Source organism: Paramisgurnus dabryanus, chromosome 4 (genome assembly GCF_030506205.2).
Source record: "Paramisgurnus dabryanus chromosome 4, PD_genome_1.1, whole genome shotgun sequence".
Lineage (NCBI taxonomy): Eukaryota > Metazoa > Chordata > Actinopteri > Cypriniformes > Cobitidae > Paramisgurnus > Paramisgurnus dabryanus.
The window spans coordinates 43,849,862-44,320,484 of NC_133340.1; the positions used below are offsets into that span (position 1 = coordinate 43,849,862).

Consider the following 470,623-nt stretch of genomic DNA (forward strand, 5'->3'; position numbering starts at 1 on the left):
CTGTGACCCTAGAATGAGTTTTGTCACTAGGTCTGCTCGGACGCTTTCATCAAAAGATCCTAATCTCCTGATAACACACATTTCCAGACCTATTGACTCTCTCTCTGGCTGTTTTATTGTGCCAATCTAAGCAAATTAACACCTCAAAGCAAACTTCAAACCGTGAGCAGAGACGAAGCAGCCATGACACAAACATGTGTCTGTCTCACAGCTAAGACCAAAATAAATTGGTTTAAATTGTATATATTATATATCCTTGTATTGCATGTTTGTATCTGTAATGAACCACTTTCTTGTAACACTATAGGGATGCTTTGTTCATTTTAGCATGTCTCATAATTCACATTCATGAGATTACTATTTGATGTGTGTTTCAAACCATACCTTGTTTACACTCTTAATAATCCCCTTTTCCTTTCCTGATCAATGATGTGCATCATCTGACCATGACTGATATCAAACTTGTTAAATATTAATCAAAATTATTATTTAACAAAAACTTTAGCATAGTCCATCTATGCAAATGAGTCTGGTAAAACAAAGACAAAGTTTTCCTACTCTATCAACACCCTTTTGGATTGGTCATCTGAACTTCAAGGGGTTGGTCTAAACTCAGGTTAAGAGGCCTGCACCCCAATTCATCAACGCTCATTCAGCACACAGTTGGCCTACAGTTCTCGACGACACGCCGTTCACGGCGTGGAGCTGAGCTCCCAGCTGAGCTCCCAGCTCAGCTTCCTGCTGTGGGACCCCTATCCTTCTATTTTCGGGCACCCTGACACTTGGACAAACTTTAACAAATTGGACAAATTAATCGCCACAGATTAACCATACCGACGGATTAACCCAAAAAGGAACAACTCCTACGGACACCTCCAAGGACTCCGTCACGTGACCACAAACTCAGGAACTCTCTTCCTCGCATACGCGCCCATACAGCTGGACGTACACACGTGCCTCACAAAAGCCAAACGCAAGTATCGCTTGTTCATTCGCTGTAAAAAGTTAGTGCCCCTTTTAATTAAGGTGATTCTTAGAGTTCTGATGATTTGTGCAGAAGTTAAGTCTATAGTGATATTGCCCTTCTTTTACACTCTCTCTCTCTCTCTCTCTCTCTCTCTCTCTCTCTCTCTCTCTCTTTTAATTTTCCATTCTTTCTCTTTCATATATGTTTCTTTGTTGTTTGTATGTATAGTTAGTCTTGTGTGTTCTTGTAATGTAACGTAGTTTAATAAACCGGTTTTGCATTTCACAATTGAATTGTTTCTGTGTTCAATGCTCATGAAATAAATGTCACTTAATCTGCCGTTAAGATCTTAAAGCTACATGCTTAAAAATACTTTATAGCAGTAAGAATGTTATTTTCTAAAGGCCACAGAATTAACTTCTTAAATGAACAATTATGAGTATTTGCTGGACAAATACATTAATTAATTGTTATTATTATTCTGCTAAATCAGTTTAAAATCTTAATAATTTGTATAATTAATTAGTTAATTGTACTTATTATTCCATGTGAGCTAAATATGGGAATTTCCCCAAATTCCCTTAAATTCCCGTAGTGTTTCGGTTGGAGGTTTATGGTGTTTTAAATAACGCCGTTCTCCTCCTCCCGCTGATTCGCTACACCTGTTGAAAGCAAACCAAGTTATTATGGTGAAATTTACTTAAAGCAAACGATAACACTGAAGAGACAAAGAAAAAAGAGAGAGTGAAGGAGAGAGAGAAAGACAGAGAGAGAGAGTAAAAATTAGTAAAGTTGGGACAATTTAGATACTGTTATTTTCTAATAGATTCATTTGCGTTTGGTTCTAACTGAGATCTATGCTATACCATTGTCAAGTAAAATTATTTTTTTGTGTGTATTGTAAAAACTGATTTCCAAGGGAATAAAATCATTTGAAAATGAATCCACACAATGCAGACTAATATCAGCACCCATTTTACACACATGAAAATGTGTTTCAAATTATTTATATGATATTATTGTAAAATATCAAAGGTAACCTTGAATAATTTTCTTTTGAAAAACTGGAAAAATATGGAGCAGAAGAATATAAAAAAGGCAACAAATGTGATGCTCTATGCATGTGTATGTATGTGTTGTCCATGTGTGGTGGCTGTTCCTAACATTGGTGCCCAGCTGGGCATTACCTCCATCTGTTCTCTCTGTGTGCCGTTCTCTTTCTGGACAGTTGCACATACACTCATTAAAACATGCTACATATGAACAAAAGGGGGAGGGGCACCCTTTGTGTTTTTGTGTTAGCATGTAGATTACACACTTTAAATTCCCAGTAGGACAGTATGCATAATAATGATTCCTTTGATGCATAAAGTACTGAGAAATTCGATTTTACCAAAGTGACATCTGAATTGGCTGATTCTTTGAATGGGTAGCATATCATATTTCAGACACTGAGTTTTGAAATACTAAAATACATTTTGACAAAGAATGAGAATTACAATCAGCTTCTTTTTTATCATTATTGTTATTTATTATTTTATTATATTAGCTTTTTGTTACATTTCTAGTGTATTGCTAAATAAAAACTGATATATAAAGAGCCAAAATGAATACGCTCTACCTGTGCCCACCACAGGTAGAAATTTTATATATATATATATATATATATATATATATATATATATATATATATATATATATATATATATATATATATATATATATATATATATATATATATATATATATATATATATATATATATACACGCGCGCACACGCACACACACAAAAGAGGGGTGGTTGTTTACATCGCTATGCCCCGCCCAAACTGTTATGACACGTGTCAATCAATCAGAACCAGGGATTTGGATGACGTGTGGTGACGTCACACTCAGATCCGGGGGAAGGTGGACGGACAGAATGGCGACCCAGTGCAGCTCCAAATGCACGGTCGAAAGAAAAGGATTCCGGCGGGAACTCGACTCGTGGAGGCACAAACTAATTCATTGTGTCGGTAAGAGCAAAGTGGCCGCGTCAAAGACTCGTTTGGTTGCGTGGTTGTGTGCGCGGACGTACTGTTCTTGGATGCACCGTTCGTATAGTCTCGCGCTCGGTTTCTTTTTTGCCCGGGTCTCGCTGAACTCCCATCCCCCAGCCGTTGTTAGCTTACGGAGTTGCTAAGCGAACGGGTGTCAAGTTCAAGAATAACATTAGCCGTCGCGTCTGTTGGAGACCTGGCTAGTTTTTTGTAGCTAACAGAAAAAACGGCAAAGCGGACTCTGCCGGTGGCTCCATTTTCTTTGTCCTGACTTTTTGATTCCTCGATAACCGAGTTGGCCGTGCACCCATCGACTCTCTTTATATTTAATATCGAACTAACGTTAGATATTAAAATACGATTTCTTAATAATCACGTGTATAAATTATATGGCAGTTTCTTCCTGTTGCCATTGTTGACAAGCGTGTTAGTAACTTGTGAAGTTAAGCCATTAGACAATATTTACATTAAGTGAACAATTTGCTTTGAAATCGATGAGGCTTTGAAAGCGAAAAGTTGATGAGATATCACGTAACGTTAGCTGTTATTCATTTGCAGTGCGATAAAGCTGTGGTGTTGATACTTTTGTTTGACGGCGTTTGTTAACCATACATTCTTGTGTTTACTGAACAACGGAACACAAAATAACCAAATGAAACCGTTGACAACATTTGATTCTTTGGTGTTAAATGTAAAACGACAAATACGTTACTTGGACGAGCTTTTGCACGTGTTTTCTAAGGACATATTGTTAATTAAATCTTAGTGAAGGGCGTCAGTAATCGCGGACAATGACTTACTTTGGAAAAGACAGTTATGTTTTGCAATTTGTAAAGATGTGACATTTGAACATCCTCCTTTTGCATGAATATTAATGTTACCGTATCATCATTATATATCATTGGGACCAACGGCGGTTTCGCATTTCGCTTGCCTGTAGTTTGAGTCTTGCCCTTTGAAACTTATGTATACTTAAAAATTTTCCTGAATTACATATTTCCTGTTTTAAATGAAGAGTTCAGAGGCAAAACTCTCTAAGCTCGATTTACACCGTAAATATTGATGCCCTATTCCGATTTCTTTCCTGTATCCGATTTTAATGACGACCTGCCCACACTCATGTTTTTAAAGCTACATGCATCTGATATCAACATTTACACTTAACAGTTAGTAAAACAATTAAATGTAGACACACTGACCCGGAACAGCTTAAACCGCTGAGGAAGTAAAACATTGCAATATGCAGTGGACAAAGACAAAATGATTATGGGGCGGTTTCCCGGACAGGGATTAGACTAGTCCTAGATTAAAATAAATGTAAGATGTCCAAACTGAAAACAACTTGCACTGACATATTTTAAAATACATTAGTGCCCTTTGTTTTGCCTCAAAAAGCACACAAGTAATGTTTTTAGTAAGGCATGTTTGTAAAAACAAGTTCTATTTCCTAATTAAACTAGGGCCTAGTCCTGGTTTAAGCTAATCCCTGTCTGGGAAACTGCCCCTATATGTTTACATAAAAGATTTAATTCAAATCCAACCGCTTTATTTCTGTAACGACACATAAAACTTCAGCATTACTCCACTAAGCAGATCCGTCATCCTGCATTGCGCTGCTAAGAAGAGTCATGTGATTTATAAATGTATAAATGACTTGCAACATGTCTTGAGATGGGAATATCTGATCTCTCCGCTTACATTGCAAACCCGCATGTATCAGATTCATATCTGATTTATTTCCAGATTTTAATGAGACCTGAAAACGATCTGAGAATATCAGGATCTATGCCCTTTTTTCCTGCTGACATGTTTGTGGGTCATATCCGATCTGTACCACATGAGAAAAAACGTTCAACATGCGATGTTAACTCTTTCCCTGCCGTTGAAAACGCTTCCTCTGCCAATTACGAGTTTTTCCGGCAATCCGTATTTCCGCTATTTTCCACCAGGTGGTGCTCTTACCCAACTTATAATTAGAAACATTGTAAATGGTGAAAGTCAAAGTGTAAAAATTAAGAAATTGAACCACACAGTAGGTGGCGCTGTGGTCAATGTGACTGCCACATACGGGTTGCATGCGGGTAACATGTTTAAGATTGCATATTTTGGCTGCCACTTCATCATGCAGCATTGAAGAACATCTCAATTTGAAGGATTCTTTGAAAGCAGCAGACATTCATGTTATCCTTTGTCTGTTTCTACACCTTCTTTTAGATAGAGCGGCATTTACACAGAGCTGTAGTTCACTGATAAGCTAGGCAATATCCCATTTATTATCGCAAGCAATTTGTCCCATGTTGTAAAGAACTCTGAGACCACAAACGGTTAATACATGGTTCTCATTTACTGTACTTTAGTGTTTCGCAAACCCCTAGTGGTTTGCTGAGGAATTGCAGCCGGTTTGTGAGTTGATGGAAAATAATAAATTATGCTTAAATCGTGATATGTAAATAAATAATTTTAGAATAGATCTAAATAAAATACTAACAAAATAATACTTTATTTGTTTAATCTGGATTTCATGATGTGACCATATGCAACACTACAGTATATCAGAAAACAGATCTCATGCAAAATGGACAGGCTTACATTTTATGTACTAATAAAGGAAAATGACACTAGATGGATGTCCAGGAACTGGTATGTACAATACCCTTGTAATATGGTATAATAACTATGTAAAATGGAAGGGGTTCTAGTGGACCAATCACGTAGAACGGACACATCGTTACATTTTGGGCAAGGTCGCATCCGGCTAAGCTGAGCTATGCATAGCCTACAGTGTGGCATTTAGCGGATTCTGATAACAAAGTGGTATTTCTGTATGCACGAGGCTGGGGTTAAGCACATTTAAAGTGAAAGTATTTGATTAACATATAATACATGCCGAGAGCATTCAGTCAATGTCATTATTTCATTTTTGACAGAGGTGACAAATAGCCAACATTGTTAAGGTTAAGATTTCATGTTTGTAAGATGATAATGTCTTTGATTGCAGGGTTTGAAAGCATACTGGAGGGAATATATGGACCAAGACTGCTGCAGGATCTCAATATATTTGATGGTGAGTTCTTATTATGTGTGTGCATTAGATCTGTGCATTACATCTATTCCAGTACTTCATATCTGATTGGCACTGACGGCAATTTTTATGATTCTTCCCCAGAGTGTGAACCAGAGACTGTGGATGATTGGTCTATGGATGCAAACTGCTCTTTCTGCAACCTGCAGCTAGAAAAACTAAATGTAAGTCAACCCTCAAAAGCCACTTAAAAGGTGTGCTAACTGTAAGTATGCCACTAAGAAGGGCCTGTTTTGACAATTGCATAGTATGAGTAGTTTTGCTTGTTTAGCAGCTGTTGCTCTTGGACAAAAGCATAATCTTAACAATATAATGGAGCCTGTGAGACCATAATCGGCTGTTTGTACCATTTAAGACAAAAACTGTAACTTTAAATGACCAATCATTGCACTTCATGACAGGATCATTCTTCTGCTGTGGTCATGCCCACGTCGCCAACACCTGCTGAAACCCCCTCACCTCAGGGCCTGTCCATCTCTGATAAACTCCAGTGCCAAGCAGACCGATTCCTCCATGCTATATTTCGCAAGAAGGGTGATTGTCGTATTAATTCTATTCTGACAGCTATCATACAAGACAGTCTTTATGCACTTTTTCATAAAACTATGGCCACATAAAATTTGTAGGAAAGTTGGCTATTTTTGCATAATGGATTGATTTGAGTAACCTAAACATGATTAAAAGGGAGGGATCTAGTTTTTTTCTTATGGTTGTTGTCTCTCTGTTGCTTTTAATTTGTCGTACACAGCGTACTCAAAAAATTCAGTTAGAAACAAAAGGTGCTTGTACAAGAGGAAAATTCTCTGTGTACGCTCTTTTTGCTGCTGCATCAGATCTTTATTCCTTGCTTTGTTTTTCACTAATTTCCCAGAATTCCCTCAGAGCTGCGATTCCAGTATACCGTTGGTGGCGCAGGAGTTGATGCGTAAGATGATTCAGCGGTTTGCCTTGGAATATGCTTCTAAAAGTCAGGCTCATGAAGGCTTGAACGGCCTAAGCGACAACTCTGAGCCTCTTCCTCACCAACCGGATCCTGATGGGCCCCTGGACCTCACCGTCAGCCGAGCTTCCCAGGCTCTGCAACAAGGTATCCACTATAAACAAATCTTGAGTACTTGAATGGTATTATTGGTATTTTCTGATTTTAGAAGATGCATCTCACTATGTCTGTTCATCAATTTTGCCTAGCTCTGAATAGTAAAAATATTCAGTTAAAATATTTGTTTACCCAGTTTTTTATAAATACTTTTTTGCTTAAGGCAGTGCAGATAATAATTCCTTATTTTTCATGGATTGCTTTTCATAGTAGACGGAGTACTTGATCTTTCAAAGAAAAGCTCATCTTCAGAAAAGGCATCTATTCAACAAGAAGTTTCAGGGTGAGTACTTTGGATTTTCGTGTTGTGTGTTTGACTCTTTGGGTGCTTCTCAATTCTTTTTTGTGCATACTCGTTTCCTTGCTTCCTTTCCTCGCGTCTTAGCTCCACCCCCCTAGAATGCGAAGGAAAGATGAGAGACGGAGGAGTCTAAGCATTAAGTAAATGGCATATCCTCACCCTCTATATAAAGTTAATCATTTATTATAAAAAATCAGGTGCATTAAAAAACTAAAAAATATGGAACAAGAAAAACAAAGTTAAACACCTACTTGAGCTAAGAGCTTATAGCCTCACTACAGAAAAATCGAATTATTTAAAGTGCCCTAAAATGAATGATAGGTGTCCATAAATATTATATATACTTACTGAAATGAGTCTAAATTTACAATAATTTATAATTAATACTAATATTTATGCGTGTTTGAATGTAATGTGACCATATGAAAGTGGAGGAGTTAATTCGATAAAACACTCGCTCACGACTCCTCAGGTAGTTCACTTTTTTTGTTCATGGCCTCCTTACACTGCAACTAAAGAATCGAGATGTCCTAAAAGATGGTGGAGCTTGACTGGTTTCGGGTCGTAGGATGTAGGACGTTGATGCCATGTAACAAGGAAGCAAATTGAGAAGCACCCATTGTCTTGATCCTAAAAGTCTTGTAGCTGATATTTTAATACTGCAAAGTGAAATTAACTTGGGTATTTTATAAAACTAACTTAGCTCTAACTGTAACTAATCCTTTGTTACATTTTTATTCTGTTTTGGTAATTTGTGTCTGAGAACAAGAAAATAGTTTTGATCTGAATAAAGTTTCAGACTAAAGTGGTTAGTAAAATACATATTTTTCACATTTACATAGTGAAATTTAAAGTGCAGGATGAGGAAACAAGAGGAAAAGAAAGATAAGAACAGAACATTCACTGCACTTTTTTCACTATGCAAAAGTTTGAATAAATATTTTATTATATATATACAAATAATTACAATTTCTGGGCCTGTTTAATATGAATTTTTATTTATTATGTGGATATAATTTTTTGGTTGTTTTAAATTTATGCACCTGAAGTACCAAGTTTCAGAGAACATGTATTATTTCTTTATTTCATATCAGATTTGCCTGCCCAAACATTTTAAATGTTTTTATTGTAGAGTTTAGTGCTTATTTTGTTGCACTGCCAAAGGGTTGACTCTTTTCTAACTTGTTGGAAGGTAACGTCACATTTGCCAACAGTCAGGCACTTCACTTGTTCCTCTGTGCTGGCTGTATTATTTGTTTATTTATCTATTCGTTTATTTATGCAAACTTATTTTCACACGAGAAATAAATAGGAGAAATACCTTACAAAATGCAGCTGCATTGCAAAGATACTGGAAGTACTTCCGTAGACGCTTGTCTTTCACCACACGATTGACGAGAGACTGTCCTTCCAAGAAGTATCGTTTGCAACCTAAGGCCAAAAACAAAGTGTTTACCCTCAAACGACTCAGAGGCTTTGTGTTATACAGACAATTGAGAAGCGAGTGATGTTACCAAAAGACAAGGCAGTAAAGGAGTGGACCCTGAGTGCGTCCTGTCAATGGTCCGCTCACCCATTCGTTTCTCATCCTCCCACCCACCTCCCCTTAGGAGCCCAATTGGAGAGGACTATTTGGATCGCAGCTCTGAGTTTGCAGAAGGTTTGCTCTCCAAAGCCTTGAAAGATATTCGGTCGGGATCACTGGACATTCACAAAGCAGCCATATTATACGGCATACCTCAGAAAACTTTACAGCTCCAGACCGAGGCCTTATCATCAGAGTGGAAGGCAGGAGGACCACAGATGTTTGGAGAGAACGGCAGGGGAACGGACACGGCGTGGCCATCCAGCGACACCCGGCTTATCCTGCAGAAGGTAGCAGCCTGGGCTCGCTCTCAGTCGGAGCAATCTGAAGTAGGAAAATGTAAATTTACATCAAAAGAGCACACTGAGCTGAAGTTCCCGGCAGCGGTGGCTGCCTCGTCATACCTTCACCACTTAACCTTGCAGAGAATGGTCTCACAGCTGCGAGAGCAGCCTCTTGCTAGCTCTGAGCCGGCCACGCCTCCTCAGAGTCCTACCACTGGGCCAGCTGTGCACATCCGAATCCCTCAGGTACGCTCAAGTGCTCAGCCCAAAGCCCAGCTAGATCTGGCCGGCCTGGTGGATGCTGTTTACCAGGCCAACAAAGGTTCTAATGGCTCTGCTGCTCTCCACAAGCTGAAGACCATTCTCCCCAAACAGGGCTTGGTCGAAAGCCATTCGGGTCTGGACTCATCATATCTGCTCCAGGGGGATCTGCCTCCACTGTGTCTGAATCTTAAGAACGGGTGCGTTGGCGGGAGTGTCACCGGAAGCTTGGTTGACTGTGAAGATGATGGAAATCGAGACAAGCAGCCACGAAAGAAACGCGGTCGTTATCGTCAATACGACCACGATATCCTAGAGGAGGCCATAGCCATGGTGATCGGCGGGAAGATGAGCGTGTCGAAAGCGCAAGGCATCTATGGGGTGCCACACAGCACCCTCGAGTACAAAGTTAAAGAAAGAACGGGCATGCTCAAGACCCCACCAAAAAAGAAGCCCCGCCTTGTCGAAGCAGCAAGCTCAGGCTCTGGAAAGTCAGGGACAACAACCAATGCCTCAACTACTGCCTACAAACAGTCTTAATTCAAAACCAAAACCTCAGCTGTTTCCTAGAGATGGTTTTAACCAACACACATCGTCTGAATTACAGCCAACATACGTTTTTCTCGTTTTAAACGTGCAGTCAGGACCTCATTTAGACTTGGAAAAAACACTTGAATTTTCAACCACAGGTTAAATGGTACATTTCATCAAATCACAAAACATGCCTTTAAAAAGTTTATTCAGGGGTTTCACTGTGGATATCTAATATGAATATATATTTAAAATGTAGTAAAGCACTGTTGATTTTTAAGTTAAGTACAATTTTAAAACTAAGAAATATTCAGGTTTTGTTCACACATAAGCTAATCTCAGCTTATAAATGATTGTTGTATGCAGCTTACACACTATTAGTCTTTGTAGCGACTGGTCGTTTTTTTTATTTCAAGTCTTTTAACACAGTATTTTATATGTGACAACCTGGGTACATTGTAATGTTTTATTTATCTCACCACTTGGGAATGTCCATCCCTATATGCAATTGGTAGATATAGGTACACGTTTTCACTCCAGCAGCTGCTTTGAGGTTTTTGTTGTTGTTGAAAACTAAAGTTTAAATTTAGTTGCGTTGAGTAATTGGATTAGATCATTGGAGTGAAGGCTTGGACCATCTCAGGCTTTTTGTGGATGTGGCTTCCTACATTCTGCACCAACATTTCTCAAGTTCTTAAAAGTTTTCTAATTCTATATATGCATTACTTTAGCTTTTATGTTTTGCCCCTTTTCCTTTTTTTCTGCAAATATGTGCAGCAAATCATATTGGGGTAAGCTGGAAATGCAACGTAATGCATGTCAAAATGCACTGGTGAAAAAGTTTGATGGTAGTCACAGTGAATGTTTTATAACATTAGATTAATATTTATTACTTTATCAGTACTTAAAACTACTGAAATCGTCATCAAAATATTCCTATTGCTGCTTTAAATTCTGTGCTGTTTTTCGCACTAAAGGCATCATTGCATTATTTGTCCGCTGTAACCAAAACATTTCAGGGTCATTTTCCCATTCCATATACGCACTCCATGAACGAAGCGGATCAGAGTAGGGTGCTTCTGATCTTAAATCAGAATTTCTCCTCGTCCAGGTCCCAATTACGTGATATGCTCAACATGGGACATACATGCAAACATGGTGCTACTCTGAATTGCTTTGTTCGTATAGCCAGGTTTCTGTAGTTTTGCTGCTCAGTTGTTTTCTCATATTAATGATTACTATAGCTTTTAATGACCTATTATACAGTTTCACTTTGATACCGGTAATGCATCCAAGTCCTTATTTATAGCATGGACATATTTTTATGGGGTTTTAGAAACTCTTGTAGTTTTTTCCATTCAGTTGCACTTTACAGAAGATGCACATATATTTGTGATGCAGGATATTGCGGTGAAGAATATGGCCATATGTTGACTTTGATTGGCCTTTTTACTTCATAGTCTAGATAAAATATCTGAATCACAAGTATAAGTGCTTTGCAGAGTGTAGCTGAAGCATTACGTGAATCTTGTGATTTGAAGCTTTGGAAATAAGTCGTTTTTCCATATGCAATGTTAACGTGTTATCTTTGTGTTGTGAATGTTCTGTACGTGATTTACCTATTGTGTGTTTGAGTTATGACCCCCACCCCCCTAAAAACAGACATAATGATATATTCTTAAATTTAATTATCAACTACACTGAATGTTCTTGACAGCTCTTTAAACGTAACAAAACAGTGCCTGCCCTTATAGCTACTTCTCGGTTATTCTGCAGTCAAGTAGCAGTTTGACATAAGAAAACCTTTGAAAAGGATTTACATATCGTTGTGGATTTCTATACAGTGATTACCAATGTACAGCAGTTAAATAGTTCGGTTTTTCTAAGGGATAATCTGTTGCAGGCCAGCCACTTTTTTTAAATCTTAAAAAGTGGTTCATACTAAAAGTGTGGTAGTCTTAGGGGCACTGTTAACATATTTCCCACATTTCACATGTTCTCCTAATGTTAGTGTCCTATAAAATTCCAAAACGCATTGAGTATTCTCAGGGTAACAACAATCCTATGAAAGTTGAAGTGATCAAGCTGTTATTTTCTATCTAAATAGGCACCCTTAGGATTCTGTTGAAGATCCAAGTATGGTTGGTCAATTCAAGAAAAGTTAAATGTAAATTTAATTATCCGCTTTTTTGTATTTGAGACAGTTTGGCTTGATCATAGGTTGATGATTTAAGTTGATAAATCACCAGTTTAGGCCTTTCTGTGTATTTATAATTTAATTCAAAAAAAGTGCAAGATATAAATCACTTTGCAATCGGTTATTTATGCATCTATTTGTTGCACTAAGATTGATTTTGTACTATTGATTTTAAACTATATTTGTGTTGTGTGTTGTTTCTTTTAATGTAATCCGAATATGTCATTTAAACGTGTTGGTTTTGTGTTAAAGCACTTTTGCTCTTGCACATTTATTTGTTAAAATGCTTTACTGCACTTGCATGCATAAGTGAGTTCATTGTCTTGTAATGTTCCTCAACATGTGATTTACTCCAGTCAGGTTAATTTCTATTTAATCTATTACTTCTTTAATATTACTTGACATGGGGATAAACTGAAGAAAGCTAATTGATCCTTAACATGTGTTTATATTGTGTAGTCTTTTTTTTAACATTTTAGATTTTTAAGACTATTTAAAATTGGCATAAAGCAAGAATTTAATTAATTTTAGGTAATAAGATGAAATACTGAAGGCAAGTTTTTTGGAAACTATTTTATTGTAATTTCTCATAACATCTAACCTCCAACCCTTAATCGGTCTATATTACCTTTAATGGGTTCATAATTATTTCAGTTTCAAAATAGACAAGTCTGTGAAATCTTATTTGTTTTGTCAAAAAACACTAATTTATCAGGTGACAAAGTAAATCAGGTTTCTTAAAAGAATTTGATTGAATTTTATTCATAAAGTTTATTGGGTTGAAGCGTTGCTACAATCGCCATCCTTTGCCTTCAAGTTCTCAATAAAACTGTTCTGTTTATGGCATTGTTTGTCTGTTTTTTTTTTTCTCTCCTGAATCTTTCAATACATGCTTGATTTGATAGTACACTAGTCAACATTTGGAGTGGATCAAAAAAGTTCATCCAAGTTGTCCTAAGACAAGAACAGGTATTGTTCAAAATTTTAAGGACAACTTTTATAAAAGGTTTTTTAACCACTTAAAATGGAGACTAGTGAATATGAAATGTAGTTTTTGTTATTGCAAACATTAAGTCTCACTTTAAGGAATTTAAGATATTTTTATAATTGAGTAATCTAAAGAGCTTATAGTGGTAGTTTAGTTTGCATACATGATTAAATGATTTATCCCATTTATCTGTATAGTTCCTTAGGGCCGAACGAGGAAGACCAATCCACACTGGGGAAGGAGGGTGATTCTAAGGCTCCAGAGACCAAGAAAGTGACTGTGTTGGAAAAGGTCTTGTCAATGCTTTGTTCTCGTCATAGACTGCTTCTTTATCGCATTTTAATGGACATGCAGGAAGACTGCATCTTTGTTACTTTGCGTAACGATCATAGACGACAGTGCCCTGTGAACCCCAGTGAACCCCCCTGCAGCCATGCTAACAAAAAACTTGATGAAATCCCTACACTTGCATTAAATGACTGCTCTGTGACTGCTGGCACTTGTTGCAGAACAGCTTGTAGACCTTCATCATGCACAATTCCTCCTGTAAATGTTAGTCTGATAAACCTGCATAATCATTCCTGCCAAAATATATCTATGCCATGTGTTGGCCATCTTATCGGTTCTATCCCCACTGTTTGTCATTCAAAAATACCCTTGTGCCAGCATCAGCAAAATGGTAATCATGCTTGCATTTCTTTTAAAAGAGATGCCCCAATTCCAATTCAGAATGATTGTAACTCTCATAATGGATGTAGAGAAAGCCGTAGCCCCTCCCCACCACCACTCTCACCAAAGCCTGTGGACACAGAGTGTAAAATGACTGTCAAGACCAGCATCTTCCCTCTTCAGGACTGCAAGGCACCACCTCCTCTTCTACCTCGCAGAACAGAGGATGAACACCCACCTCTGCACTCTAATCCTCCTATTTGTCCAAGATCTCCGGACAAGCATTGTGACAAGTTTTTGATGTCTTATACACAAAAAGAGAATGACCAGTGTGGATCATTAATAGGAGATCTAATGGAAAGGGTCACTGAAAAGCTCAAGAGTATCCAGCCATCAGAGCGAGAACAGACTCTTCTTAATCATTCAAGTCGGATCTCCGAGACAAAAGATGATACACATTTGACAGAAATTATAACGACTGTGCTACACAACAGTAGTGATAAAGATTACAACCTCAATGATCTTTTAGAACAGCATGTAGCCACAGGACAGCGATCCCCTCAAACGCGTTCTCGTAGGAGACTGGAAATTTTAGATGCCATGAGCAAGTCGCCTGACCTTTCATCATCAAGGCGTCAGAGCTTACAAATCAAGAGAGATTTGGCCAGACTTAGTCCACCACACTTCAGGCGGAAGATGGTTTCAGAGAGAAGCCAAAAAAACATTAAACCTTCTTACCCCACACATGCTGCTGTTGAACCATCTAATGGCAGAAAGGGGGAAAGAGGACCCAAGACAGTGGACAAAGAGCCCCTAAAAGATTTTATAGTAAATTTAAACGCACAAACTGAAAACATGCAGAGTAATCAAGAAGCTCAATCACATGATACTGGTCTTTCAGAACACCTGTCTCCTGGTAAAACGGCACAATCACAGCCATCTACTTGTCACCGGAAGGTGAAAAGAAAAACACGAAAAGAAAAAAATCTGACTCTTCAGGTTGGAAGGTCCAGACGAAATATTGTCCCACCCCAGCGTTTTTCTTCCTATGTCACTGAGCCACGAAAGATGTATTTTGCTGCTTGTTTTTCAGAAAGTATATTCATCAAGCATTCCTCTATAGATGGCACCTCAACAACACTTTGTTCCACAGAAGATACTGTCCAGCCAATTACTATATGTAATAAACAGCCATTCATACCTGAAGATAAAAACCAAGGTTGTGATTTGCCACAAAACGTAGCTTTACTGAAAGATAACATTTTGTTCAAAAAAGAGTCACTTTGTGAGCACGAGAATGGTGGAAAGAATGCCCTTAAAGAAAGTCCAAGTAAAAGGAAAATGTGCCAAAATTCCACATCACCGTCAAAAAGATCTAAACCCCACAGAACTAGGAGTCTAGACACTGTCTCAAACAGTCCTACTGAAACTATGCCTAACTCTACTACCATTGAGGGTGTACAACATGCTAAAAAAAGCCAGAGAGGACTAAAATATAGTAGTCCAATAAAGCTAATGTTTGTTTCTTCTGTGACTAGTGAAGATGGTGTAAAATATACACTCAAAGCAGCCACCAATAGTTCAAATTCACGTGAAGAGATGTTTGATCCATGTGTGGAATCCTCATGGGCAGGCAGTGTCTTTGAAGAAAAAGATTCAGTCATGGAAGCTGCTTCAGGGAGAACTGTTGACTGTTGTTCCTCACCAAAAGAAGTACTTTTACCGGTAGCATTATTGCCCAGTTGTTCAAAAGATGAAAGCGATAACCCAGAAACAATACAAATTGCACATCAAACCTCCCCAGTAAAAAGACGCCCTGGGCGCCCTAAAAAATTAGGACCACATATTTTTAAGTCTGTTAAACGTCCCATTGGCAGACCTCCAAAACCAAAAATGACAGATTCAAATGATTCAACGGGTAAGACTGGTTCCAGTACGGTGGATCATAGAACAACAGAAATGTCTTGTAAGGATGATGGAAACAAAAATCTAAAAATTACCATAGTTTATGGGAGATCAAGAAAGGCAAGGAGAGTTGTTTCTGAGGATTTTGATAATTTCTCAGCATACCAGAATGATTATGAAGTGTCTAATAGTGACAGGTACAGTGAAACCTGTTCTGGAAAAATAACTAGTAAAGATCAAATGGCCAAAGAACAGCTAAAAGACCTCAATTTTGTTATGCCTTTTGAAGATAAGAAATGCACAGTCTCTTCCAGTAGCAACATCAAATGTCAAAGGCAGAGTGACATGGCCGTGTCTAGAAAACCTGGAAGACCTCCCAAGGTCAAGATTTCTGGAATATCTGTCACGGTCACATCAGAATCACCAAGGCAAAGAAAGATACACATGAAAAGAGATACAAAAGATTCACATCTGCTCCGAAGGAGTCTTCTCGTCGAATTTCAACCCTCCAAAGAGCAGAAGACAATCGATATTCCTACTGACGTTCAAAAGGATGCACTGAATGCACCGGAAAAATGCAGTCAGAATTCCAGAGGGCCACTTAAACCGGTGAGACATTCTGTTAGAGAACGAAAGCCCTCCATTCATTTGCTTCACTCTGTTGCTACTGCCAGGTCCTGCGCGTTGGTTCGTAGGTCCCGAAAACTACTGCTAAGTAAGGCCAGCAGTGATGCTGGCCATTCTGCGAAGACTAAAAATGAAGAGCCCCTAAACAATGCACTTTCAATTAAGACCAAGAATGTTAGTTGCATGCAAGACATTGTCCGTTTCTCTGCAGTTTCAGTTGACCCAATTTTCTCATCAAATGAGGGTTTCAGGTGGTGGACCACCTCAGCATCACCGGAGACCCTAAACGAAGAGTTAACCAGGAGGATCAGATTTATGTCCAATACCTGGGTATCGGATGTCTTCGAGGCCAACAAGGCAGAGATGAAAACAAATCCTAACCCAAAAACCTGTAGGAGGCTTCATGGTTCTGCTAAGAAATCGGCTTCTGCCATCAAAATGCTTTTTGAGAATAACTACGATATTGATAAACTCTGTTCTTGGTTTATGCAGACCACTGAAACTCAGTCCCTTGCAATTGTCAAGAAAGCAAGTGTAAGAAATCCCAAGGAGGAGGCTTTTCACTACAACCCCAGCAGACCTAATTGTAAAGTGAATGTTTGCCCTAGTCCACAAGCAGAGCGGCTCAGGAAACATGTCAAAAAATTTGCTAAAGTTGTCCCAAAGAGTCCATTAATGCACAAGCAAGCACAGGAAATGTTGTACAAGGCAAGGAGGTCACAAGTCCAGAAAAAGCTCTTTAACACAGAACCATATAAACTGAGGAATGACACTGGGCAGCAGTTGTCTAGGCCTACATGCACATGGGTAGACTACAGAACTGCTTTGCTTCGAGCGAGACTGAAGTTTCAAACCAGATGCAGAAAAACATTTTCTGGTAGGTGTCACAAAATCTATAGCGGTCAGACGAGAACAATGACTACAGGTGCTCATACTGTTGAACTTTTAAAAGAAATGCATAGCTTTGTTAACAAGACACCTGCACCAATTATGAAAATGTACAACACATTAAAGCATTCAGTAAAAAATCCAGGTATTATCAGAGCTTCTCAGAAAATGCAGGGGATTTCAAAAATTTCGAAGAACAGAATCAGCTCCAAAGCATGGAGCCCAGAATCCCTGAAGGAGTGCAGTGTATTTCTGAAAAAGATCAACTCCCCAAACACGAAGTCAACGACAGAGGAATGTAACATTTGCACAGTAAAGCTATGTGATGTCTCTTCAGAGGAAGAGGAAAATGAGAGAAATGCGGACATTACGGTGGGAGGGGCAGTTAACTCTCCAGTACAGCTGCCCTCCTCCCCAAAATGCCAGAGCACTGGAGGAAAAAAAAGAAAGAAATGGAAAAGCTCCGGCACAAGTCCATCTCCCCCAGCAAAAATGCTCAGACAATCAAGGAGCAGCAGGGGTGTTCTGGGAGCAAGGTGGTGTGACTTTGTGCTTGGTAAGTCTTTTAGCATTATCTAAATTTTTCTACTTTGTGAAAAATTATTTACGTGTTGATAAGTTTCCACGTGAGCACAATATGGTAGTTCTGTTTTAAAGTCGAGGGCGACAACCACATTCTATAAATGTAAAAGACTCATTGATACTAAATACTGAAATGTTAACCCCAGGCCATACTAAACCGTGGGTAAATAGAATTTGTTTGACACTGCTCATACTTTACCAGGGTAATCCTGGGTATTCATAATCTGACGTTTTCCACTGTACATTGCTTAACCCTAGCTTAGCATTTTCATTTGCATATTTGCAGTGTCAACAGCAATGATTGCGTAAAAACAGTTTCAACTAGTGAAATAATTGCTTGCCTCATGCGTCTGCCAATGTGTGACTGTACGCCAAGGTGCATTGTGTAACTTTTACAGGGCTTAAAGTTATCCGGCACCATGCCGGATCTTTACCGGGCATCATTGGCTGCGAATAAATACACAATACCATAGATATGAGGATCTCAATGTGGCTTCATATAAACAATTATAGAATTGTACCCATTTTGTATAGTCTAAAACCATGATACTTATCTTACTGTACTTACTCTGTATACTTATACAGAGACTATTGCGGGAAGTTGTAGGAAGACGCATCGTTTAAGATAATTTGAGTCACACATTTAACATGATTTGTTGGGAGTCCCAAATTCTGATGTTAATGTGGCCATAGCGTTTCACTGGAAGTGCGGATAGATTGTTTGATATTTAAAAAAAACTACAAACATTTAATCATTAGGAATCAAATCTCTTTGTCTTTTATTTGTGCTTCACAGGGTCATTGAAATAACTTGGGGGGCCATTTCCAGCAAGATATTCTTGAACTCAAACACAAGGTGCCTTTTAACAGTGGTCTGGCTGAGCATCAAAAGTATTGTGACATGCAACCTCAGCAAGCAACATGTAGCAAAAAACTTTTAAGACACTTTTTGCACTATTTGAATCTATTTTATGTATGTAAATGGGTTTGTTTCTTTTTTTAAACGTCTCATTTTATTTGTGGTGCGGACCAGAAAAAGAGCTTTTTTTCTAAGAACTTGCATGAAGGAGTATCAAGTTACGTGAGCATTATGTTGGTTTGCCCAGCCTGTGATATGAGAGTCTTATAGAGCTCAAATTTTGAGCCATTTTTTGTAGAAGGTAAACTTTTATGTAATTCTGTTTGTTTCACATGTTTTATAATATTTTGTGTTGCAAGAGCTTTTGGAAAGAAGATTCTTTGCAAATAATTCCATTTTTGAAACCATGTCTAAAACGTAGTCTTTTAAATTGTGTAATTGTTAGGTCGGTAAGGGAAGAACACCCAGAAGCGGTACCCTTATGATTATGAAAAATGTTGTGTCCTTATTCTATTTTTTACTTCGTTGTGTGCTCTCACCTGTTTTATTTTAACTTGAATTGAAACTGTTGGCCAAGTTCTAGAAATTCATTTAAGCATTCATTTACATCCAGGTTTTTGATGATGTTGCACTACCAAACCTTACCAAACTGTTTCTCATTTTGTTTCATACCGACCACAGCAATTGTATTAATGTACAGCGTATTTTGGTGCAATGTTTCACTTTCAGACAAGCATAAGGTTTTATTTTTCTTTTTTATATTAAAAGCTTTTAGGATGATCTAGAGGCAACTATGTTCCATTTATTGTTTCTTGCATACAAAAATTTCTGTGCACGTTTTAATGTGCTGTCTATAGAGATCCGAACGTCACTTGACCCATTCTGTTCACGCCACCATACTGGCAGGCAAGGACAGCTGGAGTGAATATGAAATCAATGGCGCCAGCAGCAGTTTCATGGCAACAGAGTTCACTGCGCACTTTAATTCAAAAGATATAGACATGTACATCCAAAACTTGATAGATGAAGCATAACAGATCGCGATAATGCCTTTTAACATGTATCAGCCCAGTTATTTTCAACATTTCAAACTCATTTCAGGGTAACTATTAAACATAAAACCCTTATACATGATGAAATGTTGAGGTTGGGTTAAAATTATTGTTCAGCCACTATCGATACCAATGCTCTATAGATTGCCTTCCAAAAGGGCAAAGTTTAGGCTGCGTGACGTCAACTACACGAGCTCTATTGCAGTGTCACGCCCACCTCCGGAATGCTACTGACATAGCCTAAACTGGTATGGATGTAACAAAGACGTTAGACATGTCATTCAACTAAGCCTCTACCAAGAACATTTAGGAGCGGTTTCCCGGAGAGGATTTAGAGTAGTCCTAGACTAAAATAAATGAAAGAGCTGTCCAAACTGAAAACAACTTGCACTGACATTTCTTAAAATACATTAGTAATTTTTTTATTAAGGCATGTTTGTTCAAACTAATATTTCCTAAATAAACTGAGGTCTAGTCCTGGCTTAAGCTAATCCTTTTCCGGGAAACCATCCCATAAACTTGTATATTTAATGTTTTTCAGTCTATTTATTTTAAATACTGCATTGTTAGCCCTACTTCTTCACTGAGGCTTTAGGTTTTGTCGAGGTCACCTGAATAAATTTAGGCTCCTTGTAACAAGACAAGCTTATCTGTGCAATAAACTTAGTGCTATGCTTCGAGGCCACCTTTGATGCATTTGGCACAACTTTCTACTGAGAAAACTGGTTAATTGACATGTAGCCTGAATTTGTCTTCAAACTAGTTTATTCTACTAGATTTCATGCATTAATGTTAATTTATTAAGAGTAACTCATGTTTCATTTATAAGGGCCCTATTGTTTAGCACTCTATCAAGGCCAATCTCTGCATTACATTTACACAACTGGTGCCAACTTGAAAGCTTTGGCGCAGAAATGTGCCACAGCAGGTTTCGAGCCCATTACTGTTTTAGGGCCTTAATAAACATTTGAATAACCAACATTCTGGTTTCGATGTGGCAGAGTAATGAGGTTAAAAAAATAGCATTTTATCATTGTACTTTTGCCAACCATATGCTGGAGTTTGTTACAGGAATTGTCAGGAGGCCTTCTGTATATTGTATTATAAACTATATTATGCCATGTTGAGGTTTTGGCCACTGTCAACTTGTTACCTGGTGCTATATGTTGTACAAAAACGTATATAAATTATATTTGCATCTTGTATATTCTCTTAAGTGTTTTTTTTTTTAATACTTGCCTTCAAAAACGTGTCTCAATCATTAGAACAATAAAAGTCTTTGCAAATACGTAATGGTTGTTTTTGTTATTCCAATCGAAAGCTGCAATACATATTCATTTGTGATGTATCAAAATAATCCACATGAAAGATCTTCAGGATGTTTGCATTTTAAAATTAGTAGCACAAAAGATTAAAACAACTACATAGATTTATTAACAAATGACCTTAAAAGATACTTTAGCTCAAGAGTTAAAAACAATTCAGATCGTAAAAACTGCTGGTCTTTTACAATGTAGCATTCAAAAGATAGAGAAGGTAAAAAGCATCTTTTTAAAGCTAGAACTTATGAATTGACTTAAGAACCATTGGCCTCTTGGTTCATGAGAGCAGTCAGATCCTGTTTGGTTTTATCCAAAGCAGCTATCTTGGCACGTCGACTTGGTCGCACCGATGGAGGGACTTCAGGAACATTCTCTTCATCACTACAGATAGGAAGGTACACAAAACAGCATACATGCTAAGAGTTAAACACTACTAAAGGAGGTGTATGGCACCTGGCAGGTCAGCCCTTGGAGAAAAGAAAACAAGACATGCTAATCCGTGATCACGGTTTTGTAATTCATCCCCTCAGTTTATAAACCGTATTAACAGATTATTAAACGGTTCCCTTAGGGGGCGTGCACACCAAAGCTTTTACGCCTGCGGCCAGCGCATGTTTTCAATGGATTCCAATTGAAACTCTGCTTTTTTCAAATAAGCCGCGCTCTCGGTTTTTCTTCGCTCGGTGCCTAGCGTCGAGAGTTGAAAGAGATTCAACTTTGGCTGAAAAGCTCCGCTCGTCAATGTCAGTTCTCACACAGCTGTCCAATCACAGTGGAGGAGGGGCGGGCGCGTTTTCAGCCGCATTTAATAGTTTGGGTGTGCACAACCCCTAAGTTTTACAAATCATGTGTACAAGTTAACAATCCATGCTCTCAGATTTGTAAACCGTACCCTCAGTTTTTGTGATCCGTGCACACAAATTCTCAATCCGTCCCAACGGTTTTGCAAACTATAGATTTTTAGCCCCTCCCTCATTTTTTCGCTTTTATTCATGCTTTCCTAGCTTCCTATTCATGTTGGATATTTTCAGGAGTTAATGAAGTTTTTACTGTGTTAAACTTGTTGTATGTACTTTCCTAACTGGAAACGTGCTTTATATTGTACATAATATTTTAGTCGGATGTTACTTTCATTCGTGCATTTAAACGTAGTCATTTTAAATAGTTATGCAATTTTATATAACTATTTAAAGACTTATTTGGTAAATATGTCATTATTAAATATATAACCACGTAAAATTGCATTCAGCCAAAGACCAAATGAAACAATCTGCATTATTCGGTTGTTACCTTCTTTCAAAATAGTGACACCGTAACGTCATTTAACTAAATTTTTTTAACTAAAAAAAATAAAAAAAAAGTAAAAGTTTTTTGAACACATTTTGTGTCCGTATGGTTCAATTAAATGTAAAAGGGTTACAATTTCAAAATAAATTTGCAGATTACTTGCATACATTCTTTTTTTTTTGAGGACCAAGTCTAAAATTTCTGGTTTTATTTCATTTTAAAAGAATATTTGGGGGATACTTGCAAAGATGTCAATGTGGTATTACCGGTCTGTGTCAAGTGGGGTAACTAGTATTTTTTTAAATGAAAAAAAAAGAATGTATTCATAAAAAATATGTAATAAAATATAATCATCTAGTTTAGTCTAATATGATTTTTTTAACATTCATTTTCACATAATTTGTCAAAGGTTATTTAGAAAAAAGCTGTTTTCAGCATATTTTAGGACAAATATTACAAAAATGCATTATAATTTACATTTAGAAATAACTAATAAAATTATATTTAAAAAACAAAATTATGATTATGCTTATATGCCATCAAGGTGGATAAAATATTTAATATTTCTCATTCTTTGGCACAATTGGCGGTTACGTAGATTGACATTTTCAGGTCAATTCTATCTTAAAGATGGTGCAAATGTAATTTTTTATTGCATAAAATCTAAATAAATATACTATGTCCATTGAAATAAACCTGATGCATGCTTATATAAAAAATTTTTTTTATATATTTTTGAATTTCTCATCTTGCCAAAGTGTTTTTTTCACTGACCCAGGTACGGATAGCAGAAACTGAGGGAATGGTTTTCAAATCTGAGAGCACGGATTGTTAACTCGTGTGTATGGTTTATTTATTCGTGTGCACAAATAAAATTTTATAATCTGCGAGTACGGTTTAAAAACTGAGTGGACGAATTACAAAACCATGATCACGGATTTGCAGGTCTTGGTTTTTTTTTCTCTAAGGGGTGACCTGTCAGGCTCCGTAGAGATGCATACCAGTTCTTTAACAAAAACAAATATCAGCTGCTCAAAACCACTCCCACCTTTCATCAGAGGACACGTCTGCTTTACTGGCTTTCCTTCCATGTTTTGCAGTTGAAGCTTTTTTCTGGCCTGTAAGACAAATCATACGTACTTATTAACTATAATATAATTGTCAAGAAAAGCTACAGCCAAACGAATTCATAAAATATACATAAAATGGGCATAAACGGCACCTCTTTTGGCACGTTTAGGTTTAGTCTCATCTTTGTTCACAGCCTCTGTAAGGACACACATAAAGATGATTAACTTTACAATTGTAAAAACACAAAAGCTACTTTCCTTTCTCACTGTGCAAAAAAAATATGTGAACACATGCAATGCTACAATGCATGGCATGATGATACCTTCGGTGTTGTCATCCAGGGCAAGCAAAGTTGTTTCCTGGTTATTACTGGCTGATTTAGCAGAACAATCTCCATTGAGCTGGTTACGCAGTTTCTCAATAACCCTGGTACAGTATTTATCTTTGACTTCCTGCAACACGTATAACATTGAAAAGTCATCGGACAATTGATTAGTTTTCCTAAACTGATTTTTAAGTCTTCACTTCCTGCTTAATCAATTTTTTTAAATGCATCCACCTATGTGCTACATATATTACAAGAGTGACATAACTATAATAGTACCTGTAAAATGTCTTTTAATAAGAGTTGCAATTCATTGTTGGCAGGTCCTGGTTCAGTGGTGATCTCCAACCAGCTGAGTGTCTTGCAGTAGAGACGCACCTCAGGAGCGGTGGCATCCCTCAAGATCTCATTACAAACACGCACTGCAAGGGAATCATGAACAGATGCCCCCTGCATAAAAACAGCATTTGGTCACTTGAATGATATGACAAAAAAAAAGGGAAAACAAGACAGACATTTCAAGAGTACCTGTACAGCAGCAGGTTGTACAAGAGCACTGGGTCGAGTTAACTCAACAAAAAGCTCAGCCACGTTGGACGTGTCCACCTCAGACAAAGGAGAGGTAACAGGAGCATTAAACAGTGTCCTCATGGTCAGCAGGAAGCTCTCCTCCACACACTCTTGATTTGCTCTGGTGTGTAAACAATAACAGTATAGTTACAGCAACAACAAAACAGACTTAAATGCAGTGGCACATATTTAGTGTTAAAAGAGTTTAGGAGGAGATGAATCGCCCCCAAGTGCATACCTGCTCGCTCGGGCATAGAGTTGTAAGAAAACGCCCAGACAATGGCGTAGTCTTTGGTCATCCTCGGTTACAGGATTATACCACAGCAGCAAAAGACGAGAGAGAAGCTTCGGACTGACGATTCTGCCGCAGTACATAAGCTTGGCCAGACCCTCTGCCGTTTCAGTGCGAAGTTCACAGATCTGAAAGCATCAATTTGAGTATCTGCAAACCTTTTCTAATTCACTGCTTTTGATAATGGCATAAAAACAGATTACTTCATACATACAGTATTTGCATTACATCTACTACCATATTTTCCATTTGGAGGTCATGCGTTCAAGGTCTGTTAGACTAAGGAGTTGGCGGAAATGTTGATTCATTGTGTAAATACAGCCGTAACTGATCAGGGATGTAAAAAGTGAGGACGGGTGTAAACATCAATACAGAAATTATGAACTGCGTTTTTTATTTTGCAGAGCTGCACTGCCATTGTAATTCTGACACAATGATGTCTAAAAATAAGGCAGTTGGGTTGTGTTGGATGAAGCGTATCTATACAAAACTGGAAAAGCTGTTCTTGCAAGGATAACAGATGTGGTACATTAGCCATAAAAGAAATGCAGCTGTGTAACAGCTGTTGTGCGAGACACTAATGTAACAAGGACATGCATTACCTCGCTATCAAGGAATTCTGAGAGCATCTTCAGGATGCTCTGGACGGTACTCTCCTCCTCATCCTTAGCTAATTGGTTAGAGTTTCCATTACTGATGTCTGGTGAGTCAGGTGCCTGGGAGACAGGAGGGGCCGGCTTGTCTTGCAGGATGTTGAGGCCGTTGAGCAAAAGCTGATCAATTAGAGCGCGGAGAGCACTGATCCTGATTTTAGGTTCATCTAGCTGTGTGATCTACAAAGAGAGTCAGAAAATTCATTTACGCAAGTTACCAGGACAAAGAAAGTCAATCTCTCTTCAACACAAGAATGTTAGAAATTACCTGCAAGAGCAGCACAAGGTGCGTGTTGGCAAGGTCTTTGCTATGTAGCGCAGCGGTTCCCAGGCAGATGATCGCCATGTTACGGACAGCAGGGTTGGGGTTTGAAACACTTGGCAAAATCTAGAGATGAGAGGTCACTTTGTAGTTATATTTTATTAGGAGCCGGTCAAATCAGGCACTAAATTGTTTATTTAGATTGCTTGATCAATGCACAAGATTTTAATTGTGTATAGGTTTGCTCTGAAACTCACAGGAGTTAGCAGGAAACCATTGTTGATGTGATTTTATGAATGTGTATACTGTACCAGTGACTCTATCAGAGCATTCATGGTAGGGCAGATTCCTCTCTTGATGTTCATTTGCTTGAACAACTCAGCACACATCGTCAGACATTTCAACAGAGTCTCTGGATCACTCTGTTAAAACACACAAAGGATTATTTAACAACATGACACACACAAAAAACAGGTGCAGCAATATGAAAGCATTCAACGCTTATTCACAATTAGTCCTCAAGTACTTTTATGTGCGCAGAAACGCTTTGAACACAAAATTTATCCTAAGATAATTTGCTTACAGGCAACCACCTGTTAAGAGACTTGTAATGTTGATGAAGCTGTACTATTCTAATTAAATTAATTTAAATTAAGGCTCCCAAAACACCGGTTCCATCTGGACGAAATGTTGATTCAACAAAAAAAATTACATATACAGCTAAACGTCTCTCCATGTGGACAGGCTCCAAGTCAACTTTGTGGGCGTTCAACACACACAAACACACCTATTTTCTTTCACACTTAAGCATGCACCTTTAAAGAGCACCCATTTCATTATATAATAAAACAGTATTTTCCACATACCATAGATTTTTGTAGCTCCAGATTTCCCTGTCTTTCCCTGCACAGATTTTGTACAGAACTGTCCCTGATTGGCCAGCTAACCTGTACGTTGTTATTGGCCTGAATACCTCTGACGTCAGACGGAAATGTGACGCTTAGGGCTGAAACGATTCATCGAGTTACTCGATTAACTCGATTCAAAAAATTCCTCGAGGCAAAAATTCTGCCTCAAAGCCTCGTTAAATTCCTACGATGTGCACTACACGCGCCGGGATCTGATTCACACGGACCGTTGTTCAATGTTCAGGAAGCACATCATAGCGCGTGATACATTTTGAATGTAGTTGGCGCAATTGCGGAGAGTAAATATGTCTATAAACGGCAGAGAAGTCAAATATTTGGGATCATTACATTCTTATCATTACATTACATTTAGCATCTGAACCGAAAACATCCACTGCTGTTTAACCAAGCGTCGATGAAACAAGGTAACGTAGCTTTCGCTGATTTTAATCCCATACTGTATTTGTAGCGATGTCGTTATGCGGTTTGACTAGATATGATGTTTAGCTTTGAGGTTTTTAAGTAGTAAACGTATTCACGTTCAATTGCAAGAGAGTATAGCTTAAAAAAAGAACCCCTTCACATACATGCGAGTCAGACCAATCGCGCAATGCATCTCACATACTTAAAATTTTATGTAGCCACGCAACTGAACGTCTGACTGGGATGTCACTCTTCCTCACGCACAGCACGCGTGCAAACTAGGGATGTGAATTCGATTAAATTTTTTTAGTCGATTGTCGGGAAAATTAACGATCGACTATCGATTAATCATTAATATTTTATGATAAAAAATAATTATACAGTTAAACTACATTTAGTTAGACAAACGGAACATATATGTGCTTGAATATGCTGTGCTCTAAAGCAGCGGAAACTGCAGCTGCGAGCCGCATTCTTAAACAGAGACCTAATTTGTTCCAAAAAATCATGACCTCTTCATGATTATTTAGTTGAAATAAATATTGCACCCTGGTGGTAAAATGTTGAATTGCTGCCACACAGTGAAATTCATTTAATTGCTTCAAGACACACGCTATGCTAAGCAACGCAACCTGCATTAGATAAAAAAAGTATTAGATAATCAATAACAAATTAATGTCATAGACGAAATTCTTAACGATCAATTATCGATCGTTGATTAATCATGCCCATCCCTAGTGCACACAAACACAGGTGCACGTTGTGAATTTTTAGAGCCAAATGACAATACCTCTGTTTTTTTTTAGAAATAAAAGCCAAATGCTTAAACATTTTACAGCCACGCCATTTTTGTTATGCATTATTTGTACACACAAATTTTTTATCCGATTAATCAATCGATTCAGTGCTAGATTAATCGATTACAAAAAGAATCGATAGCTGCAGCCCTAGTGACGCTCCTTACCATGTTTAAAAGGTTCGCTCACAATGCAATGCTAACAGGAGTTATAGGAGGACTATAGTTAACTTCAAATTCAAGGACCTTTCAAGGACTTTCCAGGTGCAATACCCTCACATTCAAGAACTGTGGGGACACATTTCAAGTGAGAGCAAAGTTACATTGTGTTACCTTTAAAGATACATTGATACAGTTCCCTTTCGAGGAAACTCGCGCTGCGTCACTGCGGTGACACTTTGGGGGCGCCTCCAAGGGTAAGTGCGTCTGAATATTTATATCAAATTCAACCAAGGGTAAGGCTTAACGACAAAGACAGGGTGACGTGGGAGCCAGAAAGTATCTCTCTTTCTGAAATATTGCCAAAGACAGCATTACAGGGACGCAGGAAGTATGGCCAGGTAGACACAGCGCCTCGTTCCCTTCTCAAGGAACAACAGTTACATACGTAACCCGAGACTTTTTCATTTGTTAAACACAAATGTGCAAAAAAGCCTTTTGGTATGAATCAATATTCTCATACAGAAAATATAAGCATTTAAACCGAAACTACATATGGCGCTTTTCCATTGCATAGTACCCCACGGTTTAGTTTAGTTTGGGTCGGGTCCGCTTACTTTTGGGAGCTTTTCCATTGGGTGCAGTACGTTGTACCCGATACTTTTTTACGTACCACCTCGGTTGGGGTTCCAAGCGACCCGAGCTGATACCAAACGTGACGCGAAAACACTGTAGATCACTGATTGGTCTGAGAGAAGCGTCATCGCTATAATGTAAATATTAGCTTTAGCTTACTGCTAGCTTGCGCTGTCTCAAGCAAACATGTTGTTATCTGTGTTCTGCTATAAGTTTCCAAACACCCTTTTAGCGATGAAAAACATCCGCAGGTTGAGAATCCGGGACACCATAACAGTTTTTTCCAGACTTGCAGTTTGTGGCGGCACATTCGCGATGAGCACGTCCGCATTATTATGCTTAAATGCAACTTGAATGAGGCTCAACGGAGCGCCGTCGACTGACGCCACGGGTCGGGTGTTTGAACAGAAACTGTCATGTGAGACAGAGGTAGTTATAAACGCGATGTGCAAACATCTATGTGGTGGCCAATTTTAATTTTGTGGCAGACTAAGAAATAAATGAATGTATGGGAATGTACAACAACGCTCTCACGTGTATGATGTCACAGCAGTAGGCAGCGTAAATATAACGACACGCCTATAATCCCTCCCACTCCGAAGTGATACTAAACTCACCAAAGTGAGGTGAGCCGACCCGACCCAAACTAAACTAAACCGTGGGGTACTATGCAATGGAAAAGCGCCAATAGGGAATATGGATTTTTTCCCAGAAAACTTTTTCAAGTTTCAAGCACTTTCAATGACATACGTATGTCTATTTTCAAAAACTACCTGCAGCCTTTCATTTCTCCCCCAGTTTCACAAACTTTCAAGGACCCATAGGAACCCTGTATAATGTTGGTCTTGTCTACATCATAAGTCCCAGGAAGTAAACTGTTGCCTAAAATCCATGTTTATTGTAGTCCGAGAAAAGAGATTTAAGTTGGAAACGATAACTCGCATCATCATTTACTTTGGGGTTTGTACCATGTGCATATCGTTAACATGTACTATTGCACAATTGCATACCGAAAGGAAATGTAAAATCGTGAATCGGACCATTGTTGCTCTTTAAGGGGCGGTTTCCCAAACAGGGCTTATCCTAGTCCCAGATTAAATCCATGTTTGAGCGTTAACGCTTCCCATTCACTTTCAATGGGTGACATCATGCGTTGTCGAACTGAATTGTGGATCTGTCCGCGTTGTGTCATTGCCGTTGCTCGTGGCAAAAGTTGAACATTTCTCAACTTTTCAGGCGGCAACATGTGCGTCAGCCAATCAGATCGCCTAAAGCAAATTACATTTACGGAAGGGCGGAGCATGTATTGCGGCCACTGTGATTGGCTGTTGGCCACGCTTCAGACAAGCCATCCGTTAAGCGTTAACGCTTTCGCCCCATGTGAATGTACCGTAACATATCTTAACATATATCAGTGCCATTGTTTTGTCTCAAGATAAGATTGTAAGGTAAGATAAAAACTACTTAAATGTCTTAATATAACTAAAGGGCGATTTATAGTCGTGCGTAGGTCCTACGGCGTAGCCGCGACGGCGTAGGTTCCTCGTCGGTTTTCATTTATACTTTTGCGTCGTCCTCCGCGTCGACGTGCAAACACACGCAAAACCGCTGGTTGGCAGTATCCACGTGTGTAACCACAGTAGCAGCGCGACCGTCAGAGAAGAAGAAGCTTGAGAAGTTAACCCACAAACAAAGAAGAAATAGCAACTTGTTGTGTATAATTTGAGAAGACCAGCAATGATGGAAGTAAATAAACAGCGACTTATGTTGCAGTTTGAGTTAAATCACTCCTCAACTTGGCTCATCTTTGTTTTCACAGTCTTAAACAGAAACACCTATGACGCAGTTTTTTTACCTGACGGGAGGGGTTCTGGTTAGGGATGTGCGTTTATGTCATTTTTTCATTTCGATTAATCCATAGGTCTGAAGAACGAGTACTCGATTAACTGGGGGCAGGGCAATCAAAGGGGCGGGGCCTACACGTCATGGTGAAAATGAAAATATTTTTATTAAAAACACTCAAATAAAACTTAATTTTGAAGAAACTATGACAGAACAATGAACACAAACGAGATTTTTAATGAATTAAATGTTTTTAACAGAAACCTCTAACAGGAAAAGCTGCGTGATGGAATGAAACTAAAGGGTTAACAAACACAAACCGAAGCGCTTTCTATATGACGCACTCTGCATATTATTAAGCCTTTATACATAAATGTACAACGTCCATCTATCTGCATAAATACAAGACTTCAACTAAGTATTCAACTAAGTTATCTACAAAAAAAGAAAGTTTAACTCCCTTTGTGGATGTGCATCATAAACAGCGCACTTTTAAACACGTCCAGTCAAAGCACAAGCTCCATAACATTAAGCAGCTTTAAGTGTTTTGCTATCATTTTAGCATTTAGCTGTGTCGTGTCATCCGCTTACCTCAGTCAAGATGTAAAGTCTATCTCTTGACATTTGATGTTTAAATATGAGATGATAACCCATTGAACTTTTGACGGTGCTGTACATTTTGCAACTGACTGACTGTATTTCCGAAAATCACGGCATCCTTTTAAACCATAGTGCCTCAGTGAGGTGAGGTGTGACCGGCTTCGCGGGCTCGCGGGCTGCCGCGCATTACGCGGATTGGCGGTTGCTGATGCGCGGTCACGCGGAATTATCTATTTGTTTTTTAATCACGCATGGTAATGCTACTGATGTCATACGTCGGTCGGCGTAGCTCGACACGACGTCAAACACGCATCTCCTGACCCAGTCTTTACTACCACAAGCGCTTGTAACGCTAACCAGACACCCAAATGCCGCCATATCCACAATAAATAAATAAATAAACCCACATGATCATCGTTTTCGTGATCGATCATCAATGCCACGTTCGAGTACTCGAGCAATCGAGTACTCGTGCCCATCCCTAGTTCTGGTGGACCAATCACAGCGCTTGCGGTCCGCGTAGAGCCGACGCGCTGTTAGAAATTTTGTGAGGTGTGCGTCAGGCTACGCACAGGCTACGGATAGCCTATGCTGTAGCTACGGCGTAGGACCTACGCACGACTATAAATCGCCCTTTAGGCATAGTCCTGGATTAATCGAACCCCTGTTCAGGAAACTGCCCTTAAGTGTAATAAAGGTGCAATAAAACAAAAAAGCAAACTTCAAAGTTAGCGCAAACAAAAACCCATGCACATGGCTGATAAGAGTGAGAGCGCAAACACGCAGTTAAATTTGCTTGATGTTAGTTAGGGCTCCACAATTTAATTATTAACATTACATTTGTGTCTGCCATGAGAAACTTATTTTAATTAAAGCTTTCCATTTAATTTTATTCCCATTAACATTTGTATTTACTTATGGAGCTGTTGAATATCATGATCTATTAGCTGGTATTCAATTTTCCAAAACTGCTGAAGCTTTTATCACAGTATTGTGACTGTGCTATATATTGCATCCTATTATGAAACTGACAAAAAAATCTACTTGCTAAAAGTTACAAATTATGCTTAGATATCTAGGGTGTATTGTACATTTGCTTTGGACTAAAGCATCTGTTTAATGAGTTAATGTAGTAAAGTTTAGCACCAAATAAAAAGTAACAAAAGAACTATGAACATTTAAATACAGTTTGAAAAACAGCTTTATCTCCCTTTGCATGTTGGACCTGACAATTTTGTGTGTGTATTTTATATGTGGATTAATGTAATAATAGAAACCTTCTCCACACGCTGCTCCTTAATATTATCAGCAGACTGTGAGGCTTCCAGGGTCAGCTGGTTCTTGAGCTCCTCCAATTGAGAGATTGTTTCCTTCAGCTCAGCTGCATGACTGAAGTCCTGACAGCTGATGCACTCCTCTAGACTCTGCTTTGCCTCCATTATCTGCACTCGCACCTCAGCGAGCTATGAACAGAGTGTGAAGACAACCGTTTAAAATAAAGCGAAACTTAATGTAATATTAGACTCCTGGGGTTAAATGAGCCTCACTCACTTTGACTTGTTTCCTACGTTTCTCATTCTCATCCACAGGTTCAGCAACGGGCAGGATGGGCTCTCTCACATCAGAGATTATTTCAGCAACCTGATTCAATTATAAATGCACATATAAAACAATTACATCTAATTGATGTAGAGCAACTTTTTTCTACAGCAGAAGATTAATGACTCAGAATGAAAACATCTTTAGGGAAATGAGGACGGTTTTACTCGAACTGACCACTTGAATTTTCTGTGTGTCGTCTCGTAGAATGCCAGTCAGTTTTTCAACCAGCAGACCAATCAGAGAGATGGGCGTGTTGGGCAGCACAAGAATCTCTTGTAGTACTGCCACCATGCGCTTCCTAGAAGAGATGGTCATAAAGGCAGAATTAGTAATATAACCCGAATAAAAAATGAACCATCCCTCCAGACCCCTAAGTAACTGTCTAAAATAAGAATGTGTTTACTTTATTGATCAGTAAGAAACTAAGATAACTCAGACCTGCCACCCTCTTCAGAAGTGTCCAAACACCCTACTAGTAGAATCAACTGCTGTCCAACAAACTGCTGGGTCATCACCATCTCAAGCTGTGTCATATCAGCTCTCTGCTCTTCAGACAGCTGAGAAATGCTCTTCAGAAAACTGAAACAAAACAAGAGCTCTTATAAAGGTGGTATGCCAGAGTAAAAACTTTTTGCAAATGCTTGAGGAAGGCCGTGGAAGTTTAAAAATGATCTAATTGAAAAAAAATGTTCCACAAACACAAGACTGTTAAAAGTAGAAGCAACTGACATGTAATAAATGTCTAGCAAAGGTTGCAGCAGATCTGTTTGTGCATTTTGATAGTGGAAATGGCTCATATTCACCTGTATAAATATTCTGCAAAGATGGCTGCTTCAGGGAGTAATTTCTCCAGTATTTCCTCCCCCTCATCTCCTTTACTTTTGACAAACTCGCACAACGCTCTCCAGTACAACACATTTTCACATGTAAGCGAGTCCACAGGAATTAGTTTCCTAAATAAAAAAACAGACATTTAAATAACAAGACTGTAATACTTTTAATCGCTAATTGTGACAGATGAATGTGGCAGTATTTAGCATTTTTGAGAAGAACTGTTTACCATGCCTGTGAAAACCCAGCTCAATAGATGTGTTGTGAGTTACTGTTTTCTACATCAAATTATCCTTAATAATATAACGAACATTCTGTGAAAATATAACCTTGATATCTAAAAATATGTACTTTTATCCCACAACTTCTCGTCTTGCACTAGCCATGTGACGCGTCAGCGCGACCTCAAGTAACGCATAATCACGTCGATAGGTCACACATGACACATGCGATACTATCGCCCCAGTGTTTACAAGTTTTGAGGAAGAGGACCATTCCGACTTTGTTGTACGTGAAATTATGCTAATAAATGTCTTTGTGTCAGAACCCAGGAAAATCCAAAAACCCATTTATTCTATTGAACAAATTTGACCCCGTGGGTTCTCCAGCGCTGCTCATGCTTGCGATGTGAAACCGGCGTTTGAATAAACTAGCTGAAAAGCGAAGTGTCCTACTGACGCCTTCTTATGGTCATTCATGTTTATGTGATGCTATACATTACCTAGAAGGAAAAGATGATTTGAAAGGTGAGACTTTGTTTAATGTGTTTAATCTCAAAAGTAACCGAAAGTAAACCTGGTCTGTCCTGTTTGTCAGTGCTGCTCCGCGATGTATTTTTCACCCCGTGAGAACATGGTGGGGCATGTGACACAGGCGGTTAACAATTGTTTTTAATTAGTATTTAAACAATCTTTATGATAAAGATGTTTTAAAAAATATTTTAAGAAGACGGTTTTGGTGGTTATAGAGTTCTAATGACGGTGTTCAACTATAACCGTCGATCTCACGGTTATATATTAATGGGCACACCCTTACTTTCGACATGCTTACGCATAACGTGAGGTCGCGCTGCTGCATCACACGGCTAGTGCAAGACCAGGGGCCTCATTTATCAACAGTGCGTAGAAAATGTTCTATATTTGTACCTAGGAATGAAATTTAGAATGTGCCTAAGTACAAAAAAATCGGGATTTATCAAACGTGCGCACGGGGTTCGTAGGCACATCAGTAAGTAATCCTTGATGATAAATCCCACTTGTTCTTAAGCATCATGCTTGTGCACATTCATGGTCATTTGCATTCCGAAACGCCTCCAATGAACCATATATGGTCACAACACCTCCCGTTATAAGTCACGTGGTTGTGTTTTTTCCCTCATCGCAATAATGGCAAAGAGAGCGAAAAAGAGGAACTTTACAGACATAGAAATTGAGTTACTGGTGGATGAGGTTAATAACACATCTTTTTGGTTCACTTAGTACGGGAGGAATGACTAAAAAAAGAAAACAAATCTGCAGAGGAACATGTTACCAGTGAGTTTAATTCCGTTGGGTATGAGAACACTTCTAAAAATAAAAAAGTGGTTTGACATTAAATTATCAGCCAAAAAAAAAAAAAAACGCGTCACAGCACACCAACGTGAAATCTGTAGGAGGACAGATAATGACAGAACTTTCCTTGGACAGCCGCATAACCAGCATCATCGGCGCGATCTCTGAAAACGCGCTCCCGGCGGAATGGATGATTTGCCAAGTCTTCCAATAATGCAAGATAAGCCACTGTTTTAAGCATTTGATGGAGCTTTCTTATATAGGGTTAGACACTTATTTCATTAATTAACTTCAATACTGATTTGCAGTTACTTTATTAACAGTAATCATTTTTAACACCTGGGGGTGGATAATAGGCAAAGTGTTCTTTTAACACTGAGGATGGACGGTCCTGTGTAGTATCGCTATTCTACCACCAGATGCTCTGCGTACGCATACTCCGAGGTGTGCGTATATTTACACACATTTCTACGTATAAGTACAATTTGATAAATTCCACACTTTGCGCAAAACTGTTCTTACGCACACTTTACGCACACTTCTGTTCTTATGCACACTTGATAAATGAGGCCCCAGAAGTTGTGTTTTTAAAGTGCATATTTTTTTATTTTTCTTGCCAAAAATGACAACAGTTTTGCTAGATAAGACCCTTATGCCTCGGTTGGGATCTTTAGAGCCCTTTGAAGCTGCGTTGAAATGGTAAACTGTTCGGGTCCAATAAAGTCTATTAAATTGAAAAAAATCCTGGAATGTCTTCCTTGAAAAAAAAAATTTCTTCTCAACTGAACAAAGAAAGACATGAACATTTATGATTACAAGGGGGTGAGTAAATTTTCGGGATTTTAAGGCAGTGTTTCCCAATCCTGCTCCTCGAGTACCCCTCCCAGAAAGTTTTAGAAGTCTCCTTATTTAAAACACCTGATGTAACTTATCAGCCTCCTTCCAAAATGGTCAACATGTCTCCCTAACAAGCTGATGAGTTTAATCATGTGTGTTAAATAAGGAGACATCTAAAACTTTCTGGGAGGGGGTGCTCGAAGACCAGGAATGGGAAACACTGCTTTAAGGGGTTAAGGCTGTACTCACACTATCCAAACCAAACTGCGCTTGGGGTGTTTGACCCCCAAAGCCTGATTCTTTTGACTAGGATTGGTTAATCGTGCCCCGGCCGGGTTGCAGATGTGGGCTGGAGCGCAATTTAAAAGGTGAAGACGTCAGTTGCGTGACCACTCACCTTCATCTGCCTCCGTAAAAACCTTTTGATGCGCGCAGCGTGGTTACGTGAATGTCCGAGCTGCACACGTGACAGATCAACTAAGCAATATGATGACATGTGAGAGGGCTGTCTGTAATCGCACACCAAACGACTCAGAATAAAAAACACAGACATATCATTACAGTGGGTTTCAGTGTTAAGAGAGCGCTTTACTTCCTGCTTTTTTCAAAACAATCGCATCTTAATGACGAAAGCGCGCCGGAGCTCAGATCGATAAAAGTACAGTGTGAGTGCGTGCTTCTGGGGGTGAAGGGAGGGGGGACAAATGCGCTGGGGCATGGTTTGGTTTGTATAATGTGAATGTGCTCTAAAAGACAATCTAGTGTTATTTAGCATTGCTGGTGCCATGCTCTCACAGCAAAGAAAACCTGAACCGACCCAAGGCTCCAAAACCATCCTATGAACCGAACTGTGGCACTGGTGTATCGTTACAACCATACATAAATTGTGTGTGGGAAAAAACTTTTAGCCCAAGTTGGTTGCTGGCAAACAGTTAAGGTGACATAGAATGATTGAACGGGGTATTTATCCTTGTTCTGTGATGTGACATGTAGACAATTTTTTTTTGTTTGGGTCTGCAGTGTTTCCCATACATAGGCTCTACTTGGGCGGTGCTCCCAGGTAAATTGCGACCCGCCCAGGAAAAAAATCACTTTACGAATTTCCGTATTTTCCGAACTCGACTGGATGACCCGTGTTTTGTTGAGAGAGAGAGAGAGAGAGAGAGAGAGAGATAGAGCGAGAGAGAGAGAGCGAGAGAGAGGGGTGGGGGTCGGGTGACCGTGACTCATCATCCAGCGCGACAAACTGGATCAACTGCAGCACACACGGAGCAGCCAGGGAACAACACTGCGACCAAAATGGTTGCATATGCTTATGTGCATATGTGTTTATAGCATCCAAGTTGGCTTCATTTTGCGTGCAAGCACATTGTGTCTCTCCCGTTAAGTGTGTCCGTTCACGTGCTCTCTGTTTCTCAATGAATTTGGGTGCGACGCGAAGCAACCTCAGTGTCATATAGTATCCTTTTATGTTTCTGAACTTGAGCAGAGTTTTACCATTAGAGGTCTTTCTTCACCGAGGACGCGGGACCCGTACGGTTCCGGGTTTATATTTTAAAAGGTCAGTCGGGTCCGGGTCGGTCCTAGTTCATTACTTCGGGTCCCAAGTCTGATTAATATTGTGTGTAAAACCCGAGTCCATCGGACAACGGCCGCGAGCGCTACAGCGCTAAAGCTCGAGTGCGGTTTCAGACCACGCGCCGCTTCATTTTCTTTTTAAATAATTTTACTATTAATAGACCATATCTTTACTAAAATCTAAATAGTTTGCACAAAGACTGTAGCAAAAAGCAGTGCTAATACTGAACGAGCAAAGCTCTAGCTGACTCGGGATATAAAAAACGCAAAGCTGTAATGTAAAGTCTGTCATTGGGACAGTAAGTAGACTTTTAAATCTGATATAATTAGTGGATTAAGCTTTTTTAATCGGCAAAAGAGAAAAAGAAAGCAGAAGCAGTAAAAGTGCTAATAGAAATTATTACCATTATAACATCAGTCACATTTATAATCTATAGACCTGCACTGTCTATTAATATGCTATATACATAATATTGTATATATTGAGTTTGATAAAAGGGGTCATCAAATTGCTTCATATATCAGTGCATAAACATTAAGGGTTTTCGTGGTGCTTTGACAAACAGTGTCAGCTTTGTTTATGGCAAAGAAAGTTTGGGGTGGTTAGATTAATGAACTATAATGTGAAATTAATATTAATGTTTTTATAAATCAAAGTATTGTGTTGTGTCACACATTATTAGTTCTTTGTCACATGTATAGTAGACCATTTTTTGTCGGTGGATAATGATTGCCCTTTTCACCAGCTACCACCACAAGTAAATTTCAGATCTATGGGAAACACTGGTCTGTAATGCCTTAGAAGCTTCCTAAAAACCTCTCTCAGATAGCTCTATTAGGGTGGAGGATTTTAAACAAGTGGTTTTGCACCTATTTGGCTCCCCCTACTGGCTTAACTTGCAATCTCATTACTGATTGGCTGACTTTGCTGCCACTCAAAAAATGTAGCCAATTATTTTAAAGTGGAGGGGCAGTGAGATGCCTGTGATGTCATAAGCATCAGTTTTTCAGATTGGGCCGTTTTCTGGCTGATATTTCTAAAAGAGGAATATCTATGAGACTGAGATGTTTAGCATGTCTAGCACTTTTTGTATGTTCATGAATGCGGGTAGACTACCATTATTCAACAAAGACAAGGTAAAAATGGTTTTGCATTCTCTGTCCCCTTTAACTGGATTCAAGTTACTGACCTCTCATCCAACCCAGCAGCATTTTTCAAGAGATCATCAGAACTTGTTGCCATGGAGAAGATGGCATGTAGGGTGGTCACTGCAGTTTCGGCACAGTTCTCTACATCCAGTCTGTGCAACAGCTGCAACACGTCTCCTTGCACCAAGCGAAGCCATGCAGGCAGCAAATGCGTCTTAACAACTTCTTTCACAGAGTCTTAGGAGAGATACACATGAATTTTAATGCACACAGTCCCTTGGTTCTTTGTCAGTTTGATAAACGAATGCTGCATTCCTTACCTGCAGAGTCACTGAGGCCTTCATGCAGTAGACTAACTCTCTGAGCAATAGTTAGAGCTCGAAGATGCACTTTTTCTGCAAGCACCTAAAACACAAAAGTACACTTTGGTCAGAAAGACGATAGCAAACAGCAACTTTTGTTGCAGTTTGAGTTAAATCACTAGTTTTTACTAGGGGTGTGACGAAACACTTACTCCACAAAAAACAAGCATGGGTTTACAAAAACGAGATGAGATTTTTACACTTTTTAAGAAATCCTTAAATGATAAAATATATGAATGGGAAACTGGCAATCAGAAAAAAATGCAGAAAATTTTACCTGATACGCAAGTTTCCTGACTTTCTCTTTGACGTCCCTGGTGCGCTTGTAGATTTTAGGGAGTGTTGAAGCCGAAGGAGCAATGCAAGACAGCACAGCTCGTCGAACCTCAGGGTTTGAGTCGTTTTCCAAAAGCAACAAATATGCTTCACACAGAATGAGACAAAAAAATTATTCTTTTACGTGCTTCATTTGGGTGATTCTCACAAAATTAGACTTATGAGGTGTCGTGAAACATTTTGATAAAAAAAGTAAATGCAAAGTAAGAGTATCAAAATAAGAAGCCTACAGTTAAAAACATATATTTATTTATATAAAATAAATAAATAAAAAGCTTCAGTGCATGTTATACTATAAATATTTACAGTAAAGAAACATGTGGTATTTGGTGATCATTGGTAAATGTAGAGACAATAATAAGGAATATAAATGTGTCCAAGACCAATTTTCTCATTCTCCACAACAACTTTCAATCATTGTTTAAGCCCTCAAGGAACTAACATTTAAAAAAAAAATGTTGGAAGGGACATAATTGACTGTGACACTCAAGATGGCTACCAGGTAAGCAGTTCTTATTTTTTCTCTCCAGATAAAAGTTGAAATTTTGTTTGTCATAGTATCTAGACAACTTTTTAGTTCTCATTACCAAAACACGAGTTTGTAAATGCATATATTTAATGTAATATAATGTAGCAGTAATGATAATTTTTGATAAAGATAATCTAAAAAATGAAATTTATTCTATAGGACTTTTTTTGAATCCTTTAAAAATAATGGTTATAGTAAGTTCAGACCTTAATTTTATATGTGCAAAAATAAATTGGCTTCAAGGGCTTTTTAAAAATACTGATGCTGGACACCTTCCAAATCTGGATTTCGTGAGAATCGCCCATTTGTGTTTAAAATGACTAAAAATAACATGTGTATGTTCGTATGAGTATTAGCATTCTGAATACCTTTAATAGTTGGGCAGTCAGGGTTACTGGGATCCTGAAGTCGAGCCATTGCCAGTGCTGCTTGTATCCTGACATTAGGGTATTTGTCCGTGACTCTGACCAGCATAGCTTCATGTATCCTATCACACAGGTCATCATCTATCTGAGCATTTTCACTCAGACTACCCAGCAATTTATTCACCAGCTGGCACACACGAAAGCGGACCGCATGACTGTTTGCAACATGAGACTGAGGGAGAGGAAAAACAGTAAATTGGTAAAGGTGAATAGAAATCCAATATAAAGTACAAACGCATCACATTCTGATGTGAGGTAGTGACATTACCTCCAACAGGAATGTAAAAAGGAAGTTCAAAAATTCATTATCATCTTCCTCATCCTCCTCCTCTTCAGCCTCCTCATTAACAGGTGTTTCAAAAGCAGCGGCAAACTTTGTGACAAAATCAATGACATTCTCCACAGCTGGCTCCCGTGTATAAATGATCATGGCATACTTCAGACAGCGAATGAACTCCTCATGAAATTCAGTCTTATCCTCCAACTACACACACAGAAGTTTTGCATTTCTCATTCAGATTAAGGTTTTAACTTAAACATCGCATATGATAGTGTTTTTCTACTGTACCTTAACATATCTGTTCTTCAAACTGGCAACCAGTTTGGCCTTGTTATGATGAGCCTTCTGTGCACGCCGGAAAGCCTCTTCAATTTCAAGATCAGTATCTCCAGTCATGTTGATGCTTTATAAGACAGAAATATATTACTACAGGTCAGATAAACGCTTTATAATTACCCATTGATATCACAGCTATCTAGTGCCACACAGTATAAATAAAAGACATGGTATGCTTAAACACATTAATTTTATTAAACTTCAGACCAGCACAGTAACGTTAGAGCTGTTAATAGCACACTTCACATTTTCGCTTGGTGTTAACAAAGTAGCCTATTAGTTATGGCAGAATTTTTACCACACACTAGAGAAGCGTTATTAACGTTAACGTTACCTGATATTTCCTCGACCCATCGGACACGTTTACTTATCTAAATGAAGAATTATTAACCGAATGAGCAATAATTTACAACACGCGGCATGCCAAAGTTAATATAATATAGCTAACGTTAACTTCAATCTCTTAATCTCTGTAAAAGAAATAAAATTTATGTTTGTCTGATGCTGGGCGACCACCGCCTTGAATAACTTAACGGTTAGCCCGATAGCTAACAAAACAACACTGAGGAATAAGGAAAGTACTCATATTAACCATCGTTTTAAACAAATAACTCTTCTTTCGTGTGTCTGATTAAAATCTAACTTAAACGTTCAAAAACGAATTTAAATGTGAAACACTTTCATACCATACCTGTGAGAAGTTAGTTTTGAAGACTCTTGACTTAAACAACCGCAAAGCGCCACTTTTCAAATTCCGATCTCGCGAGAGAAACACGTCACACTCCTTCTGCCCCCAGCTGTCGAAACGACAATTGCCTCCAGGGGGCGACATTATAAAACTAAGAGATATATACAGAGCCTGATATATATATGAATGTGGTCGATTGCCAGTTTTTGTAGGCCTCAAGACAATGCAATCCAAAATTTTTATAATTTCATTACACATTTCCAAGGATGTATTTGTATTGGTATATGATATAATCAAAGTTTACAGTAAGATAATGAATGAATGAGTGAATAAAACACATATTTAAACTAAAGCCTGTTTAACACAGAGATTACAAAAAATACATGGAAATGTGTGGGTGCATTCACACATATACTGTAAAGATTTTTTTTGCAGCAGCATTTTAAGTTTGCTTATTATCTGTGATTTCTCAGAAACCATACATATGCATTTTTGTTTATTGCGAGGGATTGGCTGCTCTGTATGTGAGCTTCCTGATCTCTGATCAGTCCAGTTTGCAGACATTTGTCATTGTGAATGTTATTTCTGCGATTCTGGCTTAATCTGATACAATCTAAATCCTGTGAAATGTTGGGTTTAGGTTAAGTTTGGGGGTATGATTAGGACGAAAACAGCTTTCATCAGGCAAGATTCCACAAGATTTTTGCCGTATGTATCCCTTTACAGGAGCGATCCAAGAACATTACGTGATGTTTGGGTTGACAGAAAGCTCTCTGACAATTATGGACATTTTCTGGGATCAAAGTGCTGTGTGAATGGGGTTTAATTCTTTCTACACTGTAAAAATGATAGTTTAAAAAAAATAGAAAAATGTCAGAAAATTGTATGGCTGGTTAGGGTTGTAACACTTTATGGTTGGTGGAAGTAAAATAATTTTGAGCAAGTATATTTAATTACCAGAAAAAAATCTATTAGTGTTAGGGCTCTAAAATAAGGTGACCGGATTTTTTAAATGACAAGCTAGCTATTAATATGTTATTACTTTGTTATCATCTATTGCTACAAAAAAAGAGAATGTCCCCTGGAAACAAGGACGTCTGTTCACCTTAATTAACCCTGGAGAACCCAAGAACCCTTCTCTTAGCAGCAATTAACATTGGACAAATTTGACCCGTGTGTTCTCTAGGTTAAAATGTAATGTTGATATGTAAAAAAGTTTGATTCAGATATTTGGTAACTGACAAAACTGGCATTTCGAAGTTCCACCATATTTTCTTTATTGTTTGATTGTTATACGTAAAATGTGTTTTATGTCAGGTACATTAAAATCAATAACTAAGATAATCTCGCAAATCAAAGAGCATTGCCGCCTCTTATCTTTCTATCACGTAGACGTCGTAGCTGAATCATCATGACAAGCGTCCTCCTGTATGTCCTCCGCGCACTATGCGCGCACTGTAGCAGTAGCATCTCGCTCGCTGATTGGTTGAAGTTAACGCACTTCAAACCAACAGTGCTCCTCGTTGACTCGTTGTTGAGACACTCAGCCAGCCACAACGAATAATCATGGCAGACACATCAACATCAGCCAGGTTAGTTTCGTTTAAACTTAATTTTGTTCCTCATTTAAATATTGTAGAGTCTATCCTATCCTTTTAACTGTCATTAAAACGGTCAAATTAGCTGAGTTTTACTAACGATAAAGTAGATTGTGTATATTTGGTAACAGTCATTGTAATATAGTTCAACATTGTTATAAAACAAACTATAAACCATTCTAAGTACAATTGTATGTGTTTTTGCAGTAACGAAGCTTGCACAAGTGTCTATAATGTCGTTAAGGTATGTTTCCCTCACTTTTTATGTCAAGAACATTGTTGCAGAGGATCACAATGTGCTTATTTTACATTCAAAATATCAATGGATCAAATCAAAAGGAATAATAAAAAATTAATTTAACAACAACATGGGGATATTTTACAATAACTCAATAAAAGAAAATGTTTAAAAACATCGCTTTGCTTTTTTATTTAAGACTTTTAATAGTTTAAAAATAATTCCTTGATTCTGTTCGAAATAGAATGCGATACTAGCCGTTTCTCAATGTCAAGGGCTGCGTTTACACTTGGCATTAACATGCGACCTGTATCCGGATGTTGTCCACATACACATTGAAAAGACAAGTGTAAACGCGTCTGTGATCGGAATGTTATCCGATCTGTGTGTCCTGATGCAGAGGTAGTCGAGGACGCTTTGTGATCGGATCTCAGTGTAATGTAAACGCAATCCAGCCATCGTATCTGCATTTACAGGTCAACGTCACAAAAAACCCCGCCCACTATCATCTCCTCTCACTGACAACTGTCAAAAATAAAGGACGTTAGGTCATGGAGCGCAGGTGAGAGACGCATAAATTCATATTTGTGGAGCAATGAAAGCTACGCTTAAAAGTATCTTAATAAATCGATATTCAAAAGCATTTTAACACTGCTGACTGTATTTAAGTTATTCAGGCATATGTTATATGTTCCTATTCATAGAGAGATTTAATATTTAATAGCAGAATTCAGGATCGTTATAATGTTTGAGTTTCCATGGCGACATATCAACGTGAATGTTGCGCTTATTTCTGGTCAATCGGCTGTTTCTGTCTCATTTAACACATTTTAAGTTACTTTAAAACACGTACAAACCATAATAACATTAGCCAAATACATTTATTCAGTGTTGGTTTTATGCAAGGTTACTTATATGTGTTTGTAAATTACATTACTTCTTACGCACTATGAACAGGAAATTTAGGAAATTGTTAGCTCTTTTAATTAAATCATATTAAAATTACCAGGAAACATAACTAACAACAGTTTATGGTTAAAATATAAATATACATATAAGTTTAGGCAGAGGCAAAAGCCCGTTATTAGGGCAGAATAAAACAGTGGAGTCTGTCATGTTTCACACGGATTTTGTTGTTGATTTAAAGCATGCGGGTGAAAGTCAAGTTCAGGTAAAGTTAAACAGGACATTCATCCGCGGTGCGGACGCTATAAGGCTTTTAAAGATAAGGCTTTTAAAGCTAAAAAATATAACGCTTAAAATGTGGACATCACGGTTGTTGGGGTTGCTAGTTATTCTCTGCTGTTCAGTAGCACTGTACAATACGGGATTGCGGTTAGCGCGAAAACCCTAAATCATGTGGCTAAAGACCAACCCATTCTATGTACCAATTTTGATTGACAGCTATCCACCCAGCGCGCGTCTCCACGCACGGGATCCGATCACACATCCAGATACAGAAGCCACATTTATGTGACAAATGTAAACGCGCCGTGTCCTGATATACGGATGATCGGATCTGCGTGAACGGATCGCCGAGATCGCATGTTAATGCAAAATGTAAAGATACTTCCTTGGCAGCAGGGCAGGACTTACCAGGGTGGAGGCCCCTGGGCTTGAATAAATTTTGGGCCCTACACTCTCAGAACAAAAGGTACAAAAGCTGTCACTAGGATGGTACCCTTTAAATGGGTCCTAATATTTACTATTTAGGTACAGATATATACATTTGTTCCCATTACATTCACTCTTTAGGTACAAAGGTGTACTATTTGAAAGGGTACCACCCCAGTGACAGCTTGTGTAAATTATCTTCTGAGAGTGCACACATACAGTAAACAACCTAAAATAAAAATATCATAGAACTACATTTTAGGGAAGTTTCCCCACAGGGTTTAGATTAATCCAGCACTAGGCCTATTGCTATAGGTTATTATTAGGACATTCAAGTAGTTTTTACAAACAAACCTTACAAAAAACATTACTGGTGTGCGTCTTGAGACAATGTTAAGATATATCAGTGCAAGATGTGTTTAAATTAAGACAGATCAAACATGCATTTTAGTCTGGGACTAGGATAAGACCTGACTAGGAAACTGCCCCTATATCTCTAAAGCAGAACATAAGCCCAGTCTAAAATTAAATCATGTATTTTTAGGGATGTCACACATTCAAATTAATCATGCACATTAAAAAATACCCCATAACAACATTTAAAATCATTGTGTAAGACTTAGCTTAAGAAAATAATAATAGTCTTGATAAACATTCACCTTATTACACACCATATAATGTTTTAAACATAATCAACAAGTGTATTTTTTTGCAAATAGCGTACAAGGGGTGCAGTGTTTAAGAATGAAAAAGTAAAGATTTTAGGATGTTATTTAATAATTATGACAAGACCATCATGTAATATTAGACACCAAAAACCAAAGTGGAGAAGATGATCATTAATTAATTTTGCGTCTGATATGAACGTAATACATTAATACTTTGAACGTAGATATAAAAATGAACACTTTTCAGAAGTTTAAACTGTGATTCTGTTAAGCACAAGCAAACATGCTGAAAGAGAAACTACAGGAAAGTTAGGCTAGCTAGTGGATTATATCAAAAACCATCAGGACATCAACATGGCCATAATTTAGTGAATCCTCACCTCCAGATGAAGTAATAAACTGGACTGATGATTTAAAATGTTGATATAATCATGTGCGTTGTTAACTCTCCGGATTTTGTTATGTTTCGTAGCTCTGCTTCACTCATTTATTTCTCCACAGAAACTGTTTGTCGCGTGAACTGCAGACTGCGAACAGATTGGATTTCATTTGGCGCTACGCAGATCGTTTGGTGATGTCAAAGTACCGCGAGAGCGATTAGAAAGCAGACTTCTCTGTGTGATTTCTCGAATCGCTCTCGCGGTACTCTGATGTCATTCTTTTTGCTGTTGTTGAACCACATGAATACACCCGTCTGCTGTCACTTTTGCGCCGTGATAATTTGATTTCATATAATGATCGGATCGCGCAGTGCCGCATGAAGTCAAATGCACCAAATACCAAATAGCCGAGTGTATATGAGGTTAAACCCGCCAAAGTAGCAAGTGGAGCATGCGAATGGTGAGTGATTCAGATGTCAATTTCTGAATGAAAGTGTCAAAGGTTTGTCACACACTGTTAAGTATCCTCACGCTTTTTTAAATGGGTATACGGAAATCCTTGACCATTACTAGTGGATATACTGCGTATACCGGCGTATCACGTAAGATTACAAACAAACAAGAAAAAAACTGAGTTACAAGACCATAGCCTACTCTAGTAATCTTTTTCATACTGAGCGCTTCATTTTCGCGTTGCTCTTTCTCATTATCTGTAAAGCTTATTCATGACTCGCATTTCGCGTATTCGCTATTGTACTAGCATCTATGGGTTTCAAAAGCAGTAAACTCAGCGCGTCATATTCAGCACCAAGATGACTGACATATATATATATATATATTAACGAATTAAATGCAGCACAAAACAATTCTGCATTCTGAACTTATTGGTTAATAGGCTGTAAAATAAAAAATGAAAACGACTGAACAAATCAAACGAACGCAAGCAAGCACGGAGGCCCCTATTGGCCGAGGCCCCTGGGCTCAAGCCCACTCAAGCCCAATGGTAAGTCCGGCCATGCTTGGCAGGACTAGTCCTTAAAAGTCACTTCCTTCAGAGGCTAGGCGAGGCTCCTTTTAAGCATTCGGAGAACACGTTAAAGGGGTCATATGATGAAAATGTTAGCATTGCCACTTTGTAGGTTTGAGCAAAAATGTGTCGTTTTGGGTGTGTTTTTTAAAATGCAAATGAGCGGATGAAGTGCAAACACTGATCACAATGATGGTGGTTTGTTGTAATTGAAACTCTATTGTGCTGTCAAGTCCAAAAATGTGTCGTTTTGGGTGTGTTTTTTAAAATGCAAATGAGCGGATAAAGTGCAAACACTGATCACAATGATGGTGGTTTGTTGTAATTCAAACTCAATTGTGCTGTCAAGTCCTTCTTTTCTCTCTCTTTCTCTCTGCACTAAACGGCAGTGCAGTGGTTGGAGAGTTCAGATTAAGGAGGCGGTATTATTCTAATAAGATATCCTTATGACATCATAATGAAAGCCAAATTTCAATGACCTATTTTTGCTCACACCTACAAAGTGGCAATGCTAACATTTTCATCATATGACCCCTTTAAATGGAACAGGCTAGCAAGTGCACGTCATTACGTCATTGCGTGATTGAAAGGTGTGCTTTCGGTGCTGCGCGCATAGGATTGTGGGTGATTTCAGCGCGTGAAGAGCGCGAAGGATACAAATTTGCATCCTTTCCTGTATATGGGATATTTTTCAAACGAAGGACTCAGTCCTTGGCTGAAATTTCGAGGATCCTCGACATTGGAACAGTCCTTCGACGGACGTCGATGACGTAGCATCCTCGAAATTCTAGCTTCCGAGGATCCTTCCTTGACATTGAGAAACGGCTATAGACTTTTACAGCCCACGTGATCAAATAGCATGCGCGCGCATTTTGGCAACAGAGCAATTACTCATCAAAACGTTTTCCCAGCATCAAAATATCTGGTTGTTGCCTTTGGTTGCACTAATATAATATACTAATATACGTATATATGTATCTGTCAAATTTAGTTTTGGCCATCTGCTAACGTCTTCTATACACTCCACTATAGTACACGGATCTGGTAGCTGTGTTGAAAAAGTTGATAAAGTTAACTTTTTAAAATAACTTTCTCTGTCTGTGATCCTTTACTGCTGATTCTTGCCGTACTTCCGTTGCCAATATGCCCACGCATACATTGCCACATCATCATTGTATACAAACAGTAAAAGGGTCTGTTTAAAGTTTAAATGTCAAGTATTCCACATCAATCCATAAAGACCGAGTAAATATACATTGATAAAATAAATGTTTTATGGATTCTACTTTTAACTAGCAAAAAAGTACAATTAACCTCCATATCTCTTAAGAATTTGGAAACTACTTGTTTCACTAGATCAGGGTTCACCAAATGGCGGACCCCGGTCCGAATCCGGACCGCAAGATGCGTCGATCCGGACCGCAAATCCTTTTGACGCAATGAAATAAATAAAAAGCAAATACTTTTTAACGTTATTATAAAATCCTTTTTATATCAGGCACTTAAAGGCAGCTCAGTAGCGCTATTTGGGTCCTACACCGACCCAGGTTTGAGCATAGATATGTATATAAAGGCTAGATGGCTCGTCCGCGCTGATGACCAATTGAGTTGAACGTCCGCATTTTGGCGGCCATCTTAGGACAGGGCGCTCGCTCACTCGTAGCATTGAGTTTTAATGATGCAGGTACTTTTAAATGACCATAACTTGCTTAATTTTTTACCGATTTTCAAACGGATTGGTTTGTTATAAACGTCAAAGATGTACCTATGACACTGAATACGTATACTAAAAATAAATAAAAAATTCATGAAACATGTTAAAGCATCCATAATTATAGCCACGTTAATAACGTTTGTAAAAAACCAAACCGTTTGTAAATCCGTCAAGAATTCAGCAAGTTACGAGCATTTTAGTTGGCGTATGTCACTCACCTTCCGTCCACAGCAGCAGGGAGCAGCACTATGGCAGCACTGACCTAAGATGGCCGCCAAGTGACGACACAGCTGACTCCGCCTTGAGCCATCTAGCCTTTATATACATATCTATGGGTTTGAGTGCTGCGCGGCGACACGAACAATCACAGACAGATGTGCAGTGAAGAGAGCAGAGAGTGAAAAACAATGGCATTCTCATAAATTAGGAAAGTTGGTGCTGAAAACTTCTTTTTTGAGGTGGGTGGAAAAATACGCATTTATTCTTTCTCATTTGCTCGGAGTCTGTTGCGGTTGTCAAAAGTGGTAACATTAAACGCTATTACGAAACTAAGCATTGACACTTTGAAGAAACTTACCCTCAGCAGTACGAGGGAAGGGTGCGAAAAATAAATGAACTAAAAGCCCAGTATGAACTAAAAGCCCAGATGGGGAAATAGTGCATGGATGCTGTGTGAAACATTTTTAGATGGAAAAGAAAGACATGAAGTGAGGAAAATAATATTTAAAATGTTATCTGGAAAGGACAAAGCAATTTCTCCCAATAAAGTTCTCAGTCAGATTAATGTATGCAAGTTAACATAAATGTAATGTGATTTTTTTTAAAACTAGGAAGATTATGCTTCCATCTTTAAGCTAAATTCAGTTTAACCTCATTTATTTCATTTGAGTTTATTTACATTTTTATAGACTTAAAGGAACAGTACAAATTAAGAGAGAAAATCCAAATGAATTAAGAGAGATTATTCAGAATACATGATAACATAACATTACATTTTGTTCAATAAAAGCAAATATTAACACTAATTTCTTTAGTCTGGTGAAAGCCGTCAATTTATGTTTTTACGTGCAGTACATAATTGTCCGGACCTTGGCTTGGAGGAGGGTTCATTTCTGGACCTCAAGCTATTTTAATTGAAGACCCCTGCACTAGATAAATTAAATGGACCAATTTAATTCTTTAACCTTATTGGTGAGACAGTATTTGATAAACTCTAAACGTCTTTTCATACAATCTGACTATATAAGGAGTTCCAGCAGTGGCGGCTCGTGACTGCTCATCCGAGGGGCGCTAATTCAAAATAAGTGTTCAGGGTGTCGTGTGTGTGGTTCCTTTTTTCAAAATATGTGTTCTGCACATCGAGAGATCCTGTGTGCATCACGTGTTTTGTCAAAATTAGTGCCTGCTGCACACGCTTCAAAACCGTGTATTATAAAAGAGACGCTCACGTTCACGAAATACACGCAAGACAATCCCTTAACAGTAAACTCTGATTATGCATGAGATTATGCGAGTATCTGGCAAACGCGGGCGTCTCTTTTATCATAAACCCTTTAGACGCATCTGAAGCAGGCATATTTTGACAAAACATGTGATGAAACAAACATAAACCAATTTAATTAATTCAGTATTGTTTTTTGTTATATGCAAAATATCGCTTCTTACGCACTCCAATTGTTGTATATTTTTTGTTTACTGGCAGTTAAGAAAGTTTGTACTAAATGGATATTCAGCTTTGGTGCGCAGATTATAGTCAAAATAAATGTTTTGTTGAGATTTACTACTGTTTGTACCATATATTATGGGAACCTCTAAATGAACTTATTATGCCGGTCTTTCTGGAGTTTAAAATAAACATAAACCAGCCAATCAAAACGGCACACTCGTGTCACACGTAATACGACTACCATTAGCTTTAGTGGCTCACTGTAAGTTTTACACATAGAATAGAATAGAATAGAGCTTTATTGTCATTATATAAAAAATACAATGAAATTTGTTTAGAAGCTCTCCGAAACAGCAGAAACATCAAAAACAACAAATACAAGATCCACGTAATATAGATAGCTACAAAATACTATCATCATCTGCAGTGGAATTAAATAGTGAAAATAACAGTGCAAAAAACACATATATGGTCAAGTATCAGTACGTATAGAAGCAACGTTTGGGTCATTTTGAGTCTACCACAACTATGTGTGTGTATGGGAAAAGGGTGTGATACATGCTACCGCTCTGGGAAAGAAACTATTTCTCATTCTGTTTGTGCGAGTTATTATTGCTCTGTATCTTTTTCCTGATGGAAGTGGTTCAAACAGTCTATGACCTGGGTGAGTTGAATCCTTAATGATGTTCCTGGCCCTTTTAAACAAATGGCTAGCATAAACCATGTCCAGATTGGGAAGCTGGATCCCCACGATCCTTTGTGCGGTCTTGACTATCCGAGCCAGATCTCTTCGATTCTGTGTAGTGCAGCTGGTATACCACACTGTCACACAGTGGCAAAGAATGCTTTCTATTGTACTCTTGTAGAAATTTTCCAAAAGCTGAGAAGGTATTTTAGCTTTTTTAAGCTTCCTCAGGAAGAAAAGCCTCTGTTGAGCTTTTTTTATTACATACCGTGTGTTAACAGTCCATGTTAGATCATTTGTGATATACAGGCCCAGGAATTTGATGTTTGTAACTTGTCCAACCTCTGTTCCATTTATATAAAGAGGTGAGGGGGTTGTTTTCCTGGTTTTTCTGTAGTCTGTGATAATTTCCTTTGTTTTGGTGGTGTTCAAAACCAGGTCATTATCAAAGCACCACTCGACTAGATGTTGAACCTCTTCTCTATAGTGCTTCTCGTCATTTCCAGAAATCAACCCCACTATAGTGGTGTCATCAGCAAACTTCACTATAGTGTTAGAGGAGTGGATGGGTGTACAGTCATGTGTAAACAGAGTGAAAAGGGCTGGGCTAAGAACATAAGAAGAGCTTAAAGATGGTGAAGCCCACATTTACATAAAAAATAAGATGCTCTGCAAAAATAATTAATAGCCATGATAGTGTCGTGGAATTTTAGCCGCATCAAAAAATACTCACTAAGAGCAAAAGTCACGGATCACACAGACACACTGTTAACAGAATTTTCTTTGTCTGAATTTAATAATTCTGCAGAATAGGCTCTCACCCCCGTGGTGCTAGAAGTTTAAAAACCTAAGAGCCCCGTTTACAAGGTTGAGCACATATTTATAGTAAGATACTGAAAAAACACAGTCATCCCATCTCCGCCCATGATCCAAAGATTTCATCTTAGTTCCAGCGTCACTTAGAAAAATAAACCTTCAATTTATCAATGACTAAGAAACATATCAGTTGAAGCACATCTGGTCAAATAGAAGAAATTATTTTGTTCTCTGTGAAACTCTACCATTTACTGAGTTTTTCCACTTGTTCATCATTTGTTAATTATCTCATTCACTAGCCCCCCCCCCCTTTATCTTATCTGGTAGGACTTTGCATAATGTTCTAGTCTTTGGACATTTTACTACTGAACAGATGGAAAGAACAGAAATCTTTCACTAGAACAGAAGAACAGGATTTTCCATTTAACAATTATAAGTTCATAGACTATAATTAAAATAAAAATAAAAAAATCTTCCACTACACTAGTCTGCCTAATTAACTAATTTACTCATTAACACAGGAGTATTACGGAAAAACGGTGAAGCATTCGTCTGATCTGCAAAGCAATGCCTGTTTTCCTTCCACCAAGCGTGTCCCTGAGCACATAAGAAAAGTGCTAGATGAGATCCATCCAGATGTTATAGCAAGGTAAGGTTCAGACTTGTGTTGTTGCAAACTGATTTTGGTTGAAACACATTATTATGGCACTCTGTTATGCTGAGATAATATATTTTTACATAATAAATCAGAAAAACAAATTATAGAAACATCTACAAATAAATTTTTTTTGATCTTGTCTTATATCATTTGGTTAAATATGACAATGATACTTTATTGAAATGATTCTTCTGAAATCTTGTGACATTAAATTAACAAAAATATATTTTGGTTAAATAAAGTAAAAATCTGCTTTTATCCCCAACTGTCTTAAATGCTTTGGCCTCCTTGTGGTAGAGTATGTGTAATCCTACTTACAGGTTCTACGGTTGTGGTCTGGTGGTCCCTGAATGTTTGGAGGGCTGCAGTGTGCTTGATCTTGGTTGCGGGACTGGTCGAGACTGCTACATGCTTAGCCAGATTGTAGGAGAAAAGGGACACGTAACAGGCATTGACATGACAGAAAACCAAGTAATTTTTTTTACTGTAGTTTTATTTAAATTTCTTTGTTTCAGTTTTTTCTTGTATAGAACACAGAATGGATTATTAATGATAAAGATTAAAGTTCAAAAATATTTTACATATGGACATTTGATTTAACTGGAACATTATTTTATGATTTTATAATGTAAATATTTGTTTTTCACCAATTTCTTGATGGGTGATCAAAATATGGAACATCAAAAACCTAAAAGTCCAGGCAGGGGCTTGTAACCCTAGAGTTGCCGGTTCAATTATCATGGCCAGCAGGTAATGAAAGACTGTGGTGCCCTTGAGCAAGGCCAAGATAAGCCCAATTGCTCTCCAGGCACTGAAGGAATAGCTGCCCACTGCCGCTGGTGTGTGTGTCTGTGTGTTCATGACTTGCAGTGCAGTTTGTGTTTACTACTTATGAATGTTATTATGATGAGAATGTTATAAATGCAGAGGTCACATTTCAATTATGCATTGCATACTTGACAAACATGTCAAACTTTCACTTTCTTTGTTTTGCAGCTTGAAGTGGCCCAGAAGTACATTGACTATCACATGCAAAAATTTGGTTATAAAAAACCAAATGTGAATTTTGTTCAGGGTTACATTGAGGCCTTGGCAGAAGCTGGTCTGAAGGAGAAATCTTATGATATTATAATGTAAGCATTTTACTTATGTCAAAATGTCAGTCATTTAGTTTCTGTCAAATTTACTGTTAAATTTCCAAACGTAAACGGTGAACGAACAATCTATTTATTCTTCTTATTGACAGATCAAACTGTGTGGTGAACCTGTCACCAGATAAGGCCAGTGTCCTGAGGGAGGCTTACCGTGTTTTAAAGGTACTTCTGTTTTGTACTCACACATTTAATGCTGTAATGATAGTAATAGTCATGCTAGAAGTGTATGCATTACTAGTGTACCTATTATTTGAAATGTTACTCTATATCTTTTTAACCAGTTTGTTTAATAAAATCTTAAAATGTGAGCGGATGCACAAATAATGGAGAATTATATTTGGTACCAATTTTTAAAACGAATGAGAGCAGAAGCAAGACTGAGAAGAGATGAGTCTCTAATGAGTATCAGTTACACTTTTAATCATGCTTTTCCATTGCATAGTACCCTCACTTCACCTCACTTCGGCTTGGTTAGCTTTTCCATCAAGTTTAGTAACACTTCGAAGTGGGAGGGATTATAGCCGTGTCGTTATATTTTCGCTGCCTACTGCTGTGACATCATACAAGTGAGAGCGTTGTTGTACATTTCCATACATTAATTTATTTCTCAGTCCATTACTAAATTAAAATTGACCACCACAAATAGATTTTTGCACATTGCATTTATCACTACCTCTGTCACAAAATAAAAAAAAATGAAATCTTAATGAAACTAACTAAAACTAAGCCGAAATGAATAGCACATTTAAAAATAATCATAAAATAAAAACTAACATAAAAAACCCAAACTAAATTCTTGCCTGTTATATCGTTTGGAGGTGGTGTCATTGACAAAAAAAGCAGGAGGCAGAGTTAGAGGTGAATGAGCTGAAGATGCTGATTTTTTTATTTTATTTTTTGCTGGGAGTTGCGAGGATGGACAGGATCAATGCATGTGGGACAGTTTTAAGAAATAGTAATAGATGTAAAACAAGATTAGTTGGGCATGTACTAAGGAGATATGAAGGGTATGTTGGGAGGTGAGCAGGGTCCGAAATTAACTTTTTGGCTCACCTGCCACAGGGACTGGTAGATGAAAAAATCCACCAGCCAAGCATATTTTTTACCGGCCAGAATAATAAACAGCCTTTTTTGTTACATGTACATTAATTTCATTTGCTGTATTCATGGTCACAAATGTTCTCAAGTTTCATCGTTTTTTTCCCGATGACAAATTAGTGGTTTCTGTTTTTATCTTAAGCATACTAGTGACACACCCAACAACTCATCACGACAGCGCCAGAATCATATTGTAGCCAGCCTCTTGAAACTTTATTATTTCCATCCCTCCATTTCTCACAAACCTTTCTTGTTTTATTTAACTCATCCCCCTTTTCGTCTGTGAGTTTTCGTTTCAAAGGTTGGCTCACTCCCGGTAAATGTCGCCACATATCAGCTAATATGAAGCAGATAGCTGCAGACCGCAAGTTACCTGCAGTACTAGCTAGCAACAGACTGTCTCTAGTGCGAGACTTGGAGAGTAGAGACTTTCTGTGCTAGCTTACCTCGTCCCCAGATTAGTTACTGGCAAACACATTATATTGCATTAATATTTTGGTATGAAAATCACCCACCAGTGTGGCGGGTAGCCTTTTGAATTTAGTCATCAAACGGAAAATCTACCCGCATTTGGCGGCTGGCGGGTGTAATTTCGGAACCTGGAGGTGAGTATTAAAGATGGAGCTATCAGGCAGGAGGAGAAGAGGAAGACCAAAAAGGAGAATCATGGATGGAGTGTTGAAGGACATGTGGGTGTTTGGAGGATGCAGTAGACAGAGCAAAATGGAGACAGATGATCCGCTGTTTTGACTTTTTGCCGGGAGAAACTTTCATGTTCATGTTTTTGCTGTTTAGGATGGAGGGGAATTGTTCTTCAGTGATGTTTATAGTGATACTAGAATCCCAGAAGACCTAAAAACCAACAAAGTATTATGGGGTAAGGATGGACATATGAACCAATTTTCCATCTCTTTTGCAAATTTCCAATGCAGTCATCACTTTAGTTGTGTTATTTGTAAGTCACAAAACACAATGACATTGATGTAGGCTTATTTGAACACATTCATTAGGTGAGTGTCTCAGTGGAGCCCTTTTTTGGGAAGACCTGATGCGACTGGCTGAAGAAGTTGGGTTTTGCAAACCACGACTTGTTACTGCCAACAAAATAACCATTGGCAATAAGGAACTTGAGAAGCTTCTTGGTAAGTTTCATATGTTTGTTTTGAATGTGCCACCTTGCAATACACAAGGTAAGCAGTAATTGACTCCAAACATTTCACTTTATTGTGTAACCGCATCGGTGATTGCTGTAAAGAATTTCTATGGTTGAATCTGTTTTGGCCCCATTTATAACTATAGTATATACTCTATAGTATAAGAGGGGATTCATCAGTTGTCATGGTAATCGTGTGTTGTGAAAACAAATGATCAACGTCATTGGCTAAAACATGCACATCTTTTATCTTAAGAAATGATCTCAAGAAATTCTTCAGGTTTACCATTAAAGCACTTTTTTTGTACAACTACATCCTCACATAGCCTGTTAGTAATCTAGCTGAATATAGCTGAAGATAAAAATTAAATAGTTAACAATAATATTTATGATAACACAACACAGTTCCAATTGTTATAGTCCCCCTGTGGTAAACATAAAGTTTTTATTGTTGTTTATATGTATGTGTGGCGTTTTAAATATGCTTTTAGATAAACCATGTGCAAGTTCTTCATTCAGCACCATTGCTGAGTATTTCAATCGATGTAATTAAAAATATCATACATTTTCTAAGACAGCAATGTGACTGTAATGTAATAAAATAAATGCTTTAACATTGTAATATTATGCAAAATACATGCTTCCACGCTCGCTGCACGCTCATCATAAGTACACGCATGCACAGACATCCTCCGGAGCCTCATTTCATTAACTAAAATGAACTTACCATGCAACATAACCTGCTCCGGAGCAGGTTATCTCACTTGCTATGGTTACTTACATAACCTGAAAGTTACCTTCGTTTTTGGAACCGAAAGCACAGGTTATCCGCTTCCTTACTCCTAAACTTACCTGGATAAGTCACATAACCTGCTTTCTGGAATACACCCCAGTAGTTTGAACCATAGATATGTATGGATATCTCTCAGACTTGGTTCTGCTGCTTCAGCTCTACCTCTGCGACGCTTACACGTAAAATGCATTAAAGACAGATGTAAGAAATCTTGCTAATTTATAAGGGATCAAATACTTATTTTATTCATTAAAATGCAAATTAATTTATAATTAATTTTATTTTATAACATAGTTGGTTTAAAGAATTCCATAGTTAAGTTATGTCCAAATACACTGATGAAGTTAATTATTAGTTTATCATTATCAATTGTTACATTTATTTTAAAAGTTATTTAAATGAACTTACTTTATCAAATGTACATTTTAGGTGACTGCAAATTTGTGTCAGCCACATATCGACTCTTCAAGTTACCAAAATGTTCAAAGAAGGATCCCTGTCTGGCCATGTACAATGGAAATATTACGGGTGTGGAAGAATGCTTTGAATTTGATGTCCAATATACCTTCAAGGTATACAATTTTTACCAGCACATGATCTGACAGAATCACATTTACAATGCATACTTTTCCATTCTTTAAATCATTTATAATGATTATTGTTAGCATAATTGTAAATACTTCATATATTGCTCAGTTTTATTTTGTCCTTAGGTCTTGTGGCGTAAATGAATGTCAGTTTTATGCAAATGTAATAAATGCTAAAATAGTCATGCATGCCATTTTTATGTTAAATGTTTGAAGTATATGCATTTAAATCAAGGGTGTCGAATCCTTGTCCTGGAGGGCCACTGTCCTGCAGAGTTTAGCTCCAACCCTAATCATTCATGTCAGAAATAACTTGTCTCATATAGTAGATCTATGCTGCACTGACTGCTGAATCGTATGTCACTTCACCATATTAGACAAAGTAAATAAGCTTTGTTTTTTCTGAAAGTTTCTTTTTCAATTTCAATAATTGAAAATGAAAAATTTTCTGTCAATAAATACTTAACTGGAGACCACAAAGATTATAAAACATTGTAATTTGTTGAAAAAAGTAATAATTTTTGTAATTCAGATATATCAAATTCAGCGGACTTCTTCATGTATTCAGTTTGAGGACTTTATGTAGGCTATATGGTCATGGTTAAATATAGCCAGGAGTGTTTGGAGCGAAATCTGTAGGACAGTGACCTTCCAGGGGCAGGACTGGACACTTGTGCTTTACAGTGTGCACAAGCATAATGAGGAAACCTTTGGGACTTTCTTCAGGCAAATACAGTAATGGAAGTGGATGGTGATGTTGCAAGTATTCTGAGCAACTCCAGATTTTTGGAAGAATTCACATTGCAACCACACGGGGGGAACGTCTCTGCCTCTAAAGGCTGCAATGCCAAACCCAAGGTAAGTGATTCATTTATTGTAACTGATTGGTGACTGTTTAATTGCACACTCATTATGTGATTATAAAACAATTTGGGCAATTTTGTGATTAAACTTCACCTCATGTGAATGGAATATTTCAATAAAAAATGTGATTAAGCTCGTAATTGTAGCAAGGCTAATCATAGTAAAATATGGCATATGCTGATTTTTATTGCTATAAACAGGCACGTAAACACTTCTCCATCTCTTCCACTGTAACCAAAGTGTGCATGTGACAGACATGAATGATGTGTCACAAGCCTGCAGTGATGCACAGATTCCTAAAAATAACACTGGAAAGTTTTTTTCCTTAACTTGGTCAACACAACTTGCTGCGAGCAGCCAGTGATCCTTTATCCAGAGATGGATGGCGCAAAGGCAGCATAGACATTGCAGCTCCATTGCCATCATATTTCTATGTTCATCACAGCACTGAGTAATCATCAAATACATCAATAAAAGGGGTTTTACATTTGAACTAGATTTATGAAAACAGCGACCAGTACATACAGTATTTATGTGCATAATTTGTGCTGTGCATTAGGGTGTGTAAATCACCCACCTATGGGGGGGGGGGGTAGAACAAAACTTTGAACAGCATTTTAGCTATATTGCTCTTACTGATAGACAGACTTGAGTTATTAAAAGCACACTTCTTTAATTTACATATAGTAGGCATGGTAAGGGGTGTGTAGAGAAACTGTGACATGGAATGTCCATTGGAGTTTTAAAAAGCTGGATAACAAAAATTCAAACTGGAGAGTTAGCTTTAAAGGATTAAACTTGCAGTGTGAAAGAAAAAACCTTGTAGTTGTACATTTGTAAATAAGTGCAGTTTGATTTTTCATGAAAGTACTGTATACGATGTTTCTAAGATTGGCCACTATTTGCTGTAGGTACACAGATACAGCAGCCTCAGACACACAAGATCACCTATTTACAAATATGACTTGGCCACAAGTCTGCCATTCCAACTTAAGAATGCCATTTTATCAGTGCTTTTGGTAGTTTAGTCCAAGAAAACACAAGAAAGAATTGGGAATATATTTACAATCACACTTAACACAATCATAAGCAACCATTTTAATTCATAGGCAACCCATTTAAAAGTATTTGTGCATTTATAGATAGATTTTCCATCTGCCATTTACTGGGTTTATTAAGATTTTAAAAACATTTTCAGGTACACTAAAGGAAGCCATTTACATAATATCCATACATTTCTATGCTGTGGACATTTGTCTGTAAAGATGTTAAGATTTGCATCCACCCCTAGCAATTTTGCGCTGTGTTCTGGAGCTTCTGTTGAAAAAATGTGGATCTATCTAATTTGGTCCCTGGATGGAATAAACTTATACATACTAAAGAATATTTGTTCATAAATTATAAAATGCAACCAGCTCTAGTATAAATATGCTGTTCTCTTTCCTCAGACGGTGTCTAATAATCCCTTTGAGCTGGTCAAGCAGCTGGGAAGTGCGGGTATAAATCCATCCACTGGAGGTTGCTGTGCAGGCCAGGAAACATGCTGCAAGTGACTGCAATAGTTTTAAATTGAAAGAAAGTATTAATTTTGTTTTAAAGCTTTTTTGACACTAAAAATTAATATTTGTTATTGTTAATTGCAAAAAAATATTGCTTGATTGTAAATAAAAATATTACCATTAAATTCAAGATCACATGAATATAATGTAATATTATATCAGTGTAATATACATGTAAATATTATGCAATTATAGTATATTTACAGAATAAAATTTTATCATGGATTGTAAAAGTACAGAAATCAGTAATTATTCAGTGTTTTCTGTAGAATTGAATTATACATTCGCAGCATTTAAAAGGTTAATTGTGTTCATACACTAAAATCATTTACCTCGTTTTGCAAAAAAAATGCTCATTTATAAATTATTTGACATTCATTTTTGTCACCTGCACAAGATATTTCATGTACAGTGTGTATTAGTACAGTTAACGATATGCAAAAGGTACATACCCCAAAGTAAATGATGCCATAAGTTATTGTTTTCTATGTAAATCTCATTTCTTGGACTACAACAAACACCTGAATTGACTCCCAAAAGTCACTCATCATTTGCATAAAGTTAAACTTTTCTATACTTTGGCACATCGCTAGACACGCCCCATCCGGTCACCTAGGGTCACTGTCGCTCGTGTGCCAGACGTCGCCAAGCTTCCATAGAAATGAATGAGATCATGTCGCTCTGCTACTGCTAGTCGCTGATGGTCTGACTGAGGCGTTATACTTATTTATCATACTTAATGCATTTTTAGACTCAATGTGCTTGCTGTTGTACTGTTCTTGGAAACGCCAGGGGTTGACTTCAGTAATCGGATCCAGACCCAACACCAATTAGATTATAGAAGTTGTCATTCACTGGAACAACCCTGGTACTTGTAACATCAGAGCTAAATAAAAGAGAATAAAACAAAAATCTCTTAAATTATTAAATTTTATTAATTATTTTACTCAACAAACAATACAGAAATCTTGAGGTTTAGATTATATTTTATTCCTCATCCAGTGTTATTCAATACAAATATAAATCAATAGTTCTGAATCGTATGTAAAATAATTATTGGTTTAACTAGCAAACTTGCTATACTTTAAGGCAATGGTTCTCAAACTTTTTCCGCATGCAGCCCCCCTTGTGTACGGTGCATTCCTTCGCGGGCCCCCCAGAGAAAATGTATTACAAAAACTGTTCTAAAATTTAACATTTTAATTAAACAAAACATATTAAGTTATACAAAGTAGTGCTGTTGGTTACTAGCCTTATTTTTTTAGGTTTAATTACACAGAATTCATGATAAATGAATGTATTTTGTAAAATATCATAAAACTGGGGCCCCCCGGCACCATCTCGCGGCCCCTCTTGGGGCCCCGGACCCCAGTTTGAGAACCACTGTGCTTTTTGCAGCACGCACCAATGCACTCATTCGGACATGGGTGCAACACAACTCGAAGGCTGTGTCCCCGAAAGGCCGTATTTGAAGGCCAATGACATCACCATGCCATGGTAAAGGCTGTGCCAATATGGAGGCTCTCAAAGGCCTCCAGATATGGCCTTCAGCAGATGGAGTGGCTGTCACCACTTTGTTAGGAAGGTTGTGCTCATTCTACTTGATCCTTTTTTTCTTTTTAATGCATCCCAGTCAGTTCAAGGAAATGAATAGTAAACAAAATAAGCTTTAATTATTGCAATTAGTTTTTTCATATAAGTTCATGTAAGTTACATTTGCAGTTGCTCTTAAAAACCGCAGGTCCCCAATCGTGTTCCTGGAGGGCAGAATTCAGTTCCGACCCCAAGTCACACACATCTGAACCTGCTAATCACAAGGCTGCCAACTTTTGACTTCAGCTGCTCCCGACGAGCTGGATGGCGCCTTGCATGGCTGACACCGCCGTCGGTGTATGAATGTGTGAGTGAATGGGTGAATGTGAGGCAACATGTACAGCGCTTTGGATGGCCATAGGTCTGTTAAAAGCGCTATATAAATGCAGTCCATTTACCAATTACCATCCATTATTATTTTACTTTCAATATTATTTTATTTTCTTTATATATTTATTTTTGTTTGTATTTTTTATTGGATCTATCTTGTATGGTCTATATGTAATTTTTAATGTAATGTTCATGTTGCTATAGCAAAAAATTCTACATTTCTTAAGGTTGATGTTCAGTATAAGGAATAGTGATCTGAAATGAAATTTACCAAAAATATTAAGGATTTAAAATGTTTCTATATTTTTTGGCCAATTTTCCATTTATTTAAACAGTGCTATCGTGTGTGTGTGTGTGTGTGTGTGTGTGTGTGTGTGTGTGTGTGTGTGTGTGTGTGTGTGTGTGTGTGTGTGTGTGTATATACACATTACATGAATTATATTTATAATTACAAATGCTATATGTTTGCCAAATAACGTATGCATTGCTGGTAATACTTATATTTCCCCTACATAACTTTTTTTCTTGTTTTTTTGTTTTATATTCTATGCATCATATATAGCCATAAATATGATGCATTTACATAACGTCATAGAATAATGAACCTATGTAAAACTTGTGTCTTAGTCACCTCCATTGTTATTTTTATAATCAAAAACAGTTGAGTTAACATGAAACAAAAACTTTAAGTATATGATAAAAATAATAAGACAAACTTCTCTGAGCAGCAGCTCCACTGCTCGATGCATCTCTGGTGACGTGTCTTTATTTTTATACAGTCTGGTCTTTTTGCACCTCAGTTGTGCTCCTTATCACCTTCTCCAAATCACTCTCAACACAAAAAAAGTAATTTGCAGTCGACGATCCATAATGTAGATGTTTTTATCTAACCTCTGGAGAAAATCTGATCGTTTCTTTGAGCTTTGTAACTAGGTGGACCTAGTTGAAAATTTTTATCATCATACCTACTTTATGATCTTAATGTGAATTTCATCTACACTCCATGTACTTATGTTGTTAGATGGTTTCCTATGTTAAAAACTTAGAAAAATGCTTATTTATTGCTGTATCTTACATCTTTTTTTATTGCAAAAAAATAAAAATAAAACATTTCACACTTAAAAATATTAATAAAATAAATATTTACGTCATTAAATGCCAACAAGGAAAGTGAGTAATTAAGTTAGCATAAGAAAGAGAATGGTGAATGGAAATTTTGCGCGTGCGTGTGTTTGTGCGTAGTATGGGATTGTTGGTGTACATGGGAGGGGTTATGATTACACTGCAGTACCCGTGACTCGTAATATAAGACTGTAGTCACGCCCCGGGTGAAAGACAGGTGTCCGGGTCGGGGACACATGCCGTCACTGTCCTGTCCCGCGCCGCGTGCTGCCCTGTCCGTGTCCCTGATGGCATTAGCGCGTGAGCTGCGCGCTTACCGGGGGAAGCGTCGCGGTGCAGCGGGAGAGCGTTGGACGATCGCTTTAGCAAGCACAATGCTTTCGGCTGTAATAAGGACTCTGCCTTCAGGATCACGTAGAGGCGAGCAGGGTGTTGCGCAGTCGGGTTTGTGATTGATCAGCGTGATCTAACGGAGTTATTATGGCTTCCAGCGCTGGGAAGATGACCCAGCCCACCGGTAGCGGCGCGTGTAACGGGACCGCTGGTGCTGATCCTTCCAACGTGGAGCAGGAATTGTATGATTATAAGATGCACACAAAAATGTGCAAGAAAATAGCGCAGCTGACGAAGGTAAGCGCGCAATTAATATACTCATTTAACAAGAGTCATTGAACTATTCAGGTTACCGAGCCTGTCTCCAGGATAACCGCATGTGTGCCGCAGTGATGTATGTATGTGCCTATACTGATGATCCAGTTCGTGTCCTTTAAATGTATGCGTGTTTGCTTTATATGTCTACATGTATATACAGCACTACAATGGAGTGTAGTCTTATCAATTATTTGCACTTCTTATTTGCACTTACTTCTCCTTATTTGGAGAGGAATGCAACAGGATTTAATGTTTTTAGCATCACATTACTCTTTACATTACAGGTGATGCAGAACCAGACAGAAAGCTATCCAAGTCACGACAAAAATGTTTTTTTTTTTTTGTAAACTTGATTATTGTGCTTATTACGTTTATATATAGTAAAACCTCATTATAGGTATATAGACAACTGAAGTTTACACAATATAGCTCATTGGAAGAATAACAAGAGGCTTAGATGTGTTCTGTAAGCAAAAATACACTTCACTAGTACAGTAATTACGTTTCATACCGTTTCTTAAATAGTTTTGTGTGTATTGGTTTTTACTATACATTTTGCTGAAAAGCATGCAATGAATGTGTGTCAATGACTCCATATACTGTGGGAATATACCCCACTATTTGGGCATATTGTCAATAAAGGTCAAGGTTCAATAAAATATACACTCACCTAAAAGATTATTAGGAACACCTGTTCAATTTCTCATTAATGGAATTATCTAATCAACCAATCACATGGCAGTTGCTTCAATGCATTTAGGGGTGTGGTCCTGGTCAAGACAATCTCCTGAACTCCAAACTGAATGTCAGAATGGGAAAGAAAGGGGATTTAAACAGTTTTGAGCGTGGCATGGTTGTTGATGCCAGACGGGCCGCTCTGAGTATTTCACAATCTGCTCAGTTACTGGGATTTTCACGCACAACCATTTCTAAGGTTTACAAAGAATGGTGAGAAAAGGGAAAAACATCCAGTATGTGGCAGTCCTGTGGGTGAAAATGCCTTGTTGATGCTAGAGGTCAGAGGAGAATGGGCCGACTGATTCAAGCTGATAAAAGAGCAACTTTAACTGAAATAACCACTCATTACAACCGAGGTATGCAGCAAAGCATTTGTGAAGCCACAACATGTACAACCTTGAGGCGGACGGGCTGCAACAGCAGAAGACCCCACCGTGTACCACTCATCTCCACTACAAATAGGAAAAAGAGGCTACAATTTGGACGAGCTCACCAAAATTGGACAGTTGACGACTGGAAAAATGTTGCCTGGGCTGATGAGTCTCGATTTCTGTTGAGACGTTCAGATGGTAGAGTCAGAATTTGGCGTAAACAGAATGAGAACATGGATCCATCATGCCTTGTTACCACTGTGCAGGCTGGTGGTGGTGGTGTAATGGTGTGGCGGATGTTTTCTTGGCACACTTTAGGCCCCTTAGTGCCAATTGGGCATTGTTTAAATGCCACAGCCTACCTGAGCATTGTTTCTGACCATGTCCATCCCTTTATGACCACCATGTACCCATCTGATGGCTACTTCAAGCAGGATAATGCACCATGTCACAAAGCTGGAATCATTTCAAATTGCTTTCTTGAACATGACAACTGTACTAAAATGCCCCCAACAGTCACCAGATCTCAACCCAATAGAGCATCTTTGGGATGTGGTGGAACGGGAGCTTCATGCCCTCCATCAACTGCAAGATGCTATCCTATCAATATGGGCTAACATTTCTAAAGAATGCTTTCAGCACCTTCTTGAATCAATGCCACGTAGAATTAAGGCAGTTCTGAAGGCGAAAGAGGGTCAAACACAGTATTAGTATGGTGTTCCTAATAATCCTTTAGGTGAGTGTATATTTTTATATATTTTACTAGGATATGATTGTAGGACTGACTCCGCATTACCTTGTCATTTAGTTTTTTAGATTTGTGCCTACAGAAATTGAGTATGAAAATAATGAAAAATTCTGTAAAACGTGTGACAACACCTTGCCTTTAAATTTGCAGATTTCCATCTAAATCTTATCTTAAAAAGTAGAAATTCCATGTATTTTCTTTATTAATATATATATAATTTGAGATGTCATTTAATTTTTTTTGTTAAACATATGTTAAACAGTTCCTTGTGTCCCAGTTGTAAAAATGTCATGAGCTGATTGACTATACAGATAAAATTATAAAAAAAATCACAAAAGCTTGTAAAGTTACTGTCATGACATAAACACACATCACATATGATAAAATTAAATCTTTATCTCCAAAACAACAACTTTCTCACTGAAGCAGACAGTACTTACATCTTAATTCTGGACCTTTGGAGTCTAATTTGAAATGATGCATGTTTTGTTTGGCTGCAACCCGGTGATGCATTATGAAATCAATAACCATAAACTTTTTGACACTATGAAAAATTATTAGCCTTTTGGCTCACAATGAGCATAGGCTCACTTGAAAACTGAGGTTAGAGGCTGTTATACACACACGCACGCACACACACACACACACAGTTGCTTGTGTATAAGTAGAGAGATGGAAAGTGAGAGTGTGTATCAGGTTTTATTAGCATGGACATTAGTCAGAGTAGACACAATATTTAATTAGACACAAATCCAGGCTACATTATAAAACCTCATGAACGCTTACAGACTATATGTCTGTCGTTTAGACCTGCTTACTTTCTGATCAAATGAAATATGGCGTCCGTCCTGAATCTGACTGAGGTCAAGCTGAAATATTGAAATGTCAGCAGTGCCAACAAAATAGGCCAGGGCTCGAAATTGTAGCCCACCACTCCATGTGTGTTTATGTACATCTGTGTATCCGACAGTTTGCTTGTTGGTAGGAATATTGCAGCTGCTTTGTGAAATCCCGTTATCATCATGTAAACATACTCCATACGCATTATTTTTAGCTGTAAGTGAGTGGATGTATGAGTCATAACCTGTCTGCAGGCAGTTTAATACATTGTTTAATACTAATGCTGTGCAACAAATACTATTTTTTTATATAGATTTTTATCTACTTGAGTTATTACTAGCCCCTTTTACATATACAGGTCTTTCTGAAAGGTTATTTTTAATTCAGTGGTCGTGTGAAAAACTGGGGTAATGGGTTTCATGGGAGAGGTCCGAAAACTCACAGGTGTGTACCTCGAATAAATGGTCATACTGTGTGAGAAGGCAGCTGGAAATGCAATTTTAACTTTTAACTGGTTCTACCATGGTTAGTCAGGGAATAAATGAGGAGATGGTGCATCATTTAGTCCATCTATACTTTAAGTGAACAAAATAAAAACAATTATTCAAGAGTAACCAAATAGATGACTTGAAGAAGATGAACAGCTTCACATATTAACATAAAGATAATGATGTTAATATGTGTAATAAGTAAGGAATAATTGACGACGGGCCATTGAATTATAAGAAAATAATGCACACCTAAGGTGCAATGCAGCACGACGCAAAGCAGAGTGCCGTTACACCGCGGGTGTGCATTATTTTCAAATAATTTAGAGGACCGGATTCCTCTTATACCACGGTTACCACAAATATTTTTAAAGAGTAACTAAACCCTAAACCAACTTTTTTTAGTTAATGATCTGTAAGAATGATGCTTTATTAGTACTGTTCATTGATTTTAGTAATTTTTTTGACATTTGGATATAAAGTGTTTCAATACTACAATATATGGGGTAAAAACGTCTGATTGCTGCCCTCTTCAGGTTGAACGGTGGCTACTGCAGTTGAATTTTCCCATTGGATGTTGGGTCCAAAAAATGACTCGTGACGTAAGCAGGTTCAAGCTCACCAACAGACCTGTGGTATTATAATAAATAAGGCAGCTAATTCGTACAAATTTTTACAGTTCTGTAGTTATTTTACAAGGTGGCTACTTTGTATGAATTGTACGATGCAATGTAGATTATTAGAAAAAACTGTAATAAAGCCCTGCCCCTAAATCCAACATCACTGGGGCGAATGCTGATTGTACAAAATATGAGATTGTCCAAATTTATACAAATGATCCACCTCGGTAAATAGATAGAAATTGCCTTGAGATTATGTTGAACAGTCAGTTGTATGCTTTGTGCACTCCAAATTATGCTCACTGTCCCCCTATATAAAGCAAGCAGACATTTCTGTGTTACAGATATGTAACTTCACTTACCCATTTAAGCCTGGGATACACTGCAGGATTTTTGCAGTCCAATAAGATCATTACCTAGGGGTGCAGCAAACTTGTCACTTTTCTGCAAAATTCTGTGAAGATTAATAGCGTGTACAGTTCATGCGTGTACTACGGCGTTTGGTCAGTAGGAAGTGTCAGGATCCTGTCAGAATCATGTCTTGAATTATATCTAGTCTTTGTGATCCTGGCAGTACCATGTTTTATGTGGGAGATGCGTGGTTTTAGTATGGGTTTATTCTGACCCCGCATTTCCCGGGTCTCGTCACTTTTTTCCCGATCCCTTACTTGTAATGATTTCCAGGTGTATGTAATTTATTTTGTCCCTATTTAAAGTCCTTGTGCTTAATGTTCTTTGCTTGTGCATTTGTCTTTCTTATTGTGAGTAGTGTGTCCTGAAAGTGTCCTGTTTAGTTTATTGTTATTTAGTGGAGTTTGTTTGTAAGTCATTCTAGTTTAGTCAGTGTTTTGTTATCTTGTATTTGTGATGTTTTGCCCCCTTGTGGGTTTATTTTTTTCTGTTTTTGTCTCTTTAAATTAAAGTCATCAGTGTTTTTTGTATACATCCGTCTGGGTTCTTGTCTTGCCACCCCTGACAGGAAGTCCTTATCAATCTAAAATCATTACGAATAGGAGTCGTTTATAACGTGCATTTAACCGATGAGTTTTTGAAAATGGGGGATGTTGGGGGTCTGCGACAGGGTCTTATATTATTATATGTCTTATATTTACCTCTTATTTACGTATCACATGATTCACGTCGCAGAAACATGCAATAGCAATGGGAACACGCATGATTAAGGTTATGAAGTCACACGCAGTATATTCGCGCTGCAGCATTCATGTCTTTCATAACATTACATAAAGCAAAAAATTGCATTGTGCCTTTCAAAAAGTGTTTTCTTTGCCTATATCTGAAAACTTCTTAAGAACAACTTTCTCCAACTCAGTTTTGACTTTGTACATTTTTTCAGAGATAATGCATGAAATCGACGAGAGATGGTGTGCTCTGCGTTTTCCTGAGTTTTTTTTTTTTAAAGATGAAAGGATTTTGTTTATTAGTAGTTATTGGTATTTGGGCTGTGAACATTCATTTTTATATGATTTGGGCTAGTTTGGATTGTTTATTTGGGCTGGTTGACCCGCGAATATAGCAACCCTGGCTGTGCGCTTTCACAAACGCTTGGTTGTAAATAAACACACTATTAGTAAATAAATACTAGTTGTAGCACCAAACACACTGTGCGTTGATCATGCTGAATTTCTGTCACTAGCCTCTTTCACACAGTAATACTGGTAAATTACCATGAATTTACCAGAATGAATTTACCAGTAAATACAAAAATGTGCTGTTCACACACGCAGTGACATTCCGTCTTTTTACCAGTAAGACATCATTCACACATCAGTATCAAAATACCGGTAAATTCGTTGAGAAAGCGGAAGTACCTGTGGCGCGCGGCGAGCTCAGTGTTGTATTTGTAAACAATCCACGTCGTTCATATCCACGGTCCGTATTTTGTTGTTTTCACGTCTGTGGTAAACTCTGACAGTCGCGAAGTTGCTCATGACCAAACAACATTGCATGAGGCGACGTCAAACCGATGGCGTTTTAAACAACAGTACTTTTTGCACAATAGGCTTCACATAGGGCGTGCTAAGGACGTCGGCAATTCGACAAGTAGGTGGTAAGATGTTTTAAACAACTTTGGTGAAGAAATGTGGACGTAAACTTCAGGTGTGCTCGACTTTCAAGCACCGCATGTGTGGAAACGTCCGTAAACAATCTGGGCGTAAACGCGTCATCTGTTTTAAATCATTATGATTGGCCCGAAGCTGTCAGCGCGGTCTGACGTCGTCCGTTCTAAATGCCGGTAATCCTATATTTTTCGTTCACACATAGCGCTTACCGGTAAATTACTGGTAATCTTACAACCTGTCTTACTGTTAAATTGGGAGCACTGATTTACCGGAAAGGTTCTGTTCACACATGATCTGTTAACTGCAATTTACCAGTAAATTACCAGTAAAGACTGTATGTGTGAAAGGGACTACTGTCGAAAAACTATCATAGGTTATCTTTGGTCGCAAGACCGAGAAAACAGACTTCTTTGAACCTTTCTCACTGTACGACATAGGACCATCGATTAAGAGCCGTGATTGCAGAAATTTGTTTTACAATGTTAATCTTTCATCTTGGACTGCCAAAAATCATGCAGTGTATCCCGGGCTTTATTCTGTGATAGTTCTATAGTTTATGGACTGAGAGAGAAAATAGACAGAGGGCAAAAGTTAAAAGAGGTAGACAGGGACAGACAGAGAGATAGAGGGCGGATAGCTTACAGAAGACTGGGGGGGCAGGCCAATAGAGAGAGAGAGATTGGGTGAGTAAAAAGAGAGTGAGAGTGAGTTTCCGCTGTCCATCATATGGAATGTCCAGCTCCGCCGTGGCGGCGATTAATGGCAGACAGTCAGGCGTCATGGTAACACACGAGCCGCTGGAGGGATGAGTGAGACGTTGGGAATCTGATGACACCCCAGGCATGGGGACTTACGGGTAGGACAAGTTGATAGAGCGCCATAGTGACACGTAATATTAGGACTCATATGCCCGCACGCACAGTCATATGCTCAGACACACATATACTTATGACCTGTAAAAAAATACACAACATAATGAAACACATGCAAACAGCTGCACACAACCAGTCGCAAGCCTTCACAGATTGTTGATGCGTACAAAACAATCAAATTCAGGCATCCACAGCGTGCACATGCACACATACATGAACTTCAAATACTTCATGAGTTTTGATGTTTTGTTTTTCTGTAGACTTTTTCCTAATTATTTGTTTCATAATATTTTCTCGCAACATATTTCAAAATATTAAGAATTTTCTATTTTATTTGTAAAAAAAATAATGCCTGTTGCTAGGAGAAAAGCCTTGCATGCTTTCTGCCAATGACCTAGAGCTAACATTAACCCAATGGATTACTTGCTTTCAATAAGACATTATGACTGTGAATGTAAAAATGTAATCCACAGTGGCATGTGCTTGTTTTATGTACAGGTCATATATTCTTTAAACACTAAGAATGAGGAGCAAGAAGCAACCCTGCAATCGCTACGACGTGTTGCCACGGAGACGCAGGGCACCCTTCAACCAACCACTAGCCAGGAGGAGGAGGAGGAGTCGGCATGTATTCTGAGGACACGCCTTTTAGAGCTCCAGGCCACTGTAGAGGAGGTAAAAACATGATTACACACACATAAACACAAATAAAATGACATCATATTGCTTCATTAGCTAAAAGTTTGTGTCTTTTTCAGGTGGAAGAACGTGGACAGAGAGTTGAATTAGAGTATGCAGAGCGCATAGCCGTGTTAACCCAAGAGACAGCAGATCTCCGCAGAGACTACCAGAGCCTTCAGACCGAGAGAGACAACCAGCACCTATTACTGCAAGAAACACAGGATGAAAACAGACGGCTAGAGAACGAGTGCCAGGAGCTACGCAGAGCCAGAGATGAAGAAAGAAGGAGAGAGGAAGAGGAGAAAACCTATAGAGTGGAAGAAGAGAGAAGGAGAGAGGAAGAGGAGAGGAACAGAGAGACAAAAATCGAGGAAAAGTATGAAGAGAGGTTGCAAGCATGTACAGAGGAGTTACAAGCTCTGAAAGACGAGAAGGAGAAATTGGAAAAGGAGTGGAAGAGAGAGGTCGAGGAATGGAAGAAGAGAATGAGGAAGGTGGAAGAGGAGAGGAAGGAAGAGCAGGAGGCAGCTAAGAGGACAGTACAACAGAGTCTCAATGAGCACATCAGTCAGTGGCAGCAGAGAGAGCAAGAGAACCGCAAGTCCCAGAATGCAACGCTTCAGCAGAGACTCAGAAAAGCAGAGGCAGAGTTGGAGGTTCAAGAACAGAGGCTGAATGAGAGCAACAGACATTGCAGCAAGCTTCAGGAGCGAGCAGAGGTACACATGTGCACACTAAGCATTATGCAACACACAGTTTGGTTATTTTGCTATCTGTAGTGTTGAACATTTTGTTTACAGTACTGTTAAACTGATTGAAATTCGTCCTAAAGAAATAGTTCATCTAAACCTAAAATACGTGCAACACAAAAAGATTATTTTAAAGATGTAAAAAAACTGTCAAGCCGATAAATAGACAAAATAATTGCATCAAGCACAATAAGCACAATGATAGCTTTATTTGAGAACAGTCCCAAATTTTTTAAATCTAAGTTTGGGAGGAGCATGGTCATGTAATTTTATCAATCAGCACAAAGAGGTCTCTATGTATAAATAGACGTTATATATGTAGAAGCCTCATGATGTGCTGGAACATAATCCATATTGGTTGGGTCTTCTCATTATACGCAACAATGCCCAAATTTTGTGCAGCTTATGGTTGCAATAACGGGCGCAGTATTGATACCAGATCGCATGAGATTACCTTTCACAAGTAAGATTGAACAATAATTTTGGTTATTTTACCATCGTGTCATCGTAACTAATGTTATGTGTAACCAAACCATGTAAAAATCCGGGGAGTTGTGATTATTGTAGTTGGGGATACAACTTCCTCAGTAGAAATAAATGCAGGGGGGGCGCATTGGGGACCCATCCAAGATGGCGGCCGCACTGATACATCAGCTCCAATAGGTAGCGGCAGTCTATAGCCGCCTTTCCACTGCACACGACATAATGACACGATTGTCGGACTTCGCCTCCTAGTGGCAGTCGAAATGAAGTTTCAGTTTAATCGTAACATGGAAGAGAAGCTTATTCCAGCGCAAGAGCCTTCATTCCCATATTTACCATAGTGGAATAAATAAATGAACGCAAATGAATGAAACAATAAACAGCTATGTATATATGACAAAGACCAAAGAACATATGAAGAGTTTCGATGCAAAACAAGATTTTTTTTTTTCATAAATCTTGTTTTTTTGGTTGTGCATTCCAATTCATATCAGTTCAACTGCAGTTGGTTTGTTTTGATTTAAACCTTCATTACTTAAAAAATACAGCTAAGTAGCACCATAAAAAATAATAATAACATGATAACATAATAGTAAACATGTTTTGACAAAAATTTTAAAAACTGAGTTATCTCGTTTTGCAACAAAACTCTTCATATGGAGACAAGATTAAAATAACGTATACATATTAAATTAATAATGTATTACTTATCAGTAATCAATACTTTTTTTAAGGATTCAGATGTTACCGATAAAGTTAAACAAAAAGGATTAATACTTTTCACCTCACACACAGTTTTTTATTGGAATAAAATGAAATACATCACTTCCAGTCGGCACATCACATGCGGTGTAGTCGCACAAGTTCACATTTTTTAATGGATCCAACACTCAAAATGGATCGAAAATTACGCATCCGCAGATGGTTGGCACCTCACGCAGCCCCTTTGTGACTTTGACATAGAAAATAAATGACTTCTGGTTCAAAGGCCGTTGTTTGTGGTGTGCAGTGTAAATGTAGCTTATGAGGCGTCTACGTATATAATGTCTATGTATAGCTGTCTCTCACCTCTGCCCCATGACAGTTTTTGCAGCATCCCTTCTCCACCCCATTGGCTTACTCTCAGCTGGTATGTCTATCCCTGTTAAGAAGGGGGGAGGTACTCTGGGTTAAGGCTATTTCAAGCTCAGAGCCCTCCCTTGGACAACACGCTAAATATGCTTTATTGTTTATGTTAATGCAAACTCATGAAGTCAATATTTAATGAAAATTGTCCCTTCTGGAATAGCTCTAAAATTAAAAACTGCTGTCCATATGCTTACATCAGTCACCATCATTTGCAATTAGGAACTATCAAAACTGATGCAATATCTTATCTGATGTCATAGAAGGAAAGATGTTAGTAAATAAAGTACTGAAGGTGAAGTCCCTACTGAAAAATCCAGCATAAGGTGGTGAGCTGGTTTTAGCTGGTATTGCTGGTGTTGCAAGCTGGTCTAGCCGTGTTTTGGACACTTTTTAAGCTGGTCTAGCTGTGTTTTGGTCACTTTTAAGCTGGTCTAGCTGGACTTAGCTGGTCTGGCTGGAAAACCAGCTGACCAACCAGCTGGATGGGAGGACAAGCTTAGACCAGTTACTGACACCTTAAACCAGCTAAGACCAGCTACCAGCTTATGCTGGTCTTTGCTGGAGTTTTCAGTAGGATTAGCATGCAAAATGGCCCTATTACCTCAAATATCACAGATATGGTGTCCTGAAATACCATCCCCTATATTCTGCAGACAAAAATGTGGCAACATGGTGAAGTGAGATTCCACTATTATCCAATCAAAATGCTTTGGGGTGTTTTCTGCAAGTTCACAGGGCAGCCCATATATGGAAAGCACGAAGCAGTTTGTCATTTAAGAGCTTTTGCAAAGTTTTAGACGTAGACATGAAGGCGAGGCGAATAGTATGTCCAAATTCATAGTAATTGAAAAACAGAAGGGGAAAAGTACACAGATGACCTACTGCTTCTGGCAAGATTTTGAAGTGTGCATTCGATGGACTTTTTACTATTCTGTGAGGCCCCAGGAGAAGAGTCACCCAATGAAGAAGAAGGAACGTTGTCATATTCAAAAATGTGATTGAAAGTGGTTACGCGGCTCTAATCAAATGTTGGCGGTATACATAAGGAAAACCGTTGTTATTAGTGAGTAAATTGCGCTTGTTTAACACCATAACACCAAATTGATGGCTTTCTTGTTGTTATGCAACGTATGTAGCGTCATGTATTATCATGGTGGATGTTGTATGTCCAAATTTCATTCATACTACCCATATTCATACTTTATAGAATGGTCAATGAGTGGATATTTCATCTTATTCAGTACACACTGTTACAGTATGTGATTTCGGATGCAGGAAGAGTCACTTCATTAACTGCTGAATCGTATGTCAACATTGCTGCCATATTGGGGAAGACAAGAGTGCCCTGTAAACTGCATAATTTGATTAATAGATTATTAGATAGTTTCTAAAGTAGCCCTAAACAGATAAACTGATTGACCAATTGACAAATAAAGATGATAGGCTGATGCAGTCCTGCTCATTTTCTAATGATCTCGGTCTTTAAGATCCTCTGTTTATGTGCATGTTATAGAGGGCTGGATTTTGGGGGAATGGGGCGGGGCTTATTTAGTGGATAAGTCTGATAAAAATTCTACAATGGCTACCTCTTCCTCACATATTCCTCACATATGTAGAGGACTTAAAATATATGGCAGTTGTCCTGACTACTATTATAATGCTTTTTATGGTGTTTTTATCCTTTTTAAGAGCTTGACAGGTATATAGCCATTATGAACTATAAAAAACAACAGGATATGGGTTTATAACCATGTCAGTAAATATGTTCGGTAAACTGTTCTCTTTTTAAAGCTAATATGCATTTTTCTAGTTATTCATAGCTCTTAAATATTTAATTGGCCAGAAATTGCTTTTTGTGACTGTGATCCCTGTAAAATCATTTTTTATTCATTTATTATTCAGCAATACCTGAATAAGTCATTAAAATTCTTTGATCAAAACGTCTAGAAACCTTCTATAGAGAATCTGGCTTAGATTGGACACATACACATAAATGTCCAAAAAAATAATAATAATCATCAGATACAATATTTGTGACATGTGCTGTCTAAATAAGTTGGAATGTGCACAATCTACTTTTGAGCTACAGGCAAAAGTTTAAAATATATTGATTTTTGTCGAATTTGAGGTTTTTGTGAAGTATGTACATTAAGCCCTTGTCTAGCAACCCCACTGCTCAAAATTTTACTTAAACATCTAAAATTATCTTTATTTTTATGTTTTCTGAGTTTTGTACATTCCTAAGTCTAATACAAAGAATGTGTGTCCATTGGAAGCAAATCACTTGCGCGCCTGACATTTTGGTTTTAAAACATGCAGAAATGAGAAAATAAAATGCAGAACTTGTTTGATATTAAGAGAGTCATTAAAGTGCACCTATTTCATTGCTAAAAAAAATTTATTTCGTGTATTTGGTACAAAAATGGTGTTTGCGTGGTTTAAAAAACACATTATTTTCCACGTACTGTACATTTTTGTAGCTCCAGATTTCACTCTCTTCCTGAAACGCACGGATTTGAAAAGCTCTGTGTCCCTGATTGGCCAGCTAATCTGTACGTTGTGATTGGCCTGAATACCTCTGACGTCAGCCGGAAATGTGACGCTCCTTAACATGTTTGAAAGATTTGGTCACAATGCAATGCTAACAGGAGTTAACTTACAGGCTGTGAGTCCGAAGCGGGAGGAATTATGATAATGTCGGTCTTGTCTACATCACAAATCCTAGAAAGTAAACCGTTGCCTACAATCTGTGTGTTTGTTGTACTCCAAGTAAAGAAATTTACATCGGAGACGATAATTCGCGTCATCGTTTATTTGATGTACCTTTTGCATATCGTCAACATGTACTAATACACACTTACTGTGAATTCACACCAGCCGCGGAAGAGGCGGCAAGCGCGGATGATTTGCATGTTAAGTCAATGCAAACACGCAATTAGGCATCCTGCGGCGCGGTACACGCGGTAGCGTTCCGCACGAATTGAGCGTTGCCGCGGGAAACGCGCGAGTTCAGAAATCTGAACTTTGGCGGAATTCCGTGCCGTGTTAACCAATCAGGAGCTTGCTGTAGTAGTGACGTGATTACAGGAAGCGAGCGAAGTGGTGTAGTCTCCGTGGAGTCGCAGAAGCCCCTCCCATGACGCGGATTTCCGCGTGAATTTCTCGAATGACTAGAATTTCAGCCGCGGATTTCACGCGAGAATGAAGCGAGTGAACTCAAATGTTCAAGCGTCCAACTACGCGCAAATAGCGCTTTTTTGCCGCCTCTTCCGCGGCTGGTGTGAACCCACAGTTACACATCAAAGGAAATGTAAAAACGTGAATCGGACAATAGGTGCTCTTTAATAGAGATAAAGTGCGGGACCTGCTTGATGTTAAAAGAGTTATTAAGAGTGATAAGACACGAAAACGATCTTACTCGTGCAGACTGACTTCAAAATTTATTCCAACCAATCATACATCATTTTGAGCTTTTTAATGAAGAATGAAGCGGTAACTAATTTTTGAAAATGTGCTCATTGCGGCTCAATTAGCCAGGATGGGTCACATTTGAATAATACTACAAGTACACAATATTATCACACACACATGAAATCACTCATGTCATGTGAGAACAAACAGTAACTCAGAGAACTACAGTGCTGTAAAGTGGCGGAGAAAGCAAGATGACATAAATCGAGCCGAATGGTCATGTGTTACTGACCTTTCAGCAGGGCGAGCGTCTCAATGTAAGGACTGGTAATTAATCCTGTGACTGACACTTCCGATTCTAATTGAGACAGAGATTAAAGGGATCACACAAACACCCACAATTACTGTCACTCAAACACACAAACAGCTGCGCAGAAAACAGATGGCAGATCCGACTACAACAGTCTACCTACAAGAGATCTGTATTCAACTCTAATTCTGTTACCTGCATCAACGTCTGCACAGAACCAACAGAATAAGACTTAATCATTACATGTCCTTTGTAAATGCACGCCACGCAAGCAAGTTGTTACACTTGGCACCAACAGCTCAGCTGTCTCTGATGCATCGCCACAGCTAATGCGCATTAGACCTGCTAGAAATGCAAGACAGAGTGGAGATGAGTAACACTTTCTGCTTTGGCTTGACATACTTCACAAAAAATTAACAGAGCCACCTCATATCTGCTAACTTTGAACAGCTGCCTTGAAGTCGTAGGCTCAAAGTGTGCATGAGACAGCCAAAATTAAATGATTAATGTCAACCTGGGCTTCATGAGCCTTAGATCATTGCTGCTGTACGGTGAATCAATTAGAAAATCCTACTGAATCCTCTAGAAAATTGTGAGTGGTGCTAGCTTGTGCAAAGCCCTCACTGTCTGTGTGAGGTGTTGTGGGTGGATTTCAGGTCGTTGCTACAGTGTTCTGAATCGATTTTATTACATTGCATTCAAATGTCTCCAGTTGTTAAAATATGCAACCCTGGACCAAAAGATTTTATGAAATTGAGATTTGCGATTGCTTTGCATTGATGTATGGATAGGACAATACTTACAGATGCAACTTTTTGAAAATCTGGAATCTGAGGGTGCAAAAAAAAAAACAAATATTGAGAAAATACCCTTTAAAGTTGTCCAAATTAAGTCCTTAGCAACTACATTCATTTACAAAAAAAAGTTTTAATATATTTACAGTACAAAATATCTTCATAAACAATTATCTTTATATAATATCATAATTTTTGGCGTAAAATATATCTATAATTTTGATCCATATTGTATTGTGGACTATTGCTACAAATATACTCGTGCAACGTCCAGGGTCACATAGGCTGGATTTACACTGCAAATCTTTACACTGCCCAATTCTGATTTGTTGCCTGTATCCTTTATATTTTTTTGATAACCCATTTACATCATCTTTCAAAAGCAGCATTTACACTAAACATTTACATGACATTTACACTAAACACTTGGCAAAACAATTTAAGGTAGATACTGACCTGGACAAGCATAAACCACTGAGGAAGTAAAACATTGAGATATGCAATGGACACAGAGAAACGATAATTCAATATTTACATACAAGATTATAATGCTTTTTTTCTGTAACAACATTAACTTAAGCGTTACCTCACTAAGCGGAGCCTTCGTCCTCTGTTGCGCTGCTAAGAAGAGTCATGTGATCACGGGTGGTGTCCACCTGAGGTGACGTTATTGACCAACGTCACTTTATCAATGACGTACGACACTGCAGACGCGAGTGCATGTGTCCAATTTAAATCCAATTTATTTCCACATATGAATGAGGCCTGCAACTAATCTGAGAATATCAGAATCTATGCGCTCTTTTCCTGCTTACAAGTTTGTGGGTCATATCCGATCTGTGCCACATGAGAGAGAAAAATTGGAATTGAGTCAATGTGAATGTGGCCGTAATGTCTTCTAAAGCCAAATGATACAATGATCGCAAGATGAAATATGGCGGCAGGTGCATAAAGTTGAATCTCATTGGTTCTTGCATGTCTCATGACTGTCTTTATGTGTTTTAAAAAGAGATAGGAAGGTGAAAAAATATGAGATAATTTTCATTTTCTAGTGACTTATTCATTTTATACAGTAGTTCTTTTTTGTAATCGCCACAAATGATAAAAAAAAAACCAGAAGTCTTTTATTAGGTATGTTGATGCAACATTAGTTCATCTCTCTTTGTTTGATTTGCTGCAGGATCTGGAGGAGCAGTTAGAAGATGGGCGTCGCCGGGTGACCGAGGCTGAGGGCGTGGCAAAGAAAGCAGAGGAGGAGTTAGCTGTTGCCAAAGAACGATTGCTACTGCAAGAGAATGAACTCCAAAGCAAGTCAGGTACACACACAGGACAAATTATTACAACATTTTGCCACTTTAATACTAGCAATGTCAAATTTAAAACATCATCAAATTTATTACATGATATGTTGAATAAATGAATCATGTTTTGCTCACATTTCCCGGCGCACAGTAACATTATCACTCCTGACTACTCCCTCTCTCGCTTAAAGGAGACAGAGAATGAAAAAACATTTTTACCTTGTCTTTGTTGAATAATGGTAGTCTACCCGCATTCACGAACATACAAAAAGTTCTAGACATGCTAAACATCTCAGTCTCATAGAAATTCCTCTTTTAGAAATGTCAGCCAGAAAACGACCCAATCTGAAAAACTGATGCTTATGACATCACAGGCATCTAACTGCCCCTCCACTTTGAAATAATTGGATACATTTTTTGAGTGGCAGCAAAGTCAGCCAATCAGTAATGAGATTGCAAGTTAACCCAGTAGGGGGAGCCAAATAGGTGCAAAACCACTTGTTTAAAATCCCCCACCCTAATTGAGCTATCTGAGAGAGCTTTTTAGGAAGCTTTTAAGGCATTACAGACCCAAACAAAAAAAAATTTGTCTACATGTCACATCACAGAACAAGGATAAATACCCCGTTCAATCATTCTATGTCACCTTTAAACTTTCGTCAGTATTACTGCACTCAACGTCGAAATGCTGAAAACGACGTGCTCTTCAGCCATACAATATAGTTCTCATTTTTTATTCGCTTAAAAAATCGCCACGTTTAATTTTGTGCCAATATACTTACTTTTCTAACTATTCACGTAATAAAAAAGTGTTTGGTGGCTTCTAAATTCATCCCTGTTTGGATCCTAAGGAATGAATGGGACTAGGCTAAATGCTAACACATTTACGACACGCTGTACAAAGATTAAGTGCACGCATTGAATAAAGATACGTATGTACTAATTTGTCTAAGTTGAGGTAAGAACATAGTAAAATATTGGAAAACGGTGGTGTTTTCCTTTGTGATTAATCGCTTGTTGCATTCCTGTAAGTAATTTTAGATAAAAAAAATTAAAATACATAAATGTTAAAGAGCCCCTATTTTCTGTTTCATGATTTTATATTTCTTTTGGTGTGTAACTGTGTGTTAGTACATGCTAACAATCTGCAAAGTTACAAATCCCAAAGTCTACGATAATGAGTTGCAGCTCATTAGATCGAACTATGACTATGCCAAAAACGTTAGGTCAACAGAATCTATACTGCCGTACTCAGCCAAAAATGATCAGCATAATTTGAACCCTCTATAGAGTCTAAAAATAATATAATGGGCTAAAAATGCTACAGAGATCCAACTTCAAGGTTTAGACCGAGTTCACTAGTTTTTGCACTAGGTCTCACTCAATCTTTTTTCATTAAGACAATGTCTTTGTGCAGTCCTCAAAAATAGTCAGCTCTGCTTTGAGTTAACACTTCTGAGATGGATTAAAGTGCAGTCAGGAGACAAAGTGATCTAGAATAAAATGAGTTTATTGATAGCAGAGAGTTAATCTTAGTTGCATTTCAATACTAAGTCTGACTTCATGAAGTGAAATATAACACGGATGTATGTTTGTACTCTATAGTCTAAATTTTAGTCACCTCTCAAATAAAACACACACACACAGGTTTCCATGTTTTGTTGGGACATTCCATAGATGTAATGGTTTTTATACTGAACAAACTGTATATTCTGTTCCCTTCCCCTAACCCCAACCATCACAGAAAACTTTCTTCTACCTTAGATTTTCAGTAAACATCATTCTGTTTAATTTATAAGCTCGTTTCCTCATGGGGACCTTAAAATGTCCCCACAAGGTCAAAAATTTGTAACCCATACACACACACCCCACAAATCAGTGTTTTTTCCTTTGGAATCTAACCCATGTTCTTGGTGTTGCGAGCAGGATGCTGTACGTTCCTGTAATTATCAAACATCTTTAATATATATTGAAGGTTTCAGTAGTCAATAAGCCAACATTTCTATGTCAGCAATTATTGTTCACAGTAAGTTTGATGCAATTGTTGCTATTTACATCTCTGAAATGATTGTTTTTGTCATATGACAGTTGTGATTAGCAGCTTTATTTCACTGATTCTTCTGTCTCCTCTGATCTTATCATTCTTATGCTTGTGTGCTTGTCTGCTTGTTTGTGATTTTCTGCAGAGGAGTTAATGAGTCAGAGTTCCTCTCAGGTGAGGGTCTCTGCAGAGGTGGACGAACTAAGGGCTCAACTCAGTCGTCTCAACATTCGAAACAAAGAGCTGGAGCTTCAAAACAGTGGCCGTTCTAATGACCACGCCCGCATGCTCAAACAGGCAAGCCACCCCCACACGTTCAAATGCATCACTTACGCTGCATCTGAAATCGCATAGTCTGTGACAGTATGTACTGAATTATGTGAGATACTTACCCATTGACCCTTAAAACAGTAGGTATGTAGTATGAATACCCACCCATTGAAAAACACCACCGTTTTTCAATATTTTGCTATGTTCTTACCTCAGCTTAGACAAATTAATACATCCCTATCTTTTTTTCAATGCGTGCGCTTAATCTTTGTACAACACTTCGTGAATATTGATGGTAGATTTACATTTATTTATTCAGCAGACGCTTTTATTCAAAGCGACTTGCAAATGAGAGAGCATTTAACATAATAGGATTATAATTTGAAGGGAACAATAAATAACCATCTTTTTGTTCCATATCGGAATGGCTCTAGACACACACACACACACACACACACACACACACACACACACACACACACACACACACACACACACACACACACACACACACACACACACACACACACACACACACACACACACACACACACAAGTAATAAATTGCTGTGCTCCTATTTGTATCATCATTAGGTGGCCATCATTTTAAATGTATGTGACGGAACCTTCAGAGCTTAAGGGCTTTGCAAAGGCAACTAATCAAAGACAAAAACCAAATAATTTTGTCCTAGGATGTAATAAATCATTTGCAATCCGTGAAATCTGGCACAGGCATAAATCGCACAGTTTTTACTCAGCTTTAAATCCAGCCTCTGCTGTTTACTACAGCTAATCTGATATATGAGCACAAACAATCCCATGGTGAAATACTGTGGCGTGCCTGGCTAAATGGGATATGATCCTTTGAAAGCCTTTATATGTGCATCAACCAATCTTAAAACATCTCTGCTGACACCTGCAACTATGTGTTTCTATCCTGAAATTGCATCATTTAAGGTGTTATATCATGAAAAATGTGTTTGTGTTTTAGCATGCTGATGCTCTGTCCTCTATGCGTCTGGAGCTGCAGCGTGCTCATACTGAAGAGATCAGACGCCTTCAGCAGGAGGTGGAGAAAGAACGTCAGAATGACAGACAAGAGCTGGAAGAGGAGAAGAAACAGGTGCAGCAAAAGATGGACGAAGAGAAAATAAGGTTGAAAGAGCAGCTTCGGAAAGCCCTGGAAGAAGTCATCCGCAAACATGCCAGTGAACTACGGCATGCTCACGCAATGCTGGATGCAGAGAAGAAGAAGACAGAGCAGGTACAACAGCACGCTCCAAAAAGTGTCGACGTACCAACTTCCATTGATAGTTCCCCTTAAAAAAAAAATCCAACTCTACTAATTTACTTCTAATTACATTTTTATGATATGAGATTTAAAAATATCTTTATATTTGAAAAAAATTTTTTGACCCATAAAATGTATTGTTGGCTATTGCTACAAATATATCCGTGCAACGTATGACCTAGAAGCAAGGAGCAGCCTGTTTTAGTCCAGAAAGAAAAGTGGAAATGGTCGCATACAATTAAATTACGATTGGTTGCTACACAAACTGAAAGCAGTCCAAGATTGCAAGATTACTACAAGTGACTACAATTTTATGAAGACTAAAGAAAAAACGTGTTACAAGTTCCCCCATTAAACAAAGACACTAGAAGAAAACTTATTTTTAGATTTTTTTCTCACCCCGTTGGCAGATATTTTTGCTTGTTTAAAGCACAAATTCACTTAAATTGAAATTTGTTTGTCTAAACTAGACTTATTTTCGAAGGTCATTTTGCTCATCAAGAAAAATCATCTTAATTTAAGAATTTTAAGATAATTCTACTGAAAACAAGACAAAAATACTAAGTAAGAAAGTCATTTTTTGCAGTGTAGAACATCAGACAGATGCAATAGAGAGAGAGATCATCTTCAGATATCACTGACCATATAACATTAACAATATGTTGGCTTTATAATGCAGGCTGAGGAGCAGATGAAAGCCAGTCAAGAAGAGAGACAGAGTTTAGAGACAGAGAGAGCAGAGCTACACCAACAACTACAACTGTCCAACACAGAGGTAAGATCACACACAATATATACTACACAGGAAAATACTTTTTACAATTTTGTGATTAAAGCCGAAAGTATACTAGGGACGTCCACATATGCGCGCCGTCCGCATGATGTCATTTTCGTCATCAAGAGGGACCGTCTGCGTGCAGCCCAAAATTTGAGACCGCGCGTACAGTCCGCGTACAACAGCGCATGCGCGTGAAAATATTTAGACAGGGCACTCCACTATAAACAATTATACAATGGAAATAGACAGCATTTGCACACACACTATCGTTTTTCTTCTTTAACTTTTACTTCTTCCAATAACAGAAAGCTCTATAGCATGTTTGTTTGATTCCTGTTCTTTGTTGTGTTGTTGTTTGTTCTAAACTGTGTTTGCAATGGTTGATCAGTTACTTTTCTTCACCTATCCTAATGTTTTAATGTACTGTAAATTTCGCCAAATCAGTGCTGCCCTGACAGCCTGTTAGACTAATAATTTGAATAAGAAATCATTTGTATTTCATATAGTGTCGAACGCGACCATTCGCGTGTAGCTGTGGGGAGTATTCTGTTGTTCTGTTGTGAACCGCGTGCACAAGGCTGAAGTCCCTTGACTGCAGTGATGCGGCTGACGTACGACGCTGCTTACGTGTTATCTGGTGCGCCCCTGCTTTTTTTGCACCCGTTTTAGGTCTGAGGGAGACGTACGCTCAAATTTTGAAAAAAAAATCTTTGCAAACATGTCTGACGATAACACGTCAGCAGCTTCGTACGTCAGCAGCGTACTGTGCATGCACATTCGCAACAGACGCAGGAGAGAAGACAATGCTGAATAAAGTTATAATTTTTTTACTTTTGGACCATAATGTATTTTCGATGCCTCAACAAATTTAACTGACCAACTAATGTCACATGGACTACTTTGATGATGTTTTTATTACCTTTCTGGACATGGACAGTATACCGTACAGGGTTTCCCGCAGAAAATTTGTTAGTCAAGGTGGTAGGGTTGGATGGGTGGGCGGGGCCAAGGGCGTGCAATCAAAGGGGCGTGGCGTATGCGTCATGATGAAAATTAAAATATTTTAATAAAATAAATAAATAAAATATTTATTTTTAAAACACTCAAATAAAACTTAATTTTGAAGAAACTATGACAAAAAATGAACACATACTAGATTATTAATGAATTTTAATGTTTTTAACAGATACCTCTAATGGGAATAGCGTTATGAAGTAAAACTAAAGGGTTAATAAACACAAACTAAAGCAGATGTTGTAGATCATCTCGCGGACGATGATAGATTGCGCAAAAATGGTAACAACTGATTATTTCCCACTATTAATAATTACATTATCTTAAAGGAGTGTAACTGTAGCAAATAATGCACATGAATAAAGTGAGCAAGAGCGCTCAACAATTATATCTAATCAACAGGCACGTGAAACCTTAGCAGGTTGCTCAAACAACAAAATCACCAGCTAACTTACTTTACAATTAGAAGAACTATAGACTAATACAATAACAGGCTTGAATAACCCCAAAACATAAGTTCACTTACAGTTCTGACGGACACGTGTTTTATCAACTGGCTATCCTCCAAACATGACGGAGCAAGTCTTATCTCATTTCAGCCGTGTGGTGTGCGTGCACGCTCGCGGTGTGAAGCACGTCCGCGCTATTCTCCGAGATGTTTTATCAACTGGCTAGTTATCCTCCAGACAGTGACGGTCCGGACCACGTCTTTCTCATTTCGGCCGTGTGGTGTGCGTCCCTGCATGCGGTGTGATGAGCATACGCGCTATTCTCCGACATGAACTTGATGGCCTTTTGTGCAGCGATTTTTAATTTTTTTTTGGACAAGTTGTTAAGGCGGTAGAGTTTCCAAGCTTAGGCGGGCCGCCTTAATTGAAATATGCTACGGGAAACCCTGCCGTACATAGATTTTCAATGAAAGGTCAGAAAGCTCTCGGACTAAATATAAAACATCTTAAACTGTGTTTCCAAAGATGAACGGAGGTCTCACAGGTTTGGAACCACATAAGGATGAGTCATTAATGACATTATTTTCATTTTTGGGTGAACTAACCCTTTAACAATAAATGGCACAAACGTCTTTTTTTACTTTTACCTAATACAATTAAAAAGCTAAAGATGCTAAATCTTCAAAAACCTCAGAAGTTCAAACTAAATATTAGCTGTTAATTATATTTTCAGGTCAGTTCTATTAGTTCAAAGCCAAGTTGAAGTCAATGAATACTGGAATTCAATAGACTTAATAAAAATAATAATACAAAACTGCTCCACAACAGGATTGAAATTTTTGCTAAAATTTTACTTAATAGCGAATTCTTGCAGTTTAGGAGTAACAAATATTGGTTTACAGGTTTTGAAAAATGTATTTTCCATAAATTAAAAGAAAATTAAAATTTGTTACATTAAATTTATATGTAACAGGATTGCAGTCAAAATATAGTAGTGTTAAAGGTAGGGTAACACATTTTGAAAAATGCTAACGGTAGTCGCCTAGCAATGAAATCCCGATCCCACCCTCAAGTCAAATCGCCATCCAAAGTCACGCCTCTTTAAAAACACATGAACACGCACAGATCAGACGGTCACATCTCATGTCTCATTCACCAGTGAGAAAACTTTGCAGTACAAAGTCGAATAACACTTCCAAATTAACCAAACAACTGGTTTACATCAGAATTAGTTTAAGCACACGTTCGGTTGTGTAGACGTAGTAACTATATCGTTATGCTAATCCGTAAACGAACACAAATTTATAAGCAACACAATGTTTCATCAAAGTAGAATATCTGAATCCATATCAGTACAAACATATCGCGTACCTACCTTACCAAAATAAACAGTGCAGCGACCCTTTCAGACCCTTTGCCTCCTGTAGCTGTTTGCATCTCGCGGTAAAGTTACCGATGTTAATGTGGGTTTTTGCTCTTGCTGATCCAGGCAGTTTTTGCTGTTGTTGTTATAAAAGATGCCTTTAGTTTTGTTGCTCCTGTGTAGGTTATCAATTCAGCAGAAAAGTTTGCTGTTCTCGCTGTTTACAGACAGAGCGCACGTGAACGCGCCGATGACGTATGGTATCTGCGTGGACTCGCTGCGCGGTGGGAATTCAAATTACGCTTGCGTATGAGGGACATAAAAGGAAACGTCCGTTCGGACCGAAATCTATGATTTGTTGAACATTTTTTGGTCCTACTCCTTTCACAGATGACATAAATTTCTACAAATACATTTAAACAACTTAACACAGTGATTGCTATCAGGATGTAAGAAGACTTTTAACCAGCATAACTAAAAATGTTTCAGGATCAAATCTGTTAAACTACCTTTGACATTATTTAACAACTTTCTTGTCTAAACCTTATGTATTATAAATGTTCTATAATGAGTTTACAGTATTGAAAGTTAAACAAAGTTTCACTGCTTTTGAAAGTATTTATAACTACTTACTAGGTAGAATAAGGCCACAATGATGTTTTCGGATTCAGGTTAAGTGGTAATGTAGAGCGGTTCACAAATCCCTGGCCAAACAAAGGCTCTGGTATGAAAATCAGAAAAAAAACGTTAGACACAGACTGTGAGCCCCAGAGCTCTCCAGATGACCATGATAAATGAGATAGCAAAAATAACATTTGTACTGCCCTAGGTAAAGGGATTCAGCTAATGCTAAATGTGCCAGCAGGCTTGAAATTGGGTTATGATCGCAAACTAGCACTTAATAAGTGATAGAGGGAAAGAAAAGAGAGTGTTGTTTTAATGCTGTGTCACATCATAGCATGAATCATCACAGCTCCTGCTATATTTTAGATGACAGAGATTTGTTTTATACGCCACTTCTAAGTCAACTTAAATACCTTGATTTAAAGGCTATAATACACGGTTAGTGCAAAGTTGAGTGGATCAGGTAACCATAAAGTTTAAGGTTCAATTCCTGAAAGGGGCAATCTTTGTTTGATTAGAAGTTTAAATTTTTTGAAACATGGTCCCCATAAATGAGGTACAGTATTATTACAGCTATTAAATGGTTTGAAGGGTCTTCTAACATGATTTTCTATGGCTTGCAGATAGCGAAATTGGAGGGGGTGATTCAGACACTGGAGAGAGAAAGAGAGGAGGAGAGCGAAAGGGAAATGCAAAGAAAGAGGGAGAGCGCAGAGGTGGAGCGACGGTCTGCGTGCTGCCTGGAGTGCATGCGGTTAAGAGAGGAACTGGAGAATGCACACAGCAGCATGCAGCAATTACAGGTACTCGTTCTTGCTTGCTCAACACACACTTCCATCTGACTCAGTGTGTCAACAGTGTCCCTTTCTGTCACCGCAGCGCTCCATCTCACACACACACACACACACACACACACACACACACACACACACACACACACACACACACACACACACACACACACACACACACACACACACACACACACACACACACACAACACACACACACATATCCAAGGCCCTTATGGCACCACAAAGATGCGCTGATCTCAGCAGATCTAAGAAGATGAAATAATTGGAGGCTTCTGAACAGAGACATCAACATTTACTCAGCTAACAATCCACTTTATGTTCAATCCGTGCATCTATCTTCCTATCAATCCCTGTCTTTGTTTTTATATGTCCAAAAGGAGGAGTTTTCTGCTCATAAAGAAGGACTGCATGCAGAGATCTCTGCTATGCAGCAGGAAAGAGAAATTCTGCAACAGTCCAATCACGGCATAGAAGAGAGGATCAGGTGTGTGACATGGAGAAAGGGAGTGGCTTAGATTGTTGTTAAATATATGTGTCTTGAAATGTTTTGTGCTTCTAATATTGGGTAAAATTGGTAGACTGCAGTGTTATTTATTTAAATTTGGGTGTTTGACATTAGCTTAGTTTAAAATGATGCGAGCCAAACTATTACCCCTTTTTTACCTTTTTTTTTACTTTTACCCATTATATTTTATTATTATTATATTATATTATATTATATTTTATTATTATTATTATATGTTATAACTTAAGTTTTTTTGTTACTTTTTGTTATAGATCATATATTAAAGTATTAAAGTATTCTCAACATATAGCCAGTCTTCTCCTAATGACTGAGATTGCCCTTCATGTTTTCATTTTAATATTTTAAAGATATATAGGCTAAACTGCCTGTACACTACATTCAGACCCGGTTGTCGGAGTTCGCCCGCTATTGGCAGTCGTAATGAAATTTCAGTTTAGTCATAAATCTGTGTCAACATGGGAGAGAAGCTCATTCCAGCGCAAGAGCCTTTAATCTATTAATATATTTATACGTAATAATTTACTTATCAGTAATCAATCGTTTTTTAAAGATTTTAAGTTTTACTGATAAAGTTAAACAAAAAAAGATTTATAATTTTGACCTTGCACACAGTGTTTTGATTTGAAAATAATGCGCACAAAGTGGTAATGCTGCACAACGCGAACTGCGAGTGTGCATAATTTTCAAATAATTCATAGGACTGGAGTCAATTATTATTAACTCTGGTGGTTATTTTAAGATATTTGACAGGTCAGGTGTGCATTTATTGAAAAATAATGCATAACTGTGGACCATTTCTCAACCAATCAGAATAAAGAATTCAACAGCCATTCAAATAATTAAATGGCCCATTGTCAATTATTCCCTACATAGTGTCCCATTGTTAAGCTCCAAAAAGTGTATCCATCCATCAAAGAATAATCCATATGGTTATTAAATGTCTTCTGAGGTGAAGCGATGGGTATTTGTGAGGTTGCGTCAACTCTCTTGTGAACAGGCATACTGTCATGGTTTATAAAATCCTAACAATCTATTCATAAGGACAATATACTGTATTTTATCTATGTATATATTTATACCACAGGGCTGTTGAATGCTTTATTCTGATTTGCTGAGAAATGTTCCATGGGTGTTGATCATTTTTCTGTTAACCGCACACCTAACTTGCCAAATGTCTTAAAAATAGACACAAGAACAATGTTTTGGGTAACCATGGTATAAGCAGAATAATTGACTCTGGTCCCTTTGAATTATTCCACTTCGCGTCATGCTGCATTACCACATTGGGTTTGCATTATTTTCTTATAATTCAATGGCCCATCGTCAATTATTCCTTACATATATATCTATCTATATATATATTTTTTATTATTCTGTGTGTGTGTGTGTGTGTGTATACAGTCTTGTTCAAAATAATAGCAGTACAATGTGACTAACCAGAATAATCAAGGTTTTTAGTATATTTTTTATTGCTACGTGGCAAACAAATTACCAGTAGGTTCAGTAGATTCTCAGAAAACAAATGAGACCCAGCATTCATGATATGCACGCTCTTAAGGCTGTGCAATTGGGCAATTAGTTGAAAGGGGTGTGTTCAAAAAAATAGCAGTGTCTACCTTTGACTGTACAAACTCAAAACAATTTTGTACAAACATTTTTTTTTCTGGGATTTAGCAATCCTGTGAATCACTAAACTAATATTTAGTTGTATGACCACAGTTTTTTAAAACTGCTTGACATCTGTGTGGCATGGAGTCAACCAACTTGTGGCACCTCTCAGCTGTTATTCCACTCCATGATTCTTTAACAACATTCCACAATTCATTCACATTTCTTGGTTTTGCTTCAGAAACAGCATTTTTGATATCACCCCACAACTTCTCAATTGGATTAAGGTCTGGAGATTGGGCTGGCCACTCCATAACATTCATTTGTTGGTTTGGAACCAAGACTTTGCCCGTTTACTAGTGTGTTTTGGGTCATTGTCTTGTTGAAACAACCATTTCAAGGGCATGTCCTCTTCAGCATAGGGCAACATGACCTCTTCAAGTATTTTAACATATGCAAACTGATCCATGATCCCTGGTATGCGATAAATAGGCCCAACACCATAGTAGGAGAAACATGCCCATATCATGATGCTTGCACCTCCATGCTTCACTGTCTTCACTGTGTACTGTGGCTTGAATTCAGAGTTTGGGGGTCGTCTCACAAACTGCCTGTGGCCCTTGGACCCAAAAAGAACAATTTTACTCTCATCAGTCCACAAAATGTTCCTCCATTTCTCTTTAGGCCAGTTGATGTGTTCTTTGGCAAATTGTAACCTCTTCTGCACATGCCTTTTTTTTAACAGAGGGACTTTGCGGGGGATTCTTGAAAATAGATTAGCTTCACACAGACGTCTTCTAACTGTCACAGTACTTACAGGTAACTCCAGACTGTCTTTGATCATCCTGGAGGTGATCATTGGCTGAGCCTTTGCCATTCTGGTTATTCTTCTATCCATTTTGATGGTTGTCTTCCGTTTTCTTCCACGTCTCTCTGGTTTTGCTCTCCATTTTAAGGCATTGGAGATCATTTTAGCTGAACAGCCTATCATTTTTTGCACCTCTTTATAGGTTTTCCCCTCTCCAATCAACTTTTTAATCAAAGTACGCTGTTCTTCTGAACAATGTCTTGAACGACCCATTTTCCTCAGCTTTCAAATGCATGTTCAACAAGTGTTGGCTTCATCCTTAAATAGGGGCCACCTGATTCACACCTGTTTCTTCACAAAATTGATGACCTCAGTGATTGAATGCCACACTGCTATTTTTTTGAACACACCCCTTTCAACTAATACCCCAATTGCACAGCCTTAAGAGCGTGCATATCATGAATGCTGGGTCTTTTTTGTTTTCTGAGAATCTACTGAACCTACTGGTAACTTGTTTGCCACGTAGCAATAAAAAATATACTAAAAACCTTGATTATTCTGGTTAGTCACATTGTACTGCTATTATTTTGAACAAGACTGTATATATATACAGTATATATATATATATATATATATATATATATATATATATATATATATATATATATATATATATATATATATATATATATATATATATATATATAATTCAATATGTTAAAAAGCATTTAAGGAATGAATTTTAATTGAATTGTTTGTGTGTAGGCTACAGTTTGAGAAGCAATTCTCCAATCAGGTCATGGAGCTGAAGAGAGAAAGAGAGGAAGAGTTCAGAAAGATGAACCAACAGTGGCAACACAAAGTAGAGGAGCTGCAGACGGCGGTAACAGACGTTGGATTGGTTTCGATCAATTAATCGTATGCATGCCTGTCTGCATCATTGTTTGATTTCTGTGTGTAGTTGGAGGAGAGGAGAGCTCACGCAGAGAAGATAGAGGGAGAGCGAGACAGGCAGTATAGTAATGGTGAGATCGAGCGAATGAAGCAGGAGATCCAAAAGACAAGAGATATGAACAGTTCCCTCAGAGCTCAGCTTCACTCCACTATCCAGGAGAAAGAGAGAATGATGAGGCATCAGTTACAGGTGAGGGTACAACTTCTCCAGTGTTCATATGCATTGTTTAAAATGATTTATTTATAAAGAGTCCAGGTCTTGAACTTTGGAAATCAGATAGAACAGAATTTAACATTAAAATGTTGAATTATTGCATAGCTCATTCGATTACTTGATTGTGATTTGTCAATTGCATCATCATGTGGTAAACTATTTTTGCATATTTACAAAAAGCTAATTGAATCTTTATTTATTATTATCTCAATTATTTTTCCTGAGTGAAAGACGCCTGTAATCTCACTGTATTTCTTCAAGAGTTATAAAAGAGATATCCACAATGTTTGTGAACTTTGCCAATATAATTTAGGGGGCACACAATTCACATAAATTGTATAGCTCTATCTTGTTACGTCTATGTACAGCAGTCCAAGTACACACACACAACACTCTTTTGTGTTTGGGACTTTAAAGGGACAATTCACCCATTTGCATTAAGCTTTGTATAGTTAGAAACCCTGTCATATTTTTGAATGGTCATGCATCATTCCCTCCGAAATACCGATTTCAGTGTTGCACTTCCTTTTTTCAATGATGTAAAAATCATCATTTTGCATCATTGAAAGAAGGAAGTCCAACATCTTTGAAGAGGGGGGGTGAGACTACAAACACTCCTTTTCTCGGTCAAATAGGCACCAAATTCTAAATTTATGTTACATTTCGACTACAAATATGATCCACTTTTAATAAAGTTGAATGTTTCCACGGGTGAAATGCTCCTTTAATCGTCCCTCTCCGTGAGTGCTACAGGTGGTCAAAGAGGAAGATGAGGATGATGAAGATGGAAAGGTTGCAGGTGATAGAGATGAAGAGCGGGACAAGAGGGTTTGGCGCGAGCGAGAGGAGGAACTGTTGCGTGTGGAGAGAATAAACCACCAGCGGGCTCTTCAGGCCTTGGAAACACAAGCCAATGAGGAGCTTCAATCAGAGAGACAACGCTTGCTCACACAGCACAAACTACAGCTCGGTAACCATCAGATCCTATATACATAAATACAGATATGAAATATTTGAGTACTATTTTTTTATATAATTGATTACATTTACACGCTACTGAAAACATGGAGCTGTTTTAATTTATGTAATTTAATTTAGCTGCTTTAATTTGATCTAAAACTGAAATGCATTTTATTGTATTTTTTGGCGACTATGTTTATTTGCTATATGGTACAATTTACATTAAGGTTCAATATACATTAGCAATTACATAAGCAATCTTTCAAGCAGCATTTTTTATTACCAAATAAACGTATGCTATTTTTACATGCCACCGTATGGACCTTTGCCAAGATCAGTTTTATTTGTCTGTGTAGGGAACCTTAGAAACCTATCATTAGGATTGGTATTAAATAGTATTGAATGGTACATTGGCAAAGTCATTGTATTATTTGCAGACTGCTTGTTGGTCCTTGTGGGAACTGATGTCTCATGAGTCACCACAATGACCTAAAGCAATGGAAGTTCATTTCTAACTTAAGTGTGCAATGGTTGAAGGTCAGTCTATAAGAACTATATTCAAGTGACAAACACGGATGGTTCCTTTAATTGTGTGTGTACAGACAAGCAGAAGGCAGAGCTGACCCAGCAGCACACTGAGTGGGTGAGACAGGTCACCCAGAGACACATGCAGCAGATCGAGGACCTTCAAAACGAAATACACACGCACACACAAATGATGGCCTTGCAGCAGGTACACACAAACAGACCTACAGAGATGACTGTGGGTACATACACATACCCATACACTCCCATACACAGCATGACTCTTCCTCTCTCCTTCTGTCTTTCCTTCTCAGGATCTAAAGCAACAAAACCGTTTACAGTCTTTAGAGAGACAGCTGGATGAGAAGAGCAGTGAAGTACAGGAGCTAAAGAGAGAGAACGAAGAGCTTAAAGAACGAATGAATGCAGTGAGCGCACAAAAAGAGGAACAAGACCACAGACAGAAACATAGGAGGTCAGTAAGACAATCACATATATACTGTAAGCTCAGTAACAAGATGATCATAGACAAACTCACATAAAGAAGCTCGGTGATAAGATGACAACAGACAGCACAGTAACAAGATGACCACACACACACATGCATACACATAGTATGTCTGTGAGTAACATGATGACCACTGACACAATGAAAACCAGGAGAAATATAAATATATGACCAGAAACACACTCATACACAGCATGTCAGTAATAAGATGATCATTGACGCAATTTCAAAAAGGAGATTTGGACCACTGGCATAATAACAAACAAGAGGTCAGTTACAAGATTATGACAGACACAATCACAGACAGGAGTCTAATAAAAAGACAGTCACACACAAAGTCATACACAGGAGTCTAATAACAAGACAGTCACACACAAGTCATACACAGGAGTACAATAAATAGACAATATACAAAGTCACACACAGGAGTCCAAAAATGAGACAATCACAGACACAATCACACACAGGAGTCCAATAATGAGGCGATCACACACACACACACACACAATCGCACACAGGAGTCCAATAATTAGACGATCACAGACACAAACTCAAACAGGAGTCCAAAAACAAGACAATCACAGACGCAATCACACACAGGATTCCAATAACGAGACGATCACAGACACAAACTCAAACAGCAGTCCAAAAACAAGACAATTACGGACACAATCACACACACAGGAGGCCAATAAAGAGACGATCACAGACACAAACTCACACAGGAGTCTAATAACAAGACAATCAAAGACACGATCGCACACAGGAGTCCCATAACGAGACGATCACAGACACAATCTCACACAGGAGTCCAAAAACAAGACAATCACAGACACAGACTGACACAGGAGTTCAAAAACGAGATGATCACAGACACAATCTCACACAGGAGTCCAAAAACAAGACAATCACAGACACAGACTGACACAGGAGTCCAAAAACAAGACAATCAAAGACACGATCGCACACAGGAGTCCCATAACGAGACGATCACAGACACAAACTCACACATTGAGTCCAATAACGAGACAATCAAAGACACGATCGCACACAGGAGTCCCATAACGAGACGATCACAGACACAAACTCACACATTGAGTCCAATAACGAGACAATCACAGACACAATCACACACAGGAGGCCAATAACAAGACAATCACAGACACAAACTCAACCAGGAGTCCAATAACGAGACAATCACAGACACAATCACACACAGGAGGCCAATAACGAGACCATCACAGACACAATCACACACAGGATTCCAATAACAAGACAATCACATACACAATCACACACAGGAGTCCCATAACGAGACTATCACAGATACAATCACAGATACAATCACACACAGGAGCCCAATACCCTACTGAAAAATCCAGCAATGACCACCAAAAGCTGGAGGCTGGTTTTAGCTGGTTTAAGGTGGCAGTAGCTGGTCTAAGCTGGTCCTCCCAGCCTGGCAAAGCTGATTAAGCTGGTACAGACACAATCACACAGGAGTCCAATAACGAGACGATCACAGACACAATCACACACAGGAGGCCAATAATGAGACAATCCCAAACACACACAGGAGTCCAATAATGAGGCGATCACAGACATAAACTCACACAGAAGTCTAATAACATGAAAATCACAGACACAATCACACACAGGAGTCCAATAACAAGACAATCACAGACACAATCTCACACAGGAGTCCAAAAACAAGACAATCAAAGACACGATCGCACACAGGAGTCCAATAACGAGACAATCACAGACACATTCTCACACAGGAGTCCAAAAACAAGACAATCAAAGACACGATCGCACACAGGAGTCCCATAACGAGACGATCACAGACACAAACTCACACAGGAGTCCAATAACGAGACGATCACAGACACAAACTCACACAGGAGTCCAAAAACAAGACAATCAAAGACACGATCGCACACAGGAGTCCCATAACGAGACGATCACAGACACAAACTCACACATTGAGTCCAATAACGAGACAATCAAAGACACGATCGCACACAGGAGTCCCATAACGAGACGATCACAGACACAAACTCACACATTGAGTCCAATAACGAGACAATCACAGACACAATCACACACAGGAGGCCAATAACAAGACAATCACAGACACAAACTCAACCAGGAGTCCAATAACGAGACAATCACAGACACAATCACACACAGGAGGCCAATAACGAGACAATCACAGACACAATCACACACAGGATTCCAATAACAAGACAATCACATACACAATCGCACACAGGAGTCCCATAACGAGACGATCACAGATACAATCACAGATACAATCACACACAGGAGCCCAATACCCTACTGAAAAATCCAGCAATGACCACCAAAAGCTGGAGGCTGGTTTTAGCTGGTTTAAGGTGGCAGTAGCTGGTCTAAGCTGGTCCTCCCAGCCTGGCAAAGCTGATTAAGCTGGTACAGACACAATCACACAGGAGTCCAATAACGAGACGATCACAGACACAATCACACACAGGAGGCCAATAATGAGACAATCCCAAACACACACAGGAGTCCAATAATGAGGCGATCACAGACATAAACTCACACAGAAGTCTAATAACATGAAAATCACAGACACAATCACACACAGGAGTCCAATAACAAGACAATCACAGACACAATCTCACACAGGAGTCCAAAAACAAGACAATCAAAGACACGATCGCACACAGGAGTCCAATAACGAGACAATCACAGACACATTCTCACACAGGAGTCCAAAAACAAGACAATCAAAGACACGATCGCACACAGGAGTCCCATAACGAGACGATCACAGACACAAACTCACACAGGAGTCCAATAACGAGGCGATCACAGACACAAACTCACACAGGAGTCCAAAAACAAGACAATCAAAGACACGATCGCACACAGGAGTCCCATAACGAGACGATCACAGACACAAACTCACACATTGAGTCCAATAACGAGACAATCAAAGACACGATCGCACACAGGAGTCCCATAACGAGACGATCACAGACACAAACTCACACATTGAGTCCAATAACGAGACAATCACAGACACAATCACACACAGGAGGCCAATAACAAGACAATCACAGACACAAACTCAACCAGGAGTCCAATAACGAGACAATCACAGACACAATCACACACAGGAGGCCAATAACGAGACAATCACAGACACAATCACACACAGGATTCCAATAACAAGACAATCACATACACAATCGCACACAGGAGTCCCATAACGAGACGATCACAGATACAATCACAGATACAATCACACACAGGAGCCCAATACCCTACTGAAAAATCCAGCAATGACCACCAAAAGCTGGAGGCTGGTTTTAGCTGGTTTAAGGTGGCAGTAGCTGGTCTAAGCTGGTCCTCCCAGCCTGGCAAAGCTGATTAAGCTGGTACAGACACAATCACACAGGAGTCCAATAACGAGACGATCACAGACACAATCACACACAGGAGGCCAATAATGAGACAATCCCAAACACACACAGGAGTCCAATAATGAGGCGATCACAGACATAAACTCACACAGAAGTCTAATAACATGAAAATCACAGACACAATCACACACAGGAGTCCAATAACAAGACAATCACAGACACAATCTCACACAGGAGTCCAAAAACAAGACAATCAAAGACACGATCGCACACAGGAGTCCAATAACGAGACAATCACAGACACATTCTCACACAGGAGTCCAAAAACAAGACAATCAAAGACACGATCGCACACAGGAGTCCCATAACGAGACGATCACAGACACAAACTCACACAGGAGTCCAAAAACAAGACAATCAAAGACACGATCGCACACAGGAGTCCCATAACGAGACGATCACAGACACAAACTCACACATTGAGTCCAATAACGAGACAATCAAAGACACGATCGCACACAGGAGTCCCATAACGAGACGATCACAGACACAAACTCACACATTGAGTCCAATAACGAGACAATCACAGACACAATCACACACAGGAGGCCAATAACAAGACAATCACAGACACAAACTCAACCAGGAGTCCAATAACGAGACAATCACAGACACAATCACACACAGGAGGCCAATAACGAGACAATCACAGACACAATCACACACAGGATTCCAATAACAAGACAATCACATACACAATCGCACACAGGAGTCCCATAACGAGACGATCACAGATACAATCACAGATACAATCACACACAGGAGCCCAATACCCTACTGAAAAATCCAGCAATGACCACCAAAAGCTGGAGGCTGGTTTTAGCTGGTTTAAGGTGGCAGTAGCTGGTCTAAGCTGGTCCTCCCAGCCTGGCAAAGCTGATTAAGCTGGTACAGACACAATCACACAGGAGTCCAATAACGAGACGATCACAGACACAATCACACACAGGAGGCCAATAATGAGACAATCCCAAACACACACAGGAGTCCAATAATGAGGCGATCACAGACATAAACTCACACAGAAGTCTAATAACATGAAAATCACAGACACAATCACACACAGGAGTCCAATAACAAGACAATCACAGACACAATCTCACACAGGAGTCCAAAAACAAGACAATCAAAGACACGATCGCACACAGGAGTCCAATAACGAGACAATCACAGACACATTCTCACACAGGAGTCCAAAAACAAGACAATCAAAGACACGATCGCACACAGGAGTCCCATAACGAGACGATCACAGACACAAACTCACACAGGAGTCCAAAAACAAGACAATCAAAGACACGATCGCACACAGGAGTCCCATAACGAGACGATCACAGACACAAACTCACACATTGAGTCCAATAACGAGACAATCACAGACACAATCACACACAGGAGGCCAATAACAAGACGATCACAGACACAAACTCAACCAGGAGTCCAATAACGAGACAATCACATACACAATCGCACACAGGAGTCCCATAACGAGACGATCACAGACACAAACTCAACCAGGAGTCCAATAACGAGACAATCACAGACACAATCGCACACAGGAGTCCCATAACGAGACGATCACAGACACAATCACACACAGGAGCCCAATACCCTACTGAAAAATCCAGCAATGACCACCAAAAGCTGGAGTCTGGTTTTAGCTGGTTTAAGTCCAATAACGAGACGATCGCAGACACAATCACAAACAGGAGGCCAATAATGAGACAATCACAAACACACACAGGAGTCCAAAAATGAGGCGATCACAGACATAAACTCACACAGAAGTCTAATAACATGAAAATCACAGACACAATCACACACAGGAGTCCAATAACGAGACAATCACAGACACAATCACACACAGGAGTCCAATAACGAGACAATCACAGACACAATCTCACACAGGAGTCCAAAAACAAGACAATCAAAGACACGATCGCACACAGGAGTCCCATAACGAGACGATCACAGACACAAACTCACACATTGAGTCCAATAACGAGACAATCAAAGACACGATCGCACACAGGAGTCCCATAACGAGACGATCACAGACACAAACTCACAAAGGAGTCGAAATAACGAGACGATCACAGACACGATCGCACACAGGAGTCCCATAATGAGACGATCACAGACACAAACTCACACAGGAGTCCAATAACGAGACAATCACAGACACAATCTCACACAGGAGTCCAAAAACAAGACAATCAAAGACACGATCGCACACAGGAGTCCCATAACGAGACGATCACAGACACAAACTCACACATTGAGTCCAATAACGAGACAATCACAGACACAATCACACACAGGAGGCCAATAACAAGACGATCACAGACACAAACTCAACCAGGAGTCCAATAACGAGACAATCACATACACAATCGCACACAGGAGTCCCATAACGAGACGATCACAGACACAAACTCAACCAGGAGTCCAATAACGAGACAATCACAGACACAATCGCACACAGGAGTCCCATAACGAGACGATCACAGATACAATCACAGATACAATCACACACAGGAGCCCAATACCCTACTGAAAAATCCAGCAATGACCACCAAAAGCTGGAGGCTGGTTTTAGCTGGTTTAAGTCCAATAACGAGACGATCGCAGACACAATCACAAACAGGAGGCCAATAATGAGACAATCACAAACACACACAGGAGTCCAAAAATGAGGCGATCACAGACATAAACTCACACAGAAGTCTAATAACATGAAAATCACAGACACAATCACACACAGGAGTCCAATAACGAGACAATCACAGACACAATCACACACAGGAGTCCAATAACGAGACAATCACAGACACAATCTCACACAGGAGTCCAAAAACAAGACAATCAAAGACACGATCGCACACAGGAGTCCCATAACGAGACGATCACAGACACAAACTCACACATTGAGTCCAATAACGAGACAATCAAAGACACGATCGCACACAGGAGTCCCATAATGAGACGATCACAGACACAAACTCACAAAGGAGTCGAAATAATGAGACGATCACAGACACGATCGCACACAGGAGTCCCATAATGAGACGATCACAGACACAAACTCACACAGGAGTCCAATAACGAGACAATCACAGACACAATCTCACACAGGAGTCCAAAAACAAGACAATCAAAGACACGATCGCACACAGGAGTCCCATAACTAGACGATCACAGACACAATCACACACACCGGAGCACAATACCGTACTGAAAAATCCAGCAATGACCAGCATAAGCTGGAGGCTGGTTTTAGCTGGTTTAAGGTGGCAGTAGCTGGTCTAAGCTGGTCCTCCCAGCCTGGCAAAGCTGGTTAAGCTGGTACAGACACAATCACACAGGAGTCCAATAACGAGACGATCACAGACACAATCACACACAGGAGGTCAATAATGAGACAATCACAAACACACACAGGAGTCCAATAATGAGGCGATCACAGTAATAAACTCACACAGAAGTCTAATAACATGAAAATCACAGACACAATCACACACAGGAGTCCAATAACGAGACGATCACAGACACAAACTCACAAAGGAGTCGAAATAACGAGATGATCTCAGACACAATCACACACAGGAGGCCAATAACGAGACGATCACAGACACAAACTCACACAGGAGGCCAATAACGAGACGATCACAGACACAAACTCACAAAGGAGTCGAAATAACGAGACGATCTCAGACACAATCACACACAGGAGGCCAATAACGAGACGATCACAGACACAAACTCACGAAGGAGTCGAAATAACGAGACGATCACAGACACAAACTCACACAGGAGTCAAAATAACAAGACAATCACAGACATGATTGCACACAGGAGTCCCACAACGAGACGATCACAGACACAAACTCACACAGGAGTCCAATAACGAGACAATCACAGACATGATTGCACACAGGAGTCCCACAACGAGACAAACACAGACACATTCACACACAGGAGTCCAACAACTAGACGATCACAGATACAAACTCACACAGGAGTCCAATTACGTGAAAATCACAGACACAATCACACACAGGAGTCCAATAACAAGGCGATCACAGACACAAACTCACACAGGAGGCCAATAACAAGACGATCACAGACACAATCACACACAGGAGTCCAACAACAAGATGATCACAGACACAAACTCTCACAGGAGTCCAATAACGTGAAAATCACAGACACAATGACACACAGGAGTCCAATAACAAGGCGATCATAGACACGATCGCACACAGGAGTCCAATAACGAGACGATCACACACAAAGTCACACACAGGAGTCCAATAAAGAGGCGATCACAAACACACACAAGAGTCACACAGGAGCCAAATGACCACTGACCACTGACTAAAGAATTACACATAGCAAGTCAGTGACAAGATTTTACAGCATGTGCGAGTATCTGTAAACCGTATCTCATAATTGGTATAATGCATTATAATCAATTCTTTTTTCACTATTCTAGTGTTTGATGCATGTGCATCTGATGTGCAGTTTTGCAGATGACAAAGATGAAAGTGATGAAACCGGTGTGTTGGAGCACAGGAATGACATGGAGAATGTAAAGAAAGAGCACAGAATGGAGATCCAGACCATAATATCAGACTTCAGCTCCGCCCAAACACGACTACAGGCCCGCATTGTTGCCTTGGAAACAGAGTACATACCCCACCCACATCAATAATTCAAAAAACACACACACACAGAATTAACCAGGCAAGACCGTATCAGGCTGTAATGATTGATTGTGAATATGCCTGCACGACCACTGCTCACAAAGTGATTTTGCATGTTTATTTAATATAAACGCGTAGCAGAGGCATACTTTGTTATAATGATCGGCGGTTTGTACATTATCCAGCTTTTTATACAGCTACTGTCATTATCAGTTGATTTGAGCTAAAACTGTTATGCGAGAAAAAAGATGCTGCAGATGCATAAGTGGTAGAAAATTAGCAGTGTAGCAGAGACGGGACAGGAACAATGACCAGCTATTTTACAAAAAAACATCTGACCATTGAATGCAGACAAATCTATACAAATCAGCTACTCCAGAGGCATTTACTGTTGTATACATAAGGGATAATGTACAGGTGATCAGGATATCAGATAACAGAATGACCAATCAGGAGGAAGTATTCCAGTAATAAAATGCTTTAAAATGATCTAGATAATTTATGATTGCTCATGGTATTGTTTGTGTAGGTTGAGAGAAAGGGAAGATAGAGGGAAGAGGAGAGCAGAAGACCTCCACACCATCGCCAAACTGCAGGACAAGCTTACAGAGAGGGACCAACTTATCAAAAGTCTGGTGGTGAGACACAGTCTTGTGTAAAACTGGTTGCTGCTGCTGTTCTCTCTCTTTATCTTACTGCTTTTACACTTCAGGAGGACCTCCACCAGCTTTCCCAGCATCCTCCCCTCTGCATCGATGAAATATTGAAGCCTTATGACTCTAGGACTCAAGCAGGGACCCTCACACCTACTTTGAAGGTAGCACACATACGCACGATAAAATCCACACTCCCGCATCGCTAATACTATACGTATAGGTCATGATGTCCTACAGTCAGCACAAGTATGCTAATGTCTATGCAACATATCGGGTAAAACTATTGAATTATTGATTGTTTTTGTTACTCTGTGCCCTTGGCGAAAAATCTGCTCTGTCATCCCTAATGAAAGAATGCCTGTAACAGTAGCTGGGAACTAAACTTTCAAGAAAAGCCCCATGTTTTCTGTTTAGTGAAGTTGGAAGAAAAGCCTAATTTTGCCATGTGTTTATAGAAAAAAGGGGTGGAGGAAACTAGCGTGCCCAACCTCTGCTCGTACGATGGAGGGTCGCCCAAGACAAAGAGCTCCCCTATTATGGATCGTAGATTTACCAGTCTGGAACAAAGCAGTCGAGGGACTCCCCTAACAAGGACACAGACACCCACCTCACCTCATGCTGAACGCAGAACCTCTGTCAGACACAGCCGCCCACCCTCACAAGAAGTTCGACATCAGCCCCAGCTTAAAATGAACTATAACCAGCATATCAGGTATTTACAAGAATACTAGTACTCCAATCATATAGTTCTGAACATAGGCATTTTAAAGGGACATTGACCTTTTTTTTTTAAATATACTCATTTTGATATTGATGATATTACCAGTCCTTCCAGTGTTTTTTTTTGTGATTGTTGCAGGCAAAAATTGTTGATCTTGCGGCATGTTTTGTTAAAAATTGCATTGGAATATGCGGGATATTTATGCATTTTATGCAATGAAATTGCAGGAACTTACGGAAATTCCGGGAACTTGTAAAAACTGCGGGAACTTGCTAAAACGGTTTGCAGTTTTTCAATGATGTTCACGTCATATAATCACGTCACTTCATAACGTTCCCTTGGCAACAGGAAACATGGCTGCGCTTGTGTGAAGTAAATGCATTTTCCACTTTCTGCTAAGATATATGTAATTTTAGAAAATGCTGGGATTATGAAATCATGCAAGCCCTGCATATTTTGCGCACGTAAATCTGCAATTTATGCTGCGAAAGTGTGGCGTATTTGAAAAAATGTGGCCCCCGCATAAATATGCAGAGTTTGGCTGATTATGCGCTGAATCATGCGATCGCATTATCACGTTTTTCCGGAGGGACTGTATTACGCAGTGCTCGAAAATAGTCCCCTGCTAGTTATTAAAGGGACTATTTTCGACTGCTGCGTTATATCATTGCAGCCATGTTACGGCAGCAAAGTCCTTGATTACAACCCCAAAACAGAAAAAGTTGGGACACTGTAGAAATTGTGAGTAAAAAAGGAATGGAATAATTTACAAATCTCATAAGCTTATATTTTATTCACAGTAGAATATAGATAACATATCATATGTTGAAAGTAAGATATTTTGAAATGTCATGCCAAATATTGGCACATTTTGGATCTCATGAGAGCTACACATTCCAAAAAAAGTTGGGACAGGTAGCAATAAGAGGCCAGAAAATTTTAATGTACATATAAGGAACAGTTGAAAGACCAATTTGCAACTTATTAGGTCAATTGGCAACATGATTGGGTATAAAAAGAGCCTCTCAGAATGGCAGTGTCTCTCAGAGGTCAAGATGGGCAGAGAATCACCAATTCCCCCAATGCTGCAGCGAAAAATAGTTTTCTGAGCTTCTCAGAGAAAAAATGCAATGAGATTGAAGTTATCATCATCTACAGTGCATAATATCATTCAAAGATTCAGAGAATCTGGAACAATCTCTATGCGTAAGGGTCAAGACCGGAAAACCATACCGGATGCCTGTGATCTTCGGGCTCTTAGATGGCACTGCATCACATACAGGAATGCTACTGTAATGGAAATCACAACATGGGCTCTGGAATACTTCCAGAACACATTGTCAGTGAACACAATCCACCGTGTCATTCGCTGTTGCCAGCTAAAACTCTGTAGGTCAAAAAAGAAGCCATATCTAAACATGATCCAGAAGCATAGGCGTTTTCCCTGGGCAAGGCTCATTTAAAATGGACTTTGGCAAAGTGGAAAACTGTTCTGTGGTCCAACGAATCAAAATTTGAAGTTCTTTTTGAAAAACTGGGATGCCATTTCATCCGGACTAAAGAGGACAATGACAACCCAAGTTGTTATTAGCGCTCTTTTCAGAAGCCTGCATCTCTGATGGTTTGGGGTTGCATGAGTGTGTGTGGCATGGTCAGCTTACACATCTGGAAAGGCACCATCAATGCTGAAAGGTTTATCCAAGTTCTAGATACATATGATCCCATTCAGACGTCGTCTCTTTCAGGGAAGACCTTGCATTTTCCAACATGACAATGCCAGACCACATACTGCATCAATTACAATGTCAAGACTGCATGGAAGAAGGATCTGAGCACTGAAATGGCCAGCCTGCAGTCCAGATCTGTCACCCAAAGAAAAGATTTGGTGCATCATAAAGCGAAAGATGCGACAAAGAAGACCTAAGACAGTTGAGCAACTAGAAGTCTGTATTAGACAAGAATAGGACAACATTCCCATTCCTAAACATTGGTCCTCCTCCAGCTGTTCCTTTATATGCACATTTAACTTTTCTGGCCTCTTATAGCTACCTGTCCCAACTTTTTTTGGAATGTGTAGCTCTCATGAAATCCAAAATGAGCCAATATTTGGCATGACATTTCAAAATATCTTACTTTCAACATTTGATATGTTATCTATATTCTACTGTGAATAAAATATAAGTTTATGAGATTTGTAAATTATTCCATTCCTTTTTTACTCACAATTTCTACAGTGTCCCAACTTTTTCTGTTTTGGGGTTGTATTACGCCAGAATGAGAGTATAGTTCCTAGCCTGATCTGCCTAGAAAATCACAACTTTAATTTTTGCGTCGGTCTTTGTACATGATGTAACTACAGAAGAGTCAAGTTTTAAATAGGGAAAATATCAAAACTCTGGATATTTTTGAGCGCGATGCTAATGGTCTAATCAGATTCTATGGATTATGCTAAGCTATGCTAAAAGTGGTACCGCCAGACCCAGAGATCAGCTAAATGGATTCCAAAACTGTAAAAATCAAATATTTAACCCTAGGGGAGCTGGAAAATTAGAATATTTTCTACGTTTTCTCTTATATCTCGTGTTATGCATGTTTTTCCTGAAAGTGTACACTTAGTTCTTTAAAATGACATCACATGTGAGGGTGTGTGACCTTGCCAACTTACTTTTTTTGTATTTCAAAATTTCAACAAGCACATTTTATGAAATATAAAGTTGTTAAAATTTAAATTTATTAGTAAAAATAACTGTTTTCCATTACAGTAGAAACGTCATAAAATAAAAATGTGTTTTTTTTATTCTTTGCATTGTTTGTTACCAACCCAACGTAATTCTTTAACTTTTTTCCTTGATCTCAGGAGGTTATTAATATAACCAAAAACTTATGCATATATTTGTCTTGTAGGACTCCAGCTGAGCAGAGAGTTATTAAAACAGGACCTGATGGACAAGACCCTCAGAAACAGGAGTGGTTCACCAAATACTTTTCTTTCTGAGCCACCATCAAATCTTCCGGTTTGTACCACAAGACTTTGACAACAGGCTCACCAAAGGCTCCTTTTGTGCATACTCGACACCAAATAAGCTTTTCTACAAGATGCATCTCACGTTTATCCTGTTCACAGACAGCCCAATGTCTTAAATGTCACAAAACAGCAGAAATTATGCATTCACCCTGAACAACTCCTCAGACTTATGAAGGACAGCAGGGTAGGACTTTAATGGTCATGGAGCACATGGGCACCTCAAAGAGGTGGCAGATGACGTTCCCTTGCAGTGGTTTATCTTCTCACACATTATACCTCCAGCACAAGGAAGATCATGCAAGGTGAACCGAACAATTCAACAATTCTGCACAAACTTCAATGTGGACATATATTAATATATATATATATATATTAAGTGAACTGCCAAGTTTGTAGTGGTGGAAATGTTGTGTGGAATGCTGAAGCTTTCATAATTAATAAAAAATAATGCAAAAAACTTGTTGGCTTTGCCATACTATGCCAAAACTGTATAACTATATTGATGTATATCAATAAAACTACATATTTTTGTTTTTTAAATAACATGATAGGACATTTTATTTGTTTTTTAACATTTTTACAGAGATAAGTAAAAAATATATTTTTTACTTTTCCTAGACTTGCAATCCTAAATACACAGGTCTACCTATTGTGTTCATTAAAAAACAGCCAAGTACATATTTCACTGAAACAATTTGCACTTTGTAAGAGCTTCTGTGGCTGACTCATAATCGAGTATTTCAGAATGGAAAGACTTGATGGTGCTTTTCAGTGTCTTCTGCTGGCTGGACTGGGATTTGGTCTTGTAGTTCATGCTTAACAGTTTGTCAGCCAGATAGTGCAGCCACAACACGTTAGAATGGGGATTATATGTTGACCAGCAATTGCTAAGACAGACAGAGAGAGAGAATAAAAACAATGAGAAGCATACTCGAAAACAAATAGATAGGAATATCTTTTTCTTTGAGGTACACACTTGTTTTCCTTCTTCATCATGCGGTAGATTTCAAACTGGTAATCTCCCTGACCCATAAACAGCTCTTCATCGGCTGAGATGTCACATGATACTGTCAGTCCATCTAAATGAGAGACAGATAACGTTTTGAAGTGAAGAACAGCACGGGAAACATTCATTTAAAGCTGAAGCGTGTCATTATTGTGCCACTACTATAAGGAGGACCCCTTATGGTTAAGAGTCCTGCCCATAACTCACACCATTGGTTCAGGTAATGTGAGACAATGCATTTGAAGTTTCAGAGAAAAACACACTTAACATTATTGAAAGCACCATGAACTAACATGAATAACTGTATTGAAATTAACAAGAATTAACACATGCAGAGAAACTATATCGTTCATTGTTTGTTCATATTAGTTAATGCATTTACTAATGTTTACTAATACAACCTTATTGTAAAGTATATCCTCATATTTTTTACAGGGTTCCCACACTTTAGTTAACTTCAAATTCAAGGACCTTTCAAGGACTTTCCAGGTCCAATACCCTCAAATTCAAGGACTTAATGTGGGGACACGTTTCAAGTGAGAGCAAGGTTACATCGTGTTACCTTTTAAGATACACATTGTTACAGTTCCCTTTTAAGGGAACTCGCACTGCATCACTGCTGTGACACTTGGGGGACTCCCCCAGGGGTAAGTGCGTCTGAATGTGTATATCAAATTCAACCAATGGTGAGGCTTAATAACAAAGACATGGTAGCGCAGGAGCCAGGAAGTATATCGCTATCTGAAATATTGCCAAAGATGGCTTTACAGGGACGCAGGAAGTATGGAAAGGGAGATGCAGCGTCTCAATCCCTTCTCAGGGAACAACAGTTACATACGTAACCCGAGACGTTTTCATGTGTCAAACACAATTATGCAAAAAAGCCTTTTGGGTATGAATCAACATTTGCATACAGAAGATAAAAGCATTTAAAGCAAACAGTTCAGCACGTGTGCTTAAAAAGTCTATAATTTTTATGATATTATCCTACACTACACAGGGAATAATATGGATTTTTTCCAGAAAATTTCTTGCATAAAATAGATTCAAGCACTTTCAATTACCTATATCTATGTATGTATATTTTCAAAAACTTCCCAGGGCCTTGAATTATTTCCCCCAGATTCACAAACTTTCAAGGACCCGTGGGAACCGTGTTTTTAAATAGAAATTTACATAAACGAAGATTAATTAATGCTATAGAAGTATTGTTCATTGTAAGTTCATGTTAGCTAATGCATTAACTAATTGCAATTGTTTATTATAAATTAAGGGTGCCCATACTCGGTCCTGGAGGGCCGGGCTGTTGACAAACCAATGGCGGACCTCCAACTTTCAATGATCCAATTAATTCCCACCCTACATTTTCTCATTGCAAATGCAGTTTCACTCGGATATATATCTCACAATATGGAAGAAACACCATCTTCTATTTCTTTCTGACTTGAAAAGACATAAGCAGTGTCAAAAATGTAGACTCACCAATCTCCAGGCGTGAGAGCGAGTAGTCGATTATATTGACGTGAACTCCTCGTGTCTCTACAGAATGCACCGCTCCGTTCAGGATGAACTCGCTCTGCTTCTGCTTAGTGTTTTTCACCAGAATGTTCCCCCAATGAAGATCTCTGAGAAATGCACACACATCTTTTACCTCGGCTTACACTGATAAACATGTCTTTTACATGCAAACTAGTGTTCCATTTAAAAGAGACATTTTTGGTGTGGTTTCACACCTCGTTTGTTTGAACAACACAAACCAAGTGATCTCAGACCCCCTTAAAAGGACCAAAAATCGAACCGTACTCAGGCCACCTCCGGATGTGGTCCGAGTATGGTTCCATTTTGGGTTCTTTTGTGGTTCGATGTGAAAGCAATGAGGTCCTGGTCCGCTTCGTGCAGGGTTTTGACATGAATATCAACCGCTGCACAGAAAGCTGGGGTCTGAGTTCTTATGAAGTTGTGATGTGAACAAGAAAGGGCCTGAGATCACTTCAGTTCTGAAGAGGACCAAAAAAAGAACTGGGTCCCCTTTTGTGTCCCAAAAGGACTGAGGTCACATTCGGCTAGTTTCTTTTTCTGATTCACTATAAGTGAACTGGGTTTGGTTCTTTTAAAATTACCAATATGTGAAAACACCACATATTGTGCCCATTTTAGATGAGTCTTAGGTGTGCCAAGAATGTGTTTGTGAACTTTCAACTCAAAATACCCCACAGATAATTTATTATCGCATGTCCAAAATGCCCCTATTTGGATATAAGCAAAAAGGCGCCGTTTTCATGTCTGTACCTTAAAATGCAACTGAGCTACAGTTTTTTATTCTTATGCCAAGTTACGACTGCACATTTTGACTCGCCAACAAGTTTCGAGAATTCGCTAACAAATGCCCGATATCACAGGCAAATCGGTGCTCGTGCAATCACACAGTAAGAATAATCAAACACACGATCTGAGAGAATCGCCGACCAGTCATGCTGTGTGAAATGTGTTCTAACTGAAAATAACATTGCCGATGACCTACAGCCAATGATAGAGCAACATACAGGGCAGCTGGGAGTCCGTCAAGGAGTCAAGATCCCAGTCCCACGTGAGAACTCCGGTCTTGCACTCGTGACCTCGCATTGTTTCATTGTCACTTCTTGCATGCGTTTTGTTGTGAGACCTAGTTTGCGGACCGGGACAAAGTTGTTTGTGATTCTTCTTATGGTAAAGTCATGCCGGGTGAAACCCCCTGTCGCCAATCCATCATGCAGTGTGAAAACAGCAGCGACTGAACGCTACCCCAGATGCCGTATGAAAAGATCTGTGACCCGACTGCTTTGAAAATCATGCATTCTGAACTCGGCATTACCAACAAACAGTGAGCGTGTTCAGTTAAAACAGACTAAAAATAGTCTGAGGCAATAATATCTTTAGCCACATTAGCTCTACAATGTGCTAACAAACACATTTAAAGAAGCTTTTGGGTCAAATTAACCATGCAGTCAGTGGCCATGGGTAAGGCTTTATCAGTGTGACGTCACATTAACAAGATAATCAAAACAGCATGTCTAATAAGACTGCTTTGGTTTAATGAGGATTGAAAAAGAAGTAGAGGGTAGATTTTTAATTTTAGGGTTGTGTTTCCTTGTAAAAGTGAATTTTGCATAATATGTGCCCTTCAAAATATTTCAATGTACAATCTAGACATATTGTTTTTCAAAACCAAGTTTTATTTGTTGACATGCTGGACTTATAATTTTCCACTGTGATCTATAAAATCGTGAAATTTATATGCAATCATGCACAATAATGATTCTACAAAATATACCCTTTAAAAATGTATCCTTGCTTTTTAACTGAGAAACGTTATACTTATGTGGAAAAGTTATGTGACCCAGTCTGTGACAGCTTAACTATTTTTTTTTATTTACAGTTTTCCACATAAACCCATACTACATCATGTAAAGAACAATCTAGGAAAATATAACCCTGATATCTTTAAAGGGATAGTTCACCCAAAAATGAAAATTCTGTCATCATTTACTCACTTTCGTGTTGTAACAAACCCGCATAAATTTCTTTGTTCTGATGAACACAAAGGAAGATATTTTAAGAAATGTTTGTAACCAAATCATTTGTGGACCCCATTCTCTTCCATAGTAGGAAAAAGATTACTATGGAAGTAAATGGGGTCCACGAACGGTTTGGTTACAAACATATTTCAAAATATCTACCAAAAAAATTTATACAGGTTTGTAACATAATGAGAGTTTGTAAATGATGGCAAAATTTTTATTTTTGGGTGAACTATGCCTTTAATATTGACAGATTAAGACCATGTCAAAGATTGAAATCAAACTTTGTTGACACAGTTCTCATAATTGAGACTTTTTTCAGAGACAGGTTAACATTAAATATAATTTAATAATATAATAATATAACCATTACCTGTGTTCAAAGCACAATGCCTGCTCAGCTACAGCCAGAGCTGCAGTCACTTGATGTAAAATACTCTTGGCCTGGGCCATGGAGGGCAGCTGAAAAAGCAAACAAAGTTTTCTGTTTCGGTCAAAACGATCGTTCACAAATCTAACGGTGATAGAAGTAGGCAAACCGGTCTCCGAAAGACAACAGTACCTTTCCTTTCATGTTCTCCAGATCACTCCCTCCAAACTCAAACTCCAGGATTAAAAACATCTGCTCATCATCAAAGAAATCTGTGCCAAGGAAGTAAACATTAAATATCATAATACAATTAAATAACTATTAACTGTTCACACCAGTAGTTATGAAACTCGGCAAATCTACAACGCTGGAAATATAGAAAATGTAACACTTTATTGAGAACAACTAGCATAAAGGGATATTCTGTCATTTTTACTCACTCTCGTGTTAAACCCATATACATGTCTTTGTTCTGATGAATACAAAGAAAAAAAATTAAGGAATGTTTGTAACAAACCCGATCAGAAGCCCTATTCACTTCCATGGTATTGTTTTTTCCCACTATGGAAGTCAATGCGGCTTCGGTTTGGTTACCAACAGTCCTCATAATATCTTCCTTTGTGTTCATCAGAACAAATAAATGTATACAGGTTTGTAACAACATGAGAGTGAGTAAACAATGACAGAATTGTAATTTTTGGGTGAACTATCCCTTTAAGCATATCTTACCAGGCCTGTCATTCTCAGATCCCTTCTGCGAGTCGAACTTGTCCCAGGCTTTAAGCAGAGCTTCAGGGTACCGTCCACGAACACAATGAAGACTAAAAGATTAAGATTTTTTGATGACTTGTCAGTCAACACATTTCTTTTTACAACAACTTCAGATCCTGATTTAACTTTATAAAAGTTTGCTAGAAAAGACTCTCATACTTGTTGAGTCCGATGAAACCGTCTGTCTTATTGATTTCCTTTAAGTTAAGGCTGCTCAATTCTCTGTGGGAACATTGAAGATCAGCATATCTCCTATGTTTTACATTGTATAATGCGTTTGCTGAGCTATGCCAGGGCAAGTCTTACTTGGAAATAATGATTTCATGAAGAATTTCTCCAAATGTTTTCTGGTGTTCACCATTGACCTTTTGACTTCCGTTCACTGGGATGATCTATAGTATTTACAAAAAATTGGGATTTTAAACAACTTACAATGATACAATATGTGTGTGGCTAAACAAATATCTTTAATTATGAACAGAAAAACATAAACCACAAGCACCATATACGTATGAGGGTGTTTAAATTAGTATTTAAATGAGACTACAGACCCATAACAAACAACAAAATGTCCTAATAGGCATGCTTTAAATATTCTAGCATACATATAGATGTTTAAATTTAATTTCTGTTCACAGTGAAACATAAAAGAAAGTGCTGAACAAACATCACCTGACACAAAAGCAGCTTTAAAGCAAAGGTAAATTGTACACAATTACATTTTGTTTACGTACTTTGAGAGCAACAGTCTGGTTGGAGTCATTTATGGTTGAGAAGACTTCTCCGAACGTTCCTTCACCGATCTTACTGCAAACCTTCATGCGAGACGGAGGGATACAGTCGCTGAAGGAAAGTGGGCCGCTCTGCTGACACTCCTGATACACTTTTTCTGCATCGCTGATGTCATCATCACAAGGAGACTAAACAACAGGCAAAAAAGAAAAAAGAATGAAAATGAGAAGAGACGATCCCATTAAATCAGCTTAAGTTAATTTTTAAATTACATACAAATGTACAAAAAGCGATAGCAATAATTCAGAAAAATAAAATAATTTGGAAAAATAAAAATAAACCGAAAATAAAGTTTTGTGCAAGAAATGCACCTTCATATTACAATAACTGAAGAGTTAACAGTCCTTACCATGGGTGTATTTATGGTGGACCGGAGCAGGCGTGAAGGCGTGAGTCTGGATAAAGGGGTGCAGGCAGGAGAAGCAAATAGTTCTAGACTGGTGTCTGCTAGAAACCGAGAGCGTGGGGTCTTCAGATGAGACTGAGCCAAACGTTGAGGGGTTGGAAATGCTGTGATAAATAAACATGAATGAAGCAAAAGACATTAATTCAAATGACCTTACTGGCACAAGTGTTCAAGTTCAACTGTAAGTTTTGAGGGTGTATGAAATGTTAAAGGGACAGTTTACCCACAAATGAAAATTGTGTCATCATTTACTCACTCTCATCATGTTCTAAACATTTCTTCTGCTGAATACAAAAAAATATATTTTGGAAAAAATACTATGAAAGTCAATGGGTGCCATGAACTGTGTGGTTACTGTCATTTATCAAAATATCCTCTTTTGTGTTCAACAGAATAAAGAAACTCATGAGAACAACATGAGGGTGAGAAAATGACACATTTTTCATTTTTGGGTGAACTATCCCTTTAACTTTGTGAGTGTTCATGTCACTGTGCATTATCTGGCCTGCTCCAACACATACCGGTTTTCTTCTTATGAAGTGATAGCGATGCCTTGAGTCGACCCCATGTGTTTGTGGTGAGTGTGTCAGGAGTAAAATTGGCTAGGATGGAGGACAGATTCATCTGATCCATTCTGAGAGGCGTCACAGCCAGAGCAATCCCACTGGTGCCTTGCAGCCAGCCACATGCTGAGTCCTGCATGTATGCATAGAAAAGATATGTCAATTTTTTCTTACAAATAGCACTTTTGATTTTGTTCTGAAAATCACATTCTGATGATTTTTCTTAGATTGTATTTACTGAATACAGAAATCAAACAAAGACTTGTGAGGAAAAAAGCATATAATCTATAATAGTGCTGACTTTACAAATGTGCAAGCTTAAATTTAAACTTTTAGCAATTCTTTAAAAGGCTTAAAGACCTAATATAGTGCCTAAAACATGCACTGTTTGATGCACTGATGTAACTTCCACTGAAACAGGAAGTTAAATAGCCAAAACGTTAATAGCATTTACCTCACAGCCTGGAATCTGCTACGCAGCATTGCATTCGAAATCACTATAAATTAAATAAAGTAACCTACTTATTCACCTTTAAATCGGTGCATTCTATTGACCGTTTCATCGGGCGAACGTGCGGTGACGCGATACGTGTCTGATCCAAACTTTTCTTCCGGTTTCAGTTTTTTTATGGTCTGATGAGTTGCTAAACTGAACTCTTGAACAAATGTAATCTATGTGTTGTTTACTTTTCTTGTTATATAAATAAACTATGTTTAAAGTACTTTGTTGTTATTTATTCTTAGCGGTGTTTACTGTTGTTTACAGAGTTATTGGCCACAAAAGCCAATGGTTAATTTTATGTTGTTACTGCTGAAAGCGTCTATAAAGCGGAAAAGTGTTCAAATTTACGTCTTTTCAATGTCCAATCATATGAGGGGGAGGCGGGCCTTCTATTGTAGTGATGGAAGATTACAGTTGTTTGAAACAACCGGACTGCAATCACTCACTGTCTCCTGCGTGTTTGTGCATCTCTCTTCCTCAAACAAGGTCAGACCAAGGGTCCTCTTTTTAAAGATTCTGCTAATATGACAGTTAACAGCAAAAGAGCACTCACGCTTCAATATTTGACTGAAAGGACAGCTGCATCGGTAGTAGACTAGCAATATAAAACGCCGCCCCACACTGCTCTTTTGAAAGTGACCAAAAAAAGCCTGCTGCGTTCACACCAGCCGCGGTAGAGGCGTCAAGCACGAGTGATTTCAATATCAAAGAAATAGTCCACCCTTTTCCCATATTAAACTATGTTATTACCTCAACCTAGACGAATTAATACATACCTATCTTTTTTCAATGCGTGCACTGTACAGCTTGTTGTGAATGTGTTAGCATTTAGCCTAGTCCCATTCATTCCTATGGTACCAAAAAAAAGTTTTATTTTGTGGCACCATACTTACTGGTATAACACCTCATGTAACAGTCTTTAAATAGGGAAAACACGGAAGTGTTTAGTGGCTTCCCTGTTTGGTACCATAGGAATGAATGGGGCTAGGCTAAATGCTAACACATTCACAACACGCTGTACAGTGCAAGCATTGAAAAAAGATAGGTATGTTTTAATTCATCTAGGTTGAGGTAATAACATAGTTTAATATGGCAAAAGGGTAGACTATTCCTTTAAGTCAATGTGAAGACGCGTTGATGTGCGTCTGAAGGTCTCGCGGCGCGAATGAGGCGTTTAGCGCATTAGACGCAATTCCACCTACTTCACGTGTCTAGTTCGAATGAATTGAGCATTGCAGCGGGAAACGCGCAAGTTGAAAAGAATTTGAACTTTGGCGGAAAAATGCACAGCTAGAGATTTTTACAAGTTTAGTGTGATTGGCCCCTTAATGCGTTTTTTTTTTTGCACACTAATTTATAGATATCCTAAAGTCAAACATATTGTACTGAAGGACATTTTTTTTTTTTATTGGGAAATTTTATTTTATGAATTTAAAGTTATGGTCACCCATTTAAAAAAAAAGACTAACAACCTATGAAGGAACTACTAAAAAGTGAAAACTTAACAAATGTCTTTCTGGCAAAATGATAACTGACCCCTGCAAAAGTTTCCGCTCCACCAGACAATATGCTGCCCCATGAACTCGAGTTTCCAGACTCTTTTCCAGACTGTGCTTTTGTTCGTTCTTCCCTTTTTCTCTGCTTCACGTTGCGTTCTCCAGTACCCCTCCGTGACCAGCGGCTGACATTCAGTCCACTCACGCAAACTTTACGGCCAGTGCTAGTTCCAGCACCTTTAGACACAGCTGGTGGGCGTGCAGCACTAAGAGCCGCCGCAGCAGCAGGATGCGCTATTCGTGGTGGCTGAAAAGACTCAGACAGACGGCGAACAACTGTTTCAGTATTACTATGACTTATTGGGCTCTTTGATGTTACAATGCAGTTCTCTGGTTCCTTAAAAGGTGGAGAGGCGGCGCTCTCTGTCTGGCAGATGTTTGGAGAGTCAGTACAAGGTCCTGGTGCTGCCCCCTGGTGGACATAAGAATAGGCACCCAAATCAAGACGAGGAATTTCGACAGTCAGGCAAGATAACAGACACTCAGCCTTAAGACGGTCAATAAGAGGCTGGTTTGAACACAGGTTTGAACTGGTTTGACTTTCCTCATTTAAAGTGGAACTGGGGGGAGATTTAAAGGAAATATACAGGGGTAAGAGAGATGGTTTGGATGGTGAAGAACAGCTGGATGGCACAGGAGAATTGGTTTTGCTGCTCCGACTTGTTGCAAGGAGGGAAAAGTCTGAACGGTTTAAGGAAATCTTCCTATGGCAGCTCTGCGAAGACGGTTTCTCAGAGATGTCTAATTTGTTAAGCATTACAGCTGCATCCACATTGCGACACCTGTATATCAAAACAAGACAAATCTATATTTAGAAGAAAATCTTTCAGTGCTAAATTCCAATGTATGGCCTTTCAACTTCATAAAAACAAAAAAGTTAGAAATTGTTCCCCAAAATGAAAATGTTCTTAATTTAACTGGACAATTTACAAGAGCTTAAACATTTTTAACCCAATATAAGAAGATACAATGATCCCATTTTAATGTCATATACTGTAGATGTGGGATGGCATGAGGGTTTGTAAATTCAGAATTTTCATTTTTGAATGAACTACTCCTTTCACCTATCAAAAGTTATTCACCACAGCTGTAGAAAGATCTCAGGTATTACTCACCTTTCCTTAAGGCTCTCAGCTAAAGAGTCAACATGTGATGGAGGCGAAACACATACAGGACCAGTGTTTGCCTGTGCAGATGGTACACCTACACCTCCATCTTTTCTCTGATCTCTCATTTCATCTCCAGATGAAACCTCCACAACAGAATCGTCTCCCCCCTCTGTCACCTCCATAACCGAATCTTCTCCCCCCTCTTTCTCCTCAATCACTTGCTTTCCCATATGATTTGTGGGTCGCTGTCTTCTCGCTGTCTTCCCATTCTTTAAACCACGTTTGCTGCTATTGTTTTTTGTGGCTTGCTGATGTTCATCAAAGCTAAGGGAGGAGATCTCACTGATGGAAGGCTCAGGTAAGTGCAGGAGCTGTTTGCAGACCACAGAAGGGGTGCTGGACAATAGGGGATGTTTAGCCACAAGGTGCTGGTCATCGCTATCGTTGAAAGAGACCTCACCCAGGGCTGCTCGGTTCTGGGAACGTTTCCGATTCTTGTAGGTGATGGGACTGTTTGAGTCAAGTTTCTCCGTGCAAAATGGTTTCCTGCTCGCTTGAGGCTTGTTTCGTAACGAAGGGAGAAAATCGTCGGAGGAATCTAGCGTGCGGTGAACAGCAACAGACTATGAGAAAAGAAAAAGAGGGACTAATGCTTTATAGATAAAACGTCACCATTATTACGCTTTTTCAAACACAATGTATCAAATATTGTTACTCACAACACGTTTGCTGGTGTGTTTCTGAGCTTGGACAGGTGCCAGTGGTCTTTTGCGATGTGTGACAAACTTGCCCATAAGAGGAAGGTTCGACACTTTCTCGGGACTAAATAGACACAAATATAATCTTACTGATGGACTCACGACTCAACAGTAGTGATTCTCATCATCATAGGACTTACCCAGCAGATTTTTCAGCAGGTGGTTTTGGAGGGATTATCTTCATTATAAGGGAGTCATCCTCATTTTCACTGCTGCTGAGAATTGCTTGTATATTCTGTTTCTTCTTCTTTGTCATTCGAGGCTTTCTCACAGCTTTCTTTACTGATGGTTTAGCAGCATTCTTTTTCCTACATATTGACATACATAAAGAAAAGATGGTAGGGAAAAACATACTAAAACTATTGCTGCCATTGCACTGCCAAGCTCACACAGAAGCTGCATATGCACAACAACAACAAGGCCCTAGTTATATTAGGACATTCAAGTAGTTTATCAAACAGACCTTACAAAAAACATTACTGGTGTGCATCTTGAGACAAATCAATGGCACTGACATATGTATCTATGTATGTATATTTTCAAAAACTTCCCAGGGCCTTAAATTTTTCCCCAGATTCACAAACTTTCAAGAATTTCAAGGACCCATGGGAACCCTGTGCAACACACAAGCAGCAAAAAGGCATTTACACAGAAATTAAAATTGAAGAAATAATGTATGAAATTAATGCTATGGGTATGAATATAATAATATAAAGTGGTGTATGTGATATTTTTATTGTTATTATTATAAAATTACAATTATGTAATACGGTTGTTTGTGACCCGGCCTGTGACATACAGGCTTAAGTCTCAAAGTTTGATTTCATACTGTATATGTTATTTTACTCTATTAAACACATAATCTAGAACAGATAACACCCTGCTCACAAAGTGTCATAATTTAAGGATGTTTAAATACCTTAAAAGTAAAGTTTAGTAAGTTTAAATAACTTAAATCATGCTGTTATGTTAAATCAGGAAACGACTGCTTAAATTGCTTTTGAACAGAAAGATTGTTAAAAGATATTCCCTGACCTGAACGATAAAGGAGGAGCATAGTTCTCATCATCACTTTCTTTCTCCCTAGCAGTCTTGCCTTTATTCTTAGCTGGACGAGAGGCTGCATTTCTCATTCTTCATAAAACAGAGAAAGTGAGGAAATTAGCACGATGAACATGTATATATTAATAAGTCAGTTAGTGATAGTGTGATTTACCGTTTCTTGGGTTGTTGTGTGGTCTCTGAAATGGACTGATCTGATGACAGAGTGCTTGAAAAAGAGAAAGCCGCTTTCCTCAGATCAGGTGAGAACCAAGGGTCCACTTTACACATTCGTTTACCATATGTTTTCATAAATACAGGTCCATTTCTTCCTTTGCCATCCATCTTGGGTCTGAACTAAAGAAAATAAAAACATTTAAATTGTTAATGAACCTGTGATGAACATATGTGTGTAGGAAATGCATTGAAAAAATGCAGACTGTATTTTACAGTATCATCATCTGTAAATAGTCATGACATAGACAAATGTCGGTGTTTAAAAAAAAATCAAAGATTCAATCTTGAAATTAAACAAACACCTCTTAAAAACTTTGAATTTTACTGAAAATTACAAAATAACAGATTTTGAATAACTACAAAAGATTAAGGACAAATCAGTGTTTTGTAGTTTCGTTTTATTATGTTGATTGTATAGAGACGTTTATATAAAACTACTCATTAATCTATGGTTTCCATGACTTTAAACATGATGCATGCACTTACTTTTAAGATAAATGTCATGGATCTTAAATGCGCTACGATTAGACAATAAACCAAAGTTACAAACAGAAAACAAATTAAATATGTAAATAAAACTGAATTAAAGTCAACCTGTCACAGAGATTCTTTAAAAAAAGAATATAAACATAACATACTAAAAAATTAGCAATGTGCTAATCAGGAAACTGTTTTAGCTGGCGCAAATTGACTGATGCGTTTATTATTTTTGACAACTAAATTTACCTTGTGATCGTGTAACCGACATGCAGATCCTCTGTCGTCTGTTTGAAAATGACCAATATGTAAAATATTATAAAAAGTAAAGTCTAATACAGAATGAAACAATGAACATCACTGAAAGCCATGACGGAAAAACCGCTTCACGTTCAAACTGAGAAGCTTTGCTGATTGGCCGATAACGGAAGACGTCACGACACAGGGCGTGACATGTTTGCTTGTTTCTTGGATCGAGTCAGTCGATGTGAAAACTATGTTTTCCTCCTGGTATTTTCAGGCAAGTTGCTATTATTATTTCAAAGTAATAAACGCCATTAGGTAATCTGTATTAGTTATATAGTTGTTCGTTAGCAACTAGACTGGTACTTAAGCACCATTTGAACCGACTTGGGTACGTGCTGTTTTTCTCAGCACATTCAAATTGGACCAATCACCATCGTTTGTGATTACATGCAACGTCCATTTGTATAAATACATACGAATAATTTTTAATTACAATTTGTGTACACATTTATCGGGGTAAACAATACAGAGTCTAGTTGGTCTCTTGATGAGTCGTCAAACGCCCCCTGGAGGGATACAGAGTCTGTACCTTTCCTTTGTCATTTCATACTACTTTTAAAATAAAGCACAGCAGTATGAGACGTTATAAATGTGCAAACGTTACAATTTATGTGTAAGTTGATTTATTACGTGATTAAGAACTGTACATGTTTTTGTATCCGGGTGCGAATGCACACCAATTCAGAAAAAAGGCCCATGTCACATCTTTGTCACATGTCACAAAAAGAGACACATCTTTTGATTTCACTCCAATGGCTACCTGTAGCTTAATTAAATTCAAATCCATCCCACATTTTATACTCGGTCAATGAGGGACATCTAGTTGTTCCATCACAAAAGACACCAAATTGGTTGTTCACATCAGTGGTGGTTCTAGGGAGGGGCCAGCGGGGGCCAGTGCCCCTGTGACAACAAGCTTGGACCCCCTTGTGCCCCCCCTAAATGTGGGGTGTGAAATTATTTGTACAAATTTTTTTGCGATTGTTGCTTTTTACATCCGTAATTAGACAGTGTCATAAACATGGTATTTGGCCTGCTAATGCCTTTAATGCAGAAAATGATACGACAAGAATAAGGTCTAAATGTAACTGGCCCCTCTAACAGTACAATTGGCCCCAGATTGGCCTCCCCAGTTGAAATGGTCTAGATCCGCCACTGGTTCACATGTCCTAGCTACAGCCTACTTGTAAAAATGGTTTTGTACACTACATTGATTAAATCATTGTAGACACTGGCACTGCTCAGTGCTTCCATTTGTAGTGCTGTTTCTGTCCATGAGAGGTGATTGGACCAATGTGACTGAACCTGGTTTTGGATACATACCGGAGCACTTCTCTGGCAGCAGGGAGCTCTGGGAATGGGGTGGCCAAGACTAAAAGCTCTGGCTGTGGCACTCTGTTCAGCTGAAACATTGAGCTCTGGGACAGCTTTGGTAGGAACCAATTTAAAAAGCAAATGAATGATGTACAATATTTACAATTCACATCCCTGGCCAAAGCAAAATTGCAAAATGTAAAAATCAGGATTATTGTTACTAAACAGTTTTGACTTGCAAGCTTGTTTACAAAAGACAAAACAACATACTGTATACTTACCAAACAAATGTAAAAAATTGAGAAGCTTGAATATTCTTAAAGATCAGATTTATAAACTAAACAACTTTATATGACTCTGTTTTATATGAATTACGATTAGAATTGGCCTAATTTGTTGTGATGAATACCTTTCTACAAGCCAGGTTTAGACCAGAAGTTAAAGTTTTCAAAGTCAGGTCAAAGCTCTCAAGTTCATAGCTGCACACTTCTTATCAAATGCAGGGGGGCAGTAGAGTGTTGTGCCTGGACAAGTTTTTTGTTTGATATGCAAGTTTTCAGGTTTGCTCTGTAACTTGCAAACAAGAAATTATTTGGTGTCACTTTATTCACAAAAGTAAACTCCACATTGTGTCTTCCATGGATGTCCTGAATTTTTGTTCTTAATATCATATACCGGTACTTTATTTTACATTATTTACAAAGTATCATGATGTGTCCTAATAGCTTATTTTCACATCACAGCTGTGTAATTCACCTAAACTACAGCTTTGAGGGATAATACATATCCATGTAAATCTTACATGTTGATCTTTACAGGAAGTCCCCCCCACCCGAAGTCAGTTAAAGTGATAGTTCACCCAAAAATGAAAATTCTGACATTATTTACTCACTCTCAAGTTGTTACAAACATGTATCAATTTCTTTGTTTTGCTGAACACAAAGGAAGATATTTGTTATTAAGCAGGAAACAGAACACCATTGTCTTCCAGAAAGAAAAATACTATGGAATTGAATGGTGCTCAAAAACGATTTGGTTACAAACATTGCTCAAAATATCTTTCAGCAAAACAAAGACATTTATAGAGGAAATGATGACCGAATTTCCATTTTTGGGTGAACTATAACATTCATTTGACCTTAAGGGTGTCTGTGTTGACCAATAGGTTCTCTGGTTTAACATCTTGTGGCGACAGTACACATGCGGCTTTCTTTCCTTGCCTCATGACAAGGCTCATCAACTTCTTAGTCTGCCTCCATGGTGCCTTCTGAAGTCAAACAAGTCCTTGTATGCCCCTCCAAAATGATAATCCACTAGTCCGGCAGTTCCTTCCAGTCCAGCAACTTTCTGGATAAACACTGGGGCCCTTATTTGATCAGCCCTTGATCAGCTAAAGTGTCATTTAAGTAAGTGAGCAAAACAATGGTGTCCCTGTGTGTGCTTTATTATCTTTATTGAGGGGATTTTGCCTTTCTGACCAAACTGCTACAGGAGCTCAAGTGTTGTAGAATTCAAATTAGGTTGCAGGGGTACAGAAAGATTTTATAGGTTGGGGTGTTGTGTGTGTGATCGTAATCGATGTCATCACCGAACTACAGACTACTTTAAATTGATAGTTCACCCTAAAATGAAAATTCTGCCATACTCACCATTTAAAATTGTATTTTGCATTAAAATGAATAGTGGTCCAAATGCGTGTTTCAACTACGGTAGCCGTTATGTACTCACTGATATCCTTGTCCGTTTCAGCTGGTTCACGTGTTTTGAAGGAAAAGTAGACTAGGCTAGTATTTTAGGCTAGTACTTTTTGTCCCTCGGACAAACAACATGGAAGCGTCCTTGGACTTACCCGTTCAATGTAAATAAAGAGAAGAAATTCTAAGTTTACAAAGAAAAGTCAGATCATTGGCAGAGGTCAATTGACACCAATGAGGACATATTTATGAATAAAGACATTGATTTTGACTAATGAAACACTTAAAAACTACACATTGTCCCTTTAAAGGAATGTTCCATAGTTCCATAGGATAAAAGAAAACAATGGAAGTCAATGTGGCCTCTAATCGATTTGATTACAATGATTCCTCAAAATATCTTGCTTTCTTTGTGTTCATCAAAACAAAGAAATTGATACAGGCTTGTAAGAACATAAAAGTGAGTAAATGATGACAGAATTTTCATTTTTGGGGGAACTATCCCTTCAAATCTTTAATATCCTCTCTGAATTAACAACAATGTTTCTTTTAAGTGTCTGTGTGTATAATTCACTTTAGACAGTTTGCTAAATTGTTTAGCGTTTGTGTTGTGTACTTTGAGATTGCTGCTGTCATGGTTCTGCCATCTTGTCCTTTGTTTAATCTAGTCTTTTGGCAGAATCATGACAGACCCATGTTTTGTGTGGGTTCACGTGGTCTTAGTATTGGTTTACTAGACCACGTGTTCCCTGTGTCTTGTCTCTTTTACCCCGCTCCCTTGTTAGTATCCTCATCATTGTTTGATTCTTATCTTATCACCTGTTCCCCTCTTGATTTGCTCCCCTATTTAATCCTCTTGTATTCATTGTCCTGTGCTTGTGCATTGTGTTTCCATATACCTGTGAGTACTCTGTTTAGCAGTCAAGTCTAGTCTAGCGTTTTATATATCAAGTGTTTTGTCTAGTTTATTGTTAAGTGTATCCAGTTTTGTGTCATAGTTTAGTCCTGTGTCCTGTCTAGTTTAGTGTTCACCAAGTATCCTGTTTATGTTGTTTTGCCCCCTCGTGGGTTTTATTTTCTGTTTTGTGTAATAATAAAGGTCTTTTGTTCATATACATCTGTCTGCACTTGGGTTCGTCCTACTCCACATAACAGAATGCACAAGCCTCAACAGAACCCAGCAGACAACCCGTGTCGTCCCGCCAGGCGGCAGTCGGCTGACCTAGAACTGTGGTGGCAGTCGACTGCCGCCGACATGAAGATGGGCAAGGCCCCATTTCCTCCCCAGCAAGAGAGGTCCCTGAGGGGGTATGCCCAGGCGGTGGAAGCGAGGAGGGTTTTGTTGCCAGAGACCCTCCTCAACTCCTATTTCATCGCGGGGCTCAACGTCCCTCCTCCCTTGCCTGAACGGGAGGAGCTGATCCGCCGCCCGTTCCATGAGGTGGTGGACAAGTTGTGTCAGGAGGAGCTTCTGGTATCCACCAGGGCATCACCATCTGCCACGTTGCCATCTATCCCGGAGGGACGTATCTTGGGAGTGGTGACGCCCGGCGCCCCGGAACGTTCCCCTCCAGCCCCAGAGAGCTCCTCCTCACCTATGCCCCTTCTTGGAAAGCGCGAGAGGAGGGTATCATGGGAGTCGCCATCCGAGGGGTCCTCTTCGGAGCCTGCTGCTCCCACCACTGTCCTCACCTCACCTGCCACAGCTTCTGCACCACGCCCAAGAAAGAAGAGGACGAGAAGGGGGTTGACCTCACAGTCTGCGCAGCCACCGCTGCAGCCCCTGCCGTCTGCGCAGCCACCGCTGCAGCCCCTGCCGTCTGCGCAGCCAGCGCTGCACGCCCAGCCATCTGCGCAGCCAGCGCTGCACGCCCAGCCATCTGCGCAGCCACCGCTGCAGCCCCTGCCGTCTGCGCAGCCAACCGCAGCTCCCCCTGTCACGGTCTCTGTTCTGTCTCCGCTGCCAAACGCAGCGCCCCCTGTCACGGTCCCTGTCTCGTCTCCGCTGCCGGACACAGCGCCCCCTGTCACGGTCCCTGTCTCGTCTCCGCTGCCGGCCGCAGCGGCCCCTGTCACGGTCCCTGTCTCGTCTCCGCTGCCGGCCGCAGCGCCCCCTGTCTCCGTCCCTGTCTCGTCTCCGCTGCCAGCCGCAGCGCCCCCTGTGACGGTCCCTGTCTCGTCTCCGCTGCCAGTCGCAGCGCCCCCTGTCTCACCGTCTCCTTCAGTTGCTTCCTCCACTGCACTGTCGTACAGTTTGTCTGCCTGGTGCCCTGCTACTGTCTCCATGTCCTCCCTGAACTCTCTCCCCTACCCTGTGAGTCCTGGCTCACCCCCATCTGCTCCCTAGTCTACCTCTACCACGCCCTGGAACCCTGCCTTGCCTCCTTTTGTACCCCTTACCCAATCTGTATCCCCAACCAAGCCTGCTCCCTCCAAGATCCCCACCAAGCCTGCCCGGACTCCTTGTCCCAAGCCCTCTACTACCCCTGAACCCAAGACTCCTTCCCCTCCTAGTCCCACCCAGCCTGGACCACCCCCCTTTGTGAACTCTGTTTTGCCTCCGCCCCCCCTCCCTTGTTTGTTGTTTTTATTATGTCACCCCAACCCTCTTGTAATTTTTTCTTGTCTGCCACTGTGTATATTTGTCATGTTTTCTTGGTGTCTATCTATCTGTCATTCTGTCATGTCCCGTGTCTAGTGTTCCCCTGGGGAGCGTCTGGTAGCCGCTCCTTTAGGGGGGGATTCTGTCATGGTTCTGCCATCTTGTCCTTTGTTTAATCTAGTCTTTTGGCAGAATCATGACAGACCCATGTTTTGTGTGGGTTCACGTGGTCTTAGTATTGGTTTACTAGACCACGTGTTCCCTGTGTCTTGTCTCTTTTACCCCGCTCCCTTGTAAGTCTCCTCATTATTGTTTGATTCTTATCACCTGTTCCCCTCTTGATTTGCTCCCCTATTTAATCCTCTTGTATTCATTGTCCTGTGCTTGTGCATTGTGTTTCCATATACCTGTGAGTACTCTGTTTAGCAGTCAAGTCTAGTCTAGCGTTTTATATATCAAGTGTTTTGTCTAGTTTATTGTTAAGTGTATCCAGTTTTGTGTCATAGTTTAGTCCTATGTCCTGTCTAGTTTAGTGTTCACCAAGTATCCTGTTTATGTTGTTTTGCCCCCTCGTGGGTTTTATTTTCTGTTTTGTGTAATAATAAAGGTCTTTTGTTCATATACATCTGTCTGCACTTGGGTTCGTCCTACTCCACATAACAGCTGCACTTTGAACGAGAGTTTTGTTGAGGGCACTGGTGCAGCTTATGCAGCTATCTTTATATTGTCCAATAATATTCGTATCTCAGTATTTTTGTACATTATTAGGATGCAATAAAACATAGTATAAATGATTATATATTTATTAAAATTATTAATGGATGCTGCACTGTTGAGAGCCTAAAAGACCTACCTTTTCTGTCCCCTAACCCAAATACTTTCATTACTAATAAACTCTTTAGACACTTTATTCCCCCTTTTCAAACATTTTCTTGATTTTTACTCAAAATAAATGCCTTTTTTGATGTGACGTGATAAGAAACAGGAGACAAGCGAAGTCGGCAAAAGGTGGATTCGAACCAGGGACATTGTGTCAAAAGCCAGTTTCACGAACCATACAGTATTTACCACACTCTCGGATAGGGGTTTCCAACCTTTTAGTGAGCAAGGGCTACAACAATGCACGGTAAAAAAGTGATTCTGTGCCTCAGTAGATTTAATAAAGATAAAACGAGTAAACTGTATTAAAAAAATGTTATTCTTGTTTTTTTAATCAAAATTTGAGTTAAAATAAAATAAAAAGATGAATAATTTGAGTAAATCTAAATGAACACTTTAATGAGTAAATTCAGCCTCATTTTATCATGTATAATCCACTTAAATTTGTAAGAAGGAAATTAACTTAAACATTTTGTGTTGAAACTACATGAATGCTTTTAGTAAACATAGCTAACTAGGCAGTAGACTCATAGTTCCCAGCATGCTTTGCATGGGACTGCATTTGGACAGAGAAATTTAAATTTGTGTTTTTAACTAAAAAGAAAGACTTTTTAGTGTTTAATGTTCATTTATCTTCGAGATTTTGAAGAGTTTTTGTTTCCTCTTTGAGTTTTGTAGTTACCATTGCTCAGAAGACTGGTGCTTGTGCATAGACTGCATACTGAAGAATGTCGCGCTGTACAGCTGCCCAAAACTACACTGTAAAACCAAACAGTAAAACTAACTTATAATATAAAGTACCTGGTACTCAAAATGTGCCAAAAAGTTTAGCTAACTATTATTTTTGAGTTCATTCAACATCTATCATAGATTTAAGTTATCAGTAAATCTTTTTTTGAGTTTTTACAACTACACCAAAGGTAAAGAGTTTAGGGAACTTGAAGAGTAGATTCAACCATAATTAAATATTTTAAGTCAAAAGCCCTCTAGAGGCGTTTTTTACCAAAAAGTGACATCATCATTGAAAGGGCACTCAGACGTGTTTTAAACGGATGAATTTGCTCTTGGATGCAAATAATTACAAACTTTTGGTGGTTGTGAAGAGTTCAATTTGCCAGGTAAGCTAAGAAAGAGTCTGTCACTGCAAATTTACTTTGTTTTAAAGTTAAATCAACACCATTGGTTGAGGAGGTTCAGTTCCCAGCATGCTTTGCATGAGCCCGCAAAACGAGAGCATTTTTTGAAAATAAGTGATATTTTATGTGGTTTTTAGTAAACAAAAAGACTCAGTAGTGTTAAACATTTATTTATCTTGGAGATTTGGAAAAGTTTGCTATTTTTTTTGTTTTGTGCTTACCATTGTTCAGAAGTGTAGTGCCTGTGCTTAGGCTTTAGGTCCATAATGTGTTGCTTTATCATATAAACAATACCTATGTGAGAGTCAACACTGAGCTCAGTCTCAACACACTTTCACTGGTATCAAATTTTCATGATTCACATAATATGTTTTTGTGATTTGTGAACAAAATTAAATGGTAGTTAGTTTACTTAAATATTTTGAGTACTCTGAACTTGTCAGGTTTTACAGTGTTCTGTTAAGTTGTAAAATGTAGATATTTGAATAAAGGAAATTTAAGAAAAACAAGGCAATCAGTTGCCACAAAATATTTAAGTAAACATAAATTATATAATTTAATTTATATAAGACTTTATCTAAGTTTAGATAAATCAAATTTTTTGATTTGAATTGAAGTTGTCAGTACTCAAAACTTTTAATTTGGCAAACTTAGAAAAATAGAGGCAATCAGTTGCCTCAAATTTTTTGAGTTAGTAGAACTTATCCGGGTTTACAGTGTAAATTGAATAAACAATTCGTGCCCTCATCTCACAGAAAGATAAAGTCTAAATCCATGTGTATAGAAACATCAACAAACCATAAAAAAGTTACCTGTACCAAGAAAAGTAAATTAAACTGAAATCTGGATACTTTTTGATATAGTCTACTCAAAAGTTTTTTGTTTTACTTGTTGTTTTTATTTTATTTTACTTGTTGATATGTTTTAGTATTGTTTAAAATGTTAACATACGTAAGCCAAGCTAATATAAAAATATGTAATAAATAAATATTACAATTAAGACTATTAATAAAATGTGCTTTGGCGGACCACTGCACAAACTCTGTGCGGGCTACCACCACCGCTCGAACTGATTTTGCCAAGTGGTTGATGTCCTCAGGGCAACATATTGTGTTGACCCAACGACAACATTTTTCTAAATAAGACCTAAACCCACCCCAACCCTAACCATAACCAAACCCTAAAATCAGAGGGATAAGTGAAAAACAATGGTCTAGAAACAGCTAATCCTGGTTTTAAGCTTAAACACAAAATAAACTGTAAAATCATCTCTGAAATTTGATTGGTTGATTGAAATGTTGTCCCAGGGTCAACATAATGTTGCCCTGAGGACATCAACCACTTGGCAAAATCAGGAGAACCGTTGGAGACCCCTGCTCTAGGATGTGTTTATTTGAACACATTGTTTTGTTTGATCTTATTTGTCATTTCATGTTGATTTTGTGTTCAAATAAATTAAAGGGAAACCACACTTTGTGTTAAAACACTCAAGTACTTTTAAAAACGAGTACTTTTTACTTTTACTTGAGTAGACATCTGACTGTAGTACTTTTACTTGTAATTGAGTAAAATTTAGCAAGTGGTATCTGTACTCTTACTCAAGTAATGAAGCTGTGTACTCTGTCCGCCTCTGGTTAAATAGCAGTTTGTGTAAATAGTATTTGCCCACAAAGCTATGTGTTGCATTTACAATCCTGTGAAATTAGGGGGTGCTGTAGCACCCTCATCACCCCTATTTCTGCACCCATTTGTGAAAATGTACCTCCGAAAGAGCTTCCTTCTGAGCAATGATTTGGCTGGTGTTAAAGTATAGATAATGAAATGTGTTTATACCATCAGATTTATCTGTAAAGTGGTATAAAACATTTTTGGAATATTCTGCAAACTTACCAAATAGAAGTAAGGACCTTGTATTGATTACTAAAACATTATTTGTATTGAATATTTATATCTATTAGAGCTGGTCTAGTAGTGCATTATAAATATCTGTTAGGGTGCGTGCGTGCGTGCGTGTGTGTGTGTGTGTGTGTGTGTGCGTGCGTGTGTGTACATGTGCAAGGTAATTTATGTATTATTAATGTGTGTTCATGCCAGACTGAGATTGTGTTACTCAACATACAAGTGGAAACACGTATACGCATAAAACATTAATTACATTTCTTTAACTCTGAGGGGGAAAACAGATTAGACAATGAACAAAGTAACAGATACAAACAACTAAATATCCAAATTTTGAATGTACAACATGTCCCCATTTGTCAACAAATACAGGATCTGTAATTGACTAATATTAATGCTCTCTATCTACACTTAAATTAATAGCTTAACCAAAAAAATAAAGTCATATTCAATCATTTGGAATAACAATGGCATGAGTAAGTGACAATAATTTTTTATTTTTAGGTTAACTCTAAGTTGAATGTACAACATGTCCATTTGCCAGCAAATACAATATGAGGTTTTGGGTGTTTTGACACACTTACCCATTATATAATTATTTAATTTTGAGTGATTTAGGCGGCATTGGCCATGACAAGGATGCTCATAAGAAATACCATGATGAAAAACACCCACATGAAGAACCTATCCATCACCTTGGCGATCTTCTTCCACTCAGCTCCTTTTGCCTGGTGTCCCCTCTGCTCTCTGAAACAGTTAGCAATGTACTCGATGTTTCGCACCGCTTTCTGATGTTCCCCGCAGATACAGGGCTTATTGTAGTTGTCCGCTCCATAAGTTTTGCTGTAGCCGTTGTCATATCCAACTCCACTGAAATAGCCATTGGCATCATCATAGGAATACCCCTTGAGTTTTTCCGGAATTGAAAGTTCGCTTTCTTTTAATTTCTCCTGACTCGTCAGTGGGTGCTTTTCGCTTCCATCTCGACCAATGTAGTGTGTGTATTTAGTTTGATGGCTTTTCTGTCGGACAGGTGAATTTGAGCGGGTCCTTCGTTGTTGTCCATGCCTCTGAAAGTCCCTGTTCTTATGATGGTATCCGTTTCCAGGGAAATTATTATCATGCCGGTGGTCTCGGTGATTGTTGTACCTATTAAACTGACTGTGGTTTCTGTCATCATGGCGACAGTCAACATAAAAATCCTTGTCGAAATACCCATCTCTCTCCAGGCTGGCCAGGGGGTCTTCAGAAAACAATTGGCCTCTTTCGCTTTCAGGTGTGGTGCAGTTCTCTCCTACCTCATAGACAAAGAAGATTTTTGACATGTAGTCTATGATGAGTACTTTGGCCCAGTGGGGTACAGGTTTTGCTTCTGCTCCACAAAAGTGAATATTCATGATAAAGATAGTCAAAGAAGTTGAGGCGGTTATCATGGTCATTGTTGCAATGTAGTATTTACCTATGAGAAAAACAAAGTAAAGAAAAAGAATACATAATTCATACAGTTAGGATTGGTAACCATTTCTAAAACCACTTTTCGGAGGCAGTGTGCAAACGTGATTGACACAATATAAGGTCGTATATACTTTTTAACGTGAGAAAATTTCGGACTTGTATTGTGCAAAGACCTTTACTCTCGTAATCCAGTTGTTTGTGATCAGAATCATATTTAGCCCTTTAAAGCGATCTATCATTCATATTCAGCTGCTGGGTGTGCATAGTCAGAAATAATGCAAACATTTCTAAAAGCTGGATAATCACACTTCTCCCTTGTAAACTCACCAATAAGTGGAACGCTTTCTGAAGGTGGCATGCTCTCGGCCACCATCATCTGAAACACGGTCAGGGCCAGCAGCACCGTCACCCCCAGTGACACCTTTTCTCCAGAGTCAGCCGGCAGGTAGAAGCCCAGCGGGGCCAGAAAAGAGATGAGGAAACATGGTAGGAGCAGGTTGAAGATGTAGAAGGAGGAACGGCGTTTGAGCAGAAGCGTGTATGTGATATCGGGGTACGGATCAGAGCAGCAGCCATACATTATGACGTTCTTAACAGCTGGCATTCCATGACATTCCCATTCCACATTCTCCACAAAGTCGGAGAGGTCACCGCTCTCCATCCCCATTCTGATGTCCACCTGAGGTTACGGTGAAGGAAAATAGATTTTTCATTAAACAGTTGTAAAACCACTTTGTTCACAAAAAACACACTCTAAAAAAACAAACGGTGCTATATAGCACCAAAACAGTTGCTTTGGATCGTAACGATAGAAGAACCATTTTAGTGCCATATAGCACCGGTGAAGAACCAGTGAAGCACCAGTGAAGCACCAGTGTAGAACCATATAGGGGCCATATAGCACCACATATGGTTCTACATAGCACTATATGGTTCTACACAGGTGCTTCACTGGTGCTTCACTGGTGCTTCACTGGTTCTTCACCGGTGCTATATGGCACTAAAAATGGTTCTTCTATCGTTACGATCCAAAGCAACTGTTTTGGTGCTATATAGCACCGTTTGTTTTTTAGAGTGCACAAACCCCAAGGAATAAACCATTATGTTAGGAACATTTCTATATGTAATGTTCCTCTTACAAATGAAATAAAAGGTGGCCTGTTATTTTCCATAAACTTTAATTCTTATGTAGTAGGGGTAGGTCCCAGTTTTTAATTTTCACTTGCATGATGTAATTTATATTTTTATTAGATCTTTTATTTTAAATCACACTGTTTATTGTGGCTTTTAGACACCAACACTTTCGGAAAAAAGTACAAAACTGTTCATTTTTGTACCTTTATGAGTACACAACACATTGAAATGTTATAACTTAAGGACCTATTGTGTACCTTAAGGAACAATTAAACTTGCATTTTAGAGGTACAAAACCGTTAACTGTGCCTCTGAAGGTACACAATAGACGGTACAATAATATTCCCAAACAGGTACAACCTCCTATTACGATATCCTTAGGGTACCATCCCAGTGACAGAAAGGTACAATTGTGTACCTTCTTTCTGCATTGCATAGCTCAATCTTTATATGTACCTGGTTGCCATTATAGGTCCAGGAACCAAAGGTGAGGTTACACTGCTGACTGTCAAAGGGGAAATAAGAGACGTCCACCCTACATGAGCTCTTGGTAATAGCAGGGGAGTCCCAGGTGATCTCACCGTTGTACCTTAACACCACATTAGTTTCAGGAGGTCCTGAGGAGTCCTCCTCATCCGCACTGAGACAAAGAGTTACATATGTCTATAATTATGCGCATCAATTACATTTGTGCAGTACATTACCTACATAACATTATTGTTGCAGTACAAGTGTTGTTGGAAGATATTTACTTATTTTATTAAAGTCTGTGTATATTTGCTCAATGTGTGTGATGCTAAATGTACTGAATGCACAACATGTTTTACTTGTTATACAGAACGATGTCTGGTCTCCAAACAAGGCTACTGGGTATTCGAATGACCTCAAGTCCATCATACTCATCTTTGTCCCAGCTTAGGTATGCATCATGCCAGATTTGACGCACCCACAGGTATGTGGTCAACACCTGGTTCCTCTCATCCTATGAGCGTAAAGCACACATTATTGGTAAATTACATTTGAAATCCAGATACAGCCACATTTTGCAAGTTTTGTAGATTTACATTGGTAAATTTCAAATGACCTGTTGTCCACCAGTCACCAATGATTTTCAAAGCTAGTTAAGGATCATGCACACTAGCATCCTATCACAAGTACCACATTAGTAAAGACTATTGGTAATATGGTTATATATTGGTTAATTATCAATTTTTCTTTTATATAACAACAGAACGAGTCTTTGTATTAAGCCACACAATGTCCTGCTCTGCTAAATTAAACCCCTATTGTTGCAGCATTTACTTTCTCACAAAAGAGAAGAATGAAAGGGAAGAAAGTCTGAATCCTTGGGTTGCACTTAGTGTCTTCTACATATCACATCTCATTGGTTAACAGTACTACTCAGGTTCAGTAAATTAATATTTGATTGAGCTTGATCAGGGTGGAAATTCAGAGTCTCTTAAATGGGAAATGTATTATTATCTATTGTCCTTTCAGAAACGTATACTTAAAATAAGAAAAAGCAACTAAGAAGAAAAATCTACTCTAAACGAAAGAGCATCACCTGTAAACATTTAAAAACTAAATTGAATATTATATGCAGCCAAATAACACAGCATGTTAAATAAGAGAAGGAAGGACAGGTTTTTTTTACGTTTAAGGTTTAAATAAAATTTGTGTCCAAAAAAATAATAATAAAAATAACGTAACCCTTAAATGTCCTTGTTTCCTGTTTACACTGCTGGTTCTTGGGGTCTATATGACCCCAAAATTGAAAGCATAATTGTAAGAAAAATATAAATTTTTCATAATACAAATAATATATATATTTTTATGTGTTTACTTCTCATATATACAATAAAGCTGAGTTTTGAGAGATTTAAAGTAATTTTGTACCCATTTACCACAAAAATCCACAAGTACACCATTAGCTTGCATGTGAAATGTATTTTGTGTGAAATTTTTTATGTATTTTTTATGAAAAAAATCACTTGATTATCTAAATTTAATTTAAATTGTTTCTGGATATTGATCTAGGTGTTAGATGTAGAATTCCACCTTTTGCTGGTTAGAGATAAACCTAAAGGAATTACCGTTTAAGAAAGCTTTGACCAGCTTTGACCCAAAAATAGAATTGACCAGCAGAGGGCCATAGAAAGCCATTCATTTTACTGGATATGGGCAACTGCTCACATCACTACTTTAGTGATACATTTTGTGAATTTATGTATATAAACATTAGAAAGGACATAAAAAATTAATATTATTTCAAATAGTAGAATTTATTGTAGTTTTTGATGTATTTTAAAATGTCTGTTTTTATAAAATGCCACAGAAATTTGACTGAATGTAAGTGTGTGTGTGTGTGTGTGTGTGTGTGTGTGTGTGTGTGTGTGTGTGTGTGTGTGTGTGTGTGTGTGTGTGCCTGCGTGCGTGCGTGCTTGTGTGTGTACCTGGTAATTATCACGTTGTGGGGACCAATTGTCCCCACAAAGATAGGAATACCAGTATTTTTGTGACCTTATGGGGACATTTTGATGTCCCCATGAGGAAACAAGCTTATAAATCAAACAAGATGATGTTTATTGAAAATGTGAAGTAGCAGAAAGTTTTCAGTGATGGTTGGGGTTACGGAATGGGGTAGGTAAGGGGAATAGAATATACAGTTTGTACGGTGTAAAATGCATAATGTCTATGGAATGTCCCCACAAAACATGGAAACCAGAATGTGTGTGTGAGCATGTGTTTTCTACATAGCATTTGTGCACAAGTACCAGGCCTTCATTTCTGTGTGGAAATTTTCAGATTTATGCTCAGATTTATTGATATATTTTTTTGACAAATGGAATTTTTTATTTTTTTGGCACTATTGACCCCAAAGACCAGATTAATAAAAAACAATTTGCACACCCTCAGAACAACCAAATCAAGCCCAGTTTTTTGTGTTTGTATAGATAGATTATTTAGGAAAAGTCTCAAAATTGAAAATCTCTATGGACCAATATCCATAAAATATCCCAAGGACCAATTGATGAAAGAACAAAATAAAATTTAAGTAAAAAAAACACTTTTGTTCCTTGCTCAAATTGACTGATGCCCTAATGGACACTTGGTAATGAAGACAAAACATGATCCGCTATAGCACACTTGCCCGCGCTGTAACTGTTATACATTAGTCACGTAGCTCGCACTATAGATACCACATATAGGGTCGGGTTCCCCTACAGGACTTACCCAAGTGCTAAATTAAAGTGCATTTTTGAGCTGCCTTAATTTAAAAACACCTTGCATTGACATATCTTAGTATATGCAAAATCACATTAACATGAAATTAGATATGATAATAAAGCATATTTGGTGTGCTGTCTAAAGAGACGGTTTAGAGCTTTGAATCCCTTTATATGTGTATATCTGTATGTGTATATCTTGCTGAAGGGTGCTAATTGTGATGGCAACAAAGAGACCTTGAGCATCCTGACATGTGTCAAGTGCAGTTGTTGTCTTATGACACTATTGCATCCTTTTGAAGCTTAGCAAGGGGGGTCATCATTTATTGGAGGACTGTGTGATGATCCTGTCAGCCCTGGATGTCTTTTTATGTGTTTCATGTGACAGGATCATGGCAGCCCTTCTCTGTTTTCTTGTTTTGTGTGGAGAGTCATTTGGCCTGTGTTTATATTTTTTGTACCTTATGCTCTCCTGTCTTAAGTCTATTTCCCGCCCCCTTGTTAATTATTCATTATTAGTTAATGCCCTTCATCTGTGTGTCCTCGTTCCCTAGTTTAGTTCTTCCCTTATTTAAAGGCAGGGGCATGATTTTTGAAAACACTTTGGAAAAGGGAGTCGTGCCGAGTACCAAAACACACTTTCGCCAATCACTTTCGCCAATCAGCAGTAAGGGGTGTGTCTACTAACTGACATTGTTGCCTGGGTTGCGTATGTGTGGGGCGGGTTTATCAAAAGAAGGTCCAGAATCTATTGGGGTAGGGGCGTGTTTGTTTAGGTGAATTCAAATGTCAACATTGGCTTTAAGTATCATGGACCCTGCCTTTAATGCCATTGTGTCTGATGTCTTGTGCCGGATCGTTGTGTGTTATAGCTCCAAGAATTGGCTTAAGGATATATTTATATTGCTGTTCTTTAAACCTTTTGAGGTATTTTGATGATAATAAAGAATATGTATAATAGTTATGTTTGACGAGTGTTGCTTTTTCAAATGCATGTTATAAACGACTCAAACTAACAGTGATTTCAGATTGATAAGGACTTGCTGATCAAAAGCTGTAGTACATGAAATAGCTGTGAATAATATCGGCTGTGTGATTAAGAATAGTTATCGGCCACGTATTATTAGCGTATATCGGCATTTATCGGTGCACCCCTAATTTATATGCATTGATACAAAATACAAGGATGGTTAGATGAAAGCTCATGGATGGATAAATGCGTGAATATCTATATTTTAGGCAGATATATAAACAATATCCTTCTTTAGTATACAGACAGAATTGTATTGAATTATTTGTGTTTAAACAAAATTTTCTAGCAGGCGTTACAACAAACCCTCTGTTTGTTACAATGAACCCTACCTATCGGGTAAGTTGTAACGTTTGCACTCCTGTCACTTTTGGTGAATTGTACGATAACGGTAGGTCCCACAAACAAATTTTATGGGCCCTATTTTAACGATCTAAACGCATTGTCTAAAGCGCACAGCGCAACGTCTAAATGGGCGTGTCCGATGCCACTTTTGCTAATTTAACGACGGGAAAAATGGTTTGTGCGCCGAGCGCATGGTCGAAAAGGGTTGGTCCTATTTTTTTAATGAGTAATGGGAGTACTTTGGGCGTAACGTGCAATAAACCAATGAGAGTCTCAGCTCTAACCTCGCTTAAAAGCAAGTTGCGCTGGCGCTATGTCTAATCCCTATTTAGATGACGGACTTGTAAACTGAAAAAATATGCGGAGAAAGAAGATCCCAGGTTTAAGATTAATGTTAAGCAATTGTGTTGTTTTTTACTTGTACTGAAATTATTTTTTTATTAATACCTTTAAAACCCGTTTTCTTTTAGTCATGGAAGTAAAAATAGCAGGCTTTTAATTGCTTTAAATGTATGGCTATCCAATATCATCAAAAAAATAATTTACAAGTATGTAAGAAAAGGTTTGTACTCTAAAAATACTTTATTTGTAACAAACAGGAGATGAAGAATTTACAAACGGCTCTCCGCACCTTTCAGCACTTGGACAGCGGCATGTTTTTTTTAAGCATTACTTAAAAATGTTTCTCACCTTACCATATCCACAGGTAGAGAGTCATCATATACAATAAATCCGTGGGGTAGCATTTAAAAAAAAAAAAATTAAAAACAGATGGATTTGTTTTGAAACAAAGCATGTATTTACTTACCAGGCTGCAGGTGAAGCAGCTCTTTGCGCCTTCTAACGTCTCATAATCGATCCTCATTTATGTACAAAAGATTCAATAATAATCTTTTACATTCAATCCTTTAATCTTTCATATTTAAAACATTTTTGTGCTGCTGCGCATTCATGTATGTGATAAGCAAACCCGCGTAGTCCGCCCGTTTATAGGCGCATATTTCTAATGCGCTCTTTAAATAACAAAAAACATATTGCGCCATTGACTTTAGACTTTAGACCAGGTTTTTGTTGGTCAATGGCGTAGTCTATTTTAGTTGCCTCAAAATAGCAACGCGCCAACAATGCGCCTGAACACACCTTGTTTTCAGACCAGAACGCCCATGGGCGCAAAAGGGGCTAAACGTGAAAATTATCATTGCGCAGGTTGGAAACTAGCAAAAGACACTTGCGTCGCGCATTGCGCTGCATTGCGCTGGGTGAAAGATAGAGCCCTATGTGTTCATTTGTAGCAGAGATGTGTGTGTTGATTGAGTAAAAATTGATTAATCTAACTTTAATATTTTTTAAATGATAGAGCCAAAGCCAAAAAGCATTACTTTGTGCTTTGTGCCCCGCTCCACCTTACTAACACAAGTGTAAGTGTACAAACTCAAGCTGACTGTAGTCAGTCGGGCATCTTGCATTGGAACATGGAAAATAGCGAGTTAGCAGGTGCATTGTGGGTAAAAAGAATAACGAATGTAGTGAATAAAGTTGTACACTCAGGTTTTGGACAAAAAAGCAGCAACCCAGTAATACATAGGACATAGGTCTCACGGTTTCGGACAGAGGTCAGGATTCATACATGGTGCTTGTTCTGTTAAATAGTTACAATTGTGGTAAAAAAGAGAATGCTTAAATGGCTAGTGGGTTTTAGCTACTTAGACCTCCTTGTGCATACACTTGAAAAATGCTGTGTTGTTTTAAAGCATGACTGAGTAAAATTTTGACCCCAAAAAAATCCTATATGCCCCAACCATGGACTGAAAAACCCAGCAATTTAGGTTAATTTAAAGTTTGTCCATATTTTTCCCAAGCCATGCATTAAAACAACCCATATGCTTTTTAGAGTCTATTCAGAGGTCAAAAGTTTAGGGCTATTGCATGAGCTTGCGGTTTGAGCATGAAGCTGGAAATACATGCCCAGATAACACATGTCATGCCACATCAAGGCCAGACGGACAGTGCGTGGGTGCTTTACAAGTGAGATATGCGCCTTGAACTGAAGTAATGTCAGGTCATTGTCTACAGTAGATCTCTTGCGTGTGGCTGTAACCACAGGTTTTCTGAAAAACTTTTTTGACTGAAACTTGAGGACAACCACTTTTGTGTGTGTGTTTAGAGCTCACCATGTCTTTGATCTGTGAGAGTGTGATCTGTAAAGTAACGTTAAGGGCTTTGTCCGTGTCCTCCACGGGTCGTAAAGCATTCGAATAGTTCTCCATTAGATCATTCAACAGTTTTTGAGCATAGCGACCCTGAGCGGAGAACACAACTAGAGAGAGAGAAGAAGAGTTTATTTGTTTTGGCTGATTGTAGATGTAATACATTTAGTCATTTACAGTATCATTCGTTTTTTTGCAATGCAGTTTACAAAGAAAAACTCGCAATCTGTTGTAAAAGTAAACTAAAAGGGAGAACACAATTCGAAGTTTATTGTAAAAACTACAATACACAACCTTAAAATATCATATGTATATACTTTCAAAGTCTCAGAAATTAAATTCATGTAATAAAAGTTATTTCACATAACAGATGTTTACATATATTTCAACCCTACTGAAAAATCCAGCTAAGACCAGCATAAGCTGGTGAGCTGGTCTCCCAGCTTGGTTTTAACTGGTTATGCTGGTGAAGCAAGCTGGTCTAGCTGTGTTTTGGTCACTTTTTAAGCTGGTCAAGCTGTGTTTTTGTCACTTAAACCAGCTTAAACCAGCTCCTGCCACCTTAAATAAACTAAAACCAGCTACCAGCTTATGCTGGTCTTAGCTGGAATTTTCGGTAGGGAAGGTAAAATATGAGGAGCTCAGATGCAAAAGCAGCTTATCGCCACGTCTGTCAAAAATTAGATAATGATAACTGAATGCTCTCGGCACGTATTACTTTCATCAAATACTTTCACTTCAAATCTGTTTAATCCCAGCCTCAGGTCATTCAGACATACCTGTTTGTTGGCAGAATCCATTAAGAGTCTGATAAAAATTGAGCAAGGGTTTTGCATCTGAGCTCTTCATATGATTATAAGTACTTTTACACAAATTAGCTGGTTTAAAAATCGTTTTTGTGTTGTTTCCTCAGTGATCAGTTTCTATAATTTGTAATAGTTGTGACTTAGTCCCTGGTTTACACTTTTGCATTTGGCAGAAACTTGCATGTATACAGTGTTTTATCACTATGTTTGTTCCTGTGGGAATCTAACCCATGACGTTTGCAGAAAAATCCTCTAGGTATTGTCTTTAAAATTTCAGCATCCTCTGCACAATTACAGTAAATACTGTAAAGCAGCTATGTGAGATCCCCTTTTCACTATTTGGACTCTCAACTATTACAAAAGTCTATAAACATTCACTGATGCTCAAGAAAGCAACACACTAAGTTAAGACGTATACATCAACATCAACAAGCATATGAACTTACCATGTAGCAACGTGCCGGTGTGAATCACAAGAAATATGATCTTCATTTTTAGGCAAATGGCAAAAAGAAACTGCCAGTTTTTTGCTGTTTTTCCTCAGTTCTTGTACATAGTTACAGAAAAAAGTCCCATAGCGCTTTGAATGTTTACAGCGGTGTGCTAACTGTGCCAGTTACAACACCAAAGGCCTGCGTGTCATTCTTACTGTTTCACTGGAACAAGAGCCGGGGTATCACATAGCAGACACACACACAATTCATGTCACTGTGAGGATATTTACCTGTTTAAAAAAGGTGTGTAAAATATCTGTGTGTCTTAGAAGTTATTTTAAATAAGCAGAAACATATTTTGTGTGTTTCTTTCTGATCATTAATTAATTGTTGTTTGTGGTTTTGTGTGCGCGTGTGTGTGCGTGTTTGTGTGTGTGTCGTGTCACTCACAGTGAGAGCTGATCTAACAAGTGTGTTGTGCAGACAGGTCATGTGGTTTGAATGTAACACACAATGAATTTTAAAGGAAGATAGATTGGCATCTCGCTCTTACATACACACTAAATCAGAGAAGTAATGTCTTTAATGTTAAAAGAGAAAAAATTCCTAAATGTTGTTTTTAATCGAATTTGTCTTTATGTCTGTGTGTCGTGACTCGTGTATTGATTTTCAGTGTTTTTAAAGCATGAGAACAAGTAACAGTGTTCCTAGTATTAGTTTACTTGTCAGGTATATTTCTTGTCTCAGTGGCACCTAGCCTTAAAAAGTATTATAAAAAGATCAAGGATGCCTAATAGTTAAAAGTTTATAAACTAACAGGAATTTTAGATTTTTATGATTTGGTAAAAATGCCTAATCAGTTGAATGTATTTTAATTACATGGCAAATTTCCATGTAAAATTGTTGCATTAGCTTAATGCAAAAAGAATTTAGCATCCAACAAACATGATTTAGACACACCTATATTAATATAATAATATTATGTGAAAATTTGCAACGTAAATAAAAAAATTGGGTGCAAAAGACTTTTTGAGTGAACATCAATGTCACACAGTAGAATCAGTGCTTATTTAACATTCCCAGATGAAAAAGAAGTACACTTCCATAGTGTACTTAAAGTGCTCTATTTTTGCACACTAATTTTATACTTAATCTACTAAAAATTCTTAAGATAATTTTAAGAAGATCTAAGAGTACTTATCTGTGCTATTTTGAGACACCAGGTATATGAAGTAAAATGTGTTAAAAATGTTTTTAAAAAATGTATTTAGGTACCACTTGTAGTAAACTTGAACCCATCTTTGTAAGAAAGATGGGTTTAAGTTTAATACAACACTCTAAAAAATGATATATTCATTTTTTACACATAGTTTGTGTCATGCCATTTAACACATTTATGTGTTATTTCGTGTTAAAATACATGAAAGGGACAACAAGTTGTGTTAAAAATAACAAAAAATTAGTTGTTTCAATAATAACACAAAGATGTGTTAGTTAGGGACAACACATTTAATGTGTTGTCCCTAAAGTAACACAGAATGTGTTGTTTTTAACACATCTGTTTTTAGAGTGAAGTGTTAACTAAATACATTTTAAAGTACTAAAAGCGCATTTTTTTTTTTATTTGAATCGTGTCTCAAAATAGCCCAGATAAGTACACTTAATCTTAAAAAAATTCTAAAGAGAAATGAAGAAGATTTTTTTGTATATTAATACAAAATTAGTGCATGAAAATAAAGCAATGTAAGTACATTATGGAAGTGTATTACTTTTTCATCTGAGCTACTTAAACCAGGTTAAAGTCTCATAATTTAATTGTGAGATTAAGAGCATCGTTTGATTTCACATTGAATTACATTTTTGGCCTTAGTGTAAAAGATAAAACACTAGGTGAATTTTTTTCCTAAAAAGTTTCAGTGAAAACTCTCGCATTTACCAGTACATGAGAAGCATAAAAGTCACATGATTTTTCTTTGAAGACTCAAAAATGCATACTATAACTTCTCAGAAACACCCTATACATACCTGCTTCTAAGTATTTGGGGCCTTCCTTACCATTAATGCTATTAAAGAGTGATTCGAGATCAAACTGCTCTGTAAAATTTCTCGAGCTTTGATGTCACCTGCCTGACGGCCTGGGCAGTGTCACATCAAGCCTAATGCATGCGGTGGTGACTGCGATAAGTAAACCCAACAACATCCGTCAGCTTGAATTTTGGAAGGGTCTACCGTGAAAGGAAGAATTAGGTTTTAGTTGCCTAGCATCAGTTAAATTGAAAAGTTAATGGAAATAAATTTCGCAATAGTTTTTTCACAAAAGTTTTGCGCAAATGGAAACCAGGCTAACGTCGTAGAATTTTGGACCACACACAGTGGCGGCCGGTGACTTCTTTTGGTAATACTTTATTTCGATAGTCCACTTTAGACATTTTAAGGCGCGGCGTGAATGACCCAGAAGGCGCGCTCTGTGCAAATTGAGTTGAAAAATTTGAACTTCGCCGGATTTCCGCACCGCGTTAACCAATCAGGACCTTGCTGTAGTAGTGACGTGATTTCAGGAATAGAGCGGAGTCTCAGCAGAGTTGCAGAAGCCCCTCCCATGACGCGAATTTCCGCGTGAATGTCTCAAATCACTAGAATTTCATGCACGGCTTTTACGCGCGAATAAAGCGAGTAAACTCAAATGTTTAAGCGTCCAATTACGCACGATTAGTGCGTTTTTGCCGCCTCTACTGCGGCTGGTGTGAATGCACCTTAATACTCTTATGACAGTTTGTTGACGTATGGTTGCAAATTAATGAAAGTTAGTTGACATATGTAGTTGCAAAGTTATTTATACTGTAGTAAGGAGAATGTCTAAAGTGGACTATCAAAATAAAGTGTAACCCTTATTTTTCGAGGGCCCATGATGCAAAGCTCGTCAGACATGTACGTAGCCTGTTGTGTGTGGCTAGTTATTTCAAAATATGTGTTTGGCGCATTATGTGAACCATGAGAATCATGCATCTTGTCAAAATAAATGCCTGCTGCACACGTGTCTAAAGGGTTTATGATAAAAGAGACGCTCGCGTTTGCCAGATACTCACATAATCTCATGCGTAATCAGAGATTAGTGTTAAGTGAATGTATTTTGTGATCGCGAGCGCGTGTGCAGTAGGCAGGTATTTTGACAAGACGCACGATGCACATGGTTCAAATAACGCAACAAAAACATATTTTAAATTTGCGCTTCTCGGAAGAGAAGTCACCAGCCGCCACTGACCACACATGTAACCTTTTACATGTCACCACACACGTAACCTTTAATTTTACAATGTAAGCCTTTCTAACACCAGATGTCTATAAATCACTTTAGTAAGCTGGGTTGTTTTAACCCATGGTTGGGTTAGAAATTGGATTTTTTTCTACGTTAACTCAACATTTCAGTCGGGTTTGTCCATATTTTACCAAACCAGCATATTTTGTAGTGTAGTGAGTGTAGTCGAGTGAGACAGCCCCCTCATGTTTCCCAGCACCTACGCGCAGGAATTCGAACACATACACACACAAGGCCCGCGGGGTCTGAAATGAGATGAGAACAGGAAGTGGTTCTAGAAGCGTCTCGTTCTTTCTCTTTCTTTCTCAGGCGTAGGTGAGTTTCATATCCTGTAGTGCACTTCGACATATTATGCTGCACAACTACATTACCCATAATTCTCTCAAGCAGAAGCGGTCTGGCTGCGCAGATAAATAATAAAGCTGTTTAAGATAATTGAACCTTTCCTCTTCTTTATCATTTACCTGTTTATGGTCTTCTGCGGCAGAGCTGGCTTGTTTATTTTTAGAGCTAACGTGACCTATAATGAAAATGACTCAGGGTTTTCACTCGCTTTGCGTACTCTGAAATTAAAATGATTTTTCGGTATCATTTTCAAAGGTGTCTTCCCTGTCCTACACACATGTTCCTCACTGACTCACCAAAGGTAACACGAAAAGTGGAAAATCCTCATTGTAACAGCTGTGCCTGTTTTTGCTGTCTGTTGCTTTTTCAGCATCACCCCAGCAATGAAGCTTAAACGCATATCTAACATTTAAACTGATGATACGCAATCTCTGAAGTTTTGGCTTAACTGTCATAAATAGGTGATTGTGCAAGGCTTTGATGCTCTATGGGTGGATTGTGTGTGTATGTGTATCAGAGCTCTCGTGTGGTAAGTGAACAGTGCAGGTGTTTCCTGTTGTAGAGAAGAGAACAGTGTGTGTGTGTGGTAGGCTCGCGAGAATGAATGCGTGTATGTGTGCGCGTGTGTTGATTCTGTGTGTTGTGCAGACCACAGCATTTTATAGAAGAGAAGACCTGCTGGACAGATTTGCATTGAGCTATGTTGTTAATATATGTTTCTTACAGTCTTTCTTTTGCACATATACATTTTATGGCCTTGTGTTATGTGTGTTCTCCCTGTAAATGTCTAGGAATTGAAAATTATTTAAATACGTCTGGGTTCTACGTGTGTGTGTGTGTGTGTGTGTGTGTGTGTGTGTGTGTGTGTGTGTGTTGGCATGAGTCAGGCAGAAACAATTATGAACTTTTGTTTGCTTATAATAAATCTGCAATATATGGATATTTACAGTGCAGAAGTAAAAGCCAACCAAATGATTATTTATGAAAATATAACTAAGAAAAAATATTTCTAACCTATCCAAGTTCTACTCTTACTTTCTAGATATCAATTTAATGTGTCTATTGTTACTATTTAATATAACCCACACTTTTTGCTGCTTAAGATGTATGTTTTACTCTTGAAATATGCACATAAACATACTCACTGACTTGAAGCATCCATGCATTCAATGTTTTTATGAAGAGTACCAAATAGTCTCATTATTTTCACTTCCTCTTTTGTGGTATAAATATCACAGTTTGTTGACCATATTGCTTGCATTCACCCTCATCTTTTTAGATGAGGTTAGTAGTACTGAAAGTAAAAAAAAATACTGTAGAATCATGTAAATTATATTATTTCATTTTTATATTTTGCTATTCTGTCCAAAGTCATTAACACTACATAACAGTTTATTGTTTGCCTTACTTTTCTAAATGTGATTTCTAAATCCAATCATTTAGAAAAAAACAGCCAATCATACAAAGTTGATACCTATCTACTATTCATTGCAGAAATATTAATTTTAAAGTGTGAAGCCACAACTTCTGAAACATTTAGGGGTGGTTTCCTGGACGGGGCTTATCATAGTCCCAAACTAAAATGCATGTTTGAGTTGCCTTCATTTAAAAACATTTTGCACTGACATATCTTAACACATCATCCGTGCCATTGGTTGTCTCTCTTATGCACACCAGTATTGCCTTTTGTAAGGTATGTTTGTAAAAACTACTTAAATGTCCTAAAATAACTAAGGTGTAGTCCTGGATTAATCTAAACCCTGTATCGGTTAGATTAGGGTCGTGAAAATGTAGTTTCAATTTTTTATATAGTGCTCCGAAACATAAAGTGTTTTGAAAGACTTCAGAAAACAATCTCTCCTTCTGGGATGTGGTTTCTGGGTATAAACCCTTCGATTCTCCAAAAGCACAGGCATATATCACTTCGTCTCCATAAACCACATAACACACGCTCCATCTTTCTGACTTTCTTTATTCTTCTGCTCCTCTTGCTTTTTATGTAGTGTTCATCATTTTCTTAGTTTTTACATCTTGTCTGCATGATCATTTGATATTTTTCTAAAGTTTTATTAAACCACTCTCCTGCTTTGTAATGTATAATATGAAAGGTCAAAATGAGAGCACATAGGCTGTACTTGAGAGCATTATAAAAAATCGTATGTTTATTAGTTTCAGTTTAGAATATCAAACACACTGTGAACATACAATACTAAAATCTAACAAACACACTAGCCACTATGGCTGTAGCTTAAAACTGCAGTAAAATGTAACCCCAAATAATGTTAAGGCCTGTTTTACACTATAGCACACATCTTACAGTCACATTGACATCCAAACCTGGAGTGTCTAAGAAAAGAATGTTCTCTAATTCTATTTTGCGTTCTGTACATTTTATTTTTGGTGTTAACCAAAGTTTATTTTTGTGTTTGATACATTTCTTGGTTGATGGATATTTTATAAAAATTCTTGGGGACTTTCCTACCCTCTGATCATAGAAACCTTATATATCATGTCTTAAGGTCGACAAAGTAATCAAAGCTATTCTGGGATTTGTCTTAACTCAGCCATTTTCTCTATCGCTTTGTTTCTGTTTTTGCTGTGTTCCATTGACTAGCCATGCACATATTGTTCAATCTGAAAATCACAAAATGTCCCATGATTCCCTGAAGTTGTGTCAGTAGAGAAAGAAACTGCTCAGTAAGGCCAAACTATTATCCACACTGATGTGATGTGCCGTCTTTACCAGCAACACTACTATGAATGCAAGCACACGGGTGCACGTGTACGACATATCATAAAAGTACACACATAATATCTGCTCAAATGTGACCCTGGACAAAACCAGTCATAAGGGTCTTTTTTTAATTTGAGATGTATACATATAATCCAAAAAGTGAATACATAAGCTTTATGATGTATGGTTTGGAATAATATTTGGCCGAGATACAACTATTCGAATATGTAGAATCTGAGGGTGCCAAAAAATCAAAATATGGAGAAAATTACCTTTAAAGCGGTCCAAATAAAGTCTTTAGCAACACAATTTACTAATGATTAATACATTTTGTACATATTCATGGTAGAAAATGTACTAAAATATCTTCATGGAACATGATCTGTACTTAATATCTTAATGATGTTTGGCATTAAAAAAAACTATAATTTTGACCCATAAAATGTATTGTTGGCTATTGTTACAAATATACTCATGCGATTTATGACTGGTTTTGTGGTCCATGGTCAAAATTGTGTCTTGTATCCAATATTCAAGTTGCGTGTAAGTTCAAACATGGCTAATCTTACGTGGACACTTAAAGGAGCCTAAAGGAGTGAACATACAATATTAAAAATTAACAAACACAAACATTATAAAGAATGAGAACGGAGCCACTATAGTTGTACCTGTTGAAAACGAAGTAGTTTCGCTCATAATAATGTTAAATCTGGTTACACACTAGCACATTTGTATCGCACACTCACATTGACAACCAATAGAGTGTTTAGGAAAGAAATATTTTCTTGTTGATATATATTTTTTGCAATTATACAGAATAAATAATAAGAACACTTGAACTATATACTATTTATCTGTGACACATTATTTATTGGTCGTTTTTAACCAAACGGTTCTGATCACATCAGGTAAATACAATTTCCAAGGTTCTGTCTGTATAGATGTTTTGCCCGTAACATTTACAATGTCAGTGTCACATTTATAACAGCCAGCTTAGTTTCAGCTCTCCAGTGTTTTACAATTCTACAAACATTTGTTATTGATTCATTGATGTCTGTAAGGTTTTGCATTTGGCATAAATTTAAGGCAACTTGCATGTTTTAGCAAATGTGACTCTGTCTTTGAAAACCAGGCTAAAGTAGTTTAGGAACATCAAAGTTTCATTTCATTATGGCCTTACTCAGTCAATATTAAAGATATCACGGTTATTTTACACAGATTTTATGTACAAAACAGTAAATTACAAAAAAAGACTTTAGCTGGATTTTCAAGGTCTTGGTCACAACTTTGGCTTTGTTTAAACTTAGACTACCTTGCTCTCATTTATGCAGAACTGATACAAACACACACATTTCACTTCACACACGTTTCTCGGTTGGCTGTACATGACAGACCACACAGACATAACAAACTACAAGCTTTAGTTTTTGACTTATTAAGTGACCCATGAAGGTAATCAACATTTTAGGAATAAACATTTCAGGACTCCTCAATGTAGCTTTTCCTAACCTACACAAACTGTGTCCGACAGAGAGCAAAGGCATTGTCGGCAAATCATAAATACTAAATGAAAAGATTTGTCTTATGATGGTACGCAACATTTGTCACAGTTCTGTGTGACCCAAAGAGATTTAATGGGAGTTTATTTACTTCTTACTAACTAATGAAACAAAAATTTAGAACTAGTTGACAGAGCTAGTCTGCATTTTCAACAAAAGTTACAATGTAGTTAAAGCATTTAATCTTAATGAAGTGAACATCTTAATGATGAATTATTTATGTCTTTTTGAAAACATATTTACTGTGCTCCAAAAAACAAACAAACATCGGATTCTGTTTAGTGACCAAAAACTGTTGCACTAAGAACATAGGGTACAATTAAATAATATCCCTGTTTAACAAGTATTAGGAGATTTTACAGGGGTTAAAGTCTAGCAGTCTCCGTCTTGTTTGCCTTCGTGCCCGATTGACGGCCGTTCGAACTGCGCACTCAAAAACCTGTTGCACGCCACGGTTGCTGAGTGCCGAGCATTCCAGGTATCCCTTTGCACGGATCTCCTGTGCCACCTGTTTGCCCTCCGAGGCCGTGCTGCAGTTAGCACGATATGGGCCCATCTCACGGTGGTCCGTCTGTGTGGCGACCACCAGCACGGGTACCTTGGGAAGATATTGCCTCACTTCGCCGATCCATTTCTGCCGCAGATTAAGCAACGAGTTAGGATTCGCTACGGAATAACACAGCAACACCACATCCGCCTGCTGGTACGACATTGGCCGGATTTGGCGGAATGTGTCGTGTCCTGCCGTATCCCACAATCCCAAGCCTATCTGGATCCCGTCCATGAATACATCGACTCCAGTGTTTTCATAAACGGTAGGTTTGTAGCTGTCTGGGAACGTTTCAGAAGTGAAACGCACAAGGAGTGCCGTTTTTCCCACCGCAGAGTCGCCGACCAGTACACATTTCACAGAGGTTTCTTCTACCCCGTTCATCATTTTGTCTCGGTTGTTGTTGTAATCACTTTAGGGTACAGTCTACTAAGCAAACCAGGAATAATCAAGAGTGTCCAAGAGATGGTAAGGTCATCTCTAGAGCTGTAGGCTTTTAACCCCAAGAATGAAGACCCTTCAATTCAAACACCATTGTGAAGTTTATCTCACTTCTTCGTATTGTATTCCAATACAGGCTTAGGAACTGAGGTCATCGTATCACATTAGATGTCTTCAAGCTGCGCAAACATACAGAAGAGGGGAATTTGTCGGACAGCTGTCTTCCTTATGAATGTTTCGAGTGTTTTACGCTCGTTGATTCCTGAATCAAGGAGAGAATTTTATAATTATTATTCCATCTCAAAACAAATAGTATTACACAAACATAATATGCATCCCAAAAAGTATCACCAATTTTAAATATCTTGAAACGCCAATCACTGGGTGTTTTGAATGCGTCTATCGACTAACACAGAATTTATGAAATGTGAAACTGAATAAATGTTGCCTTTAAATGTAAAAAAAAAAAAAAAATGAAAACACAAACACAAATGCAACAGCATTCATTTTCTTTTTCTTTCTATCATTCCTTTAACTAATGGTGCATGTTTGTTTGACATATGCGGTATAAAACACAACCTCAAAAATAATATCGAAACAACGACTAACACATTCTAGGCCTGTACCAGGTTGTCACGAAAGTACACAATTAAAAATAAAATTATCTAGCTTAGACTTAACACACAGGTTGAAATGATTATATCTATAAACTATAAATTCTTTGGTATAAAAACTGTTGGAAACATTCACCCATGAGGCTTTAGGTTAATTTGTGGCCTTTTCTGTGCTAACACCAAGGCACGGCTAAATTGTGTTATTAATACTTTATAACTTTTTGAGATTTGAAAAGAGCTGCAATAATTAAGGTGTACTGAAATCTCATATAGTTTCGTGAAATAGTACAAGTATGGCATAGATAAATAAATAAAACAAGTACATTTTCAGCAATATTTGAGATTTCAATGCTTTCGATGATGGGACAAATAACACATATTTACACTATACCACACTTTAGCATCTTAATACTAATCTTAAATTAAACAGACTTATTCTGTAATGTTATTTCTTAAGATTGTTTATAATATATATATATATATATATATATATATATATATATATATATATATATATATATATATATATATATATATATTAAAAAAAAGAAAAAATTGTCTATTCAAACCCTTCTTAAAATAACTTTTTTAAACCAGAGAGCATGAATATTGTTAAAGAATGAAGAATAGAAATAAAAACAAAATGGTTTTAAACATTTTTTAGATTCATTATATGAAATAGTTCGTATCAAATTCACATTGTTGGTTAATGTGCCCCACCATGTGCATATTTACTAACCAAATTTGTTATAAAAACATATCCCTCCTGATTACAAACTGAGACACAATTTAGTTACAGTACATATATTACGAAGTATAAATATTTTAGATGACAACTCACCTCCTTCAGCTCTTCAATCTTGGGATTCATGAACGGATATGAAGGCCAATTTTGCATCTGCTCTGGTAAACAATTTATTTTAAAGTTAACAATAAGTTCAAATCTAAATCTATCTTAATTTTAATTGTTTAGCACAGGAAATGCACAAGTACTCTTGAAGACAGAGATAATGTATGCCTTCACAGACAAAGCAGATGTTGCATCCTTTGGTAAAGGGAAGTGTAATGCGAGGTTGGGCTCTTTCCCCTGTGAAGCATACATCATATCTCTTGTAAGCTTCCGCTGAGCCTGCGTGACGTTCTTAGCGAAAGTACCGTATTAAGAGTTTTGCTGCTTCTGCTGTCAAAAACTCATGGTGCATTCAACACTCTTAAAAATAAAGGTGCTTCACGATGCCATTGAAGAACCTTTTCTGTCTAATTGGTTCTTTAAAGCACCTTTAATACCTGAAGAACCTTTCTGTTTTACAAAAGATTATTTAAGGTGAAAAGGATTATAAAAAAGTCTAAAAGAAATAGTTCTTTAAACCCATGGCATTCCTGAAAAATATATATTTTTAAAAGCCTTAAAAGGACTTAATTGTACCTGCTGTGCTGATTTGATTGCTGATTTACATCATTCGAATCATAAGAATCTCAGCTTTCCAAAGACATGTGACATGTTTAGCTTTTTGTTTTTAAGTTGTTGAACGTCATAAAATTAACAGTCAAAGAATGACCACCCACGGTACATTGGAACTTTAAGGGACCTTTGACTAAATGTTTCTTTGAGGAACCAAACAATGTTATTCTATGGCATTGCTGTGAAGAACCTTTAAGACCTTTATTTTTAAGAGTGAACCATCAGATACACAAAAGAATAAAGATCCATATAACCACAGCGTAATTATTATTCATTACGTTCTGTAAATAGCACTAAAACTGGTTCATGGCTCGTAATCATAGGGGAACCATTTTAGGTGCCATATAGCCAGTGGCGGCTGGTACCTGCTCTTCAGAGGGGCGCAAATTCAAAATATATGTTCGGAGTGTCATGTTTGTTGCTCGTGTTTTCAAAATATGTGTTTGTTGCGTCATGTGAACCATGTGAATCACGTGTTTTGTCAAAATAAGTGCCTGCTGCACACGCGTCCAAACCATTGAGACACTAACGTTCACAAAATACACGCAAGACAGTCCATTAGGGGTTGTGTACACCAAAACTTTTACGCCCGCGGCCGGCGCATGTTTTTAATTGTTTCCAATGGAAGCTCGGCGTTTTTCAAATAAGCCAGCAGCTAGCGGGTTTTTTCTGCGCTGAAAACCGGCGCTGAGCATCAAGAGTTGAAAGAGATTCAACTTTGGGAGAAAAGCTCCGCTCGTCAATGTCAGTTCTCATACAGCCGCCCAATCACAGTGGAGGAGGGGCGGGACATTACCACAGCAACCAACCAGCTCGCAGCTGAAGTATCACAGCTACCAAAGCGCTCCGCTGAAAAACAGCTGGCATTCGGCGTCCTCAAGGCCTTTTCAGCCGCATTTAAAAGTTTTGGTGTGTCCAGCCCCTTAACAGTTAACCTCTGATTACGCATGAGATTATGCAAGTATCTGGCAAATTCGAGTGTATCTTTTATCATTAACCCTTTAGATGCGTCTGCAGCAGGCAATTATTTTGACAAGACATGTGATGCACACAGGTTCACTCAACACGCAAACATATATTTTGAAATTACGAACCACACATATGACGGGCTACATACATGTTGTGACGAACTTCGCATCGTGCACCCTCGAAAAAAGAAGTCCCCAGCCGCCACTGCATAGCACCTATGTAGTACCTGTGCAGAACCATATGTAGTGGTGCTATATCACCCCCCGTATGGTTCTTCATAGGTGCTTTATAGGTGTTATATAGCCCTAAAAATGGTTCCCCTATGATTAGGAGTTTTTGGTGCTATTTAGCACCATTTTTTTATTTATTTAGCGATTCCTAATGATAAAATGAATGTGCTTAATTTTGTTTGTGCTGCATTCTTCCCAAATGTGACTGATACTGTCTTAAAAATAAAGGTGTCATAAAAGGTTCATCGCAGCAATGCTATATAAGAACCATTTTTGGTTCTCCAAAGAACCTTTGACCTAAAAAAACATTTTCTTCTTATCCTTTGTAGTCAGACCTTTAGTCAGACCTCTGCTACAAACCATCTTTATGTGCAACAGGAAGATTCTGTGGATGTTATTGGTTCTTTGGGTACCACACAGCCTGAAAGAACCTTTTAGACACATTTATTTGTAAGTGTTAATCTAAACTAAGAACAAACAGCATATGCAAGTAAAGTAACATGCAAGTAAATTATAAACATGCCCATGTCTAATTCTATGACATTAATGTTATTTAATATAAAGCTGGTCTTTAAATGTAGCTTTTTTTAAGTGACCGTGTCCCTAAATATCCTAAACCTAAACACTAGTTGAGTGTGTAGTGCAATAGAAAACTTCACTGTAAAACAACTTGGTATTGCAGGTCAATTTAACCTACTATTTTTAGTTGACGTAACTTAAAAAACAAGTAAATTTTTTTTACTTAATTTGTTATAAGTAACAAAAATATTTGTTGATTTGACACCAATTTTGTACAGTGTACCACAATATCAGAGCAGCTGTGTTCAAGGTACAATCATTTTTGTGAATAATGAATGCTTTTTTGTCTAAGAAAGCATTGTGTTTAAATTTATCTGCCACAATGTCATTGGTTGCCACTCTACAAGCAATACTATCAAGTCAACAGCATCTCCCTCTGATGGAGAGGAAGAGCACAGCATTCACACCAACAGCTGCTACTTTCATCATGGAGGAATTTGACCTTTACTAATTGAAACAAACGTCAGCTACTGAGCGTGCAACATGCTGAGTTATATTTTCCCCCACCAACGTTTTCTATTGATTTAAGAGGAAATTGAAAGAAAGAGGAACGAGGATGTTGAACAAGTTCAGATGTGATTTGGAGGCAGAAGAACATAATATACCAAGCTATAGTATTGTTTCATTTTACGGTGACACTTTACAATATGGTTGCGTTTGTTTAACGTTATTTAATGGATTAGCTAATATGACCTAACAACGTACACAATATGTGCAGCGTTTATTTATGTTAGTTCATGTTAATTTTAGCTCTTTTAAGTTGAAATGGTATTTGGTAACTGTATTTGCATTAGCTAACATAAAAAAGACAAATAAATGCTGATAACTATATTTTTTCATTGGTCGTTTATGTTAGCTTATGCATTTACTAATGTTAACAAATAAAACCTTTTTGTAAAGAGTAATCCATTTTACCGAAACCGTACTGGTACTTCACCCAAATTAAAACTCAAAGAAAACCTGTACATGTTCATTCTTTATTCTTCACTTCTGTTTTTCATCATTTATAAACAAAACTAAATCAGCAAGTTCACATATAAAATTTCTCTGGAGATTCAAAATATACAATTGGACTTCAAAAATATTTCCAGAACGATCGTGAGAATTCTCACACATAAGAACTGTGATTTGCATAGCAACATTAAGATGCCTATAAAATAATGTTACATCAAAATCCAAAACTGGATGTATAAAAACCAAATTTGAGATAAAACCCAAGAACCAGCACTACAAAGGGACATAAAATGTTTGACTCTAGGCCCAAAAAAATAAAAACAGTGTCCAAAGAATGAAGCAAAACAATATTTTTGTCTTAAAGTATCTAGGACAGGGCCCTTGTTATGTTGATTACAAACACAGTAAACTAAAATGCAAAGCTGATTTATATTTGTATCTTGTAACTCTGTGAATATGTATGAATATGTAGAGTATATACAATGTATGACACTGAAGAGAGCAAAGACTCACTTAACATCGCCGAACGTAGTTGACGATGATATAAACAATGATCGTATAAAACTGTGTTTATAAACCAAAAACATGATCAAAACAATGTACAACAATAAAATGACATATCAAGCATTATAAATACATTACAAACATTCCCCTCTGCTTTTGTATTCAACAACAACAAAAAAACTGGTATGGTTAGACAAAACAAATGTGTGGTCTTCATCTCTTTTGATGGCATTTTTTAAAACTCACTGATTATGCAAAAGTGATCACAGAACAATATTTAAGGGAACTTCAATAAATAAGTAAACTAGCTATACTGGTCGACATACACTACAAAGCATTATGTAAACATGTAGTACCTTGATATTTTTATGAACCTTTGGAAAACGAAAGTGGACAGAGAGGTGTATGTTGTTTAAAGTAAACCTTCAAAGTTGTTTAAAGTAAAAAATACCTTCAGCATTGCTGGTACCACTGGATCACAGAAAAGACACTTTGGTTTAAGGCAGCAATAGTAAACACTTTACTGTAGCAGCTCATTTAATGTAGCGTGACCAACACCAATCCTGTTTTAGGCTCAGTGTAACTGTAAGAAAACACAGGTCCAAAGAAATTACGATACATAGTAATATTCTGTTTACTTATTATTGTGTGAGGTAATAATTATTCGGTAACACTTTACAATAAGGTTGTATTTGGTAACAATTAGTTAATGCATTAGCTAACATGAACTAACAATGAACAATACTTCTACAGCATTTATTAATCTTAGTTTATGTTAATTTCAGCATTTTCTAATATATTAATAAACTCAAATGTTGTAGCGGTTAACATAGATTAATGCACCATTAACTAACATGAATAACAGTATTGATCGTCATATTCAAATAGTGCTTCAATACAGACAGGGGTGCTGTAAAGGGGGGGGGGGGGGGGTAAACAATGACGATTCTCGGGGCCCACGAGTAAGAGGGGGCCCAGAGAAGCCCCCAAAATTGTGGTGCTAAAAAATATTTAATAGTAAAAATTATTAACTTTAAATTATTCTATTTGCTGTTTCCTGGTATTAAAAAATGTATTTGTTTAGGAAACACAGTTTCAGTTTTAAGACAAATTATTATACAATTTAAGTAAAATTGTCCTTAAAACAAGCTAAATTATCTGCCAATAGGGTGAGAAAAAAATTGTGAAATAAGATTTCTTTTTTCTTAAACACTTAATTCAAGTAAAATTTTCCACCCCATTGGTAGTCAAAATACCATAAAAGCGCATTATTTTATGTAAAATAATATGGAAAAATTCTCAGCTGTGTTGGGGGCCCTGTCAAGATTCTTTTCATGGGGCCCAAAATCCTTCGCAGCGCACCTGAATACAGGTATATATATATATATATATATATATATATATATATATATATATATATATATATATATATATATATATATATATATATATATATATATATATATATATATATATATATATATATATATATATATATATATTTATTTATTTATTTATTTATTTATTTATATTTATATATTTATATATGACGAATATTTAAGAACATTCATCTCAGAATTTCATTACTGGGTGTAGCTATCAAACGCATCATTGCATTTTATATGAGAAGAGCGTGTTACCATCCTTGTATACCCAAAGTTTTTTTTGTATTTATATTTATATATATATATATATATATATATATATATATATATATATATATATATATATATATATATATATATATATATATATATATAAACAATATATAAGTGTATCCTCTGCAGAAGTGTTTTATCAACTAAACCTGACGCACGTATAAATCTCCTCCCCCTTCACATCGTCGTCACGTCATTAAACACACATAAATCTTGCTATTAATTATAAATTATTCTAAATGTAGACTCATTTCAGACAGTATATTTTATATTTATGTTTAAACCACCGATCTATATAAATGATCAGTGGTATAGACATATATATTAATTTTACAGCACTTTTAAGAATGTCTTTATTTTAATGTAGTTAGGATATGAACTATAACTCAAGTATGTATTTAACTTTATTTTATTAAATATTTTGGGTTTTTAATGCCCTTGATTATTTGATAACAGATAATAAACGTTACGAAGAGACCAAGGAAAGAGTACATAATTTCACTTAATACTTCGTCTCCTCTGTCCTCAGGTCTTTCCTTGCTTGCATCCTAGAAGGGTGGAGCTAAGACACAAGGAAAGGAAGCAAGGAAAGGAACCGAGGATCCATAAAGAAGAATTGAGAAGCACCCAGTGACCGTTGGCGACTGGATGTGGCGTGTCCAGTCGCGCGACAAAGTTGAGAAATGTTAACTTTATGCAAATTATGAGCGACTTTTGGGAGCGACTACCAATGAGAACGAAGCAGTGGAGTTCACGTCATCCGTCTCTCGTCAGTAGTCCACTGGAGTGGACGGTAATCATTTGTTTATGACAACCAGATTTAGAAACACCTCTTTTGAAAGAGACGAGCGCCAAACAGGGACAAGTTGCTTATAATGTGAATGTACCTTAAAGCTACCACATACCATCATTAAACTACATGTTATATCCTTTGCTGCTGTGATTTTTGAGTGTGTTTTTATGTTTTTTTTGTATATTTGTATACTCTTACTATTTGTTGCTGCCTCTTGGCCAGGTCACTTTTGTAAAAGAGATTTTAATCTCAATGAGTTTTTAACCTGGTTAAATAAAAAGAACTGAAACATCAAAGAGCTGCTTGATAAAATGCCACAAGTAACATTTTGCTAATTATAAGCAGAGGGTGGCTACACTGCAGATGATAACAGAGCTAACAGATTTTTGCTTTTAATATTGAACAGATTTATCTTTGAAAACCTAATAATCTTCTTGAAAGTAAAAATTATGGCGATACCCTAATGTCATACACAGATCGGTCTGTGTAACATGAAGTCGAAGGCATCTATAGGAACAGTGCCTAGAACTTATAATAATGTTACTACCCAACTGGCGATTGAGACCTTATAATCAAAAATGACGATTTTTACTTGTGATTGCTGCATTTCAAGTGGGCCCACATTACAACTATGTCCAAATATTCTGTGTAAATCTATATGGTGTTATGAAAGTGTTATGTAACATGAACAACATTGGATGAATCAACAATGTGCAATTACTGTAGTTTGCAAAAGTTTGGGCATGCCTTACGATTTCCAAGATTTTCATTCATTTAAATATTTGGGCGTTTGGATCAGCTATTTCATTTTGATTTGTCAAATAACTGAAAAACAGTAATATTTCAGTAGTGAAATGAGGTTTACTGGATTATCAGAAAATGTGCAATATGCATCAAACGAAATAAGACAGGTGCATAAATTTGGGCACCCCAACAGAAAAATCACATCAATATTTAGTAGAGCCTCGTTTAGAAGAAATAACAGCTTCTAGATGCTTCCTATAGTCTGTAATGAGTGTCTGGATTCTTATTTGATATATCAAAATGAAATTGCTGATCCAAACACCCAAATATTTATACATGAAAATCGTGGAAACTGTCAGGGGAGCCCAAACTTTTGCATACGACTGTAATTCAGAAAGCAAAACGGACAGAAAGGCACACTGTACCAATAAGTATACCTGTAGTGATGGGTTTTGAGGTAGTCAAGTACAGCCGGCCTGATACGTGCCACTCCCCCTTGACTGTGATTCCCTTTTCCCGTGATGACTGACAGCTGGGGGCCGCACAAACCCTGATGCCATTCTAAAAAAAGATGTGTCCATTAAACTATTATCCAATAAAACTGTCCACTCTATTCTCTAGTTACAGTTCACATACCTGACGTTTTGTCGTCAAGCACCTTGATAAGGTGGTGAATGGCCTCATCCACATGCAGTCCGTGAAGATCCAGAATATTCTCAGGAAGGAGCGAAGCATTCACTCGCTCAAATATCTGCATAGCTGCAAGGTGGTTCGCTTCACGCATTTTCTCTCCATGCATGCGGCCCTACAGGTACACACAAAATTGTGCAAAGAAAATTAACAGGAGATCACCTTTGCACTGCATCTACTGCATGTACAGTAGTGGCCAAAAGGGATGTCTGACCTTGGACAACTGACACATTCACCCTTTATTCAAACATATTATCAAAGATGTAATTTGTAAATGTACAACTGTAAAATGTAAATTTGAGGTTGTACTCAAAATAAATCGAAAAAAAAAAATGGTTACTACATTTAAACCATGGTTCATTTTTGTAGGGGGAACATTAAATGTTCTGATTGTTGTGATGTTCTGAATGCGTGTCTTAAGAGTAGCCAACAGCCAATCACAGTGGGTAGAACACATGCTCCTCTGTTCTCTGGCCTTGCATAACTAGCCTTGCTAAACTAGGATATTTAAGGTGATCTGATTGGCTATGGTATGCGTTCAACTTTTGCCGCGAGCAATGGCAGTGACGTGACACCGAAGGATCCACAATTCAGTTTGGCAACGCATGACATCACCCATTCAAAATAAACGAGAAGCGTTAACCCTTACGTCCCCGTGTGAAAGGACTGTGAGAGATATTTTTATAATAAAGTGACTTTCTAGAGCTTGAAGTCGCATATTAACTTCTAATCATATTACTGTGATTATAAAATAAACTACATAACTTTATACCAGGGGTATCCAATGTGGTAGCCTGCACAGAGTCTGTGAGGTGCCCGCCTAAGCACATTCTATTAATAGTCTCAATTGTAATATTTATTTATTACATATTTTTATATTAGCTTAGCTTGGTTTACTTATTTTACCATTTTAAACAATACTAATCATATCATCAAGTAAAATAAAATAAAATAAAATAAAATCAACAAGTAAAACAAAAAAGTTTTGTGTAGACTATATCAAAAAGTAGCCCTCCAGATTGTTTTATTCGTTGTGGTAGCCCTTGCCCACAAAAAGGTTGGAGACCCCTGCTTTAAATAGTATACTGGTAGGCCAGTATGAGTTGGTGGTGCAAAGGTCATGGGTTAAATTCCCAGGGAACACACATACTGATGAAATGTATACCCTGGACACACTGTAAGTCGCTTGGATAAGAGGTTCTGCCAAATGCATAAAAAACTGAAAGAAATAAAATATGTTTGTCAAACAGTGTTCATCTTTATTACCTGTTGTGCGTAGAAACTGGCCACGTCTTTACGACGCTGTCTATGGGCTTCAGCTGCTTTGTTAAAACTCTCTATCTGCCGTTGTTTATGCAGCACTGCCTCCGTGCGGAAGTCCTTATACTCCGGATCTTCTGTATCTTGGAACTGAGCAGCTTCCGCCTGCGCATCCCTCGGTTTCGCTCTCTGAGTAAAGTAAAAAATTTCAACGTAGGGCTTTTGTTTGATTTTTGTATGCTTTACAGTTACAAGTAGAAAGCTCACCCTCTCTTTGCTCTGTGCTCTGCTTGTGCCGTTGCGTTGAGAGGCAGGTTCAGAAGCCACAACATTTTTGACTGGCCCGTCATCCAACAGAGCATGCAAAAACTGTTCGGTCTGCTCCAGTGAATAACTACACACACACACAAGCTCATGGTCAGGAAGAAATTTCCATGTGGAACGACATCAGTGTAATTCATGACAGAATTTTTATTCTGGGGTGAACAATCCATTTAAGAAAATCTCAACATAACACAGACTGTGACGTTACAGTCGAAATGTACGCCCCAAACATTCAATTACACATTAAATGAAGTACAATGTTGTTACAATGCTAAAAACAAAGCTGACGTTATGGCTGAGTTAGCACTATATGCTAGTTAATGCTATATGCTAACGATTAGGCTGAACTAAAGTTCTATATTGACGCTACGTTTTGCAGGTCCATACTGAAAACAACACTTAACATTTAGAAACGTCCATTAACAATCTGCAAACAATTGATTATTCCTCAAAATCTGAATCTTAATCTGATACAGGCTCAAGCAAAAGGTCTGTTAACAGCTACTGAACTGAACTGCTCTGAGAAACAGCCAATCAGAGCAGAGCTCAACATTATTATTCATGACCCTTTCAAATAAGGTAATAATAGACCATTTCATTCTAAAGGCAAATCCTAGGGTTGTAAATGGACATGAAAAAACATTTCTGGATAATTTTTGCACTTAATAAAGCCACATAATTTCTATGCTATCAGAGAACAATTTAACATCTTATTTTAAAGCATTTTTTGGCATATTTAAAATACATCAGTGGCATTTTTTGTCTCAAGAAGCACACCAGTAATGTAAGGTGTGTTTGTAAAAATTACCGTACTTAATTGACCCAATATAACCAAGGCCTAGTTCTGTAATGTGCAGCCAGTTTAACTAAATTCTCTGTTTGTTGGACAAAATGGCAATTTTGGTCAAAAATGACAATCGTTTCGCTAGATAAGACCCTTATGCCTCGTTTGAGATTGTTTATAGTCCTTTGAAACTCAGTTGAAAAAAACTGTTACGTGTTGGGTTAAGTGTTAATTGTTGGTGTCTATTAAAGTCCATTAAAATGAGAAAAATCCTGCAATGTTTTCCTCAAAAAACATAATTTCTTCTCCACTGAACAAAGAAAGACATCAACATTTTTGATGACATGGTGGTGAGTAAATTATCTGGATTTTTCTTTTAAGGAAATGGAATATTCCTTTAAGATTGGTCAGGTCACTGGTCAATCAAACTCCCTGCGAAGTGTCAGTTGAATTCTGAGTCACAAGTTGCAAATGAAAGAGTGAGGAATCCAAAGTTTAAGAACTGAAAAGCACCCTAGTCACTTTAAAACTAGTTTAAGTTTAAACTAGCAACTTTCTGGTTGGCGGCCCTAAGCTATAAGGCACTGTGCCACACCACCACATCCATCCAAATCCATTGTAATGTAATGACATCAGGCTTTCACATACTTACTTGTGATCTCTGAAGATGTCTCCAAGAAAATGTCGGTCTATAGTTGGGAACATGGAGAAGAGCTGGTTCTCTTTTAGTTTGGCTGCGCTGTCTTTTTTATCCAGATCTTTCCGGCTTGACCTGGACTAAAACACAGATGTGGCTCATTGGTACCTCCTCATTTTACAATAGTGATTGTACAGATTGTACAGTATTCATGTTACCTTCTCTATGCAGTCCTGCATCACCTGCTCTTCAATCATGATGTTTCTTAGAGAGATGGGGGGACAGGACACACTCCAGTGGTCCATAAAAGGAACTTCTTCACCCAAAAGTGACTGGTCTGTCAACCCGGCTTCATAACGATGGAGACACAAAACGTGAAAATAAGAGAAATGAAATGATTTAAAATGTGCATGTTTTCATATAACATTGTATGACATTAATAAAAGAAAACAGAGATTAAAACCATTTTCTTTTTGAAATCGTCAATGATTATGGTAACAGAAATTAGAGAAAATATTTGTGACAGTCAGTGAAAACCCAGCTAAAGTAATTTTTGCGATTTACTGTTTTCTACATAAAATTATCCTGCATAATGTAAAGAACATTTTGTGAAAATCTTTAAAGGGATAATAAGTAGGATTTACCCCCATCTAGTGGTGAAATTTTATTTTGCATTCAAAAGAATATTGCTCTCTAGTGCCTTGCTTTTCCAAATGCGTGTTGCAACTACGGTAGCCGTTATGTAATCACTGATCTCATTGTCCGTTTCAGCTGGTTCACGTGTTCTGAACGAAAACACGTTGTGGAAACGCGTTTTCGGCTAGAGCTTTTTGTCCCTCTCTGCTATTTTATCAGTATGGCGGAACGACATGGAAGCCTCCTCGGACTTACCCGTTCAATGTAAGTAGAGTAGAAATTCTAAACTTAAAATGAAAAGTAAGATCATCGGCAGAGATCATTTGACACCAATGAGGACATATTTACGAATAAAGACATTAATTTTGATTAATAAAACACTTTAAAAAATCCTTTATGTCCCTTTAATATTGACTGAGTAAGACCATGACAAAGACTGAAATCAATGTGAAATCAATAATTGAAATCAAACTCAAAATGTGATTATGAGACTTTAGCCTGGATTTTACAGACAGGATCACATACTGTATGTATATGCGTGGCAATAGATGTACACTCTTGCTTATTATACAAGAACGGCATAATAAGGTTTCAACATCAAGTTACATTTATATTGTCACTGAAAGTAAAACACTTCCAAAAGTGACTCTCTATGTGGCAACATGGAGCAGGAACTTTGGACTAGTTAGATTTCAATAGAGGCAAGGCTGTCTAATTCAATGTCTGTTTGTGTATATCAAGGAAAATGAAACAAGCTGTCTCACTCTCTTGTAGTAGCTGATAGGAGAGTGCAGCGTGTCTGTGCTTCTCCTGCCAAAAATAACAGAGATTGGGTCATTTCTACATCAAAAAATCAGAATATAACATTAATATTTAAACACTTTACAGATACAACGATCCATGTAACTTACTTGGATAGTTTCTTTCCATTTCTGATGCAAGAGTTTGGCCAAGTTTAGGTCTATCTGCACCGCACAGTCATCTGGTGAAAATGCACCTGCAGCCATACAAAGATCAAAATCATTTAAATGTGTGTATCACTGTAATAAAATGTTAGTCATTTTTTGTCATTTACAGTTCTTTCCATAAAATCACCCTAGATAATATAAAGAACATTCTTTGAAAATATAACCTTGGAATAATTTTCAGAGTAAGGTCATGTCAAAGATTGTAATTAAGTGAAATTAAAGATAAAAAAATCGAACTTTGCTCCTAATCTCATTAGATTGAGACTTTAGCATGGATTTCACAGAAAAGGTCAAAAACACCAACTAAAAAGATATAATCACGGTTTCACAGATAAGGCTCAAGGCTAACTCTAGACTAAAACACATGATTGAGTTGTCTCAACTGAAAATTTCTTGAAATGACAGATCTTAAAATATGCCAGTGCCATTGATCAAGATACACACCAGTAAGGTCTTTTTCTAAGGCATGTTTATAAAAGATGCTTAAACATCTTACTTGAACTAAGGCCTAGTCTTGGCTTTAGCTAAGCCTTGTCTGTGAAACCAGGCCATAGTACCTTGCATCTTGAACCCTGACGTAGACTGGACTCAAACCTGTCTCTGTGGTAACTTTGCCACAGTGCTAATAACAATAGCAGTAATATGCTTTATCACCTTAACTTTAGCTTACTTTATTGCACGCATTTATAAAAAATATGTGAGGCGCAGATTTATTGATTGATATATGAAAAGACAGACAGAATTTGATTATTGGTTACCTGGGCTGACCCCAACAGGTCCAAACAGCTCAGTAAGCTGCAATGCAAGTTCAGTTGGAAGCTTCAGTTCCAGGGTTTGAATGTCCATTGATTTTGGATCTCTCTTCTCTTTGTCTGTCCTCCTTCTCTCCTTTTCACGTTCCTTCCTTTCTTCTGCCTCTCTGCGCTCCATTTCAACAACCTGATGCAAGATTGACTGTGTTATGGCATCCACTTCTGTTCTCGTCTTTTCCTCTTCCTTTTCCTCGTTCTCCCCTCCCTCGTCGTCACTCCATTTCCCCAACGCTCCCTCTAAGTATTGCTCAGTTTTCTCACTTTCTGTAACTAATGTTTCTTCCTGATCTTGACCTTGCAGATCTGGGTTGTCCTCTTTAGTGTCTACTCTTGGTTGATCTACATTGGAAGGCTTACATTTCTCAGTTTTCATGCTTACACCCTCATCTGAACCTTCAGCTTCACTTTGTGAACTTTGTCCAGTGCTCCAATCATCATCAGCTTGGCTCAGGTCACTTAGGTTTGTTTCTTGGGACTTGGGACTGACGCTACTTGCTGAACTGTTGCAGGAGTCTTCCACATTCGGCTCATCAAAGCACGAATCTGGTTTGCAAGCATCTCTGTTTGGGTGGACATCTGTGCCTATTGCCATTTCTGACGTTTCTATGGATGAAACTTTCGCCCCATGTCTGTAATCACGCAACGCTTCCACAGGAACTAAACACTCCAAGTCAGCCTCCTCTTCATCTTCTTTATATAGCCGTTCTCCTGAGTCTAGCAACAAATTAGTTGTCCACTCCAGATCTTGATGGCACTTCTCATAAAGGTCCTCCAGGATTTCCATGGAGACACGTCTGAAATGAAGGCTGAGGATCTCAAGGTTGTGCTGTTTGGAATGTGACTCCCTAACGTCGTTCTCTTCCACCTGACACCCTTTCTCATGGACTACACGGTATGGCACATGCTGCTGGCAGGCAGACGGCTCTTCAATTGTTTTTGGAGTGAAACGTAAAGGGTTACCCTCCAAAATGACCACACCCTTACAAGTAAAATCGGAGGATACTGCAAAACATTTTCGCTGATCAATTCGCCAAAGCACAGCAAAGTCCTGAGGGTTTGTTTGAGTTGAAGCATTGGAACATGAAGCTATATGCAATGAAGGTGTTTCTCCTGAAGGTGTAAGACCGGGAGACAGATGTGAAATAAATGGAGATTGTGAGGGGGGTGAAGAAGGGCTTTGATTGGTAAAGGTAAGTGCCAATTTACAAGGTTTTCCTAATCTTCGACTAAGCCCTCTTCGCCTCTCTATACTGCTATCAAATTCTACACCAGCCCTTACACAATGAGATTCTTGGATGCTGGGGCTCAAGCTGCTTTTATCCTCGGAAAACACAGGCTTGTCTTCCCCAACCTTGTCCTGTGTGTGCATGCCTGTGTCCTCTTCAGCAGACACCTGACTTGACTGCTCAGTCAGTTCTTCCTTTTGTTTTCTTGCAGAATTGAACAAATCATTGCTTGGGTCAGTGCACTCCGAGAACTTCTGCACACAGTCAGGGAGTTCAGACCAGGACATAGTCTCCAGGTTCAAGTCCTCCTCTTTTCCACCCAAAAATTGGGAATTCTGAGGAGACGGCTTACTAGGACCTGGAGATGGGTTACCTCCACCTTGCAAAAGATCTACAAGTTTCTGAAATTCTGAAATCTGATTCAGTTTGTCAGGACCAGATTGCTTGTCCTCATCAGAAGAAGCATTCTCTCTTTCTTCCACTGCACTAGATTCCATATCCATTTTCTTTACAGAGTCATTCCTTGCAGTCTGACATCTACCTTGGCGTTGGCTTTGAGATTCCAACGGCCAGTCTCCCACAAAATCCAACAGCTCTGGTCGTACAACACAGTCCTCAGAAAGAGGCTCCCCTTCACACCCCTCCTCCTTATCCTGCCCTGAAGACTCGTCCTTGGGGTCAAAGGTCGCAGGTTGATCGATAGTGTTTACTCCCAATACTTTTCTATCATACGCTCTGTCCCTCTTTACTCGCTGAGCAATTGATTCAGAAAACGCTACAGGCTGCTCCATTAATCTCTCTTTAATTGTCCCGCTGTCCACAAGACAGCCATTTAGCTCCAAGTCCAACCCTTTTCCATCAAGCAGGTCCAACTGTGGTGTCCCAGATCCTTCCACCGTGTTCTCACCAAACAAAATGGGCTCTTTGGAACTAAAGGATGCCATTTCACCTTCTTCTTCACCTTTGGAAACTGGACTAACAGTCTGTCTAACAGAGGACACATCAGGCAGAGATGAGGAAAGATATGGGTTCAGTTTGCTGAACCCAGAGTCACCTACAAGATCAGGATGACTGATGCCAGGTGGTAAAGACTGCCTGAATGGAATGAAAGAAAAAGATCGAAAAATTCTCCATTTATTGTTTCTCATGTACAGATATTACTTTAAAAAAAAAACAATACAGTATGGCATAACAAATCATTAATAACATAAATGTAATGCATGTGCTCACTGTGGTTGGCCAGCATCTGTTTGAGTTAAATCCACAAAACTTGGTACAGGTTCTGGTCTTTGTGAATACATGATGCTCTGGACAGAGACAAATCGATCATACCGATCCAGCATACGTCGGATCTTTTCTTTTGTTACTTGGTGCCTTGTACGTCTTTACAAAAAGAGAGAACTTATATGAAATATTGAATATTATTTAAAGCTAAGGATTGCTGTCACACATTAGTATTACTTATTCATTCTTCAAGGGTGGTTTATTTTTTTAAAGTGCCCGTAAAGTCAATCTTAAACTATGTAGTACTGAATTGCAGAGTTATATCATTAAACAATTTTCACTACTTCTGAGTTCAGCACTTTCAGGCGGTCCAAAAATGGTGGCTCGATGACGCACTTGAGCCACCGTGCATGGCCCTGGCACTAACATAATTCCAAGAATTCATTCAGTTTGTAGAGGTATTTGAATGTTAAGAGAGATGGCAGCTTTCCCGTAAGTGGGTGTGGTTTCAGCGCCGACAGCAAACACGCCCCAATGCAAGAGAGCATGAAATGCTGCCTATTTTTCTAAGATTTTGATCACTTATTTTATTTACTTGGCTTTTTTGTCATCATTCAAATTTGTTTGGGTGGTCAATAACACATTTTCCTGTGGGGTGACGAACTCAAAAAACATTTAATATCTGACTTTACCGGATCTTTAAAACTGTTAATAGAGATTGCAACAGTGCATAAATTAGTACTCATGTGGTTTTCAATGGATGTTTGCAAAAGTGTGTTAAATGCGGTTAATTCTTATTTGTGGTCATGTCTAACATACTTCTCCAGCTCTCTGGGTTTTGCTTTCCACCAGGTATCTGGCTCACGAAACAGCACCTTGTACCTGTGCTTTTGTGCCTATGAAAAGTAAAAGCCTATGGTGAGCACAATGAACAAGTAAGTCTGTGTGTTACATGTTGGTGCTAGCTTGATAGCATGCCACACTGTAAGTAAGTAACAAGGAAGGAAAGACAATAATAGCAAATCTTTTACAATATAAATAAATATAACATACTCTTATAGCTGATACTGTACCTTATTTAATAAAACATTTTATTATCAACTGCTCACCATGGCAACGTATGGTTTCATCTCCCAACATTGCATATTGGTGTTGTCTATTATGATGGGTGTTTGGCCTTTTTCAAAAGCCTCTTTTGCTGAAAAGTTTGTACAGATTGATCACTAGAAAGACACTGCATGAGGATCAAAGTTCAAAGATCACAGGCTGTCAAACAGTACACTAAACTTATTGTTATGTTAGTAACTGCAAACCAATCAGTCTGTTTTGGCTTAGCCTTGTGTATAACTCACCTCTCTGGTGATTCCACTCATGGGCCTCTCCTAGTAAATTCAGCTCATAATAGTACTGTCCATTTCGAGTAAAATAGTCATCAGTGCTCAAAACGACTCCTCCTGGGTTCTGTTCCAGCATAGCACTGGACAACAAAGACAGACAGAAGCCATACAACAAACTGACACACACTTTATATTTAAGACAAATGTATCTTTTGAAAATGGGGCTGATATTCTGCTGGAAAAAATGAATTAACCACTAGTTAACATGGCACAAAACTGATTGACCGGTCACAAACTGATACCCATCTAATGTGACCCTGCCTCTGATATCCAGACTCAAGTCTCATAGCACCAGTTTGATATCAATTACTTAAATTTCAATCTTTGACACGACCTCACTCAGTCAATATTAAAGATATCGAAGCTATATTTTCACAAAATGTTTTAGATTATGTAGATTGATTTTATGTAAAAAAAACAGTGAATCACATTGAGCTAGGTTTTCATAGGCAGGATCACAATTTAATCGACCACCATTTAATTTAAAAACAAAATACCAAGACTCCAAACGCCATTCTACTCTTATCTCTAAATAATGCAACTATGTATGAAAACACTAAAAAAAGAAAACCCTTATGCCAGATGTCTTTCTTATTGCTTACAGGGCAAGGGTGGTTTTGCCTGATCCAGGAGCCCCTCTAAGTAACACCAGCACGTGCCCCTCCAATTTGAGTCGGTTTTTTGGGGGCAGAGTCCATGACTGTGGTACTGTTGCAGAAGGCTTTAGTGGAGGTTGTCTCATAGGTCTTTGAGCCAACCACTGAGCAGCAGGGATGGGGTTCATGTTCCACGGAGTGGGATTGGGAATGACAGGTGTGATAAAGGTTGGCCCAACGCTTCGGGGATGAAACTCAGTTGCCTGAGCGTTCCAGAACATGGCTGGTGTGCGAAGGGCTTCATTATGTTGGCTCACTGCAGAAACCCCTGTGTGGTTATGAAGCTGTTCAGGTCTGCGATAGACATGAAAGGCAGAGGATCGTGGTTCAGTTGAGCTGGCCTCCAATGTTAGGTGACTAAAGTCAAGAGATATGTTTTTCTGCTCTGAAATACGACCCCCACCAAAACTTAATTCACCCACTGGTGAACTACCACCAGAGGCCTCACTGAGCCTGGGGTTGGAGTAGGCGGTTTGTTCAGTCACAGAACCACATTTAGTGTTGCCCTCCTGGGTTAACTGTTCACCCTCTGATAGAGTTTGAGGAGGAGGAAGGTGAGTTTGGGATTTTCGAGGCAGAGAGGAGAGAGGGATTGACTGAGATGGAGGGGGGAGAGCTGAGAGAGGTATGGAAGACATTAGTGAACTAGCTTGTGTTTGCCGTGGTGCGAAAGTTGCAAGTTCCCAATCTAATAACGTATCAAACTCTTCTGTGAGGTGCGTTTCACCAAGGCTATGCTGCGTTTGGGATGCAGGCTGGTTTGAACTGGCAATGCTCTGTGCTGTTCCCAGGAGAGCAGCAGCCTCCTCAAACCCTGAGACACGAGGAGGGGGCGGGGCCATGCCATCATCAACAGCATCTGACAGCACCAACAGAGAATCCATCGCATTCTCCACTAATGCAAAAAGAAAATGAAGGAAAATCACTGTATTTAGTAAAGATTTTAAAACTCAAGAGGATTCAAAAGTAAGCCCAGCTACTGCACCACATGTAGTTTTGGGAAATTAAAACATCATGGCATACCTAAATACACTTGTCACACTAGTACGCAATCTACGCATGTTATAGTAATACATGTATCCACATTTAATTCATATCTGCTGCGTGCATATTTTTTAAATTAGTCTATGAGACTTACTGTTTGTGTCTCTCAAAAGACCTCTTTCACTATCAAAAATTACAGTAAAAGATGATATTAATTCACCTTTAAAATCTGCCTCTGAGAGCACCATGTAAATAACTTCAGGATCCAGATGTGAAAACATTTCTTGCATGCTCTGGATGATTTCGTCTCGTCTTTGAGATCCCGACTGGCCGCTCCTGGAAAGCGTGGACGCAAAGTTGCTATTACCCCATGTTGAGTCCGCCTGGGTCACAGCAGATCCGATCGCCCCGTGTGTTCGAATCTCGGGAGCGCTTCCCTTCATCGCACCACGCGAGGGACTTTGTCCGTTTTTCTTTTTCTTTGGCATTCCGCTGTTCCAGGTTTACAAATCACCTGCAATCGAGCCACTGTTTACTGTTTTGCTAAATGAAAAGAAAGTAGAGGAAAACGAGTCAAACAACTTCTCCACGGACAAAAAATCCTGCAGCGCCTCTAGTGGATGGACAGCATGAATATGTATTTAGCAAACGCTTTCTTGTCCAAAATAGAATACTCAATACAAAATGATTAAATGTTTAAGCTTATTTTGAACTGGTAATATTTTATAACAATAAGTATTTAATTATTTACCATTTTTATTTATTAAAGTGAAATATTTACCCCGCGGTATTGATTTCCATTGAAACGATTAAATAATAAAATTATAGCTAATATCAAATAACAGATAAAAAAAGATAACCCATATGCGCATGTTGCACCCACATTTTAAATACATTATAAAATAGTTTACATTTACTGTGAACACTGATGGAAAGCCGTAGTGGCGCGTCTATTCTGACATGTACGGTAAAATTACATTTAAGCATTTCTTTGATATACATTAAAGTGCTTAATTTAATCAGTGTGCTTTAATTTAATCAGATCATTCATACATCATCATTTACAATCATTCATCATTTTGGTCAAAGTTTACATTCATACATTTTGTTAATAAAGAAACACAACTTTAAGATTTTGTTGAATTAACTTATACTGAACTCATATTTTCAGATTTTATATTCATATTAGTGGCATACATGTTTAATATTCGCATTTCTGCAAAAGTTTATGTTTTATATAGCTTACGTTAATGGCACATTTAGGGGCGCTTCGTTTTTTATATATACGGTAATGTCTCTCCCTCCATACTGAGTTGTAATACCGATTTTCATCCAACGGGGGCGATCCGTCTCCACTTTCCACGCGCGGACGTTCATACATCCCTGTATGAAAGAGACGGAGCTTTGTGCCCGAAACTAAAAAAACATCCAAACCTGAACCCGAACCTGACCCATGAATTAAAACAACGACTTATACGTGAGGTAATGATCGGGGATTTGTTTGTAGGAGTTTGTTAGGCGACTGTGCTTGCTCGAGGGAGTTTATTGCACATAGTTTATGTGGGATGGTCAAGTTGGTGGTCGGTGTTTGCCTCGCTGAGTGAACTTATACAGAGAAAACAAGTAAACAATTAAGATATCCTAGCATCTTAAGTTGGGATAAGGGTCGCCGAGGAGTAGTATCGAGTAAGAAATCCTGAATGAATACATTTGGGGTAATAGGACGCAGCGGTTGTTATTATAACAGGCAAATGTGAGTGTTGGCTGGATATTTGTTGAATAGTTTGAGGCCTTGAGCTGACGGCTAGGCCATTAGCCGCTTAAATAGGTATTTTACTCCACGAGGTGTTTTATAAATTTCATTTTATTGTCTGAATAAGAGCATTTATGTCTAGCGCCAGTTATATGCATACTCCTGTCAGAGAACGTTTTATATGTCTGAATAGTATTTGTTTTTTATATAAAAGCGCGGGTGGCAGAGCGGGTTTCATTAGCTATCAGGCTAGTACTGCCGTTAGCTTCATTAGCTTCCCGATTTTATTGCTTAAATTTCCGAAAACGGTCGCATGCAATGTTTTCATGCCATTCTACGTTTTGAGGGGGGTTAATGAAACTTCCAGAGAGCAGTATACGGGAGTACATGTAGTGTTTTTTGGTGGTTTTGAAGCGGTGTGGTAGGTTCGTACGCTGAACTTTAGTGTTGTTGCCCATAGAGGCCAGTAGAGGACCGTGTGTCTGGAGAAAGATGATGGAGTTCCCGCAACAGCTTCAGCAGCAGAGACCTGCTGGGGATGGAAAGATCATCTACCCGTTGGGAGTCAAAGAGATTACTGATAAAATCAGTAATGATGAAGTCGTCAAACGGCTAAAGGTAAGCACAACTGTGATGACCATTGTACCCACATTATTGGAATGATTATGTTAAAACACTTACTGATAACTTCAAATGTGAAAAGCATTCTGCATTGTTTAGATTCAGTGGTGGACCTGGTGGTCCTTTATGTAAATAAAAACAGTCATGCCACTTACTTCTGTGCTTACAGCCAGTAAACTGGCAACATTGAGTCCAGTCGACTTATTAGTTCTTCTTTAAGTGTAACATTTATAGTTAACATGGGTTATTATTTTTGATCATACTACTAATTACTCAGGCTTGTGTGACCAGTCTGTGAAATCCAGCTGAAGTGATTTGTTTTATTTACTGTTCTATGTACAATAATCCTACATAATCTAAAGAACTTTGTGTCAAAATATAACCTTAATAAATTTAATATTGACTAAGTAAGGCCATGTCAAAGATTGAAAAGTGGGACCAAATATTAAAGGTTTGCTGCTTTTGATTTGAGTTGGCAAGCCACAATCAAGATCATTGTAGCAAACCACATAATATAGTATAATATAATTAACATATAACATTATATAGAAATTGATATATCACCCAGCCCTGAGTACATTTACTGATGGATTGATGCAAGTGGTTTGCAGTTATTTTTGGCATTTCCTGTGTGAGATGCTTATTGGACAAACACAGGTTTCATCAATGATATGATCCCAATGATTTTAAACTTGAGAGCTCAGCATTATAATTAAACTCACCAAAGTACAGACAGATCCATGATGTATGATGAGTTGTTTGGCCATCAAACAGGACTCTAGTAATTGTTTTAATGGATGTTTTTTGTGAATAGTTGATCTCAAAGCCAGTTGCTATCATTCAGTGCTAATGTTTTTGTTCAGAAATGCTGATGATCATGGATTTACAGATAAATTATGTTGGCAAATTCATTTTTTGTGAGGCTCCAAAAGGACACAGAGCCTTAAATTCATTTGTCAAAGGTGTAGGGATGTTGCGGTGACTGAATTTTCCCTCCGGTTAATCAGTGTGTATCACTGGGTGGGAGGGGCTTATAGACCCTCTTAATGTTTGTATTCAATGATGACATGGCAAAGTATGCGCGTTCAGTTTGGCAACGGAAGTATGGCAAGAATCAGCAGTGAAGCAACATAGACAGAAAAGGTTATTTTAAAAAGTTAACTTATCAACTTTTTCAACACAGCTACCAGATCTGTGTACTATAGTACAGTGGATAGAACACATTAGCAGATGCCCAAATATAAAGTGGCCAGATACATATATACGTATATTACTGCAACCAAACCGTTTTAATAAACTTTCTGAGTTGCTTACACTTTAGAACCACTGGTGAACGACCCCACTTCTGTTGCCAAAATGCGCAAGCAATAGGGGTGGGCGATATGACCACAATCTTCTATCACAATAGGATTCTTTTTAGGATTCTTTTTATATAATGAAAACGATATGTATTACAATAGAGTTTTTTTTTAATAAGGTTTTTGTTATTAAAATCTTTAATGCCATAAAAACTTAAACAAGCATAAAAAGACAAAAAACAAACAAAACTCAAGCTCACTGAAGATAAACAGTCAGTGATGAAATAAGGATAATAAATAATTATGGGAATTTTGATGCATATGTGTGTATTCAAGGCCAATAAAGCGGCAAAAATGCTTTCGAGCTAATTGAGAAGCCGTTACGTGGCTTACACGCTCCTCTCACACAGAAACAACGCGCGCACTGTTGTTTGTGTTTCAATTGCTGCTTAAAATAATTTGTTTTAAAACTGCGGTGCTGAAATACGTGCACAAACATCTAGTTTTCAGGAACACGCGCACAGCAAAGTGACATTGTTGCTTAACCTCCAGGGTTTTCCGCAGAGAATTTGTTAGTTAAGGTGGTAGGGTTGGGCTGATGGGCGGGGCCGGAGCGTGGCAATCAAAGGGTCATACGTGTCATGATGAAAATTGAAATATTTTTATTAAAAACACTCAAATAAAATTTTTACGTTTAAAGAAACTGACAGACAGCTCGCGGTGTGAAGCGAGTCAGCGCTATTCTCCGAGATGTTTTATCAACTGGTTAGTTATCCTCCAGACAGACGCACCACGTCTTCCTCTCATTTCGGCTGTGTGGCACCCATGCTCGCTTGCGGTGTGAAATGCGTCCACACTATTCTCCGAGATGCACTTGACAGCCTTTTGTGCAGCGAAATTTTTTTTTGAGGACCTAGTTAAGGCGGTAGGGTTTCCAAGCTTAGGCGGTCCGCCCAAACTGCAAAGTGCCGCGGGAAACCCTGACCTCAATAGAGACGATAGTCCAAAATCTCTACAGGCTGACTAATTTCTCTCATACATACCGGTTTATTGCCAATTACTAGGTAGGGGCTTATAAATGCGCATTTAGTCGTTCGCATTTTATTTTCACTTTTGAATTAGAGGCAATTGTTAAATGCAGCGCTTGCGTAAGCAATGCGAGGGCAACAATTGTTTTAATAAAGTGCTTAATCCAGTGTGCTACTTCATTACGGGAAATACCGGTTTGATGGCAGAATCGGAATGCTAATTACAAGAAAACATATCAGATGCACTTACCAGGTTTTGCATCTGAGCTCTTCATATAATGTAAAATAATTAGCAAAAATATCTGACCAACACAAACAAAACGTTTATTCGTTGATACACAATGCTGAGAAAATATTACAGAGGTCAAGAATGTCCTATAAACAAAGGTGGACAGGGGAGTTGATGTTTTCTAGTTGTAAAGCACCATAATGTTTACATTTCTGAACCAATTCCAATAGTTTGCGATATTTGTAGAGTATACTGGATACTGGAATTTCTAATTTCTGGTTAAAATGCTCACTTTTACATTTTTAACATGACTATGGGGTCATTGCAGATTTATTCTCCTCAGCTTCTGTCTGATGCTATAACAAAAATAGGCCTGTCACACTTTAGGAAATATTTTTGTTATTTTAAGGCCTTTAAAAGGGACGTACCATAAAAATCTGACACTTTCCATGTTAAAGTGCTATAATTGTGTCCCCAGTGCTTCTTTCAAACTAGAAAATGTGATGTTTGTTTTGGTTAGGTTGTAAGTTTTGGTAAACCATTTTCTGCAAGCATGTGAAAAAATAGGTCATTGATATTTAGCTCCTCTTGTGATGTCCGAAGGGGATCTTATTATAATAATACCGCTCCTTAATCTTCACTATTCAACCACGGAACTGCCATTTACTCCAGAGAGAAAAAAATTGACACAACAATTGAGTTTCAATATCAACAAGCCACCATCATTGTGTTTGCATTTCATCAGTTAATTTGCATTTTAACGGACACATCCAAAACAGCACATTTTTGCTTGCACCTACAAAGTGGCAATTTTAAGATGTTATAATAAATTATCTATATGGTATTTTGAACTAAAACTTCACATATGTACTCTGGGGACATCAAAGATTTATTTTACATTTTAAAAAAGTCTTGTGAAATAAACTTGTTCATTTCAACATTTTCTAATACATTTACAAATTAAAATAAAAACTTGTATCTTAACATTATTTAACATATACAGTTTTATAACAGTAAAAAAGATAAACAAGTACTTAAAAAAAATTTATTGCTTTTTGTTCCTTAATGTTAGTTAATACATTACCATTCATATGATAAACAGATTATAGTGCAAATGTGAAAATAAACCTCACTGAACGACATGAGGGTTAATAAATGACACATTTTTTGTGAACTTAAAGTACAACAGAACATGGCTTAATTTACCTTTGACCAGTCAAAGTATTTTCTTGTCCGCTAAAAACGCTGTCTGAATTTTCTTAGTCTGATAACTGTGGGGATTGTATTAACTTAAATAATTATGGGCAAAAACAGGACAACATGCATAAAAAACAACAATTTGGGCAGTCTAGAATTAATACTTAGTAATGATTATCCAATCTCTTGAAACATGTCTGCGTGTCTGTCCTTCAAGTGCTTTGCTAGTGGCATAGCTCACTGTTCTGTACTGACCCTTGCATATTTGGCTTACTTGTGTCCTTCGGCTTACCATGTTTATTTGACTCGCATCCAGAAAAAAAAATCCACACACCGCTCTTGCTTGGCTTTCTTGTACTGTTAAACTAAAGCGAACAAGACGCGGAGTGAAGGGGGGCACTGTGTTCACGTGCAGTGTGTGTGCATGTCGTTTGAAAGAAAAACTATTGACTTAAGAAAAGGGAAGTTCTGTGCTTTTTTGTGCTATGCAACCACTGAGGCAGCTGTCCTGTCAATCAAATATTGAAGCGTGAGCGCTCTTGAAACTTTGGTTTGCTTTTAATTGTCATATTAGTAGAAACTTAAATAAGAGTATACTTGCTCTGTCAAGGGTGAGAGGTGCACAAACCCGCAGGAGATAGTAGCCTCTTTCACACAGTAATTCCGGTAAATTACATTGCAATATAAATGGTATGAAATGTAGTATCTTGGCTTTTCTCATATTTTTGGGATAAATTGCTTTGTTGTTTGCTCACTTTTGTAAGCAATTCTGGATAAAGGCATCTGAAGTACATCATAGAACTTAAAGTCATGGTGTTTCGTTACTTTTTTTAATTTTTCAAAGTAAATGAGCAGTATTGATCTTCGTAATTTGACGGCAATTTTGAGACATTGCATACATAGACCAGACCGCTTTGTACGGCATCTATGTATATTTTTGTGTTCAAGCAGTCCTGATCTTAACTTGCCTTTGGGGCTGTTTACACTTGGTATTAAGATATGTTTTCATCGATCGGATCACAAGTGGACGAGAGAGACACATTACGTTTACACCTGGTATTTAAATCTGTCTCTTTTGTCCACTTTCGACCGCTTCTGTCCTGAATACTGTGAGGGGACGGTCCGTGAGACGGTGGGCGAGTCTCTCTGCTGTCATTCAAACGCGAGCGGGAGTAATTATGAGTTTATATGGACGCAAACTAATATTATGTCGGAGTCCACTGCTTGTTTAGCAAGTAAACATGCTGCACAGAGTTTTGTACGTGTGTATGTTAGAGCTTTCTCTGAATTTTCAGCGCAATTGATGAAATAGGATTGCACAACTTTCACGCTTTCAAAACGAAACTACGGAGAACACCCGCAGTAGTTTTATCAATGAAAGGCTAAAAATAGCGCTGTTCACCATATGTTCACGCCAGAAGTCAAAAAAAGACGTAAAATTTGTGTTTTATACCTCAGATTAGATAAATGGGCGGAGAGAAGGCGGTTGCATGTGGCTGTTCGAACACATTCAACCACATTGCGTTCCGCAGCTCCAAAGCGATCCGATCGAAAGTGGTTTCGACTACCTCTGGATGTGGTCGAAAGTGGACACGTTCAAAACGTTTTGAACACCGTTTACGCCTGGCGTTAACGTCGTCCACTTGTGATCCGATCGACGAAAACGCATGTTAATGCCAAGTGTAAACAGCCTCTTTGAGCCTTTTTATCACTTAGCTATCTGATGTATCTCACTTAGCTATCTAGGTGTTAATGCTCTTTGAAGCCCCGTGCTGAGAAGCAGAGAGTTCACTCAAGTGTTGCGCTAATCACGCCCAATAGCAGTGCCATGCCTTCTAAGAATATAGTTCCCAGTATGTATACAGTTAAAAGATGGCTGTGTCTCATATGACCTTGTTATTTGTACATGCTGTGACTATACAAATCACAACATATTAATAGGAAAATGTTGGCATTATTTTGTCACTTATTGGGAGCAGCATGCTAGCTGGAGCCATTTACTTCCAGTCTTTGTGCTAAGCTAGGATAGGTGCGTCAGACAGAGTTATGGCATGCACAGAGATGGAAAAGCTATGTGTGGACTTATCTAACTTTGGGGGATATGGTGAATAAGCTAAAGTCCCAAAAAGTTGGCTTGTTCCTTTAACAAAGATTTCTGTTGGAGAGAAGCAATTTGTTAAGCGTTTATCCACCGTCATCATCCTGTCAATCATTGCGCCGTCTCCCTCTGCTCTGTGCTGCACCGTGCTGGACCAAGCATGCAGATGCGTGTCTGCTACCCAACATAATTAGTGCTGCCTTTTGTTGCATAGGGTGTCATTGCAAGTTTCTTAAGGCGAAGTAATGCATGGTGTATTTGCAATTTACGAAAAGAAGTTCGGATTAAAGGGGAACCAGGCAAGTCTGCGTAATAATATTTCTCTACGAGCTCCCTAGTGTCTGAAAGTAAATGCTTTCAAACACACTGTCGTAAAAACGAACTGTTGTCCCTCCCCCCTCAGAACCAAGTTAATCAGCTTATTTCCAATCCCAGTGTTTCCTCTAGGATTTTTTTCAGCTGTGGCGGCAGGGGGCGCCCATGATGATTATAAATGTAAAAAAAAAAATTATGTAGAATATAGGCTACAGTAAACTAACATGTATTTTTTTATAATTTTCACGCTGTCATTTACTTTTCCTTATATTTATAGCATATTGCTTTTCTATGTTTGATCTAAACTGTATTTTCTTAAAAAAACGTTACACAGCTACGTACGTAGTTCGGATATTTCATTGTAGTTTTAATGTAGTGTGCATTGCAAGTTCGTCCTCGTGTTTAGCGTACAGAGCTGTTACAAAGTCATGCAGTCCTGTTTGATAATCCGCACCGCTGTGATTGACAGAACAACCGACCAGTTATCCGACATCAGCAGTAATTTTATTTCACACCCGTACCATTTGACATAAAGACTGTGACCCCGAGCCGGTCACACCGCAAATCGCGCAGTTAAATATAAACCTTTACCGGTCTTCAGACAGATCTTAAACACAAATAAGCACGGGACATTTAAAAACGAGTCGAATTTTGGTCTTGGATGTTAGACCCGCATTTTACTCTTGTCTATTGAGTCCCGACCTGCATCTTCAACACAAATGACACGCGAATAGCCTATTACACCCGTTAGATCAAATATTATGCGGTTCACCCGCGGGTACCCCGACCCTGCTGTTTCGTCTGAAAACAGATAAAACAGTCTCACCGTCTGCCTCAAGTTTCTATTACCAACGTTCTTCTCTTCCACGGGAATAATGTAAGTTTCCTTACAAACAGATTCGACTATTAATGTCTTGCAGTCGCATATAAGTAGTATTCAGTATTTAGCCTTTTGTTTTTGGACGAATATCTTATCATTTAATGTGAAACTTTGTGAGTGTCGATCTAAAGCACAGACGATTGACTGACAGCTGAGCGGTCAGCAGCGCGCCGCGCTTAAAGCCTATACTGAATAACTAATGGCCAGATAAGTTGATAATATGAGTACACTGATTCCAAATGAATGTCCAAAAAAGCTTATTTATAATCATTAAAAATATGACGTGCTTTCTGCTGGTTTGGTTTTAGAGCGTGTAACAAAAAAAGAACAGAAACTCAAATACTTTTTTATTCGTTTTGTCAATTTAATAATTATTTAAGTGCAACATATTTCGTATAGGCTTATTTATTTTATTATTATTTCTCAAAACAGAAACGTAGCTTAATAATCCTCTGTTGATTTAAATCTATTTGTGCATGAAACTAAACCCATGGAGGAAATTATGATATTTTAGGAGATTTATTTATAAATGAGTGAACAACGCAAATCCAGAAAGGAATTTATTTCTAGACAGCCAGTCTCGCAGAGCGGACATTTCGGTAGCTTTTTTGCGAGCTGCCGCTGTGGGTTTTGTCTAGAAGGGATACAGCAAATGCCAAAAAGATAAGGATTAGATTTGGAGGTAGGATTATTAGGATGAAAACAGCGGTTCTGGCTAAATTAGATACAAATACATCCTACAATCGTGTGAAATTTTGTGTTTAGAGTTGGGTTTGATTAAAGGATTAGGATAAAACAGTGCTCGTCCAACGAGATTTCGTTTGCTGTATCCCTTCTATCCACAACCGCAGGCGTGGCGGGGATGTTTTAGGAGTGGCGGGCCGCCACGGTTGAATGTATATAGCGGAAACACTGCAATCCAGTTATGTTTCCCTTCCATCAAGGGTTTTCGATGCTTATTCCCCGGCTCGCCATTTGCAACAATCGCTAGCCATGTTTAGCTCGCCTGCCTCTGTGTTGTTTGCCGTAAAGTGCAGTCCTGCTTCTCGCGATATCTGAAGCCGAAAGTATACTAGGGATGTCCGCGTATGCGCACCGTCCACATGACGTCATTTTCAGCCCAAAATTTGAGACCGCGCGGACAGTCCGCGTACAACAGCGCATGCGCGTGAAAATATTTCGACAGGACACTCCACTATAAACAATTATACAAAGGAAATAGACAGCATTTGCACACACACACTATCGTTTTTCTTCTTTAACTTTTACTTCTTCCAAGAACAGAAAGCTGTGGAGCATGTTTGTTACCATAATGTTTGATTCTTGTTCTTTGTTGTCTTGTTGTTTGTACTAACCTGTGTTTGCAATGGTGGATCAGTTACTTTTCTTCACCTATCCTAATGTTTTAATGTACTGTAAATGTCGCCAAATCAGTGCTGCCCTGACAGCCTGTTAGACTAAAAATCATTTGTATTGTGTATAGTGTCGAACGCGGCCATCCGCGTGTAGTCGCGGGGAGTATACTTGGAAAGCTGTGCGGACGCGTGCGCGCGCGAGCCGGATGCGGAAGAAAGTATACCGCACCCTTTAGACTTTGCAAGACTGAAGGACACCGGGTCGGATATAGCCAACTTGCAAGTGGGGTATTCTTCCTGCAGATGGTGGGGCGGGCGAGAGAGTCCTCATTCGTCTTGGTAATAAGTCATTTAACCATATACCGACTTACGAAGATGATTTATTAACATAAAAATGCTGCCTTGTGTCCCTTTAATATCAGTTTAGCCAAGGCACATTTATGTAGCCAAATGCATATAGAACCGTTTTAACAAAAGAGATAGCTCTCAGATCAGAGAAACTATTTGTCAAAATTTTAGCAAATATTCTGTCTAACATGTTTTTTGTTAAATGCTCCCTCATTAGTGGGTCACAGTGTCTGCTAAATGAATAAATTCAAATATATGTAATCATTTCAAATGGACCTTGGCATTGTTTTATAGTGTAGTTGTTACACGTCTCCTTTTATAAATTGGTGGTTTAGAATTAACTTGCAGATTAAAAGAGTGCTTAGATTTGCCAAACATCTTAATCTAACAAATCAAAAATACAGCTAGACTAAGCAAAAATCCACTGGTTACTTCTTATCTGTGCACTCACACATCTCCCAAACTGTGAGCTAGTTTTTAATATGCACTATTTCCCTAGCAGTGTGCATTGAACTAATGCTGTGAATTAATGGGCAAAGATGGTAGAATTGTTTTTGTTGGAGAAAGCTTGGGTTGTTTCGGGGGTAATTAGAGTGGCTGCCTGGCTGTTGTGTTTGCAGATTTTCCACTGTGCTGTTTTGACTGCTTGCCTTGAGCTCAGAGCATTGACTGCCCTTCCCCCCACTACACACACACACACACACACACACACACATAGTGCACCACAAGTGAAAGACAGAATGTAGGCAAAATCAGCTTCCCCTGGGTCCTAGAGCTAGATGAGTTAATGCTCATCAAAGACTTATGGTATTAGGACAGCTGGAATGAATGATGGTGTTGGGTGATAAGTTTTCTAAATAAGGTTTATAAATAGAGGTTTTGTAAATTTGTATTAAAATTATTATTATTATGTAAAGTGCTAGAAGTTTGACTAAAAATGTGTCACAATCTGTGAAATTCTTTTGAATTTGCTGTTTTCGGCAAAAAATCATCCTAAAGTAGCATCAAGTGGCTTGCCGCGATAGTCGGTGAAACAGTGATAACCGGTGCTTCAGCCTCTCGCCGGTTAGATCAGTTACCCAACGTGACGCGGTCTTTCACCGTTGTTTTGATATTTTCGTGTAATTAAATCATTTAGTTTTGTTAGAGATAAGGGTGTCACGATTTCGATTTTAAATCGAAATCGATCGAAATTAAGTCACAACCTCGAACTTCGAATTAAAAAATGGGATCGTCGATGCTGCCACGCCCCCATGTCACGTCCGGTCGGCTTGTCAAGCGGGGGAAAATAAACCTCTCAGAGGTTCCTCCTTAACAAATGGTCCAGCGGAACGCGATTTATATTTTAAGCACAAGGGATGTATTTCCACAACTCCTTGTAATGCATATCATAAACAGGATTACTACCTAGAGATCTGCCTTTGGACAGAGCGCAGCTCTCTCTGCACGTGCGTGAGAGTGAGAGAGGCACCAAGATGCAGCGGCCGGGTTATATTTTAAACAAAAGGGATAGTTTGCCTCAGCTCGCAGAAAACGCATAAAACTGAACAAATACGTAGGATTACTACTTTAGTTTATGTTTAGACTTTGGACAGATGCGATAGCGCGTGCACGTGGGACAGAGAGAAGCGCAGCTGCTTATGACGCACCGGTTTTATTTCAGATGCTAGGAGGAGTACAAGACGCATGCATTAAGTCCATGTCCGTGCAAGAAGGAATCCTCTCTCTACAAGCTCTCTCGCATAAGTAAAGCCCACAAACCCCCATGCAAGGAAAAGCACGCAATGTGCATGTTAATGTGAAACTATAATAATAATAATAATTATGAAGGCATATAATTTTTTGTCTTTCAAAATAAAAATCGAGAATCGAATCGTGACCTTAGAATCGAAAATGTAATCGAATCAAGGATTTGGAGAATCGTGACACCCCTAGTTAGAGAGCGCAAACACTTACAACTGAATGTGTCTGCTGCCTGAATTCAGCGAAATTGAACACGCGTCACAGGTGTCAGATTTTATTTATTTCTGTCAGAGTTTGCGAGGCGAGCTGACTGACCAGACGATGGCAGAAGCCGCGTGCTTACTCGTTTTTGTTAAAATATACATATATAATGTTTAATATAAGCGAGATCATTTTGTTGTTGTGTTTTTCATCAAGAAAAATAATAAACCCATCATTCAAGCAGCGCTTTGAGAATTACCTGCGCATATTGACTTAAGTAAACCAGTTGTTGCACTCGCATTGCATGCAAATTCTTACGCGATTTAACGCAGCGTACGCAAGCACTGCATTTAAACGGATGCGTAATTCAAAAGTGAAAGTAAAATGTGCACGTCAGCTCTGCACATTTTGTATGTAACACACCTGAATCAAATCTTCAGCTCTTTAGTAGAGCTCTCTTTGAACTGAGTTGATTGTTTCAGATGAGAGAGACTTACAAACTGTGCAGAACAGTGGGCCTCCAGGAACTGAGTTGAGAACCACTGCGCTAAATGATCCCAAACGAGGCATAAGGGTCTTATCTAGCGAAACGATTGTCATTTTTGACAAGAAAAAGGAAAAATATGCACTTTTAAACGACAACTTCTCTTCTTTTTCCTGCTGTATGACGAGCAAGCGCGATCTCACGTAATTGCGTAATGACATTGAAAGGTCATGTGTTACATATATGAAATGCACATTTGCAGAGCATTCTAAACAATAAACTTCACATACAACAACGTCAAAACGGTCCTCTTTCTCCACACTTTTGAACACTGGGGCGTAGTTTCGATAAGTCATCCGGGACCTCTTGACGTGATGACGTATTAAGTGAGGTCGCCGCTGGCGCGTCACAGGGCCAAAGGAAGACTGAAAGTTATGGTTTAAAAGTGCATATTTTTTAGGTTTCTTGCCAAAAATGACAATCATTTCGCTAGTATATTTTCCGCAGTTCATCAACGTATTTATAATCAATGTTTTATAATGAATACGAAGTGCCACTAAGCCCTGCACGACTGCAGATACAGACTGCCTGCTCACGTTCATCACAGCAATAGTAAAGTAGAGCAGAGCTGTTTAACTGTACTGTATGTCAATCACTTGATAAGACTGCATGTGACAAACCGTTAAGATCATTTAAGTTTACTGTCTGGATGCACATAGCAGCAATGGTTAAAATGTGAAGAAATAAAACCTGTGACTGTAAACATTGCTCAGCGCAAATCCCGCAGGCTATGACAATAAATTACACTTTTGACAAGTCCGGGCACGAGTTTACGTGCCAGCGTAGGTAACGGCAAAACCCTTACAAAGCACAACACTCCATACTGTATAATAACACTAGCAGACGCGTTAAACGTATTTATTGCCAAACTCGTCCAGCCCTTCTGCTGTAGACAAGGCAGATGAAACTCATGTTAAAACTGGGAACGAACTTACAAACGCACAATAACCCACAAAGACTCTGAACTTGACTTTTTGACTTCAATGGCAACTGAATTTGAAATGCTTTTTTCCCCCTTGTGAAATAATAATTAAATAAGTAAAACTTACTTCTGATGGGAGAACTCGATGTTTGTTTATTTATTTTTTTGACAAAAAATAAGTTTGCACTAAATAAAATAATTTTCTGTTGATTTGGCTGCAGAATGTTTTTCTGAACATTGCCAGTACCAAACCATACCGAAACCGTGACCATAAAACCGTTATACGAACCAAACCGTGAGAAATGTGAACCCTGCCAAGTACAGAAAAAATTTCGTTATTATGTAATTTTAATGTAATGTTATTGCTCACTTGGGTCTGTTTTTATTACCAAAAAATCTAATTACTTCATTGTCAATAAGCAAAATAATAGTTCGGGACAGCCCTAGATTAGTTAAAACATGTCAGAATAATGTGATTTCAGTTTCCCATTCATATATTTTATCATTGAGGATTTTTTAAAAAGTTGTTAAAAGTTCGTTCTCGTGAACCCAATCTTGTGCCTCATCTCGTGGAGTAAGTGTCTCATCACAGCCTTACTGATCATTATAGCAGGGCTCAATATAAAGGACTGCCTGATTGCCTGGGGCCAGCATGAGAGACACTCAGGCCGGTAAACAGTATTGTCACTGGCACAGACTTTGTGTTGTGCCTTGCAGAGCAATCGGCGTATGACTTAAGTACCAGTGATTCAAAAGCACACAGAGAAGTCCGCTCCTATTTTCATCTCATATTTAAACATTTAATGTCAAGAGATACCAGAGAGCCATATAAACATAACATCTTGACTGATAAGAGGTGAGAGCATGATACTAACTGACTGCTAAATTGATAGCAAAAGACTTAAAGCAGCTTAATGTTATGAAGCCTTGTGCTTTGACTGGGTGTGTTTTAAAATGCGATGTAATGATGTTCATCCACAACGTGATTTAAACTTTCTGTCCAGTATAGTGTTGGGTGATATGCCCCGTTTTGAGGTCGCCCTATCGTCAGTCAAAGTATTTTCTTTCTTTTCGGTACAGATTCTGATAACTCTGAGGGGATTATATTAACTTTGATAATTACGGGTAAACACGCATAAACAACAATTTGGCCAGTCTAGAATCACAGTCACTCACTGTGCATAAAAACTGTTTTGGAAATTAGCATGTTGGCTAATTGCTCATTTTAAATGTTGTAAGCATGTTCACCTTTGATTAAACACCAATATACTGTTAAATAACAAAATTTTATGACAACAACCAAGTATACATATACTCATACACACATTTTTATCTGTAATGTTTTACAAGATCAAAAAAGGGTCAATTACTTGATAATGAGCTAAAAAACACCATAGCTCAAATGTTGTGTACGTATTGTTAGAGGTAAAACAACAAGATGTTATTATATTATAATATGCTATTCTTATCTCAAAATTGTAAATTGTAACTGACACCTATCATCTATTTCATATTAGCTGGTGGTAAAGACGTATATGGACATGGATCAGGACTCTGAAGAGGAAAAGCAGCAGTATTTGGCTCTGGCTCTTCACTTGGCCTCAGAGTTCTTCCTGCGAAACCCCAACAAAGACGTACGGTTACTTGTGGCCTGCTGTCTCGCTGACATTTTCAGGATCTACGCACCAGAGGCCCCATACACCTCACATGACAAGCTCAAGGTACTATACTCTCTCCTCTAGACCTTCATTGGACAGAATTGCCTCTAATGCCCCACACCAGTAGCTCATGACTAAAAAGTGAAATGACAATACAAAAGTGAGGGGGTGACTTTACGTCTCAAACAAAACCATTCATATCAATCTCACTGACTTGCTCTGTTTACTTTCCAGGAAATTTTCCTCTTCATTACACGACAATTAAAGGGATTGGAGGACACCAAGAGCCCCCAATTCAACAGATACTTTTACTTGCTTGAGGTGAGAGTTCATTCAGTTAATAAAAATGTATTAATTGCCCATTACGTTTTGACAGATAACATAATTGTGTACACATTTAAAGCTGTTTTGGCAAAAATGGCAAAATAAAAATATTGCATTTTTTTTAAAAAGTCAGAACAACACTGCAATTTTATTGGGTGCCTCTAGAACCAGTGGTCATACTTTAAAGTGATGTGAAATATGATTTAGGTATATGTTAAAGCTCAATTCTTTGTCCTAATGTAGCAGTTTGATTTTATGTTTATCACATAGCAATTTGATTGCCATTGCTAATTTTTTTTATTTTGATTTGTGCAGAACCTGGCATGGGTGAAGTCCTACAATATCTGCTTTGAATTGGAGGACTGTAACGAGATCTTCATCCAGCTCTTTAAAACTCTCTTTTCTGTCATCAAGTGAGTGGTTTTCCAGTTTATTTAACTCTGAACTTTCCATCCCTTGGTATAGAGACAGAGCACAATGCATCATAACTAAAACAACACCCACCTGGACGAAAACAATTCATCCGTCTCCATTGACTTTGTATTACGTGATGCAGCCTCCTTTTCATTTCTGGCTCATAACAAAAAACAGAATAATGCCTAAAAGCTCCTGTGTGACCGGGTATACAGCTAACAACACAAAAAACCCAGAAATAGATTTTTATAACACAAAAAAACTAGCATTGAAAGACACAAAAGTGGATACAGGGAACTTTTTATAGTACTACTATTATTAGAACTACGCCCACTAGAGAGAAACGTAATCAGCAATCCACTTTAGTCTCCTTAAAGGCTGGGTTTTACAGCTCGGTAGCTTATAAAACTTATTTCTGTTTTTTGCTTGTTAGCTGTACACCCTGTCACCCAGCAGCTTTTAGGCATTATTCAGTTTTTGTTATAAGCCAGAAATGACAAGGAGGCAGCCTCAGGCAATACAAAGTGAATGGAGACGGTTGGATTGTTTTCCCCCCGATGGGTGTGGTTTTCAGATTAGAATAAATGCGCTCTGTCTCTATAGCATTTAAGATTGACTGTTTTCCACACTGGTTCATTAAACTGGTGTTTTATTTGTTGCTGTACTATTTAATATTTTGGTATTTTTTGTTTTGTTTGTTTTGTTATGTTTTATTACATTTTGTTATGTTTATCTCTTTCAGTAACAGCCATAATCAGAAGGTGCAGATGCACATGTTGGACCTGATGAGCTCCATTATAATGGAGGGAGATGGAGTAACACAAGAGTTATTGGACACAATCCTCATTAATCTCATTCCTGCTCACAAGGTAACCAATTGCACAATTCATTGTTGAATTAAACAACACCTTCTGACTACTGATTAACAAATTCACTCTTAGATATGTAACCAGCTTGTTGATTTACTTTATTCCTGCTGTAGAACCTGAATAAACAGGCTTATGACCTGGCCAGGACTCTGTTGAAAAGAACGGTTCAGACCATCGAAACCTGCATTGCTTCAGTGAGTCATCTCTCATTTCACAAAATTCATCATTTATATTTAAACAGATAGTTTGTCCAAATATAAAATTGACCACATGATTTATTCACTCTAAAGCCATCCGACATGCATATGTCCATTATTTTTTTAAACAAACTCATTTTTTGTTATTTTAGAAAATGTCCTAGCTCTTCCAAGCTTTATAACAGTTAAAATAGGGTTCACTTCCTTCAAGTCCAAAAAATGGGCATCTATCCTTCACAAAAGTAATCCAAACTAATATATATATATATATAGGGGGATAAATACTAGGGCTGTGTATCGCCAACAATTCCCCAATACGATACGTATCCCGATACAAGGGTCCCGATACGATGCGCATCACGATACAAGACTATGTGTTTTTGTCATTCATTTATTAGCTATTAGAAATATTTAAAATCCCAGAGTTAGTACTTAACTTATGTTTTTTTAAAGCAGTTTTACAAAGATGGTGCCTTACTCTTGTCTTTCATTATTCTACATCTATGAATATATCTATAAACATGCAGTCAGACTTAATACTATTTAATAGAAATCAGATTATTAATGTGACAGTTATAGTTTGAAGTAGCTCTGTATCTCTTCTCTAGACATACACTTTTCACATGCAGATCTTTGTCGTGTTTCTTCTCAAATGCGTTAATACTGTTTTATAAGAGCGTGGCTAATAAAGCCCTTTGCAGTAGTATAGGCTAAGATACCTACGCTTTCATACTGAACTCATTGACTTTAATGCGCGCGCGAGAGAGAGAGAGAGAGAGAGCGCGAGTACGCGGCTCACTATGCAGACACGTGCGCCAGCGAGACAGACACGCAAAGTGAAAGTATACCCCGCCACATTTAACTCTACGTACTCTGCGGGACACATGCGTCCTTTCCATATGGATCACGGATCAACAGCAATTCGTCACGTTACTTTCAAAAGTACATCCGAATCGATACGGAAGGTGCTGTATCGATGCGCGCATCGTCAGGCGTCCATGGCGATGTATCGTCGTGACGATATTTTGAACACAGCACTAATAAATACGGTATATGTCGAACCTCACGTGACCAAACCGGAAAACTGGGTTGATTGCTTCCGGTTGCCGGTATGTGCTATCGTAGCTTGTTATTGTTATTCGTAGTATTATTATTTGTGTTATGTTTTTTATTGTAATATCTGAATGTATGTAGGAAGAAAATCCTTATAAAGGATAAAAAAGTTGGCAAATTTTTTTTACTTGGGTTTAAGATGTTAATGAGCACATCTACTGTACATCGGTTATTTTCGTCTTTTGATAGCTCCTAAAGGTTTCATCTATGAAAACATGGGTTGGAGAGGCAAAAAGCAAGGAGCAAAGCACCCAGTCACAAGTTAAAATGAGGACTTTAAAGAAAATGGCAGAGGATTTTGATATAAAACTATTGAGTTATCCGTATCTGTAGTTAAAACAACTTACAATGCACAGTTCTCGCTAGAGTCTTTTCTCACACTACACTACTATCTGCTTAAATTGTGTTGGAGTTTACAGGAAGCTAGTTATTATGGTTTATAAAATTTTTATATTTGTGTAAATCAGATAAATGTGTAAATCAAGTTTTTTCAGATTCTATAGCCTTAATTTTTATGCGTTTTTATGCTTTTGCATTTGTTATTGAACTTGTGGATTTACGAGCTGTCTTTCTTTGTAGTTCTTTAATCAGGTGCTAGTGATGGGAAAGTCCTCTGTGAGTGATCTCTCTGAGCACGTGTTTGACCTTATACAGGAGCTGTTTGCCATTGACCCTCTGCTGCTTGTCTCTGTAATGCCACAGCTTGAGTTCAAACTGAAGGTGACTGAACACACGTGCATTTATGCAAAGAAAACACTTGCTGCTTAAGTAAGCTTAATCAAATCTAACCTAAATCTGTTTGTTTTTGTTTGAATAGAGTAATGATGGAGAGGAGAGATTGGCTGTAGTAAAACTATTGGCTAAACTCTTTGGGGCAAAAGACTCTGAACTGGCCACACAGAATCGGCCACTCTGGCAGTGTTTTCTGGGAAGGTGAGATTCTCCTGCCTCTATGAAAAAACCACTGCAGGACTCTTTTACTTGATCATTTGCTTTCTTTATTTATCTGTTGTTTTGTTTTCTACAGGTTCAATGACATTCATGTTCCTGTGAGACTGGAATGTGTGAAGTTTGCCAGCCACTGCCTTATGAACCACCCAGACATTGCCAAGGATCTTACAGGTGTGTAAGGGTTAAATGTTTTTTTTACTTCATTGCTGTAGATCTTCTGTAACTCATTGTTGTGTCTGACATCATTAGAATATTTGAAGGTGAGGTCACATGACCCTGAGGAGGCTATCAGACATGATGTCATTGTCACCATCATTAATGCGGGTAAGAGAGACCTGAACCTGGTGAATGATCAACTGCTGGGATTTGTCAGAGAGAGGATGCTGGACAAAAGGGTGAGAGATATGCAGAATTGCCACCATCCTATCTAAACATTATACCTTTATTTGTCATCATTTCAAGCTTTAAGAAACTTCTATATTGTATAGTAGAGTAAACACTAGAGTCTTGCAAAACCATTTTTACTAGCAGCAAACTGCTGCTTTAGTAGAAAGATGATGCCAGTTTAGCTGATAACTTCAAGTGGTATGAAAAGAGACAGCGGGGCATGAGAGACATGAACGTATAAATTGTTTTGTTACCGTGCAAAGGTTGAATATACGATAAGCAGCCATTTAAAATATATATTAATCAGTGCTGCAATTGACCAATCAGAACAAAGTATCTATATAGATTTGTGATTACTGTGATTCTGTGGCTCATGACCTACCTGTGTTTGGTTGTGTTCTTTATGAATAAATATGGGTGAGTTATGCAGAATATAAAGAGACAATGCCATTTTGTGTAGTCTTGAAAAATGTGTACGTTTTGTTTTCAGTGGCGTGTCCGTAAAGAAGCAATGATGGGTTTAGCACAACTGTATAAGAAGTACTGTCTGCACCATGAGGCTGGGAAAGAATCTGCTCTGAAAATCAGCTGGATTAAAGACAAACTGTTACACATCTATTACCAGAACAGCATAGATGACAAGTAGGAGCAACAAACGCATACGAACAAATGATTTGATGTGATGCATTTGTTATAAACCAATGTATTTGAAACCAGCGATTTTTACTCTGTGTGTTAGGTTGCTTGTGGAGAAGATCTTTGCACAGTACATGGTTCCTCACAGTCTGGAGACAGAGGAGAAGATGAAATGTCTGTACTACCTGTATGCCTGCCTGGACACCAATGCAGTCAAGTGAGTCTTAATCGACTGACCTGTTTTGAAAGCCTTATCAGATTGCCAGTGTTTGGAGTCTGTGGTTCTCATCTAATTGTTTTAAATAGTATCACTGCATCGATATTAACAGCTTTCAAGTCCCACTGATGAGTGAAACTATATCAAGCTTAATGTGTCCCTTTTTCTCTCAGAGCACTGAATGAAATGTGGAAGTGTCAGAATATGCTGAGAGGTCTCGTTCGAGAACTGCTGGACCTACACAAACTGCCCACAGTAAGTCACTCAAACATGCACTAGTAAGCTTCTCACGTACACACACATAGAGGCTTTTCACACTGTGCTTAACCCCAGGTTATCTTCATTTTAAACCCTGTTTTTAGTCTAGGTTAAAGAGTGTTTACACTTGTAATTACACTTCTGAAGCCAACATTTTCAGATTGCTTTTATCCTGTAAATTGCTACAGTAGAATTTTGTAACTATGTACTTTGAAACTATGTAGGATTTTCCATATTTTTGCAATGATCACACCTGTCAAACTTCAAAAAGTGTAAAAATCCATAGGAAGTAATCCATAGAGAGGTCTCCGAAATGTACGTTGTCATAATAAATATTTTTGCTTTTCTCTGTATAGTCTGAAGCAAACACCACAGCCATGTTTGGAAAATTAATGACCATTGCTAGTAAGTATCTCTCATATCTTTCTGTAAGTGTAAAGTTATATGAAATAACAGGTTTTACAGTGTACAATCATGTTTTTTTTTTTTTTAGAGAATCTCCCAGACTCAGGAAAAGCTCAGGACTTCATGAAGAAGTTCAATCAAGTATTGGGTGAAGATGAGAAACTGCGTCTTCAGCTCGACCAGCTCATCAGCCCCACCTGTTCCTGCAAACACGCTGAACAGTGTGTGGTGAGTTTAACAACCGCATCATCAGTCACATTCACATGTTGAAAGTATATGGCTTTAATTATTAAGCATGTGTTTATTACAAAATATTCTAATGAGCTCCTCAACAAACTATTTAGTGTTTTTTTTGGGGGGGGGACTATAAGGCAGTATTAACTCATCTGAATGTGATGTTTTCTTTCAGAGGGAAATCACACGGAAGCTGACGTTCCCTAAGCAGCCCACGAACCCATTCCTGGAGATGGTGAAATTCCTGCTGGAGAGAATTGCTCCTGTTCACATAGACTCTGAGGCCATCAGGTAAAGTGTCTGAAAGGGGAAGATAAATGTTTTGTCTTTGGTGGAAGTGAATTTTGTGAACATGCAAGATAATAATACCAGGTGCAATTGGTTTTTTTTGGCATATGCATATTAAATTTTACTCTGATTCCAAAAATAGTTTATGTATTAACAGCACAATCAGGCTTTTTGAGACTAAAATATTGAAAAAAAAAACAATACGAAGGTTGTATTTTGTTCACTTGTGTACATTTTCTCAAATGTTTCCAACAATGTTTAAATCAAGAGAAATCGTAAAATGCAAGCTTTCCCTTAGCAATGGTTTCGCGATCTCTAGCAATTAGGGCTGTAACAACGTATTGATAATATCGATAATTTGTTGGTCTGTGATGTGACATTCTCCCACACCACCACGAAGAGCACAGACAAGCGTCCGCTTCATACAGCATGAAGTTTGCGCTTATAACAAGCGTGCCGCACAAGCCCTTAATAGTGAAGCCAAAACGTCTCGATCGCCCCCCCAGTGACTGGTCCCAGTATAGGTCATAAACCCCGCCTCCCCATGTTATTCAATGGGACTTGAGACCAACTTAAAAATGTATTACACTTCAATTATCTTTTATCCGAAGCTGGTTTCTGTCATTTACTGTAGTTTTTATGACGCTGATGAACATTCAAATGTTTGTTTTTAAAATAAGTTTCTGTTTAGTTAGTTATTTAATGATATAAAAACGGTGGTGTGACGTCATGATTGACAGATGTGATATGCGCATTCTGCGAGAGCGAGGACGGGGTCTTGATTTTGCGGCTTCACTTCCTGCTCACTACTGCGCAGGACTGGTCCCGAAAACGCTACTGCGCAGACTCAAGACCCAAGATGTCAGACACTGGCGGCTTCACTTTTCACCAATGGAAGAGAGCGAACAGGCGTCGTCCATCTTTTTTTACAGTCTATGGTTTATAATTACAGTCAGGTGCTGATTATTCATACTGCACAAGCTGTGTGCTCAAAACCAGGCGCCTTTTCTTCATACAATGCAAGCTGCACATTTATCAGGTGGTGTTTCTCACCACACGACCAGCTTGTTTGAAAACCAACTTTGGACAATGACGGAAGCAAAAGTGTAAAAGAACGCTGCTTGTTAAAGGTTTTGTTTAATTTTTTAATATAAGCAAGTTTGTATTTGTTTAATTGTTGTTGGTTTTTCATAATAATAATAATAAACCACAAGCATCTGTTTTAAAGTAAAGGGGGAAACTGTTACAATGCATGCATAATCACTCTCAAATCATATGGCTTATTTATTTTGTTAAAAGCGAATGATGCTAATTCTCTTCAAGGTCTAAATTTGAGGATCAAAATGAGTTTAATAATCTGTGGCAAAATGTATGAACCCGCACATCCCTAAAGACTCCATTTGTTTGGTTAATTTATATTTTGACATAAAGATGTTTTACCATTAAAAAGCAGACAAACTTTTTTTTTGTTAAATCTTAAAATCAAAAAGATTATTAATATTAAAACTTGTGTTAGTGTGTGGCTTTTGCACTTTTAAATGTAAATGTTTACATGTAAATACCCCAATTAATTGCCCTTTTTAGCTATAATAAGGGGACAATCTAATTTAGTAAATGTTTGTTTTTATCCGATTAGCTAATTAATGGGAAAAATAATCACTAGATTAATCGATTATGAAAATAATCGTTACTTTCAGCCCTACTAGCGATTAAAAATTACATATTCTACCTTTAAAGAGCTAGTTCACCCAAAAATGGAAGATATTTTGAGAAATGTTTGTAAACAAAACGTTTGTGGACCCCATTTACTTCTAAAGTATTTTTACCTACTATGGTAGTGAATGGGGTCCACAAATGGTTTGCTTACAAACCTTTCTCAAAATATCTTAATTTGTGTTCATCAGAACAATAAAATTTATACAGGTTTGTAACAACATGAAAGTGAGTAAATGATGACAGAAATTTCATTTTGGTTGAACTATCCCTTTAGATGTTTCTTTACAAAACCAATTCAAACTTTTGCAATGGATTCAATTACAAAATTTAGCTTATTATTAAAATTTAAAACATAATACATCATTACATTAAATGACATTTTTAATACAAATACAAAAATCTTATTTGGTTTTGGCATAATGTCAGTACAGCGCTATCTTTAGGCTTAAATTGGTAAAACTAAGGCGGCTGATCTCCGTGTCTTTAATTAGTTTCATTTTGCGAGTGTGTGGAAGTTGCGCAAGATTATTTCATCAATTGCGCTGAAATATCATAGAAACCTCTTACAAATTCATGTCCAAAGCACTGTGCAACACAAGCAGTGGATTCTGACATAATATTAGTTTGCAGCAATTTAAACCCGTCATTTCTCCCACTTTCGTTTAAACCAAGGGTCTCAAACTCAAACTGGCTTGGGGCCATTTCTAAGACGGACATTTCATCGGGGGGGCTGCAAAGCTATTTTAACATTCAAAGAAAGTACAATATTTCTGTAAATGTCATGTTTAATTTATATTAATTAATGTATAATAATACCTAAAAATATATAAGCAGTGGTTTTATCTTTTAAATATACATTCTTTTATTAAAGTAAGTAAATCTTTTCTTAACCTTATCTTAAATTACTAAGACCTATTAAAACCTTGCACTAACAAATTTAATTTCTGTATACATTTATAAACTATTATAAAAAAAATTACCACCAGTAAGTGTTTGTTTTTATTCATTTTGGATTGTTTTCAGTCATAGTATTGACTTCATTATGTTCTTTGTTATTTCAGTTTTAATGAATTTTCTATTATATGTGGAAAAATAAATGATAACGCTTTATGATATTAATGAATAACGCTTCAGTCATTATTATAACAGTCTGTGTTGATATAAAAGACATAGTCTACAATGCTTAAATGTGTACTTATCTAGCTTAAATGCTTCAAAATAACAGCGTCTGTTCTGAAGATCTGATAAGAAAAGCAAAAAGGGACTGTGTGCAGAAGCACCTTCATGCAAGGAAAGGATTTGGACCCGTATCAGTGCACCTGCAAATGTAAAGGCAGAAATTTAATGAATGATAAAGAGAAAGGAATTGAAACTGAGTGGTGTGGGAGAGAGTGATAAGGCCAATATATGGGCCATGTGGTTTTTTCCAACGGTTGTGTAACAGACTGAATGGATGTTTGATAGTGAGACACCTAGTGATGGTTAAGTGTAATTACAAGTGTGCTTTTGAATTAATTTATGTTTGTGTACAGTGCTCTGGTGAAGCTGTTGAATAAGTCAACGGAGGGTACTGCTGATGATGAGGAGGAGGGCGTAACTCCTGATACTGCCATCCGTGCCGGGCTTGAGCTGCTCAAGGTGGGTTTTTATACTTGTATGTACTAGAATATACATTATTGTTTTTAATAAAAGAGCACACTTGTCCATAGATGTGTGCTTTTTACATCAAAATGCATTAAGTGGACTAGAAATAGAAAATTGCATGTTTTAATACTGCTGTATTCTTGACAAAGTGTAATAGGTTAACTGTTCTTCCTCTCTCATCCCAGATTTTGTCGTTTACTCACCCCACTGCTTTTCACTCAACTGAGACATACGAGTCTCTGCTGCAGTGTCTGAAGATGGAGGATGATAAAGTGGCGGAAGCTGCAATACAGATATTCAGAAACACAGGACAGAAGATCGAGACAGAACTGCCACAGATTCGCTCGTACGAACATTAAACATTTACATTTAGTACACTGATAAAGACTGAAGTCAGTTCTGTTGAAGGTAAAATTAATGGTTTGGTGTATGAAATGTTCTTTTTGTGCAGGACTCTTATTCCCGTCCTGCATCAGAAGGCAAAAAGAGGCACACCCCACCAGGCCAAACAGGCAGTCCACTGCATCCATGCCATTTTTCACAACAAAGAGGTCCAATTAGCTCAGATATTTGAGGTAAATTTGTGGAACAATAACCACTTTTACATGTACAGGTATTGCTATAAATTAAACTGACATTTTCTTTAAATGCCAGAGCATCTACTTTAACAATTTGCCTGGGAAATGAGTTTTATATTGATGCTGTGTCTGAGAAAAAATAAAAAGCTTATGCAATTACTCAATGGCATTTCCTTGTCGGCCTTTTTAAAGTTACAATGTTTGCGGGTATTTAGTCTTTAGCTTTACGTTGGGACCCAACTTTTTATTTATATTTCCAGAACAGATGATAAAGTTAGCATTTGCTGCAGGTGACACATGATCTCAGTGTGTGAATATTAGCATTACATAGAAAACAGAGAGCTGTTGCATGTGTCAAATGACATTTACTGGTATTGTGTTATTGCAGTCCACGTTTTTGTGAGAAACCTGATACTCGGATTGCAAAACCCAGGCCGTTTGATTTTTGTAATATTACCATGATATATAAAGCATGTCTCTTTTTGTCACTCTCTCTCCTATTCCAGCCATTGTCTCGCAGTCTGAATGCAGATGTGCCCGAACAGCTCATCACACCACTCGTCTCCCTTGGGCATATCTCAATGCTGGCCCCAGATCAGTTTGCATCACCCATGAAGTCCATCGTAGCCAATTTTATTGTGAAGGACCTAATGATGAATGACAGAGTGAGCATGATGATTTATTTCTTTGGTTTTGTCATGTTCGTATTTTGATTCAACCATTAGATTAATAATCTCCCCCTCTCTCAGTCTGTAGGAAACAAGAATGGGCGGCTATGGACAACCGATGATGAGGTTTCCCCCGAAGTGCTGGCTAAGGTAGAGTTTGTGTATAATCGGGTTGACTAAACACTATTTCTTGGTGCTTTGTGTGTATTAATGTGTGCATGTGTGTGGTGCAGGTGCAGGCCATTAAGCTGTTGGTGCGTTGGTTGCTGGGAATGAAAAATAATCAGTCCAAATCAGCCAACTCTACTCTCAGACTCCTGTCAGCTATGCTGGTCAGTGAGGGAGACCTCACAGAGCAGAAAAAGATCAGGTACCACTCTCTGGTATGATACAGAGTCACAAAATCTTACACTCACATGGCGGATTGCAGTCCTAATTTTATGTATTTGTGGACACAGTAAGTCTGACATGTCCCGGTTGAGGCTCGCAGCAGGGAGCGCCATCATGAAATTGGCTCAGGAGCCTTGCTACCATGAGATCATCACTCCAGAACAGTTCCAGCTCTGTGCACTCGTCATTAATGTGAGTTTAAGACACAACTCTGTTAAGTCATTTTGTGTTTTAGCATAAGCTTCAAGGGGGATTAACTAGGGCAATATGAATCAAGTGTCACATAAATAATATCATAAATGCAGATAGAAAGTAAATACGATGCCACAAACATGTTGCAGTATAGCCATTACTACCACAACTTGCATGCAGTTCATGCAGTTTTTTAATGCCCTTCCTCTCTCTCACTGCAGGATGAGTGCTACCAAGTTCGACAGATCTTTGCTCAAAAGTTGCATGTTGCTCTTGTAAAGTTAATGCTGCCGCTGGAGTACATGGCCGTGTTTGCTTTGTGTGCTAAAGACCCCGTGAAAGAGCGTCGAGCTCACGCCCGGCAGTGCCTGCTCAAGAACATCAGTGTCCGCAGAGAGTACATCAAACAGAATCCCACGGCCCATGGTAGATACACTCATTCTTTGTTTGAGCAGTTGCGTGATTATTGAACATGTACCACTGACATATCGAGCCAATAACTCCGCTTACTGTTGAATTAGTAATGATCTGTTTATTTTTTATATCTTTCAGAGAAGCTGCTGTCTCTCCTTCCAGAATATGTGGTGCCATACATGATCCATCTTCTAGCTCATGATCCAGATTTCACTAAACCACAGGACCTTGAGCAGCTCAGAGACATCAAAGAGTATGAGTTTTAAACATGTCCAATAGGTGACAACGTGTCTAGGAACAATGACGTGTCTTCGTCATCATTCATGTAGACACTAAAGTGGTTTTAGAGATCTGCAAAACCAAACCTATGTTTTTTAAAGGTGGGTGGGGGGATATCTGTAAAAACGTTGCTGTATTTTTGCTCCCAATTCTGGATTGATCCCACTGTCAAAAATGTCTTATTTTTGGTTATGTCTGAGAGATTTCAAGAGATCTGTGACTGACTTATGTAAGCACACAATTAGGGCTGGGCGGTATGACGGTATATTCCATTACCGCGGAATAAAATGTCAGACGTAACAGATTTTTCTATTCCGTCTATTCCGCGGAATGCAAATAAGTGGGCGTGGCTAACTCTGCCCTCCAGCAAACTGAGTGTGACGGAGAAACATGTAAAATAGTTCACTTATAAAAAATTAACGAGTTATTTGTGTAATTTTTATAATAAGTGCCAGTGAATCCACCGCGCGCTCTCTCTCTATCTCCTCATGCAGCAGCTGGCCGGCCGGTCTCTCGCGTGCAGAGGTCTCTCTAGGCAAGCGCAAGGAGCTGCGACGCGAAATAAAGAGTTCTTCTCGCACATAATGCTAATAGTTGTAAAGTTTTCTGAACTTTAAGCAAGCTAAGACAAAACTCGCATTTATATCAGTGATGTGCGCTGCTGGAGTGACGTAGTTTGATGCGCCATTTGCTTATACAAACATATTTGATCGGAAAGACGAGAAAGAGATGCAAATATTAAGGTATAATAGAAAGTAAAGGGCGTCAAGATCTTAAAACAAACTTTATGATCATCAGATCATAGCACCTGTCACATTTAGAGAGCTCCGTCTCTCATATTGGCTGTTCTGTAGGTATTTATCCTGTATGTAGGTGTTTGCATATATTTATACCTGTTCATTTTACATATTGCATATGTTTAATGTAATGTATGCATAAATACAAAATGGTCATTCCGCCCACCCCTACACACCACGACCTGAATTTGGATAAAGTTAAAAATATATTTATTCAAAATACCAGTATACGGTGTAATGCAGATGACAGTAAAACAAGCAAAAGACCATATAAACGGCCATAAATAATGAGACTGCAAACAACAGTAAAATCAGAAATAGAGTATTACTGTCGGCGCTTCTGCTCCTGTGACAATAGGTGACAATGTGTCTAGGTTATGTCATGATCCTTTTTTAATCCATGCCTGGATTTTCCAAATGTCGCCAACCACCTCAAAAACAGCCAAATAATAAATAAAAAGGATTCCAAGCAGCATATCAGCGTATTTTACAGGATCATCACAAAACAATTCAATAAATATTACCAGTGAGAAAGCAGAAACGACCGTTGTTAATCTAGGGGAACTCACAGTAAAGCAAGAAAGAGGTCAAAAGTCCATCATCAAACAAACTATTTTCTGAGTCTAACGTCTTGTCTAAAGGGCGCTTTTCCATTGCATTGTACCCCCAGGTTTAGTTTACTTTGGGTCGGGTCAGCTCACCTCACTTTGGCATGGCTAGTTTTTCCAATGAGTTTAGTATCACTTCGTAGTGGGAGAGATTATAGTTCGATTATAGAGTCGTTATATTTGCGCTGCCTACTGCTGTGACATCATACAAGTGAGAGTGTGGTTGTACATTCCCATACATTCATTTATTTCTCAGTCCGCCACAAAATAAAAATTGGCCATCACAAATCGATGTTTGCACATCGCGTTTATCACTACCTCTGTCTCACATGACCGTTTCTGTTCAAACACCGCGGCGTCAGTCGACGGCGCTCCGCTGAGCCTCATTGAAGTTGCATTTAAGCATATAATGCTGACGTGCGCGTTGCGAATGTCCCGCCACAAACTGCAAGTCTGGAAAAAAACTGTTATGGTGTCCCTGATTCTCAACCTGTGGATGTTTTTCATCACTAAAAGGGAGTTTGGGAACTTATAGCAGAGCACAGATGACAACATGTTTGCTCGAGACAGCGCAAGCTAGCTAGCACTAAGGTAAAGCTAATCTTTTACATTATAGCGATGACGCTGGTAGTGCCGATTCTCTCAGACCAATCAGTGACCTACAGTGTTTTCGCGTCACGTTTGGTATCAGCTCGGGTCGCTTGGAACCCCAACCGAGGTGGTACGAAAAAAAGTATCTGCACCCAGTGGAAAAGCTCGCAAAAGTAAGCTGACCCGACCCAAACTAAACCAAACCACAGGGTACTATGCATTTGAAAAGAGCCATAAGTAGGCATATATAGTCTGGTCCTGATCACACTGTTAGTGCTTATTTTTGCGTTAACTTGCTGCCTATACATTATCCCTTACTTGCTGTATTGGGAAACAGATATTGACATAACGCAATGTATCCTTGGGTACCTGCTAATGCACTCCTAACGCAGCATGGCTTCAAAATGTGGCTTAGGTTTTTTTTCAGGTCCTCCACCTGAAATAATATACTAGTGTGTGTGCACCAAATAATCATTGCTTTCTTCTGTTTTCAGGTGCTTATGGTTCATGCTGGAGGTTTTGATGACAAAGAACGAGAATAACAGTCATTCATTCTTGAGGAAGATGGTGGAGAACATCAAACAAACAAAAGATGCTCAATCCCCCGATGATCCTAAGGCAAATGAGGCAAGTCACCTGTTGATCTGTTAGGGTCTGATAATTAAAAAAATCCATGTAGGGTCCATGTTTTTTACCCTGTTTTTTATGAACATACAGAAACTTTACATCGTTTGTGATGTGGCGTTATTTGTTATTGCGAACAAGAGCACTTCCTGTCATCTGGATTCACCAAAAGATCCTGTACTGCCTAGCAAGTTCTTCACCCCACCTGACAAGGTAATTGCCACCCTGATGATCCACTGTGCTCTTTACCGACTGACCTTTCTAAAAATGTTAATTCCTTCTGACCCTCTCTATAGGACTTTATCAATGATAAGGAATATCTGTCAGCAGAAGCCAAAACGGTTCTTCAGACAGGAAAAATCCAAGTAAGGATTTCAGTGATATGACTGTATGCCCTAAATAAACATCCTATTCTCTCCTAACTATTTTTTAATGCTACCCATGTCACCTTTGTATAAATGTGAAAACTACAAAGTTAAAACATTACATTAGTAAATAACTGAAATCATAAGGGTTTAACAGACGAAAGCATTTGGGAGCCCATGGTTTATAGCAGTGGTTCCCAACCTTTTTCACTTCAAGGGCCCCTAGTTGCCCACAACAAAGTTTGAAGGCCCCCACTCACTCAATTTTTTCCAAATAAAATTACTAGGGCTTGGAAGGATTAGACAGATGTATATTCGCTACTAAATGTCAAAAAACAAAAACAAATAAAAACATCTTTGTTTTTGCTTGTTTAAGCTTATTTTAATGCTTGTTTTGTCCAATATTTAATCATTTTAAGTCATCTTGAGGCCCCCTTGAAAATCTGCTGAGGCCCCCTTGTGGGCCCCAGCCCCCTGTTTGGGAAACACTGGTTTATAGCATTGAAGTTGGCTAATGAATTCCTTGACTACATAATATTACACATTGTAATACTTTGATGTATATTTTAGCTGCCCCCAAAGCAAACAGTCGTGCTGGGAACACTGAACAAGCCTTTAGTGACAACAGTACGCCGGATGCCTGCTAAAACCACCCCCTCTGAAATTGGGACCATTGCAAGCACCAACTCTCAGCCTGACTCCCCTGGAACAGATAAAAGCAGGTTTGTGCTTATCAGACTACTAACTTACTAAAAAATTAGTAGTTTTTTACTTATTCAGTAGAATAAATTAAATGTTGATCAGTCAAATCAACAGTAAATGTTCAGTACTTGACAACAAATCCTCTCTCTCTCAAAAGGGATGTGAGTTCTGAGGCCTCAGAAACGGGAGCGAGGGAGAACGAAGAGAATCCAGAGAAGCGCGCTGTTCCTGCAAGCGATGGCACGGAAAACAGCAAGTCTGTCAACCCCGCAGGGTCCCAGACTACTCCCAACAAACCTCGTCGGGGTCGGCCCCCTAAAAACGCCACAGGTGTAGCGATTCCAGAAAAAGAGGCTGGTGCTACGACGGGAAGAGGGGGTGGACGAGGTCGGAAAAGAGCGGCGCCTGCCCAGGATCCCGCCTCCACGGCCTCAGCTGATCCAATCAGCAGCAAGACACCAAAACAGCAGAAAGAAGCAGAGCCGAAAAGGGCGACACCACAGAGACAGATCGACCTGCAAAGGTAACTGAGTCTAACATGAATGCCAAATTAATTTTATCACTAAAAACTTTACGTAATTTTGTTTTTGTCAGTCCTAAATTAAAGGGGACAGAGAATGAAAAACCATTTTTACCTTGTCTTTGTTGAATAATGGTAGTCTACCCACATTCACAAACGTACAAAAAGTGCTAAACATCTCAGTCTCATAGAAATTCCTCTTTTAGAAATGTCAGCCAGAAAACAGCCCAATCTGAAAAACTGATGCTTATGACAGCACAGGCATCTAACAACCTCTCCACTTCAAAATAATTGGCTACATTTTTTGAGTGGCAGCAAAGTCAGCCAATCAGTAATGAGATTGCAAGTTAAGCCAGTAGGGGGAGCCAAATAGGTGCAAAACTACTTATTTAAAATCCCCCACCCTAATAGAGCTATCTGAGAGAGGTTTTAGGAAGCTTCTAAGTAGGGCTGGGCGATAATTCGATAACGATAATTTTACCGATATAAACTTTTTCGATAAAACGATAAGGACAGTTCGATAAGTGATCGATAATGTTTAAGCACTGTGCGTAATGTTGCGCGAGCACTTCCGGATGCGGCACGCGCTCTTGGTTTACAATCACAGTGTCAGTCAGACTTGAAGGAGTGGAAGATGAGGCAAGTTATTTATTTATTAGTAGAGACCTATGATTTTCGCGATGCGGATAACGCGGACGGAATCACGGAATCCAAATGCGCGGAAACATTTTCTTGTGTGTAATGTTGGACGCGCAAACAGGGTTCGTCAAACACAGCAGACACAGGTGCGTGCAGTATACTTTACTTTCATTCAGGGTCCGCCTTGCGCACGCACACGTCCGCCCAGCTTTAAAAGTATATTTACAGGACATTCACAAATTCAGGAAACTGAGGAAAAGCAGCTGATCCACCACTGCAGTGAATATAGTGTTTGGGTATGTGCGCTCCCACAGCAAAGTGACACCCTTGACATCCATTTATCAGCGTGTATAGCTCGTATATGTATAACACACGCGTGATCACTGAACTAAGTTTTCTTTCTTGTTTAAGTGAACATAAACAGCTGTTACTCAGTATATTGAAACTTAAAGCAGTCTGTCTTGGGTCTTAAAGGGACAGTAGTCTGCTGCTTTTGTGTCAGAACTGTGTTGATTTCATAACAAATAGATTTACATTTAATACAGATGCATTAAAACAAGATTTTAGTTTTTGTATTTGTCATGTTCTGAATAAAAAGTAGTTTAAAACCATTATTAACTGTCTGGTTTTTACAATTTTCATTCAGGAGCAAAAATCTGCCTTTAAATTTGACAGGAGTAAAGATTTGTTATTTATCATGATAATTATCGATATCGACTGATATGGAAAACATTTTCTCGATAATTTTTTGAGTCATATCGCCCAGCCCTACTTCTAAGGCATTAAAGACCCAAACAAAAATGTTTTTGTCTACATGTCACATCACAGAACAAGGATAAATACTCCGTTCAATCATTCTATGTCACCTTTAAATAATTTTCAGAACTACAAAGGTTAGTTTATTTATGCAGAGGTATGGCAATATATACATGTTTGCTTAAAATATTGTTTTAGTGAATATTTGAGATTTGAATAGTTTAATGTAGTTACCATTTTATAATAGCACTTAGTTATGAGAGGCTGTTTTTTGAGAGTATAGCATAGTGTCGTTTTATTTGTTGTTTAAGGATATCATAGCTGTCTAGCCTTTAACTAACCTTCATCATGTCTCTTGTCTCTTGTGAAAACAAAATAATGTTTATTCCAGTCTAAACAATTGTAATATAAGAAACAACAAAGATAGTTACAATATTTTTAGAGGTGGACAGTAGTGATGTATTTTTACTCTGAGTACATTTAATTAATGTTTTTTTTTCTTTGGAAAACGTTTTCTTCACTACATATTAAATTATAATTGTTACTCCACTAGATTTTATAGTAACTTTCATTTAAAACTTGATTGCATAAAAAATCTTGTTTTACTTTAGTAGTCCTTAAGTGGGGGCCTCGCAAGACCCCTTTTACTGGGGCACGTGCCACACTGTAAATCTGCTGTGCCCCAGTGTGAATCTCAAGTTTAAGTTTTAGCAGTTTACTTGGCATTGTAATCATTTATTAATGATAATCACAGCAAAAACAGATCTATGTGCTGCGTAGTTACCCAATTCACACAGATATCCATGTCCGTGCGCGTCTGTGTTTCCTTTCTGCAGCCGCGCACAGCCGCCAGGTGACGTCCAGGTGACGCCACACGACTGAGTTAGCTTATGAAAACATGACGAAACTAAAGTAAGTTTCTAAATAATAATGACGTACATCTCAAACATGTTAATACTGTTCGTCTTAAAGTAATACTTCAGCCAAATATCAAAATTACCCTGTGATGTACTCACCTTCAAGCGATCTGAGATACAAATGTCCATAATTTTTCTGACAAACACATTTTGAGTTATTTTAGTAAATGTCTTTGCTTTTCCAAGCTTATAATGGGAGAAACAACTTTTGACTTTGAAGCCCAGAAAAGCGCATCTATCCTTCACAAAAGTAATCCACCTGGCTCCAATGGATAAAGGGTCTCGATGCAATATTGTAAGAAAAATATTCATGTTATAAAGTTTATCAACTTTAATAACTAGCTTTCGGTGGTGACACCATTTTGGACGATTCACGAAAGTTAATGCTCAATTTATTCATGGCAACGAATACTCACTACACTAAAACTTTTGTCCAAGATGGCGTTTAAGTTTTAAAGATTTTTTTTACACAATCGCATCGATAACCCGCAGAAGTCCTTTATTAACCCATTAGAGCTGTGTGAATTATCTGATGAATGCACTTTTTGGTGGTTAAAGTCAAAAGTTGTTCCCTGATTCCTGTTTTCTACCATTATAAAGCTTGGAAAAGCAAGGACATTTACTAAAATAACTCCAAATGTGCTTGTTTTTAAAGATACCTGACAAATGTATCTCAGATTGCTTGAGGAATTTTTATATTTGGCTGGAGTATCCCTTTAAGTAATGATGAAGATACCTAAATATGTTTAAATACATACATGTTTATCTTTCCCAGTAGTTGCAGTGTAGGAATAGTGGATTAAGCAAGGTAAATGTGTGTAGTTCATTGTGTTGCTCATAGGGATGCTTAAAGTAGAGTTGTTCTGATTCCGATACCAGTATCGGAAATACGGCCGATACCACAAAAAATTCTGGCATCGGAATCGGCGAGTACTTGACCCCATGTACCGATCCGATACCATTTTCTTAATAAACGTAGTTATGCCCGTTATAGCTTACACTAAAGCTAACACTGCAAAGCGAAACTCATTTCTTCTTCGCTGCTCTGAATGCAAACACCAGGAAGTTACCTCATGCGTGACGCAACCATTGTTTACTTAGAGCGGCGAAGGAATGAAAGCATGCAGCCGTATGTCCGCTGTTTGTTAGTATTTCAGACTAATAAAACATTGACATGTCTCAACGGAATCCGCGCCCGCAGATTTCCGCGGAGAACTCGATGGATTTAATGCCCGTGATTGACAAGCACACATACCCCTCGCTTGAGCGTGTTTGTGACCAGTCCCGTCATTGACAACAAGCAAACATACATAGCCCCGCGCGTTTGTGAGCAGCATTGATAAGTACATAAACCCTGCGTGTGCTGTTTGCTGTGATTGTTTTTAATGATAAGAGCATGAACCGTTTGATATATGAGATGAAATAAAACTTACCACTGAGTTTCACCGCAGATCTTACTTGTCTCTGTCGTCTATGTGACGCGACAGTCAGCACATCATCATTTCAAATCAGTTTACAAGACGAATGCTCTTGTTATGTTTAATATAAAGTTTACATTGCGTTGTCAAAATGATGAAATTATCTTCATACGTGCTTAATTCATAATGAGAACGTATTAACACAAGCTTTTTATTCTGCTATAATATATATTAACAATAATATATGTCAATTTATATAGGCTACAAACTAGAATTCTAGCTTGACATGCACATTATCTGGTTCATGTTGGTCCAGTTTAATTCAGAGGACTCATTGGTTTGGTGTATTCATTTTAATTGTAAGCCTTTAAAAAGTAATTATTTTAGATGCAATTTTGTAATATTTAATAGCTTAAATAATTTAATTTAAAACCATCCTGCAGAATTCCGCAGATTTTTTCCAATTATTCCTTAAACTAAAATACCCTTTCAGTTTACAGTGTTCGATTTGTGGCTGATTTTCTCATAGGAAAAATAAATATTAGTGTCAAATGTCTTTCAGATAATAAAAATACTGTGGTTCACTGTATGTATTTGTTCATGTTTTATACAGGAATAAGTCTGAAGCACACCATAAAACAGTTATATCCATTCATACAGGGCTAGTAGTATGTACAGCTGTATATTATACAGATACACATGCAGGTATCGGATCGGTACTCGGTATCGGCCGATACCCTGAGCCCAGGTATCGGAATCGGTATCGGGAAGAGAAAAATGGTATCGGAACATCTCTAGCTTAAAGATTAATCGCGATTAATCGATAGCAGAATAAGAGTTTTTGTTTACATCATATATGTGTGTGAACTGTGTATAATAATTATGTATATATAAATATTCACACATGCATGTATAATTATAAGAAAAAAATATATTTATATATTAGGTATTTATATTTATATATAATATAAATTATAAATAAATATACAAATGTATATACACATGTAAACATTTCTTTAATATATACATGCATGTGTGTGCATTTATTTATACAAAATGATTATATACAGTTCACACATATATATGTAAACAAAAACTTTTATTCTGCTATCGATTAATCGTTAAGCATCCCTAGTTGCCCACTTTCGCACGCAGCAAGCTTTTAAAAAAAGGAATAGAAAAAATAATGGTGGGAGCCCTGTAATTAAGTATTAAATGTACAAAAATGTCTTATTTTTATTAAATGCAGTGGAATAAAAAGCACAATATCATGTTTTAGAATTTAGTGAAGTAAAAGTTTTCCAAAGAAAAACACTCAACACAAAAAAGTACTCATACTCACAAAAATGTACTTGATTAGAGTATGCATATTGGTGGTGTCTACCTCTCCAATACTCCAATGATTTTGGTTAAAAGGTGTTATTCACATGAGAAATGCCTGCGTTCGCTGATTAACACCAAACTCTCTCTCTGTGCAATGCATTGCATTGGTGATGATATGGTGTTATGATATTGATATATATGATATAGGTGGTGTTATGCATCAAATTAGTGACCCGAGCTGACAAAATGAGTGAATGCACACTGTCTAATTTTGAGCTACAGGCGAAGAAAGCACAAATATCAATTTTGAAATTAATGTCTTAATTAAGTCCCTCGTGTAGCGATCCTAATGCTCTAAATAGTCATTAAAAAACTACAATTATCTTTATTTGTATGTTTTCTGAGAAGCGTTCCATCCTAAATGCTTACAGTTTTTCTCAATTGCTAAAACACTAAAACCCATTGGCTGAACAAAGTTCTCAGTTGCCTGAACTCATTTATCTAATTGTGCAGTCTGTTGTCAATACCTTAAACCATTTCACATCATAAAACACAACTTGCAGATCTCACTTAGATGTTTTAGCAAAACTCCAAACACAAACTCATTCTCAAAACACATTCTGCACTCAAATGCACATCATGCATACTGCTAAACACAAGCGGCAACAAACAATTACAAATGTCATCACACATGTCATTGATTAAACACAACCACTCAAAATTGATTTAACCTGTCTCAAATGATGTGACACAACCAATATAAGCCAGTTCACTGTTGTATACAGTAGTACAGTACATTTTAGGCTGTATACTGTACAATGAACAAATTGTATGGCCCTGAACATTGTGCTTTCCTTTTGTTACTGTACTGACTGCTTTACAGTTTTACAGTATCACAGAAACAAATGACAAGTTTGTGAGATGCAGGGTACAGTACTGTAAATATAGGTGTAAAAATCCTTAGATCATCTCTCAAAAGTAAATATTTTCATCAGTGAACATGTCAATCCCATCAAAATGGCAAGTCCGTGTGCCATTGTTCATGAACAAGACAGTCAAAATGTTGCCGTGTTGTCAATATACCAAGCGTACACAATTATATGTGTCAGTATTTTTGATGTAAACTCTGGATGAATTTATATTTTCTCCTTTTTTTCTGTAAACAAATTACACAAATTGTGATTTTGAAAAAAAATACAGTACAAATAAAAAATAAATTACAAAAAAATTTAGGATTCACTTGACAAGAATGTATCGATTCAGTTCACATTTACAAAAAACCCATAGAAAACATGCTTCATGCTTATAGGAAGAGATTGACACATATGGTCAACAATTTTGCATGACATGCCTTGCACAATGAACTAATTCCTAAATGTTTTGAGGTGTAAGACCATTCAACAGAAACCAGTATAATGTATTTTTATGAAAATTAAATTGAAATTGCAAACATCAGACATTTTTACATAATCATCTGCTCTATTGTATCAAAGCCTTTGCAATTTGTCCAAAGCAATGAGAGTTACACTGTAAAAATGTACTCACTGAGAACTATATGTTTGAACAATGTGTTTTCTATTTTTTGGTGTAGTGTTTACTTACTGTTTGATAGTGTATATAATTTTGATCACTTTGTTTATGGATTGAGAGCAGTGTTTGGTTTTGAAGACAGGTAAAACTGTTTTGAGAACAGTGGTTGGTTTCGAACACAGGTAAAACTGTTTTGGGGCGAAAGTTTCATTTTGCAAGAGGAGTCAGAGGTTTTGCAAATAGTGCTTGAAGATGAGGTTTTGTGTTTAATGTTTTCAGAAAATGGAGCAAGGTTTCAAAAATTGTGTTTTAGCAATTGAGAAAAACTGTAATCTTAACACAAAGATGCGTGCATCCACATGGATGTCTGACATTTTCAACACATGCAGGGACTTTGATGTTAAAAGAGTTGTTAAGAGAGATGAAGTTCGGCACCTGATTGTAGGGCTGCTCGATTATTGGCAAAAATCAATCACAGTTATTTAACATGATTACTCTGTAAACATGCATTTATTGAACCTTTTTCTTAAAGAAATACTCCACTTTCATAAAAAATCCCTATAATTTACTCACCCACATGTCATCCAAGATGTTTGTCGTCTTTGTTTAGTTGATAAAAAGTTAAGTTTAAGGAAAACATTCCAGGATTTTTCTCAATTTAATAGACTTTATTTGACCTTCGTACATATGTGAAACATACACTTGTGGACCATTTTATACAATTAACTGACACAAAGACTTTAATTAGCATTATTCCACATACAACAATGTCAGAATGGTTCCTATTTCTCCACACTTGTAAACACTCGAGCGATAGTTTTGCATACGTCATGCGTGACCTTTCGACATGATTACATAAAGCCTCATTCAACCACCAGTGACTTTCTCGCTGTTTGACCCCAGTCTCTTTCAATGAGGCGTTTCTAAATCTGGATGACGTAACCTACACTGCTTTGCTCCCATTGGTAGTTGCTTCCAAAATCTCTCATCATTTGCATAAAGTTAAACTTTTCTTAATTATCTCTCGTCACTGGACAATCCCATACGATCGCCAATTATCACTTTTGCTAGTGTGGACGGAAGTCGGCTAGCTTCCATTGAAATGAATGAGATTGCGTCGCTCTGCTACTGCTGGTCGCTGGCTGTCTGAATGGGGTGTAATACTGGTGACACGGCTAGTGCAAGACGAGAAGTTGTGGTTTAATAGTACATATTTTGTTTATTTTTCTTGGCGAAAATGACAATCACTTGATATATAAGACCCTTATGCCTCACTAATTCTAGTGATTGAGACATTCATGCGAAAATTCGCATCATGGGAGGGGCTTCTGCAACTTCGCTCCCTTCCTGTCATCACGCCACTACTAGAGCAAGCTCCTGATTGGTTACCGCGGTGCATTTTTCCGCCAAAGTTCAAAATTTTCAACTTGCGTGTTTCCCGCGGCAGTGCTCAATTCGTGCCATTCGCGCGAACTAGATGCGCAAATAAGGCGGAATCGCGTCTACCGCGCTAAACGCCCCATTCGCACCGCGAGACCTCCAGACGCGTGTCAACGCGTCTTTACATTGACTTAACATTGAAATCACTCGCACTTGACGCCTCTACCGTGGCTGGTCTGAACGTAGCATAACAAACACATAAGTCCAGAAGCATTCAATTTATTACTTTAATCACACAATAATTGTATAAACTCAAATATCTTGTTTTTGTAGTTGTTTGAATCAACAATTTAAATTGAAAATCAAAATGATTAATTGCACAACCCTACCTGATTGATGTAAAAAGAGTTATTAAGAGCGACAAGATTAAAAAAACAATCTTCCTCGCGCTGACTGACAGATCGGAAGCATGCGTAAGTGTGCTACCCCAATATACACGCACACAAAAATTATAGTTTTAAAAATATCTGTTTTGACAAGAATTCATGCAAATCTTTTATGTCTTAAGTGGATGTTTAATTAACTGTTGGGGAAAAATATCTGATGTGTAAGAGTATAGTAGACCTTAAAGCTGTCTGTCTCAATGTCAATCAAACAATAGAAGAAAGAAAAAATGTCAACACATATTTTTCCTATACATAATACAAAAATATATTAGTTTTCCCAGTAAAGGTATGAATGCCATGATTTTTTTTCAAAAATTTACTTTGCTGACTCTATCAATTTCAAACAGGTGTAGATATTTCACTTTTTTGTCAGATTTCAACAAATCATACGTTGTTTTGAAGTTTTTTTTGTATTCAAAAATGTCAAAATATAAATAACTTATTTTTGACAATTTGCTAATTCCGCCTCACTTTCCCAGCACGGGTCACATTTGTACATAAAATGCGAAACCCTCCCTGATTGTCCAGATGGGTTTTGCATAAAAAGAATTTAAATGTCCCCAGTGCATTTTGTTCTCACTTGGACACGCAAATGTTTCTTGTCATTACCTTTCCATGTATTAACATGGGATGGGATGTAAACAGGCCTCTTCTCATGGCACCTTTTAACTGTGATTCAAGTACAATTGAATGTGTAGATGAGGCAGGTGTTTTTTGTCCAAGATCAGTGAGGGTAGCACAGCGAGCGTACGAACACAGCAGCCTGAAGACTTATGGAAGTGAAGGGGAGACAGAGAGAGAATTTGAGTCCAGTCCAGAGTATGTGCTCTCACTCACACAGCTTCTGGAGCAGAAGGAAGAAACCATTCACATGCAGCACAGGGACGCACCAGGCCCCAAACAGAGAGAGGCCGACTATACAGCAGAGCAGGTCGAGCTGTCAGTGAGTGTTTTGAGAGGAAGGTTCATTTAGCAGAGTAATGTCAAGCCTTAATCTCAGGCTATGACCATTTTGCCTAAAAGGAAGTGATTTTATTTATGTATGTTGTAGCTGTTGATGTTCAGAAATGGTTTATTTAAAATTCTAAATCTGTCATGTACTTTCCCTCATATTTCTGTATGCTGTTACTTGTTCCATGTAGTAAGTATCAGCTGTAAAAAAAGTAGTCCATTTAGAGCAATCTGTAACCATGTGATAGCTTAAGGAGCAGGATATAGAATAGGTAAATGTTATGTTGGTGTTCTTTTTTCCCTTTTTGGAGGTTAAAGAAATAATTCACCCAAAATTGAAATCCGCTTATCATTTATTTACCCTCATGCCATCTGATCCTGGTCCTGGTTTTAGCGAAGCCTTGTCTGTGAAACCAGGCCATAGTTATATTAAAGAACCTAGCTGTTCCTAGTTTTGTCACACGTCATCTGGGACAATGTATTGACAAAATGCGCTCTATTCATGAATATCAGCTGACGTCACCCACGTCTCAAACTTGTCTTCTGCCATTTTGAGTACCTGAAGTGGTCGCAAAAGAACTAGAAGTTATGCATTCAATATGTTGTGAGCATCAAAATCGATATTTTTACAACACTAAGAATGCTCAACACAACATGATACTTTGCTCGAAGTATCACCTGTGTCTCTACACTTGAACTTGAGCATTGAGAACATTATTTGTGTACACAGAGTTTACTAAAAAGGTTTCAAACAACTGACTTTGGTTGTTTTGGAGTTCGCTCGCTGCTATCTTGCCAGTCAAGATGTATCGATCTCAGAATGCGATGTAAGGAGGAAGAGCGTAAAGATGGATAGATCCTAAAGCATAGTTCCATATAAATGCACGGATAATTTGTTGTTTATTCGCTGGTGAAAAACAATATTGACCTTCTAGTTGAAAAAGGAGCCTCATATGAGATTCATTCATTCGCATTCGGAGATCGATTCTTAATGTCTGGCAAAGATGGAGAGCGGACACCATAACAGCCAAAGTCAGTTGTTCAAAACCTTTCTTTTTAGTAAACTCTGTGTACACAAACAATGTACTCAATGCTCGCGTTCATGTGTAGAGATCCAGGTGATACTTCAAGCAAAGTTTCATGTTGTGTCATGCCGCCTTAGTGTTGTAAAAATAGTAGTAGTTCGGTAGCAGCGGACAGCGGCTGGAAGAACGCATCAGGGATTGAGAAGGCATCACACTCTAACCAAGATATATTTTTTTGAAGTAGTGTTTCTTTTCATGACAGTCGAGGTGCAAAATGTTGTCTTTCGTAGCCATTTCCCGTATACGTAAGAATCATAGACAGTAAAAGATAAGAAATCCGTAAATCGTAGCAAGCTAGCCAATGCTTATCAGTAGCCTACTGGTACTCTGTAGGTACTCAAGATGGCGGCAGTAAGCTGATAAAAAGGGTGGATGATGTAAAAGGTCACGTGACTGATAATCATCTGTAGAACAATTTGTCAGTTTAGAGCTACTTTAGAAACAAGACGACGACTTCCATGTAAGGAAACCTGTGGTGTATGTAGATAAAAAACAGCTCATTCTAAGGGAATAAAATTAATACAGTTGATTATGTAAGGTCTTTATACACCACTGATAATATAGTTATGTATATTATATCTGTCAAGAGATCCTTCTAAAAGTTACACAATGCACCTTTAATGATGCCATTTTAAATGCTTTTTATAACATTTTGAGACTTATAAGGTGACACATTAAAAAAAAAAAAAACTTTAAATCGTTTCGTTTTAAAACATTGAAGAAAAGAATCCGTTTACATTTGGCGTGAGGGTTAGTAAATAGAACATTTTAATTTTGGGTGAACTAATACTTAACAGCTTTGGTCAATATAAACTATGTATTTCTACATTTAAACAGATAGATATGCGAAGGAGAAAATCTGCAAATTTGATGGGATAGAATCAGTAGATGACTTGTTGTTGCTATGCTGCTGCCATAATACAGATGAATTTATGATTGTCTTTGTTTCAGGTAAAGCGTAGATTTGTGAAGACGAGGATGGTCAGGCAGTAAAGGATCAAAAGACCCAACCGAAGACGCATCCACTTCACGTCCACATCATATGTTCTTCACAAATCTGAACTGTCATTACCCCTTACCTCATAAATGAGGATTGAATTCTTTAGATTCAAAACATGTATGTAGAAACACAAAACTGTTTCTCTTCATTCGTTATAATTTGTTTGTTGTTTTTTGTTAAAATTGTTTCTTGTTGCTCTTTGCCTCTCTGTCTGGAGCTATTTTTAAAAACGAACATTTTAAAGAAAAAAGTTTATTCCAAGCTAAGGTTGCTTATTAAATGCCTGGAAAGATTTTCTACTGTTTTCTTCCCCGTCTCCTCTTTTCGTTCTCTTATAAACCCAAAGGTAGTGCAAGTACATTTTTAAAGTTGCAATACAGAAACTGCAAGTGAAAACAGTCCACTATGACTTGCAAAGATGCCGTTTATCCGGTTGGGTGTGCAAGCATGAATTCCTCGTTGTCTCCAGTTTTACTGGAAAGCAAGAGGCATTTTCAATTTTTAAGTTAAATTTAACTTCTAGACAGTGCATAAATATACAGGTTAGGCCATTATTACATCCTTCCTCTCCTTCCGGACTGAAAAATGTTTTTTGGGTTGTAGATGATTATTTAAAAACAGAGAAAAATCAATAGTAGCCTTTGCATTTGAAAGCAAAAATTCACCCCAATACGCTATATTTAAAGAAATAAGAAACACATTCAAAGATTACACTGTATAATTTTTTACCTTTTTTAATTCAAAAGAATATGACAGTTTCACAATAAATAACCATGCTTGTACGGCTCGAGTAGGTTTTGTTTCTGTCTCGTTTTGTAAAGGAGCTTAAAGTGACTAAACCCAGAGCCCATGACCTGCATTTCTCCTTTTGACAGAAAGTTTTGTCCTTTAATTCACTTCTTCGTGCAATATTGAACAGGGTGATCACTACAGGAAGACAGTCTTTTGTTTTTTTGTATCATTTTTGTTTTCATACAAAATATAAATCCAGCCATCGATGGTGCATTCTAGAGATGAACAGTACTTTATCCTGAAAAAAAAACTTGGCTGTATGTACATGAGAAGGTTTATGAATGCAACTAGCTGTAAAAGTGGGAAAACTTTGAAAAACGTGGGAGTGTGGGAATGCTATCAAATCATGGCAGGCCAAGCAGTAACAAGGGAAAAACATTTAACACTTAACCCCTTAAGGAACTGAACAAGGTGAAAGCACGATCGCCCTTTGATTTCAAGCATCTTTGTAGACTAGAAATATTTTATATAAGCTTTCAATAATGGCTACCCTGCCGCTTGGGAATGGAATTTGAAAATGTAACTGCTTAGAAAATCACCTCACACTTTAAATTCTTCACTATACTCTTCAACTATACCTCATGTGCCTTGTACATATTTATGCCATAATGAAAAGACATCTTACCATCAAAGTTGTGATTGTGGCACAAAGAAAAAAAGCCAATCTCAATACTCTACTTCCTCATCTCTATGTGTACAAAATTTGTCACGAGTATTATCATACTTAACCTTTTCATAAAAGAAATTCTTCACAAAAAAAAAAAGCAACATAAGTCAATGATCAAGACACTGCAATTCCTGCAGCTGCCCTAGAAAAAAAAAAACAGTTTCTGTGACAACTAATCCCACAATATCCCCCTTCCAAAACAAAGAGGAAAAATTGAGAGGGGGAATCTTTCTGTCATTTCCAAATTTAACACTTCAATGAATTATTCTGAAACCTTGTCTGTACTCACAACATAACACCATGTCATCTGGCCATACTGTCTGCTATACAGGGCTGATTAGTGCAAAAAACATTAAAAGAATCAAATGAGCAAATAAAATCACACATTTGTTTCATAGTATGATAGCGTGGAAAAGAAGGGATACTGGGAATCTCAATTTTCAATTTGTTTAAATGCAAAATATCCCATTCAAAAAAGCATATCGCAAAAAAACCTCGAAAAAAATAACATTCCTGCTGTTTTTCCTTTTAGATGTGCGCACCTTAAATACACTAATTTACATGAACCAACATTGCTTCACAGATGCAAGTGGATGTTCTTTCATTTCTTTTAGTGTGATATGACAATGATACAGGTTTTGCCTTTGCTTGGGATTCTTTAAACAGCCTAATTCTGAAGACGTAAATGATTGTAGCAAGGCAAAAAAATAAAAGAAAACGTGGGGAGAAAAGACAAAAGACATGAACATTTGCTATAAGAGACAGAGGAGGCCAAGTTCTAATTGTCTCTAATCTGCTGCCTCGGCAACCTTTCAAAACTCTCACTCTGAACACAAACCTAGACAGGTGATGTATGTATGGGTGAGTTGACTGTGATGGGGAAATATGGTCTGATGAAGAGAACTGGTTGATCAGTTGCTTAGTAGCAGCTCTGTTGCCGTCTCCACATCCCACGATTTTGAAGACAAAGCTACTATTACTGCATTCTGTAAAGAATGGAAAAGACAATTTTAAGCAAATCTGTCACATAACTAAATAGAGGGTTGTGTTAGCAACGCAAAAGTGCATAGGTTTGATTTCCGATGAACACCGGTTGATACAGATGTAAGTCACTTTGGATTAAATGTCTGTCAAATGTGTGAATGTAAATGAAAAGTTTGTTTGGGCTAAAGGTCACTACAACCAAAATATAGCTGCAAGAAGCATCACCAGGGTCAACCCAAACAGGGACACAAAAGGAAATTAAACCGAGTTTGGATGAGCAGTATAAAGAACATAGAAAAAAACTAGAAAGAAATACTACAAAAGTTATAAGCAAAAAGCTGTGTTTTCATTCAGTGAAATCTCTTTCTCCTTTCTTCGAGGAGCATGGACTACTAGAACACTGAAGAAGATGTTAATGGTGCATGCAATTGCAAAACTCAGGTCACGGAATGTTACAAGTGTTAATGAGTCAAAAAAGCCCAACCCCATCTCGCTACGATTTTCTGATGCAGAGATATAGGTCTTGCAAAACTGTTGCTAGGGAGTGAATTGGCATGATTATACTCCAAGCCATAAAAGAAATTAGCCATGATGACTCATGATTTTAGATGTACGTTTACAGTAGGTTTAAGCAAAATAACCATTTTCCTATCTCAAGACCACTAAGTTGTGTTATGATGAAATCGTGCATGCAAACCTCAGGTCATGACGATGATTACTTCAAGCTAGTTTTTATGACTATACACTTTAATTTAGCGAAGAAACAGTTGTCTGACCATAGGGCTTGCTTGATGTCCAAAAAATTTTTTAAGTAAAAGGCCAACTAGTGGTGTAGGCATACCATCTATTTTTGTGTGGCATCAGACTCTGCCCATAAATCAGCGTCTCAAATCTGGTGATAAAATCTCATTTCGTTTTGGAGTTATAACCATTTATGTGTAAAAACATACACAAAATGAATATAACTTTTTTTTGGGTTTTTTGTTTGTTTTTATTTTCAGGCTTTTCTGATGGAAACTTTTAAATGAAGTCTATAGTGTTAGGTTTTTTTTGTTCAAAAGCTAGTGTCTTGTTTTTTCTACAATGGTTTAGAGTCAATCCGAATAACGCTTGTGGAGATATTTGCGCGTGTTTTATAGGCACAATTTTGCTGCGCTGGACTAAGCGTAAGGCAAAACCTGGCATGTTTGGTATCGATAGACTCTGCAACAATTCAGGACTCCAAGAAAATTTGTCTTATGAAAAGACGTCAAGAGTAGCCAAAGTTATAGGCATGTGAAACATTTGTCTGACCACTAGGTGGCACTGTGACGAAACTGCATGCACCCTCAGTTCCTGACTACCATCACAAGTACCAAGTGTCGTTTCAAAAGGCATAAGTTTTGCGAAGATACAGCCTCAAATTCGTTTTTTGCGCGCTACGTAAAATTGGTTGACGCGGTCTGGAGATGCTACTTACTGAATTTCGTGCAAATCAGACAAATGCTCTATGACGAGTTTGAAAAAGTAGGATTTACGAATAAATCAAAATGGCGGGAAAAATTTCATGCGGAAAATAACGTCGTGGTGCAATCGAATCACAAAGAATTGAATTTAATTTTCGAGTTTTTTGAGTATTTAGGACTTGCAGGTCAGAGGTTATAGACAAAAACATAAGGGAAATTTTGGACTATTGGTGGCGCTAGCAAGTTTTAGATTGACTTTCGCTTCATATCCATTCAGAAATACCACGTTAATTTTCTTAGCAGAGTGCAAGGAAGACGAATGTGAAACAATCGTAGAGGATCAAATTCAAACTTGGGTCTCTTGTGAGTACTTGAACCTGAATACAACCCTAATATGTGGCAGCCACATGCATCACGGCACCACCCCCATGTGTGGTTCCCTTTTTACTTTCTGACTTTCATCATTTGCAATGTTTCTAGTTGCATCTTTAGTGATTTTGCAACTGTTTACTATGTCTTGTAGTGGATTTTTATAGAAGTGGAAGTTTTTGCCAAAAAAAAGCTTGCATGGACAGTCAAACTTGCAAAATACCAATGAAATGACTATGACAAGTCATTTCAATTACTGACTAATAACCCTTTATTACTGAACCTAAACATAAGAGCCTGATAAAACAATGCTCATTATAGGAACATATTAGATGCACTTATAGGGTTTGCATCTGAACTCTAAATATTTACATAAATCAACGTACAAATGTTACATAAGTTACACATGTAAAATACTCTTCAATTGTGGATTCAAAACTGGTACATACAACATTTTCTCTGTCAACATATGCTTCTATGGTGTTTACCATCAATTCATTTCCATTGTTTAATACACAACTAACGCTTATTAATTTTTTAGCAATGCTAGCAGCTTTCTAGATGTGGTACTTACTTTGTCAAAGCCCATTGCACAAAGTTTGTCTATTTTGCGTGTGTACTCGGGACTGGACACAGGAGCACCAGCGTATACGTGAGACCAGAGTCGAGCGGTCTGTTTGAACATTTCTGGATTTTGCTTATACTGAAAAAAAAGAGTGACATATTTAAAGAGACTTCTAGGATTTGTTATTGCTGGTTATGGTTGCACACACTGTTTGTTACCTGGTTGGCTACCACAGCATCTTGTGGATCATCTGGCTCTGCGGCAGCTAACAGAGCCTGTAGTGAAAGGAGAACTGTACGCAGTGTCATAGCAGCAGCCCTTTACACAGGAGGTACAGACAGAAAAAGGAATAAGGGTATCAACTAGTTTAAAAAGGCGAAGAGGAAGTAGGGTAAAAACATTTCAAATTTGGTATGTCAAGAACATTACATGATGCAGTTATGACAAACTTTACAAGCAGATTAACTGCATTCACTCACCACTGGTCTTTTAAAATGTCCAAACATATCGCCCCGGTAACTGAACTTATATTGGGATGCCAGATCTTTGTGATAAACCGCACCTGAAATAAGATCGACAAGTTTTTATTTTAAGGTCCTCTTTTTTTACAAATTACTTATTGTAAAAGAATAAATGCGACCTGCCTGTGAAAACCCACCTAATATTATTTTTTCTACATAAAATCATCCTAACATTCTGTTATTTTATACTCTTGATATCTTTAATATTATTGACTGAGTAAGGCCATGTCAAAGATTTAAATTAAACTGATGCTCCTTATCTTACTATTACATTATGAGACTTCAGCCTAAATTTCAAAGACAGTATCAAAAATTGTGCACATTTTTCCAAAAATAATAAACATCCAACCCCTTGCTTCTGTTCTGGTATGAACCCTACTCATTATCTTATAACCAATGGATAAAAATCAAGACATCTGTCTTGTTGAATATCCTGTAATGATGGGAACTACGTCACATTACACAAGTAAAAAAAAGGATTGTGCAACAGGATGACTTCACATAAACATAACACACAAATATTACCTTGGGTGGATTAAAGGGATATGTCTCAGGGATCTTGATTTCAAGCTGATATCTGCCTCCTGTTGTGAAAAATGATCCCAGTTCAGTCTCACCACACAGACCTACACAAACCATGGTGACAATCTAGTAGATTAGGAGTCTTACCTTCATACGGTGTGTCTGGTGGTCCTGCTATTTCTCCTTTTAACTCTGTAAAGTTTTCATCCACCAGGTCTACTTTTATTTGATTTTTACTTGTCTGTTATAAACACACAAGAAAATATATAAGCTTCTCTTCATTTAATATAACAGTTATCATGCTATGATAGGAGTTCAAACACTGACAAGGCTGTCTATGTGACACTGTCCTCAATATTTTATATACAGCATAACATCACCTCTGGGGTGTTTTTTTTTTACCTCTATGGCCCAGAACAAAGACGTGGCTAATGCAGTTTTAAAGTCACGGGATGTGCCTCAAAACCTGGTTAGCTACCTACCTAGAAGGCGTTTGTAGGCCTCATACGTTCCTATGATTCTCAAATATCTTTATAGGTAGACAGCTTGCTAGGTGTTTTGACACAAAGCCATGGTACTGCACTCCTTAAAACTAGTCAAACACAGCCCAGCTAACTGACACTAACATATCACGAGCGGCACGACATTTAAAAATGTATATTTACAAAAAACACACTCCAAACTACTAACACACCCGATAGTATTGTGAAATAAGTGACAGTGAAGCTAGGAGGCTAGCTGTGCAATAGCATGCTAGCATATAGGCTAGAGCTTGGCGCAATCTATACAAACATCGCAGTACACAAAGCGTTTATAAAGTATTTGTTTTAATCGTTTTAGCTGTTATCTTAAAAAAATAACATTTGGCTGACGTGTGACTTCCGTATCTAAATGGCTTGATCTGACAGCTCATGCTAGCATTAGCTTAGCAGGCTACGCTAGCCCACTGACTTCAGGGCATAGTTGTTTATGCCCTGACTCAGTTTTTCGTAACGTGCACTGAAAAGACTAAAAGAACGTAACGTTTTGCAAACCTCTTCGCTTTTCAGCACTTCTTTGAATTCTCGCTTGATCCTCTGCACAGCGATATTTGCCATGGCTGATTGATTACTCTCTCTCTCACTCTCTCTCTCCTTACTCTCTTCCGCTATTTTGAGCCTCCAGTCCGCAAAGACTGATAGAGCTCGCTCTCTCTCTCTCTCTCTCTCTCTCTCTCTCTCTCTCTCTCTCTCTCTCTCTCTCTCTCTCTCTCTCTCTCTCTCTCTCTCTCTCTCTCTCTCTCTCTCTCTCTCTCTCTCTCTCTTTCTCACTCACTCTCTTTTTTGAATATAGTAAACACAATGGCAGCCTGGAAAACTCAGCAACATCGCGTTTGTCCTGTGTGTTGAATCGAGTGGAAACAATGTGCAGTAGCTCTTGACATATCCAGAAAGCATTTAGATCTTGTATGGTGTTGTTAGGTGTTGTCAGTGCGGCTGTCACATGATTTTGTTCTCCAAAGCACATCTGTCTCTCTTTCCGTGATTGTTCAAAAACACATCTTTTCATCTGTAACTTCTGGGGCTAGTTGTTCATGATCCAGTTTTGGAAATCCCGTGAATTGCTATCCAGAAACAGGTAAACCATCTCATTTTTGTCCTGGTTTTTAAAAGCAAAATCAGATTGGATCACAGTGATCCAGATACACGCCTTTTCAGATTATCAAATCTGGATTACTAGTGTCTTAAATGGGATCACATGTCAATGTTGACTAGCTATGTAAAAAACAGCAGGTAGTTTGGTCAGTATGGGGTCACTAGTGTAGCCTACTTGAAGAGACAGTAAAACAACACAACTTTGCCTTAGTTTTTTATTTCAATTCAACATCTGTCTGTTCTTTTGGAAACTTTGGAACATGCATTTCAAGTCATAAAGAGGCATTTTAAGTCAAAAATGGTAGCCCACTGTTATACTTTAAAGGGGACATATCATGAAAATCTGACTTTTTCATGTTTAAATACTATAATTGGCTCCCCAGTGCTTCTATCAACCTAGAAAATGTAATAAAGATCAACCCAGTAACTTAGTTTTGGTTAACCATTCTCTACAAGCATGTGAAAAAAATAGGTAATTGAAATTTGGCTCTCCTTGTAATGTCAGAAGTGGATAATACCACCTCTTAATCTGCACTATCCAATCACGGCACTGCCATTTAGTGCAGAGATCAGCTCATTTGCATTTTAAAGGACACACCCAAAAAATACACATTTCTGCTTACACCTACAAAGTGGCAATTTTAACATGCTATAATAAATTATCTATATGGTTTTACATCTTAAAAAGACTTGTGAAATGTCCCCTTTAAATACTTTATCATTATAAAGATTAAACTAATCAACAAAAAATGATACATTTATAAATATTACCTGATAGAAATGTGGTATTGTAGACTAACTGTAAACATTTTTTTTAGAAGTTTTATTACATTTTTGTTTCTGAAATTCATCCTTCTGCTAGGATTAGAATAATCCTACTTTTTGGGATCAAACAAATCCCAATCTTGCTAAAAGTTTTGAACAACACAAACATTGACCTCTTTTAATAGATAGATAGATAGATAGATAGATAGATAGATAGATAGATAGATAGATAGATAGATAGATAGATAGATAGATAGATAGATAGATAGATTGTATTACTTCAGGTAGGGACACATCTTTTCCCTAATTATGTTTTTGCTGTGTATAAAATGGATTATGATAAAGAAAAAAAGAAAAAAAGTGCTCACGAGCATTACTGGCAGTTTAAACACTGTTAATATGAGTCATGGATGTGCTCTGTTTATTTCTTCATCACAATTTCTTAATTCGATTGCTTCATGGCTCTACAGTGTATTGTCATGCCAGCTGAAAGATGGCTAAAGAGTATCAACTACTACACTGAGATTATGTTACTGTGTAAAATTCATGTTAGCTCCAAATCCTTAAATTCTTGCATAATACCTCCCCTTAATCTTCACTATCCAACCACAGCACTGCCATTTAGTGCAGAGATCAGCTCATTTGCATTTAAAAGGACACACCCAAAACAGCACATTTTTGTACACACCTACAAAGTGGCAATTTTAACATGTTATAATAAATTATCCATATGATATTTTGAGCTAAAACTGCGCATACGCATTTTGGGGACACCAAAGACTTATTTGATGTCTTAAAAAAGTCTTGTGAAACGTCCCCTTTAACTTAAGTGCTTTTAATACACACATTTTAATGCTAGTTAAAGGAAACAGTCAGCATTACATGCATGAAATCCAATCATGATTTGTCTGGCATTCCAATAGTGTGACTAAACCCATCCAGAATGCAGCAGGACATCTTGTCTTTAATCAACCAAAAATAGTCTCAATCACACACACCCCTCCTGATCACACGTCTGCCTGCATCAATTTTAAAAGTCAATCAAAGTCACTAATATGAATCTTCAAGACAGTAAAAGAAAATTTCCCCTCTTACCTCAACTCACTCTGACAAGTATACATCCGCTCTAGCTATTTACACTTAATGAGCAATGCCTAGTTGTTCCATTACAAGACACCAAATGACTCACAAAACATTTATAAAGGATATTTTATTCATAACATTTATTAAAACATTGTAAACATTGTAATGTAAAACACACTACCACTGGACTGTGGAGAAGTAGAAACATGTTTTGTGAAGTGACAAATCACACTTTAGATGAGCGAGCCTATGCCAAGAGAACGTTACCTGTCTGACTGCATTTTACCAACTGTGAAGTTTGGTGGAGGGAGGGATAGCTTCCAGTAAAGTTTAATCTTAATTCTTCAGCATTTGTAGCAACATTACGCTTCCAACTTTGTGGAAAAAGTTTGGGGAAGGTAGGGTGACCATACGTGCCATTCTTCCCGGACGCGTCCTGGCCAGTATTTCGGGTTCATCTTCCAGAAGTCGTATTTCTCGGCCGCATACGTCATAGAGGATTATTATTATTATTTCAGAAAAGCAACCGTTAAATTTTAAGGTAAGAATGAAACTACTATTGTATGTCTTATGTTTTTAACTGAATGGTGTATGCGGTCAACAAATACGAATTCCGGAAGATGCACCGAAATCCTGGCAATGACGTGTTCGGGAAGAAAGGCACGTATGGTCACCCTAGGGAACGCCCAGTTCTATTTCACCATGACTTGCCCCAGTGCACAAAGCAAGGTCCATAAAGATATGGTATCGACAAGTTTGATGTGAAAGAACTTGACTGTCCTACACAACCCTATTGAACACCTTTGGGATGAACTGAAATGGAGATTGCGAGCCAGGACTGCCTGTCCAACATCTGTGCCTGATCCTGATAGATGCGCTACAGAGTGAATAGACATAAATTATTACAGAAATTATCCAAAATCTTGTAGAATGCCTTGCAAGAGGAGGGAAGCTGTATTTAACATCTTAAAAAAGTATTTTGAAATGTCCCTGATGTAATGGTCAAGCACCTCAATACTTTTGACCATTTAGGGGCATATACATATACCAGTGCCATTGTTGTATTCAAGGCTTTCCCATCAGCACTACTTTATTTTGTAAAAAAAAAATTTACGCAATGCCACTTTCAAAGCGTGTAACATACAATACTGTGCAAATATCTTATGCCACCATGCCAAAAGTTTTTGCAATGTTATAGTGGTCATGTTGTTTCTCGGTCTCTAATACATCCAGAAAATACAGGAAATTTAGCATTAAAAACTGTATAAAATTGTAAACTGATGTGTCAAGTTTTTAGGGTGAGCTCCCCTTCCACTTGAGCAATAGCAGGAAGTGCAGGATCTCTTAAAATATGCTCTTTTTTGAAAATATGCTCATGTTCCATCTCCCCTAAAGTTAAACATTAGATTTTTACAGTTTTGGAATCCATTCAGCCAATTGCCGTATATCATTGCACCTCCTGCAGCCATGGTACAGTAGCAAAGTCATTGATTATAATGCCAGAATAAGAGTATAGTTCCTAGCCATATCGGCCTAGAAAATCACAACTTTAAATTTTTCATCAGTCTTACTACACGATGTAACTACAGAAGAGTTTTAAACAGGAAAAATATAGAATTTTTTTAGCACGATGCTAATGGTCTAATCAGATTCAATGAATTATGCTAAGCTATGCTAAAAATGGAACCACCAGACCCGGAGATCAGCTGAACGTATAAACGGTAAAAATCAAATGTTTAACTCCAGGGGATCTGGAAAATGAGCGTATTTTCAAAAAAAGTGGACTGTCCCTTTAAACCTTAATAAAATTAAATAATAATTTCAAATTTTAAAGAAATTAGTCTTTTTACTTAATTCTGCTCAAAAACGCTTAAGATGTGTTTAGTGCCAAGAGAGGTCACACTAAACTGAAGATGCCTAAAGAGGACATTTAGTCCTCAAAATTGATTTTTTTTATGTTTTTGTACATATTTCCTGTATTGTATCTTAATGAAATAAATTGATAAATAAATAAATATGGATGAACATTAAAACTTGTAGAACAAGTCTGGTGGTGGTGGCCTAAGACTTTTGCACAGTACTGTATCATATACTGTAACTTTTTTATTAGCACATCAATTTTCAACAGCTTACCCTGGGATCGAACCAATGCCCTTAAAGTTGCTAGCACAATACTGTCAACTGAGCTACAGGAACAATACATACAAACGTGTATATCATTTACACAGCAAGCATGCTAAACCGACCAGAATACCCAATAATAACGGATGTGGTCTGTGTGTGGTAAGTAAAAAAATACGGCATTTACATATTTGCAGGGCACATTTTGCGTCATAAAGCGACGTGGCTGCCCGCATGCTCTGTTGCGAATATACGAATCCTACTAAAGCGAAATCTTATGTATTTCAATTACGCATTGTTATATTTTAACACTCTCTCTTGCTTAAATTTAAATGTCGTTGGGCGCGCCACCGAGGGAAACAAACGGGAAATATGAAAAAATAAAACAATTAGATTTACCTCATGAGTATTAACGAAGCGCTACAGGAAGGATACAAGCATCACCAACCCAACTTGTTTATTATTCATGAAGCGAGCCTTCGTCATAGTAGGATTTTTTGTTTGCTTCCTGATCCTTATCTAAACACAGACGGAACAGCAGCCGGAGCTGCGGCCCAATGCCAAATAACAGTGTATACACACGGAGAAATTGCACTCGATTTTGACTGTGCGACTGGAGACACTCGAGGTCAAACTTCACATATCGGTCCTCCTTATTTCAAGCGAATGGTTTTAAGTCTTTGAGTGAGCTGAATAACTAGTCGGTAAGACATCTGACTTTCAACATCATTTTTGTTTTGACTTTGGGTTAATGACTTCACCTACGTTTTCAAATGCTATCAGATTCAATCCCCGAAATAAATAAATGTATTTATTTGAAATAATCTTGTCTTTGTAGTGATCTAATAACGTTAACACTCCCACAATGTTTTTTGCTAAAAAAGTTATAGTTTGTAGTGGCGGGACTGTATGTTTACTTTAGTTTGTGATGTCGCCTATTTAATATACAGTCAATGTTTTAATGTTTAGGAATGTAGTAAAGTAAAACATGTAAAGGGTAACTGAAGTAGGCTCTCTCTAAATGTATCAAAGAGGAAGGAACAACAATTATTTTAACACCGTTGATGGTAAAGACAACATTTGCATGTTTAAATAAACATCATTATTCTGTAAAAACCTAACTTTGAAGTACTTTAATTTGTTCATCATTTTGTATGCGGTTTAGCTTGTTTAAAATTAAACGCATTTGTTAAAACCTGCAAAAAGTTTTGCTAGCGTTGTAGTAGCCCACATAATGCTGCTGAGCATGAACCATACTGTTATGAAAACAGATGTTACCAGGAAAATAATTTTTTTTTTGTTGGAGGATCCAAGCATTTCTTCAGTAAAGCGCCCCAAAAAGCTCCATACACTCATGTACGACATTCATGATTACGTAACTATGCATAGATAGCTTCAAGGGTGCACTGAGATCAACATAATACTTTACATAGGCGAAGCAGATTAAGCACAGTTCTGTGTCTATTTGAATGTCCAAATGTGGGTCATGCTGACATCTTAAACCGAACACCTGAAACCATTTTAATTGTCCACTCCACACCCATCTTTTTTAAAGCATGTATTTTATTGAGAAAGTATTTGGAAGGCATTGAATGTGTGTAACTAAACCTCTGCATTTTTATTTAGGAGGGGATGGCGGAAGGAGGTTTTGACCCATGTGAGTGCATTTGCTCTCATAACCATGCTATGAGGAGGCTCATTAACCTGGTGAGATTTTTCTTTCTATCTGTTCTAGATCACAGTTTCAAACAGCGTGACGTATTGTTTTAGTAAATGGTATTTATATTAACTAAGTAAAATGTAATTAATGACACTCCCAAGCTGAATTAACTAGGCCATAAGGATGTTCCATGTGTGCCACACCTCCTTCTTACTTTATCTCCATCTGTTTATAACCGATCATCACACTCACCTACAGTATATGCATTTATTGGCTCATTATCAGCACTATTTTAACACCACTCTCAAAGGACTCTTTGTCAAGTAATTTTAATATGGTCAAAGTAGTGGTTCTGGCATCTCATGTGTCTTTGCTTTATTTTTCTTACCTGGTTGTCAACCTGGGTGTCAGATGTTAATGTATAATTAGTCTATGAATTGTGAGATTTAAGTAAATTGAATGCGACGGTTTTCCAGACAGGGATTAGACTAGTTCTACACTAAAAATATGTAAGGGCTGTCCAAACTTAAAACAACTTGCACTGAAATATCTAAAAATACATCAGTGCCCTTTGTTTTGCCTCAAAATGCACAGAAGTAATGTTTTTAGTAATGCATGTTTGTTCAAACTAGTTATATTTCCTAATTAAACTAAGGCTTAGTTCTGGTTTAAAATAATCCCTGTCCGGGAAAGCACCCCAAATTGTTTCCTATAAACATTGCATTGGTTTTAAAGATGTTATTTATTGAATATTCACCAATTCATATAAATGTTAAGTACTTGTAAGAAGACTAATAGCAGTTAACTAAGCTAATAATGGTTTTGAATGTAAATAATGGTGGGGTTTTTTGGTGTGGAAAGCTGCTTCATTTCGTATGTTAGGATGCATACCAGTTTGATAGGGTCTTTGGGTTTTAGACTGGTTTGTAGTATCAAAAACGCTGGTTTATCCAGTAACAGAAATAACCAGGTAAAGCATTTCTTATTTAATTTCAAGACCAACCCCAACCTTAACTTTTCCCAGAGAGGATTTAGAGTTATCAAGGGCTAGGCCTCTAGTTATATTTGGATATTAGGATGTTTTTACAAACATAACTTAATAAATAATAAAGAAATAACTGGTGTCAGTACTGAGATGAAATAATGACCAGATATATTTTAAGATATGTCAGTGCAAGCTGTTTTTAGTTACGAACACTAATACTGGCATGTTAGTCAGGGACTAGAGTTAAGCCCTGTCTGGGAAACCGCCCCTGAATGATTAACATCTCATGTTGTTTATAAAACATGATGACTAGATGTAGTTTAGCTGTTGTTAAGAATTTGAACGTCCAGTAGAGGGAGCTATTGTGTTTTTTAAACTTGTTACTTGTTTAAACCTAAGATTAAACCTTGAGTAAACTATTGTGTTTTTGTAGAGAGTTTTAAGTTGGTCTGCATGGTTGGAGTTTGAGCACACATTTAGAAACCTCAAGTGATTTATTGATTTTTTTAATGAATGTGACCGACCGTACAAAACCCACTAAACTGTTTGTCAAATTAAACTAAATGTCAATAATTAACATGCGTTAAGCCCTCATACACAACAGTAGCATGTTATCATTTTATTTCTGCATGACTTATCTCTTTAGTCTGTTTGATAAATTCACATGTACTACTTCATTTTCAAGCTGAGGCAATCCCAGTCCTATTGCACAGACACAGAGTGCCTTCAGGAGAGTGAGTCAATCCATCCAAAATGCATAACACACATTTCATACAGTATAAGCTGTCTTGTTTTGTAACATTTTGTATTTTTTTGTGATTGTGTAGTGCCAGGACCCAATTCCTCAGTAGAAGGGGACATCACTATGCCCATGATTATTATGGGATGGCTAGTTCTGGCTCTTGTGCTTTTTCTGTTCCGCCCTGCCAGTTTAAGGGGCCCTACAGCCAGCAGCAAGCCCACTAGTCCACATGGTGTAAGTCATGACTCCTATCACAATTATACTGTGTACATAAAACTATATGAAATGACATCAAACATAAAAGCTGACACAAAACTATGTGCTAGTATATCTATAAATATTGTGATCTTATTTAGAGATTAGAAGAATCAATGTTTGATTTTAATTGTTGATTTCACTTTAATTTCAATATATAAATGTGCATTCATCTTTGCCAAGTTATATTCATTTAATTGGTATATTCAATATAAGTGGTATATACTGATTAAAAAAACATTAATGGCATTAATCAATACACTTACTTTGTCATATTAAGAACCCTGTCATTGCTGATGTCATCCTTGGGACGTCGTCGCTCAACTTATATGAAAGCGATCAGCTCGATTGTAGTTGACTTCGAGTAAAATATTGGAAAGTTTTTCATAAGATCCCCTGGGGTCAATGTGTTAGCATGACAGAAGCTTGATACTGTCGTGTGAGAACAAGCAACAGCCGGCATTTTTCCTTTGCTCAAGTGGCTTACGTTTCTTCCCCGCCACAGAAAACCACCACAGGTTTATCAATGCCATCAAAAGTATTATTTTTGTTGGTTTGTTGATCACGAAGTACAAAGTAGATGAGTAAAACTAGGATTCCTTGTCTATTTAAAGCGCCGCCATTTTTGTTTACAATGCGTGGAATGGTGCGCTGTGATTTGTTGAGCGAATTTATGGCATAGAAGGAGGACTGGCGTTTGTCGCGGTTTGGAAAAAGGGAGAAAAGATGACAGAATAACACGGCGGACATAGGATTTTGCATAAAATTAAGAATTTACTTTTTAATACTGACCAGATACAATATTTGGGAGGTAATTACATTTTTTTTTAATGCCGTTTATCGCAATTTGGAACCAAACTTTCATTTATTCACTCTCGCATCCCAAACCCATATTACTTATCCTAATACATACGTTTATTATCCTATATGACTTGATGCACATCATATTAAAACATTTCTAAAAGAGAGACTGTAGCTTTTTGTGAGGAACAGACTAAAGATTTTTTCAAAGAACATCTTGATCTCTCTGGCTACATTCATGAGAGATAATAAGAGAAGAATTGATGTTTGATGAATAAACATGTTATTCTTTAAGTCATATCTTGAATCAGTTGATCAAGTTCACAAAACCGGTCTGAAAGAATTATTCAAGAACCTGACTGATACTGATCAGACCGGTTAGTGGCTCATTGTGCCTTACACAAGCATGTGTTAGTTCTGATTTGAAATGTAGTGCATGAGTTCCTCTTTTATTATACTGTAATGATGCATTTCTCTACTTTTTTGTTTGATACTCTTAAAGCGAAATATGCTCTGTCAAGGCAAGGAAAAACATTAACCATTTCAATTCTGAATAACACTTCGTATTTTGTGTTTTAGAGAAAGGAGATTCATTCAGGTTTAAAGGAAAACACCACAGTTTTTCAATATTTTACCATGTTCTTACCTCAACTTAGATGAATTAATACATCCCTATCTTTTTTCAATGCATGCACTTTTAATCTTTCTTAAGCGCCTCGTGAATGTGTTAGCATTTATCCTAGTCCCATTTATTCCTATGGCTCCAAACAGGGATGAATTTAGAAGCTACCAAACGCTTCCATGTTTTCACTTTTTAAAGACTGTTACATGAGTAGTTACATAAGTAAGTATGGTGCACAAAATAAAACTTTTGTTTGGAGCCATAGGAATGAATGGGGGTAGGCTAAATGCTGACACATTCAAGAAGTGCTGTACAAAGATTAAAAGTGCACACATTGAAATAAGATAGGTATGTAATAATTCATCCAAGTTGAGTTAAGTACATAGTAAAATATTGAAAAACAGTGTTGTTTTCCTTTAAGAACAGGGAGAGTAAATAATGACCGAATTTTAATTGATCTAGGTGATTTCTGATTTGGATTTTCTCGTGATCCTGTTTGTCTCTTTATTTAGAATCATGGCAGAGAGCCACCAGCCCCACCAGTGGACTAGATGATTACCTCTTGCAGACGATCTGATGTTACGACCCAGGTTCCCCACATCATCTACTATGGCCACTGTTAGTTTCCCCAATCATCTTTACATGTTTCAGATTTTGGATTATTTCATCTAATAACAGGGCACGTTTCTACAATGTTGAAAACAAAGCAGCAAAACATAAACAGAAAATAAAATGTGGATTTATGAATTTATTGAAGATCAGTAGCAAGTGGTAAAAATATAAAATATTATATTGTGATAAGTATCTTAGTTGTCGTCATCTTACTCTTTCATACTATATTTTGGAGAGAATTATTGGGTATTTAGCAAGTCGTTTTAAGTGATACAATGAATATTAGCCTTTCTAATAAATTATTATCTAATACTTACAAAATTATATATATTTAGAAAATGTATATTAAGTATGATCAAGAGTAGCCTAGATAACATCAAGAGTTTTAAATGCGTCATTATTATAGGTGGAGAGGATGTTTCTGGTCTTATGGTAGCTCATACATTCCTAACCTATGACATCACAGAGATGTGACGTCATGGATATGTTTAAAAGTACGAAGATTGACTCTGCATGACATCATACTAAAACAGACATATTTTAAATGATTCATACATTTGAGGTTGACTATTACCACGAAGAAACTATGAGAATTACATGCAAGAGTAAATCATAAAATGGGTGTATTTCAGGATTTACTTTTTTCTCCTCACTGTTGTCATGGTTATATGAATGTTGTGACTGTCTGGGTGTTACTGTCAGATAGCTAATCCAAGGGCATTATTTACAGACATTTTAACATGCCTCAGACTATGTTAATGTATTATCTCTCTCTATATATTAATTTTGACAAAACAGTGCCATTAGAAAAGTGCCATTTTCAACAGAGTTTGTTGTATTTGGCCATTAATCGGCCTGTTTATGTAGTTACAGCTAATTAAGCAATCAATGGGGGATTTTGTCACATTTCAGTGATTGAAAAAAAGATTATCTTCAGACTTTCAAAATGTATTTTTGAAAAATGAGATTTTCTCTTTTAGGTCATGCTATGATGTAAACTTATCAACTGCACTTTAGATGTGGTAACCTTAAAATTGTGTTTATAGAAAAAGTGAAGGTCCACAAAAAACACCAAAGATAATGTAAATAATAAATCAGCTCAGATTAAAATGTGGTATAATTTAATAATACACTGTCCCTCAGGCCTGTACTTGTCATTCTGTCTGTATGACTGTGTACATTATAAGGGCTTGAACTATGCACTTCATGTTTCTTCAAATAAATATGAAAAGAAAAACATTGTGTCCTTGTTTTACTATGTATTGTGAGTGAAAGGAATTAGTAGATGGTGCTAGTTGCGTATGTATACTCTTGCACAAGTTTTTAATCAGGCTGGGTTGGTATGACTAGTCTCAAGTGTAATTTCTGCGTCAAACATACCAATAATCGTTTCCAGAGAGGGTCATATTACTTCTCTCCGTCACTGATTGGCTGCTGAAACGGCATTCATACACGTAGAGATTCACTGTACCGACATCCATGTCAAACGAAAAGTCTCAGTAAAGAAAAACGTGGCATGTATTTACATGTTTAGTAACATTATATGGTACAAAAAAAACATTTTATCAATATTTCTCATACATTTTATTTAAATAGCAGTAAAACAAAACTTTATGTGTGCCTCGCAAGTTAAGTCAGACTCTTGTTTTAAAAACACGTTCTGACCCGGAAGCGGACGTTTGCCCCCGCCCTCTGTGAAGTGTTTACGTTGCTGTCCCCCCTCCCGGTGGGTGTGTGCGTGTGTGAGAGTGAGTAAATGAATGTATGTGTGTGTGTGTGTGCGCTGTTTGAGTTTATGTGTTGAGTATATAGTAGTTAATTCATTCGAGAGCAAGTCACATCTGAAAGAGGAGCCTTACTTGCATACTGCACTGAAACACATTGAGTTCATTCAAACTTTACTGGGAGACAAGGTAAGTCTGTTTTACATTTGTGTGTATTTTATCCATGAGTTTATTTAACTGAATGTGAAGTTTTTGGCGTTGAGTCTTTATAAAGCTAAAATAATGAACATACCTCTTATTTTCTAAGCCCTCTTGTCGAAATGCTTAGTTTAGCTTTAACACTGTTAAAACATTTAAATGAGAACGTCAGTAGTTTTTAATAAAAGCAAAATAGTTTTATAGTACACATTTTTAGGGTTTCAACAGAAATTTAAATTACAAAAAAGATTTTCGTTTTACTTTACCTGATTGTATATATTTGGTTGTATAAAGAACAAAGCTAATAACTGTAGTTATCCTCAATGCCCCAGGTGGTTTGTAATATGATACCCAACTCTAGACCCCCTCACCTCCTCAGGGTCCCCTGGAACCCTGCTAAAAGCAAAAAATACCCTCAGAGTATAATTTTTTTTCAAGACTGCTGGACCCCATTTATGACCATATCTTCTTTAATTTATATTTTTTATGTGTATATATCATTTTATTGACTTGTTTAGTGTTTTTAAGGGATTTTACTAAACCAATGACTCGATCTGCTTATTTTTTCTAAGATGTTTCAGATTAAAAAGATTTGCTGTATAGGAGCCGGGTATGTTGGTGGTCCAACATGTAGTGTAATTGCCAGCATGTGTCCCGAGATTACAGTGACAGTGGTGGATGTTAATGCGACCCGGATCAATGCCTGGAACTCTGATACGTTGCCCATCTATGAGGTAAAGATATCAAATAAATTTTCACATCAAATACTATCAGCATGCTTAACAAGGGAATTAACTCACTACAGTATGGTTTTTTTATTAAGTGTGTGCTGTGAAAAGTACTATGCAAACAAAAATAAAAAACAGAAATTAATTAACAGTGAATCACTTACTATGTAAGCCTATGTGGCAAGTGTACAATTATATTAATTTCTATACAAGTAAACCATAATTACAAATCATAATATAAGTAGACTTTTAATCATGAGGGTCTGTCTGTGACATCATATGAGTCACGAAATGTGTTGTTTTTGGCTTTTGTAGCCAGGTTTGAATGAGGTGGTGATGTCATGTCGTGGAAAAAACCTCTTCTTCTCTACGGACATTGACTCTGCCCTTAAAGAGGCAGATCTGATCTTCATTTCTGTGAGTTTAACAACCAATTTTTATTTTTATGAACAAGAAGTGAAAAAACATAAGACACTGGCCCTGATCCTCTTTTACTATCTTTCTCTTAGGTAAACACTCCCACTAAGACATACGGTATGGGCAAGGGTCGCGCTGCTGACCTGAAGTTTATTGAGGCGTGTGCACGGCGAATCGTGGAGGTGTCGGATGGGTATAAAATCGTTACGGAAAAGAGCACGGTGCCGGTTCGTGCAGCTGAGAGCATCCGCAGGATATTTGATGCAAACACCAAACCCAGTCTCAACTTACAGGTGTGTGTTTATTCATGAATATGTAAATATTCATATGCATATATATAGAATAAGTTAATATGTATGGTACCTTTTAACCTTTTATTACCTTGTACAGTATCATGACTTCACACGGTAGCTTTTTAAAGTTGTTTAAATAATCCTGTTGTGTGATGTACAGAGTACAGATGTTTCTTTGAGTCACTTAAGTAATAAAAAGTCATAAAAATGTGTACAATAATTAAGGCATTTTTATCTATAAAGTCTTCTGCTGCTAATGAAGCATCAAATTTATGACCCCTATTGCAGGTTCTCTCTAACCCAGAGTTCCTTGCGGAGGGTACGGCAGTGAAAGACCTGAAGGAGCCAGATCGTGTTCTGATAGGTGGAGATGAGACTCCAGAGGGTCAAAGGGCCATCAGTGCTCTTTGTGCTGTATATGAGCACTGGGTCCCCAAGTCACGCATCATCACTACCAACACCTGGTCCTCAGAGCTTTCCAAACTGGTGGGTGTGATTTTTATATACAGTATGTGTGTCAGAGAAAAAGTAAATGTAGAATGTCATGATCCGCTGACTGTTAGCATCAGAAAATGTAAAAAAAATTTTGTGTGGATCTTTCTTTTAGGCAGCGAATGCGTTCTTAGCCCAGCGAATCAGTAGCATCAACTCCATCTCTGCCCTGTGTGAATCAACTGGTGCTGATGTTGAGGAGGTGGCCAAAGCCATCGGCATGGATCAAAGAATCGGGAGCAAATTCCTTAAAGCCAGCGTAGGTCAGTCTCTTGATGTATCGATTTATTTTTTCGAATTTTCAGATGATAGCTTTAGATTCAAACTGAGTTTTGCGTCAGTTTTTCTTTAATCCTCTTTGTCTGTGTCAGGTTTTGGAGGAAGTTGTTTTCAGAAGGATGTGCTGAATTTGGTGTATCTATGCGAGGCGCTAAATCTTCCAGAAGTTGCTTCGTATTGGCAACAGGTAATACATTTATTATTGAATACTTTTATGCAATAGCTTTTTGTGAGAGATTTTGAGTTTTCTTTGCTGCAGATCTAATCTGTGTAAGCGTTTATTAAATTATGGCACACCTTGTTAGGTTTAAATGGATAGTTCACAAAAAAATGTTTACATTGTTTGATATCTGAGTGCTAAAAAACTGTGTTGTTTATTCTTTACTTGTGTAGGTGATTGACATGAACGAATATCAGAGAAAGAGATTTGCCTGTCGAATCATTGACTGCCTGTTTAACACCGTTACTGGGAAGAAAATCGCCTTGTTAGGTTTCTCCTTTAAAAAGGACACAGGAGACACAAGGTACACACTTTGACCCAGTCATTAATTACATCTTTATCACAACTCATTCATGACATCTCAAAAATGATTATTTCACCTACGAACACACATGACATAACACAGGTTAGGTTAATCATCAACAGGAATTGTGTAAAAAGCGAACATGCTAAACTAGTTTAAACTATTCCCTATTTAAACAAACTGACTCCATGGCCTTTATCCAGAGTAAATAAGTGTGCCATGCTCCGCCTTTGCATGTGTATAATGCTACGTAGCATGAGTGTGCTGCTTTTTATCTTCACTTAAACCAGCATGACAAATCTTTAACAGATCATGCTGAAGATGAAAAAATGCTTTTATGTATGTTATAATCTCATTTATAATAAATCTTTCCATTAGAATTATAATGACATATCGAATAAAAATTCAATTGACGACATCAACATGAATTTATAACTATAAACATACAGGTCTTAAAAACTATATGAAGTGTAAGTGGTAATTTTGGGATTTGTGTGTTTCAGAGAGTCGTCCAGCATTTACATCTCTAAATATCTGATGGACGAAGGAGCCAAGCTGCATATTTATGATCCTAAAGTACTGAAGGAGCAGATAATCCAGGATCTGTCCCAACCCAGCATCTCTGGAGACAACCCAGAGAGAGGTGCGTACGCGGTTATTTGGCTTTCATGTTTTGATGAATGATTGGAGAGGTTTAAGTGCTGTGTCATGCTGAATCTGATGTAGGACAGAATAAAAAAAGAGTGTACTTTGTCTCAATTTCCTACTTAAACTATGCAATAAAAGTATAATCTTTCTGAGATTGGAAAATATACATTGTATAAGATAAAATGGAAGTGATGCACATTGCTCGCTTACAAATCCAACACATCAAAATACAACTCCTTGCATTTCAGTTTGTATCATTCATGATTTTTTTACTATGTAGTTTATTAATTTGTTGAAGCATCACTTAACTTCTCCATCTCTCAATGAGTTGTGGGTAATAAAAGCTGTTAAGAGGGTTTGCATGGATCTGCACTTCAATTTTTCACTGGAAATAAAACACCATTCATTTACTTTTAAAGGGGACATTTCACAAGACTTTGATGTCAAATAAATCTTTGGTGTCCCCAGAGTGTGTATGTGAAGTTTTAGCTCAAAATACCATATAGATAATTTATTATAGCATGATAAAATTGCCACTTTCAGATTAAGAGGCGGTATTATCCCCTTCTGACATCACAAGGGGAGCCAAATTTCAAAGACCTTTTTTTCACAGAATGGTTTACCAAAACTAAGATACTGGGTTGATCTTTTTCACATTTTTCTAGTTTGATAGAAGCACTGGGGACACAAGTATAGCACTTAAACATGGAAAAAGTCAGATTTTCATGATATGTCCCCTTTAAGGATACTTGTTTTTAACATGATACATTTCGGGAAAATTTAAATATACAATTTAGTATGGATAGTAATTGTCAAATTTAATATGGCCTCTCTTTGCAGTGTCTGATCTGGTAACTATTACAAAAGACCCATATGAAGCATGCGAAAGCGCACATGCACTGGTCATCTGCACGGAGTGGGACATGTTTAAGGTACATACACTGTATGCATGGCACACTGAATGATTACAAAAACACTGTAATACCATGTTACTTTTAAGTGAACAATATGTTGTGTTTGTTTGTAGGATCTGGACTACGAGAAAATATATCACAAGATGCTGAAACCAGCATTTATCTTTGATGGCAGACGAGTCCTGGACCACCTGCATGGCCAACTCCAGAACTTCGGCTTTCAGGTCTGTCACATGTTTGAATGTACCAAAGTGCATAACGGACCACCATATCATATCTCTATATTTTATTTTCACATGTTGAAAATGGTGTGTGTTTCGTTTGTATAGATTGAGACCATCGGAAAGAAGGTGACCACCCGGATTCCCTTTACCCCCTCTGGAGTGCCACGACTTGAACCACCCACCAAAAAAGCCAAGGCCTGAGGCACACACATTGCACACGCACACCTGCATGCGCATTGTACACTGATTAAAGTCCTTTGCTAAGAAAACCAAAGTGTGACCACCGAGACGTTTCTGTCTTGAGTCATGCGTGTGCTTTGTGTGCGTGTTTAATAATCTGAATAGTTTTATGAGACTTTCTTATCACTCATGGCTGTTCGCTGTATATGCAGACAGTTATGCAATGTTTTAAACACGTGATCATTCACATCTTATTTTTAAAACCATAATTATAAATATATATATATTTTAGATATACTGTATTAACATACACAGAACTGGTGATCTCTGATCTGTATTATGTCCCACTACTGTTCAGTAGTGCATTGTTTACAATCTTTAAATGTTCAGTGTTATTGTTTTTAATGACAATCACTTTTTTGAGAGAGATTGACAGAAGGAAGGAGAGCTTTTCTTATTGGGACCAACTGGTACAATTTAAATGGCTGTAAACATTTGCCTTGAGTATGGCATTGGATTGTATCTGCTTAGAGAAGGGCAAGTAGCTTATTTAGTCATTCATCTTTTCATTATGTTGTTCAGACTTATGTATGGTTTGTGTTAATGTAGAATCTCAGTTGTAGCTTTTATAAAATCATGTACTGTACAAGTTTATAATGGTTATGTAGAATAATTGCTAAAAACACATTTTTTAAATAAATATGGACCAATGAAAAGAAACACTGTTCATTTCATGAGAAAAAATTAGGTAACACTTTTTTTAAAGGGGTGTTTATAAGACTGACATGACACGTGTCATAAACTTGGAGATTTTATGCACATTTATGACAACTGTCATCAAGTGTCATTTGTTCAATTATGTCATTCTTAATGCAAAGATGACATTGTTTAAAATGTCTTTGTTATGACAACTTGACATAAACCAATACATCATAACTTGTCATAAATCTGTCATAAACATGACATAGCAGAATAATTATCAAACTTAAGAAACTACCCAGCTTTATGGGTTAACATTACATTAAACTGTGATTTAAATGTCATTAAGTGTTAATACTATGGCAGATAATTTTAAATACCTTAACAAAATGCAACCGACACGTCAAAAGATTACACTTAACTTAATGTATGTGCACAATACATAAAAAAACTGACAACAGAACTTGTTCATTCTCATACAGAGGGTTCTGAAATTTTCTGACACAGAAGAAAAACTAATTTAATTAATTTATTAAAATAACTGTTTTCCAGTGATATGGACCCAACGCTACATTGCTTAACCCATTATTGTACTGTTTTCATTTAATTTTAGGTAAATCGGTCTCCAAATGCAATAAAATATAATTTTATCAATTTTAATTATTATTATTATTAAATGATTTATTTTATTTGTTAAACACATGGAAGAAATAAAAAACAACAACATTATGAACTGAAGAATATTCATGATGCTGTTATAAAACTATTTGACAGTATTAACCCTTAATGACATTTAAATTACAAATTCAATTTGTATCACTGGTAAAAAGTGGTCAGTTATGTTGTCTTGGTAATGTCAAGTTGTCACGACAAGTTATGATGTTTTGGTTCATGTCAAGTTGTCATAACAAAGACATCTCAAACAATGTCATCTTTGCATTAAAAATGACAGAATTAAATGAAGGACACTTAATGACAGTTGTCATAAACGTGCATAAAATATTCTTCATGTTCACGACATGTGTGATGTCATGATTATGAAGGTGTCGTGTCAGTCTGATGAACACCCCTTCAAGTAAAATTTTACCAAAAATTAACCATGGTTAAACAGAAACAAACATTGTTTGCTTTTATATTTTTGGACAAAGTTTGTGTCAGTAATATCTGTTCAGCAATATACATTATACAAAATCTGCAGGATGGTGGTCAGCGAATGCTCTTCACTTATGCTACATCCGAAAACTATAAATTGCTGCCTTCTGAGGCACAAAGGCATCAAGGCATGTCCGAATCCAGTGTAAGGTTTACTTCCTGAATCCTGAAATACTCCATTGTCCTGTCCCACAATTATATGCGTGTGTGCACATGGGAAATGTGATTGGTTGAGCCAGGTCAAAAAATAAAATGGCAGCCAAGAAAGCGTCTGGAGCACAAATTTAGTGTAAATAAATGTTAATTTTCACTTTTTACACCTTTTAATTGCATTTCTAGCGAGAAATTAGTATTGTAGTTTTCATATATGTGATTAGTAATCACAAATGATACATTAAGAATACATTAAGTCTGATCAAAAATACTCATATACAAGAAAACATGTGAGACGCAATTAAGAGGGTTTTGCATCTAAGCTTATCATATATTGTTTTAGAAATTGATTGGAAATACATTTCTAAAACAACTAAACACATGTATTGAAACAGAATCACTTTAAACATTGCCCCAGCTGTACTTTTTCAAAATCTTGATCATTTGGTGTGGATGTCTATAGTTATTTTTTAAATGAATGACTGAATGAATGTAATATTAAGTTGACAAATGGTTACTGCCAAAATGGGTAATTTATTTGTAATGTTTGTTCTTTACAGTGTTTACAACACTAAAAATTAATCCTCTGTTGCTTTTGCCCCTGCAGTCTTCCTCTTTTCCAGCAGATTCTTCAAGAAAAACTCGCCTAGGAATTAAATAAAGAGCACAAAACCATGTTTAAACCAATAATGTGAACCATGAAAGCCTTTATCAGACATTAAAAATAAGCACTCCGGTCACAGTTACCTGCTTTGTAAGAGGAACGCACAAGTGGACCGCTGGCTGTGTAGATGAAGCCCAACTCCTTGCCAACTTTCTCCCAATATGCAAACTTGTCAGGAGTAACGTACTCTTCCACCTTTAAACAGAGTCACACAATCATTCGGATGCCTTTAAGATAAGACAGTCGGTGAGCTTGCTTATTATCATATAACGTATTTGTACCTTGAGGTGACGTTTGGTTGGCTGCATGTACTGCCCCAATGTTAAGCAGTCCACTCCAGAGTCCCTCAATTCTGCAACAAAACAATGACTGTATTTTACCTACTATGGTATGCATTACATTCCTACTGTAGTTAGCGTGTGACCGCACATTACCATTCAATGTAGCATGTATCTGTGAGTCTGTCTCTCCGAGCCCCAGCATGAGTGAAGTTTTGGTGAGCAAACTGGGTTTCACCTTTTTGGCATGACGTAAAACGCTCAGCGATTGGTTGAAGTTCGCACGGGGGTCACGTGCAAACCTTAAGAGCACAGATTAAGAAGAGCACAATGAAATCTCCAAGCTTTGTACACCATTGAGATTACAATTGCGATAGATGAGAACTATGATGCTGCTGCTAATTCACTTAAACCAGATCAGGCAATATTACTGCCATCTGGTGGTGACTGTATTTTTCACTGTAATACATACAAAAGTTGTGCTCCCATATAACACAACACTGTGCTGCTAGACATTACACACAGCATTGTTAGACACAACAAATTACAGAATTAAATAGATGCTGTAGACCTTGTGATAGACCCTATGACTATATTAGTTTCAAGATCATCAAACTCCTTTGTATTTTATATATCACAGACATACTGTATGTCATAATCAAATCATTTTTATTGAATGTAATGGCCCATCCTATCACTTTAAAAGAAAGGACTTAACCAGTATGATTAAATCAACAAGCTACCAAATATGCCAAAAATGACAGATCTAACTATGACTATGCCAGAAATGTTTCAAGATCCTTTACCTTGAATACAACATACTTGGCAGTAGTAGACTGATATCAAAATGCACCAACCTTTGCAACTCTTTGACGGTCTCTACATTATGAGCATAAACATCAAGCCCAGACAAAGCAACTTTCTCCACTGATGCCAGATCACCACGAAAATCAGGAGTCAAACACTCCACCAAGATAGTAGGATTCCTAAGAAACACAACAGGGACATTTTTCAGAATCATTACATTTTTACTCACACACCTCCTGAACAAACGTTATATCAGAAAAAATTCCACACCTCTCTTTAAGGTTGGAGACGGTCTTTGCAAAATGCTCAGCCCCACCATCAGGAATATCTGATCAGCAATATAAAATGATTTAATTGCTTGTTTAGGGCATACATACAGAAATTTAATGGGTGGAGCACATGTTGGTGTATATTGTGTTTTCTCACCATCTCTGTCCACTGACGTGAGTACTACATAGTCCAGTCCCCATGCTGCTATGGCTTTGGCTGTGTTATATGGCTCATCAGGATCAAGGGGAGGAGGGCGTCTTGCTGTTTTAACCGAACAGAACCTACAGCCTCGTGTACATGTGTCCCCCATTAACTATGGGAAGAGGATCAAGCATAGATGGTCAATCAGGACTCTGCTCCTGGGGATGTAAAACTATTTGCCGGTGCGCTCACCATGATGGTTGCTGTAGCAGTAGCATGCTCTCCTCCTCCCCAGCATTCACCGATATTGGGACATCTGGCTTCCTCACAGACCTGTAATTATAGTAACAACACTTTACACTTCCTGTAACACCTATATAGCTATCATAAAAATTACAGCAGCTTCACCAGGAACACCAGGAATGTGGGTAAATGTCAACAACAACAAAAATTTAATTTGGGAGTGAACTATTCCTCAAATTGAACACTTATAAACTTGTGGCCATTGTGTCAGGCCTAGCATTCACATGTTTTCAGAAACTCACTGTGTGTAGGTTTAGATTTCTGAGCGTGCTTTTTAGTTTGTTGAAGTTCTTTCCTATTGGGATTTCTGTCTTTAGCCACGGCGGAAGCCTTAGTCTGGAAAACAGACAAAGATGGTTAAACTTAAATCATACATGGAGTAAATGTGCATACATAAACTCTAAAGTAACAGAAAAGTATGTAACACATAAATAATCATTCTTACATTTATATAAAGTATACAAATAAAAAATTATAGTAAACACAAAAGGGCTTTCAAACTTAACTCTAAATAGTCAACTCTGGGTTATTCTAAACCCTGGGTCAACGGAATTTTTGGGTTATCTGTTTCATGGTTCACAATGTTCATACTAAAGGAAACCACCACCATTTTCAATATTTTACTATGTTATTAACTCAACCTAGACGAATTAATACATCCCTATCTTTTTTCAATGTGTGCACTTAATCTTTGTACAGCGCGTAGTAAATGTGATATCATTAGCCTAGCCGCATTCATTCCTTAGGATCCAAACATGGATGAATTTAGAAGCCACCAAACACTTTCATATTTTCCCTATTTAAAGATATAGTCTACCCTTTTGCCATATTAAACTATGTTATTAACTCAACCTAGACGAATTAATACATCCCTATCTTTTTTCAATGCGTGCACTGTACAGCGTGTTGTGAATGTGTTAGCATTTAGCCTAGCCCCATTCATTCCTATGGTACCAAAAAAAGTTTTATTTTGTGGCACCATACTTACTGGTATAGACAAGTTTTTGAGCCATTTCCGCTCTACGTCTTAAACTCCTCCCATCGATGCAACTCACTTCCGTTCTGGCGGGCTGGGTTTGTTTTGCTAGCTAGCTCTGTTGTGCTGAGAAAGCACTGATATCGCAGTGACAAAGAGGATATAACAATTATAACATGAAGAAAAGTGGTTCGGGAACGACGTGTGCGATAGTTGGTTGCAAACACTCGAGAAAGCACCTGAACGAGTGGTTAGATAGAGTGCTACGACCACAAACCAGCTACGAAAAGGAAATGTCCATGCGCCCCATTGTTTACAGTTTTTCGCAAGCCTGATACCGACTCGGACCTAGAGAGATATAGTAAAAACAGCTTATTATTTATTTGCAGAGGCGGACACTACTTGAGTAAATTTTCCAGGCATCTGTGCTTTATCAGAGTGTTTGTCTTGGGAAATATTTTTACTTTACTTTACTAATAAATGTTCACTACATTCTAAAGCATATAATCATACTGTGTATTCCTTTTATATTGCATATTAAAATGTATTTAATACCTAATTACATAAAAAATGTGTACTTTTACTTTCTTGAGTAAAAGTAAGTACTTTTTACTTAAGTAAAAATAATTCTAGATGTTCAATGTACTTAAATATTAATTATAAACCAAAAACTTGAAAATATGAAATGTAGTGGAGTAAAAATTATGATAATATGCTTTGTAATGTATGTTTTCCAAAGAAAAACACTGATAAAATACAAATACATACTCAAGTAGTGTCCACCTCTGCTTATTTAATATGGAATATGTTATATATGTTTGTGTTCATTTTAAATATGAAGAGCTCTTTTCCAAAACGCAATAAACACCATTTAAAAAAAATGACTTTGTCATGTCATTTTGCTGCTCCATCAACGTTTCATGACAACTCACTATATTTAAAATGTACTGCAACAAGCAGTTTCTTTCCAAACCGCAATAAGTCAACCAAATCTTATTCTCTCCCTCTCAATTTTTTCGGTGCTGATGCAGTGTTAAGACGTTCATATAAACAGCACCTAAAAGCTGTCTCATACAACCAGCAAAAGTAATGAATATGTAAAATATTTCAATGAGACATTTTCATTGTTTATTAATAAACAAGTGTTCGGTTCATGATAATATCAGATCCAGTTCATGCCTCGGAGGATTTCAGATTGTCCATTGCTTTTCCATCTATTGCCATGGATTGTACGAAGTGAGTTAGGAGCAAATCTTGCTGTATGTTATGCTGGGCCACGTCGTTATGTTATCCTCCCTGTTCTCTGCACTGAATTCGGGTGGCGGAGAGTAACGCAATCTCCAGTCAAAGTAGTAGAACCGTGTTCCCAAATTGCTGTGTTTACATCGGCAGACGCTGCGCAAAGCACTTCCGACGGAAATGAAATGCATATGTGTAGAGTAATGGCGCCGCCCACGATTTGGCGCGTAAACTTGTCTATAACTCCTCATGTAACAGTCTTTAAATAGGGAAAACACGGAAGTGTTTGGTGGCTTCCCTGTTTGGTACCATAGGAATGAATGGGTCTAGGCTAAATGCTAACACATTCACAACGTGCTGTACAGTGCACGCACTAAAAAAAGATAGATATGTATTAATTTGTCTAAGTTGAGGTAATAACATAGTTTAATATGGGAAAAGGGTAGACTATTCCTTTAAAGACATTACATTAGTAGTTACATGAGTAAGTATGGTAGCACAGCAATTTTTATAGGGATATAAAATATGAAAACTATATTATATGACAGAAGAGCACTTACAGTAGTTTGCAGCACTTCAACCTTGGGTGCAGTAATATTGATGGAAGTTTGAGCGAGAGGGGGAGTAGTTAGGAGTGATGATGTTACTCAGCTGAGGTCGACGCATTAAGAAAAGAAAGGTATGTATTAATTTGTCTAAGTTGAGGCAAGAACATAGTAAACTATTGAAAAACGGTGGTGGTATCCTTTAAAGGTCCAGTTTTTCCTGTGTTTTTGAAGCTATGATTTTTTTGAAGCAAATGTCCCCTTTACAGTGTTATAGGGCATTATTGATTTGAGTGGTGTATACATGTATATGATTACCGTTCTCCCTTCTCTCTCTTTAAGCTACCTCTGTATTCCTCCCACTTGCTCTTTTCTGACAGCTCTCCTGATATAAAGTCCTGCAGGTTGAGCCCATCTTCTTTAATCTCCTTTTTCTTCTCTGTATGTGTGGCTGATGTGTTGGCAGCAGATGTCAGTCTGTTAGAGTAAACCTGCAACAGCAGTACAAAAGCACTCCACAGTGACTTTTACAGTAATCAATTTAAAAACTTTTATACTGGGTGTGAGATCCTCATCATTCAGTTCAGACTCAAACTCAAATGCTGCCGATAGAAGGGGATGAATTGGGAACTTTAGACACATTTAAATATACAGTGACCCCTGTACAGCCTTCATTAAGGTTATGTATATGTATTGTTAGGCAAAATACGCCAAGAAATCACTTACGTGTGACACTTCAAAGCATTTTGATGGTAAAAACAATTGATTAGAGGAATATCGAGCCGCCGCAGTACAACTCCGGTTGATCAACGCCATGACTTTAAATCCAGATTCAGCCAGAGCCTGTCATTGACAACAATTGCTCTGACATCGATTAACTCAGACTTATATAATATCGCTTAAACACTGACAATCCTATTATGTGGATGTTATTTATATCAGTTATATCAGGCCTGTGTTTACAATTTTGTTTTTAAATAAAATATTAAATATACATATAAAACAACTTTAAATTATATATATTTTCCGTAACTTCCAAAGAGTCGGTAATCGTTTGATCGTGCTTTAGAGTTCGGGCAATGACGCAACACGTAGAAGTTACTTTTACGTCATGACGTCTTTCCTCCTTCCTTTCCTCCTCTATCGGCGAGGTAAGAACATGGCGTACCCTGTTCTTAAGCGTTTTAATCAAGTACAATCTGCTCATATCTGAAGTCTGTTGTATTTGCCCAGTGTCCGATGACTTTGTACACATGTCCATGAAAATATATTCGGTTATATTTCGGTTGAATAATCCGATGGTGTTTGATTTTTTGCAGTCTGAGTGATCAGTGTTTACGTGTTAGCATGTCACTTTACAGGCCGAACTAAGCAAATAATTCATTGGGTACAAGAACATATTTGAGTAAAGCTCGCAGTGCGATGAAGAAACTATTGTATAAAAATATCTAAATACATTTTTATAACGTAGAAAGACATGGCTTCTATCACAATACAATCCACTTAAGCGTGTTGAAGCCGGGTTTGAGATATCGTTATACAACTCCGTTGTCTTGTATAATGCAAGGGACCATAAACGTCGGCGAATAAATGACTGACAGAATAAATGTTAAGTGAATAATTTTCGTTAATATTCCTGTTCCGTTTTTTCAGAATGAAGACCATTCTCAGTAGCCAGACTGTGGACATCCCCGACAACGGTATGTCAAACTAGTTCAGGCCTCGTGCGTGTGGATGATAATACTGATTCTTTAACGTTACTTACAAGCACCACTAACTGTTCGTGTGTATATTTGAAATTATTAGTTATCTCTTATTCAATACCATTTTAATAAGTCTTTGCTTTTTCTTTAGTCACTGTGTCCCTCAAGGGGCGCAAAGTGATGGTGTCGGGACCCCGTGGCATCCTTCGTCGGGAGTTCAACCACATTAACCTGGAGCTCAGTCTGCTGGGCAAGAAACAGAAAAAGGTTGGCAGTCTCATTACACTGATGCATTATTAAATGGGTTGCAAACAATTTAGTGCAACTTCAAATATGTGTATACTCATTGGTTTATTTGTGTGTTTCAGCTGCGTGTTGATAAGTGGTGGGGTAACAGAAAGGAGTTGGCCACAGTACGCACCATCTGCAGTCACGTCCAGAACATGATCAAAGGTGTCACACTGGTAAGTTAACTGTGCTCTACACACACAGTCCTTTGAAGGACTGTTAACATGCTTAATTGCAAAATGAAAATGATTGGACATGTAGAAAGAGTGGTATGTGATTTACTGTTTTTATTTTCTTCTGTAGGGCTTCAGATTCAAGATGCGATCTGTGTATGCCCATTTCCCTATTAACGTGGTAATTCAGGAATCTGGCTCTCTGGTGGAGATCAGAAACTTCTTGGGAGAGAAGTATATCCGCCGTGTCCGCATGAGGGCAGGTATGTATGTAGGCTTTAAGTCTGTATTAAGGGGTGATAAATCACCTGCGATTGTCATGCGTTTTTAATCAGTAAAGCTGGTTTCGTGATTGGTTGTAAATTGTCATCACCTGCTTTCAAGTGGAGCGGCATTTACTACACAGTGCCGTATTTCACTGAGAAGCTAGGCAAAATCACATTCCTAATCGTGGACAAATCGCCTCCAATAATGTATGCAATTTTGCAGAGCGACTTTGTGTAATACGACTCTGTGTAGTGAATGCCGCTCCATCACCTGCTTTTAAGTGGCGATTTACTACTAATCACAAAACTGGCTTTACTGATGAGAGATGCATGAGAATCGCAGGCGATTTATCGGCCACCCCTAACTGAAATAATGAAATGCCATTGCAAAGCTTGAATCATTTTCTGACAATACTGCGGTATAGGGCTGGTAAAATATACCGAAACAGTAGGAATATTGTAATCGTCATATGCATATAGCAATGTTTTGCAGTAAACGAGCGATTTAATCTGAATACCTCAAAAAGTAACGTATGTGTGCAACTGTGCATTAAGGCGATGATATTTTATTGTTTACAGAAAATTTCAGAAATTTTTTGTATCATAATTGATATTAGTGAAAAAACCACAGTACCGCTTATCCAATGTGCATTATTTAGCTTGCTATGGCAAATTGCATATTTCCGTCTATCGCACAGCCCTACTGTGGTATTCGTGACAGTGGTTTTGATTCCAGATTGTTTGCAAGTGGCAGAAACATGAAAATTTGTTTTGTGTTTAGGTGTGTCATGTGCAGTGTCAGCTGCCCAGAAAGACGAGCTGGTTCTGGAGGGTAATGATATTGAGCTGGTGTCAAACTCAGGTGAGCACTTTGTTCAGTAACAACTTGTGAAGTTTTACCTGGTTCAAATGTTTATAAACCCATGTAATAGTGTTTGTTTCATTGTCAGAGTCTAGGAATTTGTCGTTTACATTTTTGTTTCTGGTGAATTTATTAAGTGGGCCTGTTTTATAACTCTTCCTTTAAGTATTATTTACGATAATGTCTTTTAAATATTAATGTTATTTCAGATTTTGAATCCCCTGTTTTTTATCCAGGTGTTTGTCTAACATTTAGATAATTTAAGGTTGATTTTTATTTACTTGACTGTTGCTGAAAGTTATTCATCCCTTTTCAAAACCTTATCCTTATCCCCTCACTCAACCAGCACTAGACCTGAACAAATATGTATGAATTTTGGTTACCCCTTTAGCTCTGTTATCCTGTAGTCCCACCCTTTGGCTGCTTAACCTGGGTTCCTGCATATGAGAGTGATTGGTTAGACAGTATTTTATTGTGATTGAAAAAACTGTGTACAAAACTGGAGATGGGTGTGTGTGAGCGAGAGACTGGCATTAAGTATGGGAGCTGTGTGTGTAATTGTGACTAGCTTGGAGTTTGCGAGTTGTTAGTGTGTGTGTGTGCATGCCTGCCTCACCTTCCCAGCGTTTTTGTTTCAGCTGCCCTCATCCAGCAGGCAACCACAGTGAAAAATAAGGATATCAGAAAGTTCCTGGATGGTATTTACGTCTCTGAGAAGGGAACTGTATTGGAGCAGGAGTCATAGAGAACACGTGAGGTCAGAATGAGATCGTCGCTCGAGGACAGAAACCGCCACCTTCGCCTTCTGTCTTTTTATGCACCAACTTCTCCTGCTTTGTGTCATTGTCACTATTTGTTTCCATTTCTTTTTCACTCACTGACAATCTGTCAAATCATGTTTGCCAAAGTGCATAACCCTTTTAACAATGCAGGATGTTTTTGATTCACTCCATCACTGTCTTCTAAAAAAGTATTTCATTATGCTTTTACTACATTTCATCTCTGTAGGGGTTGATTGCACATTCACAGATTCACCAAAGCATGATCACTAACAAGGCTTTTTTGTTCACAGCTATAACCACTGACTTGGTGTGCATGTTACATGACTGATGTGTCTAACACTGCTCATACCACATGAGTTGTGTTCTTAGGTGCTGAATCAACATGCTTCTTGACTTCTCTTTTTGATTTTTCTCATCAGCTGCCCTGATCCAGCAGGCCACCACTGTGAGAAAGAAGGACATCCGGAAGTTTCTGGATGGGATTTATGTCAGTGAGAAGGGCACAGTGGTGGAACAGCAGGAGGACTGAATTGGTCTCTGTAAAATCTGTCAATAAAGGCGAACATCTTTTTCATCCACACACACCGGTCTTGAGTTTTATTTTTTTGGGGTTGGCTTTATAATGTCAAGATTGGACAGTTTGAAAACTTGGTAGTGCAATGAATAAAAGGAGTGTAAATTGCATTATGTCTGATAATTTCATATTTTGCTGTAATCCAAATGTATCCTGTATTTTTATTGACATTTAAAATGTCCTCTGCATTATCAACTTACCACATTTTAGCTTATATTTGATATGCATAATTGGCTTGGCACTCTGATAGCAGGAAATAACTGGATCCTGTGACGTACAATTTTCAATAGTGACCTTTTAGATGCAAAGGTGGCATTATAAAAGATTTACTTGAAAGATTATATTTACTGTTGCTCATTACTCTCATCTAAACGTTTAAAGGAGTTGCAAGTAAAGCTTGACTTGAACTTAAATGGATATTGCTATAACCTCTAGCAGAGGAAATGCTGATATGCTACAGTGATATGCAGATTTTTTCAAATAGCTAGTATCAAAATCTGTTTATTGTCAATTTGTGAAACATAGACTTATGCATCTGGTAAAGTATATGCTGTTATTGTTTATTTTAAGTACACAAAGGAGACACTTAAACAACAATGATACTAATAAGTATCAATCTAGATGTTTTACAGATATCCAAGAATTTATTGCACTATAACCGATACAGTCCATATCATAATTACCATAGATGAATGTTGGGTAAAGAGATCTAAAAAAAATTACTGTCAAATACCAACTCTATAGTGAATGAAAAAATATTGTGTTTTTTTTTTTTGCTGATCCACGCAGCTCTCGCAATAATTACCAGAAAAAACAAAGTGTAACCGAATACATAATGAACAAATTGATAAACACACATCATGAGTGTACAAGCATTTAGTTAAATAAGCAAAATATATAGTCTTTGCCTTTATATGTTCTTTAGGCTGGTGCTGTAGTCCTTAAATTACTGTCTTGGAGATAATGAATGCAATTTGGTTTTTATTTTTATCATTTCTTATATGCATATGGAATATGTCACATAAATAATATCTAAATAAAATCTCACATACTTTTAGCTTACCATATATACAATGTTGAAAATACCTTTTTAAAAAATAAATTAATATATTTTGCAGATAAACCAAACATATTTATTTATTTTATTTAACCAAACTTATTTCGGTGCGCAGCTCACGCTCTCCATCTGTGCTGCGTCATCACGCTGCGCCTTTAGCTCACCATCATTGGCGCCAAAGAAGACTGGAGAAAGTACTACAGTCCCGAAATCTGTCCAAAAATTAAGATATTGACACATGCTTAGAAATGGTGAGTCTCCCCATTAATGCGCAATCTATAAAAATAATAGCACAATAAACGACGTGCTTAATACAGATTATCAGAATGTTTGGCTAAAGCATGAGCTCAATTGACTTAACTTAAATCTGCAACATTTATATGTAAGGTGTCAACAAGTGCCTTACATCCGCTTTAACTGTACACATTCCCGAAACCGTCTCTTGAGAATTTTGTTTACGCTTGAATGTCCTGTTGTAACGATTTATTGCACCTTTAACTTTACAATATATTATCTATGGAGAAGAAGTTTAGTATATAAGATACGTTAATGTTAATCCAAACGTGCTTTATGACAATGCAGGTCGGATGTTTGTGTTTTTGTGTCTGTAGTGAATTGTGAAATGTAAACGTTTACATTTTTTTGTTTATGTTAGCAGATTTAGCTTTTTATCCTAATCGACTTGCACATGACGGTGCATACAACAAATACTAGTACATAAATTGTACAACCCCAGTTTGCGTTAGTTATGGTACAGTTAGTATAATATAATATTATACTATAATATTATTACTTTGACATCTCTATTTATCTGTATTCCAAATGTAATCGTTTCAGGACATCCGGAGGTTTTTTGCGCCTACCAAACCTGCAGCGCCCAAACCTTCAAACGGAAGCAGCGGAACCGAAGAAGAGCCCAAAAAGAGACAAAAATCAAAAACTAAGGTAAGTTAGAAAGCATCTGTCTTACATTGACAGTATGTGTGGGTTATATATTGCAGAAATATTTGTCTAAATCATTTTGTTTTCTTTTCCAATAAAATTATCTAAACATCCTTAAATCTTACTTAAGAGGCAATGAATATGATGATTTTGACTTGTTTTAGAAATAATTGCATGATGGGACATAATCTCATTTCATTCTCATACACTTCTCATTGTCATGGATATAAATGCTTTAGATTCTTCTGTTTATAATCTAAAAGATGTGAAATGTATCTCTCACCTTTTCTCATTTTAAGGTCACAAGTCCCAAACCTGCTGAGAAACCCACTGGAAAACGAAAGAAAAGAGGTGTATTCGATTCAGGTTAATAAACAAAATTCAGCGTATATTCTTTGATAATAATGTTTTGTTAAATATTCTTCTAATGTTATATGCTGCTATTGTGAATGAATATAGACTACCAAATGCTATCATAAATATTCAATTTAATGTAGGAATTTTTCACTCCTAATATCTGTCCTTATCCTAGACTCTGAGGAAGAGAAGAAAGAGAGGAAGACTAAGAAAAGCTCCAAAGAGACTGTTTCCCCACCAGTAAAGACACATCCAGTTACTTATGTGTCTGATTCGGGTAAGAGACTTCATAAACAACTTAAATTGTGTTTTCTCCTAATAACTGTATCATCACGCTGTAATTGTGGGTTATCTATTGATAAATCTGATATAAGATTAATTTTATAATTTATAATCCACTTTCTTTCACAGATTCAGATGATACATTTTTGTCTCTGAAAAAGCCTACCAAACCCAGAGAAAATGGAAAGACTAAAGGGAAGAAGGAATCGGACTCTGGAAAAACAAAAGAGGTAAAGGCATCCTCCGCTAAATCTCCAATCAAATCCCCGACTGCGGCTGTGAAGGCAGGGGTGAAGAGCTCCAAGCCCACCATCTCCCCCAAGACAACACCGACCCCGCCCAAACTCACCTCAGTAATAGATTTTTTTGGAAGCTCAAGTGTTCAAAGATCGGACAAAAAGATGGTTGCCAGCACTAAACGAAAAGCAGTAAGTAGATGGAGTAAATCAATGTTTGTACATAAAAAGTGCAGAGACACTTAAACTTATCAGTGTTGTCTCATTCAGCCCACACAGGATAATGATGAGTCCCTCAGTGATGAAGCCATTGCGAAACAACTTCAGATGGATGAAGATATAGATGTGAGTTCAGGCCATATTGACTGTGTTTACATGTACAAGTATATCCTTAAATGAGTTAGAATTTGGTCATATTCCAGTTATGGAAAGGGATAGTTCACCCAAAAATGTAAATAATGTCATTAATAGATCAACCTGATGTTGTTCCGAACCTGTAAGACCTCCGTTCATCTTTGGAAAAACAGTTTAAGATGTTATAGATTTTAATCCAAGAGTAAACTGCCAATGTCCAGAAAGATCATAAAAGTAGTCCATGTGACTTCAGTGGGTCAGTTTGAGTCTGTTGAGGCATCGAAAACACATTTTGGTCCAAAAATAACAAAAATTACAACTTTATTCAGCATTGTCTTCTCGGTGGGGCACAGTGACACTGCTGACGTGTTTTCCTCAGACATGTTTGCAAAGATTTTTTTTCAAACTTACAGCGTGTCTCCCACAGACTGGAAATGAAGCTCAGAGACAAAAAAAAGCTGCGGCGCACCATATAACACGTCAGCAGCGTCACTGCAGTCTCATTTAGTCGTTCACAATAGACCCGGAAGAGATGACAATGCTGAATAAAGTTGTAATTTTTGTTACTTTGGTCCAAAATGTATTTTCAATGCTTCAACAAATTGGACTACTTTGATGCTGTTTTTATTACCTTTCTGGACATGTGATATACATGTCCAGAAAGGTAATAAAAACAGCATCAAAGTAGTCCAATTTGTTGATAGATTGGACATTGATAGATTTTCAATGAAGGGTCAGAAAGCTCTCGGACTAAATCTAAAACATCTTAAACTGTGTTTCCAAAGATGAACGGAGGTCTTACGAGTTTGAAACAACATGAGGGTGAGTCATTAATGACATAATTTTCATTTTTGGGTGAACTATCACTTTCGCATCACTCCACCTCCAGGTTTTGTTAGAACAAAACAAACAAGACCTGACTTTTTGCGCATGCGCAAAATCCCTCTACCAGAGGATTCTGATTGAGGATTGGCTCTTTTTACTTGGAGGCGGGACTAGAGGGGCCTTTCTAACTGTTGTGATCTCCCCCTTTCATATCAATACCAGTGATGCGTCTTGTTAATATTAAATATCTTTGGTATTCCTCATGTAAACATGTGAATCCACATTCAGATTAAGCCAATATTCTCCTTTCTAAAATCCTCAATTAGGCAGCAGACCTTAATTCTGAATTCTGTCTTATTATTCCTAATATTCACTTTTTATTATCTTTTGTATGTTCAAATGTAACTAATTTGTTTATACAATAAGGAAGATTTAAACAAGGAATGCACAAAAACTTTTGTCTAATTGTTTTCTCTATATTAATTACCACTGTTTGTATTTATGTCAGATGGAGAAGCAGATTCATGATGATGAGGAATTTGCAAAAACATTAGCCATGCTTGATGAAGCCCCCCTGCCGAAAAAGGTTGGAAAGCTGCACACACCCATGTGCATAGATTTTCACTGATTTAAACATGAATATATACAATTAACCCTTTAAGAAACATTTTGCATCTCCTGTGCATTTATTATGTTTTTCAGGCTCGTGTAGATTCAGTCTCACCATCCAAGAGCAGCTCTCAGGTAGATACCAAGTTAAAAGACTCATCACCTAAGAAAAGCCCCCTCAAGAGTAGCTCTAAACTGGCTCAAATGAAAAGACGACAAGAAGAAGAGAATGAGGAAAAGAAAAAAGAAAAGAAAATCTCTCCAAAGAAAGAGCCCATCTCACCGAATAGTTCAGAACGGGCAGCCACGCCCAAAACAGGAAGTGCGTCCATGGGAACAACAAAATCAAGAAGTATTTCCACACCTAAAGGGGGGGCACCCAGTAAAACCTCACCGACAAAACCAGAGGTAAGTTTTTGTATAAAGAAATGTATAAGTTCCCTATTTTTTGCAATTAAATCATTTATAAGCTTTATAAGATTTTTGTTTATAAAGGATAGAACTCAAATCATTTCCAAAGCACAGATAATCAAGATTTTAATGTAAGATTTGTGTTTCAGTGACAGGAATAAATTAATAAGGTATGAATAGAAAGAAAAAAGTACAGAGTACCTGTTTTTGTTTTGATAAATAGGTTTCTCCAATTTTTAATTGTGTGTTTTTTTTTACACAATTACGACTTTTTAGTCTTCAGTGATAACAAATTCTCCTTATCTCTGATTTTTCAGAATATTAGTCCTGAGGACCCTGAGAAGAAACGGGCAAATTCATCAGCCTACCGAAACTATCTGAACAGGGATGGCCCACGAGCCCTGGGCTCTAAAGAGATACCACAGGCTAGTAAACACCATGCGTATAGTTAAACATTCAGTTATGTCTGTGCTATGAAGTCCTTGGAGATAATCTTATCTTTGTGTGTGTGTGTGCTTAGGGAGCAGAAAACTGTCTGGAGGGCTGTGTGTTTGTGTTGACGGGTGTGTTAGAGTCTCTGGAAAGAGATGATGCCAAGTCGTTAATAGAGCGGTATGGCGGGAAAGTCACAGGAAACGTCAGTCGCAAAACATCTTATCTTGTTCTGGGACGTGATAGTGGAGCCTCAAAAACTGAGAAGGTCCCATTACGTCTGATTCACTTATGTCACACTGTTGATCTTTTTATAGAAACATACAAAAGTTTTAACGTAATGTAACTTTAATGTCTACAACAGGCGGAAAGTTTTGGAACCAAGATCATTAATGAAGATGAGTTGTTTGACCTTATAAGAACCAAGCCAGGCAAGAAGTCGAAGTATGAAATTGCAGCAGAAGCAGAGGTAAGGGAGGCCAGATCTTAAATTTTACCGCACACTAAGTGTGTAAAAATACATTGTTGTGATGAGAAATATGGACATCAGCCAGTTAATTGTTATTTTCTTCCTCAGTTCAGAATGTATGTTTGTAGTCTAGAGAACTTTTGGAGCTTCTATTTGCTCATTAAAAACATATTGAGTAGCAATTAGAACGTAGTAAAGTTGGGTTTTTTAAAAATCATCTTTTAAATGTAAATTTTATTTAATCTAAACTAGCACTATCAACAGCCATTTTTGTTTAGATGTCTCCAGATGTCACATTGTTTTTTGAGGATCACACAATGAGCACTGTTTTTTATGATGACATGGCAATTTAAAAACTATCAAATCCTTGCTTTCCAATTAGAAGAGAGTAATGCTGCAGTACTTTTGTTAACACTTCTTGTTAAATGTATCTAATCTGGTTTCGAGAACTTAAAAGCAGCCTAAGTTTGTGGTCACACTGCACTTTTTATTTTAGTGACTTTGATTCATACAATACCCCATAGCAGACACTGTATAAGGATTAGTTCACTCTATTGTTGTTAAAAAAGTCATCATACATTGTCGTCTATTTTTCATATTTCAGAATAAATCTGCTACAGCAAAGACCCCGGATTCTAGAGGCAAACGCACTCCTCCAGCCAAGAAGACCACGCCACCAGGGCCCAGCCCCAAAAAGAAAAGCCCTTCGGCCGGCAAGTCTAAATCCGGCTCGGTCTCTGAAACATCTGTGGCGTCTCGTTCAAGTTCAGAAGTCAAAAAAAGTTTGGCCTATGATCAGACCAAAACAGCATCACCTGGATCTCAGTCCACACCAGAGAATGATGGATACAGCCTGTTATGGGTGGATAAATACCGTCCCCGCAGTCTGAAGAATCTAATTGGGCAGCAAGGGGATCAAAGTTGTGCTAACAAACTTGTGCGATGGTTGCAAAACTGGCACAGACATCACAGCGGCAATGCAAAAGCACCACGTCAGTATAAAATAATTCACTCTTTGTCTTGTGTTTATTTGACAGTGCATATGTTTGGCAATGGCACTGCTATTTGTTTAATGCGGTTTTATTCTGGCAGATATAAGCTGGTTAGTTACAGTCAGTGTGTTCAAGACTTTAATCTTACTGAACAAAGACTTCAAAGTAATAAAAAACATCAAATGTACTAGTTTGTGTAGTGAGGATGTTGAATAATTTATTAGTATTTTTATTATAATATTCTGTGTAATGCGTGTATATAGTAAATTAGTATTTATCCATTCACTAAGGCTGACAATTTTGTTATTTTGTCTCTTTTTCACACACTGTCTCTGGGTAGCGGCCAAGTTTAGTAAGTTTGGGGGCAAAGATGACGGTTCCGGGTTCAAGGCTGCGCTGTTGTCGGGCCCTCCTGGCGTCGGGAAGACCACAACCGCTGCTCTCGTCTGCGAGGTCAGTTCGTTCTCTCTCAACGCCGCATAACACTTAACATTTGCTCGACCATTTCCAAAACAACTGGGTTTTCTTTCAAAGGCATTTAGTGAATTATAAACTCTTTGTGTCCATGTTTATTGTTTCATTGCTTAGATTAACACATTAATCGAGTGCCATGTGTGTTTGTAGGAGTTGGGTTACAGCTACGTGGAGATGAATGCCAGTTGCACCCGCAGTAAGAACAGTTTAAAAGAAGTGATTGCAGAATCACTCAACAACACCAGCATTAAAAACTTCTACACGGGTAATAATCTCAGTTAACAGCTAATACATCTCGTGGCATCTGTGGAATAACTTGGCGTTAAAACTAATGAACCGTTAACACTGTATTGTGCTCGTAGCCAATAAGCTTACTTACAGACGTACTTGATTGGGCAGTGATTATAATGTAAACACCATGTGTATATGTTTAATGGTGTCAGGTGCATCTCAGACAGTGAGCAGTAAACACGTCCTCATAATGGACGAGGTGGACGGAATGGCAGGAAATGAAGACCGAGGAGGAATACAGGTATGAACGCACTTGCCTAGACTCGCATTCACTTGCATTCTCTCTCTCTCCAAGAGGTGGAGCTCAAAGAGCAAAAGTGGATGAGATGGTGTTAAATCTTTAATCCTCAGAATATGGGTTATTAGTTATTCCGATTATAAAAAAAAAGAAGCAGTAGGTACTAGGTACGAGACTGTTCTGTATTGTGAAAGAAGTCATTGCTGAAGAGTGGGGTTAGGTATAAGTACCCATTCAGCCATACTGCTTTTATTACATAAATATTGCTTTGTGCTCCTGTATAGCTCAGTGGTAGAGCATTGCATTAGCAATGCAAAAGGTCATGGGTTTAATTACAGGAAACACACATAAAGATAAAATGTATACCTTTAGCTTGCTTTGAAAAATCTAAATATTGAGAAAATTGCCTGTAAAGCTGTCCAAATGAAGTCCTCAGTAACACACATTACTTATGATGAATAGATGTTTTGTATATTTTTACAGTAGGACATTTACAAAATATTTTCATGAAACTTGATCTGCAATTAATATCCTAATGATTTTTTTGTATTAAAAAAAAAACAATCATTTTGACCCATACAATGTATTGTATTGCATTGCATTAAAAATATTAGGGACGCAAAGGTTTATTATGCAAATATGTTTTACTGATGCTTTTTTTCTTTGACCCACACAGGAGATGATTGGTCTGATAAAGCAGTCAAAGATTCCCATCATCTGCATGTGTAACGACCGGAATCATCAGAAGATCCGCTCACTGGCTAACTACTGTTATGACCTGCGCTTTCAGAGACCCCGGGTGGAGCAGATTAAGGTGATGACTTAAATTTGAAATGATTTACAGTTTAAATCACCATTTTATGGAATTAGATGAATGGTATTTTTATGTAATAAAAATAACAGTAGGTTGTAATATTATTATAAATGAAGTGCAGTTGTGAAAATGCTGCTGTTCTGTATTTATAATCTATTATTAAATGTTTTATTAAAATTTATATTATTAGAATAATAAAATTTGAACTGTATGTCTACCATGCACTCATGGTGGCAAGAACTCTACAGGGCGGTTTCCCGAACAGGGATTAGATCAGGGGTGTAAAATCAAGGCCCGTGGGCCAAATCCCTCATTTTATGTGGCCCGCAAGACTTTAGAAATGATTTTATTGTTTTAATAAGTTTTATTTTTTTTGCAGGTTATTTTCTGCATTGATTTTTTTTAGTGGCCGCCAAAACAAATTTGGTCCCACCATAAGTTAATGTATTGAGGAGTGATAATGCTGATGATTTATTACTTGCACATAAAAGGATAAAAGAGAAATCGGATCATGTGCTCGCATATAAAATGTGCTTTTGCTACCACATTTATTTTTAAAATAATCTGTAGAATAGTTACATTCTGTTATCATTTTTTCACTTTCATGTTGATACAAACCTTTATAAATTTCTTTGTTCTGATGAACGCAAAGGAAGATATTTTGAGAAATGTTTGTAATCAAACCATTTGTGGACCCCTTTCAATTCCATAGTAGGAAAAATAATACTTTAGAAGTAAATGGGGTCCATGAACAGTTTGGTTACAAACATTTCTCAAAATATCTTCCTTTTTGTTCATCAGAACAAAGAAATTTATACAGGTTTGTAACATAATGAGGTTGAGTAAATGATGACAGAATTGTAATTTTTGGGTGAACTATCCCTTTAAATACACGTTGTCATTATTTGTCCTGGGCTTTTACTTTCAAAGGTATTAATTGAGTTATTAACAAAACCAGTAGTAAACAAATGCAGAGGTATTTATGCAATGTAATATAAAAGTTGATACATTCATATAGTCTTACAAATACAACCGGCCCTTTAAGAGCACTCAAATGCTGATGTGACCTGGGATGAAATTGAGTTTGACACCCCAGGACTAGGCCTTAGTTATATTAGGACATTTTAGTAATTTTTATAAACATACCTTACAAAAATCAATACCGGTATGCATCTTGAGACAAAACTATGGCAATGGTGATATGTTAAGATATGACAGTACAAGGTGTTTTGAAATGAAGACAGCTCAAACATGCAATTTAATCTGGAAATAGGATAAGCCCTGTCAGGGCAATGGACAGTCCATTTCATCCTAGTATTCAGTTAAAAAATGAAATAAAGGATTTTGTATGTTTCGATTTTGCAATAAAATTTGACAATTTAAATAAAGTATTTTAGATAACATTTTTTTTTTTTTAAGAGACAGAAATAGTGCATCAGAGGTCGTACAAGCTCCTAATTACCTTTATATCAAAATGTGTCTTATTTTAGATAATGTTATTCTTATTGTTATGTTTAATCTCTCTTTTTTACGATCAGGCAGCAATGATGTCTGTGGCCTTTAAAGAGGGGTTGAAGGTCCCACCCCCAGCACTTAATGAAATCATCCTGGCCTCCAATCAGGATATTCGACAGGTATGATGTAAGCAAATAACTGATTTAAGTGAATGTTGTTAGACTCTTTTTTTTTCTATTCTGTCTGTATTAAATAATCGTATCTATTCCTTTTAATTACCTGTGAATTTTTAATATGTATTTTTTTATTTATTAGCTTTTATCACTAATTTAACGTTTGTTATAGAAGCCCACATATGGTGCTTAATGTGTTTTACACTGCTTTATTATTATTGTTGCATTTCTGTTTCTAGGTGCTGCATAACCTGAGCATGTGGTCGGCTAAAGACAAAGTCATGACCTATGACCAAGCCAAAGCTGATGCTAACAATGCGAAGAAGGACATGAAAATGGTATGCACACAATGTTAAATGCATTATTTAAACTGTACACAAGGTATTGATTATTTGAGTGGTGTCTAGAATATAAACTTGGGTTTTTTTTGCATCCAGGGTCCATTTGATGTGTGTCGAAAGGTGTTTGCTTCAGGAGAGGAAAGTGCTCACATGTCTTTGATTGACAAGTCAGACCTTTTCTTCCATGACTACTCGTTAGCGCCGTTGTTTGTCCAAGAGAACTACGTAAATGTCCGACCGGCCGCGGCAGGGTGAGTTTTACAAATGCACAATCCCTATTGGGTATGCGTAGATTAACCTGTGTTTCGTAAGACTTTAAGTCGTCTAACCACAGATAAGAGTGTAATGGTGTAAGTGTGCTGTTTGTTTTGCAAGGGGGAATCTGAAGAATCATTTGGTGTTGTTGAGTAAAGCAGCAGACAGTATTTGTGATGGAGATTTAGTGGACAGACAGATCCGCAGCAAGCAAACCTGGTCTCTTCTTCCCACACAGGTACATAACACATACTGCAACTGTGAGATCATCATTGCTGACACAATGACTGAAGTCAGCACTTCAGTTTTTTGACACTTAACCTGGTTTCACAGATAAGGCTTAGGCTAGACTAAAACACAAATTTGAGCTGCCTCAACAGAAAATAGCTTCTTAAAAAAAATCTTAAAATATGCCAGTGCCATTGATTTGTCTCTAGAAACACACCAGTAATTTCTTTTTCTAAGGCATGTTAATAAAAGATGTTTAATCATCTTAATTTATGTAAGGCCTAGTCCTGGCTTTAGCTAAGCCTTGTCTTTGAAACCAGGCTCTTATGTCTTAAACCTGTGCTTATACTAGGGCTGGGCAAAAAAAATATATTTTTCGATTAATCGTGTTTTTTTTACATGGTCGATTATAAATCGATTCTCAAAGGCCACAAATCGTTTTTTTTTTTTAATGAAATAGCCTGATCATGTTTGATCAAGGAACGCGACTGTTGACTTTTTTTTAGCATACATTTTTCGTCTTCAATCTATCAAAATTGTATTGTATTTAACATAATTGTATTCATTTGAAAATTAGAGATGGGTTCTGTTTTAATGTACCCAAGTGTACCTAAAATAAAAAAGTGTAATATACAGATTACCCACTTGTAAACTTATGTTCACTGTTTGTTTTTTATAAATAATGTATTTGTTTTAAATCTATATTCATTTAGTTGAAATGAGAATTGAGTTTAAAAATCGACCCGAGAATCGGAATCGAACTGATAGCTTATGAATCGAAATCAAATCGATCCGGAACATCTGAATCGATACCCAGCCCTAGCTTATACTGCACCGTTTAGAAGGCATTTTAAAATTAGGTGAGGGTAAAATCTATCCATTATTGCACAATTCGTTTTTAATGTTCTTTTTTGCAAAGTTCGTCATGAGCAACATATACTAAGGGCGGACTCACACTATCCAAACCAAACCGCGGTCAGACGCGTTTGACCCCCAAAGCCTGGTTTGTTTGACTAGTGTGATCGCTCTGTTCTGCGCTTGGGTGCGGATTGGTTAATCGCGCCGCGGCCGGATTGCAGAGGTGGGCCGCCGCCGGAGCGCGGTTGACTTGGGCTCAGGCGCGGAAGGCTGTGGTGTGAGCGCACTCGCGCCTGAGCACGATTCAAAAGGTGAAGACGTCAGTTCCGCCACCACTCACCTTCATCTGCCGCCGTAAAAACCTTTTGATGCGCGCAGAGGGGTTACGTGAATGTCCGAGCTGCGCACGTGACAGATCAACTAAGCAATATGATGACATGTAAGAGAGGGCTGTTTGTAGTCCCGCAGCAAACAACTCGGAATAAAAAACACAGATTTATCATTACGGTGGGTTTCAGTATTAAGAGAGAGCTTTACTTCCTGCTTTTTTCAAAACAATCGCATCTTAATGACAAAAGCGCGCCCAGACACGGATCGATAAAAAGTACAGTGTGAGTGCTTGCACCTGGGGGAGTAGGGAGGGGTGGCAATCGCGCTGGGGCATGGTTTGGTTTGGATAATGTGAGTGCGCCCTAAATGTCATCTGTACATCAAAGCAGTAGGCATAAGAAACTTGCGCATTTCCAAAAAATTTTAGGGATGCATTGACATCTGTGCAAATTTCTGTGTTGATTCCAATATTTGATTACTTAGAATGACGCGTACCAATATCAATATGATCTATGGCCCTCATCATTGCGTGTTTTTTTTTTTACAATCAGACAATGTTCGATAATGGCAAAAAATTAGGAGCTCTGATGCAAAAGCCGCTAAAGACCACCTGTGTTAAAAATTTGATAATGATATTAACCGAATGCTTTTGGCACAAATGATATGTTCATTAAATACCTTTGCTTCAAATCTTCTTAATCATGGCCTCAGGCCATTCAGAAAACCACTTTGTTGGCAGAATTGATTTTCCAGAGAAGTCCTTCTAAGTATACGGAAGATAAATTGGATAAATGACGGCGTGCGAAACTTGTGTCCCATATGAGTACTTGGACCTGAATACCACCAGAAGGTGGTAGTGACATGGATCACAGCGACCTCTAATGTGTGCTATAGTTTCTTCATCTTTACATTCTGACTGTCATCATTTGCAATGTTTCTTGTTGCATCTTTAGTGATTTTGCAACTGTCATGTCCAAAGAAGTGGAGGTTTTTGGCAAAAGTTTGCATGCACTTAGAGGGTTTTGCAGCGAAAGACAGTCAAATTTGTTAAAATGCAATGGAATTTACATTTTGTGAAAATAAGACATTTAATTTTTTTACTAATAACCTTTTTAATGCTGTTAAAGCAACACCAAAGAGTTGTTTTACCTTAAAATAACGTTTCCAAAAAAGTTTCAGTGGTTCAACCACTCCAAACAGGGTGAATGGCACTTTCACATTCGCTTTGCAGCCCTCTATCGGCCAAAACCGCACTAAAGAAGTTTCCAACCGTCGGGTAGTGGTCCTTTAGTTCGAGCGAAAACTAATAAAACTTGCTTTATGGCAGACCTACAATCCAATCAGAGCCAGCTATGCTGCAGTATTTACGACAGTGGTAATGAACAATTACGCTTCTTACCTGTAGGTGGAGCAAAGAACAATAAGTCTTTAGTGTTGCTTTAAAGTGTAATTACTGAACCTAAACATAGAGCTCATTTACAAGAAAACATGTCAGACGCACTTAATTGCTTTTATCTGTCAATTCCTATTATAGGCCGATATATCGGTGCATTCATAAGGGGCTGTGCACAGCAAAGTTTTTACGCTGGCGGCCAGCGTATGTTTTCATCTGTTTTCCAACAGAAGCATGTTTTCAAAAAAGCCAGCAGCTGGCGTTTTTCTGGCTTTCAGCATTTTTTCACGCTGAGCGCCAAGACTTGAAAAATATTCAACTTTGTGTGAAAAGTTCAGCTCGTCAATGTCATTTCTCACACGGCCGTCCAATCACAGTGGAGGAGGGGCGGGACAAAAATCACACAACCAACCGGCGCATCGCACAACAACTGATAAACAAAGCAGAAGTATCACAGCAACCAAAGTGCTCAGCTGAAGAAAGCTGGCAGTCGGCATTAGCCGGGCATTTTCAGACACGTTTAAAAACTTTGGTGTGCACACCCCTTAATTTTTGTCACTTTAAAGGGTCTGTATTGATAAGGTCGAGAGTTTTTTTTTTTTTTTTTTGATTAACCAAGCTAGATTCAACTTTTGCATCTTTTCTCAAAACTATACAACTGTACACTTTATTCTGCCAAACGTTCAGCGATGTATTTGAACAAGCGAGCAATGAAAACTGTTGCAGAAGAACAACTTTTCAGCATCATTTTTATGTGCACTGAAAGAAATTTGTTCATGCAGCAACTATAAATTAGCTTTTATTGCAGCATTGATTTGTTCAAAAATGTCTTCATGGAGACGTAGGTCATGTAATTTTGCATGGGTCTGTGTAAACAAACCAAGGTTTTTCATACATTCTTGTATTTATTTCCAGGCGATCTATGCAAGTGTGTTGCCAGGGGAACTGATGCGGGGTTATATGAGTCAGTTTCCAACGTTTCCCAGCTGGTTGGGCAAATTCTCATCAGCTGGCAAATACAGCCGTATCATACAGGAGATCGCTTCACACACAAGTCTGAAGTAAGAGAACATACACAATTTTCTCAGAATGTAAAGTAGGAAAACGGTTGCCTAAAATCATTCAACATTTCTTATTTACAGGACGCTAAGTAGCAAGGAAGCAATAAATCTGGATTACCTACCGTATTTGCGCTTGGCAATATTAGAGCCTCTTCAGTCTCAAGGCGCAGAGGGAGCCACTCAGAGCGTGAAGCTCATGGATGATTATGACATCATCAAAGAGGATGTTGATAACATAATGGAGATCAGCACATGGGGCGGACAGCCAGATTCCTACTCTAAACTAGATTCAAAGGTGTGTGGGTTTGCAAGTGCTGTATATTTTCTTATATTGTAGACGTGTGCTTCAGGACACAAAACTGGTGGTCCGGTTGACATTCCATTGCTTTGACGGATGTCGGCTCAGTCTAAGTTAATTGTGCATAAACTATCAAGCATCAAGTGCTGTCTGCAACACAGTTCCCCCGTCAGCTCTGTTTATTGCCTTGTTTTGCAGGTGAAAGCTGCGTTTACACGGGCGTACAATAAAGAATCTCATCTAACTCCGTATTCCTTACACGTGGTCAAGAAAGGCCGTAAAGGCGCTGTTGACCCTGAGCTTGTAGGGGATCTTGACAGTGGATCTCAGATTCAGGAAGAGGAAGAGGAAGATGATGGGCTCACTGCAGATGCCATGATCAAGGTAGATATCGAAAAGCAAATCTTACTTAACAGTACTTTTGTAATAGCAAACTTAAAAAGATAATCATGATCTCATTCTTACAGCAGAAGAAAGCCAAACCAGTGAAAAAAGAAGCCAAGCAGGAGAAAGCACTGGATTCTGGAAAGGGGAAAGGCAAGGGTAAAGGGAAAGGGAAGAAGAAAGACTGAGACGACGAAACGAAGGGAGAGACAAACCCCCCCTCTCTCTGTTTTCATTAAGATGGGAGTGAAAACAGAAATGACATCAGCTCTATAAACAAAATGAGTCTATGAGTCATACTTATGCACTTCCTGAAAACCATCACTCAAGCTGCTTTCAGTAGAGCAGGGAACAGCAGTGCATATTTATATAGATTTTGATTTGTAGTTATACAAAAGTATATACAGTGTTAAGGGCACTTACTATCATCTCGGTCTTGTAACAAGATAGGGAAGTACATAATAGCCCCTGTTCTTAACTCATTTCCACAAAAACTGATATTATTGTGTTGCCTATATGCCATGTCACTCATGAACACAATGTAAATAAGTAACTGCCATATTAGCATTTTTCCTTTATTTTGCATACCTCCAGAACTATGAAAGTCTCCTTTTCATTGTATTTCAACTTTTTCTTATGGCAGCACTTTTGAATACAGACTGATAGTGTGTATTACTAGCCTGAAGATTATTATTCTGTAAATGTGTGCGGTTTCGATGATTAAAATGAGGATTATGTCACTGTGATGTATGGTGTTTGGTTGTTATAATTATCTCCATGGCTCATTCTACTTGATGGTGCACATCAGAAGTATTGATCAGACACTGGTGGCCCAGAATGGGAAAACAACTAAATTGTACTATAATTGCTATTATATATCTCTGAAATCTCAGCGAATGACTGCAGGAAATGTATTTCTACAGGAACTCGTAATTAACAGTATCATTCTCAATGCTTAACACTTGTAGCCTAACATAAAGACTTTAATAATTATTTACAGCAATAATAAAATGATGCATTACTTATACAGGGAAATTTACATATGGTGTAGAAAGACAAATCTATGCTGTTATTTAAACAATAAAGGCTAAACTACATAAATGCATCTGACAAAATACATATATAGATACGATTATGGTTTGTTGTATTCAGAAAATGTTTGCTATATTAAACTAGTCCTCTTATGAACAGTTTTGTAAATCTTTCATTGCGTGATTTATGACTTGCCCTTTGTTCGTTAACTAATTGAACCACGCTTCTAATATATAATGTAAATTCCCAGTATTAGCTATGCCTTTTTTGTTATATCTTAATAATTCATATTTTAACTATTCAGTGCTTAAAGGGACACTACACTTTTTTGAAAATATGCTAATTTTCCATCTCCCCAAGAGTTGATTTTTACTGTTTTGGAATACATTGAGCCGATCTCCGGGTCTGGCAGTACCACTTGTAGCATAGCTTAGCATAATCCATTGAATCTGATTAGACCATTAGCATTGTGCAAAAAATAACCAAAGAGTTTCTATATCTTTCTATTTAAAATTTGACTCTTCTGTAGTTACATCATGTACTAAGACCAATGGAAAATTAAAAGCTGCGATTTTCTAAGCCGATATGGCTAGGAACTATACTCTCATTCTGGCGTATAATCAATAATCAAGAACTTTGCTGCCGTAACATGGCTGCCATATCAGTCTAGAAAATCGCAGCTTTTAATTTTCCATCGGTCTTAGTACACAATGTAACTACAGAATAGTCAAGTTTAAAATAGGAAAATATCGAAACTCTTTGGTTCTTTTTGAGCGGGATGCTAATGGTCTAATCAGATTCAATGGATTGTGCTAAGCTATGCTAAAAGTGGTACAGCCAGACCCGGAGATCAGCTGAATGGATTCCAAAATGGTAAAAATCAAATGTTTAACTCTAGGGGAGCTGAACAATTTGCATATTTTCAAAAAAAATCATTGTGAATTAAGGGACAAGTCTCTGTAGAGATGTGAAAACAGGCAATCATTGCTTGTATGTATGTGTATATATGTATATTATGTAAGGAACGATTGACAACAGGTCGTAGAATTATTAAAAAAAATGCACATCCAAGGTGGTAAAGCGGCAAGGCGGAGTACTGTTACACCGTGGTGTGCATTATTTTCTAATAATTCAATGGATCTGAGTCAATTATTCAGCTTATACCATGGCTACCACAAACATTGCTCTGGTGGTTATTTAAGATGCGCAGTGGAACATTTCTCAACCAATCAGAATAAAGCATTCATCAGCCCTGTGTTATAAATGTGTGTATATATATATATAGGTGGCCAAAATAGTTACAACACCTAACACATCAGAAATTATTGACCTTTTTGCCTCCAAAACATGATTTCTTTTCGTGATGGTTGCTCTGAGCACAACAAATATCAGATAAAGTGAGTCGTACTGTTTCTATCCACTCTGTGATTTAGGTCATTTTCCTTAATTTATCTCATCTGATATTTATTGTGCTCAGAGCAAGCATCATTATGAAAAGTAATATTTTCAGATATGTGAGGTGTTCTTGTTATTTTGGACATCACTGTATATGTTTCAATAATGGAGGATCACAGTTTAGCACTATTGTCTATTGGCTTCTCCCACTTTACATTCTACATTTAGTGTCAGAAAAGACTGCGCGTTTGGAGACAGTCGGTCATCAGTTCTTGTGAGGCTTATGACAGTCATCTCAGTAGTGAGGATCGTTGAAACATCTTCTGTGTGGGTTTATCAGCATGTTGGTGGTCTGTTTGAAAGTATTTGTAGAGTAACTGGTCCGCTGGTCTGTCTCAAGATCTCAACAGCTTCGGCGTGAGTGACACCCTCTAGACTTCGCCCATTTACTGCCAGCAGATGATCGCCCCGACGCAGACGCCCGTCATCCACTGCGGCTCCCTGTGTAAAATAACATAAAACAGATTTAGTAAACTCACAAAACTTTATAATTCCCTTTTGAGTTTGTCAAGTCGTGTCGGTTTCTCACTATACAGTACCTTTGGGAATACGTTCTTGACATAGATGGGCAAGTCGCCGTGGGAACTGCCAAATCCTCCTACAATACTGAAGCCGAGTCCAGCAGAGCCACGTTCAAGAGTGATGGTTTGAAACTGAGGAGAACTTACAAGAGATATAATAATGACAGACAGGACTCGTTTCTTAGTCCAGTTGAGAAAGTGAATAAAATAGCAAGCTTGGCACTTCTGTGGAACTGATCTTAAAATAATCCTGGTGCCCTGAAGGGCCCTTTCAGGTCTTTATCAGGACTCCAGTGTGTGGGATTTTGCTGACTTTACAGTCGAATGGTTTCTATATGACTGCAGACAAACTCTGAGACATTTGAAAATTGTTTTTGTGCACTGAAGGAAAAATTGTGATGAAACCAGTAATGATGCATAAATCCCAAATGTTATCAGTGCAGGACAACCAGGAATATTGTCAGGGAACCATTACAGTCCTCTGGGATATATCTATGTTATAGCCCACTCATTGTGCCCAAAAAAGAGAGAGGGGCCCAGTGAATGTTTGTAACAGCCCTAAATGATATAAATGGTAATTGGAACATATATAATTACTTATCATCATCATGTGCTTCATGCACTCTCCTAAAAAATATTTAAAAAAGCCCATTAGGCAATATTAAAGGGATAGTTCGGCCAAAAATTATATTAAACCCATGATTTACTCACTCCCAAGCTGTCCGAAATGCATATGTCCATCGTTTTTCAGACGAACACATTTTCAGTTATTTTAGAAAATGTTTAAGATCTTTCAGTTAAAGATAGGGTAACAGATTTGATCCTGAAACTATTTTAGTTATGCTGGTTAAAAGTCTCCTCACATCCTGATAGCAATCACTATGTTAAGTTGTTTAAATGTATTTGTAGAAATTTATGTCATCTGTGAAAAGCGTAGGACCAAAAAATTTTCAACCAATTATAGATCTCGGTCCGAACGGACGTTTCCTTTTTTGTCCCTCATACGTAAGCGTAATTTGAATGCCCACCGCGCAGCTAGTCCACGCAGACACCATACTTCATTGGCGCGTTCATGTGCGCTCACCTGTCTGTAAACAGTGAGAATGGCAAACTTTTCTGCTGAATTGATAACCTGCACAGGAGCCACAAAACTAAAGACATGTTTTATAACAACAACAGCAAAAACTGCCTGGATCACCAAAGAGCAAAAACCCAAATTAACATCGGTAACTTTACTGCTTTACCACAAGATGCAAACAGCTGCAGGAGGCAAAGGGTCTGAAAGGGTCGTTGCACTGTTTATTTTGGTAAGGTAGGTACGCGATATGTTTGTATTGAGATGGATTCAGATATTCTACTTTGATGAAACGTTGTGTTGCTTATGAAATTTGTGTTCCTTTACGGATTAGCGTAACGATATAGTTACTACGTCTACACAACCGAAAGTGTGCTTTAATTCTGATGTAAACCAGTTGTTTATGTTGGTTATTGTGAATTTTTTTTATTTGAGTTCATATGTTTTGAAAGAGGCGTGACTTTGGATGGCGATTTGACTGGAGGGTGGGATCGTGATTTCATTGTTAGGCGGCTACCGTAAGCATTTTTACAAATGTGATACCCTACCTTTAATCAAATGTAAAATTACGGGGTCCACGTCCTTCAAGTCCAAAAAATGTGCATCCATCCTTCACAAAATAAATCCAAACGGCTCCACGATGATAAACAAAGGCCTTCTGAGGGTAATTCGCACCGTTTTGTTGTAGAAATATCCACATGTAAAACTTTATAAACAAAAATAACTAGCTTTCGGTAACGCTGCCATCTTAGACTCCTCTGTATTCAGGAGAGAGTATCAGCGTAGTATACGTACTTTTCTTAGTAACGTATGACAAATTCGGAGGGCGGGGGCACAGAGCAGCAACACAGAACCCTCCATAAATTGCGTAAGCTCTCATCTTGAATGTGGACACGACTAATGGTGGCATTACCGGAAGCTAGATATTTTCGTTTATTAAGTTTTACATTTGGATATTTCTACAACAACACCACCCTCAGAAGGCCTTTGTTTATCATACTGGAGCCATTTGGATTTCTTTTGTGAAGGATGGATGCACATTTTTGGGACTTGAAGGAGTGGGCCCCGTAACTTTACATTTGATTAACTGAAAGATCTAAAACATTTTCTAAAATAACTGAAAATGTGTTCGTTTGGAAAATGATGGACAGCTTGGGGGTAAGTAAATCGTGGGTTTAATATGATTTTGGCCAAAATATCCCTCTAAGAACCACTTAAACATTCACAAAAAGAACCTATCAAAGTCATCAGAACCTAATAATAATACATTGCAAAACAACACCATTTACACTATAATACATGCAAAAATCCACTTCAGTGCAGTATGACATTAATATTGCTTAGATATAGACTACATGAATGTGAATTACCTATGGGGTTTGTTTTTCGAGAGTCCAGGTGAGGAAGAAAATAAGGATGATTGATCTTTGAAGCTTCCTCCGGCCACACAGCTACTCTGCATCATCTTCACACACACACACACACACACACACACACACGCACGCACGCACGCACGCACACACACACACACACACACACACACACATAGTGCGAAGGTCGATAACAGGTGAGATGTGTCGAATAACCGAACATTAGTTGTGTGTTGCGTTGATATAATTATTGATATCATTTGATGAAGAAACACACCTGCAGTGTGACGGCTCCGCTGCTGTTTCTCAGGAGGGATTTCGCTTCAGCGACTGAGAGATTTTCTGTCGATGTACCATTAATGCTGATCAAAATGGCGCCAAGCTGAAAATCAATTCAGAGTTGATTCATTGAAAGAAGAGGTGTAAAGTTAGAAGCTCTCTCTCTCTCTCTCTCTCTCTCTCTCTCTCTCTCTCGCTCGATCTACCTGCAGGAGTCCTGACTGTGCTGCAGGTGTGGTAGGGTCCAGGTTGGAGATGCAAATGGTTGTTTGTCCCTGTGTGTCTCGCACTCCCAACTCCACAGAATCACACTCATGCTGGGACAAAATCACACCAACTTTACTGTTTTATTATTTGTACAGTTGCCAAAGCATCAAGCCTCTAGTTACTGTGATTGAAGCAGGGTTATGCGAAACTGAGAATGTCTTTAAAATTCCACTTCAGTCCCTGGTAGCGACTGGTGACTTTTCTTCCGAGGGGTGCTAATTCAAAATACGTGTTCGGTGCATCATGTGAACCATGTGCATCATGTGTCTTGTCAAAATGCGTGCCTGCTGCACACCCGTCGAAAGGGTTTATGACAAAAGAGAAGCTCATGTTCACAAAATTTCACTAATTTAACACTAATCTCTGATCACACATGAGATTAAGCGAGTATCTGGCAAACGTGAGCGTTTCTCTTTTATCAGAAACCGCTACGAAGCGTTTGCATCAGGCTTGTATTTTGACATGACGAATGATGCGCCAAACACATATTTTAACAAACAGGCTAAGTACATGTTGTGACGAGCTTCGAATTGTGTACCCTCAAAAAAAAGGTCACCAGCCGCCACTGGTAGAAAACATAAATTTAATTCAAATTTAAGGAAGCAGAATTAAAATTTGTATTAAAATTATTAGATTTTATTTGTGTTCACACATCATACACTCTCAGAATAAATGAACAAAATATGTCTCTGGGACAGGAGCCTTCAAAAAGGTCAAAATATGTGCCTGAGGTACATATACTTTGTTTTGCAAAATCACTATGACCTATTTTACTTACTAAATTATTTACTTAAAATGTAAGGTACAAATTGCTTTGCAATATAGTAAATTACATTTTTCTAATGACATTTCAATAAACATTTTTTTTAAAGATGCTTAAAAATTATGTGCATTTAGAAAAGCTCTTTGGAATTTTTTTTTTTTTACTGCAGTGCTGTTTGTTAAATTTAAAACATTTTTTCTTAGCTATGTTGGTTGTTATTTTTCTTTCTTTTTTATGGCATTCAAGCATCTATGGCTATATTCATGGCGAGAACTGGTTAATCCATACACAAGTTGATCAGTGCACACGCTGGGATGGGGCAATTTGGTAACTGCAATTCACCTAGCATTTTTGGCATGTGGGAGGAAACCTGAGTAAACCCACGCTGACACAGGGAGAGCATGCAAACTCCGCACAGAACGGCCACCTGACCTAGCCTTGAACCAAAGTCCTTCTTGCTGTGAGGTACCACCTGAGCCACTGTGCCGCCTCTTTTGGTTGTTTTTAATTGTATTTAATAACTTAATATTGTACAATAATTAACAGTTAATAAACAAGCATAAATGGTGAAAATTATTGCTGAAACTATTCATATTTTGTAGCTTGTGCTATGTTGGACGATGTTAAAGAAAAACACCACAGTTTTTCAATATTTTCCTATGTTCTTACCTCAACTTAGATGAATTAATACATAACTATCTTTTTCAATGCGTGCACTTAATCTTTGTACAGCGCGTCGTGAATGTGTTAGCATTCAGCCTAGCCCCATTTATTCCTTAGGATCCAAACAGGGATGAATTTAGAAGCCACCATCATTTTTATCCGCTTAAAACATTGCCATGTTTTGTTTTGTGCAACCATACTTACTCGTGTAACAGTCTTTAAATAGGGAAAACATGGAAGTGTTTGGTAGCTTCTATATTCATTCCTGTTTGGATCCTAAGGGATGAATGGGGCTAGGCTAAATGCTAACACATTCACTACGCGCTGTACAAAGATTAAGTGCATGCATTGAATAAATATAGGTATGTATTAATTAATCTAAGTTGAGGTAAGAACATAGTAAAATATGGAAAAATTGTGGTGTTTTCCTTTAAATTTATAAATTCCACTTTCCATACTTGCAAATTAAAATGGAGGCAACCCTGGTTTAAATGCACAAAGAATCAGACTAACCTTCTGAACAGTGACAGTTTGGATGTCCACGTTTCCATCGGCAGCTGTACAAAAAGATGAAAGCATTGATAGACTGATTGTACTGATGAATAAAACTCAATAAAACGAATGATGTGATGAGTCAGGCGGTCTTACAGTCATTTGTGCCAAGCGATGAGAGATGAGGTACGTCCGCCTCACCCAGCTGCCAGAACACACAACAGATTTAACAAACTATATTGCAGAAGATGCAATAAACATTAATATTTTTTGTTATTGTATATATAACCAAGTTATAACTAACACGTCTGAGATTGATCAATAACGAGTTTTTTTTCAATAATTCTTAAATTATAATAAGTTTAAAAGTTACTTTATAACAATGACCCAACCATCATATTGTATCGTAGTGCGTTTACCTGGTTTCCATATGTGTAGTGTGGTAAAGCTTTAAAACGTGCCACTTCCAACAGCAAAGACCCACTACAGCTCTACAACACACAGGCTATAATCACTCTGTTTGCAATTATAAAGCAAATTACATTCATTATTAATTATAAAGGAATGTTTTTTTCAGGAAATTGAATTAATTGCTTTATTCTTAAGAGGCACGTGTACGAGAGCGCACCTGCAGTAGCGTGCCGGCATATTCCTGCGATGCCGCTCGGATGTCGTTCCCATTCACAGACAAAATCTGGTCACCTAGCAACAGTCTCCCATCCAGGTCCGCCACCCCTCCCCTTGTTATCTCCGACACAAAGATCCCTGTGTCGTTTCTGCAAGATGTGCACAAAAAAATCTGTGTGTGAATTCAGACCAGTCATCTGACATAGGGTGCAGATCTTTCACTTATACGCACCTTTTACCCACAATGCTAAACCCCAGACCCTGTCCTGGTTTTAAGGTCAGGTCGACACTAAAGAGATCCCACATGTCCTCGGGTGTGTGGTTCTGAAGAGTTTGTGCCGCGTGGTTGTGCTGGTGTGTGTCTGTGACCTGATCTCTGTATATACACAATCGCACACGCTGAGGGCTCAATCGCAGGACGCTCAAGGCCTCTTCGTGAGTGGCCATTCTCAGATCAATGCCGTTTACCTTGAAGAAAGAACGATGATTGTATTCAAGAGCCATTTAAAGAACCTTGGAACTGAATATGAAACATTTCTGTTTTTAATTAAATTTGGCTCTATTCAGTCTGCACAATCTATACCTCCTCTCTGATGATTCCTCTTTTCATCATTTTAACCATTAACATACTTTATTGTTCCTGTATGCAGTTAAATGTACTCATGTTGGTTCAATGCAAATTCTTTTATAAAAATGACTGTCAATCACGCTGCTGTTTACCTCCAGTATATGATCACCTGCCCACAACCGACCATCTCTATGTGCTGCGCCACCCTTATTCACTTCATGAATCACTATTACACCCTTTGAAAAAGAAAAGAAAAGAAATAATATGGCCTGTTTTTTCCATCTTGATTTCTTACATGACTTTAGACTACCAAATCTCACAAAATTATGTACCTATAGTCATGTAATTTTTTTATTATTTTTCGTGATACTGTCACGAATTTCCGCGTTTTTTCGTGATCGTATCACGAATTTCTATTTATGTGTCATTGTCATGTATTGATTACTCAATTGCTTTTTCCTATGTTCAAACCATTGTCGCTTCAGTTTAGGGTTAGATTTGGTTTTTGCGTTAGGATGTTACTTTAATTATTGGTTTATACAATTTTTTCTGATTTAATTTTTTATATTTTCGCCTGTCGTTAGGGTTAGAGTTAGGTTTGGGTAAGGATGTCATTTTATGTAAATCTAACCCTAAACCGAAGCGACAATAGTAAGAAAATAGGACAAAACAGTTGAGTTACAAATACGTGACAATGACACATAAACAGAAATATGTGATATGATCATGAAAAACCGCAGAAATTCGTGACAGTATCACGAAAAAGAATAAAAAAATTATGTGACTATAGGTACTAAATTCATGAGACTGGTCTGTTTTAAACATGAAAGGTGCATTGTGTACCTTTTAGAAAGATCTCTGGACAGAAATGCAATATACACTCACCTAAAGGATTATTAGGAACACCTGTTCAATTTCTCATTAATGCAATTATCTAATCAACCAATCACATAGCAGTTGCTTCAATGCATTTAGGGGTGTGGTCCTGGTCAAGACAATCTCCTGAACTGAATCTCAGAATGGGAAAGAAAGGTGATTTAAGCAATTTTGAGCGTGGGATGGTTGTTGGAGTATTTCACACATCTGCTCAGTTACTGGGATTTTCACGCACAACCATTTCTAGGGTTTACAAAGAATGATATGAAAAGGGAAAAACATCCAGTATGTGGCAGTCCTGTGGGTGAAAATGCCTTGTTGATGCTAGAGGTCAGAAGAGAATGGGCCGACTGATTCAAACTGATAGTAGAGCAGCTTTGACTGAAATAACCACTCGTTACAACCGAGGTATGCAGCAAAGAATTTCTGATGCCACAACACGCACAACCTTGAGGCGGATGGGCTACAACAGCAGAAGACCCCACCGGGTACCACTCATCTCCACTACAAATAGGAAAAAGAGGCTACAATTTGCACAAGCTCACAAAAATTGGACAGTTGAAGACAGAAAAATGTTGCCTGGTCTGATGAGTCTCAATTTCTGTTGAGACATTCAGATGGTAGAGTCAGAATTTGGCGTAAACACAATGAGAACATGCATCCATCATGCCTTGTTACCACTATGCAGGCTGGTGGTGGTGGTGTAATGGTGTGGGGAATGTTTTCTTGGCCCCTAAAGGGCGATTTATAGTCGTGTGTAGGTGCTACGCCGTAGCTACGGCGTAGGCTATCCGTAGCCTGTGCGTAGCTCTGCGTAGCCTGACGCGCACCTCACAAAATTCCTAACAGCGCATCGGCTCTACGCGGACCGTAAGCGCTGTGATTGGTTCACCAAAACCCCTCCCGTCAGGTAAAAAAACTGCGTCATAGGTATTTCCGTTTGAGACGGTGAAAACAAAGATGAGCCAAGTTGAGGAGTGATTTAACTCAAACTGAAACATAAGTCGCTGTTTATTTACTTCCATCATTGCTGTTCTTCTCAAATTATACACAACAAGTTGCTATTTCTTGTTCGTTTGTGGGTTAACTTGCTTAGCTTCTTCTTCTGTGACGACTTCTGCTGCTACTGTGGTTACACGCGTGATTACTGCCAACCAGCGGTTTCGCGTGTGTTTGCACGTCGACGCGGACGGCGACGCAGAAGTATAAATGAAAACCGACGCGGAACCTACGCCGTCGCGGCTACGCCGTAGGACCTACGCACGACTATAAATCGCCCTTTAGTGTCAATTGGGCATTGTTTAAATGCCACGGCCTACCTGAGCATTGTTTCTGACCATGTTCATTCCTTTATGACCACCATGTACCCATCCTCTGATGGCTATTTCCAGCAGGATAATGCACCATATCACAAAGCTCAAATCATTTCAAATTGGTTTCTTGAACATGACAATGAGTTCACTGTACTAAAATGCCCCCCACAGTCACCAGATCTCAACCCAAAAGAGCATCTCTGGGATGTGGTGGAACGGGAGCTTCATGCCCTGGATGTGCGTCCCACAAATCTCCATCAACTGCAAGATCAATCTTTCATCTTTATCCTATCAATATGGGCCTAACATTTCTAAAGAATGCTTTCAGCACCTTCTTGAATCAATGCCACGTAGAATTAAGGCATTTCTGAAGGCGAAAGGGGGTTCAATACAGTTTTAGTATGGTGTTCCTAATAATCCTTTAGGTGAGTGTAATACTACTAACTATTTTATTAGTGGTGTAAAAACCCTTACATAATGAACTGCACGTTTTTCTGCGTACAGAAATCGCTATTTCACACTGTCATGTTTTTACAGTAGCCCTAAATTGACAAACTGAGAATGTTTTGACGTGTTTGTCCTGTGAGGGCTATAGCACCTTCTCTATACATTTCAAAAAGTAGGGAGTATCTCTTTAAAATACGATTGATAACATTGTAGTAGCATCTACTATTTAGTTTCCCATGATCTTCAGGTTGCATGTTGTATAGCCACTCACATATATTTTGTTTCTTCATTATCACTCACCAGCACTGTGTTGCAGCCTCCTACTATGCTGAGGCCAAGCCCCGTGTGGCCCTTACAAATATCTATGGTATTTATGCAGCCAGGTATGATGGGACATGTAAGAGGGTCCGAGCTCAAAGAACACTGGGCCAGGTAGGAAGTGCTATGAGCTGCAACGCAAGAGCTCTGATTGGCTGTGCAGCTGCATGATCTGCTCTCATCCACTGATGGGCTGTCAGATGACAGAGGAGAGCAGCAGCTGGAGGGTGTGTGACCAGCAGGATGACAGGAAGGCTTGTGATTGGACGTGGCATTGATTGGAGCAGAAAGACCAACGTTGAGCTTCTCTGAGGAGCTAGACTTCAGTTTATCCTCTTCTGTGATCTTTTCATCCTATTGACAAACACAAAGAGAACGAAGAGCCATGGAGAATGAAGCAGGGATATATGTGACCCTGTCTGTGAAATCCAGACTAAAGTATTACAACTTAATAAAGAGATCAGTTTGATTTATTTTTGACATGGCCTTACTCAGTCAATATTAAAGATATAAAGATTATATTTGACAGAATGTTCTTTCATTATGTAGGATTATTTTATGTAGAAAACAGCAAAACTTTTAAAAATATTACTTTAGCTGGGTCTTCATGTGCCATGTTTCATGCTTTGCTTCATTTATGTTTTACCTGTGATATAATTAAATGATGACCTTCTTTGGACACGCTGGTATCAACACCAGACGGAGAATTAACAGGACAGCTGGCCATCTAAATACACCAAACATAAGTTACACTTGAGAGACTATAAAAGGACAGACGTCAAGTAATTCAGACATGTGTTAAATGAAAATAAATTGAAAATGATTCATAAATTGAAAATCCTTAAATTATTAATGAACTTGTCAGAAGCATGCAGATATGCAAATATATTGTAATACATTGTAATGAACTTGCTTTTATCCTGACAATGATTTGACTTGTTGATCAAGCATAGTTACATAATTATCATGTTAAAAGTCCTCTACAGTTTTTTGGAGGTTTGTGCATTTTTCTTTTTAAGTTTGTTGGTATGCGTGTATGTGCGTCTCCATTGCCTTCAATTCAGGTCCCGTTGCCATTTGTTTCATAGCTGCTTTATTCCTGATGAAAGAATTAAGGTAAGGTGAGTTAAGGTATTTTTATTGTCAATCTGTACATGTTGACACATGAGAACGACATTAACATACAATGTACATAAACTAATAAAATCATAATTTAATAGACTAAAATTATTTTAAAATAACATATTTAATAAAAATAAAAATGCCTAAAAGTACATCTTCTGTAATAAATAATTAATTTAATCATCAAGTTTAAAATTTGAAAGCAATCCCTAAGCCAGTGCATTTGTAAATCTCACAGCCTGTTGGAAGAAGCTGCATTTTTTTCTTGTTTTAACACCTCTTGCCCAAGGGGAGTGGATCAAAAAGTCATCAAAATATGCAATAATGTGCATGCATATCAACATCACCACATGTGACAATGTGCATGGTAAGTCAAAAGTGTTATGGTGCAATAATGTGAGATGCAATGCACAATGCAGCATTACAAAGAAAGATTATAAATATAAACAGTTCTGCTTTATAAATGAGCATTATACTCAACAGAGTCTATAGAAATGCGGATGGCAGCTTATGTGAATATCTAGATTCACGTGTAACTGTTTCACCTGGTGAGAAGAACCCTGACTTTAGCTGGAGCACCGTTGATGATCGCTGTAGCATTCTGGTGACTGCGTCCATACAGCACCTGTCCATTTATCTGTGAAATATACACATATATGCTGTAGATCTTTGGTAAAAGCAATGTGAAACCTACATTTTGCACACTTTTCAAATAGAGCAGCACTAGACTGGGAACATAGCAGCACTAAGCTGCATCCCAGCTAACAATTTTACGTTATAAAAACGTTCCTATAACATTTCACTAAAGTATTTTTAAATTCCTGGGGCCTCATTTCTAAAATGCTGCGTAGAAACCGTCCTACATTTGATCTTACGATAATTTATTAAAAATGCGTACGTGTGATTCATAAAATGAACCTGCGCATAGAAAACGCATGTACCCCTTTCTTTGATCTCTGCCTTTAAACGAGGGCTAATAAAAGGGGACATGTCATGAAAATCTTACTTTTTTCATGTTTAAGTGCTATATTTGGCTCCCCAGTGCTTCTATCAATCTAGAAAATATGTAAAAGAGTAACCCAGTAACTTAGTTTTGGTAAACTATTCTCTACAAACATGTGAAAAAATAGGTCATTGAAATTTGGCTTCCCTTGTGATGTCAGAATCTGCACTATCCAACCACTCCATTGCTATTTAGTGCAAAGATCAGCTCATTTGCATTTTAAAGGACACACCCAAAAACGGCACATCCTTGCTCACACCAACATAGTGGCAATTTTAATATGTTATAATATAATTTGCTATATGGTATTTTGAGCTAGAACCTCACATATGTACTCTGGGGACACCAAAGATTTATTTGACATCTTAAAAAAGTCCCAGACGTCCTCAGTCCCCAGACCCTGACGTGGTGCAAAGCACTTTTCCACGTGAAAGACCGTTGTTATGGACTTTGCCATGGATATTTGCGAACACACACTTTATGATCAAATCTGTGTGTACGCACGCTTTATAAATGATGCCCCTGGAACATTAAAATGTCCAGTTTTTTTAGACGTTGTAGGAACGTTATTGTTTGATTATAAGAACGTTATTCAAAACGTTTTTCGGAAAGTTTAAGTCTATTGTTGTATTAATGGTTTAAAGAGCATTTTTTGATAACTTTAAGAGAATCTTTAGAGAACATTAGCCAAAGTTACGGGAACGTTCCCTGTTAGCTGGGATAGTAATGCATGCTTCCAAAGCTGGTTTCATCCATCAGTTTATTATGGAAAAGAGTTTGCTCTCTAATTAAACAGTAAACAACAAATATAACAATAATCATTGTGCCTATATTTGCCATGTTGTTTAGTTACAGTTCACAGGTCTTATTTGAAAAACATCCTAACACAAAATCCTATTTTGTCTTTGTAGTTACCATGGTGATTTCAATTAGAGCATTGAACTCGTGTACTCAAGACTTATGAGAGGTTTCTGTAATATGCAGCTGCAAGAGTTCTCACCTCCAACAGTTCATCTCCAACTCTGATCCGACCATCTGCGGCTGCAGCTCCGTTTGGTTTGATCTCTGATACAAACACACTCATCCTTCCACGAGCGCTGTCTCTGCTTTCTGACAAACACACGCCGAGCCCAGAGCTCTGTGAGCCACAGTCCAGCTCGAACATGTGCAGCTCTCCGGGTAGACTGCCGTACCTCTGCAGCACACGGCCTGCTCACATACACATGCCAACATATATAAACATCCAGGATCACAATTGAACTAACTTGTGTATAGATTGGTTCTCGTCATAAATTTAGCCATAGATGCTGAAATAGGATTAGAAATAAATAAACATCCGATTTGAACACAATGTAAAGTTACCATAATAAACATCAAGAACTAAAAAATAAAGAATAAAGTCTATAAATTCTTACACTATTTGAAAGTAATCCCAAAATAATTTTGTTTTATAATAGTGACATGGTGCTTTGTCAAAAAAAATATTTTTATCATAATGAATATTTGTTAAACACATGCACGCACATGCCTGCGCGCGCACAAACACACACACACACAGACACGCGCGCACACACAGACACACACACACACACACACACACACACACATACTCCAATAAGTGTTTTGCTCGCAATCGCTCTGATGTGAAGTTTTCTCTGGTAGCGGTGGTCTCTCTGGAACCTTCAGCACTCCATCTGCTTCTGTGTTGAGATGCCTGGAGGCCACTTTCATTACGGGAGACTTCACCAATTTTCCCTCTTCAGTGCGCTACAAAAGCACCAGAAAGACATTTTACATTCTTCAGTAAAGATACAGTACTGTGCAAAAGTCTAAGGCCATCATCACCAGCTTTGTTGTTTTAGCAAAGTTTTAAGGTCCATCCATATTTATTTTTCACTTTTTTAAGATACAACAGAAAACACAGGAAATATGTACACAAAATTAAAAACAAAAAATTTTCAGGACTAGATGTCTTCTTCAGGCATCAGTCAGTATTTAGTGTGACCTCTCTTGGCACGAAACACATTTTGAGCTTTTTTTGAGGAGACTGAAGTCCTAAAGTCATTCGATTAAAATTAAATTAGGATTTAATTTTATTTAGGTTCAAGAGATCCTGCAACTGCCTGCTATTGCTCAAGTGGAAGGGGAGTTTGCCCTAAATACACTTCAGCTTATACTTTTATACTGCTTTTTAATACCTCATTCACATTTACTGTATTTTGGTTGTATTCTAATAAAGAGACTGAGAAATAATTATATATGAGCACTATACAATTGCAAAAACAACAAATCGGCTTACTTTTGCACATTACTGTATAACAGTGTTTCTCAAACAGCCCAAGGACCACTTTATCTTCCAATTTTTTTCTGAGGACCACCTAACAGAATCCCACTGTAACACGCCCCCCAAAAAACAACAAAAAAGGAAGGATAAGCTAAATTAAAGTTTAATATGCAACTGTTTCAAGTCAAAAACTAATTTTTTAAACACAAATGCAATGCTATGTTCAGAAATTATTATATGAATTTTATTTCATTTAAAAAAGTAAATGTGAAATGAGTTGCAGCTTAATATGAACAACAAACTGCACATGTGAAAAAAACTGCAATTAAACATATTATAACAGCCAAGGTCCCACTTAATGTCATTCCAAAGAGCCATTAGTTTAAAACTGAGGTGGTGAGTAAATGAAGTCTATGGTTGTAACTATGGTAACAATAAAATGCTGAAAATTTTTTTCCCCTTAATGTCCAAAATCACTAAAATTACAGGGATTTTACACATGAAACAAAAACTAGTACATTACAAAACTAATAGATCTGTGGATTTTAGCTGCTTTTAGTTAACACTTGATCTTTTCTTTTGACTCCTCTTTGGTTTAGCCACAGATCCATTTTTACATTATTAAAACAAAATGGCAAGAACTGTTATCACAGTTTGCAAGGGGATTTAAAAGCTACTTAAATAAGTGACAATTTTGTATAAACACTTGCCTAGTTTAGGTCACCTTTTGTCGGACCACGCAGGGGGTTTGGCGGACCACTATTGGTCCGCGGACCACACTTTAAGAATTACTGCTGTATAAGTTGATCAGTTGTCATTTAAAACCTGTATTTTATCTTATTGCTAAATACATTCAAATAAATTAATTATCAATTATTAGCATTAACATGAATTGATTGTGCACAGTACAAAATATACATACAGATTATGACTTGTGACATCTTTACAGACCTTAAAGGGGGCGGGGCTGAAGGGGTTGGTTGGGGACAGGTGCAAGAGATTATTGGGTACCTCAAGTTCCTAAAGATGAGATATATATTTAATATTACTATGTAAATCACCATGCAGACACACATGCACACAAAATGCAAAAGCACACCTGATAACTCTGAGAATTAGATTTTGACAGATTGTCTTCCTCATGACAGTTGACAGGGATTGAAAGCTGGGTATGAAGAGGAAATTATATTTTATGTATATTATGAAACTGTGTGCATTGAGCATTGTTAAGTGTGTGCAGGTGTGTTACCTGTGGACTCTGTACAAGCAGTTGTACTCGGTCTCCTGCTCGCCGAATTGCCTCAACGGCTTCTTCATTAGTTAAGTCACTCACATCTACACCTTCAACCTGCCTCCACAAATACCATAGAGTGAGTCCACAATGACTTTCAGTGTATTTGTTTCAGTGCATTTTGTAAAAAATGTAGTATAGTTTTATAGTTTATCAAGAGGTGCATTGATGTATTATGACCACTAGATGACCACTAGCTATCATATATCATCCAAATCACACACACACACCTGAAGTATGCGATCTCCTTCCTTCAGAACACCGCTGCGGGCTGCTGGACTGTCCTCGGCGATGTGTTTAATAAAGATGCCACGTCTCATTTCTCCATTGCTCAGACGGTTGCCCATGCCACGCCCCCCAACCACGCTGATCCCGAGACACGTCCCTCCTGCCCTGAATAACGTCACCCTGGATCAGATTAAACACACACAATACATTAGTCACTGAACATAAATTTAAGTGTGGTACGTTCTTGCTCTATGTGTGATACCTTCTAGGTCGACTCCATGAGCTATGATCCTTTTCTTGAATCTCGTCTGCATCTTTGTCTCTCATTTCTCTCTGTCCATTCGTTTGTACCCTCCCCACTTTTTGGTTTCCATCCTGTCTTTCACCTTTCTCCTTTTGTCTTATTTGAGTTTGGTTATCTGTGCTTTCATTCACTTCTGCAACGCTCTTTCCATTCACCTGTTTGCCATCCACTGTACTCTGCTGTTCAGAAATGCATTCACTAACACAAGCAAAGTATAGTTAGTGCATTAGAAACACCATCAGGACAGAAAACACATAGAGAAAGAGTCTCAGCTTTACTTACAGGGTTTTAAAGGGCAGAGTGTGTTTGGACTGGACAGTGGCAGTTTTGTGTGTTTCCATTTCCTGTTTGGTTTGGGCAAAGCTTGCCCTGTACTCTTCCACGAAGGCGGCAGGTATGTACATCACACTGATACAACAATCAAACACATCATGAAGAGGTGGTTTCAGCTCATTTTGGGTAAGATATGGACATTTTGGGTTCATTTAAATCAATGGTCAAATCAAAATTAAGTAAAGTGATATAAGCTCAGTATAATGTTTTATGTTGTAGTGTATTACACGGCTCGTTGGAATGCTTGATTCTGATTGGCCATTCACAAAATTTGACACACGGTAATCCGGATGCTACAAATCATTTTGACAGATACAGTTGAAAAATACACAAAAATGTAATATAAATTTGTCTTTTAATAACATATATGACATTATGTTTTCAAATGATTAAACCAAATAGTGTGTTTGTGACATTTGAACTTATTTTGTCTTATCTTAAAAATTTAATTAAACGGGGTTTCCTTGCGAAAGGTCTGCATTCGTTTAAAATGAGCAAATAAATATTTTAAATCAATATTTTATGTTCCTTAGCATACTTATGAGGTTAATAACCATGTAATAAGCAAAATAATATACAGGCAGTTGGTTGTTATTGCGAAATAATCCCCTTGATACAAGACCCTCTGCTTCGCATCTGGTCCTGATCACACTGTCAAGGTTTATTTCTGCAATAACAACCAGCTGTCTATACATTACCCCTTACTTAGTGTAGTAGTTAAGCGTCTAGAGTACCATTTTGTTTAGAAACACTTGACTAAAATGTTTCTCATCATGATCTTTAAAATATTTTAAACTGAGGGAACATGCTTAACTGCTTGAAATTACTTTTGTAGACAAAAATATTTTTGTTTTTGTCAAAATATTAACTTCTTTAATTGGAAAACTAAAATATAATACATAAAAAATCGTTTTTAAAATGTACAGTACTGTGCAAAAGTCTTAGGCCGCCACCACCACCAGACTTGTTGTTTTAAAAGTTTTGATGTTCATCCATATTTATTTTTCAATCGATTGTATTAAGATACAAACAGAAAATACAGGAAATATGTAAAAAAAATAATTATTTTCAGGACTAAATGTCTTCTTCAGGCATCATCAGTGTTTAGTGGGACCTCTCTTGGCACAAAACACATCTTAAGTGTTTTTGAGCAGAATGGACTAAAAAGACTAATTTCTTTAAAATTATAATTTAGGATTTAAATTTATTTAGGTTTAAGAGATCCTGCAGTTTCCTGCTATTGCTCAAGTGGAAGGGGAGTTCACCCTAAAAACTTGACACATCAGTTTACATTTCTTGACAGTTTTTAATACTATATACACATTTCCTGTATTTTCTGGATTTATTCTATTAAAGAGACTGAAAAACAATTATATATGATCACTATAACATTGTAAAAACAACAAATCTAATTTTGGCATGGTGGCCTATAACTTTGCAGAGTACTGGATCAAACATTAAAGAAAAAGCAGCCAATACCTCAAAAAGCTGCTTGATAAAACTTTGGCTTCTGAAGATGATGAAGTTTTGGTTTATGTGGGACAACGTTATTCCATTTAAATTTGTGTTATTCCATACTATAGTTCTGATAAGTTTACTATTATTCTAAATAATAAAAGTGGAAACATATAAATAAAGAATGAGAAAGGGTTTCTTTAAACTGTTATTTTATGTGTGTGTGTGTGTGTGTGTGTGTGTGTGTGAACACCTGAGATCAAGTCCGATAAGTGAATGTTTTCGTAGCATAGCTCTGGCTTGTGCATTAGTCAGGTTGATGGTAGATTCTCCATTAATAGCTATTATTCCATCCCCCACTGTCAGTCTTCCATCCGTGCTGATTGACCCGCCGTGAACCACTGAGCGGATTATCATGCCTGAACCGTCCCTTAAAGCACTCACTGTCATACCTGCACGCACACATGCACACAAACACATGTCATGCACACATGTACATGGTCACCTGGTGGAGTATGCCCTATTCAATGCCAATATCTGCATATATATGTGTGTGTGTATTTGCTTTGCTAAACTTTTGCAAAATTTCTAAAAGTTCTAAAAGATTCATTCCTGGGCAAAATAATGTTATAAATAAAATCTAATTATGACAAAATGTGTCTATGTAAAATGTGTATATAGTTATAGTCCCGGTGTAGTATTTAATATTGAGGTTTATCTCAAATTAATAACAAAAGTTGCCCGTGGGAGAACCTTTGGGAAAACTGTTAACCTTTCTAGTACAATTTAACTGCTTTGAAAAATGTAACTCTTTTAAGTCTTTTGCTCTAAAGTGTATGAAGTGTTAGGAACTTCAAATGTTAGGAAAAAAATTAAGGATCCCCAAGGATAAATGCTGCAGTTATTGGTTTGCAAGTTTGTGGTTGTGTGAACAAGCTCGACAGTTTAAATTTAAAGGTGCATTGTGTAACTTTAAGCAGGATCTCTTGACATAAATGCAATATAATATACATAACTATATTATCAGTAGTGTATAAATACCTTACAATGAACTGTATTGTTTTTATTACCTTAGAATAAGTTGCTATTATCTACATACTGTACATCGCGGGTCCCCTTACATGGAAGTCGCCATTTCACGCTGCCATGTTTCTACAGTAACCCTTAATGGACAAATTACAGCATGTGTTTTGTCACTACGTTGTCTCAAATGATGGAGTGTTTATCCTGTTAGCTTCTTTATGAGTTTCGAAAAGGAGGGGTGAGCTGTGGACTTGGTTGCAATTCCCAGTCTCAACCCTAGATGGTACTACAAATCTACACACTGAACCTTTAATCATGTATCTAAAATCTTCATCTCATGAACTCTATTTGTCTATCTTCATATCTGCTCAAACTCTCTTATTCCAATTAAATGTGAAAATTATTTCCAATCAACGATGAAAGTGTCAGTAGCAGCATGTAGAGTCATTGGGTTTGAGAAGGTCTTAAAAGCCTCGCTCACCTTGATGGCATATTAAGTGGTGGCTTTGACTCAGTGTTGTATTAAAATCACAGCGTGAGCCTTCAACAATTCATTTTATGAGTGTAACATTGAGCTCATTTTTTACATAATGAACTTCAAACAGTGTCGTTGACATTATTGTGGGTGTGAAGTGACTGGTTTGTGCTATTTTTTTCATCGTTATAAATCTGTCTAAACTGTTCTTGCTGTGAATAATGCACCGAGAGAGAGAGAGAGTCTCTGTTAAAACATAATATGCACCTGGCTTATAAATAATAAGGTGCACACCCAAAAAGGAAATGGCAGGCAGCATGGGCATACGTGAGAGTAAACATGCTAGGACACATGCACCAGACGAGGAAACTAGAAACACTATGGTCGTAAAGAATTTGAGATTCATTGCTTTTGTACTTTCTGAAGTTTATTATTTTCCAGGTAAACATTCATTTAGCCAGAGCTAATGTTTTATTTATGAACAGTCAAATTACAGTACAATCATAGTGCGCTAGATACAACAGTGCAGATCTGACCATGTTAAGTATGGGACAGGAAAGAAATATCACAAAAGAACTGCAGAACAAAAGACAAAAATATGACACACACACAGCACATCATAAGTTATAATCTCTGTCCCATCTGTCAGAGAAAACTGACTTACATTCTAAATAACTGACTGTTATGTCAATAATAAAAAAAATGCTGAAATTTAATGCGTGGAGTTGATGAATTAAATCGTGCAGATCTTTATTTCATATTTGATAAATACTGATTTAAATAAATACTTGATCAAAAAGAAAAATGAAGTTTTAATGGGAAGGCATGACTTATGTATTCTTCATTGATCTAATATGTGAGCCACTTCTGGGACTTTGCCAGTTGGAGTTGTGGTGTGGGTGTATACACACATTTTGCACATTGCACAAAGTCCCTGTGAAGTCAATCTTGAAAATTGTTTCTAAACACATAAATGTTAGAAATGTATTGCTGAAGCATGTAAACTATGAGTTAGATCATTAAACAGTTTTCCATTTTTCAGGTGGGCCTAAAACGGTGGCTAGATGCAACTGCACATGGCCCCGCCCCTAACACAATGGTCAGCATCCATTCAGGTTGTAGTGGTATTTTAAAGTTAAAAGAAACGGCAGCTTTCCTGCAAGTGGGCGTGGTTTAGTGGCGACAGGTGGACATGCCACCACCTCTTGAGAGCAGGGAATGCTGCCTATTTTTCCAAGATTTTGATAACTTATTTTATTTACTTGGCATTTGTTTCATCATTTAAATTTGGTTGGGTGGTTAATAACACATTTGTCTGTGGTGTGACAAAAATTACTTAAAAGTTACACATATTCAACCAAACCAAAGTGCATATTTGTAAGAAATGTAAAACATTCTTGTCGTATACTAACACAAAAGCACTATTGCCTAAAATGTGCTATGATATCACCAATAAACAATTATGGGATGAATTTTATGTGACCATGTTTTATGTTGATTCTCTTTTTTGCTAAATGTGCCCTTAAAAATTGTTTACCCATTAGTAAAAAATATGGAAGAGAACTTTAAATGAATGAACTAGTTGAGCTTTTCCATGCAAATAAAATAAATGCAAACTGTAGCTCACAAGTCATACTTTAAAAACCTTGAAAACGTAAAGCTTTGTTTTGTGTGTGGCAAAAATTATGTCAACGCGGAGTGGGCGGGCGTGCGAGTTGGGTGCGCGAGACCCCATTTCACGTGGAGGTGTGCATGGCAATTTTTGTAACGCATCCAAAAATGATCAAACTCGAGGCGATTCTGTTTGAGCAGGCAAGCCTGTGACGTATCTCTTTGATCAATCCATGCTGAACAATGCATATCTGACACTTAAAGTAAAGTATGGAAACTTTGCAGTTTAATACTTCTTTTAGATATGATTCATAATTTTTTGCTTATATTTAAATTGAATGAACCACTGGACGAGAAATAAAATACAAACCTTAAGATGTCTGTACTGTTCTTTTAGTAAAAAAGTTAATTAATTGATAATGTTTAATAGAGATATTTAGGGGTCAAGCCCCGAAGGGGCGAAGACCCCTATTGTATCCGTTAGTTTTCTTTTTATTAGGGGTCAAGCCCAGAATGGGCGAAGACCCCTATTGTTTCTGTTAGTTTTCTTTTTCTTTTTCTTTTTCTTTTTCTTCCTCCGCCATTGCGGTCTATGGCAGCCTATAGAACCGTACGTAGGAAAGTTATGAAATTTGGCACACTGATAGAGGACTGTCCAAAAAGTCTCCACAGCAAATTTGAAGTCTGTATCTCTAACCCGCTAGCGCCACCAACAGTCCAAATTTGCACTTATGTATTTGCCTATAACTTCTGACCCGTAAGTCCTAGACACTAAATTCTTGTATCCTCTGATTCCTTGGCTCAAGACGATTCGATTGGACCCTATGACGTCATTTTCCGTCATGAAAAATTTTCCGCCATTTTGATTTATTCATAAAACCTACTTTTGCGAACTTGTCCTAGAGCTTTTGCCCAATTGCCACGAAAAATGGTATGTAGCATCTAGAGACACTCAGGGCAAAAAGTTATTAAAAGAATTTTGATAAATCATTCCGTTTTCGTATAGCGCGTCAACAAATTTTACGTAGAGCCCAAAAAACAGGTTTTAGTGTGTATCTTCGCCAATCTTATGTCTATTGACGCCACACTTGGTAGTTGTGATGCCAGTGAGGATCTGAGGGGGCATGCAGAGTTTCGTCACAGCACCACCTAGTGGTCATACGAATGTTGTGCATGCTTATAACTTTGGTTCTGATCTGTGTTTTTTCACGGGACTTGTTTCGCTGAAGTCCAGAATAGTTGCCGAGTCCAACCTTACCAAACATGCCAGATTTCGCCTTACGGTTAGCCCTGCGCAGCAAAACAGCACTTAAAAAACACGCGCGAATATCTCCGCGAGCGTAATTCTGATCGACTCGAAAACATCATAGGAAGAATATTGCATTACCTTCTGAACAAAAAGTTCTATTGGCGTTGTATTAAAATTTTCATCAGAAATGGCCGAAAATTGCAAAAAACGAAAAATTACCTTTAAATTTTCTGTTTTTACACATAAATGGTTATAACTTCGTAACGCAAAGAGATTTTTTCACCATATTTGATACGCTGATGTACGACCACAGTCTGAGGCTACACAAAAAAAATTGTATGCTTGCACCACTAGTTGGCCTTATAATTGAATAAAACCTTTGAAATCAAGCCACCCTATGGTCATACAACTGTTTCTTCACTAAACTAAAGTGTATAGTCATAAAACTAGCAAGATGTAACACAGTTATGACCTGAGGTTGCATGCACGAATTTTGTCATTGCGCCACCTACTGGTTTTGAGACAGAATATGGCATTTTTTTGGCCTAAAACTACTGCAACAACACATCTAAAACCATGAGTCATCATGGATTATTCCTTTCATGGCTTTGACTATAATCACTAGTGGATGTCCATTTACTCTCTAGCAACCAATGAGAATACCTTATCAACTGTTTTTGCAAGAGTTTTTTCTCTGCATCAGAACATCGCAGAGACATGGGGATGGTCTCTTTTGACTCTTTTAACTTGTTGTAACATGTTGTGACCCATGTTTGCCCACTGTAAGCATCACATACATGTCCTTCAGTGCTCTAATGTCCCATGATTGTCAATAACCGAAGGACAGTTGCAGTAGACAAGAACATAGATTATTTTTGTTGATTACTTTGCATTTTTTCATCTGAAATCATTAGGTTTACCTAAGTTCTTCAGTCTGCTTATCCAAACGCAACTTTACATCCTTCTGTGCCCTTTTCGGCTTGACCCCGGGGATTGCTGCTTGCAGCTATATTTATTATTAGTTATTCTTCTTCCGCCATTGCGGTCTATGGCAGCCCATAGAACCGTACGTAGGAAAGTTATGAAATTTGGCACACTGATAAAGGACAGTCCAATGTGTCCCCACAGCAAATTTGGAGTCTCTATGTCTAACCCGCTAGCGCCACCAACAGTCCAAAGTTGCACTTATGTTTTTGCTTATAACTTCTGATCCGTAAGTCCTAGAAACAAAATTCTTGTTCCTCTGATTCCTTGGCTCAAGACAATTCGACTGGACCCTATGACGTCATTTTCCGTCATGAAAATTTTCCCGCCAATTTGAATTATTCAAAAAACCTACTTTTTCGAAATCGTCCTAGAGCTTTTGTCCGATTGCCACGAAAATTGGTATGTATCATCTAGAGACACTCATGGCAAAAAGTTATCAAAAGAATTTTGATACACCAATCAGTTGTCGTATACCGCCTTGACAAATGTTACGTAGAGCGCAAAAAAACAGATTTTAGGCTGTATCTTCGTCAAACTTAGGCCTATTGAAACGACACTTGGTACTTGTGATGCCAGTCAGGAACTGAGGGTGCATGCACAGTTTCGTTGCAGCGCCACCTAGTGGCCAGACAAATGATTTATACACCTATAACTTTGGCTGCGATAAACGAATTTTGACGGGACTTGATTTTTAGGAGTCCTGAGTAGTCGCCGAGTCCAACGATACCAAACATGCCAGATTTTGCCTTACGGTTAGCCCTGAGCAGCAAAACAGCACTTAAAAAACACGTGTGAATATCTTCGCGAGCGTTATTCTGATCGACTTGAAAACACCATAGGAAGAACATTGCATTACCTTCTGAACAAAAAGTTCTATTGGCGTTGTATTAAAATTTTCATCAGAAATGGCCGAAAATTGCAAAAAACGAAAAATTACCTTTGAATTTTGTGTTTTTTACACATAAATGGTTATAACTTCGCAACGAAAAGAGATTTTTTCACCAGATTTGATACGCTGATGTACGAGCAGAGTCTGAGGCCACACGAAAAAATTGGTATGCCTTCACCACTAGTTGGCCTTATAATTGGACAAAAGCTTTCATATCAAGCAAGCCCTATGGTCATACAACTATTTCTTTGCTGAACTAAAGTGTATAGTCAGGAAACTAGCTAAATGTAACGCAGTCATGCCCTGAGGTTGCATGCACACTTTTGTCATAATGCCACCTAGTGGCTTGGAGATAGAAAATAGCAATTTTTGCCTAAAACTACTGCAACAACACAACTAAAATCATAAGTCATCATGGATTGTAACATGTTGTGACCCATGTTATGCCACTGCAAACATCACTCACATGTCCTTCAGTGCTCTAATGTTCCATGATTGTCAATAACAGAAGGACGATTGCAGGAGACAAGAACATAGATTATTTTTGTTGATTACTTTTGCCTTTTTTTCTTTTGAAATCATGAGGTTTACCTAGGTTCTTCGGTATTCTTATCCAAACCCAATTTTACACCCTTCTGTGCCCTTTTCGGCTTGACCCCGGCATTGCTGCTTGCAGCTATATTTAAGAAATGTATGCTTTATTCATTTTCACATATTTAGATATCAAGCTAGATGTTTGTTTTTGACTCGATTTAGAAGCAGGGTTGTTCCAGCGGACGACGACTTCTATCCTCTTCTTTGTGTTTGTTTTTGACTCGATTGCTTGCATCGCCCCCTGGCGGTTCAGAGAATAGTGCAACACCTTATCCGTTTGTTGAGACGCACGCACGATTACAAGAGGCTCGCGTTGCCAACCAAAATGCCAGTATAAAAACAAAGCTTTATTCTTCATTATACCTTCATGAAAAAACATGTCTGCCTTCCATATAAATTTTAGGGTAAACTATTTGTTAAGGGATCTTATAGTAACACCAATAAAAAACTTTTTATTGCCCTAATGGACATAATAAATACATCTTTCACTGATCACACATGTTGCATGATAGGCAGCATTGTATCACCATAAAAAAATAACACATTACATTTCTACATACAATAACAATATGCATGTGTTTACTTTATGCTGTGCGAAGGTGTTAAAGATCCAATGTTGAGCTGTACCACACATACACATACAACCAGTTGTTTACAGATCTCTCACGGGGTTCACCTCTCTGTGCATGAACACGCTAAACATGTATAAAGACAGAGACAGGAAGAGTGTAATAATCAGGGTCAACATACCCAGACTGGAGTTTCCCCTGACTATAGTTATGGTTCTCTCATAGCCACTGGACGGGACAGAGATGGGTTTAGAACAAGCCTCCATCTCACTATTCTGGGACTGAATGTTTTTCTGAAACACAAACAACACACAGTATTATTGATCCTACTTTCCTTTCCATATTCGAGAGTAAAACAGACCTCCAGAACTGCTAAGAACCCTTTTAACATCTGTCATATAGCAATACTTCATTTTCAACGATGACAGTATTGATTTAGTGCATAGGAGTCAGTCCAGATCTCGAGAGGCATCCCAGGGCGAAATGGTGCCAGTGAATGTGTGACTGAATGACATTCATAGCATCAGGAACAATCCTCTGATGAGCAATTTGCCACACTTTTTGAAGCTGTTGTCAGATGTTGTCAAATACAGTCCTTGTTGTCAAGACTTTCTAATGATCACAAATCTCGCTCAAATTTGGAACCGAAATGTTTAGGCTCAAAACCTGTTTATAACCAAAGTCCAAAATGAAAAACAACTAGCTTTGATAAGTAATGTCACCAAATGGTCAATTAGGAACTGCATCACCTGTAATGTAAGTGTAATTTAAAGAACGATAACCTCCTTCTTTAGTAATGTTGTTGAAGCAATTCATCATCAATTATCTGTCATTCTTTGCAAATTGTATAAAATATTTTGGCACAATTAGACTTAGGGATGCACCGAAAGGAAAATTCTTGGCCAAAGCCAAATAAAATGAAACACTCAGCCGAAGGCCAAATACTAAACAATTTTTTTATTTTTCATTTTCCTAATTATTTTGCCAATTTTCTCACCATTGCACAAGTTACATTTTCAGAATGCCCTTTTTACTATATTTATTTCACATTTTTTAACAATGAATTTTTTTACATTCCAGCAGTCATAGACCAGTTCAAATGATGTAAACAACACTGGTCCAGAAACACTTCCTGTTACAGTTTGTGACAGTTATTTTTTATTTTACATATATTATTATCTTTAAGATGTTTGTTTAACTTCAGTTAATTCAGGTTTATATGTTCTGTTGGTTTATTTTATCCCAACGTTTATCTAGTGTTAAAAAACGGAAACAGGAAGTGCTTCTGGACCAGTGTTGTTTACATCTTTTGAACTGGTCTATGGGGCTTTTTACACCTGGTCACTTCTCTCATCAAATAATTGTAGATAGACTTGTCGAACAAAAAGCTTTTGTTTATAAACATTTTATTTCTTCTTTAATATAAGTGTGTTTGTCATGTAGGACTTTACTTGTTCTAGGAAGTTTTTATTACATACTGCTGACACTCTTCATCGTTCCTCTTCTCATCTATGACGACAAATACACAGGATCGCCGCCGCTGTTGCTGCATTTGCCCTACTGTCTGTGGTCATCAAAGACCTCATTGTTCGGTAAAATTTATTCGGTCTTTTCACTTGTTCGGCCGAACACCAGAAAATGAGTTTTTTGCTATTTTCGTCCGAATACTTCTGGTGGCCGAACATTCGGTGCATCCAAAACAAGACTATTTTTTCCAAAAATAGACAATAATAGCGCTATGTTGTCTGTAACCGATATGGAATGTTAAAACAGCTAACGGTTACCACAAACATTGCTCTAGTGCCTATTTTTAAGACATTTGAAAAGTTAGATGTGCGGTTATCAGAAATTAATGCATACCCACGGAACATTTCTCAGCCAATCACAATACAGCATTCAACAGACCAGTGGTATAAGTAAGGGATAATGTAGAGGCAGCCGGTAGTTATCAGGAAATAAGCCCCGACAGTGTGATCAGGACCCGACTATTTTGTCAAGTTCAGTCTCAGTAAGCTCTCTGTGTCTTGTCGTTGTTCGTTCTCCTATCCACTGTTTAAATGTTTTGTTTTTTCCGTACATGTTAAAATTATGGTTGTCCAGTGTTTGTCACAAGATGGCGCCAAACAGCTAGTAATCTTTATTGGTGCGGAGCGATTTTAATCGTACAAGTAGTACCGGCTATGCGTTATTACTTTGGAGCGGTTATTATTTGAAAAGAACGAACCTGCAAATGTCTCAACTGACCAATCAGAATCAAGCATTCCAGAGAGCCGTGTAATAAATAAATTATATATATATATATATATATATATATATATATATATATATATATATATATAAATAAATAAATAAATAATAAATAAATATAAATATAAATATATATATATATATATATATATATATATATATATTTAAAATTAAATTGATCAAAATTAAGTCACACCCTCAAACTTCGAATTAAAAAATGGGATCGTCGATGCTGCCAGGCCCCCATGTCACGTACGGTCGGCTTGCCAAGCGGGGGGAAAAAGCTCTCAGGGATTTATATTTTAAACACGAGGGATGTATTGCTACAACTCCTTGAAACTTCGGACAGAGCGCAGCTCTCTGCACGTGCGCGAGAGTGAGAGAGGCGCCAAGATGCAGCAGGTTATATTTTAAACAAAAGGGATAGTTTGCCTCAGCTTGCATGAAATGAATAAAACTGAACAAATACGTAAGGATTACTTATTTAGTTTATGTTTAGACTTCGAACAGATGCGAGAGCACGTGCACGTGAGACAGAGAGAAGCGCAGCTGCTTATGACGCGCTGGATTTATTTCAGATGTTAGAGGAGTCCAAGACGCATTTAGTCCATGTGCGTGCAAGAAGGAATCCTATAAGCTTTCTTGCATAAAGTGAAGCCCACAAACCCCCATGCGAGGAAAAGCACGCAATGTGCATGTTAATGTGAAACTATAATAATAATAAAAATAAATAATAATGACATAGCATTTTTATCTTTAAAAAAAGGGGAAAAAAATCGAGAATCGAATTGAATCGTGACCTTAGAGTCGAAAATGTAATTAAATCAGAGATTTGGAGAATCGTGACACCCCTTTATATATATATATATATATATATATATATATATATATATATATATATATATTAAGAAATGTCAATACAAGCTGTTTTCAGTTAAGACAAATCAAACAAGTATTTTAGTCTTTGACCCAAAATGTATACCTTGTATAAGTCGCTTGGGATAAAGTTATCTGGCAAAAGCGTAAATGTAATGTGTGGTCAGTAACAGACTGCTCAAAACGTGTTCTCCACATTCCAACCCGAAGGAATTTGTTGTACACACTTGTGGTCTTGAGTAAGGCAAAACCCCTCATGTGAATAAGAGATGATGTCACACAAATCCTGTCAACAAATATCCTCCCAGTTAAACCCTGGCAGCTAGAATGACCACACTAAATTAGGTCAGTGGAAAAAAAACACTTTCTCTTTGGCCTACCGAATGCGTCAGTGCAACTAGCTATAAATAACCACTGTTTACAAAGTCAATTGCTCTTGAAAACAAAAGTACAGGTTTACAAGAAAGCTATGCTGAAAATGATAAACCAATCCAGTACGTTTATCCTCTTCACATGCTCTACAAAATGCATTTGGTTCGAGCTGTTCAGTGGTATTTAGATTATTTACATTTAAGCATTTGGCAGATGCTTTTATTCAAAGTGCTTTACAATGTATCAGTATGTGTGTTCCCTGTGGATCAAAACCACGACCTTTGCACTGCTAATGCAATGCTCTACCAAATGAGCTACATGAACGCTAAGTAGTTTTTACATTACTGATAACATTAGTATTATGTTGAATAGTGATATCTTGTATGTGATGTCTGGAAGAAGCAGATACAGTAAGCCTGTAGCCTACCTGCACAATTCCTTGCTGATTGTTACGTGCTGAGTGGCAGTTGCCTGTTACATTAGATCCTAGGTCCTGGGTCTCATTTTCCTGTCAATGACACAGCTGTATTAAATACTCCATACTCCAAGTTCCTCAATTTTCTGTCTGGATGCAATCACATATGCACTACATACACACGGTTAACTTCACAAAGAAAAAGAAGACCTTCCTTTGGACCGATTTGGAGCCGTGGGACACACAAACACACCTGCTTCTTGTTTTAGGAGGTTGGTGTTGAAATTAAAGAGACATTAATTATTGAAAGACGCCAGTAACCAGAAACTCATGGGTCACAGTAACTGAGACGTGCTTTACAGAGAGTCTAGAAAACAAAGACCACCACCAGGCAAAGGGGAGTATATGCTATGCAGAATAAAATGAAATTAGATTAGACAAACAAAACAGAAGACTTTAGGTCTTAGTCTGGCTCTAGACTAATAATGCTGTATGATAAAACCCACGGCTCAGGAACGCTACAGCGTATACAAGATGACACAGGCAACACAATGCAATATCATTCCAAGGAAATAATAAGCAAATGTAAATTCAATAAAATTCTTATTAGGATTTCTTTACCATGAGGACTTTCAGAATAGAAACTCCTTTAAAATACAAACTCACCGGTTTAATTTGTCTCCTAACAATGTGCAAAATGAATGCATTGCATAAGCAAATTACCGGTCAGAATATCATTTTTATAATTAAACGGCAAACTCTTTTGTTTTGCTAAGGATAAATCCATAACTAGGCTTTTATGAGTCTTAAATAAACACATTGAAATAAATTTTGCACAATTTGATACACCCGCACGCACACACAAATATTCAGTTAATGCTCTTAACACTATTAAACAAGGACAGTACATTTTAATATAACTTTATTATTGGCTTCAATTCCTGTATAGCTCAGTGGTAGAGCATTGCGTTGCGTTTAAACCCAGGGAACAAGCATACTGATAAAATGTATAGCTTGTAATGCACTGCAAGTTGCTTTGGATAAAAGCATCTGCCATTGCATAAATAGTTATGTAAATTCTTGGCTGAGGTTGAAATCATGGCAAATTTGTGTAAATTCAGATAAATGAAGTTCTAAACATAGGTTTGGGAGGAGCCTAAACATTCAGTCCCGTCAATCACTCTGAGAGCTTATATAATCGAGTCAGTCTCCATGCCTTCCCAGTGAAGAATTTTCCGGCATCCCTCCTGTTCTCCAATTTCCTCCTTCATTTGCTCTTCCATCTCTCTGCATAGCTCTACAGGTGGGGTTTAAACTTGGGGCTCGAGCTGATCCTCGAATTCGAGGAGCCAAGTTTGTAATTTCACAAGGCGAACTTGTGAAATTACTACAGAGGAAAATAGTGGTAAAAAATGAACGAGTTATTTTGGACAATGATGTAAATAGTGTTGTTGAGATTTGTCATAATGCTAATGTACAATGGTAAACTATCAAACTAATGTAGGGAATCAGTTGTTCACTCATAATTTGGACAAAGCTACAAAATGTAGGGCTGACACCCTATATAGTGCACTTTATAGGAGATGGGGCGATTTTGGACACAGCTATGAAGTCAAAGTCATTATTAGCCACTGATAATTGAGGTCCTTGCAGTTTTAAATTATTCATGTCAAATTGGTGTAAATGAAAAAACGTACCACTTAACCATCTGTTTGTCACAAGATATGCAGAATAAAAACGTATAAACTTAAAAACTAGCTGTATGTTGTAGAACAGTTACTTGATAAATGAACTGAACAAATGTGTTTGGTTGCTGTAATGATAAATATCTTCATGTGGCACATTATTGAAGCCATAGAGATCTAAACAAAATCATTGTTACTTTTAACTATTATTTAGCAGAATCAAACTCCTTATTTTTAGATTCTCTCAGAAAAAATGTAGAAAAGTTTTTTGGGACGGTCCCTTTTAAAAAGGTCCTAATATGTTCCATTTAGGTACAGATATGTACCTTTGACCTTTGTGTACGGTGCATTCCTTCGCGGCCCTCCCTAAAGAAAATGTATGACATAAAACTGTTCTGAAACATTTTAATAAAAATAAATAAAAATATACATAGTGCTTTTGGTTAGTAGCCTTTTTTTTTAGGTTTAATTACACAGAATTCATGATAAATTTATGTATTTTATTAAATGTCATAAAACTAGGGCCCCCCTGGCACCATCTCGCGGCCCCCAGTTTGAGAACCACTGCTCTAACCAATGTGTACATTTAAGGTACAAAAGTGTACTTTTTGAAAAAGTACTACCAATGTGACACTTTTTACCTTCATGTACCCTTCATCTATAAGAAACTTTACCTTCAACTCGTTTTATTAAACTTTTAGTTTTAGATTGCTTAAAGTTGATTGATGTTGTCTGGTTTTAGCTGCTTGTGAGATCATTTACATTTACGGATTTGGCATACAGATGCTTTTATCCAAAGCAACTTACATTGCATTCAAGGTATATATTTTCATCAGTATGTCAGTATGTGTGTTCCCTATAAATCGTACCCACAGCCTTTCGTGACTATAGCCTTTAATGCAATACCCTACCAGCTGAGCTACAGGAACACGAGATAAATAGAAATATTTACCGGTAAGGGTTTGGATACTCCGATGCATACAGTGCCTAAAGCAGTGCTCTTCAGAACATGAACAGCCTCGGCTAGACTAGCGTGACTCAAGTCAGTCCCGTCGACGAACATCAGCCGGTCGCCTGGCAACAGGCGTGCATCCCTCTCTGCCAAACCGCCTGCTACCAGAGAGCGGATCACTATGACAGTCCGCCCGGGGTTCATGGGATCCTGAGAGAGTTTCGAAAGCGACAGTGCGGTAGAGAAAGAAAATAGTATATTAGGAGACAGGGCTGCTATGCTGTAGTACCCTTGTATTTATTGCTGCAACAATATGTCTGGTTCTCCTCCAGGGTTTCAAAACAACCGAGACTCTTCAAATCAACTAATGTGGAGACCAAACTCACAGCTGGTCTTGTTGTTGCGGTTTTGCTACACAAACACACATGCACACACACATACCTGGTAGTCTAGTATACTAAATCCCAGGCCAGAATCGCCTTTTTGCAGCTCATAAACTTGAATCTCGTTCTCCCACATGGCCTGATGGGATAGCACAGGAGCCTCTGCGTTCCCATCATCCTCTTTGGCAGTAACAATGGAGTTGTCCTCAGCCTGGAATTTTAAAGACAAAGTAACATTTTGATTCCAATGACATATAAAGTGAATTCAATAACAGGAAAAAACATTATGTTTTAATTTTACATTATTATGTTATTAGTTCCTTTTACATTTGACTTGTTTTTGGTTATGAATAAAGAAAACATTTTTATTATTCAAATGTATGAAAATATTTGAGCAAACTGTCTCCCTACCCTGATTCACACTGTTGAGCTTATAATAATTTATATCTTAATTTGCTTTTACAAGTTCGCATTAACATGTAATCAACAGGGTGACATGATAATAAAGCATACTTGGGGAGGGCCCCGAGCTCAGACTTTTAGCCCAAACCCAGAGTACTCCCCCCTCTCTAACTGGAATAGATGTAGTTGAGAGTGAGGTGATGGGGTGGAGGACGGATGCTGCAAAACTGCCATGGGACAGAGGTGAGAGATTTCTATATATAGAGACTCTGTTTGCACTGATTGGTTGGATTACATGACCATCCTGGTTTGTACTGTTTGATCCTGGAATGTTTTGCCTCAAAAAAATTAATTTCTTCTCGACTGAACAAAGAAAAACATAGAGCAAAGCGCGATGCAACTGTTTTTGCTAGTTTTAGCCTGGTAGCATTTTCACGTTCAGCATTAAATTGTTTAAATAACAAATCCATTTGCTCCCATTTGTGCCCCCATTGGTGTTCTGATAAAAAAAAATTTCAGGCACATTGCTATTTTCATGCAACTAAAATAGACTTCGCCATTGACCAACTAAAACCTGTTCTATAGTCTAAAGTCAATGGCGCAATATTATTTTAATTATTTAAAGAGCGTATTAGTAATATGAGCCTCTAAACTGGACAACAATGGGCGTTTGCTTATTTCAAACATGGACAGCACACAAACGTTTTAAATATGAAAAATTAAAGGATTAAAATGTAAAAAGTTTTTATTGAGTCTCTTGGACATAAATGAGGACAGTTTACAGGACTTTAGAAGGCGTGAAGAGTTGCTTCACCTGTAGCCTCTTAAGCATGTTTTTTTGCTTTTAAAAGTGCTAATATGGCATTTTTTTTAAATGCCACCCCACATATACATTTATTGTATAGGACGACTTTGTACCTCTGGATATGGTAAGATGAGAACCATTTTTTTAAGTAATATATTTCAAAACACTCACGGCGCTGTTCGAGTGCTGAAATGGCTGTCATTGGTTTATTTAAACTTACGCCCAAAACACACTCATTACCCATTTCGAGAATAAGGCCAACCCTTTTAGACTGTGTGCCAGGCGCATATACCATTTTTCCCATTGTTAAATTAGTAGTGGATTTGGACACACCCTTTTAGACTGTGCGCTGTACGCTTTAGACCATGCGCTTAAAGCGTTAAAATAGGGCCCATAAACATCTTGGATGACATGGGGGTGAGTAAATTATCTGTTTTTTTTTATGAAAGTGAAGTATTCCTTTAACATACTAAATTGCAATGCAAAGGCTAGTATGAAACAGTACCTAGAAAAGGTGCCACATAAATACATTACATTAAATTGTAAATTACTACAGAAAATTGAACTGAATTCAACAGTGGCAGTGCAGATTTAAAACTCAGACTATTTATACTACTTAAGTGATTGTAATTTTTACTCTATACATATCTTTCAAAAGAATTATTAATATCTTTACTAGCAAAATTTTCTAATGAGGAAAAAATTCTTTATGAAACACAATCAATTAAAGAGTTTTGTTTTCTAATGAATTTAGATAATCTTACAAACAGCTGTTTCTTTGAAATGTCATGATTGACACACACACACACACACACACACACACACACGCACGCACGCACACGCACGCACACGCACGCACACGAGCACCTTTTCATTCAATTCTGCCAGTAGATCCTTGAGGGTAAGTTGTACATCATCATCCTCATCCTCTTCATTCTGTGTGAGTGAAATGAGGCGACTGCACACCACACAAACTCTCACAGGAAGTTCTTTCAGCCAACTCACTACTTCCTTATGTGTCTCCCCAATCAGAGTCATCCCGTTTACCTGCAGATAGAACAAACACGGCAAATCTTTGATTCTGCCAATCTGATCCTTTGGGCTTTTCTACTGTCAGGACGTGCTATTTTTAAGTCTCTGTCATAATTGATATTCATGTTCAGTCCTACTTGGATAAAGAGCGAAGCATAAAACAGAATGCAGAACGAAGGGTGAGTGCTTTTGGTTATTATGCAAGTGAATGTTACCATCGTTTATGATACAGGTGTTAAAACAACACAATCTGTAAATAACAGCATCTACGTTTGCGCATTTGGCATAGGCTTTAATCCCAAAGGCATGTTTCATTAAAGGTAGGGATGTCCCGATCCGATCACGTGATCGGAAATCGGCCCCGATCACGTGGTTTCAGACTCGATCGGAATCGGACGTTACCTCCCGATCAGGACTCGGATACATATGCAGGGTTTAAAATCCATTAAGTTCTCGCTCTGCTCCGCGCCAGTGTACGCGCTGCGCTGGTGCGTGTGAACTGAAGAGAATAGGCTTGTTCGACTTCATCTGGCTGCCGGTTCTTGTGGTGCTGCATGACGTCAAAGTTCCACGAGAGCGATTTAAAAGCAAACTCCTCCGTATGATTTCGCGGATCACTCTCGCGGTAGTTTGACGTCTCTCGGCTGTCGATTGTTGCGGCGCCGCATGAAGTCGAACAAGCCTATTGACGTGCTTTTATTCATAGGCTTCACACTCGTGCGTGCAAGGAACCCACGACAAAACCGCGTTTTTACCGCTCATTTAAACGACGCGTTGATCGTTATTGTCAACATGTGCTCAGACGCAGTTCCGCGTCTCACTCAGAACCTCAAGAACGCGCATTCGCGCAGGAGCATTTGACATTACTGTAGAGATGAGAGAGAGAGAAAGAGAGGTAAGAATGGTGCCCATGTCGAAAAAACTTAATAGAAGTCTAGAAACAAAGTATTAAAGTATGTATAGCCATGTCACTCATCTCATTACAAAATGTTAACTAGATAACTCGATACAACTGATTGTATAGTTTAATAAAATAATGTATTTTGATTATACAAATGAATCACGACCTAACTGTAGGTATTTTTTAACTAACTGCTGACCAGCTTAGGGAATCTCTATGGCTAATTTATAAGATATATTGCTGAATCAGTATGTTGTTTTTCTTGTTAATTGAGTCTTTTTGGGTAGCCTATCTTATGCCTAGAATGAGTCAAGGAGGTTAAGTCTTATAACTTCATTCAAAGTTTGATCAATTGTGCATAATGACATGTGCACCAAATGCATATAGGGTGTCAGACTCATAGATTTGCATAATTTAAAGTTCAGGTTTTAAAGTTTGGGTCAACATGTGGTACAGCTTTAAAACTGAAACTTATAAAATCCTATCAGAGATACAAAATGTCATTGAAACACACCCAGTGGCTTTGCTGTCATCAGGATTAAACATGTTACCCATCGAACCCTCCCTCCCAGAGCCTCCCTACAAAACAAACCCCAATTTAACCCCTGAACATATATACTCTATAGTCATTATTTTTTAACACATCTGTAGTTATGCGCTGGAACATAAGGAACATCCTGGACTGGTTCTGTTTTTCGCTCTTCTTTATTCTTTTTTTTTTTAATGTATTATAGAAGTATCGGATCGGGACTCGGTATCGGCAGATACTCAAAATCAAATGACTCGGACTCGGACTCGAGGGCAAAAAAACCTGATCGGGACATCCCTAATTAAAGGTATACATTTATTAATACAGGTATGTGTGTTCCCTGGGAATCAAACCCACATTTGCTCTGGAAACATAATGCTCAACCAAGTGACACACATCAGTAGTGCTTGTTTGAAATTATCCACTTATTTTCCCAGAAAATAGTGTTTTAGTGTTTGAAGGAGATACAGTACAAGGCTAAAAGTATTGCGACACGCCCCTACTACTACCCCGTAATTCCTATGAAGACAAATCTACAATGACATTCTGAGGAACCAACTATGTGCCTTCCAACGTTTCTTTCACAGAATGAAAAAGCTTCTGTGCAAAAAGCGAGGTTCATAAAAAAACTGATACAATGACACTTTGTAGAACTGTGTGCCTCCAACTTTGTGTCAACTTTTTTTGTCAAAGCCCTTAGACACAAAGCAAAGCCTATAAAGAATTTGCTGAGCCTGGTGTAGAAGATCTTGTCTGGCCAGCACAAAGCCTAGATCTAAACCCAACTGAACAACTCTGGATAAATCGGAATGCCGACTTTGAGCCAGGCCTCATTGCCCAACATCAGTGCCCGACCTTACTTACTGAGGCTTTAATGTCTGAATGGAAGCAAATCCCAACGGCTATCAAATGCCTTCTCAGAATAGTGGAAGCTGTTAATGACATAGTTTTGAAATTGTACATTCAACAAGCATATAAGGGTGTGGTGCTTGGGTCAACATGCTGTCAGCTATTTATAAAATGTATAAAGTGAACCTCTAGAAGTTCATCTCCAGGGTGTATGATTCCTATCAGTCCTATTGGACCCTCTGGCAGTATCGAGCAGATATAATGATGACCTTCCTTAGTATCCAAACTCACACCTAGACCACTGCTCTCACTGAACTTCTCAACTTGGCCAACCTGCACAAACACATAACACATTTATAAAAAAAAAGTAAATATAGACACAAAAATAGATTCAGCATATACAATATATTGACATACCAACACTTTAATACTCACACATCAATTTACAATACAAACAGAATACAAATAAGACGCACCATGATTTCATATTTAGGGCCCAGTTTGGTTTGCCACGTCTCCTTAAGCCTTTTCTCCTCTTCCTCAGACATTCCGGGTACTGAAAAAAGAAGTCAAAGCATCACACAGACAATAACAGTAATGATAACATCACAGCAGAGTACAAATAAACACGTCTAAAAATTGTGATGGTGTCATGATGATAATAATTGTGTTCATCAATTCCTTCTCCGTTCATCTGACACAGTTCACCCCAAATAGCAAACCAACATGCAAAATGCTGGTCACCAGCATACAGAATGTTGTGTTTTGAATGCTGGTCCCAGCGTGGATTTCTGGTTTGCTGGTGGTTCCACAAGACTTCTTATCAATGAGTACCCATGTCAATCAGCTTCTTAAAAAAAGACTCTGATGGTTGTCCAGCATGTTTGGTGGTTCAAGGAATAGTTCACCAAAAAAGTAACTTCAGCTCTCAGTGGTTCTTGCATGCCTATTAATGAAATCAGATTTGATCTAACCGACGTGTTGCCTTAGTTAAAGGGGACATTTCACAAGACTTTGTAGGTGTGAGCAAAAATATGCCATTTTTTAGGTGTGTCCTCTTAAATGAAAGTGAGCTGATCTATGTACTAAATGGCAGTGCTGTGGTTGGATAGTGCAGATTAAGGGGTGATATTTTCCCCTTCCGACATCACAAGGGGAGCCAAATTTCAATTAGCTATTTTTTCACATGCTTGCAGAGAATGGTTTATCAAAACTACGTTACTGGGTTGATCTTTTTCACATTTTCTAGGTTGATAGAGTCACTGAGGACCCAATTATAGCACTTAATAGGGCTGGGTATCAGTCTGAAGGGAATCACAAATCATATTCATGGATGATATTTATGAAATAAAGTTTTATAAATATTATGTTACAGTATGATGTAAGCCAACAGAGTGGCTTGATAGAAACAACAATAAAGTGGTGTGCTAGACAGTACAATACTACTTGTGTACTGCATGTGCTGCATACACCGATCACTGTGTGCACTGCATGACGTTGAACACATTTCCACCATAGTAAAAGCAGAAAGGATAATTTAACATAAATTATTAAGAATAGAAGTTATATACATGTAGAATGGCATGACGATGAGTGAATTATAAGAAAATATGTTTATATTAGGGTGAACTATTCAGTATCAAACAGTACAAACCAGTATGTCTGCTTAATGCCTGTATGTAAATGAATAACACTTACTTAAACAGCAAAAAAAATCATGCTGAGATTTCTTAAAGAGGTACTGTGCCCATCTGTCACTTTCACTCTTACAAACTGAGGGATTTGTCGAAATTGTTGTCTTTGGTAGCCACCAACATTGCACAAATGCACTAGATTTAAATTAAGCTGAAAATAACCTATAATATTTCTTTATCACAATGATTTTCATTTTTACAAAAGCACTTGTGCAGTTGCAGTTCTACATCTTGGACTCTAAATAACAGGTTTGCTTTGACTGAACTGAGGTCAGAGAAAGAACAAATAGGAACAGAAGGTGTTATTATAAGGAGTTACTGAATCTTTAAAACATACAGAGAAGTTCAAGTAAAAGAGAATTCATGAATGAATGTAAGTGAAGCAAAGTAAAAAGTTTCACTAACTTTTCTCTCTGTTGAAGTTGAAATCGCGTCGTTCAATGGAAAGAATTTTCCCTGGGGGCAGCGCTGGCTTTGATTCTGGTAGGCATGGGGGTAGCGGAGGGGGCAGGAGACCCAGTGGGGTCAAGGGTTTTTGGGTGTTTGTGGACATTGTGGGGGTTGTTTGTGTTCCAGATTGGGAGCCGTTGTTCAGCTCCACATGTTGGCCAGTCAAGTCCAAAATCTCCTCTGCCTTCGGTTCACTGCAGTCATCCGCCTGAACAGAAGCACACTGACTTTTTAAGCTATAATGGTGTAGGACCACTCTGTTGATGCAATTGTCTTCATATTAACATAATTATACATACTTTATACCACGGGGATGTTGAATGCTTTATTATAAAATGAGCGGTTCTGGTCCTTCATTGATTTGTTGAATTGGACCATAGTTGCTCTTTAATACAAAATTTAATTCACCACCGTTTGTTTTAAACCTATTAAAACCTCATGCTGTGCAGGTACAACTGTTTGAACAGTTTGAACGGTTTGAACTCACAGCAATAATGTGATCTCCAGTGTGAATTTGTCCATCCTGATCCACTCCACTTCCCTTTAGTACGCTCTTAACTACAAACCCATTGGAGTCTATAAAAACACACAGGACACCAATCAACATTAAACATTTAATTTAGACAACGCAGCTGCCTGTGTCTCCTACTGTACAGTAGAATGACAGGAACATAATCATGTTGAAGGATGGCAATATTGCAAAATCATACCTGTGTCGAGGTTTTCCACAGATTTTGTAATATTGAAGCCCAAACCGTTCATGTTTTTAGTGAATCTGGCACTGGACTCTACTTCATTACCCTCCAGTGAATCCTGTAGAAAGATAATCCTTCATTTTTACAGCCTTAACTTTTTAATATGTGTATTTGCAAAGTCAAAATACAGTGACAGTTTGGCACTTTGGCATTTAGATCATAACAATATTTTAATCAAGATTAATGACTTACAAAGTGTGAATAAAGTTAAGTCTCAATTTAAACACAAACTCCTTTTCTCTCTGCACATTTACAGACTATATTGACTTTCACTCACTCAACCTCTAAACCCTTGTGTGTTAACACCAATTAATGTCCATCAATGTGTCTGTGATGTAATTTTCACACAATTCAATATGTTAGAGAATACTTCAACCAAATGCTTTATATTTTCTCACCCTTATGTCTTACCATTGTAAGACCTATTGAGTGACATAATTATAATTTTAGGTGATCTATACTATTTAAAAGACATATAGCACATGTACACACACACACACACACACACACACACACACACACACACACACACACACACACACACACACACACACACACACACACACACACACACACACACACACACACACACACACACACACACACACACACACACACAGTCTGGTTTCCATGTTTTGTGGGGACATTCCATAGACGTAATGCATTTTATACCATACAAACTGTATATTCTATTCCCTTTACCCCCCATGCCCCATTCCCTAACCCCAACCATCACAAAAACCTTTCTTGTACCTTAGATTTTCAATAAACATCATCTTGTTAGATTTATAAGCTTGTTCCCTCATGGGGACATCAAAATGTCCCCACAAGGTCACAAAAACACTGGTATTCCTATCTTTGTGGGGACAATTGGTCCCCACAACGTGATAATTACCAGGTACACACACACACACACACACACACACACACACACACACACACACACACACACACACCTGAGTTTCCTGATGCAGAGCAATGGGGGGTGAGAGGTCATCATCAGTGGTTTCCCTGGCGATGAGAAGTTTCACTTTGAAACCAGAAAGACGGAGCTCCTGTGCCACCTCATCACTGCTCATGGAGGACACGTCAACATGACCAATCTGGAGAAGTAGATCACCGGTACGCAATCTCCCATCCTGTGTATAAAACTGTGGGGTCAGTGGATTTGGGTAGGCTTCTTCATTTCAATCTGTATGAATAATTGTGTATGTATGTGAATCTCTGCTGATGTTAATACTTTTCCTGCTATCCCATCAGGTAAGATGGTTTTAACTATGGTGCCGGTCGTCTTTCCTCCCACGATGCCGAAACCCAGACCCGATCCGTCATTTTGTAGCTCAATTAGATGAATCTGTCGAGGCTGTGTAGCAAATTTGATCAATGGCATTATAAATATGTACAATCCAGCTCCATTTCATCTTAACTGAACGACGTCCAACATTAGCAGGTATTCTTACAGTGTACTACAGTCACATGAGACTGAGGCTTTCACAGCAAATATCAAACCGAACAAGCCTAGGTAAAGGAAAGTTAATGCATAACAATGTAAAATGCTAGATGTACTTCACTTATAGTGGTAATGTAATCAGATTACTGTGGTTCTGTAACATAATTAAGCTGACAGGTAAAAGTGAGGCGGATATACGGCATAAGATAGATGTAGGGTGATATAATCTATATGAAATACAGTAAGAGGCACGCTCTACAACTACAGTGGCAGTAGGCGGGAAAATAAGGCCTGGAAGTCTCAAAGGGGACATTTCACAAGACTTTTTTAAGTTGTAAAATAAATATTTGTTGTCTCCAGAGTACGTATTTGAAGTTTTAGTTTTTCATAAACACTTAAATCAAGAAAAGTTTTCTTATTCCATTGGCAGATATTTTTGCTTTGTTTTAAGCACAAATTTGTCTAAAAATAAGACTTATTTTCCTAGGTCATTTTGCTCATCAAGAAAATGCAACTTAATTTAAGAATTTTTAGATATTTTTACTGAAAACAAGACAAAAACACTAAGTAAAAAACTTCAGGAGGTTTGCTAATCACACAAATTTTAGTTTCTTACAATAATATGGGTAACATAGTTGAATAGCTTTGCTGGCCAAAGGCAAATGTACGCTATTTTAGTTTTAGTAAAAATTGAAAAAGCAATGACATTATTTTGTGTGACAGTGTTCCTGTAGCTCAGTTGGTAGGGCATTACATTAGTAATGCAAACACTGCAAAAAATGACTTTCTTACTTAGTATTTTTGTCTTGTTTTCAGTAGAAATATCTACTGAAATATCTATATCTAAAAGTCATTTTTTGCAGTGAAGGTCATGGGATTGAATCCCTAGTGATGTTAAAACACAGTAAAAGCCCTTAAATCCCAGAAAATTGCCAGTGTGCCTTTTGTGTGGATGCAAACACATCTCATAACTGATTCTGGGATCGTTCCTGTAAAAGAGTCCTTCGAATAAAAGGATCTGCCAAATGCATACATTTAATGTAATCCATTGTTTACTTCTATAGTAAAGACTTCCCACTATACTATAGAAAGGGTCCAAATGAGGCTTCTTCTTTATGTATTAAAGGAACACACCCACATTTTGGGAATTTAGCTTATTCACAGTATTCCCCAGAGTTAGATAAGTCCATACATACCTTTCTCATCTCCTTGCGTGCTGTAACTCTGTCTGACGCAGCCCCCACTAGCTTAGCTTAGCACAAAGACTGGAAGTAAATGGCTCCAGCTAGCAAACTGCTCCCAATAAGTGACAAAATAACGCAAACATTTTCCTATTTATGTGTTGTGATTTGTATAGTCACAGCGTGTACAAATAACAAGGTCATATGAGACATAGCCATCTTTTAACAGTATACATACTGGGAACTATATTCTCTGAAGACGAAGCACTGCTACTTGGGCAGAGTGATTTGCACAACTCTGACCAAACTCTCTGCTCCTCACCAGGGGACTTCTTGGGTGCTGCGAGCAAATCACTCCGCCCAGTAGCAGTGCTTCGTCTTTTGAGAATATAGTTCCCAGTGTGTATACTTTTAAAAGATGGCTGTGTCTCATATGAGCTTGTTATTTGTACACGGTGTGACTATACAAATGACAACACATAAATAGGATAGGATAATGTTCACGTTATTTTGTCACTTATTGGGAACAGTATGCTAGCTGGAGCCATTCACTTCCAGTCTTTGTGATAAGCTAAGCTAGCGGGGGCTGGGTCAGACAGAGTTACAGCACGCACAGAGATGAGAAAGGTATGTATGGACTTATCTAACTCTGGGGGATACTGTGAATAAGCTTAATTCACAAAATGTGGGTGTTTTCCTTTAAGAAAAAAGTTATAAAAAGTTGTCAATGGGTCGGTACCTTTTCAAAAAGTACACTTTTGTACATAAAAGGTGTATATTGTTACCTAAAATATACATACCGGAACCAAAATGTTACATATTAGGACCTTTTAAAAGATACTGTCCCAGTGACAACATTTTTATATATTACATACTATATATAAATAATACTTTTTTAAAAGGATGCTTACACTGAACTGTCCAGCAAGACCGCAGAGGTTTTTGCAGAGAGAGACAGTATGGCTTATCTGTGGGTGGTTAACCTCTGTCATTGGTCCTCTGGCTACAGTTAAGGTCACTATAGAGGCAGCTTCCTGAAGAATCTTCACAGCCTCTTCCTGTGTTACCGAGGAGTCGAACAGCTTACCATTAACTGCCAAAATCTGATCAGCCTCACACAGACGTCCATCACTGGAGCAGTAGAGGGGGTATGGAAAGTCGATATCTTGTTAATACATATACATGAATTATGCAGCATCGAATGAAGACTTCAGAATAATCCAGCTCTGGCCTTTTCTATTCAGTCAGGTTTTGCTGCATTTGCATTTTTTGTCTGGTATACTTTACCTGTCTGCCACTGAGCCTGATTGAATCCCCTGTATGAAAATACCGTGACCTCCACTGCTTTCAGCGGCCAAGCCAATAATACGGACGCCTAAAGCACTGTCTCCCTTCTCCACGTCAAAACTAAGTACGGTCCGACCCTGAGGGAGAGAGGGAGCGCGAGGTTGCTTTTATAAGATGCATGGCAGAAATCATAACATTTATGAAAGGATGCAAAACTAGAATGTCACAGGGAATGTAGCTCAATAAGGTGGTTGAGGGTGTTTAGACATACCCGTGCCATAAACTGCAGAAGTGAAATGTCCTCTGTGATGCAGGGGTCAAAAGTCACATGATTGGTGGGCCGACAGAGGTCATTGCGTCCCTGGGCTGAGAGGTAGGAGTGACTGTAGCTCAGCGTGCAGGTGGGGCGGGATGTGTCACTCATAGACTGGGACTGAGGCATCGTGGGAGAGCCCTGTACAAACACAAAGGCAGGGTGATGTGGTTTATTTGTCTTCTTTAAAAGTGAATTTTCACCAAGTTGATATTCATATCATATAAAAATTCAGATTGACAAAAGCATTCTTCCTCCAAGTACAAAAGAAGTAAAGTTTTGAGATTTAATAGATTTGAAAGTACAATTTAAGATAACCCATATTAGAGAGACAGATAGGCTTGTTTCTGCTTATCATAAATTCAGGGTCTGCTCATACATAAACTCATTGCTGTTATACAGTTTATGCGAGCTATGTCCATGTAAGATTCTCAGTGTACTTTCAGTATGTGATCCTTGTACTTTTACTCTTTTACTCATTAGTGTATTTGTGGGTGTCTGTGTGTGTGACTTGCTGACCCCTGTCTCTCTCTCTCACTTAGCACAGATTTAGTGGTCAGCTCAGGTAAGTAGCTTATATAGCCTCAGCCTGGTCACTGCTGCTGTTTATAAAGAATCATCTCTCAGATATATCACATTGTCTGTCTCTCATCTCATGTACACACAACTGTACACTTACTCTATTGAGGATTTGTTACGCAACTGGACCTCTCTTTGCAGACAACATTCAAATATGCACTTTGTACAACAGCAACATTTTGATTCAGATCTTTCATATGAATAAATTGAACTTTGATTTTTTTTGCCATGAATATTTCATGCACGAATACCTTTTATCTGAAATATTGCTAAGGCCATTTTTGGTGAAGTAATTTATAATGTAAGTAGTGTGTAAAATATAACCAATATTACATTACATACAGTATATGGCACATTTAATTACTTTTTTGTCATCGGAAAAGGCATCATTACACACAAACATAGATGAATAAACAGCTAGTTGCATTTCAGAATGCAAAAAGACAGGAAGTGATGAGCTTGATTAAAGAATGACTCTTATGAATAATTTAAAGTGCAAAGCATATGTTTATCCATGCCGTATGGCCTAAACTAGGGTTTTTAAACTCTTAAATATGAGTATTTGTCTTTAAAAATATTTTTTTTAATCAAAAAGCTGATTAAAGAAATTGCATTTTTGTGAAGGAATTTTGTTAGAGATCAGATTCAGAACAATTATCAAAACATATACAGGGTTTAAAATTAGTAAATAAAATTTTTGGCTTCAGTTTTTCCATAAATTGGGTTTACAGTATTGCAGATTAACATAAAAATTAATCAGGAACACTTTTTTTTGCGCAAATGTTTTCTCTTAATTGACGAGATAACTCGTCGATGGTGGGGAAAGAGTTAAACTTACATTTCATAAAAATGACAAGGAAAATAAACAACTACTCAATTATAAAAGAAGGAAAAAGTGTTTTTTCTCTTATTTACATTTACAAATAATGGTGGGCCCCAGGATAAATTATACCTAATTAAATGGGCCGTGAATTAAAAAGTTTGTGAACCCCTGGCCTTACACTGCAAAAAATTATTTTCGAGAAAAATACGTAAAAATTCTTAAATTAAGATGCTTTTTCTTGATGAGCAAAACGACCCAAGAAAATAAGTCTAGTTTTTAGACCAAAAATATCACATTTAAGTGATTTTGTGCATAAAACAAGCAAATAAATCTGCCAATGGGGTAAGCAAAAAAATCTTGAACATTTTTCTGAAATTCTAATTTCAAAAAAAAATTAAGAAAAATTTGCTTACCCCATTGGCAGATTTTTTTTGCTTGTTTTAATCACTAAATTACTTAAATTGGATTTTTTAAAAGGTCATTTTGCTCATCAAGAAAAGCATCTTAATTTAAGAATTTGTAGATATTTTTACTGAAAACAAGACAAAAATACTAAGATAGTTTTCTTGAAAATAATTTTTTGCAGTGTAACAATGCAGAGTGAGCACACATGTTATCTAATACATAACTTATACACTCACCTATAGGATTATTAGGAACACCATACTAATACTGTGTTTCACCCCTTTCGCCTTCAGAACTGCCTTAATTCTACGTGGCATTAATTCAAGAAGGTGCTGAAAGCATTCTTTAGAAATGTTGGCCCATATTGATAGGATAGCATCTTGCAGTTGATGGAGATTTGAGGGATGCACATCCAGGGCACGAAGCTCCCGTTCCACCACATCCCAAAGATGCTCTATTGGGTTGAGATCTGGTGACTGTGGGGGCGATTTTAGCACAGTGAACTCATTGTCATGTTCAAGAGACCAATTTGAAATTATTCGAGCTTTGTGACATGGTGCATTATCATGCTGGAAGAAGCCATCAGAGGTTGGGTACATGGTTGTCATAAAGAGATGGACATGGTCAGAAACAATGCTCAGGGAGGCCGTGGCATTTAAACAATGCCCAATTGGCACTAAGGGGCCAAAAGTGTGCCAAGAAAACATCCCCCACACCATTACACCACCACCACCAGCCTGCACAGTGGTAACAAGGCATGATGGATCCATGTTCTCATTCTGTTTACGCCAAATTCTGACTCTACCATCTGAATGTCTCAACAGAAAACGAGACTCATCAGACCAGGCAACATTTTTCCGATCTTCAACTGTCCAATTTTGGTGAGCTCATGCAAATTGTAGCCTCTTTTTCCTATTTGTAGTGGAGATGAGTGGTACCTGGTGGGGTCTTCTGCTGTTGTAGCCCATCCGCCTCAAGGTTGTGCGTGTTCACAAATGCTTTGCTGCATACCTCGGTTGTAATGAGTGGTTATTTCAGTTGCTATTCTATCAGCTTGAATCAGTCGGCCCATTCACTCTGACCTCTAGCATCAACAAGGCATTTTCGCCCACAGGACTGCCGCATACTTGATGTTTTTTACCTTTCACACCATTCTTTGTAAACCCTAGAAATGGTTGTGCATGAAAATCCCAGTAACTGAGCAGATGGCCGTCCGGCACCAACAACCATGCCACGCTCAAATTGCTTAAATGACCTTTCTTTTCCATTCTGACATTCAGTTTGGAGTTCAGGAGATTGTCTTGACCCGGACCGCACCCCTAAATGCATTGAAGCAACTGCCATGTGATTTGGTTGATTAGATAATTGCATTAATGAGAAATTGAATAGGTGTTCTTAATAATCCTTTAAGTGAGTTTAATATATAGATGGTTTCAGTGGCAACATAAACAAACAGCTTTTGTGGCCCAAACATAACTTCTGCAAGGAATCAATATCAACAGAGTCACCCTAGAGTACAAAAAAGCTAAATAAATAACCAGTAAAATACCTTAGTTCAAATCATTGCTAAAGTGTATTAAAGCAACACTATGTAGTTTTTTACCTTTAAATAATGTCTCTTAAATTATTTCAGTGATAGAACAACTTTTAACTGGACAAATTGTACTGTTGCTGCAACCTGAGCAACCTCCTAGCTGCTACAAGCACACTCTGAAAGTGGCGGTGGAGGGTAGAGCACATAGCCCCGCCCCCCCCCCCTGCCTGCAGAAGAGTGTCTGATACCAGTCACTGTTGCGCTTTTCAACCACATGGGGGAGCTGTAAGTCATTTTTACATGGAAACTACATAGTGTTGCTTTAACTATTACACTTACATTAATGTGTAAAATAAATTTTTACAATGTTAGCTTCCGATCATTAAATTCTTGCCTGGCTGGCAAATACGCACAGCAGGGATTCATGCTTACTGTCTCCCCTAGTCTTTTGGAAACCGCAACATTGTTATGGTATTTGATCCAGAGGTCAGTTTAGTCGCTAACAGAAACCCATAACCAAGCACAGACAAACTGTCTAAACTTATAATATAATAACTTTGCTACTGCATTAGCTACATCTTACAGCATATTAGAGCCCAGGTCACGTCTCATTTACTGCAATCGCACGCTTCTCTCACTTTGGCTAGCGAAAGATTTGTAAGACAATCAATCGTGGACGTACATTATAAAATGGACTTTAGCACCCACTGTGTCTATTTCCTGATGGTATCTGTGGAGCTAAATGATCTAAGGTACTTTTTGGTTGCATTGAAAGCTTATACAGACCAACACAGCCCACTTCCAAGATAAGATTTCATTCTGCACCTGAGACACAACTCGCATGCTGTGAAGCCAGACCACCTTTCTAACTTCTTACTCTAGTACCCTTGAATAACCCTTCCCACCACTTCCGCCCCATGTCTCTTGGGCTTATATGACCTCTTTACATGGTTTGGAATGATAGTCCTCTCAATCCTGATAATATCACACCAAAATAATAATTTCAACAGATGTGAAATTCAACCATTTTTTAAAACAATTTTCAAATATTATGCCAGGTTGGATCACATTGTTTATAGTGCTATTAAGTAGTGAAATTAATTAATCAAATTAAGTAGGATATGCTGATATATTAAGTCAAATTAATCCCAAATACTGTATCAATATTCATTGAGAAAGAACCCTAAATGAAGATAATCGAAATATATTTTAGTACTGTGGTAGATGTGAAAAGCATTGAATAGACAAAATAAAAATGGTTTTAGAAGTTAATATATTGTTATTTTTCGGTTAACAGTAGTTATTTGCCTGTGTCTAAGACCCCTGTGTCTATTCCGTTTCACCAGCTTTTCGTGAAAACAAAAATGTGTTCTTTCTGAACAGCTTCATTCTTATTCTGCGCTGCATGCTCTTGAAAGGCGCAATATAAGGTGTTTCTATTAATAACTATGGCCACTTTTGGCCCTGTGGACTTTAAGAAAATAAACACTTTTCACACTCTCAATAATCAACACTGCTGTTTCACTGTCTGATTAAATGTGTTACCAATGTCCAGCAGTTTATATACATGCATCACATGAGGATTTTGTAATTTATCTGTAGCATTTTCCTGCCACAGTTTCAATCAAACCACTTCACAAATGTTATATTACTGTGTTTAGAAAGTACTATGCATTGTGTAATAAAAAAAAATATTTTCATATTTTTTCAGTCAGACTACTTTGTCTACCCTTATATTATAACTACATTTTATGTATCTTAAATGTAATATTTTTATTTTTTTGGCTAAACTTACAGCTTGGTGGAAATGATGCAAGTAATTTTTAAAAACAATTATATAAATAATTTTTGTACTAAAAATAATTACTTTAAAATAATGCAGATGCAAACGCAGAGTTTAAAGTAATTATTATAGTTTAGTTTAAATATAAAGTGTGTGGAAGATAGATTAAACAATTAAACCTATATGTAAGGACATTTAATAACAGCAAGATATGGAATACAGGCTACATTTTTTTTTTTATTTAAATAAAAATACATTTCTATGACAAAAAAGTCTTGACTGACTGAAGACGTGCAGCAAAACATGCTTCTAAAGCTATTTCATGCATTCTGACTTATTAACACTGTTGGATTCCTCACGTCAAACATACTGCAGGCAAGGTGTCAAAAAACCAGTATGATATAGTATTTCTGTGCTGAATGCACTTTGTCGGGGTTTCGGAAAGTTTTTTTTCAAACATAAGAGATTCATACATAACAATCTTGCTTTATTTCTTCCATGGGCGATTTGCATGCAGAAAGTACAGTGGAAGTCCTTATATGGGCACTTCACCTGGAACAGCCCAGGAGCAACCTTACGATCTCTCTGATGAAGCCAATACAGAAGTGACTTAAACTGCAATAAATCGACTGGCCGCTAGGGGCTGGCTCCAAAAGGGAGTCAATTCCCATAGACCCCCATGTTAAAATGGCCATCTTTAGAGGGGCAAAAATATGTTTAAAGCCTGGTACAAAAAGTGTTTTTGGTCTATTAAGCTAATTTTGCCCTTCATGACAACTGTGTCTTTGTGTCTCACTTGAGTGACGGTTAAACAGCCACTGCTGTCACTAGAGTCGAGCTAGAGGGGCATGGTTTCAGCAACCAGCCACCTCAGCTTCACCCACTCATTTTCGGATATCCACGAGTGATGCGCGGTGACACGCGGCCAAGATGGCGATGGCAGGCACTGCCTACTACTGGCTTCAAAAAACATTCTTCAGAAACCTGTAGGTGATGTCACGGACACTACATCCATCGTTTTTTACAGGCTATGGGACCAAGAGCTGACACAAAATCAGCTTCACCAGAGAAGTGTGAAATTTAAGCTTGTTCAGCTTCCCAGTGAAGCCAGCATTATAGGAACAATGGGTATAGTCTAAAGCTGGATTTCGTTAAAATGGGGCAGTCCCAACCAGGTCATGAGTCACAGGCGATAAGTAAAATTGCATTTGTAAACAACATGAACATGTGGGAAATCATAAATTGTCCAAAGATAGTGGGATAATGTTTTTTTGTGTTGTTTGCTCGTAACTTGCTCCGCCCGCAGTATGGCTCCAGGCGCTCGGTCTTTACTGGAAAATTTGCAGTACAGTTGATCTGTTTTTATAAATCTGATAAAACTAAAGATACTTTGGAGATATAAAGGATGCAATACTACTCAAGATGAGCAGAAACACTGTGTGTTATCTGACCTTCAAGGAATACTTCAAGCTTGAATTACCCTGATACCAAGATTATTTATTGCATCTTTTTTGTGATAATCATTCATACTAAATCAGTGCATTTATAGTAATTGACAACCTTTGTGGGTTGTCAAACAACAATACAACAGAAAAGGATAACTGTTATCATTATGTGTCAAAGCATTGTCTGCTAAATATTATTGCATGCTTTATTGCAGAGCGCACGTTGAAGGATTGTTTTATAAAATGTAAATTTCAATGTCAAGTAAAACCCGTTACCCAACGTTTGCTCATCAGCATAAAGTATACTTTTATTCAATGCATGTCACATCTGGGTACTACAGGATCGGTTACCATGGTAATGAAAGAGATGTGCAATAGCCTACATGCAGATGTGGTAAGTCATAATTATGCCACTATCATCCAATCTGATGTAAGTACTTTTAACCTCATTTTATATGATACAAACGACACAGATACATACATTTACATACTTTACTCTTGTAATTAAACTATATAGGAGAGCATTATATGTTTTATGACAGCGCTATATGCTGGAAGAGCTCATTCTTACGTTATGTCTCCTGCAGCAGTGTCACATGCCTGATTTTATGTCATGTACTGAGAGGGTGATGTTACAGTCTCTGACCTGCTGTTCCTGTTGCTGCTGTCCAGTCTCTTGCATGATGAGTAACTGGTGGAACAGGGGGCTCTGCAAAACACTCTTGAGCAGACTGAGTTTTTCCTCGGTGGGTAGTTCTCCTCTTTCCTTCAGCCTCTCCTGCAGACGCTCCAATGCCAACAAAGCACGCTGTGTATCTTCACACACAGACACATAAACACACACACACACACACATATACACATTATGGAGATATTGTCACTTTAAATGTTTTATTATAGAGAAACACAACAGACTAAGGGTGTAAGGAGGGCTTTCGTAAAATAACTTCTGTACATACCAATCATTTTCATTTTTTTGAGTATTCAGCTACTGCACTCTTTCTGACATCTGTAAAAACATAAGTACAGTAAAGTCACATTAGTTCCCATGTTAATAAAACTCACAAGCATATGCAAGATAAACAACAACGAAAACAAACAGATTCGTCCTTTCTCAGTCAAGAGTTGGCTTTCTGCTACTTAATCTCTCATTGGTATGCGAGGGCTTACCTGTGACAGGTGCAGTGACGTGTACCAAAAAGTGAGAGTGATACAACTTGGCTCGTGTTTGTCTATGGAACCGATGAAAGTTTTTCTAAATGAGGCTGACGGATCACTTCATATCTGACGAATATGGTGCAGTCTGTTATTCATATTGACGCAAAGTGAGTTGGAATCTCGCGAGGTTCTCTTGTACTGAACGCGTGGTTGTGTTTGCTCCGTTAAGGCGCTTACCATGAAGGCTTAGCATCTGTAACAGACTTAAACTGTGAACGACAGTAATTACCCTGGACAGATGTCCTTAGTATCTGATAGGTCCGTCAGAGTCTGTATTTTAAGTAGGCCTACAGGAAAAAAACGAGAAAAATTTATAAACAGGGTAAAGGTGATTGATGTGTAAATATAATCTATAAATGGACCATGAAAGGGATGTGGAACAGGTGCACTTTTTTACTAACCCCATGGTTGACAAAAAATAAACTTAAAAAGGTAATCACTGATGAAAAGTATAAACGCTTCCATTACAAATACAGACATTTTGAACCCATTTTTTTATTTTTACATTATTAAAATAGGATTTTAGGGTTTTTTAAACATCCCATCACTAAAAAAACAACACACCAGTGAAGACTAGATTTCACTAAAACCAGTACAATATCTATTAACCTATAAATCCCGAATGTCTGTCATGGTTTCTATTGTTTTAATCAGCAGGGATCAAGGCTATTTTGTCCGAGCTAACATAGCGAATTAGCGCTATAAACAGCATAACAATGTGGGCTCTGACACTTCTTCATTTGAAAAATGAAAAACAAAAATAACATAAAGCAAAATAATAAACACTCGATAACTGAAAACAGAAGTAAAATCTGGTTGCTGTTGTCAGGTGTAACTGACAGTTGCGACGCATTTTTTTTTTATCGTTTTCTGACAAGATCAATCAGTTTTGATTTCTCACCCCACATTCACCTCCAGATCAACAGGTTTTTCCTTGCAGCTCATGGAAAACATGTTGTCGGGTGGTCATAAGCCCTGAATCCATTTTAAACGAGATTTTCATATGTCGAATGTGGCGTTAGAAATATCCAACATTATTTAGACAGTCGGCGGGATTACGTGAAAGTGACAACTGAATGTCAGCGCGCATGTCCCGGATGCGCCTTTGATGCTCGTGAGTTTAATGTAAATTGATGTTAAGGGCTCTCTCTTCCCATTTATAACCAAGTCGTCAGCTCTTATTACTGCTGCTCATGAGAGACATTTAAATTAGAGCGACATCACAAATTACAATTGGTCTACTGTATGTGATATTATTTTCTGGAATGTATGCTAAATATTGTCATAGTAATACACTCTAAAAAACAAACGGTGCTATATAGCACCAAAACAGTTGCTTTGGATCGTAACGATAGAAGAACCATTTTTAGTGCCATATAGCACCGGTGAAGAACCAGTGAAGCACCAGTGAAGCACCAGTGAAGCACCTGTGTAGAACCATATAGTGCTATGTAGAACCATATGTGGTGCTATATGGCCCCTATATGGTTCTACACTGGTGCTTCACTGGTGCTTCACTGGTGCTTCACTGGTTCTTCACTGGTTCTTCACCGGTGCTATATGGCACTAAAATGGTTCTTCTATCGTTACGATCCAAAGCAATTGTTTTGGTGCTATATAGCACCGTTTGTTTTTTTAGAGTGTATGATTTGGTAAACAATATAAAAAGCTGGAAGCAATATCAACAAAAATAGGTTGTAATAAATGAATGAATGAATGAACTGGTAAATCGTACGGAGCGTTACATAACTGCAGGTGATAAGGTTGACCATTCACTGCTGTGCGCGCTTTTTGGCACCAGAGCGCGCTCTAGTCCTCCCGTCATCCAGCTTCTGATTCACCGCCCCTCTCTTTTCCTCCCTTTCTTTTTGTTTCCCTCCCACCCTCCATCCTTGAATCAAGCATCACTTTGCTTCCAAATTGGCTTGTCATTTTCTCTCGGCACTCGCTCTCTAGCTGTCGTGTCGCGGCCCTCCGAGCACGGACGATCTAGCGATGGACTGGCGCTGATCTCGCGGATTGTGCCATCGCGGGACCGACTCTGCGCATTTTGCCCAAATTCCAGAAAAGCACGGATCGGGATACAAAATAAGGGCTCCGATCCCCCATGGTACCGTAGACCCATTGGGTATAGAGCAGGAGAATACTCGATACATCGCTTTCATCCACACCGTGTGTATTCGGGAGCCTCTAAAGGCGCATCTGGAAGATCAAGCATCAGTGCCTCCTTTCTCTGCGTGTTGTATTCAAACACGGACACATTGTCACGGGAATTAAGGACCGTTGTGAGATCACACAGTCCGATGGTGCTGAGCACATCCGGATCGGATCATTCAAGTGCTTTATAAGATGCGGTGAGTCAATGGTTTTCAGTGAAGCGACGTTATTTCTTAATGCTCAATAAATCAATGACCGGTGGACGTTTGGCTAAGAGTGGCGATGATGCTGTAGTTCACACTCTTCAAACTCTTCATATCGGGCAGCTGAATTATGTCATTGTGTGTGTGTGTGTGTGTATGAGAGAGAGAGGTGGGGGGGCTTTGGACACAGGATGCTTTTTGCTGTGTGTCGTGCGTGGTGTTTTAATGGGCGTCGGTGCGCGCGAGCGCGTGTTTCAGTGTACAAGTCGTAGCCCGTTTCAGCTCTTGACGTAACGAAACGTTAGCTATAAATTGTTTTATTAGAGGCAACGTGCCGCGGATCGGCAATCATACCGTTCAATAGCTGGTCTGTATTCCTTTATATATGAGATTGTCAACGCCAGCGGACTGTGCCTTTCTCTGTGCCTGTGTCTGTTTGCACAGGAGATGTGTCGGTATGGCAGCATCTAGAAGAAAGAGGAGGAAGGCATTTTCAAAATAAAAACATCCTATAGCTTTGAAAACATCAATGCAGCTAAACCCCTTACAGATCTGTGTAAAAACCATATGACCTTGATTCAAAACACAAATGGGATTTATGTCATTCTGAACATGATATGAAAATAATATGCATGTTTGATCTCAGGGAACACACTGCTGAGAAAATAATTGAATGCACTGTAAATTGCGTTGGATTTAAGTGTCTGCCAAATCCATGAATAACATACATATAACTAAATGTACAATAGAACAACATGGTTATTAACAATTAGTAAACAATAAACAGTAATGTTCATTATTAAGGTAATACATGACGAGTCCTCTCACTTGATGTTAGGTGATTGTTTACTTCATGTGGATGACCTATATTAAGAGGAAGCATGCAGGTTCACTTCTACCGATGGCAGCACATTCATGTCACAAATCACTTTAGTATAGAAAGGCAGAAAAAGGATACAGGATGGATTATCCTACACATTTACTTAGGTCACTGTTTGGATCAAAAGCTGTTGTTTCATATACGTATTTTCACACATTTTTATCCAAAGCAACTTACTGTCGAGGTATATATTTAATAAATCTGTGCATTCCCAGGAATTAAACCCATGACCTTGGTTTTACTAATGCAACTTTTCTACTACACTCTAAACAATGGGTTATTTTCAACCCAACATTGGGTCAAAAATGGATGAGCCCAGCTGTTTGCTTAAATAAATCCCGAAAATGTTTATATTTGACACAACAATGGGTTAAAACAAGTCAGCATTTTGGGTTGAAACAACCCAAGGGACTAGGCACGTCCCTTTTTGACTCAAGTGTAGTTGAGCTACAGGAACAAGTAAGAGTCTTGAAATCAATCAAAACCCAAATATCTGATCCGTTTTGATGGGGCGGTTATGCTAGGTTCAATTTAAATCTATCATATATTTGTCTGATCACACTATATTTGTCTGTTAGAGGAAAAAGAGTTAACATTGCAAAATTATTCAAAATGACATTAAATTATAAGTTTAATTAAAAGCATTCTGCAGCATATTACTATAGGTCTAAATAGATATAAGCAGAAAGAAAAAAAAAATGTTTCATTGTGGACTTATCTGTTCCTAAAACATATCTGTTCCAAGTCATTTAGCATTTTCAAAACATTGAGCAATTACACATTGAGTTTATTTCTGAATTATGCGATGCCATTTGCAAACCAGCTATAACTGATGATATATTTCGTTTGTTCCAATAGTTGAAATAATTGATAGTGTACCACAGACAATTCAAGATAATGGACAATTAATAGTCCATTAAAGATCGCCACTGAGTGTTATTTGTGAAACTTTGGTATAGTTTGTACAACCCTGGGTTGGCGCAACTGGATTTGCGATTCGAGATTTTGAGTTTCTGGTTAAGATGCTCTCTCGCCATGCTTTGTAAGTGGGTGGTGCGTTGAATTTCTTAGCGAGGGTTCACACGCAGGGTGGGGCTGTATTTTTCACATTGGTTTTCTTGGTTTGCCTTGATGAGGTTGTTGTGTAATTCTAATATGTGGGTTGGTGAGAATTTATCTGTTTATGCAGTGTATTTAATGTGTGGTTGTATATGTGTAATTGTTTGTATATGTTTTAAATGCCATAGCATGGGTCAGACTCAGAGTGTAATATATACCACTCAGTTAATATCATACTAAAGGCGTTGGGACACATTCCACAAAACATGCTTTCATAAAGGCAACAAGTTCACCAACACAGCATGCATGAAGCTTTATTTTGTGTCTACTCAATGTACAACCACACAAATGCAAACAAGCTTATTGTTATGTACAATACTTCTGAATCATCTTATGTTAATTTATCATATAAAAACAATATACTGTATGATTAACACTTTTTTTGGGTAAACGAGTGCATGCGTTTGAAGCAAATGGAGTAGTCGTGTTCTAGTGAGTGCACCTTTTCTCATTCTTTGAATGTCCTTCAAGCTAAAATAGTGATTCACATGAATAATACAGCTTCCTCATCTCTATCTCTCTCTTTTTCGTTTTCGCTCGCAAATTCATCAATTTTATACGCACTCAGGCAAAGAGCTGAAAGCTACTGAGCGTGCACAAGCTGTGTTTTAAAAGAAAACAGGGTGTTTGTATGTGTGTGATTAAATAAGGAGGTCAGTTAACAATGACGTTAGGATGGCCTGCTGAAGGACTTCGATTATTTTAGTCCCAACAGGAAATTGAGAGCAGTGGATCCCATGTGTGTATGTATGTGTATGCTTTCATTTTCATCCATTTCTGAGGTTAAAAGGTTTTTAGGGGGCTTAAGTGATCATGAGAGAATCATTGGTGTATAGTCTCTCCGTGTAAAGAAAGAGCACATGATGTAAGTGTGCGTGAAATGTGCGGGGCCTTTTGTGTACGCCCGTGCTTATAATGTTTAGGGCATGCAATGAGTCATGGTGTGCAATGTGCGCGAATTGCTTCAAGCTAAAGTCAGGGCAAAAATAGTGATGATGATGTCATCAAACACAGCTTTCTCACAGTAATGTTCCTAACCATGTCTACATGGAGTCCACAAATCCCAGAGACCCACGAATTTGCTCGAATCATAAATACAGCGTGACAAAGACAAATGCAGCCCTGTCAATTTGCAGCAATATCAAAACCCTGTTATGCAAAACACCTTCAGCACTCTATTAGAAAGGAAATCTAAAGCAACAACCCTTAAAAAAAAGTCAAAGTGTAATGACCATTGGCTTGAATAATAAATGTTGACCTGTTTTCTGTAATTGTGACTTAATCAAATACTCATTGCAACTAAGAAGCATTTTATTCGATTTTTATAAATTGATTTGTATCGGCTGTTGTTGCATGGAGTCCGTGATGGCTGAACAACACACAGTACAACAGTATAAAGTAGTACAGACGCACACCTGTGGGAGGTCACTTCTTTTGTGGTGAGGATGTGCAGCACACGTATTTGCATGAATCGAAAATTTGCTTGTAAAATGAGCTCATTATCATTGTGTTGTCTTTTAAAGCGTTGTCGTCGTGCACAGTAAAAACCGTTGTGATAAACTGACTCATGCATTACCCACTGCATAAGAGAGCAGCTTAAATGGATTGTACACCTAAACCTATATTTTTGAATGATTGAAGAAACGCTATGCAGCGCTGCCCTTACTACAACAGTTCATGATGGCCAAAAATATCAAAATCTTCCATTCATAACTTTTTAAAAGCAATATGTTTACGAATACAAGATTTTAGTCTTTTATAACAGATAACTTTCATAGAATATCACAAGTTCAGATTAACATAATCAATAGGGTAATGAGATAAAGCATATTTGGCATGCTGTCCAATGGGGGGCTCTGAGCTTGGAATTTTATATAACTGGGATAGATGTACCAGCAGAGGAGGGATGCTGTAAAAAAATGTCATGGGACAGAGGTGAGGGACGGCCATATAGACCTCTTCATGACAATTGGTTGAATAACATGCCAATGCTCCTCCTGAATGTACTTAAATAAACTCTATGACGTGTTGTGTTTGTTTGCTACACACCCACTTACCACCAGGAGCATTTATTTGCATCAATCCAGCGTTTTTTAAATGCAAGCGTTGGTGCTCTGTTTTTTGGAACCTGACAGACGTGGTCACTGAACCTTTTAGGTTTTTTCAAAAGACTTTTGTACTTTTTGGTTAAAAACACACAATGACAGAACTTTCGTTTTTGAGTGAACTGCCCCTGTGAGAGACTGTATTTATATTTCCAAGCGATTTCATTAAAGTAATCCAGAATAAAGCAGCAATAGGAAAAAGCAATGCATCTTTGTTTCTCCTTGAAACTTTACTTATTCTGTGTTATAAATCAAGTGAACCAACGGTCCGTTTTAGCTCTGTTTTAGATGCAAGCCTCCTTCTAAGTGCAGCTCAGTATGACAGTAATGTTAAATCCTTATGTCTTCTCTCCGTCCGCCGCCGGTCTCTCAGACTGCCCTCAGGCTTGGAGTAGTGACAGATTTAGGGAGAGTAAAGCAGTGGGTGTGATAAAGCAGCCCTGTGATTGATTGATCACACTGAAGTTTGATTGCTCTCTGCATCGATTGCTCCTGGCTGTGTTGGCACTGTTCATTGTTGAAGTCAATGGCAGCATTTTTTCTTAATCAGTAATGAATGGCACAGGAAACTTCAACCTCCAGTTGTTTCCTTTTTCAGCTTTTGGACAATGAGGGCTATTTCAAGAGCGAAAAAATAGCTCGAAGTGTTTAGCTTAGCAATGGGTGCTTTTTGTGCGAAATGTCATTTTCTGAACATTTATTGTTTTTTCGCCACTATAAAAACAATTTCCGGCAGAAATCTGCCCCCTGTGGGGATTTAGCTTACAGGGTGCCTAAAAAAAATGAAAATTCCGTCATTATTTGCTAACCGCTTCATTCCAGACCTGTTTGAGTTTCTGTCCATTGAAATGAAGGTATTTTAAAATGTGTGCTGTAAAAATATCAGAACGCATCTTACGAATGGCACAAAATCATTTATATATGATTTGACTTCTGAAGCCAATGTTCTGGTGCTCCATGGAGGAAGAGCCGTTTAAAATGACATGAAGACGATCACAGAATTTAAATTTTTGGGTGATCTTTTTCTTTAAAGCTACTAACTTCCTAGTTAAAAATAAACGAAAATCAGTTAATGAGCGAGTACATTAAAAAGTCAAGGTTCAAAACTGTCTCCTTATCACAATTTTCAATGTTAAGCTTATAATAAATATTTATTAGTTGTGCTCTTGGGTATGATTTTGCAAGAAATGTTGGTTTCACATCATTTGACTCCAACCTATGTGAAGATTTTATGTTTTAACCCATTTACTCCTAAAATCCCTATGTAATTCTAGGATAAATAACCTTATCTCCTGGGGGTTTTCAGAAAAAATACTAAGAATTGTCAACGTTTACCAAAAACTTAATATCTAAACCTCTGTAGCAGGTTAGAAACATGAAATAAAAGTAAAAGTAAAGATGTAATGTTTCTTTATGCAGCATCAGGCGCAAATGGGTTAAACAAAAAATGGCGATAGAGAGGAACGTTACAGATTAAAAACATCACGCTCCATTCGCTTTTCTTCTTGGAAATTATTGTTTAAGCATGAAAAGCAATTGTTCGCTCAGATAAAAATTCTGGCTAAAATGTGTATCCCGATTTTTCTCCATGGCAAATGAGATCACGATTCTCTAAAATGATTCTCATTAAAAAATGTGCTACACAGGACTTTAAGTTATAATACAGTGTCTTAAAAGTCTCTTTTCCTTATTTTAGACCCCTTAAGATTCGTAACTTAAAATTTGTTAGCTGTTAAACATAAACTGGCCAACCTTAAAACTTTAAAAACACGAAACCTTAAAGGGGCCATGGAATGAAAATCTGCCTTTTACATGTTTAAGTGCTATGATTGGGTCCCCGGTGCTTCTGTCAACCTAGAAAATGTGAAAAAGATCAACCCAGTAACTTAGTTTTGCTATACCATTCTCTACAAGCACATGAAAAAATAGGTCGTTGAAATTTGGCTCTCCTTATGATGTCATAAGGAGCTCTTTTTATAATAATTCCACCCCTGAATCTGCACTATCCAAACACAGCACTGCAATTTAGTGCAGAGAGAAAGAGAGACAGAGAGAATAATTCACAGCACAATTTAGTTTCAATTGCAACAAACCACCATCATTGTGATCAGTGTATGCCCTTCATCCACTCATTTGCATTTTAAAGGACACACCCAAAACGGCACATTTTTGCACACACCTACAAAGTGGCATTTTTAACATGCTATAATAAAATTTTAATTTGATATTTTTAGCTAAAACTTCACATATGTGCTCTGGGGACACCAAAGATTCATTTGGCATCTTAAAAAAGTATTGTGACATGGCACCTTTAAAACACTAAATGATGATACAGAGGCCGTTTCTCAATCTGAAGGCTGCAGACTTATTATACTGTCTTATTTCATAATATTAACAATTATAAAGTTGACTATTATTCTTAGTTAAATTGTTGAAATATGTTTATGACTTGCTCAGTGAATGTAATGTAATGCTCAGTAAACTTGACGTATGCAGTCTGCTAATGCGACCTCTGTAGGCTGCAGCTTTCCGATTGAGAAACGTCCAGAAGTATTTCCTTGCCTTTTTTCGGAACCAATATTGTTGCATCGTCACTCTCTCCATCGCCACCAGGATTTTTCACAATGGAAGTCGTTTTTCCTCTCTTTTGTGTGAAAATTGCCGTTCCAAATCCACCAAGTAAATCTTTAGGTCTGCTGCCACATTACACGAGTTACAGCGGAAGGCCGCAAATAAGAAAGAGAGAGGAGAGAAACAAAAGGGTCTCATTGGTAAATGAATAGGGTTTGGTTTTACACTTTGTGAGGGTGAGCAAGTTTGACTGATATAGCATCTTGGATTGTTATAACTACATGAACACGTGAATGCAGCATCTGAATACAGTGAAATATTGTATATAAGAAGATCGCATGGTTATGTGAATGTCTGAGCAGCTTAAGTGATGGATCGACTAAGCAATGTGATGAGTGGTGAGAGGGCTGTGAGTCATTGCGCCCCATACGACTCAAAATAGAAGCCACAAACTTTATATCACGATGCTCTCCAGTTTTGAGGAAGCGCTTTACTTTCTGTTTTCTTCAAAATAATCGCATCCTAATGACGAAAGCTTGTCGGACACGGATCAATAAAAGTACAGTGTAAGTGCAAGCCTGTGGGGGATTGGGAACAATCGAGTGCACCCTAAGCTAACTTGAATATTGATGTGGAATGGGTGGTAGTGGTTGGTATACCCAGCCATGTTGTTAATTTAAAGATTACTAAGCAGTGGATTGGGTTTTCTTTATAGGTTCCAGCTATTTCTGTCAGATTCCTTCACTCCATGTGTGTTTTTTGCTTGGTAGCCATCTGTTATCCTTGTGTTTGAATCTTAAATAACTGCTGCTCTTCTGGAATATTCCCCACACGGACAGCAAGACTCCTCGTGGCCCTCTACATACAGTACAGAGAGGAAAAAAACGTACACTGAGCGAATTTAAGAGCGTCCATTATATTGTTTTATGGGGCCACAGAGAAATCCGCTCAGTCGAGATCCACATCCAGCTTTTTGCCTAATTAGCCATTAAACCGGCGAGTGAGGAATACACACTTCCAAGTGTGTTTGCCCCCGTTCACTGCCTTGATCGGTTGTTTTTGGCCTCCATTAACAGTTCGCTGTCATTCGCTCACATCTACAGTAGTGTTATATTACTTGTGGGAACTGAGATTTCAGCGAAAAGAACATTTTTTGCTTCTCGAGTTCACCAGCGAGAGACTGTCATCAAAACCTGTTTTTCTGTAAGCTCCCCTTAAAATATGGGAATTTGATTTGTGGTCCCGTTCCTGTTATCCTAATTGGCCGGTTGTGGTGTTTTGTCTGTCTTTTGTGTGTGTGCGCATGCGGGTACATTGAACGTTAGGTATTGTGTGTGACATAATAAAGCGAAATCTAGGTGTCTTGGCCTTATCGTCGTGGTTACACACAGCTGACTGGTCACCAATGGACCAACACCCACATTAGTTCTGCCGTGTCAGGGATTTGTATGTGTGTGTGTCACGTTTGTGCCGTTTCCTGGATATGACTCTTTCATTTTACGCATGAGGGAACCGAATGCACCGCTGTAGCGTATATCACGAACGCAGGCGCACATGCGCGAAGGCACACGGCAAGCAACATTAACTTATATCCTGTGGCTTCCACTCTAACCTGATATATTTAGGCCCGGCTCAAGTTAAGTCTCTCGGTGCGAATAACTGAAGTTTATAGTTCATTGTATAGGTTTATTGTAAAGTGAAAGTTGGCTCCTGAAGAGCAGTTTCCAGATTGCAGATCCTCAGATCAAGTGCTTTTTCCATGGGTGTCCATTTTGGATCGAGAAAGAGACCCAATAATTTTCTCCTCTCGATCCTGTGCTCGTCCTTATCTCTATATCACGTCTTGCTTTCACGCCTCTCTTTTCCTCTACAGTACTTTCCTCTCTTCTCTTCTCCCATCCATTACTCTCCTCTCGGACAAAGCGTAGTCCTTCTTCTCCGCAATCTCTTCATGTTATTGCCTGAAGCTGCTGTAGCATTCTGGTCTCCTCTCTCTCTTTCTCTCTCTCTCTCTCTCTCGATGCGCATTGAGCCATGTCCATGATGCTCATTGCCTCCAGTCCCATAATACACCCAATTACAGAGGGAAATAGAGAAGGAGAGATAGAAACAGAGCTAGAGAAACATGACCGCCCATTGTGAGAGGCAGAGGGACAAGAGAGGATATGGATGGAAATAGATGACATATGCCATGCTATTTTGTCAAAATGAATGCTTGAATATCAAAAATTGGGCATATGAGGGACGTTTGGGTGGCAGCGATACAATTCACCTTCTAATGGTGGAGCATATTGTCTCTCCCACCCCCTTCCTGTCAAGAGTGCTGCTGTCAACAAAATGTATATAGGAAAAAAGCTTGAGCTTTAGTGGTAAATATATAAAAATGAGTGACAGAAAATGAGAACTGTATAATGAAGGCTAACAGTATAAACATATCTGAGACAATATTTTTGGTAGAACAGCATTCAAGATATGCAGGTTTATTCATCAATGTCATCTGAACACATGCGCACAGACACTGGCATTTCAAACCCATTACACACTGAAAGACGGCATTAAACAAAAGCTCTTTGGATTTTTGTAAAGCTGAATTGCTCTTCTACAGATGGCTGTGTGTATGCGTGTATGTATGTGTGTGTGTGTGTGTGTGTATACATGATGCAGAGTTTACAAGAGTATAGAAGTCAAAACAATTGATGTGTTCATAAGTGACCGCGTTTAAATGAGAAGGTAATGTGTGGTTATGTACAACTCGAAAAACCTTGATTCAGCATCTACCAACGCACAGCGCGATGTTTTACAAAGACTTGATCTGCTGGCTTTTATGTTTTCCTTATTGTGGGGTGGTGGTGGTGGGATAATGGTTAAGGATTAGGGTAACAGAATACTGTAGTGCAGAGATCGTATTGGTATGAGTGACACAGGAAGTGGAGAGAAGGATCACAGAGCTTCTCTATTAGCATTGTGCCCTTGAGGGAGATACTTCACACCGGACCGCTCAGAGGGGAACGGCTCCACAATTAGTGCACTAAAGCTAGTGTGCTAAGTGCTTTATATCTAACAAACGTTGCTAGATTGGATTAACTGCATTGAACTCAAAGGAGATTTAGAGGTAAAATGTGCAATTTCTGGGAAATTGGTGGCAGGCAGCACACTGGACTTAATAACTAGATTCATACAGTTATAACGGTTCATTTTGGTGCTGTAATTTTTTGGCCTGGTGGCATTTAGAAGTGTGTTTTTATGTCATTCCACTTTTCAGTGTTTCAGACTAAAGTACAGTATGTAAGCAATGCAGAGTACCAAGCTCCGGAGTTTTTTAAAGGAAGCAGTGTATAGACCCCTTCACGGTTCACGTCACAGGCGGTTCCCACTGCGCATGTCGGGGTCAGAAAAGTCATTACAGCAGATTGAGTTGCGTATTATTCAGTATCGTAAAAAATGCCTACTTACGTCGTGGGCTGTGAAAATCACACCAGGTCTTCCGTTAAGTTTTCGCGATTAATGCAGAATCTCAAAAACAAAAAAATACAACATCTTTGGCTGCAAGCAATTAACGTGTAGACTGAGACAATACAAATATCAAAGAGGCTTGTGTTTGTAGTGCTCACTTCATTTGAGGTAAGTCATCATTTTTCAGCCCTGTTAGATTAAATTATAAAGCCTCGGTTCGTATGAACAGTTTGACCCCATGCTGCGCGCGCACCCGATAGTCATTCAATGTTTACAAACCTTGAAGGGGTCTATGTATTTTGCCTTTTCCAGAATCGCTCATATTCGGGTGTCTTGTTTTCACATACTGAGTCTCGCCCCAAAGTCTAGCCATTGGTTGAGACCATTTCTGGCTGTTTAGACAAACAGAGGTGTGTTGAAATATCGCAGATGTTAAAAGATTAAGTTGGAAAAGAATTAAAGTATTTGATTGACAGCATATACATTTTAACTCTTTCCCCGCCAGCGTTTAAAAAAAGTTGCCAGCCAGCACCAGCATTTTTCATGATTTTCACAAAAGTTTAATGCCTTCCAGAAAATTTTCTTCTTTAAATATATAAACAAACAATATATCAAATGAAAGAACAGACCCTCTGCTTTCAAACAAAAAATACCATTCATTGGTTCTCTTTTTATCACCTCTCAAATATGGGTAGGTTTCTTCAAAAACACCCAGTTTTGAGCAAAAAGCTGATATAATTAAATTTTTGATAGAGATCATATGTAGAGCGATCTTTAAAACATACACACAGTTCTTTCTCTTTCACGTGAGGTGCTACTTCCGGGTTGTATAAGTTGCGGAAGTGCGGTGGATAATAGCGGTATTGCGGAAATCCGGAAATTCTCGTCATTGGCAGGGAAGCGTTTTCTCTTAATCGATGAGTTATCTTGTCAATGGCAGCGAAATAGTTAAGGCTTGTACGATTGCATGATTACAATTTACCATTTTAGGTATTCAAATAAAAGAAATGACAGCGGCACAGCATAAGTTTAAGCATTGGGATCCATCCAACAAAAATGAAAGAGAATGTCAACTGTGTGAAAGTATTTGACATGAAAACATAAAAAACAGGTGAAAACAATGTTGTTGCCTTTCGTCATTGCAAAAATTAACACAAACTTATACATACAGTTACTAAAATATGTTTTCACAACTTGAATACCTGTTAGCGCACACATACAATGGAAACAAATATAACTATACGTATCTCTAAAAAATGTGAGGTTAACGTGTTATGTCAATGTTTTTTATTTTGGTACGTTTCAAAAGGATAGACTTCAATTGCGCGACCACTCACCTTCATCTGCCTTAACAAAACCTTATGATGCATGCAGCAGGGTTATGTGAATGTCTACGCCGCACACTCGCAGATCAACTAAGCAATATAATAGAACTGTGTGTCATCTCGCACAAACAACTCCAAATAAAAAACACAGACTTAACATTAGGATGGGTTCCAGTGTTAAGAGAGAGCTCTACTTCCTGCTTTGTTCAAAACAATCGCATTCTAATAACGAAAGCGCGCCCAGGCTCGAATTGATAAAAGTACAGTGTGAGTGCGTGCTTCTGGGTGAGTAGGGATGGGGGACAATTGCGCTGGGGCATGGTTTGGTTTGGATAATGTGAGTGCGCCCTTACCATTTTTTTCACAGTGACATATTGATAGTTTATCGTAAGTTTTTACAATGTTCTTTACAACTTGTAAAAAATCAATACTATGACTGTAGAGCTAATATGCCAAGAAGCTTTCTCCTAAATACCTATTAAGTTGACTTTATTGTGACTTTACGACTGCATTTAGTAAAAAAAAAATGCCTTGATACAAGACATTTGTTGGGACAGAAATAGAAAAGATTGTTCTATTACTAAGAAATGTAGGCTGCAGATATCTACTTTATATCTAAATCTTTATCTTTAGGTAATTAATTGGCCTAATATATATTTGTACACTCTTAAAACGGTTGTGTTAAAACAACACATTTTGTGTCTAGTTAGGGAAAACACATTAAATCTGTTGACACATTTCTTTAAACTAGACACCATGTATTGGAACAATACATTTTGTGTTGTTTTTAACACATCTTGTGTTGTCCCTTTTATTTATTTGAACACAAAATCAACACAAAATGACACATGATGTGTTTAAAGTGACAGTCTAAAAGGGCGTGTCCGAATCCACTTTTGCTTATTTAAAGGTCACGTTCTTTCTGATCCCATTTTTAAACCCTAGTTAGTGTGTAATGTTGCTATAATAGCATAAGCTCACAGTTCATTGCCAGGCGATTTAGTTTCTTTATTAATTTTCTTTTAACAGAATTCGCCTTTCAAAGCCACAGCAAATGGCCGGTTTGGACTACAGCCTAGGGCCCTATAAAATCCGTTTTATTTTTTTCCCAAATTCCGTTTTATTTTTTCCCAAATTCCATTTTGTCCATTTTAATTTTTGCAAATTCCGTTTTGTCCGTTTTAATTTTTGCAAATTCTTTTTTTTACCCTTTACTGTTATTTACGTCATAAAAAGAGTGGACCTTTAACGTTAATGATTAAAATGTACACAAATACAATAGGAATGACCTTAAATTTATCGAGGTAAATTTTTTTCACATTCCCTGTTTGAAACACACACACATAAACATTTTAGTCAATTCAATGCATTGTTTAGTGTTGTTGTAGTAGACGGCTACACGTGTCAAAGCAAGGGTGCCTTCAGAAGTACCTTTAAACACAATCGCTTGAAATGCATATAACTTTACAAACATACACAGGAATATTACTTAGTGATGTTAGATGATTATATTTTAAATGCGAGGGATAGTTTGCCTTAGTTTGCTTGAAACGCATAAAACTGAACAAATACATGAGGATTTGTGTTCGGACTTCGGACAGATGTAAGAGCACGTGCACAAGAGGGAGGGCAGTGAGAGAGACGTGGATGAGAGAGTGCATGTATCTTTGCGGTCTCTGTCAACGGAATGTTTTCAAAACTTACAAAATAACAGTTCTCCGGTCACATAAAAATTAATGTGGGAAATGCTCGGAACTGAGGGCTTAGCATCGAATTTCAAAATTTTTTCGCTGAAGAAAGCAGTTGTGGAGAGACGCTTCGCCATCGTTTCAGTGCTTTGGAGGGGGTCTAAAATGATGGGATGGGGTGTGTCGCCCAGATTTGCGTTCCCCGTCTGCATTACCCCCAGACATACGTTCTTCTCCCATATTTTGCATATTTTGCAGCGATTTTGCAGCGATTTTTGTGTGAGCATACCAGTGAAATACCCCTGACCACTCGGTGAGTTTCACGTCTTTGTAAACGAAAGTTTAATGCATTTTAGGAAGGATTGTTCCAGTGCACCATTAAACCCATTGTAAAGGTAGGAGCTGAAACACAAACACCCAAAAATTCTCAGGGCAGCCGCATATGTCGAAATTTCAGTCAAACCGTTCTATTTCATCATAAACAATCTGAAAACAGGGCTTTAAGTCTAAAATACCGAACTTGTCCTTTAACGGAATTGGTTGCCAATTCTGTGATTTCGTCCGCCCTAACAGCCCTCTACTTCCTGCTTTAATGACGTCAGTAGAACAGTTTTTTGACTAATCTACGCCCACAGGAATACGTCAGTCACCAGCTAAGCTAACGGCAAACTAAGCTGCTGTTGAATCACAACACACTAAACAAACTACACAATCAGAACTCAATATGTATTTCTGAAGGAAGGACTCCATAGAAGAAGGAAGACATCAGACTGTTTTTAGTGAAAACAGCGTTATAAAAATAAGTAAATTGTGTGAAAAATACCACGTTTTTTACACGTGAAACATGAACAAAAGTTATATTGCGCACTGTAAACACAATCAAAGCTTCAAAAACACAGAAAGAACAGGACCTTTAACGACAAAAAAATGGTGTGTGCGCCCAGTGCACAGTCTAAAAGGGTTGTTCCTCTTCTCTTAATGAGTAATGGGTGTGTTTTGGGCGTTAAAATGCAATAAACCAATGAGAGTCACATCTCTCATCCCCTTTAAAAGAACACAACATGCCGATTCTCTATTTAGGTGGCAGAATGCGTTGTTTTGAAATTGTTATTTTTTGTACTTTGGTTCTCTTTAAAAGTCGTTTTCTCTCAGTCATTGAAGTAAAATTAGCAGGCTTTTATTTGCTGTAAATGTATGGATAGCCTTCAGAATCAGTGTAATCTCAAAGAATAATTTACAAATGTGCAAGAAAAGGTTTGCACTCTAAAAATACTTTATTCGTAACAAACAGGAGATAAAGGTGTATGATAGGGCCCATAGTGTATAATCAAACAAATTATATAGGCTTGTTTTATAGTAACTGAATGTTAAACGTGTAAAGTCGTTAATCACAAAAACACACTTAAATTGTTTCGAATTATTGTAGTCTCCTGACAGCACTAGTTCTTTATTTTGAAGTTCTTAATTTCTGTTTGCTACACTTAACAAAACCAAAAATCAGTACCCCCTGCAACCTGCTAAACTAATGCACCCCCAGGGAATACATAACCCCCTAGTTGGAAACCACTGGTCTATGTAATGCTTGACATTTGAATTGTACAACTTGCTGTTTGCTTATTCCGTCAACGCCAGTGGAAATGGACTGAATGTGTGTTTCTGGGTACAGAAAAATGACATTTGAAAGGCAGGATGCATCTTTCACTCTTAAACGAGTGGCAGGTGTTTCCAAGTTCACACACACCCGTATACACACACACAGACTCGCACGGGTTGTCAAGACCTCTTGTCTTCACAGGCCACTGAGCTAAATGCTAAAGTAGCCCTATTGTGTTGCATTAGTCCTATCTGCCATGGGTGCAGGAGCCTTTGTGCCCAAAACAATACAAGCACACACTGGCAAAACAATGAGGCCGAGCGACTTCCATTCCTGTGAGACAGTCAACACAAAAAGTGCAGACAGACCTGCAACTACAAAAGCAGTGCACACAAGAGTGTGTGTTCTTCCGTGGACGTGTCATAGTACTTAATTGTATAATCACCTTTTCGTTTAAAAAAAAATTGTATTCCTATTTCTTTAAATCTACCTTTTTCTGCCGCTCTCTCTCTAAGCTTTCGTCCGAATATAAGCAAAACCCAGCGGAATTACGGTTGAGCTGTCCAAGGCAAACATCCATTGTGACAGGGACTACATGATGTCAAGTTCACACTTCCACACACACACGCACACCCTGCTGAGGGACTATGAGAGTATTTGCTGTTAGTAGCTGGGCTCTTGGGTAGAGCTGCATTTGGACTCGATTTATTCCATAAGGGAGCGACGCGCTATTAAAGTCGCAATGAAATTGAAATGAAAAACTATATATGTATTTTTAATAGTTTGGTATTATTAACAAATGACTTATCTGTGAGCTTCATTATTTTTTAAAAATTCGTGTGTGCTCATAATCTTTAATCAAAAATGCAAATCTCCTCCCCTCCTCAAAACGATCTCTCTTCACTTCCGGTCAAAAGTATGGCAGGTGGGCGGGGTCCGGGAGAAGATCGCAGTGATTAGCAATTAGCAACACGACCCAACTTCAAACGATCCAATCAGATCTCGATGGACAAATTCAAATCCAGCCCTGCCTTATTTCATCTCAAAAGCCGTTTCATTCGGATATACGTCACCACGGGGAAAATAAGGCAATCGCTACTTCCGTTTCATGGCGACTTTAACAATAACTGCTCGGCAACAGAAAAACAACCTGATTAGGGATGAACGAAGGGAGTATATAAAACAACAAAGCAAGTTTAATATAAACGTTATATCTGTTTCTCCATACTGCATGTTGTTAATCCCAAAATCCCATATTTTATAGTCTTCTATACAGTACATAGGCTTCTTATACAGTAACCACACCCAGCTATACATAGTAAGAGATTTTGACTCATATTTAAAGTATGCCTTTGTTAAGTGCTGGTGTGTGTGTGTAGGATGCATAATTCAGCGTAGCATTGGGCTGCGTCTGCACACAGAAACAGCAGCACCATTGAATATTTCATCACACGGATGCTGCTTTTGCTCTAACGCTCTTTGAGGTGGGTATGTGCGCGCAAACGCCACCCAACTTTTGACACCAGATCCACAAAGAGCAAAGCAGAGGAATATTCACCTTCTGGAAGGATGCCATCCTCTTTCTCTCTTCCCTGCGTCTTTGTCTATTTTACAGCATGTTTTGTTTCTTAGTTTCTGTGGTGGTGTCTGAAATTTGAGGCAGGTTTTTTTGCTGCATCACTGTTCGGTCAGCTGATGTGTTTGTATTGTAGGGAAACTGTTTGTACATGTGTAATCCAATGCACTGCAATGTTTATTAATCCAAAACTGAAGTGAGATTTAGCTAGGATCATGTCAGTGTTTAGTGACTACAATACTCATTTTCATACTGACATTTATAAATGACATGTCCATATGACATTTATAAATAAATTGACATTTAGCATAAGCAGTGAAGGATACAAGAAATCTGTTTTGCCTGTCTCCAGATGGAGGCAGTCTAGTAGACAGGATGTGATGTCAACGACATGGATTCAGCCTTGTTGCCTTGCCTCTGCGTACAGCCTGAATAGGGAGGCTTTCCATCCTTGTATCTCTCGCTCTTTATTTCTCCACAGTGTGCAGTCAGAGATAAATTTAGGCCCTGCATGAAATATTAGTGTACTGGAGGAGAAAACATGTAAATATTTCACCACTTACACCCAAATTCACAATAGTGAATATTCATTCTGAATAATTAATGAAATGGCCTCAATTATCAGCTCCATCATGCTGAATCAGGCCAAGCATATTGAGCAGTTTTAGTATTGCATAATTAGATAACAAGATCATTTGTCAAAAGAAGATGGCCACGGTGACTGACCTAAGAGCAGCATTTTGGTATTAATGTAAATAAAAAAACTCTTAACAATTAAGTTCAAATTAAAGATATACAACTAAAGAAAGGCCTAGATCCCAGGAAGCACTTTATTTATTATTTACTTTTTAGGTATGCAACTATACTTAGGATTTGTATACCACATTATGGGGTGTTTCCCATAACCACCCCATAATGTAGTATTAAGACAGGACTGGGCCTTGGTTTAATTAGGAAATATAACTAGTTTTAACAAACATGCCTTACTAAAACATTACTTGTGTGTATTGTCAGGCAAAACAAAGGGCACTGATGTATTAGATATGTCAGTGCAAGTTGTTCTTAGTTTGGACTGCTCTTACATTTATTTTAGTCTAGGACTAGTCTAATCCCTGTTTGGGAAACCGCCCCAATGTGTATAATTAATAATTTAGTTTCAATATTTTAATATTTGTCCCTAAATTTCGTATATACCTCAATTTACCTCCCACTTTTTACTTTCTGGGTAACACTACAATAAGGTCTCATTCATTAACAATAGTTTATTCATTAGCTAACCTTAACTAACACTAAACAACATGGAGCGGTTTCCCGGACAGGGATTAGACTAATCCTAGACTAAAATAAATTTAAGAGCTGTCCAAACTGAAAACAACTTGCACTGACATATTTTAAAATACATCAGTGCTCTTTGTTTTGCCTCAAAATGCATACAAGTAATGTTTTTAGTAAGGCATGTTTCTTAAAAATTATATTTCATACTTAAACTAAGGTCTAGTCCTGTCTGGGAAAACACCCCCATATGTTTACACATTTAATACCAATGCAGTTTTCCATTTTTCTTTATTCTTTTTAGTTTATTGTGGATTAACTAATGGTGACAAATACAACTTTTGATTTGAAAATGTATTCCTAAACAGTGAAATTAACATTAAAGTGCACCTATTTCATTGCTAAAAACAATGTTATTTTGTGTATTTGGTATAATACAATGTGTTCGCGTGGTTCAAAAAACACATTATTTTCCACATACCGTACATTTTTGTAGCTCCAGATTTCCCTGTCTTCCTGAAATGCACTAATTTTGTACTCATTGATTTGAAAAGCGCTGTGTCCCTGATTTTCCAGCTAATTTGTACGTTGTGATTGGCCTGAATACTTCTGACGTCAGCCGGAAATGTGACACTCCTTACCATGTTTGAAAGATTTGCTCAACATGCAATGCTAAGAGGAGTTAACTTACACGTTCGAAGTGGGAGAAATTATGATAATGTCGGTCTTGTCTACGTCAACAAACATATGCATATCGTTAATATGTACTAATGCACATTTACCCAAAGGAAATTCAAAATTGTGAATCGCCCCATAGGAGCTCTTTAAGAGCATTAAGTAAATTCAGTTATATTAAAAAAATAATTAATGTTAAACGAAAGGAACCTTACTATAGTTTAACAAAGTACTATATATGCAATGGCAAGATATTGTTTACATCATAAATTAATATATTATAGATTATAACAAAAAAATCTGACTTTTCTTGAAATCTTTTCTTGAAATATTTATATGCTGCGCTTTGATGGTGTAGTTGCTGTGTTTTAAAAGGGGTTGAACTTAGAGGCACAAATTCTTTTTGGAAAGTTTACTGTGCTGTCGGTCTAAAAGCATGCGAAAGCACAGCATGCTCTCTCAGCATGCGAAAATCATCACAGAGATGTTGCATCTAAAAATTCATCCCTTTAAAAAACAACAACTGGAAATGCCTAAATAAACATGTTGGATTTGCTTATCATCCTAAGCCATCCATGTGCTAAACGAATATTAAATAATTTTAAAGTCAACCTGTAGTCAATAAATTCATTACTTAAAACTTATCTTTGAGCATAATAATAGCATACACTCTAAAAATGGCTGGGTTGTTTTTGACCCATGTTGGGTAAATATTGGACAGAACACACTGCTGGGTTTAAATCGACCCATGGTTGCATAACAACAACCCAACATTGGGTCATTTTTAACCCAGCACGTGTTCTGTCCAATATTTACCCATTATGGGGAAAAAATAACACAGTTTTTTAGAGTGTATGTAAAAGTTTTTCCCACTCTTTCGCACCACCTCGCACCATAAATATATATATATATATATGGTGCGAGGTGGTGTGAACGACTATTTTTACATCAACCAATATATCGACTAATTTAACGATTAATCGATTATTCTTAACAAAGCCTTCTATTATGGCACAACTATGTATATATAGGACCACCTCAACCTTTGGGAACATTAGCCCATAAATCCTAACTTATATCCACATAAACCCTGAAATACCGACTCTAGCCTTTAGCTTTCTCTCTTCACATCCTCAAACCATGCTGTTCCTATAGAGGTTATCTGCAAAACTATCACAACCAGCATTTCTGTTAACCCACCACAGAGATTTATTTCAAGCAATATTAGCCATTGGCGGAAATAGCATTTAGCCTGTAGCTTACGTTAGATTAATAAAGAGTGACAGGACTGTGCCAGTGCCCTACACTGCCACTGTAGTGCCCACCCAGCAGAGAGCAAACTAGACCAAAACACTTCAATAATGAATACACAAATAATTGTTTTGTATTGGAATGAAATCTAATAACCAAAGATTTAACTTCAGAAATGGGTTGAATTCAACAGGTACCATGAATATTAACCTCCTAAGACTCCAGCTTTGGTTTGGCTTGCATTTTAGATTTCTTCCAGCTATCTAGGGTTAGAAAGAACCAATAAATATAATAACCAAATATTTTTCTTTGAACATGAAGCAGTGTTATTGTCCACGTTTGTGTACAACAGGTCTTAGGAGGTTAATCACTCTAAACGACAGCAAGACTGTAAAAGTAGTCAAATAAGTTACATTTTCATTTAATTTTTAATATCTAAACTATTGAACTACAGTATTACATCCCATGAGTTACCATGCATTGACCAATTATACAGAATTAAATAATTAAAATGCAAGAGGCTTATGGGTATTCCTCCAGCTGCGGATTTGTACTTGATCATTTTAATTTATTACCACTTAAATTTTTTATTTAATAGATTTTGAAGCAAAAGAAATTTAAAGATTGTAGATAATTCTGTTATAATTATAAAAAGTTGATATTGCAAGTAATATTTAAAGGTATAGCGGAAGATTTTCCCGAATTATTTAAAAGAACCGCCCCTCGAAATTTAAAAAAAAATGCTCCCGAGAGGGAACGCCTGTTAGATGCCTGCACAAGACAGAGAGAGAGCATGCAGGAGCTCAGTTCTTCTCTTCGCTCTGTTTACAAGTTTCTGTCGGCATGTTTACCGTGTCTGTGCGGTTCGTGACTTGTGCCAGGGCTAGCATCGCAAATCATAGCTTACATCAACTTTTACTAGCAGTGATTTTAAATGGATTTCTCCAAATAGCATGACAAAATGTACCTTTCCAGTAGAAACTTCGCGTGGGAAGCCCAACCTGTCCTTTTAGCTCACGCCAGCGTGTGAAATAGTCTCCCATAAACATTCTGGTCTTGTTTCTTTATTCATAGTCCTTTCTCTTCTTGTCATACAATTCGTAGACACTTTTTCTCTTGCGACCCTCAGACATTTGAAAAAAACACAGTGAGAACGCGACCTTCAATGAATGGTTGAAACCGTAGCACAACACACATACACGTGAAAGTGCGCATGTGCAGAAAGCGAATGTAGAGGCGAGCACGTCCGACGGTTATACGTCAACATATAATCAGAATGATTGACATCTGGGATGACCAATAACAGTGGTGATCCACCCGGAAAACGAAAATCTTCCGCTATACCTTTAAGAGGACCACTTGTCTTATTTAAGTTATAGTTCACCCCAAAAAATTAAAATTCTGCCATTATTTACTCACCATTATATTGTTTAAAACCTGTATGAGTTTCTTTCTTCTGTTGAACACAAAGAAGATATTTTGATAATGATGGTAAACACACTGTTGACCTATTGACTTCCATGATATTTATTAATCCCACTAAAAAAGTCAGTGGGTACTGTAAACTGTGTGGCTACTATTTTTTACAGAAAAAATTAAACTCATACAGGTTTTACACAACATGAAGGTGACTAAATAATGACATAATGGTGAACTATCCCTTTAATAATAATGTCAAAATTTACAGTGTAATGTAAATTGTTATCATCACAAAACATATTTTAATCAGATATGTATTTTCTACACTGTACAAAGACAAATGACCTCTTTCAGGTAAAACAGATACCTGGGAAGCATACCGAATATATGCAATTAGAAAGAATGACACTTTTCATTCACATCAAACAAAATGTGATGCCAACTCGACTAAATGGCCATAAAATTATGTGTAATGTGTTGCAATAGTTTAATTACAGTTTTTGAGGAGATAAAAGCAGGCTCATTACATTCCCTCTAAGTAAGCTGCATTGTGTATTTGTGTTTGTATAGTCAATGTGCGCTATCGTCTGAATTTTTTTATGCACGATTGTGCTTGCATGTGTTATTATGCACAAATGGCATAGTCTTTATCAGTGATTCAGTTTGTTACTGTGTGTTTGTGCATACAGTATGTGTATTTGAAACTGTTGAAAGTCAAGGTAAGTGAATGTGGCTTCTGTATGAGTGAGAGAGAAAGTGAACGAGTGCAGTGCTTTAGAAGTAGATTGTGGGACATAATAAAAGATAAATCAGAGGGGCTCAGTCGTATTGGCAGTATGAAGAGTGAGCCAGAGACAGACACAGAATCTATTATGAGCAAAGGCCAGAGGAACCGAAACCAGCGCTTTTAGCGTGCGTGCGCGCACATTTCTGAGATTAATAGTGATTTCAGCATGCTCAATTCTGAATTATTGAAACATAGAGGAAAATGAATACAGATTTATGACTCTTTGAGGCACAGAAAGACTTTCATAAACATGTCCTCCATCAGAGCAAAAAGTCACCAACGCCATCATTATAAATCAAAAACTTGATTCTTGAGAGAGAAAGAGAGAGAGAGAGAGAGAGAGAGAGAGAGAGAGAGAGAGAGAGAGAGAGAGAGAGAGAGAGAGAGACAGAGAGAGAGAGAGAGAGAGAGAGAGAGAGAGAGAGAGAGAGAGAGAGAGACAGAGACAGAGAGAGAGAGAGAGAGAGAGAGAGAGAGAGAGAGAGAGAGAGAGAGAGAGAGAGAGAGAGAGAGAGAACAGGCGGAGCTAAGCTAGAGTCCCTCTGGTCAAATTCTCATACTGCATGGCCTAATGGTCAGTGTGACTTAGGCAAGTGTATAAAGTAGCAATGCAGAACAGTTCGAATAGCTGCACAAACCATGTTGAATCTCTCATTCAACATGCCCTATGAGTTGACCAACCCTGAATGGATAGACGCTTACTGTAGCTGGGCTAGGTTTTTTAAAACATGGAACTTGCTCTTTTAAGTAGAGTTTAGGAGGTAGTTCATTTGCCATTGGGTCTTTGTAAATATCTAATGAGGAGCTAGTAAATTTACTCTTTCCCCGCAAGCGTTTTTTTTTTTTTTAGTTGCCAGCCCGCATCAGCATTTTTATGATTTTCACAGAAGTTTCATGCAAATGTTCTTCTTTAAATATATAAACATACAATTTATCAAATGAAAGAACAGACCCTCTGCTTTAACAAAAAAAAAAACATTTCATCCTATCTTCATTTGTTCTCTTCTGTATCACCTCTCAAATATGGGTAGGTTTCTTTAAAAATACCAAAAGCTGAGAAAATTGCATTTTTGTAAAGGACTTTTGTTAGGGATCAGATTTGGAGTGATCCTCAAAACATACACAGAGTTTTTACTGTTTTGGAAACCATGAATGCTTTAGTGTTTTATACTGTAAGTTGTGTAAGAGCGCCACCTAGTGGATAATTGTGGAAATATAGATTGCCGTAAAACTCGTCATTGTCAAAGAAGCGTTTTTTCTTAATTGATGAGATAACTTGTCAGTGGTGGGGAAAGAGTTAAGGAAATAAATAATACTAATTTATTTCATATTGTTGACAAACGTTGTTTTCTGTCCGCTTAAAGGGACACTCCACCTTTTTTGAAAATTGGTTTAATGATATTACGCAACAGTCGAGAATAGTCCCCTTGGTAACTTTCAATAGCTGGGGACTATTGTCAGGCGATAAAAGCCATACAGTCTAGAAAATCAAAACTTTTAATTTTTCTTTGTTCTTAGTACACGATGTAACTACAGAAGAGTTAAGTTTTAAATAGGAAAAATATTGAAACTCTTTGGTTATTTTTGAGCGCGATGCTAATGGTCTAATCAGATTCAAAAGTTATGCTAAGCTATGCTAAAAATCAATTGTTTAACTCTATGGGAGCTGGAAAATTTGCCTTTTTTCCAAAAAAGATAAGTGTCCCTTTAATATTTTACATTTATTGAATAGAAAGTACTGTAGTCACTGGGTTAGTTTACATGGAGCATTGTATTCCAATTTTAATCAGTTTAAATGTTCAATCCGAATTAAAATTCTCAACGTAAGCACCTCAATTGGAATAAAAAGACCCAAACAGATTAAAAATCAAATCGTTTTGAGAGGAGTGGTTCATACCTTTTTTAATACGTTTGAAAGGACATTGTTAACACTTGATCGGGTTGAAAACTGAAACTGGAACGCTGTCTGCGCAAGTTCGCATGTGCAGTTATGTATAATATTAAGCGACTGTCTTGTCATTCTTAAATTTTCCTTCCACTAATTGTCTGTGAAGTGATACAAGATAACATATCTGGCCAGTCCCAGATTTGCACTCTCATCCACAAACGCATGTGTTTGACTTCACACGACATTGCACGACCTGATCGGCCCTCATATGATCTTCAAGTAGTACAAATATAAACTGTGGACTTTGGCGGTCTGTGCAGCATCGCGTGAAGTCAAACAGACCTTTTGTTTTAGGCACAGGTGAATGGGTGTTTTTGCTGCCTGATTAATATAATCAGCACGGCACAAAGCTCCTTGTTCTCATCGTTTATTAATTAGGACCTGAAATAGATAATCCTGCTTTCTAAAGCAAATGAAGCGATTGTGGGAGGATGGCTTGTATGCACATTTCATTCCGATTTAGGCAAAATGTGTCCATGTAAACGTAGTTACTGTACTGTGACATTTTGAAAACCATTGATGTAATATTAAATAGGCCTCTTTTTCCACATATTGTTCAGATGTTTTTTGCATGATCAGTAAGTTTTCCTGTAGCTCAGCTGCTTTGTAGCAAAGCTAAGCTCATAGTTTCGAACCCCAGGGAACACACGTCCTGCTTAAAAAAATGTACAAACTGAATGCACTGTAGGATGCTTAAAATTGTGTGTCAGTTGTACAAATGTATTGTCGCTTCTGGGGCAGCTTTACATTGATACTTGAAATTTCATTAAATTGTTGATCACAATTTTCATTGTTGTATGCTGGAATTAGTTTCAGTAAAGAGAAGGTGTATGTGTTGTGTTATTTGATGACAATATATTTATGACACTAGTAAATTCCTGGTAAAATTGATGTATATGTTACTATACATGTATACAGTTGTGGACAAAAAATATTGGCACCCTCCCTGGATAAATATGAGCAAAAGAGAGCTGTGAAATTTTAATTGACAAGTTTTCTCTTTTTGAGTTTTAATTGATGTTTTATTGAAGTAAAACAATTCAAATTTGGGGAAAATTACATCATTAAATAATTTTTTTTCTCTAATACATACTGAACACATTGGCACACCTAGACATTTTTATGAGTAAAAAATCTCTGAAGTATTTTCCATTGATATTAGCATTTTCTTAGCACACCAAGGTGACTAGAAACATAATTGTCCAGTAATGACTTCCTGTTTCACAGGGGAATAATTATAAAGTAATACAAAGCCCAAATCCCCTTATTCATTCATCACAATGGGTAAAACCAAAGACTATAGTTCTGACGTTCAGCAAAAGATTGTTGAGCTACACATTCACAAAGTAGAAAGTGGCTTTAAGGAAATAGTTAAAACCATAAAAAAAATCTATTTCCACAATCAGTGCAATTATGAAGACGCTTAAATCGACTGGAGATGTTGCAAATCTGCCTGAAAGAGGACGTGTGTCTATATTGTCTTAATGCTTAGCAAGGAGAATAATTTGAGTGGAAAAAGACTCCAATATTTTTGTCTACAACTGTGTGTATAATGCCATATTGTTTATGCAATCTAGAAGTCTAATCTTAAGTCTAAAGTTTGTTTTCAATCATTGATTTTTCATGTGACATGGCCTTACTAAGTCATTATTGAAGATATCAAGGTTATATTTTCACAGAATGTTCAACAGCATACACTTCGTAGGGTTATTTTTATGCAAATCACAAAAAAGCTTACTTTTCACATACTGGGTCACTGTTTCCCCCTCTTGGAGAGAAGGGTAAACATCAAAAAGAGGTCAGTAGCTTAGTACGTGCCACCAAAAGGCACGAGGAAGAATATGAAACATAAAAACAGGAGAGACGTAAAGAAGCAGACTGATTGAGATAGAAAACGACAGTGAAGAATGATGAGAAGGCGAGATGGTGGGTGGTGGTGGGGGGGTTACATGGTCGTGTCTTTCTAATTGTGTGTTATTATAGTGAGACTTACTGATTTGGGGGTTCAGGCAGACGCTCATTTATAAGAGAAAGAGGGATCGAGAGATAGCGAGGTTGTTTCTCTCATTACTGGACACAAAGAGCTGCAGGGGGTGATGGGAGTATGTAAGGTCATGCCACGCCAGACACAAATTGCCAGAACGAGACCGTGCCGTGCAGGCATTTCTGTGCCATCATTTATATCGAAACTTTACCAAGTATGTACGGCACCCTGCGGCACAATCAAGTCTAAAACTGCCATATGGCTTTAAAGATTATCAGAAAGAGAGTGAGTGTGACAGCAAGCGTGCGTGCTGAGGGAAAGATCGAATATCAGCACATACTGTACTGTAATGCAGTCTTCTGCACTCTTTGAATAACTTCATGACTGCGGGAAATGAATCATTGCCTAACTTGACTTGTCAGTGTCTATCAAATCTATCTACAGTATCTACTTATCTGTTTATCTGTCTGTAATGTTTCATGATGCGTATTTACATTACATTTTGTACATTTGTGCATTTGGCAGATGCATTTATCCAAAGTGCATTCAATCTTTACATTTCTTTAAATCAGGATGTGCGTTCCCTGGATCAACCCCATGACCTTTGCTTTGCTAATGCAATGCTCTAACAGTTGAACACGAATTACTTATGATGGAAATAGCGAGCAAAGAATTTTACCAACTATGTGTAAGGGAAAAAATCTTGCTTAGTGTAGTCAGTTGAATCATTTCTAAGAAAAATGAAGAAAAAATGGACATTTTTAGAAATAATAGAAAACTATGCATTTTCACACCTCAAGTAATAGCTTGTACTGTACAGTATGCACCTGTTTTTTCTTTACTGTAGTTGAAGTCTAGAAAAACATGTGTTAACATTTAGGTGTCTAAAAATGGTCTAAATCTATTTAAAATCTGTTACTCCTTAGAAATGAACTGGTACAGTAGTAGAAAACTAAACCACACCCTTATTATATTATGCATGGCCGGCTATATCTGTTCTGTTCATAGATTGAACATTTGGCTTCGTTTCAACTAAAGATTGCACACACATCATGAGTCCTTTAAGCAAGCGAAAAGCTAAAGAGTGAATAAGGGCACCCACTGATTAATCAATATTATACTAGAATGGCCACTTACTGGTTATGCTGAAATATCTAATTGGGTAATAAAGTGATTAATTTTAGCATATGGCAGACCAGATCGTGCTATGAAATTGTTGCGATTTCGACTACTAGCATAAGCATATGTTTTGGTTAGAGAGAGACTTGTGCCTGAATGCACACGATTGACTGGCATCACATGATGCATATGATGAATCGAGAGAAACATACATTCCAATATGGTCTGGAGGAAACTGAAATTTCTTTGCTGCATAGTCATTTGGTAAGAAACACAGCTCAACCTAACTCATTTGATCAGGATTTTACTGGTTGTGTAATTACGGGGTCATTTGATCGCACCGCACACACATACACAAACACACACACATATGCTCTTTACTGGTACCGTGGGCATATGTCCATATGTTCCTGTTTATAATCTGGGACATCTGGTTCAAACCCTCCTGTTCACTAACGTTAAGCAGCCATCAATCACATGAGAGCTTGAGACAAAGAAAAAGAAATAAAAAGTGTACATTATGTATATTGTATACATGTATGAGTGTGTGGAAGTGGGAAGTGTTTAAACGTGTCTCGTAATGAATGAGTGGCATTGTAGAGTGTTTATGTAAGTTTAATGAGACAGTGGCTGTATAGTGCTTTATTTTTTAATAAGGTAAAGATGTTCTGCGAAGGCGGGCCATATATAACCATCTGTGCAGGTGGGGGGGAGGCGGGTTGCTGCATTAAGCTGTTTTTGGACGCATAAGCACATATGTCTTCTCAAGAGAATTATAAGAGTATTGTCATCCGGTGCTGTTGTCATGCTTCTGTCTTTACTATAAAGCATCCATGCGCACAATCTTTTTTGTTATATGCATATTGGACGAGTGATTTACCAGTAGCATGCACAAACAACAAAAAATCAATGATCTCTATTAAATGTTATGGATTTGTTTCGAAACCTCATCGACTTTTTCGTAAGGCATGATTCAGAATCCACTATGTGCGTCAACAGATACGATGAATTATTTTTATCGGGCTGCATCAGTCTCTTGATCTGCAAATCTAAAGTTTTTGTTGTTTGGAAGGGCTGTCTGTTTAGCATCTTAATTTAGTTCTGTTAATTACAAAAACAAAGTGAATTTCCTACTCTCATAAACAAGTTATTGTGGTTTATGCTGGTAGCTGTTTTCTCCATTTGGGTTTATGAATGCCCCTGAAGAGCTAGAATCGAACAACAGGTGTCTTGAGATTTTATTTTGTTGAAATGAAGTTCATTCATTCCTGTCAGTCATCTCACAAGGCTATAAGCAGCTGCCTACCTGCCGCCAGTGACGATTTTTAAGCATCCCTCTGCAGTGCCTCCTCTATAATTGGCTCAAATTTGGCGTGGGTGGCGGATTTGGGGCACAATCGTTATAATTTTCACATATTAACAAATCATAAAAATATGTTTGTCTTTCTTTCAGAGTATAATTTGGTAATCTTCCCTTTTTGTCTTCCCTTTTCAGCATGCATTCAAAGTAAAAAAAAATGTTCATTTAAAACATGCAAAACGTTAATGCCAGGTTGCATCTCTATAATAAACTAAACTTAAAATCAATGAAGTGCACTGCTGGATTAAAATAGTTTTGACAGATCTGTCGCTAATAATATATCACAGTAATAGTAAGTGTCTGACTCCATTCTAAGTAAGATAACAAGCCAAACTCATTTACTATTTATTTATTAGTACTAAATGGTCAGGTGAACTCATTCGCTTATTCTGTGAGACACTGACAAACAGCCAGATGTGACTCAACAGCTAAAAACATCCATTTGCGTTCAGCAGTGTGAAGAGCAGCCGGATGCAAGAACGCATCCTGTCTGAATGACTGTTAATGGCTGTTACCTTTGACAGTTTGACAAAATAGATCTCCATTACAAAATGGATATGAAAATATAATTTAAATAATTTGATTCCACCCAATAATAACTTTACAGTGGGAAATGATGTGAAGCGGGACTTGATTTTATCTATCAGAATTTGATTGGCTGAAACGAGAGGCTGTGATGTATTATTTTTCCCTGTATGGTGACACCAAAAGAAAAGTTGTTCCAGAAACGAAGAAGGTTATTCGTTTATGTTTATGAAAACATTTTCTTTAACAGTAATGTACACTTATGAATCATCCATAACAACACCGTGGACATTAAAGACAATAATCAGGGTCAGTTTTGACCGCCTTTTAAGTGTAAAGAATGAAAGTGGCCTTTAGCCGCAACATTAACATTCTCCATCTGTGTGTCCTTTGTCTTTTTTAGGTGCACGTGTCAGAGAGGATCTCCATGGCTGTAAGGTACGTGAGACGGAGCTTCTGTGAATCATTGCAGAGGTCATCGGGGTCATCGGTGGTCATGTGGTCCACACGCCTACTTTTCCTCTTCGCCCTCTTCACGCCCGTCACGCTCGGTAAGATGCGCACACACAGAAAAGCCAATTATTTCCTTGTTGTGGTGTTTTCAGAGATGGATAAATGAGATGTCTTACTGCTTTTAGGCTATTTGATTAGCTATCCCCCCAACCTTGAAGTGTACACTGTCGAGTAAAGAGAGCAAGCTGCACAGCTCCCAAATCTTCAGTGAAAGCACTGCAAAGTTTTTCCATCTTATTAAAAGTTTTGGAAAGCGCTAATTGAGACATCTCTACTTCGAGCAATAAATGATTCATGCGCAATCGCTGAATTTCACAACTACGGCACATCCTTTATGATCAAAACGTTTTTTTTTTTTTTGCACATACAAAGAGATCGGGTTCGCATGCACGTATTGGAGAGAGAAATTTGAAGCACGCAAACACAAATTACTCCCAGATCCTTTTAATACACGGCTCCAGTTTGTGAAACACCAGAGTAAATGATGAAACAGCTGAATGATTTTTCTGTGAGCGAACCATTTTATAAGCCGATCCATAACTATAAAAATTGTGTGAATGTGTGTGAACCTGTTAAAAGTGAGAGAGACAGAGTGCAGAAGTAAGAGGATCTGACAGATCAATAATCAGAGATACAGACGTCTAGACGCTCTACGTGTGTGTGGTGTGTTTGCTTTACACATATGAGAGTGACCCTGTGTGCATGTTGATCCCTCGGGGGGGACCTTAAGCGTAACAGTTTGAGCTCAAAGGACACTGGAGAATTGGCCAATGGGGGAAGGTTTTACCTCACCAGGAAAACATTGAGCCCAAGTGTTAAATGTATGCATTTACTTTTACATGTAATCATTCAGCTGATGCTATCAGAATGAGAAATACAGCAAAACAATTTAACCTAGAAGGCAATAAGATGAGATGTGCTTACTGTAAATATAAAGGTCAACACGTGTAGAGAGAAATTCAGGGTTGAAATAGTGCAGAGAGGATTTTATGTAAACAAGAAATTGAGTGGGGGCATAAAACTTTCAGTCAAGCAGGAACATAAAAAAAAATTCTGTTTCATAAATGTAAAATAAAAAATTTTCAATAAAATATTTGTTAAAATAAGAAAAATCTCACTTATAAATTACTCAACCTCATGTCTTTCAAAATCTTTATAATATGCTCACTTTTATAGCCCGGTGATTTGGGCAAAAAAATCTAAATGCCAGTTTTCTGATCAAATGTTACCCTAGACCATAAAACCAGGTAGCACAAGTATATTTGTAGCAATAGCCAACAATTGTACAGTATGGGTGAAAATCTTTTATTTTTTAATGCCAAAAATCATTAGGATATTAGATAAAGATCATGTTCCATAAAGATATTTAGCAAATTTCTTACTGTAAATATATAAAAAATTTATTTATCATTAGTAATGTGCGTTGCTAAAGGCACTTTTCTCAGTATTTTGATTTTGTGCGCCCTCAGAATCCAGATTTTCAAATAGTTGCATCTCGGCCAATGGTCCTATCCTAACAAACAAATCCTTTCCACACACATCAATGGAAAGCTTATTTATTTCAGGGCTCGCAAAATTTGCAAGTAGTTCGAATAAAAATTACTTTTAATGTAGAATATCAAGACAAAACATCTATCAAAACACAAATAACACATATAAAATTATTAAATTACGATCATCAAGACAAATATTTGCTTCTAACTGAACACCGAAAAATTATATCAGACCAAAAGAGGTCTATCAAAAATATTTTTATTATTTCATATGCAAAAAGTGAAAGCGTGCAAAGTGTATAAAAACACACCAGAGAGCTGCCGGGGGCTTGCCTTTCCGCTTCGCCGGGTCAGTGATGAAACGATAAGAGTAGTGGTATTTCTCCGGCGGTGCCCTCACGGGGCCTCCCACTTATTCTACACCTCTCATGTCTCCTAACCGAACTGAAATATCTATAAACTTCACATACTGAAATATAAATTGAAGTCACAGATAAAAAATGCCACTCCATGTTGTGGGCATAGCATAGGGTTCCTCAATTAGTTTTCACCATGGGCCAAACTTTGCCAATACAAAGCTTATAGGGCCACTGACCACAATGTTTCCTCTGCGATTCTTGTTGTTGTTTTTGATGCTGTTGTTTTTTTAACAAACAAAAAAATTGATTTCCATGATGCAAGCCAACTGTTCTGTCTCATCTCCAGAATGGATATATTCACCAAATGGTCCAATGGGTCACAAAACTCACAGTTTGAATCCTACAATGTTTTTTTCAGTTACAGATTGGATTATTTTTCAAAAAGAAAAATAAAGACTGTTTCAGCAGTAACAACATAAACAAGCGGCCTTCGTGGTCCTCACGTAACTTCCGGTAAACTCTGCGAAGAATAAATAATAACAAAGTACTTTTAAAGTAGTTTATTTATATAGCAAGCAAAATAAACAACACATAGATTACATAGGAACCCAAAACATTTGTTATTTTCGATGAGGTATTTGTTTAAGAGTTCAGTTTCAGCAACTAGTCAGACCATTAAACAAACAGAAACCGGAAGTAAAGTTCAGACCAGACGCTTATTGCGTCACCGCAAGTGCGCCCGATAAAATGGTCTAAAGGCTACTGTTGCTTTAAGAGCGAGTTCTGCATGGAGTCACATACTGTAACCTTTTTTGAAAGAATGCAACAGCATTTATATATATTTTTGTCTTTATAAGTCAAGATAGCCAGAGGGGCAGGGCGGAGATGCATTTTGTTAGCTCAACTGCAAGGCACAATTGCCCCAGTACGTTGGGCTAGTGATTTTGCGAGCCCTGTATTCAGCTTTTAGATGATGTACAATCTCAATAAAAAAACATCAAAAACCAAACATAATTACAGAATTTCAATTCTAGAATAAACCGATGAAGCAATGCAGTTGCTAACATAACTATACAGTATATTTAAAACCACTTATCAATAATATGTTTTTTTAATGTAGTTGTCATTATACATATTCTCAAATTTGACTGACCAACTTCCTGAGAACCCCTGAAGATAAACTATTTTAAAGAGCTTAGCAATGCAGTTAGGATGCAATGATCGCAGTTAGCAATACCTAGAATGGGGATGAAATTACAGTATTATTAATGCATTGAAGTTTAGGGCCACTTGACTGAAATATTTTTCATGATCTTAAAAACCTTTTCTTTTAAAGGCATCTGTCTAAATGTCATGTAGAGAAAAATATTACTGTACAATACCATCAAATTTTTCTTCATTACAAAAACAATTTTATTTAAAAAGAAAATGTTTTTGAAATGCACGACTTGGACCAAATAATGCAGAAATACCATCCAATAAGAGCCCAGAATAAATGAACTCCTTCAGCAGAGCTTGAAAAAACATCTCAGGATAAGACCTTAAGAAGCTGCGTAAAATGAAAAGATAAAATTTCTGCAAATTCTAGACAAACGGTGACTAAAGTACCCTAAAGTTTGAACAGTAGTGTTGGTTAATGGTTATTTATACGCACAGGGACAGTTTACACTGCAAAATAAACATGCACTGCCAGAGACAATGAGCATATGTAAAGATGTTAAACTTTGTTCGTTTTTAAAATGCAGTTACAAAATATATTCAATTAGACATTACATCAAACTTATTTTGATAATTCTGCTTAAGTACACTTTTTAAATTCCCCCTGTGTTTTGATGACATTGGTAAGATACAGAATCGGATTTACAGTTATGGATTTTCTGTTTGAGGAAGAAGAGTAAAGAGCTTTGCTGCAGAAATATAACGTGTCATCCACACAAACAGCTGAAGCAAACAATAACAAATAATATTTTGTTTTCGATCCTTACTGTATAAATAGCTCTTTGCATTTCACTTTACAAAAGAAAGTTGAATCGTCAGCACTATTTCTTCTGCTCCAAGCCTGTACTGCTTTTCTCATAGTTTAGAATTTGTTAGAAAATCATATCACACAAAATGACTCGACAAACACTGATTGAACAAGTTCAGTACAGTATGTGAAAACAAATACGTTTGTTGGTGTTTGTCAGATCAGTGGGGTGGGGATTCCTGGTCCTGAAGGGCCACTGTCCTGCCAAGTTTAGTTCCAACCTTAATAAAACACACCTGAATGTTATTTCCACGTATGCAGCCACTGATTGCATTTTCCGGTGTGTTTGATTAGGTTTGGAGCTAAACTTTGCAGGACAGTGGCCCTTCAGGACCAGGAATGCCCCACCCCTGATTTATATACTCTCCCAATGCGTCTGTAGGACTGTGTTGCAGAGATGAACTGCTTTCACTTATCTTATCCAAATCACATTCTGGTCTTATTATTTGCGCAGCACATGCCGTGTTAAAACACTTTACGCTTGTTATCATATGTGACCAGTGTTTGGGAAAGTTACTAAGTTATTAATATTAAGTTACTCCCCAAAAAAGTAACTAATTGCATTACTTAGTCACTTCTTATGAAAGTAATGCTTACCTTACTTTTAAGTTACTTTTGCGTTACTTTTTCTTACTTGGCTGAGGCTTGATCTGCATTCAGAAATTGCATATTTACGTCTCAAAAATGTCAAGCTCTGCCCTGCCATCTCCGTTTCTGACATAAACTGTTCCCGCTCAGCTACGAAGCATAGAGTGTATAATTCTACATTAATATGTAATGAATAATTGACAACGGGCCATTGAATTATTAATAAAATAATGCACACCCTACACTGTGGGTGTGCATTATTTTATTATAATTCAAAGGACCAGAGTCAATTATTCCTCTTATAACACGGTTACCACAAACATCGCTCTTGTGCCTATTTTTTAGACGTTTACCCCTGGAACATTTCTAAGCCAATCAGAACAAAGCAGTCAACAGGCCCGTGTTATAAGTTCAGTTTAATTCAGTACATTATTTTTTTTATCAAATTAATTAAACTGAAAAGTAACTTGCATTACTTTTTTAAAAAAGTAACTAATGTGTACATTTATAAAGCAATGCGTTACTTTACTTGTCATTTCAGAAAAGTAATATTGTTACGTAATGCAAGATACTTCTAATGCGTTACCCCCAACACTGTATGGGACCCTGGACCACCCTGGTCATAAGGGTCATTTTTTAGAAATAAATAAGCTTTCCATTAATGTATGGTTTGTTAGGATGGGACTTTAGCACAACTATTTGAAAAATTCTGAGGGTAAAAATCTAAATTTTTTTAAATTCACCCTTAAAGTACATAATTTTTGAAAAACACTTTGGAAAAGGGAGTCGGGCCGAGTACCAAAACACACTTGTAGCCAATCAGCAGTAAAGGGCGTGTATTGCCTGGGTTGCGTATGTGTGGGGGCGGGTCAAAATAAGGTCCAGATTCTATTGGGATAGGGGCGTGCTTGTTTAGGTGATTTCAAATGTCATCATTGGCTTTCAGAAATCATGCACCCCGCCTTTAAAGTTGTCCAAATGATGACGTCCTTAGCAACACATATTACTAATGATAAATACATGTTGGATATATTTATTGTAGGAAATTTACAAATATCTTGTAATATTCTAATGATTTTTGATTGGTTCTGTGGTCCAGGTTAAATTATTCTTGTTGTAAAATTGCACCCTTTCAAATAGCAATTTAGGTTCAAATACCATTAATCGTACATCCCTAGATTCCCTACTTGCTTCCCTGGAACACAGGGAAGAGATTTCGAGTGATCATCATGGCTGTCAAAATGTTCAAGGCAAGATTTTAACTGAATAGCGACTTACATTTCAGTCTGTTTGTCACACAAAGCTTTCATGGTGATATTATCACTATTATGGCAATTTAATGCTGCTTCTTGAACATTTTGTAGCTTGACAGCTTTTGGTCCCCATCCACTTTCATTGTATGTAAGACACTTTGCTAAAAACGTCCTTTGGTGTTCCAAAGCAGAAAGTGTTATTTTGGACATAATATGATACGATAGCACAGGTTACTATTTTGAGTAAACTGTTCATTTAACTATCACTTTTCAGCGACTGCTTCTCTACCTCTCTTTTCTTCTCTCTCTCTCTCATTGATGTTCTCTATATCTCTGTAATACACACATTCATTCTCTCCTTTTTTTCTCTCACTGTCATCGATTGCCTCTTTTCTCTCACACTCACCTTCTACTGGTCTCAAGGGCGCTGAAACACTGTTCCACCCCAACAGCAGCCTTCCTGGCTGCACTCAATCCTATTTAAACCAATAACCTACATTATATCCATAAGCAATTTCAGTTCCATACATTTAGACCGGCCCACACACTTCTGCACGTAGTCATTTCTGTTGGCCTTTGCTTTCTCTTTGAATAAGAAGGGCACTTGTGCTGCACGAAAGAGGGTGTATGAAGCTGTCGTTTAGATTTCGACGGAAACAATTATGGTGATGACTAAATCCTGAATCCTGATTGGAGGATATTGTTTCACCCTAATGCTTTATTTGCTGTCTCTTCTGTCAGTTCGTATGCAAATCAGATGCAGCAGCAGCAGAATATGAAATTAACTCATGCAGACAGTCAAGTGTCATTCACATCCCTCAGATTAATTTCACGAGAGCGTGTGTGTCTGTGTCTTTGTCTGTGTATATGCATTAGAATGCCGTTTGTTGTGCTTGTGTGTCTATGGCTATACGTCATGTGAGGAAAAGGAGCGTGTTGCTACGGTAACAGGAAAGGGATGGATGTAAAAAAGATAATTTAAGTGTGTGTGTGTAGTTTAAGGAAAGATGATTTTATTTTTTGAACATGTTAACTAGATAGATGTGACTTTTTGCCGCAGATATGAGATCTTTATATTGTATAATGAAAGAATAGTTCTTCTCACAATAACTGTGTTTTTCAATATCTTCCTTTTTCAATGGATTATTATATGTACAGCATGAGAGGGATTCTGCATTAATCAAAACTGAAAAATATTGTGTTCACATTACAATTTGTTTCATCGTTTAGAATATGAAATATTGTTGTTTGTCTTTTCGCAGTGTTGAGTCGGGCCCCGGTGCAGATGGCTGTGGTGCGTCGGGAGTTATCGTGCGAGGGTTATCCCATCGAACTGCGCTGCCCGGGCACCGATGTCATTATGATCGAGAGCGCCAATTATGGGCGCACAGATGACAAGATCTGTGACTCGGACCCTGCTCAAATGGAGAACACTCGCTGTTATCTGCCCGATGCCTACAAGATAATGGGTCTCAGGTATATAGAGATATATTCACAAATACTTTGTGTTGTTTTGTAGTCTTTGTATTGTTGTATATGTGTAAGTGTGTGGCCACATTTAGCTGCTGCTAAATGAGTAATTTCAAGAAAGGAGCACCATTTTTCTACAATATTTGATGCACTCAACACATAAAACCATAACTAGACCTATATTAATATATTTTAATTATAATATTATATAAGGTATGTGACCCAGTTTGTGAAAACGCAGCAAACGTTTTTTTTTTGTATTTTGCTGTTTTCAACTAGCCTGGGTTTCCCCAAGTTGCCTTGCGCGCAAATTTATTCACGCTGCAAGTCTAGCATGGAAACTATGGACCAATTTTGCCCCTGAAATAGGGAACCAAACACAGAACGGGAAGGGGCAGCAAGACAATAACGACGTCTATGCGACAAACTGAAGCAGTTTTGTTTATTCAACACGGCAGCAGACGGGAAGTTACTTTTCAGTATATCTTTCAAAAGTAGTTTTGGACGCAAGTTTATTTAAAAAAAGAGTAACTTTTGGCGTTAAACAATTTCATATCCAAGAAGGATGTTTGGATATGGCAAGACATGATAGCCATGGAGTTTTATAAGACCAACCTGCTAGGCATCGTCGTCGACGAAGTACAATTAACTTATAAATGGTAAGTGATATTTATTTACTCTTTCACCACCAGCGTGTTTAAAAAAAAGTTGCCAGCCAGCGCCAGCGTTTTTCATGATTTTCACAAAAGTTTAATGTCTTCCAGAAAATGTTCTTCTTCAAATATATAAACATACAATATACCAAATGAAAGAACAGACCCTCTGCTTTCAAACAAAAAAATCGTTTCATCCTACCTTCAGTAGTTCTTTTGTAATCAGCTTTTGAATTTGGGTAGGTTTCTGCAAAAACACCACATTTTGAGCAAAAAGCAGAGATAATTCCATTTTTGTGACGGACTTTTCATAGAGTTCCCATTCAGAGCGATCTTTAAAACAGACCCGGACATGCAGCAGCTTGCCATAGGGCAATATTTCCGGGTTTAAAAAGTTGCGGAAGTGGATAATAGCGGTATTGCGGAAAGATGGAAAAACTCGTCATTGGCGGGGAAGCGTTTTCTCTTGATTAACGAGATATCTCGTCAATGGCGGGGAAAGAGTTAATATTAATACTGTGGTTGTCACAGTGCCACTAAGTTGTGTTGCTTTTCAATATCAATATACACCTACCGGTTTAGTTGCATAGCTTTCAGCTGTGTGCACACGTACCCGATAAAAGTTGTTTATGTTTGAATTTATGTCGCTCTACATACGTCATCTGATATAATTGAAATGATTGGCTATGAGCTACGTACAGCATTTGATAGACATTCGTATCGTAGCACCCAATAAACGGCTCTGGGCATTGCCTCAAATACGAGAAAATGGGCGTATGTTTCCCAGACCACTATGAGACGTGGTCTGCTGCTAGTTTTCTACATAAAATCATCCTATAATATACATTTTTTACTTTGAAAAGCTTTGATATCTTTAATATTGACTGAGTAAGACCATGCCAAATTGATATCAATGTGTAATCAATAAGTGAATGAAGCTTTTGATTTCAAAGCCTGGATTTCAAAGACAGGGTCACATATAAATTCATAAATGTTATTTAAATAATTTTTTGCTATTTTTAGCTATATTTAAATGTATAAAATAATAACAAAAATATTATTGACCAAGGATTGCAGCAGCTATTTTGGTTTAAAATGTAGCACCCTGTCAAAAGAATTTCCCAACAAATTAATTTAATTTGAGATGGATGTTTTTGCATATATTTTGCCTGATTGAATCTTTAGAAACGTAATAATGTAACCTAAAAAACCCTTTTCAAAATGATAAAGGAATGTTGTCCTGGGTCCTTTGATAAGGTGGCTCACTAAGGACCCTCAAGGGTATAGGACACTCATTAAGAACAATGGAAAGCATGTGCACCCATAAATTTTGTTCTGGTCGATGAGCAACAGTATATCACTGTGTCATCCATTGTAATTTCGAACTCCTCCATTCTGTACACGTGCTAAATAATAATTTCAATGTGGTTGCCACTTACACCATGCAGTGTGCACGTGGGTTAAGTTGAGCACATTGTTGAGGGCTGACCTGTCAACACCTTGATTTGTGGGCATAATTAGCACATAAAAGTGTAATAAAACAACAGGAAAAAGACATTGTGTTTCAGAAGCAGGTGTTTTTAACCGGACGACACCAGAAGATGTTTATCGTACAGGAAATTACTCAAATGTACTGTTTTTAGATCATCCAAATTAGCTGTTCCATTTGTGAATTTTTTTAATCGATATTCATATTTAAATTCATGTTGAATTGCTTTATTTTAGTATTTGCTTATACAATGCAGAGAAAAGTTATGCTTTTAGTCAAGAAGAAAATGCATTTGGGTGGTCAAAAACCGGGTTATCTGTCTCTGCAATCTGTTGTTCATAACAAAGAGCCGACTTTCTTCCAGACATGTATATTCTTGTGTTTTTCAACACGTGAAATAATGTAAACATGATAACCATATGCAGACTCAAGGGTTTATGTATGATCATTGGATCAGTCTGCTTTATTAGCAGTTTTTATTTTGTCTCTCTGTGAGATAAATGCTTTTGAATGCTTTTGTCTTTCTTAAACTTTATTTAAACAAATGAATAATAGAACACTCATTTTTTATGAGCGCAAATATTTAAAAGCCAAATTGAAATTAATGCAAACTCTGTCATGATTTGATATCCTATATCTTAAAATGACCAACATCAGCGCGCATCTTGCTCAACATCATCCAGAGCTAAACTTGGAGTTACAGCCAAACAACCTAGAAAGCCACCAGACTCTGGATGGGATCATAAATAAAGTATACAGTACTGGATATGATGTTGTCTAAGAGCATTCCTAACAAATCGCAATAATTATTGAATTGGCACCCAAGAATCATGAAGATAAGTGTATCATCCCAGCCCTATTAGGATGAGAAATAAATTCATCTTTGCCTTTGATTTGCGCAGATGTAGCTTAGCTGCATACAAAAACCGAACCCACACAGAAACAAACCCCCGTTAGCATTTGCGTCACGAAAAGGAACATTATCTTTTCAGTTCCGGCTAACGTTGAGAGCACAGCTTGCTATCTGTCTGACCTTGACTTTGATCGGGACGACAACCTGGCTGGCACCCTATGGCACAAATGGAAAAAATGCAGGGAAATAAAATCACATTTTCCTCATGGTACATGCGCAAATAATCAGTCTATGAATAGATGTGTCACGCTGCGTAACAACACGCCTTGCCCTGACACGAGATTCATAAAATTGCTGTTTTTTCTGAATGTGTTTAATTTTTAAATCTAGATAGACACACGCACATATACACAAAGAGGCGGTTTCCCAGACAGGGATTAGATTAGCCATAGACTAAAATAAATGTAAGATCTCTCCAAACTGAAAACAACTTGCACTCACATATTTTAAAATACATAAGTGCTCTTTGTTTAGCCTCAAAATGCACACAAGTGATTTTTTAGGAAGGCATGTTTGCTGAAACTAGTTATATTTTCTAATTAAACTGAGGTCTAGTCCTGGCTTATGCTAATCCCTTTCTGGGAAACCATCCTAAAGAGTTCAGATGCAACTGCCACCTTCAAAAACCATAATGATTGTAACCGGATCTTTTCGACTCGTACTATAAGTTCTTCAAATACTTTGTGTCAAGTCTGCTTAATCCTGGCCTCAGCCCTCAGGTCATTCAGAAATATCTTTAATATATTTATCAGAAATCTAAGAGTCTGATAAAAATGCCAATTAACAAGATATCATTTCTTATGGCTCTTATGTTTAGGTTCAGTAATTTCACTTTAATGGCAATGAAAAGTTTATTAGTCAGTAATTGAAATGCCTTCAATAACAAGACACTTGTTATTTAACAAATTTGACTATCTTTAGCTGCAAAACCCTCTAAGTGCATGCACGTTTTTGTGGGAAAAAATTCACTTCTTTAGACAAGATATAGTAAACAATTGCAAAATCACTAAAGATGCAACTGGAAAACCAATGAAAGTCAGAATGTAATAATGAAGAAACTGAACCACACAGTAGTGTTTGCTGTGATGCATGTGATGCCACAAACGTGTTGTATTTGGGTCCAAGTACTCACAAGGGACACAAATGTGATACACGGTCGTTTTGCATGTCGAATTCATCTTTCGTGCACTTACGGTACATTCACATGGGGCGTAAGCGTTAACGCTTAACGGAAGGCTTGTCTGAAGCGTGGCCAACAGCCAATCACTGTGGCCGCAACACAAGCTCCGGTCTTCCATAAACATAATTGGCTGGCTCTGCCTAGGTTATTTGCATTAGGCGATTTGATTGGCTGACGCAAGCGTTGCCGCTTGAAAAGTTGAGAAATGTTCAACTTATGCCGCGAGCAACGGCACTGACGAGGCGCCGACGGATCCACAATTCAGTTCGCCAACGCTTGACGTCACCCATTAAAAGTGAATGGGAAGCGTCAACGCTTACGCCCCGTGTGAATGCGCCGTTAGAGCGGTGGTTCCCAACCTTTTTCATGTCAAGGCCCCCTAGATGCCCACAACAATATTTGAAGGCCACTCACTTATTTTTTTCCAAATAAAATTAACTAGAGATTGGAATGGCTAGACAGATGTATGTTCGCTACTAAAATTGCCAAAAAAGAAACATCTTTATTTTTGCTTGTTTTAGCTTATTTTAATGCTTGTTTTGTCCAATTTTTTATAATTTTAAGTCATCTTGAGGCCCCCTTGGAAATCTGCTGAGGCCCCCCTGTGGGCCTTGGCCCACTGGTTGGTAAAAAAACGGACTTAGAGGACTAGTGCACAAAGTCGACATGGTGTTAGCGGATTCTGCCAACAAAGTGATGTTTCTGAATGGCGCGAGGCAGGGATTAAATGGATTTGTAGTGAAGATATTGGATGAACATATAATATATGCAGAGAGCACTATCATTATCTCATTTGTGACGGAGGTGTTGTTTAGCGGCTTTTGCATCTGAGCTCTTCAAATTTATATATTACTCATTCATAATTACGCTCACATGCATTTATGTGTGTGTGTGTGTTTTAACCAGTGGAAAAGCTTAAGGAGGAGCGAGCACCATATCTTGCCCTGAGGTTGCCTGTTATACCACCTGTGTGTGTGGCCAGCTGCCACACACTCACACACACACACACACACACACACACACACACACACACACACACACACACACACACACACACACATTGCCTCGGGCTAGACCAGACTGTAAGATCCAATTAGCAAGGCCATAGACCATACCCAGAGTCAGCGTGGAGGAAATTACCATTTATGAGTTCTCCTTTCAAACACACACACACACAATACCTGAAACACATGCTCGCGTTCACACGCTCTCATCCGAGACTGGATTTTGATCTTTGCCAGCTCTGCCAGCTCTCTCTGATTAACACACAAGAGATACATTTTTCAGTTTTTAAAACTCTCGACTGCTAATGTGCAACAGTGTATAATTCCCATAGCGGAATTAAGAAACGATCGTCGAAACGGAAAACGAGATGAGAGAATATAGAAGATTTTGCCTTTTTTTCTCTGTGCTGCTACGCTGCTTTTTATAGAAGCTGTGGCTAGAATCACACATCATTTATCATTCTCCACCTCATCTCTCTCTCTCTTTCTTTCTCTCTCTGTGTCAGTCGCACTCTCTCATTTTGTCTGACCTTTACATCTCACTCAGTCTGGTCTAATGTATTCACAGAATGTGTGTGCGGGTGATGCTGGGCTAATGCTCTAATCAATGAGTGGAGGTAATTGGAAGGTGATTGTTTGGGAGCCCCTTATCCAAGATCTATTGGCAGACATAATATATTACACAAAGAGATTTCAACTAGCAGCTCTGATGCAATTCAGAGCAGAGAAAATGGAACTGATATCACATGGTGCATGCTAAACAGCTGATCCAAAAATTAAAGGTACAATATGTAAGAACGTTAAATTGAAATTTCCAATAACCAATAGCAGTGTTATATATTTTCTCACTTCTGTTAAATGTTTCCAAAAATGTGTGAATCAATAGAAAATCACATTTTTATACAATGTAACATCCTTCTTTTGTTGCCTATCAATGACATCATGTCTGCGTTGTCCTCTGCCACAGGTATGTTTGTATAAAGGCCTTATTATAGTCATGCGTAGGTCCTATGGCCTAGCCTCAACAGCTATGCATCGGTTTTCATTTATAATGTTGCGTCGTCATTCAAGTCGACATGCAATTAAACATGCAGACTGCTAATAGGCAGTATTCATGTGTGTTACCTACAGTAGCAGAGCAGTGCAATAGCCAAAAAAGAAGCAGCTTGGCCAGTGAACCCACAAACGAAGAATAAGAAGCAGCTTGTTGTGTATGATTTGAGAAGACCAGCAGTGATGGAGGTAAATAGACAGGAATTTTTGTTGCATTTTGAGTTAAATCACTCCTCAACTTGGCACACTTTTGTTCTAACCATCGCAAGTGGAAATGCCAATGAAGAAATGCAACGCAGATTTTTTTACCTGACAGGAAGAGTTCTAGTGGACCAATCACATTGCTTGTAGAATCTACGCATGACTATAAATTACACTTAAATGTGGTGCTGTCCAGACCGATTGGTGTATGACATCGGAGTAGCGCAAGAATGATTTGAAAGCAGTACAGTTGCAACGCACTCACGATACTTTAAAATAAATCAGCGCATTGCTTAATGCGGAAGTATTAGTTGTAGCATCCAACATGTCATTCTGTTGGCTTACATTATAACGTATTGGTTATTAACCTGTATTTTATTACATTATCCATGAACATGAGTTGTGAGCCCCATCAGATCTGTTCCCATTGGCAGTGGAGGTGAATGTTACATGCTATGGCCTTGTTGTTGTTTTGTGACTGCTACAGTAACTGTGGAAATTACATATTGTGCCTTTAAAATGAAAAGGGAGATTTTGATTCATTTAAATTATGTAAGAAAAACATTTTCATTAGTCTACCTTAACTTAAAAAACAAATGTTTATTACGGTAATGTGATGCATGCTAATTTTGATCATATTATGTCTAAATAGTAAATAATACAATAAATAAATGTAAATAGAGGAACTAATTAATATTGTGCTTAAATGCAATAAAAAACAACGTGACAATGCAAAAGATTGTAATGATCATAGAAAGGCATTATTTTTGTTAAGTGGTTTGTGATATCTTGTTATTTTCTGTTTGTTTTAATAAATAACATATGAACTAAACTTTTCTTGTGAGGGCAAAAACTGAAATTGAATTAAAGTTGGAGTTTTGTGGCTTTCAGTTTTAGAGTAAAGGCCATCTATACACCAGTGTGCAACAGCAAATATAGCACCTAAAATGCGCCGTCTTTCTTCTCGAGAGAAAGAACCAAAAATACTGATGACTCATCTTATACGCCTGAACATATGCAAATGTGTGTCGAATAGAATGTTGGAGACCGAAGATGTCTCCATCTCTCTAAATTATATATACCACCCGGCTCTGACTAGCTGTAGCCATCTGGAAATTCAAGAATTTTCTGTGTTTTTTGATTGCAGTAACTCTTAAATGTTATTTGTTTGTTCTATATTAATTTACTTTATTTTTCTTCCCTGACCATCAGCCGATTGTGAATGTAATTTGTGTGCAATATAAACTAAAAGCTTTTTTAGCTATTTAAAGAGCACCTATTTCGTTGCTAAAAACAATGTTGTGTATTTTGTGTATTCTAAGGCAGATTGTTCCTATCCTCGTAATGAGTAATGGGTGTGTTTTGGGCATAAACCATTAGAGTCTCATCTCCCATCCCCTTTAAGAGGCCAGTTGCACTCGCACCATGCCGATTCCCCATTTAGATAGCAGAATTTGTAAACTGAAAAACTAAGCAGAGGAAGAAGACACCAGTTTAAGATTGATGTTAAAAAATTGCGTTGTTTTTATTTGTATTAAAACCTTTGGTTTCTTTTAAAAATCGTTTTCTTTCAGTCATGGAAGTAAAATTAGCAGGCTTTTAATTGCTGTAAATGAATGGATTAGTGTAATCTCAAATAATAATTTACAAATATGAAAAAAAAGGTTTGTACTTAAAAAATATTTTTTTTAACAAACAGGAGATAAAGAATTTACAAACGTGTGGAGAGCCAAAATCCAAAAAGGATTTAAAAGGTCTCATCTTTTCATATGCTTTCAAAAAACAACATTTCAAAATAAGTGCAATATTTGCATTTGTTTTAAGCAAAACATGCAATTACCAGGCTACAGGTGAAGCAGCTATTTACGCCTTCTTACGTCTTGTAATCTGTCCTCATTTATGTCCAAGAGACTCAATAATAATCTTTTACATTTGAATCCTTTCATTTTATTTTATATATGTGTTGTCCCAGAATCAACACTATTGTGTTGTTTTTAACACATCCGTTCTAAGAGTGTACACTTTGCACCAGGTTTTAGTTGGTCAGTGGTGTAGTCTATTTCAGTTGCCTCAAAAATCGCTCATGTGAGTATTGGCCACTGTATGGTAACCCATAATTGGAATGTGACCTCTGCATTTAACCCATCCAGTGAATATTGAACAGACACACACACTGCAAGTCGTGAACACACAAACACCCAGAGCAGTGGGCAACTATCCCTGCAGCAATTAGGGTTAAGGTGCCTTGCTCAAGGGCACCACAGTCGCAACATGCCAGTCATGAGCCTTGAACCGGCAACTCTCAGGTTACAAGCCCAGCACTCTAACCACTAGGTTACAAATGCACATTGCACTGCATTCCCCTGGGTGTATGTTTTAGAAGCAGGCAGAATTATGATAGACCGTTGTGTCCATGTCAACCGGCCCAGGAAGTAAACTGTTGCCTACAATCCATGTGTTTGTTGTAGTCCAAGAAAAGAGATTTATGTTGGAAATGATAACTCGTGTCATCGTTTACCTTGGGGTTTGTGCCTTTTGCACACTAAAGGAAATGTAAAATTGTGAATCGGATAATTGGTGCCCTTTAAACAAGAATTGAGTCTTGCATATGTGACCAGTCACGGAAAGTAGGGACACAAGTCGGATCTGGGCATTTTGAGTTATTCACAGATTCTGAAAGTGCAGTTTCTAAGCTTTCCAACGATGTGTAACACATGGAAATCTGATAAGATTTGGAGAAGTTGTGGCCATTTGAATATAGGAACTCAGAAATACTCAAACCGAGAAAATCGAGACGAAAGGGACTCTTCTTTTCAGCTGGGGGAGACAATAGGGCTCATTTACATCTCATTTAGCTAAGCCATACCCCCTGTAAAACCCTTTTTGAGATGTTCTAGCATCATATGTAGTATTTTATGACCAAATGACAACACGCAAAAATAAACATGACTCTTTTTACCTTTGTGGGGATCACAAGTCGAATCCAGTCTGTTTCAGATTATCCAATGACCATATTTGTCCACAAATGCGTATAATCCGTGAAATATAGATTGTTTACATCAGATTTCGCATGAATGTCTGGTAATACAATATAATATATAATCTGAAGACTATTTAAATCGTAACATGTAAGGGTATATGAGCTTACACTCCGTTAAACACATGAACCCGCCTTCAAAGTTTGTATTTAAAATAGGGAAGTAGTATAATAGATCATCCAAACAGCGCCGTCGAAAACGTGACATCCTTTAGAGAGGTTACCAATGGCTCGCTCGTTCCTCCATCAGCCAATGACTTAATGGAAAATATTGATAGACAAAACATGTAGCCAATTATATGAAGAATACAACGATATCTGTGTAACTTCTGTGTGTTTGGACTCATGCTGCGCTGCAAGAACTGACATACAGATGACGTCAAAGTACCGCGAGAGCGAGTCGAAATTAAACTACTCCGTAAGATTTCTTGAAGAGCTCTCGTGGTACTTTGACGTCTTCCGACTGCGGCGCCGCATAAAGTCAGTGACGCGGCTGACGTACGATGTGGCTGACTGTTATTTGTTCCGCCCCAGCTGCTTTTATTTTTCTTTTGTTTTGTGCGCCCGAGCTTTACAGTCTGGGGAGACGCAGGCTATAAGTTTGAAAAAAAACCCAAAAAACTTAGCAAACATATCTGAGGAACAGGGCAGCGCGTCACTACAGTCACGTGACTTCACGCTCGAGCCGGAAGAGAAGACAATGCTGAATAAAGTCGTAATTCTGCTATTTTTGCACCAAACTGTATTTTCGATGCATCAACACAATCTTACTGACCCACTGATGTCACATGGACTACTTTGATGATGTTTTTATTAACTTTCTGGACATGGAAACCATACATAGATTTTCAATGAAGGGGAAAGCTCTCGGACTAAATCTAACGATAAAACATCTTAAACTGTGTTCCGAAGATGAACGGAGGTCTTCCGAGTTTAGAACGACATAAGGGTGAGTCATTACTTACATTATTTTCATTTTTGGGCGAACTATCCTTATTTAGTAGTCACGCTGTTCCCTTTGGGGGCGGAGGCGAAAACACAAGCTTATACAGTATGTAAATATACACACAGACAATGACGCCCCCCGCTGCACGCTAGAATCTCCGGAAAAACAAGCCTATTTTAACCGCAAAATGTACGCTTTTAAATATACATAAACTGCTATCTCAAACATGGAGAGGCTTCTTCGTGATCTCAACTAACAGATTCTGCAATAAAACGAAAATCACAAATTTCGAAAAAAAAACTTTGTTTCTCATTTTCTCGAAACTTGTGCTGCCGACTTGAGTCCCTGGTTTCCGTGACGGGTCACATATTTGTCCTAACCCAACTTCCTGTTTCAAAATTCAACTAATTTAGAAAGAAAAACAAAAGAGCCATTTTATTGGTTATAGAATAAAGTGTAAACTATGCCCACTTTATCGTACTATTGTTGATATTTTAACTTCTTCTGAGATTGATTTACATAAGTAAGGTTGAGACAAACTGGAACGCAGATGAACAATACATGGAACATCTGCAGTATTTAGTGTACTAGGGATTCACAGAAACATTTTGAATGATGTTAGTGTCATTCCCAACCTTTGACCTTCATTTGAATCATGAATCATTTGATGAATCATGAATCATTTGACATGTAAAAACATTTAAAGTCAACATGAACTCAAAATTAACCCTATTTACGTTTCATTTTGTGGTAAACAAAGTCAATTTTTCATTTTCTAAATCTTTAACCAAAATCTGAAAATGGTAATAATTTTCCTTTGGAATGGCACTCCTTCTCCGATAACATCAGCTTGATGGCTTGGGCAGGACATTGTTAATCACTGCCCATTTGTTTGAGGAAATAATTACGGCTGTGTTTACAGAAACCCTCTAAATGCAATGACAATCTTAAGTTATACCTGAAGCTGTACCTTATCCTTAAAATGTGTTTTCTGTAACATTCTTATTAAAGCATGCTTTCTGTAAGTTATATGTTTGTTAGGTTGGTCTGCACCACTCTTAGCTATACCGGACTGTTGACAGTTCACTCCACTAGTGGCCACGACTGTGCAAAATGCTTCTTTACATTTCAGTCTATAGAAATATAACTCTGATGTTGTAATACAGTCAATACTATAGCAGTGATACAGCAAATACTTGTGCTGAATCAATGACAGCACTACTATGTGCTGCAATTAAATAAAATAGTCGCATGCCATGGCAGCAAAAAGATCTTGTTGATCCGACTTTGTCAAGACAAAGTCAATGAAGAAGCCCTGAATTTTAGCTTCTGACAGCTTTCCTTTCTGTCTTATACTCTGAAATAGTAGCTGTTGATTGTATGTTTCACATGTTGTACCTTTATTGGAAAGGTTATTCAATAACAAAATTACTGATACAGTAATGTGATGCGGGCCATGTGGCTGCTGGGCAATCCACCCTGGTTGTGGAGTAATGAAGAAACTACAGTATGGCAAATATATTATGATAATAAAAATTGGGTGTTCCCAAACCTTTTTATCTAGGACCCACCTAACAGGTATAATCTATATCAAGTTAATTTTTTTAAAATAGAAGTATAGGGAAAAATGCATTCATTTTTATAATTATATTTTTATAAACTTTAAAAACAAACTACTTATTTACAACTTGATTACTGTTAGTAAAGTATTCAAAGGTCAATACATTTGACACATAAAACAAAAAAGTCTAAAGCAATCAAAACTATTATATTTGAGGTAGACAGGCGTGTCTGAAGCAATATGCTTTGTCTGCTGCTTTCCCAGGCCCAGTTAGGAGACTACCCCTTACGTTGTCACAAGAAAATGCCGGGTTTGCATTGTGCAAATCGTTACCCCGAAAGAAAATAATACCAAAAACATGCTCTCCTCTCGTCTGCTTTCCTCTTCCCCTCCTAAATTAGGTCATATCTGAGTGTTGCACACTGCCACACAAGAGCTGTCGCCCCGGAAACTAGAGATGCCCCACAGCACTCTGGGAGTATGACTGTCACACTCACTCATCACAGCAATTAGAGCCCACACGTACTCAACATACCTGTATCTATACTTGCAGAAATACACAAATGCCAAAAAGGAATTCTTAAAAATGTCACTGTCTTAAAACCTCAAGAGAAAACACACACACCTCGAGTCCGTCATACTGTCCCTTGTCATTTTACTATTTTGAACATGTGCTTGAAAACTTAAAACTGAAGTGTGTGTGCCCATTTTAGTGCTCCCTATGGGTTTGAACTGGAAGGTTTCCATGGTTACACAGAGAAAGAGAAATATATATATATAATAGAGCTTTAAGACTCTTGTGTGTATTTGTGTTGTGAGTATCCATTTGTTTTTCTATCTTGTTTGTAATAATGATGAAATATGACACAGATGTCATGAGATGGCCATCTGTATGTGTGTGCGCATGTTTTAAGCAGAACATGTCAAAACTGTCTCTCTCTCCCTCTTCCTGTACTTTGCTTTCTACTTTTTGGTGCCAGAATTCGTCTTGGTCTGTACTTTCTATCCCTACATGTACACATGACCTACATATGAATTAGATTAAAATAACGGCATGGATCTCGGGCCCCCGGGAGGGGCCGCTGAGCTGTGTCTCACACACTGTGCTGGGATCTTCCCACACTCTGAGCTTTATTGAAGATGTTGAGTAAATGTATCTTTTTTCCTTCATTTGAAGAAAATGGTATTTCAAGGCTCATTAACTTTTATTGTACATATTGAACGGGTACGTACGGTTCAAATGCCTAATGTTAGATTGATAGCAAATGAACAAATAGCCTTACTTTATCTGTCAGCATATATCACTTTCTCTTTCTTTCTCTCTTGCTCTCTCTCACAGGTGTAACAACAGAACTCAGTGTGCAGTCATTGCTGGCCCTGATGTTTTTCCTGATCCATGTCCTGGAACGTACAAATATCTTGAGGTTCAGTATGAGTGTGTACCATACAGTAAGTGCACAGATTTTATGTTTATATTTTATGATTATTACTGTATATGCATTTCCTGGGATTCGAACCCCTGACCCCCTTTGTTGCAAGTGCAATGCTCTACTAGTTTAGAATGATGCTCATTAATAGTGCTCGCTACTTAATATTGCTCATAGATTTATATGTGTGTATGCATTTTGCAGACGCCTTTTTCCAAAGCTACTTAGAGTGCATTACAAGGTAAAGACATTTTATCAGTATGCGTGTTCCCTGGGGATCAAACCCACGACCAGTTTGTGCCGCTAATGCAATTTCCTACCAATTGATCCAGAGAAACATACTAAGAGTATGAGTAAGCATACATTTTTGTGATGTCATTACCACAAAAAATATATTTGTAGCTTATCTCTTATTAAAAAAATACAAAAATCATATAAGTCTAACAGTATGATGTTTAAAATATGTGCTGTACAATATAAAAAGTAACACTTTAAGGTGCCAAAGATTTGAATTGAAATAATATGTTAAATTGTTCTCTGATATCTACATAGAAGGTATGTCGCTTTATTAAGTGCAAAAAAATTATCCAGAGACAGTTTTACATATCCATTTACATTGCCTTTAGAACGAAATGGTCTATTATTACCTTATTTGAAAGAGTAATGAATAATAAATTGCTGACAAAAATAGCTGCAAAAGATGCTTTCCAACAGGTGTTTTAGCATTTGTTGTAAACTTGTGGACCTATTTTTCCAAACGCCTCACACCCGTATATTCTTCCGTTGAGAGCTTGAATAATAAACACTCCAGCCCAGTTGGTGGGGATAATCCGCCTTTGCCAATTGCAAGATTACAAACAGCGTTCCCGGCGCGGAGTAATACCGTACCTCACAGCACATCTAATACAAGTCAATGGAGTTGGACAAAAACTACGATAAAACCTGTTGGAAAGCATCTTCTGTGTGAGCATACCTGTATCAGTGAACAACCCTGACCACTCGGTGAGTTTCACGTCTTTGAAAGCGAAAGTTTAATGCATTTTAGGAAGGATTGTTCCAGTGCACCTATACAGCCATTATAGAGGTGGGAGGTGATACAAGAAACACCCGAAAATTCTCGGGTCAGCCGCATATGTCAAAATTTCAGTCAAAACCGTTCTATTTCATCATAAACAATCTGAAAACAGGGCTTTAAGTGTAAAATACCGAACTTGTCCTTTAAAGGAAAACACCACCGTTTTTCAATATTGTACTATGTTTTTACCTCAGCTTAGACAAAGTAATACATACCTTTCTTTTTTCAATGCGTACACTTAATCTTTGTACAGCGCGTCATGAATATGTTAGCATTTAGCCTAGCCCCATTCATTCCTTAGGATCCAAACAGGGATGAATTTAGAAGCCACCAAACACTTCCGTGTTTTCCCTATTTAATTACATGAGTAGTTACACGAGTAAGTATGGTGGCACAAAACTAAATGTGGTGATTTTTTAAGCGGATAAAAAATAAGAACTATATTGTATGGCGGAAGAGCACTTAGTTTGTAGCACTTTGACCTCTGCCTATCTTTAAATATAGAAAACATGGAAGTTTTAAAAATTTTAAATGTTACCAATTGAAGTAAGTTTTTAAGTAGAGCACCTTTCACTTTTTACAGTCTATAAAAGTGTTTGACCATGTAATGTATATTGTAGGTGCCAAACAACAGTAACCATGATTCTTGTTTATTTAAAAAACTAGGAAATTAGTCAGAATAATGCCACAAATCATGTTGTAGTGCTTGCCTTGCATTGCATCCCATAACATTTTTCAGAGATGCAGTAGGTAAAATAGTTCACTCACATACAGACAGACAAAATACTCTATAAGAGCTCAATATTGAACCGTTATGTCACGTTTATTCTGAGTGAGTCACTGTCAAATTTGCACCTCAAGTTGATTTGAAACTTGAGACATTTTAGCAGCATAGCATCGCAGTGATTGCTACCTGACATCTTATCTAGATTTGTCACCAATATGAACTTGCTCTTGACAGAAAATATATATACACGACTGATACTGTGTTGGCCGCTTTTGTTCATCTGTTGTCCGGTCTCGTCCCATGCCACGACTCAGAGGAAAACAGCTTGTCAATCATCTGGGGGGCTGAGCGATGTGGTTTCAAATTCTCACGGTTTCTGTGGGGTTGGTGTTCCAATCTGGGGTGACCATGGCAACGATGACGATAAATCAGTATCGTATGACTGCAGCAATGGCAACAGGAAAAGACTGAATACGCTCGCACACTTTGTCTCACCTACACGTTTGCATACAGAGTCGCAAACGGGTGGAAAAAGAGAGGCATGTGGGGGAATTTCTTGCAGAGCTACATGACAAAAAAAAGACACTCTGGCAGGATGCAGATAGTTTTCCATTTGACCTCTTGACCATAAATCGCACTGCGTGTATGGGGTCATGAAGTGTGTGTGAGGATTTGTAAGTCCACACATGTGTTTGCGACCATCTGGTCAAAAACCCCTATAAACACAATGCTACTAATTAGTAGGGAAGCACACAAGAGCACAGTGTGACACACACTCACATACAAAGCTAATTTCATTACCTCAGTCCTAGAGACCTTTGGGAACATGTTCCAAATGTTTTCTTGAGGTTTTTCTGGCTTTCTCTTTCCCCCCTTGATGGAGGAGTTGGCAGAACTCCAGTCAACCTTTCTGCTTCTGGCCTCTATATATGGGACGTCTGTTTTACATACACACTAAGAACTTCGCACAACTTCATCCCTTATACAGTACCTGCTATTTATATCATGAGGGAAACATTTTTATTTATTAAATCACAGTCTACGAATGGTATGTCCCTGTAAGTCATCTCCATTATAAAGCAAAAACCTTTAATGCGCAAACCATTAGCTGCTTAACTGTTTGTATTGGCATGCCGATGAGCCCACCATTTCAACTTGCTGTTACTTTACTAAAAGCTGTAGGTGATTTTTTTTCACTACAACAGAAGATTTTTAGCTACAGTCGTGGTCTTTAATAATTCATAAAATGAAATTCACAGTTCAGTTTTATGTCTTTTAAAGTCCAAAAGCAGGCAACACAAAAGTAATCCCAGCGGCTCCTGATGATATATTGAGGTCTTTTGAAGCGAATTGATCGGTCTGTGCAAGAAACCGAGCGTTATTTACAACATTATTACTGGTAATCTACAGCCTCAACCAAATGTCCTTAGCGCATCTGAAACTTCCAATCGCTTCCAGAAGGGTAGAGCCCTTGAAGTGGGAACTCTGGGACATGGTCAGTTGTAACTCATGATATAGTATTGGATCATACTTGGTGAAAGTAGTAGTAAAGAAGCAACAATTACATCATTTTCTTTTCATGTAAGATCTACGTCTTAAAAATACGTAAATAAACAGCAAATGTTCATTATTAACTAGATCTCGTCAATTAAGAGAAAACATTTCCCTGCCAGCGACGCTTTCCTCTGACGAGTTTTTACAGTAATTTGTAAATCTGCTATTATTAACTAGATACCAAATTTATAAAAGCTGAAGCAAAAACTAATTTAACAACATTTTAAAATCTGTGTATGTTTTGATAATCGTTCTGAATCAGATCTCTAACAAAATTCCTTTACAAAAATGCAATTATTTCAGCTTTTTGCTCAGAATTTTGTATATTTAAAGATACGATAAAAAGTTTTTTCCTGTTTTGTTTGTTTGAAAGCAGAGGGTCTGTTCTTTCATTTAATATATTTGCATGTTTATATATTTATAGACAAAAATTTACAATTTACAAAATACAAAAAAATGCAGGCGGGCAACTTTTTAAAATAAAAGGCTGGTGGGGAATGAGTTAAGTAAAGTAAAATTTTAAGCAATGATTTGAGTTTGATGCAATACACAAAAAAGGTGCTTAATAGTTCTAAAAGCTTGTAATCATAGGGGAACGATTTTTAACACTATATAGCACCTATATAACACCTCTGTAGAACCATAACCGTGGGTTCACACCAGCCGGGTTTGAGGCGTCAAATTCGCGGCTATCTGGTCTAGTTGGCGCTTGAACATTTTGAGTTTACTCGCTTAATTTGCCTGTGAAATTCTAGTCATCGAGACATTCACATGGAAATTCACGTCATCGCGCTTCTGTGACTCAGCTCGCTTTCTGTAATCACGTCACTACTAGAGCAAGCTCCTGATTGGTTAACAGGTGCGTTTTTCTGCCAAAGTTCACATTTTTCAACTCGCGCTGAGGCGGAATCACGTCTACCGCACCACGCTAATAGCCTCATACGAGCCGTGAGACCTCCAGACGTGCGTCAACGCGTCTTTACATTGACTTAACATTGAAATCACTCACGCTTGATGCCTCTACCGTGGCTGGTCCGTTTGAGGCGTCAAATTCGGGCCTACCACGTCTATTTTGCCGCTTGAACATTTTGAGTTTACTCGTTTAATTTGCGCGTGAAATTCTAGTCATCGAGACTTTCCCGCGGAAATTCACGTCATGGGAGGGGCTTCCTTCCTGTAACTCTGTTCGCTTCCTGTAATCACATCACTACTGATTAATACTGGTTAATGCAAGGCGTTTTTCTGCTAAAGTTTTTTAGTACATTTTTCAACTCGCGTGTTTCCCGCAGCAGTGTTCAATTCACGCGAACTAGACAAGCGAATGAGCCGGAATCGTGTCTGCCGCGCAAAACGCCTCATTTGCACCTCGAGACCTCCAGATACGCGTCAACGAATCTTCACATTAACACTGAAATCACTTGCGCTTGACGCCTCTACCGCGGCTGGTGTGAACGCAGCATTATTGTTCAATATACAGTAGCACAATTTGGTTCTTCACAGGTGCTACACAGTTAGTTTCTGCATAGGTTTTGTTAAAATGGTTCCCCTATGATAACAAGCCAGTGAACCACTTTTAGTGCTATTTAGCACCATTTTTTTTTTTGAGTATACTATCTTTTCAGAAAAGCTCTTCTAGCTCAGTGATCGAGCATTGCGTCAAGCATGGGTTTGAGTCCAGGGAACACACATAATGAAAAAAAATGTATGCACTGTAAGTCGCTTTGCATGAAAGCTTCTTCCAAATGCATAAATGTAAATGTAATGTAAAAGTGTTGTTTGAACGGCGATTCTTATTTTTGCCAGGGGCCTTTAATGATTTTAGTAACCATACAGCAGGATCCTGTGTTCCATCCGTCATCCTGTTTCTCGTTGGTGATTGATATGGCGCTAATAGAGGAAGTTGTAACCTTCCAGCAGGGCTAGAGTTCAGCCGGTTCTTTATTCATTATCACTGACAGCAAATGACTATCTGTTATTGATTTTGTTACTAGGTGACTGAAACTTGACTAGGTGTGTGAGGGAGACATAATTGCTTCTAAATCAGATCTTTTGGAATGCACACATACTCAAACTCTACCCCCATGTGGTTTCTTATTTATTGAGTGATTCATTAACAGTTCCTCTTCATGCATATTTCATAAAGATGGACCACACACGTACGTATATGCATCCGGATGCAAATGGAAGCAAAGTCATTTTTTTTGTATTGAAAATGGCTGTTAATAAATTGTAGAGAGAAAGAGTGCATTTTTGTCCCCCACCAAACAAATGTGACCCTTGGTGGAAAAATTAGTTGCAATAAGCATTTTTTTTTAAATGTATATTTTCAATATATGAATTGTTGGTAGCTGAAAAAAAGTGACAGAGCTACACCTGTTTAAAATTGCAAAGTCAATTTTGAGAAAAATCGAGAGAAACAAAATCACAGCATCCTTACCTTAAAAAACTAATAGATATGGCACACACAAAGTCAAAAACAACACTATAGGAAAATATATGTTCAACTTTTTCCTTCTTTTATTGTTTGATTGACATGGAGACAGACAGCTTTAAGGTCTACTTTAATTCAAGGATCTAATTTAATGTTACACATCAGATATTTTTTTCTCAACAGTTAACGAAACATCCACTTAAGACATAGCAGATTATATCTGCGTAAATTCTTGTCAAAACAGATATTTATAAAACTGTAATTCTGCATATATATATATATACGTCTGTGGGCATGCGATCTGTCAGTCAGTGCGAGGAAGATCGTTTTCATGTCTTATCGCTCTTAATAACTCTTTAAACACTGAGCAAGTCCTGCACTTTATTTTCTTATTCCTGCATATTTGAAAAGAGAAACAAAAATGTCATGCGCATGTGGATTGACACGCATCTTTGAATAGGTTAAGCATTAAGGACGGTACACCGCAGAAATAAAGATCATTATAGATGTTTAATGAATATTTAGAGCATTGGGATCGCTGAACGAGGGCCTAAAGTACTTATTTTTATGAAAACCTCAATTCCTATCAAAATTGACATTTATGCTTTCTTTTCCCTGCAGCTCAAAATTAGACAGTGCGCATTCAGACTCATTTTGCCAGCACGGGTCACACATATTGATATAGGGTTTCCTTCCATTAGTTGGCCAAACAGATAGTCCTACTGCAAGATTGAAATAATCTTGCTTTGTCAGTTTTATGTGAAATAACCCTATGGCTTGCATACTTGTATGTGTACTGGGATAAGAGAATGTATTTTAACTCATGTAACTTCACAACTTGGGTGCAGTACCACATGGGCTTGGAGTTTGTGGTGCATCAACAAATTATTGTGTTTATTATTTAGTCTTTTAATTTCTTTAAATTCTACAACAAATAAATGATGAAATGTAAAACTTGTTAAGCTTATATAGGATGTCTTTTTCATCCCTCTGGCAAGACTGTTGGCTAAGAGCTCCAGTTCTATAACACTTGAGACAATTTTGTGGAACAAACTCTTGCTCTAGTTTGTTTTTATGGGTTCATTTGTCTGGTTGATAGCGTAATGTCACTTGGACACTATTTGTTTTCAAAAATTATGATCACGATCTTAATGGAATTTCTAGAGTATAAATGAAGCGCATTTTACTACTTTCACGAGATTATGATAAGATATGATGCACATTACGTACGTATGGAATTGAATTACTGTGAAGTATTTAATATTACATCATTAATCTGTTGTCTCCCTCTCTCTTTCTCTTTCTCTTCTTCCCTGTTGTGGATGCAGAAGTGGAGCAGAGAGGTAGGTCCATTACTTTAATGTAATTTAAGTATGTAATTCACTGTCAGGCTGTTATGGTGTTATATGATACTAATGACAGATTGGCGATCAGTAGCCCATAATGGTTTATATCAGGAATGTGGAGGAGAAACCTGATCTCAGACCAGAGCTTTACTTCTTGAATTAGTCCTCCTTGTCTCTAAGACTCCTCTCCCCGTGTATCTGGTGGTTTACCATGTATCAGATGTTCAGGGAGGTGTTGCCACTGTTTAAAACTTTAACTGCCAATTGTGCTGACCACAAGACTTGGCGGTGTGAAATTGATGTCCTGCAATGTTACGCCTTTTATCAGGCCTTAACGTAATAACAACTTAATTTTCTGCATTGCTACAAATGAATGAGAGTGGATGCGTGAACGGTTATCAAATGTAGCGGTCTTTTTGTTTCAGGTCCTGATTTACATTAGGATGCTGCATACATTACAAAGCAATTCTTAAATTGACAATAACTGCAAAATGTCATTCATACTGTGCGGTGAACGTGAATATGAGATAAGAATTTAGAATGACAAACATATTCTTAATGCGAGTTAATATAGCAAATAAGCCTAAAGAGGCTGTGCGTTACTGCGATAAGAGGTCTTCCTAAAACCCCATACCCATATAAAAATCAATTGTTGCACTCAAGTGGTTTATTGCTTTTACTAAGCGGTGGAAACCGATGTACCTGTATGACTAAAGAAAGAGACTGATGGACATTATACTAAAGAGATACATTTATTGTTAAACAATTATTGGGATAAACAAATTGGCTGTTTGCAGGTTGCCAAGCCACTTACTGTATGCCACTTATTCTGCATAATTAGCCATTTGAAGTCAAAAGTGTGTTTATAATCATTGTACAATGGCTTTTGAATGTGGCTCAACCAAGCAAGAACTTATTGTTTTAATAATCATTTTAAAATAGTCAAACATAGTCATAGTCAAACGAAACAAAAATGTAAATAAAAATGACAAATTTGTTTGAGTTAACAAAGGCTAGGAAATGTTCCTGAATTAAGACATTATTCTACATCCACAACAATAAAAGGAAACATCCAGTATAGTTAAAATATTAATCTCACTTCCCATTAGGATGTTCCTCATTCTGGGAAAGGAATTGTGGGAAAAGACTGATTTTCTGTGTGACTGTTTGTGTGTGTCTCTCTCTGTTTGTGTGTGACCGTATAAGTAAATCTGCATGGTTTCCAGAAGTATCAATATAAATCAAGAGGAGAAAAATCACACACACACACACACACACACACACAGCTCACAGTTTAGTCAAAAAAGCCCACATATTTAAGATTTACATGACAGTCTGGCCCAGCTGCGTTGACCTTTGTTTTTAGCCACTCTCAACTGTATTTATTGGGCATTGATTTTCACAATACTACAAAAATGTAGCATGCACAACTCCCAGGAAAATTTTCTCAGGCTTAGAAAATATCATTGCTATTTTTGCCAGCATTATATTGTGGGAAAATCCAATATTGCAAACAATAATTCTGCACTGTAAAAAAAATCCTTGTTGCACTTTCATTTTTAGGTTTATTAACTTGAATTTGCAATTCATTTAAACTTTCTTGACTAGTGAGAGGTTGGTATAAATCAGAGGTTCACAAACATTTTGGCGTGTCCCTCTCCTTGTGTAGGGTGCATCCCCAAAGATATTTTATGAAATAAATTATCTTAAATTTAGAATTTGAAAGAAAAAGAACGTATTAAACAATACAATGCTGTGCTGTAATTTTCTGAGGTCTTACAGAGTTTATGATAAATTAATGAACTTTAATAAAATGTCATAAAACTGGACCCCCCAGCAAGCACCATCTCGTGCCCCCAGTTACCTTAAGGCAGTGGTCTCCAACATGGTGCCCGCGGGCATCAGGTTGCCTGCACGGAGTCTGTGAGTTGCCCGCCAAAGCACACTCTACTAATAGCCTCAATTTTAATATTTATTAATTACATATTTTTTACATTAGCTTGGCCTCTTTTGTGTATGTTAACATTTTAAACAATGATAAAACATATCAACAAGTAAAATAAAATAAAATCAACAACAAAACTAAAAGGTTTTGAGTAGACTATATCAAAAAAGTAGCCCTCCAGATTCTTTTGTCCATTGTGGTAGCCCTTGCTCACAAAAAGGTTGGAGACCCCTGACTTAAGGTAATACAACTTTATTTTTTATAATTTATAGCAACCCCTTACAAGTCAAGAAAGTTTAAATGAATTGTAAATTCAAGTTGATTTGACCTAAATATTAAGTGCAACAAGGAGTTTTTACAGTGTGTGAAAAAAATTAAGGTTGATTTGCATTAACAGATGATAATGTTTTCTTCATATTTATTGAACCACGAAAAATAGGGTGATGATTGATTGAACAGTTACAGTAACGGCTGCCTAAATAAACCCTTATATCATGTGCTTTTTCCTGGGGGTTAGAGAAGTCGCTGTGACAGATTTGGAGATACTTCAGGAGTCATGAACTAGAAATAGGTCTACTAGTCATCAGATATGGTTTAATAGATGTTTTTCTCTCAGCTCAAAGCCTGTAGCTTTCTGATCACTGTAGTAGTACATCATGTAACATTTGTCAGTGGTTTTATTCATTCTAATGTGTGACCATGACTCACTGCCTCCTACCTTCCCTTTCAGTTTTTCTTTGTCCAGGTGTACTAAAAGGTGTTTACCAGAGTGAACACCTCTTTGAGTCGGACCACCAGTCAGGCTCATGGTGTAAAGACCCCTTACAGTCATCCAATAAGATTTACTATATGCCCTGGACACCATACCGTACAGACACACTGACTGAGTACTCGTCAAAAGAGGACTTTATTGCAGGTCGCCCCACCACGACATACAAGCTACCCCATCGGGTGGACGGCACGGGGTTTGTTGTGTTCGACGGCGCGCTCTTCTTTAACAAGGAACGTACACGCAACATTGTCAAATTCGACCTAAGAACTCGTATCAAGAGCGGTGAGGCGATCATTGCCAATGCCAACTACCATGACACATCTCCGTACCGTTGGGGTGGGAAATCTGACATCGATTTGGCGGTGGATGAAAACGGACTTTGGGTAATTTACGCCACAGAGCAGAACAACGGACGGATTGTGGTGAGCCAACTCAATCCCTACACGCTCCGGGTAGAAGGATCATGGGATACGTCGTACGATAAACGATCCGCCTCCAACGCTTTCATGATCTGCGGAATCCTCTACGTGGTGAAGAGCGTTTACGAAGACGATGATAATGAAGCACTGGGGAATAAAATCGATTACATGTACAACACTGAGAAGAGTCGTGAAACGCACTTAAGCATTCCTTTCCCAAATTCCTACCAGTATATTGCAGCTGTTGACTACAACCCCAGAGACAATTTGCTCTACGTGTGGAACAATTACCATGTTGTCATCTATTCTCTCGACTTTGGAAACAATGACAACAGGCTCGGCTTTGGTGAGTTTCCCTTTTAATGTAGACAAATTTTTCTGCATATTTTTCCTGTGTGTCATTATTTATGATCTTTATTAATGATTACTGTCAGGATTGGTGGACCAATACAATGTCATTACTGTTGTCATACCCACTATAATTAAATTGATTTACAGTATTAATCATCATACATTCAAAAACCTATATCTTCTTCATGTTTTGTGCACCACATTTGTGACCCTGGACCACAAAACCAGTTGTAAGTTGCACAGGTATATGTTGAAAAAGCCAAGAATACATGGGTAAAATTATCATTTTTTCTTTTAAGCCAAAAATCATTAGGATATGTAAAGATCATGTTCCATTAAGATATTTTGTAAATTTCTTACCTTGTATATAACAATATACAGTATGCAGCAAAATTGTGAAAGAATTGTGCAAGAAACTTGCCTAAAAACTTTTGCTACCCGCTCTTTGGAAATTTCCCATTCAAGTTGGGTTTTTATGTAAAACCTTAAAGGGACTCTCCACTTTTTTTGAAAAAAAAAAGGCTCATTTTCCAGCTGCCCTAGAGTTAAACATTTGATTTTTTACGTTTTGGAATCAGTTCAGTCGATCTCCGGGTCTGGCAGTACCACGTTTAGCATAGCTTAGCATAATCCATTGAATCTGATTAAACCATTAGCATCACACTCAAAAATAACCAAAGACTTTCAAAGATATTTTTCTTATTTAAAACTTGATTCTTCTGTAGAAAATACCCCGTGGTTACTTTTAATAGCATAATATCATTGCGCCTGCTGCAGTTATGGTACGGCAACAAAGTCCTTGATTATTATACCAGAATGAGAGTATAGTTCCTAGAAAATTGCGACTTTTAATTTTCCATCGTTCTTAGTACACGATGTAACTAACGAAGAGACAAGTTTTAAATAGGAAAAATATCGAACTCTTTAGTTATTTTGGGGCGCGATGCTAATGGTCTAATCAGATTCAATGGATTATGCTAAGCTATGCTAAAAGTGCTACCGCCAGACCCGGAGATCAGCTGAATGGATTCCAAAACGGTAAAAATCAAATGTTTAACTCTAGGCGAGCTGGAAAATGAGTCTATTATCAAAAAAAGTGGGGTGTCCCTTTAAAACCCATTCAATCCACAACATCATTACAGCGATAAGCCAGTACGCTAAAACACACCTTTTCATTAGTAATATGTGTGCTAAGGACTTCATTTGGACTCAACAAATGTTGTCCTATCCTACCAAACCATTATTTAATTAGCAAAAGCTTTTTTTTTGATTGATGTATAAATCTTAATAAAAATATTAACCCTTGTGACTGGTTTTGTTGTCGGGGTCACATTAAGTTACTTTATACTGTACATAAAAGTCAGTTATTTCAGCATATGATGTGCCATTTTTTGAACATCTACATGAACTAAATATTATCTTTGGTGGAAGTGAAATTTATTAGCTAATGAGATTTTTTTTACACAAAGCTATAGAATTTTAAACACTTAGAAAATAGCAATGAAATAATATTGTGGCCTATTTGGCGCCCGACATCCCCGATCACTATTTGTCATTGTCTGGAAAGATCTTTTTGGTAGATTTCTACTTTTGTGTTTCACTGAAAAATGGCAGCATAGGCTTGGAATGATGTGAGCATGTATAAATGAATTTTCATTTTTGGGTGAACTGTTACTTTAAGATAGACTGCATCGTTCAGATGTCACAATGTAATGTTATTATGCTACTCTGGGATCGTGAGACACAAATCTACTTTGAACAACTAAACTCGGTTAGAGTCTCTTGTCATTTTCCCTCACTTGTACAAGTATTCATGTAAGGGGTAAAAAGAGACCTTTAGAGAAAAATGTGATTGTATCGGCAATCACAGTCCGCAGCGATGTTATTTCTCACTCCGTTTTATCCCTCCCTCAAATTTAGAGTTGGGGCGTTTTTTTGTCCGCTTGCCAGTTGAGCTGAACTGCAGCTGAATTAATGATTATCTACAGTGTAAACCAGCAGTTATTAACTGCAGCATCTACTGACATACCCATTAGAACAGAGCGACGAAGCTTGGATTTTTACTCGTAACAGGTCCAATTTAAGCATATTGAGCAAAAATAAATCGCAAATAGATTCTGACCCACGCTGTCAAGTCATTACAAAACATCTAATGCAACAAAGTGATACGAAACTTGGAAGTTATGTTGATTCTGGCAGAAATGAGTGCTTTGTTTCCAGAACCAGTGTGCAAAGCTGTAAATAGCCTTTAAAGAATTTATAGACTACAAGCACAGGTGCAAACGTGTGTGTGGTTGTTAATGACCCTGTCTGCATTTATTTTCTTTATTAGCATACTCTACATCAAAGATCTTCTTCATGAGTTCCAGCAAAAGCGTTAGCTACCTGAGTTAATGCATATCAGACTGTGTCTAATGGTCATATCAAAGAGAATATTGATAAAACAACACCAGCTTTGTGTAGTTGGGGTTTTAATTACATTTTATCATGGATTCATTAGTATTTCAAATGTTGCCTGCAGTTTTCTGAAAAAGAAAAACAGCCACTTTTTGAAGTGTAGCGGATGAGAGATTGTTTTAGACAAAGTAGAGCTCTGGTGCATTGTGAAGACTTTTAAATAGCTCCTCATCAGAGCTTTTAAACCTTTTTCTACACAGTGCCACACACACTGACATCTCTTTCAAAAAAGTGCCATCTAATCCTTTTTAATAGTCACAGACGTGTACGCCGAGAGATTAGGCTTATATTTTTATGTTGTTTATCTGCTTTTTGAATACTGATTCAACATTTGTTTTTCTAATTTCCATCTTATAGTGCTGAGAATTTCAAGTCAAATTTTATAACCATAAATACACCGATAGGCCTAAGCAACATGCTTCTTTTTATTGGTTAGTAACAGTTCACAAAAAACTGTCTATTTACACATCATTATGTGATTTTAAACCTGAATGTCTTTCTTATGCTGTACCAGAAATTTGATATTTTGAAGAATCTTCACAAAGGTATTTCCATGCAATGATAGTACGCGGTAACAACGGCACCACAAAAGTCTTTATAACTTGTGTAGTACTGTACATCTTCTGAAGCCATAGCAACATCTCCAAAATGTCTGTGGATCATTTAGTTCAGTTTGTTAACTGGATCAACTAATTAAAACAACCTGGTTCAAATAATTAATAAGTTTACTTAGGGGAGGGTCGCATTTCATTTCTTTTGCTTTTGCAAATACATTATTTTGAATGTAGATACGCAGCAAGCATGCTCAAATAGAGAGTAAAGCCGTCACGGTGCGCCACGCTTTTTTCCCAGCAAGTTTAAAAATACTTCAGTTTTTCCGTGCCGGAAAAGTGCATAGAAAAGAATGCAAAGTGTGGTTTTCGAGGCCAAAATGTGAACCACCCCTTAATCCAGTTTTTAAAGTTTAACTGTTTCGCCGCCATTAACGAGTTATCTTGTCAATTAAGAGAAAACATTTGCATGACAAAAACGTGTTCCTGATGAGTATTTATGGTTATCTGTAATACCGTAATTATCCAGAGATGTAACTCATAATATCGTATTGGATCATACTTGTGTGAAAATGGTTCAAACCCAAGTGAAAATGGTTTAAAAAACAGAAAACAATTGAGAAACCAATAAATAAAACAACAAAAAAAGATGCACCGTTTAAGTGAATGGGAAGGACTGGGCGTATCATATGCACGCCAAAGTGGAACTTGGCGTAATGTATTGCACGAGTTTTACACTTCGTGCTATTCATACGCATCTTCAGGAGACTGTATTGGAAAATCACAAAAAATGCTGATGGGCAACTTTTCAAAAAAGGCTGGTGAGGAATGAGTTAATGATTTACAATGCAGAAGAAAAGATCAGATATCAAGTGGATAATTACAAAAATTTCAGTTGTTAATGCTGTAAAGACAGAACACTGTCAAAGAAATGTTCACAAGCTGTCTTGGGGCCGTTTAAAATGGTCTAAATATGTTTGCCTAACATTTAGTTACAGATATGGATACATTTGGTACAATATGAAGTACTAATGCACTCTTTGTTACCAATATGTACCTCTGAGGTACTAATATATATACTCTCTTTTTGAAATTGTACCACCATAACAGCTTTTTTGACCATTTCTTTTGACAGTGTATGTATTTTTGGAGATCATTGTATAAAAATAGCAGCATCAACAAACACATTTCTGCATTTCTGTCCTACCGGAAAAAAATTGAGGTACATACATACAGGTTTAAAATGACATGAAAGTGAGTAAATAAGGATGGGATTATCATTTTTGAGCAAACTATTCCTTAAAGCTCTGTTTATGTAACGCATGTCCCTGACCAAATGCTGAGCCGAGTGCATTTCTCATAGAAGACTTTAAGTGCTTGAAAAAGCTTTGCCGTTCAGGTGAGCTGGGAGGACATTTAAAGATTCAGACCTACAGCAACAATAAAGAGAGAAGATGAATAGATTGAGAGGGATTATGCTTGCCCGCCTATGACTTTTCTCTCTGTGTCTATGACTTTCTCTACCTTTCGTCTTTTTTCTTATCTGCCTCTCTCTTTCTCACTCTTTGTCTTTATGTCTTTTATTTTTTCCCTTACAGAGATGACAGTCTATCCATAATTCACACACTGGCGCGCGCACACACACACACTTACAAAAGACAGACTGAAATTAAATTAGTTCTGCTCTACTAAGCATGTGCACAGAAGAGGTAAAATCCTGGTCACGCACACATGCGTTTCACATGTAACGCTTACTGTCTCCCCCTTTAACACATCTTGAAGTCTTACTGCAGAGGTGATATGACTGTAATCTGCTTTACTTTAAACGAGCTATAAGCACAAACTCTCTCTAAAACCTGGAGTCGTCTTCTTTCTTCCATTGCTACAGATGCTAATGTAATATGTTGTGATCGGCACAGCGTTTAGTTTAAATGGAATAGCCTCTGAGCTTCTGAGTGGAGTGGAGACTTCTGTTCTATGCTTTTATTAAATGAGAGAATGTCTTACATACGGTTAAAACTCTCTCCACTAGCAATTACAACCCATGCACAGAGGGAAAACTTTATTTTAACCGATCCACAGGAACAAGAATGCACCTGGATTTGCCAGCAGGGAGTTGAACACACAGATCAATCAGTAATGGAGTGATGTTCACACTCACACTTCTGTATGCACACTCCAAAACACAATAACACACACACACACACACACACACACACACACACACACACACACACACACACACACACACACACACACACACACACACACATACTTGCACATCAGGAGTCATGTACACACTGGCTTATGTACATTTACACAGACGTATGTGCGAACACATGCACATTCACATGGACTGCTGACAGAGAGCAATCTCGCCATGTAGATCTGAGCAGATAAGAGTGAGGATTACAGTGGTAACACCACCAAGGGGACTTACACTGTTATTACTATAGTGCTGATAACATAAGAAGAGGAGAGCAGACTGAGCTTTGGATTTCTCTTGTATGTTTCCTCACCGAGCCTTATATCTTTTGTCCTTTGTGTCCTTTATGTTTCTTTATGATTAAAGACTTATCATTTATAATATAAAAAGTAAGGAATAATTGACAACGGGCCGATGAATTATTCGAAAATATATTGTATACTTATATTTATACTTATACACTCTGGATTATTTTAACATAATGCTGGGTAAATATTGGACAGAACACAGACATTGCTCTGGTGGCTATTTTAAAACATTTGACAGGTCAGGTGTTCATTTATCAAATAATAATGCATACCATGTAACATTGCTCAACCAATCAAAATAAAGCTTTCAACTGCCCCCTCTAAATTCAATGCTGGGTTAATAAATAAGCATATGCTGGGTTGCTTCAATGCTTAAGTAAGCATAGGTTTATTTAAACCCCAACATGTGTTCTGTCCAATATTTACCCAGCCATGGGTCAAAAACAACCCAGCATTTTTTGAGTGTATAGGATATATGATATTACTGTACTATAAAATCAAAAGCAATGTCAGCAGTATCATTAGCAGTATAAACTGAATAAAAATATTCGTAGTGCTTTCAAACATACCAGTGTATAAAATTTTCTATAAAACCTATATATGACCATTACTAACTGTACAAAAAGTGTCTGTACTATTATATCTAGAATGTTAATTTCATAATGCTATTAGGCAAATATGCTTATTAGTTGTTTTTATAATATGGATGCGATACTAACAGTAAAAGTAATTGCGACGGATGAATGAAAGTCATTTTATTCGAATATTGTGAATAGTGTATCCAATATTAACCCCAAATTTTTTAATTGTCTTGTCTTTGAGCTTCATCAATTCAGCCCTGTTACCCAAGTTGCCCCCCAAAATTGCCCCCCCCCCAATTTTTTTTTTAGAATTATAAGTTAATCAACATGCTTCATTATATGTTTATTAAAAATAAAATCACTTCAGGGTTATACATTTTGGAGTATAAAAGAATAACCTGTTTTGTACCCTGTGCTTGGCTGGCACCATGTGCAGTACCCAGTTTTTACTCGCTAACCTACATGCAGTGCTATAGAGACTGACACTTTATGTGTTAAATTGGCTGTGTGAATATTTTATCAGTTTTTGAAACTCATTGTAAACAACAGCACCAATTACTGATTCCCTGCATGGTTGCCATGGTGCTGTTTTCTTATTGGTCCTGATCAGCAAGGTGACATTGATTCTCATCTCCTTGTGGGTTGAAGCATCTTTCCCAGAGCCGTGTTGCGTTAAGCAGCCTCGAATGATTTGCTGTTGCGGTCACACCTGAAGGTATGACCAAACATCAAATTACCCGATTTCTTACAGCGATTACCTAACAGTGCAGCAGTCGGATGTAGAAGGCAGAATAAATCGCCCTCTTTCTTATAGTATGTTAGTGAACAGGAAGAGTTGGGCTAAACAGGCCACGCCGAAAATCACAGTCCCTTCAAAAGTATGTCCCGTAATAGATGAAAAGTGAACTTTAACCCTGAAGATTGAGTCGGGCATTTTTCCATCAAGGCAGAGAATAGACGACTCCCTTTGATCACCCCCCAATCAAAGCGCCCTTTCCTTCAGGAAACACACACGATGCCCTCTATCTGCACCCCTATTGTGTTTGAGTGGGCCGTATCATGAAGATGGCAATCTGGAAACACGGAGGGCCACGGCAGACCGGCGGTCACCCGAGAGAAAGGAGAGATGGAGAGATTTGGAAGAGCGATGAAAGAGTTGGTTTGTCATTTAATGGCTTCTGTTAGAAAAAGGAAGGGAGGGTGCCGTGCCGTGCCTGTGTGTATGAGCGATTAGTCACTGTAGAATGCTCTGCTGCTCTCTGAGTCTTGCCTCTGTAGCTCCGAACACATACGGATACAGAAATAGAAACAGGAAGTGCTTTCATTTCACTCAGCGGCCCTTTAAAATCACAGTCAGATTTGCCGCACAGGAGAGGCTGGGTGGGGGTTCGAAGGAGAGCGAAAAGAGGGCAGGAACAGTGATGAGAGGAGATGTGAGAGGATATTTGGATCAGTGCATCTCTGTAATAAGCCAGAGGTGTCTGGTGGGAGAGGAGCCGTCTTTCATTCCGAACGCATAACGAGGATGCACGTCGCCTGATGATTGCACACTTTTTTAGTGTGCATTTCTTTGAAAGTATGCATTGTAGTCGAGTTCAAAAAGGTAATAGGACTGAAAGGTAATTCTGGCCTATGCAATATAGGCAGTCATCTAGGGTGGTAAAATGACACTCGCTTTACGATATGATGTGCAAAGATCATGACCACAAAATAACTTTTAGATAATTCAAGCACATCTGCGTACTGTGTTGGGTGAGTCTCTCACTGTGTTTGTAATGCACGGGATAGGCAAGTGTATGGCAATGTATACTGTCTGTGAATAAGAATCACCTTTCTTCGCAAATGTGAATGCAAATATACATCATATTATATGATAATGTCATATAATCATGTCGCACATTTTATGTACACAGCTATAGTAGGAAGGCAATTTGCATAAACTGCAAACATCAGGACATTTCTGTCAAAATCTCAGCAGCTGCTTACATTGAATATGATAAAGCACGCATAATTTCACTCGCATCCTGCTTTTCCTCATCAAAGCTCCGTTATCGGATCTGTTTAAGTGGTGTTTCTTTTTATATTTTTTCGGCCGAGGATTTATTTTTTTGGTGGGGGAACAACAAATGATGGGGGAAGAAGCGAGAACAAATCCAAAAAACATGTTTTTCGCTCAGGTTTCGTGTCTCTCCTCACTCTCATCTTTAGTCCCTATATCCAGCATTCGCTGCAGAGACGAGAGCATCTCTCCTCTCTTCACATCACTTCACTGAGAAACAGGAAAACAGACAGAAAGAAAAGAAAGAAAAAACGAGAGAAGCTGTTTTTGCCTTTTGCCTCTGCGCTTGTGATAGTACGTGTCTGTCCACACGCGCATTGTACCAAACATTTTACAGCATAGTTTAGTCTAGCTTAGACTTAAGGGGATGTTTACTTCTCTTCGTGTGATATCCTGAGCTTTTGACACCATTTGTTTCTCACTTAAAACGAATAAACAAAGCAATGGTTATGCAAAAGGTTTGTGTGTGTGAGAGAGAGACAGTGGGGAGTTATGACGTTTAAACATCATCTATCTTTGCCTCTCTAAAGTCCTTGCACTCAGGGATCTGGCCTGTCAAAACATACACTCCCAAATGCTGCACAGGGCACAAAGCCGCACACCCACACCTAGACACACACTCTCCAGACACCCGATTCGTTCAGTCAACCCTGAAACAGCAGATATGCCGAGATAGAGAGAAAGAGATTAAATGATATTTAGCAATATTTTAGGCAGCTGTCTGTTAAACAACGGATGTCAAAAGTGCTTTAGAAACCAATTGATACTAAAATAACACATTAATAATGTAACAATATCAGTTCTTGTACAGTACTGGTAGTACAGAGGATGATTGACAGGCTGCTGATCGCAAACAGTTGCGTGTGTGTGTGTGCGCACATGCAATGTAAATATATTAAAATAGGCGAGAAACAGAAACTCAATCACTGGTCATAATTAATTTCTTTCTTTTTTATTACCAACTTTATATTTTAATTACTTGGAAAACTTGCAGTGTTAACAGAGAGAAATGCTTGAAGGCTACAGTAAATGCCATTCTTTTAATTAAATTCATTAATATTTACTATTAATATTTAAACAAAAGAGACTGTTTAACACCATATTTAGTTTTCCTCTGGTATTAAAAGTGTGATCAATTACCATTAAATTTCACAGTTACTTAAAATTTTGCAACAAGATTGTTTCTTCTGATTTTTTTCATTATAACTTTTCAATATATGTGTATACAAACACCTTTAAAAGTTATATATCTCATTGTCTTTCTCAGATCCTCCTTCTTCAGTTTGGTTGCCTGATGTACTTCCTCCAGTACGCAGCTCCACTCACCCTCCTCGCCCATATACGGGCACACTCCGCCCCTCTTTCACCACTACCACGACTACCACCATGGCTCCGCCCCGCCGGCATAACATCCTCCCTGAAGTCCTGACACGGTCGCCTCCCTCCCTGCAGACTCCGCAGGTCACTGTTGACTATTGCGCCCCACGTCTCACTGCTGAAATCTCCTGGCCACGGACTCACCAGGGACAGGTTGCTAAGCAACCATGCCCACCTGGCACCATAGGTTAGTGAAAGAGTGATTAATCTATTATTAGTGGCAACGTGTGTGTGAAGGTTTATTCTGTTTAATGTGTATTACGTGTATCAACGTTTAGGCTTGTGCTAGAAAAAGCTTTACACTAAATATTAGCAGTATACACATATAAAAAGACATGTTTGAATTACTACATATTATTATATGTAAATAATATATATTTTGTATAATTTTATATAGAAATTATTAGTATTATTGCAGAATACATTAGCAGTGCCAACTGTGAAAACAACAGATTGGTTTGGAACACATTTTGTAGTGCATTTTATATTGCAATTAAGCAAATGTACTGTATATTAGTAATATTAACTGTAAAAATATTTGTCTGTAGGATTGCAATCCAAATATTATATTAACTAATTCCCCGCCAGCCATTTTTTTTTTTTTTGAAAAGTTGCCCACCAGCATTTTTTGTGATTTTCACACAAGTGTCACAAAATGCCTTCTGTCAGGAACTGTGGTCGAATGAACCCAAACGCAAACGATGTCGGGGAGAACAAAAACACTTCATTAACTGACAAGAAACGAAAAAACCCACGAGGGGGTACACAACATGAAACACTTAACAGATACACTAAACTTGACAAGATATTTGAATGACTTCCACACAAACACGGGAACAGCACAAAATGAACCAGCACAGGACCAAGAATACAAAGGGATTAAATAGCAGAGACTAAACAAGATAACAAGGGGAGAACAGGTGATTGGAATAAACTAATGATTAACCGTAAACAGGGAGAACAAGAGGGCGGGGTAATGAGACGAGACACCGAAGGCACAAGATCATGAGCCTTCACATTAGACATGGGACTGTCAGAATCCAGCCATCATGACAAGACATAATATTAAACATGATACCATGGCCGGACCCCGACACCTTCCAGGAAAATTTTCTTCTAAAAATATATAAACATACAAATATATAAAAATAAAAGAACAGACCCTCTGCTTTCAAACAAACAATAAACAAAAATGGTAAAAAAAAAACATTTAATTGTATCTATATTTTTTCTCTGCTTATAAACTCTTAAATATGTTAAATATGGGTATTTTTCTTTAAAAAATATTTTTTTTGAGCAAAAAGATGAAATAATTGCATTTTTGTGAAGGAATTTTGTTAAAGATCAAATTCAGAACTATTATCAAAACATACACAGAGTTTAAAAATAGTGAATAACGTTTTGGCTTCAGTTTTATTTTCATAAATTGGGTAAGTGTATAATCGCGGTATTGCAGATTAACATAAAAATTCATCAGGAACAAATTTTTTTATGCAAATGAGATAACTCGTCAATGGTGGGGAAAGAGTTAATAGTGCTATTAAGCAAATATGCGTCCTTTATTTAGATACTAGGATATGCTAGGAGACATACAGTATAAAAAAAACTAGGGATGTCCCGATCCGATATGCTGGATCGGTATCGGGTCCGATCCAAGCTTTTTGGCTGGATCGGACATCGGATCGAGGACCGACAACATGACCGATCCAATTCCGATATGTGCGTTAGCCGTGGTTGTTACTGACAAGCTATTAAAAGGACAACGTATTATAAAAGCACCATAATTTGTGCACTATATTCAAAGTCTTTTAATACACTCAATACTGTAGCTTCATGTAAAGGAACAAACGCACATTTAAAGATCTTTAAGTTTACAGAAACACTGTAACTTACTCGCAAACTGAGTTAATAATCCACTGGTGAAGCGGACGGATAAAACGCGTAATTCACACAGGCAAACACAAGATAACTGTAGGCATTTTAAAGATCTGATTTTATAAAGTCTCAGTAAGCCGTTGGATGTATGCAATTCACTTCGTGCTGAGCACACGATGCATCTATTCTCTTTGTGTTTTAACAGTTATAAACTTTCCGTTGCGTTGCGAGGATTCCCATGAGAGGATGCTTCAAGGGCATCAATTCTGCACCCAGAAAGCTCATAAACGACCAAAAAGCCCAGTATATGATTTAGGCGCATCAATTCTGCACCCGGCTTTTTTACTATGACAGTTTTACGCAATTAAGAAAAAATATTTAGCATACTTAATTGATCAAATGTACCTATTATATGATCTCTTAAACACTGTTATGATTAATATTCACTAATGTTTCCTGTAACTTGTAAATCATTTTAAATGATTGATTTTAACATTTAAAATGATACTAGATGAAGCAGAGAGCACTATACACATTTAATTACAATAGTATTGGGCAGATATCGGTATCGGCTGATATACGGAATTCTGGTATCGCAATCGGATTGGAAATAAAAAAGTGGGATCGGGACATCCCTAAAAAAACTACAACATCCAATAAAGATTGACATCAGTTGCAAAAACAGTCAAGAAAAGTAAAGTTTTCAGAACATAGTTACAGTGTCATTTTTCACTGTCTTACTTGATAATATATTATCTAATGCAATGGCTGACTCTTGATACTTTCTGGGGTCCCTGTATATAAACTCCTAAAGTAAAGACCCGTATATACTGTATCTGTTAAGTCAATCTTTTGGAAGAAAATCACTGTCATTGTCTCCTGTTACTGTGACCAGCTACTTTAGGTGTACTGTCAATGCTTCCTCATTATGTGGGCAAATGCAGCTGTTGATTGACACATAGTGTATCGCTTGTAAATCTTAAGCCCTGCTTCTCCATCGTTCTCCCCACGTGTTTACAAAAGTGCCAAAATGTGTATATGAATGTCTATTTACATTTTATGTTTTTGCATTATTTTTCAGGTGTGGCAATGTTTAACTGTTTGCTCGGCCACTGGGATCCAAAGGGACCGGATTTGAGCAACTGCACTTCGCCGTGGACCAATCACATCACTCAGAGAGTAGGTTAAAACTTGGAAATATGCTAATGGTATATCAACCGACTGATGTTTTGCGTGGAGCACATAGCCTAATTTGGCCTTGAGCCCTTATAACAGTAGGCATAAATGCTTATCGCAAAAAACAGCCTGTAGTGAAACAGCTTAGGGGAAATTTAGTGTACGCCAAAATTTTACTGTGAAGATCAAGCTCAATTTATTTGTCTTTGTGGCAACATTACTTAGAGTAGCAGCGCAGCCAAAAGTGTTGTGTGTGCGCCGTCATTGTGCATCTTGTGTGTAAAGTGTGACAATGACTAAAGCGTAACAGTAATGTGAGATGGTTTTCTTTGTACTACAGAGAGCAAATCAGAAAATAAGCAGAATCACAAATCTATGAAGCCATTTGCTCATCCACTTATTTGGCCATCAAGGGACAGAAAAAATAAAATCAATATACCCCTTCAATCTTTCTCTCACTCACTCACTCACTCACTCACTCCTTCCTCCCTCTCTCTTTGTAGATGAGATCAGGAGAAACTGCTGCCATAGTAGCGCGGGAATTGGCCGAACAGACCAAGGGTGAGTTGCGACCGGGAGATGTTCCATCTACAGTCAAAGCTATGGCACAGCTGGTGGAACTACTGGACGTCCAGCTGCGTAATCTCACCCCAGGGGGAAAAGACACGGCAGCACGTAGTCTAAACAAGGTATCCACGCTTAATAAACCGCACGTCGATGGGTCATAATTACATTATTATTACTTCCTTATTACATGTTAATTACACTTCCCTGCTTTTAGTTTGCAGAAGCCTTTGTTGGCTCTGTGTTTGTGTGTGTTTGAGAGAAGTGGAGCAGAAGAGAGAATAATGCTCTAATTCGGTGCAGAGTACAGTGTTTTAGGCAATAAACCTGTGGCAGTCCACAGATCAAAGGCTTTATGGCTCAAATGGGAAAACTTCGTGCTCGATAGACAGAAATCCTTAAACACACAAACACGCGCACGCACACACACTGTTATAAATAAGGACACACAAATTAAAACAGCTCATGATGCCTTGGTGAGTTTTTCCAATTAACAAAAGAAGTCAAACATAAAATAATACAACCAAAAATGGCAATGCAAACTGCAACTTAAGCTTATATTAAAGGGACACATATGCTTATTTTCCAGCTCCCCTAGAGTTAAACATTTGATTTTTACCATTTTGGAATCTATTCAGCTGATCTCCATGGCAGTACCACTTTAGCATAGCTTAGCATAATCTATTGAATCTGATTAGACCATTAGCATCACGCTAAAAAATGACCAAAACATTTCTATATTTTTCCTTTTTTAAACTTGACATTAGTAGTTACATTGTGTAATAAGATCGACAGAAAATTACAAGTTGTGACTTCCTAGGCCGATATGGCTAGGAACTATACTCTCACTGCGGTGTTATAATCAAATAAGCAATGCTATTATGCAGAGCCTGAAAAAAGTCCCGTTGGTAACTTTCAGTAGCAGGGGATTATTTTCGAGCACTGCATAATATCACTGCGCCTGCTGCAGCCATGGAAGTATAGTTCCTAAGCCATATCGGCCTAGAAAATCACAACTTTTAATTTTCCGTCAGTCTTAGTACACAATGTAACTACAGAGGAGTCAAGTTTTAAGCAGGAAAAATATCGAAACTCTTTGGTTATTTTTGAGTGCGATGCTAATGGTCTAATCAGATTCAATTGATTTTGCTAAGCTATGCTAAAAGTGGTACAGTCAGACCCGGAGATCAGCTGAATGGATTCCAAAACGGTAAAAATTAAATGTATAACTCTAGTTGAGCTGGAAAATGAGAATATTTTCAAAAAAGTGGAGTGTCCCTTTAAGCAAATATATATGCACTAATGAATGCATTTCAAATGTAATACATCCTGTCAGATGTCCAATGAATAAAATGTATGCTTACAGTAGATGTATTACAATTAAAATGTATCCGCATAATTTCAGCACCATTGTGCTTTCAAGTGAAAATGCAAACATGTTTGAAGTGAACATGAGAGTCCTGTTTTTTTCCCCAAACTTTTGAACATGTCATAAATATTGTTGTCTCTGCCTACGCTATCTCACGAAAATTTTACGAGTTGGCTAATTTATATTAATTCATACGTTTTTGTATGATTTGCCTTGACCCCTGTGATGTTGGGGTTAGGTGCAGGGTTAGGGGTTGGGTTTCGTTGTTGTTGTTTTTTTATAAGAATCGTATATTTTTTGCACGATAAATTCGTATGATTTCTTTCAACTCATAAAATATGTACAAATTCTCGTTAGATCAGGCTGTCTCCGTGTGTTAAGCAGCTACAGTATACTAGAAAGTATTTTGCCATAAAACAGTAGCCTACAAATTAAAGCCCAGTGAATATCAATCTCAGGAGTCGTTTAACATGGACACTACACTGTATAAGCCGGAATATCACTTTACAAACTTTAAACAACCCGACTGTCAGTTTCCTGTTACCTGCGTCTAGCTCCAGTTATCAATTACACAAACACGATCTCGTCCGCAATAAGACACAGTCAGGTGCACTGTGTCATTGTGCCTTTGTGTCTGTTGTTTGTTTGTACAGTATGTTTATAGCATTGTTGGCCTGGAAGACATGCAGGAATGTTCTGTGGCTACAGTGTCAGTTTCATTAAATTAGAGTTGTCATGGTGACTGAAACTCTGTATTGGATTAATTTAGTCTCTTAGGCTCTGATACATAATTTAATTAGGATTCCTTATTGTTTATTAGTAAATGACTGTTGAATATTTCAGCTAATTATTTTTGTTTCCTGGGCTCTGTAAGATTAGACTTTTATGCATGTGGATGAATGTGTGTAATGTTTTATTATTGTGTCTTTCAGCTCCAGAAGAGAGAGAGGTCCTGTCGGTTCTTCATACAGGTACTTTATTTTGTGTGCTTTGTTTGATATAATTACAGGTTTGGCTATGTTTAAAAAAAAACTATGTTTACATTTATGCATTTGGCAATACTTTCATCCAAACGGTTAGTTCAAGTCTTTGATTCTGGTGTTTTACTTACAATATTAATTACCTCTGCACACAATGATTTGATGTATCACTGCACGAACCACGATTATGGTTGAAATATGGTCCACTTTTTTCACGACCGGATTTTTGCAACCCTGCGTACATTGTACCCGTAGGTCACGCATGCGCGTATATGAGAATGTAGTATGTACAGGAGATGCATTGCATTTTGCTGCAATGCGCAAGCATTGAACGTCTGTGTACATGTACGAGTTTGACCATGCGCTTACGTTTACGTACACGTAAAAAGCAGACTATACTCCAGGCTTTAGCAAGTACCCTTAGTAACGTAAGCAAATGTTCCCGTGCTGGCAAAATGAGTTGGAATGCGAACCGTCTAATATGGTATTTGCGCAACTTACATCTGCATTCCTGTTAAACATAGTACATCGTTTGTGCTTCTGTATGATCTACGCTTGAAAATAAAACTACGCTGACATGGTGCTGTTTTCATACATGAACCATTCAAGAGCTACCTAAAGAATAACCATGTCCAGTGGATATGCTCTTAAACATCTTAAAACTAAGTAAAAGAAAATGTGAAATTTTTTATATACGTTATAGCTTTTGAAAAAAGCATTTTCTTCTCATATACATTCAGTTATTAGAATAAAAAATAACATAACACAAATAATAATACTACGGATAACAATAACAAGCTACGATAGCAACCGGAAGCGATCAGCCCAGTTTTCCGGTCTGGTCACGTGACGTTCGACATATACCGAATTTTGAGCTAGAGGCAAAAGAAAGTATAAATGATATCACCATAATAATATACGATTATATAAGATAATTCCATGTTTGTGAAGGACTTTTGATAGAGTAAGAATTTTAATGTTTGAGGATCTTTCTGAATCTGATCTCTTTTACATGAGGCGTTGCTTCTGGGTTGTATAAGTTGTGGATAGCAGCCCAGTCTCACGAAATTTCGTTATATAGTCACATCATTTTTTGATTCTTTTTGTGATATTATCACGAATTTCCGCGTTTTTTCGTGAACGTATAAAGAATTCCCGTTTTCGTGTGATTATCACGTATTGGTTTCTCGCTTCGGTTTAGGGTTAGAGTTACATAAAATGACATCCCTACCCAAACCCAACTCTAACCCTAACAGCAGGCGACATATAAAAACCAATATATAAAGTGACATTCTAATGCAAGCATCAAATCTAACCCTAAACCAAAGCGACAATGGTTTAAAATAGGAAAAAGCAGTTGAGTTACCAATACGTGATAATCACACAAAAACAGGAATTCGTTATATGATCACGAAAAAACTGTGAAATTCGTGATAATATCACGAAAAAAAATATAAAAAAATTCCGTGACTAAATCAGGAAACCTCGTGAGACTGGGTAGCGGATAGCCACCTGGTGGAAAATAGCAGTATTGCGGATTGCCGGAAATACTTGTCACTGACAGGGAAGCGTTATCTTTTAATTGATGAGTTAACTCGTCAATGGCGGGGAAAGAGTTAATAGAGATAAAGTTCGGGACCTGATTGATAGCGATAAGACATGAAAATGATCTTTCTTGGCACTGATTGACACACCCGAGTGTGAGACACTGATATATAGGCATCTACACAGAGTTACAGTTTTAAAAATATCTATTTTGACAAGAAATCATGCAGATATAATCTGTTATGTCTTATGTAAATGTTTGGTTAACTGTTGGGAAAACATATCTGATGTCAAACAATAAAAGACAGACTGACAGAGCATTTGCTGACTCTGTCAACTTCAAATGCGTGTAGCTCTGTCTTTTTTTTTTTGTCAGATTTGAACAAATCATACATCATTTTTAAAGTTTTTTTTAACAGAGAATGTCAAAATATAAATAACTTATTTTTGATAATTTGCTCATTCCGACTCACTTTGCCAGCAAGGGTCACATATGTGAAACATTGCTTTTCACAGTCAGTCAGGGACTATTTTTTCCAGCGGAAGGGAGGCATTTAGTGATTTTACTTCATGAAAGTTGCATTGATACATAATTTCTGGGTTTAATATGTGTATTGTGTTGTAACCCATTTATAAAAGCAATAAGGTACTTGAGGCTAGTGCTGTATTTTGAGTAAGTCACGGGTGAAGGGCGTTGTTAGGAACAATGCAAAGCACATCCTTACCTTATTGCTTACTTAGTGCATTTAAGGTATACATTACATGTGTGTTCACTGGGAGTCAAACCTTCAACCTTTCAGCTCCATGCTCTACCAGGTGAGCTACAGAAACACAATGAAGTTAGCAATGTAGAATAAAGTGTCAAGTGTAATAAATATATTAACCAAATGTTTATAATGGCAGTAGGTTTGTTGTGAGGGTTCAGTTGTTATTGTTCCTGTACTCTTAGAATAAACTAGTGCAACTGTTAAAGGATTGCATTAGCAGCTCAAAAGGTTATGGGTTCCATTCCAGGGTTTTATGCATACTGATGACAAATATGTGCCCTATAAGTCGCTTTGGATAAACATCTGCAATGTAATGTAAACATGTCCTGTCCTTAGGGTATTGTAAATATCATTATTTTGATTTTGTGCATGAGAGGACATGACTAATTTAGCTTCTAAACTCTGCGTTTCTGCGTATAGACTTGCAAGTATTGTCAGTGCTTTTTTATTTAAGTTCCATATCAATTCACAACATCAACTTAGATGGCTATACTTTTCAACAGAAATGCTGCTTTATACATCCACGGCGCTATATCTGTCACAGCGTATGAATCATATCGGCTGTTTGTGTGTGTTTGCGCGTCCGCGTTTGTGCCCGCCGGCTGCACTTTTTGCATTTATAAAAGCAGAGCGTTTTTTTTCTCCTGAGAAAGCAGTGGTGATGTCAGCACTGGTCAGCAATGTCACATCAGGCGACTGATAAACACACACGCAGACAGACAGTGGAATAATGCAGATAAGCCCAAGAAAAGCTCAGCGACGAAGTGAAAGTTAAAAGCATGAGAAGAACTGATTTAGAGGTAGAGAATGACTGATGCATATCTCGAACTGAGCCGGTTCGCTCAGTCAACCTTGCCAATACAAGACAGATTTATATAGATTTTTAGTTCTGTTCCAATGTTCTGTTTTCTGGATTATTCAATTCGTCCACAGGAAATTAGTTAGGCAAACTGCAAGTGATCTTGATGACAGAGACATTAAGAGGCATTATGGGATTCCTTGACAATTGCCCAAGTGCTGATATCTGATTATATACAGTACGGTCATTATTGCAGAATGAACCCCAAAGGGGTGATCATAGAGGTATTGTTTCACCCTGAAGGGGTTTCATTTGCGGTAATGACCTCATTGTACATTATAGCACTTACTACACGACTACTTACCAAATAAATAAATGCAGATCAAATATATTTTACTTGTAAATGAGGTTAGCTTGCCTTGCACTATATAACATATAAAACAATTTGCATTGAGAATTTGCAAGGAACAAAATTACAATATTAAAAACTACAAAGAAGCCGTAGGTACTTTTTCTGGAGACTAGTAAGAAGAATAGTTCTTCCTCTTTTCTCTCGTATCCGGCCTTTTGTGTCTCTTTTAACTGCCGATCCCTCAGCTTTCATCGATTAAATGATTTGTGCTTACATTATATATTAAAATCAATACTGAAGTTATTAGCCGGTCTAAGATTCGAACTAATGTCTGTGAAAAAGCATAAGCACCAGTGTGTTGCCATGGACAACATTCAAATATATAGATTAGCTACTAATTTGAATAAAGTGTTCTGGAAAGCCGCATTATAAGAATTTTCATTGGTCATCTAATATGTATTGCAGTGTGTGTGTATGTCTTTACGCTGGATTAGCTCCTCAGCTTCAAAGCATTTCAGTTCTGCTCCATTTACCAAGTCTGCGGAGAGAACTGCCTCTATGTCTGTGTGCAAGAAAGAGAGAGAGAGAGAGAGAAAATAAAATGTAAGAAGTGTTTTTATAAGTCTCTTATCTCACTCTGCAGTGTGAACTCCAAAGTGTGCGCATATACACACAAACACAGACTGACGGATGCACACTTCTGTCTGACCTCTTGACATACTCAGTCAGAAAATTCCATAAACAGTTTTGTTAGGAAGTAAATAAAACTTTCCTTTTTCCAACCTCCTGGTCTTTCTCATAAAAGAGTCATTACTTTAGTGGTGTCAAACCGAATATACCCATCGTTTCCTTAACACACCACTGTACTGTAACTGGGGCAGAATGATTCAACCCAATGGCCAGATTAGCCTGCGGCAACCTAACAGACAAATGAGAAAACATCCCTGTGTCCATCCCTACGGATGAGTGCACTACAGTGAAAGAAGTTAATTACATCTCTTCGGTACAGATATTATACGCTTTCTACGTGCTGTATTACTTAATAATGCATTATAATCACATAATATAGTAATAACGCGAGGTTATGAACTTCCATAGGGATGGAATCTATTTTAGTTCTTAGAGATTTGACCCAGAATTATTATGCAGAGCATCTTTGACAAATAAATTTGTCCTGCTTTATTAATATTAATGCAATCCATACTGTATGTTTGTAGTGCGTTGCTGCATTTTTTCTCCAAACGAAAATGAGGTTTTATATTCTGCAATCTTTTTAATAAACTACCTCCGTTAAAGTCTAAAGCTTCATTTGTATATCAAGGTTGAGGTTTTAATATTCCTGTGATAATATTCACTGCCAAATTTAAAAGGCTATCTTAATATCACACTTTTAAATACCCTTATATTAGTTTCCGCTGTGCGGCAGAGACATTTAATTTTCCTATATAGTGTTCTTATAGGCCCATAAATTACCTCTTGCCTTGTGAGAACTTGCTTTTGTGTTTGGGCGTACGCATGCATGTGTGTGTGTGTGTGACAGCGTCTTTCATTTTTACAGCGTTTCATGATCCCTGTGGATCTTTCCTCAGTTTGACAGGTTTATATTCCAGACACTGTGGCTGTGTAGAGGTGCGAGAGTGAGAAATGTTTTATGGAGGAGGTTTGCTCTTTGGGAAATCTGTCTTTATTGTGAAGTTCAGAAGTCAGAATGTGTGCGCGTGTATGTTCGGAGGTCTTTCCTCTCCTTCAGCACACTGACATCTTCTTCTGTCTGCAGGCCATGGTTGACACAGTGAATAACCTGCTGCAGGAGCGATCCCAGGCGGCGTGGAGGGAGCTGTCCGTGGCCGAGCAGCTGCGTTGTGCAACCATGCTGTTAGACACGGTGGAGACAGGAGCTTTCATGCTTGCAGACAACCTCCTCAAAACAGACACTATACAGGAGAGCACAGACAACATCCGTGAGTCCATACACATGCACATGTACTGAACATTCAAGCACAAATCCAAGTATGCACATATTTCACTCCATGTCTATATACATAAATCAGTACTGAACACATCACCATTTTTCTCAGTTAACATTTTTCTGAAAGTGCTATTGATTTGAAATTTTCACCAGATGTTGGTAACAACCCATGCAATCCACACATCAAACCATAGATAATAGTCAATATGTGTAATAATCTGAAATGACGATCCATTCTTCCACATAAACTCTTCTTTAATTCTTCAAGGTTTTGTGGACCTCTTCTATAAACTTTGACTTTTAGTTCTTTCCATAGATTTTCAATTGAATTCAAGTCAGGTGATTGGCTGGGCCATTTTGGCAGCTTTATTTTCTTTCGTTTCCCTGGCTGTGTGTTTGGGTTAGGGTTTACCCATTATGACACCTTGGTAATCTATTTTATAGGCCAACCAGCTGTTATTATTTGTGCTGACAAGGGCCAGGATTGCTTTTTTTATTACTGACTGTCTAGGCTTTCATGCCTTTTTGCACCTCCTTTTCTTTAGGGGTCCAGTACTTATGTCTGTGTCATGTTACATGATTACACATAACTTAATTTATGGAAATCTATGGTTTGATTTCTTTGCATCTAATGTCAATAGCACCTTTAGAAATAGTAAACTAAAAGATGATGAGGTGTTCAATTGTTATTTTAACCACTTTTAATATTTTTTATTTATTTAAAATATTTATTGTTTAAATACAATTTCTCATGAAAATCTGCAAATGTGTGAGTTTGGTTCCAAAACGCGATAAACGCCATTTAGTAATAAAATAGTTATCGCCAAAATCAGTATTGTATCTGGTCAGTATTAAAAAGTCAATTCTTCATTTTATGAAAAGTCCGATATCTGCTGTGTTATTCTGTCATCTTTTCTCCATTTTTTTCCAAACCGCGACAAACGGCAGTCCTTCTCTGAGGAACCAATCACAGCGCACCATTCCACGCATTGTAAACAATAATGGCGGTGCTTTGAATACACAACGAATCCTAGTTTTCCTCATCTACTTTGTACTTTGTAATCAACAAACAAACAAAAACAAAATAGCAATTTTGATGGAATTGATAAACCTGTGGTGGTGTTCTGTAAACGTAAAGCCGAAAGTATACTAGGGACGTCCGCGTATGCGCGCCGTCCGCATGACGTCATTTTCGTCATCGAGAGGGTCCGCGGCCGGCCGCGCGGACCGTCCGCGTGCAGCCCAAAACTTGAGACCGCGCGGACAGTGCGCGTACAGTCCGCGTACAACAGCGCATGCGCGTGAAAATATTTAGACAGTGCATTCCACTATAAACAATTATACAAAGGAAATAGACAGCATTTGCACACACACTATGGTTTTTCTTCTTTAACTTTTACTTCTTCAAAGAACAGAAAGCTGTGGAGCATGTTTGTTTGATTCCTGTTCTTTGTTGTCTTGTTGTTTGTTCTAAACTGTGTTTGCAATGGTGGATCAGTTACTTTTCTTCACCTATCCTAATGTTTTAATGTACTCTAAATGTCACCAAATCAGTGCTGCCCTGACAGCCTGTTAGACTAATAATTTGAATAAGAAATCATTTGTATTGCGTATAGTGTCGAACGCGGCCATCCGCGTGTAGCCGCGGGGACTATACCCGGAAAGCTGCGCGGACGCGTGCGCGCGCGAGCCGGACGCGGACGCGGAAAAAAAGTATACCCGGCCCTTAAGCCATCAAAATCGACTAATTTATGTCAGAGGCACTCGGGCTAATAAAAAATGCTGGCTGTTGCTTGTTCTCCCGACACCATCAAGCTTCTGTCATGCTAACACATTGATCCCAGGGGATCTTATGGAAATCTTTCCATTATTTAACTCGAAGTCAGTGAAAATCGAGCAGGACCAAAACATTTTACAGCTGATCGCTGTCAAAAAAGTTCAGCAACAACGTCCCAAGGATGACAGCAACAATGACAGTGTTTTGATTAATGCCCTTAATGTTTTTTTAATCAGTATATACTACTTGTCAACTAAATGAATATAACATGGCAAAGATGAATGCAGATTTATATATCGATTCAATAGATTCATAGCATTTTGAAAAAAAAAACTTGTCATGGATTTATTGCATTTTGCGGAAAAAAATCAGTTTTTATAATAAATCTTTAAAAATCAAATTATGGATTTGAATTTTGTATGTTTTTATAACAAAAAGATGCTATGTGAAAGTTTTTAACAGAAAATAGAGGTTTTCATCTTGTCACTGTCTTGGTATAGAAAACACATTTTTACCCAAATAAGTCAAAATGAATTTATTGTGTTTTGGAACCAATCTCTTCATCTTTAACTTCAAATTGTCATATTGTCATACTGTATATTGTCATTTATTCAAACAGTCAAAGCAGATACCAATTTTAGCTTCACAAACATAAGTACTCTTCACTTATATCAGTAGTCAAGTGTAGGTTCAGTACTGACTCATTGAGCTCATTCATTGAAATATTCACAAGCCCGGATTTAAACAGATACCAGTAAAGAACTAGCTTATACAAGTCATTTCTTCATAAATAAGACTATGGGATTTTTTTGAGTGCGGTCAGTACACAATACAAAGATGTTTTCATGGTGTAATTTTGCAGTTTGCTGTGTTTTAAGCTCTTTGCAGTGAATTCAGACTTGCGTAAAATATCATTTCTTTTGTTTAGCTGTGTATTATTATTATAACTCCTCAGCCAGACCAAGAAAATGTAATGCACCGATCACAGAATTTAATAGTCAGTTAGAAGAACTACTCCCTCGCATATGTTTTCTTTGTGTCATCAGCTTGTTTTTTTAAATAATAATGAATCAAACCAAATTGCTAAATTACTGTCAGGGCAAATATTTACAGCCCAAATGCAAACTGGTTATTTAAAAAAACAGAAAAACAAATTCAAAGATAGTTCAGTGAATCTCTGTGTGAGATCTGATGCATACAAAACACATTATCACATTAGAAATACGCAGCAGGGTAGCTTTCACGCACACACACATCAAGTGTACTCATGCCAGATGAAAAGCCTGTCTGTAAAAAACACAAGAACAGTCCACATGGGGTGTCTGATACTGCCTGACTAATGCAAAGGAAATCACGCCCTGTATTTTGTATAAAGACAGATCCGGTCAACATTTATTACACACATTTATAGTACTGTATACACAGAAACAGTGTGCATTTTTTACATAAAACATCCTACATAATGTCAAGCACATTGTGTGAAAATATAACCTTGACATCTTAGTAAGGCCTTGTCAAAGATTAAAATCAATGTAAAATCAATAAATTGGAATCAAATTTTGACAATCTTATAATTAAGTTAAAAGACTTTAGCCTGGATTTCACAGACAGGGTCACAAATCTCCTCAGTGCTGGTATGTATGATCATGGATCAATACAACCATTTAGACGTGACATTTGAAACCGTTGCTGTGTTAATTGTTGAATGCTGGTTACAGCTATCATGCTGCCAGTGAGTGCAGGCAGGAGTCTGAATGATTGTGCATGCTAGAAACTGTGAGCCCAATGAGGCCAAGCGAGTCTGATGAAAAATGTATCTACAATTGATGAGTTCAAATGCAAAACCCTCTTAAGTACGCCTTACATGTTTATTTACAATTTTAATTTTATCATCCCATAACATAGTCTGAAAACAAACTGGTGTTTCTGAATGGCATGAGAACAGGGTAAAGCTGATTGGAAGCAAAAATATTCGATGAACCTATAACAAATGCTATACACCTTTTGCTGGTAGATGTCACAGTTACGTCACTGCAAGCTGTGTGCGCAATGTGGTGGCAGAAAAACAGTGTAAATTAATTATCCACGGGCAAGATAACTCACTAGAAAATGTCTTGTGCTGTTGAGTGTCAAAATAGGAAATCCAAAAAAAGATGCAATTTTTCATTTTTATAAAATAACGTCATTGAAGACACCATTTGAAGATAAATGTAGGTTTTTATGGTTGCAATAAGCTTTAAAACGGACAGACTGGAGTGATGAAATCATCTGGAAATCTATTAAAAATTAAAATAGAAAATAATTATAGAAGATGTCCGGTGTTCTGTCTGTTCCCTCTATGTGTTTCTTATAGCATTTTCATCACATTACGTTTATAATTTATTTAGAAAGATTAAAGATTGGGTTATACTGAAAAAGCATTATTTAATTTAAAAGTTTTTAACCACACTGATATCTCAAATGTATATTTGGTGTTTTTATTATGCTTTTATTATGCTTAAGTAAGTGATTTGTCATAGAAGAGCCATTCCTTTTCCATGTACTGAGTATTATTGATTCTGGTTTGTGCATTTAAATTCACAGACTTCATACTTTGTCTACCAGAAACGCCCTTTTTTGTTACATCCATAATGCATGTATTTTTCCCTCATCTAAAACAAAACATGAGTTTAGACTAATATTTTTCGGATGAAATTTCAAAGATGCAACAGTCACACGAAACAATGAACTCAAACACAAAGACAGAAATGTTTGGCAGACAGAAGGAGGGAGACACTGTGAAGGTATAGATACTGTAGAAAGAAAGTGAGGGAGTTACTGGCAAAGATGTGAAACGTAATAAGGGAAGACTTCCGACCAGCAGGAAGAATAGATAGAGCGGAGTCAGAATGAACAGGACGTTACATTTAGAGGTGGAAAGAGGGAGACAAACATGCGGTCGAACTTACCGTCGGAAAAAAGTTGAGACGAAGAGAATAAATGAAAGAATACAAAAAGATAGAAACGAGAAAGGTGGGGGAAATGCTCAGGGATCCATGCTAACTGCTGTATTCTGCACCAGTGCTTTCACAGTGCAAAAGGGGGGGAATTTATCGTTCCTGGCAAACAATTTATCCGCTATTCCACCACTCAAGGCCAGTTCACATGCATCTCGTTTGAGAGAAATAGCTCTCCGTGGGATTGCCCTTTAGCCTCGCTCTTCCCCCCACCACCTCTCCATGTGTTGTTCATCATTCGTGGGGTTTTTTGGCATCTGAATGTCTGCCTTAGTCATATGGCCTTGGTGTTTTTACAGGGCTGTTTGGGTAGATTTTATAAAAAGGATTTGCTATGTCAAAAACATCCGCCGACATCATTGCGACTCTTACGTGTTCAAACCCCTTGAGATTTTCAAAACAAGTGCAGTTTATACACTGTCAGAAAAATGCTCCCTAGCCGTCACTTGGGCAGTACCCTTTGAAAAGACCCAGTACCATTTAGGTACAAATATGTATAAATTTGGTACCAATAATATGTGCCTTTGATATACTAATATGCACACTTTGGTACAAATATATAACACTGAGGAACTAATATTTTAACTGTTAAAGGAAAACACCACTGTTTTTCAATATTTTACTATGTTCTTACCTCAACTTAGATGAATTAATGCATACCTATCTTTATTTAATGCATGCACTTAATGTTTGTACAGGAGGTCGTGAATATGTTAGCATTTAGCCTAACTCTATTCATTCCTTAGGATCCAAACAGGGGTGAAGCCACCAAACACATCCATATTTTCCATATTTAAAGAATGTTACATGTTTTAAAGTGGATAAAAAATGAGAACTATATTGTATGTTGGAAGGGCACTTAGTTTGCAGCACTTCAACCTCGGGCGCAGTAACATTGGCAGAAGTTTGAGTGAGAGGGGGAGTAGTCATGGGTGATGACTTTACTGCGCGCCTAGGTCGAAGTGCTGCAAACTAATTGCTCTTCCGCCATACAATATAGTTGTCAATTTTTATCTGCTCAAAAAATCGCCACGTTTTATTTTGTGCCACCATACTTACTCATGTAACTCATGTCTTTAAATATGGAAAACATGGAAGTGTTTGGTGGCTTCTAAATTCATGCCTGTTTGGATCCTAAGGAATGAATGGGGCTAGGCTAAATGCTAACATGTTCACTACACGTTGTACAAAGGTTAAGTGCACGCTTTGAAAAAGATAGGGATGTATTAATTCGTCTAAGTTGAGGTAAGAACATAGTAAAATATTGAAAGACGGTGGTGTTTTCCTTTAACAGTACTTTTTGAAAGGGTGCTGCCACGGGGACAGCTAGTGACCTTTTTTTTACAATGTAGGCAGTCCTGCCCAAAAAATTATCTCTTTATTAAGGTATCACATGATAATTGTAATAAAAAAATATCTACAATTGGCCATCTCATGTTGGCCAGTCCAGTCTGGTCACTTACTTCTGGACACAACAAAATGTCAATTATTCTCTTGTTTACATAAAGACTAAGGCAGACATGTTTATGCAAATTAGCTTACTTTCTTATACAAATAAAGTATGTATTAGTTGAAGTTGTGCCCAGGCTTCTTGCTTGCTAATCTTTAACTACTATGTCGAACATGTATGGAAAAGACAACTAAATTGCTAAAAAATATTTTCTTTTCTTTGATCATGACTTATCGTGACTAGAGGTCCAAGTGAGCCAAGACAGCCACTGGTGCCCCCGCAAAGCTTATGCAATAAAATTTTATTTTATGTTTTAAGTCTTTTACGTAACCCGTAATCGAGAAATGAATATGCAGAACTTCTTAGAAAATCCTTTTTTTTTGCATTGCATATATAAGCCTTTCAGTAAAAGAATGTTTTTCTTTAATCATTATATTCTCAGTGTTTGATCTTCAATCTCAAATCTTAGCCGAAAGCTAATCTTAATCTCACAGCCGAAATTTCCCACCGCTATCAGTTTATTCAAATGAGAAACTTCCTTTCTTACAGTATTTCTCTCTCTTCTTTCTCTCTACCCGCTACTTTTTACGCCTTTTTGCTACGAGCTATTTTCGTTAAATGAATTTGTCGACTGATGTGTCTGTGGAGCGGAGAATATGTTAGAAATTGCTTTTTTTAAAGACAGGATGCAGATATTGTCATATTTAGGTGACAAAAGATGCTCTCTAAATATAAAGATAATCTCTTTAAGACAGAATACCAGTAGAAAGATCAAAACAACTTCTGTGTTTTCAGATTGTGTGTGTTTCAGTGCGGGGTTGTCTGTGAAGATTCAGCTAATTAGGTTAGCACAGTGTGAGCACCCCTGCAGTATACATGCCTGTATGTGTGGCTGCTTTGAAGCCACAATATCTGCTTGAAGTGTTTTATATAACTGGGCCGTTGTGTTCCTTATGGATCTTCCTCTATTTTTCTCTCTCAATACACACACACACACACACACACACACACACACACACACACACACACACACACACACACACACACACACACACACACACACACACACACACACACACACACACATAGCATCCCTCTGATCGTTACCCTGGGGGTTGTGAGTTTATTCCTTGAGGTTTTATATGTCTGTGTATGGGAGAGAGTATCGCTCTGTTCTCTTATGTGAATCTGTTATATGTTTTGTATGAAACTAATGATGCTAATTTAGTAAAAAAGTATGTTTATAGTGTAGGGGAGAGAGGGGCACAACATAACGCTTTTTGGTTTTGGCTCAAACATTCAAAAAATATTTGAGTTTGATTAATTATATTTTTACACAAGCAACACACATCTGCTACAAATGAACATTTGAAGTTTGTTTCTAGTACTAACCATTCTTGGACCAAATGTGACAGAAGTGCAAACGTTACAACTTACCCCATAAGTGGGGTTAATTGTAACAGGCAGGTTAGTTGTAACACTTGCTAAAAATTAATTTTGCAGGCAAATATTTCAATACTATTTTGTCTTTATACTTAAATTTGTTTAAATATCTGTCTATAATAGACAGGTATCCACACTGTATTCATTCATCCAGCCCTTTTCTAACAATAGTTAAATTATAAATGAATACAAATGTCTAAATATGTGAGAAAAAGCAGCAAAGTTATGACAAAATTGTTTTTATATGTGACCCAGTCTGTAATAACCATACTACAGTTTCAAAATCAAATTCTGAGATAATGAGCATCAAAGTCTGATTTAAGCCATTCATTTCATTTTGATTTCAATCTTTGACGTGACCTTATTCAATCAATATTAAAGAAATGAACATTTGAAGCACGGTTTTTGATAAGACAGGCACATTTATTTTGTTGGCAGCCAGCAATCATTCGTGTGTAGCCTATTTAAAACAACGGCCAGAATTACGCTAACGTTAGCGGTTTTCATATCGTAAGTGCTGAAGGGTCAGTTGTAACACAGCGTTACAATTAACCCCGCTGGGTCAAAATATTTTCAAGCCCACCAAAAAAGTTGCTAAGAGCTGCAGACATATTTCAAAACGATGCTATGTTTAAGTCAACAAGAGACTGATTAATATGACAAAGAATTGGATTTGGTATCTTACACACCCAACTTAAAAACCGGAAAAAAAACATATAATGAAAAAATGTACTTACATGCCACCAAAACACTCATTCATCAATAACTCTCTGGAAAAACATACATTTCCAATAATTTGCGGGAGATCGTCTTTTGGCAGCGTGAAAAAATACCGGAAAAACAAAACTCTCAACCTTGTGCAACAATGTAAACAGTCTGTGTTACAAATAACCACGCATTAGTTTTTGCCCCACGCACCCCTACATGCTTAAGAATAATGATATGCAATGCTTCTTTACAGCCATTTTGTTACCTAAAAGAACAATCAGTAAAAGCATTTTAGGAGAACCACCTTTTTATAATTCCCACTACAAACCTAGACAGGTTATTCGGATGCTAACAGTTCCTTTTCAATCCATATACAGCTAAAAATGTTTTTTTCTTTGGCATTGTGTACCTCCTTTATTTTTAAGATAGAAACTACTGTATATAGGAAATGTGCACCATCTGACTTAGATCATTAGAACCCATCTGAGCACCATCAGTTATTACAGAGATATGATGGTGGTTTGTAAATAAATTACTTTAATAACAGCAAATTATTATCTCTTAAATAGGATCAGAAAGATGTTCACAATTTTCCTTTAATAAGGTTTTTATCTGGTTTGAGATGTATAGCCGCAATCTGTATTTTATTAAATGGACACATGAGCACACAGACACACACAGAGCTGTTATTTTTCTGTACTTTATATTGCAAACCTGTCCGGAAAATTACATAACGGCCCGTAGCTCAGCCTGTGGACCACCCGCAGACGCGAGGAAAAGATTTTAATAAAATTCACATATACACACACACGTGCAGACACGCACACAAAGATTCACATGCGATTTAAAGATGGATACCTTCATGAGGGTCCTGTTGTATAACTCATCACCTCCCCACAGGGAACCACATACATCACGCGCTAGTGTGATATACCACACATGCACACATTTTTATGTCACAAAGTAAATTTATAAAGCTATTTGGCCGGCCAAACGGGCCTTTCATCTCAACTCCATAAATAAACATTGTTCACACTGCTATGTCTAAAGTAAATACTGTACAATGAAAGAATTATGGAATTTTTTTATATATAAATGAATCCCACAATTTAAAGCAAACGCTGATTTGCAGATACAAACTTCTAAACTTTTTTCATTTAATTTTTTTTATCCCTTGTTGTCTGCAACTTTTGTTATGTACATAATTACATAACCTCTTACATTACATTTATTTAAAAGGATTTACTTTTTAATTACTATTACAAATTATTTAGTATATTTTTTTTTAATGATTGTTGTGAAAAGGGCATTCTAATTTTTTTTCTTAACCCTTCAGAAAAGATATATGACATATATATTTTATGCTACCTTGACAAATATAATTCTCCTCCAGTGTGATGTGGACAGCGTCTGATTGTGAGCATACTTATATTTTGCAGAGCTCGAGGTGGCGCGTCTAAGTACAGATGGCAGTCTGGCTGATCTGAGCTTTCCTCAATCTGGACTTACCGGCAACTCCATTCATCTCTCCGCTAACACTCTCAAACAACAAGGACGCAATGGTAATATCTCAATGTCCATTTGATTCTGCATCTGAGTTCTCACTGGCATTTTGTAGGCTGACCCGTCTTTTATGTCGTGTCCCTCAGGTGAGATTCGCATGGCGCTGGTTCTCTATAATAACCTGGGCCAGTACCTGTCCACAGAGAATGCTAGCGTCAGGTTGGGCAGTGAGGCGGCTTATCCCAACTATTCCCTGATAGTCAACTCACCTGTCATTACTGCAGCCATTAATAAAGACAGTAACAAGGTCTACCTATCTGAACCTGTGGTCTTCACTGTCAAACACATAAAGGTATGCATACACCTGCTTTCCCAGCTTTTAGAGTCTGTTTCACTCTCAAAATCAAGATCTGTTAGGTCCATGTCCATTAGCTTTAAAGTCACAATGAAATGGAAGTAGCGATTGTCGTATTTTCACCGCTTTATATCAAAGTACAACGGCTTTTAAAATGAAAAAAAGGTAGGGCTTGACTTAAATTTGTCGATTGAAAATGTATTGGATTGTTTAAAATGTTGGGTCATATGCTAATCGCTGCAATTGTTTCCCGGGCACCGCCCACCTGCCACACAATATGACCAGAAAAAAAGAGAGATCGCTTCGAGTAGTGGGGGAGATTCACGTTTTTGATTAAAGAATATAAGGGCACATTAATTAAAAAAATAATAATTAAGCTTACAGATGTCGTTTAAAAAAATCCCAAAATATTCCCAAATTTTTTAAGTTTCTAATTTAAAAATCCATTGTGACTTAAAAGTCACACCAATAAAAATTTGAATGTTTTTCTTTTATATCAATAAATGTGATATTAACCACTCATGACAAAATTACATTTTTAATCTATAAACAAATGAATACGGTGAAATGTAGCTTTAAAGTTTTAACCAATTACTGTATGTAAATGTTTTGTGTTTAAAAGTAATAATTAAAACCAAATCATTTAATTGTACCTATTATATTTTAGAATCCTTAACCAGTGCTTTTGACATTTCTCTGTTAAGTGTGATTGTACATCTATTACTGTAATAGGGTATCTTACCCTTTCATTCTAGCAGTCAGGAGAGAACTTCAATCCAAACTGCTCTTTCTGGAGTTACTCCAAACGCACCATGACAGGCTACTGGTCCACTCAGGACTGCAGACTGCTGGGCACCAACCGCACACATACAACCTGTTCCTGCACACACCTCACCAACTTTGCAGTGCTCATGGCCCACGTGGAGTTCGAGGTACAGTAAATCTTACCAGCAGTGTTGAAAAATCTTTTGAAGGAATTGTTTACTAAAAGATGATTTACTCACCCTAATTACATTATCAATGCTTGATTCTGATTGGCCAGTCACGCGACTTTCCAAGGTATGTTATTTCGAGATAACAACTGTCTGATACTAATAACACACAGTAACCCGGATTCTGCAAATCATTTTGACAGGAATAGTTTATATTACAGAAAAATGTATTATAAAAATGTCTTTTAATAACATATATGAGATTTTATTTACAAATGATTAAACCAAATAGTGTGTTTGTGACATTTGAACGTCTTAAACAGGTTTTCCTTGTGGAAGGTCTGCATTTGTTGAAAATTAGGTAATAAAATATTTCAAAACAATATTTAATGTTCCATACCTTACTTATGAGGTAAAAGCAGTGTATAAAAAAAGTGGATAATGTATAGGCAGCAGGTTGCTATCGTGAAATAAGCCCCTTCAATGTGATTCAAGACCTTATTACACTGTCTGGGCTTATTTTTGCTTTAACAACCCGCTGCCTATACATTATCCTTTACTTATATAATTTCCATCCTGTGAGACTTTCTTTTATGCATAAAAACACACAAGAATGTATTTTATAATGTGACCCTGTATGTGAAATTCAGTCTTATGATGTAATTATGAGATTAGGAGCATTTTAGTCATTGATATTAGTTGTTGCTATGGCCTTAGTGCTCTCTTAAAGAGCAACTATCCTCCGATTCACGTTTTACATTTCCTTTGGTGTGTAATTGTGTATTAGTACATGTTTACGATATGCAAAAGGTACATAATCCAAAGTAAACTATGACACGAGTTATCGTCTCCAATGCAAACTCTTTTCTTGGACTACAAACACACGGATTGTAAGCAACAGTTTAATTCCTGGGATTGGTGATGTAGACAATACCGACATTATCATAATTCCTCCCGTTTCTTGATAAAACAGTCAAAACAAAACTTGAATTTAAGACTAGAACATAATAATGCCCCTACACCTACAAATCTTGTGTAATTAGATGGCTAACATAAAAACAGCAATAAAAACTGTTGTTAATCATCTAAACTGTCGGCCAGTGAGGCAACCTGGATAGAGGTGCTTAACTGCCTTGTCTAAGATTATGATACAAAACATTGCTGGTTAGGCATTTACTTTATTAGCAATGCCCTTGGTTAACATCCTCTGTTCCAGATTTCTGTGGCCAAAGTTGATTTGCAATGCCTGGCGAAGTGGTGGTTATTGAATTTGGTACTGTACAGTATATGCTTCACTGAGAAGAGACTGCTATAATAATTCTACTGAGAGTTGTATTCTCTTTACAGCTGGATTGTGAGTTACAGCCAGACCTAGCTTAAAATTTCCAAAAGCATTCGCTAGTACTGCAATAGTTTACGTCATCTGCAACTGAGATCTACCCCTAAGCCATTCAGTTTTCGCCTTGAGCGTTAAGCATGTGTTACCTGTGTTATCTCAGAGAGAAGACAGTTACATGCTCTCTCTCATCTAACACACACACACATGTTCAAGCATTCAAAATGTCCTTAACACATGTGGAACTCCCAAATTACATTACAGTACCATACATTTACATGTAATGACGTTTATAAATGTGCGTGTATGCGACAAAATTAATTATGCACAAAACGTAAAGGCAAAAGGTCATGATATACATAAATGTAAATGTTGTGCAGAAAAGAAAGTTGACCTTTAACATTCACACACATGCACATCATTCAGACCCACACCCTTGTGTCTGCATTAATGGATGTTGCGTATACGTACAGTATAAATTATTAATACAACCATTTAATGTGTGTGAATTGAAGGTTGACTGCACACATTTACTGTATAGTGAGTGTTGTCATAGCCAAAGTGGTCTAAACTTCTGGCACTCCACTAAAGTGGGCCATTCCAACATAAGATCTGCAGTACTGTACATATGCCATGCAGACCATGCGCATTAAAAGTTTGAAAAGGATGCAATTGCACCATAATAGTATCATTAAACTTGTCCATATGAGTGGCTTTAGAGGACGTGGAATAAAGCATGGTGTGTGGTCTATTTTTATGGTGCTTTCGCACCCTTGTGTTCTGGGGAATGATGATAGAATTTTGGAAGAGTCATTCCTTTTAATATTTGGACTTATTTGATAGCAATAAAAGCGTAGTGCTGTCAGCTCTGTTTGACACATTTTACCACGGGTAAATCCATTTTGCAGATTTTCCCACAGAATCAATTCAGAACGAGCAAAAAACAGGTCACAGATTGAGTTTTGTCTCTACCAGGGACGCACTTTATTACGGAAAGTGGCAGATGCTTGAATATACCTAAAATAAGAAACTCCTTCTTCCCTATAGCACAGCATTAACCACTATAATCATCCCTCTTGATTCTGTTTCCCTCAGAAGAGGAATCCTGTGAACGAACTGCTGTTGGACGTCATCACATGGGTGGGGATCCTGCTGTCTCTCGTCTGCCTGCTCATCTGCATCTTCACCTTCTGTTTCTTTCGCGGTCTCCAGAGCGACCGAAACACCATCCACAAGAACCTCTGCATCTCGCTGTTCATCGCAGAAACGCTCTTTCTCACCGGGATCAACCGCGCCGACCAGCCGGTACGACACACACATACGACAAGTTTAACTCAAAACAGCCCACGTACAATATACACACTTGAAGGATGTAGATTTATTACAGAACACACACACATAATTCCTGAAGTTGTTAAGTTGGGCACCTGACTCTTGTTAATTACAGAAATGGAAAGGGTCTTTGACCTTCTGTTAATAAAAAAAACTCATTTTGTCCTCAGAGAGAAACAAGAAAGATAGAGGGAGAACGAAGGGAATGGAAGCATAAGACAAATGGAAAATGACAAAGATAAAACCCTGGAAATCCTTTGGGAAATTTTTGAAGTGATAACAGAACAGACAGTTAATACTCAAAGCAGCGAGTCACAGATCACACTGATACTACGGAGATAAAAGTGTGTGTGTGTGTCTTGTTACAGATCGTCTGCGCCGTGTTTGCAGCCCTCCTGCATTTCTTCTTTTTGGCCGCCTTTACGTGGATGTTTCTGGAAGGCGTGCAGTTGTACATCATGCTGGTGGAGGTGTTCGAGAGCGAGTACTCACGCACCAAGTACTTCTATCTCACGGGATACGGGGTACCGGCTGTTATAGTGGCTGTGTCTGCTGCCGTGGACTATCGGAGCTATGGAACCGAAAGAGTGTATGTATATAACAAATGACAGAGCGATACAAGATTTAACAATTTTAAGGATTTTAATTTAGAAAAAAAATATTTTGATAAAGAAACAAACAAATATTATACATTTATGGAAATCTTTTATAGATGAAAGATCTTTAATGCATCTCTGTGGCAGTTCATAAACATTTTGTGCTAGGTTGATAATGTACAGGAAAACATTAATATTTTTTATGACAGATTTTTTATTAATAGTTCTCATGCTATTCTAAGTCATGCTTTCAACACATATTTAAATAAGCAGAATTAGTATGTTCAAAACATCACATTAGACCAAATGTTAGACCAGATGTTTGTAATGTGTTTACCATACCCACCAAATACCAACATACACTGTGAAACATTTTATTATATCAACATATGTTACTTTAACTGAATTTTTTTTTTTTCAGTTTTGACACGTAAAAATAGTAAAAAAGTAGGTTGAATTTACTTGCATAATTAAGTTGTTTAAAGACCACCAATGGTCCGATTCATAATTTTTAATTTCCTTTGGTGTGTAACTGTGGGTTTACACTAGCCGCGTTTGAGGCGTCAAATTTCCGTCTACCGCGTCTAGTTTGCCGCTTGAACATTTTGAGTTTACTTGCTTCGTGCGTGAAAGCCGCGCGTGAAATTCTAGTCATTGAGACATTCACGCAGGAATTTGCGTCATGGGAGGGGCTTCTGCGACTCTCGGTAATCAAGTCACTATTAGAGCAAGCTCCTGATTGGTTAGCGCGGTGCGTTTTTGTCGCCAAAGTTCAAATTTTCAACTTGTGCGTTTCATGCCTCAACGCTCAATTCGCTCAAACTAGACACCCGAATAAGGCAGAATTGCGTCTACCGCGTCGCGCAAAACGCCTCATTCGCGCCACAAGACCTCCAGATGCACGTCAACGCGTCTTCACATTGACTTAACGCTTGATGCCTCTACCACAGCTGGTCTGAACGCAGCATTCGTTAAGTAAGTTAACTCCTGTTAGCATTGCTTTGTGAGCGAATATTTCAAACATGGTAAAGAGCGTCACATTTCCGGCTGACTTTAGATGTATTCAGACCAATCACAACGTACAAATTAGCTGTCCAATCAGGGACACAGAGCTATTTAAATCCATGCATTTCAGGAAGAGAGTGAAATCTGGAGTTACAAAAATGTACGGTATGTGGAAAATAATGTGTTTTTAACCATAAACCATGCAAACACATTGTATTATACCAATACACAAAATAACATTGTTTTTACCAATGAAATAGGCTCTCTTTAAACTTCATTTACCATCTTGTGAACTGAGATTAGGCTGGTAAATACATTTTCAACAAACCTACTGTAAAATTGTTTGATTATAAAAATACATGCATGAACTGGAAAGTAAGGGTCGCACACACTGACCTAAAACTCTCTCACATTAGGAAGCCATTATTGCTGAGCCCTGCAATATCTAGAAAGCAGGATCTCTGCCGGTTGAATCAGTGTTGATCTACACATAATACAATGTAATCACAGCAAAAAAGATGTACACTAAATTGCCTAGATTTACACAATTGCCCTACACAGGATTTACATAGGAAAATTTGAGACAGAAATAGTTTATTATCCACAGACAGAGGTGACAAAACTGATTTTGGAATAGCTTGTAACCCCATGTTAATCAGCCAGTGGTTATCGGCCAATGACAACAATCTCAAAATGTGCAATTACCAGACGATTTTGTGCCTTAAAGATACATTACATTATGAAAGGTATAATTCCATAAATGCCTCTGTCTGCTTCCAATTTAGCCATTTACATTGGCTTGTTTCCACTGAAGTCAAAGCAAAGACCCAGTTTGCCTTCTTTTGAACAGTATTACCTTGTGGTTAGGGATTATGGCTTTTAAGAGACGATTGCAGGTTCAATCTCAGGAATTAGTGACACAGGAAATAGAGAGTGAGATCACAGACCTGCTCTATTAGCATTGGGCTTTTGAGCGAGACATTTCACATCAGACCGCTCCGGGACAAATGCCGCTGCAATTAGTCCTCGAAAAGTGGTCTGCTTTGTGGCAAATAACTTCATGACCACAAATAATTTGATTCAAATCATATGCAATTATTTCTTTGATTCTGTAATGGACCAAATATGAAGAAATTCAAAGACATCAATATATAAATCATCTACAAATATACAAAAACATTCTCCTCTGTTTGATAGCATACAACATTTATATACATACAGTACTGTATGATTTTTACTGTATAGACCAGGGGTTTTCAAACTTTACGGTGCCAAGGTCCCCCAAATATGATGAACCTTTTGTGAGAGACCCCCTATATATAATATATATAATTAGCTACACTTAGAGTAATGCTGGATGTATAAACATGAAGAGATACATTTTTAATTCAAATGTATTTGCACTGTAGCAACTTTGACAATAAATCTTGTTTCATAGCAGCTTTACAAGAAATCCTGCTTTATAAACTCCAGTAAGTGAGATAAAGGGGACTGTAAACACCTGGTAAATAAATGTTCTTTGGCTATTTTCTCCAAGCATGTTTGGGATCCCCTAGATCCTCCTGAAGCCCCCCTGGGGGTCCCCGGACCCCAGTTTAAAAAAAACACTGGTATCCATCTTATTTTTGGCGTAAATGTGGGCGCTGCCATCTTTAAGCTTTTTTGTATAAGACTTCAGGTGAGCCACTAAAGTTTATGGTAGTCATATTTTTTATTATGAAATCCAGGAAGACCAGCATCATTTCTACAGTTAGTGGTTGTTTTAATAGCTGGTGCAAACGCCATAAATTTCTACAAAAACATTTGTTTTAACCATAATCCACGCACAAGAGCTGAATATGTATGTGGCTCATGCACCCATGATCTGTATTCACACATCCATCTAGTAAAACCTTTCATAGAAACTGCCATCAATAAATACAATAATTGTTCAAAAACAACTAATATTATGCTGATCAAAATATGCTGATTTAGCTGGTTTATTTATTCTGCTACTATATATCATTACAAAAATGTTATTACAGTACAGAATATATGAAGAGTTTGGGTCCAAATGCGATAAATCTAAAAGAAATGTTTGCAAAATGCAATGAATCTATGACAAGTTTTAAGGAAGAAAAAGGAAGAAAAGATGACAGAAAAATATGGCGGATATCGGATTTTGCATAAAATTAAGAATTTTCCTTTTAATACTGACCAGATACAATACTGATTTTGGTGGTAACTTTTTTTTTTTAATTGCAGTTTTGGAACCAAACTCTTCATATATACGACATAAACTGCTTATTAGTTAATAAGCAAATAATTTCTCAAGTCTCCATTTAGTGGGTAAGAAGTTATAATATTTTCATTAAAACGAAAATAATACTGAATACATGTAATAGTTTAACATGTTTATTATGATTTGTTCAAATAACTTACAATGTGTTGAATGAGAAAGATGCTGCTGACTGTTGAACAGTGTGCCGTTTGGTGTGTCGCCATAAAAACTCAAACAAGTCGATAAATTGCCATTTTAAAAAAGCTCACAACAGAGGGACAGTTGTGACACATTAAACAATTACCTAAAAGGTTAAAAACACAAAGTATTGGTCTAATCCAAGTACAAACAAAAATGACTTTCCTATTGTAAAGATACTGGTTTTCCGATCTATGCTTTAATATTTGTGCATTGACAACCCTTCACACCCGAGCAACAACACGAAATAATTAAATATATCTTCATATGATATATCAGACCATGGCGAGTGTAACTGTTTTAATCATGTTTTATGCGTGCTCAGAGGTCACATTTTTTTAACGGCTGGCTATTGAAATGGACGTCTTGCACAAAAAAGGGAATTACATCACATCATGGATAGACCACAGCAGAAAAGTTGTATTTTGAAAGGTTTTTTAGATCAGGAGACTTAATGGCGTTCTCGTGTTTTATTTTGAATGTCAGCATTGTCTGTTTTCTAATACTCATGCCAAGTATAGTGCTAGAAAAAATTGTGTCTTATCAACTTATTTAAGTAAAGCTTGACCTAAAAGTCCTTAGGAGCTTCAAAATACTCATGAAGAATATAGCGCAATAAAAAATTATGCAAATAGCAGAATCTAGACAATTTAGTCCTGGCAGAAGCTGTGAAATGTTCCTATTAAAATATTTGAACTTTTCAAATCTGAGCAAACATTGGAGCAGTCGCATGTGACTCCTGTTCTCAGGTGGGAATAAAAGAAAAACATTTCAGCAAAAAAGATTTTAGCAAATGTCTTTATGCTGTTTTAGAGAAACATTTGAGAAATGTGTAAATAGAGTTCTACCAGAAAGACTCAGAAGGCAATTGAACGTTTAAGTAGTATTTATTTAACAAGTACTGTAATTTGCAGCTTGTAGCAGAGGAATGAAATAATAGAGTCTTTGGCGTGGTCCGCATCCGTAATTCAAATCCAGGGGCTTGCGAATTATTGCAGTTCCTGCGTGAAGATGAAGGCAGGGGCGGAGGCTATATCCCGATGTATGGACTAGGAACCGACGTGGTGGTGGGGAGGGTGGGTTTTGAATGCTGGTGTCAGTATCTGTGAACGCAAACGTGGGTGAGTACGAAACTATGGACGATTTCAGCAGTAACAACATAAACAAACGGCTTTCGTGGAACATACATATAATAATAGAGAAGTTTACAAAACCGTCTACATACTGTACTCGATGTTTTGAGTGATGATTGGCTGGATCCATGTGTAATGATGTAGCATTAGATCCTGGTAAAACATGCAGTAAAGCTTCCATATCTCTTTTGTGGTTTTTCTTTCGTTATGGCCTCGTTTATCAATCCTTTGTAATCTTATTCAAATGTCTTATGAGCCAGTGGAGAAAATCATAAATTACCACTCCAAGAAAACGTTTTGCAAGTGCCAAACAGTTTAAGCACTTGTACAGATATTTGTGTCTCTGTTCAGGAGTTCTGAAATGGATAAACTGGCGAAATTGCCCTAATTCATATTCATAAAGAAAACTATTCAGCTGGCATTACTGCAGTTAGTGGAGAGACACAGCCATGAGGGATGTTCTCGCAAAATAAATATTTCAGCAAAAATCATCATTTAAAGATGAGATGCTGAATGTGGCATATGAATAAATGGTGGTCACTCAAGCACACAGTCTCAGTAGACCAAAGAAATAGGTCACACCTATTTAAAAACAAGAATAGTATAGAAGGGGGTAGGGTTCTATTTTAGCGCAAATCCTACAAACCTGAGCAAGCCGTGGCGATGTAAAAAAAGATGCGATAAACATTATGCGATGATTAAAGAAATGTCACCAATTTTTGGCTGAGAATAAATGCTTTTTAAAGACCCGTGCCATAATGTCCCTCTTGCTCCTCAAATGCATCTGGATAAAAACCTGGAAAAAATGCTAGAAAAAATTGGATGTTGTCATAGCAGATGTTGGTGGAAACATCGCCAGCCTGTTAAGAGCTAAAATATAGAACAAAGAGCATGTCTGCATGGCCTAATCCCTCTGCACATGAATTGAAATTCCTGAAATATTTATAATCCTATTTGGTTTCTGCATTCTGGATCATATGGTATCTGTTTTTAAAGATGGAGCATGTCTGACTGTGTTGGTGGCCCGAAATACACACACACAACCACACACACTTAAATAGTGATGCTTTCATTCCAGCTGGGCTGTAGAGGTGATTTCAGTAAAGCATAAATGAAGAGTTTAATAATTAAGATCAGGACTGTCAGTCACCCCTTCAGTTTTGTGTGTACCAGTCACTTGTATACACAATGATCCAAACGTGTTTCTATGGCCGAACAGATATTTGCTTTGATCTTAATTGGAGTGGATTTGGAGGAAATTTTCATTCACGATCTCTCCTCATTTTATCTCACTCTCTCTCTCATCCTCTCTCGCTCTGCAGGTGTTGGCTAAGGTTAGATACATACTTCATCTGGAGTTTTATTGGGCCTGCTACTCTCATCATCATGGTAAGTTTACCACACACACACTCACACAAACACCCGGGATCACACAGAAGGTTTAGAGAAAGCCAATTCCACACTGTCACACAAAACCACACACAGAGGAGGTTCAGATAATGGTCTGTCGAGGGCATTTTCCCAATTAACTTAAAGTCACAATCGCAAGACACAAGACAACCGGAGCCTCTCCTCTTCCCTTAGCTATATATATATAGAAAGTGTGTTTAGAGGGTCTGTTTGCTTTTCCTGTTTATTGTACTCTGTGTGCTTATACGTTTTTATCAGGGTCCCTGTGGTCACGGAAATCCTGGTAATATGAGGGACTTATTTTGGAAATGGTTAGGTAATAGTGGCCCAGAAAGCCGAATTTTTTTCATCATTCAGATCGACCTTTTTTGCCTAACCAGCACACAGGATTTTTGCAGCAAACTATTTATGTCCACCCTGAAAGCAAGAACTGCACCATGAGCAATGTGTTCTCACAGCATGCCTGCAGAATGTAAATCTAAGAATACCTAGCGATTCTTCTTTAGACGGCAGGTTTTATTTGGTTTCCTTGTGAAGCTTGAGAGATTTGTCAATATCCAGAACAGGTTTCCAGTGTTTCTCAGATTCCTCAGTCAATCTCTCTTCCATTTTTGAGGTTTACATGAGGAGTGGGATTTTGGTCCAGTGAGCATCAACGTAGACGGGGCTACACAGCACATTGAGGCAATATTTGATACAAAAAGCTGAGAACATCTGCCATTGGACATTGATTTGATTTGTTAGTTGTAGTCATAGACTGTAAAAAAAAAGATGGACGATGCCTGTTCGCTCTCTTCCATTGATGAAAAGTGAAGCCGCCAGTGTCCCGATACGGCGCTGACATCTTGATTCTTGAGTCTGCATAGTAGCGATTTCGGGACCAGTCCTGCGCAGTAGTGAGCTGGAAGTAAAGCCGCGTAATTAAGGCCCCGCCCTCGCTCTCGCAGAATTCGTATATTACAGCTGTCAATCATGACGTCACACCACCGTTTTTATAGCATTAAATAACTAACTAAAAACAAACTGTTGAATTAACATCAGCGTGATAAAAACTACAGTAAATGACAGAAACCAGCTTTAGATAATTAAAGTGTAATTAAATTGTTTAGTTGGTCTCAGGTCCCATTGAATAACATGGGGGAGGCGGAGTTTATGACCTATACTAGAACCAGTCACTGGGGGGCGATCGAGACGTTTTGGCTTCACTTTTCAGGGCTTGTAATTGTAATAGTTTATTTATTTCCAAGATTAGATAGAAGAAATCATTGTTTTAAACAGTGGTGGAATTGGCTGAGGTTTACTTGTTGGTTGTATATTTTTTATTTTTAAATTTTAGCTGCCCAAAACCTAATGCCAATTTATTTATGTAAGAAATGTGCATACTGTTTGGAGGCTTGTTTTCCAGGTTTGGTTTTAAATTGTATTTATATTACAATAACCACAAATTACTGGAAAGTTCATGGACATTCATTGGCCAAAAGGGGTGGAAATCCTGATTTATATTTTTGACCAGTTACTGCATGCATATATAACCCATGCTGTGTTACCTTGCAGCTCAATGTTATTTTCCTGGGTATTGCGCTCTATAAGATGTTTCACCACACAGCGATTCTCAAACCTGACTCTGGTTGCCTCGACAACATCAAGTAAGGCATTATTCTGTGTTTCAATGTGTGTGTGTGTGTGTGTGTGTGTGTTTTATTGTGTCCCGCTTGTACTGCAGCTGTCTTCATTTTCGCTAAACACATAATTGTCCTTTAATACCTGACCATTCCTCAGAGGTGTTGAGAAGACATATTGCCCGTTTAAAGTGTGACACCGTTTATAAAGTTACTTTCTCCCTGTTCCTTAAGTTCTTGTGGGATTGAACCAGCAATGTTTAAATAATAAAAAAACTTCACTTAAGTGACATTCCCCCGAATCAATTCTGCATCGTATTAAGAGAGCCGAGGCATGTGGGGTTGGCATATCAGGATGCATTGAAACAGAGCCAGGAGTGTGGTGGTTTAGGAAGTGTTCAATACACGGCATGTAGTATGTCTCATCTATTCACTGCAGCCTGCTGGCACTGAATGTAGGTTAGTTAGCATTTTAGGAATTGATTATTCTATTTGATGTTCAAAGGACACATGCTGAAAAGTCACTGTTGAAATCTGTGACCCAAATGAACAATTTCTGATGCTGTTTTACAGTTTTGCATTATTGGCACAGTTCAACAGACTCTTAAGAAGCTTGTTGAATGACTTTGCTTGTTTGCAATATTGGAGTTGTACAATATTGGAGTTGTACAATCCATTTCCTTTTTTTTATTTAACCATTAATGCCACCGAAGCAAATAAGAAAACAACAAAACGAAAAATATATCAATAATCAGATAAACAAACAGAGATATCTTGTTATTTCTACTATAACAGTGCACTTGCATGAATTCCGATATTGGTGTCCTTGGCAACAAGCACTCATAAAACTTATAAACTTCAGTCTCATAAAAACAAGAACCATAGTGCAAATTCTCATCATAACATAGTTACAAATTGCTGTTATCTAACCTTGACCGTGCTTCTATTACTCTCTTTGTCATCAAATCAGTGAAAGGCTGTTTTAATGCGCTGAAAGAAATGGATCTAGCACAGGACAAGCAAGATGGCCGATTTAATAAACTCTAAGTTCATCTAAAGTTAGAAGTCTGTAGCCTCAGCACAAATTAGATCCAAAGATCCAAAGCTGCCTGCGTGCACAGAATAGATTATTTCAGCTCCTGTGATTCAAGATTGAACACTGAGATCTTAGCCCCGCCCACCCTTTCACGTTGTGAGATTGTGTAGGGGATGGAGATGTTTTTTTATTTAGTCTTATTTTCATCTTAAGTAATCGCCTTCGTATATGTAAACACTATGTAAAGTTTTGTTGACTGTGAAAAATCCAACCATGTTTCACCATTGTCATCATCACCATTTTATTGGTTTGTGTTTTTCATCTTATGAGTTTGTTTTATTTATAATGCTTATGAATCATTCATCAGCCTCATCAGTCTGTTTTCTTTGTTTTTCCTTTGCCATCCTTCTTTCTGTTTCCCATTTCAGCATTCTGTTGAGGCTTGGCTTATAATGGATAGTCACTGGTAAGGGTCTTTAGCCAATCAGAGTGTCAGTTCTCTGAGTCCTGCATTCTGATTGGTGTGTTTAAACGTGTAGTCCTCCGATGTTTGATTGACTCTGAATGTGAAATTGACTTCATCAAGTCTCCAACTTTACTCTTAAAAATCAACAATGTCATTATAAATCTTCATTAGTGTGTCTTAAATTAGTTCACAGTGAATATTTCTGTCTGTCTGTCATCTTGATCTTCCATTATTTATGTATTTATTATTATTGTCTCTGGTGGAAACAATAATACTTACTTAATGTCTGTCTATATTCATCTTCCAATCAAGATTTAGTGCCTGTCTCTCTCCCTGTCTGTGTCTATGTCTTTCTCTCTCTCTCTGATTCTCTCTAATCATCTTGCTTCAGTGCCAAACATTAGCCTGTCACATTAGCGCAGTTCACAGTATAAATGGGTTTTAGGCTGAATATTTGTGAGTCTAAATCGAAACGTTTGTGTGTGTGTGTGTGTTTGTGTGTGTGTGTGTGAATGACCCTAAGAGTAAATGACATCACTAAATGGGTGCGAGTCTGAGTGCTAAGTACAGACTACCAGACATTATGACTGGAGCCGGCGTGACATTTGACTGCTGTAGAATAATACCTTTTAGAGGCAGTTTATGTTCCTACTATTGTTGAATAGGCTCATAAATGGCAACATTTTAATATACTTTGGATCGTATAAACTGGCCGAGGTCATTAATAGAAATGCGTGTCAGTTGCGTCCGAGAAAGTTATTCACTTTTCTGTTTTTTCAGGTCCTGGGTTATAGGTGCCATAGCTTTGCTGTGTCTGCTGGGCTTGACCTGGGCATTCGGGCTGATGTATATCAACGAGAGCACAGTGATCATGGCATATCTATTTACCATCTTCAACTCACTCCAGGGAATGTTCATCTTCATATTCCACTGCATCCTGCAGAAGAAGGTAACAAACACACACACACACACACACACACACACACACACACACACACACACACACACACAAATCTACATTTACTATAGTTTTTCTTCAATTTGGGCCATTTTGTTACATGTCCTGGAATAAAGTTGCTATCATGCCTTCAAGTGGCTTTTTGATATTCTCTATGTTGATAATAATGGCTCATTGTAATGGCATTTCTTAGTTTTTGGAGATTAAAGCTCACGTAACACACACTGTTTCTGCATTTCTGATATTAATCTGGAGTACCTATAGAGTAGTATTACATCATTTATATCTCCGAAGAGTCTTTAGTTTAATCAGATTCATAAAAGAAAGATTAGCTTTACCGAATCTTTCCGATAACGTACGAAAAAATGAAGAAGGAGGAGTTACTACCGCAGGATGAGCGAGTACGAGTCATGCAACACTATACAACAGTGCTTATGATTCACTACATGTTCGTGTCATTTATATAATATGCAGCCGCCTATTTCCAACATAAGACAGAAGTCTTACTTACCGCATGCAACTCATGACCCGGTTGGGAAAATCCAGCGTATCAAACACACACGCAAAACTCCGCTGCTACCCCGGATAATAAACTATATCCATTGTTTTCATAAGGCTGGCTTTCTTTTCCTTATATCCAAAAACACACTTCTTCTTTTGTGCCAATGTTGAGTTTTGAAATTAAACAAAGCTGTGTCGTGTGATAAGATGTTTGCGAGTTCTAGCGTCTCCCGCTGATTGAAACCCCTGAAACGTCAGCTGGACCTGTAATCGAAAAAAACTTTCCAAAACTTGTACGAACCCTGGCGAAGTGCATTCGGTACAAAAATACTCTGTAAAACGCCCAACTGCTTTTTTTAAACTTTGCCTACGTTTAGCATGAGGAAACAACTCTATAACTGTGTTAATAAGTCAGAATGCTTGAAATACCATTGAACCACCCCTTTAAAGTTAGCAAGATAAGTTAACAATTAAGTTTGTTAGCAATCAAATAACTTATTTAAAAAAAAGATTGTTTCTGAGTTAGATTTAGAGCTATTACTGGTTTGGTAATGACATTTAATAAAAAATAAAAATAATGCTGAATATTTTTCTACTTAAGCTGTCACTGTGGTATTCTGGTAGTAGTCCCCTGTCACTTCCCATTTTCACTATAATTAAATAACGTTAAATTTTTTTGGAAAATCTCAATTAGGTGTAAAATAAATAATTGTGCAGAAAAATATTAAACATATTTTATAAACTAAAAAGTGAACAACTTTTAACATGCATCAGTTTTATTATAGAGCATCTACCGTATCTACAGTCAGGACCATAAATATTGGGACAGAGGCACATTTTGTGTTATTTTAGCTTTGACTATTGGCTTACAGTGCACACTCTCAGCTTTATTTTGAGGGTATTCACATGCAAATTGGCTGAAGGATTTAGAAATTACAGCCGTTTAATATTTACCTTTTTAAAGGGGTCAAAAGTAATGGGACAGTTAACTTAAAACCTGTTTTATGGACAGGTATTGTCTATTTGATAAATAATTTCCTCATTGATGACAGATGTTAAAGGTCTGGAGTTGATTTTAAGTGTGGCAATTGCATTTGAAAGCTGTGGCTGTGAACCCAAATCATTCGATTCAGGGATATCTTTATATAGGTGATACAGACCATTTTTAGGTTTCAAAAACAAAACAAATCCATCAGAGAGATAACAGAAACATTAAGAGTGACCAGATCAACAATTTCCTGGTTTTTGGTGATGTAACAGATGACAGAAGCATTCAGATAAATGTTTTACTTCTCTGGACGTTGTGAAGGGGTTTTTCTTTATCATGGAGAGGATAATGCGATCATCCACCACTGTTATCCTATATAGACATACAAGATTTTCATGTTGCTGAGCTCACCAGTGTGTTATTTTTTTAATCAGGATGTACCAAATTGTTGATCTGGTCACTCTTATTGTTTCTGTTATCTCTCTGATGGATTTGTTGTGTTTTTGAAACCTAAATATGGTCTGTATCACTTGCATGGAGATGTCCCTGAATCGAATGATCTGGGTTCACAGCCACAGGTTTCAAATGCAATTGCCACACTTTAAATCAACTCCAGACCTTTAACATCTGTCATTCATGAGGAAATTATTTAACAAATAGACAAAATCTGTCCATAAAACAGCTTTTAAGTCAGCTGTCCCATTACTTTTTACCTCTTTAAAAAGGGGGAGCAACACATTAAACGGCTGTAATTTCTAAATCCTTCAGCCAACATGGATGTGAATACCCTCAAAATAAAGCTGAGAGTGTGCACTGTAAGCCAATAGTCATAATATGACTGTAACTGGATACATTTAGCTAAACAGCTAAAATAACACAAAATGTGCCTCTGTCCCAATATTTATGGACCTGACCAGGGCCTGAAATTAACTTTTTTGACCACCAGCCACTGTGGCAGGTGGATTTAGAAATCCACCTGCCACAGAGACTTTTTACCAGCCAGTTTTTTTTTTTTCCCGAATAGTGAATTATAACACTGTCTTTATTGTATGAATTAAATATAAAAAAAATTCAGAGCTACAAAAGTGAATTTCTCTTTGTCTTAGGTTGTTTGATTAACATTAATGACACAGACTTAAGTAGGTTAATTGAGGTTACTGTCTCTTTAAGACCAGCACAGACTGGTTTTTGACTCTCTATACATACACTTAAGACATAAAGAAATGTTTTATTAGAAAATGAATACTGTTGAGATCATTTTGTTTATGTGCCCTGTCAAGAGCAGAAAGATTTTATGTTCGCATGCTTTTAGGAACGCGTCTCTCCGATGTGCCCTATTGAGTCCCCTTAAACCTGGCACGCACACAGAGACAGAGGGGGCACAAACTGCGCACATAAACGCCGCACATACGTTGTTTTTCATTACTATATTCGCAAAATGTATGTTAATGTACTACAGTATAAGGCATAGTAGCGCAACTCTCTCTAAAGTTTACACATCAAGAGTTCTGATCCGTCACAGCAGCACTACACATCTGTGCAACTGCGATTGTACAGTAGCCTATGTCAGCATTGCATTCTCTTCCCATCTCACCACCAGTTTAATACTTACTCGCACATCCAAACGTAGTCAGAGAAGTGCCTCATCTTCTTTCCAATCGCATGAACGTTGCGAAACAGCAGCCGCATCCTCTCAATGAATCACTCAATTTGCATCGGTGATATGCGCAGGTTGATAAGAAATGAGCGGGTGCCGGTTACGAGTCATCCAAAAATATTTTACTGATATTCAGGCCGCGGTCAAGTTTAAAAACTATTTTGAACAATTGCGGGCGGGGCGGGTTAGTTGAAAATGTCGGTCTGGAGTGGGTTGTTTATACAATGACCCGCGCATCTCTGATTCGCATTGGCTACCCGCCAATGTGGCTGGTAGATTGACAGTGTTACCCGCCAATTGCAAAATCCACCCGCATTTGGCGCGTGGTCGGGTGTTAATTTCATGCCCTGGACCTGACTATATGTATGTATCTATGTATATGTCTGTCTGTCTGTCTGTCTGCTTGTATGTCTGTCTGCCTCCCTATCTACCTACCTATCATCCATCACTAAAGCAAACAATTCACACACACACATTCACATGCATACTGTACAGGGGTGTAGTTGACCTCGTTCCCAGGCATTTTGCAGAGGGTTTACTGGCCTCTCATTAGTAATGATCTCATTAATCAGGTCTTCTGTCACATGCATGCTCAATTAGAGACCCTCGGCTCATCAGATTTATTCAGCCCATGATAGATTTTGAACTTTTTAATGATCTGATGGCCGACCGATGGATTGCTTCCAGAGTCATTTAGCGTGAAAGCGCTCATATCCACATTAAAGCAATGCATTTTGGCTGTAGAAGGAATCAGGTATTGATTAAAGAAAAATAATGTGTGTATGTGTGAAAATTCCCATGTACTGGTGAATGGAATGATTGGACCGGGCTGTGGAATTTGATTAGGTATTCCACTGGCCAGCCTTAAAGCCGAATGCTAATTTATCTCGTTTCTTTTGCATTAAATGGAAATTCATGCTGGCAACGTCTAGGCCTGAAGTGGACGATTTAATCTATTTTTAACTTTTATATATTGAACTAACTGCCTAATGTATCTTAATGCAATATGTATTTTGTCGATAACCACTGGAACTTGTTTTTCGTACACAACGAGGGACTGATTTAGGCTTATCTGGCGTTTGTGGAGACAGCAGTGATTTAAATCTAAGTCTGTAAGACCTGTTTGGTTGAGGTCTTTGTGGAATTGGATGTGCAGTCATCCATGCAAACGGAGGAATAAAACTGTTGGATTTTATTTGGCTGATCTCAGAGAGTTTTCTTTCAACAGCTGCGCAAACAATAACATAGCATCCATGTTAACAGCATTAAAAAGCAATTACAGCTGTATTATTGCTGATACATCTGGGAGTTTTGCACTGATATTGGTGATTACTGTTATTATGTCTAGCTCTTTAGATTGAGCAATCAAATTTTGGTCCCTGTTGTTTGATAATGGACTAAGGGTGGAAGGGGAAAGGTTGTGATATCGTGTATGTGTGTTTCTTGATTAGGTTTTGTAGCATTTGGAAGGTCATCCAACAAGCCAACCATTCAAGTCATAAGAATGATATGAAACTTTTGATTGAATTCTTTTTGTTCACAAAAAAACTTTGCAGTTCACAAACCCACATATATAAACACACACATACAGACAACTCTGACCTGCATGAACAAAATCACACACGCATACTTGATCATTTGCACATATTTTTTTCCTATAAACAAATCACCTTGGTTTACTTAACCGTAAGCCTATGTACTTGTGCAGGTGCGTAAGGAATATGGCCGCTGTCTCCGCACACACTGTTGCAGTGGGAAGAGTGTGGAATCGACTATCTCTACTTCAACTAAGACCAGCACAGCCCGCACACCCGGACGCTACTCCACAAACTCACAGGTATCACACACACCCAGGGACATTTAAACCAAATGGCCAAACCCTGCTCATGAAGTACCATCTTCCTACAGTTTGCTTTAACATTAATGAAACACACCTAAACAATCTGATCAAGGTCTGATACTCCTTCTGCGAGTAGTATTCATGAATATCAGTCATGTGACCTTCTACGTCATTCCAGTTGCCTGCCGCCATCTTGAGTACCTACCGAGTACCAGTAGGCTACTGACAAGCATATGCTAGCTTGCTACAATTTATGTATTTCTTATCTTTTACTGTCTATGATACTTACGGATATGGGAAATGGCTACTAAAGACAACATTTCGCACCTCGACTGTCATGAAAAGAAACGCTACTTTAAAAAAAATATCTTGGTTAGGGTGTGATGCCTACTTGATCCTTGATGCTTTTTTCCAGCGCTGTCCGCTGCAAAAAAACTACCACTATTTTTACAACACTAAGAAGGCACGACACAACATGAAACTGCGCTTAAAGTTTCACTGGGATCTCTACACATGAACACGAGCATTGAGAATATTATTTGTGTACACAGAGTTTACTAAAAAGAAAGGTTTTGAACAACTGACTTTGGCTGTTATGGTGTCCGTTCGCCATCTTTGCCAGACATAAAGAATCGATTTCCAAATGCGACACAAACAATGTTCACAATGCTCAAGTTCACGTTTTGAGACACAGGTGATACTTCGAGCTAAGTATAATGTTGTGTCGAACCTTATTAGTGTTGTAAAAATAGCGCTTTTTGATGCTCACAACATATTGAAGGCATAGCTTCTAGTTCTTTTGCGACCACTTCAGGTACTCAAAATGGCAGAAGACAAGTTTGAGATGTGAGTGACGTCAGCTGATATTCATGATATAGGTAGTGAACAAGATGGCCCGTAATAACTGACTAGATTACAGTTTTCATTGTGAGAACACAACTCATTTTAATCATGAAACAGCATGAATTTAAATTTGTTGTTGTAATGTGGGTATAGTGCTATATAATTGGTGAATATTGTTTAAATAGCATTCAAATGTGACCACTGTGTGTGAAATCTAGGATAAAGTCTTATCCAACTATGAGCAAAGTTTGATTTCACTTTAATTTCAGTCTGTGACAAGACCTTACTTATTACGTCATTATTTAAAATATCAAGATTATATTTTCACAGAATGTCCTTTGGGGTATATAGGTTGATTTAATGTAGAAAACTATATCATGAAAAATTTGTGACAGACAGGGTCACATGTGTGACTTTTTAATTTTAATTCAATCTCCAATACTGATGACAGAAAACCCCACGCATTAAGGAAAGTATGTGATCTCTAGTAAATGACTAACCGTATGACGAATAATTAAAAATGACAACTGATGATGATAATAATAGCATTAGGAAAACAGCTCAATGGCGTGGTTTCCTGGACAGAAATTAGCTTAAGCCAGGACTAGGCCTTAGTTTAAGTAGGAAATATAACTAGTTTTAACAAACATGCCTAACATGCATTACTTGTGTGCATTTTGAGGCTAAACAAAGGGCACTGATGTATTTTAAGATATGTCCGTGCAAGTTGTTTTCAGTTTGTTTTCACTTACATTTATTTTAGTCTAGGACTAGTCTAAGCCCTGTCCAGACAATGCTTAAGGTTAGTCCAAGACTAACTTTAATGTTAGTGTTGTCTTGACCAAAAACAACTTGCTTTGACATATCTTAAAATACTGTATATCAGTGCGAGTGTTGTGTCTGAAGATGCAAATCAGTAAGGTTTTTTGTAAATTATGCTTTTAAAAATGACTTAAATATCCCAATTTAACTAAAGTCTAGTCCTGGCTTAAGCTTATCCGTGTCCGGGAAACCGCCCCTATATAGTCACTTAATGTAAATGCACATTTTACATATATGTGTGCTGTTTATTTAATAGGGCTTATTTAAGTTTATTTACACAGAATTTTTTCCACATTGCTATAAAATTCCTTTAATGGACTGTACAGGCCTGTTCTGTTTTGCAGTTCTGCACTAGTTGTTGTTTGTTTACTTACATGAAATCTGTCGCACTAAATAAACATTTATGCACACAGTAATGTTCTCTTGAAAAGAGCGACTCTTCGCATCACATTGCAGCCGTTCTGTGGATGGTTTTATGCATGACAATTTTATACCTGTGGGGAGCATTTTTATGTTCTCATTTAGAGCCTCACACGCAGGTCAGCCCTGCACACACAGACAATCCTCCAAAAGAATTTCAGAGGATTTTTCTAGGTCAATGACTGGCGGTGAACCTCTTAATGGTCAATGCAGTCATCAGAGTGTTAATTCTTTGCCCAGAAAGCACTTAGCCCCGACGCTCTCTCTCATTCATGGGTGAACACAGAGCCACCTGACCCAATTTCACATTCAGCATTCTTGTAGATGATGAGCTCAGCATTTAGCTCATCACACAAAACAAAATGTAACTTACTCGTGTGGTTTTTGTTTTTTATTGTGTGTTGAAAACGTGCACAATTTCAGAGGCAAGTTATTATTTAACTGTGCTGTATGTGTACGTTTTTAGGACTGTTCACAACAAAACTGATAACACTAATGATAACTACATAGTATCCACATCTATTCTAGCTTAGGTAAAGGTAGAGTTTCAATACACTACAGCTTAGTTTAAATGTGCAAGTCATTTAAATTTGAATACATTTTGACTTTTGTCATTTTCTTCTATGGGGTGGTTTCCCGGGCAGGGCTTATCCTAGTCCCAGACTCAAATGGATGTTTGAGCTGCCTTACTTTAAAAACACCTTGTACTGACATATCTTGACATGGCTGCAGGGGGCGCAATGATATTACGCAGTGCCCGAAAATAGTCCACTGCTATTAAAAGTTACCAAAGGGACTATTTTCAGGCGCTGCGTAAAATCACTGCGCCTCCTACACCCATGGTACGGCAGCATAGTCCTTGATTATTACGCCAGAATGAGAGTATAGTCCTAGCCATATCGGCCTAGAAAAACTTTTAATTTTCCATCGGTCTTAGTACAGGATGTAACTACAGAAGAGTCAAGTTTTAAATAGGAAACATATCAAAACTTTTGGGTTATTTTTAGCTTGATGCTAATGGTCTAATCAGAATCAATGGATTATGCTAAGCTATGCTAAAAGTGGTACCACCATACTCGGAGATCAGCTGAATCCGTGGCGGCTCGTGACTGCTCTTCCGAGGATGCGCTAACTCAAAATAAGTGTTCGGATTGTCACGTGTGTGGTTCCCTTTTGCAAAATATGTGTCCTGCGTGTGGAGAGATCCTGTGTGCATCACGTGTTTTGTCAAAATAAGTGCCTGCTGCACACGCGTCAAAACCGTTTATGATAAAAGAGACGCTCACATTCCCTAAATACACGCAAGCCACTCCCTTAACAGTAAACTCTGATTACGCATGAGATTGTGCGAGTATCTGGTAAACGCGAGCGTCTCTTTTCAAGTTTAAGGCTTATTTTGGCATGACACGTGATGCACACATGATCTCTCAAAGCGCAGAACACCTATTTTGAAATGACGAACCACACACATGACAAGCTACATAAATGTTCTGACGAACTTCGCATTGTGCACTTCAAAACAAGAAGTCACCAGCCGCCACTGAGCTGAATGTATTCCAAAATGGTAAAAATCAAATGTTTAACTCTAGGGAAGCTGGAAAATGAGCATTTTTTTTATTGTGGATGCACAACACACCAGTATTGTTTTTTGTATGTAAAAATAAATTAAATGTCCTAATATAACTAAGGCCTATTCCTGGATTAATCTAAACCTTGTCCGGGAAACCGCCCCTATATATTTTTAGTCTGTTGTTCTCTTAAACTAAGAACAGTTTTTAAAATGTTATAGTTAGTATCCCGGGTATGAATGCACTCTAAAAATGGTGCTAAATGGCACTTTTAATGATACAAAGTAATCATATGGGAATCACTTGTGCTATAGACCAGTGGTTCCCAAACTTTTTCAGCGTGCGGCCCCCCTTGTGTACGATGCATTCCTTTGCGGCCCCCCAAAGAAAATTTGTCACAAAAAAACTGTTCTAAAACTCAACATTTTAATAAAAAAACATTAAATTATACAAAAAAGTAGTGCTTTTGGTTAGTAGCCTATTTTTTTTTAGGTTTAATTACACAAAATTCATGATAAATTAATGTATTTTATAAAATGTCATAAAACTGGGGCCCCCCTGGCACCATCTTGCGGCCCCCCTGGGGGCCCCGGCCCCCAGTTTGAAAACCACTGCTATAGACAGGGTTTTTTTGTAATAACACTGTTTAACTATAGTAACCATGTTTTCTTGGTTAATTTTCATAGGCAGAGCTACAATTGTGCATTTCTGCATAGTACTTAAGAGGAGCAATAAATGTTCATTTAGATGTACCACTTATGAATGTCTCTCCTTTACTGTTATTACATTTGTGTTATGTCAGGCTCATATCGGCAAATCAGCCACATTGCTTTCTCAATATCTTTATCGGCCAATAAAACCCATTTCAGTTGACCACTACTTTCTACAGTACATTCAGCTACATTCCACAAGACTGTAATACAATTACTGCTACATAAGGCTCCATTTCCATGTTTGCTTTTTTTGGAAAGTGTTTTTCCTTTTAGTCAGAAACTGAACCAGTTATGAACCCCATCCTTGTGTTGTCAGAGTCGTATTCGCAGGATGTGGAACGACACCGTCAGGAAGCAGTCGGAGTCGTCTTTCATCACGGCTGATATGAACAGCTCAGCGACTCTCAACAGAGGTAAACACACAAACATGCACACATGTACATAGTATTCATTAAAGGGGGGGTTTAATGGTATTTCAAGCATTCTGACTTATTAACACAGTTATAGAGTTGTTTCCTCATGCTAAACGTAGGCAAAGTGTCAAAAATGCAGTTGGGCGTGTTTCAGAGTATTTCTGTGCCGAATGCACTTCCCAGGGTTCGTACAAGTTTCGGCTAATTTTTTTCGATTACGGTTCTAACTGACGTTTCAGGGGTTTTCGATATTTCGTATCACTTCTTTATATGGGCTTCCGCCGGAAAACTTCCCCCGGAAAACCCCGCCCAGCCGTCAGTCAGCGGGAGACGCTAGAGCTTGCTAACAGCTTATCACGCCACTCAGCTTTGTTTAATTTCAAAAGTCAACAATGGCACAACAAGAAGTGTGTTTTTGGATGTAAGGAGAAGACATCCAGCCTTATGGAAACAATGGATATAGTTTATTATCCGGATTAGCAGCGGAGTTTTGCGTGTGTGTTTGATGCGGTGGATTTTCGTGACGAGTTACACGTGGTAAGTAAGACTTCTGTCTTATGTTGGAAATAGGCACGTGTATATTATATAAATGACACGAACATGTAGTGAATCATAAGTTAAAACAGTGTTGTATAGTGTTGCATGACTCGTACTCGCTCCTCCCGTGTTATAACTCCTCCTTCTTCATGTTTTCGTACGTTATCGGAAAGATTCGGTAAAGCTAATCTTTCTTTTATAAATCTGATTAAACTAAAGACTCTTCAGAGATATAAAGGATGTCATACTACTCCATAGGTACTCCAGATTAATATCAGAAATGCAGAAACAGCGTGTGTTACGTGAGCTTTAACTGCTTTTAGTTTACATGCACAGACACAAAGAGACACCTGTTTATACCCGTACACAGTATTCATGGGCTGTTTTACATGTATAGAGACACCAATAAATGGGAATTGCACAAAACAGATTGTCTCCATTTGCTATGAAAACAATGTAACAATGTAATTTCATTATGAGAACATTTCACTTATGATTTGACCAAAACAGATTAATTCTGAGCAAAGAATTTGCCATGAGACAGAAGAATAATATACTTGGGAAATTGTGTATGTGTGTATTAGGGTTGTTCTGAGTACTAGCACAAGAAAAGCACTGCATGATGTTAAAATTTTACATTTTTGGTACCTGACCCATATGACAATGTGTTGCTATTCAGCACAGTTCATCAGTTCGGGGAGTGAGACACGATGTGCGGTATTCATTAAATGTGTTTTCTTTTGCATTCAGATGGGATGTTAAGCCTGAAATATATTTTTGTACAAATATCAATGTGAGGACTTGTGATTTGCAAATAATTGTAAATTCATATTTTGAATTGTGTGAGCAAAGCTGCCACAATCTAAATGTTTCTTGCAGTATAATCTGATACATGTCATTCAAACAAATGAATTATTTACTTTAAATTATTGAATATATTGTTATATTTCATCAGTCACCCGAGGCTGACTATTTGTTACGTGAATGATTGATTAATTGTCATTACTGAGGTACCAGGTGCCGTTATTGTCCCGAGGCCAAATTTTGGCATCGATCCATCTCTAGTGTGTACAGACGAGAACATGTTTGTGTATTCAAGAGAACAGCTGAATATTCTGGATCTCACTCACACTGATCTTACTGTCCAAATGAATTAGACATCTAAGTGTGCGTGTTTGTCCATGTCCTGCTCATTCTGAATGCCTGCCTGCCTCTGTTATGTCCAAATGATAATATGATTTGCTTCTCTGAGCTCCTTTGCCTTCATTGTCCTGTGGAAACAAAGTCGTTTTGTAGATGTAAAGTCAAGGAAAAACGTTCCCAAACGTATCGCACCGGCAGGTCATGACGGGACAAAATGTGCAACGTCCAGCAGCTGTCCAACATAAACATAATCTGCGCTGAGCTCTACTGACATTTCACTCCAAATGGGAAATTTTACATTCCTGTCCACCCAAAGTAACTCGGATATGATGTTTAAAGCACTATGAGCACAAGTTTACGGACTTGTCGTCTGCATCATGCTAACTGTTTATTGTACGTCTTTTCTGTCTCTTTCTTGCTTTTCTGTCCTTTCAACTTTCTTTATCTTCCTCCTGTATCGCTCTCTATCTGTCTCTCTCTTTCTCACTTTGTGTATGGGTGTTGTAGGTACCATGGCTAACCATCTCATCTCCAATGCTCTGTTACGTCCTCATGGCACTAATCCTTATAACACGCTGCTGGGAGAGTCTGCCGTGTACAATAACCCTACTGCCAACATGTTCAACACACAAGGTTTGCCTCACACATACAAAACACATTATCACCAATCGGACTGAAAGTCATGCATGATGTACAGTAGTTCCCCCCAGAATAAGCATTCTTCCAGAGAAATTATTTTATTGATCAGAGGTCAGGAGATCATTGAAGTACGAATTTAGATGTTTCTTCAAAAGTTGCTTCAGTAAAAAAAACAAATGAGAAATTGTTAAAAACATCAGATTTTATTGGCGAATTGCGAAAGGCATAGAGAGGCTATGGTAGCCGCCACAGGACAGTCATCCTCATTTTAGACAACGTAGTGACGAAATGCGCTCTTTATTGCAGTTTGTCTCTTTAGGGCTACTGCTGTAGAAACATGACGTGCATAATTGATTTGAAATTATTTTGATTTGGGTAAATTTGTTTTAAGTCACCCTGTAGTCAATAATTTGATCCCTTAAAGGTGCAGTGTGTAGATTTTAGTGGCATCTGGTGGTGAGGTTGTGAACTGCAACCAACGGCTAAGTCCCGCCACTGACCCTTCCCTTTCGGAGCATATAGAGAAGCTAGGGTAGCCCCACAGGACAAACATAACGTCATCTGAGATAATGTAGTGAAGAAACTTTAGAGCTGCTGTGGAAACATGCAAAATGGCGACTTCCATTTAGAGGGGACCTGCCGTCTATGTAGATAAAAACGGCCTATAGTATGTAGATATTATGTAAGGCCTTTGTACAAACAATGAAAACAGTAATCTATATTATATTGCATTACTGTCAAAAGATCTTCCTAAAATTTACACTTCGCACCTAAAAAACATATCTTTGAGCATCAAAACAGCGTATCTAAAAGTTTTCCCTATAAACTTTTTAACGCTTTAAAACAGCTTGAATGTACACTCTTGCTTTATTTAGCATACGTGGATCTATGAGTAAGCAAATTAGTCCCCGCTCCTATTTAATTACACCAGCTAAGACCATAGATCAATGATGGGCAACTTTGGTCCTGGAGGGCCGGTCGTGCAGAGTTTAGCTCCAACCATAATTAAACACACCTGAAGCTGCCAATTACAGTAAGGTCTTACTAGGCATACTAGAAACTTTTAGGCAGGTGTGCTGAGGCAAGTTGGAGCTAAACTCTGCAGGACACCGGCCCTCTGGGACCTAAGACCCATCCCTGCCATATATATATATATATATATATATATATGTAAATAGATTCCACTTCTTGCTAAGGCCACTTTCACAATTTGAACTGCAGTTTTGAGACTGTCTTTGGAAAACTGCAATTTTGTAAAGAAAATACTCAACAATGGTGTTGAATGATGAATTTGCCCATCGTTTGTCTTACAGCAATCAAACACACCACATAGAAATAAACAACAATAAAAACTCGACCATTTTCACCACAGGGTGACTTTAAGAATTATGGAATTTTTATATTATTGACATTTTTATTGCAAACTTCTGAGCACCGTTTGTAACGTGCCAACATCATCGTTGAGATCCCTTTTGATATTCTAATAGAGACATTTATCAAATTTGTGAGTCTTTTTTTAGGAGAAACATCTGAGATACTAAAGCACATTCTCCTTCTAATCCCAGTAATGATAAATAATTGAAATATTAAAGATATCTCATCTGTGGTTTTTCTTTCTTATGGGCTGACAATATTTACACAGTGTCACTGATACCATTTGAAACCCATTTGCCTTTATTTGCTCCAAAGGAATTCAATAGTAAATGTTTAAGAAAACAACATCATGGATATCTGCAGCTCGTCGTGTTGATAAGACACGAGTTAAATTTGAATATACAAACAACGTTGTTTTAAGGTTTGAGATACAAGGTAATACTTTGAATGTAGAATGATAGCGCCCTTATTTTGCGATGTGAAAATGCCTATTAACAATGGTCATCTACAGGTGAAACCATTTTTCTCACGTTTTGTCAAAACGCTATATACAAAGAGCTGTCAGGATGAGAAACATTTTCACACAACCCTGCAGGTAATTCAGCCTAAAAGTTTCTCCTGGGTAGTGGCAACACTGACATTTCCGATTCAGGCAGCAATAAAATAGAGCGACTAGCACTTATAAATGCTGAAATTACCTCTGGTCCCCAAACAATTACAGTCCGAATAAAGCTTTCAAGAGAGACACTTGCGCACACACACTCTTATGTACATGATCTTTAAGAACTGTGTAGACAATACAGATTTGATGTTGTGCTCACGTACTGTGTCTGTTTAATTAGCTTTTTAATGTTGTTTATGTCTTCATCTGTTCTATTTAATCATTTGGTGAAAATTGCAATATGTCCTAAAGTCAGCAGGTTAGCATTAGTCACTAATGTCTGTTACAGTCTGAGCAGAATAAAATACTTCACTCTCTTTCTTTGTGGACATGGGCATTTATATGTGTAATCATTCTCACTTTCTCTCTCTCTCCTATCATGCGGTTCTGCAGCCTCCTACAGAGATTCAAGTATGATTCATTTACTTTCACAACAGCTCCACATTTTATAATATATTCTCCTTAGCTTCTCTTCTATTTAATCTCTACAGTACCTCTCTCCTCATGGCTTTCCATCTTCTCTCCCTGTTAAATCCGCATCCCTACTGTATTCATCTGTTTCTTTATAAGAGTAAAGTTAATATCCTATTTGATTGCATCTCTCATAAAATAGTTTGAATTATCAGCAATCATAAGCACATACATAAATATATATTAAGAAATGTTTTCCCAAGCATACCGTAGATGCGCTAAAGTTTGCTAAATTTTAATCATTTGATTTCATGTGTTTCAGAGGGCATACTAAACAACGCGCGAGACTCCAGCGTCATGGATACGCTGCCGCTCAACGGTAACCACGGCAACAGCTACGGTGTGGCGGCAGGTGATTACCTCACCTACAGTTCCCGAGGCAGCGAGCCGCCAACTACGCTTGAGAAAAAGATCTTGAAAGAGCTGACAGCCAACTACGCCCCATCGTACCTAAACACTCAGGAGCGGCAGGGAAAGGCTCATCAGGGGACCCTGACCAATAAACTAAACAACCACATGGCCAACGGAGGGGTCGCGGGGTCATCTTCCATCGCGAAGGATGACGTCATGGTGCTCGATAACCCCGGAGCGTTTCACAGGCACGACGACGGGGGCGGGTTAACCCTAGAGCTGATTAGGGAGGAGTCCCAAGCGCCGCTCCTCCCACCGAGGCCGCCCCCTCCGGAAAACCACGCCCCCATGCACACGTTCTCAGCCCACCGGCGCCTGCCACAGGAGAACAGCGAGAGCTTCTTCCCGCTGCTGCCCAACGACACGCACTCGTCGCACACGCACGCTCCCCGCGCGCACACGCACTCACCTCTCAGAGACTCGCTCTATACCAGCATGCCCACTCTTACTGACCTTCCGCACGGCACCGACGACCTCATCAACGGTCTCCATGACGACGAAGATGATGAGGATGACGACGTCGAAGAGGAAGAGGGGAACGAGCTGCACCTGGCGAACGGCAAAGGGGTCGTCATGGAGTCGGATGACGTGTACTATAAGAGCATGCCGAACCTGGGCTCCAGGAACCACATACAGGAACTGGAGAGCTATTATCAAATGGGTCGGGGCGGTAGCGACGGGTTCATCGCCCCACCCGAGAAAGAAGACTCGTCGCCCGAAGAACAGCCACCAGACCCTTCACAGCTGGTCACCAGCCTATAGACACTGACATACACGCACACACATTCTCGCCTAGTGTGTGTGAGTGTGTGACACAATGCACAAGGCATGGGATACACTACCTACTGCACTGATAGATCCCTAGAAAGACTTATTCCAGATAGCCCTCGATTCCGTAAATACAAGTATCCTGTACCGATCCACACCAAAATCCTGTTCCAGTTAGAGTCAGTAACTTGTTCCTACGCTCCAACAAGGACTAGGCATCGCGTAGGCAGGTCTCGTGGACATTTTCTTGTGAATCTCCTTGGAAACTGATCTGTTGAATAAAACTATTGCGGATTTTATTCGCAGGCGTGACACGCTAGTCAATTAGGAGACGTGGATTTAAGTCAGACAAACTTTTCTTCCCTGGATCATTTGCATAGATCTCCTTAACATCCCGAAAGGCCTCTGCGAAGCCCGTCATCCGATGGCTGTCTGATTCTCCCCAAAGCCCACAATGGATTACTGTAATGTGTGGAGAGCGTGTAAACAGATTGGGGAAAACTGGCTGCCGTTCTAGATGACCATGTATGATAATGAGACCACCAACCCTGACTCTGAACTCTTCTATTGTATTGAACTGCATTACCCACAATTCTCTAGACTTCTGTATGGTTCTCTGCTACACATTCCTTATCGTTTAGCACCGATCTTGTTTCCGAGCGTGAAATTGAAAGGACGAATCTAAAGGACCGAGGACACATCGGTTTTCTTACGTTTATTTTTTAGTAACAATCTCAGTTATTGCAAGGTCATTTTCACCTATTACAAAGAAATGGAACAAATGTCAATGCAAAATGTACAGATCCCTGATATTGCATATGGTCGTATGCGTTTCATGTTTTTGACATCTTTTGCCCCTTGTATGTGTTTTGTAGACTAGACCAATCCCATAACGCTGTGCTGGTCCTTCGAAATACTGTCCCTTCTTATCACGCAGCACACATATCTACATATACGCACACACAATCTTCTTTATAGCCAGAAATACTCTTGTTTAGAAAGATGGCCATCGCTTTCTCTTTTCCCAAATGCAACATTTTGTCATTCTAATTTTCACTGTGTTGATTATATCCAAGAGACTCTGGGGAACTGACTGTTGTGTGATTGACATATATTGCAGATGGGATCCCATCACCTGTCAAATATGCTGGAAAGTTGCAATGTCGTGAGCATTCGAGAGCGTTTACCCTTGAACACGTCACCTTTTAATGGCTAAGAACAAACATCTTCCTTTGAAGCAAGTGTAGAAATTCCAGCTTATTGGAATGATATAAACCTTATAAACTAGACAAAAATGTTCTCAGGCTAAAATTTTGTCTTGTACTTAAACAGGATTGCACAAAGAAAATCTGTTTAGCCAGTTTAGTCAAGGTGGGTAAGAAAAGCTAATGGGATTTGTTTGGAAACAGTTGACCTGGTCCAAGCCCAGTTGGATTAAAGTAAAAATGTGCAGACATTTAAAATCATGCACCTTGTAAAGGAGCAGATTGTGCGTATGACCTTAAACTGAGTGGTTTTGAAGATGGCAGCAACCTTAAAAAGGTCGGCTTCTTAAAAACTACTGTTTACTCATTCTTATACCGATATTCCCTCTGTAGCTTGCACATCTTTTTCTTGTTAACCCAACCTGAGAAAACTGACTGCATATTTATTCCTGTGATTTTTATTTTATTTGATCATTTTTTTAACAGATCAGATACGTAGGACCTTAGAGGAGGCTGGAAAAAGAATCAGATCGGCACTGAGACCTTTTTTATTGTTACTATCATCAATATTATTATTACAATGTCAATGAAATTATTATTTATTCTTTTCATATGCATTCTAAACTGAATGAACTCATAACTAATATTTGTTGTAACAGTGAAAGTTGTTTGCCAACAAATAAAATGACTGAATTAATATTTACAGTATTTCACAGGAGAAATGTGAGTTAATGCTTGCTTCTGTCTTTTTTCTCCTATCTCAGCTTAATTTGCAAAGACGGCTCTAAATATATGATTTGATACACTGTCAGAAACAGAAATGGTCCCTAGCTGTCACTTTTAAAAAGGTCCATATGTACCATTTAGGTACAGATATGTAAAGCCTACTTTTGGTCCCAGTATGTACCTTAGAGCAGTGGTTCTCAAACTGGGGGCCGGGAGATAGTGCCAGGGGGCCCCAGTCTTATGACATTTAAAAAATACATTAATTTGTCATGAATTCTGTGTAATTAAACCTAAAAAAAATGCCTACTAACCAACAGCACTACTTTTTATAATTTGTTTTGTTTCATTAAAATGTTACGTTTTAAAACAAATTTGTCATAAATTTTCTTTGGGGGGCCGCGAAAAAATGCACCGTACACAAGGGAAAAAGTTTGAGAACCACTGCCTTAGAGGTAATATAGGGGAGAGTGGGGCACAAAGTAACGCTTTTTGGCTTTGGCTCTATCATTAAAAAAATATGTAAGTTAGATTAGGTGTTTATTTGTAGCAGAGATGTGTGTGTTAATTGATTTAAAAAAAAATTATTAAAGTCTGTTTGTGGGACCTACCGTTATCATACAATTACATCGAAAGTAACAGGAGTGCAAACGAGGGTTTGTTGTAACATCTGCTAGAAAATTTAGTTTAAACACAAATAATTCAATCAAATTCTGTCTATATACTAAAGGTGGATAATGTTTAAATATCTGCCTATAATAAATAGATATCCACACATTTATCCATTCATGATCTTTCATCTAACCATCCTTGTATTATGCTTAAATGCATATAAAAAGATTTTTTAGAAGGGGCTTCACAATTAAGCCAAAAAAAATCATAATTTGTCAGTTATTTCCCCTGATATTGTATAAACAGTTACATTATTTTTGTTTCATTATGATTGTATACCTGAGGCTTAACTAACCCCACTGTGTAAAAATGTTTCCAATCGCAGCTATCAGTTAGGAGTTGTTGACATGTTTCAAAATGGTGTTATGTTTTATTTAAAGGCACACCGCGGAACTTTTTGGCCACTAGGGGGTGCTGGACAAGCATTTTTCACGTGTAGCACCCCTAGAGGCCACAAGCGCCGCAGCACTGTCGCAAAGGAAAAGAAGACAACTCTTTATTTCACAAAGTGTGCCTTCCAGCATGTCATATGAATATAATTTCATTGGGTTTACGCCAAAAGATCGCTTAGCTCATGTTTACAAGCCAGTTGTAAAGGTGGTCGCTTGTTTATATAAAAAATATTGCCTTAAAGGGGAATCAAACCCGGATCGCCCATGTCATAGGGCCATGATGCTACTATGCCGCCACAGGGTCACGTGACAAAAGTTTCTCTTAAAAGTTTCACATGAGCATGCGCAGAGGCGCACCTTGTCAACAGGCAAGGCAGGCAACTGCTTGGAGCCCCGAGCCACTAGAGGGCCCCCGAGTTTGTTTCTCGGATGGCCAGCTACACCCGGTAGATGAACATAGATACTCAACATGACTGCATATCAAAATTCCGATTGGATGGAATGTTGATTGACATTGGCTTAGCCCAGTCAAAATCCAACCCAGGTGGATAACTTGCCAGTTTCGAAAATGAACGTAGCGAATGGGTGACGTTGTATCGTTCAGTCGTGCTGTCGCAGTTGATCCGTACGGATCACGACCCACGGTTTGGCTTGCGATTGCCAGATTAATACGCAAATTTAAATAGGAAAAGTTTATTATTTGCACGTGTTTCAAAGGCTTGCAAATGCTAACACTCAAGTGATTTAAAACAATTTAACAGCAAAAAGGCGCTAAAGTGAGCAGCCTCGTACCCACATGCGGTTTAATGTGTCCGGTCCAGCTCCAGTCAGGCACGTGCCCAAGTGTAAATTTCATGTTTAAATTTTAGCAGTTAACTAGTGCAATCCTTTACAAAGACAATCGCGGCAAATACGGATATGCAATGTAGTTACCAATTTACCCTTGTAAATTGCGTAATTTGGACATATTCAATTTATTGCGTAAATTGGACATATTCATGTCCGTGCGCTTCTTTGCGTTCATTCGCGCACAACCGCATTCAAAAGACGCCACGCGAGTGAGTTAGCTTATGAAAACATGACGAGACTAAAGGGAGTTTCTAAATAACAATGCAAATCCTATTTTGACTCGATCATTATTGGTTCCTGTAGATGGACATCAGAAATGTTTTGTGCACAGCAGGGAAAGGAAAGCAGAAAGGAGAGATGATAAGTTTAAGGGAGGTAAGACAAACTACATCCTCACCCTGTCAGGTCTCAAACATTATCAAACAAATCTCTGGAAAACCTCTTGTCAAGTCTATAGAATTGCATTGTTGCTGAGAAAATCAACATACGTATGTGTTATACTGTTCTGTATTTTCAGATATGAAATTAATATTTAGTTTACTAATATTTAACTCTAGGACACTAACTTACATAACAGTTAGCAGTAACTTTACTGAGATTATTTAGTATAGCAGTCATAAAATGAATGGTTTCTTAAAATATTCTTGTAAAAATAAGTTATTAATCATTGCTATCATTGTATAATGTAGAAAATATTTCTCTGCTGTCATTATTTCCAAACATGTTATGCCATTTATGCATCCAAACATGTTAATAATGTTAGGTATGATGAAGATTACACTTGTATATATGTATCTTTCGCAGTAACTGTTGCACTGTAGAATAGTGGGTTAAGCAAAGGACATTGTATAAAAGTTTTGCACACTTCTTGCACACAGGGATTTTTCTGCTTGGGGCCCCCATAGACCCTAGAATCGCCTCTGAGCATGCGAAGCTAAACGTGGTAGTTTTACATCCGCATGCGATAGTTTCCGTGAGCATGCGATACTAAACTTTATTTAATTTTTGCTCCATGTCCCCTTAGGGGCTCAGTAGCCTCCAGTAAACTCACATTCAAAAAAAAAAAAATAGTGTTCGGGTGCCAGACAGGACTTATATGCAAGCAATATAACATTACAGTCCAAAAGCATGATGGCCAAGTCAGCATCGGTCTGGAACCCCTCCTCCTCCTTTAGTTCACACCAGCGAGCGAATGCTGGCCCAATATTGATCCTCGTCCTTCCTTTTATTCTGTCAGTCTCCCGTTTTCTCTTCCTGGTCTCCTCCGACAAAACCTTGGGTTTCTTTTTCTTAGTTGCTGCTTCGGCCATGACAAAAAAATCAGGAAAATAAATATATGCGGTCTCACGTCTGAATTTGAGGAAGTGGAGGAAGTGACGTATGCCGTAAAGCAGATTTATGTAGTTCTTTTTGTGCTGGGGTTACTACCCGAAACCCCAAGTTTTAAAGTACGAGTAAAAATGATAGACCCCATCAGGGCATGGTAGACATGTCATTCAACCTATTTTAATGTACCATCACAAGGGTCTTGAAAATATATTATGAAGGTTGAAAAACTACATAGTGTTACTTTAACAAGACAGTGATTAAAATAATATAAGGTTGGATTTGATGACTTACACACCCAACTCAGAAATCGAATAAAACATAAGATGAAGAAATTTACTTTCATGACTCCAAAACACAAAACTTTTTAACAAATTCACAGATCATCATCTTTTGATTGTAAGAGAAAAAAGACCAAAAGCACAGATTGCTTGGCCCTGTATAAATATATAAGTAGCCACGTTACAATTAACCCTGCTTTAGTTTGTGCCCCGCTTACCCCTGCTAATGGTTCCTTTTCTTTTCATTGCATGGAACATAATACAGCTCACTTTTGGTGGGATTTTACACTGGGTACAGTACATAGTATCCAATTCCTTTTTTTTTAGTACCACCTCAGTTGAGGTTCCAAGCGAGCCGTACCATTAAGCACCAAGGCTTAAATAAGCGGTCAGCAAAGTGCAGAGACTGACTGGTGTTTGTACAGAACCTGTCATGTGAGAAAGAGGTAGTGAAAAACGCAATGTGCAAAAATCTATTTGTGGAGGTCAAATCTGATTTTGTGGCAGACCGACACAAATAATGTTCAGGAAAAACTGCATTCCATTATATGCTCTGTTGCTTGTTTGTCCCGTGTTTATGATGATGTCATGGCAGTAGAGGCGGGGCAAGTGTAATGATAAGTCAATAATCCACCCACATAGTGGAAAACCAGTCGAGCCGCATTGTGCCGAGCCAAGTTGTACCCTGCAATCGAAAAGCACCATATGCAATCAATATATACCTCTGAGGTACTAATATAAACTCTTTAGGTGACTGCAAAGTTGCATGAGTTTGGGGTGCATCTAGTCTTGGACACACTAAACGTCTTATGCATATGGAACACTTTTCTGGAAACACTTCATGGATGTCGAAGGCAAATTGGTTGAATTATATAGGATTTCCGGGAGATGTGTGCTCTCTAGACTAGTGCACATCTATCTGTTTGGCCAACCAATCAAAGACGTGGGAAACCTGTTTGAATAAAATTTGCAATTCTGCCTAGTGATGCTTGTGTCAAAGGAATTATATGTTTATACATTTATTTTTAATTTATAATTCTATTTTTTTAATTACAGACCAAAGCTTCCAACAAAGCGAAGTACAGTCTTGCCTCCTCTGGGCAGTTTTTTCAGGGAAGGATTGTCATTGAGTAAATTGTACTGTGGATTGTGATTCTCTGTTGACAATCCTTTGGACTTGACTTAATAACTGTCTGGGAAACCAGCCGGAAGACTTTACCAGACATTCGCTCTATACTGACCCAGTTTCCGTGCGTTTTAAAAGTTGTCAGAACCGGCACCGCTAAAACAAGCGAAGTACCAATTAATTATGCACATCCGAGAGGAGCTCCAGCACAAACAGTGTAATTACGCCCTATTGATCTTCATGTCTCTCCAGGCAAACAGACATACGTCCGTCTGCAAACACACCCAAATGTCAGACAGCCTGCGTGTGCGAGTGTGTCTGTGAGAGTTCGTCCTGCCAAATGTTACCATCTTCATGAATATTTATCAGACGTTTTGACAGGCACTTGAGCGTTTTGAAAGGAAGGAAAGATGCAGCTTTCCCCCAAGCAGAATATATAGCTCCGTACTCTTGAGCCCTGTCCTGCCTTTGACATGAGCATGAGTATGAGAGTGTGTGTGTGTTCTGTAGGCAGATGATGAGACCGAAAAGTTGGAGGTCTTTGAAGGGAAACTTTCAAGCATCCAAACACCTAGATACCACCCAAACACAAGAAACAAGCTGAAAGTAAGGGTACACTCAAAAAAAATTTTTTTGCACCTTGTCTAATTTACTTAAATGAAACAAGTTAATACAACACAATTTTGTATTTTTTTGTCTCAACCTATTTTTATAATGTTCAATCTGCTTAAATTTAAAAAAAATAAATGAACTCAATAATTTTATATTGGGACCACATTAATGATTTCTGTTGCTATTACTTACTGGGCCGTGAATCTGTATTTCCCAGCATGCTTTGCATGTAACTGCCTTTGAAGAGTAATTTTTTTAATTAAGTGTTATTTTATGCATTTTTAGGTAAAGAGAAAGACTTTATAGTGTTTAATGTTGGTTTATCTTATTGATTTAGAAGATTTTGTGTTATATTTTTAAGAATTGTTTGGTTACCATCGTGCAGAAGAGTGTGGCTTGTGGTTAAGTTGTGGATGTGACATACGTACTTATTTTAAAAAGCACTAACTGTGTTAATGACTGTTTGAAGATCAGTCTCTTTTCACATGTCCATCCAATGTGTCATTAGCATGCTAACGTGTGCTTATGCTAATTAGTATTATATAGAAACTGACAATTGGTTTAACTAGACTTTTTTGCTTGAATGAACTTGTTTTGTCTTTGTTGAACAGACCAGAAAAAATTTCGTGGAAAAGTTTTCCTTATCTGAATTTAGTTTATTGAACAAGATAATTTTATGAGCAATATAAATATATTTATTAAGTTGGTGCAACAAAATATTATTTGTTTAAATTAACTTATTCTATTCTTGTTGTACAAGCCTAATCTTATTTCGTGGAAAAGTTTTCCTTAATTCAATTATGTTGATTGAACAAACAATTTTTTTGAGTGTATGAGCGCGAGAGAGAACGAAAGCGAGGACAGATATATGCTGTGAACATAAAAAAGAGGCATTAAGGAGCAAAACCCCACTTGTTTTTTCTTTCTCTCTCTACTGTTTTTGTCTTAGGTTGATTAAATGAGAGTAGGGAAGATGTGGGCCAGATCACAGTATGGGTGCGTTTTCTGATGTTTTTACCCAGAATGCCCAGAAGTGTTTAAACCACACGCCTGTTCTTGTCACACTGCACCCGAGTGAATGTATGCATTTCCTCAGTGTACACTGTAAAAAGTGTTTCTGTGCCTTAGTAGATTGACCAAAAATAAATTGAGTAAACTGTATTAAAAAAAAATTAATTCTTGTTTTTTTAATCAAAATATGAGTAAAAATAAAATAAAAATTGGAATAAATTGATTAATTCTAAATGAACACATTATTGAGTAAATTCAACTTAATTTTATTATGTATAATCGATTTAAATTTGTAAGAAAGAAATTAACTTAATAATTTTGTGTTAAAACTACATCAATTATTTTAGTAAACACAACTAACTAGGCAGTGGAATTGCAGTTCCCAGCATGCTTTGCATGGGACTGCATTTGGAGAGTGAAATTTGAATTGAAACTTTTTTTGTTTTGTTTTTAACTAAAAAGAAAGACTTGTTAGTGTTTATTGTTCATCTTCGATATTTGAAAGAGTTTTTTTTTCTTCTTTGAGTTTTGTAGTTACCATCGTTCAGAAGACTGGTGCTTGTGCATAGACTGCATACTGAAGTATGTCACGCTTTACAGCTGCCCAAAACGAAACTGAGTGGGTGCATTGTTTGAATAAACGTTTCTAGCCCTCATCTCATGAGATAAAAACAACAACTATCCATAAATATGTTACCTGTACCAAGAAAAGTAGGTTTATCTAACTGAGTAATACTAGTACAATTAGTTATCTCAACTCAATTTTATTGCATTCATATTAAGTAATGTTAGTGTGTTCAATATACTTAAAAAAGGTTGCAAGTTGACTCAACCTAAAACTTCCCATGCAGTCATTTGCCTCACTTTTTATAAGTTAGATCTAGGTATTACTTTTTACAGTGTACCGAGTTCATTTAAATAAGTCATAGGTTAAAGATGCACACATAGTGAAAATACATTTTGAGCAAGAGCAAGAAGGTCTATAATACCTGAGGAAAACTATTCGATAGCTTTCCTATTCATCTCAGTGGCAGCTGGTTCAATCCCCTCGGAATTACACTTTTACATTTAAGCACTTAACAGACACTTTGATCCAAAAAGTGAATGCAGTAAAATAGCATGAGGTGCACGCTGCCACTACTGTTTATGGACGTTCAGTTCTCAGGTTTTTTAAATTGAAGCCAGTTTTTCTTAACCAAGGGGCCAGGGACCACAGGGGAGCCTTAATAGATTTTCAAGGGGGTGATATGAAGTATTCAGGATAAGACCAAACAAAGCATTAAAATAAGATAAAATAACCTTGTCATGCCAAGCTCTAGAACATTTTATTGCGTAGAAATGGAGTGAGTAGGGGGGCCTTCAAATATTGTTTTGGAAAATAGAGGGGCCTTGAAGTGAAAAATGTTGAGAACCACTTAAGGCATTAATCACATTAGATATAAATGCTTATTATATCACAGGGCTGTTAAATGCTTTATTCTCATTGGTTGAGAAACGTTATATGGGTGTGCATTATTTTTCAGTCAATGCACACCTAAGCTCCAGGTCTGTCGACCGCATTACAGTTTTATATAACTACGCCAAGGTTATCTGAAATTGTGCATTATTAAGTCTCGCCTTCTAGTAAAAACAGCCAATGATCATCTGTTAAAGGGTTAGTACAGCCAACAATGAAAATTATGTCATTAATGACTCACCCTCATGTTGTTCCAAACCCGTAAGACCTCCGTTCATCTTCAGAACAAAGTTAAAGATGTTTTAGATAACACGTCAGCAACATCACTGAAGTGTGGTGAACGTGTTTTCACAACAGACCCGGAAGAGAAGACAATGCTGAATAAAGTTCAAATTTTTTTGTACCAAAATTTATTTTCGATGCTTCAACACATTCTAACTGACCCACTGTTGTCACATGGACTACTTTGATGATGTTTTTAATACCTTTCTGGACATGGACAGTATACCGCACATACATTTTCAATGAAAGGGTCAGAAAGCTCTCTGACTAAATATAAAACATCTTAAACTGTGTTCCGAAGATGAACATGACATGCCCAAAGTCCCTCTCCCAGAGGATCCTGATTGATTATTGTGGCCCTGTCCCAAATGTGGACTTTTGGTCTCGTGGATGCTCGCTTAGTCTACGAGTCCCTAGGGTATCCCATCTGTCATTTTTATGCTCCAAAGTGTGCTCATCAGCGCCCCCTTTGGACCCTTGATGTGGTCTTCAGCACACTGCTGCAGGCTTCATGCACTTACCAACCCAGAAGTCCTTGCGAAAGAGCAATTAGACGAATCAAATGACTGATGGGAGGGATTCACTCTGATGGGTAACTTCTCTTCCTTTTTCCTGCGTGGTGCTCAAATCTGTCCCAAAATACGACTGTGGTGCGCCCTCGTGGACTCGCGTCAAGGGTCCCTAAGGTCTGCAATATATGATGTCATCAAAGTGTGGACTTTGAGGATGTCCACAAGCCCAGTGTGTTCCATTTGGGAGAGGGCCGATCTCTTTTTACTGGGAGGCTGGACTAGAGCAGCCATTCTGACGTTTGCAATCTTCCCGATTCATAACAATACAAGTGATGTACGTGTTGATACATCACATGACCTACGTTGTCATAACAACAAGAAACAAGTGCAATTTAACCACAAAGAACGGCTTTCTACTTTATTTATTTACATTTAAATAGAGCCGCTTCACCGCTTTCTGACATTTTTTAATATGACGACACCTCCCCTTCTTCTTCTCTGTTGGTTAACTCCTCTGCGGGGGGCTCACAGGATAGTAAAGTATCTTTCAAATGCATACTTCAAAATCTTGCCAGACGTAGTAGGTCCTCCAGATACTGTTTTTTGAATACTTTGAAGCCTGCAGCTTTCCCCTTATATACTGTATAGTATGGAAGTTGGCAGTTTTGGACCTCCTTTATGACTAAAATAGCTTCCCGGAGGTGTTGCAAACATGGCTGTCGAGTGCAAAGACTTTCCTGGAGATTTAAGGAAGACCACACACAGTCCTTGAGCTTCCAAAAAACACTGGCAATAAAATTGAATATTAAATTGAATCAATTTTTGAGATGATATTTTGAATGCAAAGTATTCGATCAGATTACAGATTGCTATTAAAATGATAAAGGTGCTTTTTAGCCCCATAACAGTTGGTTTCTTAGTTTTCCTGATGCTCGACTGCACGAAGCAAATTAATTTAGTTTCTTTTGTCCAATTGACTTTTTTAAACAAGTTATTACAAGACAATATGCAATAAAAATGTGTTGTTTTTAATATGTGCATTGTTGAAACTAGGATTTTCAGTTCCCAGCACGCTCTTCATTCGACTGGAGAGTGAACAAAATGTTTTACTTTATCATTATTTTAGCAAGATGAGAAAGCAGGAGTCTTATTAATGTTTCATTTTCTGTTATGTTGGTGGTTTAAGGTGGTTTCCATTATGCTGAAGGGTAGAGCGTTTGCTTGAGGATAGGCTAATATAATGAAAATCTTAAATCTTAAAATGTTACTTTGAATAAAAGGCAATTACATTGGGTTCTTTTCTCCATCTGGCAAAATTATACCATGTTTAAAATAGAAAATCTTTAACAAGTAAGTGTGTAAAACAGCTAGCTAGTAGTTTGACGTTGTTTTTATACGTTCACAATTATTTGAGTTTAGTGTTTGAGGAGAATGTATGTTAATTTAAAGCAAATAAAACTTGTTTGGAATATATGTTGCACTGTACATTACTGAATTAAGTTCAATCAGAATTATTTGTAGAGTGGTAATAATATCAAGGTCATTGGTTCGATTTCAATGGCGTGCATGTATGTATAAAATGTATAGAGTGAAGTAATTTCTTTATAAGAAAACCACTCTGTATGCAACCACCTTCTTTGTACATCATCTGTTTACTTGAATGTAGAAATATATGTATGACCCAGTTTGTAAAAACCCAGCTAGAGTAATTACATCTACATAAATCCTATCACAATCATCTTAAATAATGTAAAGCACATTCTGTAAAAATATGACCTTCTATATATATATATATATCTTTAATATTGTCTGAGTAAGACCCTTGGTATTTGTTCAAATCAATGATTAAAAACAATTGATTTCACAGACAGGGTCACATAAATGTGGATCGCCTCCAAAGTTACAGTCAATACACCCACACGGAAACACAAGGTACAGCCAACCTATAATAACTGAAGTATTTTCATAAGAACATTTTGCATATTTGAAGCCTGAAGCTAGACTGCAGTCTGTCTGAACAGGTGGAAAGACTCGCAGGTAGTTTTCTGTGGACAAAAAGGGTCAACAGACTTTATTGTAAATGCAGATATGGGGTGATCTATACCTAACTCTCTCACCATGCTATCTCTTGCTTATTAAACTTTATCTAACTTCCATTTTTCATTCTCTTTAGGATTTGGGAAATGCTGGGTAACCATGGAAACGGCAACAGCAGGCTATCAGAGACAAAATCATAACACTACTGCTAGACCTCTCACAGCCAGCAGAGTTAAAGGCTTCTGCGTGTGTGTGTGTGTGTGTGTGTGTGTGTGTGTGTGTGTGTGTGTGTGTGTGTGTGTGTGTGTGTGTGTGTGTGTGTGTGTGTGTGTGTGTGTGTGTGTGTGTGTGTGTGTGTGTGTGTGTGTGAGTGTGTGTGTGTTTGAGAGAGAGAGAGAGAGAGAGAGAGAGAGAGAGAGAGAGAGAGGCTGCTGGGATTGTGGTTAAAGGAACAACAAAGGAACAAACAGGAGTCTTACTGTGATAACAGACTTCTTAGCATCACTTATGCACTTTGTCGTTGCTGTGTTTGCATGCACACATGGATTAGTGTACACACTTCGGAAGTAGGTGTCCTGCTTCACCTACATATTCTTTACGTGTGTTTATAAACAGATATAAACTGAACTTTTGCGTTACAAAATCATCTTTTTAATGAAGACTTACAAAGAATAGGAAACAATAAAGCAAGTTTGTCATAAAGAGGCAACAACACCAATTTACAGGGGTTTTTTTTCACTATTTTGAACATGCCTGTTGTGTGTCGGGGGGTAGTTTTAAAGATAGAAATAGAGAAGAAAAAGAAGAAGAGATAGAAAGAAATAGAAATGCAGTCAATATCAATTTGTCAAGTATTTTTTGGAAAAGTTAAAAACTGCACAGATGGTATTTGTAATTTAGCAATTACTTTTTTATTCAGAATGATTCCCATTTAGACGGCTGGAATGATGCCACGTTATCGATTTCAGTAAAATTACAGGTTATGGATGTAATCTGGGTCCTTGCCAAACTTACTATGAATATTTAGGTCTGGGGGTATATCGAGTTTTGGTAATATATCAGTATTTTTTCCGCAGTGTAATATGGGATGAAATCATCTATATTGGTATGGTCTGATATGACCCTTCTTTGCAACAGAAGCTTTGACAGAAATGTAAATGAAATATTTTCAAACAAGGAGGAAAATCCTGTCTTTGAATTTTCATTTCATATGCTGTTTTAATAAAGGTTGTTATGTAATTGTATGTAAACATCCCATTTATGATATTTATATAACCATTCATTCAAAAATGACCAAAATCTGAAGTTCGGTCAATATCGCCCAGCCCTACTAATAATTATTAAAAGTATATCTTAAATATTGTAACAAAATCATAAAATATATTGTATTAATGTATAATGAACCAAAAGCCTGCTGTTGGTTCTATCCATGGTTGGGTAAAATTTGGACAAACCCAGCAACTGGGTAGAAAAAACATTTTTGACCCAACCATGGTTAGAAACAACACAGAATTTCGGGTCAAAAACAACCAAGCTTAAATGCAGATTGACATGTTTTCGTGTGATTTTACAGTGAATATGTAAATTTGCAGTCCATTTACGTAATTTTAACTGAAAATCTGTAAAATAAAACTGTAAAATTACAGGGTTTTTAAAGTTTAGGTTAATTTAAACCAAACAGACACAAGTCTTATTTTAGAGTTTAAGCACATGCTGTTTGTACCCAGAATCCACAGAAAACTCAAGAGACATTTAAGAGAAAGTTTTTTTAAGAGTGATGTTTAAAGACAACAGAATGAAGGGAGCTCTTCATCACACTCATCTGCTGCTCTCAGTAGATACAATTATTTATATCTGTTTTAATCATCATAAATTACAAACAAGGCGGAGATGACAAATAGGGAATGCATATGCAGCACACATTCAAAGCGCTTTACATAGGCGTGGCATTTACTGCATAAAGAGGGAAATAAATAGGAATATCACATTTAAAATCTTTTAAGAATATTAGCAATAAGTAAATATAAGTTTGCTTAAAAATAGATTTAAAAGAAATACTAAAGAAAAATACATAAATATTTAAACAGTAAATAAACAATAAAATAAACAGTAAAACTGCAAACATTGCTTAGTTATTCAAAGGTAAACACATACAGTAAGAGCTTAGATGCAAAACCCTCAAGTGCGTCTGAAATGTTTTCTTGTAAATAATACTTTTTATCAGACTTTTCCGCAAACAAAGCGGTATTTTTGAATGGCCAGGATTAAGTGGATTTTAAGCAAAAGTGTTTGATGAACAGATAATGAACCGAGTTATATAGTTAATATCATTATCTCATATTTTAACAAAGGTGGCTTTTAGTGGCTTTTGCATCTGAGCTCCACATATGTAAGTCTGGACTTTCATAGCTACGAGGTGTCATATTAGCTTAGCCCTTTCTCACTATGATAACAATGATCCCTATGTGTTGCAAGCCGACCTAGAGATCTGCTGAGTTTATATTTTACAAGCGTATCAGTGTCTTTCGGTCATTGAGTGATGTATAAACAAGTAAAAGCACTTTAAAATCAATTGTGTATGTGACTGAAAGCCAATTTAAAGCAGCCTGTGATGATGAGCTCAGTTTATTTGGTTTTGGTCAGAATCCTGTTGTGTATTAGCTGCAGCCTTCTAGTGGGTTTTCTTATATAATGTTCGGTGATAAAGAGGTTGGTTCCAGTAAGCCACCCTGCTAATAAATGCAGACATATTTTTTTAGGTCTTGTTTGGTCATACAGCAGCGAATAAAAAGTTATGTTCTTATATTATGAAATAAATTGTGTATTTCTTAATAATGCAGACCTACATTTATCATTAATGTATTGGGCAAACTTAATGTGGATCAAAAAGGTATTCAATCTTTTTACATTTAAGTTAGTTGTAATCAGGGACTAATTTTGCTAGAATTAAATTTGTCAGTAGAATTAATTAATTAATTAATTATGACCAAATTATGCTGGCAAACCTGTAATGTGACTTGGTTAAATGAAATTTACTTTCGAAACATTCACTCTTTCTTCTTAAAAGAAAACACCACCGTTTTTCAAAGTTTTACGATGTTCTTACCTCAACTTAGATTAATTAATACATACATATCTTTTTTCAATGCGTGCACTTGATCTTTGTACAGCACGTTGTGATTGTGTTAGCATTTAGCCTAGCCCCATTCATTCCTTAGGATCCAAACAGGGATGAATTTAGAAGCCACTAAACACTTCCCAAAATAAAATTTGGCAATTTTTTAAGCAGATAAAAAATGAGGACTATATTGTATGGTGGAAGAGCACTTAGTTTGCAGCACTTCAACCTCAGGCACAGTAATATTGATGGAAGTTTGAGCGAGATGGGGAATAGTCAGGAGTGATGATGTTACTGCGCGCCATTACTTACATCATTTTACAGTGATGATGTAAGTGCATTGAAAAAAGATAGGTATGTAATACTTCATCTAAGTTGAGGTAAGAATATAGTAAAATATTGGAAAACGGTGGTATTTTCCTTTAAAGTAGACCGCTAATGTCTACAAACTCGTTCTCTATAAATCAAATGAGCCTGCATACAATTTGTCATGCTTTTTACCCTTTTTTTGAAGACAGTTTAATTGAATTACTCAGCTCAAGAGGATATAAACTGAGAATAAACTTAGATCTGATCTTGAGTAACCAATAACAAAATAGTTTCTGGGTGACTCTTCAATCTTAAATGTCACAGAAAATTATTAATTTGAACAATCAAAGTGAAATCTCATGAAAAGATAACTGTGAAGTGAAAACTATTTGATGGTGAAAGGTTAGTCATTTTCATAATTGACATAGTTCAAATTTCCATCACAGTCGCTCTTCAGCTGTGAGAATGTGTCACATGGTGTCATGAAAAGAAATTGGATAAAACCTTTCAGAACTAAAACATTTTGGATTTGACTTAAAACACAAAGGAACAAATAAGAAGTCATTTAATCATTAAAATGTTATTTTTTCAATAATTAAAAAAATGTCTCTATTAAAGATACATGAAGTTACAAAAGTTGTCACTGCGGTGGTACCTTAAAGGTACATATCTTTACCTAAATGGTACCGTTCATGTACACACATACACACGCTGCGTTTCCATGTTTTATGGGTACTTTCCATAGAAAATAATATACATATAACTGTATATTATATTCCCCCTCCCATTCAACTTCTAAACGGCACCTCACAGAAAACCTTTTGGGTGAATCTCGCGAAATTATGATAAAAAAACATAAAAATCATGAAACATTTTGATAAAAAAATAAATGCAAAGTAAGAGTATCAAAATAAGAAGCATACGGTTCCAAACACCTCTTCATGTACTATTTTTTGCACATGATTTCAAATGACATCATACAAACTAATTTTGTTGTTTTTCCACATTTAAGGGAAATTTTCATTACCGCAATGTGTCCATGACTGGATTTGGGTTCTTTGACATGGAAATATTTATAATTAAAAAATCTAAAAAATAAAAAGCTTCAGTGCATTTTATACTATAAACGTTTACAGTAAAGAAACATGTGGTATTTGGTGATCATTGGTAAATGTAGAGACAATAATAAGGAATATAAATGTGTCCAAGACCAATTTTATCATCCTCCGTAACAATTTTCAATCATTGTTTAAGCCCCCAAGGAACTTATTTTTTTTTTATTGTTGAAAAGGATATAATTGACTGTGACACTCAAGATGGCTACCAGATAAGCAGTTCTTATTTTTTCTCTCCAGATAAAAGTTGAAATTTTGTTGGTCATATATAGACAACTTTTTAGTTCTCATAACCGAAACATGAGTTTGTAAATGCATATTTAATGTAATATCATGTTGCGGTGATGATAATTTTTGATTCTATAGGAAATATTGTTTAAATCCTCTAAAAATAATGGTTATAGTAAGTTTTTATGCAAAAAAAATGGCTTCAATGGCTTTTTAAAAAATCTGATGCTGGACACCTTCTAAGTATGGATTTCGTGAGAATAACCCTTTTGCATTTTTAGATTTTCAACTAAACATCATTTAGCTTGATTTATATGCTGTTTTTCTCATGGGGACCAAAAATGTCCCTGCAAGGTCAAAATTTACTTGCAGTACTATTTTTGTGGTTATCCTTATGGGATCAATACCTTTGTTCCCACACCTTAGGGATTACAATGAGTGCATGCACACCCGCACAGATCAGTCACTCAGTGAATGTCCATGTGATTTTATCTGTCACACACACATGAAGAAATCTCAGGGCACAACCTGTCAAAAATAAAGAATTATCCTCTTCAAAGAGAACGATTTCATATGCTTCCGGTTTCCATGGTGATCATTTTATTAACCTGTTGTCGTGGTTTCCAGAGGTCAGAGGTGACCATCTGAGCCAACCTTAAACAAAAATGTGTGCGTGCATGCTCACGAATAAAAACATTTTTATCTAATGCTTTTTAAAAGTGTCTATTTGTATAAAGATTGAAATATTAACATGTTGTGTTTAAGTATTGATGTGCCTACAGGCAAAAACAACTCAGTGTGAGAGACGATTTTGTCTCCATATCACAGTTGGCAACGCGTGTGCGTATATGAGTGTGTGTTCTGTTTATGCAGTTGGCAGCTTGTGAAAAGCAGATTTTCTTTTTTCAGCTCATCACACTCAATCTCTTCAAGCGTCTCGTGCGTGTCACTCCTCGCGGACACTTTTTATTCTGTTAACCCTTCGTTCGATGAAAACACAGAGGGTGTTTACAGTACGTCCTGTAGGACAGTCGCAGATGTGGGGCAATGTGTTGGTCACTGAGTCAGTTCACTTCTGGTGCTTATAGCCTTTTGGTTTAGGCTGTGAGATAGCAATTCACATATCAGAGGTTTAATCCTATTTAGCAGGATGTGTGAATTAGAGCGTTACTAAAGGATCTTTATCTCTATTGTGGCCTTGAGTGAGGAGCTTAGAAACCTCACTGTGCTCTGGGAGAACTGTATGTGTTTAATGTAATTTATGATGCTATGAAAGTACAATATATATACGCTAAATATTTGTTCGCAGAATGAGAGAAGATTGCCTTGATTTTTCAGCTTGTAACCTTAAGGTCAACACGAAATGGTATTAACGGCTCTTTATTGCTCCTGAAATATGTTTTCGGAGATCAACTTGTTGTAGAGCGCGCCATTAGAAACGCAAAGGTCATGGTTTTGTTTCCTATGGAGCACACACATAGTGATAAAATGCATAGCTTTAAACGCACCGTGAGATGCAATAGATAAAAGTGTTTGTTTGATAAGTAAACGTAATGTGTTTCCTAGTGAAATAGAATATTTAATGAGGGAAAATGTAGGATGGAGGCCATGTTCAGGAATTGATTGGAGGCGTAACAACAGAATGCAGCCAGATTGTTGATGGTGAGGGGTTGAATAATAATGGAAATTAGTGAGTCAGCTTTAAAGGAAAGATGTGTCATATGCAAAGTGAAAGAAAACATAAGGACAAACTTATTTTCTTATATTTCAGATCAGAGTAAATGAGTTTAATTGTGACATCGTGTTGACTTTTAAAGGTGTGATAATATAGGGAAAGATCAATTTTTAAATCTTACTCCCTAGCATCTGTTCCCTTATTTTTCATTGACGACAGCTTTGAGTGTCTATCACGTCAGTCCACCGTGTGTGTGTCCTGTTGTCAAGTGAATCGAGTTTGTCACCTACGCAATAGCTCCTAAAAGATACGAGGGGTGCAAGTAAGACAGAAAATGTCATATAACATTTTATCTAACAATAAGCAAACATATGCACCTGTTTGTGTGTGTGTGAAGACCCTTTAGCTTTCCTACAACATCTGTTCTCCTGCTTTACAGAGCAAGAGAGAGAGATGATGTTGGGCAGCAGAAGTGTAATGCATCTTTTGAATATATGTAAAGATTTTGCTGTTTGATTTAGATTGATTCACGAGCGCGCCTCAAATCGTATGTTAAGAAATGAAAGACAGATAAACACAGCAGGGCGGATGTGAGTTGGAGAATTTGTCTTTGTGGCATCTTTTTCAGAAAGGTCACATGTGTCCGGGTGGGCTTCCCACTGCTAAGAGATCACCATAATGGCTGTGGATCAGAAAGGGTCACGGTCTCCATTACACCCTCAAACAGGATGAATCATGGTATGCCATTGCAGTAATATTAAAAATGCAAAAGCTTAAGATCTTATATACTTATTTTTGTTTGGAAAGTGTTTTTTATAAATTGTACATTTTTATAGGCAAGCACAAAGCACACATTTATAAAATAACATTTTTCCACTATTTATTTATTTATTGCTAGTGCATCTCCATGCAACCATTGAAAAAGTAGTATTTATTTTACAGCCGCATAGTTTAACAGAAATTAAATGTATTACACAGATGTATTTGTTTGATCATACAGTGATCATAACCACAAAAAATTACATTGACATACTTAAAGGGGACATATCATGAAAATCAGACTTTTTCCATGTTTAAGCGCTATAATTGGGTCACCAGTGTTTGTATCAACCTCGAAAATGTAACTTAGTTTTTACCAGTAACTTAGTTTTGGTAAACCATTCTCTGCAAGCATGTGAAAAAATAGCTTGTTATAATCTGGCTCCCCTTGTGATGTCAGAAGGGGATAATACCGCCTCTTAATTTTCACTATCTAACCATTTAGTGCAGAGATTAGCTCATTTGCATTTAACAGGACACACCCAAAACGACACATTTATGCTCACATCGACAAAGGGGCAACATACTATAATAAATTATCCATACAGTATTTTGAGCTAGAACTTTACATACGTACTCTGGAGACACCAAAGTTTTGTTGGACGTCTTTAAAATGTCTTGTGAAATGTCCCCTTTAAAGTAAAACATGCTTTGGCCAATTTATATATATTTTTTAATATAAAACATTTTAATTCCATGTGACTTTAAAAAAAAACTCCTCACACACGTGATCAAGCATACATGCAGACACACAGACAACAGGTACATCTGATATGAACAAGATTAGTCAGAAACTATATCTGAGCCCTTATTCTGTTTTGACATTGTCACTATCACTGACTGGTAGCATATGTACCCCAGTCTTGTCTAAAAAAAGGACAGACAAACAAACAAACAAACAAAAAATCCAAACAAAACTCTTTCTGTCTGTCTGGTTTCTTTCAAACCACACAATACATAGGCATATAATAGTAATATAGCAACACTGCTCCCAAGTGGGCAAAACATGTGCTGCAGTACGGTTCTTGTAAGACTTAAAATGTCATTACATTATAAAGATGATTTTAATAAAAAGGCGTAAAAAATTATATTAGTTATTTGTACATCTGTATAGCTTCATTTCTTAGTGTTTTTATTTAGGCTTCACAATGTATCAGTGCTGTAGCCTACCAATAATGGAAGTTCATACCTCAGAGCAGTTAACAATTACTCGGATGTCATAGCTCATAAAACATTTCCACTTTTCCTATAATCGGATGAATTATTTGTTGTTCATTATGAGTAGCCTATTCTTCAGCAGGAAGGAACATATGCAGACTGAAGTGAAGTGAACACAACTTCTGCGCGTTTTTGAGGGTTATAGAGCTAAGTTCAAAAGCAGGAAACACCTGGCGTCATGTATAGCTGTCCCTTAAGTGTGGTGGAAGCCAACATCCAGCCAGGTGTTATCTCAAAATAAAACATGACACGAAGCTTATAACACAACGGCTACGTGCCATAGGCCTATAAGTATTTAAAATAGGATTTGTAATATCGTATTAGTTTAACATGTTGCAAAAGTTAAAACGATTAGACGACGCATTGTAAACTCCTGAAAAAAACCCCCAGCATCAAACCAGCATGGGATTTATGCTGGTCTGGTTTGATGCTGGTTTAGCTGGTTGTCACCAGCACAACATATGCTGGTCTTGCTGGTATGCTGTTTTTTCCGCAGGGTCCCCATACGAAAATTAACCATGGTTTTACTACAGTTAGAAAAACACGGTTAGTGTAATAAAACATAACCACAAATAACTATGGATTTAAAAACCATGGTTTTCAAAAACCATTGATAAAGTCGCCATGAAAATAAAATGATAAACTCAGTTGTTTTGTAATATTGGTATTTTTTACAAATGACATATTTGTGAGCTTCAATTTAAAAAAAATGATTTGCCCTCAAATCTCCTGCCCTCCTCAAACGATCTCTCTTTACTTCCAGTCATATGGTATGGCAGGTGGGGTCCTGGAGAAGTTTGCAGCAACTAGCAATTACCAACACAATCCAACTTCAAACGATCCAATCAGAACTTGAGGGACAAATTCAAATCCAGCCCTGAGTTTTTACTCAGATATACGTCACAACTATCCTGGGTGCCAGTCGAACTTAGCCTCACCCACAACATATCAGGTTGGGAAGTTCGGTTTGGAGTCGCTCAGTTGTGGCGCTATGCATGACCGAAAGCTCGAACCAATCAAATTGTCAGGGAGGGCTTTATACGATGATGGATAGATGATCAACAGTAACTTAATGGACAAGTTCGGTATTTTACACTTAAAGCCCTGTTTTCAGATTGTTTATGATGAAATAGAACGGTTTTGACTGAAATTTGGACATATGATGCTGGCCCGAGAATTTTCGGTTTCTGTTGTATCAGCCCCCACCTTTACAATGGCGGCATAGGTGCACTGGAACAATCCTACCTAAAATGCATTCCACTTTCGTTTACAAAGACGTGAAACTTTTGCAGCGATTTTTGTGTGAGCATATCAGTGAACACCCCTGAGCACTCGGTGAGTTTCATGTTTTTGTAAAGGAAAGTTTAATGTATTTTAGGAAGGATTGTTCCAGTGCACCTATGCAGCCATTGTAGAGGTGGGGGCTGATACAACAAACACCCGAAAATTCTCGGGCCAGCATCATATGTCCAAATTTCAGTTTAAACCGTTCTATTTCATCATAAACAATCTGAAAACAGGGCTTTAAATGTAAAATACCGAACTTGTCCTTTAATCATCCACGTCACCAAAGAGCACTTGTGTTGAATCCGTTTACAACAAAGACGGCTGCCGCTGGAGAATTGAGATGTGAACATTCTGCCATTGAGTTTGTTCTAGAAGATAGCAACAGCGCACATGACAATGTGGATATAACTAGCGGCCGTTGCCAGCTTCTTTTCGGAAGCCCGTGGATGAAGTTCTTCTAACTAGCAAATGGTAAGAGATAGTCTGACTTATGTAGGTAACTGTAAACATAGTAGGTGTCGATGTACATATGTAACTCAGACTTGCTACAATCATAATGTTAGTCTCATTGTAGGGAAATAACCAGTTCAGGTCTGGCTGCAAAAGGACGCCATTTCAACATACGTCACACACTCGGTTGCTCTGATTGGTTGTAGGTCTATCCAATTGAGTGCAGAGGCATTTTTGTCCTGGTTCAGTTGAAACACGCCCCATAACCACAGCCCAATGGAGCGGTATCAGACTCAGATTCTGACTAGAATTTTGAGTATGACATCGTCAGGCTACATCATCACGGGAAAATAAATCAATTGCTACTTCCGTTTCATGGCGACTTTAAACTACGGTAGTAAAACCATGGTTTTGCTAGTAATCAAAAGACCAAAAATCCATGGTTACTACATTTTTACCACAAAACAATTGTTTAATTTTCATAAGGGTTATCCGGAAGAGGCTGCGTTATCAATTTCAGGCTGTGGTTAGGTAAGGAGAAATATTTAAGAATGAGCTACTGAATTATTATAAAATAATGCACACCAAAGGTGGTAATGCAGCACGCTGTTTATACCACGGTTACCACAGACATTGCTAAGACATTGCTCTGGTGGTTATTTTTTGACATTTGACCGGTTAGGTGTGAGTTTATCGAAAAATAATACATACCCGTGAAACATTTCTCAACCAATCAGAATAAAACATTCAACAGTCCCATGGTATAATAAGTGATAATGTATAGGTAGCCGGATGTTATCGCAAAAATAAGCATCTACAGTGTGAGCAGGAATTGAGGTTGGCAGTTGGCATTGAGGTCTTGTATCGCACTGAAGGGGCTCATTTCACAATAACAAATAGCTGCCTGTACATTATACTGCTTATTACACATCTATTTACCTCACAAGTATAAGGTAAGGAACATTAAATATTGCTTTTATTTGTTCATTTTTAATTAATGCAGACCTTCCTAGTTTAGTTTTGGTTTTAAGATACACTCTAAAAAAAAACGGTGCTATATAGCACTAAAAGTGGTTCTTTGCTCGTAATCATAGAAGAACCATTTTTAGTGCCATATAGCACCGGTGAAGCACCTGTGTAGAACCATATAGGGGCCATTTAGCACCACATATGGTTCTACATTGCACTATATGGTTCTACACTGGTGCTTCACCGGTGCTATATGGCACTAAAAATGGTTCTTCTATGATTACGAGCAAAGAACCACTTTTGGTGCTATATAGCACCGTTTGTTTTTAGAGTGTAACACAAGACGTTCTAATATCATGAATACGCTATTTGATTTAATTATTTGTAAATTTAATGTCATATATGTTATTAACAGACATATTTACATACATTTTTGTGTAATATTAAATTGTATCTGTCAAAATGATTTGCAGCATCTGGGTTACTGTGTGGTCTTGAACAGTTGTTATCTGGGAATAACAAACCTGCAAATGTGGCGACAGGCCAATCAGAACCAAACATTTCAAACCTTGTAATAATAACAGGTTAACAACCGCTTGAACCGTAAACACATAGCTCATCCAGGTACTGCAAATTCAAGATACATTAATAACATATAAGATTACAAACAAATTGTATGCTGTCTTTGCTAATGGTCTACATTCGTGAGAAAAAATGAGAATGTAAATATAAAAATGACAGAATAAATATTTCAAATCAATATTTCTTTTTTAATTATTTGCTCATGAGAAAAGTAGACTTTAAACAGGATTTTATATAATTATCTATTATCGCAAAATAAACCTTAAGGGTAATACAAGATGCCTCCATCTCAAAGTTCTGATTGACAAATCAGAATTAAGTGTTCCAGAGTGCCAAAAATTGACAGACAATCAGTCATTATAAAAGCACCACATATATATCCATTAATCAAACTGCAACTGCTGCAGTCTGAAATGTATATGTATATATGATAACTGAGAAACCAGCCAGCATAAATAGTTAAATTGATTTGGTTAATTGGTTTTTGGTTACTACAGACAGACTAAAGAGCAGTTTACCGCTATTAGTCTGCATTGCTATGCCGGTGATGTTGCTGTGGTGATTAAGCATGCAGTGCTGATGCAATGTTCCCAAGTATTTTGGGTTAATCAGCTGTGGGATTGTTGGCATGGGTGACATACAGTTGCAATCAAAAGTTTACATACCCTTGCAGGAATTTTGAAAATTAAAGTTTGTTTTTAATTTAGTCCTGCCCTGAACATGTTATTTCACATGAGAAATATTTATAAAAAAATTGCAACACAGATTAATAACAGAATATCTAAAAATAATCCAGCTCAAAAGTCTACATACACCTGATTCTTAACACTTTACAAGTTACAACAGTTTTAATGTTTTGTGATAATTAGGTTTCTTGTTCGTCCTGAGCCATAAGTCTGATTAATGATCTCAAAAAAAAAAAAAAAACCAGGCCCGGCAGAATCTTTGCTTTTCAGAATCTTCTGCATATTTGAACCCTGGCCGCCAGTGACTGTATGATGTTAAGATTCATCTTTTGACATGTAGGAAAAATAAGAGACTCATACACGAATATTATTGACTATATTGATCGTCCTTAATATGAAAAATGAATTCTTACCAAAATATTTCACCAACTTAAGACCTGCTTGTGTGATATAATTGGAGAAATAAATTATAAACAACAAAAGATTAGTTTCTACAGCAGAAAAAAACTACAAGTGCCAGAATATGGAAACATCATATAACATTCTCAGATGAGCAAACACATTACAGTTGTTTCAACAGCTGTTATTATTCAGCAAAAATCTGCAAAAATTCTTGATACAGAACAGTTCATCAGAGACAAACTGACAATTGAGCTGTGTATTACCATCACTGCAAAAATCTAACTTTTTTTAGATTTAAGGTGATGGGTAGGTGTGGCTGTAAGGTCTCTGCGTTGACTGCTCCTTAACCATGGAGTCATCTCCTTCCTCAAACTTTCATCACCTGTACATTCAGATCCTAACATGACCAAAGTGTCCATGCCAAATTCCTCTGTTTTATTCCAGCTACACACATGTGGAGCTTATATTTGTACAACATTACTGTGAAATGCATCGCTTGGTCATATCATTGGGTATTGTAGCACTCCCTTGGTAATCTATAGAAAATAAAATCGGTTTAATATGAGTCCCCTGGCAATGAAATTACCCATTACCCTTTAACAAAGAGCCTGTGTCCAAAGTTAACTTATATAGAGGTAATAGCTTAAAAATCTTTTTCCCCTACTTTCTGGCCATCACATTACAGTGCATTGACTCAGTGGACCAAAGACTTCCTTTCAAAAACAAATGGAAATAAGATAAATTACACACAAGTGGGAAAGCTCAACATTGAAATCTATTCTAAAGGCATTAAAATAGATGGAAATTCTATCCAGGGAAATAAACCTTGCCTGCCAGAACTGCACACAGGCCAGATCAGTTTCTTACAATCTGCTTTGCAATGAAAAAGGGTCATCCTCTCTTCTTTTTATGGGATATTTTGACATTTAAAAACAAAAAATATATGGGTATAGCATAGCTGTCTCTTAAACATAGCATACATCCTAAACTCAAATTTGCATCGCACATAACACTTAATTCTTTAAATGCTGGAACCAGATATACATAACATTCAATCAAAACTAAAACACAAAGTGAATTTTGCAGTTTCATTCAATTCACAAAAACAGGGACTACTGCATTGCTTCAAGCAGCAAAAAATATTCCACTTGAAGATTTTAAATGAGAACACGAGAAGGTCAGGCTTTTAACAGATGAGTTATTAGAGATTTCTCTAAAGCATTCACTCGCTGATTGTAGAAGGGAAAAGCACTCTAAACAAAATACCAGGCTGCATTGGAATTAGGTTTTTGTGCCATGCAGCACAGAATCAAAAATCTCTAAAAATACAACGCGTCTGGGCCTTGAAAATGAAGACGTTTTATTATGCGAAACCTTCAGCCTACAAGCACATTATCAATCTGACAGAAAGAAGAACCCTTGCAGAGCTGTCATGTGCCATTAAAACCATCATTAGGAAGCTGATGAAGACACGAGCCACAGCTACCCACACTCACATATGTGCATGACAAGAGGTGCCTAGCAACAAGGTCTTCTGATGAAGTGCCTCCATTTCTTTGAAAACACTAGTTTATGTCTATATAGTGAAACCACCATATTTTTTTGGAATACAAAATAGTTTTTATACCAAGGGCTTCTTTGATAATACAATTTGCGTGTCATTTGAATATAATTTACTTATGAGAAAGGTTGAAATTCTTTAGAAACACAATCACTTAAGAAGGTTGGTTTTGTTAGCATTTTTTTTTTTATCTTTTTGGACATTAATTTAAAAAAAGTTTCTGTATTTTTGCAATTTTTATTGTATTTATAACGCTTTCCTTTCAAAACCCTCTTGTTCATGTCCTTACATAAAGGTTAAAACAGTGGTTCTTAAACTGGGGGTGGGGGTCGCCTGATGGTGCCATTGGGATTGGCAGATTTGTATTTTATTAAACATATTAATTTCTCATAAATTCTGTATAATCCAATATACGTTTAGTTTAACATATATAATAATATGTTTTGCTTAATTATGTAAATGTTTTGTTTTGTCATGAAATTCTTTGGGAAGTAACAAATGGGACAATACACTGTAACACTGTAAAAAGTGAATGTTGGATTAACTTGTAAAATGTAACCTTTCAACTTGTTTTTACTTACCAATTGAAGTATTTTTTTAATTCACCCTAAATGTTCTCACTTTAAAGAAACAGTATGTAGGATTTACCCCATCTAGTGGTGAAATTGTATTTTGCATTAAAACGAATAGTGCACCCTAGCACCTCGCTTTTCCAAATGTGTGTTGCAACTACAGTAGCCGTTATGTACCCCCTGATATCCTAGTCCGTTTCAGCTGGTTCACGTGTTCTGAATGAAAACACGTTGGTAGGCTACTGCTTTTTGTTCCTCTCTGCTATTATAGTTTATCTATATGGCGGAACGACATGGAAGCCTCCTTGGACTTACCCGTTCAATGTAAGTAAAGAGAAGAAATTCTAAGCTTACAAAGAAAAGTCAGATCATTGGCAGAGGTCATTTGACACCAATGAGGACATCTTTATGAATTAAGACATTGATTTTGATTAATAAAACACTTAAAATCCTACTTATAGTCCCTTTAAAGGTGCCAAAGAATGCATTGAAACTGTGTGTTAAATTGTTCTTTGATATTTACATGCAAAGTATTTAATGTTTTTAAGTGCAAAAACATTTCTACATGTCCATTTAAATCCCTAGGATTTTTCCTTTGAATGAAATGCTCTGTTTGCCCTATTTGGAAGGGTCATGAATAATAATGTTGAGCTTTGCTCAATAGCCAGTAGCTCACATTAGTCGGTGTTATGTTGAGATTCATCGGTTTCCCAGCAGTGTTTTTGCACAAGGTTTACATAAGATAGGAACCAATGTTTGAGGCTCATGATATATCATTACCATGTAATAAACTGTTATTATTCATCTTTGCCTCTGTAAATACAGTTTTTAATTCTATGGCACCTTTAAGTATAAAATTCAATTTGACAAAACATCTTTTTTTAAGTGTTACCAATTGAAGTAATTTGTTTAAATAGATTCAACTTTCACAG

General features: G+C 37.7%; 17 protein-coding genes across 31 annotated transcripts; 9 read left to right on the forward strand and 8 right to left on the reverse strand.

The window, feature by feature from the left end:
- The first annotated feature begins 2,854 nt into the window (after window positions 1-2,854).
- lcorl (ligand dependent nuclear receptor corepressor-like) lies at window positions 2,855-18,947 on the forward strand. Of its 2 annotated transcripts, XM_065254709.1 has the most exons (8): window positions 2,855-2,983; window positions 6,006-6,071; window positions 6,174-6,253; window positions 6,491-6,623; window positions 6,961-7,176; window positions 7,396-7,468; window positions 13,530-17,977; window positions 18,800-18,947. In XM_065254709.1, the coding sequence occupies exons 1-8, from the start codon at window positions 2,890-2,892 to the stop codon at window positions 18,811-18,813; spliced, it is 5,124 nt and encodes a 1,707-aa protein (XP_065110781.1). In that variant the 5' UTR covers window positions 2,855-2,889; the 3' UTR covers window positions 18,814-18,947. The 2 variants fall into 2 exon arrangements, with proteins under 2 accessions (XP_065110781.1, XP_065110782.1); XM_065254710.1 differs by lacking the exons at window positions 13,530-17,977; window positions 18,800-18,947 and adding an exon at window positions 9,097-13,185.
- An 867-nt stretch (window positions 18,948-19,814) lies between these two features.
- ncapg (non-SMC condensin I complex, subunit G) lies at window positions 19,815-42,547 on the reverse strand. Of its 3 annotated transcripts, none has more exons than XM_065254713.2 (22): window positions 41,567-42,547; window positions 40,828-40,942; window positions 40,528-40,743; window positions 40,203-40,431; window positions 39,247-39,392; window positions 38,928-39,012; window positions 38,649-38,844; window positions 33,466-33,615; window positions 33,101-33,241; window positions 32,837-32,960; window positions 32,612-32,701; window positions 32,338-32,523; window positions 26,008-26,118; window positions 25,703-25,822; window positions 25,384-25,614; window positions 24,728-24,909; window positions 24,448-24,610; window positions 24,199-24,369; window positions 23,917-24,046; window positions 23,746-23,790; window positions 23,572-23,641; window positions 19,815-21,617 (listed from the first exon to the last, which is right to left on the reverse strand). In XM_065254713.2, exons 2-22 carry the CDS (start codon window positions 40,933-40,935, stop codon window positions 21,491-21,493), a joined length of 3,021 nt encoding a protein of 1,006 aa, XP_065110785.1. In that variant the 5' UTR covers window positions 40,936-40,942; window positions 41,567-42,547; the 3' UTR covers window positions 19,815-21,490. The 3 variants fall into 3 exon arrangements, with proteins under 3 accessions (XP_065110785.1, XP_065110783.1, XP_065110784.1); XM_065254711.2 differs by having other exon boundaries at window positions 41,562-41,602; XM_065254712.2 differs by lacking the exon at window positions 41,567-42,547 and adding an exon at window positions 41,210-41,259.
- Window positions 42,548-43,039: 492 nt separating this feature from the next.
- On the forward strand, window positions 43,040-60,202 carry as3mt (arsenite methyltransferase). Its single transcript, XM_065254715.1, has 11 exons — window positions 43,040-43,155; window positions 43,369-43,405; window positions 52,491-52,618; window positions 52,948-53,098; window positions 53,624-53,760; window positions 53,874-53,943; window positions 55,675-55,756; window positions 55,890-56,021; window positions 57,255-57,397; window positions 58,139-58,270; window positions 59,725-60,202. Exons 1-11 carry the CDS (start codon window positions 43,130-43,132, stop codon window positions 59,827-59,829), a joined length of 1,143 nt encoding a protein of 380 aa, XP_065110787.1. The 5' UTR covers window positions 43,040-43,129; the 3' UTR covers window positions 59,830-60,202.
- A 2,851-nt stretch (window positions 60,203-63,053) lies between these two features.
- On the forward strand, window positions 63,054-106,912 carry fam184b (family with sequence similarity 184 member B). Of its 3 annotated transcripts, none has more exons than XM_065254718.2 (19): window positions 63,054-63,510; window positions 70,788-70,964; window positions 71,048-71,689; window positions 79,026-79,161; window positions 81,333-81,484; window positions 82,449-82,721; window positions 83,428-83,523; window positions 87,600-87,779; window positions 88,169-88,275; window positions 91,499-91,616; window positions 91,695-91,877; window positions 92,655-92,871; window positions 93,464-93,594; window positions 93,701-93,861; window positions 101,892-102,056; window positions 102,603-102,711; window positions 102,801-102,890; window positions 103,185-103,441; window positions 106,355-106,912. In XM_065254718.2, exons 1-19 carry the CDS (start codon window positions 63,361-63,363, stop codon window positions 106,443-106,445), a joined length of 3,435 nt encoding a protein of 1,144 aa, XP_065110790.1. In that variant the 5' UTR covers window positions 63,054-63,360; the 3' UTR covers window positions 106,446-106,912. The 3 variants fall into 3 exon arrangements, with proteins under 3 accessions (XP_065110790.1, XP_065110789.1, XP_065110788.1); XM_065254717.2 differs by having other exon boundaries at window positions 79,026-79,152; window positions 102,786-102,890; XM_065254716.2 differs by having other exon boundaries at window positions 63,056-63,510; window positions 102,786-102,890; window positions 106,355-106,910.
- Window positions 106,913-107,097: 185 nt separating this feature from the next.
- On the reverse strand, window positions 107,098-120,005 carry haspin (histone H3 associated protein kinase). 2 transcript variants are annotated; one of them, XM_065254719.2, is made up of 18 exons: window positions 119,870-120,005; window positions 119,082-119,263; window positions 118,901-118,999; window positions 118,006-118,173; window positions 117,827-117,929; window positions 117,114-117,730; window positions 115,979-116,780; window positions 113,899-114,073; window positions 113,321-113,481; window positions 112,914-113,099; window positions 112,486-112,571; window positions 112,339-112,401; window positions 112,138-112,229; window positions 111,601-111,680; window positions 111,412-111,500; window positions 108,964-109,106; window positions 107,452-107,554; window positions 107,098-107,362 (listed from the first exon to the last, which is right to left on the reverse strand). In XM_065254719.2, the coding sequence occupies exons 2-18, from the start codon at window positions 119,249-119,251 to the stop codon at window positions 107,158-107,160; spliced, it is 3,342 nt and encodes a 1,113-aa protein (XP_065110791.1). In that variant the 5' UTR covers window positions 119,252-119,263; window positions 119,870-120,005; the 3' UTR covers window positions 107,098-107,157. The 2 variants fall into 2 exon arrangements, with proteins under 2 accessions (XP_065110791.1, XP_065110792.1); XM_065254720.2 differs by lacking the exon at window positions 118,901-118,999.
- A 9,875-nt stretch (window positions 120,006-129,880) lies between these two features.
- Window positions 129,881-140,252, reverse strand: chrna9a (cholinergic receptor, nicotinic, alpha 9a). The gene is made up of 6 exons (XM_065254723.2): window positions 140,101-140,252; window positions 138,813-138,958; window positions 132,867-133,021; window positions 132,496-132,679; window positions 131,233-131,584; window positions 129,881-130,909 (listed from the first exon to the last, which is right to left on the reverse strand). Exons 1-6 carry the CDS (start codon window positions 140,144-140,146, stop codon window positions 130,065-130,067), a joined length of 1,728 nt encoding a protein of 575 aa, XP_065110795.1. The 5' UTR covers window positions 140,147-140,252; the 3' UTR covers window positions 129,881-130,064.
- Window positions 140,253-145,915: 5,663 nt separating this feature from the next.
- On the reverse strand, window positions 145,916-150,711 carry rhoh (ras homolog family member H). The gene is made up of 2 exons (XM_065254721.2): window positions 150,489-150,711; window positions 145,916-149,295 (listed from the first exon to the last, which is right to left on the reverse strand). The coding sequence occupies exon 2, from the start codon at window positions 148,977-148,979 to the stop codon at window positions 148,389-148,391; it is 591 nt and encodes a 196-aa protein (XP_065110793.1). The 5' UTR covers window positions 148,980-149,295; window positions 150,489-150,711; the 3' UTR covers window positions 145,916-148,388.
- A 3,139-nt stretch (window positions 150,712-153,850) lies between these two features.
- n4bp2 (NEDD4 binding protein 2) lies at window positions 153,851-169,721 on the reverse strand. Its single transcript, XM_065254722.1, has 16 exons — window positions 169,359-169,721; window positions 168,101-169,049; window positions 167,454-167,578; window positions 167,211-167,299; window positions 166,921-166,997; window positions 166,108-166,260; window positions 163,598-165,972; window positions 162,783-162,868; window positions 162,636-162,681; window positions 161,454-161,584; window positions 161,251-161,375; window positions 159,758-159,884; window positions 159,497-159,679; window positions 158,177-158,345; window positions 157,978-158,101; window positions 153,851-154,928 (listed from the first exon to the last, which is right to left on the reverse strand). The coding sequence occupies exons 1-16, from the start codon at window positions 169,624-169,626 to the stop codon at window positions 154,883-154,885; spliced, it is 5,073 nt and encodes a 1,690-aa protein (XP_065110794.1). The 5' UTR covers window positions 169,627-169,721; the 3' UTR covers window positions 153,851-154,882.
- A 762-nt stretch (window positions 169,722-170,483) lies between these two features.
- On the forward strand, window positions 170,484-213,451 carry pds5a (PDS5 cohesin associated factor A). Of its 3 annotated transcripts, XM_065254724.1 has the most exons (33): window positions 170,484-170,620; window positions 171,352-171,509; window positions 185,188-185,391; window positions 185,563-185,649; window positions 185,968-186,065; window positions 186,809-186,935; window positions 187,049-187,129; window positions 188,825-188,965; window positions 189,063-189,178; window positions 189,273-189,367; window positions 189,446-189,591; window positions 190,074-190,225; window positions 190,323-190,436; window positions 190,610-190,691; window positions 191,051-191,099; window positions 191,188-191,327; window positions 191,509-191,624; window positions 194,870-194,975; window positions 195,167-195,327; window positions 195,433-195,556; window positions 196,066-196,224; window positions 196,309-196,377; window positions 196,461-196,597; window positions 196,686-196,809; window positions 197,031-197,235; window positions 197,362-197,476; window positions 199,993-200,125; window positions 200,216-200,335; window positions 200,419-200,487; window positions 201,058-201,209; window positions 201,347-201,712; window positions 203,941-204,016; window positions 213,106-213,451. In XM_065254724.1, the coding sequence occupies exons 2-32, from the start codon at window positions 171,384-171,386 to the stop codon at window positions 203,984-203,986; spliced, it is 3,960 nt and encodes a 1,319-aa protein (XP_065110796.1). In that variant the 5' UTR covers window positions 170,484-170,620; window positions 171,352-171,383; the 3' UTR covers window positions 203,987-204,016; window positions 213,106-213,451. The 3 variants fall into 3 exon arrangements, with proteins under 3 accessions (XP_065110796.1, XP_065110797.1, XP_073670516.1); XM_065254725.1 differs by lacking the exon at window positions 203,941-204,016; XM_073814415.1 differs by lacking the exons at window positions 203,941-204,016; window positions 213,106-213,451 and adding an exon at window positions 210,842-211,377.
- Window positions 213,452-213,872: 421 nt separating this feature from the next.
- Window positions 213,873-220,213, reverse strand: ube2kb (ubiquitin-conjugating enzyme E2Kb (UBC1 homolog, yeast)). Its single transcript, XM_065254727.1, has 7 exons — window positions 220,054-220,213; window positions 219,167-219,260; window positions 219,023-219,081; window positions 218,456-218,538; window positions 218,195-218,294; window positions 217,986-218,114; window positions 213,873-215,599 (listed from the first exon to the last, which is right to left on the reverse strand). Exons 1-7 carry the CDS (start codon window positions 220,114-220,116, stop codon window positions 215,525-215,527), a joined length of 603 nt encoding a protein of 200 aa, XP_065110799.1. The 5' UTR covers window positions 220,117-220,213; the 3' UTR covers window positions 213,873-215,524.
- Window positions 220,214-225,118: 4,905 nt separating this feature from the next.
- Window positions 225,119-231,536, forward strand: smim14 (small integral membrane protein 14). The gene is made up of 5 exons (XM_065254732.2): window positions 225,119-225,326; window positions 226,249-226,329; window positions 227,953-228,001; window positions 228,095-228,243; window positions 230,200-231,536. Exons 2-5 carry the CDS (start codon window positions 226,255-226,257, stop codon window positions 230,236-230,238), a joined length of 312 nt encoding a protein of 103 aa, XP_065110804.1. The 5' UTR covers window positions 225,119-225,326; window positions 226,249-226,254; the 3' UTR covers window positions 230,239-231,536.
- A 478-nt stretch (window positions 231,537-232,014) lies between these two features.
- Window positions 232,015-237,640, forward strand: ugdh (UDP-glucose 6-dehydrogenase). Its single transcript, XM_065254730.2, has 12 exons — window positions 232,015-232,212; window positions 232,794-232,955; window positions 233,265-233,366; window positions 233,459-233,659; window positions 233,948-234,145; window positions 234,267-234,414; window positions 234,523-234,617; window positions 234,824-234,954; window positions 235,458-235,597; window positions 236,443-236,534; window positions 236,630-236,740; window positions 236,846-237,640. Exons 1-12 carry the CDS (start codon window positions 232,060-232,062, stop codon window positions 236,939-236,941), a joined length of 1,629 nt encoding a protein of 542 aa, XP_065110802.1. The 5' UTR covers window positions 232,015-232,059; the 3' UTR covers window positions 236,942-237,640.
- Window positions 237,641-239,438: 1,798 nt separating this feature from the next.
- On the reverse strand, window positions 239,439-245,006 carry lias (lipoic acid synthetase). Its single transcript, XM_065254731.2, has 11 exons — window positions 244,874-245,006; window positions 244,466-244,638; window positions 241,630-241,723; window positions 241,337-241,417; window positions 241,100-241,256; window positions 240,944-241,001; window positions 240,724-240,852; window positions 240,023-240,168; window positions 239,870-239,940; window positions 239,672-239,783; window positions 239,439-239,570 (listed from the first exon to the last, which is right to left on the reverse strand). Exons 1-11 carry the CDS (start codon window positions 244,961-244,963, stop codon window positions 239,503-239,505), a joined length of 1,179 nt encoding a protein of 392 aa, XP_065110803.1. The 5' UTR covers window positions 244,964-245,006; the 3' UTR covers window positions 239,439-239,502.
- Window positions 245,007-245,227: 221 nt separating this feature from the next.
- rpl9 (ribosomal protein L9) lies at window positions 245,228-248,801 on the forward strand. The gene is made up of 8 exons (XM_065254728.2): window positions 245,228-245,298; window positions 245,801-245,847; window positions 246,002-246,117; window positions 246,219-246,314; window positions 246,442-246,574; window positions 247,359-247,439; window positions 248,078-248,196; window positions 248,641-248,801. Exons 2-7 carry the CDS (start codon window positions 245,802-245,804, stop codon window positions 248,182-248,184), a joined length of 579 nt encoding a protein of 192 aa, XP_065110800.1. The 5' UTR covers window positions 245,228-245,298; window position 245,801; the 3' UTR covers window positions 248,185-248,196; window positions 248,641-248,801.
- A 1,167-nt stretch (window positions 248,802-249,968) lies between these two features.
- rfc1 (replication factor C (activator 1) 1) lies at window positions 249,969-265,544 on the forward strand. The gene is made up of 24 exons (XM_065254729.2): window positions 249,969-250,103; window positions 250,690-250,797; window positions 251,094-251,160; window positions 251,327-251,428; window positions 251,563-251,861; window positions 251,940-252,014; window positions 253,357-253,434; window positions 253,551-253,865; window positions 254,186-254,297; window positions 254,393-254,568; window positions 254,665-254,769; window positions 255,374-255,761; window positions 256,102-256,214; window positions 256,386-256,500; window positions 256,679-256,767; window positions 257,441-257,578; window positions 259,117-259,212; window positions 259,446-259,544; window positions 259,644-259,798; window positions 259,923-260,040; window positions 263,527-263,672; window positions 263,754-263,967; window positions 264,169-264,354; window positions 264,438-265,544. Exons 1-24 carry the CDS (start codon window positions 250,101-250,103, stop codon window positions 264,540-264,542), a joined length of 3,402 nt encoding a protein of 1,133 aa, XP_065110801.1. The 5' UTR covers window positions 249,969-250,100; the 3' UTR covers window positions 264,543-265,544.
- Window positions 265,545-266,228: 684 nt separating this feature from the next.
- Window positions 266,229-319,242, reverse strand: LOC135736009 (multiple PDZ domain protein). The gene is made up of 42 exons (XM_065254742.1): window positions 319,104-319,242; window positions 317,944-317,993; window positions 317,631-317,800; window positions 310,374-310,556; window positions 310,103-310,239; window positions 309,727-309,946; window positions 307,425-307,547; window positions 307,141-307,323; window positions 306,140-306,242; window positions 305,917-306,005; window positions 305,385-305,637; window positions 303,762-303,841; window positions 303,472-303,618; window positions 300,842-301,021; window positions 298,826-298,978; window positions 298,385-298,594; window positions 295,760-295,840; window positions 292,019-292,130; window positions 284,694-284,892; window positions 282,935-283,060; window positions 282,611-282,850; window positions 282,351-282,528; window positions 282,079-282,177; window positions 281,929-281,994; window positions 281,781-281,849; window positions 280,156-280,312; window positions 279,546-279,754; window positions 278,088-278,179; window positions 277,474-277,519; window positions 277,067-277,147; window positions 276,403-276,774; window positions 273,619-273,702; window positions 273,131-273,366; window positions 272,900-273,047; window positions 272,691-272,762; window positions 272,428-272,476; window positions 272,293-272,336; window positions 270,293-270,403; window positions 270,085-270,189; window positions 269,808-269,902; window positions 267,381-267,504; window positions 266,229-267,282 (listed from the first exon to the last, which is right to left on the reverse strand). The coding sequence occupies exons 2-42, from the start codon at window positions 317,954-317,956 to the stop codon at window positions 267,118-267,120; spliced, it is 5,604 nt and encodes a 1,867-aa protein (XP_065110814.1). The 5' UTR covers window positions 317,957-317,993; window positions 319,104-319,242; the 3' UTR covers window positions 266,229-267,117.
- Window positions 319,243-320,092: 850 nt separating this feature from the next.
- Window positions 320,093-444,129, forward strand: adgrl3.1 (adhesion G protein-coupled receptor L3.1). Of its 7 annotated transcripts, none has more exons than XM_065254733.1 (24): window positions 320,093-320,556; window positions 349,617-349,764; window positions 356,708-356,921; window positions 370,292-370,401; window positions 377,495-377,509; window positions 380,188-380,994; window positions 390,429-390,725; window positions 393,495-393,592; window positions 394,093-394,278; window positions 396,455-396,493; window positions 401,743-401,926; window positions 411,748-411,870; window positions 411,958-412,163; window positions 412,922-413,098; window positions 415,530-415,739; window positions 416,135-416,355; window positions 422,281-422,347; window positions 423,923-424,014; window positions 426,270-426,438; window positions 431,302-431,430; window positions 436,116-436,212; window positions 438,400-438,525; window positions 440,960-440,977; window positions 441,300-444,129. In XM_065254733.1, exons 2-24 carry the CDS (start codon window positions 349,641-349,643, stop codon window positions 442,208-442,210), a joined length of 4,620 nt encoding a protein of 1,539 aa, XP_065110805.1. In that variant the 5' UTR covers window positions 320,093-320,556; window positions 349,617-349,640; the 3' UTR covers window positions 442,211-444,129. The 7 variants fall into 7 exon arrangements, with proteins under 7 accessions (XP_065110805.1, XP_065110807.1, XP_065110808.1 ...); XM_065254735.1 differs by having other exon boundaries at window positions 412,925-413,098; XM_065254736.1 differs by lacking the exon at window positions 440,960-440,977.
- Window positions 444,130-470,623: the final 26,494 nt, after the last annotated feature.

What these genes read in the sequence shown, in the direction of transcription:
- lcorl (XM_065254709.1), top strand. Translation starts at nt 2,890, where the DNA reads ATGGCGACCCAGTGCAGCTCCAAATGCACGGTCGAAAGAAAAGGATTC. An exon ending in TGCAGCTAGAAAAACTAAAT is followed by an intron (nt 6,254 to 6,490) that starts GTAAGTCAACCC and finishes ACTTCATGACAG; the next exon opens with GATCATTCTTCTGCTGTGGT. An exon ending in TGCTATATTTCGCAAGAAGG is followed by an intron (nt 6,624 to 6,960) that starts GTGATTGTCGTA and finishes CTAATTTCCCAG; the next exon opens with AATTCCCTCAGAGCTGCGAT.
- ncapg (XM_065254712.2), bottom strand. Translation starts at nt 41,229, where the DNA reads ATGGGTCGAGGAAATATCAG. An exon ending in TTTTTACATTCCTGTTGGAG is followed by an intron (nt 40,432 to 40,527) that starts GTAATGTCACTA and finishes CCTCTCCCTCAG; the next exon opens with TCTCATGTTGCAAACAGTCA. An exon ending in ACTTCTGAAGAGGGTGGCAG is followed by an intron (nt 32,961 to 33,100) that starts GTCTGAGTTATC and finishes CATCTCTTCTAG; the next exon opens with GAAGCGCATGGTGGCAGTAC.
- as3mt (XM_065254715.1), top strand. Translation starts at nt 43,130, where the DNA reads ATGGCAGACACATCAACATCAGCCAG. An exon ending in TTGACATGACAGAAAACCAA is followed by an intron (nt 53,099 to 53,623) that starts GTAATTTTTTTT and finishes TTTGTTTTGCAG; the next exon opens with CTTGAAGTGGCCCAGAAGTA. An exon ending in AACCAACAAAGTATTATGGG is followed by an intron (nt 55,757 to 55,889) that starts GTAAGGATGGAC and finishes CACATTCATTAG; the next exon opens with GTGAGTGTCTCAGTGGAGCC.
- fam184b (XM_065254716.2), top strand. Translation starts at nt 63,361, where the DNA reads ATGGCTTCCAGCGCTGGGAAGATGACCCAGCCCACCGGTAGCGGCGCG. An exon ending in AGCTTCAGGAGCGAGCAGAG is followed by an intron (nt 71,690 to 79,025) that starts GTACACATGTGC and finishes GATTTGCTGCAG; the next exon opens with GATCTGGAGGAGCAGTTAGA. An exon ending in AACTTATCAAAAGTCTGGTG is followed by an intron (nt 102,712 to 102,785) that starts GTGAGACACAGT and finishes TTTACACTTCAG; the next exon opens with GAGGACCTCCACCAGCTTTC.
- haspin (XM_065254719.2), bottom strand. Translation starts at nt 119,251, where the DNA reads ATGGATGGCAAAGGAAGAAATGGACCTGTATTTATGAAAACATATGGT. An exon ending in GCTGAGAGCCTTAAGGAAAG is followed by an intron (nt 116,781 to 117,113) that starts GTGAGTAATACC and finishes TTTGATATACAG; the next exon opens with GTGTCGCAATGTGGATGCAG. An exon ending in GCATTGTGCTTTGAACACAG is followed by an intron (nt 109,107 to 111,411) that starts GTAATGGTTATA and finishes TGCATTTCTCAG; the next exon opens with AGATCTTCATTGGGGGAACA.
- chrna9a (XM_065254723.2), bottom strand. Translation starts at nt 140,146, where the DNA reads ATGAAGATCATATTTCTTGTGATTCACACCGGCACGTTGCTACATG. An exon ending in GACATCGTTCTGTATAACAA is followed by an intron (nt 132,680 to 132,866) that starts GTAAAACATGTT and finishes TCTTTGTCTCAG; the next exon opens with TGCGGATGAGGAGGACTCCT. An exon ending in GGACCTATAATGGCAACCAG is followed by an intron (nt 131,585 to 132,495) that starts GTACATATAAAG and finishes CCGTAACCTCAG; the next exon opens with GTGGACATCAGAATGGGGAT.
- rhoh (XM_065254721.2), bottom strand. Translation starts at nt 148,979, where the DNA reads ATGATGAACGGGGTAGAAGAAACCTCTGTGAAATGTGTACTGGTCGGC.
- n4bp2 (XM_065254722.1), bottom strand. Translation starts at nt 169,626, where the DNA reads ATGCCAAAGAAAAAGAAAAACGGACAAAGTCCCTCGCGTGGTGCGATG. An exon ending in TGCAGGACTGCATAGAGAAG is followed by an intron (nt 161,376 to 161,453) that starts GTAACATGAATA and finishes TCTGTGTTTTAG; the next exon opens with TCCAGGTCAAGCCGGAAAGA. An exon ending in CCAGTTTCTACGCACAACAG is followed by an intron (nt 158,346 to 159,496) that starts GTAATAAAGATG and finishes GTGTACCTGTAG; the next exon opens with GGCCGCATGCATGGAGAGAA.
- pds5a (XM_073814415.1), top strand. Translation starts at nt 171,384, where the DNA reads ATGATGGAGTTCCCGCAACAGCTTCAGCAGCAGAGACCTGCTGGGGAT. An exon ending in TGGCAGTGTTTTCTGGGAAG is followed by an intron (nt 189,179 to 189,272) that starts GTGAGATTCTCC and finishes TGTTTTCTACAG; the next exon opens with GTTCAATGACATTCATGTTC. An exon ending in GAACTGCCACAGATTCGCTC is followed by an intron (nt 195,328 to 195,432) that starts GTACGAACATTA and finishes CTTTTTGTGCAG; the next exon opens with GACTCTTATTCCCGTCCTGC.
- ube2kb (XM_065254727.1), bottom strand. Translation starts at nt 220,116, where the DNA reads ATGGCAAATATCGCTGTGCAGAGGATCAAGCGAGAATTCAAAGAAGTG. An exon ending in ATCCCTTTAATCCACCCAAG is followed by an intron (nt 218,539 to 219,022) that starts GTAATATTTGTG and finishes ATCTTATTTCAG; the next exon opens with GTGCGGTTTATCACAAAGAT. An exon ending in GTGCAATGGGCTTTGACAAA is followed by an intron (nt 215,600 to 217,985) that starts GTAAGTACCACA and finishes CATTCTTTACAG; the next exon opens with AATGCAGTAATAGTAGCTTT.
- smim14 (XM_065254732.2), top strand. Translation starts at nt 226,255, where the DNA reads ATGGCGGAAGGAGGTTTTGACCCATGTGAGTGCATTTGCTCTCATAAC. An exon ending in TGAGGAGGCTCATTAACCTG is followed by an intron (nt 226,330 to 227,952) that starts GTGAGATTTTTC and finishes TTCATTTTCAAG; the next exon opens with CTGAGGCAATCCCAGTCCTA. An exon ending in CACAGAGTGCCTTCAGGAGA is followed by an intron (nt 228,002 to 228,094) that starts GTGAGTCAATCC and finishes GTGATTGTGTAG; the next exon opens with TGCCAGGACCCAATTCCTCA.
- ugdh (XM_065254730.2), top strand. Translation starts at nt 232,060, where the DNA reads ATGTATGTGTGTGTGTGTGTGCGCTGTTTGAGTTTATGTGTTGAGTAT. An exon ending in CCTCAGAGCTTTCCAAACTG is followed by an intron (nt 234,146 to 234,266) that starts GTGGGTGTGATT and finishes TCTTTCTTTTAG; the next exon opens with GCAGCGAATGCGTTCTTAGC. An exon ending in ATTCCTTAAAGCCAGCGTAG is followed by an intron (nt 234,415 to 234,522) that starts GTCAGTCTCTTG and finishes TGTCTGTGTCAG; the next exon opens with GTTTTGGAGGAAGTTGTTTT.
- lias (XM_065254731.2), bottom strand. Translation starts at nt 244,963, where the DNA reads ATGGCGTTGATCAACCGGAGTTGTACTGCGGCGGCTCGATATTCCTCT. An exon ending in CTGCTACAGCAACCATCATG is followed by an intron (nt 241,257 to 241,336) that starts GTGAGCGCACCG and finishes CTCTTCCCATAG; the next exon opens with TTAATGGGGGACACATGTAC. An exon ending in CACGTCAGTGGACAGAGATG is followed by an intron (nt 241,002 to 241,099) that starts GTGAGAAAACAC and finishes ATTGCTGATCAG; the next exon opens with ATATTCCTGATGGTGGGGCT.
- rpl9 (XM_065254728.2), top strand. Translation starts at nt 245,802, where the DNA reads ATGAAGACCATTCTCAGTAGCCAGACTGTGGACATCCCCGACAACG. An exon ending in TGTGGACATCCCCGACAACG is followed by an intron (nt 245,848 to 246,001) that starts GTATGTCAAACT and finishes CTTTTTCTTTAG; the next exon opens with TCACTGTGTCCCTCAAGGGG. An exon ending in TGAGCTGGTGTCAAACTCAG is followed by an intron (nt 247,440 to 248,077) that starts GTGAGCACTTTG and finishes TTTTTGTTTCAG; the next exon opens with CTGCCCTCATCCAGCAGGCA.
- rfc1 (XM_065254729.2), top strand. An exon ending in CGGCAATGCAAAAGCACCAC is followed by an intron (nt 255,762 to 256,101) that starts GTCAGTATAAAA and finishes GTCTCTGGGTAG; the next exon opens with CGGCCAAGTTTAGTAAGTTT. An exon ending in ACTCTAAACTAGATTCAAAG is followed by an intron (nt 263,968 to 264,168) that starts GTGTGTGGGTTT and finishes CTTGTTTTGCAG; the next exon opens with GTGAAAGCTGCGTTTACACG.
- LOC135736009 (XM_065254742.1), bottom strand. An exon ending in AAGGAGATCGCATACTTCAG is followed by an intron (nt 282,178 to 282,350) that starts GTGTGTGTGTGT and finishes TTGTGGAGGCAG; the next exon opens with GTTGAAGGTGTAGATGTGAG. An exon ending in CTAATTCTCAGAGTTATCAG is followed by an intron (nt 281,850 to 281,928) that starts GTGTGCTTTTGC and finishes TCTCATCTTTAG; the next exon opens with GAACTTGAGGTACCCAATAA.
- adgrl3.1 (XM_065254733.1), top strand. Translation starts at nt 349,641, where the DNA reads ATGGCTGTAAGGTACGTGAGACGGAGCTTCTGTGAATCATTGCAGAGG. An exon ending in TGACAACAGGCTCGGCTTTG is followed by an intron (nt 380,995 to 390,428) that starts GTGAGTTTCCCT and finishes TGTCTTTCTCAG; the next exon opens with ATCCTCCTTCTTCAGTTTGG. An exon ending in GCTACTCCACAAACTCACAG is followed by an intron (nt 431,431 to 436,115) that starts GTATCACACACA and finishes TTGTGTTGTCAG; the next exon opens with AGTCGTATTCGCAGGATGTG.